We start from the raw sequence: 576,716 nt of genomic DNA on the forward strand, positions 1-576,716 counted from the left end.
CCCCATGCTCAGAGGGAGGGCATGGGGTCTCACTCACCAGAGACCCTCTGCATCATTGTAGATAGTTGTGTCGGGCTTGGCCACACACCCCTCCTACTGGGAACTAGGCAGACGGTGCCTGAGCCTTGACTCTGTTGACCCCTCGTGTTTTCCCCTTGGGTATGCTGGATTTTTTCTCTCTTTTTCGTGGGATCTTATGGACACACCTAACCAAAGGGCTTGCCGTGACCCTCACCTTGACCATGCTTTGTTCACAGCCAGGAGGTGGAGGTGGACTGGCCTTGGTGGAGTCACAGTGAGGATGTTGAGTTCAGGAGGCTGATTGAGAAATGTGGGGACAAGTTAGAATTCATTCCTGTGGAAAACTGAGAATAGATTAGCCAAATTGCCTAGGCTCATGAGACATGGCGTGGATTGAGGTCTTTGGGGATAATTCACAAATTATGCATGGAATTGATGAGCTATTCATGAGGGAGGTTCTCTCTTCTACATGCTGTATGGCTGGATGGGGCCCTTTGCAGCCATATGCCAGTCTGCTGAGACAGTCTGGATCGTCTTCTCCCAGCAGTCCGTGAAGCAAAGGATGGAGATTTCAGATAGGGCCCCCCTGGATCAGAGCCATACCTCCAGACCCATGCATGAGCCTCTCTGAAGGAACTTCAAGAAGGTAAGTGTCTCTCCAGGTAAAATTCCCTGAGAATAGGTAAAAAGGCTAATCTCACCTTAAATATGTTTGAAATTACCTAAGTGGGAAAACTAGCTTCTTTCACTGCCTCACCGCCCCCAACCCCCAGCAACTGCATGTTCACAGACCCCACAAGGAAGCACCTGGATTAGTCTTCAGTGGCTTTCACAAAATTCGCTTGGATGTGAAATTCTCAAATGCAGTGTGTAAACTGAGCTCAGGGCAGAGTCTGTTGCTGTTGATTGTTTATATTAATTTGCCAGTGACTTCTTATACTGTATGTTGGAGGCTTTGGAGCCTCCTGTTTCTTTGGCTCTTCTTTGGGGTCACACCAGTGAGAGCGATTCTTACCTATTCTGCTTCTTGGCTGTCGTGGGGTCTGGGATGTGCCCCCCACCCCTTATTAGGGGAAGAAAGGCAGTTATTAAGGATTCTCCCATACCATGGGGAGGGACCCCCTGGCGTCTGGGAATACACACTCTGACACCATTCTATGTAAACCCGGACATGCTTCTGCTCATTTTAATTAGACAGATAAAATTAGCAAGGAGATTAAGGTAAAAGGAGAAATTAAAAATATTTAAATGTTAGGTGGAATTTACAAAAGTGAATTGAACAATGAGGTACAGGAAGGAATGCAGAGAAACACAGACACATCTGAAACATTCCTCGGATGCCACACAGCTCAAACCAGTCCCCAGACGAGGGGAAGAGGAACTCTCTTCCTCACCATCTTGAATTAGGTTCAGGGGATGTGGAAGAACATTCTCCAGAAACCTTCCTTCTCCTTCTCTTCAGATGTCACCAAGAATAACGAATCAGTCAGTATCATTCTTGAATGGCCCACACTGCATCCAATTCAAACCACTCACCTGTTTCCTGTCTGAATTTGCAAGCTCTCCGGAGCTTTTTCCCCTTTTCATTTTATTTTTCTCCCTACTCTCTCTCCCCACTGAGCCAACAGGCCAATGGGGCCAATCAGAAAACCAGACCGACAACATGTTCCAGCCTCTGTGGATTTTCCAGGGGCAAAGACTTTCCAGTTCTTTCTTGTTTGCATCTGTTACGAACAAGCAGTTACTTGATAACACAGACATACATAGGCGTGCCTTTGCACACGGAAACAGGTTTGTTTTTTTTTTCCAATTTGTGATTTCTTTTTCCTTTTTGCAGAAAATGCAAACAAAAGAAAAACAAGGTTTTCAATTGAAGGTACATCTCTTCTTCAATATGAAGACATTAATTGAATTGGTTGGATCCCCCATGCAGTGGTCAGCAAGGTCCTTTGGCAACTGACAGAACATCTGGAGTCTCAGGAGCTGGGGTTTGTTTGAAGAAACTTCCCTACACGAGTCATGAGCAAAGGGAGACGGATGTGTGGGGAGGGAGAGGGCTCGTGGGGAGGAGGACAAAAGGAGAAAAGAAAAGAACGTCATTGGTGAGGAAGAAAATGGGAAATTACTTCTGTTTCTTCCCTCGACCTCCTTCCCTTTCTTCTTGCCGGTAGATAACTCCAGCCCACCCAGGGTGCGGGCTGAGTTCACTCTTGGGGTCTTTGACGCTTACTGTTTTGTCTTCACTTCCACTGAACATCACCTTTATGTATTTTTATCATTACATATTTGGTTCCCCACGGCACCTTAAACGTGCATCAGTCACTGAGAAATGAAGGTTGCCTATTAGGAATAGGTCCAGCTTATTCTTCATTAGGAGAATGCATTTCTCAGGTGAGAAGCCAGTCTCTCCAGAACATTCCACAGTGGCCAACCTCCGGTTCCCCTTGAGCCTAGTCCTTTTCCTTCCTCTCCTCCCCACAGAAAACAAGAGTTGTCATGCCATTGCTGTTGGTGACTGACTCATCTGGACCCTCATAGACAGAATGCTGTTCAGGATCTTCTTCTGATGACCTGCCAAAGTGACCCCTATTCTCAGGAGGTCTCTAGGAAGGAAAAAGCCACAAAGAAGGGACATTAGTGCTTTCCACTGGTCAAAACTCATCACAGAAGGCAAGTTTCTAATAATAGTGGGGTAGGCAAGACAAGGTGTTTAGAATCCAATGTGCCCAAGTTTATCTGAGGCTGGCAAACATCTAACTCAATATCCCCTTTCTCAATCTCAATTTCTCCATGCAGTGGCCCCTGCTTCCAATGCCCCCTCCAGCTTAGAAGACTCTGAAAGTGCCGTGTATTCTTCTTCACCTGCAGGTTCTGGAGCAGCCCTTTCATTGTGTCCATGACCCTAGGCGGACTAGAACTTTCCTCTGCTATTTTTTTTTTAACACTCCAAGAACATGCTGTATGGGGCTTTGGTTATTCTGTGAGGTTTCTGCCTAAATTAGTGATTGCCCATTGTGATTGAAAAGATGTAGGGCTTGCCTGGTTTTCTGATGTTTTCCCCTGAGTTTCCATTTTCTGCTTCTGTTAGAATTTTAATGTCACGAATTTTTAAGAAGGGTGATCTCAAAATAACTTTCAAATATCTGCCCAAGCAGGAATCCAAGGAAGATGTTTAGGATAGGGATTTGGACTGGATTCATCTTTGAGCTGTGAGTCTTAATATGAACAAGTTCACGGCTTATATTTGACTTTGGGGAGACCATGCATCTTCGTTTAGCTAATAATATTACATTATTTGAGTGCTTCCCACGTGCCATATACTAATTCATTTATACCCATGGAAGCAGTTCATAAAAACTGCCGAACCACTCAGAGTCGATGATAATAATTTACCAGCAATCATTTCTCACCTGTGTCCTGCGGGTGAACAACAGACAAGTGCCTTATACATACTATTCCACTTACCTCTCACCACAAACCAATGAGGTGGGTACTATTATTATTTGCACATTTATAGACAAGGCAAGCAGGGATCAAAGAAGTTAAATAACATGGTCAAGATCACACAGCAGGTAAGCAGTGGTGGAGCTGGGCTTCAAACTCAGGACGGCCTGGCTCTCAGTTACCCTGCACAGCTGCTCTCAGAATTCTTCTAACGTCCTGACTGTTTTCCCTGAAGATCCCCCTGCCCCAGCAGAGCAGATGGCTCTGAGCACTGTACATGAGACTCATGAGGAGGCCCTTGTGCTGGCTTCCCGTCCACACCTGGGCCCTCCCACCCCCTCCTTTCAGCTGGTGGTCAGCCTCCCTCAGGTTGCAGCTGGCCTAGATTGTCAAATTGTCCACGTCTTTTCAGCAAATGTTTCTGAGAGGTATGCTTGAATTCTGAATTCACAAATTGTCCTGCAATCTACTTTATTTAGTTACACATGTTCTTTTTCCGCCTTTTATCACTCAAGAAGCAAAGGAAATTGCTCCAATAGTGTGTGGACATTTTTCACTTTGAGCGAAATCCCTTAATTTTCAGTTTCACTTTCCTTTTATTTTTCCCCTAGCTCTTTATCATGTGGCTGTTCCCAGACTGAAGGAATGGCTCCACATGATTCCTCAGGCTTGTGGAGGATCAGGTGACGCAGGTCCCCATACTCATCCCATGACAGTGGGAAATCAGATGCAGTCCTGCCTTCATGGACACTCACTCTACCCCTAAACCCAGGCATCCTTTTTAGCTCTGTAAGATGGGGAAGCTGATTTTCCACTGGGAAGGGCTTATTTTTTATTTTTGGTGTCTGATGATAATTCATGATGGCAAGGGCTTTTTAAGGCATCACCGGGAACTGAACTCAACTGTGAAAAAACGAATTCTGGTGTTCAGTGGATCCAAGGCTAGCAGGACATCCAAGCCATTTCCCAGGAGAAAATGGAGGTTCCATCATTTCTGGAGGGAATAAACCTGAGAGACATGAAGCTGGACTCTAGGAAAATTGATTGCAGACCAGGAGTCTGGGACAGAAGGCTGAGGGTCAATAAACTGTCCCCCTGGCACCCAACTGCTAGAGTTGGAAGACCCCCGACTTCTCCCCAGGGACTCAGTAATGGTCCACCCCAGGATGGAATCCCAACCCAGAGCACTGTGTCTGAAACAGCACAGGTGATCAGTGAGTGTTTGTCCATTACCTGGCAGACTGACCAGGGGAAATATGTGTCACAGGCCACCAACCCCAGCTGCAGCAGGGCAGCTGGTCAGGTCCCCGCTGATGTGTGTGTGTATGCATGTGTGTTCAGAATTTGACTCTTGCCCACTGTAATCCAGAGGCAGATTAGAGTCAATGCACATTAGAATTCCCTAGGGAGTTTTAATATCAGATGCCCAGGTCTCACCATGTACCAAATCAATCAGAAGGTCTGGGTGTAGGAATCAGGCATCAGTAGTTAAAAGGATCTCAGGAGACTCAGTGTACATGCAGCAGAGTGCAGCCCCGTGTGTCCCCATTTGGATAGGGGGGAGCATACGGTGCTGGCAGTCAGGAAAGCAGGCTTCAGTTCCCGCTTTGGCACTACTGACAGCCCAGTCTCCAGGCGCTAACACCATCGCCTTTCTGAATCTCTGAATGGAAGGGGTAGAACTAGATACAGATTTCCCAAACTTCAGGTCCATAGAACCCTGCCTTCTGAAATACAGTTCCACGGTATTTGATAATTTTCCATGGGCTTCTTTATCTCAGGATTTTTCATGGCCTTTACAGTGCTAATATGTGGAGTGAATCTCCAGGAGAGTGATAAAGTACTCAGTATTTCCTAAATTTATTTGACCATGGGACCTTTTTTCCAAGGAGAACCTATTAACATTTCCCAGAACGGGTGCTGCTCAGAACATTCTTGGGGAAATGATGGACTGCATGGGTCTTTAAGACCCTTTCTGGCTCTCATCTTATTTGAATAATTTTAGTTTTGGTATTCCTCCACACTCCTGTGGGGGCTGCAGTTGGAAAATAATTTGTGGGGGCTGGAAACGTCTGCTTATTTACAAGTGCTATCTGAGGACGAAGACAGGCTCCGGGTGTACGGGCGACTGCTGCTGAATCAGTGCTCTGCCTCTTCCCGCTCTGATGTTTAAAGTGCTGGCTGGCTGTGTTCTTTCCATCTGGATGCTCTCTTTGATGGGCTGAGTTTAAAAACTTAAACACAGGAGAGGCTCTCAGTGATTAGGCAAATGACATATAGCAGTGGCTTGGAGGAACTTTCATTTGGGACCTGGAATAAATCTCAGCCTCCCCACCTCACCCCTCCGTCTTTCCCAGGCTCTTCCCCACCAGGCCTGGTTCTATCCCAAGGTGGGGCTCTGAGGATGAGGCCAGACCTGCACCACGAGGGACAGCAGTGAGGGAGCCTTGACCTCCACCCTCAGGCAGGACAGAGATGATGCCCACCACTTACTCTGATGTCATCTGGGTGACCAGCTGGAGGGACGTGAAGCCGGCAGTGAGGAAGCTGTCCCTGTACTGGACCATCTTGATGGCACTGAGCCAGTCATCCACGGTGGTGAAGGCTGTGAAGTCTGGGATGGAGCGGTCGAGTAGGGGCTGGGAAGGCCTGCGAGACATAGGGGAGCAGTGACCCTACAGCTGCAGGGGGGGCGTGGGCAGACCACACTCTGGGCGGACGGTGGACTTCATGGAGGTTTGGCGCCCCTGGTGGGATGAGGATTATGGAGGAAACCGGGGCTGACCCTTCCTTCTCTACACAGTTCTGAGCTGGCACCGCTCCTCAAGGCCAGGTGGCCCATCCCCCTGTCCCTGGGCTCTGTCCCATGCCAGTCAGCCCAGACCGGCAGACTGACACAGCGTGGAGTCTGAAGGGAAGAGAAGGATCCCAATCTTTTGTAAACTGAAATCTAAGAGCTTCACCAACCAAAGATATGGTTCTTTTACAAATATATGAAGTTCACTGCAACCTCCCCAATATTGGTAACATTCTTTCCTCCTGGTCCTGTCCTCCACTGATTGAAAGAAATGGAATAGAGAAGCCCACTACTGACCTTCTCTTGCATGCTCTCAGAGCAGACCCCCAGGTACCACCCCCAGAAATCCGGGTGCCATCTTCACATCACCCTCACCTGCAGCATCCACACCCAACCCTTTGCCACGTCAGAAAGATTTGACTTTCAAAACCTCTCAAACTCATTTGCTTCTTTCTACCCAATTAGCCTGATTTAAGATGCTATCTCTACCACGGTTACTGCCATGTCTTCCTATCAGGTCTGTCTTCATGCTCCCCTCAACATCAGGTCCACACTAGCCTGTACTCTTTAAAAAAGGTAGATGTGATCATGACAGGCACCCCCATCCCACCCCTGATTCATGTCAAACTTGACCCACTTCAGTGAGTAATCATTGCTATGAAAACTCAGAGGCCTTAGCAGGGCCTAAAGGCTCTGAGCATCTGGCCCTTGCCTATCTTCCCAGCCTCAGTACCCTCCTGGTCTCCTCACAAGCAGCACTCCCAACACCCCGGTCCTGTCCTTCCCACACTCGGGCCTCTGCACAGGCTGGAACCCTGACCCTCTACTCCCATCTCACTTTCACTCAGCTAATACATCCTCACCCTTCAGCTCTCAACTGAAATAACAGGCATCAGGGGCACCTCCCTCACGCAAGACCAAGGTTCATGCTCTCCAAGTACCACACACTTCCCTGCCACGCTGGCCAGCGAAGTGTCAACTGGAGTATCTTTGGGCAACCATCTGATTAACGTGTGCTGCTCCTAAATGATTCTGAGCTCCATGGGGGCATGTCTATCATGTTCATTCTATATGGTCTGCAAGGTCATGGCAGTTAGCACATAAGCACCCCCAATACACTTTGGTCCAAAGGATGAATTAAAAAACAAGTTAACACTGCAGATGTAGATGAGTGATGTACAGCTGACAGTTGCTGACAGTAGCTGACAGTTCTGTGCATTTGCTAGTAACAAATCCTATTGCTCTAAATTTCTCTATCCCATAGCTGTCAGGCTGGCCAAGTTTCCAAGTCTGCAGCTCCCCCTGCCTCATACACTGAAAGGTGTCTTCTAGAAACCAAATTGCCCAGAAGTGGGGTCTCATATCAGTCAGATAAGATAAGCCTAATTATTACAGAGCCCCTGCCCAGTCCATCTGAGGCCAATGGACATAGAGAGTCAGACAGGTATTTGATCATCTGTCTACAGCCCATGCTGGGGACAGGGAATATTTCAGAAAGGTAGAGGGGAAAGGAAGGGAAGAGTCTTGGAGCATCTTCCATCTGTGGATAAGCTCAGCCAGCTCTCCCTTGCTCTCAGTGGATTGAAGGCTAGCAGCCTTGCTCAGGGCTCTGCCCAACTATGAGACCCCACCCCCACCCCCACCCCCTAGGCACCACTTTGCTCTACTGGACTCACACGGCGGTGATGGTAGCCACAGTCTTGAGACTTGCCGGGTTCCGGATCATCTTGTCCAGGGTGTTGACAATCTCTGCAAAGCGGGGCCGGCTGTTACGGTCCTTCTGCCAACAGTCCAGCATGAGCTGGTGTAGAGCAGCTGGGCAGTCCATGGGAGGAGGCAGCCGGTAGTCCTGCTCGATGGCATTGATGACCTGCAGGGACGCACATGAGAACAGGTATGATTGCTGATGAGTCACTAGCCAGTCATTCACAAATTAGCCTCTGAGGGTGGAGCCCCCGTGCCTCAGGTGTCCTCATTCTGTGCCCCTATACCTCTCACTATAATAGACTTTATGGGCACTTGGCTTCTGCCCCTAGACAATGAGTTCCCAGAAAGCAGGGCCTGCATCTTATTGTGTCTCTGTGTCCCCAGCTACTGGGATAGGGCCTGACATATACTAGATGGCTATGAAATGTTTGCTAAAGAACGGTTGGAGCTTCTCCTTTGAGAGGATACCAGGCCCAATCTTGCCTTCGTGGCAGCTGGTGGCAGCAGGCAGATGAAACAATGGCACGTGGAAATGCACTGAACCCACTATTTGCAAAAGACACCCACCAAAGCCCATGGTGGGCCTCATCCTTCTACTGCTATGGGAAGAGAAAGGGAGAGAGGGGACCACAATGTGATGGAGAACCTACTTCATGCCAGGGACCCTCTAGATGCTTTCTAGATGTTATCTGCCTTAATCTTCATGAGAGAGCAATAGGAATTTGATAGAAGATAATTTAGTTAAACAAACTCGTTCAGTGCAATGACAATGGTACAAATAACAAGGTGATCCAAAATAAATATCTTCAATCAGGTTTTGTTAATTTTCATAGATTCCAGGGGATAATTTTGTAAAGATTTTAGGATCTGTAAGCACCCTTTACTTCTCAGTTTCCAATTCATTTGTATTAATTATGCCTGCTCTTTGGAAATAGTAAAAATAATTATAAGCAATCCAGTGCTAAACATACAAATTTATTATGGCACACTCACAGCATAATGGAAGGAATGGAATACAATGCAGGCCTTAAGATGTTGCAAAAATGTACCTATTGAAAGGGAAATATACTCCCATTATAATATTGAGCAAAAAAGCAGGCTGTCTAAGTGCAGGTATGGTATAATCTTACTTTTGTAGAAAAACAAGAATCAAAACAAAACAAAGACTAACAATTACACACATACATAGAAAAGTCCTTGGAAGGATCTATACCACGGAGCTAAGGGTGGTTGCCTCTGGGCAGGTAGAAATATGAATGCCTTTTGTGTTTGTCTTTTTGTTTCTTTATATGTTTATACCCTATAATAATTAGGCATTGGTTTTACATTAACATAAACAGTTAAAGACCTTTAACAACATAGGAAATAATTTGGAGCTCAGGAATTTTCAGGTGTTTTTGCTTCTACTTTAAAAAATGTCAGATTCAGTTCAACTGATTCTTCTCATTTTTTTACTTTGTAAATTGGTCAGAAAGTGAATATTCTTGATTAGTGTATACTGTTACAAATTGTATGCATGGTATTCAGGGCATGAGGGGGAACGAGATAATATAATAACCTGAAGTCATTAGAGATAATCAAGGTGTATTATTACTTCTATTCAATGCGACAAAAAAAAAAATAACCCACAATGTTTCAAAAAAACAAGCACATAAACCATACCAATATGATCACTTTATAAAAAACCAGCTACTGTGGACACGCACTTTTGAATAATACATTATACCACCAACAAATGTTTATCTCGGCCAGACTGTTGTCAATCAGATTACCTGTTACCCTCTCAGGAGTCCATTTTAGCCCTATTTTCTCTGTGAGGAAATGAACATGCATTCAGGGGGAGTCATTTACCTGAGGGCACGCAGCTAGTGAGGGACAGGGCTGGGAAAAGAGATATCCAAGTTTAAGTTCTGAACACCTGAAAGCCTACTCTTTCAGACTCCATGGGATTGCCACAGTGATCTCAGCCTGGAGAACAGTCCTTGGAGCTGTTTGATGTCTTCATGGTAGGAAATGGGGATATATAGCTAAACCAAGTAACCCAAGAGGGTGAGTAACAGGGCATCCTTTCTAGCTCCTTCCAGACAGCCAGGTGGAGGGGCCTAGTCACAGAGTTCCCACTCAGCATGGGGACAAGTGGGATTACCCACTGAATGGCTCCACAAGCTCTGGATTGCCTAAGGACAAGCTGGTGGAGCCAGTAGGAGGGGTTTATGTCCAGATTCAACTTCTTTGAGGGGGTTGGGGCCCCTAAAGTCTCCCAATGCAAGGCAGCTCATGTTCCCCTAAACTGCTGGCCTCATTGCTCAAATTATTTCATGGCCAGATTCCCATACACCAGTGTTCCCCGCAACAAGATTCCTCTTCTGTCTGCCCAAAAGAAGAAGGAGCACTGGAGGCAGAGCCCTTCTGTGGGCACAGCTCAGAGGTGTGACCAGCTGACCCAAGCACTCCTGGCACAGCATTGAGAGACTGGCGTGCTCTGACTCTCCTGTCTGGGAGCTTTAGACCAGACGCCATTTAGCCGCTTTGCCCTTGCCTCCTCTACACACCACCTCTTTAGAATCTTTGGAAGACTGTTCTGGTGTTTGATTTTGTATTTCCTCTGTTTGTTTGATGTGCTGACTGTCTTTTAAAGAGGACATCAAAGAGTCACTGATTCCTCCTCCCTACAGGTCCGAAGCCCCATGCACTGTGTCGGTGATGGTTTGGCATTGCCATTGAGCTCATAGACCTTGGAGATCTGGGTTAAAATACTAACTCCATTTCTTATTAGCCCCAGAAACATGGGACAGTCACTTGACTTCCTGAAACTGCACAGAGGGGGGTGTCAGAAGAGTCAAGTGATGCAGTGAGGCAGTGTGCATTGAACACCAAACACGAGAGTCATGGGAAGGATCCCATCATCACATGGAGGCCGTCACTGTGGCCATGGCCATGACAGTGGAGGTCTTCTCTGCAGAAAGTGTTGCTGTTCTCTACCGGCCATCTGGAGGTTTGGGAAGATGGTTTGGAAAGCACCAAGCAAGTAGTGGGGACTTGTTAAATGGCACCTCTCCCCCAGTATGTCAGCTTTTGTGACAGAGGAGAGAGGAACCCCCTCCCCTGCTTTTGCTTACAAAATCGGACTTTATTCCATCTGCTATTTCTTCTGGACAACTTTGCTGTTATTGCTTAAGTAGATCCTTGGAAGCAATGATGCTTCTTACACATACAAAATACCAAATCATTAGTTGGTATATGGGTAACATTAACCTATGATTTTACCAGTGGCTCAATGGTAAAGAATCCACCTGCCAACGCAGGAGACCTGGGTTTGATTCCTGGGTTGGGAAGATCCCCTGGAGAATGAAATGGCAACTCACTCCAGTATTCTTGCCTGGGAAATCCCATGGACAGAGGAGCCTGGTGGGCTACAGTTCATGGGGTTGCAAAAGAGTCTGACATGACTGAGCTACTAAACAATAACACTTATCTACTTATAAATGTATAGTGGTTCATTGAAGCACTATACATTTGAAGATTTTTGTTCTCTTTTTAAGGACTGGTGTTTTCAAAATTTTCTGAGTACATATAAGTTATATTCAAATTAAAACTTCATTATTTCAAAAAAGTACTTGGGATCCTCTAATGGGGCTTTGTTGGGATCACTCCCTGTCACACCTGCCTCACTGGCAGCTGTGGAGAAAGCCAAGAGGAGGCAGGAGGATTGGGGGTCCCAACACCAGTGACTGCATCTGACTGCATCTGACTTGTGAACAAAGATGTGATCCAAACCTGGGATCAGAGGGCATCCTGCTGAGCAGACTTGAAAATCAGAGCAAGCCCTGGGCCCCTTGGGCTTCCCTGGTGGCTCAGACAGTAAAAAATCTGCCTGCAATGTGGGAGACCTGAGTTCTATCCTTGGGTTGGGCACATTCCCTGGAGTAGGGGACAGCTACCCATTCCCATATTCTTGCCTGGAGAATTCCATGGATAGAGGAGCCTGGCACTGAGCGACTTTCACTTCACTTCTGCCTGGGCCCCTTTCCTTGATCCATGACAGGATGAGATAAATGGATGTTGAAAGACTGGCGATTGAAATGAGATCAGATGGTATTTCCAGAGAGAAGCTGATGGTGAGCGTGGCAGTGAGAACGTGTCGGGAGCTGTCACAGAGCAGGCCTGACTGCTCTGAATGGTCTACAGCAGCAGGTGCAGTGGGCTGCCTTTGCTCACCTGTACCCTGGGATGGCAGGTGGGTGGGGGAGTTGGGTGGGGATGAGGGGCATGTGGTCTGGGCCAGGGGTCCAGGGCTGGTGTTCCTCTGTGAAAGGAGCAGGACCCCTCTCCTTGCCCTCCAGTCCCCAGCGGGGCTCCCAACTGCCCCCAGATATGCACTTTTCATTAGTGAGTTGGGCGGTGGGCGGGCTTCCTCGACCTTCCATGTGGAGAGTGAAGTGGAGGAGCTCAGAGCAGTGGAGGATCCAGGGCAGAGGGGGTTAAGTTGAGCTCTGATGTTTCAATAAAACCGCAGCTCCTCTCCGCAGACACTGCCACTCTCATTATCTCTGTCAATCAGATCCAAGCAGTAGAACTTCCAAGTTCTCTCTGGCTGACAAACTCTCTGTACATGTTCAAAGAACTTCCTGGGCTCTGGAAGCCCAATTACCAGCACTCCGACTTGCCTCTGCAATTCTCTTTCTTAAAGCCTTTCAATTGTCATCTGTAAAATCCTTTACTGCCACCACCTCAGTGGTTTCTGATGAGTCGGGCTGCAGCCGGGAGCCCCTCCTGGGTCTCTCCCAGGCCAGGTCAGGAGATGCCTTCTGAATGGGCAAGAGTAACTCTCTGCCTTCCACAGAGAGTAGACTGGTACTTGGGACAATGGTGAAACGCTTAATTTAGGGGGAAAAAAAAGCAAAAAACAAAAGGAGAATAAAACTGCTCCTTTGCAGATGTTCCTATTCCCTTTGAGGCCCAGCTCAAGCATTAATATCTGGAAACCTTTTTTGCTGCTGCTGCTAAGTCGCTTCAGTCGTGTCCAACTCTGTGCAACCCCATGGACGACAGCCCACCAGGCTCCCCCATCCCTGGGATTCTCCAGGCAAGAACACCAGAGTGGGCTGCTATTTCCTTCTCCAGGAAACCTTCTTTCAGTTCAGATCGGTTCAGTCACTCAGTCATGTCCGACTCTTTGCGACCCCATGAATCACAGCGCGCCAGGCCTCCCTGTCCATCACCAACTCCCAGAGTTCACTCAAACTCATGTCCATCGAGTCAGTGACGCCATCCAGCCATCTCATTCTCTGTCGTCCCCTTCTCCTCCCACCCCCAATCACTCCCAGCATCAGAGTCTTTTCCAGGGAGTCAACTCTTCACATGAGGTGGCCAAAGTATTGGAGTTTCAGCTTTAGCATTAGTCCTTCCAATGAACACCCAGAATTGATCTCCTTTAGAATGGATTGGTTGGATCTCCTTGCAGTCCAAGGGACTCTCAAGAGTCTTCTCCAGCACCACAGTTCAAAAGCATCAATTCTTCGGCGATCAGCTTTCTTCACAGTGCCATTTCCTTCTCCAGGAAACCTTCTTTACCTAACCCCAAATGTTTCCATAGCCTATGTATATGGTGCTGGGCTGTAAACCCCCAAAGAATAGAGCCAGCGAGCACAATGCTTAGTCACAGTTAGCAAACTCTGAGTGTCTGTTGAGTGAATGATTTGGGATTTCTGGAAGTCTAATATCAGAAACTCCATTTGTTTTCAGCAGAGGTGAATACATTTGCTGAGAATATCCTGAATGTCAAATCTTGCCTGTCAGAGAGTTTCCTAATCCATTCCACATGTGCTGAATTGTTCTTAATCGGATTACAGTCTCTGGGCAGGACAAAATGGGTCTGCTTTTTCTGGCTAACATTTATTACTCATCTAGCTGACAGTGTGGACGGAACCAGGGTGCAGTTGATTTCATGAAAGCAGCTTCGGCATCAATTCCGACACTTACTGATTGGACACGCTACAGGAGCAGAGGCAAAGCATGGAGAATCAGAGATAATAGAGGATCTAGACACCACCCATGGTCGGCAATAGAACCTGGCTAAGGAGACAGCTTTTTCACCTGCTCTGGGCTGAAGGTACTCTACCCTCCGGAGCAGGGGGCATTACCACTAAGCACCCAGCTCCTTTTCTGTCTCATTAGAAAGTGTATTCTGGGTGCCCAGGTCACCACCTTTCTCATCCTTCTGAGCAACAACCATGGCTGGAAACCTCTGACTGGACAGAGGACTGGTTGGGGGCCAACTTCTCCAGTTTACCAGTGCCTCGGGATCCCATGCCCGTGATGGAAGTGCTTCTGGGGTGGCAGTTTTCCCCATCTTGACTGGGCCAGCCCTGTCTCTTCTTCCTTGGAAGTTGGGGAAGATAATAACTGCTCCCCAGTGACGGGAAGAGCAAGTGAGAACAGAGGTAATGCAGGTATTGCAGACTGCGATCCCCTCAGCCCCAAAGGAACTGTATATATTCAGAACACAAGAAGGAGTGGTCCCAGGGATGAGGTGGGGGAATCCAGGTAGGGTTTTGATTGTGACCTTATCAAAGCAAATCATCCACAAAAAGTTATCCACTTTTTGGTAATTATGGAGCAAAGGGTCCCATCTGGAACACCCCTAAAATGCCTCTGCTGAAAGCATCTCAGATGATGCTTCTCCTTCCTGTCTCCCTGTCCCTTGTGGGTCAGGGAGGGGTGTTGCTGACCACTCAGCTTGGTCCCTTCCCAAGACCCGTCTGGAGCTGACCAACTCTGGGACTCTTGCTCAGCACCTCCTTCACCAACAGGTGCCAAGGATTCAGAAGAGCAGATTCTCAAGAAAGAAGGGACTTTACAGTGAACTCCTCCCTTTAGAGCTGAGATACAGAAGTCACAGGGAAAAGCTGCTGCTGGCTCAACACAGAACATCCATCAGAGCAGAGCATCTGGAAGCCAGGTCCTGCCAGGCAACCAGCACTGCTTCCTCTCCATCACACATGGTGACAGAGGGCACACAGGCAAGTGCTTGGCAGCAGGGTATAATTCCCTGGTCAACTTTGGGCCTGATCTATTCATGATTCAGGCCATTCAGAACCAGCCCATCATCGCCCAGATTGGTCAGGGCACATTTACAGGCTTTGGGGTCATAGGAACCATCACATCTCTGTGCTGGGTTCTTGATTAGTTCAAACATTGGTGCAAAGGAGGTCCCTGCGTCCCCTGCACCAGACGCCTCACATTCAGGACCCAAGGCCCAGTGAGAAACCAGGTGGGCTTGGCATGCCAGAGCCCTGGGAACCCTGAGGTGAGGGTGGTAGCAGCCAGGAGCAGCTGACACTTACATCTTGGTTGGACATGTCCCAGTAGGGTCTCTCTCCAAATGACATGACTTCCCACATGACAATCCCGTAGCTCCAGACGTCGCTGGCAGACGTGAACTTGCGGTAGGCGATGGCCTCTGGAGCCGTCCATCTCACGGGGATCTTGCCTCCCTGCGGGAAGGAGAAGGCTTGTCAGTCCAACCACTGGGTTCCCAGTTGAAAGTCAGTAAGAATAAACTGGGCACACACGTCCATCCTTCCACCTCTTCCCCGATGTCTTGCGAACTAGGACAGCGGGGTCCCCAGGCAGAGGAATCTGCAGGGTTGGTCTCACACCATGTGTGGGCACATTGCATTACTCCACACCAGAGGCAGTGACTGGGGCTGCGTCTGCGTTCACCCCCAGTTCCCTATGCCTTGATTTTGCCATCACCGTGGGTGAGAGGATTAGTGAAACTAACACAGAGGCACTACCATAGGACACCGTGTGACATCAGTTACGTGAGCCGTGACAGGCAGGCGTGGCTCTGCTGACCCACAGTACTGTACGTGCGAGTCACAGCACTTGGGTCAGAAGGAAGCTAAGCAAGCAAAACAGGACGACAGTGAAGGTAATACCTCCGGACACCCCCGACCACAAGATCACCCTCTGCCCCCTGCACCCTGTGCTTCAGCCCCGGGGGACAGGCTGTCCTCACTCAGCAGTCCACAGGCAGCCCTGGCTGCACTTGGTTTACCCAGCCCAGCACTGAAGGATGCCGGCTCTCCTCCCTGCCCTTCTGTGCGGGTTGACATCCAGAGCTGCAGACACTTTCCTAAATGGCCACTCTTAGGCTTGTCTCTCCATCTTACCCTCCAGCCCCACCCTGGAAGTTTTCAGCTTGGCTCTCTGCTTGGCCCTCAGGTCATCTGCCAGACCTCAGCCTATTTTGTTTACCAGTGTGCATACTCAGTCACAAAGTCATGTCCGACTCCTCATGACCCCATGGACTGTAGCCCTTCAGGCTCTTCTGTCCATTAGATTTCCCAGGCAAGTATATTGGAATGGGTTGCCATTTCCTCCTGCAAGGAATCTTCCTGACCCAGGGATTGAGCCTGCATCTCCTCCATTGGAAAGCAAGTTTCTTACCACTGAGCCACCCGAGAAGCAAGGGATTGCTATCCATCCATTTGTACATGTACCCCGTCAACAGATAGGCAATGGGCACTGCTTTGTGCCAGGCCCTTCCTGAGGAGCTGTTGTCCCAGAGCTGAGCCAGCTAGGGGCCCTGCCCTCAACCTGCATGGGGCCTGGGAAGGCAAACAAGAAACAGAAACTTAATACCTACTGTTAACAAGATGGAAAGTGGTGAGGGTGAGGCTGATGGGGATACAGGGTGTGTGAGAACTGGAGGACACTCCCTAACACAGGAAGGGGTCAGGGAAGGTGGCCAGGAACAGTCAGAGGGGCAGTTCTCTGGAGCCTTTGGCCAGATGTGGATACCAGTACTGTCCCTTTCTACCTGTGTGACTTAGGGAAAGTTACCTAACCTCTCTGTGCCTCCGTTTCTTATTGCCAAAGCGGGGGTAAGGGTCACACTTGCATAGTCAGGTCGTCATGAGGAAAACGGATTTACTATCCATCCAGTGCTGGGGCAGGGCCAGGCATAGAGGGTCCATGCGATCCACTTGGCTTACTAGTTAATCAGGCAGAGCATGTGGAGGAGGGAAGTCCAGGCAGAGAGGAGCATGGATGCAGATGCTGGGGGTAGTAGGCAGCAGAGAGGGAGGCAACTGCCACCAATGTAGGGCGGTCAGAGCATGGGATTCTGAAGGAGGATGTAAAGAGAAGGCAGCTCTCTCAGGCACTGATGCCACTCACAGGGGCAGAGTTCATCATTCTCTAGGGAAAAAAATGATCCTCATTTTTAAGTCTTCATGCCAAACATTGGACTTCACTGCCTTGGCCCCATTGAAATGCCTGGGCTCTGCCTCCCTAATACATGAGGTCTACAGCTCCCTCCATTCCTTCTCATCTGCCCCCTGCCTTCCCTGAAGGAGGCTATTTTTATACTGACCATCCTCATGATCTGTTCAAATCACAAGAGATACACGTTGGACTTCAGCAAAAAATACCTTTAAAATGTATAAGTGGTTAATCTGAGCACCAGTGAGAGAAAAAGGAGCAAACTGCAAAGTGTAGTTTTATCTGGTTTCCTAGCCAGGGTCTGGGAGGAATGAAGGTATTCTGGCCCCAACCTCCCCAGGCACACATCCAGCTTTCCGCACAGAAGACAGCCCTGATTTCCCCCAGGACTGTGGCAGGCTTTTGTGGTGGGAGAGTCCTCAACTCAAATGCCAGCCACGTGACAAATGCCTTGAGGGCAGGCTCGGGCTGCGGAGGCAACAGGATGCTCCGTTCTCACCATCCCCCCAAACATGAATGAATTTATTGGTTTTATCTCCATGGTACCATGGTTGGGAAGAGAGGTGGAAAATCCAGCCAGTGAACCAGGAGTTGTCGAACACAGTGTCCGACAGCTCAGAGATCCCGTGCTGTGTGCCCACATTGGGTGGGGGATGTCACCACACCCAGAGAGGACCTGGGGCTCCCCTGGAGCAGAGAGGTCTCTCAAGACAATACACCTGGGTTACTTAAGGTAGGAGAGAGCAGGAATTTAATCAGTGTCAGGCTGTGAGAGAGAGAGAGGCATTGAGACCCTGTGAGTGAAAACTTACCAGTGTGTGTGAGAGAGAGAGAGAAACAGAGGGAAAATCTGGTCCTGTGCATCTGTGGATAAGAGGCAGGGCTTATCTTTTGTGCCTGCTTGTGTCAGGGAACGGGGAAGGGAGACGAAAGCGTGCTTCTCCTGAATTTCAAAAAGGCAATTTGGGAGTCTGAAGGTGTCCTCTCCGCCAAGTCTGGGGCAAACCCCAGGGGCCGCTGTGACAGCTGTTGCACCTCCCTCCTGCATGTCAGTTGGCAGTGCCAGGCCCGCTGGCGAGGTGCCTCAGCCCTCCTGCCACCTTGCACTGTTGGGCCTCACTGAACACAGAGTTCGGCCTGTCACCACCCTGCCTCCATCCCAGCAGGTGGCAGAGCCTTTGAGAAAAGTGACCCTGGACAGGCAGGTGACAGTTTTGTCATGAAGGTCCCCTGCCAAGAGAGCAGGGGACACTGACCTCCAGGCAGGCAGGAGGGAAGGGGCTGGGTGGTTTCCTTCCTGGGGGTTTTAGAGTTCTCTCTCAGCTTTGCAAACATCACATCATCAGAATTGCCTTCAGATGCTCAGAGGTAATTATGATGGATTATTTAACTCATCTTCAATTACATGAAAGAAAATCTATTAGTGTAGAGGATGGTGACCAGCCCCACACAGGGGATTAGGTGAAAAGGAAGTGGAATGGCACTGCAGCTGTCAGGGCTTCTTCTCATGAGGAAGGTCCTTCTTCCAGAAGAGAAGTCTGGACCAGAAAGACCAAAGTCAAGGTGCCCCTGTGACGGCCAAGTGCTCTGAGGGTCCTGGCTCTTGCCAATGGAGGCAGGAGGGAGAGGTATAAGGAAAGAGTGATCTGCTCTGCTGGATGGGAGGAAGCACAAGGGACGAATTCTCAGGGGGCAAACAACAGCTGAAGCCCACGGGAAGGACTCTGAACCCTTGTGGGCCAGAGGGGCTGACCCTGGGCTTGAAGAGAGCACTGTCCCCTGCACGGGTTCCTCCAAGCACCAGATGCCTCGATGTCCCCCAGGGATGCTGAAGGCATGGGGACCAGGTTCCCTAGAGCTGCTATAGAAGTCACTGTTGGGACATGGGGGAGAGAGAAGGGAAGAGGATGGGAAGGCAGCTCACCAGCATCAGTGTACTTCATTCACGGACCCTCCAGGTAAAGCTTGGCATTCTTCACAAGTATGACACTTCCAAAAGTTTGTTTCAGAATAATCATTCCTTAACTCAGGTATGATTAGTGGAGAAGGAAATGGCAACCCACTCCAGTGTTCTTGCCTGGAGAATCCCAGGGATGGGGGAGCCTGCTGGGCTGCCATCTGTGGGGTCGCACAGAGTCGGACACGACTGAAGCGACTTAGCAGCAGCAGTAGCAGCAGCAACTCAGGTATGAGACCAACTACAAAGACTCTGTGTGTGCGTGATTTGATAAACTAGGAAGTGATGTATGGCAGCAGGTTAATTTTAACCCAGCCATTTAGGGACACCCGCTAAAAACACACAGCCACACCTCCCACTAAGAGTGATGCCAGTAGGTAGAAGGTTTCAGGCTAGAGGTACTGTAGTCCCTCAGGCTCAGCCAGCCTGCAATAAACACCTATGCAGCACCCACTCGGCAAGCACCCTGCTGGGAACCTGACAGGAATGACACTCAGTCCCACTCTTAGGTGATAGAGATCCCCAAGGCCACCCAGACAGCTCACTGCCTTGCTGCAGTGACATTAGAGAGGTATGGCTCATATCTCTGGTTCTAGGACCCACCCGACTGTGGAGTTTTTCAGGCTACAGTCTGAACATAGCACTGGTTTCTCTTCCTAGCTATTCAGTGTAGAGATGAGCAGAAGGGTAATGTTTCCAGCTGTCTGGGCACTGCTACAGTACTTTTCTCCACTATCAGGTGTGAGACAAAGTCTCAGTGGGGATATTATAGGAATCCACACACTGATGAATATTGAGTATTGTCAATCATAGAATTATTGGAATCATGTTGCAGGAGGAATCTCCTTGAAGTGATAGGTTTATGACTGAGACGTCATGCAGTGGCTCTGAATTTCATAACGCCCACTCTCAAATAGGTTTATAATATATAAAACATATTGGGGTTGTTTTGAAGATCCAACATGATATATATATATATATATATATATATATATATAAATCACTCAGAATATTATTGTTACCATTAAAAAAGAATTTACGGAGTGTTGTGAGTTGAGTTTGCCCCCCCAACCCAAAAAACAATACATTCAACTTCTAAATTCCTGTATCTGTACATGTGACCTTATTTGGAAATCTTGTCTTTGGGGATGGAACTATAACCACAGAACCAGCTCTAATCTGGCCCTATTCTGTTTCTAACAAGATACTGAGTCATTTTTCAGAGGAAATAGGAACAAAACTTCAAGTCATACAGCTGAAGTGTATGCTGCTGCTGCTGCTGCTGCTGCTGCTGCTAAGTCGCTTCAGTCATGTCTGACTCTGTGCAACCCCATAGATGGAAGCCCACCAGGCTCCCCCGTCCCTGGGATTCCCCAGGCAAGAACACTGGAGTGGGTTGCCATTTCCTTCTCCAATGCATGAAAGTGAAAAGTGAAAGTGAAGTCGCTCAGTCGTGTCCGACTCTTAGCAACCCATGGACTGCAGCCTACCAGGCTCCTCCGTCCATGGGATTTTCCCAGGCAAGAGTACTGGAGTGGGGTGCCATTGCCTTCTCCATGGAAGTGTATGCAGAGAAATTATTGATCTCAAATAACACCCGGAACCAAAGTTTCTCCACCCCACAGAACCAAAAGACCAGGACATGATGGAACCTGAATGCTGAAACTCTTTCAGAAGCTAAAGGTTCACTGTCCATGAAGACCAGTTCTGCAGCTCCTTTACCATACCATAAACAGCCACGTTCCAAACCCCTCTAATCAAAACCTGCCCCACCAGTGGTCCACGTACCAACCCTCCTCCCCTAATTTGTAAAACTATGACCCAACCCTGGATCGATCAGGGAGATAGATCTGAGCCCTGTCTCCTGGCTCTCTGCTGGTCGACCTCACGATAAAGCTTTTCCTGTTCTCAAATGCTGGTGCCATAGTATTGGCTTCTATGCATGTCAGCCCTTTGCTGGGTAACAGGAAGTAAACAGTGAGGTCACACGGATTAGAGCGGGCCCTAAATCCAGCCACTGGTGTCCTTACAGGAAGGCTATGTGAAAATACAAAGATGGAAGAGGGCATGCCAAGTGAAGACAGACACAGCAAAGGGAGTGATGCATCTAGAAGCCAAGGAATGGCAAGGGCTGACAGCAGCCGCCAGAAATGAGGAGGGAGGCCTGGGTCACATCCCTCTCTGGAGGTTCCTCTCTGGAGGGAACATGACCCAGCCAACACCTTGATTTTGGACTTTTAGCCTCCAGAACTGGGAGAGAAAAAAAGCTTGCTGTTTCATATCAATACAGTAGCTCAGTCATGTCCGACTCTCTGTGACCCCATGGACTGCAGCATGCCAAGCTTCCCTGTCCATCACCAACTCCCAGAGCTTGCTCAAACTCATGTTCATCGAGTCACTGATGCCATCCAACCATCTCATCTTCTGCCGTCCCCTTCTCCTCCTGACTTCAATCTTTCCCAGCATCAGGGTCTTTTCCAATGAGTCAGTTCTTTGCATCAGGCAGCCAAAGTATTGGAGTTTCAGCTTCAACATCAGTCCTTCCAATGAATATTCAGGACAGATTTCCTTTAGGACTGACTGGTTTGGTCTCCTTGCAGTCCAAGGGACTCTCAAGAGTCTTCTCCAATACCACAGTTTAAAAGCACAAATTCTTCTGCGCTCAGCTTTCTTTATTGTCCAACTCTTACATCCGTACATGACTACTGGAAAAACTATAGCTTTGACTACACAGACCTTTGTTGGCAAAATAATGTCTCTAATTTTTAATACCCTTTCTAGGTTGGTCATAGCTTTACTTCCAAGGAGCACGCGTCTTTTAATTTCATGGCTGCAGTCACCATCTGCAGTGACTTTGGAGCCCAAAAAATAAAAAGTCTGTCACTGTTCCCATTGTTTCTCCATCTATTTGCCATGGAGGGATGGGACCGGATGACATGATCTTAGTTTTTTGAATGTTGAGTTTTAAGCCAAATTTTTCACTCTCCTCTTTCACTTTCATCAAGAGGCTCTTTAGTTCCTCTTCACTTTTTGCTATAAGGGTGGTGTCATCTGCGTATCTGAGGTTATTGATATTTCTCCCAGCAATCTTGATTCCAGCTTGTGCTTCCTCCAGCCCAGCGTTCCTCATGATGTACTCTGCATAGAAGTTAAATAAGCAGGGTGACAATATACAGCCTTGACGTACTCTTTTCCCAATTTGGAACCAGTCTGTTGCTCCATGTCCAGTTCTAACTGTTGCTTGTTGACCTGCATACAGATTTCTCAGGAGGCAGGTCAGGTGGTCTGGTATTCCCATCTCTTTAAGAATTTTCTACAGTTTATTGTGATCCACACAGTCAAAGGCTTTGGTGTAGTCAATAAAGCAGATGTTTTTCTGGAAGTCTCTTGCTTTTTTGATGATCCAACAGATGTTGGCAATTTGATCTCCGGTTCCTCTGCCTTTTCTAAATCCAGCTTGAACATCTGGAAGTTCACAGTTCACATACTGCTGAAGCCTGGCTTGGAGAATTTTGAGCATTACTTTGCTGGTTAAGTGAGAGGAATGTAATTGCGTGGTAGTTTGAGCATTCTTTGCCCTTCTTTGGGACTGGAATGAAAACGAACCTTTTCCAGTGCTGTGGCACTGCTGAGTTTTCCAGATTTGCTGACATAGTGCAGCACTACGCACTATGAGTGCAGCACTTTAACATCATCATCGTTTAGGATTTGAAATAGCTCAACTGGAATTCCTTCACCTTCACTAGCTTTGTTCGTAGTGATGCTTCCTAAGGTCCACTTGACTTTGCATTCCAGGATGTCTGGCTCTAGGTGAGTGATCACACCATCGTGGTTATCTAGGTCATGAAGATCTTTTCTGCATAGTTCTGTGTATTCTTGCCACCTCTTCTTAATACTGAATTTGTGGTATTTTGTTATAGCAGCCCAAGGAAATAGATACACTGAGTATATGCCATTTTATCAGGCACTAGTTAAAAATATTGCTGTTAAATTCCCAGGTCCACCATGGGACCTATACTGGGGCGGGGGGTGGGGGGTGATGGTAGTGGGATTTCGGGGTGAGGGAACTTCCTAACATTAAGGTGGAAGCCCAGCAGATAAACCATAGAGCCTTCTGTAATAACTCCTCAGTACTGTTGATCAGTCTACTTCCTGAAGGACTGCCCTTTGCCTAGCAATATGAGCGCTGTGGGGTGGAGATTTCAAGGACAGATCCTTGATGCTTCCACTGATGTGGTACTGAGGATCACAGTCAGAAGGCAGCTCTGATGATGATGGTGACACGTCCAAGGGAGAACCCACCCTCACTCTGCTAGCCGTGTCCACAGACCCAGGCAGTCAGTCCAGGCCTGGGTAGCTGCATCTTAATTACATAGCACTAGCTGAAGGCCTCACACATTGGAGAAGGAAATGGCAACCCACTCCAGTGTTCTTGCCTGGAGAATCCCAGGGACAGGGGAGCCTGGTGGGCTTCCATCTGTGGGGTCACACAGAGTTGGACACGACTAAAGTGACTTAGCAGCAGCAGCAGCAGCTGAAGGCCATGTCAACATCTTTTCCTAACACACCCAGTAAACCTAGCATGTGCTTCTGGGATCACTCTGGAGAAGGTCATTACTATTATTATTTTAAAATGCCAATAGGTGACCCAATTTCTTCAGAATATCTGGGAGTGGTGCCCAAGTTCTGGTGAGTTTTAACATGTTTCAGGTGATTCTAATGAGTAGTCACTGAGTACACGCATTGGTCTGCAGCTGTGGTTCTCAAATTTGAATGGGCATCAGAATCGGTCATGTTAAAACACACGTCACATGGCCCTAAACCTGGACTTTCGAATGTACTAGCTCTAGGGTTGGCTTTGAGAATTTACACTTCTAACAAAGTTTCAATGTGGCTCCTACACTTTAAGAATCACTAGCATAGACCAATCAAGCATAAATCATGGATTGAGTGAAGTCTCATCTCAAATACCAACTCTGGTCATTGTTAACAGCTGGGTTGAGAAGGATTCTAAGGCTTCATCTGGACTCAGCAAGGAAAAGTGCCGTGACTGCTGAGCGATGCCTGCCACAAGTGAGGGAATGGTAGCCTATATATCACAAGTATTTGCCTCACTGCACAGAACCTCGAAAGATCTTAAAATGGTGGGGGGAAAGGGCAATAAGCTGGCTTCATCAAAGTTTCCATTAAGTATTTTTAAGGCCCAAGAGAAACGGAGGGTTAACTGAGGTGAAGTTTACATCATATATAGCAAGCAGCCCTCTGGAATGGCAAGGGGAACACTGCCAGCAGCAGTGACTGTCCTGAACATGTTGAGCAGCCTTGATGAGGCATCTGTCCAGAAGGGGCTCCTTGCAGCCCTCAGCAGACACTTCAGACACCGATGTCCCTGCCCTCAGGGGACATCCACGGGACATGCTCTCCTGCTCTCCAGTTCCTGTCCAGTGCATTGTGCCCAGAGACCTAACATGATTCTAAGTGTTAAATTAAGAAGGTATTTTAGAATGAATGTCTCTATTTAAAGCACTCTGAAAGTACCCTGACCCATTTTTCCCAACCTAATCAGCAAAGTGATTTTTTCTCCAGATAAGACCCATATCAGCCTAGAAGGAAAAGAAGTTTACACTGAAAAGGTTATCTTTCTCTTAGCGTTACCAGCTTCTAACAGCCGGTGGAAATGGCTTCTGGCGGCTGGATTGCAACTGAGTCTATATTATAAAGAGGCCGTTCCTAGTTCCCTAGGATGCCAGGAATTTGCATGAAAACACTCTCTCCATCTCTCCATCTTCTGAGAGAGTTCATCTGGCCCCACTGCTTATTTCTTTCCAGAAGCCACAATCTTGATGGTGACACTGTAATTTATTACCATGCTAAGGATTATGATGCAACATACAGAGAATCAGAACTTTAGGTGGGAAACCGGCTGCGGGAACAGGTGAGCTTTTGGAAAGGATGGTCTTATTTGTCATGCAAATGGCACACAGAACAGAGAAAAGGGCTGGGAGAAAAGACAACCCAAAAAGACACACTGCGTTGGCTGCAGACAAAATTGTTCCTAAATAGAATGTTTTTCAAAGCTTTTCTTGAAGCATTAGCTGCTCCTCTGAAATGAATGACACAATGTATTTCGTACTAGTAATAAAATATGTGATTTGAATAGCTACAAATGGAGAGATTTACAGTCGGCGGGGTCCTGGCTGCCTCTCCCCTGAGCTTTGTGAGCATTGAAACCCTTCTGTGAGATGCTACGAAAGGTAATTGCAGCCCAAACATCATTTTCCAGCAGTGAGAGAAAGGCCTATTTGGACATAAATTAACTAAAAATATGTGGATGATAGTGTGTGTTTCATGTGTGAAGAACAGAAAGGCCATTTGGTGACGTTTCCCAGCTGGAAAACACACGCACACACACCCTGTTTTCAACCATACAGGCGTTGTTTCTCTGTACTATACTGTCAGGGTAAACAGCTGTCTGTTAGTATCCACCCCCAAAATAGCCCCTGATGTCTGAGATGTGGGCATTTAGTTGATATATATATATATATATCACAGATTTCTCGAGTTTATAATTTAAAAGAAAGGGTAGAGAGACAAGGGCTAAAAATTCACTGGCTGCCTTCATTCACTGGACAAGCAGGCTGTCTGTACCCTCTCTAGGCAAGGGCAGGGGCAGTAGAGGGACAGAGAACATTACCACTTCTGCCCTGAGGAGGGCGCTTTGCAGGGAGTCCAGCAGTGGTAATCAGCAGGGATGCTGGGGCTTGGTCTCTCCTGGTGCAACCCCCAAGCCTGGGCCTCGCTATCAGTGCTCCTGAAAAGTCTGCCCCTAGAGAGCATTTGGATTAACTGGTCTAATCTGCTTCAGAGTCTCCACACTGTGCCTACCCAGAAGCAGACTGCTGGTCACCCAGGGAGGGACCCAGTTCCCCTCCAGGACCTGCTGAGCAAGGAAGTGTCTGCCCAGCTGTGAGACAAAAGTACCCCTGCCCCCAAGGGGGTCGGGTGGGAGAGCGAGCCTCTTCGCCCTCCACCCAGCAAATGGGATGAGCAGGGCTGAGGGGGAGGCTAGCATCACCCTGCTCTCCACCCTTCCCCTTCTGGGCTGATCCAGTGCGCAGGGCAGGAACTGAGCTTGTTGCTGGAGCCGCCATCATCAGGGCTTCCCTGCTGCCGGTCAGCCTCAGCCCCACCCTTAGAGACCACAGTCCTCTCCGTTTCTAGTCAACCTGCTTGCCTCGCCCTGAACCAGGTCTCTGTGGCTCCCATCTCTGCCGACAGACTGTGATGGTACCCCACCTTTGCCCCAAGGGTCTCCCCTGTGACCTTCAGGCCACCACACTTCTCCCCTTCTAGCCCTGCCTCTGTCTGCGAGCTTCCTGCTGCTCCGAGGCGCGCCTGCACCTCCCATGCAGGCGGCTGCACCTCCCATGCAGGCGGCTGCACCTCCCATGCAGGCGGCTGCACCTCCCGGCGAGGCCCCAGACAGCGAGCGGTGAGAGGGGCCGCAGGTCGGGTGGCTGCTCCGTCTCCGCAGCCATCCTGGGGACCTCTGCCCCGCTCTGGGAAGCCTGTGGGGTTTATTTCTCGACCTCACTGAGCTGACTAAGGCCTTCCTTATTTTCCTTCCTCTTCTGTAAGCATCGACAGACGGTGGCAACTCATTTTCACAGGTATACTAGGTCTTTTCCTTATTCACAGCGTAACATGCTGCCTCACCAATGTCCACTAGCCATGCTTGCTTCTAGCCTCTCTTCCTGTTCCCACCCTCCAGCAGCTATTTTAAAATAATCAGCCACATTAAATAGCTGAAGTTCCCCTGACCTTCTGAACTGCCCTCCCTTCTTGGCACAGGCTTCTCCCTCAAACAGTCCCAGCAGTTATAACCAAGTCACTTAACCACTCTGTCTTACCGTCTCCACCTGCCAATAGGGATAATAATGCTTAATTATCTCAGGGGGGCGCAGGAGGCGCTGCTGGCTGATGCTGGCAGCCTGTGAGACGTGTGAGCGAGGCTGCTCTGCCTGCCTCCTGGTGGGAGCCCTGTTCTCCAGGCCGCCTGTCCTCTCTGGCAGCAGTGAGGGACGGCAGGGCCAGCCCCAAAGACCATTCGGGGAGGCCAGCTCCTCCAGAGCCCCTTCTTAATCAGTTACATGAACCAGGGGAGGCAAGGATGGTGGCCAGGGGTCCACACCTGATAGAAGGTGGAGGGGGCACTTGAAAGCAGCTTCAATTCCTAATCCCATGCCGCCTTTTCCCCATAGCAGATAATGAGAAAGAAGAAGGAAAGATAAATGGGGATAAATGTCCCTGAATATGGAGGCCAGGAACATCTTGTCTATCCAAAAAGGGAAAAAAAGAATTGGATTTCTGTTTCACTTTTACAGAGCACAGAGCCACTAGCTTTATTATTACCTTCACCGAGTCCCAGTGAGTTTAGGCCTACAAAAGACCGTGTGAGTCTAGCGCATTTGTGATGTTTGGGAAGCCTTTGTTGAGATATAAGAATACTAAAGTGTACCTCAGAGTAAAATGAGAGAAAAAAAAGATACGTGTTGCTTTCTTTTTCAAATAAAGCATTGACAAGCACAGTGCACCGAGCAGGGATAAACTAAGACGGATGGTGGTCCCCGCATAAGGAGGGGCATGGGGAGGTGGAGGAATCGCACAAACTGTGGCAGGAGTATACACAGGCAAAAAAGTTTTAGGAAGTGAGCTTTTTTCCTACCCAAACTTGAAATATGCAGTTCTTAACATCACCATGAGGGGCAGCTGAACATCATGTGCTCAAATGTGGTACCCTGAGAAGGACACACCATCATTTATGTAACACATAAAGCATAGCCCAGTTCTAAGCATGAGGAGAGATCAGACAAACCCCAAAAGAGGAAGCTTCTATTCAAAGTAGGGGCAGTATTCTTTAACAATGACAATATCATAAAAAACCAAGAAAGGCTGTAAAAGTGATCCAGATTAAAAGAGACTTTATCAACATGACAACGAAATGCAATATCTGAGCCTGGACTAGATCTTGTACTAGAAGGAAAAAGTGCTAAAAAGGACATTGGGGGTCAGTCAACAGTATTAGAATACAGACAGTAGATTTAATAAAAGTATTTTATCCATGTTAAATTACTGAAGTTGATAACTGAACTATTACAGTTATTAACCGAATATCCCTATTCTTAGGAAATTCAGAAATATATATGGAAGTATGCAGGATACTTCATGGGAATAAAAGCCATGATATCTGCAGCAGGTCTTCCAAGAGTTTAGACAAAAACTTTTTTGGTGGGGAGCAGACAAATAATAAAGAAATGGGTAAAATGATAAGAACAAGTAAAAAATCTGGGCAGAGGTTTATGGATTTTATTTGTATTATTCTTGGAACTTTTAAGTTTGACACTACTTTAAAAATTAAAAATGTCCAAATTCTTTGGCTCAGCAATTATTTTTCTTGAAGTTAATTTTACAGAACTAACTATACAAGTGTGCAGACTCATCTATATAAGAATACGCACTGAAACACTGTTTGAAATAATACAACATCAGAAGCTGCCTAGATAGCCATCAAAGAGAGTTTGTTAAAAAAAGGAAAGTTTGTTAGTACAGTTCATTCATACAAAGGATGCCTGAGAAAAAAATCTGAGAAACCTACAGGGGTAACAGCAACAGGTTTCCAAAAGCAGGAAGTAATGTGCTAAGCAGGGCAAAGCTCATATCTATGATACATTGTCAAGTGACAAAGCAAGGCAATGGATTGGTTTGTATATTGAGACTATTTTTGAGACCATAAAAAATATAAACACACACACACATACAACTGGGAAGGAAACACACCAAACTATTCATGACAGTGACTTCTAGAGATTGGGAAGGGAAAGTCTCTTTCACTTTTTACTTTCAACACAATTTTATTTATTTATTAAGCATTGCTTTTAAAAAGGAACCATAATATTTTAAAAACATAGCATTACTAGGAACTTCTTTAGGTCCCTTTGTTCAGAGGAGCTGATGTTTCAAATTGGACCCATGGGGCCTTCTTCCTGCCTGCTCTGGTCAGTCCTCCCGGGGTGTGGGGGGGTGAGTGGGGTGAGGACAGGCATGAGTCTGGTGACTGGGGCCTGTGATAACAGCCCCTGAGAGCCACAGAGGGAGGGGCAAGTCTGGGTTAGAACAGCGGGAACTGAAGGGTGTCTTCCTCCTGCTGTGAAGAGCCCAGCTGCCTTGGGGCAGCCATCTCACTCCCTGGGTTTATGGGTTTCTACTCCGCTCAACACTGACCAGTCTCCTACTTGGTATTTCAGATCTCTAGGAAGCATGTGCGGAGAAGGCAATGGCACCCCACGCCAGTACTCTTGCCCGGAGAATCCCAGGGATGGGGGAGCCTGGTGGGCTGCCGTCTATGGGACAGCACAGAGTCGGACACGACTGAAGTGACTTAGCAGCAGCAGCAGGAAGCATGCGTGTCACTCATTAATTAATTTCTTAATTCACTCCACAGTTACTGAGCAGCACGCGAAAGCTTAGGTAAATGAGGAAGCCAGGCCAGCTGCTGGGAGAGACAGATGCAGGGCTGGGTGAGACCACGAGGCCTGTGGCAGAGGCTTTGAAGAGCCACTGAGCAGCCTGGAGGAGGGCACTGATGTGAAAGCAGGTATAGGCTGTACAAGCAGTGAGAGCTAGACTGAGCATGGTGAGAGCTAGACTGTAGGCTGAGCTGCCCACGGTTGTTCCCAACTTCTCATGCTCTTTCTTGGCCTTGGATTCTGCTGTCCCCACTAGGCTTGCATACAGAACGTGCTTGAGGTGTGCTGGGACCCCAGCCTGACTTAGATTTTAGTCAATCTTGGTTGCATCTTATCTTTCTCTTGATTAAGCTCTCTATTTTCTGATCTACTTTAGGATTTATAGTTTTCCCATTTCTTAGAAAACCGACTCCTGGAGAGCCTCACACATTCCCAGGCTCAGCTTTCTCCCAACTTGCTGGGTCTAAACCCCTGGTCTGCCTCCCTGCCTATCCTGCTTGAGCCCATAGGAGCCCAGGGCTGGGTGGTTTGGGACCACCTGGGTTCTTCACAGTAGGAAGGAGAAACCCATCAGTGTCTGCACCTCCAGCCCTGAACTTGACCTTTTGGCTGTGGCACTTAGTGACTATTGCCATGTGGGGCCTTCCTAATCTCACCAGAGCCTTGAAACTCTTGTCTGGAATTGCAAGGCCAATTGCATTCCAAATTTTCTGTAATTGTGACAGTCATGGGAACATTCCCTGCCAAAGTCCAAGGCTCTTTCTCTTCAGAGAGTTCAGATCCCATTTTATTTGGAGCTGGTAAACTGTGAGCCCCTCCAAAACAATTCCTATTCCCACCAGATCCGTAGTCTCCTGAGGCCTGGGAACCCACTGTTTTGTAGGAGCCCAAAAAGTTCAGGAGACAGTCTTCAACCACAAGACAAGAGAAACTCTGGCAACTTCCCAAGACCTGTGGCCTCTGCACATGGCAAGCAGAGCCTGCTCAACTGGGCTTGGTGGACAGCTTCCCAGTGGTTCTACATCCTGTAGGAAACATTTCAGTATCTCTGGAGGCCTCGCAGACTTTCACATTTCTGGGCCCTCCAGTGCCATGTTTTACTACCTGGGGCAAAGGATGGGTAAGGTCAGAACAGGGCAGGGTGGAGTGGGGGAGGGAGGGCGTCCTAGCTCTGGGACAAAATAGGCATGAGGCAGAGAAGCAGGAATTAATGAGCCAGCACATTTGTGGGACAGATTGGAGTTTGTCTGCTTCCCCCTCTTCTACCCTCCCCTCAAGTAAATCAAGTAGATCAAAAGTGTGGGCACCTTTGAAAGGTCATAGCCTAAAACAGGAATTGGTAACCTGGGGACAGATGAGAATGTTGATGTTTCTGGCCAAAGATCATTCCAAAAGTTTTGAGGCAAAAATCATAGAGTGTGATCTTCAGAATGTTATTAGGTTGAGTTTCCAAGCATGACAAAAGAACATCTGATTGGTTTATGGAACTAGCATTGAAAATATTCCCTTTGTCAATGACAAGTGCTGGCCTGGTGGCTAGAGTTGGAAAGGGTAATTTTGCAGCTGTGGTAGTACAGGCAGGTTCAGATAAAAATCATCAATGAATGCTAAAGCTGAGGAAGAGAGAGTGGGGATTTTGATGCAGAACAGGGTATTTTCATAGCCTCACTGTCTTCCCACAGACTGCTTATCAGTTACAAGAGAAAAAATATGTAACATATATTGCATGTAAATATACGTTGGAAAAGTTGGAGAAAACCTTGACTGGGTGATCAAATCAGTAAGTCCAGTGTGAGCGGGCACATAGACGTGATTTGTCTTGAGATATGATACTTTAGGAAGGACACACATCACATACATAGACTGTGGCCAAGAAGGTAGAAACTGAATCTAATTATGATGAATACCAGAAAAACTCAAAGGGATAACATTCTAGTGATGAAAACAAAACTGACTGTACTATTTAAAAAAAGTCAATGTCCTCAAAGACAAAAAAAGACAATGGAAATATTCCAGATTGAAGGTGACTGAGAAGATATGTGGACTAAGCCCTGACCCTGGACTGCAGGTCCTGCAAGGCAGTCACCCTTCATAGAGACTGATTGGAAGAAAATTAAACATCTTATCCATAGCGTAGATGTCGTCATCGTCATTTGAGGTGGGGGATGGGGGGTGGGGGTGGATTTTAGCCAAATAAAAAGTTCTCTGAAATGTCCTTTTAAAATGATCAGGTATCTAAAGAAATTCTCTAACCAAACCATGGCATTTCCTTTTGAAATTGTTGCTACAGAGAAGCCAGTGATGAGTGCCTCCAAGCATTTTTATCATGACTTCAAATGTAGACAGTGAAGAAAATACAACATGGACGATATCCTAGCTCTGATGCTCCCAAAATGTAATAAAACTTCCCTGAATCTTCCTAAAGACTGATAGTGGGCATGATCTGAAGAGTCTCTTTCAGGCCTGAAAAAACATTGATATGATTGGTGGAATAAAAATATGGAACACATAAAATGACCCATTGTCATCAAATTTGATGATCTATTGTCTTCAGGTACTGTACTTCTGGTGGCCAATCCCTTGTCTGAAAGGAAACCTTGGTAAGAGTTCAATATAAAACAGAGTAGAGTAGGTGAAGCTAGGTGGTAGTCTAAACCTGACTAGGTTTCCCCATCTCCCTGGCAGGGCCCCAACCCAGTTCCTATAAATTCTAGGACATGGAGCTGACATTATTGACCATGTGAGTTGAAAGGCATTCTAGTGACTCACGTTTTTTTCTTTCCTTTGATTCACATGTAAATTCTAACATAATTGCTTCAATTTTGATCTTATTAAGAATTGTAAAAATATTATTGGTTGCAAATGGTTAGGCCCAGTGATGGTTCAACTATTTATTAAGCCTAAATGAAGTGTATGCTTCCTGTAGATGACTGAATGGACTCTAATATCTAATACAGGCTTTTTTTTCTATAACGCCCTATAGAGTTTTTGAAAAAACCTTACACTCTGCAAAATTGCACAATAAAACAAAGAGACTATGGGGAAAAAATTACATTTGGAGAAGACCATTCAAAATATAACAAAAACACAATAGTCCTAGTAAAAATAGCAAATAGGTAAATTAAGAACTGAATTTGCACCAGTGTATCAGTCAGTTGATCCTTTGAGATAAAAACCTGGATTTTGTGCTTCTTCTTTGGAGATACAGGTCCTGGGAGGCATTCCCATCCCACAGAGATCAGTTTCATTAAAATTAAAAATCTGACACACAGTATAGACTTATTTATCCAAAATAATATAATTTAACATAAAGGACATTCTTCCATAGTCTCCTCATTTTTTTGTCTCAGCTTTATCAGGAAGCAGAGCAGAAAATATAGCGGTTCTAAAAACTACTAAACCAGCCACTACTTGCACTACAGAAAGGCTTTTCTGTTATTTCAACTTTTTTCTTAAGGTCTTCTTATGATGCTAAGGTTTTCTGTTTAATTTTAAGAAACCTTGCCCCTCATTGCTTTATGGCATGAGTATCCCAGGAAAGGCTCATATGAGAGCCATTATACTGACACTGTTCCCCCATTAACCAACCACATATTGAGTGAGTTTGCATTGAAGAAACAGACGCTATAAGAGAACAGCTATATCTCCATTCCTGTTTTTATGAGGAATCTCAGAGGAGGAGAGAGCAAATGAACATTTATCAAGGATCCACTAGGTACTCTGCTGGACACTTTGTATATTTAAACCCGCTTGATTTTCACAGTCATACCTTATTAGAAGTAGCTTATCCTTGTTTTATAGATTAGAAAACTAAGGTTCATGAAGTAAAAATCTCACCTGGTTTCCATAATATATTAGCAGCAGATTCTGGATTTGTATTTGTCTCATTGCCATCCAAGTTTGTACTCTTTATAGTATATCAGTCAGATTTTAATGCAAGGATCCCACCATTTGCATTATTAACTGAATGGAACTTTATTGGAACAGATTTTCTCCCCAAATCAGGTAAAAATATTTCACTAAGATTCAGAATAATTGATTCTATTTCATCAAATTTTATAGTAATTTGTATTTTGTTACATTTTACAAGACTTTAGAAATTTATTAAAGCACTTTCAATACAGTATTTTCCTTTGATCTCTACAATCAATAGTCATGTGATACAGACAGAGTACAATATCCTATTCCCATCTGACAAATAACAGAGCCTCAGAGAGGTAAAGTGACTTTTACCATAAGTTAATAATTTGGCCAGGACTCACCATGTTTTCTGGCTAAAAATTCATTCTTGTTCTTATAAATGCTGAGGGGATCACCCTTCAGAATTATCTACTGTGAAGCTCTATGCTTTGAATTGTTTGTCATTAGAGCTACTGGACCGAGTTATGCTACATGTTTTGAAATGTGATGAAAACATTGAAAAATAAAGCAAGGAAAAAATGATTTTAGTGTGTGTGTCATTGAAGATAATGATTACTGGTAGAATAATGCATAGCAAAAGCCAGTACAAATAAACAACAACAAAAAAACTGAATAATGGATTTCAAATGATGAGATATTCTAATTTACTAAAATAATTTTCTAATACTGAGAACTATTGTAGAAAACCAATCATTATTTTAGAATAATAGAACCATAGTATGTGTAATAACAAGTAATTTAGGAGGAACATAAGCTCCCTTAAAGTGATACTAAGGAACCAGCCCCTCCCCGTGCCCAGGCTTTTGCTCCCACCTTTCACCCCTTTCCATCCCCTCCTGTCCCAGTGTTTCCTGGCCAAATCTCTGCCCTTCTAATTCTCCAGGTAGAATATCTAACTTCAAAACCATTTCATACTATTTTATCAGTGATGTTGGTTTAAAAGCATATGAACTCACACTGCTGGGCAATGGAGGGTGGAGCCTCCCTGGATTTTCTGCCATCCTCTACCATCCTTTTGCATGCTTAGTCGCTCAGTCATGTCTAACTCTTTGCAACCCCATGAACTGTGGCCTGCCAGGATTCTCTGTCCATGGGATTTCCCAGTCAAGAATGCTGGAGTGGGTTGCCATTTCCTTTTCCAAGGGATCTTCCCAACCCAGGGATCAAACTTGTGTCTCCTGCACTGGCAGGAGGATTTTATCTTTTACCACTGAGCCACTGGGAGAGACCCTTCGAGTGTGCAAAATTTTCTTCCAAAAAAGTTTAAGAAAAAAAATGATGGTGCCTAAAGTCAAAGCCCCATGGCCACTCCTGGCTAAGTCATGCGCCAGAGCCCTGGGGCGTGTTCTCAAAACATATACCTCTAATAGTCAAGAAGTAAAAAGATGTGTGCAGACAACGCAAGTATCTTGTCCCATCTGGCATGGAGTAGCAAGATGTGAAGCTGCTGGGTCAGGCCCAGGCAGAATTGGGCTGCGGCTTTGCATGTTAATAGAAAACTCTCAGAAGGTTAATGAATAGAAGGTCAGCCTTGCTTTTGTCACTTGGGTCACCTCCTCTCACCTCTCCCCACTGCTCAGTTCCTTGGCCAACAAGAGAAAAAAGGAACGAAGATCTGACAGGTTACTTTGAAAAGCCAGTCACTGCTGACCAAGAAAAAAAAAAAAATCCACCTCCAAGAATGAAAGAGCTGGCCAGGAGGAGAGGCAAGCAGCTTGTAACTCACAAGCTGAATCCATGGGCTTTGAACTTTTCTTTATGCCTTCCCCCCGGCTTTTTATCAAACACCCAGATGGCATGTGTTCTCTAAGTGAGCAGTATTAGTAGAAGTCTCCACGGATCTTTTCACCATAGTCTTCTTTTCCCGTTTTGTACTCTCTCACTTTCTCATAGGAAAAGGGTTTTTTTGAATGCTTTGTGAGAGGATTAAAATAAAATCTTCCCTCTGAAATCCTCCCCACATATTCCCCTGGAGTTAGAGTATATGCAGGATGAGGCAGCCAAGTGACCTGGGATCGGCTCTCTGCCTGCTCTTTCCCTTTCTCACTTTGCTCTCTCTTCCTCTCTTCCTTACACTCTGACTTACTCTTTCTTTTACTTCTGGATCTATAAACTACTCTGGAAGAGAGCTCCTTGGCTGACTTCAGATTTTTAAATTCAGCTTTCCCAGAGGAGCTGTAATATGCTCAGCCTTGATAGGGCTGGTTTTGAGTGACTGGGGTCTTTAGAAAATCACTCCTATTTCCATGCACTCTCAGAGGGCTGGATGGAAGGGCCTGGTTTTCCTCTCTTGGATAAACAACTTGCCTTCTAGAGATTTGCTAGTCCCAGAGGCCTCTCTGTGAGGAGACTCTGCCCTGGGCAGTGCTCAAGAATCAAGCCCTCTCAGGTCCTAAATGCCCTACCAAGCTGGGCGTAAGCACTTCCCTGTCCCCAGTACCAACTTCTCTAATGATGCAGAGGAGGCCTGCAGAACTAGAGGGAGATTGCAAAGACTCTAGAACCGCCTTCTTAAAAGGACACAGGTGATTGGATTTAGGGCCCACCTTAATCCATCCCATCTTAACTTGATTATATCTGCAAAGACCCTATTTCCAAATGAGGTCACACTCACTGGTACTGAGGTTAGAAGTTCAATGTAACTTCTTTGGGGGAAATACAATGCAACTAATAACAGGGCCCTTCTAGGGCTAGCATGCCATGATTTTACTGGCCTGCACACCCTCTTCCCAAAACCAGCCTGTTTACAAGTTGGGAGCACACTAATGCACACACTACTTTCTGACCTCTCCCATTCTGATCTGTTCCCCTTTCTGGAAAATCCTCAGCCTCTGAGCCCTTGTTACCTTATTCATTTACCCATCCATTCATCCATCCTTCCATCCATCCATTCTGTAAACAGTTCCTGAGCACCTTTTATGTGCCTAGTTTTACTGCTGAGTTTGCCTCTAACTCATCCAGAAACTTATTCCACCCCTTCTCTCATCTCAGCTGAAAGCCATCTTTCTTTTCTCTAAGCCATGGCTCCAACTTGTATTTACTAAGCATCCAGTCAGGAAAGTAAGCTTATATCTTGGTGAATGATTTACAGATACTACTGCCAATCAACATATTAAATATAAATAACATTTATTCTCCTTCCCTAGCAGAGGTCCTTGGCTCTTGCAAGGAATCAATGATCTTTGATTGACAGCTTCATTGACTTCTTGACTCAGCTGAGAAGGTGAAATCTGGCTCTCCACCCTGCGCTGGGTGTGCTTCAATCCAGGTGCCCTCAGGTTTCAAGCCTCCGTTTCTGCATAGGGGCCCCCAGCATATTCCCTGAGGGTCTGGGTCAGGGTCTCATTTACGGCCCTTCATCTCTTCCTACCCCAGTCCCACCCCTAGAGCGCAAAGGCTGGAGCAAATCTACTGGGAGCTCACTTGGGTTGTTCACGGTCCTATCCCATGAAGCTGACTCACCTCTCCTCACCATTCCCGAATTATCCCTTTTGAAAGTTTTTCCTCCTGGACAGCTGATTCTCCCCTATCTGTGCTGTTCACCAGCTTTCCCAGCACTCTCCTCCCCTCCACACCCCATCCTTGCTGGGATGGTCCTCATGGGGCTCTGACTTCACTCTTTCCCTAACACCTTTCCACCTCTGAGTTTCGGCCCAGACATTCCTTCCTCAGAGTATGTAACACATGATTGATATCTGTTTCACCATGGCACTTAACAATTGTAATTATAGCATGAAACTACTGTAATTACATGGTTAATTGCACTTGTTGTTTAATGTCCATCTTATTTGCTAGGAAGAAAATTCAAGGAGCTCAGGAAGCATCTTTTTTTTTTTTTTTCATTGCTGTATTTTGTACACAATAGGTGCTTAATATGTGTTTGCTAAGAATGACTGATGTAGGCATTGCAGGGGCCTGCACTTTCCTACAGGTGGCCAGCCCCTCCTGCATGATGACAGGCATGATGACAGGCACACAGGGAGGAGGGCTTTGCCTGGCTGAACCCACATATCAGGCTTAGAGCAGAGAGAAGTGCTGGCTGAGAAACCTGGCCTGGGTCTCGCTCCACTCCCCAGGGTACGAGCTGGCTCAGGCTCTGAAATCCCATCCTGATTTCACTCATGCTAATAATACACTGGCCTTACTAATAATAATTATGCTGAGTCTTTTTCAAAAGGGCATTTCAGTCAGGGCCTAATATCCCTAACTGAGCATCTGGTGACAAAGTGATCCTGGGAGAGATAGCAGTGGAGCAGAGGCAGGGTTGCCACTGGAAGGAGAGTGATGTCAGTGGCAGAGCAGGGGCTATGGAGGCAACATTTGAATGATTCAACCCTCAGCTTAATTACTGAAGCTGGGGAAAGTCCAGGGGACTGGGATTCAGTTTCATTCTGGCTGCAATTAAACGGGTTCCCCTCTTTTCTTTCCTTGACTTCGTTCTTCTGCACTTTGTCATCCACGCAAGAGAGAACCGGTTACCCTAGTTCAATTATTGAAAGAAAAGCAAGAAATCATCATTTGAAAATGGCCTCCTGAGGGAAGCCTGGGATCAGACCAGGAGGAGAAGTATGATTTAAATGCAAAAACTGCCAAGAAGGGTGAGGAGAAGTGAAACTGGACCTGAAGTCGCTGGACAGAAAGCCAGCACACCTTTCTCATTCAGAAGGACTGAGTTCCTAGCCTGAACCCAAAACTTTAGGCAGAGGGGCAACCTTCTTAGTGGCAACTTCTGAATGAGAAATTGCAGAGTGCAGACAGAGGGGCTCTCTCCTGAAGCCTGGAAGGAGTGATTGTCTGGAAAATCCCATGGATGGAGGAGCCTGGTAGGCTGCAGTCCACGGCATCGCTGAGGGTCGGACACAACTGAGCGACTTCATTTTCACTTTTCACTTTCACATATTGGAGAAGGAAATGGCAACCCACTCTGGTGTTCTTGCCTGGAGAATCCCGGGGACGGGGGAGCCTGGTGGGCTTCCGTCTATGGGGTCACACAGAGTCGGACATGACTGAAGTGACTTAGCAGCAGCATCTTTTAAGTATTAACTACACTATATAACAACAAGACAACAACAACAAAACAAACAAAATAACCCCCAAATGAAACAGAATGCTTTAGCAGTATCACTCACTTCTCAGGGGTAAGGAAGGAACAGCCTAGCCCTTGCCCCACATCAGCTGGGAGGGTTTGTATCTGCATGTGTCTGTCTGAAGGTAGCCCTGGGTGCCTGTGTGTCCTTCTGTGTCTTTGTACTAGGGTATCTATGTGTGTATACTGCACTATACCTGTGTATGTGCCTGTCCTTGTGATGTGTATGTTGCTGTTGGAAGTCACTCACCACAGGCTTTAAAAAAAATTCACATATATATTCACACACACTATTGAGAAAAGAGAAAGCAAGGGAATTCCACAAAAAAACATCTACTTCTGTTTCATTGACTGCCATAAGCCTTTGACTATGTGGATCATAACAAACTGCGGAAACTTAAAGAGATGGGAATATCAGATCATCTTACCCATTTCCTGAGAAACCTGTATACAGGTCAAGAAGCACCAATTAGAACTTTGTATGGAACAATGGACTGGCTCAAAAGTGAGAAAGGAGTATGACAAGGCTGTATACTGTCACCCTGTTTATTTAACTTATATGCAGCGTACATCATGCGAAATGCTGGGCTGGATGAGTTACAAGCTGGAATCAAGATTGTCGGGAGAAATATCAACAACCTCAGATATGCAAATGATACCACTCTAATGACAGAAAATGAAGAGAAACTAAAGAGCCTTTAGATGAGGGTGAAAGACAAGAGTGAAAAAGCCATATTAAAACTCAATATTAAAAAACTAAGATCACGGCATTGGGTGACATCACTTCATGGCAAATAGAAGGGGAAAAGGTGGAAGCAGTGACAGATTTCCTCTTCTTGGGCTCTAAAACCACTGTGAATGGTGACTACTGCCAAGAAATTAGAAGACGATTGTTTCTTGGAAGGAAAGCTATGACAAACCTAGACACTGTGTTAAAAAGCAAAGACATCACTTTGCCAACAAAAGTTCATATAGTCAAAGCTATGATCTTTCCAGTGGTCATGCATGGATGTGACAGCTGGACCCTAAAGAAGGCAGAGCACAAAGAACTGATGCTTTCAAACTGTGGTACTGGAGAAGATGCTTGAGAGTCCCTTGGACATCAAGGAGAGCAAGCCAGTCAATCCTAAAGGAAATCAACCCTAAATATTCATTGGAAGGACTAATGCTGAAGCTGAAGCTCCAATACTTTGACCACCTGATATGAAAAGCCAACTCAAAGGAAAAGACCCTGATCCTGGGACAGATTGAAGGCAGAAGGAGAAGAGGGTGAAGTAAGATGAGATGTTTGGATAGCATCACTGACTCAATGGACGTGAACTTGGACAAGCTCCAGGAGATGCTGAGCGACAGGGAAGCCTGGCATGCTACTGCCCATGGGGTCACTAGGAGTCAGGCACAACTCGGTGACTGAACAGCAACAACACTATTGACACTACAGGGATCCCAGGTGGTGCTGAGTGATAAAGAACCCGCCTGCCAATGCAGAAGACATAAGAGATGCGGGTTCAATTCCTGGGTCAGGAAGATCACCTGGAGGAGGGCATGGCAACCCACTCCAGTATTCTTGCTTGGAGAATCCCACAGACAGAGAAGTCTGACAGGGTATGGTCCATAGGATCATAAAGAGTCGGACACAACTGAAGTGACTTAGCGTGCACATTGATACTATATATAGACTATAAACTACTGAGAACCTACTGTATAGCACAGGCAACTTTGCTCAGTGCTCTGTGGTGATCTACACAGGAAGTAAGCCCCCAAAAGATAGGATATATGCATATGTATAGCTGATTCACTTACTGTACAATGGAAATTGACACAACATTGTAAAACAACTATACTCCAACAAAAATTAATTTAAAAAAAAGTTCACAGAGGCTTCCTGTTTTCACCTAGAATCCCCCTAACCATTTGTCACCCATGAAGGCTGGAGATTGCACCACTGGCTCCTGGTGAACAGAAAGTCTGGGCAGCCTGGATGGGAGATGGCTGTGCTCCCACTTTGCCCTCAGTCCTCCGCTGGTTCAAGGACAGTGATACAGGTCTTCCACTCCTCCGGAGTGTGCCCAAGCAAAGGCGATCTCAGACTGTTTGTGGTACCCGCTTCTCCTGTGCAGGGTGGGCTCAGGACCTGGCATGGGGAAGCGGGAGGGCCTCTAAGGCTGAGGCTCTGACCCCTCCATTGATTTTCTCTGTCGATTCCCTCTTTGAAAGTCTCCCAAGCAGGTTCCTAGAGAAAAAAAGACTCTCCATCTCAGACATGCCCCTCAGGCACCCTGGACAACTTCCCTTCCTTAAGCACTTATTGACTTAAAGAAGATGGAGGCTAAACAAGTGCAATGTACAAAACCTCTGCATGCTGAACTTCAGTGGCTGGCCAGTAACCATGTCAATGAAAATGATGGAGGTGTTAATTCGTGTAAGTTTGGTGCCATGGCATAGAAGAATCTTAAAGCTGAGGGTGATCATCAGTCTGTCTCCAACTCCTAAAAACCAACCTCAGGATCTTCAGGACTGATTTACCCCCAACCCCGCCCAAAAGAGAGCTGATAAATGGGGCAGGGGTGAGGCATTCAGATCTGGGAAATGGGTTATTAGGGGGAGCAAAGTAGCAGGGTCAGATAGGAGTGCTGAGACCTGGAGGCATATGCTGGTGCGGGGCTCTGTGGTGGGGACATTCACAGGTGCGGTGCCCTCTCTGCCTTCTCAGACACAGGTGATGCTGGACTAAGGCAGGGAGGCTCCAGTTTCTGCAAAGACACGGTGCCCAAGGGTGGCCCCGGGACCTGCATACTCCCCGGAGCTGGAGGAGAGAGGAAGAGGTCTAGGATGACTGAAAACACATTTTCTTTTCTAGTTTTATTGGACAGGGACTCAGTATCATATTCATTCCAATTTTTGAAAAATAACTGACATGTCTTGCAACATAGTAGGTTCGTTGGGAAATTTATGCTTCCTCAAACAGTTTCAATGCAGACATTCTAAAAGTGCGGTCCAGCACTAGTGGTATCAGCATTATCTGGTTCTTATACGAAATGCATATTCCTGGGCCTTATCTCAGCCCACTGATCAGAAATTCTGAGTGCGGGACCCAGAAATCTAGGCTTCCCTAGCCCTCTGGGGCATTCTGGGGCACAGGGAAGTGTGAGAACTGTGGGTTTTTTTTTTTTTTTTTTAAGATTTTCTTTTATGTGGACCATTTTTAAAGTTTTTATTGAATTTGTTACAATATTGCTTCTGTTTTATGTTTTGATTCTTTTGGCCATGAGGCTGCACCCCCTGCCTTGGAAGGTGAAATCTTTCAAAATTCTTCCATGCTGATCCTGTCACGAAGGCCCTCAGTTTTCCTTTTGAATATCAGCTTTTCCTGGGTTTCTGGAAGCTCTCTGCTCTACAGTTTTCTGTTTTGGAATGACTCAGAAAAGGGAAAATCACACTCTTTTTTACTAGTCAGCCTTGACAATGTGTACCTGGGTGTCTTTCTGTGGGGTAGGGATTCTGAGAACCTGGAAAGCACTGGTGGCAGTGCCCACAATTATTGCAGACGCTATGACCAGGGCAGGACTTGCATTAGGGGTTGTTTCCAGTTTATCACAGGGAGTTGTATGAATCTTATAATTCTTACAAATCCTGTCTTAGGGACGAGGAGACAAAAGGCTAAATTTATAGGGCTTAGTGTTAGTCGCTCAGTCATGTCCGACTCCTTATGACCCCATGGACTGTAGTTTGCCAGGCTCCTCTGTCCATGGAATTCTCCAGGCAAGAATAGTGGACTCGGTTGCCATTCCCTTCTCCAGGGGATCTTCCCAACCCAGGGATTGAACCTGAGTCTCCTGCATTGCTGGCAGATTCTTTACTGTCTGAGCCACCAGGGAAGCCAAAACATCGTTTGAATCCAAATCCTGCATATTCCTACCATGTTCAAAGAATCATTTTGCCACCCCAGAGTGGGAGAGAGTTCTAGAGAGATCTTTTTGCCACCTTCCCAGTCCACATTCCTGAAGACATGGGCAGCATATCATGGAATAAAGGCCAATTTTTTTTTGTGAAAGGAGAGCCCCTAGAGACTTCAGCAGGAATCGATCGTGGCTAGAATGGATGCGCTCTCCCAGAAACGCAGTGAGGATGCAGGCTGTGGCTGAGGCGATAAGTCATGGGACTAACGGGAGAGGAAAAGACAAGGGTCCCGCCTCCATGGTGATGGGTGACTGAAATTCATCACAGGGGAACAAGGACCTCTGCATAGCACTTGTGGAGCAGATTCAGGAAGAGCACTGGGGCCAGGTGCTCCAGAGATGGCTGCAGGGGACAGACTGACCCTGGTCCCGCAGGGAGGGTGGACCCTCCTTGTCCACTGCCCCCAGGAGGGCACTGTATCCGACACAGATGGAGCAGATTCTAGAGGAAGGGGCCCAGCTGAGCCATCCCAGAGTCCATCTTTATGGAAAGCAGGGGTGGCAGTAGGGAGTGTAGCATGTGAGGGAGACCTGGGCAGCCCAGAGGTCGGCTGGCTGATCACCTGAGAAGATGGATTCTGCTTCCTGCCAGGAAGGGCAGATGCCCAAGAAGCAGCTCTGTTTGTGGTTCACAGATCGGGGCAGAGTAGGCGAGGAACATCAGCTGACATCTGAACAGAGAAAGCCGGCAGGAGGGAGGCACAGGCAGGCTAGGACAGAAGGGAGCCTCAGAAAAGCAGAAACACCAGAATCACACTGGGAGCCGGGCTGAGACAAGAGGGTTGAGAGGCAGGCAGAGCAAAGGGGAAGGGGCTCGGGAAGATCAGAGGCACCTTGAAGACAGAGTGCACTTCACATAAAACAGGGAGGCCTGCAGGGAGCAGCATTGCGGGAATGCACGGGCGGAGCCAGAGACTTCCTGGAGAGATAGCCTGGGGCTCTGAAGGATGGGAAAGTTGACACTGCTTTAGCAGAAGGAACCTGGCTGAATACTAAGGAGCAAAGATTCTGCTCACAAAGGGACCAGATGGGGCCTCTTCTTTCTGATCAGAAAAGAAAGCCAGGCGTGATGGAGCAGAGCTTCTGACTTACCCAGCAGAAAGCTGCTACACAGAGAGGGTCTGTGGAACCCTGTGAGGGCTCTGTCTACCAGTGTGGGCTGAGAAAGGGGGAAGGTCAGGTTTGTGAACTGTGTTTGTGAGCCCCAAATGCAAAGAGTTAACTAAAGATGTGGCACTTTCCCTGATACGAGTGCCTTTTTGGGCTACTAGTATGTGGAGGAGCCTGGTGGGCTGCAGTCCATGGCGTCGCTGAGGGTCGGACACAACTGAGCGACTTCACTTTCACTTTTCACTTTCACACATTGGAGAAGGAAATGGCAACCCACTCCAGTGCTCTTGCCTGGAGAATCCCAGGGACGGGGGAGCCTGGTGGGCTTCCGTCTATGGGGTCACACAGAGTTGGACACGACTGAAGTGACTTAGCAGCAGCAGCAGCAGTATGTGACCTGTGAAGTCAAACACTGAGTCTAGGTCTGTAACTCAAGCATGGTGTCATGGACTAAATGTACATGTCCTCCCCAAATTCATATGAATTCATGTTTGCATTTATCACATAACCTCCAATATGATGGTATTTGGAGGTGGGGACTTTGGGAGGTAACTGGGTCTAGAGGAAGTCATGAGGGTAGAGACCCCATGATGGGATTAGTGTCCTTAGAGGAAGAGGAAGAGAGACCAGAGCTGCTTGCTTTCTCTGTCTCTCTCTGCCTCTGCCTCTCTCTGCCATGTGACCATAGAGCAAGAAGGCTGCCAACTGCAAGTCAGTAAGAGGGCTCTTGTCAGGAACTAAATTTGCCAGCATCTTGATCTTGGACTTCCCAGTCTCCAAAACTGTGAGAAATAAATGTTTAATGTGTAGCCACCTAGTCTAGGATATTTTGTTATAGACGCTTGAGCAGACTAAGACACATGGAAATGTTATTCTGAATACCCATAATGGCATTCAGACATATACCTGCCAAAAGGAAAGTGGTGTATATCGTACAGGTGTTAGAGCCCAGCGAAGCTCATTGATCTGTCTCTCTGGAATGATAGGAGCAATTCAGAACTCCTCCCTGTTTTAGTGGGCTTATTTCAATCATAAGAGCACAAAGGAGCAATCTATCTGTTCATTATACCAGGAGCCTGATGGGAAGGAAATGCTCCTGGGGCTAGAAATAGCAATTTAAAACAGAGAAGGAAGACCTGGGGGGAAGCATGGTAGAGAATTAAGACAGAATAAGAGATGAAGGCTGAGGGCCTGGTAGGGAAAACTAGAAAACTTTAATAGCTACGACTGAGGTCTTCACTTATAAAGTAAAACAAGATGTCTTAGAAGCTGACGATGTTTAAAAGATCTTGAAAGAAATGCATAAATAGGGAACTTAAGATGGAGCAGAGCTGGCTTAAGGGCTATTTCATGGATCTGCTGATTAAGGGTTATTAATAAGCCGAAGGTTCCACTTTTTGTGTGGAGGAGTATGCCTCTGACAAACAGATTCTCTGCAAATTAAAACAAAATACAAGAGAAGAGAAAGGAAAGAAGAAAAGAAAAAAAGAAAGGAAAAACTACCTGAAGGTTCCAGAAACTGAGCAGCACAAGGTGAGTCTTACTTTTTGCAGTTTTGCCCTGGGGCAGCTGTCCATCCAGTGGCTAAAACTCTAATGGAAAAAACCTACCATCTTTCTGGCTGAAGAAACCAAGGGAAGGAGTCCTGGATAAACTGGGATGCTGCAGAGCTGGGGAAGAATCCCTCAACACAAGAGAAAAAGGAAAATGGAATTCCAAATTCTGGGTATAAACTTTCCTCAATTCTATGGCTGACTCCTGAACCATGCAAGCATAAGATAGACTGAAAGCCACAGGAACTGTTGCCCACTGCAGACATAATAGAGTCTGCAGGTTGAGTATAACATGCTAATTTCCTGCTATATCAAAAACATCAATAATCTTTGGCTCAATGTTACAGAATTCAGAGTCTCTACATCACATAATAACATTCACAACACATGTAATCCAAAACTGCTAGACATACAAAGAGTCAGAGAAATGTGCTCCATCTTCACGGGGAAAAAGATGCCAACCCCAGGATGACCTAGATTTATGATAGTGGTTACCATGGCTGTCTTCAACGGGGTAAAGAAAAATATAGTTATGATGAATACAAAAGACATCTCAGTGAGCAATTAGAAAGTATAAAAGAAAGATTCATAAGAAAGTATAAAGCTAAAAAAAAAATACAATATCAGGAAAAAAATCTCTTGAGGGACATTTTCAGAAGAATGGAGATGGTAAATGAAAGAATCAATGAATTTAAAGATAGAGATGAGGAATGGAGAAGAAAACAACGTGGAAAATCATGAACAGAGCCTTAGGAACCTGTGGGACAATCTACACATTGGTAATTATAGTCCTAGAAGGAGGGAAAAGGGGACAGGAAATAATATATGAAGAACTGTGGTTGAAAAATTCCCAAATAATAGTGAAAGACATAAATTTACAATTTCAGAAGCTTAGAGAATCTCAAAAAGATAAATTAGGGGGAAGAAAGACATGACCAGGCACATCATAGTCAAGTTAAAAACTGAACATAATGGGAAAATCTTAAAAGCAACCAGAGAAAAAGTGTGTGTGTGTGTGTGTGTGTGTGTGTATATATATATATCCTAGTGTAACCATGAAAGTTGTGAAGAAGTAGAGCTGAAAAAATACATAGACAAATGAAAGTTAATAGCCTGCCCACCTCTGCCTAAAGATGGGGTGGTGGCAGTGATGCAACATGGCCTGACCTCCACATCACCCAAAGGCCAGCAGAGCCAGCTGACAAACATGACAATTCTTTTCTGAATCTTTGGGAAGGAAAGGGGAAAGAAAGAAGGAGAAATAGGCTTTCTGGGACATCACAAATGACCTAATCTGAGTAGGGAGTCTGGCACACTTTGGGGCCAGCGAGAGAGCCAAGGTGTCCCAAGCACTAGGCTCACAGTCTAGAGACTGGACTGAAGGACCAAAGCTCATTAACAGGCTCTGAACTGAGTAGCTCATTTGATCACTTTGGGCCTCAGATCCCTCTTCTGCAAAGCGAGGGGGAAGGATTTACAGTAAATTCTTAGCAATTGCCTCTCTAGAGGAAAGGGACAGTTGAGCATTCATGCGCCTACCTTATTTTTGTGCATTTGTGTGGGTCACTGTTGGGCTTCTTCATGCTCAGAATGAATCCCTTTGCCCTCTCTGTCCTCTCCTGAGTCAAACACATTTACACCCCCTGTTTTGATTCTTGTCCTTATGGAACTACTGCTGACCTCATTGGTCAGTTTCCCTTCTTTATCCAAACGCCAAGTACAGGTGTCCTCTCTCAGCTCTTCTAAAATTCCACCTTCCCTATTGACACAAGCCCTTTGTATGTACTACTTATGTTTCTCGGTGCTTTAACCTACCCTATGCATTTGGTTGACTTGTTCTTCAAATCTCTGCTGGAGCCCATCTCCTCTGAAAGCTCTCCTTAATTCCCCTAGATCTAATAAGGTTGTTTTTCTTATGTATCATTTTCTTCTTGCTGTCACAGAACACAGTGACTCTCATCTCAACTGTCAATTACACACTTATTTGTGTATGCATCTGACTAAGCTTCCCTGTCCTCATTCACTTGTGAGTAATGTGAGAACAGTAATGCTGTCTCTTTTCAATCCTAATTGTGCCTCCAGACTGTAGCCCAGGATTGGCACACAGTAGATGATCAATAAATATTTTTCATGTGAATAAACTGAATTTTTAGAAACATTAATAGTTTAGTCATCAAACCTGATAATTTTCTCTATTTTGAATAAAAGGCAAAACATGGAAAAATAATATGGTAAAATGAATCCTGAAAGCTGTTAGGTTTAGGAGTGTATAAGCTTCATCATTTAGAAGAAACACAAAGTCACAAAAGATGATCTAAATAATGTGTGCAGGACAATAACATAGGAAGCTTTACATCTAAGAAACTTTCAATGTAAGGCATATACAGATCGTATGTTTGGTTCACATTATTATTTATGTGACTCAAGGTCATTAAAATGTCAGTCTTCCCAAATGTAGAGTAGCGTTCCATTCAAAACTCATATGTGAGTGTATATGTATTACTAGGTAGTTTTAGGTAGATCACTAGACAAAGTGATCTTAAGTTGAAAGAAAACACATTTGAAAAGAGCCAAGATTTTTTTGGAAGGGTTTTGTTGACATTTTAATAACTGAATGGGCAAAATATGTTTACAATGATGTTTCATTCATACAGGCTTTCTCTTTGTGAAGAAGCTCTTGCTCAGTACCTGGAAACCAAGCATTTGGCTTTCCCACGCTTCTATTTCATCTCTTCCACAGACTTGCTTGACATTCTCTCCAAGGGAACTCAACCTACACAGGTAATATTGATTTTAAAAATCTCATATTGTCCTTTGGTAGCTAAGGAATGTCAGTTTCTCTATCATTGTCTAAATGCTACGTACCATGTTACATGTTCCAAGAGCCAGAAAATATGCAATAAAAATTCTTACTGTAGCAACAGAGAGATGTCAGAGGCAGTGCTAAAGGAACTAGGAAGGATGACGACCTTGTCCTCAGTGAAGGGACACTGTACAAATGTCTAGAAAGAGAACAAATGTACAAGGCTTAGAGCCCTGCAAGAAGTTAATGGAAGAAACACCAGTTCCAAATCCCCAGAACTGTGGGACAAGTACTGGGGTTCCATTGCCTGGTTCACAGTTTTCTTGGGAAAGACTGGGTTACTGGGAACGAGATCATGGAAGGTACCTTCTTTCAAAAACCTCGACTCCAGGGTAACCCTTATAATTACCAAGCTGGGCTAGGCTTCAGTGTTGTTCAGAGGTGTACTGGTATAATTTCAGGCTCATCCTCCACCCTCTAAATTTCTCCTATCCATTCAAAAATAATGTAGCACCCATGACAGTATGTAAAGGAAATAAAAGAGGCAGTTATCTTTGGTAATCTGAGAGCACAGATCAGAGACAAACTTTGTGCAAATCCCCAAGCTCTCCTTCCCCTAAACATTTAGAAGATATTGCTTTCCATTATATTTGTTCAGTTGTTTAAGATCTTAGAGCTGTTACAGCTGACACAGATAGTTACTTCTGGGCTTGACCATATATCACAGATTGTGCTTTACTTTTATAGGTTGGTCTCCATGTTCTTTCTCTAGAAATTTTTATGCCATTTTCTTTGGAATATGTGATTTTTTGAAGATCAATGAAGATACCTTAATTTATCCAAACAGTAAAACTCTTGCTAAAATTAATATAATCAGAATAATACTGAAAGTAAAACTTTTGATAAAGTTAGAATAATATGGTTGGGCATAAGAATAAATAAATTGACCAATGGAGGAGATTTTAGAATCAAAACATTGTTTATGTAAGGAACTTAACATATGACAAGAATGACATATGATCTAATATATATCTTCAATAAATGCTGTTGATATAATTTTCTATATTTACCTGCATAAAAACACAATAAAAAATACGTCCTAACATATTCAATACCAACTTGATAGAGGTGAGTTTGAGTGAACTCCAGGAGTTGGTGATGGACAGGGAGGCCTGGTGTGCTGTGATTCATGGGGTCGCAAAGAGTCGGACACGACTGAGTGACTGAACTGAACTGAACATATTCAAAATCATATTTGAGAATAGCCCTGGTGTCTACCAACAAGAGAATGGATAAATAAACATAGACTGTTACAGTAATTAAGAAAAAACTACTGCTTCCCTCAGCAACAGGAAAGGATCTCATACTCAGAATGCTAAAAGAAAGCAGTCAGGCGTGAAGAGCATCCTGATTCCGCTCATGAGGAGTTCTAGAAGAGACAAAAGAAACTTATCGTTGAAGAAGCCAGAACAGTGGGCACCTCTGCATTTGGGACAGAGGAAGGGCATGAAGGAACTTCCTGGTATGATGACCAAGTTCTCTATTTTGATAGAATTTTGGGTCACATAGTTGTATGCATTTGTTAAAACTCTGTAAATGTATACTTAAGATCTGTGTACTTCTTTGTATGCACATTTTGCCTTAATCAAGGAAAGAAGTATAAACAAATATATACACTCTCATTAAAAGACATATGCTAAAGTGTTTATGGGTGATGTGTACTAATGTCTACAACTTTTCTGGAACTATATCAGCAAAATAGGGTGAAGTGATGAATAGACAGAGGAATGGATTAAATAAATAGTTACGTGATTAATCGAACTTATCAAGATAATAAACAGTATAGGAAATTTTAAAAAGCATTTTATAACCTTTGGATGGAGAGAACTTTTAGAATAAGCCAAAAAATCCAACAAGTAGAAAAAAAGATAGATATTTTTGACCAAATGAATATGAACCACTTTTGCAAGCCAAAGGGTATCATAAATAATATCAAAAAGACAAGTGTATTCTTTTAAATACAAAAAAGAATTGTACTGGGACTTCCTTGGTGATTCAGTGGCTAAGAATTTGCTTTCCAGTGCAAGGGACATGGTTCGATCCTCGGTCTGGTAACTAAGATCCCACATACTGTGGGGCAACTAAGCCTAGGTGTTGCAACGAAAACGCGGAGCAGGCAAAATGAAAAAAATAATAAAATAAAATAATCTTTATAAAACAGAATTGTACTTTTTGTACAGGAAAACGTGAAGGAAATAATTGTATCATATATGGCAGGAAAAGGGTCAATATCTCTACTATAAAAAGAATTCCTATACATTTCTAAGAAGCCAGAAAGTAATCCAATAGAAAAATAGGTAAATGCATGTATAGATAATTAGTGAAAGAAGAAACATGAATCCCAATAACTATACAAAAAGATATCTAGCAGTCAGTTGAAAATTCAATGAAAACAAAATGAGTCATCATTTTTCATCTTTGGATTAGCAAATTTTAAAATATTGATTACTTCCAATGCTGGTGAGGATGTTAGAAGATGGTCACCATACATCCATAGTGGAGTGTGAAGGTTTACAAACTCTCAAAGTAGCAACCTGAGTAAGAATCCCCAAGAGACACACGAGACACAGAGAAACAGGCACAGTATGATCCCATTTTTATAAAATAAAAAATTTCTTTTTGAACAAAGGTAAAAGTGTGAAAGCAGACACATCTAACTATTGAAACGGATGCTTCAGAACAGGAGTTGGCAAACCATTGCCTAAGTACCAAATCTGGCAGGTCACCTGCTTTTTTACAGCCCAGGGGCTAGGAATGGCATTCATAAATTTTTAAAGGGTTACATTTTAAATGGTTATATAATCATGTATATAATATCCTCATTTGGCCTCTTAGCCAGTGAAGTCTAAAATATTTTCTATATGGTCCTTTAGGAAAAGTTTACCAAATCCTGCTTTAAGGGAATTGTAGGTTCTTATTTATCCTTTTTTCTTCTCTGTATTGTTCTGACTTTTATAATAATCAGGTATTGTTTTTGCAAGTTTAAGGGATATAGCTGGTGGGTAGATTAGGAAGATCAGTCACTTTTGACGCTGTTATGAATGGTTGTATGAAGACAAAAGGACACCAGGGAGATTCATTAGGAAGCTACTGTAACAGTCCAGGTGAGAGAGAATGGTGCTTTGGAATAGGGTGGGGTCACAGTACAGATGTGAGAGTTGGACCATAAAGAAGGCTGAGCACCAAAGAATTGGTGCTTTCAAACTGTGGTGTTGGAGAAGACTCTTGAGAGTCCCTTAGACAGCAAGGAGATCCAACCAGTCAATCCTAAGCAAAATCAACCCTGAATGCTCATTGGAAGAACTGATGTTGAAGCTGAAGCTCCAATACTGTGGTCACCTGATGCAAAGAGCTGACTCATTGGAAAAGATCCTGATGCTGGGAAAGATTGAAGGAAGGAGGAAAAGAGGACAACAGAGGATGAGATGGTTGGCTGGCATCACCGACTCAATGGACATGAATTGAAGCAAACTCCAGGAGATGAAGAAGGACAGGGAAGCCTGGTGTGTTGCAGTTCACGTGGTAGCAAAGTCAGACATGTGACTGAACAACAGCATAGATGAGAAGAAAGGAGCAGACTTTATAGAAACCTATAGAAATAGGGTAGGGCTTCTCTGGTGGCTCAATGGTAAAGAATCTGCCTGCCAATACAAGAGATACAGGTTTGATCCTTGGGTCAGGAAGATCCCCTGGAGAAGGAAACAGCAACCCACTCCAATATTCTTGCCTGAGAAATCTCATGGACAGAGGAGCCTGGTGGGCTACAGTCCATGGGGTCACAAAAGAGTTGGACACAATGACTAAAACAGCAACAACATGGGATTAGTGGAAGGATTGAACTTGGATGGGGAGGCACAGAGAGAACTCAAGACTGATCCCCAGGTTTCACCATTAGGAATGGTGCAACCACGGAGTTGAAGAGATGGGGGAGAGGAGATTGGAGAGTAAATCAAGAGCTCTATTTAGGACCTGTTAGGTTCTAAAGGGAATCGTGGAACTAGGCAGTTGGACACAGATGATTACAGCTGTTCAGGCTGTAGAGGAGGAGGCTGAGATAGAAATGCAAATTCGAGAGTACTCATCGTGTTGTTCAGTTACCAAGTTGTGATACTGACAGCTTCCGGAAGTAATGGAGACAGAGAAGAGGATGGAGGCAGCACACAGATGGGCCCCGGGTTGGGCATTTACAACTGGCCTCCCGCTTACAGTTCACGGGCAGGAATAAAAGCGGGCTTCAGGCTGGACACTTAAACTAGCCTCCTGTTTGCACTGCCTGAGACAGAAGATAGGTGGGCCCTAGGTAGGCATTTTCAATCAGTCTCCTATTTGCTCTCCAAAATGGAAGTCACAACAGAAACAGAGAAATAGCCAGGCTTTGTCTCTTGTGGACACCTTATAATAACCATCACGGCAGGAACAGAGAAGGGCTAAATTCTGTTTGAGTAAAAGATCAAGAGATCACACATTTCCCTCCTTGGGGCAAGGGAGACACTACACACGCGCAGAGAGATTCTTTGGAGGTCAAAAGTCAGGGGATGCCAGGTCATAATAAGTTTTGCTTCTATCCTCCCAGACACTTTTGTGTTGCAATCTATCTTGGCTGAGGAGTGCATGGCACCTAGGGGAGGGTCACAGAGTTCGGCCATGGGTCTTACTGCATGTACTCTGCTTTTGCAAAAAATGTTTTACTTTTCTCTTTACCTTCCACCTCTTCATCAGAATTCTCTCTTGTCAAGGTAGGTAAGGACTGGGGATTTAGGCTCTAGTCACACTTCCGTGGTCTAGTGGTTAGGACGCCTGGTCAGGGAACTAAAGTCTCATTTCCAACTGCCACTTACTGCTGCTGCTTACTGCAAGCTACCACTAGCCGCTGCATGTGCCCCAAATCAGGACCAGGGATCTACCTGATGACACAGGACCCAACTGCAGCCCGCTCCATATAGATGATGTCTTTCATGACACTGACCAAATGTTTGGGCTCCCCCCAATCATCCTTTTCAAAACATCCTCTTTCATTGGCCAGGAACAGCATGGCTTCAGAGGAGACACCAACACTTCCTCACAGCCTATGCCCTAACATTTGCCTGAACAACCAGTGGCTATCATTTCTCCTGGATGAATGGTCCACCCGGCATTCGGTTTCCCCGAAGGACAAATGAGCTCTGGTCCCAGTCCCTCCCTGTGTGCCCCTCCATGGGTCCTCACTATGTGCAGCCAGTTTTTACTCCTGCCATGCTTTGACCTGAAAAGACACAGAAGGACTCACCAAGGAGCTGGTGTAGGTGGGATCTGAGGTGTCGTCCTGGAGGTAGCGGGAAAGGCCAAAGTCGGACACCTTGCACACCAAGTTACTGTTGACCAGAATGTTCCTTGCAGCCAGGTCCCGGTGCACGTAGTTCATCTCCGCCAGGTACTTCATGCCCGCGGCGATGCCCCTTAGCATCCCCACCAGCTGGATCACCGTGAACTGTCCGTCATTTTGCTGCAATAAGACACCAACGGCATCCAGATCAAGACTGGCTTCAGTGGTTACAAGGAAGCCAAGCTGCCGCAGTCCCACTGCTAGTCACTTCTGCCAGTGCTGGACTAAGCTGCTTCCACCTCCTCCCGGCCCCACTCCCATTCTCGAACCTCTCCTCCAATACTCTGTCTTCTTCTGGCCAAGCCTTGTGGATTTCATCTTCAAGTTACATCTCAAAGCCATTCACTCCTCTCGGCCTTGACTGCCACCATTCTAACCGAGTCATCTTCATCCATCACCTGTAACAGCCTCCCTCCACCTGCTTCCCTCTGAAATCCATTCTCTAAGGGAAGTTAGAGCCATCCTTGTAAGGCATAAATCCAGTCAAGTCACTGACTGGCTAAAAGCACTCTACTGGCCTCCTACTGCATTAAGGGAAAGTGCCAATCTCCTCAGCTTGGCCCATATGGCCCCAGGGGATCACCTTATGCCACTTTGTCTTGTACTCCCATGCTGAAGGCACAGTGCCTGGTGACCTTTCAATTCGCTCCCTGGCCAAGCCCTTCCTGCCTCAGGGCCTTGATACAGGCTCTTCCCTCTGCTTCTCCCCGACAGTCAACACCTCCGTTCCATTCCGTCGCTCAGTCGTGTCCAACTCTATGCGACCCCGTGGACTGTAGCCTACCAGGCTTCTCCGTCCATGGGATTCTCCAGGCAACAATACTGGAGTGGGTTACCGTTTCCTTCTCCAGGGGATCTTCCTGACCCAGGGATCGAACCCGGGTCTCCCGCATTGGAGGCAGACGCTTTAACCTCTGAGCCACCAACACCTACTTGCCTCAAATCTCCACTTAAATGTTACCTCCTCAGAGAGGATTGTCCCTATAACCAGTCCCCTCCCCCACACATAACTAGCACTTTCATATTACTGTCTTTCAGTGCAGGCTCTTACTTTCCTTCTTAGCACGTATCACAAGGTTTAGTTGTATGTGTGGATGGCTGTGTGTCTGCCGATCTCTGCTGCTCTGAGATAAGAACTCTGTCTCTTGTAGAGACCATAGCACTCCCGGCGCTGACGACGTTTGAGTAGACAGACGTAGCTCAACAAACATTTGCCGGATGAATGACTGGTACATTACTTCCTGGCCCCAGAATTAAATGTTAAGATGTTTTCCTGGACACTGGGATAACACATGTGCCTCAGAGGGTTGGTTGGTCAGGAGAAGTGCATGCACCATGTCTGGCTTGTGGACCTTCCCAGTAAATGAGAGCTGTTGCTGCCCCACCTCCTGCCAACCTGAAGCGTTATCTTCTTTCCAGTAAGTTTCTCACCTGGCTGCCCTCCCTCCTGCAGGTTACACGACAGCTTGTCACTGACTGAGTGTGTGCCTTCCTCCACCTCCCCTAAGCCACTGAGTTTGGACATTGCCCACACTGGTTACAACAGTGGACCCTGGACCGTGCTGCCAAGAACACATTTTCCCAATCAGTCCAGCCCCAGCTGCTCCCTAAAGTGCTGTGGGTTATGTAAGTAGAGTATGGTCCAGGCATTGAGGTGCTCTGACTGGGGGACAGGTGGGAGGAGGCAAGATACCCTGGGTAGTCTAGTTACTGCTGAACACAAACCTTGAACAAAGCCTCCTCTCCCTCTGCCCCAGGGTCCTCCTGTGAAATACAATGTGAGGAGCTCCCATTTATTGAGCATCTACTGTTTGTGAGATGGTATACAATGCACTCACATGCATTATCTCACTAATAAGTATGGGACGCATCATTTAAGCATGTGGTTCCACAAAAGTAATTTTCTATGCAAAAATAAGTAAGGAAAAAGAAAAGAGCTGTTACCAAAATGTTACACATTTTTTTATTCAGGGAAAAAAAATCCAGCAATTGAAACGTTTAACAACGGTAGCATTAATTGTTGAAGACTCTGTTCCTCATGGAAGATTGCAAGCCCGGGGATGGTTATGCCCCTCGGTCAATTGAAGGAGTGGAGCAAACTGGCACTCCCTCTGCTCCTTCCTGAGCACACCTCCTCCTCCGGAAGGAGGTCCCCCCAAACACTGAGTCTGACACACTCCAAGTTTCAATTTCTCACTCAAACCTTAACCACCTCCCAATCTGCCCAGAAAGCTTTCCCTGCAATATTTGCTTCTAACCAACTCCAAAAGAAAGTGCAGAGCTGCTTTTTGGAAACTGATTGGTTTTCAGCACATGGTGCCCATCTGCCAGAGCTGGATGTGCTGTGAGTGATGCAAATCTTCCTCACTAATGAACTTCACTCCACACCTCCTTAAGAAGCTAGCCCTGCTTTCCCCAGCACCATCATTTCTCTAAGTGGGTCTCTTGGGATCTGCCTCCCCAGAAAGTTGTCATGCAACTTTCGTGTATTAGAAAATGTATTTCAGCCACAAGCCACAAGGGTCAATTTTTTTCAATTCAGTTTGTTACTTCTCCTCTGTAAGTGGAGACAACAATGTGGTTAAAAATAAATGTCTCCCTACAGAAGCCCACTTGCAGACAGATGTTGGGGAGGGCACTGATGGTAGCTGGAAGCAGTTCTGCCAAGAGCAGCATTGAAAGCATTTGCAGATTTGCGTCTGTGTTTCCACTTTAAGTCATTAAAGACTTCACTGAGCTCCTTCATTTTCTGATTTGAATATTTAGATCAGTCATCTTACAGATTCTGGTGTCAACAAAGGACAAGAAATCGTTAAACGTCCAGGTACTTCATGGTGGATCTGAGCTCCATCTCTCACTGGCTGCATGCCCTTGGGTAAGTTATTTAACCGCCAGAGCAGTGATTACCACATCTGTAAAATAGGAGTACACTGAATCTCTTTTCCACAGATTTGAGATTCAAGGTTAAATGAGATAATACATATGGAGGGACTGGCTCAGTGTCTCATGAATACTAAGACAGGAGCCACTATTGCGGACATTATCAGTAAGGCCATAATGTCTTACTAACCAGCTCTCCCATGAACCCCAGGTGCCTGGCAAGAGAGATGGAAGACACCTCAGGCCAAGACGGTAGGTTCCTCCTGGCCTCTTTGGTGTGTGGGGCAGATATCTTAGAATCACTGCCCTCAGAGAACCTAATTCGCTGAGAATTCAGAGTTCAGCAGGTTGGCACACCCACCCCAACTGTCAGTCAGTCAGTCAGTTCAGTCACTTAGTCGTGCCTGACTCTTTGCAAGCCCATGGACTGCAGCACACCAGGCTTCCTTGTCTATCACCAACTCCCAGAGCTTGTTCAAACTCATGTCCATCAAATTGGTGATGCCATCCAACCATTGCATCCTCTGTCATCCCGTTCTCCTCCCGCCTTCAATCATTCCCAGCATCAGGGTCTTTTCCAATGAGTCAGTTCTTCACAGCAGGTGGCCAAAATATTGAAGTTTCAGCTTCAGCATCAGCCCTTCCGATGAATATTCAGGACTGACTTTCTTTAGGATGGACTGGTTGGATCTCCTTGCAGTCCAATGGACTCTCAAGGGTCTTCTCCAGCACCACAGTTCAAAAGCATCAATTCTTCAGCACTCAGTTTTCTTTATAGTCCCTCTCACATCCATACATGACCACTGGAAAAACCATAGCCTTGACTAGATGGACCTTTGTTGGCAAAGTAATGTCTCTGCTTTTTAATATGCTGTCTAGGTCGGTCATAACTTTTCTTCAAAGGAGCAGTTCAGTTCAGTTCAGTTCAGTCGCTCAGTAGTGTCCGACTCTCCGCGAACCCATGAATCACAGCACGCCAGGCCTCCCTGTCCATCACCAACTCCCGGAGTACACTCAAACTCATGTCCACAGAGTCGGTGATGCCATCCAGCCATCTCATTCTCCGTCGTCCCCTTCTCCTCCCGCCCCCAACCTTTCCCAGCATCAGAGTCTTTTCCAGTGAGTCAACTCGTCGCATGAGGTGGCCAAAGTATTGCAGTTTCAGCTTTAGCATCAGTCCCTCCAATGAACATCCAGGATTGATCTCCTTTAGAATGGACTGGTTGGATCTCCTTGCTGTATAAGGGACTCTCAAGAGTCTTCTCCAACACCACAGTTCAAAAGCATCGATTCTTCGGCGATCAGCTTTCTTCACAGTCCAACTCTCACATCCATACATGACCACGGGAAAAACCATAGCCTTGACTAGACAGACCTTGGTTGGCAAAGTAATGTCTCTGCTTTTTAATATACTATCAAGGTTGGTCATAACTTTCCTTCTAAGGCTCAAAGGAGCAAGTATCGTTTAATCTCATGGCTGTAGACACCATCTGCAGGGATTTTGGAACCCAAGAAAATAAAGTCTTTCCTGTTTCCATTGTTTCCCCATGTATTTGCCATGAAATGATGGGACCAGATACCATGATCTTAGTGTTCTGAATACTGAGTTATAAGCCAACTTTTTCACCCTCCTCTTTCACTTTCATCAAGAGGCTCTTTAGTTCCTCTTCACTTTCTGCCATAAGGGTAGTGTCATCTGCATATCTGAGGTTATTGATATTTCTCCCAACAAGCTTGATTCCAGCTTGTGCTTCTTCCAGCCCAGCGTTTCTCATGATGTACTCTGCATATAAGTTAAATAAGCAGGGTGACAATACACAGCCTTGACGTACTCCTTTTCCTATTTGGAACCAGTCTGTTGTTCCATGTCCAGTTCTAACTGTTGCTTCCTGACCTGCATATAGGTTTCTCAAGAGGCAGGTCAGGTTGTCTGGTATTCCCATCTCTTTCAGAATTTTCCATAGTTTATTGTGATCCACACAGTCAAAGGCTTTGGCATAATCAATAATGCAGAAATAGATGTTTTTCTGGAACTCTCTTGCTTTTTCCATGATCCAGCAGATGTTGGCAATTTGATCTCTGGTTCCTCTGCCTTTTCAAAAACCAGGATGAACATCTGGAAGTTCACAGTTCACGTACTGCTGAAGCCTGGCTTGGAGAATTCTGAGCATGACTTTACTAGTGTGTGAGATGAGTGCAATTGCACGGCAGTTTGAGCATTCTTTGGCATTGCCTTTCTTTGGGATTGGCCGTGTTCAGTAAATCTTTAATCCAATTTTCTGTTGGTGGTGGGGGCTGTGTTCGCTCCCTGTTGTCTGACCTGAGGCCAAACTATGGTGGAGGCAATGAAGATAGTGGTGACCCCCTTCAAAAGGTCCCCTGCACGCACTGCCACAGTCAGTGTCCCCGACTCTGCAGCAGGCCACTGTCGACCCACACATGCTACTACCCAAACTGTAGTAGGACCTAATAACAGAGGCCTGGAGTCAGGATCAATTAATCTACATAAACTCTGACTTCTTCCCTCCCTTGGTTTTTGTATGGCAAGTCATACTTCATGGAATATGTTTTCATCCTTAACACTGGTCCTGTGGAGTAGGCAAGGCAGGTGATATTACTTTGTTTTTATAAAGAAGATAAAAGAAGTCCAGAAAGTTTAAATGATCAGCCTTAAGTCATTCTGTGTGATATTCATTTATTAAAAAATTCTAAGTCCAAACAACAAATTATTTCTCCACTGACATTCTGTCTTTGATCAATTGGGAATGACTGCCTTAGAAGAAATGGAGTAGCCATCATGGTCAACAAAAGAGTCCGAAAGGCAGTACTTGGATGCAATCTTAAAAATGACAGGATGATTTCTGTTCGTTTCCAAGGCAAACCATTCAATATTACAGTAATCCAAGCCTATGCCCCAACCAGTAATGCTGAAGAAGCCGAAGTTAATCGGTTCTATGAAGACCTACAAGACCTTTTAGAACTAACACCCAAAAAAGATGTCCTTTTCATTATAGGGGACTGGAATGCAAAAGTAGGAAGTCAAGAAACACCTGGAGTAACTGGCAAATTTGGCCTTGGAGCATGGAATGAAGCAGGGCAAAGGCTAATAGAGTTTTGTCAAGAGAATGCACTGGTCATAGCAAACACCCTCTTCCAACAACACAAGAGAAGACTCTACACATGGACATCACCAGATGGTCAACACCGAAATCAGATTGATTATATTCTTTGCAACCAAAGATGGAGAAGCTGTATACAGTTAGCGAAAACAAGACCAGGAGCTGACTGTGGCTCAGATCATGAACTCCTTATTGCGAAGTTCAGACTTAAATTGAAGAAAGTAGGGAAAACCACTAGACCATTCAGATATGACCTCAATCAAATCCCTTATGATTATACAGTGGAAGTGAGAAATAGATTTAAGGGACTAGATCTGATTGATAGAGTGCCTGATGAACTCTGGACGGAGGTTCGTGACATTGTACAGGAGACAGGGACCAAGACCATCCCCATGGAAAAGAAATGCAAAAGAGCGAAATGGCTGTCTGAGGAGGCCTTACAAATAGCTGTGAAAAGAAGAGAGGCGAAAAGCAAAGGAGAAAAGGAAAGATAAAAGCATCTGAATGCAGAGTTCCAAAGAATAGCAAGGAGAGATAAGAAAGACTTCCTCAGTGATCAAAGCAAAGAAATAGAGGAAAACAACAGAATAGGAAAAACAAGAGACCTCTTCAAGAAAATTAGAGATTCCAAGGGAACATTTCATGCAAAGATGGGCTCGATAAAGGACAGAAATGGTATGGACCTAACAGAAGCAGAAGATATTAAGAAGAGGTGGCAAGAATACACAGAAGAACTGTACAAAAAAGATCTTCACAACCAAGATAGTCACGATAACGTGATCACTGACCTAGAGCCAGACATCTTGGAATGTGAAGTCAAGTGGGCCTTAGAAAGCATCACTACTAACAAAGCTAGTGGAGGTGATGGAATTCCAGTTGAGCTATTTCAAGTCTTGAAAGATGATGCTGTGAAAGTGCTGCACTCAATATGCCAGCAGATTTGGAAAACTCAGCAGTGGCCACAGGACTGGAAAAGGTCAGTCTTCATTCCAATCCCAAAGAAAGGCAATGACAAAGAATGCTCAAACTACCGGACAATTGCCCTCATCTCACATGCTAGTAAAGTCATGCTCAAAATTCTCCAAGCCAGGCTTCAGCAATATGTAAACCGTGAACTCCCAGATGTTCAAGCAGGTTTTAGAAAAGGCAGAGGCACCAGAGATCAAATTGCCAACATCCGCTGGATCATGGAGAAAGCAAGAGAGTTTCAGAAAAACATCTATTTCTGCTTCATTGACTATGCCAAAGCCTTTGACTGTGTGGATCACAATAAACTGTGGAACATTCTGAAAGAGATGGGAATCCCAGACCACCTGACCTGCCTCTTGAGAAACCTGTATGCAGGTCAGGAAGCAACAGTTAGAACCGGTCATGGAACAACAGACTGGTTCCAAATAGGAAAAGGAGTGCGTCAAGGTTGTATATTGTCACCTTGCTTATTTAACTTATATGCAGAGTACATCATGAGGAACGCTGGGCTGGAAGAAGCACAAGCTGGAATCAAGATTGCTGGAAGAAATATCAATAACCTCAGATATGCAGATGACACTACCCTTATGGCAGAAAGTGAAGAGGAACTCAAAAGCCTCTTGATGAAAGTGAAAGAGGAGAGTGAAAAGGTTGGTTTGAAGCTCAACATTCAGAAAACAAAGATCATGGCATCTGGTCCCATCACTTCATGGGAAATAGATGGAAAAACAGTGGAAACAGTGTCAGACTTTGTTTTTTTGGGCTCCAAAATCACTGCAGATGCTGATTGCAGCCATGAAATTAAAAGACGCTTGCTCCTTGGAAGGAAAGTTATGACCAACCTTGATAGTATATTAAAAAGCAGAGACATTACTTTGCCAACAAAGGTCCGTCTAGTCAAGGCAATGGTTTTTCCCATGGTCATGTATGGATGTGAGAGTTGGACTGTGAAGAAGGCTGATCGCCGAAGAATCGATGCTTTTGAACTGTGGTGTTGGAGAAGACTCTTGAGAGTCCCTTATCCTGCAAGGAGATCCAACAAGTCCATTCTAAAGGAGATCAATCCTGGATGTTCATTGGAGGGACTGATGCTAAAGCTGAAACTGCAATACTTTGGCCACCTCATGCGACGAGCTGACTCACTGGAAAAGACTCTGATGCTAGGAAAGGTTGGGGGCGGGAGGAGAAGGGGACGACGGAGAATGAGATGGCTGGATGGCATCACCGACTCTGTGGACATGAGTTTGAGTGTACTCCGGGAGTTGGTGATGGACAGGGAGGCCTGGCGTGCTGTGATTCATGGGGTCGCGGAGAGTCGGACACGACTGAGCGACTGAACTAACTAACTGACTGACTGCCTGTGTGCAAAAGTCTGTGTATAAGCTTTGTAGGAAGAAGGATTATGATTGATTAATGATGTCTGCCATGGCTATAGAAATAGAAAGGAGAGACATGAACCACAAATACGCTACACTAATCTGAATCCTTTCTAATTCCTGTTCAGTGCCTTTTCCACCTAAAGGGAATCAGTCCTGAATATTCATTGGAAGGGCTGATGCTGAAGCTGAAACTCCAGTACTTTGGCCACCTGATATGAAGAACTGACTCATTGGAAAAGACCCTGATGCTAGGAAAGATTGAAAGTAGGAGGAGGAGGGGACAACAGAGGGTGAGATGGTTGGATGGCATCACCGACTCGATGGACGTGAGTTTGAGCAAGCTCCAGGAGTTGGGGATGGACAGGGAAACCTGGTGTGCTGCAGTCCATGAGGTCACAAAGAATCAGACATGACTGAGCAACTGAACTGAACTGATGCTAACTCTGCAATACTTTTTCTTTAAGAGCTGCAGGAAAATCACATACCATGATAAGACAGTCACACCAGTTGAGTTCATAATCTTGGTGAAACTTAGAGCTATGAGCATTAAGTTTTTCTGACATGTCCAACTGTTTTATACTCAGTTCATTGATATAAACTTCCACAAAAGAACTTCCAGAGACAATGAAACATCAATATACAAATATAAACAAAACAGAAAAAAAAATTAAAAGCCCAGATTTCTTAGAACTCTGGGAAAGGATCCGGTTTCTTGCTGAGCACATGGTAAAAACAGTTTATAGAAGAAATACAGGCTGGGTGGAGTGATTTAAACTTTCTTCCCTTCATGAAATGCTTTCTGCTGAAATTGCTTTTCTGCAAATTCACTGAAGCCACTTGCTGGCCCTTTTATTAGACAGGAAGGATTTAGGTATTTCAACTTCATTGACAAACCCACTTCAGGAAATGAAACCCTTATTTGATTTGTTTGAAGAGAATGAATCATAGATTTTTTTACCTGAAAGAGCCCTTTCAAGACCATCCAGCTCAATGCCTTTAGTTTATAGATTGGGAAATTGAGTTAACAGACTTGCTCAAGGCCACATGGTGACTCATAGCAGAGCCTAAAGCAGGGCCTTGGTCTCAGAACTTGCAATCTGGGATTCTCTCCCTGACATCTGGCTTGCTGTCGTCTAGCTCCAGCCTATGAATGAGCATCCCATGAATGATAAATGCCCTCAACTGACATTGCTCAGTGACTTTTAAGAGTTTCCCAGTTATGGCCATCTGTGAACGAACCAGCAATAACCACAATGCCCTGCTTTAGCCATGAAGGCCTTACAGAGCAGGCCAACCTTCTTGGCTAGGGCATAAAGCATTGAGGAGGACTTCAGCACTTGTGCCTAAGATGATGCAAGAGCTACCAGATTAATCCCCTGAATCTGAGTGCCAAGAAGGAAATATTTAATTATAGATTTGCATGCTACCTAATCCATAGCACATTTTTTAAAAATATGGATAACCTAACTGAATGTATGGTTAAACAATGACGATGTTTCCAATCCCTCCATAATGTGAAGGATTCTAAGTCCTGCAATGAGAGAGGAGCGCTGAGTGGACTATGAGAAGCAGTGTCTAATGTCTTCACTGGACCCTTGATGCCCAAAGGCTCTGAGACCCTGACTCAGAGCTGGAGGCATGGCTACAATCCAAAGCCACTACATCTGGTGTGAAGGGGCCCCTTTGTGGGGTTGGGGAAGGAGAGAACAGGTGCACAAATTGAAGTCGGACCCTTTCCCTTTCTTCTCTGAATGGTGATCCTAAAATTATACTACCTCCCAGAAGATGGACCCTGCAGAACTGAACTGATGACCCACTTTTCAATTTTATCAAGCAGCAGATACATCAATTAATGCTGCTATGCTCCAGGGTCTGGTAGTAAGGCTGAAATTAGATTTATAGATTACCTGCCTTTACACCACGCGGGGAGTCGGACACGCTTCATTTCCCTCCCCTCCTGGCGCTGCCTGCTCTGGCCGCTCCCTTTCTGCCATCTTTCCCCTGCATTTCCCTGTGCCCTCTCTCACCTCTAGCTTTTCTCTCACTGCCTAGGCTGCATCATCATGAAAAATAACTGGCATCCGACTTGCCCCCATGTCCTGTGCCCCCCAAATGGAAACAAGCGTGTGCAGAGCAGCAGCGCAGAGTTCTGACTTTTTGCAGGATCCAGAGAATGAATCGCTTTGCTCCCCTGCATGTTCCAGGGAGAGTCTGATCTCAGTTCCCAGGTTGTGTTGAGAGTCTCTGAGAAGCACAGACAGGTGACTTGCAGGAAATAAATGACTCCTGAATGGGTCTGGAGGCTGGTTCCAGAAGATACTTCTTCTAACATTACCACCTATTCATGTTTATTTGACTGTCTTCATGAGCAATCTGATCATGAAGGAATGCCCCCAGGGGAGCATGGTCCATGCCCCACTGTGACACAAGTGGTCTGGTGAAAAGAACAAGAGATCCCTGTACACTCAAGATGCTCCATCAATCCTGCCACACCCAAATGCTTTTGCTTCAGAAATGGTTTTTCATTCCACCGCCCTCTGCTCAGTGCTCACTGTGCTAGGTGCTGGGGTTACACAAAGCATATCCCACACCCTCAAGAAGGCTGTACCATGCAAAGTACACGGGCCCCATCACCTTTATCATCTGCCCCCCACCCTGCCAAACAAAAGCCACTACTGCCTATCAGCCCAGCCGAGCATAAAGCGTGTGCTCTCCCTGCAAAGGCAGTTTCAGTATGTTCCAGTGCAGCTTCTAGACAAGTCCTCAGCTTCCTGTCCACAGGGAAGCCCTTAAACTCTACTTCTGGGCTTCAGAGCCACCATGCAACTGCTGACAGATTACTGAACAGGTCACCCTGCCTTCAGCCTCTGAATATACAGCTCTACTGTTCTGTCAGCCTATCTGCGGTCTGGCAAATTCCTCCTTCTTTAATATTAGAGAAGTTCTCTCTCCTCTTTGAAGCCATCCCTGGCTTTCTCAAGAAGGTTTCAGTTCTACTATATGTGATACCTCTGTCTCTCATGCATGGAAACAAAACGTCACCCCAGGGATTGGAGCTTGCCAGGCTCCTCCATCCATGGGATTCTCCAGGCAAGAATACTGGAGTGGGTTGCCATTTCCTTCTCCAGGGGATCTTCCCAACCCAGGGATGGAACCCAGGTCTCCTGTGTTGCAGGAAGATTCTTTACCATCTGAGCCACCAGAGAAGCCCATCATCACATATGTGACACCTCTGTGCTTCATGCATAGAAACAAAAAGTACAATCCAGACAGATGATTACTGGAAGCTTTGGGCACAAAGGTCCTGGGGGGCAGGGGCATCTCTGCAGGTTGTATTCTCTATGATGGACATAGCAGGACTTCCCATCCCTATGTGTAAGCATACATCAGGTTGCAGTACCCAGCAAAATGTGGGGAGTGCTTCCTCTCCATGAATCTGGGTGGGCTCATCACCATGGGTGAAGGATGCTATGTGACTCACTGTTCAGGCTAGGTTACAGAACTGATACAGCTTCTACCTTCTGTGCTCAGGATGCTTCTTCTGAGGACCCAGCTTGCTGTGACGAAGCCAGAGATGGCCAGGTGGAGAGATGCCAGCTGACACCCAGCATCAACTATGAGACAGATGACTAAATGAGTCTTTGGGCGATTCCAGATCTTAGCCCTTGAGCTGCCCCTGCTGACAACACATGGAACAGAGAGGCGCCTACCCACATTACAGACTTATGAGCAAACTAAATTGCTATTGTGCTGAGTCACTGAAGTTTGGGGTGATTTGTTCCATGGCGTGAAAGCAATCTCTCTCATCAGTATAGGCCCAGTTCCCAGCACAGGGCATGGTCACAGCAGTCACCTGGTGAATGCTTCAATGACTGACTCCTGGTGAATGTTTCAATGAATAGTCCTTTGGTCTGCAGCCATAGCTACTGTTTGGTAGCTTTGGTGACACGTATAGTCAGCTACTTAGTATTACCCTGAAGCCCTTGCTCAGAAGGCCTTGCCCCTGTACCCTCTTGCTCCCAGGCTCCCCAGCTAAGCCCTTTGGTCTGAAGCAGGCCTTGCTCCATGGCCTGTGGTTAGACAGCTTCTATCCCCCAGACATAAGCACTATGAGCACACTCATACAAGCCCTCTCTGAGTAGCTCTGAGATGCCCTATAGAAATGAAAGTGCTTCTATTGTGGCTGCATTTCGACATTCTGACAATGGTCCTTTATAGATCTCTCGGCCATAGGCCTTTGGGGCCCCCATCCCTGCTCCAGGCTGGGTGGGAGCCACAGCTATCCATCAACCCCAGGAAAGACTTGTGGACACTTGTGACACACTGTTTCCGTGTCCTGCCCAGAAGCACCTCCTCAGAGGCCAGGTGGCCCAGGTGTCAGATAAGGGCAATGTGTTTTATTTCTGAACTGCAAATGAAGAGAGCTGAATGGAAGGGCGACTGTGCTGGGGAGAAGGCAGAGATGGCCACTGATGTCTGCATGAGTCACGCAGGACGGCATGGCAGCTGGAAGGCTCTTCAATCTCCATGATTCATACAGATGCCGATGGCCATTCTCTGTCCTCTATTCATCCTTACTCATCGAGGCCTGGCTCTGTGCCATCCTTCTACGGAGGGGCCCACCTGCTCTGCTTTGTTCTTTCTTTTTAGCAAAAATCTGTTAACTTGCTAACATCTCCAATGCCTATCTGTATTTCATCAGGGATTCCTAAGCGGCAGGTGGTCCTCACGTGGACACTTCTTCCCAGCCCACCGCGGTCCCCAAACTCCCACCAGCACCACCATCATCTGTGCTTTTACTCTGAAGGGTGAAGGTAAGCTGAGCAGTTCTTACCCTGAGAAAAGAATCCAAAGCGCCATTCTCCATGAACTCCGTGATGATCATGACCGGCCGGCTCTTGGTGACCACACCCTCCAGGCGAATAATATTGGGATGGTCAAACTGCCCCATGATGCTCGCCTCACTCAGAAAGTCCCGTCGCTGCTTCTCTGAGTATCCAGCCTTCAGCGTCTTAATGGCCACATAGATTTCCCTCTTGCCTGGAAGTTTCAAACGCCCCTTGTACACCTCTCCAAACTCTCCTGCAAAAGAAATGCAATTATAACCCGCTTTCTCCTCATCCTGTGCTGCCATGAGGGGAGGCAGCTTACCAGGAACAACGGTGCTCCAAGTGGAACAGTGATTAAAGTGGCAAAAAGGAAAGAGTGACCTCTCATTATAACTGTGACGGCCTGGCTCTTAGCAATTCATGGCAAACACAGAAGCAATACCCAAATATGTTCTTTACCTCAGATTTTAGACAGCTTGGGTAACTGAAGTGAAATTTCAGACTCTGTATGGGTTTATTTTTCCTCACGTTTAGAGTTTCATTTGTATCCCAGCTGAACAATTGAGATGAAATGGTCAGTTTCACTGTGGCAGAAACATAATTCATTTTTAGCAGAGCCTAGTATAAGAATGTCTAGGGGCTAGGGACATGTTCAGGTCCTCCAGTCCTCTGAATGAGATGTATAGTGTTTATGTTCCTACATTGCCCTGAAAGTGTTTGTGTCTATTGGGTCCCTGAGAAGCATACACTGAGGAGTTAGGAAAGGAAGTTAGCAGACTCAGTGCAGGATAAAGGGGAGAGGAAGCAGGATTGCCTAAGCCCCAGATCACAATGCAGACCTGGCATTATGAAAAGAAAGGAGGAAGCATGAGAAAGCCAAGAGAGGCCCAAACTGCAATGCAGACCTGACAGTCTCATCCAACACAATGAAGAGCTCCAGAATAAAGAGTGCCCATCCCCAAAAGACCCTGCCCTAGCATCCCACTGTGCTCTGTCACTGGCTGGGGTTTTTCCAGAAAGAGCTGGGGGCCCTGCGAGAAAGCCAAGGTAGATCCTGAAGGCACTGCAGTGGGAAGCTGGCAGCTACCTGCACTCCTGGCAGCTGAACAGAAAGTGGCTTTTTCAGGTAGACATGAGCAGCACACCTCCATGGGTTCTGCAGCATTTAAACATTTCTGTAGTAAAATCACCAGGAGAAAAAACAATTCTGGTGACAGTGTTTCACAGCTGCTTAAAAAATCTGTTGAATCTTGTTCACGTGCTTTCAAAAGTTATGATTTAACTTGGTTTTGTAACTTCAGTGCTTTCATGGGAAGCAGTTTAGAATCTGCTTGTAAGTGCATCACAAAGATGGGTGTCAAAGGCCTGATAGGAGAAACATGTCTTTCTGCCAGGAGAAATTTCTTTGTCACTTTCAGCTTCTGGAAGACGATGATGGAGCAAACTGTGAGCAATCAGATGAATTACTGGCCGAATTACGAAAGCAAGTTAACTCTGTGATTTAGATGGGACTTTTTTTTTTTGTATTTTCTGCTGCACAGATTGGAAGGAAGCTGCACGAAAGGGCTTTGGATGTAAAGCTGCTCCAGAGTCAATGGGACTTCTTAAGCCTCTAATGCTGGAGTAGAGGTTGTCTTAAGCACCATTAGAAAGATTTCAACATGAACTTAAGATAGACAGCATGTGTAATACTGGTTTTGATACATGATCATACTGTTTGAGGTCAGACCAAGTCCCATTCACATCCGCACCTTGCACCCACTGCATTGACTGGTATGTGGTAGGCATGCAATAGAAGTTGGGGTATCACATTTATTATTATTTGTTTGGCTTTGCCCATCCTTGGGTTACAAACTTCTGGAGGCTCTGTCTCTGTCCTATCCAAAATAAGTAGAAGTACCAGTATTAACACTGTTATAAAAGACTGTTTACTTCAGCATCTCCTTTAACGTCAAACACCATATGACCATAACCAGGGGAATGGTTAAAAAGAGAATCGCCATACTGCAGAATGCTATGAGCTACTGAAGACTAATAGATGAGTGAGATATACTGACTTCAAAAGATGTCCACATCTAAGTGAAACAGAAAAGAAGAGAAAGTTAAGAATGTGGCCTACAGAATATGCCCGGGTTGAGATCTGTGTGTGTATGCAAAAAAAATTATGGAAAAAATTCACAGCAAATTTATTTTCAATTTCAAATTGTTTAAAAAATTGGTTACACTGGAACAGTGGGAATAGGAATGGGGGAGTATGGATTAGTAAACTTAATTTAGTTGCTTTTCTGTTGTTTAAATTGTTACAATAAGCATTGATTTTGCAGTTTGAGTAAAATTTAAAGAAAAGTATTGAATAATAACTACCTGTCATATATGTGTGTGCTTGCATATGTACATATTTGTGTGTATATGTAAGTACGCATAGTATGTATACATGTGTGTCTATGCATGCATATACATGTGTGTCTATGTGCATGTTTGCATATATTGTATATATGGCTGTGTCTCTATATATGTGAATGTGAAAGTTGCTCAGTCGTGTCCAACTCTTTGCGACTCCATGGACTATACAGTCCATGGAATTCTCCAGGCTAGAATACTGGAGTGGGTAGCCTTTCCCTTCTCCAGGGAATCTTCCCGATCCAGGATTGAACCCAGGTCTTCTGCACTGCAGGCGCAGGTTCTTTACCAGCTGAGCCGTAAGTGAAGTCATGTGTAATTCCCCAGTAGAAGTGGAGAGACTGTCTTTACATTTTTTAAATTTATTTTAATTGGAGGCTAATTACTTTACATTATTGTATTGGTTTTGCCATACACTGACATGAATCTGCGCCGGGTGTACATGTGTTCCCCATCTTGAACCCCCCTCCCACCTCCCTCCCCACCCCATCCCTCTGGTTCATCCAAGTACACCAGCCCCAAGCATCCTGTATCATGTATCGAACTTGGACTGGCAATTCGTTTCACATATGATAATATACATGTTTTAATGCCATTCTCCCAAATCATCCCACCCTCAAAAGACTGTTCTATACATCAGTGTCTCTTTTGCTGTCTTGTATACAGGGTTAAGGTTACCATCTTTCTAAATTCCATATATATGCGTTAGTATACTGTATTGGTGTTTTTCTTTCTGGCTTACTTCACTCTGTATAATAGGCTCCAGTTTCATCCACCTCATTAGAACTGATTCAAATGTATTCTTTTTAATTGCTGAGTAATACTCCATTGTATCAAGGTCAACAGTGAGGTGTGAGGGCTCTTGGAACTAAAACTCTGTGGTTTTTCTTTAGCTGAGTTTTTACCAGAAAAGAAGAGGTAACTTTTTCCTTGCTGGATTCAGAGATTGTCCAAGGGCATGAGAACTCTCCTCCTGTTCACCAGGTTTTATTTAGTTGTACTTTCTGTTTCTTTTCCTCCTCCTCATGCTTATTCTAATTTTTTTACATTTTCCACTTTGATCAAGGGCTTCCAAGGTGGCACTAGTGGTAAAAGGCCTGCTAGTGGTAAAGATGCAGGAGACTCAGGAGACAAGGTTTGTATGTGTATACACGGGTGCCTGTGCACAGATATATATGCAATCAATTCTCCAACACCTTGACCTAGTAGGCATTCAATAGCTATGAACTGAACGAATATATATGCATGTTTAATAAGTATACTAACTGAAGAATATCAGCATTTCTTTCTTATTACTGTACTAATGAGTTCTATTTTCTTTTAGTAAAATGACACAGTTCAGAGTGAGGGGAAAACATGCTAATGTTTCTTCTTGGGGGAGATAGTACATCGATCTGTTTTGACCACCTATATGCCAGGTGCTGTTGGGCTCTTTGCATGTCTTCTCTCATTAATTCTCACAACACCTTTTTGAGTTGGGTATTATTATGCCCATTTTACTAATGAAGAAACCGAGGCACAAAGAACACGTGCCTCAGACCCCACAGCTGTGAGGCAGAGTTAGGGATGCTGTCCACAGTTCACACCATCTCCTGTCACATCACCTCTCAGAAGGTGTGTGCAGTTAGCAGTGCCACAGGGAGGAGGGCTGGGGGAAGTTACCAGGCAGGGGCCACCGTGCCCCAACCGTGCAGGTCCCAACCACTCACATGCAGTTACTGTCACAGTGACGCAGTAACAAGGGAACTGCAAGCACAGTGGGACCATCTTCTAGACAAATGGCATACTCATGGAAAGCTCTTGCCTGGCTTGTTAGGTAAGATTAGAATATTCAGGAATCAGAATATTTATCAGTTTCTACACATCAGTCCGGGGAGTTTGTCAAAGCACCCTGGGTGAATTTATTATTTCCCACAACATACACATAAATCCCATAGTTGAGGACTTCTGTTTTATACAAGCCGTTCTCAAGGATGGCTTCCCACAGCAACCCCCCAGAGAGCTTACAAAGCACAGGGGCCTGGATCCCACCTGCAGGGATTCTGATTAGTTGGTCTGGGTGCAGCCTGGGCACGGACATATTTAAAAGCCGCCCACAGGATCAGTTACATAATTTGCGGGGCCTGGTGCAAAATGAAAATGCAGGACTCACTGTTCAAAATTTATTAAGAATTTTAAGACTGTAGTGGCAGAGCATGAAACTGAGCATGGGCCCTGTTGAGCATGGGGGCCCCTGCACAGGTCACAGGTTCACGAAGTCAGGCCTGGCTGCTCAGGTGGGTCTGAGGAGCAGCCAAAGTTGAGAGCCATGGGTCAAAACCACCCAAGCTTATTCAAACAGATCAGGGAACTGCCAAAGGCCCTGGAGTACCTGGAATTCATCCCTACACCTTTGAATTCTTTTGAAAGCAGTGCTTGCATATAAGCTGCCTCTGACTGCACAGGGCCTGACACACAGAGTGAGCTTTGTAGCTGTGCCTGGGGAGAAAGAAGAGACAGAAGGAAGACGTGGGTGAAGGTGTGGCATCGCAAAGTCCTATCTACACAGAATAGTGTGGGCCACGTACATTCCTTTCCTAATCGGCAAATGTCCTGTTGTTGTTTAGCCTTTGTGGCTGACTGGTCTTCAGGTGTAGCGTTCCAAACACTTTAGCTCTAAATTATATCCTCTATAGGGAGTCTCTTCATATAGTTTTTTGAAATTATAAAGTAAAAACGTGAGAGGATATTTCGGGGAGTGAAATTCCTCTGTAAGAAATTAAATGCGGGGGGGGTGCCTATCATTATAAATCTGTCTAAACCCATAGCATCAAGAGCGAACCTGCGCTAAGGACCTTGGTGATAATAATCTATCAGTGTAGGTTTGTCACTTGTAATGAATGGAGCACTCTGCCTGGGGATGTTGACAATGGGAGAGACTGTGTATGTGTGGGGGCAGGGGTTATATGAGACATCTCTGTACCTTCCACTCTATTTTTCTGTGAATCTAAAACTGCTCTAAAAAAAAAATAGTGTTTTTAAAAAAGTGTTCTCCTTGGATAGGGAGAGATGGGTTCTGTATGGTTACCATATAGCAGTGTTATATGCTCTTGGAAAATCTGCTCCATAATCATTAAAGGATTGTGATTCTGTAAAAATAGCTACTTTCTGGTGTCTGACAAAGAAATGACTTCATATTCTCCAAGCCCAGAGGTTTTCAAACCACCAACTGCAAAGGAAGTCATTTCATCCATAGTTCTCACTCAGAGGCTGTCCCCTACCATGTAATTAAGTAGCCCCCAGAGCAGCTGGGGCAAACTCTGGCGAAAAGAAGAAACTCTGGAGAAAGAAAATTGAGTCTACACCACCTCTCCACCCCCTCATCCTGACACCACCCCTGGACTTCAGACAGGGTGCTTCCCTTGTTCAGCCTCAGAACTGATTAACTGTGGGGCCTTCCCAGGTGTGGGGTCTATGAGAAAGTGCATTGCAAACTCCAGACTATTGAAGATACAGGGTGGTGATTTTAAAAAGACAACCAGGGGTGGGGAGTGGAGAATGGAAGAGAAAAGGGTTTCTGCAGCCAAGACAAGTAGGGCATCTTGCCAAGGGTAGTGAGAAGTCCGCCTGCCAGGCATCTGGGCATGGACAGTGTCTCCAGGTAAGTCCTGTGCGCTAAAGTCTGCGGGTTCTGGCCCCTCTAGCACCCCCACAAGCTCATAGGGAACTGGAGTTGATGCACCAATTTTAGTAATAAACAGAAAATTAAGGCCATCCGTCACTTACAATCTGACCGCTGTCATCTGTGGTCTCTGACTTCAGGTTCATGTACTATGTTCAGTGAACTATTTTTGGACAACTTTCCTGCCATTAGGGCCAGAAATTGAGATTTGTGGTGCTTTGATTTGCCATGATCTGAATTCTAAACACAACTGAGCACACAGACACATCATATGAACTCTAAAAAGCTTCCTTTCACACAAGCTCCAAATCATAGCCATCAATTTTTCCATATTTTTAAGAAAAATTCTTAACCCCTAAAATCTATTTTCAACAAATTCAGTATTAGCATTTTATATATATACATACTACACATAAACACACACACATTGTTGTTGTTTAGTTGCTAAGTTATGTCTGACTCTTTGTGACCCCATGGACTGTAAACCACCAGGCTCCTCTCTCCATGGGATTTCCCAGACAAGAATATTGGAGTGGGTTGCCATTTCCTTCTCCAGGGGATCTTCTGGACCCAGAGATAGAAATCACGTCTCCTGCATTGGCAAGTGGATTCTTTACCACTGAGCCACCAGGGAAGCCTATATATATACACATACATAGATATACATATAATTTTAATTTTGGCCATTCTATGTGGCTTGAGGGAGAAGGAAATGGCAACCCACTCCAGTGTTCTTGCCTGGAGAATCCCAGGGACAGGGGAGCCTGGTGGGCTTCCGTCTATGGGGTCACACAGAGTCGGACATGACTGAAGTGACTTAGCAGCAGCAGCAGCATGTGGCTTGAGGGATCTTAGTTCCCCAACCAGGGATTGAACCTGGGTCATGGGAATAAAAGTGCTGAGTCCTAGGGACTGCCGGGGAAGTTCACAGAATTATATTTAAAATAGATACTTCTAGGAAATGACTGAGTAGTGGTTATAGTTAGTTCTTTCTATGCAGCTCCTTGACTGACAGTAACGGCAGTCAACCTAAGTTTGGTCTGGCTGAACTGTGATGGGCACAGGTCTTTGCAGCTGACCTTGGATCCTCTCCTAGAACCAAATCTCCTCTTGGCTAGGACCCAACTTCAGCTTCAGGCCAGTTTAGTGCCAGTGGCTCTCAGCAGTGGTTCTCAAAATGTGGCTCAACAGCACCAGCATCACCTGGAAACTCATTAGAAAAAGCAGCTTTGGAGCCCAACCTCTTCCCACCTAGATCAGAAGCTCAATAGGCAGGGCCCAGTGACTTGGGTGTTAACTTGCCTCCAGCTGATTCTGACGCCTGGCTCTAGTTTGAGAACTGCAGCCCTCAAAGCTGTCCGCTGAGGGTCATTCTGCCACTTCCTGTCACTGCCCTCTCAGACAGCTGCCGAAATGATTCCCTACAAATTTCAGCTCCTTGCCAGGTCCTCTTCCCTATCTTCCTTGACAAAATGAGCAAGAGAGAAAAAAAATGGTTTAGCCACATTAAATGCCTCAACTATTATATATAAAATCAGAAGGAAAGAATTTTCAATTTTTGGAAATGAAACATCCAACCTGCCAGCAGGTATTTCAAGCACTAGCTGTCGGCTATGTGCTACTCGGATCCACACACAATTGCACTCTTTTCTTTAGCATTTTGAAGTCACAAACTGCCTCAGGGAGGGAAAAAGGGAAGTAGAGCTTCAAGTAACTAATTCAAGCTTCCACCAGAAAAGAAAGTTTTAAAGAATTCATTTAAGCTAGGTTTAAAAATATGATTTATAGCAAGTTTCATGACACTAGCCTGTATAAGATAGGTTATGGCTAAACTAGGGATAGTAAAATCATGGCAGGCATTCCACCACCTCCTAATTCTATACTTAGGACAGACATTACTAATTGATCACAATCCCACTTCTCCATCTCAGCCGAGTTCCCCAAGTACCCATTACTAGGCTATTGGAGTTGGCAAATTAGATGACTCTAATTAGTAGCTATGATGCCCACAATACCTAATACCTAAATGGTGAGAGTAAATCTAGTTTTCTCTTTTCTCACAGCTTCTTATAGTCATTCAGTTCAGTTCAGTTCAGTCGCTCAGTCGTGTCTGACTCTCCACGACCCCATGAATCACAGCATGCCAGGCCTCCCTGTCCATCACCAACTCCTGGAGTACACTCAAACTCATGTCCATCGAGTCGGTGATGCTATCCAGCCATCTTATTCTCCGTCGTCCCCTTCTCCTCCTGCCCCCAACCTTTCCTAGCATCAGAGTCTTTTCCAGTGAGTCAACTCGTCGCATGAGGTGGCCAAAGTATTGCAGTTTCAGCTTTAGCATCAGTCCTTCCAATGAACACTCAGGATCGATCTCCTTTAGAATGGACTGGTTGGATCTCCTTGCAGTACAAGGGACTCTCGAGAGTCTTCTCCAACACCACAGTTCAAAAGCATCAGTTCTTCGGCGATCAGCTTTCTTCACAGTCCAACTCTCACATCCATACATGACCACAGGAAAAACCATAGCCTTGACTAGACGGACCTTTGTTGGCAAAGTAATGTCTCTGCTTTTTAATGTACTATCAAGGTTGGTCATAACTTTCCTTCCAACAACCATATACCTAGATATTATTATTTTTAGATTGAACCCAGGTCTCCTGCATTGCAGGCAGACCATTTATCATCTGAACCACCAGGGAAGTACTTAACATAAGCAAGCACATGCAATTAAAAATGCTAAATATTGTGGCATTCATTGTTAGCCTTCTTAAGTCAATAACTGATTATATTAAAATAGGAGGACCAGAGAACAGGACAAAGGTAGGAAGAACATGCTCTTCCCAAGGAATGAGGGGCATCTTGGTGGTATCACCATATAGGCACACTGAATTCTAGGTCAGTACTGCCATTCCCAGCCAAGTGGCTTGGGTACTCCAAACTGCTAGATAGAGTTTGACATCAGAAGCAATGTCTCTGAATACTTAGCTGCTCTTTTCCAGGACAGTGACAAAAGTGGAAGACAGTGTGGAAGTCACATTAACTGGATTAAGGTCAATCATATCTGGGTTTCAGTTTTTGCCCTACTATTACCTCAACCAGTAACATGGCCTTTGGCAAACTGTTCACTGAATATTGATATCCTTGAAAAGAGAAGTGAAAGTGTTAGTTGCTCAATTCGTGTCCGACTCTTTGCAATCCCATGGACTGTAGCCCGCCAGGATCCTCTGTCCATGGAATTCTTCAGGCAAGAATATTGGCATGGGTAGCCATTCCCTTCTCCAGGGGATCTTCCCAACTCAAGGATCAAACCTGGATCTCCTGCATTATAGGCAGATTCTTTAACGTATGAGCCACCATCCTTACCAGTTTACAAATGCATATGAAAATGCATGAGTGCTTGCACGCGCGCGCGCACGCGCACACACACACACACACACACACACACACACTAACTCACAGGGCTAACAGGGTCGTTATGAGGGCTGAATGAAGCATGCACATGGTGAGTATTCAGTGCATGCCAGCTATATTAATTATAATTACTGACAACATCTATTTACTTTGCTCCTCTAGAAACCCTATAGTCAAAGCTATGGTTTTTCCAGTAGTCATGTACGTATGTGAGAGTTGGACTATAAAGGAAGCTGAGCACTGAAGAATTAAACTGTAGTGTTGGAGAAGACTCTTAAGAGTCCCTTGGACAGCAAGGAAATCCAACCAGTCAATCCTATAGGAAATCAGTCCTGAATATTCATTAGAAGGATTGATGCTGAAGCTGAAACTCCAATACTTTGGTCACCTGATTGGAAGAACTGACTCACTGGAAAAGACCCTGATGCTGGGAAAGACTGAAGGCGGGAGGAGAAGGGGATGGCAGAGGATGAGATGATTGGATGGCATCACTGAATCAATGGACATGAGTTTGAGTAAGCTTTGGGAGTTGTTGATGGACAGGGAAGCCTGGCGTGCTGCAGTCCAGGGGGTCGCAAAGAGTCACACAGGACTGAGTGACTGAACTGTAATCCAGAAACCCTTCCTGCTGTGACTCCTATCCAGTATTGGTATTTTCTACCAAATCATCACCAAGAAACCCACTCTCTTCCTCAAAGAGAAGAGATGGGTCTTCTTTGTTGGCCCCATCCTATCCATATACACCACAGAATCCCTCTCCCCAACTCTCCTTATCCAGTCCTCTCACCTAAGCCATCTGCTGAAGTGGGGGCAGGGGGTTATTAATTAAAATACAAGGGCATGTCTCCCCTTCGATGATCCTTTCTGGTAACACCTTTACTTATAGTTTCATTGTTGTGCTCAGGGCTGCTACATACAGTTATGCAGGTTGTACACTGTACAACCCAGGAACACCATTCATGCTTTAGGGCCCAAGTATACATGGAAGCCTTAGTTTATGTTCTGGGCATGTCTACAGCTCAAACTGATCAGAATCAAGCAGTTGATTAGAACTCCACAGGTCAACTGAAGCTGACCTATGAGTGATTCCTATGAGTCAGATTCATGGTTTCAAAGAGTCGACACTCTCCAAAGATAGCAGATGCCCTCTCTAAAAGGACTTCAATAATTCCCATCACTGCAAGAAAAGAGGAAGGATCGGCCTTCCTCATTCCACTAAGCTCCTTTCGGAGCACCGAATAACTCACAATCTTATGTGACCTCTTTCTGGTTTCTCTACATACTCTCAAACTATACCCAGTTCTTCAAAGTCTTATCCCTATTATGATTTTCCTCCAAGGACATTTTTAACTGAGCACCTTAGTGCCACAGCAGGCCAAGCATGGGACTAACAGAAGCACTCAAGTTTCATCACTCTCATGGAACTTTGATCATGGAGATAAAAGAGGGGCACTAAACAAATATTGGGACTTCCCTGGTGGGTCAATGGTAAAGAATCCTCCTGCCAATGCAGGAGACACAGGTTGGACTCCTGAGCTGGGAAGATCTCCTGGAGAAGGAAATGGCAACCCACTCTAGTCTGCTTGCCTGGGAAATCCCATGGACAGAAGAACCTGGCAGACTATAATCCACAGGGTCACAAAAAAGTTGGATACAACTGAATGGCTAAATAACAACAAAGCAAACATCACATAATGATAAATGAGCTAATTATACAGTTGACTCTTGATAAACATCAAGAGTTTGAACTGCATAGGTTCACTAACATGGAGACTTCTTTCAATAAATAGGTACTATAGTACTACACAATCCATGGTTGGTTGAGTCCAGGGATGCGGACTCATGGATATAGAGGGCTGGCTGTCAAATTAAACACACCAATTTTCAACCATACAGAGAGGTCTGTGCCCCTAACCCCTGTGTTGTTCAGGGTCAAGTGTAATTCAGTCCTCTTGGTTGGTGTCACATCTGGCTCACAGTTATTTTGATTTTTTGTTCATTATCCTCAACAATGGTAGAAGAAACTTTGGAGGTTGGTGCAATTCTTCAACCCCAAAGTTTTTAGATTTTATTCCATTGGCCTTTACTGGCAAGCACAACCACCAGTCCCCACACCCTGGTGGCCAGGCCGCTCCCCTTTCCCTTTAAGGTGTTTAACCTGATGGCCATCACTTCTGGCCACAACCTCCATGCCATGTCTCCCCGCCAGCTCCAGCCATCAAGCCCACTTGCCCCTCCATTCACCATGTTTGGGTACTTTCTGGTTTAGGTTGGTTTACTTGCTGCAGGGCAGCCTTCCTTACCACACTTGATTCCAGCACTGACCACCTCAAACCTCCTCCATGATTCCCAGCCCCATAACTGGTCTATGTGTCTCTGAATTCTTACGAACCTTTCCCATCACCCTTTCAAGTTCAATCAACACAGGTTCATCAGGTTCTTCTCCCACCTGATTCCTACTGCCTACCCTGCTCCGAGACTACTCACTCACCATATTATATAGGATAAAATCCATACCCAACCTCCTGATGGCTAGATTCCAGACTTAATACTTGATTAAGTCACCTGCCCTCAAGGATCCCTTCTGTAGGAGCCTTCTCTCAGCCTTGTTCTCAGAGTTTGCCACGCAGAGCATCAGCCCATCCAGCAGCCCCAAGTTCTTAGCGGCCTCCCAGGTGCCTCTCTCCTGCATCCTTCCTTTGGCCATCAAGCCTCTCCACCTCCTGCCTCCAGAGCTGCGTGTTCTCTGACCCCTCGTCTTACCTCTCAGTCCCATCCCCTCCTCCTGCAGAGTAGGACTTTGTGTTAACACATCAGCCGGGGTTATTAGGCACTGAGTGTGCTTTTCAGCATCCACCACAGTTTCAGGCATGGAATCAATGTTTAATGAATGAGGATCTTTTTGAATTCTCTATCCAATCGCTCCTGCAACAAACACAGCCCTCTCCTCTGGATCTATATGCAGCAGAAACGGGCCAGTTCCTCTGCAACCTCTTTGAAATTATCTTGCACATTCTGGAAGGCCTGGAGTGTGCTAAAGTCTCAGCTCTCCAGGAAGTGAAGAAACAAAACCTTTGATTTGTAGCATTTGCCAATTATCATGGTGTAAATACTCCTCCCATGGCTGATGTCAGACTACCAAGATGTCACCAAACACAGGGCTGCAAAATGATGCACACAATTGGCTACTGCGAAGTAGCTCAAACTGGCTCAGCACACCACTGCTGCAAGGCCATGGTCATTTCCCTCCTTAAGTTATTTAATTTTCCTCTTCTGTCTCGTTCTCTCATGAGTTTCCTCCAAACTTACTTTTCCACTAGTTTTCAACCTTAAAAGCTCAGCCTAATGGTGACCTTCTTTGCAAAGTCCTCCTGATCTCCCCACTTACTCCCAGAACAAGGAGCTAGACGCTGCTCTCTGCTGGCCCCAAACTTCACATTTGCCTGTGTTGTGGGATGTGTGAAAGAGTGAACATGTTACTGGCCTGTTTCTCAACAAGACTGTCAGCTTTCTGGGCAGGAGAGTGTCTGTTCATCTCTGGGACTCAACATCCACAAGCAAAAAGTATTTAATAAGAGCATGTTGAGGGAAGGAGAAAGGAACAGAATGAAGGAAGGGGAAAGGACTTCTGATTCTTCTCATGTTGTATTACCATTTTGGAACCCAGATTTGGTCCCCTGAGCTGAATCTGCCAGGTAGCTAAGGGAAATATTGCCAACTACACTACAAATGTTACCTTACAAAATTCTTTTTTAAAAAACTCAACTCACACCAGCTCTTTTAGCATAAAGTGAAGTCAAGCTCAGTGAGGCAAGGAGTGGGAAAAGCAGGAGTGGTGACAGACAAGAAGAATCGGAGGATAGAGAGAGACTGACTCCAGCCACGAGTGTCTCCTGATGAAACTGCATCAAGTTCCACACAGTGAATTCACATCCACAGGGATGAGCTGTGCAATTACTGAATTGCAAGCAGAGGGGTATCAGGTAGAAGGCAGTCAGCAGCAACTGGACAGAAGACTTTATCCCAAGCTGCTGGGCATCTTCTAAACTGCTCCGTGTATCCATCCCTCCCCAGGACCAGGTAAGCCATGGCAGAGACTAAGTCTTCTCTGAGCAGAATGCGCAAGCACGACAGCATCAGCAAAGGCTACCCAGAGATAGAAGGTGAAGGTGGGCTATGGATTGTCCCTTTATAGGCATCCAGCACTTGGTGAGCTCACTCCAAGCTTCACCTCCCTGGCAGGGTCATAAAGTGAGAAGGCTCTTTACTCCTGCCCTGACAAAGATGGGAGGGGGGCTGACATGGGCTCTCTGGGATGAAATGCAGTCCAGAATGCATTGCTCTAAGCACTCGACATAAATAACATTAAAATCACTAGCACCATTTTCACATGACATAACAATAATGAACAACACAGAGGAGCAGGGTATGAGATCAAAGCTTTCACTTTCAAGTTTACCGGAGAAATCTGAATCCCTCCAAGTCATCCAGCTTATCTGGGATCCAGCCTTCTAAAGCATGATCCTTAGGTCTGTCAGTGTCTAAGGGGGAAGAGAAAATTATCTGCACAGAAGTGAAAGTCGTGGTTCAGTAACATATTTAATGAAAGTCAATGGGAAATACGTATAGACTCATGTGGATCAGATTATGGTCAGCTGGCTGGAAGAGAGGTTGGTAGAAAGAGGGTCACGTGTCCTACAGGGAGGATCCAGCACCCACCACAGGGATGCCATGAGGCTGAAGCTCTTTAAGAAGGAACTCAGAGCAGGAAAATGTGACTTAATGGGGCAAGCTTTCAAATGTGACTTCCAATTTCACAGATGGCTTTTTGACCCCTCAGCGCATTAAGAGAGGCAGTGAATGGGAGGAGGGTGACTTTCTCCCTAAAGATAATATATGGAGTGGCTGTCTGGAAGACTTTGACTAAACATATTTTATGGAGCTTGAAATACTGGAAGAGGTAACCCCATAGCTCTCCAAATACTGACATGAAAAAAAGCACTTCCAGACATAGGAGCTATGGGAGTACACAGCATAGGAGTGAAGAGAGCCTGAACAATGTTTAATCCAATTTAAAGAAGAGAAGACAAAGAATGTTGTATAAGGAACCAAAAGTAGGAAAGGGGACACAAAGCAAACACATCTTTTAAGAAGATTCAGAAAAGACCACAGAGGGGGCACTAAAGAGATTATTTCCAAAGGAATGATATTTTGGGATATTTTTCTCATTTATATCAATAAGGCTGGATCTATTATCCAACTGACTCAACTATTGATCTATTAAAGGAAGATAAAAATGCTAGACCAGCCTTTAGGTAGAATTTCCTGACAGAATCTCAGACAGTTATTCTCCGCTGGGCTGGGTTTGTATTCCAATGTAGGAAGATAGATGAGAACACGCATTTCTTGGGAGGGAAGTCTGTCTTATATTACCATCCATATCATGGATCTTTTGTAGAAAATATGGATATGGGTGAGTTTTCTTCTGGAAATAGTGGCCCTTGTTTAGTTCATCATAGTCTGTCTCCAAATCCATGTATATCAGAAAAGGAAAACTGAAAGTGTGGGAATAAACTTTGGCCCAAAGCCACGGAGACATTGGAGTCAGTGCTTGGGATACTAAGTTCAGCTTCTAAAAAGAGAAGTGCATTTCTCAACTTATCACCCTATTTCTCTCTCTTTATTTGCATTTGGTGTTCCATTTCCAGAGCTATTTCTGAATCTTTTAAAACCAGAGTTGACTTCTCTGCAACACCAAATAAGCTTGGACACCATGAACAAGGTCCCCAGAAGATCCTTAGACACATATTGTAGATGACTTAGATGCACCTTTTGGGGAGAAAGATGATAGACATCACCCAGAGTGGTGAAACAGGATGTCTAGACACCAAGAGGGCAGAAAGGAGAGGAGGGAAGAGCCATACCTGCTCCGATGACCTCTTCGATTTTCACAAAAGAGACATCAATCTCCTTGGCAAACTCCCGGACAGCTTCGTTGGGGTCCTCATAAGTGAAGGGGTCAATGTAGATCTTCATCCCTGGGGAGCCTTTTTGGAGGAGATAAGCAGGGTTAACATCCCAAAGAGGACACAGCAGTCATTATGCACTGGCTGGTGTCCCCAGCAGTAATGGTCTGGCTGGGTTGGGGGCGTCTCTTGTACACGTCCAGCTGCCTCACTTTTCCTTGTTGGACCTCCCTGTCTCCCTTCCCTCTGGGCCATGCTAGCCTGGTTCTCTGTCCTCTACTTCTCCTCCATATTTTCTGTGTTTGAGCTCTTGATGAAATGTGGAGCAGATTACTTATAAGTGACAGATCAGGACCAGTTCCCATACCAGGCGCTCATAGAAAGCAAAGAAGCTGATTGATGCCAACCAAATGCATTAGCAGAAAAGTGGTGGTAAAATGGCAGGGCAGATATCAATATTTATCAACTTGACAACTTTCCTGAGTGGAGGCCACCGTTAAGGTTATAACTGACAGCTGTGTCCAGGGCTGGAAGAGGTATGAGGATGGATTAAAAACAAAAAAGAAATGGCTATTAGAAAAACCTCAAGATAGGAGTGCCAAGCCAGTAACCAGAACAGAAAACGTGAAGAGAAGAGCATAGAAAATACTGAGAGGGAAAATTGTAAAGTCTACGCAGAATAAATGAGGTGGAATGAAAGAAGAAATGGTAATTGAACCCCCATGCCTTCAGACACAGTGAAGGATGAAAAGTGAATAAAATGGTGAATGAGAAATACATAAAGGAATATGGACTTTGTCACTGATGTTTACAGTGGCAAGATAAATAGGGGCGCACGGGGACGAAATAGAGAATTGTCATTGCAGAAAAAATACATTTGAAAAGTGGAAGAGAGGGGACAAAAACAGGAAATGGAACCCAAGAAACAAATGGATTCATCACAACGTCATTTTTCACCATGTTGGACGTATCATTAGGCAAGCACGGAAAGGGATTTCCTGGGGGTTGGTGAGATGGGAGGTGGGCTTCACAGGATGAACAGGACAGTCTGGCATCGCAGCCATTGAAGAGCAGTCGTTTTCCCTTCCCCCTGATGCTGTCTGGTTCCTAAAAGAGGCAAGTCAGCAGGGCAGGCAGGTGGGGAAAAGCCCCCGTGCTATGGCTGCGGTTGTGGAGAGTCGGACATGACTGAGCGACTGAACTGAACTGAACTGAAGGCAACCTTAGGTTCCCTCAGCTTTGCCCTCTCAGCACACACTCCCCACTGCAGCTCCTTCTCAGCAACTCCCAGCCTTGAAAACACAATTTATATGTGTATAAATACATATATATATATAATGATAATTTATATATTAAAATTATCACATAATGACATTTCCCATCCAAAAACTTCTGATGGCTCTACAGTGACCCCAAATGAATATTGCCCTAGTCACCAGTTTAGGCTAGAGTTTAAGATGCAGCCAAGAACTCAAAGGGGAAATGCTTTTAAAGCCAGGTACCCCACCCAGAGGAATTACTTTTTTTGAAATTTGGATTATTCCCAGTCATGAAATAAAAGTACTCCAAGTATGCTAGACATCAATCTAAAATGCTCTTTGGAAACTTGGAGATGACAATGTTGACTCTGGAATCTACTGATTGAACTTTGAACAAAGAAAATTCTTATCTTTATGAGAGAATGTTTTAATCCCTGGGGTAGGGGTGGAGAGAGAATGGAAATTTTACTTTAATAGCAGTGGACAAAGGGGAAAGTAGAACTAGAGGCTCACTGCTTTCTCCTTTGGTCTGGAGAACAAGCAAAGAGCAAGAACAAGTGAAACCACAGGGAAGTCTAACAACCCAGACCAGCATGTTCAGGCAGTCTCACTTTAGGTTTCTTCAGAAGCAACAACTTAAGATACGACTGTGAAAGCAAGTAGGTGGTGATCCCTACTGGGATTATCTGGGAGGTGATCCCAAGAAGTACCTGCAGGTCAGAGGGCAGTAAGGTAGGACGGAAAGGCAGCCTAAGGAAAGTGTGCCCTCAAGGCACCTACCGTCAAGGGCTGTGGGTGGTTAACATAGGCTTAACTCCCCACCCCAAGGAACTTCTGAGATCACAAGCTTCAGAGTCAGCTAGCGTGGCGTGAGCTGGAGTGGCACCACATGACTCCCGTCAATCATTGGTTGGGGCCTGCTCTGCAGGTGGGCTGGAAGGTCCAGGGCCAGAGAGGCGCTTAGGTGAAGAAACATAGATGCTTCAGGTGGAAGTTGGCCCCTGTGTCCTGGAGGGCTGAGCACTGGAGACAAGGCCACGACAAAAGACCCACTCAAAATGCTAAAGGGGTGGCAGGCCAGTGTTGACAACCTGTGGCTTCTCCCCAGTTCTGGACTGAGATGAGAGAAGGCTGAGAGGCCAGAGGCAGGGATCCCAAGGTGATGTCAGAACTCTGAAGCCTCTCACTAGCTGGGCATTTTGCAGCAAGACCACATGCATCTCTTCTATCATTTTTTTCTTCTGCCGAAGGAGGAGAAACACCTTCCTCCCTGGGTGGCTGTAATATTAAAGACCACATTGCAAGTGACATATCTAACATGGTGCCGGGTGTACAGGGAGGGCCCACAAGCTGAAACACTCCTGATTATTATCAGTAAATTGTTCTAGGAAGTGTATGGAGAGGTAGGAAGCCGGGGTGGTGGGGGTGGGCAGTGGGGATGTAAGCTGCTTAAGGTTATATTAGCTACTTTAAAAATACCACCTTGTTATTTTGGATTAAGGGCTTTTAAACGATGTGTGCTAAGCTGTCCTACAGGAACTCTTCCACGAAAACTAATTAAACAATCTAGAATGCGCTGTAATGAATGGTTTGCAAGTAAAGACATATGTAAGGATGAATGAGAGAGGATTCTGAGTTAATGAGCTCCGCAGATATTGGCCCTGATCAGTTCTGGGAAGGAACTATTCCCAGAAGGGAGAGGTTCATCTCTTAATGGTGCCAGGATTCATTTAGGCCAGTGATGTCCAGTGTATCTTCATGGGAGAAAGTTCACCTTCTAATCACTGTCCGGTTTATGCATAAGCAGGTGTGCTACCTCACTGGCGTGTGGAATTAAGGTGTGTGTGTGTATGAGTGTGTGTATATATGGCGTGTGTGTGTGAGCAAACAAATGTATATCCATGTATGAATGTGTGTGTATGCATGCATGCACACAGTGTCTCAACTGCTGCTCTGGGCCAGGCCTGAGCCAGGTCATCACCAAAGTCTTTCACAAGAAACCGAGGAGAGCATGCAGCCTAGGAGAGCTGATGTAATATCAGTTTAGAACATCCTGCACCCATGTAGGGTAGGAATCGGTCTTTGTTTTCCCTGAAACTGAGGGCATTGTTACTAGATGGAGGAAGGAAAACTGAAATCAGAAGTCTAAAATTGATCCAAACCCAGTTCTTTGGCGATGACAAGGGTATGATACAGTCAGCCTAGGAATGGCCCTGGCTGGACTCCTCTGCTGGGGCGGTCCCTGTTCCTAAGTCTGGAGAACCATTTGGCTGAACATGTGCGCTAAAGGCTCCCCCTGCATCCATCTTATCCCTGGATGACACATCTCGCCAGACCTCTCTCCCGCATCACAGCTACCCTTTTTCTAGTCCCAGAAGGAGACGTGGGGAAAAAAATGCCTTCAGCTATGCAGAACAGGTCATTTGTCTTTTGGCTCATTTTGTGTTTCTGCATAAATCCTGCATCAGCCTGTTCCTGCTCCCACTTGCCAGTGAGCAGTTTTTAATTATCAGGGAAATGGTATTTAGTGCAATGAATCACCAGACAGTGAACAAGGAATTCACATCAGCTGCGGAGTCGGGCACAGCCAAACATTTGGAGACAGGGCTCAGAAAATGTTCTCAGATTGTGAGTGTTGGGGAAATATTATTAACGGCAGTTACAATAATATCAGATGTAATATAGCTCTATAATGTAAGACATTTTATAATGCTCTGTTCAATGCTTCTCATTATTATTAGTGTTCATATTGCAATATTTATAATATTTTATAGTTTCTGGTTATTTTCATTATTTTTAATGAAATAAAATTAAAAATTATTTTAGGTTATATACCTTTGGCACAAAAATGGTATGCACAGATCTAAACTGATTGATGGTGCCGAGAGACAGAAAAGTCTTCAATTTTATGATCTTCTAGTTTGCTAATTTCTACTGAAGGTATGATTTGCAGATATGTTTGTTCTTTGCTCTCAAAATTCATTTAAGCTATGACTAGGGTCACAGCCTGGATGGCTAAAGCTTTAAAGGACCATAGTCCCAGGAGATCTGTAAAATCTTAAACATGAACCAAGGCTTTAAAGATATTAAGTTTGGGAAACAATGACTAAGACACTATCCAGAGCCTTCTTACATGGTATGGAGCAGTCCGTGAAGCACAGGAAACTGCTGGCTATGGCTGGAGACTCTGGATCAGGAGATCTGGATGCTCTCAAAAGGGAAGAGGCTGGGACAAATTTGGGGGATGCTGGCAGATTGTGGGGTGTATCTAAAAAGTCAGCTTATGTTTGCAAGTGCCGTGTTCTCAGGACAGGAGAGCATAGGCTGGGAAAGGGCCAGTTCTAAACAGTCGGTAACATTTGGGTATTAACAGTGGAAAGAAAAGATGGAATGCTGCCATCCAGTCCTCTTGGACATTCAAAAAGTACAAAAACGGTACCATGAACATTTTGTGGGTCCCATGACAGAGGCTTCAGGGGTGCTAGGAAGAGCCCAGTGTCTTCCTGCTGGTGGAAGATTCCTGGAATCCCACAGCAGGGTCCAGAAAGCTGGTGTATTAATTAGGCTGTTTTCAGTCTTTGATGGAGAAGGCAATGGCAAGCCACTCCAGTACTCTTGCCTAGAAAATTGCATGGACAGAGGAGCCTGGTGGGCTGCAGTCCATGGGGTCGCTACTAGTCGGACACGACTGAGCGACTTCACTTTCACTTTTCACTTTCACACATTGGAGAAGGAAATGGCAACCCACTCCAGTGTTCTTGCCTGGAGAATCCCAGGGACGGCAGAGCCTGGTCGGCTGCCATCTATGGTGTCGCACAGAGTTGGACACGACTGAAGCGACTTAGCAGCAGCAGCAGCAGCAGTCTTTGATATCTTGTGTCCTAGCAGATCTGATGGAGCAGATCTGAAGGCTGCCCCTCCTTTCCCATTCTGGAGCCAGGGCAGACTTTGCCATATTCGTAATTCACCTAAATTTAGTCCAGATATCTAAGCACAAGAGGGAAGCTGTTTAGGGGTTCCTGGGAGGGACATCAGCCAGTCCTCTGCCTCAGAATGTTGATCACTCCTCATTTTCTCACTGCTAACCTGTCACCCAACTGTGCCAGGGACCGCAGGAGCCACAGGGAAAACAAAGCTCGTGGAGCTCTCAGGTCACTGAGACATGAACTAACTGGGCAGCAGTGCTGGAGAGTCTAGAGTCAGGAGCCCACCACTGGAAATGAGCTGTAAGTATAGCAGAAACCAGAAAAGGCAGAAGACTGTGGATGCCAGTCTCAAAGTCAGAGACCAAAAAGGACAGGTCACACGGTCCTTCACTGATGAGGGACAAGCTTGGAGTGTCACAAGGCATAGCTCAGAGTGATACCTGCCGCTGCATGAGTGAGGAGAGTGTGGCCAGCTTGAGTGTGGAAGGAAGTGGGGTCCAAGTGCTGATCCACTAGTGGGAGGGCCTTGACTACCATCAAAGGCATCTGATCGCTGCCACTGGACACACAGAGCTGACGGCCGTGCCAGCAGCAGGGGAGGGATGTACTGACAACAAGACGTCGGGGAGTTCATTTTGCTGGCATTGCACTCCCATGTATTGTTATGAGGAAGAGGCTGGAGGCTGAGCAAACAGCTCTGAGGTTGTTGCAGTAATTAAGGTGCAAGATAACAGTTTTTAGCCAGAGCCGCACAGTGACAACAGCAGAAAAAGCAAGAGAAATTTCAAAGGGAAAACTGACAGCACTTGGTGAGCAATTAAAGATGAGGAATGAAGGAAGGACCAGAAGAATCTGAATTAAAGTCAAGACTTCCAGAATCAAGTGGTACTGTCAACTACGTGATGCACTTTGGGAAGGAAACTGGATTGTCCAGGAAGTCTGCACACGTGGTTATAGATTTTGAATGCCTGGACGAAACATATGGGTGCCCAGAAGTCAGCCTGAAAACTCAGAATAGAAACAGAGCTGCAAGACTGGATGTGGAGTGATGGATGTGGGGGACACGTGAGTGACAGCTGAAGCTATTGGTATGAAAGGCTGAGGACTGGGCAGTTTCCTAGACCAAATCTACCAGGAGAGGGGGACGAGCACTAGAAACACTTCGCTCCACCTGCTTCTTGGGGCCAAGACCAGGAAAATGGGTGGATGTCTTTTTCCATGAAAGAATGGAGGTCCTGGGTACCCAGCCAAGGTTAGAGGAAAAATCCAAGAGGGGGAGCCCCAGGGTGGGCAACAAGCCTGGCGGGAAAAGCACTGAGTCCGAGAGGCTCTTCACTCAGCCTTCTGTTTGGGGGTTTTACCACATTTCAAGATTTGTTCTTAAAAACACAGTCACAGCCTAACGTGTCTCTAGGAGAAGAAAAGTGGATCACAGGCTATTTACTTCTTGATAGAGAAAGGTATTTCAGGAAAAACAGTTTAACATCTCTCTACTTCTTGGGTATCGATGACTAACATAGGAGTGTCCTTCCAGACAAGGCCCCCTGCCTCTGGGCCACTAAAGTCCTGTCGGGAACCTGAGGACAACAGCCCAGGAGCTGGGGACTCCAAGAGTTAACCTGGTTTCTAGAGCTCTGGCTTAGAGCCAACAGCAGCCACACGGGTGAAGCCAGCTCATTAAATTTATTTGGCATTTAATAAGCACCCACTGAACACTCAGCCACCTTTTTCACCTGGGGGCCTTTCCTCCTCTTCCCATAGGCCCTCATTTACTCCTGTTCAGGTACCTCCAGGAGAGGCAGCCAAATGCCATCTGTCTCCCTCCTCCAGGTATACCTGTCTTTCACCCCGGTGTCCAAGGTGATTTCCAGCACACTGGATGCTGTGTTCTGTACGGTTGGGAAGTCCCCCCCACCCAGAGTCAAACAAGCTGGAGCTAGAGGAAATCCTGGAGCTAGATGTGCTGCTTCTGGGATGAATCAAGTCCAGCATCTTACCTAAAGCAGAACTCCACTCTACAGCATCTTTTACTGAGATCTGTGTCCGTGAGAGCAGAGAGCTCACCCCTCTCTCCACAAAGCAGCCTGTCTGTGCATGGACAGTTCCAGTTTGGGGGGCTGTTCTTACACTGAATCAAATTCGGCCTACTTGGATCTTTCACTGATGGTTCCGTTTATCCTCACAAAGCACAACAGCATCACCTTTCCTTTGCCATGATGGTGTCATGCTTGGTGATGACCCCCAGGTCCCTCCCTGATGTGACAGTTGGACCATAAAGAAGGCTGAACATCAAAGAATTGATGCTTTTGAACTGTGGTGCTGGAGAAGACTCTTGAGAGTCCCCTGGACAGTGAGGAGATCAAACCAGTCAATCTTAAAGGAAATCAATCCTGAGTATTCATTGGAAGGACTGATGCTGATGCTGAAGCTCCAATACTTTGGCTACCTGATGTGGAGAGCCAACTTATTGGAAAAGACCCTGACAGTAGGAAAGATTGAGGGCAAGAGGAGAAGGGGGTGACAGATGAGGAGATGGTTGGATGGCATCACTGTCTCAATGGACATGAGTTTGAGCAAACTCCAGGAGAGAGTGAAGGACAGGGAAGCCCGGCTTACTGCAGTCCATGGGGTCACAAAGAATCGAACATGACTGAGCAGCATAAAAACAAACAAACAAAAACAGGTCCCTGCCTGCATTTCCCCAGCACCAAATCAGTTGGTGCCTCTGAGGTCACAACTTGGCACCCTCCATGGGCCGGCTGCTTTGTTGACAATATCCTTCTTGACATGGGGTCCCCAGAACCAAGAACATCCCTTTAGATGTTTCTCACCAGTGCAGAGGACAGTATGTCCATGTATTACCTCCTCTGATCCAAACTTCAATCTTGACCACAGAGTCAGACAGACTTGAGTTTAAAACTTTATGTTGCAAATCACTAACTCCAAGACTCTGGACAGGCTATTGGATTTTTCTGAGGCTGTTTCCTCACATGTGAAATCTACCTCATGGGATGGTTATGAGGATTAAATTAGTTACTGTGCTTAATACAGTCAATGCTCAAGGTGGAGGCTTTTGGCAGTATTTTTTTGCTTTAGCAGTAGCAGCAACTGCTGCTGCTAAGTCGCTTCAGTCGTGTCTGACTCTGCGCGACCCCATAGACGGCAGCCCACCAGGCTCCCCCGTCCCTGGGATTCTCCAGGCAAGAACACTGGAGTGGGTTGCCATTTCCTTCTCCAATGCAAGAAAGTGAAAAGTGAAAGTGAAGTTGCTCAGTCGTGTCCGACTCCTAGCAACCCCATGGACTGCAGCCCACCAGGCTCCTCCGTCCATGGGATTTTCTAGGCAAGAGTACTGGAGTGGCTTGCCATTGCCTTCTCCACTAGTGGCAGTGCTTAGACTTTTTTACTAGTTTTTTATCACTCCTATTAAGCATGTGATCAAGTAAATACATAAACTTTCTCATACGAACAGATAGCAAGTCAGGTCTCCTCCTTTTCTTACTGCTTTATTTTTGTTTTAACCACTAGCTTCTAGATTTAGCCCTCTAACATTTTGTCTTGCAGATTTCAAATTAGCATTCAGAGCTGTTGGATGGTTCTGAATTTTGATTCTATCTTCTGTGGTGTTACTTATACCTCCCAACTGTTACCTACAAACTTGATAAGCATCCCTAGGCTTGCACCTGACTATGATTTTAAAAAACAATCAAACAAACAGGAGATTGAATTGGACAAGGTCTAGGATAAAACTGATGACTTCCTCCCTGGCTAACAGACTCACTAACCTACTTTCTTTCTGTATGAAGATCAGCTCTGTACCTACTTTATTGTGCTCCTTCCCCTTAGGAGATCATCAAATATTTTGCCAAAATATGCTATGTTTCACAAATGCATAGCCCTAGTAAATGAGATGAGGGCCCCATGGTGGTGGTTTAGTCACTAAGTCGTGTCCGACTCTTGCGACGCCAAGGACTGTAACCTGCCAGGGACTCTCTGTCCATGGGATTCTCCAGACAAGAACAGGAAAAGTTGGAGTTGCCATTTCCTTCTCCAGGGGATCTTCCCGACCCAGAAATCGAACCTGGGTCTCCTGCATTGCAGGCAGATTTTTTACCCACTGAGCTATGAGGGAAGCTTGTATAACTTTTCCTAATAATAACTTTTTATATTTTTTTTGGTACTTTTTTTATTATTGGAGGCTAGTTACTTTACAATATTATATTGGTTGGTTTTGATCCTGTATTTAATCCTTAATAATCCCCAATGGTCACTGAACTCAGTTTTAAATGCCCTGAATGCATCTGCTTCCCAGTTTCCTGGGTGTTTGGCAGGGACTGAGCTCACACTTATGTTCTGAGGCCCCTGTGCTCAGTCCTCTTGTCCTGTGTGGAAATTACTGTGTGCCAATCTTCCATTTTGGATACATATCTCAGGTGTTTTCAAAATTTCTCAAAGTTTAACAAAAACAGCTCTGTGATTATAACTGCAGTTGCCTGCAACATGGAGATGATTCTGTTAGGGCTGCTTTCTGAAAACCCTTGACCCCTTCCCAAGCCTTCACCTTCTCGCCTCATTTCTGCTCACTTCATCCACCTTAGAATTCAGTGCAGTGTTAACTACCATCCAGTGTGTAGTTATCCAAGCCTTCTAAGTACCTGGCAGCATTTCCCAAATGTAGCATCAACTGGAACTTTTCTAAAGATAGATTCCCAAGCCCACCTGGATCATCCCATCCAGCCAGTTTTTAGTCAGCCAGCAACTTCTGAGGACTGTCCCATGGAAAGCATAAGAACTTACCATCTGTCTGCCTCTTTCTAGACATGGGAAACCCACACTTACCCACTCACCCTTGAACATGAACCACAGGCTCCCAGCATCTGGCACCATACCCATGCACTTTCTCTTCCCTACCTGCCTTCCCTCTAGTCACTCTCACCCCAATCAAATCCTCCTTTACAAGTCCATTCTCTGTGATGCAGGCTTAGAGCCTGCCCTGGAAAGCACTTGATATTCTCAAATGGACAAGATCTGTTGCAGCTCCACAGGCTAGAGAAGGCATTACATTTGCCAGTATTTCTATTATGTCTCCTTTAGCCTTTGCATCAGCTTGAAAGGCAGGTCTGGGAGGACAGATGCCAGCAGATTCTGTACAAAGCCCTGTGCCCTGCCTGCAGGGAAGACAGGCAGGGCCCTTCTTGGGTACTGATGAGTGAGGCTTGGGAGCTACTGCAGGTTTCTTGTCCCTTCCAGGGCAGGAAGCGCCGAGATGTCCAGGTTAGCATCCACGTCCCCTTAGTGAGGTGCATGCACATAGGTAGCCCAGGAATGGTTGTGTGCACACTTTCAGATCAAGTGCATCCACCTTTCTGCCTCCTGCAGTGGGACTCAAAGGAGGAGCCAGCAAACCACCAACTAGGATGCCTGAGATTGGTCCTCATGTTTTGACTTGCTCCTGACCTCCAGCCACCTTGAGCCTCTGCAATGTGGAGAGATGATGGGCTCTGCAGCCAGGTTTAGAGAACATGAGGTCTATCTCTGCCACCCATGAGCTGCGAGACCTGGCAAAATCATGGAACCTCCCTTGATTAATGCCTGCCACCTAGAGTGGTTGTCAGGGTTGGAGGAGTTGAAATGAGCTACCAGAATAAAGTTCCCCATGCATGGCACTGGGTAAGCTTTCCATAACTAATTATTTCTACCCTCCCCCATCTTGGGCCAGGTCTGTCCTCCATCAGAGCCTTGAGGAGAGCTGTGTGTGCTGTGTCTTCCCCAGCTCCACATCCCTTTGGCTGATTCTCCAACTGTAATAGCGTTAGTCAGAGTGACGGATGTCCATGGGAGAAAATGCACTGATGCAATTCAGTGCGTGAGGCTGAGTTCAGAGACCCAGAGTGCAGAGAAGAGCCAGGTTTCAGGGAATGGGTAAAAAAAGAAGGGTTATGAATAGAAAGAAAAAGCATTTATAAAAGGAGAACAGATTTAAAAAGAAGACAGACTTCTAAGGCAGCAGAGGGACTGAACTCTGGTGCAGGAAGAATTCTGTGTGCCCAAGTTCTGAGGATGAAGAATGCACAGCTTGTCAACACTGTGTCCTCAGCCATCCTCGGTGGTTTCTGCTACTGAGGACTGGGTGTTGGGTCTTCTGTGGACCCTGAGAACCAGGGAGGTTTGGTCCTCTTGGCCTTAGAGGTGATAATTCCCCAGAAGGAGGCTGTGAGCACTTTGGAAGCCTATCTGCACATGTGGGTGACACGTGGCAGCCCAGGAAAGCCAGCCCCTCCAGAAAAGGAAGTTGGGTCTGAGGCTGAAGAGGCCAAAAAGGCAGCAAGACGCACCCCAGCTTGATACTTGGGAACTCTCTGTACCCCAATGAAGGGCATAAGGTTTAACTTGCGTGCCTTTAGAAAGTGGGGCTCCCTCCTAGGGTACCCCATTCTCACTTTGGGCATCTTTAGTTTTCAAAATGGCATTCCTCCTTTTGAACCCAATTTTGTGTACTATGCTTTCAGGTGGACATGGCCATCTTTAAATGTTTCTTTCATCCAAAGATTTCAAAGGATGCCAAATCTGAAATTGACTGCATAATGGCTCTCAAGATGGCCAGGCATCAGCCCAGAGCAGGGAGGCAGGGTGATGTCAGAACCCCAGGAGGCAGAGGCAGGGAGGCAGGGTGGTGGAGAGAGCCCACCAGGTAATCCTGATGCACCCTGGAGGGGGCACCTCCACATGAGAATCACAGACAAATCAAAGTCTCTGTCCTTAGGAAGCTAAAGGTCTGCCTGGAAGGGAAATGCGTCAGTTTATGTTAAGTAAAAGTATCTGAAGATTTTGCTTTGAGGTGCAAAATCAGAATGTGAGAAAAGGAAAGAGAACACATTAGGATTTCCCTCTAAAACCAGTGACATCTGGTTAAATGGAGGCCCAGGTGGCCTGCTGGGGGAAAGAAAGAGGGATAGATGGACCTGGAGTGTTGCAGGAGCTGTGCCTGTAGCCTTAGAAGGGGGCTGCTCTCCCAACCTCCCTCCCCCGACCCCAGTTTGTGTTGCTGAACATGGGTGTGAGCTGGACCACCCTGAGAGAGCCTCGGGGTCTCAGCTGGTGCCCAGTCCACAGCCCCATCCCCGCCATGACTTACAACAGCAGCCCAGGTGCCAGGGGCTTAGTCCTTTACAGACTCTTGGTAGGTTCTTGGTCTTGGATTGAAAACCCTGGGGAACAAAGCCATATCTACAGAGCAACCTTTGCATAGCCCAGCCAGCACCAGCCTTGACCTCATTCGAATACAACTCCTCCGTGGTGAAACTGCCATGTGAAAACCCCGGCATCACTCTCTTGCCTGGGGTCACCTCGGGTGAGAACTTTTGCCTCGGACGCCATCTCCACTCCCAGAACCACTCAGAGAAGGCCTGCTTATGGCACGTGTAGACAGAGCCCATTTTCCATGCTCACCACCCAGGGAGCAGGGAGAGGGGGCTGGTAACAGCCATAGCAGCACTGAGGCGAGATGCGGCTCACGGAGGAAGCCGGAGACAGAGAGGGCAGAGCACACAGCGCCGGGGCAGGTTTCTGAGTGTGTCCGTGGAATCTGAAAGGAGTTATTTAGAAACAGAGCATGTCTGCTCTAAGGATTTAAGCATTCTGCTTCCTGGAGGCAGGAAGTAACCCAACTGACCAGTGGGGACCTTTGCAGACCCTGCAGTGTTTTCATGACACACATCAAAGAAGAATTCCGACACAGGACTTAACGTCACATGTCGGTAAGGGGAAATTTTAGTTATAAAAATATATATAGGTTTTGAAAAAAGACAGTAGGTAATGAGTGAAAAACTTTTAAAAGCACTGCTTAAAAGAAAACACTTGGGAGATATACCAACACTTTGGCCTCTTGGGCTCTGCTATCTTTTTAATTCCCTCTGTTCAAGTTCTCTGGCTTATCTGTGAATTTGGTTAACACATTCCCCAGCCGCCCCATTGGATAAGATAAGGCAGAAGATGTTAATAGAGAACCCTCCATCTTTTTCCACTGAGTCTGATTTCAGGATTCATTGACTTGCTAAACCCAATCTCCCTGCATTCCGTGTCCTCTATGGGCTTATCAGTGAGGAAGATAATCTACCTGCCAGGCATCCAATAAGTGCCCATGATGGGTGGACACAGATGGGGTGGACAGCCTTGGTCCCTGGGGACCCAGCCTTTGGGCACTGGTGGCTGGGAGGGGGCTCGCAGTGGGGACGGGCCAGTCTGCCTATAAGGAGCCCCCAAGTACTTGCCTCTTGACTCCGGAGCTCAGGCGGTGGGTGGCTCAGGCTTTCTACTCACCTCGGCCTGTGCTGTAATGCTGGAGCTTGTCACTGTACACAGCTTCTTTGCTGTAAGCACGTTTCCTGTGGACACAAGGCAGAGGAGCTCTCTCAACCAGGGTATACCCACACCACTCTGCTCCTAGGACCTCCACCCAGGTCCCCTGTTCTGATGGGGGCTCTCCTGAGGTTGGGAACTGCAACTGTCACTTAAGCGGAACTCCTGTCATGGCCAGCATTCTAGCTTGACCACCTCCGTGGGCAGTGGGTTCTGCTTTCAAGTCAAGGTCTTTCAGAGGTCAGGCAGGGCCAGGGTCTCTACAGAGCTTGGTGAGAGGCCCTGGAGGATGCCTGCTAGCACTCTGGCTGCACTGTGGAACTTCTCGGGAGGGGCCAGCTGAATCTAGGCTAACCACCCAAGGCAGCAGCAGCAGCAGTATTAAAAATTCACGAGAACTTCCAGACCCACCCTCTTGTAGGACCCGCTCTTGCAGAGCTCCTCTTCCCCTCCTTAGCTCCCTGCTGTCCACCTGCACCCTGTGCCCAGGCCCCAGTCCTGTAGCCAGAGGATGGGTTGAGGCACAGGGTGGGATGTTCCAGAGGGTCAAATGTAATTTTGTAACTGTCACTCCAGGAAGACCATCGTGTGTAGGGGGGTTAAATGAGTGGGCAAAAATGAGGTTGGGGGACAAACGCTCAGATCCTTGCCCAGCCCCTAGAGGATTTATCCCCAGCACAGAGAAAATAATCTGGAAAGTTCTAGGCTGCCCGTGGACAGAGAAAGGGTGATGACTGGTGAGCCTGACGGTGTGTCCCTGAACAGTCAGGTCCTGTTCAGTCCACATGACCTGATAGGGTCCATGAACCAGCCTTCCTGGGTCTGAGGAGAGCAGGCAGGAGTGGGGCCAGGGGGCCTACCTGCTGCAGACGATGGAGATGGCCACCAGGGACACCACAAACACCACCCCAGCCGCCGCTGAGCCAGCGATCAGGGGCAGCTGCTCCCGCAGCTCAGACTTGTAATCATCTAGCAAAGAGAGAGGTATTAGAAGCTTCCTGTCTGCCCTCTGCATGGGGCTGCTACTCAGCGATGCCACCAAGGACATCAGAGTGATAGATAGATAGAGTTTCTATACTTCAGAGCTGTAAGCCTGACCCAAACCAAGAGTAACCTTTAAGGCACACACACTCACAAAAACAACCCACAACAAACAATGTCAACAATAAAAGCAAGATGACAGCGACAGAGGACCTCAGAACTAAGAGCTGGTGACGCTGGCCCCGGAGCAGAGGTAACTGTCTCCACGTACTCATTTGGAAGGCCTCTTGAGGGTCCGTCAGCCATGCTAAGGATATATCCAACAGGGGGTATGGAAGCACCTTTTAAGACACAAAGTTGCTGAGCTGCAGCCAGTCAACAGATTCACTGAGCAGAGGCTTAAGAGCATCTGCAGGCCAACCCAGCACCACATCCAGTGCTCAGAGAATGAAGACACATCGAGAAACAGCCCAGAACTCTCAAGATCACACTCAAGAAGAATAGGGTCCCGGCTTCCACCAGTGTTAGAAACACATGGGGGAGTGGCTGCCTGCGGGTCACAGAGGTGGACAGAGCTCTCTCAAACCCTGGCTTTACCATGGGGAAGCTTAGTGATCTTAGACAAAGCATCTAGTCTTTGATTCTCGGATTCCTTATCTGTTAAAATAAATTTTTAAATTAAATCATGTGACATATTTCAGTGTCTGATGTATCACAGATGCCCCAAATACAAATTCTCTTCTCCTTAATCCATACAAACCACTCCGCCCAGGGGCCTACTGTTATTACTGTGGTTCTTCTCTCACTTGGTGTCAAGGAGCCATCACAGAACTTCAGGACTGAGGCAGATGGGGGTCAAGCTATGTATGTCTTATTACAATTGGAGCTGCCAGATACAGCAAATAAAAATATGGGATGATCAGTTACATATGAATTTCACGTAAACAATAAATAAGGTTTTAATCTAACTATGACCCAAATATTGCATGGGAGATACTTAGACAAACACTATTAGTAATTTACCTGAAATTCACATGTAACTGACCTATATTTTATCTGCCCCTATCCCCCCATCATTCTGAGGTTCCATGCTCTGCAGGTTTCTGCTCTGCAGAATCGCTCAAGCCCAACCGTTAGACCCTTTTCCAGGCCCCTCCTCAGATCTACTGAATCGGAACCTCTGAGTGAATGGCAGGATATCTGCGTGTTTACCAAACACTCTGCATGGTTCTTATGCACCCTGATGTTTGGGAACCATGGTTCAACTTTGTGGCTAGAGGATGAGACTTGCAAAGACAAGGATATTGTTCTAGAAGCCTCCCACTCTCTAGAAATCAATTTTAAAGAGTGAAGGTAGAGTTTCAGTTTCCCTCTGCTGAGAACTTTTTGTAACATGTGTTTTTAAAAAAGTTAACTTGGCAAAAGTAAAATAAATATAAGGAACCACAGGGAGGAGTCCATGTAAATTAAAAAATTCCTAAGCCATGTGACCTTCAGCCCTTCAAATTGATTTCTAGATGCTTCCAGAACCAATATCCTTGGGTTTAGAAGTCTCCTTTACCCATGGTGTGGAAGGATGGTTCTCAAACACTGGGGCATAAGAATCATCCAGAATGCTTGGCAAACATGTAGATACAGAGTATATACTATATCTACATATACTGTATATACTATATATATATATATATACTGTATATACTACATATACAGCAGTATAAATCAGTATCTAAAAAATTAGGCAGCCAAGTCAAAGGTTAGCAGGTTGTAGCTAAGTGAAGCCCAGAACCACAGCAGCTCTGTCCCTTGTGGAGGTCACCAGTCCAAAGCATGGCCACTGACCCTGGGTAGGACCCCCACAGGTCCTCCTCGACCCAATGACCCTATCACTGACAACCTTCAGACTCACCTTTGTGCTGCAGGGAGTCCTGAAGCCTCAGTGAACATAATTATTACTGATGTGTGACCCTCAGTCATTAAGACAAATACTCTCCAATTTGGCCACTTACCAGAACTCTCTTACATCCAGCCCCTCTTGGGTTTACAAAACTTAACTGCCAAATGTAAAAGGAATAGCCTTCTTGGGAGAAATTTGTTACTTCTTGATTTGTCTAGCAGAATTGCCAAGAGACCACTGCTCACAGCTTTTTGAATTTTGGGCTTTTAATCCCGTGTACCTCTTGATGCCAAAGTGCCCATAAATCTAGATTTGAAGTAAGGTACAAAGAGGGGAACAGAGTCCTTAAGGAACTGAAGATGGACTGCATTCTTTTCACACCAGCAGCATCATTAATCTGGATAAACTGGCTCACCTTTCTATCCTAACTCACCATCCTCAAAATATGAGTCCAAACTCACCTAAAATAAACTCAGAACCGACTGCAAACTCTAATCCTACAGAGGTCAGACAGCTCACATTGAAGCATCCAGGTACAGACCACTGGGAAGTGATAAGCCCTGTGTGGGGCGGCAAGCCTCTGTCTCAAGACAAAGTCCTCACACTGGGATGCTCACCAGCATTGCCTTCTCTTACAATTTTTTAAAAGAAAACGGATATTATAATTTTTATATGAAATCACGTGATTTTTAAATCTTTCCAATAACTTTACAGAGATTGTTGGCCTAAAATAAAACGTTTTTCAAGGGCAGAGTGTTTTCTATATAATTTAAGTAATAAAGAAAAAAATTAAAGCCTTTCTATTTGAGAGGCTGGGAACAGATTGACACTTGGGAGCTACCAGGAAACAGCTCACCAATGAATAAATATAGATAAATAGGTAGGAGATAATTGAGTACATACACTATGGAAAGTAGCTAATGTAATAGACACCCATACACAAGTCTGAGGTTACAGGGAAACAGAATTTTCATAACAACTCAAGGGGGTGATCTCAGAGGAGTAGCAGAGATTGTGACAACAGGGAACTAATAAAGCCCAAAGGTGGAAGTATTTTCAGGGACAAGATTGTCTAGCCTTGGGGACAGCTTGGAAAACAGTGGCTGTTCTCTCTGGAGACACCTCAGTTGGACCTACCGGGGGTCACATGTGAAGCTGTTTTAAATATTCTGAGACGTGTGGGACGGCCACTCCTCAGTGTGTCCCTCTGTTTTCTCCCCGGAGCCCTTGACTCATGCAGTGAGGCTGTGCACTCAGCTCCCAACCCCGAGAGCAGAGGAGCGAAATGGGAACGAGGGTGAAACAACACAGAAACCCAGAAGGGCATTTTCTTTAATTTCGTGCTGGGCTCGTTGCTCTGCAGACGTAGGCGTACATGTGGGAGCCTCTGCGCGTGCGCGGTCCAGAGACCTGCGCAGGACAACCCCCTAGATGTCGAAAACCCGGCCAGGCTTCAGACAGATGCTCTGCCAAGTGAATGCAGGTCCTCCTGGGGGCAAACCCTTCCGAGGCAATTCCACTGGAATCCAGTTAGCAGCTGGCACTTCAGCTGTGACCACTGCCTCCTGGGGGCTTCTTCTGCCCCGACTGCCTGCCCTGATCCCAGGTCACCCGCCTGCCCCTTACCGTCCGTCAAGGTCTGGAAGCACATCTTGCCACTGAACTTGCCATAGCCGGCCACGGTGCGGGCGCGCACCTGGACCACGTACACCATGCCGGGCCGCAGGCCGTCAATCCGTGCAGTGTTGGTCTGGCTCCTGGCCATGGAGGAGTTGAACTCATTGTGTTCCTGCAGGAGAGCAAGGGAAAGGGTTGGCAGCCTGCTCCTGAGCACGTGGGCCTCTCAGTTCTGGGTCCAGCAGATCTGCTAAAAGTTGTCCCCAGCCCCAGGCCATCCCTGGAAACCCCACAGACTGGGCTAGACCTAAAGAATAATAAACTGACTCTGGACTGTGGGGTGGTGATGCTCTGAAGAGAGGTCTGAATAAATGGCTAAGCTCTCAGGGCCTGGCAAGGGGACAGTCATTTTCTACTCCTTCCCCTCCAGGGATCAGAGACAGAATAACAAAGCACATGCAGCTTTGCAAAACCCCTCTCACCCCAGACCTCAGCAGATGCTCAGCAGACGCGAATGGCCGCATTTGCACCGGCCTGCCTCTCTTTGTGTCGCTTCTGCTGAGCCCTGGTCTTTCCTCTCCTGCTCACTCCTCAGGAGTGTTCTAGATCACTCCTTACGAGACCTCAAGTCCTTAGACAGATGACTTTGTGTTCACTCTGCTAAAAAGCTTGAAGCTGGACTGCCTCCCACACCTGCTTCTGCTTTCATCTCGGCATGCGTCTGTCTGGGTCCCCACTGTCCGAGGTCCTCCCCATCAGCATCTAGGGAGGGCATGCCCCTTCTCCCTGGAGAACACGGCCTCTGTCCTCACCCCTCCCACTTTTAGGGGGTCAGTCCCACTCTTCTGTGTGACATTCTCTTCTGTGCCTCCTGCCCGACCCTCTACAGTCCCTGTCACCTGCACATAGGCATCCTCTGGCGCTCACAGACCTGCTTGTGTCTTTCTTCCTTCTGAGTCTCCCGCCCGTCATGAGTGCCTTACTGTGTCCTTGCTTGCGGTCTCTTTGCTACTGATCTTGTGTAACATATGGTTTGGCCTGAACTTTTGTAGCTTCCCATCTTTTCTGCCACTCTATTCCTACCCAATCCAAAATTCTTTTGTAAAAAAGATCTGACTCCCTAAAGCTATTATCCGATAGACAAAACTCCTAACTCAGTCCAGGTGCCTTTCACAATGAAGTCAATTCCAATCTCTCACATCCCCCTGAACCGCCACCTTGCTGCCTCTCTGGGTCCATAGCCCTGGCCTCCAGACCTCTGCTTAGGTTGTTTTCCCGGTCTGAAATGCCTCTCTCCAGGGGCTCCTCTGCATTCTCCGGTTTCCTTCAGCCTACACCCCTCAAGATCTCTTCCAGGAAAGTGTCCCTCACTATTCCAGCCCAAGGGCTCTCTTCACTGCTGCCCATTATCTTTCTACCCTGCCCGCATGCACCAGCTCATCTCTAATCATTTCCATGTGACCACTGTGAAGATGGTAGCTGTTCAGAGTCTAGGTCTGCCCCTGTTTTGCACTGTGAATCTTAGAACAAATGAAGATCTTAGGTCACCAGGAAGGAGGCCCCAAGTCCCTCATGCAGATCTAGAGCACTGAGACGAGTTCTAGGCATAGCAGTTCAAGAGGCAGGGTGATAAATGAGGGGAAAGTTGTTGACCAGTGTGGTCTGTGAGCCACATCCTTAGTCAAAGGACAGAAGAAATGTTGGGAGTTGAACCAAGACAGAAGAATACAGTACAGTGATAAGAAATTACCATCGTCTTAAAATATGTAGAAGTCTACTGTGCAAGGGCAGAGATGACCTGATATGTGATCATTCATTCATTTGGCCAGATGGCCACAATGACAACACACTACCATGTGGTGCATGCTACCAAGGGCTGTGGGTATCAAGCCATGGTCCCTGCTTTGGGGTACACAACATCTTGTGGGGTGGGGCTGAAAATGGCAGTGCTGAGTGAGTGACGGGGCAGAGGTCAGCTCAAGGGGTTATGAGGGAGCAGTAGAGCCCCCCCCAGCCCAGACTGATAAGGTGGTTGGAAGGGACTCAGAGAAAGGGTGGCATAAATGAGTCCTGAAAGATGAAAGAAATTAGCCCCATGGATGAATGAGGAGAGTAAGATCTGAGTGTAATATCCTTTGAGAACAGAATAAAACATGCAAAGGTGATGCTGAAAGGAGATTAGGCACCTGCAAGTAACTGGGAATCTCTGGAGGATAAGTGGTATGGGGGTGGTGATGAGTGACTTGGAAGCAGTTGTAAAGGACCCCAGGTGAGAGGCCAGAGCAAATAGACAGCTGAAAGTTACAAAGAGGCTCATGCTCACCCTAAGCGAAGCAATATCCACTGGCCTCTGGTGAGATGGCCTGGGAAGGGATCACCTATACATCATTTGATCTATTTAAAAAGCAGGTGGATTCCTAACCCCACGCCACCCCCAATAAGGAATTCAGCAAAAAGAAGGCTGTCCACTCTGGAAGGGATGCCATCTAAAACTTTCATCATTACTATCCTGACACACTGAAAACATGGCCTGAAACTACGAAAACATGGTCCTTTCAAATTAGGACAAAATCCCATTGCTCCAAAATCTAGGCAGCTGCCGGAATTCTCTGGTTTTACTGTATTGGATGCAAGTGGGCGCTGCTTGAAATATGTGAAACATCTCCTGGGCAGCTCTTTTCCTGAAAAATGTGTGCGGGTGTATTGGTGTTTGGATGGCGAGAACCCATAATCACTTTATTGTCCACACCTCCTTCAAGAAGTTCAGTGATTAAAATGAGTATCAGTCCCTGTTCTCTCAAAACCATTCATCAACCTCAGGCAGATAAGAGTCAAGAGCAGAGTTGCTTTTCCTTTTCTTCTTCTTCTTCTGCTTTTTTTGGTTGCTTATGATTTTGTAAGTGTGAGGGGGGCAGATGCTGCAGCTGTTGAGGGCAGAGACCACATCTTCTTTCTCCATCCCTAACAAGTAGCATGGGGCTCACCTTGCCTGGGTATCCAACACCTCAGTGCTAAATGAATAAATAAACCGTACACTTTGGACCAGTCATTTGAACCCATGGATGGAGCACAAGATATTGCCAAAGTCTGAGTGAGTTCCTGTGAGAAAATGAAGGGTAGAAATAAATTTGAAGGGTAGAAATACCCAAGGCCTAAAGCAATCAGTCCTCACCTAGTTAATATGAAGGGCGAGTCCACGTCTAAATGCTTAATCATTAAGACAGCCAAGAGCAGCTGTAGACGTTCTCCCTTGGTTTGCCTATAAGCACTGACGTCACGAGTGAAAAGTGCTACAAGACAGTAAAGAAGAGAGAATGATGAATGGAAGCATATTAAAATGGCAAAGAAGGTGAGCATGGGAGAGGCCCTGGGAGTGTCATCAGCTTGATGGCAGCTGAGCTCTCTATTAACGAGCTACTGGAGGAGACGAAAGCCTCATTGATTCCACTCACAGTACTGAATTGACAGGCGTCCCAAGCACAAACCAAGAGAGTGATGTGGAGTGGGAGACCCAGACTTGGAAAACTACAGCCTATGACCAACTACCTGTTTTTGCAAATAAAGTTTCATTGGCTCCCAGCGATGCCCATATTCTATTGTCATCTATCTATTGCCCATGGCTGCTTCCTGCTATAAAGGCACAGTTGAGCAGTTGCAGTAGAGACTATGGCCTGTAAGCCTAAAATATTTACTACCTGGTCCTCACAGAAAAATGATGCTGATTCCTAGTTTAGAAGAAGTGGCATGGGAAGGGGGAATGATGAGTTCTATTTCTTTGGACTGATTCCAGGACATCTACTGGGCTGAGTTCTGTTTGTGTTTGCATCTTCTAAAGACCAGGATTCCACACCCTTGTGGAACAGGCAGACAAATGATTCTGGCTCTAAGTATTTGGATTGAAAATTAAGATACACTCTCTTATTTCTGAGGCCACACTAATTTTGAGCGGCATTAACACAATTGCATCCAGTCTTTCACTGAGTTCAGAAATATACTGAAATATAATAAAAATATCTACAGTTCCAATTCTGTGGTTCCCTAGCTGTGGCCTGTGAGGTTAAGGGTAGATCATTTGACCTTTCTGTGACTTAGTTCTATCATCCATAAATTGGTTATACTCAACTTTCAAGTATCTTTCATTTCTTTTGAGGATCAGAGCTAATGTATCTGTGAATATCTGGCATATAACTGGCACTCAATATGTGATGAGTTATTGTCAATGTGATTATTATTTCAAAATACCCCCACAAGATAATGTCCTTTCTTTAGAAATTAGAAATGGTCAAGGCAATGTAATGGATTTTATATTTGAGCACTTTATAAGCAAGTGAGAATTCTATCATAATATATTGAATGGTAACCAATGCTTGGGCAAAGAATCTTCTCTTTCAGGAAAGCATTCTATCCTCTGGGACAAGGATCTGCCTCACTGAGGTGTGGAAGCCCCCTCTGGCATTGAACTGCTGTGCATGTGTTCTGCTAATAATTAGCATAAATTATTGAGAAGTAGGGACAGGATCTACAATGGGAGAATAAGCCTCCTTCATAGCATCAGAAGTCAAAATTAATTGCAGTTTGTTTAGTGGGGAGGCTTGTATGGACAGGGAAAGGCTGTGCAGGAGCTGGGCATGGGTTGGGGAATGAGGAGCTGGGGGACAGAGGCCTGAGCCTCATGGTTTCAGTTCTGAGGCTTTCACCCCCTACCTTGGTGACTGCCCTTGGCACACCGGGAGAGGAGGAGGGCAGGTGGTCTCCCATACATCCCACCCCTTCCCAGCACTGCCACAGGCTACAGGGCAAAGAACCCAGGCTAGAGACTCCCTTTCTAGCTGTGTGATCTGAGTAAGTTGGGCTAAACAAACATTTTAAACTTCTTTGTGTATTTGTTTCTTTACCCAAAACAATGTTATTATTATTTACCATACTGGGCTGTGAGGGGGAGAGATTATGTTTAGAAAGTCTCTGGCACCCAACAGGGCCACACAAAGAAGAAATTATTATTTATTTGAGATGAGCTACAAGGCTCAAGTTCATGTGTATATGGGAAGGGGACTGGGACCTTACTAGTGACTCTGACATCATACCATATATGGACAAACATGATATTCTATTGAAGAAGGTCAACAGAACTAAGTCTAGGTCAACTTGAATTTGGTCCAGGTCAACTTTGGTGATGAAATGAGGTCATGAAATCAATAGGTCCAGATTGGTCCAAAAACTTTTTGGATTTGTCCAACATTTACTTCATTAAATGATAAAAAAAAAAATCTAGCAAATAAAGACCCTCAGTTCAAAGCTGAATGAAAATAACAGTGGCTTATGAATCCAGATCATGTGAATTACCCCAGTTCCCTGAATTATCAGAATCAACTGTCTGTGAAACTCAGAATCCTCTAAATGAGTAAATAGCTGCCTAACCCTCACCATGCTTGCAAATCCGGCTATAACAGCTGAAGGGCACACCTCCTTGCAGGCTAGATTGGTGATCCATCTGACCTTCTGCTTTCAGGAAGGTAAATTGGTGAATTTTACAAATGTGAAAACTGACCTAGATTAAGTGGTTCAGTAATGGGACCACAGCTGTGTGGCTGTCAGTTACAGATGGCTCTGGAAATGAAGGCTCCCTTCCCAATGCAGTCATGCTCCATTTCAACACGGCCTCCATGTTGGAGTCTGCAGGTCTTCATCCTAGAACCTCTTCTTATCTCCACTGACCCACTGGACTGTCCCACCTGGGCTCAGGGCTTTGACACACTGACAACTTCCAAATGGTCATCTCCAGCCCAGTCTACTCCCCTGAACTCCAAAAGTGCATATCTAGCTGCCTGCTGCACATCTCCACTTGGCTATCTCAGAGGCATTTTAGACATGAAGCTGAACTGGTCCCTTCCCTCAGCCCAGACATGCTCCAGCCACAAGTGTTCCCGTTCTCAGCCATCTTGGTGACTCAGGCCCAAACACTCCCAACTGAAAATCCAACCTGTTGGAAATCCTGTTGGCTCTGGCTTTGTCCCCCGTCCTTGTCTTAGATTAGTATAATCTAGCAGGTCTATTTTCAGTGGAAAAGCTTGAATGATCCTTTTAAAATGTAAGTCAGAACTGTTTACAATAGCGAGGACATGGAAGCAACCTAGATGTCCATCTGCAGATGAATGGATAAGAAAGCTTTGGTACATATACACAATGGATTATTTTTCAGCCATCAAAAAGAATGCATTTGAGTCAGTTCTAATGAGGTGGATGAAATTGGAGCCTATTATACAGAGTGAAGTCAGCCTGAAAGAAAAACATCAATACAGCATACTAACGCATATATATGGGATTTAGAAGGATGGTAACCTTAACCCTGTATACGAGACAGCAAAAGAGACATAGGTGTATAGAACAGTCTTTGGGACTCTGTGGGAGAGGGTGAAGGTGGGATGATTGGGGAGAACGGCATTGTAGCATGTATATTATCATATGTGAAATGAATCACCAGTCCAGGTTTGATGCATGATACAGGATGCTTGGGGCTGGTGCACGGGGATGACCTGGAGGGAGGATATAGGGAAGAGAGAGGTGGGAGGGGGGTTCAATAAAGGGAACACATGTACACCCGGGGCAGATTCGTGTCAGTGTATGGCAAAACCAACCAATATTAATGTAAAGTAATTTGCCTCCAATTAAAAAAAAGTAAGTCAGATTCTGTTTCCCTTCTGCTCCAAACCTGCTATGGATCCCAATCTCATTTGTGGAAATGCTCAGGCTTCTTACAGCCCAACATGAGCACCTGCTCTGATTACCTCTCCCCTGACTATTGTTTTCCTGTTGCTCATGTGACTCCAGTCATGCCGGTCTCCTTCCTGCTCCTTGAACCAGCATCCATTATCCAGCTTCAGGGCCTTTATATAGGCTCTCTATCTCCCACGTACCTGCTGTACAACACCCTTTCCTCCTTCGGGCCTTTACTTAGAACTTACCTTCTCCAAAAGCCCCACTTTTACCATTCTATTTAGTTTTGAAACTACTCCTCCCCCAAACCTGACCATTCTGATCCCATTTACCATGATCTACTTCCCCCACTTTACAATCCTCATTTTCTAACATACTGTTCAGTTCAGTTCAGTTGCTCAGTCGTATCCAACTCTCTGCGACCCCATGAATCACAGCACGCCAGGCCTCCCTGTCTATCACCAACTCCCGGAGTTCACTCAAACTCATGTCCACAGAGTCGGTGATACTGTATGATACCCTTATTCATTATGTTCATTATTCATTTTCTGTCTACTCGCATTAGAAAGTAAGCTTCTTGAGGGCAGGAATCCTTGTTTGATCACTAGTATATCCTAGAATAGTACTTGCCAAGTAGCAGCACACATGCATACAAAAAATAACTTGCTAAACAAATATAAATGAATACATGGTGTTTGCACAAATACTGTGTTGGGTCAGTATATAAGAAATACTGTATTTTCCTGGGATGTTGCAAGCGTTACAGTTCACCATGGTGGGAGGAAAGCCTTGCTTCCCCCACAGATAGGCCAGGGGTCAATACCACAGGGCACCATTTCCCTTTTCTTGGTAGAACATGCCCTGTTGTAGTTCCCGGCAACAGCTACGAGAGAACAGTCAAAGAAGATAATGTACAAACATTTATTTCTATTACTTTCTAGCTCTCATTTCTTTATTTCCACTTAGATATTTTAAACCTTCATACATACATTAGTACATATATGCATATGATTTATAAATAAAAGATCTTATATTGGAGGTACATGATCAAAAACTTTGAAAAACACTAATTTACAAAATCACAAAATCTTCAGAAAGTTCAGGGGACACTGGTGGGTTTGTAGCCCAGCAAACACATGTAGCAAGTTCATGACTGGGAGAATGGAATTGGTCCTGCTCATCCACGACAGCCCAGTGAGTGGTCCAGACAGAGGGATGGGGTGTTGGAGGGTTCTCTCTTGAGTTGGTGCAGAAAGCGCCTGGGCACTGGAGGCCTTTGCTGGGGCAAAGCTAGGAAGTGCTCTCAGGGAGCCTTTGGCCTCTGTCACCAGATTCCTCCCCCCATCAGAACTCCCTCTAGCCTGTATCCCCTCAGCTGGCTACCACCCACACAATAGTGACTAGCCCTGGATCTTGCAAGCCTGCAGGCAGGGCTGGCTTACCTTCTCATAGTACCGGATCTCATAGTCCAAGATGATGCCGTTGGGTTGCTCCGGCTGTGGCCATGACAATGTGATGCTCCTCATGGTGGCACTGACCTGGTGCATGATGGGAACAGTGGAAGGGGCTGCAGAGAGAGGAAGAGATAGGGCAGATGAAGAAACCCTTGATGATATGAGAAAGGTTGTCTTTCAGAGATAAATAGGCAGAGAAATGCTATTGGGTTGGAACTTTGCCTTTTCTTTCTCATCAGCTCAGCTGGATCTACAGAACTTCCTGTGGGTTTTGCAGAATGAATGGAGTTTGGGTACCAAAGGAGAGAAAAGGTGACAATTTAGGACAGGAAGACATGTACGAGGGCAGGGACTGGAGTGAACAGGAAGAAGAACGGTTTGACTAAAACAAGATATGGCTGGAAAAACCACAGGAGAACAGTATGAACTGACAAAGCCAGAGTCAGGCATGAAGGGTGTGACCAGCAGGCCAAATCTATGCTTCAGGTAGTGGATCACAAGGAGTGATGGACTGTTTTTGAGCAGATGGTGTTGAAGGAACCTCAGTCTTGTAGTAATTTGGTGAGCCATCACAGAGAAGAGAATGTGGAAGCAAAACCTGTCAGCGAAAGAGTTGAGCTGGTCAGTGCTGAATTGCTGTGCAGCGGAAAAGAGCATTCTAGCAAACATCTTCTGAGACTGCATGAAAGATTTTGCTGTGTTTCAAAAGGAAGAGAGGCGGCATCTCTTCAAAAGATAGGAATACAGGCCAGCAACAGAGTTCTTTTCGACTTCTGTCAGAGTTTTCCAAATGAGGACATTTGCTATTGAGCGCTCACAAATATAAATGAAGAAATGATACACAAACCAAACATTTGGAAACAGAATAACAATTTCAAAATCTGTGAAGTGCTTCCGAAATCTCTGTTTAAAAAGAATATTATTTATTTCCCAATTCAGCATTTTTCACACAGTGTAAGTAAAATGAAAACAGTCTGGAAATAATAAATGAGGGCTGTCTGTCTAGGGAAGAAGCGGGTAATGGATGAGGCTGCAGTCTGCGCTCTGTTCAGGGGCTGTTCCGTTTAGTCCTGGCACTTCTGCAGTGATGAAGGTCGCTTCCTCACACGAACTCCACTTTACAAGGCTTTCTCTGGGGACCATGGCTGAGTGACACTTACTGTCCCGGATTTAAGTTAACAGATTCCCCTCCAGGACCTGAAATTACAGAGCACAGCTGCCGGGTCACAGGGCTCCCTCACTCTCCATTTCTCCATGATCCTAGGACTCTCAGCAGACACCTACTGCATGAGGCGCCTGGGTGGGGTTGAGATGCAGGGAAGATGCAGGGAAGATATTAGGGAGATGCTCATAGTCTGGGGGAGCCATAAAGAGAACAAGAGTGAGAGGTGCTGTGATGAGAATCACAGTGTTCATCTGGGACTTTGCCTACTTCCCATTAGAGACCTCGTGATGTCTGTGAAAATGCGCCCCTCAGAGCTCCTACTCCTGGGAGCATAACTAACTAATGGCCCCAGCTGCAGCATTCTGAGATATATAATTGCATCCACGTGGAGCGGTTTCCCACGCGCTGCTCCCACCCAATGACTGAAAGTGGTGGGGATGCTATGGCAGGTCCATTCTTAACTCTTCCGATGGGTGACTTATGCTCAAACACGCCCCACTGGACTTCCCAACACTTCCCTGCAACTCATGTCTCTCTAAGGCTCTTCCCACTCAATTCTTCTTCCTTCCCTCTCTCCTTTGGAGGGATCAGATCTTCATTGTGGTCTGATAGCTCTCCTAGCCTCCTTTGGCCTCCACCCCACTTCCCCAGTAAATCTTTGGTATATCTGGTTTCATCGTGGCATCTGTGAATGGAGGACCTGAACTGACACAGTTCTAAATCCCCCTATCAATTATTCTCTGCCAGCCCTGCTGCATCCCTGGGGACGGGAGGCTCACTGACTCCAGGAGTTGCTGCTACATGCCTGGGTATCTCTCACCAATGTGCACGTCTTCCTTATCCTTATCTGAAATATGTCTTGGAACTTCCCAACGGTCTCGGTTCTGCCAACCGAAGTAATATAGAATGTTCCCTCTTTCACAGAATGGCTTGTCAAATAGCTAAAGAAACTACTTAGGTCTCCCCTGAGTTTTTCCTGCTGAAAAGAATGGCCAGATCCTATGGAAATTTCTCCCATGATATGCTGCCACCTGAGGTGGCTCTCTTCCAAATGGGGCTTGTTATCTAAATCTCTTTAGGCATAAGGCCCTGAGGTGAATCCAATTCTCTCACTGCTGTTTGAACAGCAAAGATTAGAGTAAAACTAATATCTACCATGATCTGTGTACTATACATCTATCCATATGACCATAAGCCTTTGCTTCAAAAACACATACCTGTGATTTGATTTTGAAACCACAGTCAACATAACCTTTAGGTTTCCCCATGGTATGCTCCTCATCTTTTGTCTATAGAGTTGGCTTTTCACTTGGACTACAGGGATTTACATGTACCTTTATGGTGTCGAATTTGGCCTGTTTGTCAAGTAAGTGTAAATAATTTTTGATCCTGAGTCAACTATCACATGCATCTTCTCTTCCTCCCAATTTAGGATCATGGCCCAGATCCACTTAATTAACTATTTAAACAAGTATTTACTGAGTATCTGTCATGTACTAGTAATCATTTTAGGTTCTAGAGAGTCCATAGTGAACAATTTAACATTTTCTGTCTTCACAGAGCTTATTTTCTAGTGGAGGGATTCGGAGACTAGACATAATAAATATATAAATTACAAGGTATGTTAAAAATATCAAGTACAGTGGGGGGAAATGGAGCAGAGGAGAAGGGATACAGAATGCTATAATGTAGGAGGCCAGCTGGGGAGAGGCTGCAATTCTGAATCAGGTGGTCAGCCAGGCATGGCCTGAGGAGCAGGTGTAGGAGCAAGGGATGAAGGAGGGAAGAAAGGGTGGATACTTGGGAAGAGAGCCCATGAGATGGAAATGTCAGGGCAAAGGTTCTGATCTGGGAGCATCCAGGCAACAGTAAAGAGCCAGTGGGACTGGTGCAAAGACAAAGCCACAGATGGTAGGGCCGCAGGGACACTAAAAGAGGACCTTGGCTTCTACTGAGAGAGATGGGGACTCACGAGAAGGTCTTCGAACAGGAGAGTGACATCATGTGAGTTTCACATATTACCCTCTGTTGTGTTGCAAATGGAGTGCAGAGGCTGTGGGAAAGCTGAAAGAACCATCCCAACACAATTGCAATAGTCCCGCTAGAAGATCATGGTGACTTGGACCAGGCTCGGAGTGGTGGAGGCAGTGAGAATGCGGATGGTCAGATTCTGAATATACTTAGACCATCTCAGTGGATGTGGCATGTGGAAGAAACAGAAGAGTCATCATGACTCCAAGGTTTCTGGCTTGGGCAGCTGGGAAGTTTTTGGTGAGATCAGGGAACACACTGGTACAGGCAGTCTGGAAGGAAAGACTAGGCGCTGTCCTTGGGACTTGCTTGCTTTGAGACATCTAGGATGTACCAGACTAGTAGATGGCTGAGGACAGAGCATGAAGAAGAGGTCCAGACTGAAGACATAAATTTGAAGTCACCAGTACATCATATCAAAAGCACCAGAAATGACAGAAATGGCCAAGAGAAGGAGCAGAAGAGGTTATATAGCCTAAGATTCAGGAGATGAGGGAAAGCTGCCAAGGGGCCTGAAAAGAAAGACCAGGGCTCTGGAAGGAGAACCAGAGAGTGTGATCACCTAGAAACCAAGCAGCAGTGTTCCCAGGAGGACAGGATGTGTGAGGTGCCGCTGTTGAGTTACTAAAGTAAAACTAGGCACCAAGTATGGATTTGGCACAGGCTGGATTGTTAATGGTGGGGGCGGGGCGGGAGTGGGGGTTGACTTTGTTTCTCCGACACCTGTGTTCACTGTGGAGCCTCAGGAGAGGATGAAGCTGCTTCAGGGAGAGTGAGGCTGTGTTCTGGAGTTTGTAGAGATGGTCTGGGATCCTGCTGTGTCCACCAGGATGGGTGGGAATGGCCTCTTTGAATCTTCTCCCCACCATCCCAACCCCTGCCCCCACCCACCACACTGAAGGGGCTGCCCTTTCAGTCCTCTGTGGAAACAGGCTCATTTGATATGATGCTACTCATGTCAGGGTCACATAGATTTTCAGGATCCTTCTACCTCAAAAGCTGCATTATGTATTAAAAATTGGAAAGATTTTGGCATTGAAACACGTATGTTGTCATATGTGAAACGAATCACTAGTTCAGGGTCAATGCATGTTATAGAATGCTCGGGGCTGGCATGCGGGGATGACCCAGAGGGAGGATAAAGGGAGGAGGGAGGTGGGAGGGGGGTTCAGGAGGGGGAACTTATGTAAACTCGGGGCGAATTCATGTCAGTGTATGGCAAAACCGACCAATATTGTAAAATAATTTGCCTCCAATAAAAAATAAATTAATTACCAAAAATAAAAAAATAAAAATAAATAAAAATTTTTTAAAAATGGAAAGATTAATCCCAGTGACCTGAGGATTTTGATGGGCTTGGTTCTTTCTTTGCCTCTAATCCCTGGAAAACCATCATTCAAAATTCAGCATATTTGCCACCCATGGTGCCAGGCCCCTGCTCTAACCACTCAGGACAGAAAGACAAGTAAAGTCACAGTCCTGCTTAGAGGTCCTGGTTAGGGTCAAATGGTAAAGAGACTCTCATAGGGAGGGTTGATCCAGACTCAAAGGAGTCAAATCCATGGACAGGACTGCCCCTGTTAGATAGGTGGCAAGGACCTCCTGGTAGCCCTTCAGCAGCACACAGACCCAGGAGAAACTGCCAGAGGGTGACAGCCACCGCAGCCAGCATTTCTCAGATTTATGGTGATGACGCTGTGGTCGCAGACCCCATGGCAGGCTGTTTATCCTCATATAGGTCATTCTAAATGTCTTACCTTTTAATTGAGATGGGATTTTGCACAGGGGAGAAAGTGGGAAAGTATTATTCCACCTCCCTGAAGATCAGGGGCAGCATACATTTGATACTCTGCCATCAGTCATCACCTATGGTGACAACTTCTTTTTCCTTCAAGTGCAAATGCCACCTCTAAATCTAATGTTTTATATTCAAGAAAATCTTCAGACCAAACAAAACTAAAAAAGTGCTCAGATATTCATTCAAATACCAACTGCTTTTAGCAAAAGCAGATGTAAGATAGGAGGGAAAATTAATTCAAAGCAGCAGCCCCTGGAACCCCAAATACAATGGTTTTAACAGTACACCCTGGCCAGCTGTCTTTTCTCATAAACCTGCATCCTCAGATGAAGGGATAGTTTCACTGAATCCTTGAAAGAATTTCTTCTTCGCAAGCACAGAGATCACTTTTGACTAAACTAAACATTCTACAGAGAGAAAGAAATGAAAATTATTAAAATTTAGCAAGTAAGCAAATATAGACCTTTCTTTAGAAAAAGAAAGGACAAAGAATCAATTTAGGGGCTCTTTGGAAAGAAGGTACTGCTCAAGAAAGATGTGTTTGCAGATACAGAAACCAGATTGGTGGTTGGCAAGGGGGAAGAGTGCTGGGCAGGGATGGACCGGGAGTTTGGGATTAGTAGCTATTAATGATTATATATAGGATGGATAAACAACAAGGTCCTACTGTATAACACAAGGAATTATAGTCAATATTTTGTGATAAATCATTATAAAAAAGAATATATATATATATATGCATGAAAGTGAAAGTCGCTCAGTAGTGTCCAGCTCTTTGCAACCCCATGGACTATACAGTCCATGTAATTCTCTAGGCCAGAATACTGGAGTGGATAGCCTTTCTCTTTTCCAGGGGATCTTCCCAACCCAGGAATCGAACCCAGGTCTTCCATATTGCAGGCAAATTCTTTACCAGCTGAGCCACAAGGGAAGCCCAGGAATACTAGAGTGGGTAGCCTATCCCTTCTCCAGGGGATCTTCCTGACCCAGGAATTGAACCAGGGTCTCCTGCATTGCAGGCGGATTCTTTACCAACTGAACTATCAAGGAAGCCATACTGAGTCATTTTGCTGTACAGCAGAAATTAACACAATGCTGTAAATCAACTACACTTCAATACAATTAAATTTTTTTTTTTAAAAAAAGATATGTTTGGCCTAAAGAGACAGTGCTCAAAAAATCCAAATATATTCAAAATTGCCCTGAACTTCTTCTCAGTAAAATAAAGAGGCCAACCCAACAGGAAGCCAGGATCCAAAGAGGAGAGTAGGGAAGCAATGACAAGTGTTCTGTCAGGCACTGAGGAAAGTCTGTGTGAGGGTTCAAACAGAATTAGAACCAGGAGTGTCTGAAAGAGTGTCTAGAGCCAATAATAAAAGGCCCTTTAACTGTGTCAGAAACAGAAAGAGACTTAAACATCATTGGTCCAGGGGCTCAGGGATGGAGAAAATGCAAAGGCAGGTGGGCTGAGTCCTTTGTCTCTGTTGTTGTGAAGGAAGACCTTAGGGAGACCTCCCTCCCAAACTGCTTTTGAAGCAGACAGATCTAAGCTGGCATATCACATTCGGCAGCCAGAGTGCACAAAATGTTCCTGCCTGAACTGACAAATGAGATGTGGATGAATTGCAGGGATGGGATGGTCCCAGTTGCAAGTTATGAAAGAACTCACAGGTGACATGGGGCAAGTGTCAACCCAAATTGGTCATAGGTCACTGCTGGAGGCATCATGGATGGGGCCAGGGGGACTACCTACTAGCCCTCCATTTGTAAAGAAGGGCTCCAACGGAGATTGGAGGGCCTGCACCCCTCTGAGACTCCAGTTGGGTCTTGGGAGGGTGGCATGATTCTGTCTGGAATTTAATAACCCCAAATCTGGACCATGGAGTCTTACTGTGGAGCCTGATTTCCTATCTCGGGTTCTCCTGGACCAAACATTTTATGTTTAAAATATTCCTTGCTTGACCTTTTAGTCGAGTTACAGACTCCAGTCATGTTCAAAGTTTTCTCTTACTCCTTATTTTCTCTATTTGATAGGTGCAGTTTTCTCCCAATGATTAAGCATCTCAGATTCCAAATGAGAGAATAGATAATTCTTTTTCCTAGGACAATTACTAAGTTCTAAAGCATTATCTTTCCTTTTTAAAAATTACTTCCTAATGTCTTCATTGACTTTTATGTCCAAAGAATTCTTCCAGTAGTTATCACCATAATCCATTTGGGGATATAATAAATGATGTTAAAATATTTTATTTAAGATAACCAAAGTACTTATCAGTAGTTTTGAAGAAAAATAATAGCAAAACACACATGCATTTAAAATTAAGCTGATCAACCCTGAATGTTCATTGGAAGGACTGATGCTGAAACGCTCTACTACTTTGGCTACCAGATGCGAAGAGCCAACTCATTGGAAAAGACCCTGCTGCTGGGGAAAGAGGACAGGAGGAGAAGGGGGTGACAGAGGATGAGATGGTTGGATGGCATTATCAACTCAATGGGCATGTGTTTGAGCAAACTCTAGGACAGTGAAGGACAGGGAAGGCTGGCATGCTGCTGTCAATCAGGTCACAAAGAGTCAGACATGACTTAGCAACTGAACAACAAGAATTGGAGTGAGATGGTTGAAGAGGTTATGAAAATATGGAACTTGATTTTCAGAGTTCAGCAAATCTCATCTAAAGGGGAAAATAGCGTTTCTTCTGCAGGTAGAAGACGTGCCAGGGGAAGCCTTGCTGTGAGGCCCTAGAGGGTCACTGCTGAGTCCCCTCTGCTTGGCCTCAGGTAACAAGTTTAGCAAATGTCCTGGAAGACACATGGCCTCTTCAGTTAGGGGTTCTCCTGTCTGAACTTCTCAAGGAGGCCCATGGATAGGAGAGACCATTGCCTCCCTTACAATAACTCATGCTGGGCTGGCTGGTGCAGCTTTCCTCAGTCCTTCCATGAAGAAATGTTTACACGGTGGGTGGCGGTCCTCAGAGTGACCTTTCAGAGTGATACAGCTGCCCCCAGCTGAACAGTGTCCACCTGAGGGTTTATCACCACTTCTACCATCCTGGGCATTGCTGTTTCTAGGACAAACATCCATCATTTGATGAACATTTGGGTTTTTTCCACATTTTGACTATTGTGAATAATGTTGCTAAGAACATTCATGCGTAAGTTTCCGTGTGGACCTATATTTACATTTCTCTTGGGTACACACCAAGGAGCGGAACTGCTGGATCACATGGTAATGTGAACCTCTCTTACTCTTTCTAGAGTAGCATTTCCCAGCTAAATCATCTCTAGACTAATCACCTGCAATCTATACCGTAGACCCCAGCTGTGAGGAAGACAAGGAGGGTCGTAAGGAATGGTAAGGAGCCAAAGTCCCAGCCCAGAGCAGTAGGAGTTAGCAAAAATGCAGACAGGCCATGCTCGGGGCCCTAGAGAAGCTACAGAGAGAAGGGGGCTCCTGTTCTGGCTTTGCCATCTGCCTACTGTGTGGTCATGGGTTAAGGTTACCTAACTTCTTTGGACCTTAAATTCTTCGACTATAAAATAGGAATATTAACCCTGATGTTACGAGGTTTTCAAATGTTCTGAGGATGTGCCCTGTGTGGTCCATTGCTTCTTCCAACTTGATCCAGTCTGCCAACACAGGGGACTTGGCAACCAGCCCAAAGTCTCCTTCTGGGTCCAGCACTGCTCACAGATGCAAATCAATCCCTGGGCATAGGTCCTCAAGGTAAATGTGAAAAGCACAACTCCGTGACAGGCCTTGGGTATTTGTATGATAAATATCTTTGAGGGGATAAATAAACATGTCAACCCAGTCAGAGTGGAGCGATGAATAAGAATGGGCTTAGAGCACAGGAAGGCTAACAGCAGGGTTCCCCGGAGGTTGGTGTGACAAATGCTCCGGAAGAAAGATGGTTTCCTGTAACATCTCAGGATAACCTGCAGTTTTGCTGGGAAGTAATCTAGGAAATAAATGATGGGGTGCCTTGTCCTTGAGGACAAGGAGAGCTTGTGACTGTGGGGAGGGGAGGAAGCAGGACGCACCCCTCCGGTGGTGTGAGTCAGGCCCAGGAGTCATGGAGGGTCCCTTGGCTCTGTGCCCACATTTCTTCAGGACTGGTCACCTGCAATGACTGACACGTAACACCCTGTCCCTGATCCTTGTCTCCCTCTGGGCCTCTTCATATTATAGTACAGCCACATTAACCATCCCAAAGCTCATTTTACCTACTTCCCCTGATGCTCCAAAACATTCATTGGATCCCCACTGGAAAGAGATCTCTAATATTTCACAATGTGGCAGCCTCTGGCCAGTCCAGACTGCCTCCCACTCTTCCATCCAAGGAACCCACCGCTCTCATCTCACTGCTCTGCTCACTGATCCCAGCAGCACTCAGCTTTGGGGATCTCTGCCTGCAGAACTACCCCCTCTGCCCACCTCTCTTCATAACCCCACCAAGGCCCAGATCACGCCACTCACTGCCCTGGCTTAGCTGTGTCAGAGTGTGCCATCCTTCCTCCCAACTCAAAGTCCTTATTTTTAATAACGCTCATTGGACTGTAATTACCACCGTAGGACACAGTGCACTGGGACCTAACTTTCCAGGTGATCAGCTCTGCTCTCCATCACTGGAATAATTTCTTTAGGGCAGAGGTTTTGTTTTTACCCTCTTCGTACTGTGTTAGCACATAACAGATAGTCAGGAAAAGTTTGCCTTTACTGGAATGATCAGGGGCTCTTCTCCAAAGGCACTAGAAGTAAAAGGGGTGAAAATCACAGGTTTAAAGGCCAAATTTGGACAATGACCTTTAAAGGAGAAAGATGTGGGCGGGGAGGTAGAATTGTGGTTCAGACCCAATAGTACTGATGACAAAGAATAATTTGCACACAGAAGAATTGTGCAAGTGATGAACTGTGTGTAGAGGAATCGTGGTTCTTCTGACATCCCTATTTCAGGAGAGAATTTTGTTGAGAAGGTAATGCTTAGATAACAGGTTCCTCTTCTGTTGATGAAAACTCATTTCATTGCACAAATATACTTGAATTTTACATTAGGAAGCCTGACTCATTAAATATTTTTGGTGCAGTAACATTTCTGGTCAAACTAGATTAAACAAATAAGCAATTAGTTTGGAGACTGGGTATGAATACAAAAGCAGAATTCATTATTTTCCTAATTGTTTTTCCCTAATGTGGACACTGGCGTCTTTGCTTTCACTCTGGGCTCTGCCTTGAAATGACCCAGACAATCCGTTCCAATCTCCCTCTGTACCTTGAGTCCCCTGGGGACAGAAGATTGCTCTGGGTGGGTGGCATCACTTCTATGCTGTTGTAGAGTATTACCTGAGTCTCATCATGGGCTCAACCAAGTGTAAGTGGGGGAGAAGGTGATGGCTTGCAGCCTGGGTGTCTGAGTCAGCCCCACATCCACAGGGAGGCACCTCCTTCACTGGTCCATCCACTGAGGGTTTGGTTCTAAGCCAAGGGAGCATGTGACAGTGGTGGTTGGGGCCTGGGGCCTGCTCTAGGGGTGCGGGTTTACAGCAGAGGCCTTTGTTTCTGATAATTACCTCTGAGGTAATTCTCTGAAATTACCAGATAATTCTCTGGTTCTCTCCTGGAATCATTTACCTGCTAGTTCTCAAATGTATTCCCAGATCAGCATCACCTGAGAACTGGGAAAAAATGGGGCATCTTGAGCCCCACCCCAGACCTACTGAATCAGAAACCCTGCAGGTGGAGCCCAACAACCTGTGTTTTAACAAGCCCTCCAGGGGATTCTGGTGCAAGCTTAACTTGAAAACTGTTTGTCTAGAAATCGGAATGTTACATTTTAAAAGGACATCCGGGGTTATTCAGTTTTCTGTCAATTCTTACAATTTATGGCTTACAGCGCCGAGGGAGAGAGAGAAAGCTGACTTCCTTGTCCTGAGCAAACCAGAGCAGAGTCTGAAACAGTGTGGCCCTGCCCTGAGACGGACTCTCTCTCCCCTCCCCATATACTCAAGCTCCTAGCATCTTCAGAACCCGTGGAGGGTGCACAGCATGGGGAGAGTCACATAATTCATGGCTGCAGAGATCAGGGGTTCCACACAGGTGAACGTGCGCAGATTCCTATGCCAGGAGGATGAGACGTCCTAGTGAGTGTGTCCGGGGGCTGCTCTGCCTGCGAGGTCACCCCCTCCTGGCAAGTTCTCTCTCCTGGGAGAAACAGAAGGTGTGCTGGTAAAAGGAAGTGACCTTGAATGCTGTGCCCCATGGCAGCAGGAGGCTGTGAAGGGAAGTGTGAGTGATGGGGGTACTTGCCAGGTGATGTCCGTCCTAGGCAGGGGCCCCAGGGTGGCTTGTAGGGCGGCTGGGGCAGCCGCTCAGCTCCACCTCCCACAGGCCTGTCAGCCTTTGTCCTGTGGGACCAGAGCAATGGTAGCCCTGGTTTGCTGAATGCTTGATCACAGGAGGCACCAAAGAGGCCACAGGGGAGAGCAGCTGACACCCCGGGTGCCCCCTTAATCCCTGATTCTCACCCACACACCTGCAGCAGGGCACTTACCGCCACCACCCAAAGCCTGTCATCACCACACTGACACCAGAGAGGGGAGCCATGCCTGCAGCTGCTGTGACTCTCCTCCCTGGGCCTGGAGGTCAAAGTCTTCTGGCCTCAGGGCCAAGAGGTCCCCTGCAGGCAGGATTCCATGGGCACTGCCCAGCGGTGAGCCGTCCCTACACCCCATCCCCACCATGTTCAGGGCCTCTATCCCCTTAATCTTGACTTCCTGCTTCACCACCCTGCACACCTCTGCCTCGGGCCCTCCAAAATGACTGCTCAAGAACCAGAAAACTCCCCATGGCCTCCACCAGGCTCTTTCCAGAACATTCCCTCCATGTCTTCCTTGGGGAACAGTGGCTCTCCCTGCAGACCCCTCCATCCTGCGGCTTTCCCCAGCATGGGGGGTTACGACTTCATGCCCAGCACACCTCAGGGCCAGGAAGTGGGCCGTGTCCTCCGTGTGCCCCATCCACCTGCACCCTCTGCACAAATGCCCTTGGGCTGGACCGCTGCTGCCGGAGTGATGCTCGTCATCACTCCCTGACTCACTGAAGCCTTGGGCTTCCCTCTCTGTCATCTTCTGTCTGTGCCTCCCCCTCCTGTAGATAATTCCAAGGTCCACCTGAACAGCGCATGCTAGCTCCCCAACCCCCACAACTCCTCCCAATCTGCCCCTTCCTGACATTCACTTGGACCTGGCCTAGCCTGAAGCTGCTCCAATTTCAAAGCCACACATCAAGTATACTTTTTGAATGCAAGCATCCTGCCCCGCTGGGGCAACCTCTGATAACTCCACCCCACCCCACCCCCACACAGCCTTAACTGGATCTGCCTAGCCCTATCCTAATTCGTATCCTGCTTCATCCAGCTCGGGTTCCATTTTGCAGTAGCGTAATTGACAATACTCCCCTAAGCAACAGGCGTGAGTTGCCTTCATCTTTCCATAGCATACAACCAGTAAAACTCAACCTGAGAGAGACCCACTATCCTCTTTCTATAGGGCCTGCTCTGAGCAGCCAGGTACTGCTGAGAGAGCCACACAACAGGGCAAATGGGCAGCTTTGTAAATGGAAGATCACAAACTTCAAATGAGCCTTCAAAATACTTTCTAGAAATGCTGTATTTCTCTGGTCAATTCCATCTCCCTTTCTCTGTAGTGCACTGCCTAACATTTTTCATTCTCCTTCAACCCCAAAGCCTCCTCTCTCATTCTCAGCAACCGAGCTTATCTCCCACCTACAGAGCAAATAGAAGACTGAATGTCCAACTGCATAAATAATACCTCTGCTCGGGCACTCAGAATCTCCACAAGTGACACACGCACTGAACCCAGCCCACCATCCCTGTGCACTTCTGGGAGCCCCTTTGCGTCTCCCACATATTTGCAAATCAGCCCTTCATTCTCCTCCTTTGGTTCCTTTGTTTTCTGTGTAGGAGACCATAGAAAAGCTGCTCATTGAGCCAGACTTCCAGGGCCCTCCCTGGGGAGCCATGGGCTTATGAGAACTCAGCTCCACTGTGTTCCCTCAGGCGGCACCCACTCAGCCTCCTGGAGCCTGTCTCCCTGCTGAGCTGCAGCGCCTCCTCGGAGCCTTGGGCTACCTATTTGAGCCTTGAACCTCAGTGACCCTTCAGGGCCTCCTTCTTTGCCCTCCTTGTCTCCTCCCCCTTCTAGGGCATCAGATGAGCCATCAGATACCAGAAGGCCCTGTCTCCACCCAGCACCCCCAATACCCAGCTCCTCACAAGCTTCCCTCCCCACATGCAAACCCGTTCCTGCAAACAAATGGCAGCGCACTGGGTCAGGAGACGCCACCAAACTGTGAACATTATGTTAGTCCCAAGAGGACTTCCTGGGACACAGGACACTGCATAGCGGTACAGGGATTACTAGAGCCATGAGACCTGGTCTTTTCCCTTAGGAGCCCTGGTCCATCAGGAGAAATACAGTCCATGTGCACAAACAAATCATGCACATCTAAGAACTCATGCGTTGTCCTTACAACTAGTACAGCTCAGATGACAACGCATGCATGTGGGTTTTCTATGGGGCTCACAGGATCATGAATGGGTGCTTGTTCCCCTGAGCTTTTCTGGATACAGAAAGCATTTGTTCTGTCCAGAAAAAAGACAGAAAGGAAGAAACACAAGCACATATTTAAATTTCCAGGGCTCAATACTACAGCTGATGTTGCCCTGCAGCTCAGCTCTCAGAGGAGACTGAGCCCCAGGCCTGGGATGCTGGCAAAAAGTGTCCCTTGCACAAGAAAAAATCTGGGGTCCAGCACTGCCTTTATTTACCCAGAATACTTAATGTGTCTTTTTTCCCCATCTTTCATATCCGCTCAGAGAAGATGTTAATTTTCTGAAATTAAACACTTAGCTTGATTACTGTTTTGTTAATTGCTGCATTCAAAAACCCCTGGTGCTTCTGCCTGTTTAACATGGATAGTGCTGTGAAAATGATAGGCACGGAGCTGGCGTGCAGGTGGACAGACAGCAGCCCTGGAATGCCACCCTGACATCCCTGCTGGTTCCTGCTGGAGCAGCTGGGGCCCTGGCTGTGTGGGAGGGGGCAGTCCAACCCCCCAGCATGGCTGAGTGTCTCCTACACTGGGCCATGTTTTGGAAGAACATTGCACCCAGGAAGTCCAGGTCTCTGCAACATCTGGGAGAATGTGGGGTCTCAACTGCAATCACAGTGCCTGCCCAGAGATGCCGAGGAAGGAAAGACCACAGAGAGAATGTAAGCTACACCATTTGTTGATGTCTGAGATGAATTTAAGAATGACTGAGGCATCCATTCATACACTCATTTGATAATTTATTCATTCATTCAATGGACATTTCTCAAATGCTATTATTTCAGGCACCTAGCTAAACATGGGGGAATCATAGCCACACAGATGGATATAGACCTGACTCTCCTGGAGATGACAGTCTGTTCATGGAACTGACACTTGCCAGAGGAGCAAGGAACAGGCTCATTTGCCTGGGCCATCCCCCTTGCCTGGGCTACAAAGTAGACAGAAACTATCTCCTGAGCCAACTGGAGGCTCCCTCTGTAAAGAGGGGGAAAACACTCTTATTTGGGCTTTGAACAGGGGAGGTACTTACTACAGTTCACTGCCAGCAATCTCCTTTTCACCTAACAAGCTCTGTACCTAGAGTGCTTGGCCCAAGAGCTCGTAAAATGAGCAAATAGGTCCCCAGGGCCCCTGGGGCCCTCCAGTCATCCTCAGAGCAACGCAGCTGTTCTCAAGCTGTTAGCAGCATCCCTAGGCATTGCTCAGGACTGGAACAGGGAGCATACCTATGCCCAACCACCGAGTGGCCCAGCATGTGAAATCTGTCCACAAGAAGTTCCAACTGGTCGGATAATGGATAATGTAATATCCCACCCAGTACTGTCTCTGTGTTGGCTTCCCAGATGGCGCTAGTGGTAAAGAATCTACCTACCAATGCTGGAGACACAAGACATGCGGATTTGATTCCTAGGTCGGGAAGAGCCCCTGAAGAAGGAAATGGCACCCCACACCAGTATTCTTGCCTGGAGAATACCATGGACAGAGGAGCCTGGCGGGATACAGTCCCTGGGGCTACAGAGTCAGACACAACCAAGCAACTTAGTGAGTGTGGCAACAGCCTCCCCAGATTGAAAGCTCTTGAGCAGCAGCATGTGATCACATCCTAACTTTCACAAAGTGTGAGTTGGCACTTCAGCAGGCTGTGGAACCCAGAGCCCAGCTGAGATCCCCCTTGGTGCCCTTCTGGGCCTCTGAGCCCAGTTTCAATGAATGCTGGGGACCAGAACATGAGCTCCCCAAGACACAGACTCTAGTCTCTGCTGTTTGTTCCTGTGTTCTTCATGCCTGGAACCATGAATGACACACAGAAGACCTCAATAAATATTTGTCGAGTCAGTGAATGAGAGCCCCTAGAAGCAGAAGACAAGCAATCGGCAAGTGGAAGGCAATCGCAAAGACTGTGGTGAGCACATTTCCAAAGTTAACATGCTTAAACAAACAAACAAATCCCCCTCTGAATGTGGTTGAATCTCACTATGTTCCTTTGAGAGCACTGGGGCTCCTGGTAATACCCTATGATTACTCCCTTACATTTTCCCTCTAGGATCTATAGGGGAGGAATGACCTGGGAGGATCACTTGCCCACCTGTGGATCACCAGGACATATTACGATCACTACACGTCAACCAAACATATGTCATATGCAGGGACTAAAGAAGCGTGGCAAATATTTATCAAGACTTTGTGCCTAGTGCTGTGTGGTCCTTCTCTCATGGAGCTGGGGTAGGGTGGGAAGTCTGATTCTCTGCAGAGGTCACCATCTAGTGCAGAACCTAAGGCTGCCAATAGTGGAAGCCCATGACTTTGGTCAAGGGCAATGCTACATGCTGACCTGCTCAGCTCAAAAGACAAGAAACCCTATTTGCTAATGGCAGGACCTCTCTGAGGCTGCTTGGAAGTTTCTTCTCAATACCAGGGCTTCAGAAACAATAAAAACAACCTTTTTATGATAAGAAAGCAATGAAATGAACTATGAAATTGAATTGAGAACAGTGAAATGTTCATTGACTTTAGGTTTTTAAATAACTTTTCCTTATTAACCTCAGTGAAAGTTTTCCTTAAAGTCATTCCCATCTTTTTGAAGTTCCAACTCAATCTTCTCTCTGCTCTGGAGCAAATTTCACCTGCTAATTTCCAATGAGACCAGCCCTTAAAAACAGACTAGATTCACCATATGGATCGTAACACTCTAAATTTTCACAGGCAGCAGTGTAATATTGTTTTAATATTTAATTTTGAGATTTACATAATATCTTTCCTCCAAAGAGCTCAATATATTGCAATATCATAAAATTCCTTTTCATATTCAAAGATTATTCTTTATGCATGCAAATACTATATTTAACCAAGGAATAATGCAAATTAGGTGATGTGTTCAGAGGAATTGGTGGGCTGGGTAATTCATGTGTGGGAAAAGTAGCATCTCTGAGTGAATTTAATTGTTTGGGAACTTCAAAAATGCCTTAAAATGGACAAACTAGGGGCTTGTGGCAATTGACAGAGTGGTATAGAATTTTTTAAATAAAATTAAGTAACGGCTTGTGTCTGTGTTGCAGGCTCAGGGGATATGTTAGTATTTTACATGCAGTCAGCACAGCAGGCCATATATGAACTGTGTGTAATATAAATGTCAGATAGGAATGCTGCTGATGCGTAGTGCAAGGGAAAAGTGCTGCTTCTCCAAACACAATAAGGAGAGACAGTCGGTCTCCTCAGAGTCACAGAAGGAGCCTGTTCTGGGTACACACATCCCATTCCATCTTCACCCTCTCCATTAACCCCCTGGGACACAGATTTCCCTGCTCTCCTTTCTGGTACTTAACTCCTTTCGTGAAGAATGGCCACACTGACATCTGTCATTTATCTTATCTAGATGACATCAGTCCCAAACAAAGGGACTCGGGGCTTTGGAAAGAGAAGGACTGGGGAAAAAGGCTCAGCAAATTGCTGTCTGGCTCAGGATACAGTCTCAGAAATGAGGCTCATCTCCCAGTCCATCACACGGTTTGCAAAGTGATTTTCTATCCCCTGTGTCATTTGCTCATCACCCAGCACTAGGAAGCACGTGTCATTACTCCCATCTTACTGGGGAGAAAGGAGGGATTGTGGCAATTCAATGGATTTGCGTGAGTCACGTGAGGAGCAGAGAGAGGGACCAAGCCCCGGGCTCCGCACCCACTGCACAGCCACCACCATGAGCCCAGGAATCAGGGAAGGTGACTGCCCCGTGGTGGGATGAGATGGTACATCACAGCACACTAACCATTTAGGCCTGGGTAGATCAGATTCGGAGAAGGCAATGGCAAGCCACTCCAGTACTCTTGCCTAGAAAATCACATGGACAGAGGAGCCTGGTGGGCTGCAGTCCATGGGGTCACTACTAGTTGGACACGACTGAGTGACTTCACTTTCACTTTTTACTTTCACACATTGGAGAAGGAAATGGCAACCCACTCCAGTGTTCTTGCCTGGAGAATCCCAGGGACGGGGGAGCCTGGTGGGCTGCCGTCTATGGGGTCGCAGAGAGTCGGACACGACTGAAGTGACTTAGCAGATCAGATTAGCTCTTTGAGTCGATGGGCAAGTCACAGCCAAAAAGTCAAATCCAGAATTGGATTTGTTTGCCTCTCAAGTGGTTTAAGATTTTCTAGTTATTTGTCAACATTTTTAATCTGAATTTTCAGTTTCTAGGATCTGGCAGCAGTGGGTATGGCACCACTTGCTGGAGCTGAGTAGGGGCTGCTCCTTTCTCCCCGTCAGTTCTCTGTGATCCCCACCACTCCCTCCTGTCTGGCCCTGGGTGGCTCCTCTCCATTACCTGCCTGGCCTCACGGGTCTTTGAGTGTGCCCTCTCTGGCTTAGATGCTCCCAAATTTACTGACTTTATTTTACCACACTACAAGTTGATTTTATGGATGTGCTGCTCTGGTTTGTCTTATTTTTTCCAACATTTCCTCCAAGGTCCTCATTCCCAACTCTGACACTCTGAGTCTAGTTGGCAGAAAATATAAGTAAAGTTTGTCATTCACTTTAATTCTGCCTGACAGCTGGATGATCCAGCCATCACTCTGAACCTGGGGCCAGGTGCCAGAGAGTGACTGCAGAAGTTAGTGGTGATAACAACCTCTCTGCAGATCGCTGGGCCACTGCAAGAGAGTTCCACCTGATCTGGTCTATTTTAAACTCAAGGCAGCTGTATTCAGTGCAAGGCTGTATCCCTAAAGACCTCACATAAATCTAAGCTTGCATAATTCATGACCAACCCTGACCAAAGATGATGGACATTTTTTTGACAGCTAAAGTGGCCCAGCTATGTGGCAATAGCTTAGAGGGAGCTTACAACTTACACGGCTCACCATAATGTGATTTTTGATTTGTCTGAGGATAAAATGGCTACAAACCTGAGTATGAAACCCAGAAACATCATTTGCTGTCTGTGAGAGGCTGAGCAAATTTCAAAAGCACTCTGAACCCAGTTTCTTCATCTGACCCACCTCATTTTTATAAAGAACTTGATAGGGACTTGGCACATTGGAGTTGCTAAAAAATGGTAGTTCTCTGTCACTGTTTATGAGCTGGATGAGGATCCTACCCTGATCCTCTCCAAGTAATTCAAGATCCTCGAGTGTGTACTTGACTGGGGTCATCACAGGAGGAGATGGAGGCTCTCTGGATCTCAGGATTCAACAGACCCTTTGGTGTCCCCAGTCATTCTTGTTTCTGATGGAAGAGCTATTAATATATCTAATATGTACCCAATGGACCAAAGTATAACTACAAAATCTCCTTAGATCACAACCATAGGATCAGGAGAAGTGTACTGGTGACTTTCTCAGATAGAATGATGCCAACCATAACCCTTTTTGTCAGGTACAAAAAAAATCAGCTAAGATGAGCTGTCTGCCTCCATTGGGTAGGGCTTATAAGAGTGACACAACGTAGCATCAATGCAGCATACCTGGGAAGCCCCAGGAAAGAACAGCATGACAAACCCTGACTCTGTTGGAGAGTGAGAATGGCTCACCCATCCACCTGCGGCCCATAGCTCCTAAACAAAGGAGGAACCACCCCAGAGGAGTGCACAGTATCCAAAAACAGATGATGATGTTCAGATCAAGTCCAAAACACTCGCAGCCAACTTGTCCAAACTCTTCCCTCATGTGACCCAAACATCCATTGTCAGGATCCAACTCACCTTGCAAACGATTTGCACCCCTTGACAATTGCACGCCTATCTCACATCTCCATCCAGAGGCAGGGGGAAGACTTTAATGGTTCAGTGTCACAGAAAAAACTGTGGAAGGCAACCAGGTTGCACACTGAGGTCCCCTCCCCTCAGCAGGATGGCATTGTCTGGCTCTGGGTAACCCCTCTGTGCCTGTAAGCTGTGACATGGGGAGCCCAGAGGCACCATCCACCTGTCCGGGCAGGAAACTGAAGGCAGAGGCAGGATGGATGGCCTGCTGACCCTTCTTCCAATCCTAGATTCCTCAAGCCATTTGAAGTCTCTGTTTCCTTATTGGAAACACTGGGAACAATAACACACAAGCCACAGAGTAATTATGAAGATCAAATGAGTCCACGTATTCCAAAACTGTCAACTCAAAAGAGACATTAACATGAATAATAACTATTACTCACCTACTCCTTAATCAGGACCCATTTAGTAGTCTTCCGTCATTTCAGTTCAGGCTGTTCCAGGAAGGGAACAGATGCTCAACAAACACTTTAGCGGTTGACTTAGTGATTGATTCCAGGACTACTCCTGGTCAAATTCTTTACCTGCCATCTATCTGAAAGTGAAAGTGTTAGTTGCTCAGTTGTGTCCAACTCTTTGCAACCCCATGGACTGTAACCCATGAGGCTCCTCTGTTCATAGAATTCTCCAGGCAAGACTACTGGAGTGGGTAGCCCTTCTCCCAACCTTCATCCCAACCCAGGGATTGAACCCAGCTCTCCTGTAGATTCTTTACTATCTAAGCCATCACTCATGACCCAAACAGTAGGAGAGATGTGGCCACAGGTACTGATAAGGGGTCACAACACACCCAGAGATGAGGACAGGGAGGCTGAACCGGATCTTGCCAGAGTGGAAGAGCTCTGGGGTGCCCTGGAAAGGCAACAGAAATGTTATGACTTCTTGGTGATACAGGGGTTCATCTACCTCATCCCTTAACAGATCTGAGTGAGTCACTAGGAATCTTTTGATGGTATTAGTCTCTCTTTCATCTTTTATAAAATCTGGAGCTTCCATTCATGTTCTTAAAGTCCTCTTGCAGAGGTACAGGCTCAAGTGTTTATTTTGAAAGTTCTCATCTTTTTAGACAAACTATCTTTTGGTTGAAAATAATTTGCATTCACGTGTGGATTCACCAAAGCAGCACACTGTTCCTCAACACATTGCTTCTTATCCTGTGGATAAGAAATCACTGGTTAACCTGATCTTTATTTTAGAATAACCATATGCCATGAAGAAGCAGTTGCAGCTTTACCTCATCAACCATAAACTTTCTGACACCCTAATTCCAGAATTCCCAAAGAGAAGTCATTGACTGGATGGTGACAGTGGTTCTAGGACTACAAATTCAGGAAAAGTTAAGAATAAAGGGCCCATCAGAGGGGGAACAAAGGACATGAGAAATGCTTCTGGAAGGGCCAATGGGTGAGGATAAAAATAAATATTTTGAACATTGGTAATGCGGGGTCCCTTGTAGAAGCCCTGGTCTCTTGGCCCCATACAGCCTGGGAAGGTGCAGATGGCAAGACAAGCAGATGGGCAGGTTCGGGAATAGCAGAGTAAGGGAAGGGAGGGGCAGAAATCAAAGCAAACCAATATAAGTGGCAGGTTTGTTCACACATGCTTAGAGAGAGAAAAGACAGCCAAGCCCAGCGTAACATGACAGCCTGGCAGGATTATTATTCCCAGAAGCCGGGACACTAAAATATTTCAGCCAGTTTTCTGCCTTAAACTCTCCAAGGGAAATACTGCTAACAAAGGCTGCCCATGTTACGTGCTCATCATGATGCAGAAATTACCATTTCCTTCTCTTTGGGTAAGACAGGCTGTCACAACCTTTGTCTCCATGGCACTGGGGCTGTGGTCACCAGCTGGAGGCTTCCACACTTCCACTCTTATTTTCTCACTACACACGTATGCATGTAAACACGTGACCACACGCATACATACAAACACTCACACACGAACACACACATGCTCTCAGCAACAACGCAGCCATCTGGACAACCATGCTCTCTGATGACACCTTTTTTTCTTCTCCGTTCTGACAGCTTAAACCCAAGAATCATCTGCCATCAAAGATGCCTGGTATTAAAAGAGGCAGAACGAGTCTCAGAACTGGGGGGAGGGGGCGATGAGGAGTGGGACAGGATGGAGAAAGATAGAAGAGGTCAAGAATCGGGAGCTACATGGAAGGAGAGAAAGCTCAGCTCCTGCTATTCCACTAACAAGCTGTCCTTTTAGAATTTGCTGATTGAGAAAAATCCGTAATTCCAAGTAAGATCATGGTCCACTGCCTATGGTTCTCATCATTGTCTGTAAGAGGTGATCTCAACGTCCCCTTTGCAGCCTTGAACCTTCCCCCCGGGGGGACATTGCTCGTTTCTCTCTATTTCCTTTGGTGTTCACTGCATGAGTGCAGCATATGATGCTTGGGATACACCACCTTGCAGCTCTGCACTTTGTGTCTACGCCCTGGAAATTTTTCAGTTAATGAGTTTCGTGGGAGGAACAATAGTGTCCAAGTGCCATTGTCTCCCTCACAGCGTCTGATCCACAGCTTGGCACACGGTAGATGCTGAACAACTGTCTCAATCATGAGGGAATAAATAAACAAATGAGTGAGTACATGAATGGACTGATTCAATGGATTTTAAAACAATGGATTGTTGCAAGAGGCGTGAAACGTAATAAAAGGGAAAGGTCAGGAGAGCAAAAGACACGGAAATAGAGAAGAGAAGAAAATGGGTTCTGAGCTACGCGGTCCAGGGACGCGCTGGCCATCAGGATCGATCTATTGTAAACTGTCTGCAGTCTCTATAACAGTGGAGCTTTCATCTCAGCACGCTGGAAAGGAGAGTGCGTTCTTGAATTACACGGGTTTAACTGAAAAATAATCTATGAAGGCAATACTGACAAGATATCCGGGAAGCTACTTTCATTGGATTTTCTAAGAAAGCAACACTGGCGTTCTCAAGATCATACAGTGCTTCTGCCCATCCACCCACCTACCCATCCACCCATCTGTCCATCCATCCTTCCAAGGATGTTCCTTGAGCCCTAGCTGAATGTGCAGAGCACTGGGTCCTCTGCTGGCCTGAACATACATCTTTGCTTTTGTACCAGGCGCAGGAAAATCCCTCAGAATCCAGTTCACTCTCAGAGGTGAAACCCTACCTCTCCACGGTCTCAAATGCCCATTACCTGATACCGTCACTCCTGGGAGGAGGCCTGAGGGCAGACTAACGGGTTGGGTGTAGCTGCAGCTTTGTTCCTGCACAGAGGTGGCAAAGTGTCAGCCCCCCAGACAGACAAAAGCAGCACAGACACCTCCAGGCTTACCAGCTTGGTTTGTGGTGATGTTGACAGAGACGTGCTGTGGGGGAAAGGGACTCTTGCTGGAGACCCCATTGACAGCCTGGATGTCAAAGGTATACGGCGTATGGGCCCACAGGCTGCTGATGGAGACGCGGCACTCAGTCAGGCCCAGCTGCCTGGGCACGAACTCCACGTTGTCGTCACAGCGGGAGCAGCTCCGGCGGTCTGCCCGGCACTTCTTACAGATGATGTTGTAGGTCACGTCATCCCGCCCACCCGTCTCCCGAGGAGGGTGCCACTCCAGAATGATGGATGTCTCATTGACGATGGAGATGACATTGCGGGGACCTGATGGGACACCTGTAGGGAGACAAAGAAAGGCCCAGTGAGGTTGGGTGAAAGCTTGGCCAGCTTCTCTCCATCCCTCTTTGGCGTGATCCCACCCTCCTCACATACGTACATCCCCTCTCCTCCCTCAACTCTAAACAACCATGTCCCAATCCTTTCTGAGAAAAAATGACAGATGGAGATGACAACCTGTTGCCAGCTCCCCTTTGAGTCATCCCAGTGAGGCTTTCCTTCTTGGAATCATGTCTGCCAAGGGAGAGGAGGATGGAGGTCTTGAATACAAGCCCTTTCGTTCTCAGGACTAAGCTGCATCCTCCAGGCATCAATGACATGTATGTATATTGGACTCTTATTGGATTCCATGTCTCTTCTTAACTTGTGGAGAACTCAAGGGTTGGAGGACAGGAGTGACCTTTCCTGCTGCTGCTGCTAAGTCACTTCAGTCGTGCCCGACTCTGTGTGACCCCATAGACAGAAGCCCACCAGGCTGCCCTGTCCCTGGGATTCTCCAGGCAAGAACACTGGAGTGGGTTGCCATTTCCTTCTCCAATGTGTGAAAGCGAAAAGTGAAAGTAAAGTCGCTCAGTCGTGTCCGACCCTTAGCGACCCCACGGACTGCAGCCTACCAGGCTCCTCCATCCATGGGATTTTCTAGGCAAGAGTACTGGAGTGGCTTGCCATTGCCTTCTCCAGTGACCTCTCCTAGGACTCAACATATTCAGGCATCTTGCATACAGTCTCACACAACCTGGGATCTATGTGGTATGTGCATGGCCTGTTTCTCTCCAGGATGGGCTTCCAGAACACCTGGAGAAATGAATATTCACATTGTACAAGCTTTGGTGCACGAAGACATGTTGGGTAGGAGATTCACACAGCCACTATTTCTTACCCCCTGATACAAGAAGAGCATAGGGGTTTGTCCCAGACACTCTGCTAGCTACCAGAGCTGGTCTTAAGCTGATATGGCACTCCAAACATTGGTGGTCAGATCTATTCATGGAAAACAAGAGATCTGAACAGACCATCTCTCCTACAAACCAGTCAGGCTCACTGGGACTCAAGGAGGGCAGCCTCTTTCCTCCAGACAGTTCCGTCCATGGTGGCTGTTCACAGACCTACAAAGACTGAGATGCCTTGTTGCAAAACTCTAGAGAGCTTGGTCCCCAGTAGGAGGGCAGACTGCTGCTAAATTCATGGCTGTAGTCCTGAGCATTTTGAGATCCAGTTGGAGAATCTCCTGCCCAAGAATAGAATGGATCACAGCCTCTGGTTCCCAGGATGGGTTCTGTTTATCCTCAGTATCCACCTGATGGAAACAGACTCTGCCTGGAAGCCTCTCTTCTGAATGGCAGGCCTGCGGGAGCCACTGATCTGGATAGTAATGCATTAAGAATTCACGCACGTGACTGTCGCCAGCTGAACGGAGACATGTGTAAAGCGGTTCATGCTGGAGACAGGAATCAAATGCCAACACACAGAATGAGGGAATAACAACAAGGTCGGGGGGCACCAGGGAAGGATTCTGTGTTGAATCAGTCAACAGCAAGCAGAGAGAGCAGAAAGCAAATATTAAATCGGGTTCTATTAAAACATGAAAGAAAATCAGTACTGTACTATATAAAGCCCATTAGACCTGAGCTAAAGCATAGTTCTCATGCATGCTTGTGACAGGGCGGGATTCACGAAGCATTTCTACTGAGGTCTTGTAAATAGCATTCAGGAATTCCCCACCCATCTGACCAGGGATAAACACCCATCTCTTTTGGAATCAGTGCACAGCTAGTACTGGGCAGGCATTGGGGATCGCCCTAGGTGGACTTCTATTGGGCATGGCCAGCCTTGTCTCACACCACATTCATCATTAACGTCCATATTGGCCAGTGCCTGTCTTAGACATGTCTGTTTGCTCGGACGGATGAGACTCAGGCCACAAGCTCCCCATGGTGAATGCCATCGCTGTCTGACTCATTGTCACAGCAGACAGCCGAGCCTCAGCCACAGGCCACTGTTTCTCATAGTCATAAAAATTACATTCACCAAGCACTTGTTTCACGCCAGGCATGCGGTAAATCCTTTAACCATATTATCTTGCTGCATCCTGTGGCATCCTCTGGTTATCACTCAGAAAGCAGCCTTGGGCGGAGGGGCAGAGACAGTACTGTCAGGGAAAGTGACCATTCACCCCTCCCATCCTTTGGAGACGCCCCCCCCAACCCCCATTCCAGTTACCTCCTCTTGTCCTTAAACTTCAACTTCATCCTCTCCCCGACTCTACTTTCTCCACTTAAATTTGCATAATTCATTGCCATTTAAAACCCAAACACTGTCACCTGGCATATCTTTCTGTATGTTGAATGTCCTCTCTTCACTCTCCAGCCAAGCACCCCCACAGTGGAGTCACACATCAGACAAGCTATCCTCTCTCCCTGCTCAACCACCTGTGGTCTGGTATCTCTCCCAGTCCTCTGTCATGCCTGCCTTTTTTTTTTTTGGACAGGGCCTGGGTGGTGTGGAGGGTTCCCTACTTGACAAATCCAGAGAATTTGGTCCTTACCTTCCTAACATACTGTGTGGTCACTGGCCAGAACATGGGGACCCAACACACAGTTCGTCAGCGGCATCTTCTCTCCTCGGATCTTTTCTTTCCTCTGTATCTCTATCACCTCACAAAAATGGGCTCCACCAATTTCCCTTCCCTAAAGCAAAGCCTCTAATCAATCCTTCAACATCGCTTTCCATCTCTCCCATCTATTCTCATCCACCAGGGTGTGAGTTTCAAAATATACATGGGATCATATCATTCTCTGCTCAAACACCAGTCATTTAAAAGTTTACCCTCCTTTCCATGTCCTTCAAGTCCCCATATGGACTTGCTGCTCTTGATTTCATCTCTTGGTCATATTGTGACCAACAGGACGTTCCCACCATGTCCTGTGCATGCTGAACTTGCCTCACATCCCTAAGCCTCTGCACTGCATTCTCTCCTTTGTCTGGAATTCTTCTCCTTCTATCTACTTGAGGAACTCTTGCTCACCCTTCCAGATCCAGCACATTTCACTAGGAGACTTCCCTGATGCCCACAGTCATGCACATCCCCTCTGGCTTCCATAAGCCCGTTTCTGGCTGTGTAACTCAGAATCGTATGGAGGTGAGAGTTGGACCATGAAGAAGGCTGAGTGTTGAAGAATTGATGCTTTTGAACTGTGGTGTTGGAGAAGACTCTTGAGAGTCCCTTGGACTGCAAGGAGATCCAACCAGTGAATCCTAAAGGAAATCAACCCGGAATGCTCATTGGAAGAACTGATGCTGAAACTGAAGCTCCAATACTTTGGCCACCTGATGTGAACAGCCAGTTCACTGGAAAAGACCCTGATTCTGGGAAAGATTGAAGGCAAAAGGAGAAGGAGGAGGCAGAAGATGAGATGGTTGGATGGCATCACCAATGCAATGGACGTGAACTTGGACAAATTCCAGGAGATGGTGAGGTACAGGGGAGCCTGGCATGCTGCAGTCCACGGGGTTGCAAAGAGTCAGACATGATTTAGCAACTGAACAACAACAACTCAGAATCCACCATCACACTGCGATGGGCTCATCCTCTGCATCCTCACCACACTATGGCCTCCTGGTGAGCAGGGGCTGTTAGCTGGTTTGTCTCCATGATTCCCACGTCCACCACTCTGCCTGCGGGAGGCCCCATTCTACCAGTTTTCGACCTCTGCTCAGTGTGCAAAGCTGTAGGTCACACATGTGCACCCCTGTCTAGCATGAGACAGATGCCCTGCGGTGGGGCTGAGAGAAGATGCAGGAGCAGTGAGGACCCTGTTGGGCCCCTGAGTGGTACAGTGAAGTGCAAGTCGCTCAGTCGTGTCTGACTCTTTGCGACCCCATGGACTATACAGTCCTTGAATTCTCTAGGCCAGAATACTGGAGTGGGTAGCCTTTCCCTTCTCCAGGGGATCTTCCTGACCCAGGAATTGAACCGGGGTCTCCTGCATTGCAGGCAGATTCTTTACCAGCTGAGCCACAAGGGAAGCCCAAGTGGTAGAAGTTTTGGTTAAACATAAGTGGCAGAAGAGAAACTGAACCATCCCTGATCCATCTGTGTCCCTGGGAGCTGAGTAGACCCACGCTGGTTGATACTTTTCCCATGTCTGTTCATTTGCTTCCCATTCAAGAAGAAAAGCAGTGGGTTTCCGTGAATGATGAATTTTTCATGTTTATTTAAAACAGCCTTTATATGAAGCAAGCACGTCTCATCCGTGGCTGCGCTCCAGGGTACATGCATCTGTGGGCCATGAACGGGGATCTCTGGGAGCCATGGTTGCTGAGTCCAGGGCTATATAAATCTGAATCCTTTCCTTCCAAGATCAGGAGCAGACTTTAATGGCCCTCCCTGGAGAGCAGACTCAGACAGCCAGGAGACCCTGAACACCTATCGTGTCTCAGAAGCCAGCATGGTGCCTGGGTTCACAGCATACCCTTGCGGAGGTGGCCCAGGTCTGGGCCACAAACAACTACTAGAACCCATTCATTATTTATTTGTTTACTCACTCACTCTTTAAATAAATACTCCTGCAGTATTGTGGGCACTTGGGAGATAGGATAAAGCAAACCAGATGAGTTTCTGCTCCCATGGAGTTTCCATGGTGGGGGAGGGGGGACGGGGAGGGGAAGTGACAGAAAAGAATAGAGAAATAAAGAGATAAAGGACATAGAGATAAAGGAGATGAATCCAGCTAACAATAAGTGCCAGGAAATAAAGCTGCCCCTAGGCTCGGATTGCCTCCCTGCAATGCTTAGCTCCTGACCCTTTTCCTATGAGGTCCCTTGCAGGACAGGCAAGCCAGGCTCAGTGTCTAGGCACCTAAAACAATGATGGTTCCCAAGTCCTGCATTGTTCTGATGACAAGGATGCATTTCTGCAAGTAGGCAGCTTGGATCTTCCTGTGTCTGGACAAAGAGTCTGACCACAACGGAGTTGGCCTCCAAATAAATCTTCCTAAGGGAAGTGTGAGGGCCACTTCCTACTCATCTAGGCTGTAGCTCCGTGTTTGGGGTCCTCCCCCTGCAGAGAGGATTTGTCTAGCATCAGGTCCCCAACAACATCCTTAGGAAGGAGGCCAACGGAGACCAGCAAAAAAAAAACAACTTTAAAAGGGGGAGTGGAGAGGGAACCAGAGAGAGAAGAAAATTTGCTTTATCCGTCCTCAGAAGCCCTCAGGAAGTGCTCTGGCAGGGCTCAGAGCCAGGGTCTCCTTGTCTAAGCTCCCTGCTCTCTCGTCCGCGTCCTCGTTTTTCTTAATTACATACAGACAGGCTTTTTGAAGCCTCTCTGATCTGTTGCCACGGTTACTACTGATGAAAGCTTCCTGCTAAAAGGGCTAGGAAAACTCAGTCCTTTTAAAGGATGGGAAAACTGCTGAGCTGTGATTCTCTGGGTGGGAGGAACACGCAGATTCTGTGGGGATGGGTCTCCAGGGTCTTCCAGGATGTGCCTGAGAGGTTAGCTCAGCCCACATGAAGCATGGATGGCACTGGGGATTCAGAAAGTTAGGCAGAATTTATTCTTCTAGAGCCATGAGCTACCCCAAGTGTTGTCACACAGATGGAATCTCCTGCTTCTTGATGTGTTTTGGGCCAGATGATTTTTTTTTTAAAGAATTGAGAGACAGAGTGGGTGGGAAAGAGTAGGTGAGTTTATTTGTATAAAGCTGGAAATAAGAGCACTCTTGAGTAATCAGAGGGGAAATATGCTTAAGACAGGTAAGCCTCAAAATCCAATTTTATCAGGAATCTTAAAAAAGCCAACATCTAGTTTCAGAATTTAGATGTGAATTTCTGGCTGGTCCAAAGTACAGAGCAGGCAACGTCCAGCTAACTGTGCATTGCTGTTGCCAGGGTTGGGGTCCTTGTATCCCTCACCATGGAGAGCAGGTGAAGATGACAATCACAGGAAGGCGATGTACTCCTGGAAGCCCCCTTGTGCAGGCTGGAATTGGACTCCTCTGCCAGAGATGAGGTCCTCCCTTGTTTGTGAATGACCCCTTGAAGAATCTGATGAAAGCAACAAAGCTTTTCCTGAGAAAAATGAACATGTACTTAAACATATATGCGTGTTTTCAGAGACTCTGAGGGATCTCTGAAACCAACCAACAAACCTCTTAAATGTTTTCAGCAACAAAATTTTAAAAAATATTCTCTTGTTGGCAAAGCTTAGGAACATGAACTTCTAAGCTTTAATTTTCTCATCTGAAAAATGGTAGCTTTAATTTTCTCATCTGAAAAATGGTAGTTTTGAAGATTTAATGAGATAATAAGTCCAAGGGTTTAGCTGTGTGGCTGGTACACAGAAAAACTCAGTTAATGTCAGCTGCTATTAGTATTGTCATTATTGGATGATCTGGAATCCTGACCCCTCTCATCAAACTAAGGCTAATCTAGTTCAGTCACTTATTCCTTGAGCAGAGACCCTGATGCCCAGACCTGTGCGGGAAGCCATAAAGGTATAGAGGTTACAGTCCATAATGTTGGGGAACCCATATGTTTATTACTTAGACAAGATCCCTTACCTATGGAGTACTGGGAATTGTGGACACATTTAGCTAAGGATCAGAGCAAGTGATCCAGACACAGAGTTACAGACAGATGTTTGAGGAATGGTAAGATCAATGCAGGACAGAATTTTTCGAGATGGTGTCTGGGCATCTTGACCACAAGATTGGAGCTGTACTTGGGGAGAGGCACCTTGAAAGCTATTTGCTCTAATCTATACCCTCTGGGCCAACTAACCCTTGCAAGTACCCCCAAGGCAGAGGCCTAGTCTTGTGTATGGGGCTGCGTCTCCAGTACAGTTCCACACTTTTTGTCTTTGGGGCTTAAAATCTCTGTGTGCATTTATACATCTGCTTCCTGGCCTCCCAAAAGGCAGTCTGACTTTGGCACAGTATCTGGTCTTGCTTGTTCTCCTTCCTCCTATGGACAGGGAAATCGCTCTTTTATACTTCTAGAGCAAACTGTGTCCTCTGCTCAATATTCTCTTAGGAGAAAGGGCTGAAATAGGGTCTGTGAATGAGTCAGAAAGGACATGGGATACTCAAGACTCTGGGACGCAGAGGTAGTGTTCTCATGGCTAAGAAGAGTCAAGATTGTAGTTTGGAAAACTAACTGCATGTTTTAATGTAAGTTGAGGGTTAAGAAGGGATAGAAAGGGAGATCAGAAAATAACATCATAGACAGAGGTGGCCAAAAAAAAGTGTGTTGTGAGGGGCCAGGAAGACATGTGAGGAGCAGGACCAGATGGGTTATCAAAAACGATAGTACTATCAGGACATCTCTACTCACGGCCCACTGTGACATACCTACTTTAAGAAATTGTATCTGAGTGATTAGAAGGCTTCCTAGAGAAGAATAAAAGTCTTTGAGATTTTATGGAGAAACAGAAGTCAAGGTGAAGCAGCAGACATGGAATTGGGGGCTGTGGAGATCTAAAGAGGTCTTCTATCAAAGCAAAATATGCAGGAAACTAAGTCAGGCTGGTGGTTATGCCTTTGTCCTCAGTACAGAATATAGGGCTGAAAGAAGAATGGGCTAGAGTGTAACATAAGCTAAAAAAGGGAAAGTTTGCAACTGTCAGAAAGGTAACAGAGTTACCAAGTAAACATGAGGTCAACTTCATGTTCAGTTGTGGTTCCTTCTTTGGGTAACTTGTTATTTGAAAACAATGTCAAAACAAAAAGCCCTCTGTATTCTCTCTGGCTGCCATGTGTAGCTTTGACACTCTTCAGCCTAAGTTCAGCTCTCGGTCTTTCTCGCTGAACTTCTCTTTTCCTCCTAAGGCACCAATTCCTCTTCCACCATTCCTTCACTAGGTGTAGATTTCCTGGGGAAGACTAGACAAGAATGACCAGTATGCTAGAGGAAAGCGTTGTGATGCAGTGGACCATGCTGGTTCAGCACCTTGGAGAGGGGCATGGAGTCGGCTTGCTCTCACTCCTTCCACTGGGATTCCCTGGATGGCAGTAGGCAGATTCTAAAGATCTCTCTCAGGTACCAATAACACCATAATAGGAGTCTGTGACAGCAGGGGTTGGAAGGTCTTGTCTTTGAAGGTGGGATGGGTATATGACTATTTGAGGCCATATCAGGGGACCAAGAGGAAGCTATCAGGAATCTGAAGAAAAGTGGACAGATTGCTGAAGCACACTTCATTCAATAAAGAAGCTAAGAGGGGCTTAGGATCTTTGGAAAAAGCAGACCAACTGTTGGCTATAATTCATGAGTGACAAAGACTAGACAATTGGAACACTGTTTCGCTCAAGGTGAAGATGGTAATATCTCAAGCCCTAAAGTGGCTTTTCCTAAAAGGGAGTCAGTTGTGCTGGGGGCTTGAGGCACAGAACTGGAAAGCTGAGTCAGGTTTGTCTCTTTGCAAGCTCAGGTATACTGGTTACTCCCCTAAGAATGTAGGCTGCCTTTCCTGAGGCAAGGAGGAGAGGACATTGAAACCTGGAGCAGTCATGTTGCTTTACTTTTCCTAATTGCCCCAGGGGCAATTTTATATTGCTTTTAAAGAGTTTAAACTAGACCCCAGGGACATGCCTTCCTATGAACAGACACCTGTGCCATCTGCATGGACATCAGAAGGACAAGGCTTTGATTTGGTTACATGTGTTTGTTTCTTACCACTGAGTGAGTGATTAATTTCGGTAGTTCCTCTAGAAGATTTCTACAAGGATCATCTGAAAGATCAGAGAGATGGCCTTGGTTTCCATTTTAATAGAGTTCTTCATGGAGTTGTGAATTTCGTTTCAACAATAAACCCTACATGCAAAGTACTATCATAGGCATTTTGGTTTATAAGTTAATGAAGCCTCATTTTCCCAACATTCCATGAGTTGGGAACTATTATCCCCATTTTATGTATACAGAAACTGTAGCTCAGAAATATTAAATAACTTGCCTAAATTATGTGGTGGGTGAGTGCTGGAATCAAGACTTGAATACAAGCCTGGATATTCCCAAAGCTCATCCTTAAAAACTCGTCCCCCCAGGGTGGAGGAGCCTAAGAGTGCAAGGTGCAGGTGTGATGCAAATACAGCCAGGTGCTGGGGGTAGGGGGTCGGTCTCTCATGAAGGCAGGAAGCTCTTGTTTCTGAACCATCTTCATAGCTTCCCTGTAGAAACAGAGCAACCGTGGTTCCAGGGCTGGGCTGAGCATGTCTGCATGTGTTGCTCATTAGGGTCTTGGAAACACTGGGCCTGTACTGAGGCAATTCCCCTAATCATAACAGTTAGTAATAAGAAGAAACGACTAGTCAAAACAAGGAGGGACCCTGCTGAGAGGGATTTCAGGAGCATTAAAGAACCCAGTGTTACACATTTCTCCAAACACCAATGTTTGCAGAAAGTATTTCTTGTTTCACCTGCTTCGATGGAGCTAATTGTGTGGGAGAGAGGGGGTGGGTTCACTTTCTGGGAAAAGAGCCCCCTCTCCCTGACCTAAATTAAAGCCTGAGCATCTAGGTTTCTCCAGGGCTGCAGAAGCCCTTGGAGGATGGCTGAGGCCGCTGCCTTCCTGAGGCAGTACATCCCAGCAGGAATGGCTTATGACCATCTGTGTCACTGCCTGTGGGGACAGGAGGCTGAATCTTCTATTTGTGACCCCAAGTGAGGCCAGAGGGAGGAAAGCTTGGATAGGATGTCCCCTGCAGATTTCCTGGGGACACTTCAATCAAGGAGAGATAGAGTCATGTCATCTTAAAGACCTGATCTTCAAGACCTCCTTTCTGGCCCTGAAATGAGGCCTCAGGGCTTTCTGAAATGGTGGAAGATGCACTGGAAAATTGGGCTGAGTGCCAGCTTTGTGACTTTAGGCAGGTCACTTGCATACTCTGAGCCTAATCTTTCACTCTTGGCTGATCCATCCATGTTCCTGAGACTCTGTGTTATACTAAGACCCATACATAAGATTATGGTATGAAAAGTTCCCTGGTGTCCACCCTGAGGAGCTCAAAATGTGCAGGGAAGGCAGGTACCTGCACAGCAGTCACACAAACCAATGACTGACAAGGCTGGTGGACACACACTTCCCTGGGCCTGGAGATGGCCACACACTGTGCTGCAAGGGGACATGCAGGGTCCTCGCTCTCTTCTCACTGACGAGGGAATCAAATAGCTGAATATACGCTGAGGCCGTCAGTGTATCTTAGTGTGCTCCGCATGCACTAAAGACTCTCTGGTAGTTGCCCAGAAATCCCTGTCCATCCATCCACCTTCCAGCAGAGAAAGAGTGACCACGTACACACCTGTGCAGCGAATAGAAGACACTGTCTGGGACATCTGACATGAAGGCCCTCTGAAGACAGCTTCCCGCCTATGACTTCTGAGGCCCCAGACAGACTTCCTCTATGGGATTCACCAGGTTTAAAACTAAACATGCAAAAAGCTAAGATCACGGCATCTGGTCCCATCACTCCATGGCAAAATTGATGGGGGAAGAATGGAAACAGTGACAGATTTTATTTTCTTGGGCTCCAAAATCACTGCATGGTGACTGCAGCCATGAAAGTAAAAGATGCTTGCTCCTTGGAAGAAGAGCTATGACAAGTTTAGATAATGTATAAAAAGCAGAGATATCACTCTGCCGACAAAGGCCCATATAGTCAAGGCTTTGGTTATTCCAGTAGTGAAAGTTATTCCAGATGTGAGTGTTGAACCATTAAGAAGGCTGAGCACTGAAGAATTGATGCTCTCGAATTGTGTTGGAGAAGACTCTTGAGAGTCCTTTGGATAGCAAGGAGATCAAATCAGTCAATCCTAAAGGAAATCAACCCTGAATATTCACTGGAAGGACTGATACAGGGAAGCCTGGCATGCTGCAGTTCCTGGGGTGGCATGATTTAGCAACTGAACCACAAAGCTTGTCTACAGGGCTCCTACCCAGGTTAGGGAAGGCTGGACACTCCTAGACCCTGCTCATGGCATCTCTGACTCAAGTATCCCCATATGGTCCCCACAGATCTTCCTTCTGAAAGATCCATACTCTAGGCCAGATCCTGACAGGCAAGCTCCAAAGTGTTTGCTGTCACCAGAGGCAACAGTCTAAGCCAAAGTCTTCTTGAAGTCAAAAGACTTTGGGACATACATCAGTCTTTGGCACAACAGAAAGATAGACCCTACTTTGGCAGAGCCTCCCACAGAGCAACATGTTTAGGAATATCATTTCTAATTGATACCAACTCAGACCCTGAACCACCCCCAACCACTTATTTGATTTAGCATGTCCTGACTCAGCCCAAAGCTTGGTAATTTCCCTCATGCTGGTGCAAGTGTGGAAGCTGAGATCAGGAAAGAAATCTAGAACAAGAAAGTGGATGCTATGGGTCTTAAGATATGGTTGGTAGCCACTGGGCCAAGGCCTGTCAAGGATGAGGGTTACACACAATGGAAGCCTTATAGGTAAAGCACCTCAGCTCCCTCAAACTCCTTTTAGCACACAGCCTACTGTGAGCTCTCAAATACTAGGTACTAAAGGGAGAAAGGCATGGATTTTCCAAGGTAGTTTTTAAAATACTATATCCATCTGGGCCAGACTGGACAAGCCCCTGCTGCATGTGGGGAGCTGGAGAGGGAGGCAGTAGCTGGGATGAGGTCTCAAGGCTACTGCATGATTAACAGTCATCTCTCCTCACCATCCCCAGAGAGAGGGTGGTGCCCACGAAGGAGTCTTGCATCTCCACAGTTCTTCCCAAATGACCAAAAGCCCCTTCACTGTGTGACAGAATTTTTCTAGTTGTCATAATTCTCTACCATTTTTACAGACTGTGTTAACAGAAAGGCATCAAAACAATAGCTGGGAAGAGACTATGGGTTACATAGTAATGGGTTATTCATCTATTTTCTCTAGGAAAACAGAAGATAAAGAAGAGTTTTCAAAACAAATTTCAGATTTGCTATCATTCCCCTGGGGCTTCCCAGATGGCACAGTGGTAAAGAATCCACCTGCCAACGCAGGAGACACAGGAGACGCAGGTTCAACCCCTGGGTCAGGAAGATCCCCTGTGTGAGGAAATGGCAACCCACTCCAGTACTCCTCCCTGGAGAACCCCATGGGCAGAGGAGCTTGATGGGCTACAGCCCATGGGGTCACAAAGAATCTGACAAGACTGAGTGACTGAGCATGCACACAGAAGAATCTCCCAGCACCGCCCTATGTGGTTCTAAAAGAGACTTGTGTTGCCTCTTTCTGGGGGTACACAAAGGCCCAGGATCCTAAGACAATGATTCAAGGGCAAGGGAACAAAAAGAAAAGTTGCAAAAGGCAGGTATACCTCCCAGAAAGGTATGGGTCATCCAAAATCAAGTCCTGATTCTGACGTGTCATAGACACACTCATTTTGGGCATGGGCAGGAATCCTGGAGGTTAGAGTGTATCCCTGGTGGTGAATGCCCTCTGCTGTCCCTACCTGGTTGGCCAACTTCTGTTTGATTCCTCCAGTGATGGGAAGCTCACTAGTCCCACCACCAGGAAGTCCTTTGCTAACAGTAATCATAACCTCTTTGAAAAATATAATGAAAAGAATTACCTATTCACAATAGCCACAAATCCCATCAAATTCATACGATTAAATCTCACAAGGCTTGTGTAATGTTTGTATGAAGACAACTATAAAACTTTACTTAAGGACATAAAAGAAGACTTGAACACATGTTCTTGGATGAAGAGATGCAGATCATAATGATCACAGTCATCTCCAAAGTAACCCATATATTTGATGCTTTCCAGTCCCAACGTAATAGGATTGATTAATGAGTTGTGCCAAGCTGATTTCAAAGTTCATCTTGCAGATAAAAATGTTTAAGAGTTGGCAAGACATTTTGATAATGAATAATATGTACAGACTTCTTTTACTAGTTATTGAAATATACGACAAAGCTACTATCTTTAGAACAGCTTAGAACTGGTGCCAGAAAAGACTAAACAAGTAATGGTAAGGAATAAAGATGAGTACAGACAGGCACTTAGTCTGTAACCAAAAAGGCATTTCACTAACATTTTGGATAATTCAGATGGAGATGATGGGATGCTATTTTTAATAAGAGAAATAAGAATACCAATATCACGTGTTACACAAAGTAATTTTTAGATGAAGGAAGGAGCTAAAAATAAACACCATATAAAGAATTAAAATAAAATGAGAGTGTTTTTATATCTTAAAGTGGGGAAGACATACACAAAACCCAGGCAAAAAGCCAAGACTCAAAACCCCCAAATCAGATATAAAGAAAGGTCAAGTTTAAGCTCAAAAATTAAAAATCTCAAAAACGCCAAAAATGTATCCATAAATAGAGTTAAAAATAAGTAGCGGGCTGCACAATCCCAAGTGGCTCAAGAGGTAAAGAACCCACCTGCAGTGAAGGAAATGCAGGAGACATGGGTTCAATCACAGGGTCAGGAAGATCAAATGGAGGAGGAAATGGCGACCCGCTCCAGTTGCCTAGAAAGTCCCACGGACAGAGGACCCTGGAAGGCTATGGTCCATAGGGTCACAAAGAGCTGGACGTGACTGAGCACACACACGTAAGAGGGCTGGGGGGCAAGATGCCACATTTCATTGACAGGCATCTAGAAGTCAATGTTTAAAAGCAGAAGAAGGGCAAAAACCATCAATTTCCAGGAAACAGAATAAACTGGTCGATAAATGTATGAAAAAGACATAGCAATTTATACTAAGGGAAACACTGTCAAAAATTTTAGGAGGTGTTCAAACTGGCAAAAGCCAGAGTCTTGATAATATCCGGTTGAGCCCGTGGGTGGAGAAGCAAGAGGTACAGCACTGGTGGGGGTGTCACTTGGGCAGGTCCTAGTCCTCTGGGACAGCACTTTGATTGGCTTTCTGAGTACATGTGCCCAGCAACCCAGAAATTCTATTTCTAGGTTACTTTCCTCCACAAATACAGGCTTGTGTGCCCTCAAGGTATGTCTGAGCATTTTCATTTTTATTTATATTAGTAAAATGCGGTGTTGACCACCAGTGGGGGACTATATAACACAGCAGAGGTGGCTGTGCCTCCACCCTCTCTCCCTCCCCCACTGTCCCCCCCCCATCACCATCAGCTTCTGCTTCCCCCACCCGCCAATTCTCCTCTCTTCCCCAGTCTTGCTGAAGGTCATTTCCAAGCCACTTCTGTGGAACTCACAAAATGTCACTTGGCCAATGACACACAATCCTTCACTGTCTCAAGTGGGTAGCAGCATTAGTTTGATGTCAGGCCATCTCAGAGGCAATGGAACTCCTTCCTAAGGATTGAAGCCTAGCACTGAGGGTAAGGAACCCTACCTGGTCAGGTCTGGGCAGAAATTGGGCCCTGCCACTCACAAACAAATGTATGAGCTACAGCACTAGCCTGTTGGACCTCAGTTCTCTCATCTATACATTGGGAATAACAGTAGTACCACTTTATATTCTGTGAGGGTAACTGAGAAAATCCACATCAGGACCTTAATCAGCACCAGCTATCATGTTAGACTTACTGTTACTTTCTTATGCTCTTGATCCAGTTGGTTGTGGCCAGGGGTACCAGCCACATGGTACTTGGAGTCCACTCAGAAAGGGCCTTAGCTGTAGGCCATGGTGGTGCACAGCTTTCACCATGCTTGGGATGCAGGCATGCATGTGGCTGACCTCAACAGAGCTGCCTGTAGCCCTTTCACTGGCATGGCCACAAAGCCTACCCTTTGCTCACAATAAGAGTGACTTTTCACCTCATGTGAAAGTTCCTCTGTGCTGGCCAGCAAATAGCATCATTTTGGGGGGAAGAGAGTGGCTTTCTAACTTTCCTCACTGAACACTGGCAGGGCTTGGTGGTGACCATGGCTTCCCACTGCCTCCCTCCCCCAACCACCCACCTTCTAGGCATGCCTGATGCAGCAGAGTCAGCCTATACCAAGCTGCATCAATCTCACTACACAGGTGCCATGCTGGCCCCTTCCCACTCAGCAATGTTGAGCATCCTTTACTGACACTTGCAAGGTAAGCAGACATTAGTGATAACCCAGAGGATCTGCTCAAAAACCACCTTGGACATCTTCTTGCAAGTCTAAGCCCATAACCATGAGGGGCTAGGGGGAAGCAACACATCATGACCACCATTGCTCCAACCTTCTCTCTACAGAGAAGGGAAGAAAGGACAGAGCGACCTTTGTGTCCAAGTGGTATTCGGCCCTCTACCCATCAACCCCTGAGACAATTCACTTTTCTTAATGCGGTCTCAGAGTCAGAGTACCTTGGTTGTGCTGGGCAGAGGTGATCTCATAGTTGACTTAAGACTTGAGCCTGATCTCTCTGTGCAAAGTCATCCATGATCATTTACCCACTGGGGAGTCCAGACTTTAAGCTCACAGCCAACCCCCTATCGTAAGAGTTCTCAATTATCTGGCTCCAAATGTGTACTTTACAGCCAATTGCATGGAAATTTTCACAGAAGACCAACACAGAGTTTCAAAATAAATCACTACAAAATGCTAGTGTCCTGGTCCTACGCCACACATAATTTAAAGAGTATGGACAAGCCCACACTGACTACGAGACTCATTTCTTTCTACTTTACTCAATTTCCCATACAATCCAGAAAACTTCCTGGCAGGAATACCTCTTAGTACAATTCCAGTCAGTGTACTTCACCAATTACACAGGTATCTTTGCTCACTTGGACAGTGTTCAGAATATACCCTTATACTAATTGAGAGTGGCTTCGTTCTATGAGAGTCAAAGACACCTGGAGCCCCTGGTCTTTGTCACCCAAGCAAAGCCATCAGTGACATCTGTGGGTCCCTGGCTCTAACTGCTTCTCTTCATTCACATGTACTCACCAGCCAGGGGATATAGAAGATCACTGTCACGATTTGAGAAAGGGCTGGCTAGTGCCAGGTTTCTAATATGGCAGCTAGAAGGTCAGAGAATGAAAAAGAGGGTGGAGCCAGGAATCCCACCCAGTGTAATGGGGTTGAGGGTGGGTTCTGAGTCCAGCCCCCAGGGAACCTTAATGATCAGTACCAGAGAGGCGCAGAAGGCTCATATGGGTACCAGGACTGATTGGCAGTGGTGAAATTGAAAGCTGATTGCAAAGAGGAAACTGGCTGACGGTCTAGGAGTGAGTCCCAGACCTAAGCCCTCTAGGGGACCTAGGCTTGGCCTCTGGTGTCAGAACTGGACCAGGATCTGTTTCTGGGTTTCACGGATGGAAGGAGGAGGGACTAGGGGAACCACGCCCCTCGTCACAGCTGGGGAATCACCTGTGAGGGGCTGGGGCCAAGGTGGTCTGCACCAGCAATACCTGGATGTGGGATCACATCATGATGCGGTCGAGATGGGGGTGATGGTATAAGATTCCTGCCAACCTAGGATGACTCTCCAGAAGGAACTGCTCTAAAATGCCCATTCCCCACCCCCACCCCCGCCCCACATTTTCTGTTCTGATTTTGAAATGTGCAATTCAGATGTGACTCAAACTTTATTCATAACAACCAAAACAAAGACAAGTTTTTGAGACCTTACCATACGTCTGATGCTGAGTTAGGTATATACAACATCACAATTCAGCACAATGATAAACAATATCCTCATTTTATGGAAGAGAAATGGAGTTTCAGAGAGGTTAAGTAACCACAGCAACAGAGGGGTCGAGTCAAGAGTGAAGTCTTGTCTGCCTGATCCCGACAGCAGGGCTCTTACCACTTGGCTTTGTTGGGCACCTGCCATGTAAGCCCACAGAGGGGATTAAAAAAACCAGATCAGTATGTCAACAGCTTCCAGTTCAGTGGACAGAGAAAGCCCTACACCTGAACAGATCTGAATAGAATATTCAGAGCATGCACCTTCTTTCCTGGGGATGAAGTAAGATGCTGGCAGAATAGAGACGACATACAGCCACGTGCCTCTGACTGTCTTCTCTTTTGAGGAGGAGAATTAGAGCAGGGAAGATTTAAGAACCCTGAGCCATAGCTGCCATCCAATTCCAAAATCCATCCCAGGCCAGCCCCGCCTGGGACCAAAGCCTGCAAATTAGACATCAAAGCCACTGCCTGAAGGCCACCAAAGAGCATTCAGGACAACAGTGAATCCTACAGCCATGAATTAGACAACTTTGTTCTGATTTTCAAAATAGAGAAGAGAGTAGATTAAATGAATAAATTTTACCTCAATCCCCTCCTACTTCTGAAACTTCATAGTTAAATCAACGCTTTGTGAGCCTCAAGGAAACAGTGACAAAAACCAGCATGGGCCTCTAAGTATAAGTCAGGCCAAATGACATTGTTTCTTTGTCTAAAAGTTTATGAGCCTTTAGAGAAAAAGAATATAGACAATGTACCTAGATTTCAAGGATAGTAACTGAAAAAAGTACACAGATACTTGTGTACCAAAGGAAGAAATGTTAGCTAAATGATAATTCCAGTGCTTGGATTCAAGCTGCTTTGAAAATAGCACAAAAGTAGAGTGTACTACTCCGATAATAGTAGTAAAACAAAATAGCTTACTTTCATTGACTGCATCCTGTATGCCAAACACTGTTCTAAATAGCGTTCTAAACATTACTCCATTTATACTCTTGACAACACAGTGAGGCAGATGCTAACACTACACCCAGTTTATGAATGAGAAAATGGAGACAGAGAGCTATGTCACTTGCCCCACATTACACAGCTGGAAAATGTCAGCGCAGAGCTTGAACTCAGCCCTAGGACACAGACCACGAAGCCCACACTCTCAACCAGTTATGCTAATACTTGTCAGTTGAAATCAGTTTTCAAAATGGTATATACATGAAAGAGCACGGTGCCCAAACCCATGAGGCCAAAAGCTCTGAAGTTACATATATAAGTGCAGGAAAGAAAAGACCCAGATGGGCAGTATCTTCCAAAGAGACAAAAAAAACTTTGAATGTTTAGAAGTAAAGAAGTCTGATTGGAGCCCATGGTGTGAGAGGCTGCACCAAAGTGAACAATCAACAGGATCCCAGTCTCAGAAAAGCCACCAGATTTCTTTGGACCCTGCTAGGGGGTGAGGGTCATATGTTTCATTCTGGCTGCCATATTTTAAGAGTTGGATTGATAAATATGAGAGATTCAGAATAGGCAGCCAGGACACCAAGGCTCAGGAAATAATGCACATCAGGGAGTAGATGATGTTTAGCCTACAGCAGGTGATTGAGGAAGGATGAGAAAATTGTTCGTAAGCAATGGAACCAAAGGTTCCCCCTGCAGGACACTGCTCCTCAGTGATGGACCAGTGGTGAGGAGGGAAGGAAGCGCCTGATCCAAGGTGCAGAAGCTCTGTCTTACAGTGACAGGTGATGGCTGCCTAGCAATGGAGTAGAGCCACCCTGCAAAAAAAATCAGCTGTTTGTCATCACAAATATTCAGAAAGCTAAAAATGCAATGACCACTTCTCAGGGTTGTTGGAGAGACGAGGCTGACACTGGGGAGGAGTTTGAGAGGCAGGGCTTAGAAGGCCACTCCAAGTGTTAATAATCTGTGACTCCAAATGCCCCTAAGATGAAATGTTCTTAAGATGAAAAACTGAAACAGAAATGTCAGCGCTTATGCCCAGCTATTAGCTTAAAACTTCGAGCTACACGATGCCTCCTAAGGGTTATATTCACTTGGGTCCAACAACTGTGAAAAGAAATTGTAGACTATAGAAGAGTGAAAGCCCAAGTACACAGGCAACGCTGACCCTTCTTGAAACAGCAGTGACAGCTATAAATAGCTTTCAGCTCCCTACCACATGCCCTCAATTCTACATCCAGGTGTATACGCCATCCGAATCCAGGTGCTCAGAGAAACAGCTTACCCATGACACTTGTTCCTCTGTGAACGTGCTGGAATTTCACCCCCAGGAAAACACACATTACCTCCACTTCAAAAGCATAAATGATACGTTTTTATGAGCAGTGTGGATCACATACCAGGGTAAAGTCAAGTAGTCAAGTACTTATAGAAACGGGCACATGGTGGAACTTTTCCTAAAGCCCTGATCAGTAATGAACGAGTGAAACTAACCTTGAGTAAAGTAGCCCTCTTTCAATAGGTTGCAACTCCTAGATGAAGAGGAACGTGTTTTTGAAAAGGTTGGCTTTGGGGAAGTATTTAAAATCACCCCCAATGTGTAGGCATGTGAGCAAGCTGTTGCTGCTGCTGCTAAGTCGCTTCAGTCGTGTCTGACTCTGTGCGACCCCATAGACTGCAGCCCACCAGGCTCCCCCGTCCCTGGGATTCTCCAGGCAAGAACACTGGAGTGGGTTGCCATTTCCTTCTCCAGTGCATGAAAGTGGAAAGTGAAAGTGAAGTTGCTCAGACGTATCCGACTTTTTGCGACCGCATGGACTGCAGCCCACCAGGCTCCTCCGTCCATGGGATTTTCCAGGCAAGAGTACTGGAGTGGGGTGCCTTGCAGTCCCCAGTTTATAACACTGGGTTCCTGTGCCCTGTGGAGTGCTGTTGCCCTGGGGGAAGCTTCCTGCTCTATTGGACTAAAGGGACCCTCCCTGAAATGATGGCACCCAGAGTCTACCTCTGGACCTTCTTGCTAGGTGGTGAGAAGAACCATCTGAGGGGTGAGACCCATGACTCCATCACTCTACTCACCTGATCCTCCATCTGAGCTCAAGGGACCGGTACCCACCAGTCACCAGTCACTTTGCTTCTGCTTCACTTTCCCCCTCCACCCTCCCTGAGCCTGCTCCAGCCAGGTGGTGCTCACTCGTCTCTTCTCTCTCTCCTCCGTCACTGCTCCCACCACCCAAGACAGAGAATGTAATGGAAACCGAGCCAGAGCAGGTTGGGGTGGTTCTGAGAACTAGTGAGATCCTCCCCTGAAACACTCAACACTGACACTCACTGACATCGTACCCACTCCTCTTCTCTTCTTCCTCGGGTATGTATTCATACCCTCCCAATCCCCCGTCTCTCCAGTCTGCTACACAAGACATTGATGGGGAGGAGCAGGCGCTTTGATTCCACTCGGCAGGAATTCAGTCAATGGCCTTTTTCCCCAGGAGTCATAGAGCAGAGGACAGAGAAACATGACTAATTCTAAAGCAATGTTCTCAAACTTCAGTGAGCTTCAGAATCACCTGGAGGGCTTGTTAAAACTCAGATCTCTGCCTCCTCTTCCCCCCACTCCCCCTCCCCAGAGTAGCTCATTCAGGAGGTCTAGAGAGGGGCTGAGAATTTGTATTTCTAACAAGTTCCCTGGTGACACTGAGGCTGCTCGTCCAAGCACTGCATCTAAAAACCACTGCTATAAAGGAAACCATTACTGGCCATCTTGTCAAGCATAAGCCAGCAGGACCCAGGACTGGTGGAAGAAGGTTATGATCAGATGTCCTTACAGACTTTTCACAGTGGCATGAAGACTATCAGACCTGTCTGCAGAGGGGTTCCTTCTTTCTCTGTCATCTCAAGGCCCCTTCCATCCCCTGAGTCCTGATCCCCTCTTCTTTATCCTGCCTGGAAAGACCAAGTTTGGGCAATGCCACACTCCTGGGCAGTCCATCCAAGGACTATGTTCCCTCTGTCATAGGGACCACTCTGCTGCCCTGGGACAGTTGGGATGAAAGAGGTTAACAGCTGCCAACAAAGGGTGAAGCAGCTTAAAAAAGAGAAATGGGAGTAGGCAGAGATGAGAGAAGGAAGAATGGATTCTTTTGCTTTGCTGTGGGAGGCAGATTCAAGAGCAAGAGTAACAGCAAATCTCCATCACCACATGGCCATCTCCAACATGCTCCAAAGAGCTACCAAAGGGTAGTTGTTGATGTGTGTGAGGTCATGGCACTGGAGGCAGACAGGCGTGAGCTCTCATCCTGGGGCTTCCATGACATCCTGTCATTAATTCCCATAACCTCCTAATCTGAGTTCCATCATGCCCAATTCGGCCAATAAGAAGCCCCAGTTCACAAAAGATGTCACATGTCCCAGGCCACACAGCTTAGGATCCACACCCAACGTGCCTGCCTTGCTGCTCAGCCTCTCCGAGTCAGGAGGAAAGTCAGAGGTGGTCACGGGGGGACCACAGGTACTGGCCGCCAAAATGCTTCCCATGAGAGGGGACAGCGGTATAGGACAGTAACTTCTGGAGCCCCTTCTAACACTCCACCTCTATGATCAAAACTGCAGAGGTAACCCAGTGCATCTGAAGAAGAAATAAAGAAACAAGACAAGCACTAGCTTGTCTCTGTGATCCATCAAAGTTTTTCCCATGTGGGTGATGGAGGAAAAGGGTTTTTGTGGTCAGAAATGTAACAAGGCAATTATTTTTACACCAATCCTTTCCCACAGTTTTTCACAGACAGCAATTTTATAAGACATAATTATCTATTTTCACCTGCTTCATAAATTCCTCCTTTCCATTTCTTCCCCCATAAATAGAAATTACTTAAAACTGAAGACATGCATTTTGGTGCTCACAGTGCTGAATACTTCCTCATGCATTCCTGGCTCCCGCCTCTCTCCTGCTGGCCCACCCATCACACTTGCAGGGCCATGAGACCCTCCTGCGAAAGAAGTGAGTCTGACCCTGAGGAGTCATGGAGTCCCTGCTCCCTGAGAACGGAGAGCCCAGATCCTTGGCCACTGCTCCTGCCCAGTTTCTCAGCATCTCTCAGTCCTGGAGGTGAGCTGTGCCTGGAGTCCTCAGATGCTCTGTCTGCAGCTCCCTCCTCCCAGGCCTGGCCGCTCCCAGTGGCCATCACCTTCTCATTTGTTTTCATCGAGAGCTCCAGGCCAAGGTGAACGGTGACTGTGATCTGAGCTGCACGACAGATTCTGCTGTGACACTCGGGGCTAGCATCAAACCTGTTCTCCCCCCGAGGACATCACTTTTATTTTTAGATCTCCAATCATGCTGGAAGCTTCCATATCTGCTGCAATCTTCACACTTTCCAGGGATGTAACCAAAGCAAGTTCTAACACTGATTGAAAGTTTACTATGAACCAGGCACTGAGCCAAAGACTCCATAATATGATTTTGTTTAATCCTCATAACAACCCAGAGAAGCATGCCTTAATATGAGGTCATGAGAAGAAAACAACAGAACGTAAGAAAGGTAAGAAATTAGTTCAATTCACAGAAACAGTAAGAGACAGACACAAGATTCAAACTTCTGTCTGTGACGTGCCAAGCCCACCTTCCCAATGCTATATGCAAATCGATGATTCAATCAGCCTTCCCAGGACCTATTCAAGGAGACTGGGGCAGTTTGGGGTGCCAAGACTCCCCAGGGGGCCTCAGGAGGAGGAAGCAGGAGGAGAAAGGTGAGCAATTTCCTCAGCTGAAGTCAGTAACCTTGATATTCACAGTCTCAGCTCCCCAGCCTAGAGCCTCTGCAACCCTTCCTGGCTGGTGGGGCTGGACATGCCCTTTGACCTCTCCTCCTGCCCACTTCTCTAAGTGGCCTACTGATAATTCCCCCTCATTAATGGTGGTCCCCACTGAGCACTCCATATAGCCTAGCTTCTTTCAAGGGGTTCCGTTAGCAGGGGTTGGGGTGGGGGTGGTGTCATCTGTGATCTGTGACCTGCCTCTAGCCATCCCTCAGCTCTCACCTGACCCCATCCATGGCTTAGGTTGTCCTTCTGTCTCTGAGGGCAGCCCTGGCATGCTGCAGCGTTGCACCCTAAACTCTTAGATCAGTCTTCTCGGTCCTCCCTTCCTTCCCTCCAAACCCTGCTGAGAACAAGGCTTCTTCCTGAACATGAGCACATGGGGCCATGGCAGGACATGGGGGCAGCTGGCCAGGTATGATGCGGCAGCTCCAGAGTGCCAGGACTGGCAGAGACTCAAGGAGGATGGAGAAGAAGGAAGAGGGGAGCTGGGTGTCCAAGATCATCCGCAGTAACACCATCACAGACTCATTCACACAGCTCCCTGTGCCCCTCTTCTCTGACTGCACTAAAAGCCCACCCCAGCCCTTTGACACAGCCTTGGGGTGCATCCAAGCCCCTGCTCCATGAACTTTGTCAAGCATAGGGCTGGACGCTGTGCTTGGGCTTAGGGCTCCCAGGGCATCTCATCGGTCAAGGAGATCCTAGGTTCTCCCCGGAGATTAAAAAGAAAATAAAGAAATGCCCACACAGGGCTATGAAAGTTGTCATGCATTTTAAATGTTTAGATTAATTTAGAATAAATTAACACTTTGAACACTATAAAAAATACAATGAATATATATGTGGAGCTTGTTTCATGAGATTAGCAAGAGTCATAAAAACATAAATTTTTTAGCAAACTACAGATATTTTTAGCCTTGTAAAAGAGTACATTTTAAATCACAAATTTTTTTTTTGTTAAATGTCCAGTATTGTCAGTAAATGACTATTGATACAACTCATTAAAAGACAGTGGCAACAGGCCATGCCTGAGGCCTAGGCTCTTGGAGGCTTCCCACACTGTGTCCCTTTCCCCCATCACATTCCAGACCTGAACACTGTAGACACCCACCGTCCTATATATTTTAGGAGGACAGAGCTCCCCTTTGCCTGGGTCCTCCCACCACCTCATCGGGCCATCACCATCCTTTGTTTGCCTGGACAGAGGTATGCACTTGTGAAGTGAACAAGCACCTGGGCCTTGCCCACCCCAACCCCCCACCCTCTATCTGCTGGCCAGGCTCAAGCTGGCTGCCTTGCTCCACCTGCAGAACCAACTGAGACCCAAGGCCATGGGGCAGGGCTGTGCCTGGCCTCCACAGCTCCAGATATGCTCCTTGTATCTGAAAAATTATTTACACTGGTGATGTGCGATGCCTTTTTAAGAGAACAGATGGCACCTCCAATTAGAATGCTTTAAAAGGAAACCCTAATGAGAGTATAAAAGCCAACAAATTGACTTTTTCATACAGTACTTCCCTGGCACACAATAAATCAAATATATAATGAGGCTCAATAAAATAATAGGTTTATTTACACTTGTTTTGCCTAGCATTGTGCTGCCAGTCAGCCCGGCCTCTGGGTCCTCTTACCCAGTGCTGGCCCCTGCCAACCAGAGCCTGGAGCTGGACAATGCATCCTTGAGCTGCTCTTGGCCAGACCTCTGCAGGCAACTGGGACTCTGAGTTAGCAATTTCTGGCCAGACCCTAGAGTTCTGCTTCTGGGGGTTGAAAGAGCTTAGGGCTGTGTACAGGGTGTGGTGACATTCCACCACACCCTGACATCCTGACAAGTCCTACATCCACCTCCCCACTCTGGGTAAGATGTGGAGATTGTGTTGGGACATAGGGCTGGAAAGGTGTGCCTAACTTAGAGCTAGCTGTACCAGTGCGAGAGAGAGAAAAGCTTGGGAGGTCTGAGTTTAACGCGCTGGACTCAGGACATGGGTGAGCAGTGGGCAGTGAAGGTCTACAATGTGCAGAGTGAAGGCTCTGGGATGCTCCTGTTTATACCAGGAATCAGCCCTGTTGGCTCAAGCACATCAGGTCAGATGACAGATAAAAGGGAGATGTCATGTGAGAGGTAAAAGAGAGAGGTACTATAAAGCAATGAGCTCCACATCTGTCATCACCTTACCTTCCTTCCAGGTGGCCTTCTTCAGGGGTTGGATGGATTTATAGGGTATGTATGCTGCAGTTGGAAGCTGGGGTCCCAGACTTTTATTTCCACGAGTTTATCTGCAGAGGGAGGCTGGCCAGTAAGATAGGGTCTGTGAGAATGGAGGGGGATGTTTTCAGAATGGAAGCTGTGAGAACCTGGATTTTGGCAATCATGGAGACTGGTCCTTAGTCTGGATATCCAGGAAGCAGAGATTGAGCTTAAATGGCTTCTAAAGAAGTGCACGAAACAATGCTTGTCGGGTTCACAGGGACACAGAGAGGAACCTCAGAAATCAGTACAGGGGTACCACAAGAGGAAGACTGGGACTCCAGTCAGCAGAAATGGAATGATTTCTGTTCATATCAACCCAGAGAGATCTGGAGAAAAATCAATTTACAAAAGGATGAGCTTTTTCTCAGTTCAAATCTATAAGCATCGATTGACCCCAGAACTTTGATCTAGAAGACACTTTCATTCTTCTTCTTTATCCAGCAAAGGTTATATATACTGCAAGGCCAGAATTAAGAAATTCTACTTGGAGTTCAGTCATTTTTTTCTGCCCATCAGAACTACAAATATGTATGAAATGTTTCCCCCATGTCTTTCTATACTGGAGTGGACGGAAGGAGTTTGGTCAGAGGAGGTGAAGGAAAGGTCCTTACTTGGAGCAATCTGGGCAATATTACCCAACACAGAAGAAAGTTCTAGCATAATTAGAGGTTAACCTGGAGCACTGACTTCTGACTGCAACAAGAATACTGAAAGGGAAAAGTATCCCTATTTTAGGGCTGCCACACTTAGGAGAGGAGGAGCAAGTTCTTGAAAGTGCTGTGCAGGGATAAAGGTGCTTCTGATTTCCTCATGATGGCAAATTATGAGGGAGAACATGGTGGAGAAATTCTCCCCTCCTTCAGCCCTCCCCCCTCAGGGATCAGAGTTTCCACCCTTCAGTTTTGGCAGGATGACTGCCCTTGCCTCTACAGCAGAGAGTTGGAGAGTGGTGGGACTGATGCACAGGCCCCAGCCCCTAGAATTTCTGCCTCAGGGATTCACGCTAGACTCTGGCCCTGTCATTTGGCAGAGGCATGGATGTACCATATAGGCACCTGGCACACAAGGACCTTCACTGGGTAACCAAAAAGACAAGTAAAGAATAACTGGATGCTCTGCTGTACAGTAGAAACTCACACAATATCGTAAAGCAACCATGCATATGTGTGCTTGGTTGCTAAGTCAAATCCAACTCTTTGTAGCCCTCCAGGCTCCTCCTCTTTGACCATGGGATTTCCCAGGCAAGAATACGGGGGTGAATTGCCGTTTCCTTCTCCAGGGGAACTTTCCAACCCAGGGATCAAACCTACATCTCCTGTACTGCCAGGTGGGTTCTTTACCACTGAGCCAATACTCCAGTATAAAGTTTAAAAGGGGGAAATACTGAGAGGCAGAGGAAGGCTTCTTGAGCCGGATGGGTGGGGAACAGTTTAGAGACCTTATGAGAAAAAAGCTGAAACAGGGGAAAATCAGCAGCTGGCTGACAAAGTGGGAAGCAATGGTTGGGATCAATGGCTACTGCTAAATAGGAATTTTTGTTTAAAAGTGTTAAATTCTCTTTTCTACTTCTCCATTGAATGTTCAGTAGACTCTACATCCATTGCCACAATAAGTTATCATTGGTTATCTCTGGATATAGATAATATGGTTGCATTTATTTTCATATTTACTCTTTTCTGCTCAAATCCTCTGCAGTCAACATGCATTAACTTTATAATCAGAAACTATAACAAATGTTGTTTTATAAAAATCTACATTAGAAAAAAAGAAAAATTTTACTAGACAATTAGTAAAATCATGAGAGTTCTGAGGGGAGCCTCGTCACAGAAATACAGGAAGCCTAGTGAAAAAAGAGGATATTCTCAGCTGTGAAGACCAAGTGATCTTCTTGGAGGAGGTGACTGGAAGTTACCAGGAATTGTTCCAACATCTTGGTGCTCCTTGATTTTGCACTCAAAGAACTATCTATTTGGGCTTCCCTGGTGGCTCAGAGGTTAAAGCGTCTGTCTCCAATGCGGGAGACCCGGGTTCGATCCCTGGGTCGGGAAGATCCCCTGGAGAAGGAAATGGTAACCCACTCCAGTATTCTTGCCTGGAGAATCCCATGGACGGAGAAGCCTGGTAGACTACAGTCCACGAGGTCGCAAAGAGTCGGACACGACTGAGCGACTGAACGGAACGAACGGTGGACAGAAATTGTCTTGCTTGGGTAGGAGGAAGGCCCTCTCATCTGGGAGGAGGGGACAAAGAAAGAACATAATCTTGACCATTACTACTGATAGAGGGGCCCTGCTTGCCCAGCCAGGAGCTGTTCATTTTAGCACCACAGCCAGCATTTCTGCTTTGTACCTTGCAATTGGAGAAGGGTGTCTTAAGTCTTCCCTGCCCCAGGCCCACCACTTGCAGTATCAGACAATCAAACTCCCCAGCCCAGAGCCCCTACTAAACACTTACTAGTGCATGCCACTTCTGGGGGGTCAAAATCCGCTCGGTAGTAGCCAGTCCGGCAGGTGCAGATGGGAGATGCCTCTGAAGGGGATCGGCTGTTGGAAGGGCAGTGAGAGCAGACCTCAGCTTCCTGGCTGGCCTTGAACATCCCTGCAGGGCAAGCTGAAAAATAAAGATGCCGTCTTAGAATTAATGGAAGTGGGGCCACAGAGGCCTTTTCCCAGAACTGGAAAATGAAACATTCTGTCCCCTTAAAAAAGGACATTGAGATATCCCATTGCTCAAAGTGAGCATTTCAGATAGAGGGGAACCCCTACTTAAAACTTGCAAGTCTTCAAACATGCTTAGTGAAATATACTTTCCCAGTACCAATGGCCTCTCTCACTTGAACAATATGAATAATGATTCATCCCTTTCAGGTGTGTCACGAGATTTAATTGAGAAAATGAATCTAATGTGTAGCTCAGTGTCTGAGGCATAAGTGCTCTATAAATGGTTATTCCCTCCCTCTTCCACCTGGCTAACAGTTGGGGCCTTACCCTGATCCACTGAGTGAAGGAGTTTCACCGGTACTCAGAGGGAACGATGCCCTGGTTGACAACGGGCTGGACCTATGGTTCTTAAATGTCACATCGCAACACACATGAGGGACACTGTGAGCTGCGTTAACACTTATGATGAATGATGGTAAAAGGCTGAAATTCATGAAGAAATTAAAGTGATTTCAAGGTTACTGGCTTAACAACATCATTCTCCCTTAATTGCATTTTGAAATGCTTGGAGGTGGGGGTGGGGCAAAGAAGGATGGCTTTACAGGCAGTGCCCCAGGGAATGTGTTACGCACTTTGGCGTCATCTATCATGTACATGTCAGTGGGGAAGTTTGGGAACGCCTCGTACAACCCAGTGCCCACTAGAGCTGTCCACAGATATAAGGCACTTATTCTCTTTCTCCATAGGCCAGTCTGTAAACAGCCATGCCCCCAAAAGTCTGGCTCCAGGCCATTCCTTAAGCTTTTACCATACCTCATCTCCAGAGACCTTTGACTCCAGACATCTGGTTCCTGCCTTGCTGATTCCTCAGAAAATTGGCCCTGCCTGTCTGCTTCCCTCAGGCCCTTTATATCTCAGCTCCTGACTCCTCTGGTCCCCAAGAAACCTGCTCTGGCTTATCCTCCTTTGAGACCAGGCAAAACTAATTTCATGGTCAACTGGCTTTCTTACATACTTCACTAATTCATTCAACAGACATTTAATATGATCCTGCTAAGAACTTGACCCAGGGAATTTTGAGAACAGAACCTGCCCTCAAGGAGTTCTTGATCCAATGTAGTCATACAATCACAATACTATGTGGTCATTTCAGGGGACTTCCCAGGTGGCACTGATGCTAAAGAACTTGCTTGCCAATGCAGGAAACATATAAGATGTGTGTTCAATCCCTGGGTCAGGAAGAGTCCCTGAAGTAGGAAATGGCAACCCACTCCAGTATTCTTGTCTGGAGAATCCCTTGGATGGAGGAGCCTGGCAGGCTAGAGTCCATAGCGTTGTAGAGTCAAACACAACTGAAGCAACTTAGCGTGCACACGTGTGAACACTGCCATAGTAGAAGTGCCACTACTAAGGTTTCTGCTTATACAAAGCTCATCTTCCCAAATAGACTGTCCTCCTGGAAAGTGCAGAGTATTCTTTAACAGGAGCAGTAGCCACCATCTGTTAACATTCTTGTTAAGTGCTTACATGCATTCCTCTATGGGATAGCTATTATTAGCTCCATTTTGTTAATAAGGAAATTGGAACACTGAAAGGTTAAAAAATGTTGCCTAGAATCACACAGTGGGAGAAGTAATAGAGATGATATACATATAAACTATTTGGAAAATATCCATATCTCTTCTACCAAGACAAGAAAGAACTGTTTCCTTTGCTGGGTAAGTTTTCTCACCCCCTCATTTGAAGTGAACTAAAGGGTTTTGGTCACTCTAGAAGTGCCTGGGGCAGGAGCTCATCTTGAATGGGAGGAAATTTTTGTCATGGAATGTTCTGGAATGGCATAACTCAAGCATGTTCCAAGGAGTCCATGTCCTTTGGGTTGTTAACACCAGCTACTCGCAAAAGGGGTCTACGGTCAGACATTTTGAATCTGTGGATTTAAAAAGGTCACCTCATGTTTTAGTAAGAACTTTTCAAAATTCTTACTAAAATGGGATATAGAATGTATTTTCTCACCAAAAAACCCTATTTTGAAGCACATCTCCTGGGATTCAAGTTCCACGGAACACACTGGGGTAAACACTGTCTAGATGCTTCAGTAACCTTATCTTAAAGATATCTGTTGTAACTCATGTTAAAATGGGCCACTCGCTACACATCTCAGCACATTCAAAAGAAACTTTTGGGTAGAAAGCAAAAAGCAAAAACACACAAAAACTTAAATCTCTACTAAAGGCTTAATAAATAAGACACCAAAGGAAAACTGACCGGTACACCCGAAGTGTCCTAGAATTTGGCTTGCAGATTTATCCTTTCAGCCTCTCTCCTCCTCTCTCCCTTTCTCCTTTCCATTTATCTTCCTTCACCCGTGAGAAGCACTTGGCCTTTTCTACTGTGGATCACCCAGCACTGCTGTCTCATTCAGTCCTGGAGGTGGAGAACACATAAATCCCAGGCCTGTGCTGCCCAAACACAGCAGAAGCTCTTTGCCTGGAAAGTGGGGGAGGGGAACATGGTGACTCATGCATTCACTGGAGCCCTGCCACATGTAATTTTCTTAATGTATCAGTCCAAGAGAAACAAGGTGTTTTCACTTTCTTTCCAGCATTTAAAAGCCTCCTTTCTTTACATTTAATACATTAACAGCATAAACAGCCATCCTGTTGTCCAGGAGTAGCAAGGGAGTTAGAAAGTGTCTTCCTCTGAGATCTCTGCTGAAGGAAGGCAGAACCAGGGTGAGGTGGGCAATGACAGAGAAGGGGCCAAGCTGAACTTCAGAAGAGAAGTTCAGAGAAGGGCTGGGGTGAAAGGCCGTGAGAGGGGGCAAGACTCCATGCCCCCTTAGCAACAGTCCTGGGTCCGATTCCTGACTCAGCTGGATACTATCTGGGGGACCACTAGCAAGTTATGTCATCCTCATCTTGCTTATCTGCATAAAGAATCTATAAAAAAAGAAACAACACTTCTCACAAAACTCCCACAGGTCATTAGAATTTATTAAACTCAAATATGAAAATTTACCTAGGCTCAGTAAGAGTTAAACAGTGCTAATTCTTCTTGACCTTCATTTTTTCAGTTCCTTTTAAAAACAAGTTTTCTTTTAAGATTGATAAGCTTAGAGACCCAAAGTGGAAAAATCATTCCTGGGACCAAATGGAAAAATGTGTATCTGCACAGATTATTTCTGTTTTGTATAATGGGAGAATCATTATATCTGTAATATATTTCTTATTGATAATCACAAAATAGATGAATCTCATTAATATTCAGATTTCATAAGTTAACATTGTTTTAAAATTTATGTCTAGGCATTCCCTAATTTATAAAGAAGCGTATTCCTGGCTTCACTTATTGAACATTTAGACTAACTTGTCAGCATACTTGGGCTATATTTTCTCATAGAATTAATGCTTTAAATAATGCTTAGAGTGCCAGACTAGTCCACAAAGCCTTTTTAAATTCATCTTGTATCAGACATCACTAAAAAGAAATAGACGTTAATAAGAAAGACTGTTACTTTACTAGAAATTTAACATAGAAAAATAAATAAGAAATTTGTGCTACCCCTTGGGGAAAAGCAGCTTTAATTAGAGGTGATACATGGAGCTGCTCTTAGAGGCTAACAAAAAAAAATTTAGACCAAAGGAAGCAAAAGCAATGGCCTCAGTCCAGAGAAGGACTTTATATACACCTGAGTATATAAAGCAGTTTGGAGTAACACGGTAGAGAATGGTAGGGGCTCTGGCACCCACACACACCTGCCTGAAGGCTCAAAAAAAATAATAATTAAATGCTGTGATCACCTAATCAAGCACATATCCAAAATTGTCAAACAATTTTGAAGTTGATAACACAGTTACTTGCTTTAATATCGTTTCAAAACTCAGGGGTTGCCTTTCTCTTGATTAAAATTATGGTCAGCACTATCACGACAGTCACGAACCTCTCATTCAACTACATTTTATAGACGATCGAGGTGAGCAGAGCCCAGAGGGTAGGGGACAGGCTCTGGGAAGTGCCCTTCCTTGGGGGGTGAGATAGGAGGCAGACAATGGAACGCTGGGGTGTGTGTTCACAAGCTTAGGGGTGGGGGGCCAGTCAGGCGGGAAGTGCCTGACTTGGAGGATCCCCAACTATGAGATGAGGACCAGAAGAGGCATTTTCTGCTGGCGACTAAGGGGTGAAATTCAAGAGAGGCTAAGACAAAGCTCGAAGGGAAGAGGTGGGAGAATAGGAGAGCTAGGAAGGGAAATTAGGTCAGAGAGTGCCCAGGCCCATCTCCACCGGGAGCATTTCATCACTATTCTGGGAGCTGTGTGGGAAAGGAAGAGCCGCAGGGCCTTGCTGTGTATTCCCACAAGACCTCAGTCCGAGGGACACCTGTGACTTGGAGGGCTGTACGTTTCCGACACTAGCACAGCCCAGATTGCTTTGTTTCCTTAAGAAAAGGGAGGATTGACTTCCATTGACTCCATTGCAGAGGATCGCGGTTCAGACAGGTAGATGGAGCTTTTAGGTGGTACCCCCTCCCCCACCACACACAGACATCTTTCCCCGCCCCTGACTCTGGCAGAGAGCAACAGATAAGACATGAGTACCAGGTCCCTAAGCATGTGTGTATTTTCCATCCCCCAAGCAAACTATGCAGCATTTCCCTCCCACTTCAAGCAACAAGGGACTGGTACATGTGACCTCTAGCTGATATCCAGAAGGGCACCTTGAAACACCCACCCAACTTCTCTGAGCCTCAGGATGTAAGGAATCATCTAGAGCTTACAATGCTCTTGAGAACCCCCGCCCCTCCCCTCCCTGCACAAGCCTCCCTGTGACACTAAATCCATCACCAACAGTACTATTACTTGATAAAGAAACAGATTAAGTGTCTCATAAACAGTGCAGTGATTGAGATAATGGAAAGCGCCTCTCATCCCCATCTGCAGCATCAGGTTATGAAGCATTTCCAAGCAGCCAGGAAGAGGAAATTAATAGAAGCAAGAGGGAATAACCACTTTTATGCAATTTCCTCAGGAGATAGTGGACCATCTAATCTTTATTGGAGCCCTTTAACCTGTCACTCAGCACTCACCAGAGCCTCTTTAGCTCTCACAATTTTTCTTGATATCCTAGAGAGATAAAATGAAAACCTCATAACATTATTTTATAATTTTTGTACTTGGAGGGTGCACATTGCCTCTGCCCCTCCCCCTCTACTGAGGCCTCATGGAACATTTTTATGCAGCAGGAATGTGGGAGAGCTTAACTATTCCCGGTGCATGGTCCAGGGGGTCACAGCTTCTCTGCAGAAAGGAAATCTCTCTGTGCATTTAAAATGCGATGCTTCTCTCCACCGCCGCCTTCTGTCCTTGGTTTTTCTTTTTAATAATCTGATTACTTCTCCTGATCTAATTTTTTTTCCCCAAATGAGTTTGCAAAGGTTCATGCCAATGAATATTCATCCCCTGTTTAAGAACCGGGTGCCTTTTTCTCAAGGCAGGTGCAGCTCAGCAGCTGGCTGGGGAGGTGTGCCTGCCTCTCGGGGTGACAGTGAGAGGGACGAGTCTCGTGCTCCTGGTGAGGAAGAAAGAGGTTCACAGCCCTGAGCTCACTGCCTCTCAACCTCCCCTTTTGTCTCCAAACTCTGCTCCTGCTCTTGAGGAGCCTGCTGGGGTGGGCAGTGGCTGGGACACACCTCCGCAGCCCCCAGGATGGGAGTGGTGGGTGGGACAGGGGGCGGGGACAAGCCCTTTCTGCACAGCTCTGCAAGGCTCTACTCTGAGGTCTTGTGGCCTCAGGTGAGCCCTGTTTGTACATTCACGCCTGCAATCCAATGCCTCCCTCATCTTCACTTTAGGCTGACCCCAGGGGTTCTTGATTCTGGGCCGCCAGGCATGAAGCTCTGGGGAAGGAGTTGTGCTGGGGTTCCCTATGTCATCAGCAGTCTGTGCATTTCCCAGACATGGGTCTCCCTGAACAATCTCAGGACATCCCAGTGGGACCCAGGCCTTGTGAAACCCCCACTTTCCCTTATAGTGAGGGCAATGTGTTGAGAAAACCAATAGCAGAGAAGTGGTTTCCAGGCATCCACCCAGTGGATCATCCAACTACTGTACGAGATGGAAAGGTCTCTGAAGGTTGAAGCTAGGTGTTGCCCTCTTTGCATTTCCTTCTCCCTGGTACTGAGCACAGGCCTTCCACATAGACACATGCATTGGCTGCCTGGAGGTGGTGGCACACGCACAGGCCTTGAAGGATGGGCAAAAGTTGACGAAGAAACGGGAGGGTGAGGCAAAGGGAAAAGAGTGCCCCAAGCCTCGGAGAGAGTAGGAACAGCACTTGCCTGGGGAACTTGGAGGGAGAGGGAACCTGGCAGTAGAGGCACACACAGCATTCATGAGACCACAGCATGAAGTGGGCTGGAGCACTCAGGTGTGTCCACCTGCATGCATGGGGCCAAATGGGTCTCCAGTCCCTGCCTTCATGGGCCCAGTGCCAGCAGTAATAGCCTGTGCAGAGGGGACACTTAGCTGTGTCAAACAGTCGTATCACTCTTAGTGACACTTGCTGAAATTGATGAATGCTGCAGGCCCCGTGACACAGAGAGACTGGAACTTCCAGCGCCATTAAGCTGCTCAGGCAGTAGCAGCAGCAAGCCTAGAACACATCAATCAGCTGGGAAGTTGTTAAAGCTGTGGGGTCAGGGTCAGGGGCGCTTAGCCTTGGTGAAATGGGGAGATCACTGGTCAGAACTGAAGGATGACAAACAGAAGAGCAGTGTCCCAAGGGGGAAGGGCAGGCACTTAGATCCTTGTCACTGATGGCGCCTATTCCTAGGGAACCGCCGGGCACAGCACAGCCAAGACCAGGTTTGGGGAGGAAGACTGGACTGGGGATCACAGCCTCTCAGCAGGGAATTCAGGGCTGCGTCCTGCAGTCCTGGCCCAAGTCAGTGTGTTTGGGTGGTGGGACAGTGTAAAGCAAACCTAGGGGTTTTCTAGGACCTAGGCCAGTGATTCTCCACCTGTGGTCTCTAGACCAGAACCACCAGCAGCAGCACCTGGGAACTTGCAGAAATTCAGAATCCAAGACCCCACTCCAAACCTACTAAACCAGAAATGCTGGGGTGGGGCCCAGTGATCTGAGTGTTCGAAAGCCCTCCAGGGTATTCTGGCACAGCTCCAGTTTGAGAACTGCTGCTTTAGGATCTCCAGGTAGAGTAGAAACATCCTGGCCTTGGGGTCTGTGAAAACGGCCACTCCCTGGTTATGTGATCTTATGTAAGTTACTTAACCCTCAACCTCAGCCCCCAACCCTGTATACAGGGACTCTAGAGTAACTTCCTTCTTACAGTTTTGTGATGATCAGTATAATATATGCAAGCACACTGGAATGTAGCATCTCCTCAATAAATAGCAGCTAGGTGTTTTCTACAAAGAGCCAGACTGAATGTTTTCAATTATCATTCATTTTAGAGTATTTAAATTGACCACTTAATATAAACTTGGAGCCGTGCTAGGCACTGAGATTTACCAGTGGATGAAACACACAAAGAGCCCTCTACTATGAAGCTGACTTCCTAGTGGAGGAAGACAGACTCTAAACTGGAAATTCCAACAGAGGGAATCAGTGCAGGAGGGCAGATAAGGCACCAACTGAGGCTGGGAGGGTCTCAGACAACTGACACCTAAGTAAAGACACAAAGAATTAATAGAAGCTGAATAGGTTTCAGAGATAAAGTGGGTTCGTGAGGGGAGATAGAACACCCTCCATGTGGAGAAAGCAGCATGTGCAAAGGCCCTGGAGAAAAAAATATGACTCAGTTCCATAAACTGTGAGCAGTGTTTCTATGATCCATTGTTGTATGTGGAGTCAGTTGATGAGGAGGTTGAGTCTCATGTCAGCCCCTAGACTTGATCCTTAGGTCATGGGCCACTGTTGAGTTTAACACTGGGGAAAAAACACAATCAGATTTTTTGTGTCTGAAAGATCACACTGGCTGCTGGGAAGAGAATGGGTCAGAGGAGTGGGGACAGTTAAAGAGAGTCACAAAAGCCCAAAAAGAGTGATAATCCCTGGGGCAGTGGGAACAGAGTCAAAAGTCATTAGAAGAGGAGGAGCTGGCAATTAACTGGGCCTCCCTCATTCATCAACGGTATGCACGGAGTCCCCACTGGATGTCAGGCATGGGCTAACTGACCTGTTTATGGCTTGTACCCCTACTTTCCTACCAATGCCAGAAAGCCTGCCCTCCACACTTCATCTACTTGGGCCAGGCATTTTCCTCTTCCTGGAGTTCTCTTTTAAAAACCCTATACCCTGGTATTGAGTTCACTTTCCCTATGACTTTGAGGGGGTTGAGAGTGACATTAGGAAAGGGAAGAATGGGGAAGGTGGGGTGGGGGCTCCTCCTGGAGCTGGCTGGGTCTGCTCCCCACCACCAGCCAGTAAACAGGGCCCTCACCCTGAGGAGGATCCTTCACTCAGGAATCTTTCAGGACCTTGGACAGGGAGGGAGGGGCCCTCTAGCTGGAGAGCCAGCCCCCAGCTACTCGATGTCACTGGACCCTGAAGGTTGTGGCGCTACCTGAGTGCCTTCCCAAGAGGCCACCTGGACAGCCAGTAGCTGCTGGGGGCCCCATGGAAATGCTTCTTAAGCTTTAGCCTGACAGAGCCCTTTCCCTTTTATAAGTGACTCATTTGAGGGGTACTTCCTGTGTGCCCTGAGTTAGATCTAAGAGAGTCACTTTCTTTACACTGGGAGAGGAGAGGACTGCTGTTGAAGAGTGAGGGCAGACATGCAGGGAATCAGATGTAGAAGGGGGCCTGGAGGAGCCCTCGATACATAGGTAGCAGATGGCCAGTGAAGATGGCATTCTTCAGATGTGGGGCTCCAGGGGCAGAGCAAGGCCTCCTGGAGGAAAGCTAATGTCACAGCCAGGTGGTGAAGGAGGTGGGTGAGCACACGCTGGGGCTACAGCAGGGGAGGAGGGGCCTGTCCTTGAGCAGAGAGCAGAAGCATGCTGCCAGCAGCGGGGCAGACTCCTTGAAGGGAATATGGCTTCCCCATTTCCCTCCCCACCACCCACGATGCTCCTCAGGGTCCCCAGAACTCAACAAAGCAGAAATGAGGGTCAGATCACTTCAGATCTTCCAATGCACCTCTCCTGATCAGACACTCTGGGCCACAGGGCTACCAGGCCTAGGCTCCCACTGCTGTGTCAGGGGAGAGGGTGGGCAGGGAATCCCCAAATGCCCCGTCTCTAGGCCCTGTCCCCACCCATGTCAGAGCCTGCCTGCCAATGCTCTGAAAGCACTGTCAATCTGGTTTCTCTGGGCAGCAGGCAACGGGGACATATGCTTGCAGTCAGGTGGCTTCCCACATTTTTGAACTGAAGTGTTAATTTTACCCTTTGAGAAAAGCCTTATTTTTAAGTATTCCCTGACACAGACCTTGATGAATTCCCTTAAAAAAATAATTTATGACCAAGTGTTTAAGATAAATGAAGGTGACTTCTTACTGCATTTCTCAAGGCTGGACAATGACGAGAAGCCACCCTCGCTCTTCCTGTGGCTGGGGCAGGGCTGGCCACCTGCATGCACACAGACAGCCAGGCCTGGTGAGTCATCACACCCAGAAAAAACATTGTTGTCCCCTGCTCTTTCTGTTTTTCACAGTGACAATGTAGGAAAAGAAAAAAAAAATGTTTAGATGCATCACACAAATTGCATTTCCTCTCCAAAACCTGACAAGTCAAATAGCACTTGTCTCTTAGGGAAGGTTATTGTTTCTCCTTCTCCAAGCTTCCTCGTTCCAGGGTTTTGGTGAGTCCACAAATCACACGCAGTCAGGGTGGAAAAAGACCTTAGAAACACCCTAGAAGAGGGTCAGCCAATATAACTATGATCACCACCTCCCATGTTGTCTATGGCAGACATCACTAATCAATCATGGCACTCATTCCCACTCAACCCAGATCAGAGTTCAGAATCTTTAACACAATGCCCCCCGGGGGCAGCTGCTACCCACGGATCAGAATTGGCCCATCCCAGATCTATGATGGAGAAACTAAAGCTAGGAGAAGGCAAGGGATAACTTGGTCAGAGATGCACCAGATCAAGCCTTGGGGAACCAGAACAAGCCTCAGCGTCTGCTCCACCAGCCTCATTAGGATGAGCCCGCTGCATCCCTGGGGGAGCTTACCCCATCCCTACCTCCGCCTGCCTTGACTCCTTCTCCTTTTTGTCTTTGAGGTCAGCCCCACTGCACAGCCTCCTCTCCAGCTGGGATACCAGGGAACCTAATTATTCTCTCTGTGTGCATCCGGGGAAGAGTTGCATTATGTTTAAGTAAGTGTAGCTAAGAGGTGCCGCATCTCACGAGAAGGTCAAGTGCTGCATATGTATAAGATTAAGATTTTCCCCTTCTGCAGTGTACTTGATAAAATAATTTTGCTGTGACCTTTACAGAAATGCAGGAGTAGAAATGGGCACAGTGGAACTTCCAGCTTCTCCCCTGGTCACAAAGTCATAAACACCATCAATCTATAACACTATTACACAGTATTCAAGTGGGACAAGTGAGCAAAAGAAATGATTTTTATTTTTTGATAATGACAGAACAAAAGCATTGGTGGCTGAAATTCTCAAGCTGGATTGCCGGAGCCGTGTTGACAGATAAAGGACATGAATCCTTTCCTCGCACTGCCCTGGCCTAGGCTGGTGGCACAAAGACTCGGGCAGGGGCCTCCTGCAGAGCGTCAGAGGAAAGGGGCCTGTCCAAGGTCACAGAGGAATCAGTAGGGTCTGACCGGCTCTGCCCTGCCCTTGTCAAGAGGGTGTGGGGGACTGGTCTCAGCTTCTAAACTGCGGTGACGGTGGGTGCACCACTCTGCACATCTGGGAGTCAACTCTAACAAACAGGGAAAGAGCTGTGGGTAATAATCAATATTGAAATAATAAGGTTATACACATCCCAAACGGTTCTCCAAGTAGGATTGAACATGACATTTATCCAAAAGGCTGAAGGCAGACAAAGTTGGCAGAATATTTTGGTCTGACCCATGAGTTTCACTCGAGAACCTCACCAAATATGAACAGGGAAACAGGACTCGCAGATTCTGGAACAGGGAGGACACCCTCCTTCTGTGCAGCTGAGCAGAGCCATCGGAGGCACCAGACCCCTGGAGGCCTGTGAATGGCCTAGCAGCTGCTGTAACTCAGAGCAGCTGAAAAAGGGCTCCTGCTGAGGGAAGGGCAGAAAAGGGGTGAAGAGTTGTACTCTCTCCAGTGACCATTTATTCCCAGGTGCTGAGAAGTCATTTCCAGCATGCTCTGCATCCTCCCTATCTGCAGTTACTGGATGTAATGATACAGGAGCATCACCAGCTACCTTCAGGTCTGTCGATTAAACATGATTAAGGGGGAAGCTTGCAGTAAAGATCAGAGGTGCGAGGGTGGCACTTAGCTCTCAGTGCCCACCTATGGGAGACCAAAAGAGCCATCCTTCTGAAGGCACCACATGAGGGAGGGCTTGGGAAGGAGCAATAGGTGCAGATGCCCAGGGAGGACCATGAGGTAGGAGTGGGGAGAGCTGGGCAGGTCCTCCTGAGCAGCCAGTGAGAGGATGCTGCTCTCAAAGGAAACAAGTCCCGGGCTGACGGGTTCATGGGTGCCTAGTGGGACAGGAGACCACTACCTGAACCCCCCACTGCAGAGGAAGGGGCCTGCTTTTCCTTGCCTGCCCTCTCCCTGCAGCACAGGTCTCATATTAAACGAGAGACCAGCCTTTCTTGCAGAGCACAGTTGGGGGTGATACTGAGCACTCTCCTCCCACCCTGTGCAACCTTCTAAGGCAAGGTTTGTGGGTGTCAAACTGACCTCCATTGGCTAAAACTGGTTACAAAGTTGTGTCAATAAAAATAACATAATTAACAATAACAACAATCAGCATTTAAATAGCACATTTATCAAGGGCCAGGTACTCAGGTGCTCAGCATGACTTCATTTCATACTCATAACAGTCCTAAGAGACATAAGCTACAATTATTCCCATTTTGCACATCAGGAAACTGAGGCTCAACACAGTCAGCAGCTTGTCCAATGCCCCAAGTCAGTGACGGAGACAGGCACTGAACACAGGCTACTTGACTCCAGAGACTTGAGAGCTCACTGGTTGGAATGTTTTAAAATCAGGTTAATTTCCTTGCAACCAATAAAAATCAGTATGTATCACATTAAATATAAATTATGGCAATGTGACTTCCTGGGGAAGGGGTGCCAGCTTCTAAGTTATAGACGCTGCTACTCCAAAGTCATAGGAAACAAGTTCTATCATTTTTTTTTTTTTTGAGCCTTGGTTTCTTCACCTGTAAAAGTGGAATTAATTGGCCCTATCTCACAGAGTTGTTTTGATCATTAAATGAGATAATGAATATAAAATGTTTGGTGCAGTACCTAGCATATGATAACTACTCAGTTAAAAGTAGCTGTTTCAAGCTATTTTCTCAAATCATCCTACCCTTGCCTTCTCCCACAGAGTCCAAAAGACTAAAAAAAATAAAAGTAGCTGTTAATATTATTCTGTTATTAAATTGTTATTGTTCACTATAAGTAGTGTGGGCTTCCCAGATGGCTCAGTGGTGACGTCGGAGATGCATGGGTTCAATTCCTGGCTCAGGAAGATCCGCTGGAGGAGGAAACGGGCACCCATTCCAGTACTCTTGCCTGGAATATCCCATGGGGAGAGGAGCCTGGCAGGCTACAGTCCACGGGGACATGACTGAGCACCTAGTACCATAAGTAGTGTGCTGATGTTTCACTTTTAAAAATTCAACATTTGTCCCACTCCATGGAGCATTCCCATCAAGGTTTAATAATCCATAGGCCTTGGCTTGAATTGCTAAGATTTAGGAATATAAACAGAAGCATATGTAACTTCTGGGCAGTGATTGTCGATAGAGAAAGTTAGCTGGAAAGGAGACATTATGGCTGAACTCAAGCAGCCATCTTTGGGCCATGAGGATTTCAGAGCAACAAGTTTAAATATACCTGAGTATCTAACACCAGGATACTGAGTACCCTACCAGCCTGGATATATTTTGCATGACAGAAAACAAATCTGTCTACTAAAAAAAAATTATCTTACATATTTTTTCTTTCTCGTCAACAACTGGAATCCTAACACATCATTTCCTATCAATTAAATTTTATAAGGAGGATGGTATTATTCCCATTTCACTGGTAATGACATTCAGGATCAGAGAGGTAGAACAAATTGCCTGGCATTTCACAGCTAGTCTGTGGAAGAGGCAGAATTCAAAACCAGATCTGCTTGGCTTCAAAGCTGATACCCTTCCCAGTTATTGGGTTGGTCAAAAAGTTTATTTGAGTTTTTCAATAACACTTTGAGAATGACATGTTCAGATGCACTTAAGTTCTGATGAGAGGCTTGGGAAATGGATAAGATGTATTGCTTGTCTGCTAAATGAAGGCATGTTGCCCTACTTTCCCTGCTTCCAAATGGAGGAGGGAAAACCGTCTATGGTCCATGTCATATGCTGGTTCTGATCCCTCTGAGTCCCTGCCTGCCTTCATTCCTGACTAGATGTAAAAACGTGATGCATGGATGTGGTTGCTGGGCATTCTGCAGAGGCCTACTCTAAAAGGCAAATTCATCCTTCCTGTGGCTTCTGATAGGCAGAAGGAAATGAAGGCAGGGTCAATGGTAAGACTGGCTGATTTTCCAGAGGACAGTAGATAAGCAGTCCAGCAGCAGGTAAGTATTCACTGGTACTACCTACTCCCACCTCTAGTAGGCATCAGCTTCCTAAAACATAAGATGTTTGCAATGGACATGACATATGGGTACCTAGAATTATTATGGTTTATTATACCCCAGTCCAAATATGCCAGAGGAGGCTATCACATTTATGCCCACTTTCTGAATAACTTCAGGATGGGACAGTGGTACAGAAGTAGCCAGCCTGCTGTCCACCAGCATCGGGGGCATAGAGCAGTGAGTGCCAAGGAAATGGCATGCATTGAAATCTGGATTTCACCATCATCAGACTAATAATCATTATAATCCTATGAAACTTCATTACTGAATTCCCCCTTTACCATTTCTACACGTAACACTCATTTGTTAATAACCAAGATAAAGGTCCATAAAACAATATTGCTCCCATGTAACACGTCTCTTTCTCCTTGCTCTCAATAAGACTCCAGAATTTCATCAGAGGAATGCAAGTGCTTCCATAAGATGTGTCAATTATTTCAAGATGACAGGTATTCGATTCCCAAATTCATCAGTAGGGGCCGAGAATGTATTGGTTCATCAAGCAGAGCACATTTCTGGAAGCGCTCTCACCGTTTGGGAATCAAATAATAATTGCAATACCAACACCTTGACTTTCTAATGCATTTTTTCAAGCTAAAGGGTTTCGACACATTCCCCCACCAAACCCATTCTTAGATTCATCTTCTTTGTAGGCTTCTGAAATAGTGAAGGCACTAGTTTTATTTCTCCCATTTTGCAGAGGGAGAGATTCAGATTCTCAACTCAGAAGCTGAGTGACTTACATAAACAAAGCATATTGGAGGCAAAGGAAAGACAGCAGGTCTTTCACTCTGGGGCTCCAATCACTTGACTACACAGCTTCAGAAACATCACTACTTGGATCCAGGCCCTGAGCCGGATGCTAGATATACAGCACGGAGTAAGCCAGCACCCCCATTCTCAAGGAACATAAGCGTAATGAAAGATGCTGACAGTAAGGACAAAATAACATGATTAATGGGAAAAGAAAGGCATGTATAGAAGTGGGGAGAAAAGAGACAGTCCCCTCTCACATTAATTGGGAGAGAGGACAGGTCTTTTGGAGATGACAGTTCTGAAGCATGAATAGGAGTTTACTAGGTAGATAAAGAAGGCATTCAGACAAAGAAAATGGCTTGTGCAAAGGCATGGTGATTGGGAAAGAGTCAAGGATGTTTAGTCCCTTGTTGGTGCCCTTTGAGAAGACTTCGTCTTCAACAGAAGAGATACCAGCTGTTCCAAATGGGCTGAGATTAGTCTTGGAGCAGGTCAGCATGTTGTGTTGAGTCTTGAAATAAGTAGGAGTCATGGGTGTTTAGGAACACTCATCTCCATCTCCCATTGCTGACACTCTCCTGATGAGCGTCTGCCTCACTCTTTCATCCAGTCCTTCTTCCCGCCTCCTTCTGACCTCCCAGAGCTAATCAAAGAACCTTTTGGACTTGGCTGGTTCTGGATAGTCGGGTACGGGTGCTGCAGCTCTGGATGGGGCTGCCCAGACTTCCGAACCCTGAGATAAGCACCTTCCTAATGTCCTGAACACACCTGAGTGCATTCTCTGGGATACACCCGTCTTTTGCCCAGAGCAGAATGACACAAGTGCAAAAGCGCCCCTCTGTAGAAAGAGAGTGAGAAGGTGCCATGAACTGAATGTTTGCCCCCTACCCTCCCCGACAAGGGTTTCCCTGGTGGCTCAGATGGTAAAGATCATGCTTGTAATGCGGGAGACCCGGGTTCAATCCCTGCGTCCAGAAGATTCCCTGGAGAGGGGAATGGCTACCCACTCCAGTATTCTTGCCTAGAGAATCCCATGGACAGAGAAGCCTGGCGGTCTTCAGTCAATGGGGTCACAAAGAGTCAAACATGACTGAGCGACTCTGTCTCCCCAACAAATCCATACACTGAAGGCCCAATCCCCAGTGTGATAGGTATTTTGGAAGCAGTGCCTTTGGGAAGTAATGGGGGTTAGACTAGGTCAGGAGAGTGGGGCCCCCATGATGTCTCGGTCTGTTTCTCTCTCTCTTCCCCAACCCGCCATCCTTCCAGGTAACAAAGAAAGAGCAAGTGAGGACTTAATCGGAAAACAACACACTGCCCAGGAAACGGTCCACAGACACCGAATCTTCCAGTACCTTGATCTTTGACTTCCCAACCTCCAGACTTGTGAGAAACACATGTGTGTTATTTAGGCCCCTCAGTCTGTGGACTTTTGTTAGAGCAGTGCCCGCTCAGACGGTAGGATGAGTTTCCCTTTTTGCCAAGGCCCCGGCCTTCCCTCCAGGCGCAGGCTGATTCCTGTCTCCTGCGGAGGCCTCCTCTCTGCTCCAAATCAGGCTATACTTCCGTCCTACCCAGGCAAGGCCCAGTGTGGATTTATGATTTAATTTGTGTGTATGGCACTAAGAAATGATTTCTGGGCTGGTCACTTAAGAAATGATTAAAGACCATCATTTCAAAGCCGCAGCACTCCCTGGGGGAAGGGAAGTGGAGTGTGAGTCAGAAGGAGGTGTCAGCAGAGCACGGGCTAGATGGACCCGCGTGACAGGGGAGGCCAGTCGCCTGGGGGAGAGGAGGCAGGAGGGCAGGGCCTGGATGCCTCATTTCTGCGGTTGGGAGGGGTGTGCATGCCGGAGCCCTGGCCACGCCCCAAGACAGGGTGAGCGGGGTCTCCCAACACACATTCATGATGCTATCTTTGTCCAGATCAGCAGGTACCATCTGAGGCAAGTGCGGGCAAAGCCTGGCCCAGGCTCCCTTCCTCGGCATCTTTATGGCCTCAGAGCAGTAAACCCGGGACTGAAGGCGGAGGAGTATGAAGGCAGAAAACAACTCACAAAGGCCTCCACCCTCCGGAAGCTCTCCGTGCGCTGACACAGACCAGAAACCTGCAAGCGGCAGCTCTAAATCACCCCGCCTTCTCTTCCCCGCGGACAGCCAGATGTCACACTGTGCCAATTTATGAGGTGTGGCTGTAAAGTTCTGAGACCAGCTAATAAGCTTGGGGAGACGCACTCGGCTCCCCTCGAGGAATTCCTCAAAGTCAGGGCTGTTCTCAGCACCTCCTGTATTAATCAACCCACTCAGGCAGGGGAAAACCCAGCTGAGTCCTGGCTCCGCCTGCTCAGGGCTGCACATTCAACACGCGGCCCAGGTGTCCCCAGAGGTGGCCATGGGCCAGCAAAATTCACCCTGAGAGTTGACCCCAAACACCAGGGTTCCAGAACCAGTTCCTAAATCCTTGCTGCCTGTGAGGTCGTGGGTGAGACCTACTGTTGCTTCTTTGGGCCACACTGGGCTCATCTGTGAAATGGGATGGGTGGGGAGTAAGACCGGCTCTGCACCTTCACTGTTGATTGGGGTGGTGAACACATAAGACTTGATTTTCACATGAATTACACCTCCCCACAGCTGCTAACCTGAGCCTCTGAAACATTCGTCATGGTAAATGACACTCTGATTTTTGTAAACTCCTGCTGCTAAGCCGCTTCAGTCGTGTCCAGCTCTGTGCGATCCCACAGAGGATAGCCCACCAGGCTCCCCCGTCCCTGGGATTCTCCAGGCAAGAACACTGGAGTGGGTTGCCATTTCCTTCTCCAATGCATGCAAGTGAAAAGTGAAAGTGAAGTCGCTCAGTCGTGTCCAACTCTTTGTGGCCCCATGGACTATAGCCTACCAGGCCCCTCCGTCCATGGGATTTTCCGGGCAAGAGTACTAGAGTGGGCTGCCATTGCCTTCTCCGCCTTTTATTTTGAATAGCAAAATTAGCTGCAGGAGCACATTCTAGTTTGTTTTACAACTTCCATCAGCACAGTGACAGGTTCCTGGGAAGAAGGGGGCTGAGGCCCAGGCCAGCTCTGCTGCTGAGAGGTGTGAGCCCCTCTCTGGACCACACTCACCCTTTTGGTGAAATGAATGGTTAAAATGGAGTCAACGGCCCACCTATTCCTCTAACATATACTCGCCCTTACAGTCATCCACCCATCTTCCCCCTACTTGGCACGCTCCTTTACTAAGCAGGGGCCCAGCAACACGCACAGGCCAGCAAGAAGCAGTCCCAACTACCAGGTACTCACACCCTGACCTGAAGGACCAATCCCACTTTGGCGCAGCCAGTCCAACCACCACCACTATTCTTTCTGGCTGTACCCGTGGGTCAGCTGGGGGTAGCCAGAAGTTAAAGGCTGTGCTCATCCAGCATGTCCAAGGCAAGGCGGAGACTTGGTGCATCTGGATTCAGGCCTCCTAGAGAGATTTTCCCAATAGTCTGTACGGCTTCTCCATCAATAATGATACCAACCATAATGAAGATAAATATTTTGCAATGAACTGTCGCTTTTTCACATGGGAAACAGCTATTCAAATTAAAGGCACTTTGGTCTCTCTCTCTCTCTTCCCCTTTACTCCATTTCATTTTCTTGCATATTTCTGAGCTTTAACAAAAAAAAAAAAAGGAAAGAAAAATCTATCCTGAAAAGGGAGAGGGAGGACCATGGATTATCCAGCGAAGAGTTTACTCAGGGCCTAGATTCACCATTTCACAGTTCTGCTGCCACAAACATGTGTCTGTGTGGGTATTCACTGAAATGCCATCATCACCTGCTCCTTAGAGGTGGGGGGGCCAGGATGGGACTGGGGACCATGGGGACCTGGGCTGCAAGGACTGTTCTGGGCTTCCAAGGAAGCTAGGGATGGGGCCAGAGGATACATGTGATGGACACAATTGGCCTTTATTATCATTATTACTGTGCAGGCATTAATTAACTTGACCCATGTGGCACTAACTTGTCTACTACACACAATTAAAAGCTTCAGTTATAGAAATGGGAGAGCAGCAGGAGGGAAGCTCACCACCTCCCCTTACCCATCCCCAGGCTCTGGAGCAGATGCCCCTTGTGGTGCAGATGAAGCAACCCCCCCCCCCACTCACTTTCAGTCCACTTCATGCCATTGCAGCTGGGATCGGAGCCTCGCTCTGACGGTCTCACGCTCTCTCTGTGTTTTCAGCCTCTGTCTCCAGGACGCAGCCTATGAACTGTCCACCAGCAGATGTCTCACCACCTGTAACTTCTCTAACCTCCTTCCCGTCCCTGCATCCACTTGTCACCACATCCTGTCATCTCTACATTCCGCTATTGTCAAATTCCCCAATTTCCGTCCCTACCTTGGTTCAGGCCCTTGTCTTGTCACCAGCTCCCTGACTGTGGCTCGCCTCCCCTGCACACCTGCCAGAGAAATCTGCCAGTAAGCCTCCAAGGGCACCTCCGACTTGGCAATGACGTCCTGTGCCTAGTTGTGGCTGATCCCAAGCCCCTCAGGATTAATCGCCCTGCTCACTCTTCTAGTCTCCTTGTCAGCCTCTCCCTGCCCCTAAACACCAGCTGCCCCTAAACACCCCTAAACGTCCAGCTGCCTGAGGCGCTCAGGGCCTTCCTCCTGGAAGTATCGGGTCCTCTGCACCTGTTCTAGACTTCTGTGTGTCCACACCAGGGGTGTCTGTTTATCTGCCTGTCTCCCACCTCCACCAAGCTGTTCCCAGTACCTGATGCATCTTTGCCTGCCAGCACCTAAACAGCACACATATACCCATGTTGATTGGGCGAGAAAGTGGGTACAGGCAAGAAAAACTTAGAAGAGTTCAGACCTCACCTTAACTTTTCCTACCATGTGACTAACCACCTTCCAAGAGGTCACTAACACGAATCCTACTCTCTGCAGGCTCTTTTCACTCATCTGAGCACCTGACATGTGACCACTGCATCCGGTTTAGCTTGCATGCCGCCTACCCACGTCAGTGCCCCTCATTTCCTGGTTGGCATGAATATCTCCTCCCAGAACTGTCACCACTGCCCTGCCCAGGCCCTGCTTAGCCCTGTTTGTGCATTTGTGTCCTGTCTGTGCTTCAGTGCAGGATATGGAGTCAGGGGCCCAGGGAGGGAGCCTGGCCCCACCTCCTGCCAGCTGTGTGACCACAACCTGCCACTAACCTCTCTAAGCCTCAGGCTCCCCACCTGTAAATTAGGAATAAAAGTAGTTCCTATCTGCTCGAAATGAAAGTGTTAGTGGCTCAGTTGCGTCCGACTCTTTGTGACCTCATAGACTGTAGCCTGCCAGGCTCCTCTGTCCTTGGAATGTTCCAGGTAAGAATACCGGAGTGGGTTGCTATTCCCTTCTCCAGGGGATCTTTCTGATCCAGGGATTGAACCCACATCTCTTATGTCTCCTGCACTGCAGGCAGATTCTTTACTGTCTAAGTCACCAGGGCTCAACAATAGTTTATAATGGTAGTGCCTCCTGGGGAGTAAAAGTGATAATCTGTGTAAAATGATGTGTAAATTAAGCAGTCAAAAGAGTTAATTAATTACCGTCATCCTCCTCTTCCTCCTCGACACCACCACCACCATCATCGGTCTCTCTCACTAATCAGTATACTTCTGAGGGCACAGCCTGTATCCAGGTGCCGTTTGTCTGCTTCTATGTCAAGATCCTGCACAGCCCAGGTGGTGGCTTCAGGCATTTGTTGAACTGAACTGACTATAAGACTGTGCTCTTATCCCATTGGCTCTCGGGCTCTTACATCTGTCCATGGTGGTCCTGCCGTCTTCCCACGAAACCCCTGGCTTTCTCCCAAGCTCTTCTCTTGGCCCTGAGCCAGTTTTAGGGGTCCTCTGAGTGATGCAGGATGCCCTGGAGCTCTGAGTTTACCCCACCTACCCATGCTGGGGATAGCCTGCATTTAGTGCCCCTGAGACTGGGCCTCCTGCTCAGACCTCCCCATTCCTGCTGCTGCTCCATCTGCCTCACAGCGGGGTGCTCAGGCCTAACCTCTCCTTCCCCTGCCTCCCCCAGAAGTTGTGCAGCTCTGAACTCTCTGCCCACAGGGAATCCTTGGTGCCTTCTGTACCCTCCTGCCTCCCTGATGTCGGCCCCACCTCCGCACACGCGACCACTGCCTTTCGGATCTTAAAGGGATCAAATCCCCACCTCAACGGATTGTCTGTTAGACAATCAGCCCCCGACACATCTCCAACCTTTTCAGATCCCCTTAGGCTCCCAGGGGCTGGAAGCAGGGGAACTACATTTCCCAGAATGCTGTGCTGTGGGGTTTGGATTAGAGCCCACCAATGAGTGGCCTTCCACCAGAGGGGTGGAGGCAGAGGTGGGAACAGCCCATGGGTTCAGTAGAAGTGAAGTTTCACAGTGACCTCCACCTGTTGTCCCTGCACTTGCCTCTGTGCTAGAGGTAGCAGTGACCACTGCCAGTGCCCTCTTCTGGCCACTGACTCCCTGAATGTTAGTGGCCAACCTGAAAGTGCTCAGGGGTCTGCCTGACCTCTGTCTCCTGTCTCTTTCAAGACTTTTGTAGGCATCTGCGTGCATGGGTACATGCTCAGTCGTGTCCGACTCTGAGACCCCATGGACAGTAGCCCACCAGGCTCCTCTGTCCATGGGATTTTCCAGGCAAGAATACCAGAGATTAGGTTGCCATTTCCTCCTCCAGGGATCTTCCTGACCCAGGAATTGAACCCACGTCTCTTGTATCTCCTGCATTGGTAGGCGGGCTCTTTACTCCTTGAGCCACTGGAGAAGCCTTCCCCTATGTCAAACCGATTCTACTTGAAATACCTGGAGTATTTCTATATCAACTCCCTTTATCCTCCCCATACACAGCTTTTTATAAAATATTTAATAGGTTGAAATAATTCTTCCCAAAGCCACCCTTTTATGTCATACACTCTGAGAAGGTGTGAGGAGTATATTCAAAGGTACCAGAACACGAAATTCCTCAAAGACTTCATGTACTTTGCTGATGATGGAGGGGGTGGGGTGGAACTCTGGGCATTCCTCCCCCTACCCCCTCACCCCTCTTATCCACCTGATTCTTCCCCTCACTACACTGGAGAGAGAGAGGATGGAGATTGTGCAGTGGAAGATGTCTGACTGAACCAGGAAAGGTTGGATGTAAAGGCAACAGTCAACACTGAATACACTGCGCTGTAATTATGCCAGTTAATCCTCAAAACAGCGCAACAGCCATGCACAATAAGAACAGGAAATGGCCACTGTGGGCAAGGACTTGCTCTGGGTGAGTGACGCACTCAGGCGCAGCTACCTTGTCATGTTCAATTCTCCCCCCAGCCCACGAAGGAGGCGCTGTCATTACATCTTTTAACAGATGTGGAAACACCAAGATACAAGAGATTAAACAGTTTAACCCAGGTCCTACAGCTGCTTGTGCCAGAATCAAAATTCAACCCAGGTCTGTGTCACTCATGCACCTGTTCCAAGTTAAGGGAAAGTGGGATTTGACGCTTCAGACCACAACCTACAGCTATTTTAACTGGCTCTCAGATCCTAAAGACACCAAGTTGTCCTACCTCTCTGAATCCTTCTCACACCTATTTCCCCCCCTCTCCTTCCCCAAAACCACTCTCCTCAGATGGTCCAAACAGTGCCCTCTGGGAGTTTCCTGGAGATCCAGTGGTTAAGATTTGGCACTTCCACTGCCATGGGGCCAGGTTCAATCCCTGGCTGAGGATCCCTAGGGTCCCGCAAGAAAAACAAACAAAAAAAGCCCATAGCCTTCGGAAGACTCTGCCTCTGTCCCCAGGGTAATTTAAAGAAATTCACCCTGTCTTGCGAAGAAAGTTTGAGTTTCCCCAGAAACAATTTCTTTTAGAAAGAATCTGATTAACCTTGTAAGTCAAGCAACAGAAATTTGGGGTTGGGGGCACGTTGTTCCTGCTCATCTCTCCCCTGACCTCTCTGCTTTCTTCCCTGGCCCCAGCTTAACCTTCTGAAATCCTCCTCCTCCAGGAAGCCCTCCCCTGAGCCCAAGATCTCGTCCTAGCAGGGCAGTAATCACCTTTTCTGCATGACCTTCCTCTTGCACCTTTCAACCTTGCAAGTCACACCCCAACCTGCAAGGATTGTGCAGACCAAGAGGCAGGGCTGCTACAGTGCCAGTGCCAGGGTGCCTCTTTAACTCCACCAGCCCCCCAGAGCCACCCCACAGCAACAATATCTGTTAAAACAGTGCACATACTTTATAGATCTAGAAGCCGGGGGTACCTCTATGCCCTTTTGTACCCTGGGTCCCCTCCAGACATAGGTAGGTGGGCCTGGGGTGGCCACTTCTACTCAGACACTCTGTGGTCCCTGCATCTTGAGTAAGGGAGGTAGCTGGGGTGCTGGTTGACAGGAGAGGAAGGCAAAGCTGCGGTGGAGAGTGATTCCTGTCGGAGGCCATCGCAGTGCCTCCGCGAGTATACGCCAGGGATGGCAATTAGCGTACACATAGCCACACACGCACAAATTGCAGAACCATTATTTTGTAATTTCCATAACGAGGCCTTTGGAATAACAATCAAACTGAAAGGAAATGGAAGAAGAACTGCCTAGAGGGAGCTCAGGACTGTCTGCCAAGGGCCTCCCCCGCCCGGCTCTCCACCATCACTATCTAAATGAATGGCTGGTCTCCAGGAGGCGGGAAGCAGATTGAGGCCTCCTCTCTCATGGGGTTTGTAGGCAGAAGTTAGGGAATTTGTGGCAGCAGCAGCAGGTGTAAGTCTCACATAGCACCAATTAATTGGAGGCATGGATCCATTGCAATGGAGGCATGGGTGCCCTATGGAGAGAGCTATGGGCCTCTGGATGGAAGTTTGGGTCCCAACTGGATAGAGGCATGGGTCTGAACTGGATGGAGGTCTGGTTCCCAACTGGTTGGAAGAATGGGTCCCAGCTGAACGGAGGCCTGGGTCCCAATTGGATGGAGGGGTATATGAGCTTCATTTGGATGGAGGCATATGTACCATCTAGATGGACATACAGGTCACAGTTGGATGGACGCATAGGCCCATAAGCAGATTATCATCTTTTTGCAGGCTGAGAGCTCTATGATCAACTCATTCTAGCCTTCTGGGCCATCACTGCCCAAGTTCAAGAGAGGATTGGGGAGAATGGAATTGTAGCATGTATATTATCATAAGTGACCAGTCCAGGTTCGACGCATAAATTTTCCTCTGTTCATTTCTTTGCATTTGTGCTTTTTTAATAAAAATACTTTTTAAATTAAAAAAAAATTCTTTAAGAAGAAGTTATGGAGGTAACTCTCTAGTGATTGGCCAGTTGGTTTTTAAATTTATGTCTGCTCCCTACCTACTTCCTAACACAGGCACTGTTTTGGGCTCAGAATTGCGGTGTTGGATGCTGGATGCTGGAGATCTGTGGCACATGCTCTCAAGTACTGTTACCCCCAAGGACCTTCTCTGTGGGTGGAGAAATCAGAGGACAGGAAAAGGGACCCAGAGAAGGAAATTAACCTGGCCAGATCTATGAGAAGGCCTCTGTTCTAGAAGCTGAGAAACTACAGGTTGAATCTGAAGCCCACACTAGAAGTTCTCTTGAATTTCAAGACTCTTCTGCTACTGGATTCTTCAAGGGTTATGCCCTTGTTGCTGTGAGCCCTTACCCTCCCTAAGAAAGATGCAAGATTAGGTTTCTCTGGGCACAGCACATTCCAACACTCAGACTCCCTCTGCTTCCCTCTACCTTCCTCTTATAGGCAGTGTCTTCTCTGTCCATAGTGGCCTTACAGGCTGCTCTTTTGGAAGACCTCAGCTGTCTGTGGCTGAAGAACATGATGGTTTTGCAATACGCAGGCCATGGGGTGAAGAGCTCCTGGCTCAGGCTTCTTCTACCTGCCTGCACATTGCAGATGTAGGAGATCATCTTGTGAGTGGTTGGTCTTTCCTGCCACCTGGGGCCAGGGAGCTGGGGTTAGGGTGCATTGCCCAACCAGTCCCTCTCCCTCTAGGAGACAGGCAGCCTCAGGCCCCATGGGCCTCCAGGACATCTCCCTGGCAGGACCCATGCTCTCCTCTGTTCTAGAGTGTGTCAGCTGCTTCTCCCACTCGTTTCTTTCTCCCTTGCTGGGCTCAGGAGATGAGCTGGTCTCGAAGTCCTCCAGCCTTTCACACAGGACCTTTAAGAGTCTGGCTTCTGACGCCATCAAACTTACTCTTGGCAAGGACCCTACTGGCGGATGCAAGAAGTAGAGTCCCATTGTTCAAGCTCCAATCCAGGCTCTGCTGCCAGTTGCTTTCCAAAGCTTGGGTAACTTGCTTTACCCTCTGGACCTTAGTTACATTCATCTGCAAAATGGAGTGATAACAACAGCACCTACTTCAAAGATTTTTTTTTTGAGGATTAAGTGAATGGTTACTGATTGCATACTTTTAACAGAGTCTACCAGGTAACAAGGGCTCCAAAACTGGGCTCAAAGTTCTGACAGGCTAGTTCATACAGAATGTCTAAACCAATGACCCTCCAGGGGGTCTCAACTCCTGAAATTCAGCAATGTCAAGCCCAGAAGGCCCGAGCTGCTCCTGAGCATCCTACTGCCGGTTTCCTGGTTATACCCCCAAGTTGGGCCTCCCAGGCTGTCCAGTCCCTCCCGAGTATGAATATCCGATGGTCTTTATGTTTGCACACATCCCGTGCAATATTCCTTCAGCACCCTCTCAATCCATCAGCTCCTTCTACTATGTCCTCCCCTTCCCTAGGTATGGGACCATTTCCCAACAAGTTTACACCCAGCCATCTCATGGCCGCTCACTGACACAGGCTAGAAAGCAAGTACGCCTGTCAGAGGAAACGCCTTCCAAGACAATGGAGAAGGCAGGAGGGATGGCCAACACTGTGACTGGGAGGGGAGAGAGCTGTGATGGAGGAGGAGCAGAGAGCAGGAAGGCACCCATTTTGTCTGCGGGAGGGAGAACAAGCTTAGGAGAAGGGATGGTGAACAGATGCCTCAGTGTTGAGCTGCAGAGCTACCGAGGGCTGCCTCTCCTGCAGGGGGCAGTAGAAGGTTGGCCGGACTCAGCTCAGTGGGCTGGACCAGGCGAGATCTGCACCCTCCTTCTAGGCTGCACCCACTCTCCCCTTCTCTCCCTCAAATGAAGTGAGCCCTTTGCCAAAGCATATTTTGGAGTCTAACTCTCCTTTCTTCCAGTAGCACAACTGGTAAAGAATCCGCCTGCAATGCAGGAGACCCCAGTTCAATTCTTGGGTAGGGAAGATCCCCTGGGGAAGGGACAGGCTACCCACTCCTATATTCTTGGGCTCCCTGGTGGCTCAGATGGTAAAGAATCCACCTGCAATGCAGGAGACCTGGGTTCAGTCCCTGGGTGGGGAAGATCCTCTGGAGAAGGGCATGGCAACCCATTAAGAGTATTCTTGCCTGGAGAATCCCCATGGACAGAGGAGCCTGGTGGGCGACAGTCCATGGGGTTGCAAAGAGTTGGACATGACTGAGTGACTAAGCAGAGCAGAACAAACAACTTTATGGAGATATAATTAACAAACCATAACATTCATTGCAATTATACAGTTCAATGATTTTTAATAAATTTATAGAACTGTGCAACAATCACCCCAATTCATTTTAGAACACTTCCATCATCCCTGAAAGTTCCCTCATGCCCTCATGTTAATAAGTTCTCTCCTGTCAATAACTTCTCCTACCTCAACTGTGGGCAACCACTGACTATTTTTCATCTATAGATTCCCTTTTCTAGATATTTCAAGGACTTGTTCTATATGCTCTTTGCAACTGGCTTCTTTCACCTGGCATAATATTTTTGAAGTTCATACATAATGTAGCATATATGAGTACTTCACTCCCTTTTACTGATGAATAATGTTCCATTGTATGGATATATCACATTGTGTCTACCCATTCACCAGTAATAGACATTTGTATAATTTCCACTTCTGGCTGTTATAAAAAATGCTGCTGTGAACATGTATAGCCAAGTCATTGTGTGGACATATGTTTCCATTTTCTTCCATAGAAAAACCTAGGAATGGAATTTTGGGGGCTTATGGTAAATTTATGTTTAAGAAATGGCCAAATTGTTTTCCAAAGGGGCTGTGTAATTTACATTCCCACCACCAGTAATGTACAAGGGACCCATTCTTTAAATTTAAAATTTAGAATTATAGCCATGCTAGTGGGCGTGTGAAATGGTCGCTCATTGTATTTTTGATTCGCATTTCCCTGCTGACTGATGATGTTGAGCATCTTTTCATGTACATATTAGTCATTTTTATATCTTCTTTGCTGAAATGCTTATTCAAATCTTTTGCTCATTTTTAAATGAGTTGTTTGGATTCTTACTATTGAATTTTTAAATATTTTTATTTATTTAGCTGTGTTAGGTCTTAGTTGCAGCATACGGGATCTTCCGTCTTCATTGTGGCAGGCAGGATCTTTCAGTTGTGACATGTGGGATCTATATTCTGAATTTAAGTCCCTTATCAGACAGATGATATACACATATTTTCACCCAGTATGTGCCATGTCTTCTAATTTTCTTAATGGTATCTTCTGAAGAGCAAAAGTTTTAATTTTGATGACATCCAACTTACCAATTTTCTCTTCTGTGTTTTTAGAGTCATATAAAAGAAATGACCTTTGCCCTAAGGTCACAATGTACTTTCCTGAAAGTTTTATAGTTTTGATTTTACCATTTAGGTCTCTGACCCATCTTGAGTTGATACGTGTGTATGGTGTGAGATAAGGTTCTAAGAGTTTGTGTTGAGTATGGATACCCAACTGTCCCACCACTGTGCCTTCTTTCTAAATGGATACCCAGCCCACCTCTCGGGATGCTTTCCAATCACCAATGTGACTCTGACTATCCATTCATCCCCAGATGCCTCAAATGGGAGGAAAGTAACACTGCATATCTGGTGTTGAGGAGAAAGGCCCAGGGATCCTCCTTGCAGCGTGCAGAGCATACCTCTTCCCCCTTAGATTGACCTGCTCGCTATTTACACTCAGGCTGATGCAATGATGGGGGAGAACTATGAGGTGACGGAGGAGGGGACTGGAGAGCAGCCTTCCTACCGCAGAGAGAAGGAAGACACCAAGTCCCCATATCAGCCAAACCCTTGTCTTTGGCTACTAAAGAGCCCCGCCAGCCCCTAGCTATTGGGGCTAGTATTGGGAAGCAGGAGAGACAGACATCACTAGACACTTCGTCTCTAGACACGTCATCAGAGCCATGTGAGCATCACGTACACCGATCTCTCTGGGGACCAGCGTCACATGCTGATGACTGAGATGGGGAGATGTGGGCCCTGTGATTGGAGGGTGGGGACACAGACGACAACTCAGCAGCAGGCTTCCTCCTCAGAAAGCTCCCAGAAGACAGGCTCTGGAGGCCCACGCAGAGAAACCCTGTGACAGACAAAAGGAAAATGCGAGCAGACCCTCTGGCACTCCAAGTGTCTGAATTTCCAGATGGGCAGAGCTGCCAGGGTGGCAGGGACGGGGAGATGGGCTGAGGGTGTGACTCAGCTCCAGCAGAAATGCAGGGAGGGCAGAGGTGGGGTGGGGGAGGTTCATGGCTCAGGCATCAGATCCCCCTGCTCCAGGGACCACACTTTGAAAGCAGCCTCCTGCATCCAGCACCTAGCCTCTCTTCCTCCAGAGACCACCAGACATTCCCAGAAATCTACCCTAATCTGGTGGGTACTCACTGCTCCCACCACATGCCAGAGAGCTTTCAAAGAAGACAGCACACTGAATGGCACATGTATTCCAGCCATGGAGCTTTCTGAGCCGTGAGTAGGGGACTCTTCCTCCTGGTCTCTGAGTCCCACCTCTCCCTTCCCACCCTGACTCCACTGCTGCCTCGCTCACCCTCTCTGATGCCATTCACAGGGCCTTTACCAAGAGGTTGCATGTTCTGAGGAGGAGGGAGAGCTCCCCAAAATGTAAGAACTGGAAAAAGCCTTGGTAATGACTTGGTACCAACCCTACATGTTCAGATGCAGAAACCGAAACCCAGAGGGGAGGTGACTGGCTCAAGCCCACAGTACAGGAGCCTGGACCAGATTTGATCAGTGCCATTGCCTCTGGGCAAGGGGACCAGTACTTTCCCAGATGAGAAACACATCAGTGGGTTTTGTAATGAAGTGACTCAAGATCTAACTGAAGGCATTTTGTTCAGAAGCAGATGGATAAGCATATTTCTAAAAGCAGGGACTATGTCGGACTTATTTAGTTAAACCCTAGAGGACTACATAAATCATTAAGAAACAGAATTAACCCTAAAGGAAAATCTTCCAGTGGTTTTGCATATAAAATCTGGGACTATAAAGTCTGGAAAGAGAGACCTGAGAGCCTATAGGACATTCGAAACTCGCATTCACTCAATTTTTCATGTATTCATTCAACAAATATCTGTTGACAGAAATGCATCACTTTTGTTTAAATCTATGAGCTCATGATGATACTGAAAATGAAAATCCTCTCTGATAAACTTTGGAGGATGTAGGGACCAACTCATTATTTTAGAAACTGACATAGAATCAAGCATGTATCTGCCTTTCCTATATAAATTATACCTCAAGGTAACCAAATCATAATGAGGGTAAGTTTCTTTTTATAAGAGTATTTCAGCTAATATGTGCAGAAGGATAGACAAGAATATTAACGCTTTGTCAAGTCTAATGAAACACTGGATCTGGGCAATGATAACGCCCACCTTTAACATCCTGGGGAGACAAGCAGACACCATATGCCTCCTGATGGAAGAACGAGACAGAAGCATTCTTTCCAAAGAAACACATCCAAATCTTATCAAGTCTCTTAAGTCCAATTTACAGAAAATGCAGGGGACACAGGAACATGTTAAACAATATCACTGGAATGCAATTAGCAAACCTAGATTATGGGACATTCTATTCAACAAACTACCTGGTTTTTTCAACAAATAGATCACAAGAACAAAGCAAGAGAGTTGGAGGGATTAAACAGACTAAAAGACATTATAACAATTGAGTTTAAAGACTTTAAAGATCCTAATATAAACAACAACAACCTGTTTAAAAAAAAAAAGTGAGACACACAGAGAACTTGGTAAACTCACAGGATATTTGATGATATTAAAGGATTATTGTAAATTTGTTTAGACATGATAATAGTAATGTGGTTATTTTTCCTGAAGAGCCCTTATCTTTAAGAGATACACATTGAAATATTTATAGGGAAACTTACATGATTTCTCGGATTTGCTTCAACATAGGGCAACGGTTGGAAACAGACTGACCTTGCGTTGATAACAGTTGAAGCTGAGGGATGAGTAGAAGTGGGTTCATTATTTTATTCTCTCTACTTTTGTACATGTTAAAACCTTCCATTATAAATAAGCTAAAAACCTATCTTTGAGCTTTTACTGGGTGATGGTGCAGAGGATGCAACAGTGAAAACAGATGGGAAATATAACTATTCTCATGAGTCTCACGGGCCTTCCATTCTAGCAAGGGGAGAGAGAGAGAGGAAGAGACACACGATAATTAAACAAATGCATAAGACAACATCATGCAATGATAAGTGCCTTAAAGACCACAGAAGAGGGAAAACAAGAGTGATAGGCTTCTGCGGTGGCTCAGATGATAAAGAATCTGCCTGCAATGTGGGGGACCCAGGTTTGATTCCTGTGTTGGGAAGATACCCTGGATAAGGAACTGGCAACCCACTCCAGTATTCTTGCCTGGGAAATTCCATGGACAGAGGAGCTTGGCGGGCTACAGTCCACGGTGTCACAAAGAGTCGGACATAAGCGAGTGACTAATAAACAGGGACGGAGCATGAAAAATACTTTAGACTTTAAGGTCAAAATCAGCCATACAAACGATCAGGGAAGTACCTTTCTAGGCAGGAGTGGCAAGTATAAAAGGCCCTGGAATGACCATGGACTGTCTGAGAGGCAAGAAGGCTTGCGTGGCTGCAGCTCAGTGGGCCTAAATGAATCGGAAGGAGACGTGTCAGAGAGGAGAGAGAGGTCAGGTCACAGAGAGCTGGTAAGGAATTTAGTTTTCTTAACAAAGACAATGATGGTTCTATTAAGGGAAAGAAGATGGCAGTCTCAGCTGGGCTCTGTGCCTGAGACGGAGCAAAGACTGGAACGTACTTTCAAGATGAAGCTGATAGAACCTAGTGGTGGATGGAAAGCTGGGCTGGGGAAGATACTGAGGAGCGGAATCAAGAATGACCCAACTTATTCAACAGCTGGATCTGTGCTGGTGCTATTTATTGAGATGTTGAAAAGTGGGGAGCAATTAATGTGAAGGAGAAGTGCAAGAGTTCTGCATGGGTGGTATTGAGTTTGAAATGCCCATTAGCCATCCAGAAGGAGATGTCAAATCAACAGCTGAATATATGACTCTGGAGCTCAGGTCTGGATGGAGATGTAAATTTTGGAGTTATTAGCATATAGATGGTATTCAGAGCTAGGAGCTTTTGCACTCACTACCAAAACAAAGAACTAAGGGAAACCCCCACTTCCTTTCCAAAGACATCTCTGGAGCTTCAAATAAAATGGCGTTGGAAGAGAAAGAGGTATCAAATTATAAACTGTCAACCCCTGTGTGTGTGTGTTAGTCCCTCAGTCTATGAATCACCATGGACTGTAGCCCTCCAGGATCCTCTGTCCATGGAATTCTTCAGACAAAGAATACTGGAGTGGGTAGCCATTCCCTTCTCCAGGGCATCTTCCTGATTCCGGGACTGAACCCGAGTTTCCCGCATTGCAGGCAGATTCCTTACCATCTGAGCCACCAGGAAAGCCCATCAACCCCCACAGCCCAGTATGTTAAGACTCCATAGATTCTGGTCCAGCACATTCTCTCTTCGTATCCTGCAGTTCCTCTTCATGAACTCTTCAAGAGTCCCACAAACCCTTCCTCTGACTCAGCATATGCAACTCCTACTCTCTTTGAGGACTCTTAAAAAGTCATGTTATTCTCATGAAGGCTTCCTGTCCCTCACACTGGGTGGAAATGACCTTTCTTTCTCTGATTCACACTGACCTGCATCTGCCTTCCTCTGAGATCTCCCTGCTCTCAAACTAGTGCAGTGACTGTGGGGGCACAGTCAGCCTCAGACAGACTGTGATGTCCCCAGGAGCAGAGATTGTGTTAGTCTCACTTTTGTGTCCTGACACAAAGGGGATGGATGTTTGCAACCAGCATCCCCACAGTGGTTGTTCCAGTGAAGGGTCCTCCGTTGTTGAAGGTTTACAAACCTTGTGCCAAGGTAGAGCCAGATCAGGTCAACAGAGGAAACTGGGCAGGAAGCAAGTCTCCTTGGCTTTTGAGGAGGATCCTATGTAAGGAAGTGGCCTTGCTCACTCCCCAAAGCCTCCAGCTGTGTGGGAAGAAAGAAGACATGACCAGGCAGACCCCCTCTGACCCTACGGACCCTTCCACAGTGGTACAATGAACACTTGGCCTCAGGCATCATTTTTGATTATATGTAGAATCAGAGCTTTCTACCTGGTTTTCTTGTCTATCTACCTGTCTCAGGTGTAGAACTCCCTCTTTCATGCCCCAAACCTATGTCACACCCTGCCATCCATCCCACAACTCTCAAGGTATATTTTAAGGGTGCAGAATAATGCAAATATTTGTCTAAAACTGAAAAACCAGGGAGTTAAATAGAATGCAGAAAGTATCAGACATACAATTATTGAATAAATTAATTACTTGACTGTACATCCGGAGAAGGCAATGGTACCCTACTCTAGTACTCTTGCCTGGAAAATCCCATGGACGGAGGAGCCTGGTGCGCTGCAGTCCATGGGGCTGCTAAAAGTCGGACATGACTGAGTGACTTCACTTTCACTTTTCACTTTCATGCATTGGAGAAGGAAATGGCAACCCACTCCAGTGTTCTTGCCTGGAGAAGCCCAGGGACAAGGGAGCCTGGTGGGCTGCCGTCTATGGGATCGCACAGAGTTGGACACGACTGAAGCGACTTAGCAGCAGCAGCAGCAGCACATCATTTTTACTTTATTACTATCTCTACCCACTCCATCCCAAACTCCTCACAGTAATAAGCAAGTGACATGCGCTGATGAAAAGAGGAAGGTCACCTGAAACAGCAGCCTTGCCGGTCCATTCCTTACCTCCCTGGGCCCAGGACTCTTCCCCAAACTCTAGGGCTCAGCCTCCTATTAGCCTAGTCAGTTCTACTGATAGCAATGCTGGTCAATGAGCCCAGAGACACCTGGCTTGCCACCTTGGACATGATCAAAGGTCAAGCCCCACTGATACAGAACAGCTCAGGTGAGTTGTGGTTCCTTGGCTACCCAATGCCAAGAGGAATGTAGGAAGCCCTGAACATCAGATCAGCCGAGAGTGAAGACCTGAACGATTTACAGGCTGCCCAGAGTCCCTTTCTATAACCAAGCCAGCTTGATGGACTGTTTCAGGCACACAGAGGGTGAAGCACACTCTGGGAGCCAAAGCACTCTGTGCCAGGTTGGACAGAGTAGCACCTGACCCAACAGTATCACACACAGACAGAGGTCCAGCTCTATGACTGTCATCTCATTTACATGATGTGAAACTGGCATTCCGTTTTTTCAATAGCTCTTTCATAGTTAAACTAATTTGGGAAATTCTGCACAGCACATCTCCCTCCTACAGATTCAGGCTAGATGTTCCCAGAAAGACTCCGGAAAGTGTCGTAGTAAAGAGACCTGTTTGAGTTTAATTTAGTGGTTCTCAGTCATTCACACACATGACCGTCGTCTCTCACATTGCTACAGTATGCATTTGAGGAAACGCTACCTCAACAGCTCCTCAATCAAACCATTCTAACTTTTTCTTTTTTTCTTCAAACAATGACATGTCAGTGGGACTCAAGTGGTCATCAGTGTCTTTAATACAAGGTCACCAATGTCACATTTCAGAGCAAACCCTGGAAGCTTAGTGGTTCAGTGAGCGGCCTAGGATCACACAGCAGGTTATGGGAGAACTAGCAAGGGGACCTAGGGCTCCAGAAGCCAGGGCAGTGCTTGAGCTCTGGGAGGATGCGTGTGAGCAAGCCCACCAGGCCTCAGCCCGCAGAACTTGGGTCAGCCTCAATCCAACCCGGCAAAGGCCTACCCAGCTCTGAGGCCTGCTCACTAGCACACCTGTATCCAGCTGAACGTCCTCATCAGAAGACCGAACAAACTTCCCTGCCCCAGGACAGCCCCACTGGCCTCTACTGCTGCTGGAAGTCCTGTTCTAAACTGTCTTCCGTAGGGGTCAAGGTTCTCCTCCATTAACTTGTAAAAGGCAGGCAGCCTGACAAAGAAGCAGCAGAGATCCCTTAGAAAACCCTTGCTGAGAACTTGCAAATCTGATGACCCACAAGAAGGCTTGGCTCGATCCAATAGAAAACAAGAAGGTTTTATTTTCAATTGAACTGACTGTCTTAAAAAGAGTGTGCTATAAAAATTTGCTCAAAAGGATGTAAGGCCTAAATTAAGACCTAAAACTACTTATAAAATTCTCAGAAGAAAGCAGATATAAATCATGCTCTTGGATTTAGGTAATGATTTCTTAACTGTGACACCAAACACACAAGCAACTAAAAGAAACAATAGGTCAACTGGAGTTCACCAAAATTAAACTTGTGCTTCCAAGGATACTATTTTAAAAAAGTGAAAGGATCACCCACAGAATGGGAGGAAATATTTGCAAATCATATATCTGAGAAGGGACTAGTACCCACAATACATGAAAACTCTGACAAATCAACAATAAAAAGGCAAATAATCTAGTTTAAAAATGGGCAAGTTGGTTGAACAGACATTTGTCTGAAAATGTACAAATAACCACAATAAGCATATGAAAAGACACACAATAACATTAGTCATTCAGTTCAGTTCAGTTCAGTTCAGTCGCTCAGTCGTGTCCGACTCTCCGCGACCCCATGAATCACAGAACGCCAGGCCACCCTGTCCATCACCAACTCCCGGAGGTCACTCAAACTCATGTCCACAGAGTCGGTGATGCCATCCAGCCATCTCATTCTCGGTCATCCCCTTCTCCTCCCGCCCCCAACCCTTCCCAGCATCAGAGTCTTTTCCAGTGAGTCAACTCGTCGCATGAGGTGGCCAAAGTATTGCAGTTTCAGCTTTAGCATCAGTCCTTCCAATGAACACCCAGGATCGATCTCCCTTAGAATGGACTGGTTGGATCTCCTTGCGGTACAAGGGATTCTCAAGAGTTTTCTCCAACACCACAGTTCAAAAACATCAATTCTTCGGCGATCAGCTTTCTTCACAGTCCAACTCTCACATCCATACATGACCACGGGAAAAACCATAGTCTTGACTAGACGGACCTTGGTTGGCAAAGTAATGTCTCTGCTTTTAGGGAAATGCAAATTAAAACTACAGTGAGGTACTACTTCATATCCACCAGGGTGGCTGTAATCAAAAAATGGACAATAACAAATACTGGCAAGGATGTGGGGAAACTGGAATCCTTATATATTGTTAGTGGGGGTGTAAAATGGTGTACCTGCTCTGTAAATCAGTTCTGCAGTTCTCCAAAAGGTTAAACAGAGAGCTAGCATATGATCTAGAACGCCCAATCTCAAACCCAGGAGAACTGAAAACATGTCCATGTAATAGTTTATGCACAAATGTTTATTATTATTCATAAAAGCTAACCCAATGCCCATCGACTGATGAACAGATTAACAAAGTGTGGGATATCTACAATGGAATATTGTTCAGTTATAAAAAGAAAGGTGACAACATGGAGAACAGTTATAAAAGACCATATACTACAGGGTTCCATTTACATGAAATGTTTAGAATATGCAAATTCACAGAGGCAGAAAGTAGGTGAGCAGGCAGAGGGGACAGAGGAGAGAGGAATGGGGAGTGACTATAAAGGCTGTGGACTTGTTTTGGGGGTGATGAAAATGTTATGGAGCAAGACCATGGTGATGGCTGTACAACTTTGTGAATGCACTAAACGCCACTCTAAAGGGTAAATTTTATGGCGTGTGAACTCTCTCAATATTAAAGAGAGAAAGAGAGCACAAGCACACAGGTGTTCCCGCCTTCCCCTGGCCGTCCCCTGGCCTGGCTCTTCGGCACTGCCTCTGGGAATTGTGGCCCAAACTGGTTTTCATCCTATGCACCAGCTCCCTGAGGCCCAAAGACCATATGGACTCATCCAAGGTCACATGTTAGCAGTGGTGGGGCTGGAAGCAGAACCCATGTCCCCACACCTGAGAGCCCCTGAGAGCCTATTCAGCTGCCCTAGGAATCTGAGGCTGTGGGATGCTATTTGGGGTAAAGCAGATGCTCTGCTCTTTTATGTCTGCATTATCACCACCTCCATCCACTCCCATCAGGAAGCAAACATCTGTCACTCTTCAGGTAAAAATCCCATGCCCCCACCATGCAACAAACACTGATAGCGAACCTAAGAGGCTTGGCAACTTTTGTTTCCCTAGGGTGCAAGGCACTTCCTTCTCCATTGGGCCTCACCTCCTTCTCCATTGAAAACTGCCTCCTTTCCTCTTTTCTCCATCCCCCTCCTCTCTCTTCGCTCCACTTTTTGAGTTGTTTCAAGTAGGTGAGAGTTCACTTCTCGAGTAATGGCACATTGGGAGAGCTCCCTGTAATGGGGTGAGATGCCAGGGATCAGCCTATAGCAGAAAAGTGACCTATGTCATAATATTCAGAGAAGCCGCTACTGCAGACACTCTCCGGTGACACCTAGATTCTAAATGTCAGCTTAGGAACTATGAAGCAGTAAATGGTCGTGCTCACTCCGAGAGGGCTCCCTCTGTTATAAAACTCTTCCTGCTTCAGAAGTAAACCTTGTGGAGAAGTTGAGCCCACAGCCCCGGGTTTTACCACAGAACAGAATTTGGACAAAAAAATCTGCTGCCATAGGGACCAACCTGATACACTGCACATGGAAGAGGCAGGAGAAATCTTTGTGGATGTGAATTGTTGGATAATATCCATACGGATCGCTTCAGGAATTTGAACAAGGAGTTGATTTTAAAAATAAATTGCTTCTTCCCAACTGGATTATGGGAGGTGTCATTACATGTTCTGAGGAGAAAAGCTTCCTGGGCTCTTAAACTTATCTAAGTTTAGTAGAAGGTTCATATTACAATCCCCTACTGGAATCTATGGTTTTTCCTGTGGTCATGTATGGATGTGAGTTGGACTGTGAAGAAAGCTGAGCGCCGAAGAATTGATGCTTTTGAACTGTGGTGCTGGAGAAGACTCTTGAGAGTCCCTTGGACTGCAAGGAGATCCAACCAGTCCATTCTAGAGGAGATCAATCCTGGATGTTCATTGGAAGGACTGATGCTGAAGCTGAAGCTCCAATACTTTGGCCACCTCATGCGACGAGTTGACTCACTGGAAAAGACTCTGATGCTAGGAGGGATTGGGGGTGGGAGGAGACGGGCACGACAGAGAATGAGATAGCTGGATGGCATCACCAGCTTGATGGACGTGAGTTTGAGTGAACTCCAGGCGTTGGTGATGGACAGGGAGGCCTGGTGTGCTGTGATTCATGCGGTCGCAAAGAGTCGGACACGACTGAGCGACTGAACTGAACTGAACTGAACTGGAATCTTAGGAAGCACTCCAGAGTATGAAAGAGTATGAAAATTCTCGAGCCTGCAGAGAACATTCTTCCACATTCCCTGCATCATCTGACCACAGACCCTTTTCTATAGAACCCCCTTGCCTGCTGAAGAAACAGGAGCTCTGTGATGTAAGTAGGAGATGCCATGGCTGAGCCAAGAGTGCTGCAGGACAGCCAGTGCTGAAGGAGCAGGTTGAGCTCCCGATGCTGGGGATGGGCGAGCAGCAGCAGCAGGTAAGGTGGCGTTTGGGCTGAGACACACAGATGGGATGAGGGGGCTGGTGAGAGGACCCCCAGGGCTGCAGACTGATGCACATCCTCAGGAGCTTTATGGAGGCGGATGTCCAGAGATGCTACTCGGACTATGTTTATACATCAGCAGGAGAGCTGGGTCCAGGAGATCTGGACAACGGTGAAGACAAGCTAGCAAGGAATCCCCTGTTGTGGCTGGGCCCTCCTCCTCTCCAGGTCATGGAGTGACCACAGTCAATGGAGTAGGGGTCAAGAGGGGAGGAGAGCTGAGCCCACTCTCCAGCCAGGTGGGCCACGCCACTATTCCCGTTCACAGCACCCCCAGCAGCAGAGGAGAAGTCGTCAGTGCTGCCATGAGAGCACTTCGGTCATGAGAGCAGAGGGGTGAGGGAGACGGCGAGGCAGACAGAACACACCAGCCCAAACCCATAAGCTCGGCTCCAGCACTCAGCACACAGCAACTTTTTGGTGACTTTATTTCTCTCTCTTCCAGCCTGTGCCCCTCCACCAGTTGCCTGACTCTCTGCTCCCAGGGCTTGGGTGCATTTCTTTGAGTCCTGTCTCGCCCCAGAGAACACATACCAGCTTTGGAGGGGCCGCCTCCTGGGCAAAATCCCAATGTTTCAGTATCTGATTGCTCTCTGCAGCTGATCAAATGTGATTTTCCAGTTGAGAGAGAAAAATAAACTCACTAAAGGAAGGGAGCTCAAAGTGAAGCATCCTAAAAGACAAAGCCCGAGCACAATGCCCGAGCAGCCCCACAGCCAAGGTCATCCCCGGCTTTCAGGAAAGGCAGCAAAGGAAAAAACTGGGGGCATCCCTGCCAACACATGTGTATGACACACACAGTATATGTGTGTGTACAGGCACATACATCCGTCCAACATGGTGCCCATATGTCAAGGGATCTGATTTTGAGACTGGAAAATGTGGTCACCTCACTCAGAAAACCTGCAAAGAAGAAAGTGTGACCAGAACGCTGTGGGCTTGGGACAAAACTCCTCTGAAGAGCTAAACAAGGGAGCCACCCATGCCCAGCCTGCCCTGTCCTAAGGACAGAAGGCAGGATGGGGGTTGCCGGGAAGAATCACAGGTGGAATGACCCAGTGGGGTCCTCGGTCCTCCGTGAGTCTAGGAGGGTGGTTTAAGGAACGCATGAGGCTCGGGAGTGGGGGATTCTGGCTCTGGTGGACTTGCTAACCCCATTGGTAGGTCACACCAGAACCTCCCCAAAGAGGAAGAGAATAATAGAGAAGGAAGAGAGGAAGGAGGAAGATCTGGGGAAAGAAAAGCAGTACTGTCCCTGGGGCAGGATGGGAATGAATTGGGTGGCCTCAGCTCTGGACACTGGGGGCTCAGAAGCTACCCCTAAATTTCCTGCTCTCCATTCCTTTCATCTGCCCCCAAACCCCTCCATTCTCTGACCTCTTGCTCTTTGTCCCCCTCTCCTCTAAACCTTCCTCATCCAGGGACTCCTGCTGGGAAGGACTCTCCCAAGAAATCCTGGGCTGCACGTGGCCTTGGAGCCCATCTGTGTTGGCAGAACACTTCTGAGCTTGCGCCAGCTCCTGCCCCAACTCCCACCTACCTGCTCCTGGGACCAAAGGCAACAGGAGGGATGTGTCTTTGACATGCGTGGGGTCTCCCTTCCTGAGGGTCACTGAACTGGGCAGAGGGGACTCCCAATTTTACCGCTCTGCACATGGATGTCCTTCTCTCAGTCCACATATGAGGGGCAGGTCCCCCTGAGTCTGACACGTTGGCAGGAATCTTCTCCCAGCATGGCGGTGGCCCATGTTGCTCACAGCCTCTATCCTGCCCGCCCATACTCCTCAGATCTCCTGCTTGCCAGCAGCCCTTCCCCCAGAGTCCAGCCTCTTCCCTCCCTGCCTGCCTGTCTGCAAGGCCTCTGAGAAACCTCAGATGTCTCTCTGTGGCAAAGGCATTTGGAAGCATGAAATCTGTTGGAAATCTAATGAGACCAGGAGAAAAGAAAGAACTGAACTTCTTTTTCCCAGTCCTGGATTTGATGTTGCCATCTCCTCTCTGCCCAGATGTGGCCCTATTTTTGCTCAGACACGCCAAGGGTGCCATCAGCACACCTGAGCTCATCCCATGTTCTCTGCTGCCTCAGGGAAGAGAATACAGAGCATCGCATCGGCTTTGCTCATGACAGGTCCTACCAGAGGCTCCAGGAAGTCCTCAGGCCTGCGGAGGAGTGCATTCCGGGAAGAGCCTAGCAGGACTGCTGCGCTTGAAGAGGACAAGCAGTGTGTGAAGTGTCTGCGGAGTCTCCACAGCCTGAGGGTGAGCATCAGCTCTGCAGGACGGAGCCTCACCCTTACTGTATGCAGAGTGCCCTGTGCGAGCTTGGCAGGCAGAAGGCTCCAGCCCGGTGTTCCATGGTGATGTGCAAGTTTGAAGGTACCGCGGTCAGCAGTCCTGCTCTTGGAAGTGAGCACCACTCTTTCTCCAGGGAGTAGACAGCTGACGGGTGGGCGATCAGTGCCAGGACAGAGGATACAGGGCAGAGTGCTGTCCCGGGAAACCCTGGGCAGAAAGGCCCTAGGGAAGCGCTGTGTTTCCTGCTTCCTGTCCTCTAGGCCACAGGTCTAGGTGCATGGATGGAGCAAGGAGAAGCCTCCCCGCAGATGGAGAAGAAGGGCCCACCCAGATGTGTGCTGTGGGGGCCGCACATGGAGGTGAGGCAGCCATCCCTGTGGGCACCAACCAGTTAAGTACAGGATGGTGCCAACCTTGACTGCGTGACCCCCTTCACTCTCAAAGAGGGTTCTGCCACTGGCAAACTGAGCAAAAACCACGCACAAGTCCTGGTCACCTCATCTCCTTGCACCTCAGTGCTCTCATCTTTAAAAAATGAGAGTCACGGCAGCAATTCCATAAGGCTGCTTCACAAGCAACCAGGCAGCGCTGAGCACAGGGCGGGCCCACGGGAGTCTGCGGGACATGTGAGCCAGCAGCAGGATGGAATCTCCCCTAAATATGGACCCCAAAGACAGACAGAGAGCTAGGTACAATATGTTCTCCAAAGTGTTATGCATCATCATTTTATGAAAAGCAGATACAAACCAAATGTCCAACATTATGGAAATTCATTTTCTATATGATATTATACCCAAAGGTAGACAGCCAAATGGACAGTCATTAAAAAGAAGGTTCATGATGTTTTATATCAAATGTTTGGACTAGATTGTTAGGTACCAAATGCTAATAAACCAGATGATGAAGCTACGAGTTAAAGTAAACATACCAAAATACTAACAGAATTATGGATACTTTGCTGCCTACTTCTTTATTATGTTAACTTTTCAAATTTTTGACAGTAGGCATCTGTTAATTGCATAGTCATCCTTCAATATCAGCAGGGGGTTGGTTCCAGGACCACTGCAGATACTAAACTCTGCAGACTTTCACGTCCTTTATATAAAGCAATGCAGTATTTGCAAATAAACAGAAGCAGAAGATATTAAGAAGAGGTGGCAGGAATACACAGAAGAACTGTACAAAAAAGATCTTCACGACCAAGATAGTCACGATAACGTGATCACTGACCTAGAGCCAGACATCTTGGAATGTGAAGTCAAGTGGGCCTTAGAAAGCATCACTAGGAACAAAGCTAGTGGAGGTGATGGAATTCCAGTTGAGCTATTTCAAGTCTTGAAAGATGATGCTGTGAAAGTGCTGCACTCAATATGCCAGCAAATTTGGAAAACTCAGCAGTGGCCACAGGACTGGAAGAGGTCAGTCTTCATTCCAATCCCAAAGAAAGGCAATGCCAAAGAATGCTCAAACTACCGCACAATTGCACTCATCTCACATGCTAGTAAAGTCATGCTCAAAATTCTCCAAGCCAGACTTCAGCAGTATGTAAACCGTGAACTCCCAGATGTTCAAGCAGGTTTTAGAAAAGGCAGAGGCACCAGAGATCAAATTGCCAACATCCGCTGGATCATGGAGAAAGCAAGAGATTTCCAGAAAAACATCTATTTCTGCTTCATTGACTATGCCAAAGCCTTTGACTGTGTGGATCACAATAAACTGTGGAACATTCTGAAAGAGATGGGAATCCCAGACCACCTGACCTGCCTCTTGAGAAACCTGTATGCAGGTCAGGAAGCAACAGTCAGAACTGGACATGGAACAACAGACTGGTTCCAAATAGGGAAAGGAGTACGTCAAGGTTGTATATTGTCACCCTGCTTATTTAACTTATATGCAGAGTACATCATGAGGAACGCTGGGCTGGAAGAAGCACAAGCTGGAATCAAGATTGCCGGGAGAAATATCAATAACCTCAGATATGCAGATGACACCACCCTTATGGCAGAAAGTGAAGAGGAACTCAAAGGCCTCTTGATGAAAGTGAAAGAGGAGAGTGAAAAGGTTGGCTTGAAGCTCAACATTCAGAAAACGAAGATCATGGCATCTGGTCCCATCACTTCATGGGAAATAGATGGGGAAACAGTGGAAACAGTGTCAGACTTTATTTTTTGGGGCTCCAAAATCACTGCAGATGCTGATTGTAGCCATGAAATTAAAAGACGCTTGCTCCTTGGAAGGAAAGTTATGACCAACCTTGATAGTATATTAAAAAGCAGAGACATTACTTTGCCAACCAAGGTCCGTCTAGTCAAGGCTATGGTTTTTCCCGTGGTCATGTATGGATGTGCGAGTTGGACTGTGAAGAAAGCTGATCGCCGAAGAATCGATGCTTTTGAACTGTGGTGTTGGAGAAGACTCTTGAGAGTCCCTTATACTGCAAGGAGATCCAACCAGTCCATTCTAAAGGAGATCAATCCTGGGTGTTCATTGGAGGGACTGATGCTAAAGCTGAAACTGCAATACTTTGGCCACCTCATGCGGAGAGTTGACTCACTGGAAAAGACTCTGATGCTGGGAAAGGTTGGGGGTGGGAGGAGAAGGGGACAAGGGAGAATGAGATGGCTGGATGGCATCACCGACTCTGTGGACATGAGTTTGAGTGTACTCCGGGAGTTGGTGATAGACAGGGAGTCCTGGCGTGCTGTGATACATGGGGTCGCGGAGAGTCGGACACGACTGAGCAACTGAACTGAACTGAACTGAACTGATCCTCCCCTATATTTTAACTTACCTCCAGATTACATACAACACCTAGTACAATGTAAATGCTAGGTAAATAGCTGTAAATACAATATAAATGCTATGTAAATATTTGCCAGTGCATGGCAAATTCAAGTTTTCCTTTTTGGAACTTTTGCAATTTTTTTTTGTTTTTTTATCCATGGTTGATCAAATCCATGGAGGTGGAACCTGCAGATACAAAGGGCCAACTGTACATTAAAAATATTTGATTTACTCAGTCAAAAATCAAAAGTGAGGCCAGAGGAATATTCTCTAGGCATCAGGACACACATGGAATGAGGTGCCACAGGAAAAATGGACGCTTTTGGAAGAAGCAGCTCTACAACCAGGAAAACACCCAGAAAGGAAGGGATGAAACCCATGTGGAGAAAAAGAAAATTGAGCCTATAAGAAATCTGAGTTTACAAGGAATAAACATGCAGTGTTTGTGGAAACTGTGCCTCATCTGGAAAAAAAGACAATAAATATACATATAACATAAGTCTTTTATAATAAATCCGGGAAGAGCCAATGAGCCAGTGTCAAAGCCAGCAAGCACTGCAAGGAGTCCCAGGCCCTCCATGGACAATCAAGGTCCTTAGTACAACGACGGTGGGTTTAGGTGGCCATGCTCTGAGGCCGTTGCCCTCTTCTCCTGTGTGGGAGGCCATCTGATGCCCCTCAGGGGAGGGGGACGGAAGATGTGCAGCATGCCCACCCGGACCCTTCCCAGCTTCCACCCAGAGCTCTGTGGATTTTCCTCTTTGCACCTGGCTTCCCAGGGCTCTGAAGACTCTGCATCCCATCTTTTGATCCGCTTTCGTTCTGCTCCAGTTTCAAGCCAACCTTCACTCCTCTGGAACGAAACCAAAATTTAAGGGCTCAAAAAGAAAAAGAATGATCATTTAAGAGGAACATAATGTGTGCTAGGTGTCATGAAGGAGCCTGGGAACCTAGCAGCAGATGAGAGAGTTGTCGTCTCCCAGAGGTTAAATTCATGTCAAGGTACCTTGTGCCAGGTCAGACACAGAGTAGAGCCTTCGAGCCTTGAATGAATGAGTGGGATAACTTAAAAATTATTTTATGTGCTCCATTAATCAGAATTGTCTAGAGAAACAGAACCAATGAGGGGTGTGTATATGTTTGGAGAGAGAGAAAGAGAGATAGAGGCAGAGGCAGAGACAGATTTTAAGGAGTTGGCTGACACAACTGTGGATCTAAATGTGCAGGAGAGGTCAGCATTCTAAAACCCAGGAAGAGTTACAATTCAAGTCCAAAGGCTACTGACAAAATTCACTCTTTCTTGGGGATGTCAGTGTTTTTTTTCAAATGTAGGCTTTCAATTGATTAGATGAGGGCTATTCTTTTCCAACAACACAAGAGATGACTCTACACGTGGACATCACCAGATAGTCAATACTGAAATCTGATTGATTATATTGTTCTCAGTCAAAGATGGAGAAGCTCTATCCAGTCAGCAAAAACAAGACCTGCTCCTAAATTGAAAAATTCAGGCTTAAATTGAAGAAAGTAGGAAAACCATTAGGCCATTCAAGTATGACCTAAATCAAATCCCTTATGATTATACAGTGGAGGTGACAAATAGATTCAAAGGATTAGATTTGGTAGACAGAGTGCCTGAAAAACTACCGACAAAGGTTCGTAAAACTGTATAGGAAGCAGTGACCAAAACCATCCCCAAGAAAAATAAATGCAAGAAGGCAAAGTTGTTGTCTATGGAGACTTTACAAACAGCTGAAAAAAGAAGAGAAGCAAAAGGCAAAGGAGAAGGGGAAAGATATACCCAAGTAAATGCAGAGTTACAAAGAATAGCAACAAGAGACAAAAAAGGTCTCCTTAAATTAACAATGTAAAGAAATAGAGGAAAACAATAGAATGGGAAAGACTAGAGATCTCCTCAAGAAAATTTGAGATATCAAGGGAACATTTCATGAAAGGATAGGCACGATAAAAGTCAGAAACAGTAAGAACCTAACAGAAGCATAAACAATTAAGAAGTGGTGGCAAGAATACACAGAAGAACTATACAGAAAAAGTTTTAATAACCTGGATAACCATAATGGTGTGGTCACTCACTTAGAGCCAGACATCCTGGAGTGTGACGTCAAGTGGGCCTTAGAAAGCATCACTAAAACAAAGCTAGTGGAGGTGATGGAATTCCAGTTGAGCTATTTCAAATCCTAAAAGATGATGCTGTTAAAGTGCTGCAGACAATATGTCAGCAAATTTGGGAAATGCAGCAGTGGCCACAGAGCTAGAAAAGGTCAGTTTTTATTCTAATCCTGAAAAAGGGCAATGTCAAAAATGTTCAAACTACTGTACAATTGTGCTCATTTCACATGCTAGTAAGTTTATGCTCAAAATCCCTCAGGCTAGGCTTCAGCAGTACATGAACTAAGAACTTCCAGATGTACAGTCTGGGTTTAGGAAAGGCAGAGGAACCAGAGATCAAATTGCCAACATTTGTTGGATCATAGAGAAAGCTTCACTGAGTACTCTAAATCCTTTTACTGTGTAGATCACAACAAACTGTGGGAAATTCTTAAAGAGATGGGAATACCAGACCACCTGACCTGTCTCCTGAGAAACCTGTATGCAGGTCAAGAAGCAACAGTTAGAACTGGACATGGAACAATGGACTGGTTCCAAATTGGGAAAGGAGTACAGTAAGGGTGTATATTGTCACTGTGCTTATTTAACTTATATGCAGAGTACATCATGAGAAATGCTGGGCTGGATGAATCACAAGCTGGAATCAAGATTGCTAGGAGAAATATCAATAACCTTGGATATGCAGATGATACTACTCTAATGGCAGAAAGTAAAGAGGAACTAAAGAGCCTCTTGATGAAGGTGAAAGAGGAGAGTGAAAAAGTTGGCTTAAAACTCAACATTCAGGAAAATAAGATGGCATCCAGTCCCATCACTTCATGGAAAATAGAAGGGAAAAAAGTGGAAGCAGCGACATTTTATTTTATTTTCTTGGATTCCAAAATCACCATAGATGGTGACTGCAGCTATGAAATTAAAAGACACTTGTTCCTTGGAAGGAAAGCTATGACAAAGCTAGACAGCATAAAAAAAAGCAGAGCCATCACTTTGCCCACAAATGTCTGTCTAGTCAAAGCTGTGGTTTTTCCAGTATTCATTTATGAATGTGAACAACTGGACCATAAAGAAGGCTGAGTCCCGAAGAATTAATGCTTCTAATTGTGGTGCTGAAGAAGACTCTTGAGAGTCCTATGGTCTGTAATGAGATCAAACCAGTCAATCCCAAAGGAAATCAACTCTGAATATTTATTAGAAGGACTGATGCTGAAGCTGAAGCTCCAGTACTTTGGCCACCTGATGTGAAGAGCCAACTCATTGGAAAAGACCCTGATGCTAATAAAGTAGAAGGCAAAAGGAGAAGGGATGGCAGAGGATGAGATGGTTAGATAGCATCTCTGACTCAACAGACATGAATTTGAGCAAACTCCAAGAGATAGTGAAGGACAGGAGAGTCCGGTGTGATGCAATCCAATGAGGTCGCCCAGAGCTGGACATGGCTTAGTGACTGAACAACAACCCACATTATGGAGGTCTCCCGCATTGGAGGCAGACGCTTTAACCTCTGAGCCACCAGGGAAGCCTATGGAGGGTAATATGTTTTATTCAAAGTCTACTAATTTAAATGTTAATATCATCTAAAAAAATCTTCACAGAGACATCTGAGAAACATTTGACCAAGTATTTGGATACCACGGCCTAGTTAAGCTGACAGAGTAAATTAACTATCACACTAATCTTATATATAAGAAAAAAGCCAATCCCTGGAGACACCATGACTTGGTTATTGAGATGACAGAGCCTAAATTCATAGATCACCTAGTGTCCAAGCTACTTTTCTCCTTCACTCTGCATCTCCTAAATCAAAAGTTTTCTTTTCATTTTTTCTTTTGCTACCCAGCCTTTCCCTCAAATCCAGAAGCTAATTCAAACTTCAAATTTCAACATTTATTCAAACTCAGAGACCATATTGAAGGTACTATCTATCCTTCTGGTCAATTTTCCAGAACTTCCAAAATATTCAGTCAGTACATACCAGAGATTCATACACTGTTCCATCAAGCCCATCCACAGGTTCTGTTCTACCTCTGACCAGCCATCTTTTTACATAAACCCAGTTTGATGTCTGCTGTGACCAGGGCTGAATACTGCCTCTGCAAGGACTGGAAATCTTTTCCTAAATGCTCACATACAACCTGTTCCTCTCTTCCCAGTACAGATTAACTCCATACTGGCAAAGACATGTGTTAAACTGTTAGGTTGATCTGTATGAAATTGTTGATATTTGACCTAGGAAACAGCATTTTCATAGAGTTCAAGGAAAAATGAGCTCATCTTTCCCTGGTCAGACCTCACCTTCCTGGCATCCTGTTCTCTGTAGAGAAAGACTCTCCTCTCGCTGTGGATAGGAATGAAAGATGCTGTTATTAAAAACAATCTAAAGTGATTTGCGAAGTGACAGCATCTCTTAGAGCAATGAGGTAATGCATCCAGTTTGCTTTCTCCACCATTTAACTTCCTGACAGGAGGCACGGAATGTGAACAAATTGATTGTCCTGTACAAAGTCAAGTAAATAAATAGCAATGCTTAATGCAATCATTTTCCATATTGCCTCATCAAAACCCATGCAGTCAAAGCCATTTATGAATTACATAGGTCCCTACCATGGTCGTCTTTTCAGTGTGTTTCTCTCAAAGATGCCTGTAGGTAGGGAGAAATAGGAGAGCAGGTGCTAATCAATCTTGAAGCTATGATCAGAAACGATTTAGCAAGATGACAGCTTTTGCTTGAGCCATTCCTAAATTTCCAAGAGGAAACCTCCAAGGGACTAAGTCATTAATGGAATGATAGGAAGGAGACTGGTGGGGGCACGGGCCATTATTACTAGAGAATAAACACCTTGCTGCCTTTGTCTACCATATTTTTCAAAGCAAAAATGAAAAAACTTTGGGAAGAAGAGAAAGTAGTTGAGATCCAAACCCAGAGTAAGTGTGGGCTAGAATGAAATTGCTGCCCCCGCACACACTCTAGCTTGCTGGATTTATTTCTCTTTCTTTTGGCCATTCTCAAAGTTACCAGAGCCCAGAAAATCAAGGATAAAAAGATCTATATATGGCTGGCAGTTGGATATTGGAGTTATTCCATCAGCAGCTAAAAGTGGATCAGAGGTTTTGAAGCAGATACTCATGAATGAGATGAGGCCCAAACTGCAAGAAGCAGAAACCATGGCCTAAAAATCCAAGGCCACATACTTTCCCATGCAGAAAGGATGGGCCCCAGGAAGACAGTGCCCACAACACTGATTAATAATCTGCAGTACAATGACAAAAATATGAAAAATTCAATATGCTCTAATAAAGATACATTCATTTTAATTAAAGGACTGCCCTTTATTATTATGTCCTTGCCACTTTGGGAGGTTGGGGTTAAGATGTCATCTTTTTTATAGGATTAGCAATGGTCATAGATGGTCATTACATTTTCGGTGGTTTCCCAGGAGAATCACATCTAACTCAAAGGTTAGGCTATAAAGTAAGCATGTAAGACAAAAGCCCTAAAGTTTAATCCTCAAAAGCATCCTCATTAGCCTTCCATGGCACTTATACATTCATCCTCGTATCGTTCCCTCCAATTCATTCTTAGTCAACACTCTGTATCAGTTTGAATGCTAGTAACAGAATACGTGGGCTTCCCAGGTGGCTCAGTGGTAAAAGAATCTGCCTGCCAAGCAAGAGCCTGGAGTTCAGTCCCTGAATCGGGAAGATCTCCTGGAGGAGGAAATGGCAACCCACCCCAGCATTCTTGCCTGGATAATCCCATGGTCAGAGGAACCTGGCAGGCTATACCCCATAGGGTCACACAGAGTCAGACACAACTTGGCAACAGAGCATGCACAAGAGAACACATGAGCTGAAATTCCAAAGGGAACACATTGGCCGTGAAGACAAAAATGGAAGAAAAAAACAGCCTTCACTCCCTGGGGGAGTCTCCTTGGGGAAGCTTATCCTGGGGTTACCACTGGAAGCTCACAGCAGGACACTGTGAACTCAGGGACCCACCAGCTTTTGTTCCAATTCAGGTTTTCAAGCACAAAGAACAATCAAAGCACAGAGTTCAACGGTCCAGAAGTTAGCCCAAGAGTGCTGAATTACGCACAGGCAGGAAGCATGGCTTTGCCTCTGTCCTCACAGAGAACTTGACACAAAACTAGTGCTCAGGAATATACGGTCAATGGATGAATGGGTGAAGAGCCTGTCTGCTCTTCTCTAATCACATGCTTGTTGTGAAGGATTTTTTTAATTTATTTATTTATTTTAATTGGAAGCTAATTAATTTACAATATTGTAGAGGTTTTTGCCATACATTGACATCAGTCAGCCATGGGTGTACATGTGTTCCCCATCCTGAACCCCCCTCCCACCGCCCTCCCCATTCCATCCCTCAGGGTCATCCCAGTGCACCAGCCCTGAGCACTCTGTCTCATGCATTGAACCTGGACTGGTGATCTACTTCACATATGATAATATACATGTTTCAGTGCTATTCTCTCAAATCATCCCACCCTCTCTTTCTCTCACAGAGTCCAAAAATCTGTTCTTTATATCTGTGTCTCTTTTGCTGTCTCACATATAGGGTCATCATTACCATCTTTCTAAATTCCATATATATTCATTAATATACTATATTGGTGTTTTTCTTTCTGACTTACTTCACTCTGTATGATAGGCTCCAGTTTCATCCACCTCATTAGAACTGATTCAAATGTGTTCTTTTTAATAGCTGAGTAATAATTGATGCTTTTGAACTGTGGTGTTGGAGAAGACTCTTGAGAGTCCCTTGGACTGCAAGGAGATCCAACCAGTCCATTCTAAAGGAGATCAATCCTGGGTGTTCATTGGAAGGACTGATGCTAAAGCTGAAACTGCAATACTTTGGCCACCTCATGGGACGAGTTGACTCACTGGAAAAGACTCTGATGCTGGGAAAGGTTGGGGGCGGGAGGAGAAGGGGACGACAGAGAATGAGATGGCTGGATGGCATCACCAACTCTGTGGACATGAGTTTGAGTGAACTCCAGGAGTTGGTGATGGACAGGGAAGCCTGGGATGCTGTGATTCATGGGGTCGCGGAGAGTCGGACATGACTGAGCGACTGAAATGAACTGAATATTCCATTGTGTATATGTACCACAGCTTTCTTATCCATTCGTCTACCAATGGACATCTAGGTTGCTTCCATGTCCATGGCCCCCAAAGTACCAGACATTCTACCCATTCACAGGTGGGATTTATGTCTCCACCCTTATCTGACCTCTGAGCTCCTGTCACTGTTCGAGGTGTTGACAATGATGGAAGTTCTGCTATGTCAGTTTCCAAACAGTAGCATTAGGAAACTCTTGGCAGCTTTCAATTCCTATCTGCTGGGACACTCCCTCTTGGAACCCAGTCATCACATTGTGATGAAGCCCAAGGCACATGGAGAAGAAAGGTGTTTTCTGGATGATGGTCTCAGCTGAGTTCTTAGTTGACAGCTACCATTGACCACCAGACCTGCAAGTGCAGAAGCCTTGTCAACAATCCCAGCCCAGCACCATCCGATCATAACAGCACAAGAGAAAAGAAGGAAGTTGTGCCCCGCTAAGTCCAGCAAATCTTAGAATTGTGAGAAATATTAATGAAATGATTGTTGTTGTTGTTAACCAAAGCATTTGTTACACAACAGACAAAGCACATCAAGCAGCTTAAAGCTGTAGTCTCAAAGACTTAAGTAAGGAGATGCTTTTCAATGAGGAGGTTCCTCTCTCGCTCAGCTGCTGAAAACTGAGTGCAGTCCCGTGATGGCGTAGGAGTAATAAGAAGGCAGGGCTTGTAGACCAGGCTGCTCCATTTAGCTCCCCAAACAGCCAGTGGATCTTGACAGCCAGAGGCACCTTCTTCAGAGGAACAGAAGATGGCCCACTTCTGAGCCTATAAGGAAGCACCCACAGGGCTAAAAACTCTAGCTCGACCAGTCCCCACACCTTCTAGAAATGTGTGCTCAGCAACCAAGCCCACAGAGGAAGGAAGCAGGAGTGAACTGGCTATTGATTGGGCATTTGAACTACTTCATCATCTCCTGAGACAGACACTCACGTGAGGAGGTACAAAGTTGGAGGGAGCGGAAGTCAGAGTGGCCTCATGATCGAGGGCCCTGGTGTAGATGCCATGGAGCAGGGAACACAGTGCTCACTGCCCAGCAAGTGTGACCAGATCCCTCCATGTGTACGGAATGGAGGATGCAGTGACAACATAGCTACTCAGCTCCCCTATAGGTCATGACACCAGTTTCAAACCTAAGGTTGTGGGCCCTTGGCAAGAGGAGAGACTTCCAAAGACTCAAAGGGAGACTCAGGAACGACTAAAGAAGGCTTCTTTTTCCTCTCTCCCTGAGACCTCAATCTGTGGTCACACCACCCTCCCTAGCACCCCTGTCCTTGCTCTCCACTGACCCCTAGAGAGAATAGCTTCCCCAGGCTCCCTCTTCAAGTCATCACTCCATTGTGTAAATCTTTACGTTGACATCATAGGTTGCGATCTACTGTTTCCACTGCCTATTCACTCTCTGGGTAACCACTGCATATTCATCTTCCATCTAGGACAGGGGTCTTGATCTCAGTGTTATTGACTTTGCTGTTGTTATTTAGTCTCTAAGATACATCCAACTCTTTGTGACCCCATGGACTGTAATCTGCCAGGCTCCTGTGTCCATGGAATTTCCCAGGCAAAAATACTGGAATGGGTTGCCATTTCCTTCTCCAGGGGATCTTTCCAACTCAGGAATCAAACCCACACCTCCTGCTTGGCAGGTGGATTTTTTACAATGAGCCACCTGGGAAGCCAGCACTATTGACATTAGGAGCCAAATAATTCTTGGTCTTAGTAAGCTGTCTTATGCATTACGGGCTTCCCAGGTGGTGCTAGTGGTAAAGAACCCACTTGCCAATGCAGGAGATTTAAGAGACATGGGTTCAATCCCTGGGTCAGGAAGATCCCCTGGAGAAGGCAATGGCAACCCACTCCAGAATTTTTGCCTAGAGAATCCCATGGACATAGATGCTTGGTGGGCTACAGTCCATAGGGTCACAAAGAGTCAGACATGACTGAAGCGACTTAGCGTGCATACATGCCTGTGCATTACAGCATCCTCTTTACCCACTATTTGCCCATACACCCTCCAACTTTGACAAACAAAGGCCAAATAAGAGGGAAAACAGTGCTTCTTCTGTTTAAGAACCCCTGAGGCTACCACACGGGTGTGAATAAATGTTTGTTAAGGGAAGGAACAAAGAAAATGGATGAATGAATGAGTCAGTGTATTGGAGAGGAAGCATTCTGCCCCTGGAAAGCCCTTGCATACAGAAAGCTGAGAGCTGCAGGCAGAGAAGAGTTAACGGGTCTGTCAGTCCTACTGATGCCCTGCATCCTCAATGGGCTTTTGCTGGCTGTGCAGTTCAACGCGTTTCCAATTAAGGAGAAGACGTGCAGATGCCAATGGACCTTTAATAGGGCCACAGGAATGGGGCCTCTGATAAGCCAGGCTGAATTCAGCGTGTGACATGAGAAGCTCAGGAACCTGTCTGCCAAGGTGCTGATTCACTTCCTTTGTCAAGTCGTACTTTGGAATGACAGCTTCTCAACTTCTGCTTCCCCAGCTGCCATCTGCAAAGGTTACCTGCTCCAATTTGCCAAGCATTTCTCCTCTCTCAGCCTCTCCCAGCTGTCACTTCTGTCCCCCTCCTTCAGGGCCTCTTTTGGAGTTCACTGGGCTGCTGTGTGCTGTCCCTCACTGAGGTAGGACCAGGGAGCCTGTGGGGTTCCAGGCTATCAGGCATTCATCAAGGAGAGAGGAGACAGAAGGCTCAGGGGCTTGGCTGCGCCCTACTCTTCCTTGACCTCCTGGGCCTCTCTGCTCCCTCTCCAACTCAGTCACCCTCCTCACCCTGAGCTCAGGGCAACCAAATATGAGCAACGGCAGGGTTATGGGCAAGGAAACAGTTCAATAAGATGTAAGATATAAAACAGTCTAGGCATTCTTATCCTTTAAAATGAGAATAGGTACTGATTCTCAAAGGTTTAGGTACAGTTCAGATGGTAAAGTGTCTGCCTACAACGCGGGAGACCCAGGTTCGATCCCTGGGTCGGGAAGATCTCCTGGAGAAGGAAATGGCAACCCACTCCAGTACTCTTGCCTGGAGAATCCCACGGACGGAGGAGCCTGGTAGGTTACAGTCCATGGGGTCACAAAGAATCGGATACGACTAAGCGACTTCACTTTCACTAAGCATCTTATGAGTGTCTGATCTCATGAAATGTGTCAGCAACCTCAGGAGGGAGACTTCTAATTTCCATTTTACAGGAGAATAAAAAGTGTTTGGGCTTCCCTGGTGGCTCAGAGATTAAAGCGTCTGCCTCCAATGCGGGAGACCCGGGTTCGATCCCTGGGTCGGGAAGATCCCCTGCAGAAGGAAACGGTAACCCACTCCAGTATTCTTGCCTGGAGAATCCCATGGACGGAGAAGCCTGGTAGGCTACAGTCCACAGGGTCGCATAGAGTCGGACACGACTGAGCGACGGAACGAAACGGAAAAAGTGTTTAGAAAATCTCTCATTTTAAGGTACATCAGAACTACCTGGAAGACCTGTTAAAACCCAGAGGATGGCTGGCCCCAATTCCAGAGTTTCTGAGTCAGTAGGTCCGGATGGGGGCTGAGGAATTCCTATTTCCTATTTCTCAATTGGAGGATGAATGCCTCGGACTAGAGAGCAATTAACATACTCAAGTTACTACACAGATGCCAAGGGGGCATTTCAGGTTACTCTGTGGACCAACAGATCCCATTTTTATAGATGGACAAATAATCCAACAACCATCATTCCACTCATTAAATATTTGCCAGACATCTACCATGTACCCTGCTGTGTGCTATTTACCGGGGATGCAAACAAAAATAAGTTGTTATCCAAGCTTATATGCCCAGCAAGGGAGAAAGGCACACACAACAATGTGTGTGTGCTTAGTCACTCGGTTGTGTCCAACTCTGAGACCCCATGGACTGTAGCCCCTCAGGCTCCACTGTCCATGGGATTCTCTAGGCAAGAATACTGGAGTGGATTGCCATGCCCTCCTCCAGGGGATCTTCCCAACCCAAGGATTGAACCCAGGTCTCCCACATTGCAGGTGGATTCTTTACTGTCAGAGCCACCAGGGAAGCCACAATAATTACAATAAAATGCAGGAAGAGTACGGTTCAGAAAGAACAAAGCATTTGCTGGAACAGCAGTTCTCAAACTTTTTTGGTCTCAGTGGACCTTGATAATCTTAAAAATTATTGAGAACCCCAATAATAAACTCAATATATGCACGGACATGACTGAGCGACTGATCTGATCTGATCTGATGCAAACACAAATAACATATTTTATGAAAAATAACTATATTCTCAATAAAACTATATTTTCTATAAAAGCGAGACTAGCATTGTTTACCGGAGAAGGCAATGGCAAGCCACTCCAGTACTATTGCCTAGAAAATCCCATGGATGGAGGAGCCTGGTAGGCTGTAGTCCATGGGGTCGCTAAGGGTCGGACACGACTGAGCGACTTCACTTTCACTTTTTACTTTCACACATTGGAGAAGGAAATGGCAACCCACTCCAGTGTTCTTGCCTGGAGAATCCCAGGGATGGGGGAGCCTGGTGGGCTTCCATCTATGGGGTCGCACAGAGTCGGACACGACTGAAGTGACTTAGCAGCAGCAGCAGCAGCATTGTTTACAGTTTTTCAAATCTCTTTACTTTTGGTTCAACATTCAGCATTTGATTCATCATTTAACATCAGCTTCCACAGTCATGTTATATGTTATTTTGATTGAAGTATACAAAGTATACAAAGAAAATCAGTCTCACTCAGATATGTAGTTGGAAAAATGAAAGGCATTGTAGTAAACTTTTCAGAAAACTGAGGTTATTCTTTAATATTATACCAAAAATCAGTAAGTTTGGTTACAATGTGGAATTCATACCTAAACAACAACAATTTTACATTAATGTTTCATTAAAAATGTATTCTTCTATTTTGAATTTTTCATGGAAGTTTTACTTATGCTTGATTTAGTCACATCATATATTGGTCATTTGGCAAATATCAATACAATGAGTTCTGCAGGTTTTTCAAATATTGACATATCATGTGGTATAAAGAAAGACTCAGTCATTAAAATAAAATCTCTGAAATAACAAGAAACTGTCAAGGTTCCCCAAACTCTAATTTTCACTTGAAATCTCATATTTTATTGTTATCATTAGCAAACAATATTTTCAGTGGTTTTCCCTGGAATGAGGAGAAGGAAATGGCAACCCACTCTAGTATTCTGGCCTGGAGAATCCCCATAGACAGAGGAGCCTGGTGGGCTACAGTCCATGGGGTCACAAAGAGTCAGACACGACTAAGCAACTTTCACTCCACTTCACTTCACTTTCCTGGAATGAAAGGCTCACTCCTTTTATTTTCAAGTAACTATGTGCCAAATGTCCAAGTCTGAATAGCCATAATTTGTATGTCTATTGTTCTTTCAAGTAAAAAGTGATGGTCCATTTAAAAAATGGCTAGTTCAGCTTGCAACTCAAATAAATATGTACTTTTCCTTGAGACAACCATGATACTTCAGTGTACAGCAGATGTTTTTTATTTGAACTCAGTATTCCATCATGCAGAATCTTAAAAGGACATGTACTCAAAGACCAAAACTTTTAAAAAAAATGTTAACTTGTACTGCTTCATCAAGGGTATTCTTAAGTGAAACTGACCTTTTCTGTTTGTTTCTTTGAGAGATTGTTAGTAAAGGACAGAACAACCACTTGTACACTTTGGTGCTACTGCTTTAAATCTTACTGAGGCAAAAAGTAGGAATACTAGCTTCATAGGCAGGTAGATCCAAGCTTTACCCTCCATCTGTGCAAACATCAATGCAGTGAAATAGGCAAATGGCATATAAGTTTTATTAAGAAAACAGTTCTGACCTTGAAGACCCCCGAAAAGGGTCCCCTGGGTCCATGGAGTACACATTAAGGTCCTATGTACCACAGTAGCACTAAATTCCATTTCTGAGGTGTCTCCTGAACAGCTACTTATCCAGTTCATACTCAGCTTCACTTCTGAGATGCCTCAAGAGATATCAAGAGAAGAAAACACAAAAGGTGAAAATGTAGGGGAAAACATTTCAGGAAAGATAATAGTCTCTACTGCGAAGCTAAGAATAAAGCTGGATTAAAGCAGGCAGCTTAATTTAGCTTAAAAGGCACCACTTTAAAAACAACCAAATGTGTTAAGACACTACAGACCTAATTAATATGTTTTCTAATAATAATTAATACCATTTATTAAACATTCACGAAGGGACAGACATTGTGCTGAGACCTTTGCCTATGTTATCTTGCTTGCTCTTTCCAACAACCCTATGTAACAAATATAATTACCTCCATTTACAGGCCAGGAAAATAAGACTTGGAGAGGTGGAGTAACCTACCCCACACAGTGAAGTAAGTCAGAAAGATACAAACAAATACTGTAGGTATATTAATGCATATATATGGAATCTAGAAAAACAGTACTGATGAACCTATCTGCAGGGCAGGAATAGAGATGAAGACATAGGAAGGAGAGGGTGGGATGAACTGAGAGAGTGGCACTGACACATACACACTATCATGTGTAAACTGGACAGCTAGTGGGAAGCTACGACAACATAGGGAGCCCAGCCTGGTCCTCTGTGATGACCTAGAGGGTTGGAATGGGGCGGGAGGATGGGAGGAAGGCTCACGAGGAAGGGGATACACACACACACACACATACACACACACACACAGTTATGGTACATCAGAAACCAACACAACATTGTAAAGCAATTATCCTCCAGTTAAAAAATTAAAAAATAAGAAACAAGCAGAACTATGATGATGACTGACCAGGAAGCTGGGGGTCTCAGCCTCTCTGCTCTGCAGCACCTTGGGCATGACTGCCCACAGACTAGGAGGGCGTCCCTCCAGTGCTCGCCGAGGGCCAGGTGCTGGCCTGAGTCCACAGGGACCAGTCCCTCAGGGCAGGTGTGGACACAACTGCTGTCCTCCAGGAAAGCACAGCTCTGCGCATTTGCAAACCCCCAGGAGGTGCTCTTGCCACCCCATCATTTCTATTGTCTTTATTACAGTGGCCATGGCAGTGTCAAGCTCCCCGTACATATTGTGACACATACAGAAACATCTGCCCCTCCACTCCAACATCCTGGGGAGCTGTCACAACTATAGACAGAAACCTCCTTTTTATTAAAATAAAAAAAACAAATTAGTGGTTGGAAGATGAGACACATTCCATTTTAATTAGAATCCACTTCCTGAAAAATTCACTTCTCAGGACATGTTATAATCTACCTGCTAATCTGCGACTGTCCTACTTGCTCTTGGACAAGCCCCGACCTGACAGCCTTGGAAAAGTGTAGTGCTGGGGAGAGTGCAGGGCAGGGCTGTCACGGGGTCAGCCAACACGCCCTGTCCTCAGTGTTCCGTCCTCACTGTCCCCCCACCCATCTCCCACCTTTGGGGAACACTCAGGTCAGCCTCCCCTGCTTCTTCCTCCCCTGGCACAATCTCAGGAAAGGGCCTATGGAGCACAGTCCAAGGTACTAGGGACCAATCAGCCTCAAGGCATCATTGGTGCCGGAAGCAACTGCATCTCTATGGATGCAAAAGGCTTCCACTGAAGGAACGCATCTTGGGAATTCCCAGTATGGAGATGGAGCAGGACCTTACATGGGGGAGGAGGGGTCGGGGGGAGACAAGGGACAAGGGAACGAGGCCTCCCCAGACCAGGAGGTCAGCAAGACCTTCTCCTAGTCAGAGGAACTGGTGTGGAGTGGCAGGGGAGGAAGACTGGAGAACCGGTGCTGGGGAAAGTCTGTACTCCCAGCTTTGGCCTCATGGAGGGGCTTATGCTCTGGGATGGATCTCTGGACACAAGAAAGCCCCATTCTAGCCTTGATTAAGCCTGAGTCTGGTTTACTAACAGTTAAAAAAGGTGAGGGAGAGTTTAAGGGCTCAGATAGCCTACTTGCTTTTTGATATGAGAACAGGATGTAAACAAGAAAATAAAATCCTAGGAGTTAACCTCTTTAACTCTGACTCAGTGGTCGAGCACTTGCAATTTGGTATGGGGAGCTGTTCATATGCTTAAAGAAAGGGCATAAGGAGATGAGTCATGAGGCTTCTCTAGATCAGTTGAAGAATGCACTTGCTGTTTGGACAAACCAGATAACAAGGCAGCATCTTGCCTACCTGGGGCCACCGACCTTGCAGCATGTGAATTCCACAAGAGGAAACAATCAGCTTAAGCTGACTTCCAAATTCAGCCTACTCAGCAAAATTCAGCTCTGTTCACAAGACCCAGCCACCACTGACACCGGGGGCTGTGTCCGCAGGAGGGGCTGTGTCCTCAGGAGGGGCTGCGTCCTTAGGCTGGCCAGCCACCACTGCTTCGGGAGGGGGCTGCATTCTCAGGCTGGCCTGAAGGATTTATCAAATGAAACACTAGGTGCCCACCCAACTGGCTCTGAATTTCAAACAAGTAATTTTTTTAGCATAAGTAGGTCCCAAATATTGCATGGGATATATTTTTACTAAAGTCACTTTTTGTGAGTTCTTTGAGGACATACTTATGCTAAAAAGTTATTTGCTGTTTATCTGAAATATGAATTTAACTGGGCATTCTGTATCTTACCTGGCCACCTCATCCTCATGGTCTCAAATCTTGGGCTTCAAATATTCACTCCTGCCCATGGAGTCTGGAGCTGTCTTTTTCTTTGCAGAGGGTGGGACTGCCCAGGCTGTGAGGTGGAGATAAGACCCTGGCATTCCAGATGAAAGACAAGTTGGAATGCATTTGAGAAACCCCACTTGAGGAAGTAGCTCTACAGGAAGGCAAAGAACTCCAGCATCACAGCTAGTACTTCTGCACCCACAGAAGGCTCCCTGGGCATTTCTTGCTTCTCAACAAGCCAGCAGCTCTGGGCCACACAAGTAAACTCCAGGGGACCACATTATGGTGTGTGGGGTGTGGGGATAAGTGAAAGTGAAAGTCGCTCAGTCGTGTCCAACTCTTTGCGACCCCGTGGACTGTATAGTCTCCAGGCTGGAATACTGGAGTGGGTAGCCTTTTCCTTCTCCAGCGGATCTTCCCAACCCAGGGATCAAAGCCAGGTCTCCCACATTGCAGGCGGATTCTTTACCAGCTGAACCACAAGGGAAGCCCCTCCATGGCAGAGACAAGGAGGGAAGACATTAGAATTGTGACTACAGAGTTATAAGTACTCAACCAACATGCCCACTGCTACATCCTGGAGAGTGAGCACATCCCTGCCCTACTGGTTCACAGATACCCTGGGAAGCGGCCCCAGGCAATGGAATACATCCCTTACCAGCAGGGAATGTATTCACACAACAGAAAATACTCTCTGAGGGGATTCATTAGATAAAGCCCTGGTTGAGCCTTTCCTAAGGGGCTCTGGGCCTTCTGCAGCTGGACGCTCTCTAATCCCCATAACATTCCAATGTGGTAAGAAGGCGAAGGAATTATAGATGTACAATTGCTATCAGGAGGATTTAGACGGGTTTCTCCTTGCCCACTTTCTCTATCTCCTCTTCCTTGTCATGCTATTAAGAATAATGCCTTGTGCATAGAGAGCGCTTTACAGTTTCGGAAGAGCTTTCCTGGCATTCTCTCCAGCGACCCTCCTGGGCAGCCACATGATGCCCTGAGCCTTCACAGCTCCTGCTTCAGTCCTGCTCACACCACACTCACTGGACTGAACAACTTTAACCTCAGTCCCTTCTCCCCTTGGTCCACAAACACACATGCACATGGGCACATGGGCACACCTTGCAGATACAGGTGTGTCTCAACCATAAACCCAATGCTGGCACTCCTGGAAGGTCAGGACATGGCCCTGCAGCTTACCAAATGCCCCCCAGACCCAGAGCATCTTTGGGTGGCCCTTCCCTACCAATACCATAGGTCCCCAAGAGGACAAGCCAGGAAGTTCTTGGGACATCACAGCACGTATAGAGGAGCTATTGCCAAAACCACCCTGCCCAAGGGAATTCCAGCTTGCTGGCAAAATGTTCTCTTGCACACCTCCCATAGGCCAGGTCCTTTGTACCATACTACAGTGTATGCTATTCTTCTAAAAGGAAAGCAGTGTTACCCAGTTTTATAAATGTTCAAACTAAGGTTTCAGAAAGTGAAAGTGAAAGTCGCTCGGTCGTGTCCGACTCTTTGTGACCCCATGGACTGTATATTCTCCAGGCCAGAATACTGGAGTGGGTAGCCTTTCTCTTCTCCAGGGATCTTTCCAACCCAGGGATCGAACCCAGGTCTCCAAAATTGCAGGTGGATTCTTTACCAGCTGAGCCACCAGGGAAGCCCAAGAATACTGGAGTATTCTGGAGTAAGAATAAGGTTTCAGAGAGAATCAATATTCACTTCTAGTCCCAGCCAGAAAGTGGCAGAACTGAGATTCAAACCCAGCAACCCAAACTCATATTTTTATTATCTGTAGAGTTCGTGGGGGTCAGAATTCAGACAGAGGTGGGTGGGGTAATTCTTGGGCTCCAAGTGGCATTAAGCAGAGTCCCTTGGTTGGTGGCTGGGCAGAGCAAGAGGGTTCAAGATAACCTCTCTCACCTGCCTGGCACAGTGGCAGGGCCGGCTGGCTCATCAGGTCCCATCTCCCTTGTCCTTGCCCTGCAATGTCAGGGTTTCCTCACGTCCTCCCTCTAGCTGGGAGGCGGGACTGTTACATGGCAGCCCAGGGCACCAAGAGACAAGGCGCAACTCTTGGTAGCAAAGTGTCTCTTTCCACATTCTATTGGTCAAAGTAGTCACAGGCCAGGGCAGATTAATGGGAGAGGAAATAGGTCCTATCTCTCCATGGAATCAGTGTTAAACAGATTGCTGTCATCTCTGTTTTCCCCACAGGTAAGAGATAAACATACAGATGAACTTGGCCAGCCTGCCCCATTGGAACTACACATGGCCAACCTGCCCCTTACACCTTATTCTGGTAAAGGTGATGAGAGGAACACACTTATAGGAAGGGGCACCCCAGAATTCTGCAACAGGAGCAAAGGTTCTGGGGCTCATAGGCCGGTGGGCAGAAACAATGATGATTTTTTTTTTTTAAGGATAGGGACTGATAAGGGGCATATCAGAAAAGCATTCTAACACTCACAGAATTCTTGCAACTTTTCTTCATAAATTACCTAAACAGTCAAAGGCCAAGGAGAAAGAACACATGTTGCCTGATGAAACCCACCACTCAAGCAGCACAGATGAGTCAGTACCTGTTTCATGACAACATTATGGAACCTCCAGGAAATATGAAAACCATGTTGCAACCTTGCACTTCTTGGCTTGCTCTGTAAAGAGACTGTCATTCCAAGTGGACCTGAGGTGCAATGCAAATTTTAGCTCATTCATTCACTCTTTTTCAACCAACAAGTACAAAACCTCCCCTGTACAGAAATCAACATTGATAGGGTTTGAGAACAGAATAAAAATAGATGCTGTCCCTGGCCACAGACAAGTCACCTAAACTCTCTGAAGCTCAATCACCCTTTGTGTAAAATGGACTTGGTCTACTTGATTTCTAAATCTCTCCAACATTTTTATGTTGAGAACTAGTGTCAATGCCCTTTAAAAGTGAAATCCATGCAAAACTAGTAATTTTCTCCCTTACATTAATATACCTAATGGAGTACCTTTCTGCACAAAACATTTATACTCAAGGGCCTCCACCCTGAGGGTTTGAACTCTCTCCAGTTTTCAAGTTCAAAACCACACAGAACTCTGTCAAGTCCTCTCAGAGGCCAGAGACTCATCCCAGTAGGCCTCCTCTCTGAAGGAGATTTGAAGCAAAGAACAGACTTTTCATTTTCAGTGTGCATCTGGGGTAAAGAGATTGAGTTCAGAGTGATGTGCTGAACAACCGAAAACCCAAATTTGCTTCTGGGCCTGAGCAGTGACTCTGGGTCCTCGGCACATGCTAATTCTCTAGTTTGAGGCCTGCTATATGTGGATCACAATAAACTGTGGAACATTCTGAAAGACATGGGAATACCAGACCACCTGACCTGCCTCTTGAGAAACCTGTATGCAGGTCAGGAAGCAACAGTTAGAAATGGACATGGAACAACAGACTGGTTCCAAACAGGAAAAGGAGTGTGTCAAGGCTGTATATTGTCACCCTGCTTATTTAACTTATATGCAGAGTACATCATGAGGAATGCTGGGCTGGAAGAAGCACAGCTGGAATCAAGATTGCTGGGAGAAAACAATAACCTCAGATATGCAGACGACACCACCCTTATGGAAGAAAGTGAAGAGGAACTCAAAGGCCTCTTGATGAAAGTGAAAGAGGAGAGTGAAAAGGTTGGCTTGAAGCTCAACATTCAGAAAACAAAGATCATGGCATCTGGTCCCATCACTTCATGGGAAATAGATGGGGAAACAGTGGAAACAGTGTCAGACTTTATTTTTGGGGGCTTCAAAATCACTGCGGATGCTGATTGCAGCCATGAAATTAAAAGATGCTTACTCCTTGGAAGGAAAGTTATGACCAACCTAGATAGCATATTAAAAAGCAGAGACATTATTTTGCCAACCAAGGTCTGTCTAGTCAAGACTATGGTTTTTCCCGTGGTCATGTATGGATGTGAGAGTTGGACTGTGAAGAAAGCTGATCGCCGAAGAATTGATGCTTTTGAACTGTGGTGCTGGAGAAGACTCTTGAGAGTCCCTTGGACTGCAAGGAGGTCCAACCAGTCCATTCTAAAGGAGATCAATCCTGGGTGTTCATTGGAAGGACTGATGCTACAGCTGAAACTCCAATACTTTGGCCACCTCATGCAACGAGTTGACTCACTGGAAAAGATTCTGATGCTGGGAGGGATTGGGGGTGGGAGGAGACGGGGACGACAGAGAATGAGATGGCTGGATGGCATCACCAACTCGATGGACATGAGTTTGAGTGAACTCCGGGAGTTGGTGATGGACAGGGAGGCCTTGCATGCTGTGATTCATGGGGTCGCAAAGAGTCGGACACAACTGAGTGACTGAACTGAACTGAAATGATGAGGATGGCTTGTCTCAGGTCAGGATGCTGCCCATATCTTAGAATGTCTGATTCCAGAAGAGCAATCCATTCATTTCTCCTCAGTCCAGTCACCATTCTAGCCTCTGGTCCTGCTCACTTTGCCCGGCATTCTACTCCCAGAATCAACCAGGGCAGCAGATTGCTGTCCTTATGGCTGCTGCTCGTCAAGCCCTGAGGCCCACCTTGTAAACCTCCACAGCTCTGGATCCTGGCCATGTCAGCCCCACGCTGTACCCTGGGCAGATCCTAACTGCGGCTTCCAAACCTCAGTTTCCTAACCTGCTTGCCTGTCATCAGCACAACCTGCTATTTTCGAAGATTCCTAAATAGGTGCAGGGACCCTACTGATCAGAGAGGTAAAGGCACCAATGCCAAGTTCAGAAAGGCTTTCAGGGGAAGGTGAGGGCTGGGATAACCCCATAGCTAAACAATCATGTTGGCTGAGTTAGTTGCACCCTTCACAGGTCTGAAGGTGAAAATAATGGTGAAGATTGCATTGCTTAAGACGTGAAAGGCTGCAGGACACACATATCTCAGGGCATGGTCATCTGTGCACTGCAAGTCCCCATGTGGGAGAGGTGGCACAGAGGGTAAAGTAGTGAGGGGCCTGCTGACCTCACAGGCCACTGAGGCCTGGCCCCTCCATCCGGAGTTGGGACAGATGTGTGCCGATTCCACCACTGCCTTGATTAAGACATTCTGTGTCCTACTGGCCCCAGCCCACCTGGGCACTCCCCACCCCTTTAGGTATGACACGGTCTGAGGCTCTGGTTCTCCAGGAGCCATGCTTCATCAACTTCACCATGCTGTTTATGCTGCTGGCTTTGTCTGCCCTCCCTACTGTGGGCTGCCAGCGTCAGGAGCAGCTTCTCACCTGTCCTCAGCCTTTAGCCCGGAGCCAGGCAGTCACTGGTGGGAACTCAGTGGGTGTCCGTGGCATCAGTGAATGGATGGAGACATGAGTGGATGGAAGGGAGGACAGATGGAGAGGGAGGTAAGTGAATGTTCGCACCTAAGGGGGTTTCCACACCCTCGTGCTCCTCTTTTCCTCATACCTGTGAACCCGCCCACACCAGAAACACTGACAAGTCCCATGAGCCAACCTCCCCATGGACCAATTTTCTCTTCGTGGTGGCACGGCAGAGTGCTGGCATGTTACACACAGGCCTCCAATGCACCAGTCATCCGACACCTGCCACAGGCTCATAGGCTTTGGATGGCCTATGACTCATGCATCAGGCAAAGTGGCCTGTGGTGGCAGGAGATGCTGAAATAGTATCTCAAGGCCAACAGACACCAGGCCTCCAGGCGGCCCAGCCTTCCCCAGCAACAGGAGTCAGATCCACGGGAATGGTGTGAGAGGAGTTGTGCTGGTAAGTGGAGGGAGTGTCCTGAGAGGGAGGCTGTGTCCCAAACACAGGACCTGCTGGATCTCAACCTCCTCCTCTAATTACCCAAAGATGTGCTCCCTAGGATGTACTTTAAGAATAAAAGACCCTTTAATTAAAGCTAATCCACTTTTCCCAATTCCATTTATCACCATGTGTAATTACCATAAATACTGGCCTGGAATAGGAAAAAGTTCTTTTTTCCCTGTGCAGTTCTAGCTTCAGCATCTGTGGAACTAGGGGGCAAAATCCCCACTCTGTGGGTAAGAAGCCAGGCCCTGTCAATGGGAAGGGATAGGAGACAAGGCCTGTGGATAAGAGAAACCACAGACTCCTGCCAGAGGTGACACAGACATCTCTGCAGCAGCCTCCCCAGGGAGACACAGATGCAGGAGGGCAGGGGTTGGATGCCATCAGGGCAGTTGGCACAGGGCATGCCTGCTCCTCTTGAGCGACAGAAGCCTAGGGCTTAGACCATGTGGCTCCAAACCCCAATGGGATTAGAAGAATGAGCTCAGAATGTGGCCATGGCAAAATCTGTGAGCCAGCAGCAGGCAGGGCGGGTAAAGATTGCTCCAACCTGAGAAGTGTGTGAGCGTTCAGCCTCCCTCTCAGCTTCTGCTACTCAGGGGGCCTCTCTGTCCTGCCAGGCTCTGCTCAGCAGCCTCCCTGTCCACTGTCCCCCTTCCTTCTGATCCTAAGTCCTACTTAGGATTTCCAGACAGCATACATCCTGCAGGACCTCCTCCAGGAGAGGTTCTGACAACTCCCAGGTGATGACAGGTTGCACTTACACACCAGCTACAGGGCCAGTCCCCCCCATCTGCTTGCATATTCACAAACCCCCTTCAAGTGACCCTCAAAAGTACCTGCTGCCAGGAGTCCCAACAGCTTCCTTGACAGGATCACCTGAGCTGGCACGCAGGGATTTTCTAGGCAAAGTCACTTGGCAGGACCGGTCCAGGGGCCCTGTGGCTGTGAATGGAGGCTGAGCCTTGTCCAGGCACTAAAGCTATTGCTTCACCACAACCTCAGCTTCCCAGGGTCCCACATGGGGTTCCAGCCTCCATCTATCCTCCAGGCAGACAGTGCCTGCCTCTTATGGCCTCTGGACTGGGCTACAAACGCAGTCAGGAGCCTGAACTCCGCCCACAGGACTCCCTTCTGTGCCACCCAGGACCCTTCCAGGTAGACGTGTCCACACTTCTCAGCCTGCCTGCCCCCTACCCTCCCCAGACAGGAGGTGCATATTTTATCTCCAGTGGACCATGAAGGTCTGTAGGAGGTAGGCTGATTTATCAAAGACATAACCATACAGTTGAAATTGTGTCAATATATCTTTGCATAGTGGATTCTGAAGGATGCCCCCTATTTCTCTGGTAAATCATATACATTTAAAGTTCCCAAATGCCTAAATATATATTTATCCAGTAAATCAACTCCGCTTTGAAGTGGTTCATTTCTTTCCTGCAGAAATACAGTATACAGTTGCTAACCTTATTTTTCTTTCCTTCTCCAAGTTGAAAAAAAAAAAGAGGAGAAATGAAATTCTGAATAATGAATGTTTAAATATTGACGAAGGTTTGACACTAATGGTTAAGGGAGTGAGCTGCACAACAGCTTCGCTGCGACACGATCTACAGAGGGAGGCGTTTTGTGGGAACCTCTCGAGCCCCTTCCAGCAACTGGACTCTGAGTCTGTGACACACTGCTGAGCACGCTCCGGGGGCCAAGGCAGAGCACACTGGACTTGGATTGAAATTTCCTGATGCACCAGGAAAGGGCTGGTGATTTATTTGTCTTCATTTCCTGATTCCCTCTCTCAATCTACTAGCAAACAATTTATTCAGAAACAGTGATTTCTTATGTTTTAAGGATATAACTCTGACTCTAGCTAGCTCCCATCTTTCTAGGAGGACGTGTGTGAAATCCCTAACACTGGCCCTGGCACAAAGCAAGTTCTCAAGCCATGGTGGTTCCCTTTTCTACAACCTCCAGACACTTGCAGAGGTTGTAATTTCACAACTATAGGCCCCAGGGTTCCACATGGGGTTCCAGGAGGCTGGAAACAATCCCTTCACTTTAGAGTCAAGAGGGTGGAGGCCTAGCAAGTCAATGTAACAGAGAGAGCAGCTGTCCTGCATAATTCCTGCAGGATTAGACTGGCCTTGATTATGGGAAGCCTAGTGGCTATAACGATGGAAGACCCCAAGGGGAGCTGACCTTCCCCGCAGGACACATGCTGCCCTGTCCCTAAGACAAGCTTTGGCCTAGAGTCCTCTGAGTCTATTCCTCTATCTTTAAGCTAAAGTCATAGTAAATGATTCCAGAATTGACTGATTGTCACACTGCAGGAAAGGAAGTCCCCACAATACTCTATCCCAACACAAACTGAATCCTACATCGAAGCCCAAAGGCTCCTATTCCTTCCTGGTGGCCCCTGCAGGTACTTCTTCTCTACCCTACTGTGCTAGTCAGTCACAAGGACTTTGCCGCCAATGTCATCATCACAGTCACATCTTTAATTCAAACACGTATTTTGCTCTGCTACCTCCTGGAACTCCAGAAATGACAATAAGCAGTAGAAAAACTGTAAACTCCCCATGGACAGGGAGCACTACGGAGACTCAGCACACAAAGGTCTGTGTAAAATTTTGGAGGGAAGAATGGACACTGACTTGGAGAGATGGCCACAATGCCCGGACCTTGAGTGGGGCCATGTGAGCTGCGAGGTCACAGGAACTTCTCGGAGGCATGGTCCTCCAAGGGTAGAAGTGGAGTTGCAGGCAGAGATGCCTCTGCTGGAAACAAAGATAAATATCAGATCAGAACACTGAATAAACCATCTCTTGAGAAACTGAAGGACATCTGAGAAAAGACCTCTAGCTACTGACCCCAGTGAATTGATCAGCTTGCCATCTGACCACTAGACAGTTTTATCTATACATCAACAAGCTCCAGGCACTCACCATGAAGTACGAACATTTTTCAGCGCTACACACTAAAATATGAACAGGTGGCCTGGAATCTCAGAAATTATTTTTAAGCCAGCAAATGAGATAGTAAACTTACAAACAGGAAGAGCATCCAGAAGAAAAAGAAGCAAAGCAGAGAACTGAAAGGAATGTCTAAAATTAAAGTAAATACCCTCAGGGAGATGGGAAGGTATTATACTCATGAAAAAAGAATAGGATGCTATGAAAAGAAACAGGTTTTAGAAAACAAAAATAAAAGGAAAAAATCAGTAAAATGATTGTGTGATGAAGTTAAAGAAATCACCTACACAGGATAACAACAACAAAAATATAGAGATGGAAAATAGGAAAAAGATTATTTTAGAAATAAAAAAGAAGATCTGTCCAGGAGGTCTCATTCCTATTTGACTAATGAGTGTTTAAGAAAAAAGATAACTAATAAAACGGACTGAAAGAAATGATTACAAAATAAAAACACTAGGATAAATTTCACCAGAATACTCAGGCAATGAGTGTTAAGAAAAACAAAAGCATGAAATTTCAGAATCCCAGGATATAAGAAGATATTAAAAACTTACAAAGAGGGAAATCAAACAAAAGAGAATACAAAATAAGGAAACTCAGGATGTCATTGGAATACTCCAACAGTGGCACTGACAAGTAGAAGTCAAATCAATGTCTTCAAGTGATTTTTTAACCTAGAATTCATATGCAGCCAATCAATCAAGTACAAGAGCAGAATGATCTTCTTAGACATGGAATGGATACAAAACATTTACCTCCCAAGCACACTTTAAAAAAAATGGAATTTCTGAAGGATGCACTGAAGTTAAAAAAGACAGTAAACCAATACAAGGAAGACATAAGACTCCAGAAACACAGGAAGCGATGGATGAAAGTAGTGAAGTCCCAAGACAGATGCCAACTGTGCAGCAGGACTGAAGAGCAAGGTTTCAGCAGGGGAACAGGATTTCAGGAAGGACGTGGGAAATCATTTGAATTTTCTGGTGCTGGAGAAGACACTTGAGAGTCCCTTGGACTGCAAGGAGATCCAACCAGTCCATTCTAAAGGAGATCAATCCTGGGTGTTCATTGGAAGGACTGATGCTAAAGCTGAAACTCCAATACTTTGGCCACCTCATGCGATGAGTTGACTCACTGGAAAAGACTCTGATGCTGGGAAGGATTGGGGGCGGGAGGAGAAGGGGACGACAGAGAATGAGATGGCTGGATGGCATCACCGACTCGATGGACATGAGTTTGAATGAACTCCGGGAGTTGGTGATGCACAGGGAGGCCTGCCGTGCTGTGATTCATGGGGTCGCAAAGAGTTGGACACGACTGAGCAACTGAACTGAGGAAAAATAATATTCATTATTACAGGATCAATTTGATTTTGTGAAAAAACATAGATACTCTATTGAAAATTAAATGAAAAAAATGAGGAAACTATTAATCCCAAATTTTGTAAAAAGCAAACAAGAGAGAAAATAACCATGTAACTTGATACAGCTCTGAAAAATGATTGCATAGATCGAATAATGTAAACCTAATATGGATTTAGCCAAAGTTATCAGTATAGATTAACATTATGAACTTATTCTGCATTATACTCAGATAGATATCCTCAAATCAGATATATATATATAAAACCAAAATATTATCTAATTATATATAAGAAGATAGAGCGATGGACATTAATGAAATAAGAGAAGAGGAAGACTGTGGGGAGGAACGAAATAGGAGAAATCCTCAGCGACCGTTGGGTGGAGTCAAAAGACAATGTCCAAATTAATATCAATAAATAGCATTAAAATTAAAAATATATAATTCAAAAAATGAAAGTAAATATATAAGAAACAAACCCAAGTGTTAGGGAATAGGATGGAGTTGGGGAGGTGGTCGGGAAACTGATATTTTTTCACTTTGGTACTAGCTGAATTTTTTAACCTATTTACTTTGAAAAAATTAAAATTAATAAAAAATGAAAAGCTGCTATTCCCACAGATGGACCCTCTACAACATGGGGGAGAAGGTGTTGGTCCACTCCCCGGTGTGGGGTGGGAGGGGGCAAATGACATGGGAACACCTGAAACATGTTCCACTCTGGCTGGGACTGACACTCTTCTTAAACTCTGGTGACATCCATCCTTGTTTCTAAACCATGAGCTGAAAGGTTTCAAAGAAGGTGGCTTTAGCAGATTAGTTGGAATCTTCCCTCTCTGGGATTAAAATAGAAGTAAAAGTCATGTTTTCACAACTAGAGCCATACTGGGGCCCTGTTTTCATTCCACCACACAGTGTGTGACATGAAAATAAACAACCCTGGAATGGAGGTGCGTCTGTGTTTTCCAGAGTCTCTTGAGATTGAGCTGGGCAGAGGGTATGCAGCCAGACTATTTTCACACCAACCCTTGACTGAGTCTCGCACATCTTTGCATTTAGAGGGGATTTTCGTCACTGCCTCGTTTCAGAATTGACTGGTTGTAGATGGCAAGCTGATGGCTCAGCCCGAGATCTCAGCCAGCATGTGTAGCCTGAACAAGTTGTCCGTGGATCTGGAATGACTGACCAAATATTGAAGCTTGCCGAGGGGCCATTTTTCAGTGTGGCCCAGAATAAAACGACTTCACTGGGCATCCCAAATTATAGCTTGCACCAATGACATATTCATTCAAAACACCAACATATGCAGTCAACACAAATCCCCTAAGAATCAAGAATTATTTTTTAAAGAGTCTGAGTATAAAAATGCAGAGTGAGAAAATTCACAAGGGAGAACGGTGTAAAATATTCACTGGCCAGCAATGCCTGGCAGTTTCTGCCAAATTACCACTAAAACACTGGTAAAAACTAGACAAGTAAAAACTCAAAAGACACTATGTAAACTACATTTGATAGGGTGCTAAAACCTTGAGGGATTTTCACCAATTATAAAGCCGTGGACTCAGGACTGAAAAACACAAACAGAGACACCTATGTATTGTTTTTGCTTGACTTACCACCCAATTAAAGTAAGATGGGGAAGATGTTCTGTTCCTCACTCAAGTTCAAAACACAAGTTCATACCACCCTCTATCATTGAGATTCTCACAGGGGTGACTGTGCCCCCAGGAAACATTTCACAAGGTCTGGGACATCTGAGACTGTTGCAACTTGAGGGGAGGGGATGTTCCTGGCATTTAGTGAGTAGAGGCCAGGGAGATTCCTAACACCTTACAACGTACTGGATGGCTCCCCAAACAATGATCTGAACAAAAATGTTAATAGTTTTCAAGGATGAGGAAAGCTGCTATACCATGTGGGGGAATATGTGTGTATATACATATGTTTTGGGCAGCTCCTCACGGTTTATGGGATCTTAGTTCCCTTACCAAGGATCAAATCTGGGCCCAGGGCAGTGAAAGCATAAAGTCTTAACTGCTGGACCACCAGGGAATTCCTGGGTGGGATATATATTTTAAGGCAATGAGAGTATCTATTTTCCCATCATACCAAACTAACACTCTCACAGTACACCTTAATACATTAGGCTTGAAGGCCTTAATGTTATCTAAGAGGATTTTTTAAAAATTTACAAGTATTCAGGCAGGAGAAAAAGCAAAAATGAAATAATAAACAACTAGCTTCAGACCACCTCTACAATATCACAAAGGCAAGAACAGAAGACTCCAGACAACAACACTCATTGAGTTTTGCAGAAAATGGTTGTGACCATGAAGTTTTATACTCAACCAATACATCGTCTAAATGTGGAGCAACAGACATTTCAGGATAAAGCACGAACTCTGAAATTTAAGTATTGTGTAGAAAAGAAAATATTACTTGAAAATACTCTTCACTCAACTGAGTGATGAATCAAAATGAAGAACGTAAGAATGGGAAAGCTGGAGGTGAGTGATAAAACCCATTTCAATGTACAGTTCTCTGTATTATTACTGTAAATGAGAATGAGAGAAAACAAATAACATAGTAAGAAAGGGGATACACGACAGACACAGTGGTTTCCTGTAGTTCAAAAAATCTTTCTATGCAGCACTGTGCTAAAGAATTGAAAAATCTCAACATCTGAATGGTTTCCCTGAAAAATGTAAATTATTAATATGTGACGCAGGAAAAAATAAAAAACCTTAAAGGATTAATTGTCAAGGTAGAATAAAAAAACTACTGAAATTTACATCTGAGAAATATTCCAAGACCAAAGACTTTTACGGAGGGGAGGGGGTTCTTTCAAACTTACAAGAAAAAGATACCATCATGCTGTATTATCTGTCCAATGCATTAAAAATATATAAAACTGTCTAGTTCATTTATGAAGTTAGTAGTAAAACCGTCTGCCAAAATGTGCTAACATAACAACAACAACAAAAATTCACTTATGAATACTGATGTGAGCATCTGAATAAAAACACTGCAAACCAAACACAACATTCACTATGGTCAACTAATGTTTATTCTAAACACTGAAAATATAGTTTTATATTTTTAATTAACATTAATCAAAACTTCATGCCAATTGAGCAACAAGGGAAACATTATTCTTATCTCAGAACATACTGATTATATTCTTCTCTACTTTTCTTTCAAGTAAATAATGCTATTTTTCTTTCTAGTTTTCTACTATAAACCTATACTATTTTAATAATGAAACAAAGTCAGTTCCAATAAAATTAGAAAGAAAATGAGCTTGTTTCCTCTCATTAACGCTTTACACTTTTCCAGAAGATCAGGCCAAGGCAATAAGAAATGAAACAGAAATTAGAGATGAAACTACTAGAAAGGAAGAAAGAAATCATCATGGCTTTGGACTGATTAGAGACATAGAAGTTGCAAAGAAACAACTGGAAAATATTCTGTAATTAGAAAAGAGAGTTCAGAAAAGTAGATCATTACAAAAGGGGGTTGGAGGAAGAGCCTTCTTTAATACCAGAAATAACCAGTTATTAAAATCCACTCACAACAGCAGTAAAAAATATCAAAGCAAAGACATCAAAATAGCCCTAAATAGTGACACCAAAATGAAGAAAATTAAAAGCATTACTAACATATATAAAATAAGATTTGACAAAATAGGAGACATGCTCCTGGATAAAGACCAAATGCAATCAATTCTCAAAGTAACATAGAAGTTTAAAACATGACCAATCAAATTACCAGCAGCTGATGGTGGGGAAAAGGCATTGTTCCAGAGAAGGGAAGGAAAGCTGACCAAAATATTCTAAGATCTTCTGGTAAAATGAATAGGCAAAGGGATTAAGAAAATCTGTATAAAGAAGAATAAAGAGAGATGAACTCATCTAACCAGACTGTCCCCTACTTTTATAACTGTTAGAATTAGAGAGCCCAATGCTGGTGCGATCGTGGATAAAGAGAAGACAGAGCACTGCAACACTGCTGAAACAGACCCAAGTACATTTAAGAACTTAATAAATTACAAAGGAAGCAGTACAAGTAAATGGGGTAGAAATGTACTAGGACAATTGGCTATTGGAAAAAAAATTAAATTAAACTCTCACTCTATTACTATTTACTAAAATACATACTAGGTGAATTGAAGAGTTGATATAAAAACTGAAACCGTTTAAAACAGGACTATATCTATATATTACTTTTGAGATTTAATTATTCTAAAGTTTTAATGAAGCAGTTAAAAAAAACTAACAGAAAATACAACTGTAAATTTAACTGAGGGGCATTTTAAGCATAAAAGCCCTGGAGAGAGAGAAGGTAGCTTATAGAAGGAAAGCTCAAAACATTCATTACATTAAAATTTTAAATTTCTGCTATTAAAAATCATAAGCAAAATTTAACTGCACACTGTACTGAGACATGCTACAACCTTGAAAACATCCTGTTAAATGAAAGAAGCCAGTTACAAAAGCCCATGTATTGTGTGCCTTCCTTTATATGAAATGTCCAGAATAGGCAAATCCATAGAAACAGAAGCAGATTAGTGGTTTCCAGGAATGGGGACAATGGGAGGTGGAAGGAAATGGGGAGAGACTGCTGTGGGCACTAGGTTTCTTTTCCGGATGATGGAAATATTCTAACACTGATCATGGAAATGGTTGTATAACTCTGTGAATATCCTAAAAGCCAATGAACTGTACACTTTAATGAGGTGAATTGTATGGCATGTGAATTATATCTCAGTAGTCAAGGCTATGGTTTTTCCCGTGGTCATGTATGGATGTGAGAGTTGGACTGTGAAGAAAGCTGAGTGCCGAAGAATCAATGCTTTTGAACTGTGGTGTTGGAGAAGACTCTTGAGAGTCCCTTGGACTGCAAGGAGATCCAACCAGTCCATTCTAAAGGAGATCAATCCTGGGTGTTCATTGGAAGGACTGATGCTAAAGCTGAAACTCCAATACTTTGGCCACCTCATGCGAAGAGTTGACTCACTGGAAAAGACTCTGATGCTGGGAGGGATTGGGGGCGGGAGGAGAAGGGGACGACAGAGGATGAAACGGATGGATGGCATCACCAGCTTGATGGACATGAGTTTGAGTGAACTCCAGGCGTTGGTGATGGACAGGGAGGCCTGGTGTGCTGTGACTGTGATTCATGGGGTTGCAAAGAGTCAGACACGACTGAGTGACTGAACTGAACTGAACTGAACTGAACTGAAAGCTGTTATAAAAAGCATAATGGCAAATAACCAATTGGGAGAAACATTTGTAACATATTTGAAGAAAGATTAATAATCTTGCTATATCAGTTCAGTTCAGTCGCTCAGTCGTGTCCGACTCTCCGCGACCCCATGAATCACAGCACACCAGGCCTCCCTGTCCATCACCAACTCCCGGAGTTCACTCAAACTCATGTCCACAGAGTCGGTGATGGCATCCAGCCATCTCATTCTCCGTCGTCCCCTTCTCCTCCCGCCCCCAACCTTTCCCAGCATCAGAGTCTTTTCCAGTGAGTCAACTCGTTGCATGAGGTGGCCAAAGTATTGGAGTTTCAGCTTTAGCATCAGTCCCTCCAATGAACACCCTGGACTTATCTCCTTTAGAATGGACTGGTTGGATCTCCTTGCAGTACAAGGGACTCTCAAGAGTCTTCTCCAACACCACAGTTCAAAAGCATCGATTCTTCAGCGATCAGCTTTCTTCACAGTCCAACTCTCACATCCATACATGACCACGGGAAAAACCATTGCCTTGACTAGACGGACCTTGGTTGGCAAAGTAATGTCTCTGCTTTTTAATATACTATCAAGGTTGGTCATAACTTTCCTTCCAAGGAGCAAGCGTCTTTTAATTTCATGGCTGCAATCAGCATCTGCAGTGATTTTGGAGCCCAAAAAAATAAAGTCTGACACTGTTTCCACTGTTTTTCCATCTATTTCCCATGAAGTGATGGGACCAGATGCCATGATCTTTGTTTTCTGAATGTTGAGCTTCAAGCCAACCTTTTCACTCTCCTCTTTCACTTTCATCAAGAGGCTTTTGAGTTCCTCTTCACTTTCTGCCATAAGGGTAGTGTCATCTGCATATCTGAGGTTATTGATATGTCTCCCAGCAATCTTGATTCCAGCTTGTGCTTCTTCCAGCCCAGCGTTCCTCATGATGTACTCTGCATAGAAGTTAAATAAGCAAGGTGACAATATACAACCTTGACGTACACCTTTTCCTACTTGGAACCAGTCTGTTGTTCCATGTCCAGTTCTAACTGTTGCTTCCTGACCTGCATACAGGTTTCTCAAGAGGCAGGTCAGGTGGTCTGGGATTCCCATCTCTTTCAGAATGTTCCACAGTTTATTGTGATCCACACAGTCAAAGGCTTTGGCATAGTCAATGAAGCAGAAATAGATGTTTTTCTGGAACTCTCTTGCTTTCTCCATGATCCAGCGGATGTTGGCAATTTGATCTCTGGTGCCTCTGCCTTTTCTAAAACCAGCTTGAACATCTGGGAGTTCACGGTTTACATACTGCTGAAGCCTGGCTTGGAGAATTTTGAGCATGACTTTACTAGCGTGTGAGATGAGTGCAATTGTGCGGTAGTTTGAGCATTCTTTGGCATTGCCTTTCTTTGGGATTGGAATGAAGACTGACCTCTTCCAGTCCTGTGGCCAGCGCTGAGTTTTCCAAATCTGCTGGCATATTGAGTGCAGCACTTACCCTTTAATAAGTAAAACAGTGACACCGTATTGGAAAACTGGGCAAAATCAATGAACAGACAATAAACGACTAAGAAACTAATGTGTCTATTCTATCAAGTTAGCAGAGATTTAAGGAACCGTAATGCTCAATGCCGGAGAAGGCAATGGCAAGCCACTCCAGTACTCTTGCCTAGAAAATCCCATGGATGGAGGAGCCTGGTAGGCTGCAGTCCATGGGGTCGCTAAGGGTCGGACACGACTGAACGACTTCACTTTCACTTTTCACTTTCACACATTGGAGAAGGAAATGGCAGCCCACTCCAGTGTTCTTGCCTGGAGAATCCCAGGGACGGGGGAGCCTGGTGGGCTTCCGTCTATGGGTCACACAGAGTCAGACACGACTGAAGTGACTTAGCAGCAGCAGCAGCAGCAATGCTCAATGCAGAAGAAGGTGCCAGGGCAAGGACAGTATCATCTATGGTGGCAAAGCCTTCAACTGGAGACCGTGCTGGACAGCAACCTATAAATAAGCACCTTGACCATCACCAAATCACACACCCTTTATTTCATGTCTAGAAATCTTTCCTTAAGAAATAAGCATGTAGTGCCCAAGGATTTATGTATGAGGATGCTCACAGCATCATTATTTGTGGATATTATGAATATCCACAAATTAGGATGAGCATAAGTGCTCAAAAAGGGAGAAATGGTTAAATAAATTATGGATCAGCCACAAGACTGAATATTATGCAGCCATTAAAAATGATGTTTTCAAATAAATTTAATGACAAGGAAAATGATCACAATGTAATGTTCAGTGGATGAAGGATATAAAATTGCTTACAATATGACCCCATCCACAAAAAATGCTAGAATGAAATACACCAAAAGGCTGCAGAAACTATCTCTAGATGGTGGCATTCTGGGTGATTTTCATTTTTCTTTTTATTTCCCTTATCTTCCATGTTTCCTACAATAGGCATATTTTATTACTGTAATTCCAAAAAATGATATTTTCCTGGAATATTCATCTACAGACAAGTATTTGGCCAGAAGAACGAATAACTGCAATGCAATTTCTTTGAAAGTTATTATCTTCTTTGCAACCCCTCCCCATTGCCTTCCCTCCTCCCAGAGTCCCAGAGTGGAATCAGTTTTAAAGGCCCACCCCTATCCTGGAGGCAGCTCCATCCTGTTCAACCAACCAGGCTGTCTTAGACTGTACAGGCTGCTATAACAAAACACCACAGACAGGGTGGCTGATAAACAACAGAAATTTATGTCTCACAGTTCTTCAGCCTAGAATCCTGAGACCAAGGTACCAGCATGGTTGGATAAGAGCCTTCTTCCAGGCTGTAGACTTCTCAGTGAATGCTCACACAGCCAAGGAGCACAAGAACTCTCTGGACCCATTTTTATAAAGTCACTAATTCCTTCTGTGAGGGTCCCACCCTCATGATCCAATCTCCTCCCAAAGGCCCCACCTCCTAATTTCATCATATTAGAGGTTAGAATTTCAACATATGCACCTGGGGAGGACACATTTAAACCACAGCCCTGCCTATGGAGCACTCCTATGCTCCAACTCACTTAGGCTCTTATCTCTGGGGGTTGAGTCTCTCTGAGAATAATATAGCTGACAACATTGATGCATCCAAAGGTTTTTCTACTCAAAGTATTAATAGAATGGGGTGCCTCAAAATTTCATTTGGGTTTTTCCAAATGCATTGCAGAAAAATCTGAATGAACTTTTTGGCCAACCCAATATTTATTCTAATAAGGAACATATAACAGGCTAAAGAACCTTTAAAATTCAGTGAAAAGAATGTGTCATAATTAAAATGTGATATATATTAATATATATTCCAATGTCCATAACTGTGATATGTGTATATATATGTGTGTGTATATATACATATGTGTATGTGTGTGTATATATATATATATATATATACACACACACACACACACAGTCTATCATATAATGGAATATTACTATTCAACTCTAAAGGAAAAAGGAAATCCCACCATTTGGGACAACATGGATGAACCTGGAGGACATTATCCTCAGTGAAATAAGCCAGACACAGAAAGATAAATAGTACATGATCTCACTTATATATAGTGGAATAACAGATATAAAAGACAAACTCATAGTGACAGAGAGCAGAACGGTAGCCATAGACCGAGGTATGGGGGAGATGTAGCGATCAAAGCAAAATGGTAGTTACCAAGGGCTCGGGCTGGGGTTCATGGGGACCAGTTGTTTAATGGGAAAGATGTTAACTGTGCAAAAGATGAAGGAAGAGAGTTGTGGCATGTAGGATGGTGATGGCTGCACAGCAGTATGAATGAACTCAGTACCACTGAACCATACACTTAAACACAGTGAAGATGGTAGGATTTAAGTTAAGAGTATTCTACCGAAATTTTTAAAAAGGATGTTGTCAGGGTGGAATCTCAGTTCTGTGGAAGAGACGGGGAGGAATCCCCACTGAGCCCCAAAACCAGCTGCAGTGGGCAGCCCCTTCTCTGCTGGAGCCGAAGGCAGGAGTGTGGGGAATACTTTGTGGGGTCCCTAGGTACTCTGCAGCACTGCACATAAAGCTCCACTGGCATGGAGTAGAGCCTGGCATGGCTAAACCTTGGTAGAAAGGCAAGAGCACTGTGAACACACAGGTCCCAAGCAGACTTCCCCCCGGCCCCACTGCCTCAGCCTCTCCAGGGGGAGAGATTCAGCCTGGAATTCTGTCAGTTCCCATCAGCTGGCACAACTCACTCCTGTCCAGTGCTGAGGAGGAAATGAGATCACACAGCCGTGTCACACAGCGTCACTCAGAAAGCATTGAGACATTGGCCTGTCAAGGAAATAAGCCCTGTGTTTATTCAGCAGCTACTAGGAAAACTGAATGGGGTGCTATTAGTGTCCTGGGCCGCTCGGGGACGGGCACACCATAGGAAAAGGCAGAACAACAGTACCCAAGACACAGGGCAAACGGTGGTCACAGTGCAAGCAGAAGTTTCAAGAATCTGCTGAGGGGAGGAAGGTGACATCTGAGCTGCTCACTGAAGAAGGGAAGGAAGGCTGTTACAGCGGGAGCTCAGAGGCTCAGCAAGGGCCCCTAGGCAGGAGGAGTGTCAGATGTGCTGAGAGCCTCAGAGAACCTCCTGAAGAGGTCCGTCCTTGCTCAGCACCCCATCAGAGCAGCTGAAGGCCTTGCTGGTCACTCACTGGCACTATTTCTTGGAGGACTCATACCTCCATGGGTCTACGTTGGGCAGACTGTGGGGAGGAAGGGGGACTGCTGCTTGCCTGGAAGTGCCAGCACCCCTCATGATCGGGGATTCACAGAACCTGTCCATCTGTCCAGACCCAGTTTAAGCACCACCTTCTGTCTCACAGCTTCTCTTCTCTCCACTGTCCTCCCCAGGGGTCTCATCACATCCCATCATCTCACAGCCCAGGCACAGTGGACAAAGTTGGCAGTGAGATGACCTCAGTGTGTCTGAATGTATGAAGGTCGCTTCTAGGCCCAGGCATTTATTCAGCCATTTATTCATTCAACGAACACATACTGACCGACCTCAGTAGGCCAGACCCTATTGTGGACTCATGCAAATGCCACAATAGAAGACCGTGAAAGACTTACTCCTTGACCCCAAGCTATTCAGCTTCGAGTAGATGAGACAAAGGAAAAGCCCAAGCCCCCTGAGCTCAGACATGGAAGGCAGGGAGAGCAGAAGGCTGCCAGAAAAGCAGTGATGGTGGTTGTCCACCAGGGTGCTGTGGGGCACCCCAGGGAGCTGATGGCATCTGTGCTGATGCTGGAACACCTGAGCAGGTGGCCTCCCCGGCCGATGCTGCGCAGGCACCTGAATCTAAGATTAATCGGACGGCTCTGGCTGCCTGGGAAATACTGATTTATTCTCTCATTGTTACACACACACACACACTCTATTTGCAATCCTTTTGTTCTGGGTTTTCCACACATTTAATTACCTCAGGATAAATCTGATTTCTCCTCATGGCGAATCTCTCTTTTGTTTTCTTTTAATTTCCCTTCCTTTCACATTATATTTGACAAAGTTGGGAGAGATACCAGGACTGACGAGTAACAGGGGCATTGGGGAACAGGGCGGAGAACTCTGAAAAGCCATCAAGGCTGTGAAGGGGGCGCCCGGTGATGCAGGCCGCCTCAGCTCTGCACCCAGAGCCGTAAATTAGGAGAAGTGCCCTGGACTTATATTTAATTCAATAACAAATACTTACTCACATAAAAATAACTTATTTTCATTCTGGGAGAGTAAGGCCTAAATTTAAACAATCTTTCCCAGGCTGCCTGAGGAAAGTCTGCCAGTTCTGCCTCCTCCGCCCCCTCCAGCTCCAGGCCTTCAGTCGCCACTTGAGAGGAGGGAAAGGAGTCTTGTGCTGGCCACAGCCCAGCCAGAGGAGGGTTGTCTGGGCATCTCTGTGGTGAGCACAGTCCTGGCCAGAGTCCTGAGAACGAAACACCCAGACTTTCTGAAGGGAAATACGTCAAGTGGATGGAATGACGGCTATGCCTATGGAATAAAGTGTCTATTTCAAGCTTGAGGGAAGACAAGAAAAGCTATTGGTTTCCCTGGGAGAGAGACACTGCCCCCAGGATTCTGGGCCTGGGGAGGGAGAGCACTGCCCCCACCTGGCTGCCAGACCCTGGTCGGGGTAGGACTCCGGACTTGGTTCTGCCTCAAATGGTTACCCCAGAACAAAAGACCTCAAACAGTTCTTTTAAATCCTGGCAGCTCATGGAATCACCTGGGAAGATTTTAAAAGTACTACAGCCCACTCCCATGGGGATCAATTCAGTCAGAAGGGCGGGGGAGGGGCACAGGCTGGCATCAGGGTTGGTTTAAAAGTTCCCCAGGCCTTTCACAAGTTCAGCCAGGTTGAGAAGCCCTGGGTCAGCACGTAGGGATGTGTGTTACCTGCTCTTGGAGGTATGTAGAGGTCATTGGGTCAGTGGTAAGCAGCCAGAAGTCCATTCCTCTAGCTGTTGGGCACTGAGATGACAGTGACTCCAGGAGCAGAGAAGCAGGCAGAGGGCAGCAGCGAAAACAGCACAGAAACCGGCAGATGGAAGCTTTGGTTCTGCCCTCAGAAGGATGCAATCAGACTCCTGGCCCAAATAGGATATATCTACTACTGTGGGCAGGAATCCCTTAGAAGAAATGGAGTAGCCATCATGATCAACAAAAGAGTCCGAAATGCAGTACTTGGATGCAATCTCAAAAATGACAGAATGATCTCTGTTCGTTTCCAAGGCAAACCATTCAATATTACAGTAATCCAAGTCTATGCCCCAACCAGTAATGCTGAAGAGGCTGAAGTTGAACAGTTCTATGAAGACCTACAAGACCTTTTAGAACTAACACCAAAAAATGATGTCTTTTTCATTATAGGGGACTGGAATGCAAAAGTGGGAAGTCAAGAAACACCTGGAGTAACAGGCAAATTTGGCCTTGGAGCACGGAATGAAGCAGGGCAAAGGCTAATAGAATTTTGCCAAGAGAACACACTGGTCACAGCAAACACCCTCTTCCAACAACACAAGAGAAGACTCGACACATGGACATCACCAGATGGTCAACACCGAAATCAGATTGATTATATTCTTTGCAGCCAAAGATGGAGAAGCTCTAAACAGTCAGGAAAAACAAGACCAGGAGCTGACTGTGGCTCAGATCATGAACTCCTTATTGCCAAATTCAGACTTAAATTGAAGAAAGTAGGGAAAACCACTAGACCATTCAGATATGACCTAAATCAAACCCCTTATGATTATACAGTGGAAGTAATAAATAGATTTAAGGGTCTAGATCTGATAGATAGAGTGCCTGATGAACTCTGGACGGAAGTTCGTGACATTGTACAGGATACAGGGACCAAGACCATCCCCATGGAAAAGAAATGCAAAAAAGCAAAATGGCTGTCTGAGGAGGCCTTACAAATAGCTGTGAAAAGAAGAGAAGCAAAAAGCAAAGGAGAAAAGGAAAGATATAAGCATCTGAATGCAGAGTTCCAAAGAATAGCAAGGAGAGATAAGAAAGCCTACCTCAGCGATCAATGCAAAGAAATAGAGGAAAACAACAGAATAAGAAAGACAAGAGATCTCTTCAAGAAAATTAGAGATATCAAGGGAACATTTCATGCAAAGATGGGCTCAATAAAGGACAGAAATGGTATGGACCTAACAGAAGCAGAAGATATTAAGAAGAGGTGGCAAGAATACACAGAAGAACTGTACAAAAAAGATCTTCACGACGAAGATAATCACGATGGTGTGATCACTCACCTGGAGCCAGACATCTTGGAATGTGAAGTCAAGTGGGCCTTAGAGAGCATCACTATGAACAAAGCTAATGGAGGTGATGGGATTCCAGTTGAGCTATTTCAGATCCTGAAAGATGATGCTGTGAAAGTGCTGCACTCAATATGCCAGCAAATTTGGAAAGCTCAGCAGTGGCCACAGGACTGGAAACGGTCAGTCTTCATTCCAATCCCAAAGAAAGGGAATGCCAAAGAATGCTCAAACTACCGCACGATTGCACTCATCTCACACGCTAGTAAAGTAATGCTCAAAATTCTCCAAGCCAGGCTTCAGCAATATGTGAACCGTGAACTCCCACATGTTCAAGCAGGGTTTAGAAAAGGCAGAGGCACCAGAGATCAAATTGCCAACATCTTCTGGATCATGGAGAAAGCAAGAGAGTTCCAGAAAAACATCTATTTCTGCTTCATTGACTATGCCAAAGCCTTTGACTGTGTGGATCACAGTCAACTGTGGAACATTCTGAAAGAGATGGGAATACCAGACCACCTGACCTGCCTCTTGAGAAACCTGTATGCAGGTCAGGAAGCAACAGTTAGAACTGTATGCAGGTCATGGAACAACAGACTGGTTCCAAATAGGAAAAGGAGTACGTCAAGGTTGTATATTGTCACCCTGCTTATTTAACTTCTATGCAGAGTACATCATGAGGAATGCTGGGCTGGAAGAAGCACAAGCTGGAATCAAGATTGCCGGGAGAAATATCAATAACCTCAGATATGCAGATGACACCACCCTTATGGCAGAAAGTGAAGAGGAACTCAAAAGTCTCTTGATGAAAGTGAAAGAGGAGAGTGAAAAGGTTGGCTTGAAGCTCAACATTCAGAAAACAAAGATCATGGCATCTGGTCCCATCACTTCATGGGAAATAGATGGGGAAACAGTGGAAACAGTGTCAGACTTTATTTTTTTGGGCTCCAAAATCACTGCAGATGCTGATTGCAGCCATGAAATTAAAAGACACTTACTCCTTGGAAGGAAAGTTATGACCAACCTAGATAGCATATTGAAAAGCAGAGACATTACTTTGCCAACCAAGGTCCGTCTAGTCAAGGCTATGGTCTTTCCCATGGTCATGTTTGGATGTGAGAGTTGGACTGTGAAGAAAGCTGATCACCGAAGAATTGATGCTTTTGAACTGTGGTGCTGGAGAAGACTCTTGAGAGTCCTTTGGACTGAAAGGAGATCCAACCAGTCCATTCTAAAGGAGATCAATCCGGGGTGTTCATTGGAAGGACTGATGCTGAAGCTGAAACTGCAATACTTTGGCCACCTCATGTGACGAGTTGACTCACTGGAAAAGAGTCTGATGCTAGGAGGGATTGGGGGTGGGAGGAGACGGGGATGACAGAGAATGAGATGGCTGGATGGCATCACCGACTCGATGGACATGAGTTTGAGTGAACTCCGGGAGTTGGTGATGGACAGGGAGGCCTGGCGTGCTGTGATTCATGGGGTCGCAAAGAGTCGGACATGACTGAGCGACTGAACTGAACTGACTGATGCAAAGGAGGAGTCAGGACCAGAGCCTGGGGTGCTGCCTGTGAGTACTTAACACCCCCAAACACATACATACCTGGTAAAGCAGTACCCTTCATCCCAAAAGACAGAGGGTGAATCTGTGATTGGCAGTGACCAGCGATTCTCTCCCTCCATTAAACAAGAAGAAAGAAAAATAAAACCAGAAAGCAAAAACTAGAAGAAACAGTGGGTGATTTGTGCCTCTGTGAATGCTGGGTCCTGGGTAAGTTGTCACTGTTTAATGTCAAGACCTTACCTGACCCTTTACACAGGCCTGCAGGGCACCGCCCATTTGGAGCAGTGATCTGGAAGCTGGACAGGCATGTCTCCTCTACTGGTATGAAAGCGCCATGAGGGCACAGTTTCCTAGTGTTTAGCACAGGGCTTCCCACCAGCGCTGTGAATATGAATTATAAATAACCCTTTACTGAATATTGAACGGGCATTTCTCCATCTCTGCCATAGATATAGTCTTCCTGCTAGAAGCAGCCTTCTTCTAAGAAACACCTGGTAAACTCAAAACTCAGCACCGCTCTTTTGAGTGGTGGAGGATTTCTGGTTGCAAGCAATAGAAATTGTGGTTAAACGAAAGAAACAGAAAAGGGAAGCAGACTTATGGAAAGTGATGGAACAGTGCTCTGAACCCTCAGAAAGATGGCAGGAGACAAGGCAGCCTGGGTCACACCTAGAATGCATCTGGGGCTGCCTAGATATTCCTGATGACCCCTCGGCCCTGCCCACCAGCCAAACACCCGACGCAGCTGCATCTGCTGGGACTTAATGCTACTGCAAATGTTCCAAATCGCCTAAACCTTTGAGACCCTCCCTCAGAAGTCAAAGCCTTAGTGAGAGGCACCCAGGCGACTGACCTGAGGTCTGTCCGGTGCCCACGCACTAGCTCCCTGAGGATGGAGGAAGACCTTGAGGCCCCTAAGAGTTCCTGAGGCTCTGCAGGTGAACATCCCCAGCCCTGCTTCAAGCAGGAAGGACTCTTCCATTTCTAAGTGGTTTCCCTAGGCCCCTTCACCAGGTATGTGTCTCTGCAACATGGAATCCCATCTTGGAATTCCAGAATGACTTCATTCCACCAGACTTTTAAAACCAGCTGAACTGAAGCAGGTGTAAGTTCTCTTGATGTGTAACTGAGGCAGTTCTACAATCTAGTGTTTACAACACACTGCATCCCTAGCCAGAAGGAAATGGTGGTAGTTGTAACGTTAGCCTCAGGTTACCACGAGAAGCTGGGGACACTGTTTGGGGGAGACACTTGGGAAATAAAGCACCCTTAGAGAACTAGGCTATTTTCAAGCTGTGGGTTCGGGGTGGAGAAGAGTGGTCACAGCCTCGGCTGGAGCAGCAGTGCGGACAAATTACTTTTCTTTCTTCATGGAGCTTAGCTCCAGGCTTCTCAGCCCCATGGCTGACACTTCCTCCTTTCCCTGTCCCTGCTCTCACCCTAAGAGGATCAGCCCAAATCTGCTGCCAGCCCTGATATGTCCCCTGACACACTGACTCTGCAGCATGCTGTGGTGATGCAATGGGTCAGGCTCTACTCCCAGTGCTTGCAAGTTGCCTGTCACCCATCCTCCCAAAGGCAGCTGATTTCACAGCTGTCCCAATAAGGAGAGTGAGCATCACATCACTAGGGGGCGGGGTGGGGGAACCACAGGGATGGACCACATGTGAGTTTGCATCACAGGCAAACCTTGGCGCCTTCCTCAGTCCCCTAATAACTGTTACCAAGGTCCTGAGATGGGGGTTTGTCATCATCTGTTCATAGTTTTAGGTAGAAACAAGGTTGGGTCTGTGACTCCCACTTCTGTTTCCTCAATGTTCCTTTCTCAGAAGTGGAGATGACAGCCTTCCTGACTGGCATGGTCCTAAATGGGTAAAAGTGGGAATGATTTGGGAGACCTAGTGATCTGGGACTTCCCTGGTGGCTCAGACGGAAAAGGGTCCGTCTACAATGCGGAAGACCTGGGTTCGAGCCCTGGGTTGGGAAGATCCCCTGGAGAAGGAAATGGCAAGCCACTCCAGTACTATTGCCTGGAAAATCCCATGGACAGAGGAGCCTGGTAGGCTACAGTCTATGGGATCGCAAGGAGTCGGACACGACTGAGCAACTTTCACAGTTCACAGTTTTACAGGGTTTTCTCTCGGAAGTGGTCAGGTGCCACATCTACTATGATGCCATGGCTGGAAACGACCCTGAAGACGGGAGGTTTTGGTCACCCTGAAGTACCTCCAGTCAGCCTTCCTTGCTTCTCAATAAAGCCCAGACATGCAAATAATAGTGCAGGTAATGAGGGTGCACATGGCTTTCACCTAGGGAGCGGAGTCAGTGGGTGTGGTGGTTGCAGAATTTCTCCTGGCTCACCACTTGCCAATAAAAGAGCTTCCGCAGAAAAATGAGGTGAGGCTACCCCTGGGCTGAAGTGTATTCCCCCTGAGACGGAGTTGGCTTGGGGTGGCCCCAGCACTGAACAGCTCCAGCTCCAGGAACCTAGGCAGCAGGGACAGTGAGCCAGGTGTCCCCCATTAGACTTGTCAATTGAAAAAAAAAAAAGAAGAAAGTTGAACCTCATCCTGCCCTTGGCTTAGACAGAAAGGTGGAGAAAAGCAAAGTTGTAGCTAAAGCTTTCTGTCTCTAGCTAAATGCACAAAAGAAAAGGGTTTTTCCCTGTAGGAAGGGAAGAAAGATCAACTTTTACTAAAATAAACAGCCATCACAACAAAAGAACCTGCCAGCCAATGCATGAGGCAGAGACGTGGCTTGATCCCTGGGTCAGGAAGATCCCCTGGAGGAGGAAACAGCAACTGCTCCAGTACCCTTGGCTGGAGAACCCCATGGACAGAGGAGACTGGCGGGCTATAGTCGAAGGTCACAAAGAGTTGGACAAGACTGAAGTGACTTAGCACTACAGAGTAGAAAATGCATAGAAATTTGGAATAATATTGAAAGCTGACACAAACCTTCTCAGACTTTGGGCAAGATCTGGATTTCTCCAAAGGAAAAGCTGCCTCCTGAAATGCCCTCCAGCATTCTGAGAGCCAAGATGCAGGAGAAGGTGTGGGAAGTTGGGAAACAGCCCGAGATTGTTCATCTCTCTTTCCTCTGTCTCTGCCTCCTCCTGTCCCCATCTCCAGTGCTACCAGGCTAAGGGGTCCTGGCTGGGAGAAACTTCAAGAAGAGAGTGCGGAGGAGGCAAGGAAACAGCGACAGCAGGCTGGCCCCGTGCACCCAGCAGCAAAGTTTCGACAGTACTCTGCAGACTGCAGGCGCAGAGCACTGGAGCAGGCAAGACAAAGGCTTCCTGAATTATTAGCTTGACACTGCCATCTGAAAAAGCCAAAATACATCCCAAGATCAAATCAATACACATCCTGGTGAATCACCAAATCTCAAGGATAAAAGAGGAATCCTCTGGACATCCAGGTGGAAAAAGGCAAATCACCTTAAAAAGGTAAAAATCGGGTTCGCCCTAAACTGACCACAGTCATGTTCAATGCCAGAAGACACTGAAAAAGATCTACAATTCTGAGCAAAGGAATGTATGTCACCCATGTATTTTAAAGTCCGGCACCCCATGCCCACAAATAGGCAAGAGGCAAGAGAATCCAAGTATTCTCAAGAATGCCACATTTCAGGGAGCACAGCACTAGTGAGCTATGGGGGGAGGGCTGGGAAGGGGTCAGAGGACAGAATGTGATCAGCTAAGAAGTAAAAGAGTTTAGAACCTGTCCATCAAAGTGTGGTTCTTGCAGCAGCAGCATGAGTATCCTAAAGGAGCTGGTTAGAAATACAGATCCTCCCACCTCAGACCTAGAGCTCTCAAATCTGCATTTTAACCAAATCCCCAAGGGATTCATATGTACTTTAATGCTTGAGAACGTTGCCCTGGAATATAGGAATGCCTGCTGGTGAAGGTCAGGCAAACAGCAGGTGAGCAGAAGGGAGTACAGTACTGTAAACACCTCGGCCTGACAGCATAGAACAGGATGCAAATGCTACAAACTTTATTGATGTAAAAATAGTAGCAAGAGAAATCCAGAGTTGGATCGAGGGGGGAAGGTGGCAGGAGACACTGTGAAATTTTAAAACTGGGACTAAGTCTCATCTCCTTCCCCTAAAATAACAAACTACAGAAAGTCTCGGAAATTGAAATAACTTGGAGGGAAGAAAACTATTTCTGAACTTCAGCAATTTTTGAAATTTCAGTTTAATTTTTCTGTCTATTAAATTCGAATCAAACTAAACATATTGCTTTTAATTTAAAAATGTGTACAGTAAAATTCTATTTTTGTAAAAGTGTTTCAATTTACCTAATTAGCTATCACTCTATCAGAGAGAGAGAGCTGTGATAATGTTCTCCAAATGTTAATTTCTTTTCCATGGTGGAATTTGAAGTAATTTCTTCTTTTTATTTTTTTTGGGGGTACTTTTGTATGTTACTTGATTGAAAAAACAAATAATAGGTTTGAATCAATTTCACAAAAGAAAAAGCTCTTAAAAACAGATAATCAGAATCTCATAATCAGAAAGGTCTATCTTTGTTTTAAATAACAGATTTATGTTATATTCTAATTAGCTCTCGGGTTGTATAAATCCTAAAAAAAATAAATAAATAAATAAAATGAGGCTAAAAGAAGTCATACTGGGAAATAAGCTGGCTAAAAATGTAACTGTTCTAGGTTCACTTAACACTGTTTTTCCATTACCGGGATATTAGAAAAACCTTACAATGCGTTCTGTGAAGAAACTTCTCTGACAGTTTGCACATGCTCTGGATCTCTCCAGGGCCCCTTCCCTCTCCAGGGCTCTGTCCCTCCATGCCATACCTGTAGCTGCCGCTCCAGCTGTGGCCAGTCCCGCGTGTCATCAGTCCCGGACTGAGTTCACTGAGACCTGCCTTTGCTTCCCTGTCCTCTGCTGCTCTCTGCACCTCTCAAAGCCAAACACAGGAGAGCCCACAGACGGCCTCACCTCGTCTGTACAACGGAACACCCAGAGCTCTCAGAAATTACTGAGCCACACCTCAGACCATTCGTTTCTTCATTTTGATGATGGTCAGAATCAGTCCAGAAAAACGTAGTAAAAATATAACAGCCTGGGCCCTATCCTCCTTCCAGGCTCCCAGGGGCCACGCGTGCTCAGTGGCTGATCCTGATCCCCACCAATGTGGGAAGACCGAGGCTCTGTACATGGGCCAGGGTATCAGTGAATGTCCAGTCTTCCCAGATTCTGACTTGTGCAGCGGGGCTGAGGACCACTGCCCTCACCTCTGCTCCTTGATCTAATGAAGGATGTGGGTTCATGCTGCTTCCCTTCCCCAGGCAACATGGGGCTCTGTGAGTCTTCAAGAACGTGACGGAAGGCAAGCCCATCCCCATGTTGACCCCAGCTGTCCAGTGAAGAGGCTGTCCGCACTGAATGCCCTCATTCAGGTGTGTAACCTAGGTTCCCCCATCCTAAGACATACTGAATTTTTACATAAGAAAGTAACTACACTACAGTTGTCTTTTAGATCAGTCTTGTCCATTCGCAGATGAAACAACTGAAGACCAAGGGGTCAGGTGTTGGCAAAGCCTCCCCTTGACCCAGACCTTCTCCACTCTCCCTGCAGTATTCAGAAGGGGAACATGACGAGGAACATGATGTTCAGATAGGAACATGATGACACACCTTTTGAGGCAGATTATTTAACAGCTCGTCATAGCAATCACTTTCACCTCTCCCACTTGGCTGAGAGAAGATTCCCCAGGAACTGAGGCCCTGGAGAGATTTACCTGAGGTCTGGAGTCCCTGGGATATGCCAAGTCCTCTTTCTAGGAGCAGAACATGCCAGCGGACTCTTTGAAATCCATTCAATAATATGATGGAGGGACTTCCCTGGTGGTCCAGTGGCTAAGACTCTGTGCTCCTGGGTTCGATCCCTGGTCAGGGAACTAGATCCCACATGTTGCAACTGAGACCCAGTGCAGCCAAATAAATAATAATAACAGTAATATGATGGAGACTGAGCTTTCCAAGGCCACGGGGTGCAGTAAAGAGCACACACCCTGGAGCCACCACGCTTGGCTTTCAGCCCTGCAGGTATGACTCAGGGTTAATCACTGAACCATTCTCTGGGCCCCCATGTCCTCATCTGTAAGATGGGAATAATAACTACCCTACACCTGCCTCCGAGGATGTGTGAGAATGAAATGATTTCATATAGCATAGGACAGTCTGACACACAGTAAGCACGATACATAGTTTCGTTGTTCCTAGACTCGAATTATACTTACATGTCTGTATGCAACCACCCTTCTATCCTTTTGCAGTTCCATATACCAAGTCAATACTTTCACCCAAGTGCCCCTTCCACTGCACAACCTACTTGTTCCTTGGTAGTCAGAACTCAGGCACTAACAGCGGCTTTCCTGTTCCGTCCCCCAGCTCTCCCCACAGGCCCCATCAGCCTGATATCAGCAGAGCCCCAGAGCCCCTCATAATTTCACCATAGGCATGATACTCGGCTGAGACCTCAGCCGTTGCATCAGTAATAATTCTGTTACATAACTGTATCCTGTCAGCCTTGAGCAATGGGATGTCACCACCTGACACTGCCCTTGGTCATGACCTAATCAACACTGTGATCCATAGAGTGGAAGGAAAATATTTAATGGAATGTATATCAAATCGGGAAGTGACAGAAAGCTGGAAGAAATTACGTAAAATGCTGGTGAGTGAGTTAAGATTCACTCAGACTGATCATGGGAGTTTGGAATTCTGGATTGAAGCCAAGAGAAGGTGATCTTTAGACAGGACAAATGTATGTTATAAATCAAGGTGCCTTGGCTCTGGAACTCACTGTTTGAAGAAGATCAAACTCTGCTAGGTGGTACATGCTTCCTGCACGGACCCAGGGCAGGCTGCATCGCCAGCCCACTGTCCACTGAACTGAGGGGGTGTCTTCCTAAGAATTCTATACTGTTGAAGAAGTCACAGGGTAATAAGAATATTAGTGACTGCAATTTGCAAGTAATTCATGTATTCTTGGAGTCATTCACCGGCATTTATTTCAGGCTCTATCTTTGCAAGTAACTGACCCAAAAGCTACTCAAATAAGAACTATATTTGTCTGGTTCTTCAGAGGACCCTAGATTACAGGTTGAAAAACCAAGAGGTACATTTTAGGGAAAGTAAGTTTCCCAGGAACCAGGAAGGAGTGAGCTTGCTGTCAGGAGCTGTGTGCAGACTCTCTAGGTTGGGAAAGGAGCACATCAAGGACTCGCTGTACTGGGCAGCTGGAACTGGTAGGTCCTCTTCCAAGGTGCATTCTGTGGTCCATGAGTCACATAAGAAAGCTAAAGCAGAGGTTAGAGGGAGGCTGGGGAGGGGTAAAGGAGCCAGAAGTTCTCCTTTCACACCAGCCAGCCACCGTTGTGCCTCCAGGCTACTCCTGGTCTATTTCCATCTTGACCTGGGACCAAGGTGACTCCTGATCCAGGGAGACTCTGACACTCACCCCACATGTGGCATAACCAACTCAGAGAAATGCAAATTAAATCCACATGGGGTACCATGTTTCAGCTGTCAGGGTGGCAAACAGCAAACTGTTTGACATCATAATGTGGCTGGTATCAAACCAACCACATATCTCATGAGTCAGAGCATTTCCTAGTCCAATCTTTTGAAGGAAAATTTGGCATCATATATCAAAAAGGAGGCTAAAAGTGAAGAAAGTAGGGAAAACCACTAGACAATTCAGGTAAGACCTAAATCAAATCCCTTATGATTATGCACTGGAGGTGACAAACAGATTCAAGGGATTCGACCTGATAGAGTGCCTGAAGAACTATGGACAGAGGCTTGTGACACTGTACAGGAGACAGTGACCAAAACCATTCCCAAGAAAAAGAAATGCAAGAAGGCAAAGCACTTGTCTGAGGAAGCTTTACAAATAGCTAAGGAAAGAAGAGAAGTGAAAGGCAAAGGAGAAAGGGAAAGATATACCCAACCTAAAGCAGAGTTCCAGAGAATAGCACAGAGAGATAAGAAAGTCTTCTTAAGTTAACAATGAAAAGAACAGAGGAAAACAATAGAATGGGAAAGACTAAAGATCTATTCAAGAAAATTGGAGATACCAAGGGAATATTTCATGCAAGTTCAGTTTAGTTGTTCAGTCGTGTCTGACTCTTTGCAACCCCATGGACTGCAGCACGCCAGGCTTCCCTGTCCACCAACAACTCCCGGAGCTTGCTCAAACTCATGTCCATTGAGTTGGTGATGCCATTCAACCGTCTCATCTTCTGTCGTCCCCTTCTCCTCCTGTCTTCAATCTTTCCCAGCATCAGGGTCTTTTCCAATGAGTCAGCTCTTTGCATCAGGTGGCCAAAGTATTGGAGATTCAGCTTCAGCATCAGTCCTTTCAATGAACATTAAGGACTGATTTCCTTTAAGATTGACTGGTTTAATCTCCTTGCAGTCCAAGGGACTCTCAAGAGTTTTCTCCAACAACACAGTTCAAAAGCATCAATTCTTTGGCACTCAGCTTTCTTTATGGTCCAACTCTCACATCCATACATGACTACTGGAAAAACCATAGCTTTGACTAGACAGACCTTTGTTGGCAAAGTAATGTCTCTGCTTTTTAATGTGCTCTCTAAATTGGTCATAGCTTTTCTTCCAAGGAGCAAGCATTTTTTAATTTCATGGCTGCAGTCACCATCTGCAGTGATTTTGGAGCTCACAAAAATAAAAGTTTGTCATTGCTTCCATTGTTTCCCCATCTATTTGCCATGAAATGATGGGACCAGATGCCATGATCTTGGGTGTTTGAATGTTGAGTTTTAAGCCATCTTTGTCATGCAGAGATAGGCACAATAAAGGATAGAAATGGCAAGGACCTAACAAAAGCAGGAGAGATTAAGAAGAGGTGGCAAGAATACACAGAACTGTATAAAAAAGGTCTTAATGACCCAGATAATCATGATGTGGTTACTCACCTAGAGCCTGACATCATGTAATATGAAGTCAAATAGGCCTTAATAAGCATTGCTATGAACAAAACTAGTGGAAGGGATGGAATTTCAGCTGAGTTATTTCAAATCTCAAAAGATGATGCTGTAAGTGCTGCACTCAATATGCCAGCCAATATGGAAAACTCAGCAGTAGCCACAGGGCTGGAAAAGGTCAGCTTTTATTCCAATACTAAAGAAAGGCAATGCCAAAAAATGTTCAAACTATTGCATAATTGCACTCATTTCACATGCTAGAAAGGTAATGCTCAAAATCCTTAAAGCTAGGCTTCAACAGTTCATGAACCAAGAACTTTCAGATGCACAAGCTAAATTTAGAAAAGTCAGAGGAACCATAGATCAAATTGCCAACATCCACTGGATCATAGAAAAAGCAAGAGAATTTAAAAAAAAATACCTATTTCTGCTTCATTGACTACACTAAAGCTTTTGACTGTGTGGATTACAACAAACTGTGGAAAATTCTTAAAGAGATGGGAGTACCAGACCGCCTTATCTGTTTCCTGAGAAAACTGTATGTGGGTCAAGAAGCAACAGTTAAAACCAGACATGGAACAATGGACTGGTTCAAAATTGGGAAAGGAGTACATCAAGGATGTACATTATCACCTTGCTTATTTAAATTATATGCAGAGTACATCATAAGAAATGCTGAGCTGGAAGACCCACAAGCTGAAATCAAGATTGCTAGAAGAAATATCAGCAACTTTGCAGATATGCAGATGATACTACATTAATGGCAGAAAGTGAAGAATAACTAAGGAGTCTCTTGGTGAGGGTGAAAGAAAAGAGTAAAAAAGCTTCCTTAAAACTCAACATTCAAAAAACTAAAATCATGGCATCCAGTCCCACGACTTCATGGCAAATGGATGGGGAAAATGTGGAAACAGTGACAGAATTTCTTTTCTCGGGCTCCAAAATCACTGTGGATGGTGACTGCAGCCATGAAATTTAAAGACACTTGCTTCTTGAAAGAAAAACTATGACAAACCTAGACAGCATATTAAAAACATGTCATTTTGCCAATAAGGGTCCACAGAGTCAAAGCTATAGTTTTTCCAGTAGTCATGTATGGATTGGCGCTGACGTTCCAATACTTTGGCCACCTGATGCTTAGAGCTGACTCATTGGAAAAGACCCTGATGCTGGGAAAAATTGGGGGTATGAGGAGAAGGGGGTGTCAGAGGATGAGACGGTTGGATGGCATCACTGACTCAATGGACATGAGTTTGAGCAAACTTCAGGAGATAGTGAAGGACAAGGAAGCCTGGCATGCTACAGTCCGCAGGGTCACAAAGTTGGACATGACTTAGCAACTGAACAAGAATCAAAATTTTAAATGCACACACTCTCTCTATGTAATTCCATTTTGGGGAATGTATCATACAGATATACTGTGTTCCTACAGAGTGCTCTATTGTAAAAGGATGTTCCCTGCAGCATTCAAGACTTCAGCAACATATTACTATCTTCCCTATATTTCTATTGTCATTTCTTTTTATTGTGATAAAATATACATGGCATGAAAATTTTCATTTTTAACTATTTGCAAGTATATTATTCAGTGGCATTAAATACATTCACCAAAACATACATACACACACACACACACAAACACAGCAAATACAAATACATTCTCAATATTGCACAGCTATCCCTACTATCTACACCTGAAACATTTTCATCATCCCTAAAACAAAACAGGGTTCCAAGGTGCTGCTACTTGTAAAGAATCTGCCTGCCAACGCCGGAAGCACAAGGTTTGATCCCTGGGTTTGGATAATCCCCTGGAGTAGAAAATGGCAACCCACTCCAATATTCTTGCCTGGAGAACTCCATGGACAGAGGAGCCCGTCAGGCTACCCCAGGGGGTCGCAAAAATTTGGACACACTGAGCGACTGAGCACACACACACAAACAGTACATATGAATACAGGCTAGTGGTCCTCTGAAGTTAAGACCACCTGAGGGGCCAGTTCAGGTCCTGCCTACACAAACTTCAGGTCAGTAGCTCTGGGATAAGAAAAAACATAAAACTTTGTATCCATTAAACAACATCTCCTCATTCCCCTTCCCTACCCTCCCAAACCTCTATTCTCTTTTATCTCTATGGCTTTGCCTATTCTACATAATTCACACGAATAGAATCATAAACATGCGTCCTTCACTCAACATGCTGTTTTCAAGGTCCATCCATGCTGTCGTATGTATGAACATTTCGTTCCTTTTTATGACTGGATCATTATCCATTTTATGGATATACCATATTTGCTTATCTGTTCATCTCCTGATGGACATGTGGGTTGTTTCTGCCTTTCGGCTCCTGTGCAGGTCAATAAATACTGTTATAAATATTTTTGCATGAATATCTGTTTGAGTCTCTGTTTTCAAATCTTTTGTGCAGCATTTTTTAATGGTAAAATAAAAATGAGTAGAAACAACCAAAGAAACTATTAACAGGGTATTAGTTAAATAAGTTATTATACATCCACACAGTGGAATTCTATGCAACCCTTTAGAATGAGGCAGGTTTATGAGTCTTGGTATGGAGCCACCTACAAGATAAACTATCTCGAAGAAGAAGAAGGGGGTGTGGGGGGCGGGCAGAAGACAAGGAGGGGAGGAGGAGCTGTGGAGGAGGGGAGAGAAAACAGAGGAAGACCAGCAGCACCATGGACAGTGACATGGCAGGAGGAACTAAAGGCATGCCTGATTCGTAGACTGTCTCTAGAAGGTTCCATGGAGCCAGTAAGTACAGTACTCTGAGAGTCCATGAGACCCAGGGTTAGCAGTGAAGAAAGGCTTACTCTTTCCTATAGGCCCTTTATCCTGTTGGAAATATCTTTTTTTTTCTTTTTAATTTATTTATTTTAATTGGAGGCTAATTACTTTACATTATTTTATTGGTTTTGCCATACATTGACATGAATCCTCCCCAGGTGTACATGTGTTCTCCATCTTGAACCCCCCTCCCACCTCCCTCCTCATCCCATCCCACTGGTTCATTCCAGTGCACCAGCCACAAGCATCCTGTATCATGCATCGAACCTGGACTAGTGATTCATTTCACATATGATAATATACATGTTTCAATGCCATTCTCCCAACTCATAATGAACTGAATGGTTTGCCTTCTGAAAATCTAACCAATATTTCTTTAATTGTTATGTGATCTCTTCAGATCCTGAGTTTGGTCATGGGTCCAGCAGAAGGTGGGGACGTGTGACAACCAGGAGGCTGCAGAGCAGCCCTGACAGTGGACGGAAAGGGCCCTTTTTATATCTACCATTTCGGGCCCTGGAAACACGGTGGCTGCAGCCCCATCTTCCAGCACTGAGCTCACTCCCAAAGCCTCCCCAGTGCCTGTAGCCTCTCACTTCTACTCCCCCTGCTGCTCCTTTTCTTCCTCCTATCCCTGGAAGAGTAACTTTGAGAGCTGCAAGGTGAAAGATGTGGTCTCATCCCACCAGAAAGAGAGACTGTGCAGAGAGGCTTCAAAGCTCAAGGGACACCCTGCGCTGAGGAGGTCACGCCCCACAAGTAGAGGTCTCTTCACCCTCTTCTGGGCTGTACAGGTCAAAAAGGTGCCAACAGAACAGACCTCACAGGATGATAATCAAATCATATTTGGAAATGAGATAAGGAGGGGAGTCAGAACAAAAGCCTGTGGAAAGAAAAATAAGGTGAAAGTTGCCGAAATTTGTGCTCTGTATTCTAAGGCCTCCCTGGCTCCTAGCAGGGTTTGAGATTAGTGTTGATAATAGCTTCACCATAGGACCACAAAAAATCAATGGAACTGGGACTGAAGCAGGATCCATTTATCTTCTTGGGGTGAAATAGAAGGTGTGATTTTAAAAAGACAAATTATACTGAATGCGTGTAATTGATGTGCGCACACAGAACCAGGCAAGGAAGGCCAACTGCACACAATTGCACAACATCAGGCATTATTCTCATCAAGAGCTCCTTGTAACAATGCCAACCCCAGGGCACAGTTCAAGTGCTCTGGAGAGTGGCACTCAGAATTGAGTTCTAGAATATGCTGCATTATTTTTGCATGGTTAATTATTTGTTTGAAAGGGCACTGAAGAACACCGAAAGGAAAAGTTAATTTGCAAGTCCTGGTTTATATTGAAAGGGCTTGGTTGAGACAAGACTCCAGAGTCACTCCATCCATCCCTCTACTTCTCCTTTAAGTAGGCTGTCTGCCCCTTGGATGAACTGTCCCTTTTAGTTGAAAGTATTTATTTCTGTGAGTTTCCTTCATTGAGCTACATGTACATTCTCATGGGCACGGATGATTGCCTGATCACCTCCAGGGTATCAGATAAATGTTTTATTTATTAATTGATTAATTAGTTAATTGAGATCTTATTTCTCAAGGTAAAGCATCTGCCTACAATGCGGGAGACTCAGGTTCAATCCCTGGGTTGGGAAGATCTCCTGGAAAAGGAAATGGCAACCCACTCCAGTACTCTTGCCTGGAAAATCCCATAGACGGAGGAGTCTGGTAGGCTACAGTCCATGGGGTCGCAAAGAGTCGGACACGACTGAGCAACTTTACTTTACTTTACTTCTCAACTCAAGAAGACTATCATAAGCACAAGTTCAGAGCCGAGTATTTCACAACCACACTGTCAACTGGGTCCAGCTGACAGTGGTAAGCCAGTCCAGTTGAAGGGCTCAAGTTTGTCCCTGGAGAGGTAAATTAGCAGAGAGGAGTGGGCAGGGGCACAGAGGCTGTAAGGGGAACCACTGCCGGGTGTCTGGAGATCAGCGAACCCAGGACAGGGACATCTCCATGGAGGTTTACTGTGCGTCCTCCACCATACTTCACATCTCTGGAGACAAGTACGGAGCCACACCCCACAACACCTGAAAGGCGAGGAAAAGGGTGGTCCAGGGAGAGCCGCCCTCCTGACTCAAAGCCACTTCCTGCAAGCTTTCCTCAAGCCTCCTGGAAAGGCAATCAATGTTAGCACTGGGCACAAGGCCACCTGAAGTGAGATGCTTTCAAGGCTCTCCTGTGGTGTACCCAAGGTTGCCTCTAGAGGCTTCTTTTGACCCCAGGCTGGGCTGGCAGGCTGCTGGCAACACTTTCATCTTTATTTTTTTACACCAGGCCTTCTGTGCCCCACTCCTCCCCCTTCCCTGCAGCCTACTGCTGCTTCTGCAGTAGGAAGGTGGAGAGGGCCCCCTCCCCTCTGTCCTTGCCCCTAAGGCATCTCTGTCACAGCCCTGTCTCCCCCTCCAGACACACACACACACACACACACACGTGCGCCCCTGCACCTCCCTCGCCCTGGGCGCCTCCTGCGCAGAGAGAGCGGCCCTCACCTTCCAGGGGTTCTCAGACCAGCCTCCCCTCCACTCCTATGATTCCCCTCCTCAAGTCAGACTCACACTGGCTTTGGATCCTACAAATTGCTCTTTCTAGTCACAGTCTCCTTCCCCCAGGATATAAAGCTGATCAGATCTTCCCCATTCGAACAACAGCAACAGTCACCAAAACAAAAAACCCTTCTGGCTGATTTCCCCTCAAGCCCTCATGTCTCTCTTTTTCACTTTTCCTTTTAAAATCTGTTCAGAACTGCTTCCACTTCATCAATCTACGCAGCCATTCAGCTACGGAAGGGACTGTTTCCTTCAGGCTTCTGAAACTAAAGGTCACCAGTGACTGATCGCTTCACTCATCGCCCTTCTCAGCCCTGTGGCAACACTGCCAGCCGGGACCAGAGGGCCTGCCCAGCCCTCTCCCGCCCAGCCATCCTCCTCTGGTCTCTCCTTCACTGGCTTATCTTTCTCCTGCTGCTGCTGCCTTGCCCCTCAAAGCTTAGCATTCTCTCTCTCTCTCTGGTCTATCTTAGCAATCATATCCCAGTTTAATTTAAAAAAATTCTATTAAACTTGATGAACAAGACTCTGTTAGACACTGTTGATGTAGTGCTGAATTATGATTCTTTCCGAGAGCTGACAGACAAATGCGGGCAGGGTGGGGTGGGGAGAAGGGTGTAGACAGATAAATAAATGATTTAACAAACTACATCTAAGAAGACTTTCTGGCTCAAAAGGTGGATGACAGCCCAAGTCATGCACAATTTTTCAGGAAAACTTTTATGATGTTAGAAAAATGTTGAAAACTTACAACAGCCTTTCTTCAAGCTAATACTAGCAGATAATCTGGTGTGAGGATGGGAAAGGGGATACTCCACATCAGGGCTGTATTGAGAAAACACACCTGGGCTTAGAACAGGCTCATCTGACTGCTGCCTGAAACAGATGACTGCCTGAGAAAAAAGGTAATAAGATCCACCTGCTGTCCCTCCCCTGAGACCCAGGACTACTACCAGTGAGGAAGTGGGCTATGCTGGCAGTGAAGGAAGATTTTATTTCTTGCCCCCCACCCCCAGTCTCTTCCCTATCCCAGAAAACATCCAGATAGAACATAGCTATCCAAGGTCTACAAGTGACATCATGCATCTGAAAGCTGTGGGCTGAGGGGAAGAGCACTTCTGGGAACAGGTAAAGAGAGTAACACCCAGAAGTGAAGTAGGCAGGGAATGGTACTTTTCATACGTAACATCAGACTAGAAGAACCAAAGAACCAGATGCTGCAGGTCAAAGGAATGTGCCACCTAGGCAGAGGTGCATCACGGGGAGCATTTTAGATGTGAGAAAGTGGACAGGGACCTGTGCACATCCATCTTCCCAGCTGGTGCAGACACAAAAGGAGAATGAAGTCACCCTGGTAGAGGGCTGACATGGAGTCCCAGAATGGGCCTCCCTCAGAATTGAATGGACACAGGTTCTCAGGACAGGCCTCTCACCCAGTCTGTGCAACCTCACTGCTGCTGCTGCTGCTAAGTCACTTCAGTCATGTTCGACTCTGTGCGACCCCATAGATGGCAGCCCACCAGGCCCCCCCGTCCCTGGGATTCTCCAGGCAACCTCACTAAGTCTCACCAAAGTCTATCATGCTTTCAATTACAAGGGGAAAACCACACAGCCCAAGAATGAGCACATCATTCTGTACAGCCAGAGGAAGAACACACCTCTAAAAATGAGATACTGCAGAATTCAGGAAGAAAAATTCAGGAAACCATTTACTTTTTCAGGAGAGTATAAGAAGCTTGGTTTCTAAGACAGACGAACAAAAGGAATGATCAACAAGATGAAAGGGAAGGTGCATTCAAAATGAGAGGATAGCAATAGCAGGAGCAAAGCCACTGTGTAGGCAGGGAATCGTAGCAATCAAGTTTCAAGATATCAAGTCAGTAACACAGAAAACAAATGTGACAGAAATTCAGACAATGTGGCAGAAGGTGAAAGATTTGGCAAATGGAGAATGAAGAACCACATGTAGATAATGAAGACTCCTAAAATAGAATCCACAACAAATGAACCAGAAGAAAAATGAGAGATATCATGTAACAAAATGTTACTGAGCTGAAGATAAAGGCCTGTGTGTACAGACAGATGGGCTCACCAGGCAAAGTCAGCAAAAAAGAGATCCTAGATGCGTTGCGGAAAATAATAAAGATAATATCGAAGAGAGAAAGCAGGCTGCTCACAGGTTGAAAAGGTGGCTTCAGATATCTCGGTGACTCAGAGCAGATCTGAGAGCAGAAAAGAATGTGGGCCATGGTGAAGAGGGCCCTTCCAGTCGGGGGAAAGAGTAAATTACTCAGGCTACAAGGAAAAGACACAAATCAGCTACTGGAAAACAAATTAAATCCCTACTTTATACCAAAGCCCCAAAATGAATCCCTGCTAAACTAAATATTTAAATGAAAAATTGAGCCATAAAAGTAATATGGTAAAACACAGATGAATATTTATATAACTTTAGAGTGAGGAAGAACTTTCAAAGGAGGAACTGAAGGGAAAAGCACTTAAGAGAAAACCTGATAGACTGAACTACATAAAAATTTTAAGGTTTGCTGCAAAAATACTGTTCCAAATCTAATTACAAATTTAGGAAAAATGAAATATATATGACAAAGGTTCATATCCTTCAAATCAATAGAAAAATGGATAAAGTGTAAAAACAGGCAATTCACAACAGAAGAAATACAAACAAATATTTAGCCCAACTGGCAATCAAATTTAAAAATCTAAAATCAAATAAATAAGACATCATTTTCTGCTGTCAGAATAACACAGATTAAAAAGAATTACAATGAGCATTGCTAGAAACAGTCAAGGTCACTCATGGGCAGCCAGGATATGAAGGATAGACCAGTATAGCATGCCTGAATGGCAACTGGGAATTTTATAAGAAACCTTAAAAATGGGAAAAAGTTTAATCCAAAAATTCTACATACTGAAATTTATCTTGAGAATATCCTCCATTAAGTTATCAAAAATATGTGAACAAGGAACTTCATTAGGTATTGTTTATAACAGCAGGAGAAAAGAATAAAAATGTCTAGATGTCTCAGCTTAGTGAAATAAGTCACCAAATTTAATATAAGACAAGTGTTAACATTATAACATAGGTACTCATTGATATGAAGGGGGAAAACACTATACCATGAAAAAATGTCAAAAAAGTATATGGCACCATTTTTGATGAAAGAAATATACACACATACATACACATACACAAAATATTCCAAAATATTAGCAGTAATTATGTCAAGAAGTTATGGAAAGATTACAGGAGATTATATCCTTTATGTTTATTCATATTTCTACTTTTTGCATTATAAATTGTTTTTTTTTCAAATTTTCTTTAACATACAATTAAAAAATGCCCAGTTCAGTTCAGTTCAGTTGCTTAGTCGTGTCCGACTCTTTGCGACCCCATGAACCACAGCACGCCAGGCCTCCCTGTCCATCACGAAGCGAAAAGCAAAGGAGGAAAGGAAAAAAATGCCCAAGAGTGTAATTACTGGGTCATATGATAAGGATATGTATAGTTTTGTAAGAAACAGTGATAATCTTTTCCAAAGTGACTGTACCATTTTACATCCCACTGGGAATGTATGAGTGATTCAGTTTTTCCACATCCTTTCCAGCATGTGGTGTTTATTTTTAATTTTAGCTATTTTGAGAGGTGTGTAGTGACATGTCATTGTGCTTTTTATTGGTATGTCCCTAATGGCTAATGATGTTAAGCACCTTTTCATATGCTTGTTGGCCATCTGTAGAAAAATGAAAACTTAAGTTTACATGAAAGCCTGACAATGAATGTTCATAGCACTTTTATTTGTAGCTACCCCAAACTGGAAATAACCCATATGTCTTGCAACAGCTGAATGGTTAAACAGACTACAGTACAGTCATCTCTCAGAGGATTGGTTCCAGGGCCCCCAAGGATAGCAAAATGCGTGGATGCTCAAGTCTCTTAAATAAAATGGCCTAGCATTTGCATACGACCTACACACACCCTCTTGTGTACTTTAAATTATCACCAGGTTACTTATAATACTTCAGTTCAGTTCAGTCGCTCAGTCATGTCCAACTCTTTGTGACCCTGTGGACTGCAGCATGCCAGGCCTCCCTGTCCATCACCAACTCCAGGAATTTACTCAAATTCATGTACACTGAGTTGGTGATGCCATCCAACCATCTTGTTCTCTGTCATCCCCTTCTCCTCCTGCCTTCAATCTTTCCCAGCATCAGGGTCTTTTCAAATGAGTCAGTTCTACTCATCAGGTGGCCAAAGTATTGGAGTTTCAGCTTCAGCATCCGTCCTTCCAATGAATATTCAGGACTGATTTCCTTTAGGATGGACTGGTTGGATCTCCTTGCCGTCCAAGGGACTCTCAAGAGTCTTCTCCAACACCACAGTTCAAAAGCATCAATTCTTTGGCGCTCAGCTTTCTTCATAGTCCAATTTTCACATCCATACATGACTACTGGAAAAACCAGAGCCTTGACTAGACGGACCTTTGTTGACAAAGTAATGTCTCTGCTTTTTACTATGCTGTCTAGGTTGGTCATAACTTTTCTTCCAAGGAGCAAGCGTCTTTTAATTTCATGGCTGCAGTCACCATCTGCAGTGATTTTGGAGCCCCAAAAAGAAAAGTCTGTGATTGCTTCCACTGTTTCCCCATCTATTTGCCATAATCTTAGTTTTCTGATCTTATAATACCTAACACAATGTAAATGTTAATTAAATAGTTTTACTTTGGGGGACTTTCTGGCATTTTTTCCCTAATATTTTTTAATTTAATATGTTTATTGAGAGAATTAATAAAACTTAACATTGGTACAAAGATGAAAAGGATAACACCCATAATAAAACTGTAGGTCCAGTTCATCTGTGAATATATTAATAGATATAATATCTGAAATAAAGTATTACCAAGACAAATCTAGCAGTCTAACAAAAGAATACTATATCATGGCTAAGATGCATTTACTCTAAGACTATAAGGACTACAACACTAGGAATCCTAAGAAGAAAAATTACATAATTTTTTCTCCCAATACTTTTCAGCCCCTGTTGGTTGAAACTGCATATATGAAATCCATCGATACGAAGACCTGACTGTATCTCAACACCACGGAACACTCATTAATCAGCAATAATAAGGAATGCTTGATACACACATGAGATAAGTCTCAGTGGAAGCTTGTGCTAAACTGTTCTCTATCTTGACTATGGTGGTGGTGCTGCTGCTGCTGAGTCGCTTCAGTCGTGTCCGACTCTGTGCAATCCCAGAGACAGCAGCCCATCAGGCTCCCCCATCCCTGGGATTCTCCAGGCAGGAACACTGGAGTGGGTTGCCGTTTCCTTCTCCAATGTGTGAAAGTGAAAAGTGAAAGTGAAGCCGCTCAGTCGTGTCCGACTCTTAGCGACCCCATGGACTGCAGTCCACCAGGCTCCCCCATCCCTGGGATTCTCCAGGCAGGAACACTGGAGTGGGTTGCCGTTTCCTTCTCCAATGCATGAAAGTGAAAAGTGAAAGTGAAGTCGCTCAGTCGTGTCCGACCCTTAGCGACCCCATGGACTGCAGCCCACCAGGCTCCCCCATCCCTGGGATTCTCCAGGCAAGAGTACTGGAGTGGGGTGATGGGCATCCAATTCTACACATGTGATTAAAATTAATAGATCTAATCACACACAGAAGTGAGTGCATGTAAAACTGGTGAAATCTGAATCAGGTCAATGGATTGCATCAGTGTCAACTTCTTTCCTGCGATACTGTGCTACAGGTTGGGTAACGGGACGAAGGGCACACGGGTCTCTCTGGTCTCTGTATTGCTTCTTACAACTGTATAAGAATCTATGGTTATCTCAAACTTTTTTTAAAAATGTAAATATGGGACAGAAAGATATACAATGAAAATGTAAAAAAGATACAGGCTAAGACAGCTACGTAAAAAGCAATGTAAATAGTAGTGCTTGGGGGAGGCCCACAAGGAATTCAAGGAGGCCTTCCTGGAGGAAGTCGATTGTGAGCAGCAAGCACATTCCCAGGCAGGAAACAACAGGAGTTGAAGACTCACCCTGAGATGACTAACTCTGAGGCCCCAGAAGCCTGCTGTAGAAGGGTAAGAAGCAGGACAAACAGGTACAGAAAGGATCCCCCTAGGTGGGCCAATTTTCTTCCCCACTTAGTGATTTTATTCTGGAGAAGGCAATGGCAACCCACTCCAGTACTCTTGCCTGGAAAATCCCATGGATGGAGGAGCCTGTTAGGCTGCAGTCCACGGGGTCGCTAAGAGTCGGAAACAACTGAGCAACTTCACTTTCCCTTTTCACTTTCATGCATTGGAGAAGGAAATGGCAGCCCACTCCAGTGCTCTTGCCTGGAGAATCCCAGGGACAGGGGAGCCTGGTGGGCTGCCGTCTATGGGGTCGCACAGAGTCGGATATGACTGAAGCGACTTAGCAGCAGCAGCAGCAGTGATTTTATTCATTTATTTTCGTATCATCTCTTTCTTTATTCATTACTCACCTGTTCAACAAGTATCCTCCATGTGCCAAACACTGCATCATGCCCTAGGAATAAAATTATAAATAAGAAACCACCTTTGTCCAACCCACCCCAGTCAAGGGTTTGGTGGTGAGATGAGCAAGTAACCAGAAAAAAATGCAAAAACATTATTCTGTGAAAAGTGCTATGACAAAATACGCACAGACTGCATATGGAAGGGGTACCTCACCCTGGAGGGCTTCATGGAGGAGGTGGCCTCTAGTATAAAACCTGAAGCATTAGTGACAGAAATCCAAATGAGCAGAAAGTGGGGAAGAACAGCCTTCAAGGTAAAAAGAATCCATGGCTTGTACAAAGGCCCAGAGATGAGAATATGTGTCATAGATGGGGGAACCCAAGGCATTAAATGTGGCTAGAAAGCTCATCAAACCCAGGATCTCACAGTGCCCTGAATGCCATGCTAAGGAGTCTGACCAGCACTTGAGGATGGGGGCGGATGAACCATTGTAGTCTTTTTTTTCTTTAACAAGAGATCAGAATGAGCTGGAGGAAGCCCACGTTGTGAGCAGTGAGGGGAGTAAACTGGGGTGGTGCAGGGAACCCAGCCCCGTCTGTGCTCCAGGTCCCCACTGCACAGCTGTTCAGAGCTCTCACATGGCTCCTGAGACTCCTGTGCTGTGGTCAGCGCATGTCCCCTTGGGAAGCACTGAACTCCGTGGTTTATGGAGTTCCGAGCTCTGGGGCCAAGCTCTCTCCCATCCCCGATCAATTGCTCCCTGTCATGAGCTGATCTTGTTCCAGTTCTTTACTTTCTGGATCATAAAGTTGTCCTCTGTGTGACTTAGGAGGCTCTCTGGTGCTGAGCATTTATAACCCAGAGATACCTGGGCAGTCAGCAGCCCCCATTAGCGTGCTGCTTGACAATTTAGCTGTCCCCTCCGAGGCCAGGATTAGATCTATCTGTTTCCCCATGTCTCACTTGCCTGGCATCCGGTTAAGACTGGATGGCTTCCCAGCAAGTGCTCTGGCAGCAAGGGCAGCCAGTGGCCTGTGCTGCTGTAGCTTCCAAAGACACAAAGCAAGAACTACAGATGGGCACCCTGGCCGTGGGGGGCAGGGGAAAGCGCCCCTTCTAGCCAGGCAGGCAACCTTCTGGACCTTGAGGTGTACAATCGGTGGAGAGGCTTTCAGAAAAGGACATGGAACCAGGGGCAGGGAACCCACCATCAGCTCCAAATTGGGGTGAGAAACAAGAAGCAGAAATTCCCAGATGGGGCTAGGAGCACACTCTCAACACAATAGCAGGGGCCACAACAGCAAGGCTGGGGTGATGTAGGTCAGGAGGGATGGAATTTAAGTGTTCAGGGAAGAGAGATGGAAGAAGAGGGTCTTTGAAATTCCCTTTCATCTCCTGTCTCATTGCAGCTGCGGAGGATGAATAAGACAGGTCTTTCCAGGGACTTCCTTGGATGCCCAGTGGTTAAGACTCTGCACTCCCAGTGAAGAGGGTACGGGTATAATCCCTGGCTGGGGAACAAAGGTCCTGTATGCTACAAGGTGCAGCCAAAAAAAAAAAAAAGATAAGACAGGTCTTTCCTCCAGGAGCTCACAGCACAGAGCAGGAGAGATAAGGCTACACGCTGTCCCTAGCTGACTCTAGACAGTCTCTTTCCTGTAGGGAGCCACTGCTGAGACTGTGGGCACAAGGGATTTTGAGGGCATTGGCAGCCTTAATGCTGGTGAAGATTCCTCACTACAGCAGGACCATTCTGTACTTGTGTTCATAGCTTCAGATAGTGCGCAGCAGCAAGCTGATGCTCAGTCAACACTCATGCAATGTCTGTCTTGATTTAGGAACACAAACAAGTTTTGATTCCGAACACTGACCAGAAATTTGGTCAACATCATCCTAGAACCAGAGGGAAGTCTGGAGGCCCATGAGTTGCATGGGGTTGCCTCCCTCAGAGGCATCACCAAGCTCCCCAAGCTTACAGCTCAAAAAGAGAGATTCCTGTGGAGCCAGGTCTCAAAAGCAGATTCCAACCTTCATCTTCACAGCAGGGCGGCCCCTTCACTCCCTGAACCAGCCCTTAAGATCCCCGCAGCATAAATCACAAGCTTATAAGGTGTCTCAGATGAGGTCCCAATATTGAACTCATTTATTGTATGACCTTTCAAAAAAACATGAAAAGAAAAGGCAGTTTTCCCTTGTAAGTGACCTGGGATTAAAGTTTCCAAATTGCAGCTAGAGAAAGTGGAAGCTAAGAAAGCCTGGGGAGAAATGGATGACTAAAACGAACAGCTCTGGAAAGGGGCTGGCTTCCAGACTTAGTCATAAGTGGAAAGTCCTGAAGGAGTCTAACTGTACACCTCAACTCAAGACGGATTCTTACCAAGGGGAGTGGACAGCTGTGCAAATCATGACGAGCATGACCTGTGTGAGTGGTCCCTGAATGCTCCTTGAGGTTGGGACATCTGAGCTAAGGTTGGGACTTAAATGAAGTGGGAAGAAAGGGAGCAGTGATCCGAGCAGAAAGATCAATATTGGAAAGGCTGCAGATTGGAAGACAGCATGAGGCAGGGCGAGGAACAAAAGCAGGCAGGCAGGAAGGGGCCTCTGGCGAGGGGAATGTGGTTTACATCCACCAGGGTGGGGGTAAGGCAGGCAGACCACGCAGGTCTCTGGGGACAGTTCAGTGCAGCTGGCGAGTAGGGGTTCTGAGAATTCTCTCCAGACCTCTTCGTTTGCAGAGTTAGAAAGGAACAGGCTAAAAGGGTATATTTTTTCTTTACAGGGCTAGCACCCTTACAGAAACATAAGTTCTTGGGGTTCCACCTTGAAGCAGGGAAACAATTCAAATGCCAAGGCTTTACCCCAAACTCGAGGAGGACCAACCCTAGTTGGAAACACTGATGGAGAGTAGATACGGTGCCTCCATCAAAGATGGTGCACAGATACGGCTGAGCTTTCCTCCTCCCCTAGGGGCAGAAGAGCCTTCCTCCTCCCCTAGGGGCAGAAGAGCTTCCCTCCTCCCCTAGGGACAGAAGAGCCTTCCTCCTCCCCTAGGGACAGAAGAGCCTTCCTCCTCCCCTAGGGACAGAAGAGCCTTCCTCCTCCCCTAGGGACAGAAGAGCCTTCCACCTCCCCTAGGGGCAGAAGAGCCTTCCTCCTCCCCTAGGGGCAGAAGAGCTTCCCTCCTCCCCTAGGGACAGAAAGGTGGAGGGAGGAATAACTGGGTGCTTTAGCTGGGGCTCAGGTGTGAAGACAAGTGACCCACAGACCAGGCATGCTGAAAGTCAAAGAGGGAAGAAAAGCGGCAGGTGTGCCCAGAGCTGCCCTCGGGAAGTGTGACCAATATGAAAAGAAACAAAGGACAGGGCAGATCACCACCAACCATAAAAAATAAAAGGAAATATAGAAACATAGCATGAAAAGGAAACAGGAAAAGAACTCAGTATGAAAGAAAATACAGTCTAAGACATAGGAAAAAATATCCATAAGGATTTATTTTCAGAAGAATTCATAATACAAAAGCTCAAAACCAGATGATAAAACAAACAACCCCCTCCACAAAAAAAAAAAAAAAAAGAGATTACAGTTAAAGACACAAGTTATGATGAAAATGGACTTCCTTGGTGGCTCAGCGGTAAAGAATCCGCCTGTCAATGCAGGAGATGTAGGAGAACCAGGTTCAATTCCTGGGTCAGGAAGATCCCCTGCAGAAGGGAATGGCAACCCACTCCAGTACTCTTGCCTGGATAATCCCATGGGCAGAGGAGCCTGGTGGGCTACAGTCCATGATGTCACAAAGAGTCAGACACGACTGAAGTAACTGAGCATGCATAAGACGAAACTAACAATATTATAAAGCAAAGCAGAAAAGGCTACAGAATTGGTCGGGTTTAAGACTGAACTACTGCCAGAGTAAACACATAAAAAATAAGTGGTGAGCAAAGAAAAGGCTCAGAATCTATGGAGGACAACTGGTATTCTTAAATGAAAGCCCCCAGCCAAAAAACAATAAAAGGATTCAGTATTCAGAGACCCAGCAAAGAAATTTCCTAAAAATGAAGGAATTATGGGCAGAGTCACAAGCATTCAAACACTGCCTGGTGAAGCTGTTGAATTTCAAAGATAAGGAGGTGCTCAGCAGGCAGAGGAAGCCAGTCACCCCTGATGGGGGGCACAGGTGAGACTCAGCTTGTCTACAGTGACCCTGCATCCCAGGCAGATGTTCTCACAGATGTAGAACCTCAGGTAACACAGAATCCTTCTAGGGGAAAAGAGTACTTAATAATCAAATTCAACCGATCAAGAGATAAATCAAAATTATGAATTCAATGGACGTGGGTTTGGGTGAACTCTGGGAGTTGGTGATGGACAGGGGGGCCTGGCGTACTGCGGTTCATGGGTCACAAAGAGTTGGACACGACTGAGTGACTGAACTGAACTGGACTGAATACAGAGTAACCGAAAAAGCAATTGGGAATTGTTATAGTATTTTAAATAGAGAAATAAAATGAAAACATTTTGAAGTTGTTATAAACCCTAAAATTTAAAAAAAAAAGAAATGAAAATTAGGAGGTAGGGAAAGGTAAAGAAATAGAAGAAATAAAAATATACCTAATTCCTCATCTTTAATAGAAAGGGGTCAATAGTTACTATTTAAAATTGAAATATGAAGTTTAGAATAATGATTCAAATCACCCTGTTTTTTATATAATATTCTTTCTTATCATTACAGAATCTTTCAGGAAATATATTTTCTGGTGAAGAAACATTATCAAATGTAGCAATATCTTCCACTGTATATTAGTTTCTTTTTCTTCAGTTACATTTAAATAAAATTAAATTAATAATTTCATGATTACCATTACCACATTTTTCTAAAATTATTTTTGATTCTCCATCTATCTTTCCAAAGCTATAGTGAAGACAGATTATAGAGACATATCTATATTGACCTAAAGTTAACAACTATAATTTCTGGATTATTTTAGTTGTTTTTTACTTTCTTCATTATACTTTTGTTTTGCTTCTGTGAGATGTTAATAGAAATGTGTAACTTTAATAAAAAACAAAAGTCACTTTTCTTAAAATAAAAATGTCAGAAACAAAAAGAATATCATTAAAATGTTTCACAAATTAAAGTAATATTTCATGATTTCCATGCTTAGTAATACCCGTTCTGCTGCTGCTGCTGCTGCTAAGTCACTTCAGTCGTGTCCGACTCTGTGTGACCCCATAGACGGAAGCCCACCAGGCTCCCCCGTCCCTGGGATTCTCCAGGCAAGAACACTGGAGTGGGTTGCCATTTCCTTCTCCAATGTGTGAAAGTGGAAAGTGAAAAGTGAAAGTGAAGTTGCTCAGTCGTGTCCAACCCTGAGCGACCCCACGGACTGCAGCCTACCAGGCTCCTCCATCCATGGGATTTTCTAGGCAATAGTACTGGAGTGGCTTGCCATTGCCTTCTCCGAATACCCGTTCACTGACTCCTATTTGCTAAAAACACTTTCAGAATCTCCCTCTACACAGTTTCAAAAAGGTATTTGTAATTTTCTCACTCTGATGCAGTAAATAAACACACCGATTCACTTTTTTTTGGCCCTGTCTCATCCTCTAATCAAATATTCAGAACCTTTCTGATTGATATGACTTATGTCACTTGCCCCTTAGACCTTGATTCATTGCTTCCACTGGGATGCCAGAGACACAAGCATTGGGAAGTCTGAAACATCTGCAGGAATCTATTTAATTTACCCCAGAAGACCTCTGTAGGTGTCTAATTCCTCAGCCTGCTAACAAATATGGCAGGAGAGACAACCAGAGCTCCTCAGTCCCTGGCCTTGAACTCTGACCCCAGGTCAGCACATCCCAGTACCCGCTGGGTCTTCCTCCAAGACTGCTTTGTGAGCACTGTCTACTGCACTGCCTTCCACTACTCTCCTTTCTCCTACTGCCATACTGTAAAGTATCCCCAGCATCAAAACCTGAGTATCCTGGAACTGAAATTCTCAAAGTATACAGAAGTAAATCCAGAGATACCAGAATTTCATAAAAAAAAAAAAGAATCTGTGTTTGGGGAGGGATTAGTGTATACACAAACCCCTAAAAGTAATACAAGTATAAATCAGGTGAATCTGGACACCTGAATCTTTATACCACGTATCTGTCATGGTCACCCTATCCAGGATCCATTAACAATAGGTGGGAGCAGGCATCTTCTGGTGTGATTAGTCCTGTTTTCAGTCTAAGGGCACATTCATTTACTGTGAAAAGTGAAAGAGAAAGTCGCTGAATCGTGTCCGACTCTTTGCGACCCCATAGACTATACAGTCCATGGAATTCTCCAGGCCAGAATACTGGAATGCATAGCCTTTCTCTTCTCCATGGGATCTTCCCAACCCAGGGATCTAACCCAGGTCTCCCACATTGCAGGCAGATTCTTTACCAGCTGAGCCACAAGGGAAGCCCTTCATTTACCGTGGTTGCTCTTATTCGGGCCGTTAGCACTTCAAGACACAATTTATAGAACGTCACAGGGATTCATTCTGCTTATGTTACTCATTTGATTAGGCTCACTGCTCCTCTTAGAAAAAACATACTTAAGCTGTTCTAGAAACATGGTTACACATTAAGCTGAAGACAAAGAGATGCCAACATATTCAGTGTCTGCATGTGTTTATTTATCGGATCTTGCCTACTTGTGCCCAGTTCGGAGCTTGAGACTTTATGTTCATTCTCTTTCTACTGTAATAGCTCCCCTTGGCTGGCAAGCATTTCTCAATACAGAGCCTTGTACCCTGGCTCAGAGGGATGGAGCTCCTGGCTTAGATTGAAGAGTTAGGACTTGGGACTCCCTCCAATCTCAGTGCAAGGCAGGTGCCTTAACAGATTCTAGCTCCAGCTCTGGAACACAGCCAAACACCATGATTTCTTCTCAGCCTTGGACAAGCTGCTCGTAATTCCAGGATTCAAGGTTCTCCTTGGCAAAAAGGAGCTGACAAAAGTACATATCCCATAGGGTTGTTGTTGTATTAGTCTGCTCGGCTGACATAACAGAATATCACAAACTGGTCACCTAAGCATCAGGAATTTATTTGCTCACAGTCCTGGAGGCTTGAAGGCTAAGTCAAGGTGCCAGCATGATTGGTTTCTGGTGAGATCTCGCGCCTCAGCTTGCAGACGGCACCTTCGGATTGAGCCTCATGTGGCCTTTTCTCTATGCATATGTGGAGAGAGGGCTCTCGTGTCTCTCCCTCTTCTTATCAGAGCCCCACCCTTACGACTTCTTTTAACCTTCATCACCTAGTCAAAGGCCCTACCTCCAAATACAGTCAGAGGTAAGAGCTTCAATACTGGAATCCTGTGTGGACACAGTTCAGTCCCTAAGACTTGTGGGGATGATTAGATGAGTTAATACATCTAATGCACTTTGGGAGAACAGTGCCTGTACATACTACATGCTTAATAAATGCTAGCAAGTATTATTATTGATATTGTTGTTAGCAAAAGATTGCATCATCACAGACTAACACTTGAAGAAGAGTGAGCATCCAATATTTCACAGTTCTCTCTAGGTGAGCATCTTGATGAGCTGTATGAGGTAAGAAAGGGAATGAATGTCCTTCACCTTTAGAGCAGGTAAGATCAGCTATTCCCACATGTGAATTAGTCAAAGATGAGAAAGCCATATGAGCACAGGAGGGATAATGTAACCAGAGTTTCACAAAGATGAAATTTTCATAAAGATTAAATTCTTAGATATATAAATTCTGAGATTATAACCCTCTCTCTTTTTTTCTTTTTAACTTAAGCTGTTCCCAGACAGTGATGACACACAAGTTGAAGAGAAGTTGTTCTTTTTTTGGTGTTAAATTGACCTCCCTTTAAGAAATGATGCACCTGTGATGGAAAGCAGTCCTCTTGTTTTTGTTCAAGCAGTGATATGTGTGTGTGTGTGTGTAATATCATTAATAGGGATTTTATATTAGTAACCTGTATTTTGGAGAGCATTTTTGGTCCAAAAGTCTGGATCAACCTATGGGCTGAACTGTGGTCAAATGTGAACTGAAAAATCAGAGTTCTCTGTCCCATGCCCCACTTTTCAGATGGGTAAGTTAGATTATGACCTCATTTGGCTTCCAAGTGCCCTGGCTGATGCTGAACTTCAGCTGGCCCCTCAGGCTACCTACCATCTGGAACCAGCCACAGATTAGCCAGGATGCTAACTGCCACACACATAGATGTTTATAAATGCACATGCTTATTTGTGAGGATTGGCAATTAAGAAAGCTTATTTAAGCTGCACTGCATCCAACAGGAATGAGTTAAAGAAGAACCATCCAAGAAATAAAGTACCCTGACTGAACTCTGGCTAAATTCACTGAATATTGTCACTACTTTTCTCAAATGAAAAAGATGGTTCCATGGAATAATCATGAGGGATTCTCCAAGCACTCACATTCTTTAATTATCTGGAAAACAGTCACTCCCCAGAAAAGTGGGATGAAGCTGAGGAGTTGGCAGCTGAATGATCACATTGTGACCTGATGTGTTAAGCCTCAATTTAAAATCTAGAGAAATGGGGGAAAGTCAGATGTTTTTATTTGTGCCTTACTCCTGAATTGCTACAAGTGAACCCCCTGTCCAAGGGCCATGATCTGGGTGAGCACATTTTCTGCTGGCTGGAACCCAGCTTGACTTCTGACCAGTCACTGCCCAGCAGCCCATGGCCACTGGCTGTCAGGATCAAGCCAATGATTCAGGCTTGAACCACACCGGTCTCAGAGTTGTGGGGTCCTGCCAAACAAAGCCAAAGGTAACATGGACTAAGCCATCCTGGGTGAGGGGCAGGTGTTCTGGGAAGAAAGTAGCCTCCATAAGGTAAAAGTAAGAACAACAATAATAACGTAACTTGAGTACTAATATTTAATGAAGGTTTGCTCTGTTCTACCTAACATGATGAACATTTCACTCCTCATTTAATTCTCCCTACAATCCTAACAAATAGGCTCTAATATTATTCCATTCTTAAGAATGAAAACGTCACCTGCAGCAATATGGACAGACCTAGAGATTACCATCCTAAGTGAAATAAGTCAGACAGAGAAAGACAAATATCGTATGAGATCATGTAAATGTGGAATCTGAAAAATATGAACTTATTTACATAATAGAAACAGACTCACAGGCAGAAAACAAACTTATGGTCACCAAAGGGGAAAGGTGTGGGGGGAGGGATAAGTTAGGAGACTGGGAAGCCCTTCACAGGCCGGGAGATGCCAGGCCCTGGATGTGGGGTTCTGCCACAGGGCAGCACCCACTAAGCTTCTGACTCCCTGGAGAGGTTTCAGGAGCTTTGCCCTTCATCTCCCTTCCCCTTCTTGCTCTGAAGCAGCTTTCCCTCTCCTCCCTGGGCCCCTCTCCTGAGGATATGCTCTGGCCAGAGGAGGTGCCCAAACCCAGATGGTGGGGAGATTCAGCACTGAGCCCCACTGAGCCATGAAGGGAACTCAAGAGGCAAGTACTTGACACCTGCAATTAGTCACACACAGAGAACTGTGCTCACAACTAGTTGCACCTGCAAGTGGTTAATTGCTAAAGAGCAAATGCAATTAGGCACTTACACATCAGCTCCAGGCCACAAGCTGCCAACACAGGAGTCACTAGCACATCATGGTCACACACGGATGCACGCACACACACGCACACAGAGTATACACAGGGGGGCACACACCCCTACAAGGGCACACCCACATACGCAGAGGTGCACACACAAGAAGAACTAAACACGGGAGAAAGCAATTTGACCCTTGAGGTTGGAGCCTGAAAGACACTAAGGGGGGAAGCCTTTTTATTAAATGTCAACAAGCTCCACTAGAAAAATCTAGGTTACCTGAAGCCGTGTATTGATATATAGGACACAGTCTGAGGCTCTGGCACCAGACAAGAGCAGCCTAGGACTGCAGATTGTTCTTTTGATAAAGCCTGAGCAATCGTGGAAAACAAATTGGACCTAACACACATGGCCAGGCTGCAGATAGGCGGATGCTTTCAGGCCTCACGGACTGTTGTTGATCCCAATGTAAACCATTATTTAACTGCAGAGGATGGAGGCGAGCCATAATTATTATATATATTTTTAATCTCAAAATACTGCTTTGGAAAGTGACACACAATCGGAGAGCGACCTTTAAAAATTCTGTTTAATGCCTCCTTTGTAGCCCTTTCTCCCTTCTCCAGTTTCTCCAAGTTGTGATACTGAATTGTCATATTTTTCAAAACATTTCCTTTCCAGCAGCATAGTGAGGAGGAATACATCTGTGCATTTAATTGTCGACCATTCAGACGTGGGAGACTGGAGAACCTCTTCAGCGGTGATGAGACGCACCAGGCAGGAACTGGGAGACCGATGGACAGAGCTGAAGATCAGCGATGAGCAGGTTATAAGAGCAGCACTGGCGACTTACAGGGCACCTTCCTACCCGGCCAGCGCCCTCGCCTGCCTTCCGCACCGAGTCCCACCACTTCAGTCAGCTTTCACTCTATGTCAAGAGCATCAACACCCCCTCCTCCCCCTCCTTTGCTCCTTTCTTCCCTTTCCTTCCTTTCTTCTCTCCCTCCTTCCCTTCCTCCCTCCTTCATTCATCCATCAAAAAGAACTTGAATGATCAGAAATCACTGGAAATAATCCTTGCCTTCTAAGTGTTCACAGCTCAACTGCAGAAAATGATTTTTGTTGTTTTCAGGTCTCTGATTCAGAGAGAAAAAAAATTCATGAGTGTAAAAAATAAGTGTAATGTAGCTGTTGAACAGTAAGAACTTGGACTTAGCCCAAATTTAAACCTCAGCCCTGCCACTAGGTAGCTGTGGGACTTTGGACAACTGCTTTAACCCCTCAGAGGCTGAACTTACTCATTTGTAAATGGGCATCATCTAGCCAATCACTCAAAATTGTAGTGAGAGTTAAACTGAACTCTGAGCAAAGTGTCTGGCTCACTGCAAGGGCTCAATAGGAATGAAAAAATGGTTATTATTATGCTTAACCATTGAAGACATATTTTTGAGGAAAGATCCACTGATACTTGCTATCTTTATGGAAAGTCTGGCTACAGTCTGAAAAAGTTGCATAGATTTTGAACGATCTAGTAAGATTAGGTACTTCTCCAGGGAACCTTTTCCTCTCCATATGCTTGGCACCTGGAGCTGTACCTGGCACAGGACAGGTGCTCACTACACAGTAGATGAGCAGATGGATGGCTGCATCAACGAAAATGTGAAGAGGGAAAGGACATGTGAAGAGAGGGCAAAGACACGGATTTTGAGAGACCATGGTGGTATTCGTGTAGCGGTTAAGGCAATTTGCCATTTCCCCCCAGCTCTCTGTGTCCCAGGGACATGGTGGGATTGTGCTTCTGGCCACTGATGTAAATGGAAGTGATGTGTTGTCTCTTCTAAGTCAGGGCATAACTATCGATATAAGACCCACCAGTCCCCTTTCCCTCTCACAGATGACTTTCAATGGCATGAAACGCAACCCTTGTCAACCTATGATGAATATAAACTATGAAGGGGGAATAAACAAGTGTTATTTTAAGCCACTAAGACTTGGAGGGTATTTGTTATTGCAATATAACCAAGTCTCTTGCTTACTGGAATAGGCATAATGGCTCATGAAAATTTAATGACAAAATTTAGAGGGCTGGAGTGCTGGTGAGAGAATCACTATGTGGGAAACAAGGTACAAAAGCTCCCTGGGGACCACCTGTGACTGCCAGGAATGAAGCAGCTGGTCAACATATGTCCCAGGAGACTCTAACGTGTCAGAGATGTCTTGGCACGACACAGATGACCCTGCAAAGTCCCATGTCCTGCCAGTCCTGTGCTTATCTCCTTGCTCCTGCCTTGAGTGGGGGAACATTTGGAGCTCATGGATACAGTACTTTGAATTTCCAGGAAGCCAGCTCTTTACTCCTGTCTCAGAAGGGTTCTCATTCCCTTCACCCCTAAAGATTATGCCAGATGAAATCTCTTCCCTTCAAGGAGATACATGGTCATGGCTTAGGAGCAGCAGACAGAGAAACCTCAAACCACACAATACTTGAGCCCTGACCTAGCAGGATGCTTGGTGATCACCTGACATTTGCTGAGAGTTTACCCCAGCCGAGTGTGGCAAGGGCCACCTCTTCTCTGGCCTGGTCCTGCCCATGAGAACCAGGTGGGACAATCTAGAAACCCTGTCTTCTTCTCATGGGAATGGAGAAATAAAAGGTATCACCAGAGTCCACTGCTAGCAAGTGTCTCTAGAGGTGAACTTCTTCCTCTCCTTTCATCTAGATAACACTGAACCCAGATCAATCCAGAAGAGAAAAGGCCTGTGTGGTTTTAAAAACATGACTGTGAATTCCTAACACCCTTCCCATTGAGATCTACATTTACTGGGATCTACATATCCTTGCCTTGAATCTGGGTGGGCTTATGACTCCTCTGACCATCAGGGTAGCACAGAAGTGATGATGCATGACTCCTGAAAGTAGGTCCTAACAGCCAAGGAACTTCGACCTTCTTCACAAAAATACTCTAAGAACATGGAAATACTCTAAGAATTCAAGGGATTAGATCTGGCAGGCAGAGTGCCTGAGAAACTATGGATGGAGATTCACAACACTGTACAGGAGGCAGTGACCAAAACCATCCCAAAGAGAAAGACATGCAGGAAGGCAAAGTGGTTCTCTAAGGGGGTCTTACAAATAACTGAGAAAAGAGAAGCAAAAGGCAAGGGAGAAAGGGAAAGATAAATCCAACTGAATGCAGAGTTCCAGAGAATAGCAAGGAGAGATAAGAAAGCCCTCTTAAGTGAACAAGGCAACGAAAGAAAGTGAAAGTTGTTCAGTCGTGTCCAACTCTTTGCAACCCCAGTCTCCTATCTCCCAGGCTCCTCCGTCCATGGGATTCTCCAGGCAAGAATACTGGAGTGGGTTTCCATTCCCTACTCCAGGGGATCTTCCCGACCCAAGGATCAAATCCAGGTCTCCTGCATTGCAGGCAGATTCTTTACCATCTGAGCCATCAGTTCAGTTCAGTTCAGTTCAGTCGCTCAGTCGTGTCCGACTCTTAGCAGCCCCATGAACCACAGCACGCCAGGCATCCCTGTCCATCACCAACTTCCGGAGTTCACCCAAACTCATGTCCATCGAGTCGGTGATGCCATCCAGCCACCTCATTCTCTGTCTTCCCCATCTCCTCCTACCCCCAATCGCTCCCAGCGTCAGAGTCTTTTCCAGTGAGTCAACTCGTCACATGAGGTGGCCAAAGTATTGGAGTTTCAGCTTTAGCATAAGTCCTTCCAATGAACACCCAGGATTGATCTCCTCTAGAATGGACTGGTTGGATCTCCTTGCAGTCCAAGGGACTCTCAAGAGTCTTCTCCAGCACCACAGTTCAAAAGCATCAATTCTTCGGCAATCAGCTTTCTTCACAGTCCAACTCTCACATCCATACATGACCACTGGAAAAACCATAGCCTTGACTAGACAGACCTTGGTTGGCAAAGTAATGTCACTGCTCTTTAATATGCTATCTAGGCTGGTCATAACTTTCCTTCCAAGGAGCAAGCGTCTTTTAATTTCATGGCTGCAATCAGCATCCACAGTGATTTTGGAGCCCAAAAAAATAAAGTCTGACACGGTTTCCACTGTTTCCCCATCTATTTCCCAAGAAGTGATGGGACCAGATGCCATGATCTTCGTTTTCTGAATGTTGAGCTTTAAGCCAACCTTTTCACTCTCCTCTTTCACTTTCATCAGGGAAGCCCAAATGCAAAGAAATAGAGGAAAACAATATGATAGGAAAGACTAGAGATTTCTTCTAGAAGAACCTTGAACCACCTCACAAAAAAGTCGAATTGCCCTGAGGCCACCATGCTATGAGGAAGCCCCAGCCACATGGACAGGACATCTGTAATGGTGCAGTCCAGTTCCAGAACTCTCAGCTGAGTTCTGCCTTTTAATCGTCCCAGCCCAGGCGCCAGACATGTGAGTGAAGAAACCTCTAGAAGATTCCATCTCTCAGCTGCTCAAGTCTCCCAACTGAGGCCCCAGCCACAGTGGAACAGAGGCAACCCAGACCTGTCCAAATTCCTGATCCAGAGAATCTGAGAGCATGATTACAGCAGTTACGAGTTTAACCAACCATTGAAGTGGTTTGTTATGCAGCAAGAGGTAAACAAAACACAGTTGTACCCGTTAAGTTTCCAGCAGTGCAATGTAGGGACAACCCAAATAACTCTGGCATTCAGACATCAAAATAGCCATGAGAAAATATATGATTTAGAGAAACAGGGTCTGGGCTCAAACACCACCTATAACCATGCATTGACAAAATGGTCTTGTGCTGGTCATTCAAATACTCTCCTTTGAAAATTTTCCTTCTACAAAATGGGAATATCAAATACTCTCCTTTGCATTTTTTCCTTCTACAAAATGGGAATAATGTTCACAGTAATAACCTCTTCACAAGCAATCCCTGCTGCTGTCAACAGTGAAAAAGGCCCTTTCTGAAATGTTTTCTTGAGGTGAAGAGAATAATTTTAAGCGATGTACAGAGACTGGTGTGAGTTACACACACACACACACACACACACTCTCTCTCTCTCTCTCTCTCTGCCAGTTCCCCCTTTCTGAAGACAATGGATGCCTTTTATACAAGTTACAGAGAGAACTGAAACACATCAATCTGGTTGGATTTTTTTTTTCTTTCTTTAAACATACTCCTCTACTAAAGTTTTAAAATTACACATTAGCTTCCAAAGATCTAATCACTAGATTTCTTCTTAAGATTCCAGGTTAAAAATACCTTAAACACACTTCTTCTGTCAGTCAAATCATAATGCAGAAGATACTGTACCATTCTAAATATAAGTTGAGAATATTTATTTCCCTAAGGAAAAATCCTCTGACATCTTGATTTTGTTTCCTTGGGGGCTCTGACAAGCTATATCGTGGGGCCAAAAATCCTGAGTGTCTTCCTAGCTTCCAGATCCCAGGACCAAGGCCCTCAGTCCTGCCCTCCAAGGGGACAGCACGTTGGGGGAGGAGCCCCACGAAGACTGTTCTGTCTTACTTCCTTGAAGCTGGGGGGCGGCAGCATCCAGCACCCAGCCCATCGCTGTGAAGCTGTCCTCTACTACCGCATTCATTTATTCAGCACATGTGCAATGAGTCCTTGTAATAACTACACCGGGCCAGGCGAGGAGCCACAGAAGTGACCTGGAGGCTGTCCTGCCTGCAGGGAGGTCACCATCTCATGAGAGGACTGGGAGGGAGAACACACTGTCGGTACCGTGTGATGCATGCCACCAGAGCTGATGCTGACACAGCTCTGGAGTCACAGAAGCAAGAATTGCTGACAAGCTTTAGTGGAGGAGACAGGGAAGGCTTTGTAATGAGGAGCCACATGAGCTGTACCAATTAAAGAGAGAGGGAAGGCAAATCCAGGAAGAGGAAAGAGTGTGTAAGTTACATGGAAGACAAGATTCAATTCTGGGAACCTCTTGGCCAGAGCTTGAGGTGGGGCCACAGGAGACAGGTCTGGAGGTAAGTCAGGGACCAGATTACTAAATGCCCGGGTGCCATGGGGGATGGGCTGCATAAGATTTTATTCATCAGAAGTCATGAAGGGACCTAAAGAGCTTTGTATCGGCGGTCAAGACCAGCTTTACTTTTTGGGAAGACCACTGGAGCAGCTGTGTGGAAGATGCACTGAGGGGCCAGGACCAGAGCCAGGGTGGCCAGGGAGGGCCCAACTGCAGTAGAATAGGGGCCAAGGAAAGAAAGGGAAGGTTCCAGAGATCTTGAGTAGTAGAAGGGACAGAACTTGGCAACTCAATGGCTTGGGGAGATGGAAGATTCTGTGGGAGGAGGGAAAAGTTTGGATCTCCAATTTTTAATGTTCTGGAAGCAGCCCCCTGGACTTTCAGGGGGAAAAATCAGCCACAGGCTGATGTGTAAGCATGGCAGAGATGCCAGGCTCCTTCAGTATCCATCACGGTCCATGGATCCTCCACACTGGCCTGGACACTGTGGGAAGAAAAATGGAGGATGGAGAGAACATGTGAAAGTCTCCTTTGATTTCTTCCTCCACAGAAAGAGTTGTCCCTCCACCGGGCTTGGGGAGGCTGGGGGCTCTGTTCCTACCCTGAAGATTTCCCACATTCACTGGGCTCAGGGCTCCACCCTTCCACATTCCGTGGATGATCCAGGCGGCATCTCGGGAGAGTGGAAAACTCATCCCACCCATGGTAGGGATGGGAGAGGAAGCAGCTGGGAAGGTCAAGTCAGGGGCAGGGTGGGTGAGGGTGAGCAGAGAGATCACAGAGGATGACCCTAGTGTGAAGCATCCCCCACTGAAACTGCCACCTCTCACCCCAGGAGCAAACTGGGAACGCCTAACTTCAGGATGGAGAAGGAAATGGCAACCTACTCCAGTATCCTTGCCTGGAGAATTCCATGGACAGGGGAGCCTGGCGGGCTACAGTCCATGCAGTCACAAAGAGTCAGACACGATTGAGCGACTAACACAACACAACTTCAGGAAGGCTGAACATCCTCAGGGTGACGGTGAGAAACTGAAGTGGGGGCGTGGGAAGGAGAGGGGCCAGAGGGGATCCTGGGCACCTGAGGGAGAAATTTTGAGACTTGCTATCTTTCCTGAAAGGAAATCACAGGTTTTGGTGGGGGTCAGCATGGTGTGGGCCACAGAAGGACGATGAATGGGATGTGGGACAGGGCAGCCACTGTTCCCGGAATGAATTTCCTGCAGCTCCCACCCCTCTTCTGGCCACGAACTGGGGATTTTCTGAGGCTATCATACCGCAGGCCTCTGTGACATGCAGCGTGGGCTGAAAGTCTGCACACATGCTTCCTTTAGTGTAAGTTGTGGCCGTTTAGCAGCTTCAAGTAGCTTGGCTCCTCCCCTCTGCTGAGCCGTAAAGGTAGGAATGCAGGCAGCCTCAAAGACATGGCTGCCTAACTTAAAACAGTCATAAGGAAGCTTCAGATTTTTAATTTGGACAAGTTGGGTCTCAACAAGAAGTGAATGCCTTCCAGAGACCTTACATTTCCAAGAAGGAGGCAGAGCACCAGGGTTCAAGGCTACAAAGCCTTCACCCACGGGGAGACAGAGATTTATCTCGGCTACTGGTTTTGTTCAGTAGGATTACTGTTTTTCTTAGCCCTTTGGCTACAGCATGCCCAAGTGATGAAGGACAAGCCCTACCCTTTCTTTCCCCAGAAGCACTGGCATCGTGGGGTACAAATTTAGAGAACTGCATGTGGCATTCCACAAGCATGCCTGGGTCATGGAGAGTAGCATAGGCACAGAGGAAGAGATGGCATGGCTTCTGAATAAAGTGGCCCCTAAGCTGAAATCCAAAAACCGGCAAGCAGTTAACCAGCAAGAGAAAAAGGGCAAAACTGTTTCACAACTAAGTCTAGATGATATCTGAAAGTCGGCAGACAGGCCAAGGGTTTGGTGTCATTTCAGGATGGTTTGATCTCTTTTCAACTATTCTAAAAGTTGTTCTTGCCCCATATTGCTTTTACTGAGCACGGTGATGAAGCTGTTCTACATCTGCCAGGGGCTGCAGGCTGCAGTGCCCAGAGGGGCTGCTGCATGGACCCAGCATGACCTTGACCCCTCCTCCCTGCCCCTGCCCAGAAGCCCAGGTCAGATGAGCTGTGGTTAGGCTACTGCTCTCCAGGCTGCTTCCATAGAGCTCTGAACGCATGTAGGTAGTGAGAGAGTGAGTGAAGTCGCTCAGCCGTGTTCGACTCTTTGCGACCCCATGGACGATAGCATACCAGGCTCCTCTGACCATGGCATTTGCCAGGCAAGGGTACTGGAGTGGGTTGCCATTTCCTTCTCCAGAGGATCTCCCTGACCCAGGGATCAAACCCAGGTCTCCCACATTGCAGGCAGACACTTTACCATCTGAGCCATCAGGGAAGCCTTCAACTCATGGCTGCAGAACCCAAGCAGGGAGTGGTAGGGAGGAGTAGAGCAAGAACTGGTGACAATCAAGCAGTCCATGCAGAAGGACCCACCTCTGACTATGGGCGTCAGGACTTTCAGCTACAAATCATCTTATATATACCCCTGCCTTTATTTTCCCTTCATCTGTTGTCTTCATCTATTCTCCTGTTTCTGCCAATTTATGTATATATATCCAACGTCACTCCCCAAAAGATGTCATGCAGCCCACGTACGTGAACACAGGCATCCTCCAGGAGGCAGGATTCTGCCTTTTCCCTCATCACTCTGCCCACTTAGCTCTTTCTATTACTTCATCTTTACAGATCATATTTTTGAAGCTACTGCCCTTCCCTAACTTTACTCCTGTAATGCCATCTTACCCACAAAGTAAAATGCAAATAACATGACCTGCCCCCTAAGGTTACTGAAGGATTAGATGAGATGAGGCAGGCAGGGCCCGCAGCACAGGCGCTGGATCACCATGTGCTTTGTGGGGGAAAGATGAGACCAACCTGTCTGATGCCAGGGCAGCAAGAGCCTCATCAGGGAATCCCACCATGGTCCTCCACCCTGCCTGCCCCCACCCCAGTGGCTGACAGCCATCTCCTTGGTCTTCACCCAGCTCTACACCTGCTTTGTACCCTTATCCTCAAGACCAGGTCAGGGTGCAAGGCTTCTCCTACCCAATGCTTTCTGCCCCTAGACTCTCACCCTGATCCCAGCTCATGAGATGTGGCATCTGAGGTCCCCAAGTTCTCTGAGTCTCCAGAAGAGTTTCCAACCTCTAAAGAAGATATGGTTCATATATACAATGGGATATTACTCAGCCATTAAAAAGAAAGAAATAATGCCCTTTGCAGCAACATGGATGGACCTAGAGAGTGTCATACTGAGTGAAGTGAGTCAGAAAGAGAAGGAGAAATATCGTATGACATTTGTTATATGTGGAATCTAAAAAGACATGATACAAATGAACTTACAAAGCAGAAAGAGAAAGAACTTTTAGTTGTCTATAGTTAGGGAGTTTGGGATGGACATGTACACACTGCTATATTTAAAATGGATAACCAATAAGGACCTACTGTATAGCACAGAGAGCTCTGCTCAATGTTATGTAGCAGCCTGGATGGGAGGGGAGTTTGGGGGAGAATGGATACATGTACATGTATGGCTGAGACCTTTGGCTGTTCTCCTGAAACCATCACATTGTTCATTGGCTAGTTCAGTTCAGTTCAGTCGCTCAGTCATGTTCAACTCTTCGCAACCCCATGAATCACAGCACACCAGGCCTCCCTGTCCATCACCAACTCCCGGAGTTCACTCAAACTCATGTCCACAGAGTCAGTGATGCCATCCAGCCATCTCATTCTCTGTCGTCCCCTTCTCCTCCCACCCCCAATCCCTCCCAGCATCAGAGTCTTTTCCAGTGAGTCAACTCGTCGCATGAGGTGGCCAAAGTATTGGAGTTTCAGTTTTAGCATCAGTCCTTCCAATGAACACCCAGGATTGATCTAACCCCAATACAAAATAAAAATTTTTTAAAAGTTTCCAACTTCCACAACTAACTCAACAGAACAAAGTCAATGGCTTCTGAAACAGCTTTCTTCCTACATGCAAATATAAGATCATGAAACATGCCCCCCAGAAAAATCAATGCTGGCTTTTTAAAACTCCAAATCAATACGACGTGTGAAAGTTCTCATTAAGAGCGAGGTCGGGGAGGTCAGAGAAACAAGGAGAATCAAGAAGAACGAGGTGGTGGGAGGGGAGGACAGACAGGAACAGAGGGAGCCAGGTGAGGATGGGAGAGCAGGAGCACGGGGAGAACGCGGAAGGCAGAGAAGCAGGAGCCAGCACTGAAGCTGCTCACAGGGGAGAAGCACTGACAGCCTGGCCCCTGCAAGAAACAGGGAGACGAGGATGAACAAGGAACAGGTTTGGGACCCCTCAATGGCTTACAGCCTGTCTCTGGTGCTTGGGGGGCAGAAGGACAGTCGGCAATGTGCTGGGAGACAGGTGTGGACAGAAAAGTCAATCATGTCCAGTTGGCCATTGGAGCAAGAAATCAAAAACTGTTTATAGAAGAGGCAGAAGTTCAGGCAGGCCTTGGAGGGTTGATGAGATTTAAAATGTGGACTGCTGGCCTTGAAGGGGGAGGGGACCAGCAGGCTATCTGTGAAAGCTTGAAAACAATAACGATGATTCATTTGTACTGACCACTCTCTAAGAGCCAGCAGTGCCCTGAGCGCTTTGCAAGCATTAATTCGTTCAGTCCTCCCAGTCACCCTAGGAAATAGGTTACTCTCATGCCCATTTTAAAGGCGAGAAAACCAAGCAACCAGAGTAACCTACCCAAGGTCATATAGCTAGTAGGTGGTGGTGACAAGAGTTCAAAGCCAGAGAGTATGGCCCCAGAGCCTATACTCTTAACCAAGTTCTGGGGACTGCGGTAGTCATGGGTATTGCGGTGCTCCAAGTACAAAAGAACAAGGTGAACAGGAAGGGTCTCAGAATACAGCAAGAGGAAAAAAAAAAAAAGAAGACCCTTATTGCCCATCCCCCATGTTGTAACTACTGAGGAATTTTTGGACCCTCCTGAGCAGTGTGGCCTATCTTCCCTCCTATCCCATATAAGGAAGAGGTATTTGCCTTACTCTCCTGCCTCATATACGTACCTTATCCAATTAGCAAATAAGTCACAAGACCCCTACCCCACCCCTCGCCCTCTGGCTATAAAAGCAAACCAAGAACCCACATCCAGGGTCAGCTCTCCCTGACTGTCAAGAAGCCAGCCCAGGGTTTGGCAGTGACCCTCCCCTCCCTACTCTAAAACTTTACTCTCCCTTCATCCTGCCTCGTGTCTGGAAATTCTTTTCCAACCTGGGCCTAGACCACGTCAGCTACATGTGCACTTTTGAAAGCCTGCCTGAGACATGTACTGAGAGCAGTGAGGAGATGTAAGAGACTGTCAGCAGAGGGATGAATGAGCAAGTCTGAGATTTAGGAAGATGAATCTGGAGTGGGGTGAACCTGGAGTACTGGGGTGGAGTTTGGTTACAGGCTATTGCAGCTGGCAGGGTCTCCAACAAAAACACAGGGGGACAGGACACACCCTCCATTCAGAGGCAGCTCTAAACCACTCCACAGCATTCTCTGAAGACTGTCCCCTCAACCACATCACCAACTTCCCACTGGTCTATGGATTCTCCCTCCTGTAGACACGTGTCTCTCTTTTTCCAGGTCAGACACATTTCAGCGTTTCCCTGAAGAGATGGGGCATGCTCTCCTTCTCGGGCCTTGCAGAGTTTCCTCTAGGATGAACTGTACCACAAATATCTTCTCCCCAGGTTCCTTAACTACCCCTTCCCTAACCCACCCCATCACTCCTGGGCATTTTAGTTCTGCTCAGTTGATTCATTTTGGGAGCAGAATACAGACAAGGAGAGCTGCTTCTTCTAAACTTTATTTCTTTTTCCCAGACCTGCAGTGGGCTTCCCCAGAATAAAGAAGAAGAGAGCATTCCCATCAAGCTGAGCGAGGCCTGGCCTGGACCATGGTCAGCCTTTCATTTCGCCATCAGGACCCCCTGCCCTGCTCCCCAGGGAAGGCAAGGGGACCTGCTTCTCAGGACAGCCAGAGAAGCAGCCCCTTTGGGTGCCTGCCCCTGGACCAGGCTGCAGACCTGGGTATCAGGGCACACAGGTGCCCACAAGCATCTAGCCCACAGGGGGTGCCACGAGGCAAGACTCCTACAGGAAGACTCATTCCTCACACTCAGGAAAGGAGAGTGACTGGGTCAGCAACCTCCCAGCTCGGTCAGCCATCAGATCACCTGTCCTCTGAATCAGATTCCAAACGACTCTGTCCATGGCAGAAAACCACCAGGGCTGTAAATAGAGCAAGAAGAGGACTCAGACCCACAGGGAGGGAGATGCTGCTGAGGACCAGCTGGGAGGCACGGGTGGGCAAGTGACCCACCTCAGTCGGAGCTACCCGGCCCCTAGACTCAGGGGCTAAGCTGGGCTGTCGCAAGCAAGGTAGGAGGGCCACCTGCCCTCACTCCCATTCAGGGAATACCTCAAATTCACACTTAGTGAAGAGTCACAGGACTGAAATGAGGAATCCATTACAACTTCAAACATACCCCATTATCCAACCACCTTACCTCTAAGGGGCTGCACATGTACACATCTCATAAACCCTGCAAGTACCTTCTGGTAGCATGACATCAAGTATTGCAGCTTTTGTGTTAAAAGCATTTGTTGAGTGTAAACACTTAAATCAGGCTTCCCAAGTGGTGCTAGCAGTGAAGAACCTGTTTGCCAGTGCAGGAGACATGAGACGTGGGTTCAGTTCCTGGGTTGGGAAGATCGCCTGGAGGAGGGCATGGCAACCCACTCCAGTATTCTTGCCTGGAGAATCCCCATGGACAGAGGAGCCTGGCGGGTTACAGTCCTCAGAGCTGCAAAGAGTTGGACATGACTGAAGCAATTTAGCACATGTGCACGTAAACACTTAAATCTTACCACAATGTCTGCAACCCTGCTGTGACATTACCATACATAGATTCTCAGAGAAAGACCGAAGGATCCCAGCACTCTGTACAGCTAAGGAGCCCTGCACCCAGAGCTGGCTCACAGCAAGGATGCTCTGGAGGGAAGGGGACCCAAGAGGGAGAGACGGCTCTTCCTGGGCAGGTCTTCCGCCAGAGGAACCAAGGGAGACAGGTGTGGCCAAAGGAATAGGCTTCAGGCAGTTCTCAGACACTGCAAGTTTCTGTTTCTGATCTGTAATTAAGACCTCCATTTAAGCCAGTAACACTTCTTCAAAAAAAAAAAAAGACAAAGGAAGACATTTCAAGCAGATCTGCTTGGACTTCCTTTCTGTGAATTATTACAAGTGTTAACAGGTATCTTCATTAAAGTATAACTTAAGAAATATTACAAGTTGGGTTCCTCCATCCTCATAGGTCTGATGACTCAAAATCAGCAGCGCCTCCCACTGAACTGAAGCAAATTTATCAGAAAGCAGAATTAGCCGATTTGGTCTATCCAGTGGTGGAAATGAGACAGAAATAGGAGACAACGTGGGGTTTGCTTTTCTGGGAACAAACACAGTATGTGACCAGATTCCAAACAGGTCAGGAGCCTCAGCTGTTTAGAGATCATCAGAGAGCAGGGCCCGCTGAACCATCGGCTGCTGTCACGATCCATGAGCCCTGACAGGTCCTACCTGGGGCAGGGGGAGGGGTTGTATCTAGGGAACCGTTCTCATGCAGTGAGGAAGGGCAAGGGCCAGTTCCTCCTGCACCCAGATCCCAGCAGACACTGCCTCCCCTCTGGCTCCCATCAGCACCCCACACCCTAAATTAACATCCCCTTTAAGAGAAGCGGGGACGTCCCTGGTGGTCCAGTGGTTAAAAATCTACCTGCCTATGCAGGGGACACAGGTTCGATCCCTGGTCCAGGAAGATTCCGTGTGTTGTGGGGCAACTGGGCCCATGGGTGACAACTGCTGAGTCCATGCTCCACCCCAAGGTTCTCAGTGAGAAGCTTGCCCACCCCAACTAAAGAGTGGCCCTGCTCACCAAGACCAGAGAAAGCCCGAGCCCAGCAATGAAGAACGAGCACAGCCAAAAGTAAATAAATGATAATTAGAAAAAGAACACTGGGCGTGCTTCGCAAATGCAACCTTTAAGTGCCCAGTCAGGCCTTGCCCACCCCCCCACCCATGAAGGGGCCCCAAGCTCCTTCTGTACAGAACTTCCAGAGCAGACCCCAGGGGAGACACAATGTCATACTCTGTCCACCTGCCCCTGGAGAGAGAGCGATGCCGGGGCTCAGGGTAAGGACAGCGTGGAGAGGGTCCCATTTCAAACGACAGGATCTACTAAGCCCCCCACCTGCCCTCTTTTCTTCTGGCCTCTCCATATCCTTTCTTTGTATCGCTTATTTCTCAGATTCCCTGGGCCTCTCCCTCAATAAGTTAAGCCTCATCGCGGGAGCGGAAGCGCTGTCAGCCAGGGAAAACCTGCATGCTAGCTGACTTTGCCTCCTAAACAGCTCTCCCTGCACGTCCTCTGCCCTGACAACACCTCATCTCTGAGAGGCTTCCAACACCCAGGGCTGATTAGAATTTAAGATGATTTTCCCAGGGCGTTAGAACACTTTCTTTCTTTCAAGGGGCCTAAGGGTGAAAGGGGGGATAAAGCTTAAGTTTCGAGGAACAAATACTTTTGATGTAGAAGAAAACTGTTTAATTGCTTAAGTTCTTACTGGCCTCAAATAATACAGTAGGTGGATGAGGAAGAGTGGGGTGCTGGGGTGGAGTGTTTGACAAACCTGTTTTGCCTGATGAACCAGCGAGGCAGGGCTCTAGACAACTCACTTCTGATCTGACCTGGCCTGGGAGTTTCTACTAGCCATCCCTGCACCTTCTCGTCCTGCAGCCCTGTGCCCTGGAGGACCCCACCCTCTCCATGCATCCGGTTCTTGTCAATCACTCAGGACACAGGAGATAACAAAAGACCCCTCGCCCACACCCTCAAATATCCCCGCTTCCAGGCAGTGCACATTCTAGTGTGAAGAAACAGACGATACACACAACAAGTTACACACTACGCTAGGGATGATAAGTGCCATGGAAAAAATAAAGCGAGGTAGGGCAGACAAGAGAGCTGTTAAGGGTGATCTACACTGCAAGTAGGGTGGTCAGGGCAGGGGGCACTGAGAAGGTAACAATCAACTAAAAGCTTGGAGGAGAAGGAATCATCTCTGGTGTTGGAACAACCAGACATCACAGGCACAATAATAATAAAATGACCTTCATTCTGAACCTCATACTTCCAACAAATGCTAACTCAAAACGGATCACAGACCTGAATATAAAACACAAAACTATAAAAGTTTTAGAAGATAACATTCGGAGAAAACCTTTGTGAACTGGGGCTGGGCAAAGAGTTATTGGACATGAAACCAAAAATATGATTCTTATCCTGGAACAACTGAAAAAATAATTGGTTGGATAAATTGGAGAAATGGATAAATTCTCCGGACAATGGAGTATTATTCAGCTCTCAAAAGAAATGAGCTGTCAAACTATGAAAAGGACATGGAGAAACCTTAAATGTATATTACCAAGTGAAAGAAGGCAATGTGAAAAGGCTATACACACTGGACGATTACAACTGTAGGACGTTCTGGAAAAGGCAAAATTATGGAGATAGTAAAATGATCAGTGGTTGCCAGGCGATGGATGTGGGAAGGGATGAACAGGCAGAGCACAGATGATTTTTAGCATAGTGAAAGTACCCTATATGGTACTATAATGATGGACATATCATTATACGTTTGTCCAAATCCACAGAATGTACAACCTTGACAGCGAACTCTAATGTAAACTGAGTGATTATGATGTGTTAGAGTAGATTCATCAATTGCAACAAATGTGCTACTCTGGGGGGGGATGTTGATAATGGGGGAGGCTATACATGTGTGGGACCAGCAGGTTTATGGGAAAGGTACATAATATACGTACTTGCCTCTCAATTTTTCTCTAAACTTAAAATTTCTCTAAAAAGTAACATCTTCCATAAAAAATTAATGGATAAATTGGATTTCATCAAAATAAAAAACGTGAGACCCTCGGACTGCAAGGAGATCAAATCAGTCAATCCTAAAGGAAATCAATTCTGACTATTTATTGGAAGGACTGATTCTGAAGCTGAACCTCCAATACTTTGGCCACCTGATGTGAAGACCCGACTCATTGGGAAAGACCCTGATGCTGGGAAAGATCAAAGGCAGAAGGAGAAGGGGACGACAGAGGATGAGATGGTTGGATGAAATCACTGACTGAGTGGATATGAGTTTCAGCAAGCACTCAGGAGATGGTGAAGGACAGAGAAGCCTGGAATGCTGCAGTCCATGGAGTCTCAAATTGTTGGACATAACTGAGCAACTTAACAACAATGCTTTGTAAAAGACACGGTTAACAGAAGACACAAGTTACAAACTGGAAAATATTTTCAAATCACATGTTCAACAAAACAGCTTGCATCCAAAATATGCAAAGAAATCTCAAAACTCAATAGTAAGGAAACAAACAGCCTAATTAAAGCGTGGGCAAAAATGTTGAATAGACACTTCACCAAAGAGTATAAACAGATGGCAAATAAGCACATGAAAGATATTCAACATCATTATTTGCTAGAGAATGCAAATTAAAACCACCATGAGATATCATATACCAATTAGAATGACTAACATAAAAATGCTTACAATACCAAGAGCTGACAAGGATTCAGGGCAAGTGCTACTGGTAATGCAAAATGGTGCAACCATTCTGAAAAATCAGTCTGGCAGTTAAACGTACAATTTCCATAGGACCAAGCAATCCCTCTTCTGCGTATTAACCCTAGAGAAATGACGTACACACAAAAATCCGTGCCTGAATGTTTATAGCAACTACTTACAATCACCCAAAATTGGAAACAATTTAAATTTTAGTCAGCAGGTGAACAAACTATGGTGCATCCATACAATGGAATATTATTAGCAATAAAAAGGGACAAACTACTGACACAAATAAACTCTGATGATGCTCACAGCATTATGGTGAAGCCAGTCTCAAAAGTTGGCACAGTGTATCATTCAATGTTCAGTTCAGTTCAGTTCAGTCGCTCAGTCGTGTCCAACTCTCTGCGACCCCATGAATCACAGCACGCCAGGCCTCCCTGTCCATCACCAACTTCCGGAGTTCACTCAAACTCACGTCCGTAGAGTTGGTGATGCCATCCAGCCATCTCATTCTCTGTCGTCCCCATCTCCTCCCACCCCCAATCCCACCCAGCATCAGACTCTTTTCCAGTGAGTCAACTCGTCACATGAGGTGGCCAAAGTATTGGAGTTTCAGCTTTAGCATCAGTCCTTCCAATGAACACCCAGGATTGATCTCCTTTAAATGGACTGGTTGGATCTCCTTGCAGTCCAAGGGACTCTCAAGAGTCTTCTCCAGCACCACAGTTCAAAAGCATCAATTCTTCGGCGATCAGCTTTCTGCACAGTCCAACTCTCACATCCATACACGGGAAGAGCCACAGCCTTGACTAGACAGACCTTGGTTGGCAAAGTAATGTCTCTGCTTTTTAATATGCTATCTAGGTTGGTCATAACTTTCCTTCCAAGGAGTAAGCATCTTTTAATTTCCGGGCTACAATCAGCATCTGCAGTGATTTTGGAGCCCAAAAAAATAAAGTCTGACACTGTTTCCCCATCTATTTCCCATGAAGTGATGGGACCAGATGCCATGATCTTCGTTTTCTGAATGTTGAGCTTCAAGCCAACCTTTTCACTCTCCTCTTTCACTTTCATCAAGAGGCTTTTGAGTTCCTCTTCACTTTCTGCCATAAGGGTGGTGTCATCTGCATATCTGAGGTTATTGATATTTCTCCCGGCAATCTTGATTCCAGCTTGTACTTCTTCCAGCCCAGTGTTCCTCATGATGTACTCTGCATAGAAGTTAAATAAGCAGGGTGACAATATACAACCTTGACGTACTCCTTTTCCTATTTGGAACCAGTCTGTTGTTCCATGACCTGCATACAGTTCTAACTGTTGCTTCCTGACCTGCATACAGGTTTCTCAAGAGGCAGGTCAGGTGGTCTGGGATTCCCATCTCTTTCAGAATGTTCCACAGTTGATTGTGATCCACACAGTCAAAGGCTTTGGCATAGTCAATGAAGCAGAAATAGATGTTTTTCTGGAACTCTCTTGCTTTCTCCATGATCCAGCGGATGTTGGCAATTTGATCTCTGGTGCCTCTGCCTTTTCTAAAACCTGCTTGAACATCTGGAAGTTCACGGTTCACATATTGCTGAAGCCTGGCTTGGAGAATTTTGAGCATGACTTTACTAGTGCGGGAGATGAGTGCAATTGTGTGGTAGTTTGAGCATTCTTTGGCATTCCCTTTCTTTGGGATTGGAATGAAGACTGACCTTTTCCAGTCCTGTGGCCATTGCTGAGTTTTCCAAATTTGCTGGCATATTGAGTGCAGCACTTTCACAGCATCATCTTTCAGGATTTGAAATAGCTCAATTGGAATTCAATCACCTCCACTAGCTTTGTTCGTAGTGATGCTCTCTAAGGCCCACTTGACTTCACATTCCAAGATGTCTGGTTCCAGGTGAGTGATCATGCCATCGTGATTATCTTCATCGTGAAGATCTTTTTTGTACAGTTCTTCTGTGTATTCTTGCCACCTCTTCTTAATATCTTCTGCTTCTGTTAGGTCCATACCACTTCTGTCCTTTATCAAGCCCATCTTTGCATGAAATGTTCCCTTGATATCTCTAATTTTCTTGAAAAGATCTCTTGTTTTTCCTATTCTGTTGTTTTCCTCTATTTCTTTGCACTGATCACTGAGGAAGGCTTCCTTATCTCTCCCTGCTATTCTTTGGAACTCTGCATTCAGATGCTTATATCTTTCCTTTTCTCCTTTGCTTTTCGCTTCTCTTCTTTTCACAGCTATTTGTAAGGCCTCCTCAGACAGCCATTTTGCTTTTTTGCATTTCTTTTCCATGGGGATGGTCTTGGTCCCTATCTCCTGTACAATGTCACGAACCTCAGTCCAGAGTTCATCAGGCACTCTATCGATCAGATCTAGTCCCTTAAATCTATTTCTTACTTCCACTGTATAATCATAAGGGATTTGATTTAGGTCATATCTGAATGGTCTAGTAGTTTTCCCTACTTTCTTCAATTTAAGTCTGAATTTGGCAATAAGGAGTTCATGATCTGAGCCACAATCAGCTCCTGGTCTTGTTTTTGCTAACTGTATAGAGCTTCTCCATCTTTGGCTGCAAAGAATATAATCAATCTGATTTCAGTGTTGACCATCTGGTGAACAAATCATGGTCAACAGAGGTGGGGGATGGGAGGAGGGAATGGAGAAAAAGGGAAAGCATAAAACAGCTCTTCTCTTTCCTAATTTTTATGATGGTTGCACAAATCTATACCTGTGTTAAAGTTCGTAAAACCGTCCACCAAAATAAGTTTAATTTTCTGTATGATAATTTTTTAAATAAAATTTAAAGTTACTACTACAAAATGCAAAAAGAATTTTAAAAAATTAATTTTTCAGTGATAAACTGGACAAACTCATATCCACTGATGACTAGATGGGCGGCTTCTACCATCTTCAGAGATTCAAATACTTTCTGTACCCCTGACTCAGATCATGTTATCTAAGCCTTCCTAATATTTCCTGGATATCTGTAAACATATCACATTCTTTCCACAATTCTCCTATGCCTCAAGAGAACCAGCCCCATACACAGAAAATTATGCTCTGGTTTATTTAATAATGAATTGCTAATAACCTCAAACCCATTTTTAACCCTTGCAATGTGCCAAGATCTCAGCTGAACTCTACCTGGACAGATCCTTGTGATGTCTTCACAGAACCCTCCTCCCCTGCATTGTAAGGTAAATTCTTAACCACTGGACCATGAGGGAAGTCCTCTATCTCCAGCTCTTGACAACTACCCATCAGTGGCCGTTTTCTCAATGGCTTTGTGGCCTGGCTAACTGCATAGAATATGGACTCAAGCCCTTATTTTCTAGAGGAGTCCTTGGTCAGGGTTAAGACAATATGCACTGAGCTTTGGGAAGTACATTATGTACTAGAGATAGTCCATACAGACTCCAGAAAAATTCATTTCGAGATGTCATCCCAGAATTGGGGGATTTTCCCAGCAGATTCCAGTGGGATCTCTTTTGTCACATGTAGCCATTACCCTAAACAGCTACCAGTGGAAGAGAACGAGCTAGTTATAGTCTTTGCTTTCCAGATTCTATTTCCTTTTCCTTTCTTCCTCCCTGACTAGTTAGTACCAACATGTATCACGCTGACACACTCTTCTCCTTTTCAACTGTTTACATTCACAAGAAATCAGAAAATTACCCCACATTTTCATTGCCCAGGCACTGACGTCACAGCTTTGACATATCTGCGTCATCAGTTTGCTCACCATATGCTGGGAGAAACTGCATCTCTAGACAGGCCGAGTTACCAGGTAACCCTCTCTCCTCGTGACTTCCAGCTCTCCGAAGTGCTCCCCCTGTCACCTCCAGGCCTTCAGAGTGACCCTGGCCCACTGAAGCATGGGCCACTCCACTCTAAGCCACAACAGAACTGCCAGGAAGGTGCTGACTACTCTGGGATCTGGAACCTTCTGTGAGCCTGCAGTGGGTTCAAAGACCTTGGGTTGGAGCTGGGTTCTGTCCTAACACTGGCTGCTGTTCCCCTGGTGACACACGAGGCAACTGGGCTGCTTTCAGCGAACCTAGTGACACAGGGTTGGGAACAGAAATTGCCTGGCGAACCAAGAATAGGACTGGGTGAGAAAAAAGCCCTAGGAGAGTGGCTTGATTTGTCAGAGGAGGTTTCCTAAGTTGGGGCATCCTGATGACTCAGCAGCTCCTCCATAAGGAAGGCCCCTCACACCAGTGATTCCCCACCTACCAGCCAGAGCAAAATTACTAGTAAAAGGATAGACTTAAATGTCCCCCCAAAAGAGTGTATTGTTTGTAGGGCTATTGAGAGACCGACAAAGATAAGAAGGGTGGTGGACGCCAGCAGTGGGAGTTTACACGAAACTCTGTCATTTCTTCTTTCCTCTCTCTTAGGATGGGAGGTTAAGACAAAGCCCCTCTTTGCCATTCTGAAGAAGCTTTGTTGCTTATTTTGTCAAACTCTCCCTCCCAAGCCTCTCCAAGGTCCCCCTGCCCCTCCCTCAGTGGCTGACTTGCACGGGAGTCGGCCCCTCCACTGCCCTGCCTCTTCCAGGCTCACTCTCATTCTCTGGCTCTAATTAGTAACTGCTTTTTTATTTCTGTATGCATGTTCAAAGACAGAGCGGGGGGGGGGGGGGGGCGGGGGCAGGGAGACTGAAAGGGAGAAAGCAAAGGTCTGTGTGAAAGGAGAGAGCAGCTGGCTTCTCCCTCGCCCCCTCCGTGTACCCGGGCCCCCGTGTTGGCAAACAGCACACAATGTCTGTCTACAGAGCCCTTTGTGGCCCAGAAGGAAGGGTCTGCACACAGCTCGGAGCAGGAAAGGAGACTGGGGTGGAGGCAGGGATTGGAGGTGGGGTGGGCGGTCAAGGAGAAGGCTAGAAGAGGCCTGGCCCTCTGGGGGAACCAGGATGTCCTGCCACCTCTGCCTCCTCCTTCTGGGTCAGGAAGACATGGGGTATGGATGTCCAAGGGGCTCGTGTGCTGAGGCTATCAGCTCTCTGGAGAGCACATCCATTGCCCCCAAGGCTGCAGAAAGGGCTCAGAAGGAAGAGGGCCTGATGCTTGAGTGGACTGTGAGTTCACATTTAGACTCCACAGAGGTGCAAGGAGCGGGCACTGAGTGCATCTTGCTGGGGTTCAAAGCAAAGAGGCACGGAAACGCCAGTCCCCAAAGGTGAAACACTCTCCCAAAGAGTTGAGTTTTCATTGAGGAAATTCTGAGGTAAGGAGGCTGGGTAGTGGGTAGAGATACCTGTGAAAGGGAAGGGGCACTATTAGCCTGAAAGGTTAAATCTGTCACCCTGATTGGGTATGTTTAAACCACAGACAGCTATGGTTACTAGTTCTTAATCAGTACCTGGACTGAAAGATTTAAAAGATGATAAGAAAAATTAAAGTCTGAAAGAATTCTCATAAGCCAAGAATCATCACGAGTGAGATTGAGGAAGCTGAAAGAAGCAGAGTATGTTCCAGAAAAATTAAATGAGCATGGAGAAGCAGGGCATCCTACAAAGATATTGTTTTTAAAAAGCAATTGTTCTTTTAAATAACTGATCTTATTATCAATATGTGTGATGATATATTAATAATTTTCTGACAAAAATTATTCATAATATTTACAATTGATTTCACTGATAAACATTGATTTCCTTTATTTCCCTCTATGAAAAAAAGAACCTTTTCTTGCAATTTGCATGTAAACAGCTTTCTAGAGGGAAAACAATAAAAACAATGAATGGAACTAGCCATTCACTCATTAAAATTCTACCAATGGAATGTGTCTTCTCACTTCTCTTTTTTCAAATCAAGTTGAGAGAGAAGACAGACAAGAGAATAGAATAAATGCAGGAAAAGAAAACAGCAGACAGATGAATTTGGCCAAAGATGCAGAGGGGAAGACAAACAGAGCCAGTGAGGGAAGAGAAGCATGCCCAGGTCGCAAGGGCCTCCACGTTCGGATCAATGCAGGCATGTTTGTGACAGACCCAGAAACCAAACAGAAACCCTCCCATTGCCTAACTCCCAGAACAGGCACATTTTTGCCAAGTTGATGATTTGGCAGAGTTCTTGCATATTCCATACAATTTCACTGAGAGTCTCTATCCATCTTGTGCAAAGAGCAGATTGTCGTTTTCCACTTGAAACACACACGTTGCACTGATCTTCTGTCCTCTGTCAAACTGACACATCATCATCAACGTTTAGTAAAAGGGTTTCAAGATGCACGGGCTTGCTATCATTCTGTTGATTTCCTCCTGTGCGTGCTGTGTGTGCACAACGTGTCATTCTATTGGACAACAGACAGACAAAGCCTCTGCCATCACTGGTTACTTGCTCCATCTGGTTCTGCCATTGTCCCCTCTCCAAGTACGTGGCTTGTCATTGGATTCGCACTCTCTGCCTGCCTGGTTTTCCTGGAGTTTACGCTACCAATGCTCCTGAGATGTTTTCTTTTTTTTTTTTTTTTTCCACTTTTTTTTTTTTTATTGGTTGGTTTTGCCATATATTGACATGAATTCACCACGGGTTTACATAAGTTCCCCCTCCTGAACCCCCCTCCCACCTCCCTCCTCCCTTTATCCTCCCTGTGGGTCATCCCCGCACGCCAGCCCCAAGCATCCTATAACATGCATCAACCCTGAACTAGTGATTCGTGCACATATGACAACATACGTGTTTCAATGCCATTCTCCCAAATCATCCCACCCTCACCCTCTCCCACAGAGTCCCAAAGACTGTTCTATACATCTGTGTCTCTTTTGCTGTCTCGTATACAGGGTTATCATTTGCATCTTTCTAAATTCCATATATATGCGTTAGTATACTGTATTGGTGTTTTTCTTTCTGGCTTACTTCACTCTGTATAATAGGCTCCAGTTTCATCCACCTCATTAGAACTGATTCAAATGTATTCTTTTTAATGGCTGAATAATACTCCATTGTGTATATGTACCAAAGCTTTCTTATCCATTCATCTGCAGATGGACATCTAGGTTGCTTCCATGTCCTGGCTATTATAAACAGGACTTTTCTTACACATCTTTTTTAAAAATTTTTATTTTATATTGGATTAGTTGACTAATAAGGTTGTGTTAGTTTCAGGTATCCAGAAAAGTGATTCAGTTATACATATACATGTATCTATTCTTTTTCAAATCCTTTTCCCATTTACGCTGTTACAGAACATTGACCAGAGTTCCCTGTGCTGTACAGTAGGTCTTTGTTGGTTATCTATTTTAAATAGAGTAGTGTGTATATATGTCAATCCCAAACTCCCAATTTATCTCTCCCCCCATCACTCTGCTGGCATCTTTCCTCTTTGGGAACCATTAGCTTATTTTCTAAGTCTGTGAATCTGTTCCTATTTTGCAAATAAATTCATTTGTATCGGTTTTTTTTAGATTCCACATATAAGGGTCATCATATGATATTAGTCTTTCTCTGTCTGACTTACCTGCAAAGCTTTTCTTCCTCCTCAGCTCATATCCTGCTTCCACCAATTTTGCTTTGAATGTGTTTTGTTTGGTTTTCATTTAGCAGATGGCACAGAGAAGGCATTCAGGACAAACAGGCACATCAGGGGTGGCCCTGCCCATGGAGAGCTGGGGGAGGAGAAGAGTGAGAGCTGGGCTGACCATGGAGGTGGAGGGGTGTGTCTTGATTCATGTGTACCATGAGTATGGTCACTCCATGAACCTCCCAGTTCATCCCTAACCAATAGGAAATCCTGATCAAACTCTGATGTCTTTTCTTTGGGTACCTTAGTGAAGGCTTCTATCTGAGTCCACATGGGACACTGAAACCCCAGATCCCATCACACATCACAAATTTGCCCCTAACAGACTCTTGCTCTTCTTCCTTCAGGGGAGAAATACAGAACAGCAGTTATTAGCCAGGCCTCGGAATCCTGTGCTGTATGACCTCGGCAAAGCTACTTGGCTTCTTTGCACCTCAGGATCTTCAACTGAAAAGTGAGCATGATGACTGTGTATACTTCACAGGGCTATCTGAGGATGTAAGAGATAATGCAGAAAAAGAATCTGGCAGAGAAACCAGGACATAGTGAGTGCTCTATACGTGACAGCCATGCCGCATTAGTGCCTCCATGCAAGCTGGAAGCCGATCCAGAGAAGTTTGCTCCATACCGGAATCAGAACCATCACTGTGACCTGACAATGAAACACGGGACTGCCCAGCAGAGCCTATAAGCTGCTTTCTTAGCCCAGATAGACAAGCCAAGTCAGCAGTCTTTTAAACATCAGTAATTTGCATATTATCTCTATCATTTTTTGCCCTATTTTCATGCCATGTTTTTAATTTATTATTTAACTTATTTTTTTCAGGCTGACTCATCTTTCAACCTGAATATGTTTAAATAGAAAAGTAGTGAGGAAGGAAGGGAGGGAGGGAGGGAGAGAAGAAAAAGAGGGGCGAGGAGAAGATGGGGAGGCGGGGAACAAGGAAGAGGAGGGCTGAGGCCAGGAAGAGCGGTGGGAAGCCCACGGACCCAGAGAGAAAGAACGGCTGCAGAGCTGAAGACAAAAACCCAGAAGAGAAGGAGGCAGTGAGCAAACTCCCGGGGCTAAGACAAAGCCCACTGGCACAAGCAGACCTGGGGCATCAGCAGGCTGGGCTGGACACGCAGTCAGGGAGTGGACTGAGACAGACCCAGGGCTGCTGGAAGGGGTGGAGGGCTGATGAGAGTGGGATGCTGCAGAAGAAATGAAGAGGAGCTGCAGGAGGCAGGGGCTGAGGGCTGCTGACTTCTCAGGGGTGGTGGAGTGGGAGGCACCACAGTCGGCTGAGCCCCAAGGCCCCAGAGGTGAGCTGGGAGAGTAAAAGGAAGGGATGTGGAGTGGAGAGCCTGGGCCAAGAAGAAGAGCTGAGAGGTGCATGCCCGAGGGGAAGCAAGGAACTCAGAAGAGGCAACGGGTAGGAGAAAAAGGATGGGAAAGTCAAGGCGTGTTTCCCACCAACATGGCTGGGGTGGCCTTCCTGAGACTGGCCAGGAGGACAGCATGGCCCTTCCACAGCAGCACCGGCTCTTGTCCTGTCCCACCCCGATGCCCCTTTCCCACAGTCAGGGAAACACCGAAACAGGTATACAGCAGGCGCCAAAATGTCCTGAGGCTACAGACGGGCAAAGAATGTGTGACGGGTGGGATGCAGGGCAGAAGGGAAGGGACTAGAGAGCGAAGGGTAGACCACGCCATCGAGTGAGCACACTCCAAACTGACTACTGTGTGCAAACATACCTGATGCAATGATGTGCTACACAAGAATATTCATGTTTCAGCTCCCCAACAAGGCAATTTATGGAACTTTGCCAAGTTCAACGCCCCTCATAGCAAGAGAAATGCAAATGGAAACCACAGTGGGATGCCATCTATCAGAGTGGCAAAGATAAAAACAATTGATATTTTATTATCTTGGCAAAGGTATAAGGAAGAGAAACTCTAAAACTTGTTGGTCAGAGCAAAAATCGGTAGAAAATATCTTTTTTTGGAGGACTGTTTGGGAATATCTATCAAAATTAAAAATGTATATTCTCCGATTCAGCAATTTTACTTCAAAGAATCTGCTGCATTCTTAGCTCTTAGAAAAAGTGCTTGGCACACAGAAAATCCTCAATAAATATTCATTGAATAAATTAATTAATGAATTTGTCTCACAGATATGCTCACGCCTAAGTGCAAAGACGACAGAGAATGAGATGGATGGATGGCATCACCGACTCGATGGACATGAGTTTGAGTGAACTCCGGGAGTTGGTGATGGACAGGGAGGCCTGGCGTGCTGTGATTCATGGGGTCGCAAAGAGTCGGACACGACTGAGCGACTGAACTGAAGTGCAAAGATGAATGCACAAGGATGTTTGCCAAAACATTGTTTAGAAATATAAAAACACAGGAAGCAACCTACGTGTATATAAATGAAGGGCCAATTAAATAAAGGTACATAGATTCAATGGAATACTACACAATCACTGGAAAGTAAGAGGCAGATCTCTACGTGATACAACCAAACAACTCCTAACTTTCATTGTCAAGTAAGAAAGCGAGTCCGGGGTACGGGGGCAGGTGGATGGAACTCAGTGAAAAACCCTGTGCTGTAAGCCCTGTGCAGATGAAGAAAGGATGTGTCTGTGTTTTGGATGAGCAAATGCACGGACCCTGTTAACAAGCGAATACCAGAAAGTAAAACAGTGAGGGATCTGATGAAGACAAGAGCCAGGGAAACTTAATGTCCTACCTGCTCAAAATATTTAAAAAATAACAACAAAAGGTAACCTGGGATAAGGGAGATTTGCATAAAAGTTCTACCCCAGGGTCTAGAGCAATGGGCCTCTGATTCATTTCAGTCCTAGGAAGTGCTCTGAGATGAACCAGGCTGCCTCTGGAAGTCTGAGTGTCAGATCACTGGAGGTGTCCAAGAGCAGGTAGGGGACCCCACAGCGGGAAAGCAGACTACGTGTCATATGGTGGGCTGGCCTCTGTCCTCAGAGGCCTTACCTAGCTAAGAGGGGCCACTCGTGACCCTGACCTTTGGACACGGCAAGCATTTTCTAAGAGCTAAGATTCTAGTAGATTCTTGGAAGTTAAATTGCGTCATCTGAATGTTTACGTGCCAAGGGCCTGGCATCAGTAGGTGCTTAATAAGAACCTACAGGAAGAAGCGAGCATAGAGACCCTGCATCTGCAGGAACTCCCAAGCGGAATCCAACCAGACTGAGGAATGGAGGCCGCAAGTGCCAAGGCCTGCAAGGAGTGACCTGAGCCCCAAGGGTCATATCCACCTCACTAACTGGCCCTTTAAACAAGAGTGGAGGGCTCAGCTGCAGCCGCCTGACCGGGTATCTGGTACTCCGGCTCTTAGCTCAGCCAGCAAGGACAGAACAGATGGCACCTGCAGGCAGAGACCCCTCCCCGAGGGAAAGGCCAGGGTGCCCCTCTCTCAACATCCCTGCCACAGCTCCACGGGCAAAATCAGGCCTGCTCCTGGGTGCCAATAGGATGCATTCCTTCCCCTTCTGCAGCTGCCCTGAGCTGACTGTCTCGGACTCTTTCCCCACTGACTTGAGAGACAACTGAGGCCCAGGAGCATTAGGGCACTGTCAACACAGCTTGTCAACGAGACAAAGCATGGACACCAAACCCACACCATCAGAGCTCCTGGGGCACAGAATCGAGGGACCGCACTCCAAGCAAGTTCAGATTCACCGGGAGTTTTCTCTATACTTCAGACTCAAAAGTGGCAAGGAAGTTTGTGCTGAGATATGTGTGTTCAGGTTCTGCACACAAGACTGTCCGGCTCTGGAGAGAGGCAGGACCAGGGAGAAAAGGGGGTAAGTCTGGCAAAAGCACTGCATCAGGGGCCCATGTTGGTCCTTGAGGCCAATTACTGAGCCATAACCTGGACTCTATCCCGCAGCCCTGCCACCCTCCCTGACCTTTTCTAGAAGCACAAAGCCTTTAGACCTCATCCTTCCCAGGGAGCTTTGTGTCACTCACCCCCACTACCAATGCCATGACCCTCTGGATGGTCCAGAGGCAGGTCAACATGTCAGAGCATCTGACATGGTACTAGGAGATGGCACTGCTTCCAGAGAGATTATAAAGAAGATGGGGGTAGTCAACATGGAGCTCTGTGCTGTACAGCGCGGAAACCTTAAATCACAGAGCACAGCTCCACGGAGCACCCGGACCCAAGAAAACACAAAGGGGGACACAGGCACAGAGAAAGTGTTCACGGGAGAAGAGCTGAGAGGGGGTTGCCATTCCTGAAAACAGATACTGCGTACCCAAGGACGGTTAATTTCAAGAAAACCCAGTCTCAGAAGCAGAGGCAGACAGTGGCCTCCCAGACTTGAGTTCTGACCCCGGTCTGACATCACCCAGCAGGGCTCCCCAGACTGCTGCCCAGCGATGCTTTCTGTCTGCCCGCTCTCCATGGATAAATAAGGTGGCCGGAATAGTTGGCCTATTGGTATCCTGCCCACTTCCACCCCAGCTTGGGCTGTTTCAGACTCCATAGTTCTTCATGGGCCCAAACTGGACTGCTCGTGCTGTGATGTACCCAACCACCTCAATAATGATCTTGTGGTGTCTTTGTCATCATCTTTGATAATGTTTACTAAGTCATGGACTTCTAGGAAGGACAGCTATCACGCCCAGAACATTCTTAGCAGCTTCAGCACGGACCTGGGAGAATCAGGATTGCTTGGTCAACACCAATGGAATCTGGGTCCTTCTAACCTGTCCTTTAAAGGCAGAAGGGGTGGCGCTGAGCACAAGGGGATTTGGAACTCAGAGCTGCCCCTCCCCTGTCCCCTGGTTGTCCCCTGCAGCCCCCAGAGTCTGGGCTGTGCACCCCCACACGGTGCGCCCGAGTCGGTGAGGCAGACAGGATCCTTCCAGCTGTTTGCTGTTGCTCATGCTGGGGTCACAGCCCATTATATGCAGCCCATTACATCAGAGTCCTCTCTGGAGGGCACTGGGCAGGGCCGGCGTGGAGGCCCAAGAGGTTTCTAAATGAAATAGCCAATCGGGAAATCCTATTATGAAGCTCATCTTACAGGTCTGTGGTGTTAATGACTCTGGCCTTCCCCAGCCCTGAGCTGAGCATGTCTCCCTGGGGCCTAGGAGGAGGCATCTAGGCTGTGGCCTTCCTCTCAGTCACCAGCCAACAGCTGATGGGCCAGAGAGCAGAGCAGAAAGACTTCCTCAGTGCCCCTGAATGTGGTCACCTGTACACACACACACACACACACACCTAGAACTGCGATGACTCTGGCCTTACACACACACACACACACACACCCCTAGAGCTGTGACCAGCAACCCTAGGGAGGTGGAAATAGGCCCCAGAAAACAGGCACACACACACACACACACACACACAATAGGCCCCAGGAAATAGGCGCGCACACACACACACACACACACACACAATAGGCCCCAGGAAATAGGTATACACACACACACACACACACACACAATAGGCCCCAGGAAATAGGCATAGGCACACACACACACACACACACACACACACACCCCTAGAGCTGCAACCAGCAACCCTAGGGAGGTGGAAATAGGCCCCAGAAACTTAACTTTTCCACGAAGAGCTAAACTAGATACATCTTTCTCCCCTTTCGAATTCTGCAGATTTTTTTGTCTTAACTCCCCAGGTTTATAAACTGACTCTCTCCCTGGCTGCTCAAGTTTATAAAGGCAGTGAAATTACTGAAAGGTTCAAAATGTCTCTTGGATTTCCAGGCATGAAAGAATTTACATGTAGGTGGAAAATCACCAAGGAAAACAGTCCTTCCCAAGGAAAACAGGGCAGGAAGGAAGGAAAAACAGACCTGGAGGAGGGGCAGGGAAGTGTGGGTGAAGGTGGGGGATGCTGCACGGACAGTGCCCATGAGGTCTCAGGATCCAAGGCAGGGCTCTGATGGATACCAAGGAACGGGAGAGACATGAACAGGGGACAGAAGAACCAAGAACAGAGCTGTTTCTCTTTAGGAACTGCCAATGCCCTGCCAAAATCCAGAGCTGGAATGACCTTAGCTGACCTCCAAGACCAGCACAACATTTTGGGGACTACAACACAGACGGAGCTTGCCAAGCACTAGTTCTTGATCTCCCTGGTCCAGGGACAGTCAGGCTACAGGGACTCACATGGAGAATCGACTCAGCCATCAACCTGAGCAGGGAAGGCTTGAGGGTGACAAAGCCATGATTTCTCATGAATCTGCTATTCTATCAGCATAAAACTTGCAGCTGGGGCAGATAGACCATTTTGCTAGTAATCAACAGTTTCACAGAGATAAATGCATGGTGGGTTAGAGTCACTGGTTGGGGTCAACAGGCTTCTGGGATTCCGCCTGGTTGGTCTAACCTATGTGTACAGAAAGGATGAAGCCGGAACAGGCCTTGGGCTATGGAGCCTCTAGAAAGTGTGTGAGCTGCTTGCTGCACATTCTGATGTGCAAGCTCCCCAGTGGCTTCCCCTGCTTGCCACCCCCTCCCTCCTCACAATAGGAACAGCTCTAGGCCAAGACCATTCTTTGCTGGCTGGGCCACCTAATTGGTCTCCAGGTGCTTCTGCAAAACCAAGCAACTGTTCACCATGACTCTGACAGGCAAGGGTTTAACAGAGGCAAAGTGAAAGTCAGATTAAGATTCTTGCCCATGGTGAAAGTCTGTCCTGCCAGAAAACCAATACGAAGGATATGTTTTCTGCCACCCCATAGATTCAACACATGCAAAAGCTTAGATTCAAGTATCCAGAAAAGAAAATTGATCAGCTTGACACAACTGTGTCAATCATGGAACCATCCCAGCTTCTTCCAGCCGGGCTCCGGGGCATCAATTCTCAGGGCTGTGCTGAGAGACAGCAGCTTGCCTCCCTTCTCAGGTCTTACCAAGACTGCTGATGGAGACTCGCTCTTTCTCACCCACAAGTCTCTACTGTATCCATCGATCTCCATGCTCTCAGCAATAGGCTGTACCAGGCAGGCAATTGTGGAGGATCACGGTGCCCACCGGACAGCCCAGCATGAGAATCCAAAATGAACTGAGCATGTTGCCTTGAAGATACACCCCAGGAACCAGTTACAAATAACTCCCCAAGCACTGTCCATCCCTATCCAAAAACTGCAGAATCTGCCCAAGGCCCTTCACCTCCCTGGGCATTCCACTGCTGTGAGCCCTGGAGAGGGGGAGGTTGGTCTCAGTCATCAAGCCCAGGTTACTAGCAGAGCCAAGGGCAAAGAATTCAGAGGATTCAGCTCAAAATTCTTGAGACAGAAAAAAGGTGACTTTCTAGAGCGCTGAGCCCAGCCAGGCTGCTGGGCTGCAGGATCTATGGAACTGCCTGCCTCGCTACTCTCTGCTCTTAGAACTGCCACCAAAATGTGGCTTCCTGTGTGTCTGAAACGGCAAAATCATGGTGCCCGGGGCTCCCCATCTCCTCCAGCTTCCAATGAGTTTGCAACAAGCAGAGTGTGAAGTCAAGTCAGGTTCCTAACAGCTCTAGATTAGGAACATCCACCAAACGTCAGGAGGAGGCTGAGGCCAGGTAAACAGGATGGAAAGCAGCCTCTTGGTTTTACATATTTGCCCCCATAGGCCCTCCCAGGACCACCACAGGAGGCGACTGAGAAGCAGCAGGCACTGCAGAACCTTCTCAAAAGAGCAAAGCTCCGATCAGCCCAGAGAAATGAGAGCCTGTTCCGAGTCCCAATTAAATCAGAACCAATCAGTACTTTCTCTGGTTCCTGCTGTTCTGCTCAGGAAATAATGAGAAAAACAAGGGCCCCAGCCAGCAAGCGTGGGATGGCAGCCCTTTGAAGTCTGGAGAAATCACCCCCGCTATCAAGAGTGTGCCTGGCAGCTGTGGCACCTGCAACTAAACTCAGCCTGGGTCCCCACTCAGATGCGACACATGCTCAAGAGGGCACTGCCCTCCCACCCCCAACCGATGGGACAGGGGAGCACGGTGGGACCAGGCCGGCTGGTATTAAACCAGAATGTGTTGGTTCATCACTTGATCTGGCACTCTCTCCCCTGTGTTTCCACATCATCCATCACTGGCACCATAACCAAGAAATCCAATAAAGACACAAAGGCGCAACTCCCTGCTCTCAGCAGGCCTCAGAAAGGCTGTGAGTGCCCAGCCCAGGCAATTAGCTGAGTCCAAAGGATTGCAGAGTTGGTGGGCAATAGCAGTACTCTGCCTGGTACTTCACCTGTAGGTGGCTGGTGACTCAAAGTAGAGAAGGAGACACACAAAGGATGCTCCATTGCTCAGGCAGGGTGGGGAGGGTGACAGGGGACAGCTGGCATGAAGCTCATGATGGAGAAAATGGAGCAACTATAGCTCCCCCCAGGCTTCCCTGGTGGCTCAGCGGTAAAGAATCCACCTTCCAGTATAGAAGACATGAGTTCAATCCCTGGGTCTGGAAGATCCCCTGGAGAAGGAAATGGCAAACCACTCTAGTATTCTTGCCCGGGAAATCCCGCGGACAGAGGAGCCTGGTGGGCTACAGTCCATAGAGTTGCTGAGAGTCAGACAACTTAATGACTGAGCACACATGCATGCATAGCTTCCCCCATCTCCAAGGGGTCTCCAAAGGACTGGGGGCAACCAAAGTAAGGAGTCAGGGTCAAGGTGATCATCTCTGAGGTCTGTGTGGGAAACCTTGCTTTTGAAAGACTCTGAAACTTTGAAGGCCACAAGCAAAAGATAAAAATAAAGGAAAACAGTCTTCTCTTCTTCAACTTTGGGTTCCCCCATGTTTGGCTTCCATGTACTCAGGCAACAGATGAGCCATGGACCCTCTTGATCCTTCTATTAACTCCCAGAGAAGGCCGAGTCTCCAGACAGTTCAGCATAGTTACTGCCATAGACTGGACATGTGGTCTCCTAGAGGATGAGGAAAGGGTACCCTGACACTGCCAACTGCAAAGTCACCATCACTCTGGAACATCCTGAAGCAAAGGTAACAGAAAACACGGTACAATACCACCCCCACTCCAATACATTCATCTCCTTTCAGGACCTACTGATGCTAGGCCCCATCCCTGCCCCACGGCCTGGCACTAAGTCCCTGGAGGAAGACAGCCAAGCAAGCAGGCTTTGAGTTAATGAGTTGCCTGGGTTCAGTACCAAGCTAAGTGATGTGGGAGTTGGACTGAAATGAACAAAAATATTTTCCAAGTTCAGTTGCTTCTCAGTTACCCTTGAGTGACTTATCCATGACAGCCCAAATAATCCATGCCTCAGAGCACAGGGCTAGACAGGATGCAGGGGTGTGTGTGTGGAGAAAGAGAGAGAATATGAGTGTCATTGTTCCCAAAACTAAATATACATGAGTGGTTATGATCCCCCGTTTGGAATTCTCCCCATCTCTTTCCCCCACCCGGAATACAGAAATTCTGGTTGAACACAACTGGAAAACCATCAGGCCTAGCACTGGAGATGGAGGTTCTCCACAGCTCTACAAGAAGCCATTAGGCTCTTCGGTCCCTATCTGATCCAGAGCTGGACGTGGGGACTCCTGCCTCCTGATTTCTTTGCTGTAGGAAGGAGCGGCCTCAAGAGCCTCAGGGCTTACCCTTGCAGACCACGCTGTTCTCGGGCTCATAGCCGGGCTTACAGGTGCAGCGCCCGATGGGCACCATCCACTCCCCGTCCCCGTTGCAGTAGAGTTTAATGGGCACATCCACTTCCTCTGCGTTGGGGATGCACGTGCCCCGAGCAATGACCAGAGATGTGCTCTCTGCCCCAGTCATGGTTTCTGGGAACACTGCAAAATTCTGCACAATGCTGGGACACTTTTTGAAGAAGACACGGACAGAAAGGAGAGACATGCAGGCTCCATAATCCTGGAAAGCGAGGTAAAAGCCATTCCGTGTAAGAGGCCCAAAGCTCCTGACTTCTGTATTGACCTTCATCAGTCTCCCCCCAAAGTCCACCTGGGAGAAGCTCTCATCTGCTGCAATGGTGTCCACTTTGAGGTAGGGGGCCTCGGACCAGAAGGCCGACTTCTTGGTGGCAATGACGGAGTCGGTCTCATAGTAGTACAAGTTGAAGGTCTCCTTGCAGGAGCCTGGGACGTTGGGGAGGCTGCTGCAGTCCCTCACAGTGAAGCGCATCTCCGTGTAGATGCGATGGGCCCCCCGCCGGTTGATGAAGGTGGTGAGCAGCCAGTTGTTCTGATTGGGCTCGAAGACATTGCACACCTGGTAGGTGCGGATGGTGTTCAGATTTTCATCGTAGCCACTGACTTCTTCCCACTGTACCAAGCAGGCCAGGCACACACATGAAAAACACAAAATAGAGAGTAAGAAGACAAGGAGAGGCAGAGCAGAAGAGAAGTCTGGCACTGAGGGGGCCTTACGAGCTCACCAGTCTAACGGCTTGACTTGAGAAATGAACACACTTAACCCTAACTTGCATTTAAAGATCTCCTTATGAGCACACTTCAGGATATTCCTATGTAGTCCATCCCAAAATACAATAGACTTCACTGTATAAAGCTTCCCATCACCCAACCCACAACTCTCATGCTGTGACAATGACTCACTATATCCACAAGGAACATTATGTCTACCTGCAGCTTTGAGTCCCATATGATGGCAGGGACTTTCATCCTCAATGCCACAGCCCCTACTCTCAATAGTCACTCTGGGGATCAGGGATCTGACCACATGTCACCGCCATCCACCTGGGAAATCCTCATTTCTGAACCTAATTCCTTTATTGAGGTATACCTCCTTTATATCTCCAAAAATCATATGAATATAAAACTTTTCAGAATTTTTCAACAAACATAGATTCACAAAAACTTTTTTTTATAACATCAATCTCTTTGAAAGAGCTAGACTGTGAAACTGGGAAGAGCAGAATTGCTGAGAGATCCTAAATGAAGCAAATTAAGCTTCCTTGTGTGCATACTTTGAGCAAAGATGTGATGGAAGAGAATGTTGGAAGGTGTTACTTAGGGAGTAAAGAAAGCTTCTGAATAAGGGAAATACAACTGTGACTCTTGTTGGAAAAGAGTTCTCTTATAATCGGCAGTCCTTGGATCAGAAAGAAAATAATGTCTCTCAATCATACCAACAGTTCCCCCAAAGAACTATCTTACCATCACCAACTTATAGGTGCAATTCATCATTCAATTCAACTCACCCATGCTCACATGGCCATAAAGGATATGGGGAAGAGAGGAGACAGAAACAAGTGCTTTGAATGGCTGAAGAAATTCACCTAGTAACTTATTTTACTAACAGGCAATAAGGGAAGAGGGTCGGTCCATAAAGACATGGCTCCCTACATGAGCCACCCAGGGGGCCAAAGAAAAGTTGCTGGATCATTCTTTCTTCCTTGTTCTGAGAGAAGAAGCAGTTGCCCATACTGGGGAGTCCTCAGAACCCTGCCCTCAAGAACTGGGGGTCTTCCCAGGAGGTTCCAATGTGTTTGCTAAAAATGTAAATAAGGGGCAGAAGAAATTCCACATCCTAAAGTGAAAAAAGAAAATAAAGATCCTTGACTAATTAGCAGTGATGACAAAAGAAATCAAACAGTACCATTTCTTTAAATATTGTTAGTTGTTTATTATTCACAGTGTACAGTTGAAATATATAAATGAGAATTCTTCATTAAAAGAGCCAAAACTAATCAAGTGTTACATGGGAAATACACTAGGATTTCTTCCTGCACAAAATCAATTCTCTGTGGGAGCAAGAGGCAAGGCAGAGGCGAGGCTGTCCTTCAAAACTGTACCAGGGCTTCTGAACACCAGGCATGGAGCAAAGGAAAGAACACCTGGAGACCTGGCCCTGCCCACTCAGGCCTGTACAGCGACCCCCAATGACACTCCTCCCCAGGCCCCTTCCAGCACTCTCAGGAGGCCCAGTTCCCTCCCCAGTCTGGAGTTTTAGTGGGCTCCTTCCAGGATCCTTGCACACAGCCAACCTCACCTGCACTTTGTTTAATTTCTTATACAATCTCTAGATGTTAAGGTACACTTTTTATTACTTCTTTAGATTTTTTTTTTTTTTTTGGTGTTATATTCTATTTAAAGTGTTTGTCAAAGTTACATTCTGCTTGCCTGGTTTTTTGGAACCAGAAAGTAAATACATTAGGGAGAAGTCATTGCTAGCAGTTTTTTTAGTTCAACTTTTCAGACCTCCTTCCCTTTTCATCGCTGTTTTAAAATTACATTTTCCCAGTTGACCCTACATGACTTTAGACAGAAGGACAGGATTCTTTTTTTTTTTGCTGTTCTGCAATTGTTTAAACACAGCAGGTCTCACGATACATCATTTCACTGGGCTGTATGAGGTTTCAGCACGAACATGGGGCTCCTTTGTCAATGCACAGGCGAAGCCTGAGGCCCACTTAGGGTGGGGACCTTGAGCCACCCAAGACTAAAGCAGCTCTGCTATGTGAGAGCAGGACAGGAAGCCCACCATTTAGGGCTCATCTTAACACTAAGGCTGTCACCACCAGCATGTCTCTAAATAGACAGAATGAGGATTTACACTCTTGTGGAGCTGGGATATTGAGAACATTTATCTTAGAAACTGACACTGATTGGTATTATACGACCCAATAGAGGTAATTGTTTTCAACATTAACCTCTCTGGGCCTCAGTTTTCTCATCTGTAAAATGAGGAATCATACTGGGTGACCTGGAGTCATAAAAGTCTACAGATCTAATTGATTCCATGACAGCTCCTAAGGGAGTGATCAAAGCAAATTAGGGGGAATACAGCTTTATATTCAAAGGGAAAGAGCAAGAAGAAACTGAGAGAAAGAAAAATAATTCCTTGATGTTTGGGGAAAGGCTGTGATGGAGTCTCTTTCCCTTTTTATTCTTCTGCCTGCTAGAGCTACAGGGGTTAGAAACATAGCAATCAGAGTGGGCTGGAGGAAACACAAATACTCTCTGAGCAAGTGGCAATTAGGATTGTGGGCCTTGAAAGAGAAGATTTGAGTAAATCAAGATGAGGGTGGAACAGCATTCCCAGCAGGGAGGCCAGACATTATTATTTGTTTGTGATACTTGGAATCAGTGTCATTGCTTTATAGTTCTACTGCATGCATCCATCAGTGAAAAACATATTTACTGAAGGCCAACTTTATGCCAGGCATTCCATTAGCCACTGGGGATGCAGAAATATGAAGCTTATAATCTAGCGAGAGAAACAGAAATTAGACAAATGGTTATTAAAATAACTAAATTATTACAATTGTGCTAACTGCTGTGAGGGAAGATTTCAGGATGCCAAGAGGCCTGGCAGAGATGACCCTCCAAGCTGAGAGGAATGGGTGGATAAAAGTCAGCCAGGAGAAATGCGCTTCTGCTGCCAGCAGAGAGGGGCAGAGAAGGGATAGAGCACTGAGGCCCAAAAACAGCAAGTGCAAAGGCCCTGTGGTGGAGGAAAATGTCCTGGTACCACTGAGGAAGGAAGAATCATCAAAAAAGAAAAAAACTAGAGGTAGCAGGAAGAAGACTGCAGAGGGGGTGAGTCTGATGGAGAACCTGGAATTTCACCCTGAGAGTAAAAGGCATTGATAAGTTTTACGGAGGAAAATATAGGTGACCAGAGCTGAGTTTTTAAAAGAGTTCTCTGATGCAAAGTAGAGACTGGGTTGGATAAGTACATGAGCAGGACGACCGGCCTTCATTTTCCTGTTTCAAGTGAGAGATGACAGAGGGTTGGAACAGACCGATGGAAACTCAAAGTGTATCTTGGTGCAGAAATTCTAGGTTCTCATCCCATTAAGATGGGGTGATGGGGTGAGGGACAGAAAGAGGGTCCTATGTGTCCCCCCTAACACTCCTTCATGCATCAAGTCTGCCCCCTAACCAACCTTTGAGGGACTCTGTCTCTAGGTGCACAGCTTCACAAATCCTTAACAAATGGGCTCTTGCCTGGAAAATCTCATGGATGGAGGAGCCTGGTGGGCTACAGACCATGGGGTCGCTAAGAGTCAGACATGACTGAGTGACTTCACTTTCACTTTTCACTTGCATGCATTGGAGAAGGAAATGGCAACCCACTCCAGTGTTCGTGCCTGGAGAATCCCAGGGACGGGGGAGCCTGGTGGGCTGCCGTCTATGAGGTCACACAGAGTCGGACACAGCTGAAGTGACTTAGCAGCAGCAGCAGCAGTGTTGGATACACACCCCCACTGGTATTCAGACCTAAGACCTGTGCTGGTTCCAGCCTCTGGGGGGCGCTCTCACTGCCCTTCCCAAAGCCAATCTCCTACTAAAGGTTTCCCGGCCTCCACTTCAGGTGTTTGACATGCTGCCTCCTGTGTTCCTTTCTGTAATTATCTCCTCCCATTAAAATAACAAAATACCTCCATTTGCTTATCAGATTGGCAAAAAATTAAAAAGATAAAATATCAAGTCTCTGTAAGAATATAGCGAAAAGGCCAATCCAATCCCATGGCAGAGTAGCTGGTGGGACGTTCTAAATGTCAAATTAATAGGTCTCACCATTTGGAAGGTTGACCACAACTCAAATTAGTGGGGAAAAGGTGAACCATTTTTTAAAATTGTTGTAACAGCTGGGTATCCATCTGGAAAAAATAAATAATTCTGCATCCATACTTCTTACCTTACTCCAGAAAAAATGTCCAATGAATCAAAGATTTAAACATTAAAAATGAAACCATAAAAATACTAAAAGAAACCATAGAGACAATGTAAGTATAGTAATGATGACATGAAACTCAGAAGCCATAAATGAACAGACTGATCAAGTCAACGCCATACAATCTTTTTTTTTAATTGACATGACAGAAATAGCCATGGTAAAATCAAAAGGAAGAGAAAAGAAAACATGCTGGGGAAAGACTTATTGCAATTTATCACAGATAAAGTGTTAATTTCCCCTAACAGATTTAAAAAAAATCTATACATAAAAAAAAAAAAAAACAGAAAAATGGGCAAAGCATATTAACACTGTTTACTAAAAGAAACAGATATAGCTCATAAACATGTGAAAAGGTGAGGAACCTCATTCAATATAACCAAAATGGTAATTAGCCACATTGGGATACTTTTGACACTTTTTTTCTTTTTGGTCAGACAAGTTTGATAACACCCCATGTTGGAGAGTGTGTCAGAGATAAGCATTCTAATAAGTAGCTGGATGAAGGGTGAAGTGGTACAGTCTCTATGAAAATTTTGATAATTTTATTTATCAAAATTAGAAATGTATACATCATTTGACCCAGCAATTCCACTTCTAGGATCAACCCTGAGTTTGATGCCAATCTGAATGTCATCCTTGATCCTTGGAGCTCTCAACTGGACTTTAATATGACACCTGTGACCAAGTCCTCCCCATGTTAATGTGCATAGTAAACACATAAACTACTAAACACATAATTAGTAAGCACGTAAACTACTAAAACTATGAGACGGGATATAGCTATTCGATGGAGTACTATTTGGAAATAAAAAAGAAGGAAACACTGGTTCACGCAACCTCTAAACCACGACTGCCCAGTGAAAGAAGCCAGACACAGAAGACCACGTATTGTATGGTTCTCTATTTACATGAGGAATCCAGAAAAGGCAAACCTATAGACATAAAAGTGTTAGTATTTCCCTGACTGAGACCGTGGATGGGAAAGGAGAGTGACTACAAATACACACAAAGAGTCTTTTTTGGAGCTGATGGAAATGTTCTAAAATGGGATTGTGGTGGTGATTACACAACTCTGTAAACTGACAATCATTGAATCGTACACTTAAAATGAGTAAATTTTATGATATGTAACTAATACCTCAACATAGCTTTTTCTGAAAAACACTCTTGGTTATTGGGTACAGCCTGTACCTCATCACCCAACAATGATGGCCTGGTCTCTATCATCCACAAACAGTAGGCCCCTGGGCAACTTCACGCCCAATTTGTCACCACAATTTGCCATTTCTTCCAGAACAATGTTCCTCCTATCTGACCTCTCTGTTGCTTTCCACTGCCGTGCACTAGGGCTGGCATTACCTCACCCCTGGACTCACGCCCTGGCTTGCTGTTTGGTCAGAGAGTAATGACAGCAGACCAGGCAAGAGATGGCCAGGGCTTGAGCCAGGGCCACATCCTCTCCCATCACTCAGAGCCAGTGCCTATTTCTGCCCCTGATGCTGTTGCTGAATTTCTGGCACCTTTCTTCTACACCATCCTCAGTTCAGTTCAGTTCAGTAGCTTAGTCGTGTCCAACTCTTTGCGACCCCATGAACCACAGCACGCCAGGCCTCCCTGTCCATCACCAACTCCCGGAGTTCACTCAAACTCATGTTCATCGAGTCAGTGATGCCATCCAGCCATCTCATTCTCTGTCGTCCCCGTCTCCTCCCACCCCCAATCCCTCCTAGCATCAGACTCTTTTCCAGTGAGTCAACTCATCACATGAGGTGGCCAAAGTATTGGAGTTTCAGCTTTAGCATCAGTCCTTTCAATGAACACCCAGGATTGATCTCCGTTAGAGTGGACTAGTTGGATCTCCTTGCAGTCCAAGGGACTCTCAAGAGTCTTCTCCAGCTCCACAGTTCAAAAGCATCAATTCTTCGGCGATCAGCTTTCTTCACAGTCCAACTCTCACATCCATACATGACCACGGGAAAAACCATAGCCTTGACTAGACGGACCTTGGTTGGCAAAGTAATGTCTCTGCTTTTCAATATGCTATCTAGGTTGGTCATAACTTTCCTTCCAAGGAGTAAGCGTCTTTTAATTTCCTGGCTGCAATCAGCATCTGCAGTGATTTTAGAGCCCAAAAAAATAAAGTCTGACACTTTTTCCACTGTTTCCCCATCTATTTCCCATGAAGTGATGGGACCAGATGCCATGATCTTCGTTTTCTGAATGTTGAGCTTCAAGCCAACCTTTCTCATCCCGTCTCAACTCCTCCAAGACACAGAACCAGAGAATAACAACCTGGTAGGAAGCCATGACTGCAGTCCATGGGGTCGCTATGAGTCGGACACGACTGAGCGACTTCACTTTCACTTTTCACTTTCATACATTGGAGAAGGAAATGGCAACCCACTCCAGTGTTCTTGCCTGGAGAATCCCAGGGACGGGGGAGCCTGGTGGGCTGCCGTCTGTGGGGCTGCAGCACGGAGTCGGACACAACTGAAGTGACTTAGCAGCAGCAGCAGCCCATGACAGGTCGTGTTGACCAAGACCTTTTGTTGACAAATGGGCACCCTGACTCTCAGAGACACTCAACAGTAGCCAGGAGTCAGGCCACTGATGGGTGGCAGAGCTGAGCTCTCTCTGCAGACATTGCTTTGAGGGGCCTCGGGTCTTATATAGGGCTTCCCAGGTGATACAGTGGTAAAGAAACTGCTTGTTAATTCAGGAGACTCCAGTTTGATCCCTGGGTTGGGAAGATCCCCTGGAGAAGGGAATGGCTACCCATTCCAGTATTCTTGCCTGGAGAATCCCATGGACAGAGGAGGCTGGCAGGCTACACAGTCCACGGGGTTGTGAAGAGTCGACATGACTGAGCTGCTGAACACAGGTCTTCTTTCCCCATGATGTCTTTCCAGTTTCTATTCAGCTACCACGTTCCCAAATGCTTAAAGTATGATTCAGCTTATTCCACACAATTTAGCCTTGGATAATACAGTGTTTTGAATGATTCGTTAATTGCTTTGGTTTCTGCTTCCAGGCTGTGAGCTCCTTGAGGACAGGGAATTATGTTTTGACTAATTTATTAGTTCCTGTTGACAGTGAAGTAATTCTGTGCGTTTAGCCTTGCAACACTGGTATTACATGACAACATTTTTATCCAGGATATCTGGGACCAATGGAATCCAGAGGTTTCTCAGGGCTCCACCCTTACTCCCTTCTCCTCTCACTTTTCATCCTGAGTGATCTCAGCCACACAGAAGACTGTAACCACAATGGGGACCATCACTGACCTCCTCCCAGTGTCCAGAGTTATTTACCCAGTTGCCACCTGGACATCTCCAGGTGATCTCCTGGAAGTTACCACCTTGCTCTCTCTAGTCCTGCTGCTGCTGCTGCTAAGTCACTTCAGTCGTGTCCGACTCTGTGTGACCCCGTAGATGGAAGCCCACCAGGTTCCCCATCCCTGGGATTCTCCAGGCAAGAATACTGGAATGGGTTGCCATTTCCTTCTCCAATGTGTGAAAACGAAAAGTGAAAGTGAAGTCGCTCGGTCGTGTCCGACCCTTAGCGACCCCACGGACTGCAGCCTACCAGGGATTTTCGAGGCAAGAGTACTAGAGTGGCTTGCCATTACCTTCTCCGTTCCCAGTGCCTAGCCCTCAATAAATACAGACAAACTGAGGGGACAAGCGAGGTCCTGGTCTGTTCCTCAGCCCCTGGTCCTTGGCTTGGGACTTAGAGCAGGTGTCACCAGGCTAACTTGTCCCTGGGAGAAGAAGAAACAAAGCAGCCTTGCACAACCAGCAGAATACTAATAGCCTTTGAAAGGGCATTATTATTGATGCCAATAGACCATCTGTCCTTGAGATAAACTTAATAAAGAAAACAATGTACCCATTAGAAAGCACTTGTTCAGGCTTTCCGATCAGGACTCTGATGTATGATAAAGATGCCTCTAGGTTCCTCCAAGATCTCAATTTCTCAGACTGACTTGCTTGTTGGAATCAGAACCTGCAGGTCTGTTGGTCTGGAAGAGGCTGGAGTGACTATTGACATTTGCTGTTTGGGCAACTGCATGCGTGTAAAATACACTGTTCGCCTTCAAAACCACTGCCATGAACCCTATCTACTGGTCCACTGACACCACCTTTAGGACATCCTTCTAACGCATTCTTCATCCTCCAAGGATGGAGTTGGATTTCAGAAACAAAGGTCATCTGGAGCCCAATCTGATGAGTCAGATGGACAAGCAAGCTAGGAAATACTACCTCTTGATCAAAAATTAAGAACCACTATAAAATGCAGGTAAGAGGTTCTGATTCTACTTATGCCTATGAAGACAGTTCCAGGCATGGAGTTCTGCAAAGATCTATGATTGATAGCCCTTCCTTGAACTGCTGCATCTTCCTGGGCCAACCCAGCTCCTCCCAGAAGGCCCAGTGTCTGCCAGGGTGTTGTACTGAAGCAACCGCTGAGAATAAGCCATTTCTATAGGGCCTGTCCTAAACACGGACTCTTCCAGACACAGAAATCACTGAAACTGGCTTTTTGGGCTCTCTCAGTCTAACAAGAGGCTATTCTGATGTGTTTCCAACCCCGCTCATTTAACACATTTTTAAAATAAAGAACTGAACACCTAACACATCCCCAAGCAGGGATCTAGGTGTGAGTGTGACACAGCAGGGACTCAGAGACAAAGTCCTGCCCCATGGGCCTGATAATCTAACGGAGCTAACCAGATGATGAATGAGCAAACGAATTAGCAATATAAAGTTGAACAGTGTTAAATACTATTGAGGAGCAGGAAGGGGCTAGCAAGTGACAGCTGGCAGTGGGGGTGTCAGAGGTCTCCTTTCTGGCAGAGATTTGAAAGACTCTCAGGAGACCCCAGCTTAGTGGGGAGATGAGGGAGGATCATTCTAGGCTCAGGAAATAAGAATATACTCTCCGAAGCAAGAGTGTTCCTGGCACATAGCCGAGAAAGCCAGGATGCCAGAGTGGCTGCCAAGTGGCACAGGGTAGGGGGAAGGTAGGAGAGGTTGGCGGGGACAGGCGAACCCCACTTTTTCCAGTTACAGCTCTAGGACCACACACAATTTTCTGAGCTTCAGCTTCCTTAACTGCAAAATACTCTTTGCCCTACAGGGTGTCAGGAAGATTGAAAGATCATTACCTAGATAAAAAACCACGTAGCATTGAGCTTGCATGTAACTACCATTCACTAAGTACCAACTATCATCATTACTATCGGCAGCAGCACGGCTGTCATGCTAACCTCAGCATCCGCTTCTGACTCACGCATGAAGGTGTAAAAATCGTCTCCTCCATCTTAGATAAATAATCCTGCCACTCAGTCAGCAGGAAACGCCGAGACTAAAGAGCTAAACTCAGTCTCTGTTCAGACCCAGAGGGACAGCCAGTAGCCTTCTCTCCACCTCTCCCAGAATCTCCAGGACTGCCTCTGGCCAGGTTTCAGCATGGGTCCCCTTCTCTCATCAGGCAATCCCTGGATCACTGTCAGCCACCAGTTCAGTCCACAAAGAGACAAAATTCAACACAACTCACAGACTTTGGTCCCATGACTGCATTTGGGCACAAACTTGGGTTTGAAGGAATGTGCTATTTTGCAAATGGTTGCCATCACTATGCCCCATAGGATCCTAACTCCCCTAGCACTGTCCAACTGAAAAGAAGGAAGGGGGCAGGGCACAATCTTCGAAAGAACAACATAGGCCCTGCATGTGTGCTCAGTCGCTCAGTCGTGTCTGACCTTCTGCAGTACCAAGTACTATAGCCCACCGGGCTCCTCTGTTCATGGGATCTCCCAGGTAAGAATACTGGAATGAGTCGCCATTTCCTTCTCCAAGAGATCTCCCCACAGAAGGATCGAACCCACATCTCCTGAGTCTCCTGCATTGGCAGGCAGATTATTTACCACTGAGCTACCTGGGACCTCGATTAGAACCGAATAGGTTTAAGATGACTACAAGTTGACTTCCACTAGATCCTGAGCCTCAGGATACACTCACCGTAACACACCAGCAAGCTAAATGATACACCTGCCAGAGCCATGACAGTTCCAAGGCCGACTATCAAAGACCAAAAAGTAGGCAGTGGCCCAATTCTTGGAAATCTCTGCCCTTTCCCCCAAATTACTGGACTAATCCTCCCACTCATTAGCCTGTGAAATTACCCAGCCTATAAAAACTAACCACATCATTTTGGGGGACAGCTCTCACCTTCTGAGATGGCCCACACTCTTGTCTGTGGAGTGGGTTTCTCTCTAAATAAATACACTTCTTACCTATCATTTTGTCTCTCACTGAATTCTTTCTACAATGAGACATCAAAAACCTGAACCTCATTAAGATCTGAGACCAGGTGTGTGACTTCAGTTAAAAGACTGTGGATTCAAGTCCCAGTCTGAGTTACACGGTATCACAATCAGGGAAAATTCAAAGTTCTGCTTTTAGGTTCCCAGTAAGAGATGGCTGACCTCTGAACAGGAAGAGGAGTCCACCGAGGCCCGGGAAGCACATGTTCTCACAGAACATACAGGAGGCCAGAGATTCCGCAAGGCTGCAGACTGCTCTGACAGGGCTGGAGCCAGCGTCACCGGTCACCCTGGATCCTAAGGACACAGGTCCTGTGTAGACAGTAAACTAAGCCTGAAAGAGCTTGGATATTAGACAAGCTCGAGGGCTAATTAAAATGTAAAATGTAGTCCGTGGGGCATTAACTCCTACAAGCCCAGAGGGATCTACCATTTAGCGCACCAACCAAGCAAAGCAGCCACTTACTCAGGGGCTCCCCCGAGGACTGTGAGCACCACCTCACCCCCCAACATGCTCCATTTACCTCCCAGATGTGCTGGGCTGGTGGGGGGACATGGATGGCCCCTATTCATTACCATGGCCCTATGTAATATGCTAAGGAACTGGGCACCTGGCTTGGGGCAGGCACTGCTTCTGAGAGCCCAGAGCTTTGAAAGAGCACAAAGCAATGAATTTCCTAAAGGGTGCATAAGATGCAGAAGAGCAGGGGATGGGGGCAAAGAACACAATTAGCACACGGAAAGAATTAGAGTGTGGAAAACATAGTCATTGTCTCCCAAGGAAGTCTCAACAAAATTCTGGAAGTTTGGATGGTGGAATAATGCAAGAAATACTGTGCTGACGTGAGAGTGATGAACCCAAACATGTCTGTCCAGACTGCCTGGAAGTGTTTGTGTTGGCCGACAGTGGGTTGGGATAAAGCAGCACTGCTGTTACCCTGGGAGAAGGTGATGGCACCCCACTCCAGGACTCTTGCCTGGAAAATCCCATGGACGGAGGAGCCTGGTAGGCTGCAGTCCGTGGGGTCGCTAAGAGTCGGACACGACTGAGCAACTTCACTTTCACGTTTCACTTTCATGCATTGGAGAAGGAAATGGCAACCCACTCCAGTGTTCTTGCCTGGAGAATCCCAGGGACAGGGGAGCCTGGTGGACTGCCGTCTATGGGGTCGCACAGAGTCGGACACGACTAAAGCAACTTAGCAGCAGCAGCAGCTGTTACCCTGCCAAACCCTGACCCTCAGGAGTTCAACGCACAGTTTCCAGAGTCAGTGAGATCCAGCCCTGTGACTATGGCTCACCCCTAAACCGCCCTGAGCCTCAGTCTCCACCTCAGACACAGGGATGCTCAGAGTATGGAACTACTTCACCAGATGACTGTGAGGATTAAATGGAAAATGCATGTGAAGGACCTCAGCCTGATCCGAGACCGCTGTGAGTTGTGGCTGTCAGCCACAGCCTTAGGCTTAGCCTCTCTCTGAGCTCCTGGCACTTCTCCTAGAAAGTCTGCTCCCCCCGCATGATGTGTATGACCTACAATTCTCTCCTGTCCCTCTAGCTGTCTGCACCTAAGCATCATCTTTGATGTGTGCACACTTGCATGTGTGTGCGTGCGTGCTTGTGTATATGCATGCCTGTGGGTACTGTATGAAGTTGGGGACACTGACTATGGCCTAAGCAGGGCCTGTGTGCCCTCCCTTGGGTATATACCCACCCATCAAAGGCCACAGGAACCCTGGTCAGCTCAGACCACTCCCAGCCAGTGAGTGCCCGGCACTGCTCAGAGACGCCATGGCTATGGGCCATAGCAGCCACATTCATAGAAGGCAAGGCCAGCCAGCCCAAGGTCCAGATGGTTTGCATCTCAGCATCTGGGCACATTTCACACTCTGGTCTCTGCCAGTGCACCAGGAGAAACACTGCAGGCTTGTGCCTCGGGAGGAGGCTCCTTGTCCACAGGACCCGGGTTGCTGTAACTTCCACCAGGCAGCAGCATTTGGTACCAGGCCCTGCCTGGAGTGGGGTCCTCAGCCATTATGACAGCTGCTGCTGCTGTTGACACTGAAACAGTGACAAATTCATCCTTCTGACAAGATCCCTTTAAATAATTCACAGGGAGCTGGGGATTAAGACACTGTTTCTCTCTGTCTCTGTTGAGATTTAAAACACCTCCAGCTGGGGTATTTAAAGAGCATATAATGGGCTACCCCTCTTGGGCCTCCCCTCCCCCTTTCCCTCCTCTTTCCCATTTCCCAAACTCACCCGCCCCCCACCCCACCAGCCAGCCCTATAACAAGGAGACCCAGAAAACAAGACAGAAAAAAAAGCAGGGAACCAGTGCTTGGCTGGTCACTATGGCAACAGCAGCAGGGTATTCAGCTGTCATTATCCCAGCGCCTCACACATGTGATTATCTTAAGCTGTCGATTGAATGTGGTCCTCGCTGCTGCCCAACAAGGCCTTGTCGAACAAGTCAGGGGCGGGAGTTGCCGGCCTCGGGCCCCACCAACCTGGTGTTGCTCTGCCCAGGCCTACGCTCTATCATCGCTGAGGAGCAGTTACCCCTGAGAGAGACCAATGGCATTTCCCTTCAGCTTGGACGGATTTCCGCTTAGAACACAAAGCCGAGGCCAGCACACTAGGTTACAGGCCAAGGAGATGGGCTCTCCATTCCACGAGTGCAGAGTTTTGAGAGTGGGTCAGGCTGGCCGTGACCAGTGGGAAGCATCCTGGAAACAAGGGAGCAAGGCATGGGGGGAGGAAGAGACTGGCCTTCCTAGAGGAGCTCCTGGCGTCATGCCCATTCTTAGGGTGCAGGAAACTCAAATCTGGCCTTAGAAGGGGACACACTCCCCCTATCCTGCCCCCTCCCCAACGGTGGGAATGTGGCCACTGTGTATGATCCACTTCAGAAACCATGGCTGCGGGAGCTTCGATGGATAAGCCTGGGGAGGGCTTTGATCTCATGCCTTTGCCTCCTGGACTTTGCTTCTGATTGTTTCCGGGCTGAGGTTCCCAGGTCTAATCAACATTCTCTGAAAGACATAATCACTGGTCACCCCCAACCAGGCACCATCCTCCACCAGGCAACACTCCAGGTCTTCCATTGTCCCTTTCAAAACTGGGCTCCCAGAATAAGCCCATTTCTGCAGACATGCGCAGGCTGGAACAGCATGCAGTGAGGCCACCATCACCGGTGACTTGCACCTGCCCTTCCTGCACCTGCATTGTGTAGTTGGTCCCCATGAATAGGTAACCAGCCACTCACAAGACCCCACCTGAGCCACTGCCCACCTGGCTCACAGTGACTCGTTTGCACCTAAATGAAAGTGTGGACCATTAACACCGACCGTGACATTTTGAAGGCAGAGCTCTCACTCGGCAAGATAAGCCTGAATCTTGACTCCAAAGCCGTTCACACTGGTTGTCCTCTGTGACACTGGGAAACATGCTGAGCATCCCTGTCTTCAGCAGGAAGAGGAGTGAGTGGGACAGTACGTATGGAGAGGAGGGTGGCCACAACTAGACCCCCCCCCATTCTATCAGCAGAGGAGCACCTCGAATGCAAAAGGGCTGGTTCAGCCCAACTGACATGGGGGCACTGGATGGAAAACAACAGCTCACCTCTCTCCCTTCCTAGGAGTCCTCACTTCCTCAGCATTTGCCAAGACCTGGGGGCGGGAGCTAGCCACACGCACCTTCATCATCACTTGGAGCCACCCATCACCAGGGACCACCTGCATCCTCCTCCAGCTTCCTGGCCAGGTCTCACCTGCCCTGGGAGTGGGGTCGCACCCTCAAGGCTCCCCCGGACTTGCTACTACTCTGCCTCCAAACCCCACACATTACACAGCACCTGCTCCACACCTCTCCAAACAGCTTGCTTTAAAAGGCGATCCATGGGTACTTAATAAGTGTATGTCTCACTGGCACTTGGCCTTCAAACCTACCCTTTCCCTTTGTAGAAAACGGAGACTTTGCCCTTCCTCGCCCTCTGTTTCCTTGTTTCTTGATGATGGATGACTCGCCCTTCCTCACTCTCACTCAGAGGCAGAAGCACGAGAGTGAGCTCCGCAGTCAGACAGGCCTGGGGTCAGTCTCAGCAAAACCCCTAAGCAGTTGCGTGACTTTGGATCCTTGCCCGCAAGCTCAGCGTCTGCTCTGCAAATCTGCAAAATGGGAGAAACACTCCCTGGCATGCAGGGTCCTGGTGAGAATTCAGTGAGGCGGTACCGTTGACATCCAGTGCCCAGGACACAGCTGGTACTTAACTGACAGTTACTAGAAGTAGCAGTAGTTATCACTATTCTTAATGATAGCTCCAGTAATAACAAGGTGCACCCTCCGATGGTACTCTCACAAGAGCCACAACCTAACAGAAATGCTGGAAACTTGATCTTGCATCTCAGGCCTCCCAACCCCCATCAGTCCCCACCCTCGTCCCAGGCAAGTGAAGTCTCTCAGACAAGAGTCACTGCAGCCACTAGCACTAGTCAGGGCAAGTGGTATTGACTGAGCCTTGGAGTCTACAAGGAAGCTAAACACAATTTATGCTGCCAACCACTCCGTAAATAAGATCTTACATTAGCCATGTGACAGAGGCAGAAGATGGACTCAGAAGTTAAAGAACTCAGAGGGAAATGGTAATAGACCCAGCACATCAGACTCCAAATCCTGGGCTTGTTCCTTGATGCTACCAGAAATACAGTGGAATTCAGGCCAAATGATTCTTTCACTTTTGGCAGTACCTGCAGGTCAAGTCAAAGGTGTATCCCAGGGCTGCCCTGTTTCCGCACAGGTGAGGCGCCTTCTTCCAGAGTCAGGCTAGAGTCCCCATCTGGCCGCTGCCAACCCTAAGCCTCCCTTCACCTGTCTTACTCTGGGCCATCTTCTGCAGGTCTCTTAACTCTGCCTCATCTTTCTTCTCATGGTTTGTCCTCTCCTGTAATAGATTTCTTCTTTCACCAAGGAGACCAGTGAGGAGCGGTGAGTCAGGGCTGTCAAGGCAACGAGACCCTATGCACCCCCTCAGCTCCATCCTGGCGCCTGTGTCAGGAGTCCTGTTTCCTTCCAGGGCCCTGAGGGCCACTCTGACCTTCACCAGGCAGTTGGTCCTCAGCCTCACACGCCGGTGGGAGAAAGGTTCCCAGGGTTGGGACAAGGGGCATGTCAGGGGTCTGCTTCCTGGAAAAGATTTTAGAGAAAAGACATCTGTCTGTCTGGACAAATGAGGGTTAAGCCTGCCTCTGAGAGGGGGGAGGGGGAATGGGTGACCTCTGGGGTTCCCTTCCGGAGTCTTATGGACAGAAATATCTCCCGCTCCACTGATGAATGAGTCTGTGAGCCATTTTCAAGAGCAAGAAAATAAATCTGTCAGACAGTCAGGTTCTGGTGAACCACCACAACTCCCAGAGTTCTTTAACACAGTCAAGAAGCGAGTCAAGAAGCATCTCTCCCTTAATCCCTCCCTGCCTCCACACACATGCACACAGTCATACTCCATGTACTTCTGTTGCAGGAAAGGGAACCCTTCCAGAGCTGGAGAGTGGGCTCTCATCTAATACTCGGAAATGGCTTGTCTCAGGAGACACCCAAGCTGACAAGGCAAAAAATGTTATTGGGAGGGGGCACCCAGGTGGAGAGCAGTAGGGTAAGGGAAACCAGGACAATTGCTCTGCCATGTAGCTCACAATCTCAGGTTTTATGGTAACAGGGTTAGTGTCCCGGTTGCCTCTGGCCAATCATCTTGTATGCGCCCATATTCAATGTGACTTGGGTCCTTCCCGGTGGCACTCACATCTCTCAGCCAAGGTGGACTCCAGCGCAAAGGATTCTGGGAGGTTGTTGAGACATATGGGTTGGAATCTCCCTCCTCCTTTGGGGCCCTTCCAAATTATCCCAGTTAGTTTTCAGTGGCAGCATCCTGTTCTTTATCCAGACCTCTTGTTGTAAGACAATTCATGCAAGTGGTTATCATCTTGCCTGACTAAGGTGAGCAGTTTCGGTCAACGGTTCCCTAATATTTCTGCAACCAGTGCAATAATTAATATTCTACTCAATGTAATAATTCATATTCTACCCAATGACATTGCTCATCTGTAACACTCTAGTCACCTCTCTGTCAAAGGCACACACATGCCCACAAAAAAGAGCTCATGTAAAAATCCAGTGACAGCAACCACACATGATGAAGTCAGGCAGAACAGTGCCCTTGTCTGGCCCACCTTTCATCCCAGGGGATCCACCAGCCTTGGCCAGCCCACCCCAGGGCTGTCACTCTTTCCAGAGCAGTGTCTGAACTCCATGGATCCCTGGGCCCATGGCTCTGTCCTGAGTCCCCAGCCTTTGTCTATCATTGTCTCTGTCAAGCAGATGATTTTAAACTTCCATTCCTAAAAGACATGTATTATATATAAAAAAAAATGTTTTAAGTGCCTCGGGGTGTTTTGTTCCTCATTGCTTCATAAAAGTGACATTAATAGCCAGAGAAGAGCACTGCTGAGTGCAATTACAGAGGATGTTTCAGGTATGAAAGCTGTTTTGAGCCTGCTAATGTTTCCTAATTACAGGCCTTTTGGTAGGGAGAGAAAAAGATAAAGAGTGGGTGGGAGGCGCAGGGTGGGAGCTCTGACTTATCTCAGGGGTTTACCTGCAGAGGGCACGGGAAGGGGACGAAGGGGAGAGGGAGCAGGGCAGTGGAGGCCCACCTGCTGGGAGGCAGGGCCGCTCGCAGTGGAGAAAGCAGTACTTACTCCTTGGTAACAGCTCAGGGAAAAGATACCACTGTGTCCTAAACTGTGAGAAAATCTTTTAGACACTGAGCCTGAATTCAACGGACCTCCAGCAACTCAAAACTGGAAATTCCATTGGAAGTCACTCTCCGGAGACACTGCAGCATTTTACTAGGAGAGAAAGCACAGCGTGGTTTTCAGCAGGCAAGCAGGCAGCAGGAGGTTAGATGGCACTCTCCGGCCACGTGATCAGAAGCAATTTAACAGCTGTTCAGGGCTTCGGTCTCCTCTTCTGTAAAATGGGGCTGTTGTGAGGATTGATGAACACCTGGCCATAAAGCACATGGGCCCTTGTGATGTAGTATTAAATTTCCTCTTTCTGTGCCCAGCAACTATTCAGCTTTCTGGTACCCACATCCTAGTTCCTTGTGGAGAGGTACTCCCTCCAGCCCTTCAGCCCAAGGCTTCTGATGGGCTCAGCCCAGCATGGGGTTGGAACACAGGACCTGAGAGTACCACTCAGTACTTCCTGGATGCAGGGACTGGATCAGGGCAGGTGTGGGAGCCAAAGTGATATAGTCAGGCCCATTCAGAGCTAATTCCAGGGCTTCTGCTGGGGGATCCCAGAGGAGGTACTGGCTCTTTCTTCCCCAGGGGATGATGGATGAGGTTGTAGGAGCTGGAGCCGCTGCAGACTTCTTATGACCAAGAGGAAGCTCGGCAAGGAGCCAACACCAGGGGAGCAGAGAGAGGAGAAATGTGGTGGGGAAAAAGACAGATTGATCTAAGGATTTGTACCCAGCCACACATGAAGCCACATCAACCCCTGGACCATTCATTCACATGAGCCAAGATACCTCCCTTAAGACTGACTTGTGTTTTTCTGTCCCTGGCCACCAGGAAACCCTGACTGATCCTGAAGTGTGGCTCCCAGCAATCAGTGACCAGTTCCAATGTTCTCGAGTCCCAGGCAGGGGTACCAGTCTGAAAAAGGATGACCAACTCTGTTCCCCTCTGCTCGCCTGCCCCTGCAATGGCCAGAAATTCAAATACCATACAACTCCATTCACAAAATCATTTTGCCCAGAGCTAAATGTCTCCTGGATTTGCCTAATTTAGCTCAGGCTTTTCTGTCTTAATTAGCATGACTGAGTCATCAAAAGAAGAAAAGAGAAAATCCAGGCCTCCAGAGGGTGAGTACTATGCTAACACTTTCTGAGTGTTTACCCAGGAAAACCTTTTGTCGACACGGGTTGCATATACAGAATCGTTCCCATCCTTGCCCTGTTGAGCAGAGGAGACCCTGGGACTAAAGGACCCTGGGTGACGGGCCAAGATCACACAGCCAGGGAGCTACAGAGTAAGAACAGGAGCCAGATTATTTGATTCCAGGACCTGAAGCCCTCAATGCTGCACCATACCCTTCACACCTATCAGGCCAACTAAATTTCAATTGATTTTGCTTGGCCTTGGAACAAATGGAGTGCTATTAGAGTGGAGTTCTCTCCTAAGTGTGCTGTCCTTACTCCCAGGATGTGGCAGCCAGTGAGGGTACCTGGAACTGGTAGATGGGGAAAGGGAACAGCCAGGAGGGTCCCCAGGAGGGCTGTGGGGAAGGACAGCCCCCATGTGCCACTCTCATGGGCGTGCATCCTGCTTGAAGAGTTAATTTATCAGACACACACACAGGTATTCAAATGAGGGTTGTGCCCGACACACTGGCCTCTTCGGAAGCTCTCCACTTAGTCCAATAATACTCTCATCATTTAAGATCTTTCCAGAACTCTGTAAACTGCCTGCAGAAGCATAAGGTGAAATCAGCTCACTAAACTTCATACACCTACACCCACAAACACATACACTCACACATGTATCACATAGAAATGCACACACACATATCACACAGAAATACTCAGATGCACAGACACACACACACAGACATACACACACGGAGCACAGGCACGCACACACCCAGCCTGCTCAACCTGAAGGCTCGTCAGGCTTGGCTCGACTCTTTTGCATCTTTCCTCTATCAACCTTCCCACCTTCCCATGACGAAGATTTGCCAATATTAATGTGGTAAACAGAACATGTCACAGGTTGTGAGAAGGTGTTTCCACAGATGGAGGTGGAGTCTGGAAGCCCGTGAAGTGCTCTTTCGAGGTAACTCAGGATCTGGAGATGTTCACACGGCGGCCACACGTTACGCAGTCACAGACTCCCACGCAGAGGCTATTGGCTGCCCACATGCAAATAGCCAAGGAGCCCTGGCAATACTCTGCGAAAGTAAAAGGCCTTGCTTGGATTTCCAACAAGCAAGCTGAATAAGCCTCACTGTCACAGGGACCCAGCTTGCCTTCCTTATCCATCACAGCCAGTGTGTGAAAGCAGCTGGACCTTCTGGCCAGTGTCCTGGTCTTCTCCATCATGCTCATCGCAGGAGAGGTAGCTCTATCTGTATCACTGATTAAGTTTCTTTAAAAGATACTGACAATCAATTGGGTATTGGGAGGCCTACAAAAAAACATTTTATTGGGCTTCAATAAACCTAAACTGAGCATCTCCTGAGTTCAGAACCCTGGGTTGAAGCTGCAGGAAGTACCATGAATGCGCTGCTCCTTCCTCATTGTATGCGGCCGACAAACACTGCTGGACTGGGGACAGAGATGAAGCCACTCCTTTCTCTGCCCAGTGGGAGGAAGCACACATCAACACAGGTTTAGCTCACAGAGTGATGAACAGTTAGGGTTTGGCACCAAGCCTTCTGCTTTAGGAAAAGGGCCCCTACCGTGGAGTCCTGGTGGGGAGGGGCACCCAGGAGGGCTGCCTGAGGGGAGGGGAATGGAACTGACACTTGAGGGACAGACAGGGATTCAAGCGGGGGAGGGAAAAAGGAAAAGAGGGGAGAGGGCCAGGCAGCATCTAGGAACTGGTTGCTGTTCAGTCACTCCGTCTTGTCTGACTCTTTTTGATCCCACTGACTATAGCTCGCCAGGTTCCTCTGTCCATGGGACTTCCCAGGCAAGAATACTGGAGTGACTTGCCATTTCCTTCTCCAGGGGATCTTCCCGACCCAGGGATCAAATATACGTCTCTTGCATTAGCAGGTGGATTCTTTAGCACTGAACCACCCGGGAAACCCCCCTAGGATTGGGAATGACTGCTAAGGTGGACCACGAAACCATGAGAAGTAGCACTTACTGAGCCCTGTGGCAGCTGAGCACCGCCCTGAGTGTTGACCACAGGACCTCTCAGAGCACCCTCCTGCCCAGAGCTCCTGACACGTGACGGTCAGGACCCTTTTGGAGCAGGACTGTAAAGAAGGGTTAGGGAGAGGTAACTGAAGGCAGCCCAAGGGAGGAGGGTGGAGTTCACAGGGTCATGGATGAGGGCCCTGGGATGCCCTCTGATGGGAGCTCAGCCTCCCATCCCCCCGGCATCTGTTACTTCATAAATATATTTGTTATTTTCTCCCTCTGCTCACCAGGTGGCCTCTGATATGGGTTAAACCTCAAGGCTTTAAATTAAAGCTGCAATTAGATTATAAAGCAACATTTTGCCATTTGAGCAGAAATACTTTCTGGTTTTGACACGCAATATTATAATCCATTTTCCAGCGATATAACTGAAAGCAATTTGCAGGCTATGTGTGGGTAGGCAGTCCAAATCCTTCCCGCATCTGGCAGCCCTTGAGTACAAGGGTGCAGATACCCAGGGAAACCATAGAAGGAGGTCTCCTGGCCTCTCTCTGGGAAGCCTACCTCACAGGCCATGCACCGTGGATAGGGTTCATTGCAATGCCAGCTGGGCCCCCTGGTAGAATCACGGTACCCTTTCTGGACCAGGCCAACCAGTTTCCTGGAGACCCACAGGCTACCAGAACAATGCCCACCCACCCATCAACATTTTCAGCACGCATGGTATCCTGACTGCAGGGGCCATCTGAGGGACAATTTGCTCTCCTTCTGGGTTGCTGGGGCGGGGCTCATCTCCTCCCCTACTGGATCCCAGGAAAATGTGGACCATTCACCAGCCTCCTGGCTTCTCAAATGCCGGACCCTGGCCCCACTCCCCAGACCCCTTCATCACCCAGAAGTACTCTGTGTGTCGTAAAGTTAAGCCCTGATTCAAGGTCATGGCCTCCAGTCCTCCTCCAGTCTCCTTGAGACCCCCAGCTAGGCCTCCGTACTTTGTCACAATGGTCCTGGTTTCACTCTTCTTCTTTCTGGGGTGATGTCATGCTGCAAGATGCTGAACCCCTCCTGCCAACATCCTCAGCTCCTGACCCTCCAGGCCCACCATTCTCGCGTAAGCATAAGTAAGGATGACTCCACTGCCACACAGCCTCCAGGTACACCTGATTGGGGCTGTCACACACACAGCCTGGACCCAACTAGGTCCTTATTCCAGCCACATTCCTTCCAAAGAGTCCAGACTCTCCCAACTCACCAGCAGTGGCAGTTACCTCACACCTTTTCCTCTCTCCTAAAACCTGCTACTTAAGACTCCCCACCTCCACTCCCCCAACCACCCCTCCAACCTCAGAGAGAAGATGGGAAATCAAAAGACTTTTTATTTTACGGCTTCTATACCAATCCTGAGTCCTCCCATCTCTCTGTCCTGCCATTTCAACAGCAGTGGAATCCCGTCCCCTGAGAGGCACCTGCCTCCACAGCCCCCGGTTCCCTCTGCCTCCCGTGCTCTGTATTCCCTCCTCTCACGGGCTGCTCCATCGCCTCACCTCCCATTGACCCTTCCATGTCCTGCTTTCTGGCTTCTGACCCTGGTCCCTTCTGAAACCATCAGCTTGTGGCACCAACAGGGTCCTTGAAAACAAGCCCAGTGCACCATCCAATGCCCAGCAGCACCTGCCACCTGTGCCCCCTTCCTCCTTGACTCCTGCCCCCTGGGCTTCTGCAAGATCACCTCTTGGTTTTCTCCTGCCTCTCACTCCTTCTCATCCCCTTCCAGGCATCTCTTAACTTGGACTATTTCCCAAAAGGACCACCTGCCCTGGGAAGGAGTTCAGAAGTTTAAAGAAGACAGGTGGTATGTACAAAAATCAAGGAGAAAATGAACAGTAAGTCACATCAATGACTTAAGTCACGGGAGAAAACATGCAAACCTTCCCCTAACAATGTAACTTGTAGAAGAGGGCCAAGTCCTTAATGTCCGGGCCACTTGGAGAGTTGCTGCATCATCAGCTTTCACGAGGTCTCCAGTGGGAGTGGGAGGCAGTCCCTGGTGGCCTGCAGCGTTCCCAGCAGGATCTGGACTTGTCAGTGTGGGCATGATTGGGCCCTGCTCCTGGCCACACTTTGGGAAACACAGTTCACCCCAGACCTTGCCCTGCTACCGCAAGGCTCCATGCCTGCACCCAGAAGTGAGAACCCGGGGATAAAGCACAGGTGAGGCCTCAGTCTGCCTTGGGAACTGAATCCCAATGTCCCTAAGACAGAAGTGGGAGTCTTAGGACTGGCTGTGACTCACACCCTGGGTTGCAGAGTGGCCGGAGGCCCCAGGCTGGAGGTGACCAAAGGCAGGGAGGAGAGAGGAGGTGTAGGGTTGATGAGAAGATCCAGCTAACCCTGCCCCTGCCTCACCCCCTCGCCGGGATGAAGAGTCCATGCACTCCTGTGCATGCACTCTCCCTTCGTGATTAAGCCTCACAGAGAGACAGCCACTTGAGCCTGAGATGAGAATCCCATCCCACCTCCTCCCTCTGCCTCTCCCCTCCCCGATGGCTTCACCCACTGCCAAATGCTGCCAAGGCCTCCTGCTTAGCTTTGCTCCAACTGTCCCGAGTATCCCATTTTAATCTGATGCTTCTGACCCATCCAAGACAGCTGAAAGAGCCTTCTCTCAACTGTTCCCTACAATCGTGTCAGCAAGTGTGACAAGATCCATCCTTTACCTATAGGATAAAGCCAAATGGCTAACTCAGCAGGGCAGCTGCAGTTCCCCACGCTGTGCACTGCCCAATCCACAGCCCAGCCCCACCTCAGCACTATCCACACCCTCCCCTGGTCCAGGCACGCAGAATCTTGTTCTTACATTGTTTCATGACTCCCATCCCTTTTAACCAGCTATTTATTCCTCCTACTTGGAATATCTTTCCAGACTCCCTATTTACTGCCTGTCGAACTCCTACCCACTCTCCAAAGCCCAGCTTGCGTGCACTTTTTTTGTAAAGGCGTCTTGTCTCCCTCTGAAGTGTCTCACTCCCAGTTCTGTGCCCACACCTGGCTGTCAGTCTCCCCACTACCACCCAGGAGGGATACATTTCAGCTCATTCATGCATGTGGGGGATCCCACGGGAGGCCCTGAACTCCTCAAGGCTATGCATCTTTGCAGCTACAGATTCTGACCAGGTGCATGAACACTGAACGAATGAATCCAGAACATTGCTCTAAGGCAGCGTCAAGTGAAAGAGAGCCTCAGTCTTTCTGAACTCGAGCTCCTCCTCATGCCCCGGCCCCTCTTCAGCCCCACGGGCATTCGGATCTCTGTCCTCCCCATCACCACTGACTTGAACACCCAGCTACTGGCAGCCACTGGCCCCAGTCCCACACAGGGCTTGGCCACCTGCTGCTGCCTCTGTGTGGATGGGCCATGGACAAAACCATTCACACCTGTAGTCTACATCCCAGAGGCGCAAGTCAGGCCCTGCTCCCATGACTACTCATCAGGACAGGAGGACAGACGGTCTGACACTCACCCCTGATGCGGGATTGGCGGTCCAGCCCAGCTCTGCAGTAGCCGTCCTGGTGTCCATTAAAGTTTCTGAAGGTCAAAAAAAGAAAAAAAAAAAAGGTGTGTCAGAAGAATTACTGGACAGTGAAGTTACTTAGGACTGTAAATGTCAGTGCCACGAACCTTGGGCTCCTCTGCCAAGCCTACGGCTGAGGGGAAGAGGTCTGCTAGGAGGATGCAGCTCGTGGCAGAGTTAGGTACAGATCTCAGGTGTCCTGATGCTAAGGCTCTACTGAATAACCCCAGGCCACCTGGGGGGTGGTGTGTGACATCATCTGCCTACTCATCACTTTAACCCCGAGACATGGCATCTTCTCACATCACTCAACCTGTGTGTTCTCCACAGGCCATGTTGACCCAACAGCGGAACCTAACTCCCTCCTCAAGTCTTTCTTAGCCACCACCTTCTGATCTCTGACTCCCTACTCCTTTCTGCCCACTCCTCTCCTCCGCTTCCCCTTAGGCACCCATGTTGACACTCTCAGCTGACTTCCCTTCAACTTCTCTGCCCCAACACTCAGCCCTCCTACAGGTCTTTTGCCTCCAGGCCCAGATACATGGCCACCCCCTTCCCAAGACTCTGCTGAAAGCTCATGCGGCTTTGGCAAAGGCCTCACCCCAAACACAAACACATATCTCAGACCCCAGGGGCCTGCCTCCTCGTCACCAATAAGGGACGGACGGACATCCTGACTTGGCTATGAGCCCCCAGGGGCACCAGGGCAGCACATACACCAAGATCACCAGGAACCATTAGCAATTACAGAGCTGATGTTTACTACAACTGTTTCCGGGCAGATAGCAGTGGAGTGTCCTGAAAACGGGGCACCTTTTTCTTTTTTCTTTCTTTCCTATTCAGTCTATTATTGACTGCTGTCAGCCTTACCTCTCAATGGAAACTTCTCCCTAAAACCTGACTAGAGCTTTGATCAGCAAGTCCAAAAGCCCTTCTGTTTGCAGGGGGTTTGTTTGTTGTATATGGGGGTTTGCGTGTTTTGGCTGTGGGAAAACGGCAAAGGGGGATCTTCTTTGTTCCCCAACCAGGGGTTGAACCCGTGCCCTCTGCATTGGAAGCAGAGTCTCAACCACCAGAACAGCAGAGAAATCTTTTTTTTTTTAAACAGCAGCTTTACTGAGGTAGAAATGACATGCAATAAACTGCACATAATTAAAGCATACAAATTGATAAGTTTTGACATATGTTTATGAAACCATCACCACAATCAAGATAAGAAACAGAGCCATCATCCCCAGAAGCTTCCTTGTCCCTTGGTAATCCCTCCTTTCCTCTTGCCCCCGCCCCACCCTGCCACTGTCCCCAGGCAATAATTAATCTGCTTTTTGTCACTATAGGTTAACTGGCATTTTCCAGAAGTTTATATAAATGAAATCATATAGTGTGTTTTCTTAATCTGGCTTAGCGCAGCATGATTAAGATTCACCACGTTTGTGTGTATGAATAGTTCATTCCTTTACCTTGCCGAGTAGTGTTTCACTGTATGGAGAGATTGCATCTTGTCTACCGATTCACCTGTCATTTCCATTTTGGGGCTATTACATGAGAGCGTATGAGAGTTCCAGTTCATCTACATCCTTGCCAACACTTGGCATGGCCAGTCATTTTTAATTTTGGCCATTTTAACAGATGTGCCATGGTATCTCACTGTGGTTTGAATTTTCATTTCCTTAATGAAGAATGATATTAAGCATCTTTTCACATGATTTCTTGTCATCTGTATATCTTTTAGTGAAGTGTCTGATATTTTTCCATTTTTAAATTGGGCTGTTTCCTTGTTGTTGAGTTCGGTAGGTTCTTTATTCTGGATACAAGTCCTTTATCAGACCAGATGGTCTACAAATATTTTATTCCACTTTATGACTTATCTTTTCATTCCTTTAATAGCATCTTTCAAAGAGCAGAAGTTTTAAATTTTGGAGAAGTCTAATTTATCAACTTTTTTCTTTTATGGTTTGATATCATACCTAAAAAATCTTTTCCTAACCCAAGACTACAAAGGTTTTTCTCCTACCTAGGTCTATGATCTATTTTGAGTTAAGTTTTGCCTAAGTTGGAAGCTATGAGTCAAATACACAATTGTGAGGGGTTTTTTTTTTTTTTTTGGCATGGGAATCCAAAAGGGCACCTTTCAAAATTCACACAATGGTGCTCTTTAGGTTCGTGGAGGTGTCTTATGCACTTGAACTTTCCAAGGCATGTATCAAAGCACCAGGCACAGCACACCCTAGCTGAACAGGTGGCTCAACAAACATGGGCACAGGACACAGACTTGATGTGTGTTTTGGTTTCTCCCTACTCTGTTTCCTCTTCTCCTGAACATCCCTCCACCCGCTGTGAACACTCATTCTCTGTTCTCTATTCCAGGCAGGAGATGGGAAGCATGAATGCAGAAATTTGGGCCCCTTAGGAAACAAAAGAACTCCTGGCATAAACCAAAGGATTAGGAAGAAACCTACCCTGTGGGCAGGACTGAGGCAGTGAAAATAAAGTGATAAATGAGGAGCTGTGCTGAGCCAAGGGGTTTCCTATGCCCTTGTCTCTCAGTGCTCAGTCCCAGAGAAGGGATGGTGGGAGTCTGTCCAGGTGACAGGGCCTTGGACACCCAGCATCCCAGCCTGGAGTGACCCCACCAGGCAGACATGGAATAGATGGAGCAGACAGAGTCTTTGGGCCAGAACAGGTCTAATGAAGGGACCCCAGAACCACCCCATGGTGACTTGCATGGACTACGCCCATGGCTCAGCCCGACACTACATAGCCCACCTTGACAGCCTTTCTGCCTACCAGTGGAGGGGGGCTCTCATCACAAACAGGGGAATAAAGCAAACACAGTGAGTTGGGTTTACTAGCCCATCCAAGCTCACTTGGAGTTGGATCAAGAGTAGTGCCCCTTGCATGACTGAAGGAATGCAAGCACAGGAACAGACTTCTTGAGTTTGTTTTCTCCTCCGATTCTTCCGACAGCTGGGGAGGCTGGTTCCTGCACGGAGCAGCCCTCCTTCTCCCCAGTGCCTCCACTTCACAGCACTAATAATGATCATAATGACACACCAGATTTACATAATACATGTCTCCAAAGGCACTCCATGAGGCCCTGGAGAAATTCATCTCCATGATTAAAATGCCTTCGCCAGGTGGGCCTGAAGCAGGAGTCACTGAACCCACTTGGCAGAGTTGGGGACCAGGGTACAGAATAGCGTAGTGCCTCCTTCAGGGTCACACAGCCTCCCATCCTGATGCTGATAGCCTCAAATCTCAGCCTGCTGCCTACTGGGCAGAGATGGGTGTCTGCGGACTCTGCAGTGCCCTGGAATGGAGGATCTTGCTCATAAAGCTAAGAAGCCACAAAAGCCCCCCAGAACAGCACATATTTCAATAAAAATGTATATGGAAGCACTCCCCAACTTCAGGATCATGCTGAAGTGCAGCGAAGAGCAGAGGACACGGGCAGGGAGGGAACTAGAGTCCAGAACCAAAAGTAAGAAACAGCCTTCACTTCTAAATCTTCCAAGGACTGGTTTGCTCTGCTAACCCCATGAATGCAATCTAAGAGTTCATTATATTCATAGTTACCTGCTCAAGGGCTATAATTGAATCTGTTTCTAAATAATGTTTTCCATCCACCTTCTTGGACAGAAGTTGCAACAAGAAGAATCCATTTCTCTGCATCCTGCCCTCCGCGGAGACGGAAGGCCACCAAACCATAAACCATCCACTCGATATGATTAAGGGCAGTTTCTTTTCTGGCACAGAGCGCTCCTGATTATGGCATTATACTCTGGTGGGGGCTGAATTAAAGTGATTTGAGGAGGTTTACATCTCCCTGGAGAAGAAGAGAGTACTCATTTGCATTTATAAAGCATATTGAGAGTTCTGGCAGAAAGTTATGGTGGAAGCACAATTAAATATTTACCATCACTTCTGCTCTCAAACAGTGGCATGGGGACCAAACCAGCTGGAGGTGCATGTGTTGCTGTCAGATCACATGCCTACAGGGGACATGACTCTGGGACCCATACCCACCACCAGCCTCTGCTCTCTGGGCATGCGTGCTCACTGCCCAAGGGAGAAAAGCTGGGGAGGGCACATGGAGGGCAGAGAAGGCGCTGGTGTAGGCAGATGGGGTCCAGGCCCCACTTCTATCACATAATGACCATCTCTCTCCCCTCCTCATCTGCAGAACAGAGGAGGGCTCGTTAGAGCTCAGGGCCAAGAGTGGACCTCGTGACACAAAGCACCACAAAACGAATGCTTTTATTACTATAACTTAACCACTCCAAGTTTCAGTTTCTTAGCTATGAAAAGGATCTAATGATGGTATCTGTAAAATACCTCTAAGATTTCTATAAGAATTAATGATCATAGATACCTACTGATCATCTACCTCCTTCCTTGAAAGACCCAGGAGTGACACAAGCAGATAATACGGCAGCGAATCAGAGCAGTGGGTCCCCTGGAGGGACTCTTGGTCCAGTGGAGAGACAAGAAGCAAAGTCTCACTCAGCATTCTGTTCTGAGACCATGAGAAGGAAGCCGAGAAATTCAAGGGAATGGACGTGTGGGGGGTAAGTGGGTCTATCCCCAAAGACACATGCCACTGTCTCTGGGCAGAGGCAACACTGGCCTCCTGGGCAGGGGTGGGTAATGGTGGGAGCGAGAAATGGAGACATCACCTGCCACCTGGGAGAGATGACACAGTGACCAGGAGAAGCAGAGACAGGTCGATGTGGATGAGCTGGGAACCATCCCAAACCTAAGGGGGGTTGAGGAAGACTGAGCCAGAGGGGAGGGGAGGCCGCGAGGGGAGACAGAAGGGGGTCTCTGGCAGGAGCCGGCCAGACTGGCAAGAACCCGAGAAGCCGGGGGCACATGAGCAGCCTGGTAGAGAGACCCCATTTTCCCAGGGAACAATTTCCCTTCAGTGGTTTTGGTAGGGAAACCCTCAGGGTCCCCCCTCCAACCACAGGGGGGCCGCCACCCGAGGGTCAGGGTGGTGGGGGCAGGTCTGAGCCCCCTGCACAGAGGAAAAGGCAGCTGCCACCCGGCTCTGCAGACGGTTCCCCTTTCTGTCTGGATTGGCACCTTGGTATGTATTGACATTTGGGATAAATTAGATGCCCATCATGGTGAAAGAGCTAAATAAACCCTCTCCTTACAGTTCTGCCACTCTTTCTGGAGAGACATTAATCAGACATTCAGCTGAAAATATTTACAACGTCCTTCCGTGGTGGTAACAATATACAACAACATACACAGATGGAATGGGGGCTTCCGGGCCTCCACTGAGCAGAGCCTCATGTGTATGTGATAAGGCAAATTCAAGGACCTTCCAAGCAGGGAAGAACCAGCGCAGCCATGCAGTCACTGCCTGGTGCAGCCTTCTGTGGCTCAAGGAGCTCCCAAAACCCAGAAGCCACAGTCCAGAGATGCTCCACGAATCCAGGTCCTCTTAGGTAAAGGCCAGGAGTTGGAGGTCAGCCCACTGCAGCCCAAGCCTCTCCCTCAGCCTTCACGAGGGGTTGGGATCATTGGAAGAAGGCTGAGATGCGTGGCATCAGGGGGTAATGGGACCCATTCAGCAAAGGTTGTCTGAGTCGCTCCCACAGGCAGGTGGGTGTTGTGCAGGAACCAGAGACAGAGCAGAGGAAAACAGACACCCTGGCTCTTGAGGACTTTGCAGACAAGTGAGAAGACAGAAATTAATCAAATAACCACACAGCTAAATCTGCAATTACGGCCTCACTGAGTGGCAGGAAGGGGGAAATCCCAGGGACAGTTGTGAATACTGAATAAAATGACAGGTGTGTGAAGCCTGGTGCGCAGCTGGCACTTCCTCCTTCCTTTCCCGGCCCCGGCTGATGGAGGCACAGCGACCAGCCCCTTCACACACACACACACACACACACACACATACCTGTCACACACACACACATACACACACAACTGTCCCAGGATTGAGTCCACACTGGCAGGAGCAAGACATGTAGTGAGCAGTCTCCCCCACTCCCAAATCCAGAGTGTGCCAGTACTCACAGTGCATGGGGCAGCTCTGACCATGGTGAGGCCCTCAGCCTCTCCCTGAGACCCCTATGTTGCCCTCCAGACCTGAACTCATCACAAGAACCTGAGCATTTCCTGGAGCTCACTCCCCCAGCCACCATCCCAGGCTCCTCGGTGCCCCCACTCATGGCCTTGCTCCATCCATCACCGTGGCCTGCTCAAGATGCAGCCAGGTTCACTGCTGGGGCCTCGTGGGGATCTTTCTCCAGGTCTTCCCTGGGGGTGTGTCCCGTCTTCATACATCCCGTTCACCGGGAAAAGAACTCCTGATGATGCCCACAAGATTCCTCAGATGTCTGCCACTCCTGCAAACCTCAGCCCCTGATACAGGGTCCCGCAACCAACAGCTGCTCAACTCCAACTTCACACTTGCCCAGACTTCCTATTGCCAATTCAGTCCAGCCTCCCGGCAATCTCATCACCAACCTTCTGAACAGGCTTCAGGTTGCCCCCCGGGACACAGGAGCGAGAGCTGTGCCAGCTCTGGGTTTGGAGATGGCTCTGGTTGAGTGTGACCTGGGAAAGGCACCAGCTAGCCTCAGGGGTTCATGTTCTGGTATAACTGGGCCCTGGGCCCAACACAGCTAGTGAAAAAGTGTTCCAAGCAAGCCTTTCACATCCCATCCCACGTGTCCACCCAGGCAAAGGTTCTTCACACGTACCCTGCTCCACTTTCCCACTGCCATTCCCCGGAGCCCATGTGGGAAACCTCAGGCACATTTAACTTTGATTCCTTGTTCTCCCCAGTCCATCATCAGATCACTCACCAAGCCAAAGTGACTCCTGCATCTTCTTCACTGCGTGTTCCTTTCCAGTTATCAGCAACTATGAGTCTGGGGCATCAGCCCTGCACAGTGGGACCACAGCAACCACCTCCTAGCTGGTGTCTCAACAGAGGCTCCATCTGTACCATTCTCCACAAAGTTGCCCAGTTTAGCTCCTTCTGTCCATGTAACTAGTTCAAAGCCCATACGGCCACACTCAGCAAAGGCTTACAGAATCTCGGTTCCTCTGATCACCCAGTGATGTCACCCCCAAGACACTGGCCAAAGGAAAACAGAAGGCTCTGTATCAAGAAGATATTCATTACAGCATTATTTAGAACATGAGAACACTAGAACCAGCCTATCCAGAGGGGAAGGAAATGCAGGATGGCACACTCACACTCACACTGCTGGAGTGTTACAGTGTCACAGCATCAGGATGTCAGCAACTAAACACAGAGCAGGACACAGAACTGTGTCTGCCCCACAGATGCAACTCAGGAAGCAGTGCTTCAACGGAGTAAAACACCAGCATGAGTACACAGACCAGAAAGCCAAGTGCAAGAGCCCGCAGGTCAGGGACACCAGTTCACTATCACTCACATTCTTCTTATTCCTGTGCCATTTTAGGAGACACGCGTTCAGAAACAGAAATTTAACCCACCTTCGAAAAACCCCCTATTTCATCCCATCTCACTCCCCTACTTTACGATTTCCAAAGTCTCTTCACTAATCCAAGATATGCCACAAACTTCTGGCCTCCATGAAGCTTCTGCTCCAAGCCTGGCTTTTCCAAATTGACCTTCAATTTCTCAAAGGAGACGCGACTTATGCTCAGGCAGGGCCTCCTGCCTGGAATGGCTTTTTCCTCTTCTCTGCCTGAATTCTGTTCTGAATCTTTCTTGCCCAAGTGTGCTGTAAGTACTTTGAGAAGGCACAGCTGTGATTTACATCCCATAGACTTTAATCAGATGCCTTGCATAGCAGAAATGCTCCATCAGCTCTGGAGACCTGGGTTCAAGTCCCAGCTCCAAGACTAACAACCAAATCAACGTCTGAACATCAAAATCTGATTTTCCAGAAACAGGGATCTCCCTTGCATCTCTGAGCCAGTGAGACCAGGCCCAGAAAGAGGCTCTGTATATTCTTAACAACACTCATTGGAATAACATTTATTTACCGTTAGATGGCATCACCAACTCAATGGACACGAGTTTGGGTAAACTCCGGGAGTTGGTGATGGACAGGGAGGCCTGGCATGCTGCGGTTCATGGGGTCGCAAAGAGTCAGACATAACTGAGCGACTGAACTGACTGACTGTCTCTGCCAAGTATAAAATGTAAGGTGAAGCGGAACTGTTACTACATAAGTCTCCACTGACTGGTATATAAGAGGGGCTGGTGAGAAAGAGAAGCAAGCCTGAGCAAATGGAATGAGCCAGTCCAGCCCATCTGCTGAATGGCTGACTGAAGGAGCCGGAACAGGCACTTAAACCATAAATACAAACTGTGAAATTTGCTCTTTTAAAGAACACAGATTAGTGCAGTCCTCCCCACCACACCCTTCTCCTTCTGTTTCATTTCTCAAGGTGCAATTAATTATCATAAGTAGAAGCCACAGCTTAGATGGGTCAGAACATAGAAACGTGCCTCTAGGAGGTGGGAGGGGCTCTGGGTCTGATCCTGGTTTCCAAGTGGCAGAACCGGTAAACAAGCCAGAGGCACAACTCTGATTTCTCTCCCTCCCAAGAGCTCTACCAAGTGAGGCTCCCTGGGAGGCAGACCAGAGCATGTGAACCTGCCATGGGCTGTTCAGCTGGGGAGCTGGAGAGGGCTGGGGACAAGCTTCAGAAGGGCTGCATTCTCTGACCAGCCCAGCCCAGCTCAGACTTGGTACCTGGCTTGGGAGGTTCCCTTTCCTCTCTGGCCTCAGCAGGTCACTTCTGGCCCTCACTCCCTAGAGAAACATGTTAAGAAACCAAAAGGAATCTCTGGAGCTTGAACGGACCCTTCTGCCTCCTGAATCCAAAGGTCTAGCTTGGTCTTATGGTGACTTAGCAGTGCACACACCAGTACCTTGCAAATGCTTTTTACTAATAAAATATAAAAACTGATTTAGGAGATGTGTTAGTTTCCTCCAGCTGCTATAACAAAAGCACACAATCTAGGTAGTGTCAGACAACAGAAATGCAATGTCTCACAGTCCCGGGGGCTAAAAGTCCAAAATCAGAGTGTCAGCAGGGCCATGCTCCCCCTGAAACCTGCAAGGGAGAATCCTTCCTGGTCTCTTCTAGTTTCTGGGGTCTTCCTAGCAATCTTTGGTGTTCTTTGCCTTGAAGTTGCATCATTCCGATAAAAAGCAGAGACATTACTTTACCAACAAAGGTCCTATGGTTTTTCCAGTGGTCATGTATGGACGTAGGAGTTGGACTATAAAGAAAGCTGAGTGCCAAAGAATTGATGTTTTTGAACTGTGGTATTGGAGAAGACTCTTGAGAGTCCCGTGGACTGCAAGGAGATCCAACCAGTCCATTCTAGAGGAGATCAATCCTGGGTGTTCATTGGAAGGACTGATGTTGAAGCTGAAACTCCAATACTTTGGCCACCTGATGTGAAGAGCTGACTCATTTGAAAAGACCCTGATGCTGGGAAAGATTGAGGACAGGAAGAGAAGGGGATGACAGAGGATGAGATGGTTGGATGGCATCACCAACTCAATGGACATGAGTTTGGGTAAACTCCGGGAGTTGGTGATAGACAGGGAGGCGTGGTGTGTTGTGGTCCATGGGGTTGCAAAGAGTAGGACACGACTGAGCGACCAACCTGATCTCTGCCTTCAGGGTCACGGATGACCCCAAGAGTCTCTTTCTTCACATGGCCATCTTAGAAGATATCAGTCATACTGGGTTAGAGGTCCAACCTACTTTAGTATGACCTCATGGTAACGAATTATATCCACATGACCCTATTCCAAATAAGGTCATGTCATAAGGTACTGAGGTTAGGGCATCAACCGAGGCAATCATTTGGAGCCGAGGAAGTGTCGCTAGACACTCATTGCGCAAGTGCTTGACAAATCAGAGTTGGTCCCCTAACAGCAAGCACTGTCATGCTCTGTGCTTGGACCTGGTGTGGGCAGTGGAGCGTATTAAGGGCCTAAGGTCCCAGCTAGGTCCTAAGGCCCACTCTGAAGGGTGGGCTTTGGTCTCCCAACCTCAGTCCGCCCTGGCAGTCTTGATTGAAAAGCCTTGGCCCTCCAGCTACCCTCTAATGTATCCTCAGCCCTCCTTGTCCAACCACCAAAGGACCCTGTCGCAGCCTCCTTCAACCACGGACACCGTGCACGGGGGATTTGGGACGGGGCCACAGCCGCAGCATGAGTGTACTGAATGCCTCTCCTGAAGGCTGCCTGCTTAGACACACTGGACCCTGTGTGGTCTCACTTGGGCCTAAAGGGAAGGCTGACAATGTAGCCCGAATAGCCAAGCGGCTCCCCTGACCCCACGTACACTCTGAGGCCCAGGGAATACAAACACACCAGGCCTCTCCTGGGCCCCATGTTATTCTCAGTGCCCTAGTGCTGGTGCAAAGCTGGTAAAGCTGGCATGCAGGGGTACCAGCCACAGCTCTACAGCCACATCCCAAACCCAGTGACCCCAATACCACCCTCTTCAGCCTCCCCATCCCATGGGGTAGGGGCTCTGAAACCAGAGGGCAGCAGCCCCCAGCAGACAGGCCTAGGGACCAGAGCACCTCTGCTGGGCTGGACACAGGGACATTCTGGGTTAATCAACAACAGATGTCTATATAAGGGCCCTGGTCAGGGATGGGGACCCATGGTGGCCTGTGGAGTGTGGTGGAGGGATGCACACGCATGCCCCACAGCCTGTCTTGTTCATGAGCGTGGCTCCAGCAGCCTCCTCTATGGAAAGCGCAGGTCCTCTTGATCCAGTGCGTCATGGCTTCATTCTTCAAAATGATGGCTGAAGAATCACTGGTTTGAGAACAATGGTGCTGGGCAGTGGTCTCCTCTCTCATCAATAGTCTCATGTGCCACCAGGGAGGGTCCCCTCTTGTGAGGTCACCAAGAACTGAAGGCAAGAGTCTCCTCACATCCAGAGAAGCTTGGGAAGAGTTCAACAAGCAGCTCAAACATGACTGAGTGACTTTCACTTTCACCCTTTGAGTTTTCCCCAGGGCCAAGGTCAGGAACAGTGCTTCAGAACAAAGGCAGGGTGCCCACACGCCTGCCTTGTTACCTACTCATCGTCCTGATGGATCAGGACCAGAGGGTCCACCTTTCACAGTGAAAGGATTTCAACAGTGTTTTTGCCCAAGTGGAGGTGGAGGTTCTGTGCCGGGCCCACCCCTGGGAGACTGCTCCCTTGTGGGGCCCTGCCTGTCCCCTCCCCACACCCCTACACTTATCCTGCATGGCATGCCACCCCCATCCGGCTCCTCGATGGAGGAGGGGATTTGGAATTCAAGGACTGGCAGCTGCTCTCCAACAAAAGAGAAGCCCTGAGCAAGTGAGACTATACACAGGCGCAAGGAAAAGGGGAGACTGAAAGTCTTCATTTTAGGCACAAAATGCCAAACAGCCCCTCTGTCTTCTGCCTGATCGCTTAGCTATATTCTTTTCCTTTTATCTCAGCTCCCTTTCCCAATCTAACATCTGTATTTCTGATCCTTCAAGCTGGTCAGACACCCTCTCAAATCCACATGCACCTCTCCTACACCTGAAAATACCCCACAGCCAGAGAACTAAGAAGAAAAGTGGGTCTCACCCATCCTGGTTGGGGATCTCTGACCCTCCACAGCATCAAACATCTGTAGGCAGAACCCAAACCAGCCAGATGGTGTCAGTGGGCATAGGCAAGGTAGACCTGGGAGGCTCCTCTCCGCCCAGGCATGATGGTCAGCAGCCCTGGGCACAGCCAGGCCATCAGGCACTGGGAGTCCTTTAACCAGACCTGTAGCAGAGCTCCTGCCCAAGCCCTCACCTCCTCCTGACCCAGCTTCCCACCCCAGCACCAACACGGATGCCTTCCAGCAGCAAGGAGAGAAAAGAGAACCACACAGGAGTGCTGTGGTCCAGGGACATCCTTTATCTCTCTGCTCCAGCACGCCGATGGTGCCGGCCTGGCTGACAGCCCACTACTCAGCACCTCACCTATTTGCATTTTTGTGGGGAGAGTCAAAGACCCATTAAATGGAGAAGGCTGGCATTTTGCAGTCTCCTAGCACTGAATTCTAAGGGAGATTAGATCCGTTTGCCCTGGTCATTTTGACAGCCCTGAGAGTTGGCGCCAATGGCACACAGGTAAGAATCATGCATAATAAGCCTCTGCTCCTCATCCACAGGAGGAGAGAGGGCTTCTCACTTGCTGCGGATGCGGGCACCTGGGGGCATCAATCACCCTGGAGAAGAGAGGGGAGGAGAGGCTGCACGCCCATGCAAAATGACTCTCTGCAGCCCTAATGAAGGCCGGCGATGGATGGTGGCCTGGGCTCGTTAATCAGAAGGAACATGCTGCCGTCTGCCTCTCCTTCCAGCCCTCCTGTGCCCGCATCCTGATTGATCTGTGGCACAGTAACCCTCAGATGTCACTGCCCCCTGCCAGGGGTACCAGGGGAAGGGCTCTAGTAGGGGCTTGGGGAATGTGCCAGAGAAGGAAGGAGTGGGGGCTGGCAGGCAGGCCCTGGCCTTCTCCTGGACATATCCTGAAGCAGCCTCGAGATGATGACTCCTGAGGGGCCACCAGAGCTGACACACCCCCTTGGGGCCTCTTCACAGGGTGTCTCCCACCAGATACACAGACATCCTCTTCCAGGGGTGTGTATCCTTGGCATGGCCGTGGAGGGGTGCTGCCCCACGGCACCACTCTCCTAGCCTCCAGCCTTCATGCCCAGCCCACCTTCCTCTCTCCAGAGAGCCAGACTCCATCCAGAAAAAGGCCCAGAGTGGTCAGTTAGCCACCCTACTGTTGTCCACCCCAAGAGTGTGGGCAGAGAGGGTCCAGGCTCTCATCACATGCTGACAGCAGGGCCAGGCCTACTCTGCAGGTCTGCGTCTCCTGGTCTGTCCCCTCTGACAAACTGATGGGGAGTTGGTCACCCTTCTGTTCATCTCACTTTAGTTGCTTGTTACATGGAAACAATTGCATAAAATGTCTCCTCTGCAGCTGAGGGCACTGTCCTGAGGCCTGGGTGTGTATGGGAGGCCATCTGGTGTGATGTGGTATTTGTCCAGTCCCCAAAGCCTGATGGCTCTCAGAGGGTGACAGTTCCTGCCCTGGGAGGTTTCAGGCCCCAGACTCCCCCCTGCCCTCCCTTTCTGGGGCAGAGGGCAGCTCAGGCATTCCTGGCCAGAGCAGGCGAGGAGCGGGACTCCGGCTACCAGGCCTGCTAGCCCCCAGCTGGGGCAAACCAGCAGGACCCCTCTAAGGCTAACTGGGGAGCCTCAAATTCTCTGGAGATATTTCTGTACAAAGGCATTCACTGTGGGGAGGACATTAATGGTGTCGAGATTGTTTGGGGTCTCAGGAAACACTGGGTGCCGGGGACCAGTCAAGTCTATTGACTGGAAAACACAGATACAATAGAAGCATTCCCAGGGTGCTCCTCGGCTGTCTTGGCAATGATAGAGGGCTCCTAGGAGCAGGACTGATAGGCAGGGCAGGACGGGCTCCCTGACGAGGAGAGGCACAATGGCAACAGGTCAATTCCCAATGCCAGGAGGCATCATGGAGTTACAAGGGCAGCGCCAGAGGGGCTGTGGGCACCACCCCACTGACCGCAACACCCACTCAGTTAGAAGAGGCCAGAATTACGATCTCACAACCAGAGGGAGCCACTCCCCTGGCAGCCTCCTCCCTGGACCTGCTACTGGGGCTTCTATGGCCACCTCACAGATGATGGTGGTCATGCAGTACAGGAGGGTGGGTTCAGAGCCCAGGACAGACAGACCATCGCAAGCATTCAAAACCCATCCAGCAGAACAGGGGAAATGACAAAAGGCAGAGAGTGACTGAGGCTGCCCTGAGGGTGCCCTGAGGGTGGGGTAGAAAGCAGGCTTCAGTCCCCAGGGAGGTTCCTGCAGGAATCATGATGGGGCCTCCACCTTGCAGCCTGCAGCCTGTGAACTTGGGGCCTGATTCATAGAGCAGGGCTGGCACATGGGTGAAGCACAGAAGGTCCACAGAGGAAACTGACATCACTCACGGAGCCTACAGGACATGAGTCAGGGACTCGCCTGAGAAGGATACCGGAATGTAGGCCCTGCAGAGCTGGGGTACCAGTGGCAGGTGGGCTACACCCTCAGGGCGGGAGGAGAGCATGGCTGGGTGGTCAGGCAGGCTTCCGCAGAGGGTGCTAGGGACTGTAGCCAAGCCTCAGAGAAATGGACAGATGTGGGGTGGAGGGTCGGTGTGACAAGGACAGACTCCCTCTCAGAGACTCTGCCTGAGAGGAAGCAGAAGCACAGCCCCTGTCTCCCGACCGAGGGCCGTGGCGGCCCCTGGAAATTGCCTCCTCCTCCTCAGCACCAGGAGCTTACAGGGAAGGCTGTTCATGGACTTTTGCCTCACACAAAGAACATACTGAAAAATCAAGACTGCATTTCTCCTCCTTTTGAACTGAAAAAGAGATTAAGTTCAGTGACACAGGATCTGGAGCTCTGTTCCCTGTCCTCCAGCCTGCACTTGACGAGCAGTCCAGACTTCACCTGCCCACTCACTTCACTTCCTGCCTACCCAAAGGCAATCGGAGACGAGGCCCAAATCTGGGTGCCACTCTCAATTCAGAACCTCTCAAAGAGGGCTTCCCTGACGGCTCAGATGGTAAAGAATCTGCCTGCAATGCAGGAGACCAAAGTTTGACCCTTGGGTCAGGAAGACCCCCTGCAGAAGGGAATGGCTACACATTCCAGTATTCGTGCCTGGAGAATTCCATGGACAGAGAAGCCTGGCAGACTACAGTCCATGTGGTCTCAAAGAGTTGGACATGACTGAGCAACTAACACACACAGACACACACACACACACGGTATAAAAAGCTCCAGAGACTTGGTGCTTCAGGCTCCGATCCAACTCTTACCAGTTGGTCACTCAATCTTTCCTTGCATACCACCCAAGATGAGGCACTCACTACCTGACCAGCTGGGCCCTTTTCTCATCAGAAGTCTGCCTCCTGGGATTTTCTTTCTTCAACACTTGCTGTGCCCTAAAAGAGTCCCCACAGAACCAATTGCTCCCCTTTCTCCCTAGCAGCCCTTCCAAGTTTTCTCTCTCCAAGTCCCATGCTCTTGGCTCCATCAGCTCTCCTTCTAGCCCCCACCACCTCTGACAGATCTAAACATCACATGAGACGGAGGGGGGCTGTCACCACCTTGCTGAGCACATCCTACTTCTCTCTTTATCTCCCTGCAGATCCCCTTACCAAGCATGGGGAGGTAGGTCCCCATCCTCCCCCACCAAGCATACCAGGGTCTCCTTAGGAGAACCAAGGCTCCTTGGAGCTCTGAAACCATTGCCAGTGCCCTTTCGAATTTCTTCGTCCTGGCCCTCACCACCCTCCTCCTGTTCCCTCTACCCACTCCCTTTTTGTGCTGTTGTTGCTGCTTAATAGGGTGTTTCTGGGATGAATAGTGTTCTCAGCTCCGGCTGGGAATACATCCGGCCTTTCCCAGCCCCGCCCCTGTCCTCATGGAGCTGGTGAAGGTCTAAGGAGAGCTGGGCCCAGACAATGGGCCAGCAGACTCACTTAGGAACTCACAAAAGCCCCATTTCCCTCCACGTAGCAGAGTGACAGGCATAGAGAACAAACCCCTGCCTGCATGCCGCCCACATGGGATGCTGTGGGGGCTTGGGGCCCCTGAGCAGAGAGGCTGGAGCTCTTGGGCTCTGGCCCCGAGAGAGAGCCAACATGAAGGGTTGGAATTCACAAAGCTGCAGATTCCCAGGGGCATGGCATAGTCCCCACCTCATGCGGTCACTGGGAGCATCAGCACCTCCAACGCTGACACGCTGGGGCCTCTGGGTGCACATACAGAAGGGCCCATATCCTGTGTTTAGATTCTGAGAGAGGAGGGCTTGTGAAATGGAAGACAAGATATGAAGTTCCCTGCACTCCAGGCTTCCCGAGGGTGGGCAATGTGCCTGGAGAGGCAGACATGGAACACTGGCCCCTGCGCACCTGCTGTGAGGACAGGTGAATGGATCAGTGACTAAATCTGTGAGGGGATGAGACCCTAGTGGGGGTGCCAGCTCTGGCCTCCAGCATCTCAGGGGAGGAAGCCTACCTGGAACACACTGGCACCCAACTCTGCACCAGGAGACCCTAACTTTAAGGGCAGCAACATGGAAATCCTGGCATGTGGGACGGAAGAGCACAGGTGAGGCAGATTTGCACATGGACGACTACTCCTCGCCTCCATGTACACGGGACTGGTGAGATGTGGACCGATTCCAAGACCTCTGTTAATTTTTAAGTTGAGTAATGCAACCAGGGATACAGTCTCTATTGTAAAATGTGCATTCTCTTTGCCTTCTCTTGATATCCATCACCAGTACTTCTGGCTGGCTTTCATGGGAAGGAGGCAGGAGCCACCTTCTCCCTGCTTCCTAAGAGTCACTCTAATGAACATGACATAACATAGCATAACAATGATAAATGGCAAATAGCAAGCAACTGTGTCCCTTTGGCAAGTCCACTGGTGCTGTGATTCAAATTCACATCTCAGCAAAATGGCCTGGAACTTCACTCTACAATACTCACAATTCAGTGTTAACTTTGGGAATGGCTAGAGACAATGAGCCATGTTTTCTTTATGCTTCACTAAGATCCTTGGGCTTGCCTCCCCAAACTAGAGAAATGATGCCCAGCGTTGTTCACCAGCAGAGGAAAACACACGCCCACCTCCTCCTTCAGAGGCCCCTTACCTTGTCAGCCATGCTATAGCTAGGAGAGCATTGGAGTTGAAGTCACAGGACATGGGTTCTAACCCAGGCTGTGTACATAAGGCCAGTATGGCCTGGGCAACCCACAAATTCTGAGCCCCATATTTCTCAGAGGGAACACGGGTGCAAATATCTGTTTCTCAAGGAAATAGGAAGATCAAACAAAATGTGATTTGTAGAGTGTCTATTATTGTACCTAATCTATAATAATCACTCATTGACATTACCTATTATTATTTCTAAACAGTTGGATAAAAATTATGTTTTTTATGAAGGATATAAGTCAAGACTCTTTTTTCAGCATGTGGATGGCTGGCTGGTTATTTTAGCACCATTTGTGGAAGACACTATCTTTTGTTCCATTGTATTACTTTCACTCCTTACTTACAAATCCTAAAAGATGATGCTGTAAAAGTGATGCACTCAAAATGACAGCAAACTTGTAAAACTCAGCAGTGGTCACAAGACTGGAAAAAGTCAGTTTTCATTCCAATCCCAAAGAATGTTCAATTCATTCCAGTCCCAAAGAATGTTCAAACTACAGCACAATTGCACTTATTTCACATGCTAGCTCAAAACCTTTGGAAGTTGGGCTTTGACAGTATGTGAACTGCAAACTTCCAGATGTTCAAGCTGGATTTAGAAAACAGAGGAACCAGAGATCAAATTAGCAACATCTGCTGGATCACAGAAAAATCAAGAGAATTCCAGAAAAACAGCTACTTCTACTTCACTGACTACATGAAAGCCTTTGACTCTGTGGATCACAACAAACTATGGGAAATTCTTAAAGAGATGGGAATACCAGACTACCTTACCTGCCTCCTGAGAAACCTGTATGCAGGTCAAGAAACAATAGAACAAGACACGGAACAACTGACTGGTTCAAAATTGGGAAAGGAGTATGTCAAGACTGTATATTGTCACCCTACTTATTCAACTTATATGCAGAGTACATCATGAGAAATGCTGGGCTGGATGAAGCTCAAGGTGGAATCAAGATTGCCAGGAGAAATACTAATAACCTCAGATATGCAGATGACACCACCCTAATGGCAGAAAGTGAAGAGGAACTAAAAAAGCCTCTTGATGAAGGTGAAAGAGGAGAGTGAAAAAGCTGGCTTAAAACTCAACATTCAGAGAACAAAGATCATGGCATCTGGTCCCAACACTTCATGGCAAATAGATGGGGGAACAATGGAAACAGCAACAGACTTTATTTTCTTGGACTCCAAAATCACTGAAGATGGTGACTGCAGCCATGAAATTAAAAGATGTTTGTTCCTTGGAAGAAAAGCTATAACAAACCTAGGCAGCATATTAAAAAGCAGAGCCATCACTTTACTCACAAAGGTCCATCTAGTCAAAGCTATGATTTTTCCAATAGTCGTGTACAGATGTGACAGTTGGACCATAAAGGCTGAGCACCGAAGAATTGATGCTTTCAGACTGTGGTGCTGGTGAAGACTCTCAAGAGTCCTTTAGACAGAAAGAAGATCCAACCAGTCAATCCTAAAGGAAACCAACACTGAATATTCATTGGAAGGATTGATGCTGATGCTGAAGCTCCAATACTTTGGCTACCTGATGCAGAGCTGACTCATTGGAAAAGACTCCTATGCTGGGAAAGATTGAAGGCAGGATGAAAAAGGGACAGCAGAGGATGAGATAGTTGGGGTTGCAAAGAATCAGACATGACTGAGCAACTGAACAACAAAATTATTTTCACTCTTTATCAAAGATCAGTTGACCAGTGTTATCTGGGTCAAGTTCTAGGCTCTCTATTCTTTTTATAAATATCACAATGTCTTGATTATTGTAGCTTCACAGTAAGTCTTGAAGTTAGGAAAAGTCAACCCTCCACTTTTGTTCTCCTTCAATATTGTGTTGGCTATTCTGAGTATTGTGCTCTCCCTATAAACTTTAGAATCAGTTTGTCAATATCCACAAAATCTTTGCTGAGATTTTGACTGCGATTACATTGACTCTATGATCAAGTTGTGAAGAACTGACATCTCAGAAATATAGTCTTCCTATCCATGAACATGGAATATCTCTCCTTTTATTTAGTTCTTTTAGTCCTTCCTTGAATTGATTCATCAGTTTTACAGTTTTCCTTCTACAGATCTTATGCATATTTTGCTGGATTTATAACTAACTACTGCATTTTGGGGAGCGCCAACATATGTATTTTATTAATAGTCCTTGGCGAGCCCTTGTTGTTGTTCAGTCACTCGGTTGTGTCTGACTCTTCGTGACTTGATGGACTGAAGCACACGAAGCTTCCCTGTCCTTCACCATCTCACGGAGCTTGCTCAAACTCACGTCCATTGAGTCGGTGATGCCACCCAACCATCTCATCCTCTGTTGTCCGCTTCTCTTCCTGCCTTCAATCTTTCCCAGCATCAGGGTTTTTCCTAATAAGTTGGCTCTTCACATCAGGTGGCCAAAGTATTGGAGCTTCAGCTCCAGCATCAGTCCTTCCAATGAATATTCAGGATTGACTTCCTTTAAGATTGACTGGTTTGACCTCCTTGCAGTCCAAGGGACTCTCAAGAGTCTTCTCCAACACCACCTAAGAGTCTATATAAAAGTTTTCACAGATATGGTCACATTTCAGAAGACCATTACAAGAGAAACATTCAGTTCAATTCAGTTCAGTCGCTCAGTCGTGACAGACTCTTTGCGACCCCATGAATCACAGCACGCCAGGCCTCCCTGTCCATCACCAACTCCCGAAGTACACTCAAACTCATGTCCATCGAGTCGGTGATGCCATCCAGCCATCTCATTCTCTGTCGTCCCCTTCTCCTCCTGCCCCCAGTCCCTCCCAGCATCAGAGTCTTTTCCAGTGAGTCAACTCGTCGCATGAGGTGGCCAGAGTATTGGAGTTTCAGCTTTAGCATCAGTCCTTCCAATGAACACCCAGGATTGATTTCCTTTAGAATGGACTGGTTGGATCTCCTTGCAGTCCAAAGGACTCTCAAGAGTCTTCTCCAGCACCACAGTTCAAAAGCATCAATTCTTCAGTGATCAGCTTTCTTCACAGTCCAACTCTCACATCCATACATGACCACAGGAAAAAACATAGCCTTGACTAGACGGACCTTGGTTGGCAAAGTAATGTCTCTGCTTTTTAATATACTATCTACGTTGGTCATAACTTTCCTTCCAAGGAGTAAGTGACTTTTAATTTCATGACTGCAATCAGCATCCACAGTGATTTTGGAGCCCAAAAAAACAAAGTCTGACACTGTTTCCACTATTTCCCCATCTATTTCCCATGAAGCGATGGGACCAGATGCCATGATCTTTGCTTCCTGAATGTTGAGCTTCAAGACAACTTTTTCACTCTCCTCTTTCACTTTCATCAAGAGGCTTTTTAGTTCCTCTTCACTTTCTGCCATAAGGGTGGTGTCTTCTGCATATCTGAGGTTATTGATATTTCTCCCAGCAATCTTGATTCCAGCTTGTGCTTCTTCTAGCCCAGCGTTCCTCATGATGTACTCTGCATAGAAGTTAAATAAGCAGGGTGACAATATACAACCTTGATGTACTCCTTTTCCTATTTGGAACCAGTCTGTTGTTCCATGTCCAGTTCTAACTGTAGCTTCCTGACCTGCATACAGGTTTCTCAAGAGGCAGGTCAGGTGGTCTAGACCTACATAAACTCTCTGAGCCCTAGCTTGAGATCTTATTACACAAACTGGACATAATATCATCAGTCAAATGAGTCTTGGCTTGCATTCTCCTAGACCTATACAGATAATACACATCTTTGTTAGGAGAAGCACAGCCCAGGAGTACATCCTCCCAGTTGGCCTTTGTTTATCACTGGCCCTCTGGAGTGGGGCTGCTAGGATGTGCACTGCATAGCCTACATTGGCAGTTGGCAAACTTTCTATAAAAGTCCAGATAGTAACTATATTTGACTTCATGGGCTACAAGGTCTCTGTTATAGCTGTTCAACTTTGCCTGAAAATAGGCAACAGATTATTGTTTGCCCACTCCTTGTCTAGACAGGCAAGGGCTCTGGCATGGACAAATGTGCTGACAACACTTGTTCAGTGATATTTAAATTTTTCTTGCAATTTTCATCAACAAATTCATTATTTAGCATATAAGCATGGTTTTTCCCATGGTCATGTATGGATGTGAGAGTTGGACTGTGAAGAAAGCTGATCACTGAAGAATTGATGCTTTTGAACTGTGGTGCTGGAGAAGACTCTTGAGAGTCCCTTGGACTGCAAGGAGATCCAACTAGTCCACTCTAAAGGAGATCAATCCTGGGTGTTCATTGGAAGGACTGATGCTAAAGCTGAAACTCCAATACTTTAGCCACCTCATGCGACGAGTTGACTCACTGGAAAAGAGTCTGATGCTGGGAGGGATTGGGGGTGGGAGGAGAAGGGGACGACAGAGAATGAGATGGCTGGATGGCATCACCGACTCGATGGACATGAGTTTGAGTGAACTCCGGGAGTTGGTGATGGACAGGGAGGCCTGGCGTGCTGTGATTCATGGGGTCACAAAGAGTCGGACACGACTGAGCGACTGAACTGAACTGAACTGAACTGAATATCATATCCTTCAAGCCATCGGTATACCTACAAACTTCCCCATTCAGAACACCAGAAAGATACAAGCTGGGGCTCTGAGAATGTTTGTAAATGAAAACAAAATAAATAAGCTTTATATTCACGGGTAACTTTAGCAAAGTGTACCTGTGGAAGATGACTGGCCCAATTCTGGCTTGTGATGCTGTCCTCTTGATCTAACTGGTTTCTACCAGATTTGGGAAGGTATCTGAGTCCTTCCTGGGCTTCCCAGGTAGCAGCAGTGGTAAAGAATTCATCTGCCAAGGCAGGAGACACGAGAGACACAGGTTTGATCCATGGGTCAGGAAGATCCCCTGGAGGAGGGCATGGCAACCCACTCCAATATTCCTGCCTGGAGAATCCCATGGATAAAGAAGCCTGTTAGACTACAGTCCATAGGGTCACAAAGAGTCAGATATGACTGAAGTGACTTAGCATGCAGGCACATTGAGTCCTTCCTAGTAGATCTGAAGGAAAACTGGAGAAACATGGGCAGCATGAGCCTTATTAACCACTAATGAATTTGCAGAGGAAAGTGTAAAGTTAGTGTGTTTGTCAGTGGGGAGTCTGTGGACTTGGAACATAATGAAAATTTGTCATCCTGGGAGCACTCTTAAGGGCCCTGAGCTCAGGGAAGAGTCTCCCCTGAGTCTGACAGGGCCACAATCAGAGAAATGATGAAGGAGGGGGGAGAAAATGCAGCACAGGTCAACCAGGTGGTAGACACAGAGAAGCCAGCAGGTGGTCAAAAGGGACTTCAGAAGAGAAGACAACAGCAAGATGCTCTCTCAAAAGAGGCCAAGAGCTACCTGTCCAGGAATGACGGAAGGGTGACAGGGCTCCAAAGCCTTGAGGGCAGCTGGAGGGAAATGGACACAGCAAGGCCCCGGTCACCACCCAGGAGAAATATCATTGAGGCCAGGTTTGGCCAGACCTTACAAGCAAAGGAGTACTGGGATCATCAGGGTGACTTCTCAGAGCCTCCAGCGTAAGACACAGTTGTGACGGCAGTTCCCCAGGGCTACCTCCAAACTCCTCCCACAGTGAAGGGAAACTGGGGAATCCACAAAGGTCAGATAACAGCCAGTGAGATGCTAAGGCCGAGGCTGTGCCCTCTCCACACCTGGCTCGTGTTACTGTGAATGGCTGTAATGCATGATGGCAGGGGCTCCTAGGTGAGAAGGCTGGACCCCCAGCCACACCTCCAGTGTGGAGCAGCAAGGGTCGGCACAGTGCATTGAGCTGCATCCCCCGAAAGATACATCCAAGTCCTATCCCACAGTACCTGTGAATGGGACCCTACTTACTGATGTAATTAAGGATCTCGAGCTGAGATCATTCTAGATTTAGGGTGGGCCTTAAATCCAGTGACATGTGTTCTTAGAAAAGAAAGAGGCCTGACACACGGAGACACACGTGAGGACAGATGCAGACCTTGAATTTCTGCATCTGTAACTAAGGAACACCAAGGATCAGCACCGACAGAGGCTGGGAGAGTATTGAATCAGCTTCTCCCCCAGAACCTCCAGAAGGAAGTACCCCGCAGACGCTGCAGTTTCAGACTTCTGGTCTCCAGAACAGTGAGAGGATAAATTTCTATTGCTTTAAGTCCCCTCAGACTTTGCTTTTGTGTGTTTGCTTTTCTTTCTTCTGTTGCTTGTTTTTTCTTTCACAGCAGTTCCTTTCTGTGGCGGTTCAGTCGCTCAGTTCCGTCCGACTCTTTGCGACCCCACGGACTGCAGCACAGCAGGCTTACTGTCCCCCACTGTCTCCCGGAGCGTGCTCAAATTCATGTCTATTGAGTCAATGACGCCATCCAACTATCTCATCCTCTGTTACCCTTTTCTCCTCCTGCCTTCAATCTTTCCCAGCCTCAGTGTCTTTTCCAACGAGTCAGCTCTTTGAATCAGGTGGCCAAAGTATTGGAGTTTCAGTTTCAGCATCAGTCCTTCCAATGAATATTCACGGTTGATTTCCTTTAGGCTTGACTGGTTTGATCACTTTAGTGTCCAAGGGACTCTCAAAAGTCTTCTCCAACACCACAGTCTAAAGCATCAATTCTTCAGTGCTCAGCCTTTCTTATGGTCCAACTCTCACATCCATACATGATTACTGGAAAAACTACAGCTTTGACTAGACGGACCTTTGTGGGCAAAGTAATGTCTCTGCTTTTTAATGTACCATCTAGGTCAGTCATAGCTTTCCTTCCAAGCAGCAAGTGTCTTTTAATTTCACAACTGCAGTCACCATCTTCAGTGGTTTTGGAGCCCAAGAAAATAAAGTGAGTCACTGTTTTCACTTTTCCCCCATCTATTCGCCATGAAGTGATGGGACCAGATGCCATGATTTTTGTTTTTTCAATGTTGAGTTTTAAGCCAGCTTTGTCATTCTCCTTTTTGATCTTCATCAAGAGGCTCTTAGTTCCTCTTGGCTTTCTGCCATAGGGTGGTATCATCTGCATATTGAGGTTATTGATATTTCTCCCTGCAGTCTTGATTCCAGCTTGAACTTCATCAAGCTCGGCATTTCTCATGATGTACTCTGCATATAAGTTGAATAAGCAGGGTGACAAAATATAGCCGTGATGTACTCCTTTCCCAATTTGGATCCAGTCTGTTGTTCATGTCTGGTTCTAACTGATGCTTCTTGACCTGCGAACAGGTTTCTCAGGAGGCAGGTAAGGTGGTTTGGTATTCCCATCCCTTTAAGAATTTCCCACAGTTTGTGGCATGTGTGTGTGTGTGTGTGTGTGTTTTCTTTCACAGAAGTTCCTAGGAAGCTAATTCAGCTGGGAACGGCAGGTCCCTCTGTGATCCCAGGGGCATGGTCTGTCTTGTCTGCCCTCTGTCCTCAGCACAGGCTCACTGTAAATACACTGCCTGCTCTGGGCTTGGATGGTCAGGGCCACTGAGGCCCTGAGCTGGCTGACAGGTGATCCTAGGCCTGAGGGTGAGGCAAGGAGGGAGTGAGCCAGCCAAGATGGAGGCCTGAAGACTGTGAGTTTCTCTGCCTTGGCTCAGGAGGGCCTGAGCTCAAGGGTGCCGGGGCAGTGGAGGAAACGTGGCAGAGGGTCAAGGGTCTGTTGGGCTCTGGGCAGGAGAAAAGAGCCCTGGGTGGTCAGGAAAGCTTCCTGCAAGAGGCAGACGACAGGCAGCTTGGTTTACGCAAAGGATTTGGATGGGAAGAGACATGAGAGGGTGGAGGGTTTGGAGCTGTTTCCCAAAGGGTCATGTTTGGAACTGGGGAAAGAGAATACATGTTCCAGGAGGAAACAGCTACTGTGGTCAAATCAGGGAGGTTAGTGAAGCAGCCAGCATTGTTACTGCAAAACTCTTCAGAGTGAGCGTGAAGGGGCAAGCTGAGAATGGGGCCCCAGAGACAAAAACAATCCTCAAAGCTGCCCCTGGACAAGCACTCTGGCCGCCTAGGTGAGGGACAGTAAATGGATATGCGAGTATGGCCATGTCAGGGCCAGGCTGGTGTTGTCTGGCAGGACCACCCTCTCCATCCTCGGCCTTCCTCCCACATCACTCAGGAGCTGGGCATGATGCCGGAGGTGAGGGGAGCCCAGGTCTGGGGTGGAGGCGTCTCTAATAAGACCCTGGGATAGCAAAGGACCCCTCCCAAACGAACACAAGCAACTCCATCTTTTCTAGTCAAAACTTCCTAATTAGGAAAGAAGGCAAGACAACGGGCACAGACTGTGTTTATCTTCATTTTACATCCTTTACGATGAGCTTAATGACAATGTTTCACTAAGGCACAACTACCAGGCCCCTGAAGAGCACGCTGATCCTGATTTGGTTCATTCACAGCTCACTCCTGGGTGGAATCCCTGCCCCAGCTCCCCAAACTGTGCGCATTTCAGGAAGGGGCAGCAGAAGTGCAGAGGGAGGGAAGCAGCCCCTGCCTGAGGGACCCCCTCACTACCCCTGAGCCCACCCCGACCCGGCTTGCCACTCAACCCCCAGGGAGCACACAGCTCAGTGTGGCCCCCAGGCCATTCTAACTGGTCCTGTAAATCCACCCACCATACGCTTTGCATCCTTTTTGCATCCACCTATGACCAACCTAGACAGCATATTAAAAAGCAGAGACATTACTTTGCCAACAAAGGTCTGTCTAGCCAAAGCTTTGTTTTTTCCAATAGTCATGTATGGCTGTGAGAGTTGGATTATAAAGAAAGCTGAGCACAGAAGAATTGATGCTTTTGAACTGTGGTGTTGGAGAAGACTCTTGAGAGTCCCTTGGACTACAAGGAGGTCCAACCAGTCCATCCTAAAGGAAGTCAGTCCTGAATATTCATTGGAAGGACTGATGCTGAAGCTGAAACTCCAATACTTTGGCCACCTAATGAGAAGAACTGACCCATTGGAAAAGACCCTGATGCTGGGAAAGATTGAAGGCGGGAGGAGAAGGGGACAACAGAGGATGAGATGGTTGGATGGCATCACCGACTCAATGGACATGAGTTTGAGTAAGCTCCGGGAGTTGGTGATGGACAGGGAAGCCTGGCATGCTACGGTCCATGGGGTCACAAAGAGCTGGACATGACTGAGCGAATGAGCAACTGAACTGAAACATCTTTACCCAGCAGCAGTCTCTATGGCCAGGCTGAAAGAAAGTGAAAGTGTCAGTCAGTCATGTCTGACTCTCTGTGATCCTCTTTGTGAGCCCTACCAGGCTCCTCTGTCCACGGAATTCTCCAGGCAAGAATACTAGAGTGGGTTGCCGTGCCCTTCTTCAGGGGATCTTTCTAACCCAGGCATCGAACCCGGATCTCTGGCATTGCAGACAGATTCTTTACCACTGAGCCACCTGGGAAGCATCTGAGCTGATAGATGATGCTTGTGTGCTTCCCAAGGCAGAACTTTGCCCTCCTAACTGGGTCTGTAGTGGCTAGGCAATCAGGACTATGCAGGGTGACGGAAGGAATGTTAGATGTCATGGAGGGTGGAGGGTGACTGGAAGACCATGTGGAAGGTGAAGTGGGGTGGTGCCTGCGGTGGGCACAACCACTGTGAGAAGCCCGCAGATGGTGCAAACATGCAGATGAAGTGTCAGCTTGCAGGAGAGGCTCATGAGCCCCCTCCATCCACTGCTACAAAGAGGAGGTTGATCCCTGGTGGCTTCTCAACCTCCTCCATCTCAACGTACCAGAGGATCTGAAAAGGTGCCCTCCCTGCTAGCTGAGGGCAAGGCAGACCCTGCTGATGGACCAGCCCATACGCCCACCACCCAGCCACCACCACCCACCTTCATGTGGACTGAGGGACTGCCTGGTGATCAAAATACATAGCTGCTCCCTCCCACCCCCATTACCCTTGCAGATTCAGCTGCTCTGGAGATCATTTGTCTCTCAAAGTGCAGCTCTGTGACAGGCGATCCAGTACCTGCCACCAGGTACAAAGCCTCCCGCCAGCCCCGAAGTCCCAGGTTAAAACAGAGGAGCCAGAGAGAGGCTCAGCTGACCAAAACAAGCAACTTTTTGTCAAAAATAAATCTCCTTCAGGCTAGCAAAGCTTGAGCAACTTACACAAACACTATATTTAAGATAGTTTAAGGCAATTTTTCAAGTCTGTGTTCCCTAAGTCACATCCAATGTCATCCCTGACTACCTCACAATGGTGATCAGCCACAAAATTCATTTCCTCCCTCCCACGCTTGGGACCCACAGATGCTAGCTTCAGTTTGTATCCTCAAATCTCTCTGCCACAGCCCCTCCATCTGGAGGAACTTCTCCAACCATGAATTCCCCTCCCGTCTCCTGCAAAGAGAGTCTGAAACAACCCCTAGCAAGTGTAAAGGCCTGACAACCTGGACTCTTCTCCAGACAATTTCTGGGGGGATGTTACCCTACAGAGATCACGTACTTCCTGAAGCCCCTGCCTTCCCACCCCCTCCCCACCCCTCCAGCTGCCTTCTTGCACAAACTGCCTCAGTAAGATGAAAAGGACTGCGTCCCTCAAACAGAAGAGAATATTTTGAACAGAGAATTAACAGCAAATTAAATTGGTTTCATTGTACTCATTCATGCACAAAATGAGTGTGGGTGTTAAACAGAGAAAAACCAAACAGGCGATGCATCGGGATAATCAGGGGGCAGAATCCTGCTGCAGAGGCGGTGACAGTCAGGGGAGGAGACCAGGCAGGCAGAAGGGCTCCTGACCAGTCGGGAGCCGGGCCGTCCCTCTTCCCGTGCTGGGATGCTTCCTCTCCAAGGTGGAGCTGGGAGGTCTGTGAGGCTCCTTCCAGCTGCAGTCAGTCCATTACAGGTGGACACAGCCTCCTGAAAATAGCCCCGCTGACTGCCCCTCCTTGGAGAACTGTGCTGGCTCCCCGAGCAGGAACACTGCCTCTGCACTCCATCCAAAATGGTCCAGCAGCAACCAATTAGGGCCCTGGTTCTCCCGTCCTTTTCTCCTCAGGCATGTCTGGCCGCGCCAGGGTGGAGGTGGAACTGCTCAGCACAGGAGTAACAGGCGAGCCCAGCAGTCTCCTGGGGATTCTTCAGGACCCGCGGTGAGCAGCAACACAATGATAACGAGCTTCAGGACATGGAACAACTTTAAACAACCCCACAAATCTCTTTTCTGTCAACTCCATCTGGTTAATCTATCATCTGATTTTCCCATCTCTGGTGGGTGCCCGGGTCTCTCCCTTTACGGAGACTTCATCCACCTGCTGCCTAGAAATAAACCTGGTAAAAGTGCATGCTGTCTAGGCTGGGTGGAAAGGCAGTGCCCAGAAGCGGGCAACTGGGGGACCCTGACCTCCAGCCCCCAGGACCTTCTGAGAAGGGGATTCTCAGAAAGGGCAGCCATGGTCCCAGGCAAATTCACTTTAATCACAAGGGATACTGCTAAACATGCCAATATTCACCTGCATGCTGATAGACACCAGGCCCTGGGGCAAGTTGCGGTTTCTCTCTCGCCAGACTCCTGTAGAGGCCAGAGTGGGGTACAAGAAGCCCCTGCCCTCTCCCCTCCCTTCCCAGTGCCAATAGGACCCACCTCGACAACCAGACCCATGAGCTGCAGGGGTACCTGGGATTCCGGACCCCAGACTGTAGCCTGACCCAGCTGCTCAGCGCCTCACCTGCCTTAACCACTCCCACAAGGCATGTTGTTACCCCACCTTGGCACAGAGCAGCCCAGAACTCAGGTGGAGTGCCTGTACTTCTATTCTTTTTTAATATATAAAAGAAGATGAAAGAAAAAAATTAAGTTTTAGTCATATGGAATATACAGACAGACCCTGGTGCTTGGGTCATGGTCAGGGTCCCACGGCGGGTGCAGCTTCTGAGGTGTCCCAGGAACCTCATGGGAGGGAAGCACATGGGAGGGTCCCAGGCACCCTAACTCTGTGCATTCTCAGGGTGATGTACTGGCAAAGAGCACTTAGAGCTTGTGTGATCTGATTTAAACCAAATCAACCCCAACAAAGGTGGAATAAGTAACTTTAAAAGATTCCTGCAAAAAATACACAAGTTGAACCCTTCCAACACCATAAGTGACGTAAGTCCATGAGCCTAAAGTGCTGACACTTGCCCTATCCCTAGTAAGAACTCTTCATCAGCCGCACCAAGAGCTAAAAGCTATGACAGTCTAATTGGATCTGACAAGAAACTGGCCCAAAACATCAAATAATCGGGAAGACTATTTGAAATATGGATAGGCATCTACTACCATGAATGATGAACCTCTCCCAGACTGTATATTTTGCCTTGCTGTACCAGCTAGTGAGATTAAGAAGCCATTTTAATCATAGCAAGTTAGTTTAAAATATTGCTTATTTTATCTTTATCTGATTTTTAATAATTTGTATTTTATTGTGTATATTAAATATGCACAAAATATATTAGTATAGCAGCACATGTGCTCACTAAATACCTGAATATTCAAGTACGGGGATCTTGGAAGTTTGGAGACTACTCCTGCCCCATCTCCAAGTGTGGCACCACCCTCCTGCCAGACTCAACCCCAACCCCTGACCTCCTCCCGGATCTCTGGCTCCCCTATATCTCCCGCATTGTCTATCATCTTGTCTCTGTGCTTTTTCTCTGAATACTTCCCAATTAGTCCCCACTGCCATGACCCCACCCAGGCCAACCCCTTCTCTTCTGGACAACACCATCAGCCTACTAGAACTGCTATCTCGCACCTTTCCTTGCACTCCCAATTTCATTCTCCAGTCAGGCTTCCTAAAATGCAAATGTGATCATATTACTCTGACCCCTGAAGTTTTCAGTCGGTTCCCATGGCTATCAGCTGGAAATGTCCAAGCTCCCTTCCCTCTTCCTCCACATTGTCATCATCATGATCACCAACAGCACCAACTGATTCCTTTCTACCTGCCAGGTGCTGGTGCTAAAGGTTTTCCATCCACTGTCTCTTTCAATCTCCACTCTACAGATTCAGCTTAAAGGGGCTGAGAGACCACCCAAGTTCCCACAGCTCTGCTCTGCCTCTGCTTCCGGCCCAGTGCTCTTTTGCCACGGTGCTGGCCTTGCCACTCACATCCCAGCCTCTCAGAGCTGCTCAGCTCTAACATGTCCTCTCTGACGCCCAAGCCTCAACTCATGATCCCCCCACTTCCCCTCCCTTCCCTGGGTGACTCTTCTGACCCAGCTGGCTTTAGCTCAGACACTGCAATCAATGACATGTCCTCCCCAGGGAGGCCACAGCCACCAACAGCTGCCAAACCAGCCTGGAAAAGCCTGTGCAGAAACCAAATTAAACCTGAGCCTGTCCAGACCAATAGGTTTGACTCTCAGTTTGTTTACAGGATGTCCAGGGGACCAAGCGACATGCTAAGCGACACCATGGGGGTTTGATCAGCAAAAGCCAGACTCTGCAGAACTCTATAGGATATGTAATCTGGTTCATTCAACAAATGATTCACGGGAAAATGAAAAGGATTAGAAGAGACCTGAGAGATGAGTCAACCAGACAGAACGTGTGGATCTTGTTTAGATCCCGATGTGAATAAACCAACTGTAAAAATCTTTAGGAGACACACGGGTACTCTGAACACTGACTGGGCCATTCAGTAACACTAAAGAACCAGTGCTGATTTTTTTAGGGGTGATACTGAATGGTGTTATGGCTATGCTACAGAATGAACACACGCATGTATTTATGTAAAAATGTAAATTATGTTTATATTAAAATTATGGTAAATAAGATGAAAAGATGAAAGCTTTTTAAGAAGCAGATTGTCTTCCAAGCCCACACTGATGAATGAGGTACTTGTATGAACTTTCAAAGAATTCTGGAAATTGCCCATCAGACTAGTCATCATACTTTCAAGGAATGATTTCATTAAGTCATTACAGTCCTTCTTCCCCATGTCACTAAAGTCGTGAACTTTGTGAGGGTGGAAAAGTGTCTTGTGGTTAGTGTTGGGCAGACACATCCCCCCAACACCTACACAACATTGTAAATCAACATTGTAAATCAACACCTACACAACATTGTAAATCAGCCATACTTCAAACCTACACACACTGGCAAGTACCTCTACCTACACACAAACACATCTGCTCTCACATGCCTGCCCAAGTCTGCCCCCACCTCCCAGGCCCCAGAGCCCAGGCCCTTCCCCTGGAGGCTCCAGGACATCCTGGTGGATCCCAGGATGGGGCCTCCAGGTCACATCAGGGTGTGCTTGAAATGTCCTGATTTCTCAGGTTCCCCTCCAAACACCCCTGCTTCCTATAACCCACCACGCAACACACACCCCAGCCAAAGGCTTCTTCCTTAACTGCCACTTTCACCCTGACTCTTCTGGCTCAAAATTCTTCTTAGGGTATTATCTCCCCCCGCCAATTCTATATATTTTTTTATATTTTTTTATTTATTTATGTAATTTTTACTTTATAATATTGTAATGGTTTTTGCCATACATTGACATGAATCAGCCATGGGTATACATGTGTTCCCCATCCTGAACCCCCCTCCCACCTCCCTCCCCATCCCATCCCTCTGGGTCATCCCAGTGCACCAGCCCCGAGCATCCTGTATCATACGTCAAACCTGGACTGGTGATCTGTTTCACATATGATAATACACATGTTTCAGTGCTCTTCTCTCAAATCATCCCACCCTCTCCGTCTCCCACAGAGTCCAAAAGACTGTTCTATACATCTGTGTCTCTTTTGCTGTCTCGCATACAGGGTTATCGTTACCATCTTTCTAAATTCCGTATATATGCATTAGTATACTGTATTGGTGTTTTTCTTTCTGGCTTACTTCACTCTGTAATAGGCTTAGGGTATTATCTTCACTCTACTTTAAAAAGTGAGCAGCCAGGAAGCACGTGCACTATGTGAGGCCAACTGGCAGACCTAAAGATGGAAGAGCTTTGACGCCTGCTCCCAAAGGGCTCGGCTTCTCAGCCCGGATGAGTTCAGTTACGTCCCACGCATCTGAGCACCTGCTTCACACTATACCTGCATCGCCTCACGCGGTTCTCACAGCAGCTGATGCAACAGGCTCTATCATCACACGTCGACAGAAAGAGACACTGAGGCTCAAAGAAGATGAAACCTCACACCACCCCGCACCCCAAACTCTCATCCCAACCAAGGTCCTGTCTTACTGCCCTGTCCATTCTCCTTGATGGTTCTATCAGCTTAGATTCCAACCATCTCCACGGGCCATCTAGCCTATGGCCTGCCACTCCTGCCCTGGGGGCATCAAGCTCTGGGTCCACTAGTCTCCCCACCACCTCGCAAACTCACCAGGCGTGGTTGTGAGTCCTGCCATTGTCTCACTGTGCCCCTCCCTAGAAAGTCCTTCCCCTCAATAAGCTCAAAGTCTAGTGTGTGTTCTGGATGGTCAAAAAATGGGGATGAGATCAATTGTACCATGTGATAAACACTATCCTTGGAAAGATATTTATTCTGTCCGACAGAAGAGGGGCTTAAGCTGAGGCTTAGCACATGAGCAGGAGTGTGCTAGTCCAAGAAGGGTGGAAGGACACTCTCAACAAAGAGAAGAGCAAGGGAAAAGGCACTGAAACATGCAAGAGTGAAGTGCTTTGGGGCACAGGGGAGGTCAGCAAGCTGCCTAGTGCAGAATCTCAGAGTGAAAGATTGCCAGGCCAACCTCAGAAGCAGTCTTGCTCTCTGCCTAGAACACCCAGGAAAGATGTTCCATAAAAAGAATCCTAAAAAGAATACGTGTGTGTGTGTGTATATGTAACTGAATCACTTTACTGTGCATCTGAAACCAACACAACATTGTAAATCAACTATACTTCAATTAAAAAAAAAAAAAAGAGTTCCATGGTCCCTGGGCCCTGATGGCTGAGAATGCTGATAAAAATGATGCTGCTGAAACTCATGTACCAGGGGTCCACAGTGATTCACTCCTCCCTACTAACTCCTGGGAAGTGTCCTGGATGCACCCCAGGTAGTGTGAAGCACCTGTGGCCCACCTCTGTCCTCCACTCTACTGACCAGCACCCTGGGAATTAAGAAAACCTCTGCCCTGTACAGTGGCCCCTCCATCCCACTCCCGTGGGCGACCAGCCCAAATCAGAATTCCATGCATTGCTAGACCTGAGCTCCCAGCCTGTGTGCAGAATACCCAACACTGCCCGCATTCATTCCAGCCAGGAAAGGAATCATCAAGGTGCTCCCAGGCCTGGAGGCAGCGCTCCCGAGGGTCGGAACCCCCTCGGGGGCTTCTCAGTTGGGAAACAAAATGGCACACGCAAGGGAGCGGCCGTTTCCAGTCCTGAGCAGCAGTTGTTTCCTCAACAAGCAAGCAGACCCCGCACAGACCCCGCTCTCCTCCACAGATGGGCGCCTGGGAAACACAGAGTCGCTTCCAGACTACAGATTGTGCCGAAGCCCCGTATCACCTGCTACATGCAGACTCTACTGCCACTTGTCTGGAGTCTCCTGGGAGTTGGAACATCAGGGCTGGCCTGCCACCAAGTACAGAAAGAAGTCAGATCAGAGCCGTGAAGTGAGGCTGACGGCTAGATGCTGGGGTCAGAGGGAAGGAGGGACCTGTGGAGATGGGCCTGCAAATCCCACCCTCCCAGCTTCTCCCCCAGTCCTGCCATCAGCACTCCTGCCACATGATCAAGTCATTTTTTTTCCATCTGAAAATGGGGTTATTAACGAAGCCCATTTACAGGATGACACTTGGAGTTGAGATGGTAACTATGAAAATGTAACTGAGAGAAGCTGGACATGCCGTCAAGAAGCTGTGCTGACAGACGGACAGCCTGAGTGCTGCCACGCCTCTCCCCTTGCCCACGACGCGCACAGCCAGAGACCCAGGATGCCCACCCACCAGCTCACTGTTTTCCTCACCCTAGCCCACCTGGAGATGCCCCACGCGATGCCAGCTGGCACATAAGACATCGACTTGCCTACTTGGGGCTAAATCAGCAAAGCCTTAAGCCAGGATCCCTGAGGGGTGCTTAATGGTGACATATATGATTGTTACAGCCTCAGGCCACAGTTCCCAAGTGGTTTGGGTTCAATGAGAAGAGAAGCTGCCAGCGGAAGGGGCTCTAAAACCCCTCCCTTCCTCATGGCATTGACAGCCAGCTCCCGGAGCAGACAGAGGTTTCGGCTCGGGCTGTGGGGGGAGGGGGTGGGGCAGCGGGGTGATGAGCAACACACACGCTTCTGCTGGGCCCAGCCCAGCATCGGGCTGTCACAGCCGGCCGTTCATCCATCATCTCTCCCGTGTGTCAGTCACCAGTGCAATGGGAGGACAGGGGCTGGAAATTTGAGAGCTGGTGGTCAGCAGAGGCCGCCCAGAGGATGTCCCTCTGAGTTCTGGATGAGCTGCAGCCCCGAAGAGACCAGCGGGGAAGGCATTCCAGGCAAAGGAAACAGACAGTGCCCAAGCCTGGCAGCCCTGTGAACAAAAACCATTCGGGGCACACTGCTTTGCGGGCCTGCACTCCCAGGGTGGCCACGGTCTCCCACGGGGCTGCTGCTGCTCCGACCCTCCTCCCTTTCTTTGCCCCTGGACTAAGTCCCAGGGGTTCAGAGAGTGATTGGGATTGGGGCACTATCCCTTCAAGATGCTGCACTCACCACTCCCCAGACGAAAGAGAGGTGGGAATCTTCCAGGCTTCTAAGGATCAGGAGCAAAACTGACCAAGAAGAAAACTCTTCTTTAGGAATAAATCTGATGAGGGGACTGGGTGTGCCCTGGGTCTGTCAATTCCAAGCTGGTTGTGAGAAAGGATCAGGGAGAACCTCTTCCCTCACTCTTTCAGGGAAGTTCTCTGGGGTACAGTCTCCCAGCCAAGAACTGGAGCCTGCCTCCTGCCACTGGGTGGCCTCATGACCCCACTCGCACAGCCCAGATGTGTCCCAGGTGATGGGTCAGGTACCATGTGAGGAGGGTGACATTCACCAGAGAGAACTTCCCACCAAGGCTGAGCCTTCACCATCCTCCCTGTCGCTGAATCAAGAAAGCAGGGGCTCTGGTGGGGCCTGCATGCAGATCACCACCTCCGTCAACACCAAAACCATGGTGCTTTCTGCTTCTAACAAGTCTGCCTTAGTGGGGCTGCCCTCTGAGCCTGACACCCAATGATCAAAGCAATGAGGGCAGAGGGTATGGGGTGGAGGAGGTTGACTCCACAGAGATCTGCAGTAGAGACCAGGCTGCATGGGCTGTGATGGAAGGAAACCAGCAAGTCAACTTGCAAGAAGAAAGATGACTGGTGCCATGCCAGTGGAGACTGTAATAATGGCTGCCATCAGGAGATCCAACCAGTCCACCCTAAAGGAGATCAGTCCTGGGTGTCCATTGGAAGGACTGATGTTGAAGCTGAAACTCCAATACTTTGGCCACCTGATGCAAACAGCTAACTCATTTGAAAAGACCCTGATGCTGGGAAAGATTGAGGGTGGGACAAGAAGGGGATGACAGAGGATGAGATGGTTGGATGGCATCACTGACTCAATGGACATGAGTTTGAGTAAACTCCGGGAGTTGGTGATGGACAGGTGCATGGGACAGGTTCATGGGGTTGCAAAGAATTGGACACGAGCAACTCAGCAAGTGAACTGAACTGAACATCACCATTATCATCATAACAGCCACCACAACAACACCAACTGTTATTGGGCACCTGCGATGTGTCAGGTGTGGTCCTGGCACCTATGTTGATCCTCACTGACTCTCCATGATCGTCTCCCTTTACTGACAGGACAACTCGCATGCAGTGGACCAGGTTATGGGAGGAGGAGCTGAAAAGAACTGGCTGAAACTAAGAGAACTGGCAGATGCTAACCAAACCCAGACCCAGCATCTCTGAGAGGACTTCTGTGGGGGACAGGTGGGCACAGAGAACCCTCTGAGGTCTGGGTGCTCTGCATGGCATCTCAGTGCTTCTTCCCTGGCCTCAATACACCACATACCTGACCTGGTGAGCCACTCAGATCCTGCTCTTTCGAAATCTCCCCAATGGTCCCAGAAAGAGCCCAGAAAGCCTACACTCCCAGTTACTGGCTGCATGGACTACAGGGTCGAAGAGAAGATTCCAGCTCCTTGTTTCTTCCCAACCTGCCCCCCACTCCATTTTTAAGCCCTGTATGCCCATTCTGAAGATGGTTAGCAAAGGCTGCAGAATTTGGGACTTCCTTGGTGGCACAGTGGATAAGAATCTGCTTGCCAATGCAAGGGACATCGGTTCGATCCATGGTCTGGGAAGATTCCACATGCCACGGGGCATCTAAGCTCGTGCGCTGCAACTGCTGAGCCTGAGCTCTAAGGCCCCCAAGCTGCAACTACCAAGCCCTCGCGCCAGTACTACTGAAGCCAAGAGCCTGTGCTCCATACTGTGAAGCCACCACAGTGAGAAGCCTGTGCCCCACAATGAAGAGGAGGCCCTGCTCACTGCAACGAGAGAGAGTCCCTATAAAACAACAAAGACCCAGTGCAGCCAAAAATTAATTAAAGAAAAAAACACTGAAGACTTTGGGGTGAAAAAGAAAGGCAGAGGGCGACTTTATGGAGGGACCCACGCATCCTTCATCTGCGGTCTAAACTGCACCCAGGCCCCCAGGCCAGCCCATCTGTTCACAGTGCAAAAGATAAACCTGGTGTGCTTTCCTGTTATTACACAGCTTCTCCAGTAGTTTAAGCCTCAACAGAAACTTCAGCTGCCCTCTTAACATTCGGTGGCTTTTCCTCTTAGAGCTTTTAAACAGCGAGTTCACTTTTGCTTACAAGAGTACTAGAAAGATATTTGAGCATGTACAATAGGAACCGGGCATGTTTTCAGATTCCATATCTGCACACAAAAGGTCCTGGCACCACAGCTTTCTTTTCAGCTTCTTCCAAGCCTAGAAAATTTCCACTTCAAAGCTGCGACTTTCTTATTTCCTTTGTGGAAAAAATGCATTGGTAACAGTCAGAGATGAGTTGCTCCCAGCTCAGCCTCGGCGACTCATGATCACAGTCCCCACTCACCAGCATGCCCCTTCTGCGCTGGGCACCACAGCCACGCCTGTGTCCACTCGGACCCTGATTCTCTGTCACTGGGCAAAATGTTTGATTCACCAGCCACCCAGCAGGCCATCAAATGCAGAGTGAGAAGACAAGACAGAAGTGGTTTTGATCTCTGTGGATGTCAATTCCTGGGGGGCAAAGCTTGGCAGGAAAAAGCTAGGTTGCCCCACAGGGCCACAGGGAAGAAGCGGGGCAAGCAGAGGGTTTTAGAGCTCTCCCAACACAGACTCCTATTTTGTAATAATTTCTTTTAAATGATACCTTTTAAGCTGCAAATCTCCAGAAGAAAGGGGAATGGTTATTAAAGCAGAAGATCTGGCCACACATTAAAGAGTGGAAAGCCTGTTTCCGTGCCCAAGGCTGGAGGCTGTCACTCCCTTCAGATGCTGAAGATTTACTGAACTCCAACAAGAAAGAGAGGCCCTCGCATAACAGTTTCTCATTTCCAGAGACAAAGAGAAAATGAAAAAATAAGAGAGGAAAACACCAGTTAGGGGAATAAAACCATCAGAAGGGGACGTCTTCCAGGAACAAAGCACTTGGCTTGTCAACCTACCTCTGCAGAGGGGAGGTGACCACAGGAGAAGGTGAAAGAAGTGCCCTTTCTATGAGTTAGTCGTGTCTGACTCTTCGCAACCCCATGGACTATACAGTCCATGGAATTCTCTAGGCCAGAATACTGGAGTGGGTAGCCTTTCCATTCTCCAGGGGATCTTCCCAACCCAGGGATTCTTTACCAGCTGAGCCACAAGGGAAGTCCTTTCTATGAATGTTTGTATCCTCAAATGCTGAACAAAGGAGTGAGTCTCCAGGAGTCCAAGGCAGAGAGTCTGGGGACAGAGGCTGGCTCGTCTGCCACCAGAGCCTTTGTTCCAAACAGAACTCTTCATCATCCTTCTAGAACCTTATTTCATTTGCCAGAACCCAAGGAAATATCCAAACCAAAAATATTGGGCTTCAGAAACAGTGGGCAGACAGTAAAAAAAGGACAACACAGAAGAACAGTCTCTCGGAGAGGAAACGTTATCTTTCCTGGAGTCTGGCAGTGGCTTAGACAACATCCTGAAAGGCTTCTAAGCTGAGAAGCTTTAGTCTTTGCATTCCTGCTTCGAAAAGTTCAAACTGTATTAACAGAAGGGTCCTCAGATGAGGAAACTGAGACAGGAGAAGAGCCTCAAGACAGCACATGGAGTCAGGGCCTCCCGAAGCCGAGAACTCGCTGCCGGTCCACCCCTCCCTCCACCAGCCGCATGATGCTCAGCTCAGACGTGGTGACAAGGGGTGCCCTGGGCAGGGACACCTCGGGATGAAATCACCAATCAGTCCAATGTATGCAGAGTAAGCCTCACGTGCATGGGCTACAGGAGTCCCACCCGGGAGGAAGCTTAGTCCCTCCTCCCTGAGGCTCTGGCTTTCAGAGGAGAGAAACCAGCATGGATTCAACTAAAGAATAAACAGGAATAAAGGAGGGTGGGAAGCAAATAGAGGAGAAAATGCACATTCCAATGCCAACATCTCCCAACAGCAGAGGGAAGAAAACTGCTGTCGTTCTTGGTGTTCTTTCCTCCCCTCCTCCCCTCCCTCTCTCCTCCCCTCCCTCCCTCCTTCTTTCCTTCCTTCCTTCCATCCTTTCTTCCTCAGTTCAGCCCACAGGTTCTTAGGGAGCAGTGGCCAGTCTGCAGCTAAAGCCCAGAAGATAACAGGCAGGAGCCCAACCCCCGGGGAGCCTGTGGTCTGGAGAGAACAGGCATCCCACAAGGAGTGGACCTAATACTTACATCATGGCCTCGGCACTAAGTGACACGTGGCGGAGGACGCCAGTGGGTGGACAGATAAGGGAAGCTCGCTCAACACGGGGGCCAGGGGGCTGTGAACGTTTCCTAGAAGCAGCAGCTTTGGGACTGAGACAGAGGGATGGGTAGAGGGACCTGCTGAAGGAGGCAGGGCTGCTGCCTGGTAGGAAGCAGCAGGAGAGCCAGGCTGGTCCAGAGCCGGTGCTTCTGAGCAAGTGAAGGGCTCCCATGGGCATCTGCAAGTGTGTTGTGTGTGGCAGGGGCGGGGGAGCATGCACTTGGACTTGAGCGAGTGAGGAGGAGACAGGGCAGGCAGGGCCTCCTGGGGCACATTAAGATGTTCTTTGTTTGAATTTACGGTTTGTTTGCTTGTTTTTCTACCGTATTCACAGTGTCGGGGGATACTGCTGGAGTGCGTTTGAGGCCAAGCAGCCCATGAATGGATTCTTTCACTTCTCCTTTCAATTACCACAGTTTAGGTTTACACTCTTGATGTGTATCCTTGATGCAAACCACAAAGGTGTTACAGGCCTACACTTGCTAATGACACAACTAATTAGGTCTCTAATCAGGACAATCTCTAGGCTCCTGAGACCACTGGCACCCAGAACCACAGGATGAGGAGGGTAGACAAGTGAGGGACATCACTTCCTACATTCTCGCAAACTTAATTGGGTCTCAGATGGATGACTGGAGATTTTTCATTATATTTGGCTAGGGAAAGATGTAAGGGCTGATAAGCGCGTGTGAGCACGTGCCTTTGTGCAGGCTGCAGGCATCCTGTTTGCAAGGGGCTTGACCCAGGCTACACAAGGGTGGTGAGCTAGCCGGGATTGCAGCAAAGCAATCCATTTATTATAATTCTGCTGAGAAGAGGCCCAGTAAATCAAAGCGACAACCTGACTGCAAACAAATTACACACCAAGAGATAGGAAGGAGGGAGAAAGGGAGGGCAGAGGAGAGCAGTAGCCAATTGGGAAAAGCGAAAAAAAAAAAAGGGAGGGGAAAGGGAAAGCCAGGGAATAGGGACCTACAGGGATGCCTGGAGTCTGAAAGACATAAAAAACGGAGCCTAATTTGTCCATCTGGAAGAAAACAAAAAAGAAAAGCATCCACCAAGAGAGATCCCGTTTGTTGGTTACCCCCAACTTACAAATCCTTGACTTAAAAAAACAATTGCCCTTTGTTCTCCCAAGGGGTCACCTAGGGAGTGATTGATGGGCAGCTACTTTCTCTGGAACAAGGGCACTGAGTTCTCTTTTCTTATGCAAATAGAAGGGGCCTCTTCTTAAAATAGAGTTAACCTGTTCCTGGTAACCCTGCTGCAAGCACGAATTCCAGCCTAAGGATCCTCCAGAAGCCACTGCCCTTCTGGAGATGAAGACACCCTCGCTGGGCCAAGGTTAGAAAGGGCAGGCTTCTGGGCAGGGAACTTTGCCCAGGTTCCTGAAGCCAGAATGTGACAACTGGGGAGCAGCTGTGGCTGGGAATGCCACCCCAAACTCCTGGGAGGGACATGAAGCAGTAAATGGGCTTCAAGGAAGAAGTGTTAGTTCGACTATGACTTAAAACATCTTTTTTTCTGGAAAAATAAACTCCTAGATCCACATGTCTCCTTTACAAATTCAACTCTGAAAAAAAGAACCTGCTTGGAAAGCTGTGAAGTGCTTCCACTGAAGCAATAAACAGCAGACAAGAGGTTGAGAAATCTGCTTAGACAATGAGTTATATCTTGTTCTCCAAAATGCACTTCTATGGGAAAAAACCCAACTAGAGAGAGAAAAGTGTGAGCTATTATAGGAGGCTGTGGTCCATGGTTATTTCCAGGGAATCTGACAGGCCCCTCCTATTTGAGGGGCCATCCTTTTCTGTGACAAGATTATGAAGGAGACCACCTCTAGAAGGCTGAAGGTCTGTGGATATTTGGGGACCAGATAATAATGAAAACTAACTGGCTCTTAGTATAAACGTTGAGGCTGTAAGGGGGACTCTAATACCCAAATCCCACAGGGTGGGTGCCCCATTACCACCCAGGCAAGCTTTTGAAATCAATCTTTCTTATGAATATCTGTGCACAAGTCTTAAATAATTAGCCAAAAATCCAGCAACACCATGAAGGACCCCAAGTTGGGTTGACTGCAAAGCAAGAATGCTTAAATAACATAATTTAACCAGACTTCTCAGGAGACAGGTAAGGTGGTCTGGTATTCCCATCTCTTTAAGAATTTTCCACAGTTTGTTGTGATCCACACAGTCTGAGGCTTTCTCATAGTCAATGAAGCAGAAGTAGATGTTTTTCTGGAATTCTCTTGCTTTTTCTATGATCCAATGGATGTTGGCAATTATATCTCTGGTTCTCCTGCCTTTTCTAAACCCAACTTGTACATCTGGAAGTCCTCAGTTCACGAACTGTTGAAGCGCTGCCGGCAGTGCCTGCAGTCACGAAATTAAAAGACGCTTGCTCCTTGGAAGAAAAGCTATGACAAACCTAGACAGCATATTAAAAAGCAGAGATATAACTTTGCTGACAAAGGTCCATATAGTCAAAGTTATGGTTTTTACAGCAGTCATGTACAGAATGTGAGAGTTGGACCATAAAGAAGGCTGCTGCTGCTGCTGCTGCTAAGTCACTTCAGTCGTGTCCAACTATGTGTGACCCCATAGACGGCAGCCCACCAGGCTCCCCCGTCCCTGGGATTCTCCAGGCAAGAACACTGGAAGAAGGCTGAATGCTGAAGAATTGATGCTTTTGAACTGTGGTGCTAGAGAAGACTCTTGAGAGTCCCTTGGACAGAAAGGAGATCAAACCAGTCAATCCTAAAGGAAATCAACCCTGAATACTTATTGAAAGGACTGGTGCTGAAGCTGAAGCTCCAACACTTTGGCCACCTGATTCGAAGAGCCAACTCATTTGAAAAGACTCTGATGCTGGGAAAGATTGAGGTCATGAGGAGAAGGGGACAACAGAGGATGAGATGGTTGGATGGCATCACCAACTCAATAGACATGAGTTTCAGCAGACTCAGGGAGATGGTGAAGGACAGGGAAGCCTGGTGTGCTGCAGCCCATGGGGTCTCAGAGTCGGACACAACTGAGCGACTGAACAACAAACAACAAAAACCAGATTACTAGATCCAAACATTGTCTAAGCATCTCGATAGACACTTAAGATACAATAAATAAAACAACAGTCATTCTTAATTTTTTGAAAACTCAAAGTAATACCAAGATAGATGGCTGTATTTCTGCCACGATGATCCATGCTTTTCTCAACACAGAATGCTTAATGGAAAAACAGATTTTTTGCCATCAAAATTAGAAACAAGGCAAAATGTCTAGATTTATCATATTGAGCAGTGTTGTGGGGCACTGGGCAAAACAATTTGTACAGGAAATCAGGTATATAAATTGGAAAGGAAGAGACAAACACAGTCAACATTGGTAGATAACATGATTGCATGCCTGGCAAACCCAAGACAATCAACTTGCAACCTACTCTAAATGGTAAAAAGACAGGTTATAAAAGTAATATCTGGAAAGCAATTTTTTAAAATTTACCACCACCCAACTGGAAGACACAATGGAAGAGAAAATTCTCATTTATAATAATACAAAAATGACAAAATACCTGGAAATGTACTTAGTATGAAAAAAAGATAAGCCCATATTCTTGGATAAGAATTCTAAACATCATAAAATGTTAATTATTCATGAATTAATCCATAAATTTAAATTCAGTGAAGCTGTTTATTCATATGTTCATTCGCAAGTAGTTGAGCTAATTCTAAAGTTTTTTTTAAAATAGCAAAACAAACAAGTACACTCACTTCAAAGAGCAGGCTGCCTCTATCTAAGATGCCTGAACAAGTGTCTATCTAATGAACAACTACTCCATTCCTAGGTATAGATCCAAAAGATCCACAGGAAATTCTTAGAAATGCACAAGAATGTCAGTAGAAGTCCTGTTTATAATGGTAGAAAATTGTATACAAGCTCAATGCACAACAGGAAAATGAACAAACTGTGGTATTTTCATACAACAAAATACTACCCAGCTGTGGCAATAATGGTCTAGAGCAAGTTGTCTCAACTTGGAAGAATCTCTCAAATATAATGTTGAGTTGGGAAAGGAACAAGATTCAGAAGGACACAAAGTATAACACTATTTATATAAACTTCAGAAACATCTAGGTTACTGTTAGGCTTCCCCGGTGGCTCAGTAGTAAAGAATTCACCCTGCTAATACAGGAGATGAGGGTTTGATCCCTGATCTAGGAAGATACTCTGGAGAAGGAAATGGCAACCTGCTCCAATATTCTTGCTGGGCAATCCCATGGACAGAGAAGCCTCATGGCTTACACTCCATGGGCTTGCAAAAGAGTCGGACATGACTTAGCAACTAAAAAATAAGGTTACTATTGTGTCTAGGTCCACATACATAGGCATTAAAAGTGAATAAAATTCATAGAAACAAAATCCACCAAATTCAGTGGCAAGGAGGAGCCACCCTAGTGGGTGTCCTCAGGACACACGAGAGGTAGATCCGTCCCCACCAGCCCTCCCCCAGCACTGCCAGCAAGAAGGGCTGATTTCCCAGTCTCCTCCCAGGTGAGCTCCTTGTTTGGAAAGGAGCATCACTTCCAAGCTGTGTGACTTTGTCTCTCTCATGCTGCCCACACACAACCATCCTGTATATTCAGTTCTGTTTCCAGTCAAGCCACCATCTCCCATTTGTTGGCAGAGCAGCGTCTCCCAAGAGACTCTGGAAGCACCTGCGTGTGACAGGACACACCCTGCCCTGAACAAGCGTTTCTGGATCCGAGACCAGGAAATACTGCTCCATCTCCTTCACCAGGAGTCCGACAGTCTGCCAAGTTGGCGATGTCTAGGTCTGCTCCCTTGACTTTGCTGTGTCCAAGGCTTCCCAAACTTTCTAAGCCGCAAAACCCTCCTTTCTCACAATATCAATTATGTCCCACAAAATTCCCTGAAAGAAAGTAAGGAAGTTTGGTCAGGGTGTCCTAGAGGTATAGAACTGGAGAAGGCAATCTGCCCGTTGCTAGCTAGTTCCAGTTCAGTTGCTCAGTCGTGTCCAGCTCTTTGCGACCCCATGAACCGCAGCACGCCAGGCCTCCCTGTCCATCACCAACTCCCGGAATCTACCCAAACCCATGTCCATTGAGTCGGTGATGCCATCCAACCATCTCAAACTGGCTAGCTAACTGTCCTCAAATCTGGGACTGCTTATCAGATTATAATACAAATAGATGATTAATGGTGTATTTATTTTTCTGAAGGAATCAGAAGAAACTGTTATCAGTGGTAATCAATGGGGAAAGACATGGGGCTATAGACTGGGGAAAGAAGCTATCGCTTCCATTCTGTACTTTCTCCGCTGTTTGTATTTTCTAACATATTTTACATTGTACTACTTTTTTTTTTTTTTTTTTGGCTGCACTGGGTCTTCTCAGTTGCTGCTCCGGCTTTCCCTAGTTGTAGTGAGTGAGAGTTACTCTTTGTTGTGGCATGAAGGCTTCTCATTGCGGTGGCTTCTTTTGCTAGAGCACAGGCTCTAGGAGCGTGGGCTTCAGTAGTTTTGGTGATGGGCTTAGGTGCTCCACAGCATGTGGAATCTTCCTGGACCAGGGATCAAACCCATGTCTCCTGCACTGGCAGGCAGATTCTTATCTACTATACCACCAGGTAAGTCAGGTACTGCTTGCTTTAAATACCAGTTCACTGATGCTCTGTTCATTATTCTTCAATCATTTACCCCTCGTCTTGGATTAGGTCTTCAAGTTCACTCATCTCTCCTGCAGTGCCTCATCATCCTTCAATTCTATCCCGTGTATTTCTCACCTCAGATGTTCATCTCTAGATGTTTAACCTAGACCTTTTTTGTTTTTTTAACATCTTGTTTGTCTCTCCTTATCATGTTCATACATTTCTCTGCTGCTGCTGCTGCTGCTAAGTCGCTTCAGTCGTGTCCGACTCTGTGCGACCCCATAGACGGCAGCCCACCAGGCTCCCCGGTCCCTGGGATTCTCCAGGCAAGAACACTGGAGTGGGCTGCCATTTCCTTCTCCACATACATTCCTCTACCTTCTCACAAAGCAGGGATGACTCTGCACCATTAGAATCCAAACTTTTTCTTCAGTTACTTGAGGGAATTCCAACAAAGCCATCCTTTCAGACCTGCAGCCTGAGAATCACTGCATCCACTCCTTGTGTTTCCTCAAAGGGCTGATGTCAATTCCAGCATGCCTTTATTTGTATGTGTTCAATAAATGCATGCTGACTGATTGACTACAGTTCCAAAGATCAGGTCTAAATAGCTGGACTGCTCGATTTCTGTTCGTTGGCCCACAAGCGCCTCCCTTGTGCCCGCACGTGTCAGGTGTGGGTACTGCTCAGCTCAACCCGCACAGCGGAGAAAACCGAGAGGCTTTCTCACTTATACTATTCCAGTGCCCCAGTGCCTTGGCTTCTTAAAATGCACAGATTCAAATTAGCCAAAGGAAATATGGTCTGCGTAATTCAGGTCTTTTGAAAGAAAAAAGTACTGTTAACGTGCATCCTATTGCTTGTTTATGCTGATTTTTGATATTTTATTTAACTAACAGAACAGTGGCCAGTGTTCACTCAGTCTTTGAACCCCAGCTAATTAGAACCCACCATACTTTCTGGCAAGAACAGACCACCTCCTGATCAAATGAATTTCTGAACCCCCAGGAACAGCATCTGAGCAGCTTTGGCTTCCAGCATGTATTTTAGAGTTAAAAGAAAGTTTACACTCATTTATTTATAATAAGCATATGCAAACAAAAGGCTTCTATGAGCCTTCAGAAAGTGATAGAATTGTGATCGCTCATGGACTCAGAATTCTTCCATCTGTGCCCTGCCCAACAAGAAACTTTTACATCCCAGCTTCCCCACACCACCACTGTTCTCCAATATGCTGGTGGGGACCACAGCCTCTAACACATGGGGTTCAGCCAATGGAACACTGCTTGGACATTCAGACATTATGTCTCAGAAGTCTGACCACAGTCACAGGGCCTGACACATAGAGATCAGAATGACAGGCAGTACAGGGCAGTGCCCCCAGCTCTACAATGGATGGATGGACCTGGGCTCAAATCCCATCCTTCGCCCACCTACCAGCAGTGTGACCCTTAAATTCATGGTGACTACATTTCTCTACCTCTTAAACCAGGGGAAGCAGTTTGTGATTATACAGTTGCTATGAGATGATGCATAAAATTCATTTAGCACAGTGCCCAGCACAGGGAAGAGACCTTACTCTCCCTGACCACTGCCCTCATCCTCCAAGGCAGGGCAACACCTGCCCTCTGAGCACCTCAGCCCTGCTCGGAGCTGCTACGGAGGCTCCATGGTAATCAGAGATTACTCAGGAAGGTCCAGTCTCAGAACAAGCAGTGATCTCCTTGTCTGCCTCCCTACACACACCCATGTCTCTCCACGAGAGAAGCAACACCCTTTATTTATTCATGGCTAACTCAGGGTTAGCCTGAGTTAGCCAATCAGAGGACGAGATGGTTGGATATCATCAATGGACGTGAGTTTGAGCAGACTCCTGGAGGTAGTGAAGAACACAGAAGCCTGGCGTACTGCAGTTGACAGGGTTGCAAAGAGTCAGACACAACTGAGTGACTGAACAACAGCAACTCAGTGTTCATTAAAAGCTAGCCAAGGAACCCTTTCTTCCTCCCCAAATCTGAAATCTATCACTTATCCTTTTCAAGAGAGTTTAACGTTGGTTCTGCTTGCGATCTCAGAATTTTACAGCACAAGGATTAAAAAGGCCATTTCAAACTCAGAACTCAAATCCCCCTCAACATTTTTGGCAGGAGGGTGTACAACCTCTGCATGGGAAGGAGGGCTCACTGTCCTCCGAGGCCGGACATTTCTTTCCAAGACAGCCAGGGCCCAAATCAGAAACTCGGTGTCAACTATGTATTAGGGGCCCTTTTCCGTGCAGTGCCTCTCACATCTCCCTTTGAGATTTTTCCCTCGCCAGCCTGCCCTCATTGCTTCAGTGGTTCTTCTTAGGTCAGGGTTCAGACTGTGGCTTGTTTCCCCTCCTCCTGAGTGGAGTACCAACAGGGTGGACTATTTCCTTCCAGTTCCACGAAGTCCTACTGCAGGAGGAAAGAAGAGTTCTTACACCATTCTCCAGGTCTCCAACTCCATCATGTTCGAGATACCACCTCACACATACACACACACACACACACACACACACACACTTACACACACACAAGCTGATTCTTCATGGTGAGTCTCTGTTATAGCCATCTGGACTCTGATGCTTCATAATTAGGATTTTTTTTTATAGCTTTAATTATTTCCTCTGTTCTCTTTTCTTTTTTATATTCAATGAATCATTCTGTTCCTGAGAGAGGAAAAATAAAAAGATTTTTGAAAGTTATAGCTCTAATTTCAATGTAGAAAGAGATTGGGCTTTGAGGAATATGAGCATTTGTTGTATTTTCTGAGTCCATTTTTCATCCCCACTGGTTAATGAAGATGTTATTTCTCTCTTGCATTTCGGTTGCTAATTTCTGACAAGTGTGTTTTTCAGTTATGGCTGGTTGTATGCCTCTTGGTTCATCCCTCTTTTGTATACTTTATGAAATATTCAGTTCTTCTTGATAGGATGAGGTTTGATTCTCCCCTGGCTGTGATTAATTGTGTTCGCATTTTGGGACCTAATTTATGTTTATACGATTCCTCTAGTGTTTCCATTTTCTTTTCTAATTATCCATTTTCCTCCATCTTTTTCCCTGAAATTAGTACTGAATTAGCTTGCCTCTGATTACAGTCTTGGACACATCCCAAAGAATATTGTTGGACAGCTCCCCATTATCATTTCATTCCATGAATTCTTTGTTTTATTTTTGCAATAAACCTTTATTAACTCTCCGTGAACCCTCCTTTTCATTTGCTCAGTCATTTCTGATGGGAAGTCACACCAGGCTACGGCCGGGTGTTAAGGCAGTCACTCCCACATTCTCTGCTGCTGTCTGCCAAGTCAAGCTCTTTTTAAAAAGTCAGAATTCTAGGGATTAAAAATAAGATCTATGCCTGTGTTGAGGGGCCAATTTCAATTATTTATTTATTTATTATTCTGGTGTGGACATCTGTTAAGGTAGCTCTGCTGATGCACAAGAACTTATCACTATCCTTTGCCAGGTCTCCTGGCCTGTATGTCTTTCCTGGTTTATAATGACAGATCCCTTCTGACCTGGCTCTATAGATGACTGGCGCTCAGTCTCTGCCAGTAGGTCCCTCCAGTGGCCCCATTAGTCTGAGGCAGGTGGGGCCCCAGGTGAAGCTGCTCTGGAATGAGGTACCTCTCGTCATCATCCGACAAGACACCTTTATCTCAAGTCAGCCTATTTACAGACTGCTGCTGCTGCTGCGAAGTCACGTCAGTCGTGTCCAACTCTGTGTGACCCCATAGACGGCAGCCCAACAGGCTCCTCTGTCCCTGGGATTCTCCAGGCAAGAATACTGGAGTGGGTTGCCATTTCCTTCTCCAATGCATGAAAGTGAAAAGTGAAAGTGAAGTCGCTCAGTCATGTCCAACTCTTAGCGACCCCATGGACTGTAGCCTACCAGGCTCCTCCGTCCATGGGATTCTCCAGGCAAGAGTACTGTAGTGGGTTGCCATTGCCTTCTCCGATTTACAGACTAGGGTCTGTAATTTGCTTCTTGGTAGACTCTCTTTTCTGATAATTCATCACCCCTATCGTGCCTGCACACCTCTACATACCCCTCCCATGCAAACTATATACAACATTCTACTATGTACACGCTACACACCCAATATGCCCATGTACCTGCGAAACACATGCCCACTGCCTCTTCCCATGAACCTGTGGGACCTCTGCTTCCCTGGGAGATGCTGTTTTCTGCATTAGGGATGTTGGTACAAGAGCTCTAGGTGACTGTTAACAAAAGACCCTCCCACAGCCAGCAAAGGCTCAGCTATTCTCAAACTCTTTTGACCAGGGTCCCTCTGCAACCCTTGACCTGCCAAGGTGAGTGCAGAAATGGTGCTGTTCCAGTGATGAACAACTCTACACCCCTTAACTACACCCCAAGTCCAGAGCCCTTGGCCATGGAATTCTCACACCACCCCTTCCTCTCACAGATAAAGCAATAACATCTCTTCCTTCTTGAAAGCAGGACCCAGAAGCCCAATTCCAACCTGCCTAACCTTCCTATGAGGACACCTCAGGGATTCTCCGCAGCACTGTGAGCCTTACCGCTCGATCCTGCAGCCCAGATGCTCATCGTTGCGAGCGCTGGCTGTTGCTCCGAGCGCCGAGGAAGACGAATCTTGGCTGAGCAGCGATGTGAACCTTGCTGTCTGGCCTTGTGGGCCCTGGTGATGGGCCCTCAATGCCATTTCCTCTGAAGTGACAGAGACTTGGCTGTGTGGAGAGCAACTGTAGCCTCCAGGAAGAACCTCTGGGGTGGACGGCATGCTGCCCCCCTGAGCAGCCCTGCCAGGAACCTTTCCGGCCAGTGGGAAGAGGAATGAACAAAGAATAAAGCAGAACCAGCCTTTACCACCCACAGACTGCACCTGGCCAGCGCCGCTGCTGAGCGGACAAATCAGCCCTGCTGGCCTTCTCACCAAAGCCCCTAAGAGGGGGGCCTAAGAGACTGTTCATGATGCTAAAATGTCACTGAGGTGTCCTGAAGAAACACGCTACCACAGAAGCCTGGAGCAAAGCAGCCGGATCTGTCCGCACACTCCCCTCCCTGCCCCCAACTTTCCCCAGTCAGTCCTTCAGCGGCTGGAGGGCAGCAACGTCCTTGTCACCTCTGCTTCTGTGTTTACTGTCTGGCCAGCTGCAAAGGGGCCAGTTCAGACCAAAGCAAGACGTTTCCTCCCACAAGGCCTCTTCCAGCCCTGGAGCAAAACGCACAGCTGCAAAAAACTGAGAACAAAGCAGGGAGCACGGTGTCTGGGAAGGCCCAGTGTTTGGGGGTGGATATAAAGGGACAGGATCCCAGGATGCTCAAAGATGTCCTTTGGGGTATGTAGACTTTTTCCATCCTCATTTATATCATTTCCTTACAAATTGGATCCTCTGTGTGTGTGTGTGTGATAAGTCACTTCAGTCATGTCTGACTCTTTGTGACCCTATGGATATAGCCCGCCAGGCCCCTCTGTCCATGGGATTCTCCAAGCAAGAATACTAGAGTGAGCTCCCACGCCCTCCTCAAGGAGATCCTCCTGAACCAGGGATCAAACCCAGGTCTCATGTCTCCTGCATTGACAAGCGGGTTCTTTACCACTAGTGCCATCTGGGAAGCCCCAGAGGAATCCTACCAATACCCATGTTGGACTGGATTTTGCCTGTTACTATGGTATCAGTCTAGATTTGGATATAAATCATTCTACAACAACTCTTCAGACCTGTCTTTTCTCTTCCACAATTTTGTCCAAACTAGGCTCCCTTCCCCTAAAGCTCAGGAAATGGAACCAATCTCCCCATACTGAATCTCCATCCTTTATATTTCTTGATGGAATCATTGTTTGGTAAATGCTTTTGGCCTGGCACTGGGATCAGATGTTGGTTTTCCAGGCTGAGGAGTGATTCAAAGATACCAGTTTCCCAGAAAGTCTTAAAACCTGGGCTCTGCTTCCTGGCCAGCTCTGGGCACCTTGGATATATTACTCTATTTATGAGCCTCAGTCAAGTTTTCTGAGGGAGAGAGGATTGAAAGGAGCAGGGTTTTCTAGGTGAGGGGGAAAAGCAGGCACCATTGTGACATTAAAAGAAATTTTAGGGTAGCACCAGACACCACACTAAATCATACTGAATGACTTAGAAAGAAATGCAGCCCTTTCTAACTTCCTTTCCATTCTTTTGATTACCTTAAAGAAGAAAGTCTTAGTTTGAGTCTGGCATTTCAAGAACACCTCTTTCTGGTCCCATCACTTCATGGGAAATAGATGGGGAAACAGTGGAAACAGTGTCAGACTTTATTTTGGGGGGCTCCAAAATCACTGCAGATGGTGACTGCAGCCATGAAATTAAAAGACGCTTACTCCTTGGAAGGAAAGTTATGACCAACCTAGATAGCATATTAAAAAGCAGAGACATTACTTTGCCAACAAAGGTCCATCTAGTCAAGGCTATGGTTTTCCCAGCGGTCATGTACGGATGTGAGAGTTGGACTGTGAAGAAAGCTGATTGCTGAAGAATTGATGCTTTTGAACTGTGGTGTTGGAGATGACTCTTGAGAGTCCCTTGGACTGCAAGGAGATCCAACCAGTCCATCCTAAAAGAGACCAGTCCTAGGTGTTCACTGGAAGGACTGATGCTGAGGCTGAAACTCCAATACATTGGCCACCTGATGCAAAGAGTTGACTCATTGGAAAAGACTCTGATGCTGGGAGGGACTGGGGGCAGGAGGAGAAGGGGACAACAGAGGATGAGATGGCTAGGTGGCATCAACGGCTTGATGCACATGAGTTTGGGTGAACCCTGGGAGTTGGTGATGGACAGGGAGGCCTGGCATGCTGCAGTTCATGGGGTCACAAAGAGTCAGACATGACTGAGCAACTCAACTGAACTGAACTGAAACCTTGATACTCAAAAACAAGAAAACCAGCTTTAGATCTTAGCTAAAGCTTAATATTTTTTTTTCATTCGATTCACTTTAACAGCTGCCTTCCATTGACTGCATATTTTCCATGTACTAGATTGATTTAAACTTTCTTTTACAAATGAGTGCGCTTAGGCTTTTAAAAGGTGAATCAACAATGATACAATGGTGAACCGATGATAGTAAACTCCTGGCAAAAATTCATCATGGTGGTTGGTATCTGAATGACAGAAATGGAGGAGATGCTGAGCTCTGTGGCCCTCTGCATCTGGACTCCTGGCTAGGAAACCCAATCATGACCATAATCACAGCTATCACAAGGGGATAAGATCCTCCCTTTTCACTAGCTCTTCGGAAACCAGAGTCACAGCAGGGAGAGAACCCTGTCTCCAGCACTCAGCCCCCAGCCTCCAGTGGACTCACCTGGTGCATGGCAAGCAGATCGCCTCCTGATGGCCAGGGGTGACAATGCCAACTCCAGGAGTTAGTTACCTCCACTGACACAGTGGTTTTTAATTCCTAAGGTTTCCAGCCTCTCTTTGTTCTTTAATAACTTTATTACCAGCTACCAACTATCCCTACCCCACTATCTGGCTGCTTCTCCATTAAGAGAAGAGCAAATTTAAATTTGGAAGAAGGAAAATGAATTATTCAAAACAGCTAATTTCACCTGGACCATTGTCTTAAGAAATTGCTTGAAGAGCAGCCTGAAAAGTGTTCTTAACTCAAGATATACAAATATCCCTCAGAAAGATCAATGGAGACAGAAGGTTCTCTGGGAAGCCCCAGCCTTCCCAAGGCCACCCTCAGCTGGGGTGTGAGCAGCTGTCACACCCAGTGCTGCCCTCACCCGCGCTGGGAGAACTGGTGCTCACATCCACACAAGAGCCGGAGGGGGGCGGGGCTGGCCTCCCCTCGGCTGCCACCCCACCCCCTGGCCCAACTGCGCCCTGGCAGCACTGACAGTCGAGGCATGGGTGAGAGGCACTCCCACTGCTGCAGGGAGGGAGAAATGCCTAGAGCGGTGGGTCCCGCCTGAACCCCTGCCTGGTTGGGTGACACTGTCAGACCGGGCACAGCCTCCCGGGGTCCCCAGGTGAGGGGGAGGCTGCAGGCCTCCCTACAATAGAGCCACACCTCCTCTCCCACACGGAAAAGCACATGTGAGTGAGGGGCAAGTTGTTATAGGGAATAATCGTGAATCCCAACAATTTGTCAAAGAAGCAAGTAGACTGTTCACAAAGTTGGATTTTTTTGTGTCATCAATTACAATTTCCTTATGGGCTATCCTGACCGATGGAGACCTCGGTTCTGCAGTTGGTGCCTTGGGGAAGATAGTGTCCTGGGCGTGCTCAGGGAGCCATCAAAGTAGCTAGCGGAACGTGGGAGCCTGAGAGACAGGGGAGGACACGAAGAGGTGTTCAGCAAGGGAGGAACAGAGTTCCAGGGCCAGGCCTGCTCCTGGGGGCTGAGTGCTGGCAGCCGCACGGATTCCTCCCCAAAAAGGAAAGCACCAGCTCCTGTGACACTGTACCACTCATCCCCATCCTTGCAGGCAGCATCCCCATCAGAATCTAAGGTTCTCCAGGTATCCTGTCTGTGACAGGACATCTCAGCCCACGATGGAACAGCCCCAGTGATGGTTCTTATCAGACCACAAGACCCGCAGGATCTGGACTGCTGTACTCAGCAAGGGTCCACATCCACTATCATTAGCATCACCCAGAACCATGACCCCACTTCTGCCATCTGACTCCAGACTTCTTAGTGAGGCTCTGCTTGTGCCTGAGCTGAGGCTGGAGTTCAATGGGTTCCGAGGTACCAAGCCCCCATGGGGTGCAGGCCTGGGGTCAGGAAGCAAGGAGTCAGTGCTGAAGGCAACACCCACCTGTTCTCAGGCAGCTCACAGTATAGTGGGAGAGACAGGTGCATGAGCAAAAATTCCTCCCCTTGTATAGAGAGTAGCAAGGCACACGGGCAGCACACAACCCCTGAGGTGGCAGGAACAGTCAGGGAGGGTACTGGAACCTTCTGTGCCTGCCATCCAGCATTTACACACTTTTCTTTTATAAGCGCACCCAATTCTGCTCCAATAAACCAGTCCCTCCCACTCTCGGTCCAGGAGAGTCAGAGACTCCCCGTCCTGCCCCGACCATCCACCCATCCTAGCCCATCACCCCCAGCCACAACGGAGGGTCAGTCACATGAGTCAAAGCAGCCGACAAAGCCCCTGCCTAAGGTCTTGTGTGGCACCACTAAGGAGATGCATCACTGTCTGCATTTTAAGCCTGAACCGGTCACCGGCCATCTTTGCCACCATGTTGGGGGCCGAAGAATGAAGCTTCCAGGGAAGACGAGAGAGCCACGAGATGGGAGAGATGAGGTCCTGGTGCTGTCTGAGCATCGGCATGAAGCTCTTCAGCTTTGTGAATCAATACACTTGCTTTTCCTTGAACCTTTTTTGAGTGGCATTTCTATCTCTTGCAAGCTTCCAAAGGCTGAATCGTGAAGGATGGGCAGGAAACTGGCAAATGAAGAGGAAGGGAGGAAGAAGAAAGGGCAGGGAACCCAGCAGCAGCCTGGGTGTGTCTGAGAACTGCACCTGCTGGGAGTTTCACCTGGAGCTTGGGGAGCCAGGGGTATGAGGACGATGGGCAGGAGCAGTGGGCAGGGCTCAGCACCGGAAGACTTGGGAGCCAGGATCCTCCTCATCAGGGGCAGAGCAGCCCCAGACTGTGAGCCCGGGGACAGGACTGTGCCCCATCCTTCTCCCACCGAGCTCCTTGCCTTGTACAGAACTCAGCCTGTGTATCTTATGTGAGTTATGACCTGAAAGGTTTGGAGCAGAAAGACGACGAGACCACAGGAGCAGTTTCCCAACGCTCCCTCCAGAGGCTGTATGGAGGACCGCACAGAGGAGGCCAGGCCTGGCGCTGGGAGGCTAGTTAGAGGGCGGACGCAATGGTCTCCTTTGCAGCAGGAGATGACAAAGACTCAAAAGAAGCCCTGTGGTCACTTGCCTGACCTGTTCCATTTGGAAGTCTTTTAAAAAATTGGCGTTAAAGACCTGGACGAAAAATAAGTACTTGAGAAGTGGAATAAAAATAAGTAAACATAATAATCTTCTCACTTAGGTATAGCCATCTATGGTGTTTCAAGTCCTTTCAGCAACATGAGCTCACCACCATGTTGAGAGGTGGTTATTATCCACATCTTATAAGATGTGGAAATGAGAGCTCAAAGGTGCTAAGGAACTTCCTGTGACCATGGCAGCATCCGCACAGGAGCTCAGGGAAGAACAGGCTTGCCAGGCCATGTGCCCAGGCCTCCCAGGGTATCACAAAGGCCACTAGTCCCCCTACTCCCTGGAGCTCTGCACGTGAGACCCAGGCCAAGATCGCTCCACACTGCCCACACGCACACGCTCCCCAGTGCCAGCAGCACCTCCATCTGCCCAGAGTCTCCCTCCCAGCTGGCCTTCTGCTCCCCTCTGCCTGCCAACAAGCCCTAGTGAGGGACCAGGCAGGCAGGTCAGCTGTTCCTGGCTGATTCAAATGGAAAAGGATCAGGACAAGGCCCAGCATCTCCCCAGGAGCTGGGAGAACCACCTGCTGGAGGATGAACTGGGCTGCCCCCTTTCTCACCTGGTGTCACTGTGTAAGGTCTCCACCCCAAAGACTGTCCAGGTGCCACAAGCCCTGTGGCAGGCTGATCCCTTGGGAGATGAGTTCCTAAGGTCACCAGGAGCCAAATTCTGGGCCGGACCAAAGAAGGGACGCAAAAGGGAGGCCCACTGGCCTCCCAGGTGAGACAGGAAAGGGAGGGAGATGAACTGATTCCCTCAGACAGGGCCCACCCCAAGTTCTCAGGAAGGCACAGGGATACAGGCTCAGAAGCTATAGAGCAGGGAAGGGGCTCCAGTGGGGGCCGAGTGGGGGCCCACGCACCACAAATTCTATAAAGAACACGTGCATGTATGTTTGCGCTAAGTCACTTCAGTAGTGTCTGACTCTTTGAGAACCCATGGACTGTAGCCTGCCAGACTCCTCCATCCATGAGGATTCTCCAGACAAGAATACTGGAGTGACTTGCCATGCCCTCCTCCATACTTAACACAGGTACAGGTAAATGTATAGGTAAACCCTATAATGAATGCAGCCCCCACACTGGGGGCCTCCTGAAAACTCTCCAGCAAGAAAGAAAGAGGAATGTGTCTCCTCATTAGGAGTCATTTCTGCCTGTGCTTTTCAGATGGGGAATGGACAGTCACCACACGCTCACCACATATTCAACCCAAAGACCCTGCCAGGCCATCCTGGCCAGCCTGCTGCCGTCAGAGGTCAACCCCTATAATTCTAGGCTGCCCACAGACTTTCTGGGGAGGTGGGGGCAGGGAACGGTGCATAATGTTTTTAAAATCTGTTGTTAATATTTTAAAAGTGAAGATTTCACACAGAAATCCCTGGACTGCATTAAGGAACATGTGAAGACCTAGCTGTGCCTGCTCCTGTTGGAGGCGAGGGCAGGGCTGAGGCCATCAGCCTGAGCCCACAGGCTGCATGCTTGTCTGCCAGCATTGTTTGCCAAAGCCTGCTGAGTTCAAGTTTCCACCCAGAAACAGCCCGCGGAAGCTGCCGGATTTCTGCTTCTATCAAAGTTTCTCTAGAGGGGAGGGCTCCCCAGCCTCCTCACTCAGCCTCTCCTGGAAACCTCTCAGCTGAGTGGCAGACCCCTGTCCATAGGCTTCCCAGTAAAGGCTGCTGCTGCTGCTGCTAAGTCACTTCAGTCGTGTCCGACTCTGTGTGACCCCATAGACGGAAGCCCACCAGGCTCCCCCTTCCCTGGGATTCTCCAGGCAAGAACACTGGAGTGGGTTGCCATTTCCAGTAAAGGCTACTCTGCCAAAACTGGAGCCTGAGGTTGAGCGAGATCACCTCCTTGTTCTAAACAAGAAATAAACAATTTCTGTTCTTCAGTCCACACTGGAGGCCCTTCCATTGCCCACAAACTCACCTCAACTGTCCCTCCTCAAGGATTCGAGGGACACAGTCTGCCACCACCTGTTGGCCCAGATGCATGGAGAGGTCATCATTTAACGGCCATTCAGTGCCAGCCCAGTTTCTCCAGAAGATCAGAAGGTAGGATAGGGCAGAACCACCTCCTGGTTTCAGGACAGGCAGCTCTGAACAGAATCTTGTGAACTGACAGCCGCAGTCCCCACTGCCATTTCTCGATAAGCATATACACTCCTATGGCTGACATGCAGACTAGAGGGAAAATAATGACTATGGCTGACTACTAGAATACAGATAAATTCATTATGGATCTCAAAGCCATCTGGGTGGCTCAGATATGGCAAATACACCCCAGAAAAATTTTCTCTGATGTGGGATAAGGGTGGCCTGAGTAAAGGCCAAATCCTTTCTCACGCTCAGAGCAGCAGGATGTCCAGGTCACAAGGAGCACGAGGGAACCAGGAGAGAGGAGAAACCCCTGCCTGGCCCGCCCTCGCTCTGGGACCTGCTCTCATCTCTCTCCCTCTCCTGGGCCTCTCTCTCTCCCCTCTCTCCATGACGGCATGAGTTGGCTTGTGTTCGCCCCATCTTTGTCACAGCATGGGTAGTTAAGTTGGCAGGATTCTAATTTAATGGCTCAGGGTAGGCTGAGACAGAAAATTTCAGGTAATGTGTCAAATATCCAGAAATGGCACTGTGAATTATGGCTGAAACACGAGCCACGTCACATCCGGAAGGCCTTCCCGCATCCATGCCCAACAGCCAAGGTCCCCAGGATCTCGGGTTGATCATATGGTCATCCATCCCCTTAGTTAGCCTCTGCAGCACTCTCTGGATGCCAGCTTCTGTGCTGGGGAAGGGACATAGAAAATAGCATGGTCCCTTTCTCAAGGGAACCCAGGCTGGTGTCAGAGGCCCGTGGAATGGCCTCATAAGGTGCTCTGATGCCAGAATGGAGGGAAGCTGTGTGGCATTCACCATCACCCTAATTTATGGGAAGTCACTGAAGGAGCTTAAGCAGGAAATTACATGATCACTCATGTAATTGAGTAAATTAGCTGTCAAGAAAAAACCGCTCTGCCCACGATATTGTTCGCTGGATTGTAATACAACTGGCAGGCCCCGTTCTAGCTCCCCTTTATTTATTGGAAATCTGTGGTGTGTAATGTGATAGGTTGGTCATAAAAAATGTCTAATCACTATGTGTGAAATAGCCATGTCTTTCAGCTTTGCATGAAAATGGCAAATTCAGCTTAATGTTCCTGGACTCTTTTACAATCTGATTAATTGCTGTTGTTGTTTGTTGCTGTTTAGTTGCTAAGTTGTGTCCAACTCTTCGGTGACCCCATGTACTGTAGCCCACCAGGCTCCTCTGTCCATGGGATTTCTCAGGCAAGAATAACGGAGCAGGTTGCCATTTCCTCCTCCAGGGGATCTTCCTGAGCCAGGGATCGAACCCATGTGTGCTTCGCTGGCAGGTGGATTTTTTTTTTTTTACCACTGAGACGCCTGGGAAGCCCCTGATTAATTACATATGATGCAAATTATAAGGAATAGAAGAGGCGATGGGAGAGAGAACTAAGTCTATGAGCACAGGGCCTTTCCCTTGTGTGGGAATTCTTTTCCAATGTGCTTATAAACGCCCAGGCAAACCACATCAAGGCTCCTCTGTGAGGGGTCCTGGAGACCCCTCATTGGGGGAGTCATCAGTTCCCTCCTAGAGAGACAAAGCTGTTACCCTGAATCTAGCCATCCTTTGTCTATTTGTTGTAAGAGGTTTTCTTTATTCTAAGGGACCAGGTGAGTTCAGAACAAACAGAATGCCCCCAGGGGAAAACAGAGCAGTGGGAAAGGACCAGAAAGTCAAAGATTTTATAGCAGACGGGGTTGCTGCCACATGGTCATGAGAGCAGATGCCGGTATCAGAGGTGATTCAAAGGCAATCCGGCAGCCCCTGTGTCACCCCATGGTGACACAGCATCTGGGGCTTGCTGTCAAATAGCTCCACATGGCTTCACTCTGGTCTGGACTTTCTGCTGACACTACCCTTGGTTGCATTAATAGATACCATAAACTATATTAAGTCCCCTTAGCAGGCTGATCACCAGTCATCACAGGCCACACCATTTTGGTCCCTGTGGTTATAACCCAGAGATTTAGAGCAGCCACTACGCATTCCACTCCCCCTCCCCACATACACACACACTCACACTTGCTCCCTACCTGCAGCTTCTAGGATGATGGAGATGGTATTGCAAAGACTCCAGGAGTGACTGTGAGTCCACTAAGGAACATCTTCCCAGGAGATATCTCAAACTTTCTCTTTTGGGAGCAGCACCCAAGCAGGTTTGTCTTGGCAAGGCAGCAAGGTTTTAGAGAAGACTGCTGGAACAGACAAAACTGGATTTGAACTTCATCTCTGCCACTTACAAGCTTGGATGACCTTAGGCAATCTATGACTTCCTTGAACTGCATCTTCCTTAAAAACTGAACAAAGGAAACCTACTTTGCTAGGTTATTACTGAAATCAGAAAAACATTTGTTCATGGATTTAATCAGTAAGTACTTATTGAGAGCCTGCAATGTCCCAGGCACTGTAGTAGGTCCTGTTCAGAGCGGAATCTGCACATGAATGGTTCCTGCTCCAGTGCATGCAGACTCCACCGCATGCAGACTGTACATTAGGAAACAAAGGAGTATGATAATTTCAGGTAATTACAAGTGCTGCATATATAATGAAGCAGGATGCTATGATAAGGGGGGTTATCATTAATATTTAAACTAAGCTGAGCTGGGAAGGCCTCTCTGGAACCTGCTGATGAGAAACAGCCAGTCTAGGAATCCCTGAGGGAAAGGGAACAGCAAATGCAAAGAACCCGAGATGGAAACAAGCCTGCTCTGTTAAAGGGTCAGAGAGGTCAGTGCAGCCTGAAGAATACTGCAGAGTAAGAGGTGGCAGGGTTGCAGCTTCCCAGGGGTGCTAGTGGTAAAGAACCTGCCTGCCAATGCAGGAGACATAAGAGATACGGGCTCGATCCCTGGGTCAGGAAGATCCCTTCGAGGAGGGCATGGCAATCCACTCCAGTATTCTGGCCTGGAGAATCCCCATGGAGAGAGGAACTTGGTGGCTACCGTTCAGAGGGCCGCAAAGCGTCAGATGTGACCGAGCATGCATGCATGCAAGAGGCGGGGTTGCAGAGGTAAGCAAGGGTCAGAGCACATGGGGACCTAAAGGCCATGGCACTGAGTTGGGGTCTTATTTTACACGTGACAGCAGGATGTTTGAGGTGGAGATGGGAATCACCTGACTCAGACTTAGAAGGGCAGGGAGGGAGAACCCTGGAGGCAAAAGATGCCAGGGGCTAGGACCAGGTGGAGAGAAACAGACAGATTCAGGAGGTGCTTCGGAAGGAGAGCCAGCAGGGTGTGTGGGTGACTGGAAAAGGGCCACAAGGGAAAGAAGGGATCGAAGGGGACCCCTGCTTTGGGACTGTGACAACCAGATAGGTCAGGGCACCATTCACTGGGGTGTCAAGGCTGGCAGAGGGGCAGTTCCATTTTGGACTCACTGTGGCTGAAACAGCCCAGCAGAAAGGGCAGGAACAGAAGAGAATCATGTGTTTGCAGCGAGTAGAGAAACTGGGCTGGAAGTAAATTTGGGGGTCATCAGCATCTTGGTGGTATTTCAAGTCCCAGGCTTGTCTGAGCTCACCTAGGGAGCCCTGCAAGCAATAAAGGCAATAATAATAATGATCATAAATAATGAATACAACTAGGTGGCAGACCCCAAACCCCACATCTACTGATACTGGATTTTTCACTGACAACTGCATCTACTTTGAACAAAAGTCTCAGAACTGCAGAGCTCTGCACTCTGCCCCTCACCCCAGTACCAGGGTGTGAGGACCTCACCTGCTGAATTCCTCACCCCTCAGCCCAGCCAATCCCTCACCCAGAGAATTGGCCAAAGTGACTCATTTGTTGCTCAGATTATGAAAGGGACCTACCTGCCTAGACCCAGGGGCATGCACGCAGTAACATTATAAATAAGTGATGGGATCCGTGTTAGGCCCCGAGCTGTAATCATTACCCGGCTCCATTCATTCCCTGAGTTGCAGCTGGTTTAAAAGGTCGTTATCTGAAATGGTTTTAGTAACCAGGTATTTCCAAGGCCTCCCTCTGGCCCAAGTTTTTTCTAATCTCTGCTACATTATTAAACTGAGGCCCTCCTCACCACATGGAACCCATGGTAAAGGGTCACAGGCCACCCATCCCAGGGCAACAGTGAGTCTGAGCTGTAAGAGAGGCAGTGAGCTGCCTGGTGTATGGACTGCAGACAGCTGCGAGGGGGACATGGGGAAGAGGGAGCTTCAGGGGCCCTGCTCAGCCCCTCTTGCGTCATAATAAACACAGCAAGTTAACTTCCGTGAAATCAGTGGAAAACGGGGAAACGCGGCTAAGAGTAAGCTGAGACTTACTAAGTACTTACTCTGTACTGGGAACTTAGTGATTCTCAAGTCATTCAGTCCTCACAATAGTCTGTGAGGCCCATATCCATGTCCTCATCTTATTGATAAGGCTCCTGAGACCGGCTCTGTGTATGGCTGGGGTTTTCTGGGGCACAATGCAGCTGATGTCAGGCTGTCTGGGGCAGCATTAAATGCTGCTAATCTCTGCCAAGATTTGGAATCCTGTGGGACTCAACATTTTTGTGACTACCTGGGTCCCTGTGCCAAGGGGTCAGTGCCTTTCTGGGCAGGCAGCCCCTTCTGAATACTCCTCAAGTGACCCAAGGGACCCCTTCTGATTGTGAGCCAAGCCACTGACTGCTTTGCTCTGCCAATTGGGAGCACCCTGAAGGGATGCACTTAAAGCGGGCAGGATGCTCTCTGAACACCTCCAACCCCACCCCTGCCAACTCTGCCCTGGGTATCTTCCTTGGTCATATCAGATGCCCACAGACTCTGGACATCAGGTCTGCAGGTGAATAAAGTCACTGTGTCTCTCTCTGGACTGTGGGCTCTTCTTAGGCAGGCCAGAGCTGCCCCCCTCTCTCACTCATTCCATATGGCCCTGCTAACTCTCTCAACATCCTCTGCAACTGGCCCAACATGCCAGTGATCCAGGAGCAAACCTGGGCATTGGAAACTCTATTTAATGACCTTATCTGATCTGCCTGCCTTACCTACTCTTTCTATTTGCTCTGTCAAATGCACGGACCTGATGTCCACAGTACTGTAACAGCTCAAGGAGACTCGTGGACTTGTGCCTACAAGGTAATTAGAATGCTTGCCCAAGGCCTACTGTATTGTCCCCATACATGTTTGCCAGTTGTGTTTGTGATTATAAATATTTAATTTAATCAAATATTAATAGACCTATGAAGTATAAAAGAATCCACCTGCCCATGCAGGAGATACAGGTTCAATCCCTGGGTTGGGAAGATCCCCTGGAGAAGGGAATGACAACCCACTCCAGTATTCTTGCATGGAGAATTCCACAGACAGAGGAACTTGGCAGGCTACAGTCTTTTGGTCACAAAGAGTTGGACACAACTTAGCAACTGAGCGTAAGCACGATGAAGTATAACTGTGAAGGAGAGCTCTTGCCTCTATAGCACTAAGTTGAATGCTTTAGGTTAAGACACAACAAGCTGCTAAAACAAAAACAGTTCACTTTTTGGACAGGGTAAAACAAAGCTAAAAGATCAGAAACAAAATTTGCAGTCAACATGCTTTAGGCTCTTAAAGACCTTATTCCACTACAGGAAGCTGGACAGTGGACATTGTAGATGATGTGTCTTAGATGGTCAGAGTGGAATGGTCTCTGAGCACTCAGCCAACCTCAGTGACTTGTTCAAGGTCAGGACAGGCTTACCCGACCCAGGTCCATTCAAGGGTTCTTCCTAGAAATGCAGGAACAGAAACTCTTGCTATTACTCCCCACTGAGTTCATCCTGGAAAGCTAAGGTCCCAGCAGCTGCCTGCACCATCTTGGTGAGGTTGTTCCAAGAGTCTGTGAGAATAGTATCAGTCCAGCAGAAGTGGCTAAGAGGGGAGAGAGAAGCCAGGTCCATGGTGCTGACTGACCCTCCTGGTCCACTGAGAAAGTCAATACATTTACCATTCACTTAAGCTACGTTGGGCTGGGCTCTCAGTCACCTGCCTAGCTTTTTCTCTTTGACAACACCCATCTAGTTCTACTTTCCAGACCTCCCCTTCCCCTTCTTCTCCATCTTTAAACCTCTATATAACACAACTAGTCCTTCCAACAACCCTGTGAAGTAAGCACCAATGTGAGGAAACCCAGGCACGTGGGTGTTAAATGACTCCCTCAAGGCTATGCAACTTGTAAGAGGCAAGACCTGAGCCCACCTAATCACCCCTCCAATGAGAGTTCCTTAAACCCTGGAGGCCCATGGCCTCCATCGCACCAAGTGGCCGCCCAGTGACACATGACGGCTAAGGGCACAGCGTGAGAGCAGACCTGTCTGCAGATTCATTATTTTCCCATCAGGAGGTCTAACACAAATGTCTGTTATTGAACAAGCCATAGGTATATCACATCCAATGTTTAGCAGTCCATTTTCCTTGCTTCCTGGTAAACGACTTAAAGCCAGGGACGTATCTTATTACCCAGAAGCTGACATACAGTATATGTTCAGTAAATGTCTAGTGAACTAACCTGCGCAAGTCAGGCCTACCCTGGGTATTTCACTTTCCAAGTCCTGCACCCTACCTTCTCTTTCAAGGACTAAGTCTCCATGGACTTTGCCTGGTGTGTCTGAAGATAAAATCCCCCCTGCCCTGGGCATCAGCACTGTGCTCTCCCCATGGCCTCTACATCCATTTCCCTTCCCAGAACAACACAGAATCTCTGCATTCTTCTTGACCTTCATCACACAGTACAGCTGCAACACTCAGGAGGCAGTTTACTTTCACCAAAATACTATGCCCATAATGAGGGTGACACCACTCAGTGGGCATGGCTGCCTTTGCACATGGCCTGAGGGTCCAAACAGCTAAGTTTCACCCACGGGTGATTAATTGATGAAAAATGGTAAGTCTCCACTAAGTTATGCTTTTTAAGTTAAAATAGAAGTCTTTGTTAAAACAGCCAAACCGGAGATCCTAATAGCATTAATCATGTCCACATTTAAAAATCTGATACATAATTTAAGAACAAGAGGCAAAGAAAGATAAGCATTAAGTACAATTTAGTATCTTTTCATTAAACCTTAACTCAGCAATCAATGACTCGTCTAACCCTAGTCTTCTCCCCCGGCTAAAGCAGAATCCGTCCTTCAAATCTCCCTGAATTTCACATTTAGAGACAGTCTTTACTTAATGTCCTCAGGGTACACACTTTGCTGGTTCCAATTCTCCCCCAGTGCCCCCAGCTCCATTTCCACTGCAGGCTGAAGGGACTACTGGGGACAGAGCCCATAGAAACGGGCCTCCAACACATGATTCCCATAATATTTCCCTCAGAGGCCCTTGGGAGACCAACCTCCTCTCCATTCAACCTTAACCCCACCCCATCACTCTTAGGCCAGAACCCAATGAGAAGCAACACAATACAATGCTCCCCAAAGTAGCAGTCCCCTTTGGTCACCTATCTCCTCTGTATTACCTGTTAAATGATTGCATTCATCCCTGCATGTGAGTGAGTCACCACCTTTGGCTTCTACGAAGTTTAGGTCAAAGTCTTGAACTCAGTCTCAAGCTTAACTACCAGGGAATCAGGGCAAAGGAAGATGGGACTCTCCATCACCACCACCAAGTCAAACCTGAAAGTCCAATCTTAAACTAATTAAGCATCTTTCCCCCTCAAGACTCCTCTCCATCACACTTCCCACCACCAGGCTTGAAGCAGAGTCATGTCATGTCTGTCTTCTTACCTCTGATATTGAGTTAGTTTCTGAGGCCTATCATTTCCTCCTTCCCAAGACAGATAAACACCACTCACCTGCCTGCTCCTCCCAGCCATGCCCTCGGGCTGCTCATGGGAGTTTCTGCAGCAGCCTCCTACCTGGCCCTGCCCAGCTCCTGCTCACTCTGTCTATCTGGTTCAGTTCAGTTCAGTTCAGTCGCTCAGTCGTGTCCGACTCTCCGCGACCCCATGAATCACAGCACGCCAGGCCTCCCTGTCCATCACCAACTCCCGGAGTTCACTCAAACTCATGTCCATTGAGTCGGTGATGCCATTCAGCCATCTCATTCTCTGTCGTCCCCTTCTCCTCCCGCCCTCAACCTTTCCCAGCATCAGAGTCTTTTCCAGTGAGTTAACTCGTCACATGAGGTGTCTATCTGGTACTTCCTGGTTAATTTCACAGAGCCCTACTTGCTGGTTAATTTCACAGAGCCCCACTGGGGTCCCACTATTCTCTCTACCCACCACTATCCCAGGCTGTCTCTGTTATCTGAGCAGAGGAGTGTTGGGTTAAATGTAGGCAGAAAATGAGAGGGAGCATAAGATCCTCTCCTGCCAAAATACATACATACGTGTATGACTTGGATAAATGTATACATGTGGTGTTTTCCAAAGATCTCTGTCCAGACAGAACCAACTATAATTGGAATAAAGGTGTATAAGGCTAATGAAGGAATGTGCCCCACAAAGGAGACTGGTTGCACCTACAGAATAAAAAGAAACTTCTAAGAGATGATTACGCCATGGCTCTGCCAGCACTGCCCCCACCACAGTCCACGTTCTAGTCACACATTCTCAATGGAAAGGATCAGCCCCCACGTTACCCATCAGGGCTGGTGCCCCTAACCCTAGGCTGGCCTGTGGAACTCAGATTCTTGCCTACCAAAGCCTTTTGATGCTAGTTTTCTGCCCTTCAGGAGCTGCCTGAAGGAGAAGGTATACTGATCATAGGGCTTTTTTACCCATTTCCCTTGGCGGTTCTGCTCCCAAGGTAATGAACACACCAGGCTGGGTCCACATATGAGTCTCTGGGAGCCTGAAGAACATCCACATGCTGATGAAAACAAATTTCCACATCTCCAGCACTAAGATGGTGGTGGCAAAGAGCCAGGTAAATGTTGCCCTATGAGCTCCTAGCTGAATACCTTGCCAGCTGCCCAGGGATCCTTCGTGGTCCTAGAAACTTGAACTAAATCAGCATGGGCTGTGGAGTGAATAGACCAGACCCCACCTCCACCTCAATTCTATCCCCACCCCTATCCCAACAGTGGCCAACCCCTCAAGACACCTGACCAGATGACTCTCAGTTCAGTTCAGTTCAGTCGCTCAGTCGTGTCCGACTCTCCGCGACCCCATGAATCACAGCACGCCAGGCCTCCCTGTCCATCACCAACTCCCGGAGTACACTCAAACTCATGTCCATAGAGTCGGTGATGCCATCCAGCCATCTCATTCTCTGTCGTCCCCTTCTCCTCCCGCCCCCAACCTTTCCCAGCATCAGAGTCTTTTCCAGTGAGTCAACTCGTCGCATGAGGTGGCCAAAGTATTGCAGTTTCAGCTTTAGCATCAGTCCTTCCAATGAACATCCAGGATTGATCTCCTTTAGAATGGACTGGTTGGATCTCCTTGCAGTACAAGGGACTCTCAAGAGTCTTCTCCAACACCACAGTTCAAAAGCATCGATTCTTCGGCGATCAGCCTTCTTCACAGTCCAACTCTCACATCCATACATGACCACGGGAAAAACCATTGCCTTGACTAGACGGACCTTGGTTGGCAAAGTAATGTCTCTGCTTTTTAGGTTGGTCATAACTTTCCTTCCAAGGAGCAAGCGTCTTTTAATTTCATGGCTGCAATCAGCATCTGCAGTGATTTTGGAGCCCAAAAAAACAAAGTCTGACACTGTTTCCACTGTTTTTCCATCTATTTCCCATGAAGTGATGGGACCAGATGCCATGATCTTTGTTTTCTGAATGTTGAGCTTCAAGCCAACCTTTTCACTCTCCTCTTTCACTTTCATCAAGAGGCTTTTGAGTTCCTCTTCACTTTCTGCCATAAGGGTAGTGTCATCTGCATATCTGAGGTTATTGATATTTCTCCCAGCAATCTTGATTCCAGCTTGTGCTTCTTCCAGCCCAGCGTTCCTCATGATGTACTCTGCATATAAGTTAAATAAGCAAGGTGACAATATACAACCTTGACGTACACCTTTTCCTATTTGGAACCAGTCTGTTGTTCCATGTCCAGTTCTGACTGTTGCTTCCTGACCTGCATACAGGTTTCTCAAGAGGCAGGTCAGGTGGTCTGGGATTCCCATCTCTTTCAGAATGTTCCACAGTTTATTGTGATCCACACAGTCAAAGGCTTTGGCATAGTCAATGAAGCAGAAATAGATGTTTTTCTGAAACTCTCTTGCTTTCTCCATGATCCAGCGGATGTTGGCAATTTGATCTCTGGTGCCTCTGCCTTTTCTAAAACCTGCTTGAACATCTGGGAGTTCACGGTTCACATATTGCTGAAGCCTGGCTTGGAGAATTTTGAGCATGACTTTGCTAGCGTGTGAGATGAGGGCAATTGTCCGGTAGTTTGAGCATTCTTTGGCATTGCCTTTCTTTGGGATTGGAATGAAGACTGACCTCTTCCAGTCCTGTGGCCACTGCTGAGGATCTGAGAAACCTCGCCAAGGCTGAAAGGATTTCAAGCTTGACCTTCAGGCATGGCATCAGGCCCTGGGCAAGAGGAAAAATGGTCTGTGCCTGTGGGCAGTGCTCCTAAGTCCTAGGCCCTCTCCAGCCCAGGCCTGAGAAGTGAGCAGTCCCAATTGGTCCAGTCTACAGCGATCAATATTCCTTGTTGCTGTTGTTCAGTAGTGAAGCAATGTTCAACTCTTTGTGACCCCGTGGACTGTGCCACACCAGGCTCCTCTGTCCTCTACTATCTCCCAGAGTTTGCTCAAATTCATGTCCATTGAGTCTGATGGTTAATGCTATCTAACCATCTCATCTTCTGACACACCCTTCTCCTTTTGCCTTCAATCCTTCCCAGCATCAGGGTCTTTTCCAATGAGTCAGCTCTTCCTGTCAGGTGGCCAAAGAATTGGAGCTTCAGCTTCAGCATCAGTCCTTCCCAAATTCAGAGTTGATCTCCTTTAGAACTAACTGTTTGATCTCCTTGCAGTCCATGGAACTCTCAAGAGTCTTCTCCAGCACCACAATTCGAAAGCATCAATTATTTAGCACTCAGCCTTCTTTATGGTTCAACTCTCACATCCATACATGACTACTGGAAAAACTATACCTTTGACTATACCAACCTTTGTCGGCAATGTGATATCTTTGCTTTTAATACACCGTCTAGGTTTGTCATAGCTTTTCTTCCAAGAAGCAAGTGTCTTAATTTCATGGCTGCAGTCACCATCTGCAGTGATTTTGGAGCCCAAGAAAATAAAGTCTGTCACTGTTTCCACTGTGGTTTTCCCTACTTTCTTCAATGTAAGTTTGAATTTTGTAGTAAGGGGTTGGTGATCTGAGCCACAGTCAGTTCCAGGTCTTGTTTTTGCTGACTGAATAGAGCTTCTCCATATTCAGCTGCAAAGAATATAATCAATCTGATTTCGGTATTGACCATTTGACAGTTCTTGGGTGATGCTTTTTTTGACACATGCAATTGCACTCAAAATTTTAAGTTTTGAAAGTTACATCTCTAACCATGCCATTCACACTTGATGTCTGGAAAGAGGGGGGGAAAAGAAAGGAGGCAAAGGCATTCTCCAGCTGCTAGTCCAGTCTCCACCCGCTGTCTGGGCTGGCCTGGCCTGGCCTTCAGGCATGAAGACAGGGACCCGTGGCCTCTGCTTGGTCTCCGCTTGGGCACAGCGCTGCCCTTAGTTCTGCTGTAGCTCAGAGTGAGCCCCATTAATCAATGGGATTCCTTATTCTAACAGGTCCTCGTGAGAACTCTCCTCCCACCTGTTCTTACCTTGAAAAGTGAAAAAGTCAAGTCGCTCAGTCGTGTCCAGCTCTTTGCAACTCCATGGATTGTAGCCCACCAGGCTCCTCTGTCCATGGAGTTCTCCAGGCAAGAATACTGGACTGGGTTGCCATTTCCTTCTCCTTCTTACCTTACCCTTCCTTTATGCACATTATATTGACTCATGTGAAATTGCCAATATTCAGTTATTTTGACCTTTCAAAATGGTAATTTCATACTATTCAGCCCCATATAAGCAGGGATGAATATAGACTCTCATTACCCCTTTTTAACTCAAGAGGTAACATGTTAAGCACACTGTTTTGCATCTTGTTGTCTGAGTTAATATATCTTGGCAATCTTTCCAACTGAAGTCACTGTGAGCTTCCATTCTCTTAACACCTGCAGAGTGTTCTTCTATTGTGTGGCTGTTCCATTAGTTATCCAACCAGTCCCATCATGATGCACACTTGAGTTGTTTCCAATCTTTTGCTATTATAAACAACAGAGCAAAGAATAATCTCGAACATCATTGTGCACAAGTATATCTATATAATAAATTCCTAGAAATGGAATTTCCAGAAATTCCTAAAAGTGGAATGTCACTGTATGAACATCAGGGTCAGTGGGTGTATATATTCATAAATTGGCAGATATTGCCAAAAGGCCCTTATTAAGGATATGGTGATGGACAGGGAGGCCTGGCGGGCTGTGATTCATGGAGTCGCGGAGAGTCGGACACGACTGAGCGACTGAACTGAACTGAACTGAACTTACACTCACTGGCTTCCCAGGTGGCTCAGTGGTAAAGAATCTGCCTGCCAATGCAGGAAATATAAATTCAATCCCTGGGTCGGGAAGATCTCCTGGAGCAGGAAATGGCAAAGTACTCAGTATTCTTGAAAATATATTCTTGAAAATTCTTGAAAAATTCTTGAAAATTCATGAAAAACCCCATGGACAGAGAAGCATGGCGGGCCATAGTCCACGGGGTTGCAAAGGGTCAGACACGACTGAGCAACTGAGCCAAAAAAAGAAAAAGACAACCTACACACCCACAAGTGATAAACGAGCAGTCCCACATCAGCAATCCTTAACATTTTCCTTTAAAGTGCAGGTTGTGACTCATTACTGGGTCACAAAATCAGTTTCGTGGGCTGTAGTCAGTATTTTTTAATGAAATAGGAGAGTATAGCTTATTATAGAATCAAGAAGAGTAAAACAGAAAATACCACATTGAAGTACATGTAGAATGGTAAGTACTGTTTGGGGAACTTTTGTTTCAGAGATGATATAAATAAACATGGATATAGAAATAGATACAGACACCCACACAACTAACACACTCTCTCTCTCACACACACACACATAACTTGTGAAACAAAGTCTGCTGCTGCTGCTGCTGCTGCTAAGTCACTTCAGTCGTGTCCGACTCTGTGCAACCCCATAGACGGCAGCTGACCAGGCTCCGCCGTCCCTGGGATTCTCCAGGCAAGAACACTGGAGTGGGTTGCCATTTCCTTCTCTCACAGGTCTTTTAAACTACAGGTCATGGTCAAAGAAATAGGAAAGTCTTAGATCTTAACTCTTTTCAGGAATCCAAGGAAAACTAGAAATTCTTCCCAGAAAATGGAACTATATACAACATCTCACATCTCTGACCTCTCCGAGGCCCACGCAGGGACCCCAGGTCTGGAGGCCTGGACAATAACTGTAGGTTACTCAAGGACAGGCTGGTGGGTCCTGCACCCCTGGGCAGCCCCACTGACAGCGAGGTGTTTTGAAAACACATGCTGCCCTCAAGAAATTAACAAACCACTGACACAGCCGCTCCATGTGCCTTCCACTGCTCCCTCTCTTTCTCAGCTGTGGGGACACTATCCTCGACCTGCTGCTTTGGTTCTTATGAAAAGAGTGGGCAAAGGTTTCAGAGAGAGAGAGTAATTATTTCTCTCCTTTGAGTTCACTCATTTCTTTTTCACTCTGAGCTTGTTCTAGAGAGAAGCAGAACCATGACAGGAAGGGATGGGTGGGGAGGAGGAGGAGGAGGGTAGAGGACAGATTAGAAGGAGAAAGGCAGTCAGTGGGGGCCTGAGACAAGGTGCAGAAAAGGCCAGGGAAACAAGGAGGGTGGCAGGGACTTTCCGGGACAGGAGCATGTGTGCACAGGTCTCTGAACAACCTGAGGAAAGGTGAACAACAAGGGCTCAAGGGAAGAAAACAGCCAGCCAGACAGCTGGGGACAGGGGCCCAGGTCATTGCTAGCCCTCTCCTACCCCAAGGATTGCCCAGCCAGGTCCAGAACCCGCTGATCAGGGGAATTAAAAGAGGAGGTGCAGGAACCTCACACAGAAGCATCTAGCTGCAGCAGGACTCAGAAGAGGGCCAGACGGAGGCAAACAGACACAAAAAGGTCCAGTGCCAGCGTGCAAGGTCACAGCTGAGCCATCTTCTCTGCTGTTCTCGAGAAAACAGAGGACAGGATGCACCACTTTCCTGCATCATCTCTCCAGCGAGGCAGTCTCCATCCTGTCCCCAGCAGAGATGCTGTGACCTCCTGCAGCACTGTTCCTGAGCCCCGCTTCCCACCACCTGCCTCCCCAGTGAAAGCTGACACATGACTGCAGAAGGGCAGGCAACAGTGATGCCCACTCCCATCACCTGTTTTCCCTCCCAGAGGATGCAGTCTGGACACAATAGGGTGTCAACACAGCAGGACTGCCTCTCCTGATCTCTGCCTTAAATATTGCAAAGGATGCCATTCCTGTTGTATTTCCAGTCGCCAAGGTAAAAGAGCAAATTCCAAACGTGGATTTTCTATCCCCAGGCTCGCTCCCAGAGCCTGGCAATAGCAGCTACTATTCCCTGGAACCAAGGATAGTAAAAGACTGTTAAGTCTTTAAAAACCCAACACAAATATCGATTCTCCCTTTACCTAATTTCTTCCTTCTTTTGTTCCTGGTAGAGCTTGCTGCCACTTAAGAACATTGGGCTTAAAAGATGAGCGCACATGAGGTTATTGATTTCCTCCTAAGAACTTGCCTGCTCTTGAAGTGAGCTCACATCAGGCAGGTAGGGGTCCAGGTTACAGCTCAGTGGTCCAGCCTCCGCAGGTGGAGGCATGCTGGCCAGATGCTGGAGGGGCCCTTCCACACTCACTTTGTTCGTGTCAAACTAGAACAATTCCTTAGAACAGTAAAATACAATTCGAAAAGTTTGAGTTGATGACTGTAAAAATTAGTGGGTAATAAAAAGGCAAGTAGTCTCCTACACAATAAAGATGTGACTTAAAGCTGCATATTAATCTACACCATAACTTGTATACAAGGATACAGATGGCTGTGTATACAATGATGCAAGACAGGCCAGTGGAGGTCAACAGACCGACTTGGAGGAGCAGCAAAAGGCGTACCTTGCTGGGTTTTGAGGACGGGGTAGCTAGGGACAGTTTAGAGGAACATCTTATTACTTCCAGAAACTTGCCAGTTAGCTGTGAGACTGGAGTGGCTGAACAGAGGGCTTCTGTACACACAGGCAGGATGGGATATGAGGAAGACGGGGGAGAGTGCTCAGGGGGCATGAAGCTATGAACGCAGGTCCACCAGGTCAGGGGAGTCTGGGGTCCACTCCACGTGCTGTCCAGGGACTCCTGGACAGCAAAGCTACACACAGGGAGTGGTTCTCAGAGCCTCACCACCAAAAGGAAGGAAAACAGCACCCCCGAATTTACCGTGGCCTTGAGTCCAGGTGACTCTCTCGGGTGTGGCCTATGAAGGCCCCTGTGGGACCTACCCTGAGCCGCACAGGGACAGGCTCTACTCTGTTCCATATGCAGCCAGCGCCAGCCATGAATGCCTCTGTCTCCAGGAAAAGGAGCAGGAGGGCCACCACCTGTGGACAGGTCGAAGGACTCAACAAGAGGGATGTCCTGTCCCCAGGACCCTAAGTCAGCCTTCCGTTTCCTGCTCTGCAAGCCAGCAGCATGTCTAGCTGGCCCTCCAGCTGCCTCCCTGAGCAAGGCTAGTGCTTTCAGGCCGCTGGGCCTTTCTGGTTGCTGCTTGTTGGAAGCACTTTAATTAGTGCTCTATTGTAATTGATGATATGTTTTAATTGGTGTTTTGAGTTAATTAAAGTTTTATTCTAATTTGGCTGTCTTCTTTTTTTAAGTCCACAAGATTTGAACAAAAGAAAGAATAAGACCTTGTCCAAATAATAACAACAATAAATCTAAGACCAGCATCCCCAGGGGAAGAACTGTGGTTACGAGAAGGATAGTCTTTAAGGGATCCAGGGACACAGACTGGGGATATCCATGGAGTACACACCTCTGACCTCCTTGGGCCCAGCTTAAACGGTTGCCCCCTGCTGCCCTCCACCTCCAATCCTGCACCAAGTCCTCCTCCCCCAGAGGGCTGGGTGCCTCTGCCAGACATCAGCCCCATGCTAGATGCCCAGGTGGCTTTGCCCACAAGCCCCAACACCTCTGCATTAGACCACATGCTCCCAGCAGGCAGGCAATGCCCAGAGCAAGGCCATGATTCCGTGCTCTTCACAGCATCGCACCCTCACCCAGGCTGCTCAGGGGAATCTAAGAATCCGAGAACCGATTCTGCAGTCAGTGAGGCCACTGTGGACACTCCCTATGGAGCAGAGGCCCCCACCTGGGATGCACTGAGAGGCTGCCAAGTCCTTATTTCTTCACTCCTCCAAAATGAATGCCCAGGTCAGTCACCAGGCAGAAGCCCAGGGACTGTATTACACATGGGCTATTCTTTCAGCCCAACAGAGGCTGAGCACATCTTTCCTACCTCTTGGGAGGTTGGTTTCTACTCCCACTTCCCTCCACCCCTCACCCCTTCCCTGCCTCCTTCACACACCTTCTTTCCAGGGCAGTTTCCTTTTCTGGAAGCTGCCATAGCTTTCCTTACTCTGAAATCTCCTTGCCTCTTCTAGCTGGTATTACAAATTCTCTAATTGTAGTTACTGAAATTCTCAGGTCTACATCCTAAGGCTCACTGTCTGCAATCACCTTCTTATCCCCCTCATGGGGGTTCCTCCCCACCGTGCCAGAAAACAAGCTTGTCAAAGTCTGCTCTTCTATCCATGCCCGTGGCCAGTGATCTTGGCCACATCCCATGCACTCCACTTGACTGCATACTCCTTAAATGCCCTGGCCCTTGACAACTCCAGAATGACACTACCATCCTTCTATTCCATCTGTTTCTTTTTCCTGGTCCTAGGGATTCCCTCTGTCCTGGGACCCCAGTGAGTCCTGGATACATTTTCTTTCCCCACCCCAGCCACATTCCCCTCCCTTTAAACCCCACAATTTCAACACCTGCAAACCTGGCCCACCCCTCTCATGGCATTCAAGTCACTGATTCCCTCCACGCCCTCTCCGACTCATCCTGTGCACAGCCAGGGAAGTTCTTCTTGGGGAAACACAGAAAGGAAAACAAAACATGGAACACACACATGCATACTGGGCAGTGAGCCCTTTACACTCATTCACTTATTTCGCTTAATCTGGGGATGAGCTGGGGTGCTTGGGGGTGCAATGACTGGGAGAGGATCTACAGTCACTTTTCAGAAAGCATTAAGTGAGATTGCTTCTTATACTGAGGTTAATTTGAAAAGTCCATATATAGTCAAAACCGCCCTTGAGAGTCCCTGAGGAAGGCACCACGCTGGACACTGCCACATCCTCTTTTCTGGGAACAGATGGCCCTTCCTTTGGCTGGGTACCAGAAGAAGCAGTTGGTGTACACTTAGGTGCCAGAGATACATGAAAACCACGCATCTTTAACATCGGAGTCTTTAATGAGGGTGTGGCTTCCAGAGCAGGAGGCTTGAGGGAGGGAAGTTCGTTTAGGGGTCAGCAGAGCCCTGTGCCCCTTCGACTCATGTGTGTGGGTCTCTACCCTTCTCTTTTTGTTAGTCTTGTCACTTAAATGTGCCTATGATGCAACTCTGAATTTTCAACAGCTATAAGTTTTAAAAATAATCCATTCTTCAGAGTTTATCAAAGGAAAAAAAAAAAAGCCGTATTAAAAGAAGCTAAATACATGATATACTTTGCGGCACACCTGAAACTAACACAGTGTAAATCAACTGTACTCCAATATAAAATAAAACGAATACATGATATACTTATTCCCAATTTCATAAAACAGGTGAATGCTTAAATACTATACAGTCACTTGATGGGCTGTTACAAAGCCATTGAAAATCGACAATTATAGAGATTATGTAAAACAAAGAAAATGAACAGTAAATCTGCATGCATCGGGACACAGATTGGAGACACCAGAAAAATGTATTTACTGATTTTGTAAAGCATTATTTCAAAAAGGGAAAGTTTGCAAATAAATACGTGTTAATTGAATGAATGATTACATTTGGGGAGCAGAAATCTAAAGTCCTAATGGTACAGTTGGCAGACTCCAGAAGACCAAAGTCAGTGTCTTGAGGGCCAGAGGAAGATGCTTTAAAAGCATCTAGCAGAATACTCAGCAGGGGTTCCACCAGGCCATTGGGGGTGTCGGGTTTCACAGAGCAGCACCCTGGGATGGGCCCTCTAGAGACTGCAAGTCTGGGACCACTGGATCAGATCAGGGCCCAGACTGCCACACACCTTGACCAGCATGGCCTATGGGCTGGACACCTCCTTCCCTCCAAGCTCACTCCCCGCAGGAAGACTGGGCAGAGAAGGTGGTCCAAGGTCACTTCCCTCAAGCCTCCTCGTTGCCACCACCCAGGGCTGCGCTGGAGAATTTTTACTGCTGTTTGGCGACCATCATTTGATGAGGTGTATAGAGAGGAGCCGGAGAAGGCAATGGCACCCACTCCGGTACTCTTGCCTGGAAAATCCCATGGACAGAGGAGCCTGGTAGGCTGAGGTCCATGGGGTCGTTAAGAGCGGCACACGACTGAGTGACTTCACTTTCACTTTACACTTTCATGCATTGGAGAAGGAAATGGCAACCCACTCCAGTGTTCTTGCCTGGAGAATCCCAGGGACGGGGGAGCCTGGTGCACTGCCGTCTATGGGGTCACACAGAGTCGGACACGACTGAAGCGACTCAGCAGCAGCAGCAGCATAGAGAGGAGCGACGAGGAAGTGAGGGAGGAAAGTATCACACCACGCATCCTGGGCAGAGCCTGGAAGACACAGGGTGTTCTTCTGCCCTCAGACGTGGATGGGGAAAAGAACACCCCTCCAGATCAAAGATGAGACCTCCCCCAATTCCTCCTGCCCTTGGTCCATGGGTCCCAGCCCATGTGACCATGCAACAGGGAGGATGAGGGCTGAGCAGCTCACCCCCAACATGCCCGGCTGGCAGGATGAGCTGGAGCCCATGCCAGGATTCCCACTCCCCTGGTGGGAAGGGGGCCCAGGGCTATCATAAGTGCCTCTGAGGGACCTGTCAGGGCAAGCTGGGCTTGCAGGAACCCACTGAGGGGATGTCCTCAGCCAGAGGGTGTGGCTGGCCAGCACTGGCTCTGTCAGTAACTCTGTGGTCACTTCTCCTTCCGAGGCTGCCTCGGTTTTCTCAAGTCAGATGTGTGGGCTCGATCAACTCCCAGGGGTCCTTTCTCAATCAAGAGTTCATCATTTCATGCTATTTCTAGCAGAGGAGCTTTCCTGTGCCCTGTTCTGGAAGTGATTTTGGGGTCAAGCTACACAAGCTCCAGGCTTCCTTAATTTATGTTGGGGCTGCTCCGGGGGCCGCCAATGGGAACAGATTTAAATCATCCCTTTGCCATGCTGAGCACAAACACACCATCCCTTTCGTGCCTAACAATGCCAGCCATCAATGAAGCTCCATATTTAGCAGATGTTCAGCAGTAATTACGTGGACATCAGACACATTCTCCTGTTTAATTACTCGGCTGCAGTGGTCCCACATGCCCTCCCACGTGCCACCCCAAGTGCTCACACAGACACACTCAAAGCATTGTCCTTCATTCTGACTCAGTAGGGGACCAAATACACATCTGGGAAGGTAAAAGAACAGGCTTGTGGGACCCCCAGCAAGGAAAACAGGTCACCCCATCTACAGTGACACCCAGAGGTGACAACAGTGATGACAATCTTGATGGGACCAAGTGCTTGCCATTGAGAGCAAGAGAAGGTTGTCAGCCTGCAGCCATTCTGTAAAAGTTAGGTGGGGGTATGGCACAAGTTAAGACCCCCTGGTTGGCTTCCAGGAAGCCTGCCTAAACGGTACCATCTTTCGTGAAATTTTGTCACACCAGGTCAGATCCACAACTGTGGTAACTGCAGGTCGACTCATGCCACCAATATCTACAGAGTAATGCATAACCAGGATGCCAATGTGTCACTTTCAAATGAAATAAGTACCTCTTCTGGAGCCAGGACATCTGTGCTGGCTCACCTGTGCACTCTTGCCCATTGACAAGCTACACGGAGAGTCCCACGATCCACCAGGTACAGGGGAACTGATGACAGAACTTAAATACTCGGTAGCATCAGGCTCTCAGGCTCTGCCTTCACCTCCACCCTGGGGATGTACAGCCATCACTCCTGGACAGATGCCTGGGGCCAGCACTGCCCTTCAGCCTGGTGCGGGGATGGCCACTGCCAGTCTTTGCTTCTGTTCTCCTGACTGACCCCCAGCCCCCATTATCACAGTGCCTGCCAGGCCCAGTATCCCTGCCCTCTGCTCAGGGACACATACCAAGCTGGCATCCACACAGAGGCAGTCACGGAGTAGATCCAGGCCGGCTCTGACCCCAGGGCTGACATCCTCAGGTGTCAGTGGCCAGCACACAGCCTGCTGTGGAAAGGTGACTCTCATGGACCAGAATGCCTGCTCAGGGTGAGGGAGCAAGGGGGAGCTGAGGCTGTGAGGGGACAGGAGGCGGGGCTGGGCAAGCCCAGAGGAAGTAGGGAAAAGTCCTAATAGAAGGAGACCATACACCAACAGGGAGCAGACAGGGGACAGGGCCGGAAACCTCGGCTATGCAGCCGGCTCTCCCAAGAGGCCCACCTTCAAGGAGCTCACTGCTCCCCACCCTACTGGGGCTAGCTCACTTGGCTGCTTCCCTGGTTTCCTGGCATCAGATGCCCACCACAACACCCTGCCCAGGAACCCAACCTAACACTACCTCTGAAAGAATACATTCCTTCTTAAGATGCATTTCACACCACAGAAATTCACAGTTTCATAAAATGTGCAAAAATCACAACTTTCCTTTTTGTTTTTTTAACAGTTTTCCACCTTGTCTAAAACAATGCTGTCCAGCAGAAATATAATGTTGTGGATGTAATTTTAAATTTCACATTAATAAAAGTAAATTTTAATAATTTATAGATCCCCAATATGTCCCAAATAGTACCATTTAACATGCAATCAATATACAAATTCTTGAGATAGTTTATTCTTTCTTTCACACAAAGCATTCATAATCCAGGGTGTCTCTGACATGGACAGAACTTCTCAGGAAGGAGCCATATACCAACAGCTCAGTTGCCACAGGTGGTTAGTAGCCACCACACTGAACAAAACAAGGCTATGAGAGCAGACAAAAATGCAAAGTTAAAACTCCACGTCTTCTGGTTTAAAAGAATCTCCTTTCAGATGTACTCAGGCTCATCTGCCTTCCACCCCATCTGTGGGGTGAGGTGCAGGGAGGCTGAGCTACCCTCACTGGGGGGACATGGGATGTGGTTGTCTGCTCCTGACCCCCTCACACACACAAGTGCCCAGGCCCCCTACCCCTGCATGGAAGGAGCACTACCTGGCACGTTGTGGAGGCCCTGGGTGCCTGCCCAGGTCATTCCCACCATGGCGCAGCCCCTCTCCAGGCCTGCTCCCATCTGCTTATCCACTCCAAACATCCATCCTTCCCCCAAACCTGCCTAAGGATCTCCAAGCTCACAGTACCCTCCCACCACCCCACCCCAAAGTTGGGGGCTGCAGCACCAGCACTCAGTTCCACCCTTCCACTCTTGCTTCCTATCTTCCTCCAAGAACCAGAAGGGCTTCCTTATTTGTATTTCTGTGTGGACCCTGGAGCCTCGTGGCTTAAGGGTGACATCTGTAGTCAGGCCGCTTGACATTGGACCTGTCTCCAACCATTAGCAGCTTCGTGACCCTAAGTTACTTGATTCCACTTTTCCTCTATTTTGTCATCTGTAAAATGGGTATAATCCTAATTCTACCATCTTATCAAGTTTCTGTGGGTCCAATGCTGAACACACAAAACATTCAGAGGGTACCAGATCAGGGCTCACAATAAGAGTTATTCCAGTGGAGCAGAAGCATTTCTAGGTCCTGGCTTCCTTTTTTCCTGTGCTTTGGTATATTCCCTTCCTCCATCCCCCAGCATCATTGGTGGGAAAGCTACAGGGAAATAGAGCAGTCTCCTAATGCAGAAAAATGTTTCAGGAGCTATTTCTACATCTCAGCCCCATCAGAGTCTGTACAGTCAGGTCACAACCCCATCTGCCATCAGGAATAATTCTGCTGCTTTAAGGTGTCATCCACTGTTTCTGCTCAGAGGAAGGGCAGGCTGCTCAGAGGGCACACATGCCCCCTATTTCTAACACTTTCTAGCAGCCCCAGTGTTCTGTCTGCAGGTTCCACAGGTGAGTTTCCTCTAGTCTGACTGTGGGATCCAATGGGCACCTGGGAACTTCTTCCAGTGTGTTCAAAGTCTTCTCAAGAACCTGAGGCAGCCTTCCCAGGCCAACTCCATCCACAGGGCAGCTCTCACTGTGAGAGTGCCAGTCCAGAGCCTCTGGCTTCTGGGGCACACCCCCAAGCCCCTGATGTGCTGTAGGCCTTTGCCTTGCTCTGGGCTCCAAAGCTTCCCTGGAAGATTCTGCCTTAAATCTTACATGTTACTTTATTTATAACCCACTCTATTTTAGAAGATTTAAGATGGCTTGCAAGGATTATGTAAAATACTCTAAGATATATATGCAACCAAGTAAAAAAATATGATATGTACTGCTATTTTTTTTAAAGTTACCAAACACTATGCATAACATGGCAAAAGTGCTGCTTGAATATCACGAGCATGTGTGCATGTGTGCACACCTATGTCCCGTGTGCTCGTGTGTGTACAGGACAGACAGGTAAGCTGAACACAAAATTTAACAGATGGCCACAAGGAAGGGGTGGGGATTACAACTGACTCAATTTTCTTCTTTATACGTTTCTATGCTTTTTTTAACTTTTGTAGAGCATCTATATTTGTTTTATATTAGGGAAAAAAGCAATAGAAAATCTCTAAATAAAAATAGGTGAGAAGAAAAAACAGGAGTAAAGGCAAAAACTGGAGCCCACAGTAAGGCTAAAACAACTCATTTTCTTTGGCCAAGCCACCCATGAAAGCTGGATTTTCTAGCAGTAGATGGATGAAGAAAACCTGATCAGTTACATGCGTCATGGGGTCCACAGGACGTAAACAAAATGACTGTCAGCAAAGTCCGCTGTTCTTGCTATGTAGCCTGAAGCCAATGCCTCCCATGGGCCCCCACAAGGACACCGAGGAATGCAACCAATGACCCCCTCATGATAAATACCAGCAGGACTTTCCCGGGGCTGTTCTTCCAAAGCTCCTCAGGGCAGGCTGACAGCACCTTGGCAAACTGTAGCTCAGGAAGGCGATTTCTCAAGAAGAAACCAAGAGGCCAGACTCATGGAGGGGTGTCTGTATTAGTCCAAAAGGAGACGTTAGGATCACGATCAGGACACACACTCAGTGACCACCTCTGGGGCTCCGTGCAGCTCAACTCAGCCCCTGGGGTCATCAGGTCATTCCTGCCCCCAAAAGGCTGCAGGCACCCACTTACCTAGACATTTGTTCATCTCTCACGAGTTCACTGAGCACCTACTAACTGCTCAAACTGCATAATTCCTCTCAATAAACCCAGATCCATCACTCACATGGAGACCCAAGCCAGCCCCATCTGACATCAGCTGTGGGCTTGCAGCAAGACAAACATCATTTCTGTGCATGGGAGCCCTGGGTAAACTCCCAGGACAGGAGAGGAACAGGTGTGCCTGCTCGCACAAGGAGAGAATTTCACAGCCACTGGAGGAAAGGATGCTGAGGCTGAGCACAGGTTCAGCACAAGGACTCCGTGATGGATACAGTCCTGGTCGAGGAGAACGGGCTTTGCTAAGATGTGTGGTCATTCCTGTACAGAACCCATGTCTCATATTTTCTACGGAACTCGTCTTACCCTGCTTAAGCTCTGGGCAGGGCAGGGGCTCAAAACTGTCTCTTCCTCCGAAAGCCTTCCCTTTCTCTACCCGTATAAGAAGAGTTCAGGGGCACTGCCAGGCCACGGTATTTCCAGCCGGGAATTTACCATGTGTATAACCCATGGTTACCAACTTTCCACCTCGATCTCAGCCCACAGGCTTCTCCTCGGAGCCCCATTTCCACACATCCAACCTCCTTCACCACGTCCACTTGGAGTTCTCACCAGCGTCTCCAAGTCAGCACATTCAAGTCTCCCAAACTCAGTCGGCTCCCCATCTTTCCCATCTCAACGAGCAGACCCACTATTCATTGACGGTAAAAACCAGAAACCTAGATGCTGCCTTCAACCGCTCCCTCTCACCTACTTCCTGTCCCCAAAACATGCCTGCCATTTCCTCCCGTTTCCAGCTCCAGGTGACCTGGGAGTCCTCAGGGGCACCCGTGGTACCCCCGCCTGGCTCTTCAGACTGATCCAGGGAGGACGGGCGCCAAAGGCCCACAGGGCTAGAGCACGCGCCTCTCGCGCGCCTCCTGGAGTTCTGCCACGTGCTTCCCTCCTCTCTCCTCCAACGGCACCGGCTCCCGGGGAAGCGCTCACCTTCTCCTTCTCGTCCCTTTTCTCCTCTCGCTTCCCTCTCGTCTTCTCTTCTGCTTGTTCCACTGTTACTCCCCGGCCCTGTCTGTCTCCTTCCTCTCTCCTCCTCGCCCTCTTTCTCCCTCCCCTGTCTCTCCCACTCCGCACCCTGCCCCAGTTCTCCTCTCCTCCCCTTTTCAGATGGGACAATCACAGAAAATCGGAGCTGGCAGCGACCTCCCTGGCCTTCCTGACTTGATGGGTGGGGAAGCTGGGGCTCAGATGGTGAAACCACACGCCCACATCCTCACCACAGCTGGCAGCAGGGTCAGCCCTGTAGATCTCGGATGTCCTGGCTCCAGCCCGGGGTTCTCTGCTACTCATCCTCCCCAGTCCACTGATTCTCCTGATCCCTGCTCCTTACCCCAGGACTGTGGTCCTCTACTCAAGACAACAGGGCTGGTCACCCTCCACACAACACAAGTCAACAATTAGGGTGCTCGGGTGTGTCTCTGTCTGTCTCTCAATATTTGCTGCATACTTGGACACTTGCACCCAAGACTCCGAGGGCAGTGGTTTCACCCACTCCATCGGTGACTCCATGGCTTTTCAGGCCTTCGGTTCTCCTGGTGAGGCGGATGCAATTGTTACACTTGGAAGCACCGACAAAAGTCCTCTCCAAAATCCCATCACTTCACCACAAAGGACGGACTAAAGTACCACGATGAAGGTGTCTGAATGAGATTAGGGGGTGGGGGTGGGGATCAAGTATCTGACCTTTGTCCTTTTCTCCTGTAGCCCCATATGGCCTTGGCACACAGGGCTGCAGAAACCCAATAATGCCTTCAGATTTAACAGAGCCATCTGCGAAAATGTGGCTCGCCAGGGTAGGACTGGCAGGGCCCACTCTGGCTGCAGATTTAGGGTTGAGGCAGACCATCAGAGGGGTGGGGCCACCTGAAGAAGGGGACCACTGAGGCGGACAGTGGTGCGAGGCGGGGGCAGGTGGATGACACGAGATGGCAGTGTGCTGTCCTGGCACGACCACTACAAACAGGCACAAAAACACCCCTGAGGAGGGTTAAGTACAAGGCGCCAGCTCACAATGGGGGCCGGGCATGTAATCTGAACTTGAACAGACCATTGAAACCTTGGGGGTTTACTGGAAACCCACCCTTGGGCAGAATTTCAAGACAGGCATTGGGCCGAGAAGGCTGGTGACGATTCAAGCTCATCCCAAGGCCAACGGACGCACATCAGCCCTCCAGAGCCTGACAAAGGGTGACAGCTCAGCTCTGAGCACAGACGGAACTACAAAAAGGTAAGCTCGGTCACAATTTATTTTCCAGACTGTCAAGATTTTCACCATTTTATGATTTTCAGCCAATGTAATTCATTAAATGTGTAACAAAGGAGAGGCCATATTTATACCTTCGTTTGTAAGGATTTACATGTAAACAAATCTCAGATGTGAAACAAAGTACCCTTTGTCAGGCAGTGAAGAGTGACCACAGTGCCCATGGGTCGAGGCACCGAGGACAATGAGCATGGTTTGGCCCTCTGAACTGGCGGGAGCCCAAAGGACAAGACTGCAAAAGCCAAGACAGCCCGTGTGTACCCAGCCATGCACACAAATATGCACGGAGTCCATTCACCAAGGAGGGGGCGCCTGCTGTCAGGCAGAAGGTGACTGCAGAAGGAAGGAATTGACAAAAGGAGGAGGGAAGGGACTGAAGAAGGAGGAGAGAGAGAAAGACGGGGAAAGAAAGGGAAAGGAAAAGAGAGAAGAGGAAATAACCAGTGCGGGCAAGGGGACCTCGGGGGAACGAAGGGGCAGTAGGGAGAGGAAGCGGGCTGCCAGGAGGAGAAGTAGGAAGGCAGGGCACCAGGGATCCATGCAAAAGGGGCTGTGAGGGCTGGACAGTGGAGCAAACCCCAAAAGAGACTCGGGAAAGGACTCTCTTCAGAGACCTTAGCCATTTTTGCAAACCTGTTACTGAGAAGCAGCATTAAGGAGTTATGTGTGTGTGTGTGCCCTGCAGTCAAACAAAGCCTGCCCAGCCCTGGGGACCCCAGCACTCCCGGCTCTCTTCACTGGACCCTGGAAGGACACAGAACCAGCACTTTATCTCCCAAACACATTTGGGCCTTCAGCCAGGAGGAAACAGGGCAATGATTGAACAGGGATGAGGGGAGAGGGCAGCTTCTGATCCAGGCCCAGGCCACGGCCCATCCTTCCACTCTGATGCAACTTCCCTCCCAGCTGCTTCTGCAGGGCTGCCCCAGGACAGGGGACACACACACACCCTCCTGGCTCTACATCAAGCAGCGAGAGGATCTTCTGCAGCTGGCCCTGCTCCACCCATGAGAAGACTGTCTGCGCCCCCACCTCGTGCCCACAAGGAGAGCAAACCAGTCAATCCTAAAGGAAATGAATCCTAAATATTCATCGGAAGGACTGATGCTAAAGCTGAAGCTCCAACACTTCAGCCACCTGATGCAAAGAGCTGACTCCCTTGAAAAGATCCTGATGCTGGAAAAGATCGAAGGGGACAACAGAGGATGAGACGGTTGGATGGCATCATCAACTCAATGCACACAAGTTAGAACATACTCGGGAGATGGTGAAGGACAGGGGAGTCTGGTGTGTTGCAGTCCATGGGGTCACAAAGAGTCGGACACGGCTTAGTGACTGAACAGTAACAACATGCCTAGGGGACAGCCATGGGAGCGCCCAGGGAACGAGCAGTGGGAGGGATCACGACCCCCACCACCATCAGACAAACCAAGAATCCCAGCTGTGCGGGCCCAGCAAGGTGGGCGGCCCCTCCCTGCTCAGGCACAACTCCCCGACTCCTAAGTCAGCCCCCAGGCCCCACAGACCCTTCTCACCTCTGTGTCCAGGACACAGCCTTTCCCTGCCCTGCACTCCCCATCTCCCAGCCCTAGAGAGCATTCAGTGAAGGCAAGCCCAGACAACCCCAAGAAGACTGAGGGGTCCTCACCCCCGAAGGCCTCCCAGCCTCATTTCTCCAAGCCCCAAATCAGGGTGGTCTCACAGGGGGTCAGTGTGGAGGGTGACCCTCCTTCAGAGAAGGTCTCAGCAGCGGGCTGGCCCCTGTGCCCCTGGAAGCACCGGGGCCGGCGCTCTTCCTGTTCTCTCGGGAGCGCCACGTGGCTTTGATGTGGAGCAGCCATGACAGGGCAGTAACTGGGGGGAAGGAGCTTTAAAGCTGCTGTTTTAAATGACAGTCATTGTTCCTTGGCAATTTTATGATGAAGGAAAAGAAAGAGGCCTTTTAAGCTACGATGTAGCACATTAAAGAAGCCCCAGAGGACTGGGGAAGGTGGAAGTCTCCAAGGGGAGGCAGCTCCACACCGGTGTCTCAGCAGTCCCCTCCCCAGTGCCCCAGAGCACAGCCACCAGGAACAGCCTCCCAGCCAGCCGTGGAGAGCAGCCAGCTGCCAAGGCCACCCCGCTGCTGGGCACGGGCAGGTGGCAGGCCCCTTCCCAAGGCAGTGGTCCCTTTCCCCACAGAAGGGGCTCTGTGGAGCAGAGGTCCAGGGGGCACATCCCTCCCCTCCCCCCCCTCCCCCACCCAGCAGAGGCAGCACTAACAGCCCCAACAGGAGACAGGGGTCGTGGGCCGTGGACCGCAGGTGTCTTTGGTATGGTCCCGCTGGGCTGCATCTCAGGAGGGGGCTGTCCAGCTGCTGTGAATGGCTTCTGACCCCAAATCTCCCAACTCTGCCCTCAGGATACTCCTGCATCCTCCCTGTGCCACTCACCCCTCTCCAGTGATGGGGAGAGAGAGTTCTCCATCTCCTACTCCCAGATCCACGTCTGCTGCAAAGGCTCTGCAGCCTTCTCCCCGGGCTGGCTGCACTTAAACTTCCCACCTCCAACTCTGGCCCCATCACTTTCCAGGACTTCTCCTCCTCTCTGCTTGGTGAGGTTCTAGGCTTCCTACAAAGGACAAAATGACCCTTTTCTGTGAAGCCTCCTGGTTTATTCATAGTAGCCTGTGGACTAAAGAAAACAGTCATAACCTAAAAGTTGAGAATTGTGTTTTATTTGTTGGGAGTTTTTAGGACTCCAAGAAGGCTGGGGGTGGGAGGAGTCAAGTTATATAGAAGTTTGCAACAAGTGGCGTAATCAAAAGATTACTGTTAATTAAGGAAAACCAGATGTCTCAAGTTAAGGAATTTAGCACTTTTCTATGAATGGGAAGATGTAAAGTCTGCTCTCACTGACACTTGGAGAAGGCAATGGCACCCCACTCCAGTACTCTTGCCTAGAAAATCCCATGGATGGAGCAGCCTGGTAGGCTGCAGTCCGTGGGGTCGCTAAGGGTCGGACATGACTGAGCGACTGAGCGACTTCACTTTTCACTTTCACACATTGGAGAAGGAAAGGGCAACCCACTCCAGTGTTCTTGCCTGGAGAATCCCAGGGACAGGGGAGCCTGGTGGGCTGCCGTCTATGGGGTCGCACAGTCGGACACGACTGTAGCAGCAGTAGCAGCAGCAGCACTGACATTATTCTTTTCACAGGCATTTCAGCGATCCGGGGCCAGCATCCTGTGATTCGATTTTTCACATCCTTAGTTCCTCACTCACCACAAGGAGTGGCATTGGGAGTGGTCGTGGCTGTTTTTGCTCAGTTGCTAGTCATGTCCGACCCTTGGCGACCCCGTGGATTGCAGCACACCAGGCTTTCCTGACCTTCACCATTTCCTGGAGTTTGCTCAAACTCACATCCATTGAGTCGGTGATTCCATCCAACTATCTCCTCTTCTGTCGTCCCCTTCTCCTCCTGCCTTCAATCTTTCCCAGCATCAGGGTCTTTCCTAATGAGTCAGCTCTTCACATCAGGTGGCCAAAGTATTGGAGTTTCCGCTTCAGCATCAGTCCTTCCAATGAACACCCAGGACTGATTTCCTTTAGGATTGACTGCTTTGATCCCCTTGCAGTCCAAGGGACTCTCACGAGTGTTCTCCAACATCACAGTAGGAAGACATACATTCTTTGGCGCTCAGCCTTCTTTATGGTCCAACTGTCACATCCACACATCACTACTGGAAAAACCACAGCTTTGACAAGGTGGACCTTTGTCAGCAAAGTAATGTCTCTGTTTTTTAATATGCTGTCTAGGTTTGTCATAGCTTTTCATCCAAGGGGCAAGCATCTTTTACTTTGGGAGTGGTGGCAGCCTGATAAGCTTCCAGAATCACGGGTATTGTTTTCCCTGGGTGCCCTCTGGGCTCAGAAATTCACATTTGGAGGGCCAAAATCACTTATGGCTGTGATATCCTTGTTTATTGGTGTGGTAGGAAATACTCCATTTCTCAAGCCTTAGTCTAAATCAACAGTTCTCTAAGTGTGGTCATCAGATCAGCTCTGTTTATCCTCTGGGAGCCTCTGTCCGCATTGCTCATCTGAGACTCCTGACTTACGTGTGGTATGGCCTCCAAGAACAGGCTGAGTCTTGCCTCTTTTGGCATCTGCCCTGTATCTTGCAGACACTCAACAATGACCTCTCATACTGGACTGAAAAATAGAGACCTATGACTCCTGGACACACTTCCACCACAAAGAAACAACCCCAACCCACCAAAGGCCCTTCTGCTTTCTCAAGGAAGAACACATGAGACTTAAGGATTACAGATCATGGAGGAGCTTCCAGCGAGAGAAGCCTCACTCCTGAGTGGCTGGTGCCTTGAGGTTTGGGTTGGAGAATGGCAGCCGACTGCAGCAGGGGAAGAAGCATGACAGCTTGTGACAATTTCCTCAAAGTCTCCAGCACTATTATTGTATCAGCATCAAAATAGCAAGAAAAAGTTAGTTCTATTTTAAATTGTCAATATTAACCTAATGCTGGTGATGAATGGAGTGTTGATGATAAATGAGGTGTTTAATAAAGATGAAAGCTCTGACAGCCTAAGAGAAAACCTCCTTTGACTTAAAGTTATCGTCTTGATTAAAATTTCCATTTTATTATCCTAATCAGCAATCTTTGTTCAATGTGCTACAATCTCTATTTTTTCCACTTAGAGAGATAATTAACAACATCGTAAACATATTAAAAGTAAAATGTTCATTAAAATTGCTCTGTTATCCATATTTAACTTATGTTTAGTAATGCCCCTGCCTCAAGACACGCCCCTGCCTTTGGGAGGACTTCCAGGAACTACCCATTGCTGGGAGCTTCATCCTATTTCCAAGGCCCCCAGGGAACAGACAGCCCCTTGTCCTAGTCACATGTTCCTGCGTTCACAGCTTTGTCATTTTAACTCAGCTTAATTTCATTTCATATGTTCTGATACCTCTTTATGCAGAGACTAAGAAATTTACTCTTCTCCATGGCGAATGTGCGGCTGGGGTTGCATGCAGACGCAGATGAGAAACTGAGGGAAGGAAAATAACAAATCTTTCCAAATAAATCACCTCTGCATCTCTCTGCAAAGCAAAGGTTTCTTTTAATGAAAGCTACTTAATGAGCAAACAGCCACTAGGCACCAGTGGGAGGAGGCCCAGCGCCTCACAGGCCAGAGCCTGACTCCGGGCAGCACACCTGGACACACAATGTCTGCAGGCTACAGTGGAAAATTGTTTAAGTCCGATTTTTTTTTTTAAACACAACTCTGATTCTTATCCAGACACAGAATCTGACTCCCCATATGGGATATCTGCTCCACACAATGTGAAACAGCAGGTTGCAATGGCCATCTTGGTCTCTAAGGGACATTCTTGGGAGGAGCACACAGGCAAGGACCTTCTGGGTCCCTAGTCATGCCTTCCTCTTGACCTCCTCATCTCAGGGCAGATCACCAGCCTCAATTCACCCACCTCACCTTGTCCTCTGCACAGGGCTGATTCGGCCTCAGCAGTGGTCCTCCCTGCAGCCACCAGGAGTCCAGAGGGACGGCGAGAGGCCACCCTCCTGCAAAGGACTCTGGTTTAAAAGCACAGCTCTCATTTAACCTCTCCAAGGCCTGGTGGTGTAAGTGTTATCTCTGCAGTTTATAAATGAGGAAGCCGGGCTCGGGGAGGTTGGGCACCTTGCTCCACATCACACAGCTAATGAGCAAGTAGCAGCGCTGGTGGATTCCTGGTCCCAGCTGTCTCCCGGGGGGTCAACGCTCCAGCCTGCTCCTAGGATGAGTGGCTCCATCCAAAGCAGGAGGGGACCCAGCCTCGTGCCACTTCTTTTGGCAGCTTGCAGAGGTTCTTGGAGACAGCCTCTCTCTGTCTGGGATGCGTTTTTCCATGATGTGTGGGTTTTAACCCAGGTCACTTCCAGGTATCCTGGAGCCTTCCACAGGGAATGCCACGTTCCCTTAATCAGCATGAATCAGCACACGCCCCCTGACCCCTGCATACTGGTGCTGACAACACCCGGGGAAACGCAGGAAACGGCTATCCGTACAGGCCGGGAAGGGCCATTAATCTCCCTCCCCTGAAGGAAATGAAATCATTATGTCTGCAGCTCCAGAATCCAAAAGAACAAATTTCCTGCCAGGATAATAAATGGATTCTTTTGTACTCGCCTCGACTCCCGTCACATGACCCTCCTGGCCCATTCCTCATCCAGGTGACTTGGCTGGGTAAATACCCAGAGGTTTCAGTTTCAACTTCCAAAGCGGACCAGGGAGTGGCCCACCAGAGCCCTTGGCTGTCTTCCCTTTCTGCCCTTAACCTTTCCTTCCCCAAACACTGCTCGCCAAGGTAAGCAACCCCTTTACAAACAGGAACACTCCAGCCTTCAGCCAGGAGCAGGGTTTGAAGTAACTCTGTGGAGAAGACAGACAAAGAACCATGTTTCACTGACCAAGCATCATGTAAGATGTACTTGGAAAACAACAATGAATAGTAAATCTGGGCTGTAAAGCTCCCAGGGACAGCAAGGGGTGTAGAGCGATGCTCTGGAGGAAGCATGTGCAGGAAACAGTGCTGCGATCAGGAGGGCTCTTGAGGGCAGCATGATGGGCAGACGGCACTAACATTCTTCTGAACAGGGCCCCGGAGTCCTGTCCTGGCAGGTGGCAACATGAAAGCAATGAACCACTTCATAATGGGCTTCTGTTCTACACAACACTCAGCACCGGGCTTCAGAAATGGGTCGGTATTTACAGAGAAAAATTGTTGCTGGCTTAACACAACAGGAGCCATGGTGCCTGGCAAACAGACCCAGGGACAACCTGTCTGCTGCTCCGTGCCCTCCTGCCCCTACACCCGCAAGAAGACGCAAGACTGAAGCAGAGAAGAAACAGCAAGTATGGGGCACAGGTTGGCAGCACCTCTTCCCCAAGGATGTGGCTACCTCAGAAAATCTCTGCAGATGTGAAACAACCACAGTCTTCTCTCTAACCTGCACACGAAAGCCTCTGCCTCCAAAGTATGAGCATGTTGGGGGCGGGAGGTAGAAGTAGGGAGATGGACTAGCCCCAGTCATCCAACAGAGGCAAGAGTGTTTCCTCTGTGACAAAAAATGAGAGCTTGCTAGGCACCCCTGCTGCTGCTGCTGCTAAGTCGCTTCAGTTGTGTCCAACTCTTAGCGATCCCATGGACTGCAGCCCACCAGGCTCCTCTGTCCATGGGATTTTCCAGGCAAGAGTAATGGAAAATCTGCCATTGCCTTCTCCGGGGCACTCCTGGACTCCACGAAAAACTATGACACGTAAGTGCTTTGCGGTAAAACAGCACATAGAAATGACACGTGTCTGGGCAAGAAAAGTAAAACTGTCCTCCTACAGAGGCATTGTGAGCACATACATGACTGTTATATCCTGAAATCCACTGGATTACCTCCCTTACGCTGGCATGGGATGAAGAAAGTGCTAGGAGATCTTGTCACTACCCACCTCAGCTTTCTGCCCCAACCAGAGAGCCTCAAAGTCACAGCAGAGGGAAGGGACACTCCAGTATCACTCCTCTGGCCTCTGTACTGGCAGTTCATCACTCATACCTGCCATAGTTCTTGTCCACAGGATTGTAAACTATCTGTGTTTGTCTTTTTCATTAAAGGTGGATCTCCAGAGCACATTTCCTGTCTCATTGATCTCTGCATCTGTAGAAAGATGGCTGGCTGGATGAACGGATGGATGGATAAGCCAGATACCGAAGGCATATTATCTTCATCAACCTCACATCTTAGAGGAAGAAATGAAAGTAATAATTATAAAGCGCTACTCCATGACAGGGACGACAGAGAATGAGATGGCTGGATGGCATCACCAACTCGATGGACATGAGTTTGAGTGAACTCCGGGAGTTGGTGATGGACAGGGAGGCCTGGCGTGCTGTGATTCATGGGGTTGCAAAGAGTCGGACACGACTGAGCGACTGAACTGAACTGAACTCCATGCCGGGATTGTTCTAGATAATGTCTACATTTTCTCTTATTTAATTCACACAGCTTATCCCAAGAAGTGAGTTTTATTTTTGACAATTTACAGATGAGAAACTAAGGAGTAGCAAGGCAAGGCACTGTACTTCAGAACCAAGCCAGGTTTTTCTGAGTCCACATACAGCATTCAAATGGATTACCCCATCTGTCAGCCAGCCTTAAGATCTTAATTGCAACAAACATGTACTGGGCACCCACTGTGTGCCAGGCATGATGTCATTCATTGAGGATCCAAAGACAACTCCAAAGTGGATTCAGACAGAGCTCCAGAGTAAGTAGGGAAGGAAACCCATGCTCTCCAGTGACACTGCAGCCAGGAAAAAGCTGATCACATTAAAAAATACGCAACCTGGTAGAGACTCAGGGCTGAGCAGAGGAAGGATTAAGAAAATACTCTTTTTTAAAAAGCAACTATCAGTTCAGTTCAGCCACTCAGTCATGTCTGACTCTTTGCAACCCCATGGACTACAGCATGCCAGGCTTCCTATCCATCACCAACTCCCGGAGCTTGTTCAAATTCATGTCCACAGAGTTGGTGATGCCATCCAACCATCTCATCCTGTCATCCCCGTCTCCTCCTGCCTTCAATCTTTCCCAGCATCAGGGTCTTTTCTAAGGAGTCAGTTCTTCACATCAGGTGGCCAAAGTATTGGAGTTTCATCAGTCCTTCCAATGAACGAACACCCAGGACTGGTCTCCTTTAGGGTGGACTGGTTGGATCTCCATGTAGTCCACGGGACTCTAAAGAGTCTTCTCCAACACCACAGTTTAAAAGCATCAATTCTTTGGTGCTCAGCCTTCTTTATAGTCCAACTCTCATATCCATACACAGCTACCAGAAAAACCATAGCTTTAACTAGATGGACCTCTGTTGGCAAAGTAATGTCTCTGCTTTTCAATATGCTATCTAGGTTGGTCATAACTTTTCCTCCAAGGAGCAAGCGTCTTTTAATTTCATGGCTGCAGTCACCATCTGCAGTGATTTTGGAGCCCAAGAAAATAAAGTCTGTCACTGTTTCCACTGTTTCCCCATCTATTTGCCATGAAGGGATGGGACCAGATGCCATGGTCTTAGTTTTCTGAATGTTGAGTTTTAAGCCAATTTTTTCACTCTCCTCTTTCACTTTCATCAAGAGGCTCTTTAGTTCTTTTTCTCTTTCCACCATAAGGGTGGTGTCATCTGCATATCTGAGGTTACTGATATTTCTCCTGGCAATCTTGATTCCAGCTTGTGCTTCATCCAGCCCAGAGTTTCTCATGATGTACTCTGCATATAAGTTTAATAAGCAGGATGACAATACACAGCCTTGATGTACTCCTTTCTCTATTTGGAACCAGTCTGTTGTTCCATGTTCAGTTCTAACTGTTGCTTCCTGATCTGCATACAGATTTCTTAAGAGGCAGGTCAGGTGGTCTGGTATTCCCAACTCTTTAAGAATTTTCCACAGCTTATTGTGATCCAAACAGGCTTTGGCGTAGTCAATAAAGCAGATGTTTTTTCTGGAACTCTCTTGCTTTTATGATGATCCAGTGGATGTTGGCAGCTTAATCTCTGGTTCCTCTGCCTTTTTTAAATCCAGCTTGAGCATCTAGAAGCTCACAGTTCACTGTTGAAACCTGTCCTGGAGAATTCTGAGTATTAATTTGCTAGCACGTGAGATGAGTGCAATTGTGTGGTAGTATGAACATTCTATGGCATTGCCTTTCTTTGGGATTGAAATGAAAACTGATCTTTTCTAGTCCTGTGGCCACTGCCAAGTTTTCCAAATTTGCTGGAATATTGAGAGCAGCACTTTCACAGCATCATCTTTTAGGATCTGAAATAGCTCAACTGGAATCTCATCACATCCACCAACTTTGCTCATAGTGATGCTTCCTAAGGCCCACTTGACTTCACATTCCAGGATGTCTGGCTCTAGGTGAGTGATCACACCTTCGTGGTCATCTGGGTCATGAAGATCCTTTTTGTATAGTTCTTTTGTAACTATAAAGCAACTATAAAGCTGAGCAAAAGTGATGAAGACAACCATCTCAGCACTCTGAACCTTTACCAAGGCAACCTGAGAAGTATTTATGTCTCAAAGGTTGAACTCTGGGTAAGAATGGGGGAATCTGTGGTATTCTTGCCTAGGGCCACTCCCTGCTCTCCATTCTCCTCTGAGCTGGAGTGATAAGGAGGTTCTGCCAGAGAAGGAAAAGACAGGAGAGCAGCAGATCTTTGAGGTAACAGAAGATTTGGATTTGGAGTCATTTGTGATGCCCAGGTCCAGCAGCACTGTTATCAGAAATGAGGATCTTGGCAGGCAAGGCTGTAGCAATGGCTGGGGCAAGCATACTCCTGTCTGAGGCTGCACATGTGTCCAGTGAAAACCAGAGAGAATCCAAGATATCCACACACTAGCCCTAAGACTGTGCCTGTACATAGGAGAAGCAAAAGATCCCACTGGAAAGTTGAAGCTGAAGTAGGTTTCAAAATGGCCTGAACTTTTTCACCCACACACAGATCTATCAGCAGAGAATGGAAGATGGACTGGCTCAAAGTGTTTAAGCACAACTTCTGTCTAATCACTGGATGACCACTAAGCTACACAGATGGAGGGGCTACCCTTAAACAACAAGACTTAAACTTAAAAACAAAAATAAAAAAATAAAAACTGAACCAACACATTGGTGGCCATACACCCCAGGGGAGACAGATTTCACAGATTTAACCCAGGCAAGTTACAAAACAGACATATAAACAAAAATAGTAACAACAGCCTTCACGGGGGGAAAGAGATACTATAATATATTGACTTAAACATCTAGTTTTCAATTTTTCTAAAAAATACGACACACCAGAAAACTGGGAAAGTGTGACCCATATGCAAGGAAAAAAAAGTACAGTCTCCCAATGTTGGAATTAGCAAAAACTTCAAAGTAGTTATTATAAATATGTTAAAAAAATAAAGGAAATCATGTTTAAAAGTAGTATGATAACAATTAATCAACAGATATTTTCACTAAGGAGACAGAAATTATAAAGAATGAATCAAATGGTAAGTGTGGAGATGAAAAATGCAATAACTGAAATAAGAAACTTCCTGGAGGAGCCTGACAGAAGATTCTTCAAACTGGAAAAAAGGGAAAAAATCAGTGAACTTGAAGACAGGTCGATGGAAATTATATCTAAGAACAAAGAAAGAAGATGAAAGTAAAAAGCAACAGAACCTCAGAAATCTGGATAACATTTAGCACACCAACATGCATTTGATGAGCATTCCAGAAGAAGAGTGAAAATGACAAAAATTTTGAAAAACAATGGCTTAAAACTTTTCTGAACTGATGAAAAACATTGATCTACACACAGTCAGGAAGCTCACTGTGCCCAAAATAGGATAAGTATAAGGAGACTCATACATAGATACATCATAGTCAAATGTTTAAACATCATAGTCAAATGTTTAAAAGATAAAAGGAAGATTTTTAATACAGCAAGAGAAAAATGATTTATCACATACAGAGGAACATCAATATGATTAATACCTGATTCTTTTCTGAAACAATGGAGACCCAAAGGCAGTGGAATGACATACTCCGAATATCAAAAGAAAAAAAAAAACTGTCAAGCAAGAATCCTATATCCAGCAAAAGCAAAACTATCCTACAAAATCCCAAAGGCAAAATACAGACATTCCCAGATAAACAAAGAGATAATTCATTGCTGGCAAACCTACCTCAAAAAGTTAGTCAAGGATGTCATGCAAAATGGAAGGAAACAACATCAGAAGTAACATGGAAATGGAGGAGGAAATAGAAAGTACTGGATATGGTAAATATGTGGGTTGCAATAAAAGACTCTATAAATATATTTTTCCTCATGTATTCTTTCAGTGTCTTTTAAAAGCATAAGATTATATAATTATTATAACACTGTATTGTTGAGTTTGTCACATCTGTAGCTGGAACAGATACAACATTAACAGTATAAAGGAGAAAATCAGGACACTACTTCAAGCAGCCTATTAAGGATGGGTGCCGGGGGTGGGGGATGCTAAAAGATGGAGAAAGTGGGGACAGCCCTGCAGGCAGAGAAAACTGAACAGCCCAAAGTAGGCAGCCAGGAATACCACGCCTGAGGAAGAGCCAGCTGTCTGGCTAGAGGACTTAGAGGGTACAGTTGGAAGAGTCAGCTGCAGGGAATACTTAAGGAGGCCCAGGGAAGGCAAGTGGCTTACAGATCTTAGTTCCCCAACTAGGAATTGAACTCAAGCCAGGGTAATGAAAGTGCCAAGTCCTAAACACGGGACCACCAGGGAACTCCTGGGTTTTGTTTTTAAGTTAGAATAACTGATCTTTCCAATCAGTGCCTTTGGACGGGTCTTCTGGAACTGAGGTGGCACAGGTCCTGGGTGGAGTGAGCTTTGACAGGGTGGCCTCTGGATGGTGCAGCATAGGGGAGTGAGGCTTGGATCAGGGAGGTCTCCGAGGAGCCCACCATAATGGTATGAGGTGATCTCCATGACATCCTCTTAATTTATTCTTACCTTGAGTCTCAAAGTCCCTACAAATAAGCTCAGCTAGGTATAAAGCAGTGAGGGAAACCATGTGGGGTGGACAGCTCAAGTGAATAAGCAAGTAGGAGAATTTAAATAAACCGATACACGATGCTAAACACCCCAATAAGCACCTCAAATTCTCTCATTTAAGCCTAAAAGGGAGATTTTATTAAACTCATTTTATAGAAGAAGCTGAGGACACACTGGCCCACAGGTACAGAGCGTTCAGGGCAGGGCGGGATTCGGATGCTCACGTGCCCGACTCCCCACACACACTGGTCCCAGACTCAGTCACTCTGGTGAGAAGGTACCCACGCCAGAGTCAGCTTTTCCAATCAAACAAATGGGGGAACTAAGGAGAGGAGAGCTCTTTAAGCCAGAGCTGCCCCATCTCCTCCCAGGAATCTCTCCTCCCGTCACAGCCCATGCACCTGTTCAGATTCCCCAGGAAGCAAACATCTGGACTTGGTTGGCATTTCTCCCAGCCACCCACCGCTACACTGACCTGCCTGAAAAGTCACCCCCATCAGAATGCAGCCCAAGGGACCAGCCCTGCGAGGAGCTGGGACAGGATACTCACTCCTTCAAGGTGTCCAGGCTGGCTCTGAACATGGCCAGGGCCGGCAGAGCACCTAACAGGGATTTAGAGATGTGCTGACCGCTTCTCGCATCAGAGGTCTTCCCAGGAACCATAAAAAGGCCTCAGGATGGGCATGAGTCACAGCCATGCTGCAGAGCCATGAGTTCTGCCCCTTCTCAGCACACACGTCCTCTTTTGGCCAGGTGGGAAGAGACGCAGCCAGAAAAGGGGGCTCTGAGAGCGTGGGAGACCAGGGAGGGGGCCTGTCCTCTGGAGGGAGCCCCAAGATGGGGTTTGAACATACCCCTCCCCCCATAACACCCACAATCAGCAGCCTGATGACCGTCACCACAGTAATGAGCTCATTAGAAATGGGCCTAAGGGCCGTGAGCTGCCAGGGCCAACAAAGTTCATCCCCGTGCCAGGAGCTTTGAGGGGGGACTCTTAAAGGGAGGTGTCTTCACATCTGTCACCAAAGGAGCAGTCAAGGGGGAGGTCAACTGGCATTTACAATGTGGATCAGTTCTGCACCCTGTAAAATAGCATCCAGATTACAACTCTCTCACCAACTTCATAAAATACATTTTATTGGTATTGTTATGGTTCTGACTCAAACAACTGCATAAAAATTTTCCTTCTCATGAAGTGGATGTTCGGACACACTGACTTCTATCTACAAGCTCAATTGCCAAGGCCCATTTAATTAGGCATATGCATTGAGAAACTATTTATTAAAGGACAAGGGCATATGTGGGCTATTTCTGGGGCTTTAATTTAGAGGGTTTTAATGCATCTGAGAGCCAAATTAATTTTATTTGGCCTGCACACCAGTGTAAAGAGGAAAAAAAAGCATTTTTCATCAACATTTAAAAACTGGGGATTACCCTAGAAAATCTAGAAGACAAGGCAATGACCATACAGATAGAAAGGGCACTCAGATGGTAAAGAATCCACCTGCAATTCAGGACACCTGGGTTCTACCCCTGGGTCAGGAAGATTCCCTGGAGAAGGGAATAGCTACCCACTCCAGTATTCTTGCCTGGAGAGCTCCATGGACAGAGGAGCCTGGTGGGCTACAGTCCATGGGGTCACAAACAGTTGAACATGACTGAGTGACTGTCACACACACAGGGCAGGGGCTTATCAGTTCACATGGCCCCCACCAGGCAACTTCAGCTTGTGAAGCCTGTGTGTCCCTAGCTGGCTTTTGGGACCCTGCTTTTAGATGAACCACAAACACTTACAGCATCGTCTACCATAGGCAAAGTCCTGTGCCAGGCACCATGGGAAACAGTAAGACTTTGTCCCTGAGTGCTAGTGACTGGGAGACGGACAGATAGGCAGACATACAGAAATAACCGATCCAAAAATGAATGAGTTTCAGGCAATAAGGCAGACACCAAGTGGAGATAAAGAGATTTCTTAGGGAGAGACAGAGGACTGATGGGGTTCCCTAAAGAAAGGCCACTCTTCTCCTTTGCACTCTTCTCCTGGTGGGATGCCCCAGGGTCCCCAGTGAGCTATCAGCCCAAACCCATCCTGAGCAAATCCTCAATGAAGCAGAAGCACATTCAACCTTTCACTTGTTTATTCACCAAAGGGTAGCCCAGGACATATAAGAGTCACTGGGAAGCTTTTTCAGCCCCACACAAACAGGTCCCACCAACTATGGAGTCGAGTCCCCTTCCTCTGGGGGGTGTCTGGTCATGGGAACATGAAAAAGACTTGCCAGATGGATCACATTGCTCACTGCTATCCACTGATGCCAGGCCCTGCCCCAGGACACAGCCTCTCTCTCCAGGGCCACCTACTATATTTGTCATCCTACTTGGGCTAGCCTGACATGAGATCACAGCTTAGTCAGGGGCCCAGGATCTGGCACCCTAAGCCTTGTGCCTGGGTGTCTATGAGCAGAGTTGTTTTCAGGACATGCTCCACCCTTCTGCCTTGTAACTTAAGCATATTCTCTTCCCGAGGACTCACCCTCTTCCACTCCAGCCCCACAGCAGCAGAAGCTGGCAACACAGTCTGAACAGCCAACAACAAAGGAACAGACTCTAAAAGTACAGGTGAAACTCAGATCGGAAGTTCTATCTACGACGCAGAATTAGTTATCAGCCAGTGGTTCTGCTGAGTCGGTAGAGAATCTGCCTGCAATGCAGGAGAACCAGGTTTGATCCCTGGGTTGGTACAGTCTCCTGGTAAAGGAAATGGCAACCCACTCCAGTATTCTTGCCTGGGAAATCCCATGGACAGAGGAACCTGGTGGGCTACAGTCCATGGGGTCACAAAGAGTCGGACACAACTTAGCGGCTAAACCACCACCAATAACAAAAAGGTGAAGTCAGGGAGGTGCCCACTGAACACTGATGCCATCAGCACACACAAGGCTGCAGGATCAGGAGGCAGGAAAGACAAGGAATGTCTTGAGCCCGAAAACTCGTGTTCACAGCCTAATCCTGTGAGCTCCAGACTGTAACTCTGCCTGTTAACCTCTCTGCATCTGTATAAAAGTAATATCTTGGGGTTGTATACTAAGAAGCAGGGCTTCCCAGATGGCTCAGTAGTAAAGAATCCGCCTGCCAATGCAGGACATGCAAGAAAGGTAGGTTCGCTCCCTGGGTCGGGAAGATCCCCTGGAGAAGGAAGTGGCAACCCACTCCAGTACTCTTTCCTGGAAAATTCCATGGAGAGAGAAACCCGGTGGGCTACAGTCCATGTGGTCACCAGAGACAGACATGGCTCAGCAACTGAGCATGCATACTGAGAAGCAAAGAAGATAACATGTATAAAGCTCTTAATACACTCAGGCACCTGGCATACAGTATACACTACATCAATACTCCTTCTCTTTCACCTGAACATTAAGTGATGATTAAACAGTGGAAACAGTGTCAGACTTTATTTTTTTTCAGCTCCAAAATCACAGCAGATGGTGACTGCAGCCATGAAATTAAAAGACGCTTACTCCTTGGAAGGAAAGTTATGACCAACCTAGATAGCATATTAAAAAGCAGAGACATTACTTTGCCAACCAAGGTCCGTCTAGTCAAGGCTATGGTTTTTCCACTGGTCGTGTATGGATATGAGAGTTGAACTATGAAGAAAGCTGATCACCGAAGAATTTATGTTTTTGAACTGTGGTGTTGGAGAAGACTCTTGAGAGCCCCTTGGACTGCAAGGAGATCCAACCAGTCCATTCTAAAGGAGATCAATCCTGGGTGTTCATTGGAAGGACTGATGCTAAAGCTGAAACTCCAATACTTTGGCCACCTCATGCGAAGAGTTGACTCACTGGAAAAGACTTTGATGCTGGCAGGGATTGGGGGCAGGAGGAGAAGGGGATGACAGAGGATGAGATGACTGGATGGCATCACTGACTCGATGGACATGAGTTTGTGTGAACTCCGGGAGTTGGTGATGGACAGGGAGGCCTGGCATGCTGTGATTCATGGGGTCGCAAAGAGTCGGACACGACTGAGCAACTGAACTGAACTGAATGGATGAATATGTAGTTTAAAAACTAATTTACTTGAACATGTTCCAGACTGCATCTAATTATTTTGTTCTTATTGTTTTTAATAGAATCTGCCTAGGGGAAGAAAGTTCGCCTTTATTTTCTAGCTTCAAAGTTGCATGCGAGAAAGCTGCCCTCTTTTTAAACATATACTTATCTTGTAATTAGGGTACACTGCCACCAGGTGGCGGTGGTTGGTTGCTCAGGCTTCATTAAGCTGGAAGACACATGACTTGTCTTAGATCCAGCTACAACCATGAATTCTCCAGATATTAAATTTCAAAGAGCCAGAAAGGCTACATGTGATTGATCAGAACATTCTATTAAGTGAAGCTTTTCTTTTTTAGAGAAGATAGCTAAGCAATTATTCTCCCATGACTTTCAAGTATACCATGAAGTTTCCAATGTGGACAACACTAGATGACAGACACTAGGAAGAACTAATTGACCAGCAGGGTAACAACATTTTAGCATAAACTTCTAGGAGATTCTTAGGAAGAAGCATCCAGGTGATGTCCCCAAGAGCCAAAATAAGCCCAAGAAAACTATGAGAGGGCAAAAAGGCTGGGGCAGGAAGGAAGCCACGGTTTCCTTTTGGCTCTGCTCCTAACACTCTTGAGCCAGATCACCTAACTTTTCAGTTTCCTCAACTGTAAAAGGAGGAAATGATCTACTGTGGCTCCCCTGACCTCAGCCCCAACAAATCTTCCATCTTTTTTTGCAACATCTCCCTATTACCAGTCTGGGTCCTACATGGTGCTAACAACTTTCTCCATGTGAAGGCAGAACTCAGACCAGGATCTCAGGAGGCCAGCCAGATTCTCAAGCTATAAGAAACCCGGGCAGGAGGGTGCTAGGGACAAGAGCAAGGCCAAAGCACGGTCCAGGACCAAGGACTGCCTAAAACCTGAAGCAAAATCCCACTCAATCAAAGCCCTTGGTCTGTGTTCCCCATCACATGAATGAGCTATTCATGTTCCCCTCTTTCTTTCTAAATTTTCCTTGTATGGAAACTGGGAAAAGTTTCACCAAACACCCTAAACACCCAGGTCGTATCGGTTAATTCTCATTCTTCAGAGACCAGAGGAGAGCTTTCTTTAGTATTTTGTTCCTTTGATAAAGCCATGCTTTTATATATTCAAGCTACCCTGGGTTGGGAAGATCCCCCTGGAGGAGGGCATGACAACCCACTCCAGTATTCTTGCCTGGAGAATCCCCATGGACAGAGGAGGCTGGCGGGCTACAGTCCATGGGGTCACAAAGAATCAGACATGACTGAGCGACTAAACACATCATGGCCTAAACAAGCTCCAGGCCAAAATACTCTCTCTACTCACCATGAGGGGCCAGCCCTGAGGGCATCATGTCCCACCAGCCCCTTTTCTTGGGGGCTCCATCAAGGTCTGCACAGGAAGACTGGTTACCCACTCCTCTGCCACATCCCCGGGCAGCCAGAGTCATTCTGCAAAGTGGCCTGAGGCCTTGGTGTTCATCCTTAAGTTTATATCAACAACATCTGCATCCATGTGAACTAATGATGACAATCAGAGATCCTTTAGAAGTAAATTAGATTTTTAAAACATCTGTTTCTGAAAAAAATTAACCCCAATTTTTAAAACATTCATTTGCTTTCTATAACAAAAAAGATATGCTAAAACTCAAACATATAATCACAGAATAGATAACATGCCTTTTAGTTATGGGGTGTTTGAGAGAATAGATTATTTTAATCTTTTTAAAGAAACGTTTTACAAATAAGTCTCAATATGCCCCTGACACACTGGTTCCTAGTATTCCGTTAGGTGAGCTGGGGTCACTGTTTCTTTGCAGGGACACCCTGACATCCAGCCATGTAGACAACTAGCTACTCTCCCTTTTCAATATCAGCTTTATGAGTCAGAGCTAAGGGTGGAGAGTTAAGAGAGAGATATTCACTGATGAGTAATTTCAACTAGTTAAAGTCATTTACCTCAAGTCATCAGAATATTAAAATGACAAACCAAGCTTTTAATAACAGTTACCCTCTTCTATAGCTGAAGAAACAATATTTTCTTTCTTTAAAGAAATCTATTCGAGATTAGTCACTTGAGAACTGGAGAAGCAGGCGCGCTCAGATGTCTTTTCCGGCCAATGAACTAACAGGAAGAAGGAGGTGAGCGGCTGCATAATGAAGACGTTAACTTCTTATCTTGATTAAACTTCGGCTGATTCATATTCACAGCTTTTTAAAGCCCATGTTTAATATTTATAACCAAAATACTAACAATGCATGTACATGTTTTTGTTAAAATCTGCTTTTGTTGAATGCAAATATTCATAAATATGCAGTTTTAATCAAGGAAAATAGTTTGATGGTCTGTTATTTTGGCTGTACTTTATTTGCCTAATAAAGTTATCATTTTAAAAAATGCACCAAATGTATATCATACCTCTGTTAGATTGGAGGTGGTTTGCCTCTTAATTTACAAAGATCTGCTTCGATTTGTGTTTAATGAAAATACTGAAAGACTACTACGATTTCAAATGCAAAATTAAAAATAGAAAAATGAAGTAATTCTTTAAATGCACCTTTTTAAAAAGCTGCATCTGACTGATGAGAAACAGGGAGCTAAAATCCATTAGTAACATTTACCTTTTAGTTGAAAAGAGAGAGTATAATGATGTTGAAATCATGCTTTGCATTGGCCATTGCTGTCAAATCAAACTGAGAACAAAGGGAGACCATGCTTTAGGGGGTGCTCAATGTGGCTAGTGTGCCCAGAGGAACCAGGGAGGCTGGGCCGGGCAGGGCCCAGTGGACAGCTCTCCCTGGGGCTTGGGAGGGGGCTGTCCCACCCCTTCTGCCTCCAGCCAGCCTATGCATCAACTTCTGCCTTCAGACAAAATGCCCACAGAAGCTCCAAAGCGTTGACTCTAACCCAACCTTCCATGAAAACCTTATTTATGGAGAAGCTTGCCAACTCTTGGCAGAGTGCCAGTCACTTCTGTGTTTGGACCAACACAGCTGCCATGCAGCAGCCTCCGATCTGTGGCCAAAGGAGCCCACAGGACAGGGTGACAGCAACCTCAAAGTTCTGGTGGAAGAGATGATGGTGCAGAGGCAAAGAATGGCTGGAGCCCTGGGGAGCCTGGGAAACCCTGACACCACCTTCCAGTCCTCCTTCCCCAGACAAGCCCTTCCCTTTACAGAGCCATCCACGAGGCTCAGGGGCCTGTCACAGTCGGCCTCGTGGTCTGTCCCGCCTGACCGGATGAATTAGGTGCAAGGACAGAAAGAACACAGGCTTTGAAGCTAGACAGTCCAGGACTGGATTCAGCTCTCACCACTTCCACTAGCCTTGCTCGTGTGGCCTCACCTCTCCGGGCCTCCAGGACCTCATCTATAGAGAGCTGTGGTCAAAATTCAAGGCAGTGCCGGTAAAGACACCAGGCCAGTGTCTGGCAGCACTGTCAGCATCAATAATGTCAAGTTTACACACACACTCATGTGTTCTCATGAGCAACCTTCCACAGAGCTGGAAGCAGCCATCACAAGGGCTGGGATCTGAAATCTACCAGCATTCAATGCTGTCCGGCCTGGAGAAGGGGCGGGGTCTCCGATGTCCTGGCCCCAGCCCCTCAGGGATGGACCTGGTTTCTCCAGGGTCCCCAGCACCACATGCCAGCACCTCTTAGCTCAAGCAGGGTCCCAGCCAAGGCATCACCACCAGGAGTGACACACCTGCACAGGTGTCAGCACAGCTTCTCCTACAGTCACCTGGCCTGTGACAGAATCAAGAAACGGATGCCCAGACACCTTGTGGGAGCCAAGAGAGCAGGCTGCCAACCCACTCTGCATGTGTCCAGCCAGCCAACCGTGAGAGAGCATCTCTAAATTACCCCCTGCTCACTTGACTGAGGAAGTAGCATTTGTTTTTATTTTCTAGGACAGACAGTCAATCAGTCGTATGTGACAGAAATAAAGATAAATATCACCCATTGAACTTTAAATCAAAATGCTAATCCCAAGCTGACTTCTCTGTCAAGGTCTGACACTGAAGTAATTCAGCAGGCTTTGATTATGCCCAAAATTAATGCTCTGTTGGAGACTATGTCTATTAATCACAGATTCTGATGGCATGTTCATGTTTCTCCACTGGGTGACATCCCAAACTGTCCTGATGGCCAAGAGACCTTTAGCTGGGTGTCCTTAGCTCACATATTATAAGGCAACATCCAAACAGGAGGATCCAGAAAGACCACTTGATATTTACATAGTGAAAAGGCTCAAAGGGTAGGGTCATCCCTAAGAAGCTAGAAGGTGACATGTTCTGAGCATAAAATGACAGCAAAGTATTATTCTGTCTTCACTAAGGACCAAGCTAGAGAGGTTTAGGGTGGTCAAACTGAGTTGAGTAGAAAAGAACTCAGAGATGAGCTCACACACAGATTCCCAAATAACCAGCAAGCTCATCCCAAATGACCATCTTAAGTCAAGAGCTCGGTTTGTGTGAGAAAAACGGAGCTCTTGTCTCCAGAGGTCGGCTAGAAGGGACAGTTAGAGATCCAGGTTGTAACACCAAATGCTCATTTCATCTCCATAAAACCCAATCCCTAAATCTCCCATCAGTCTGAACCTCTCACTCCACACCTATCTATTGATCACTTACTATGTATCAGGCTCTCATCCAGGCATTTGGGATATGTCTGAACAAAACAGTAAGATTTGCATTCTAGGGGATGAGGACTTCTCATCCCTGCCTGGAATGACATGGAAGCCTTCGAGTTGGCCTTTTCCTTCTGTCTTAGAAGCCTCCCATCCATCACCCACACAACAGCAAGAGCAACTTTCTTAAATGTAAACTTGACCCAAATCCTTCAGTGGTTCCCCTGCTTAAGACTGAGTCCATACTTCTTAACAGGTTCTTATTAGGCAGGCCTTCATAAACCTCCTCTGCTTAGCCCTCCAAATTCAACTCACTTTTTTTAACATTTTATTTTTTATGGCTGCGCTGGGTCTTTGTTGTAGTGTGTGGGCTTCTCACTGAAGTGGGTCCTCTTGTTGCAGAGCAAGGGCTCAGTAGTTGTGGCCTCAGGCTTGGCTGCCCCAAGGCATGCAGAATCTTCCTGAACCAGGAATTAAACCTGTGTCCCCCTGAAACCACTGGACCACCACAGAAGTCCTCAACTCACTTGAGAAATACAGGCGGATGGGAGCAGCTCAGTACACACAGTGCTGGTCAGCCCTGGCCAGCTATTGGCTGTCCATCTCCACTCCACATCCCTGCTCTTCACCCATCAAAAAATTCCTTTGGCTTCAAGACTCAGCTTCAGGGCAGCGCCTCCCAATGCCCTCAGGCTTAGCCAGCCCCAGTGCTCGACCTCCCAGCACACTGGGCCTCCATCAATCCTGCACCCACGGCCCGAGGCAGCTGCTCTCTACTCATCTCTCCCTCAAGACTGAATTCCATTTAGCCCGAAACAGTGATTTCTACATTTTGTAGTCCCAGCACAGTGTCTGGAACATATTAGGTGCTCAATGAAAATTTACTACCCTGAACCAATCGTACCATAAAACCTAACCACCCTTTAGTACATTGTTTCCATGGAAAAATTGTGTTCCAAGTCCTGACTGGCCTTTCGAGGACATGGCTTGCCTACTCAACCTCAGTGACAACAACACAGGTCCACTCAGCACACTCTATAAGGGGCTGACCTTGCCATCAAACCAGAGGGCCTGGGTCGGGGTCATAGGGGCAGCGTGGGACTTCTGACGGATAAAAGCTGGAGAGTCTAGCTGGGTTTGCCTCTGTGGCCTCATGGGGGAATGAGGGCCCCAAAGAACCCCAAGGTGGTTTCCACTGGATGCTGGCTCACGGCCCTCGCACAAAGGATGTGGGATCAGGTCACCCTGAGTGTGCATTTGGTAGCTCGACTCTGACTGTAAAAAGTCAAACCTCTCTCCAAGAAAGAAAAACTCATTTATAAGGGATTTAAAACAAACTATCATTAGTGGTCATTACTAAGACACACCCAACACCATATCTTCTAGAAGCCAGAGCCACATTAGCCATCAAATACACTGGCCTGCAGGACTAGAAAGTTCATCCCTTGCAGTTCTCTGTGGCCCCTCTGATTATGTCAAGAAGAAAGTTTTAGGCAGAGACTGTGTCTCATTAGCACCTCTTCACCTCTTAATAAGTTCACTTTTTAAGGAATCACGAACAGGTTTCAGAATTCAAAATCAAAGGCTGGAGTTCAATAACAACAGTGTCATGGTCCTTAGTTGACGTCACCTGCAATTTGTGAAAAGTAAGACTGTTTTACCCCTGAGATTGATGGAATCAACTTTCCCTCTTGAAATACACTTATTCAAGGTTTTAAGTGAATGGATTTAGGAAAAACATTAAATCTATACAAGCACATAAGGGGTAAGGGGGGAGTCACAGCAGTGACCTCAGATGGCTGGAGCTGGAGACAGAAGGGGCCTCAGATTAACAGGGCAAATCCTCAGGAGCTATGATGACTCAAAATCACTGCAGATGCTGACTACAGCCATGAAATTAAAAGACACTTACTCCTTGGAAGGAAAGTTATGACCAACCTAGATAGCATATTAAAAAGCAGAGACATTACTTTGCCAACAAAGGTCCATCTAGTCAAGGCTATGGTTTTTCCCGTGGTCACGTATGGATGTGAGAGTTGGACTGTGAAGAAAGCTTAGCGCCGAAGAATTGATGCTTTTGAACTGTGGTGCTGGAGAAGACTCTTGAGAGTCCCTTGGACTGCAAGGAGGTCCAACCAGTCCATCCTAAAGGAGATCAGTCCTGGGTGTTCACTGGAAGGACTGATGCTGAGGCTGAAACTCCAATACTTTGGCCACCTCATGTGAAGAGTTGACTCACTGGAAAAGACTCTGATGCTGGGAGGGATTGGGGGCAGGAGAAGGGGACAACAGAGGATGAGATGGCTGGATGGCATCACCGACTCGATGAACATGAGTTTGAGTGGACTCTGGGAGTTGGTGATGGACAGGGAGGCCTGGCGTGCTGTGATTCACGGGGTCGCAAAGAGTCGGACACGACTGAGCGACTGGACTGAACTGATGATGACTCAGGGGCTTCCCATGTGGCACTACTTCCCAAGAACCCGCCAATATAGGAGACAAAAGAGACACGGGTTCGATCCCTGAGTCAGGAAAATCCCCTGGAGGAGGGCATGGCAACCCACTCCAGTATTTTTACCTGAAGAATTCCATGGACAGAGGAGCCTGGTGGGCTACAGTCCACGGGGTCGCAAGGAGTTGGACACAAATGAGCAACTGAGGGCATACATGCACACAGAAGTTAGCTTGGGGATGAAGAATCAATTCCGCTATAGGGAAAACATCCTTGCGGAAATGGAGGCAGCCCACAGGGACTACTTTGGAGACCTTGGAAGAAAAGGAAGAAGCACCAGACGGGTAGGATAGGCCAGAAGCAAACTTCTGCTGCTTGTTTTGAAGAGACCTGAACAAGTCTGTTAATGTGGGGGAATAAAACGAGAAAAGGAGCGCGGGATGCAGTGGGACACGGTCCCAGAGCATTTTCTGGACCCTGAATCTATCTGCTCAGCCATGGGGTCAGGCAGTTGGTCTAGAACTGCAGGGTCAGGTTCCAGCTCAACAGTCCACAGCTTCTCTCATTAGAACCTAAAACCTTGCGGGCCCATTCCTGGTCTCCCAGCTGTTCCTGCAACCTTGAGAGAAGAATGGAAGTCACTCTGGTCAGTGCTTTCAGAGCTCTGAGAAGCCGCCTGCCCGGACAGGACACTCAATCTCAGTTGTCAGTGAGGAGCCCTTGTGTGACACATTTTCTTCCCAGAGGAATTTCTCTATCAGAAGGTGTTAGGAGCAGTACTCTGGTTGTGGATGCCATTCACTTGACATGAATGGGAAGTCACTATCCATTTCAGGAAAGCAGGGAGAGCTGATGGAAGTTATGAGGATGTATGCCCACTGCTCACCTCCCCACCTTTGCTGTATGAGTCCTTGCTGACTTCTGTGGGGAGGGAGGATATATTCCATGCCTCTCCCCTTGCTTCTGGTGGGTCGCTGGCAATCTTTAGAATTGCTAGGTTCACAGATGCCTCACCCCGATCCCAGCCCTCAGGTTCACACAAAACTGTCCCCATGCACATGGATCATCCAGACTTCCCTCTCGATAAGGACACCACTCAAACTAGATTAGGGCCGCATGGCCACCCTACTCCATATGACCTCAACTCAATTTAACTATATCTGTGACTGCCCATCTCCAATAAGGGCACACTCTGGGGTACTAGGGGTTAGGAATTCAACATGTGTTTGAGGTGGGGGATGTAATTCAAGCCATAATGAGTGTATAATGCAGTTCTTTATACTGAACATGGTTCCTATAGATCTAATTTCATAATTAAAGTTGGTTTTTTTTTTTTTAAGAGAAATGTAATGGAGTTCTGAGAAGGATTGAAGAGCAGGTGTGCTGGAGAGGACAACGCTGCTGGGGAGCCTCTCAGAGCCCAGAGTTATAACAGCCCAGCAGAGAGGCTGCTGCCACGAGGCACGTGAGGGAGGCAACCTCCCCAAGTCCCAGTGTCCCCCGGAAAAGGAGAGCCTCCAACTCCCCACCCCTGAGGTGAAAGACTCACTCAGGCCTGGGGTCAAGACTACAAATTAATTTTTTTTTTTCCATCGAGACAAGCATGCAGCAGGCGTGCTTGCCCAGCATCTCAGTAGATGGTCATGGTGGTTAATTAGAAGAATGTTGCTGAACAAAAACAACTCAATAATTGTGCGTTTCATAGAATTTTACTCCATAGCTCTTAAAAATAGCACCCACCATATGAGAGTTTTCATTCATTCAAACCATGTCTGAGAAACAGCACATCTGCACAGCAACAGTTCACTGACCGCAGGAACAAAGGGGCTCTGGGAGACGCTAGGTACTCCCCACTCAGAGTATGAGCCGGGAGATGGAAACTCCTGCTCAGGCCTCCCCCCGAAGCCTCCAGAGAAGGGACACAGGGCCATCCTGCATGGCCCATCCCAGGGTTCTGTCACCTGGCATACCATTCCTCTGCGGTACGGAAAATATTGAGGTGGCACCATCCTAACCGGAAATTCCCCATCCCAGAGAAGACCATTAGCCAGTCTGGGGACCACACACTGACTCAGCGTCCACATGTGCCCAGGACCGTGCTGACCAGTCTCTAGGAAGGTCCATCAGATCCTGTCCATGACCCTCAGCCTCTTCCTGGCTGGGGACAGCCTGTGGTCCCCCACAGTCATTCCCCAGCGTAAATGCCTTGTTGGGCCACCCTGGAAAACCACAGAGAGGGGAAACAGCACTAGGGAGGGCATACGAGATTCTCTACTTCTAGCTACGCCTCTAACCCACTGCACGACCCTAATTCAGCTTCTCAGGGTCTCAGAGTCCTGATCCATAACATGATTAGACTGAGTCAGACGCTGGGATTTAAGGCATTTTCAGGTACAGTGGTCCAACTGGAGACTAAGCCTCCAAAAGGTTCTAATGGACCAGGAACAGAACAAGAGGACAACAACCTCCCAGGCCAAAGTACCCCCATTTGTTTGTATCCCAGTTGGCTGGCTGTCCACCAGACTTCTCACGATGGCACTGCGTTCAGACTCAGAGTCATCACCGGTCTATTAAAGCCTCAGGATCTTTTTTGTTCCCATTCATACACCACTGGTTTTGCCTCTGCTTCTTTGCTGCAGTGATTTTTCACCAACTATTCACGGAAAGCCCCAAATGCCACAGAGAAGTGAATTTTGCACATTTATTCCAACTTGGACATTATCTCTTTTCTTGAAAACTATCCAAAGAGGCAAGCAGATGTCTTTCCTCAGTGGGTTATCAAGGAAGAGACAGCAGGAATCCAGATCACAGGCCCTCAAGGGAGGAAGCTTCTGGAAGCCAGGCAGTCAAGGAGGCTTCCTCAGTCCCAGAAGGCAGGAAACAGGCCAACCTCCCGGAGATTCAAATGGGAAGGGCAAAAACCAGGATCAGGAAACAAGCGTCAGCAAAGAGATGCTGGCAGGACAGGCACTGCCCATCTGAGGAGCAGCCCAGATGAGCACAATGGCTATTTTCTGCCAGTCAGCACCCATTCATCCTATTTTCACAACTGTCCATGGTCTCTGTTTGCAATTTCACCCACCCTTTAGAGTGCCCCAACTCGTACCCCTTCAGTTGCCCAAGGGAAAGCGTAATTGAAGCCCATCAGTGAACTGCAGCCCCTGGGTATGGTGACCAGTTCAGGGACGAGCACATGACCTAGGTTGGCATCAACCAGAATGACTCAGGAACTTCCAAGAAGTGAACCTCCCGGTTTGTGTTGTATCAGGACAACGTACCTACTGATGGTGATGGGAGAGCATGCAGCCAACCCAGAGGAGGTGAGGCCGAAAGACAGACAGACACTGAGCCACGCATCCAGCCCACCGCATCCAGTCACGCCTGAACCCAGCACCACAACATCCTTGAACTGCATGCGTAAGGCACGTGTTTGTGTGTCTATATGTACTGATTTTGCTTCCTGTCACTCAAAACTGAAATGGTTGGAATGGATGTAGCCATCAGCTCAGGCTGGAGAGAAGAGAAAGTACTAGACTAGAGTGTTAGATTAACCTGGTCTCTGACCCCAGCACGGCCACATGTTAGCTGGGTGAGTTTAAATAAACCACTGACCTTCACCAAGCCTGTTTCCTCATCTACAAAACGGACATAACAATTCATGGACTGACGCATGTGAAAGCACAGGCTCCTTGAACACTGGTAGACTCTGTGGCATTTCTGCTTGATGCAGTGGGAGACACTGAAGCACTCTGGACAGAGAATGCACACTAAGGGAAAACCGCTTTGTGGTCATTATACTGGGCTCTGTACCAGCAGATGCAGAGGGAAGGGGCACTGAAGCCCACTGTGTGACAGTGGAGAAGAGGCAGCATAGCCCACTGGCCCAGTGTTGGATACTGAGTGGAGGCCTCTCCCACATGGACCACGCTGCCCAGTGCCAAGAAAGAAGTTACTTGCACCTCCATGGCCTGTTCCCTGTAAAATAAATGACCCCTGCCCCTTTTCTCCAGGAAGATGTTGAGAATTAATGATGAGCTCTACAAACTACTTGGTACCCCCTGCAGAAAGCCACTGTATGGCTATAAGGGGGTGATTAATTTCTTCTCTTTAAATGTCTCAGTATCATTTGCCAAAACGATGATTTATTATTTAGACAACCTTTATATTTCCAAGGGGCTTTAAAACCATTTATAGTGGAGAATGAAATAAAAATGATTAGGGCCCTGAAAAACAGGGGGAGTGAGGAAACACAGAAGGAAGTGGGGCAATTCATCCCGAAGCGGAGCAGGCAGATGAAGGACACAGCAAGAACTGTGCGTTACATGGAGAGCACTGAAAATGAGGAGAGGCCTGACTCTTCTCCCTGCAGGGTGAGGGGCAAGCATGGGAAGAGAGACGCACTGCACCCCAGCTTCCAGAGGCGAGACTTTAAGGTGACAACGGGAAGCTGGAGAGGGTGTGGAGAAAAGCGGACCCTCCTACACTGTCGGTGGGAACGTAAGTTGAGGCACCACTGCGGAGAACAATATGAAGGTTTCTCAGAAACTCAAAAATAGAACTACCATATGATCGAGCAGTTCGACTCCTGGGCAAATATCCAAACAAAAATACAAATCCAAAAGATACATGCATCCCTGTGTTTACAGCAGCGCTATTCACAATAGCCAAGACATGGAATCAACCTAATTCCCATAGACAGATAAATAGATAAAGATATGGTACATATATACAATGGAATACGACCCAGCCATAAAAATGAAATAATCCCATTTGCAGCAACGTGGATGCAATTAGAGATTATCATACTAAGGGAAGTTAGTTAGAAAGAGAAAGACAAATACTATATGATATCACTTGTATGTGGAATCTAAAATATGACACAAATGAACCTATCTATGAAATGGAAACAGATTTACAGACAGAGAAAACAAACCTGTGGTTGCCAATGGGGAGTGGGTTGCAGGAGGGCTGGAGCTTGCAGTGCAAGAGACTGGGGTGAGCAGATGTGAGTTTTTATATAGAGAGAGTGGATAAACAACACGGTCCTATTCCACAGCACAGAGAACTATATTTGATTGATATTCTATGATAAGCCTTAATGGAAAATAATATTTTAAAAGAATATATACTATATATCTAAATCTGAATCACTTTGCTGTATAGCAGAAATTAACACAACACTGTAAGTCAACTATACTTCAATAAAAAATATTTGAACAATGACAACAGGAAGAACTTCCTAAATATATACTCATTCTAAGCACCACATCTAAAAATGCTTTCATTGCCTTTTATGATATAATATTATCTGTGGGGAAACACAATATGGAAAGACAACGCAGACACAGTCAAAGAAAGGCATCTTCAGGGAATGGGAGGACGAATAAAGCGGGAGTAAACTGAGAGTGAAAAGGCAAATGTAAGTCTTCTTTAAGGAAGAGAAAGGTAAAAACAGTGAACACTGTATCCCATGGGCCAACCCATGGGGGAAGGTGGGGAGCAGAGGCTGCTCATACACAGAGGAAGCACAGAGGTCTACTGGAGGGTGATGGACTGAGTAAGAGCCACCAACTTGAACTCCTTTCCTGATGAAAGTTTTCCTAAGCCACTAAATCATGCTGTGTCTCGATTTCAGTAAGGCACTTCATGAAATGGTGCATCAGATGGAGAAGCGGAGGCCAAGACAAGTACAAATTGGTGGATTCACAGCTGGCAGAATAATAGTACCCAAAGAGGGCCCCCTGGAAGCAGCATCTCCTGTGAGACTTCACAGGCTCAGTGCTCTCTGGCATTTTTATCAACCGCTTGGATGAAACTCTGCAAAGGGACATTCATCCAACCTCAATTGCTGGGAGACTCAGCCAAAACCAACCAGACAGAATGAACGGTCCTGCATGCCGAGGTTCAAAACCATCCCATCAGAGCTGGAGCAGATCCGGCCTCACTGGCATGTTAAACTGCAGATGAACGGCCAGGCTCCTGGAGCTGACTGACGGCGAATCCCCACGCTTCCCACACACCCTCCTTACATCAGGATTCACCCACAGGCTGGCCACTGACTGTCTTCTGGTTTTGAAGGTCAGAGGCTTTGCACGTTATGGCCCACCACAGGGCCAGTCACCTGCCATGACTGTCATCTCTGAGCCTGGACTGTCTGAGTTTCATCTCACACGACAAATTCAAGACACTGCTTGTGTCCCCGTGAGTACTGCTGCCCTGGAAATGGAGCAGCTGGCGATGAGGACGCTTCATTTTATGCCACAATTCTGCAGGCTGGCTGGGCTCAACAGGGTAGTTCTCACTGAGGGTCACTCAGGAGCTGCAGTCTAATGTTGGCAGGGCCTACCGTCACCTCTACCAAGCTTGATGCTCAAATGGCTGGCCATACACCTGGAACCCCTCCATGTGGCTTCCCCATGTGGTTTGGGTATCTTACAATATGGCAACTGGGTTCCCAGCATGAGCATCCTAACAGCTAGAATTCCCAGACATCCAGGTGGAAGCTGCGAGATGCTGATGACCCAGCGTTGGAAGGTCCATCACTTCTGCCACATTTTATCGGTGGTGCAACTCACTGAGACCAGTCCAGACTCCAGGGAAGGGGAATTTGATTCTGTGCTGGTGCAGTCCCACTGCCAAAGAGCACATGGGATGGAAGATGTTGTTGTAGCCATCTTTGAACAACATAATCAGCTACAGCTTTTAACAACATGGAGTACTGCGATGAGAATGATTCCAACTGGCAAGAGGATCCAGGGCTCTCAGGTCACACGGCTGGAACTCCAGATCTAGTGCCTTTCAACCCCAGCATATTCAGCATCTGGGCTCAACCTCCCAGTCTGCTTCCAGAAACCCACTTGCCTCCCAGTACTTGACCCCCGATTGGCCTTCTCCACTGTCATTCCCAGCCTGCTATGCCATGTCGGCAGGAATTAATCCCCTCCCTACGCTGGGCACACAAGGAACCAACCATCACTCAGCCAACTGCAATACCCCAGGATTACAAAACAAAAAACAAGAAAAGAAAAATTAAAAAGTACTGTCCTTTTAGCAAACAGTCAAAGAAAACTTTTAGAGAAATCAAATTTGGTTTTGATAATTCTGTGACTTTGTAAGCAGAAGCATTCAGTGGTTTATCAAGCCCCTGTATTTGCTGGTATTTGCTCTGAGGATCAGTGTATCTCCCTTGGAGAAAGCTGATGCTGAAGGAGGGAGGGTGGGTGGCAGGCCTGCACAGCTGTGCTAATGGATCGTGTTTTACACCCTCTCTGCCATGGCTTCCCATGTTCCTGCCTGCTTGTCTCTCTGCTGAGCCAGGCGTCTGTCTGTGACAGCACAGCCTGTTGCCACAAAAACTGATGCTATCCACAACTTCTGACTTCGGGCAATAAAATGTCTTTGGATTTACAATTTCCTGCGAGGGCCTCAGTTTGGGTCTTCCCAAGTATGATGGTCAATGGGAAACTTACTAGCTTTTAGAATATTCATCAGATTCCTTACCACCAATGGCCTCAGGGGAATAGGAGAAAGAACCCTACCTAGGGGGGGAGCCCAGAAGTGGCTCTGGTGTTACCTTAGCCAAGATGGGCCTTAGTTTCTCTATCTGTAAAACGAAAAGGAGGATGCTTAGCCTTTGGGGTTACCTGTCACAGAGCCTGCGGGAAGGGAGACACTCAACAGGCAAGCCCTCTCTTCCCCAAGACCTCAGAGCTCTGTGTTAAAGGACCTGTGTGGCCTGAATCAGTAGGAATCCCGGCAGATACTGGGGACTGGCAGTGGGGGCTAGAAATTCTGAGCATCCGAGAGGACCAAACTGCCACTAACTCCGAGCCCCTTCGCACTCTCCCTTTTTCCGCTGTCCTCACTCTCTGCTTCCCCGGGGTTCTGCAAGGTGTTTCTGCCCAGAAGGGGCCGGGTGAAGCAGGAGAAGCTTATCCTCAGCCACACCCATCTCCTCCTCTTCCTCCCTCCTTTCCTTCTCCCTCACCACTTCCTTCCCTCCCACACTCCATATTCCAGAGCCTGACCCTCCTTCAGTCCAGAAAGCCCTGCCTCCCACCATCCCAGGGCACTCACCTGTCAGCCTGGGCAGCCCCATCTGGGAAGAACCCACCCTGCAGGCAGCTTTGAGTGGAGGGGCAGGCTCTGCTCAGGGCTCCCTTATGCCCCCAGCAGGCATGGCCTGGTCTCCCTGGGACACCTTGCTCCTTCCAATCCCCAAGTCCAGGGTAACCTCCTGCTCCCTTTCAATTCTCCCTTGTGAAGCTTCTCTCTGAATTTACTTCCTCCATCAAGGAGGCAGGTGAGTCATTTGCATCAGTTCATCATTTCTCCTGAGAGACTTAACGACTTTTAAGCAAAAACAATTATCTGAGAGGCTACAGGCCCAAGGGCAAGCTAGTGGAGCCTTTCAACCTAGGGCTGGGTGCTTGAGGGTACAGGGAATTGGGAAGCTGGTTGGTCCCACTGGGGGGCAAGGGATGGCCCAGTGCCCCCACCAAGGGCACTTCTGTTTCCTCCCTAGCTGGATGGGAGGCCAGGGTGCAGGTCTTGCTGAGTCTGGCCCCGAGGTGGACAGTCTAGCTGCCTTTTTTCCAAGTCAACCTCCCACACAGCTCACCGATCCCCATGCACTCTGCCAGCAATTCTTAGAAGGACACAAGTATCTTCCAAGGTGATTGAAAACAATCTTTTTTTTGAAAACAGCAAAATCTGCTATGTAGAAACAGAAGGGTCCCTGATGTAACTAATCTGTCATCTTTGCAAATGAGGCAAAATAAAAAAGGAACATGCTTTGGTGAGAGATGGCTCACTAGAGCAAGGTGGGGAGAAGGAGGAAAGGATCTGCTCACACACGCTATGGAACATCCTACAATTTTAAATAAGAATCGCAGGTGTTCCTGAAGTGTCAGGGCCAGGTCCTGACTTTAGGGGGCAAATTATTTTGCCAGAGGAATGAGAAAGAGAAGCATGTACGCTGGCTACTGCCCCCACCCCACCAGCCTGCACACACCATCAGCCTGACATCTCGGCTCACCTGCAGCCAGATGGGAGTGAAGGATGACCAGTATCAAGGCTAAGAGACGCCGCTGGTCTGGCAAGTCCAGGCGAGGAGGGTGTCTGTGGAGTCTGCCCATGTCTGGGGCAGCCCTGAAGTCTCCTGTGTGGGGACATGGCTGGTGGGGACCAGGAGTCGTGTGACCAGGTGACTGGGCTCCAGGCAAGAGGGGAGTGGGGGGGAAAGGGGTGTGTCTGCCAGCTGAAGCAATCCTTACACAGGGACCCAAGTATCCAGCAACGCACAAAGATCCCCCGGCTTCCACACCACTTCCCAAACTGGTAACACCCTGTTAGCCCTGCCGGCCCCATTTTAACACTGTCTGTGCCCTTCAGTTACTTTACGTTCTCCTGGAGATGCTGCCTTAGAGGGGACTGCTCTATCCTTAGCTTGTGGCCCCCGATTCTGACTGCCAGAGATGCAGTGTCAATCCCTGGGTCAGGGAGATCCCCTGGAGAAGGAGATGGCAACCCACTCCGATGTTCTTGCCGGGAAAATCCCATGGACAGAGGAGCCTGGTGAACTATATATAGTCCACGGGGTCACAACTGAGCAACTAAGCACACATACAACCTACCTCCTTGCCTCCAAGTGTCCCAAACACAGGGAGAAAAGGGACACCCGGAAAGGCTGGACCCCGGGGCAGGACAAAGAGTGTCAGCCTTGTTCTCCTGAAGAAAAGCACTGTTTCTATCTACATTAGAACTTCTCCTGCCCAAGAATCCTTAGCGAAAGAGGCAGATGTCCACCTTGGAACTCTCACAGGGCTGTGCCCCCATCGCCTCTGGTTTGGGAATGTCTGCCTCCTTCTGAATTTAGTCTTCCTGGGCTACACAATCCAGCCTTCAAGTATTTTAGGCTTTTTAATTTCACATTTTATCTTGTCCACTTGGGCTTTTACCGTTTTTTTCACAATAATTTTTATCACTATCTTTTATCTTTACTTAAACTTTTTTCACTTGCACTAATTCTTTCTGGCAATTAGTTCCCCGGTTTTACCATTTTACTATCATTTTTAAAATTCCATATCTTCTTAATTCTAATACCTTTTCTTCATTTTAAAAATCAGTCCTCCCTGTGAAGGCTTATCTGATCTCTCTGCTCCGATTTCCCAGCCGCGGGAGCAGCCAGCCGGTGCAGATGTTCGGAGGCGGGCAGGCCGGGAGCGCCAGGAGAAGAGAAGGCAGTGGGGGGCGGGGGGGGGCACTGCAGGCAGTCAGACACACATAAATAAGTGAAAAGCAACTGCCAAGAAGTGCTGCTGAAGAGGCGCTTGGGCCCCGGTCTCCCGTCTCTAAGTGGGATAACCTGGATCACTTTTGGCCTGTGATCAGAGAGCTCAGCCCCACGATCTGAACAGTTACCCCTGAGCATCCCTTCCTCCACTGCAGAAAGGCAGCCAGCTGCCAGTCTAAGGGGAGCTCGCCGGAAGGATGGAGGGAAGGAAGCAAAGGAAGGGGGAGGGACAGAGGGAGGGAGGAGTATTCTGAGCCCTCCTGGTGCATAAGCCTCCCTGTTCCAGGGAGGCACTGCCCCGTCCCCAGACTGCAGAAAGGCCATGGTACAGCGGCAGGCACATGGCCACCTGCTCTCTCCATCTGAGCCCTCCTCCCAGATGTATGCTCACTCCATTTCCCAGGTCCTGTCCAGCTGGGACCACGAGAGGAGAGACAGTGAGGTGTCACCTCCAGGCTGGGTAGATAAGAACGGGTGGTCTCCTCCACCAGCACCAATCCTGCCCCTGGCCTCCGGGGACTGCGATGTGGGGAGGAAATACACATTTATCTCATCAGGTAACAGGTTTGGAGTCAGCTGTTACAGCAATTAGCTGACACTGGCCAAATCAGACATTGTCACCGGAGGTGTCCATCTGTCCTCGAGCTGTGCCCACCCCAGTGAGGCTTGGAGTAGGAGGTGGGGAAGGCAAGGCCGGGCTGGAGACAGAGGCGAGAGTGTCTGTTACACAGAAGCCCCCATTAGAGCAGAGAGGACAGAATGGGGATGCAGGAGCTCGGGGCAGGGCAGCCGCCTTGCCCACAAGCAGGAGGGTCTGAGCCACTGTGGGAGGCAGGATATGGGTGGGAATGGCAACGCAGCTTCTCCAAGCAGAACCCCGAGGCTGCAGCCTTGAAGGAGGAGGGGAAAGAAGGATGCATCTACTGAGTACCCACTACTCACCCAGCACTGCACCAGGCACTGGACATGTCATCTCACTCCCTACTGAAGCTCCTACAAGGGGGTCTTATTTATTCCCATTTTACATAGATGACCGTCCAAGGCTTTCTGGGACAGAGCATCTCACGTGCAGCAGGTCCAATTCCTGGCCAATAACCTCTTACTGCTTAGAGGGCAGGAGGTTGGACCCCATCGACCCCAAATGAAGACAGGGATGCAGTCTTTGAGACCACCCAGCACACACCACTGCACCTCCCTCTGGGCATGAATCCTGTCTGCTGGCCCCCTGTGCAGAGCACCAAGGCACAGATAGGAAGACCCAGCCCCAGCCCTCAACATCCAGGAAGAGGAGGGACACACACCCAAGGGAAAACCCCAATTTACCATGGAAATCGTAAGACAGAGGTGTGTTTCTGCCTCCCCACCTTGCATTCACCGTGTTCAGTTAGGAGCTCACCTCTGCCATCTCTCCTGTTTGGTACCCCACATACAGACCCATTTCTGTCCTGCTCAGACAGCCCTCTCTGCTCCAATGCTGGCCCCTAAGCATCCTTTGGTGTCTGAAGACTAAATATGCCCCACCTCCTACCTCCACCCTGTTTCCAGCCAGGCTACCTGTTCTCTTCTGCTCCTCGGCCTCTGCCCAGCCCCCTATTTGCCCTAAAATACAGTCGTGTGAGAGAAGAGGCCAGATGGGTGGAAGACTCCTGGGGGACCATATCACTGTCCCCAGTCGCAAGGACCCACCACGGTCAGGTCAGACATCGGAAGCCAAGACATCCCCCACACCTTCTGCTACTGCCTGTCAGGCTCGTGGGCACCAGGGTCCTCTGATCTCATTACTCCAGAGTTGAACACAGGTTTCACCCCTGTGGAGTGATGTTCAAAGAGAAGTAAAATCTACCACAGTGGTTTGGGAATCATCCAGAAATGTGAGATGGTCATCTGGGGGTACATCCCGTGCCTGGTTATGCCTTTTCTTTCCACATCCTTCCTCCCCATGTGGCCCTTGGCAGAGTCAGAGGCACAGACAGCCCCACAAGCTCAGGCGAGCCAGGTATGGGGCAGACAGCGACACCTGAGGGACACTTGTTTGAGGAGTCAATGGGTGGGAGCTCAGCCTTGGGACCTTGAGAGCTATCTGTTAACTGGGCCAGACGTGAAGGCACGCCCCCGCCTGCCACCCTGCCCTCCCATCCCGTGCCAGGTGGTGGGGTCTTAGACTTGGTCCCCACTATAGGGATGACCACTTGGCCCCCAGAATCAACTGCACCACAGCTATGGTAGAGGTGGCTTGCATCTCCAGAGTGTGGGCCAGTTCTGGACAGAGCATCTCATGTGTAGCAGCTCCAATTGCTACTCAATAACCCCTTACTGGAGACCTCAGAGGGCAGGAGGGTGGACCCCATCAACCCCATAATACGGGCTAAGGTGACTTTCCAAGGTCATGGCAGCCAGTCCTCTACCTCCAGTACCACACCTCTGCTGTGGAAGCACACCTTCAGTGTGAGGCCAAGGAGGGGCCCTGCGTGGACCCTTCACTATGACAGGGAAACGAGTGCCACCCAGTTCAGCTAGAACCCACCACACACATCCACCTCCAACTCCAGTGTTCTTTCCAGCTGAGCCAAGAGCCACACTGACCATAAGTCCAGGAAGAGAGCATCAGGGCATCCGGCCTTTAAGCACTGTGCAAACTCCAGAGCGCCTGGATGGGCATTCCACATTGAGGACAGCAAGTGTGTGAGCGCGCTCTCCAGCACCCCCCCGTTCCCGGGGCCACAGAGAGAGGGCGAGGCAGACTGAGACCCTCAAACTTCATTTGAAAACTTTTTATTCACAGAAATAGGCAGCCAGCCCACAGGCTAGAGTTTGAAGGTTCGAGTTTTTTTTAAATTGCATTAAAATGTTTACCTTGTTTCCTGAGTTTTTGGTGCCGCCTTAAATTTTGCATGCGTCAGTCCTCTGATCCTAGGCCCAGCACTGTTCTTCCCTTCCCCTACAAACATGAATCCTGGTCTAGCAAAAAGAAATCCTGGAGACAGGATGGGAAAGGGAACAGTGAGCCACAGGCTCTCTCCTTTCTCTGCTGGGGCTGCGGGATCTTCACCCTGATGCGCTCACTGGGGGTTAGTGACATGGGAAGCCCTGCGGCTAACCTCACCCTAGCACACACACCCGTGTATCAACTTTCCAGAGACAACTGGAGCCAACAGGACAGAACCACACACCAGCAATGTAAGGTCCAGACAAGGCCTTAGTCGGCAGGGTAAAGATTTAGGGATCAGCTTGCTGGAGGAGGTGGGGTGGAGGTCTGCACTAAACAAAAAGAGACATTCTGAAGAAGTGACAATACTAACAGCTAAGCAGGTTACCTCATTTATCTACCACAATCTGAAGAGGTAAGTGGTGCCCCCACTTACCAGATGAGCACACCAGGCATAGGGAGGTAAGTAGCCCAGGGTCAGAGATGGAATTCCAATTCAGGCTTGTCTGACTACAGCATTCTCCTGAAGTGCTCCAGAAAACAAAACAAAATAATTCCATCTGTTAAGGAAGCAATTTGGGGGGAAAAAAACCTTAGAGACAAGAGATCAAGGACCAGGTGCAGAAGGAACAATGGCTCCATCACTTACCTGTTACTGAATTGTGCTGAGTCTTAACTCCCAACCTCCCTTACCCCTCAAAAAATACGTGCTGATAAATAAACATGGTAAAATACTCAACAATTGTTGAAACTGGGTGGTCAGCTATGGATGTTCACTGTACTATGATTTTTCTTCACTTTCAGAAATATTCATAATAAATTGGGAAAAAATAAAATGTCCACAGGTCAAAACTGATATATGACCCCATCATAAAAAGTCCCTGGCATGAAAATAGCTGAATTAAAAATAGCTACACCAGACAGCTGCAGCAACCCTCTCGTGGCATTGTGAGAATATAAATTGGTTCAGCCTTTTTGGAGGGTAACTTGCAACATCCATCAAACTTTTAAACAAGACACATTTAATAATTTTTTTAAATTTTCAAATAATAGCAATTACACAAGAAAGTACCATGAATAGACCCCCCATCTAGCCTGACCCTAAGATACCAATTTTTAACGTTTTGCCACATTTGTTTTTTATTCTCTCTACACATGTATTTTAGAGTATGAGAATATAATCGATTCCATATATACTTTTGTGTTACATATGCATTTATTTTAGGACACACACACACTCATTTGCTTGTTTTCTTCCCAAGCCATCTGAGAACAAGGCACATATATGAACAGAAAAAGGATATTCTCTTACTTGGCCACAATGTACACGTGTCTGCTCAGTCGCTCAGTCATGTCCAACCCTTTGCAGCCCTATGGACCGTAGTCCGCCAGGCTCCTCTGTCCATGGGATTCACCAGGCAAGAATACTGGAGTAGGTTGCCATGCCCTCCTTCAGGGAATTGTCCCGCTCCAGGGATTGAACCCGTGACTCCTGCAGCTCCTGAATCACAGGTGGGTTCTTTACCACTAAGCCACCAGGGAGGCCCACCTGACCACAATACAGTGTTAAATTTGGAAATTTTAACATTGTGATGATAGTTTTATCTAATGAGACCCTTTCCCTTAATTTGGGGAGTTCATTGTCAATTGCCCAAATACTGTGATTTAGAACAATTTCTTTGCCAGGGTATAGTAAAAGATCATGTGTTATATTTACTTGTCATGTCTCTTTGGTCTTCAGCAATCTGGAGAAATTCCTTTTTTAAAAAAATGCTCAAAAAATTATTTGTTAAATTGTTTAAAGAGGCTACTTCCCTGATGCAAGAGTCTTAAAGCCTAGGGCTCGGGTTGAGGCAGATCTGAATTCAGTCCTTTCAAGGCAGGGCCTGAGATTCTGCATTTCCAATAAGCTCCCAGGTAAGGTCCACGCTCTGGCTCGCATACCACATGCTGAGTATGAGGTCAGAGAAGACAGCTGTGAGAACTGCTCCAGACCATTGCAAAAAGCATCCTGGATTCCCCGAGATGAAGCCATGCTGGCAGTGTCAGCTAGGCCCTGGGATTCAGGATGTAGCATGGATGGGGAGCCCTTCCCCACAGGAACATCTCCTGGGCTTTCTGGAGCCAGGAGAGCCAAGACAGAGGGGCACAAGTCACAGAAATGGGCTTCTCTGAGGTTCTCCAGCCCAGGTGATTTTGTCCCAGGGAAGGGCAAGCCTGGCTAGAAGGGAGTCCTATATATAAATGTCTGCTTCTTCTACAAGCACAAACCCTCTATTTCCCTCAAGGGGTCTCCCTCCTTCAGGAAGCAATCCTGGTTACCCTGGCCACTCCATCTCTCCGTCCTCTGACCTCCAACAGCACCAGTCACCTGGCTGAGCCACCGAGCACTCACTTGGCTGTACTGCTGCTCCATGTACTTGCCTTTCCTTCCCCCGTGCTATGCCTCCACCTCTGCTACTTCTGCCGTGACATGCACCCCACCACTTTCCATCTCCACATGTTCAAGGTACAGCTTACCCCTAAGCTTCCTGTAATACAGGTCCTTTCAATGGCGGCTCCTTGTCTGAACCATCTTTGGTCTCTCCCTCCAGCCCCAGGTGTGTCAGTCTTATCTTCACAATTAGATCTGGGTCCCTATGCTGCTGTTGCTTTGAGTCTGGTTTTATGTCATGGTGGCACCAGCATCAGCCTCTCCCTGAGTGACCCTGAGCAGTGTGATAGGGACACGGTCCATCAACCATTCATCCATCCATCATTTACCAAGTGCCTCCCTCGTGCCAGGTCCTGGGCTGGATTCTGGGGAACCCTCAGAGACCCTCACCCTGCCCAGAGTCAGAAATGATTCAGTGTCAGCTGCATCCTTGCTCATGGGCACAAGAGGTGCCTGTGAGATATGACACGGGGCCCAGCCATGCCTATCAATTCTTGATGACACTGCGGCGGGCCTCTGCATCCTTCTCATGTGTCACCGCCCCCATGATTACTGTGATCACTGATCATCATCATGCGAATAACAGCAAACACGGCTGAAGCACCTACATCATCCCCGGTGCTAAGAAGCCTGAGGAATCCTGCATCTGTCACCTACAGTTCAGAAATGAGCCAAAGTCATGACCTATGGCTTGAATGCAGCACAGACCAGTGGATCTGGGAAGCCTCTCAAGAGCTGGACCAGGAGAGAGGTGATGGACCGCCTATGTGCCCTATTGCTGGGCCCAGCCTGAGACCAGGTGTCCTGAGCAGCGCCACACCAGCCTTCAGAGAACAGCCTGTGACAAGGAATCACACCTTTCCCTTTAGGAATGAAACTCCAAAAGATGCCTATAATAAGACCACCCTGCAGAAGCAGGATACTTGGGGGTCTCTGCCTGATTTCTGCCACCACCACCACGGAGGCCCAGGTCCTTCTACAATGCTGGGCAGGGGCAGGGCATGGACCCTCCCTTCAAACCCAGGAGTGTGGCAGAGAGAGGCTTGGCACTTACAGACGACACACAGGAAATAAGAACCTGAACTGTGGTTTCCTGCAGAGGCTCACACATTCTCACGGCAGGGACCACTCTTCAAGGTTCTGGCTCTGATCTAGGAATGAACTTCTTCCCTGATAACTGACAGCCATCCTTGTCGAGAAGGTCATGGATCCCTGCCCCACCTCCAGGAATGAGACCCAGCAGGTACCAACCTTCTCTGCATAACACAGTAAACACAGTGGTCAGGTAAGAGTGGGGGAGAAGCTCCCCTGGAACTTCCCAGTCAACCATACATGGAAAGGGGCCCAAAACAGAAAACCCAATCACACACAGTTCAGTTCAGTTGCTCAGTCATGTCTGACTCTCTGAGACCCCCATGAATCACGGCACACCAGGCCTCCCTGTCCATCACCAACTCCCGGAGTTCACTCAAACTCATGTCCACAGAGTCGGTGATGCCATCCAGCCATCTCATTCTCTGTCGTCCCCTTCTCCTCCCACCCCCAACCTTTCCCAGCATCAGAGTCTTTTCCAGTGAGTCAACTCGTCGCATGAGGTGGCCAAAGTATTGCTGTTTCAGCTTTAGCATCAGTCCTTCCAATGAACACCCAGGATTGATCTCCTTTAGAATGGACTGGTTGGATCTCCTTGCAGTCCAAGGGACTCTCAAGAGTCTTCTCCAGCACCACAGTTCAAAAGCATCAATTCTTCAGCAATCAGCTTTCTTCACAGTCCAACTCTCACATCCATACATGACCACTGGAAAAACCATAGCCTTGACTAGACGGACCTTGGTTGGCAAAGTAATGTCTCTGCTTTTTAATATACTATCTAGGTTGGTCATAACTTTCCCTCCAAGGAGTAAGCGTCTTTTAATTTCATGGCTGCAATCAGCATCTGCAGTGATTTTGGAGCCAAATAAAATAAAGTCTGACACTGCTTCCACTGTTTTTCCATCTATTTCCCATGAAGTGATGGGACCAGATGCCATGATCTTTGTTTTCTGAATGTTGAGCTTCAAGCCAACCTTTTCACTCTCCTCTTTCACTTTCATCAAGAGGCTTTTGGGTTCCTCTTCACTTTCTGCCATAAGGGTAGTGTCATCTGCATATCTGAGGCTATTGATATTTTTCCCAGCAATCTCGATTCCAGCTTGTGCTTCTTCCAGCCCAGCATTCCTCATGATGTACTCTGCATATAAGTTAAATAAGCAAGGTGACAATATACAGCCTTGACGTCCTCCTTTTCCTATTTGGAACCAATCTGTTGTTCCATGTCGAGTTCTGACTGTTGCTTCCTGACCTGCATACAGGTTTCTCAAGAGGCAGGTCAGGTGGTCTGGTATACCCATCTCTTTCAGAATGTTCCACAGTTGACTGTGATCCACACAGTCAAAGGCTTTGACATAGTCAATGAAGCAGAAATAGATGTTTTTCTGGAACTCTCTTGCTTTCTCCATGATCCAGCAGATGTTGGCAATTTGATCTCTGGTGCCTCTGCCTTTTCTAAAACCTGCTTGAACATCTGGGAGTTCACAGTTCACATATTGCTGAAGCCTGGCTTGGAGAATTTTGAGGAACTCCCCAGGTCGGTAGGTGCCCAGTATGCTACTGGAGATCAGTGGAGAAATAACTCTAGAAGGAATGAAGGGATTGGGCAAAAGCAAAACCAATACCCAGTTGTGGATGTGACTGGTGATAGAAGCAAGGTCCAGTGCTGTAAAGAGCAATCACACACACACACATACAAAACGGACTAAAGGTCTGAACATCATTTCATCAAAGAGTATGTATGAATGGCCAAGAAGCATGTGACAAGTACATTAATAAACAATGCAAATGAAAACCATGGGATGCTGTCATATACTCCCCACAATGGTTAAAATTAAAAAGATTGACAATAACAACTGCTGGTGAGGATGCTGGTGAGGAACTCTCATACGTAGCTGATGGAACACAGAACGTTAGAAAAACACATTGGCAGTATCCTATAAAGATAAATTCACACTTATCATATCATCCAGCAATTCCATGCTCAGGTATTTACACAAGAGAAACAAAAACCTATTTTTCATTTTGTGTATTCACAAAGACACGTAATCCGTGGTCCAGAGGAGGACCTCCTAGACAAGTAGCTTTATTCACAAAAGCCAAAAACTAGAAACTAGAAGAAAATAGAGATCAACTATTAAATACATAAACCAAGTACATATATAAACCAAGTGTGTGTGTATATATATATATATACACACACACATACAGACACACATCTGTGTATGTCCATGGGGTCACAAAGAATCGGACATGACCAAGTGCCTAGGCACAGCACACACACACACACACACACACACACACACACATATATATATATATATTCATTCTATTGAACTCTACTCAGCAATAAAAAGGAAGGAACCACAGATGTCGGACCACAGGGATGAATCTGAAATGCAAGAAGAAGCCAGACAGAAAAAGACAGCATATTCTGTGACTCCATTTGTATGAACTTCTAGAAAAGGCAAAACTGTAAAGGCAGAAGTCAGATCAGTGCTTGAGAAAGGCCAAGGAGAGAGGGACAGAGGCAGGGGATGGCAGCAAGGGCACAGCAGGGTGATGAAAATGCTCTATATCATGTTTGTTTGGGGGCTATGTGCCCACATGCATCAGTCAAGTCTCATGGCATCATACACTTAAACTTGGTGAATGCTAATGTATGGAAATCATATCTCAAGAAAGCTTATTTGTCTAAAAAATGGTACCAAAACTCAAGAAACCATATTCAAATCTGGGGAACTCAGGACTGACATTCACTAAGCATGGGTTGACACAGCCATGCTTGTTAAAATACTGAAAGCCTTCCACAGTTCAGTTCAGTTCAGTTCAGTCGCTCAGTCGTGTCCGACCCTCTGTGACCCCATGAATCACAGCATGCCAGGCCTCCCTGTCCATCACCAACTCCCGGAGTTCACTCAAACTCATGTCCACAGAGTCGGTGATGCCATCCAGCCATCTCATTCTCTGTCATCCCCTTCTCCTCCCACCCCCAACCTTTCCCAGCATCAGAGTCTTTTCCAGTGAGTCAACTCGTCGCATGAGGTGGCCAAAGTATTGCTGTTTCAGCTTTAGCATCAGTCCTTCCAATGAACACCCAGGATTGATCTCCTTTAGAATGGACTGGTTGGATCTCCTTGCAGTCCAAGGGACTCTCAAGAGTCTTCTCCAGCTCCACAGTTCAAAAGCATCAATTCTTCAGCAATCAGCTTTCTTCACAGTCCAACTCTCACATCCATACATGACCACGGGAAAAACCATAGCCTTGACTAGACGGACCTTGGTTGGCAAAGTAATGTCTCTGCTTTTTAATATACTATCTAGGTTGGTCATAACTTTCCTTCCAAGGAGTAAGCGTCTTTTAATTTCATGGCTGCAATCAGCATCTGCAGTGATTTTGGAGCCCCAAAAAATAAAGTCTGACACTGTTTCCACTGTTGCCCCATCTATTTTCCATGAAGTGATGTGAAAAGAAAGCCTTCCACACTTACTGGTAAATCACCACTGCTTGAAGTTTCCAGTTACCCTTCTGTTCCCAGGCCTTCACAGGGCCCCTCAGACCACCCCAGGACCTGACAACTCAAGGTAACAGCAGACAGCAGAGGCTCTCCTAGGCCAGCTAAGGTGGACACCATTCTGACTGGCCGGTGCCACTCTTGATAAATTATGTGGAGAAACAAAAGATGTCAAGTGTGCTCTAACTCAGAAGAAGGCTGGCTAGTTTCCTGCCAGGCTTATTTTGTTTAGGTTGTGCTTTCTGAACAGGGGTACCAAGTGATTCTTGGGAGAAGGTGCAGAATGAAAAATCTTAGCCATTACAATCATTGGTGGTCCTTCAAAGGGCCTCAATATGTAAAGAGATAGACAGTCTTTGCAGGTATGAATATTTCACAGGGTATGGTACTGGGTGGTTGGGAAAAATTATCTACAAAGGCTCCTGAGGAGTGAGGGGTGGGAGGACAACAAGAATAAGGCTGAGAAACACTGGTTCAGATGCAGAACAGAGATCACCCTGACACCACAGAGGCAGCCCCAGCACTTGCATGGAACTCCCATCTGATGGTTTTCCCTGTGCAATGGGTGTCCATCCTTGGCACAGTGAGGCGGTGTCCTGAGCCGGAGGATACATCCCATCATGGCAAAGCCAGTCACTCATTCTCCATCCTCCGAAAGGCTTTAAACCAACACAACTCAGCAAAATTTCCCCAGAACCTTGGCAGCCAGCACCCAGCCTAGCCCATTAGGATGGCCTCAACCACGACCACACACAAATCTCTACAGAGAGCCAAGCAAAAATCCAAGGATTCCCACCCCTTTCCTCTGGACAGATTTGCTTCTGGAGCCCCTAATGGCAGAACTGCATGCAGCACTTAGGGGGATTTCTGTGGCATGAAATGATTGAAGACCACCTCCAGGTGAGCAGAGATTAAGCGCAGTCTCTGAGTCCTGCTTCGTCAGGCTCAGCTGAGCCCCAGATTCCCTGTACAAGGCTGGCTTGTGCACTTGGACGTTATGACAATACTCTAATTGTTCTTTCAGTCTTTTCCGGATATTTAATAACAACGTGAAGTAGGAGTCGCAAAGGTCAGCCCTGCTGTAGAACGAGCTTTGTTCTCATTGTCCTTTTCTGAATAGCATCTTCCATTTGCCAGCTGTTCCGTGCCACTGAGCCCTGGTGGTGGAGGCCTGGTGCTGCTAAAAAAGTAGCACCACTGACTGGCGCGGAATATTCTGATTTGCTAACCAGTCCCCGGGCCACAGTCTATCCACGTTATCTGCATAAATACACACACAAGCGCGTGCATGCACAGACACACCAACACACACGCACACGGGGCTTCCCCTCACTCCTCCAGCGCGACCCACAGCTACGAGTCCAAGAATGGAAAGAATGCCGACCACCAGGATCAGAGAAATTTAAATTGAATGCTCACGAGGTGATGTACATGCGTAGCATATTCATTTGGGCAATTACTCTTTCTGGTTAGGTGAGAAATATAAAGCTCCTAGGATTTCAGCAGAGTCATATATCTATGTTTTGGGTTTTTATATTTCTTTTTTTATTCTTTCAGTGTATTCCTAAAGCTCACAATAGTTAGCAAATGGGAGTCACTCTTATGGTCTGTGACAGCAGGGCCCCAAGCTCCCGCCCCACCTCGGCATGTCCAGACTCCTGTCCCATCCTGTCATGTCAACTCTCTGAGCCTCAGCAGCCACGTCTACAAAATGGAACAAACCCACTGCCTGTCTGAAGACAGGACACTCATCCAACGTTGACATCTGTGACTCTCTTCCCAAAGACCTGCATCAGAGGGCAGTTTTCAGGAATGTATAGACTATTGGGAGCCTTTCAAGAACCAGGGTCTTCTTAGAGGTCTGCATGTCAGATAGGGTAAGGGGAACTGCACTGTAATTCAGAACCCATGTAATGTTGTCAGTGAATGTCTCTTGTGTCTGGGCAGAGCTCGGTTTGGGAACTCAGGGACCATAAAAGAGGGCGATGTAGCCCTGGCAGTCTGTGTCAGAGAGCAGCTTTGTACCTAATCCAGAGGGTATGATAGTTGCTAAGGAACCATTGAGATGCAAATGAACTGGCAAATACTTAGCAGCAAGATATCAGAAAAGGGTGGGGAGGGGATGCCTTTGAACAAGTTAGTCAGGTGAGTGAAAGGAAAATTACTTTCTTCTGATTGGAAAAAGAAAACCATGGGTTTTCGTGCGGAGCAGCAGCACTGTGCCACTGTGTTTAAAAAGGAAAAAACCAAACTGTTCTTGTTCTGCTTGGCTGGAAGTAGAGGAAAGTTGGAGCTAAGAGCAGGGAACCTGGAAGGGCAAATGGAGTCTTCCTCTGGTGAACTCTAAGCAGATTTCAGATACCTCTCTCCCAAAAGAGAAAGAGACATCTAAGGTGTGACGAAAGAAGTCTGCAAAGGACACTGCAGACCTGCCATCTTTATACAAGTCTCAAAACCTAGACAAAAAGTACACAGAAAGCTAAATGTGCTACTGACACAAAATGGAAATTTCTGGTGAAACTAAGCCATGATTGAGAGTGGAGGAAAGTAAGGGGAAATGAGCCATCTTACCGGGTACCTATGAGTTTGCATTTCTTTCCTTCTTGCTCTGCACTGAGCATTCAATTTAAATTCAATGGTTAGGTTAAGATGTTTTGGCATCTATGTTGGAACCCAGAGATACACTGAGAAGCATGGCTCCTCACTCATCATTTTTTTTATCTTATCCCCAAAAGGAGCCCTCCTTTTTCAGGGTCTAACTGAGATGCTCTAGTCTTAAACTCATTTTGCCTTCAGTCAAATACCCCTTCTGTCTGCCTGTTCATCACTCTGAGTTTGATCTTAATGCTCAGGGATATAGAAAACATCCTCAGCCAGAAAGAAACTGTTGACCCAGCCACCTCCAGAACCCTTCCTGGGTTCTCCCTTTTCTATCACCTACAGTTTCCCCAGCTTTTCCCACAACTTCACCCAGGACCATCACAGCTACAGCCGCCTCCTTCTGTCCCCAAAGTCCATGTTCTTTCCTTCCTGAACACCAGCTCTCTTATGTTCCAATGATGCAAAAGGTCGAATGGCTATGGAAGACTGCTGTCCTGCCCAGCACCCACTCCCACTACTTCCAGTAACAGCACCCTGACATTTCCGGGGGAAGCCAGCCCTCCCCATCTCTGGCCTGGTGGCTCATGTGGGTCTGGGCTACCCCTCTCCCCCCAGCTCTGGGAATGGGTAATCATGAGCCCACAGCTGGCCAATGAGTGCATTTCAACATGCTGGTGACAGAGCCTGGTTCATGGAGAGACTTAGGACCCAAGGAAGCCAAGGAGGCAAAACTTCCAGGGTCTCTGCTAGAGCCACTGGGAGTGAGAATTCATCACTCTGCCGAAATTTCCAGAGGACATGAGTTGGAGCTGCCAGCAGCCACATGAGTATCTGGTGGGAGAGCTGTTGGAGGATAAAGTCAAGGTAAATGGCTGAGCTTGTTTTTCTCCATCACCCCTCCAGGCCCATTCTCCAGCTTGTTTTGCACTCTTCTGAGGCTCAGGAGACTGACTTCCATGGACCAGGCCACCGTGTCCTCTGTCTTCTTGTTGGCTTCACCCAACAGGAGGTTCTGGCAGGTGATGAGAAAGGGGAGGAGAAAGAGTTCCAGGACTACATTGCCCCTCTCTGCCCCCATGCACTCCACTGTCTAGGACTATAGCTCCTGCTCCAGGGCCCTCTCCCAGTTCAGCCCTGACCAGGTCCTGATGGCACCTCCCATTGCCCTTTCTGGCCTTAGGGAGCTATCGTTTCCCACTATTGACAGATCCTGGGTACACCCAATCCTGTTTGGTTCCCTTGCTGTGCTGTGCTTAGTTGCTTAATCATGTCTGACTCTTTGTTGACCCCATGGACTGTAGCCCACCAGGCTCCTCTGTCCATAGGGATTCTCCAGGCAAGAATATTGGAATGGGTTGTCATGCCCTCCTCCAGGGAATCTTCCCAACCCAGGGATCGAATCCAGGTCTCCTGCATTGCAGGCAGATTCTTTACTATCTGAGCCACCAGGGAAGCTCAAGAATACTGGAGTGGGTAGCCTATCCCTTCTCCAGGGGATCTTCCCAACCCAGGAATCGAATCAGGGTCTCCTGCACTGCAGGTGGATTCTTCACCAGCTGAGCTACCAGGGGAAGCCCATTTAATTCCCTGAACCCTGGTCACACCTCTGGAAAAGAGCCTCTTCACTGAACTCTCCTCAACTAACCCTTTGAGAATACCGTCTGTGTTCTGCCCAGAATGTGGCTGACTCGAACACAAGGCTAAGGAATGAAGAAAGAAAGACTGAGCCTTAAGACAGCCTTGGTGCCCCAGATACAGTCACAGCCTGAGTCCCAAAATATCCAAGAAAACAAAGGCCAGCAATCACTCCTTAACCTTTGCTCTCCTCCAAAGCTGTACATCTGTCTCTACAGCCACAGATACGGCTAACAAAACAGGCAAAGCCCTTCATGGAGAGCTCTAGTGGTCCAAGATCATGAAAAAGAAGACAGGAATGATTATCAGTTTTGGTTTCTCATCCCAACCCACTCCCATTTCTGTCTGACAAATGTCTACCTGTCCCCCAAGGAGGACGTGTCTCTATCTGTCTCTTACACACACAATCCTGCCTCAAATCCTTCCCACTGGAAGTACGATCCTCTCTTTTGGTTTCTTCTAGCAGCTGACGTGTAACTGTTATACCACAGCTAGCTGACTCCATCACACCTCCTGTGACAGCCTGTAGTCTGCACAGCTCTGTCTCCCCCACCAATGTGTTAATCAGTGAGCTCCTGGAAAGAAAGGCTGTGTCTTCTTGAACTTCATGCTTTCAGCTTCAAGTACATTTCTCAGGTAGATGCTCAGTAAATGTGCTCTGTATCAGTATTTATGAACCTGGCGGCTCTCAAGCCAAGCTGTCAGTTCTGTCCTGCAGCTCCCATTCCATATTTGTCTCTTGTAGAATTTGGGCTCTCACCTCTGGGAGCAGCTCAGCCCTCCTTGGACACTCTGGGATGGGGCTGTATCATCCCTCAAGGCAGCCTATCCCAGCTTGGTTCAGCCTGGTTGGAAAGAACTGCATAATCAAACCAAAACCCATCTCCCATGCAGAGTAAAGCCTAGCCTGCTTGGCAAGACCACCCTTCATGTATTCACAGAGAGGCCTTCCCTCCCCTACCCTCTCCTCTCAGGCTCAGATGCCCAAGCCTGCGTCCATCACATCACCCTGTTTACTCCCTTCATAGTATTTTTCTTCTTAACGACCATCTGTCCCACCACTAGGATGCGTTCCCCTGCATCACTCCCTGTTTTGAGAATACTGCCTGGCACATAGTAGGAAACTGACAAACATTTGATGGAAGTTGAATGACTGAGACATTTCTTCTCCCCGTCCCTGACCTCCCTCAAGTTCTCTCTGCTGCTGCAGCTAAGCCACTTCCGTCGTGTCCAACTCTGTGCAACCCCACAGATGGCAGCCCACTAGGGTCCTCCGTTCAATGGCCGTGGGTTGCCATTGCCTTCTCTGCAAGTTCTCTCTAGTCTTCTCTAAACCATTTTTCTTTCACTACTTCTCCTAGGATAATTTGGCTATCAATTGCTACATAACAGACCAATCCAAAACACAGTCATTTTAAACATGACAAGATCTATTTTGTTCACAAATCTATAATTTGGACAGGGCTCAATGAGGAAAGCCTGTCTCTTCCCACTCAGAGTCAGCAGGAATGACTGGAAAGATGGGGGCTGCAACCATCTGAACACTCCCCTGCTCAGAAGTCTGGCATGTTATGCTGGCAGTGGGCTGGAATACGAGCTAGGGCTGTGGCTAGAACATCTACAAGTGGTCTCTCCAAGTTGCTTGGGCTTCCTCACAATATGGTGGCTGAGTCACAAGGGCAAGCATCCCTCATGCAAGAGACAGCCAAAGAAAAGCTGCAGTATCTTCTCTGAACTCACCTCCAAAGGCATGCAAGATCACTTCTTCCATAGTCTATTCATTAGAGTCAGAAGGCCAACCCATATTTAAAAAGGAGAAGAATTAGGTTTCATATTTTGATGAAAAGAGTAGAAAAATTTGCAGACATTTTAAACTCCCACAAAGGACATGATTCAGGGGTTTTTTTTGTGTGTGTGTTCTGCTGATTTTCCTTTCTTTGTATTCATTAATACGACACATATTTATTGCTGTTACCTATGTGCCATATTGGGGGGATACCATGACAGTTAAGCTGGAGCCCCACCCTGCAGGGGCTCACAGAGCTATGGGGTACCCAGACAAATCAACACATAATTACAGACCAGTGTGGACTAGGCTCCCACTGAAGGATGCAGAGATAGGTGTGGTGGGAACCAGCTGGCTACCGCATCCAGCCCGGCGCTGGGATGAAGGCTTCCCAGAGGAGGCGAATTGTGGCAAATTCAAAAGAATAAATTAAAGTTAGCCAAGAAAAGATCAGTGACAAACACAACACAGACACACCAAGCAGGTACAGACTCAGAGGTGCACAGCAGCGGAAGGCTCAGGTAGGCCTCTACACATACGGGGGAAAGAAATGGGGGATATGCCCAGGGCGTGTGTGCCTGTGCAGCCGGTGTGCATCTGCCGGCATGCAGCAGGGAAGGCGGAGCAGCAGGACATGACACCAGAGGGGAAAGGAGGCCCCAGACTGCAAAAGGGCTCACATCAAGAAGGTGCTCGAAGAGACTCACCCATGTTCCAGCCAGGATAAACCCAAACAGCGTGGTATGTGGTCTGACACCCAAAGTATGCTCTGACAGTGCCCGACATGGGCCACTGGGTGACTGCCCACAACTCAGTGAATGTTCTGATACTAAGACCCTCTTCCTTGCCCTGAAGCTTACAGCCTGTCCCCTCACCCCCAGTTCATCCAGACCACTTGGATGCACTGCTGAAGGGCTGAGAGCATTCCCGGATGGGCTGCCCTCCAGCCCCTCCCAGAGAGGTTCCTCCCTTCGTTTTCACTCTTCCAAGCTCACCACCAGGCTCAAGCCTCAGCATCAACGAGAAAGCCAAGGGCAAAGGTCCCACCTTGATGTGCTGGAAAAATAGCGAGAGGAAAACAACAGAACAATTAACTGCAGGGCCCAGCTGCCTCTCACAGATAAGGCATTTTCTCTGTCACCCCTGTCGATGAAGCTGCCTGCTATTATTCCCAGTCCTTCTGCTCAGCCCTGTCCACAGGCGCAGCCCCAGGGGGACCGAGCACTGTCCAATGAGACTAGGACGCTCAAGGGTTTCTCTCCCCTCTCCTCCTACACATCCATCTATGCTCAAACCTGATGCTAAACCCCTGTGTCCTCCCCTGAGGTGAGTCTGCACCTGTCCAGATGGGCAGGAGTTGCCAGAGCTCTGGAGGTAACACGGCCCCAAGCAGGGTGGGGTGCACAGTGCAGAAACCAGGGCGGCTCCCAAAGGAGAACACAAGCAGCTGGCTCTCCATCTAGAAGGCAGGCCTGTGGTGGGAGCTCCAAGAGGCACACAGCAACCCAGTCCCCCCACACACACCCCCACCACCACAGCCCAGCACAGCTGCCAAGCAGCCACCATTTAAGTAGCACATCAAAGATGTGAGCCAGACAGATAGGCAGCAAAGAGAAAACCACTAATGACCACAGCAGGGGTCTGACTGGTGGGAGAACACGGAAAAGGCCATGTACAAACAGCGAAATGCAAACGGAGAAGGGAAACGGTGTTCCTCTAGCTGGAGCACAGGTCGGGCAGGTCCAGAGAGCAAGAAGAAAGCCTGGCCACAGGGACCAGGATACTCTCTGGTACTTTGGACAGCACCTGGCAGGACAGTGAATAAACAGCTGGTGCTTAATAAGTGCTCCCTGCTTTCATTCATGAGTAAGCAATGTTCAATGGAAAAGGCACTGAACTAGGAGGGGCTGTCCAACTTCAATTTGTTAAAACTTCAGTTTGAATCTTAGTTCTTCTGTCTGAAACTTAACCTCTCAAAGCCTCGGCTTCCTCACCTGTAAAACGGGACAACAGATGCTTGGATATTAAGAGTATGGGTTCAATCAGCACATACTAAATGGAAAAACAAAAGCTTAGTCCAGTCCTGGCTCTAGTGCTGTCAAGCTGTATGATTTCTAGAAAGTCTCTTCCCGTCCCTAAAATCTGCCTCCAGTCCCACTCCCAACATGCCAGGGCCCTGGGAACAAGCCCTGTGGGCTCCCACGTGCTACAGTGGCCCCTGGATCAGTCCCAGGGGCCTCAGACAGAGTGCTAGGCTAGGCCTGGGCCCCCTGCTCCCTCACTGGGCCCTGCCTCTGCCCATTTCTCTGCTCATTATCACCTCCACAGGGTTGGGGGGGAGGATAGAGAAGCAGGGCAAGGAGGTTAAATTCAAATCAGTTACTTGGTCACTTGCTGCTAGGAAGCAGGAGGAGTCAGAGGAGAGACTAGGGCCTCAGGTGCAACCTGCGGGCAGAAATGAGCCCTGGTAATTCTCGGGAAATTTCCTATATGTTTCCACGTTGGTCCAGCGCTGCTACTGAGAACTCTGGGAACCTTCAGCAGCTGCTAACCGTGTTGTCTGTAGGCGCTGGGGCTCCCCTGCCCTGGAGGAACACCTCTGCTGGGGAGAGAGTGAGAGGGCCTTTTTCACCAAGTCTTCAATGTCTCTAGCAGCTGAGCATCCTGAAGACTCCATTATGGGGGTCGTTACAATATAGTGAAGGGCCCCAGATTTTCAGCTCTGAGGCTGAGTAACACTCCATGCTGCCCGGGGACCAAGACAGCGAGTGAGTAAGACACTCTCTGAGGCTGTGGAAATGACACCTTCTCTTTCACAAAGCTAGTGGCAAATGTAAAGACAAATTTCACTGAGAGGCACCTGGCAGATGATGCTACTTGGGACCAGTGGAGACTGTGGTCCCAGCGCTGGACCAGGCCGACAGGAAGTCCCAGGAGCAAAGTCTCCTTGTGAAGGCAGCAGGCTGAGGCCCTTCCTGATGTCAACCAGACTCACCCTCACTCATCTCTGAGCTGCTGTTGCAGAACCCCCGCCAGTCTATGAGGATCCACACCCCACCCACAACTAGTCAGGGGGTCACCGTGCCCCAGACTTCACATTACCTACTACTGTCATCCCAAACCGCCTAATTCTACCACTGCTCCTACCCTGCGATTTGCCCCCACCCCAAGCCCTTGCTATCCTCTCCATCATGATGGCCCTTCCTCTAGTCTTTCAACAATGAGAAAACTGGGACACAGAAAGGAAGAGAGTGAACTAGACATCCAGTTGTTTCTTGTGTCTCAGGTCAGATGGAAAGCAGGTTTCCATTAGCAAACAAGAACCAAGTCCACCACCCTCCAGGCACCCCAGCACAGCATGTTCCCATCTCTCTAACCCCCAGAAGAGTCATCAACAAAAGTAAGTGAGGTAAGTCAGATGTCAGGCATCAGGGGCCTTTGATGGAGCAGGTGGCCTTGACCTGGTCACTCAATGCCCCCCCTCTGAGCCCAAACACACACCTGGGGGCCCTGATTTATCACTGCAATTTAAATGGAATCTACAGAAGGGACTGAGAAATTTCTCAGCAAAACTGTACTTTGAAATATGGAATCTCTCCCAGGGTGTTACTTTATTATTATAGTAATTTCCTCAGAAGGGCAAGCATCCAATGCTCTGTTTCGGCACCACCTTTGGAGACATGGAAATCTAACAGAAATATTCAGGTTGCTTTAGTGGCTAATGCAGAAGAGGGAGACATAAAGGGAGCTCTTCCAAGGAATGCGGACTCCTAGAATCCAGGTGTAGGGATGTGTTCTAGAAGACTGGGGGAGGGGATGAGACAGGTAAGGGTCCACAGTGTGCTCCCTCCACTGCCCCCGAGATGCCTAGGCAGCCCAGGCCCATCTCCTTTAGGGGCCCTTGTCTGCAATCGTTTCTTCCTTGGGAGAGCTGGCCAGGGCAAGAGGAGGAACAGAGATGCTCCCAGTCCTGCTACTAAATTCCTTATCAGAAGCTATGCCACAGTGCCGATCCCCAGCTCTGCATCTGCACGTGTGCAGGGTGGGGTAGGTGGATCGTGGGAAAAGCGGGGCAGGAAACCTGCTCCAGCTGAAGTGTCGAGACTGTCGAGACCATCTGAACATTTCACTCATCTCTTCTCCGGTGGCCATGGAAACATGCAGTCCCCAGTAATCAACAGAGTACCCAATGACCAGTGGCTGAATCAGCATTAGAATTTTTCCCACCCATGATTTCAGGCAGATCTGAACCTTTCTTCTTGCAAAGTTCACAAAAGTGGTGAAGTGAGATGGAGTGTTTAAGAGCACTGACTGCTGAGTTCAAATGCAAGCCTCTTACCAGTGACCTTATCAAACTACTGAGCCCCCCTGGACCTCAATCTTCTCATCTGAAAAATGGGAGAGGAAGGTTGATAATAATACCAATCCAACAGGGTTGTCTAAAAAATAAGCAAATTAATTTATATAAAGTACCTAGAATAACACCGAGCATTAAGTGTGCGCTACCAGCAGTTTCCAAATATACCAGGGCCAGACTGTCTGCATCTGCATCACTGGGGATCTTTATAATTGATAAAAATGAGGATGCCCAGGCTGTTCAGCAAGGGCAAAGTGGAAGCAAGACCTGCTCAGGATTTGTGACTGTAGCTATTTTAGAGTAATTCCCCTGGGCAGAGTTTCCAGGAAGCAGGATCTTCAGCAGAATCTTTTGGGAGGCCAGAATACAGTCTTTCAGAATCTATCCAGACCTGCTGAACTTTGGCAGAAAGAGCCCAAGAGTCTACAGTAAATTGCCCAGGTGGCATGAAGCTGCCTAAAGCCAAAAACCCTGCCTGAAATGACATTACCCTCTGTTGCTTCCAAAACTGCCTCCGCCCTTTGCCCACGCTGGAAACCCTACACTCAAAACCGTAGGGTTTCTAAGAACTCTTGAGAATTAACTAAGATGACTGTTTTAGTTAAATAATATGGACTTTAACAGCATCTTTATTTTTAAACTAGTTCAGGGATATCCTCATAATGTGTGTGTTACCTGTCTGACTTCCTAGGCTGGAAAGGGTGAGCATCACCAGCCACTGGCAGCTCTGCTCTGCCAAGCCAGGAGGTTCGGGACTGGCCAGGGCTGGGCCTGACCCCTGCAGCTGTCTACACTGCCAAGACTCTTCTCAAGAAATAGCCCAGGGCTGCGTTACCCTCTCTCACCAGCATTCCGCTCAATGGCTTCGGGTGTCCCTCCACAAACACTGAGTAACGGCAACCATTTTACAATGCACAGAAGATAAAGTCAGCTAACGGATAGAATTCTCTCAAATTTACTTTTCTCTCCAGATATATATATTTTTAAACTTCGGTGCCTGCTACCGCTTGCAGGCTCAGGATACCCAAACCGGAGGCACACATAACAAAGAAACATTAACTGAAAACGCAGATACAGTCAACTGCTGCCTGACCTGGTGACCTGTTGTAGGCATCCAGACTGAGGTTGGGGGTTTTCACCACCAACCTGTGATAGACTTAACTGTGGATAGTGAACTTAGGGCCCATGCATTTCAAGGTGCGGTATGTGTGTTCATGCACCAGCAATTCCTTCGGAGAATCCACTCTTATGCTAAGTCCTGAGAAATCTACCACCAAATCAAACATGCACACTCAAGGGTGGCAAGTCCAGGATTTCACTCTGGGCCACATCAAAGAGCAGTTCTCCTGAGAGTGCTCTGGCCAGCCAGTGTGGCAACCAGAGGCCACCTGCATTTCTTATGGTCATTCATGGACACTGGTGCTGGGGCTGGGAGGATGCTACAGGCTGTGAGAGCAGCCAGGCCAGAGCACTGCCTCCCAGAAGGGCCACCACGCTTAGCTCAGAAATACTTGACTCCAAGGGAGAAGTGTCTGCTTCCAGCCCAGGTCTCCAGATTCCATCATGAAAGGCATGGGCCAAAGGGCAGCTCAGAGAATGCAGCCTGCAGACACCAGCAGCCCATGGACTAGCACTCAGATCCAATGTGAAAAGACATGAACTTCAAGAGGCAGCTGTTTTTCTGGAGACAGAGAAAAGAGGCCTGGTTCTCTGTCCAGAAGTCCAGGGTATGTCAGCATCCCTGCCCACCCACCCCGTACCCCCCAAGCCTGCCTGCTCCTCTCTGAAAAGAGATATAGAAAGCCTTTGCCCTGCAGGCCATCTCTCTCCAGAGCACAGCCAGGAGCTAGATGGAAGTGGGAGGAGAGGGCAGAGAGCAGGGGCGGTGTCCCTCAGTGTGGGCCTACCCCTCTCTGCAGGGAAGCCAGCTCCCTCTTCCTTCCATCGAGGCAAAGGGTCTCATGGGACACTGCCTGCTTCTGGCTAAGTGTCCCCACCTGGCCCAAGGTTTCTGCTAAAGCTTTGGTCCGGCCCTGGCCTGGGCTGAGGACCTGCCTGGTCTTGGAGCTGCTTGCCCTGGGTGACGAGGCCCCACTGAAATTCCATCAGAGACCCAGACAAAAAGAAAACAGGCGGACACGGAAGTGGCCAAACCCGCCAGGAGGGGCGCCCCCTGGCCACCGCAGTTTGAGAGGGATCTGCGATCTGCGTAGGCAGCTCATTGATCCACTTTTGTGATAATTATTCCTCACTCATCACAAACGAATGACGCTGGCCCCAGCCCAGCCAGGCAGGCGGGAAGGCACCTCCGCGTGCGCAGAGGAGAAAATGAGCCTGCCTGTGCTCACCGGGGAGAGGCAGGAGTGAATGGTGTGTACTATCTCTGTGCACTGAGCAAGGAGGCCGGAGCTGCTTTAATATTCTGCTGAATGTGGAGTTTCTTTTAACCCTTACTGGAGAGATGTTCAGCCCAGAAAGCCAGGCTCTTCTGGCTAGGCTAAAGGTAAAGTTTCTGGGCTGCGCACTGGGAAAGGCCACAGGTCCCACATTCTGGGTCGCTCCAGAACTCACGGGTGACCGGACAGGTACACGGGGCTGGGTACCGGCACCACAGCACCCTCCTTGGGGCTGCTCCAGTCCAGCAGACAGGTCAAGAGAGGGTCTAGGGCGGAACCAGCGCGCCGCCAGACGCCTGGGGACTTCCCATGCATTTGCCCCCCAATTTCGTTCGAATGCAAAATTGCATGTGCCCTCCTTCAAAGTGGAAACCCAACCCTGAGACCAGGTTCCTAAAGTGGGCACCTATCTGCTCTCCGAGACCGAGCCGCTGACCCTTCAGCGGACGCCAAGAAAGGCGGGCAGGATGCGCCGCCCCAGCGCTGGAAAGTCCAGTGTGCCCTCGACCATTGCAAATGCTCGCTCTCCCAGGTCGTCCTGACCGCTTTGGAAGTGTGCCTCGCCCACCCGGCCCTAATTCAACCGCTCCCGCGCTTGTCCCTCAAGAAGCCAAACCAGAGCAGCCCTTGCGCGGGGCGTTCATCGCACCCCACAACACTCCAGTCCCTGCACGACCCCAAAAGCAACCCACAAGCACAAAGACCCAGCAGCCGGAAAGGACAGCGGCACGCGCAGGGCAGACAAAAAACCACCTTCAGGAAAGCAAGAGCGAGCTTTCCAGGCGTTAATCGCCGCACCCCCGCGCCGCCACCAGAACGAAAGCGGGATATGGTGGTCTTCACCAGGCCGGGAATCCTAGCCCCGCCCGGGGCCAAAAGGCCCCAGTTTCCCTTGGAGAAGGGCAGCGCTTTCCGGAGGGTCTGGGGCGCTGAACCACCGCGCTGTGGGGCGAATGGAGGGCTCCGCTGGGCAACCAGCAGAACAGGGACCCGGGCAGCCCAGTCGAGCGAGCTCCCAGCTCTGAAGGCGGCGCCGGCGCCGGGGCCGCGCGCGAAGTCCTTCGACGGAGTTTCACCCGCGCCGGACACGGCGGCTGCGAGCGGGGCTGAGGTGCGCATTTCCCCCAGAGTTGCTTTCATCCCGGCACTAAACTCCGCTCCAGGCCGGGCTGTGTTTCCGGAGGGGGGTGCGACCGCCGCTCAGCTGCTAGGAATGGGGCGGGAGAAGAGGCGGGTGGCGAGAGGCGGGAGCGGGGCAGGGATTTCCCACAGGGATTCGCGGGCGCCGCCGAGCGCGGAGCTCCCTGCTGCGCCAGGCGCGGTGCCCGCCGAGCGCGCTTTCCCCGCCGCGGCGGCGGAGGCACAGTCAAGGCTGAAGGAGCGGGGCGAGCAAGGCTACGCACGGGCTACCTTTCCCAGCCAAAGGGAAGACTGGGCGAGTTTCGGCAGGGCCAATCACCCACCCCACCCCACCCTCGTTTTCAGGTGCAAGAGGCCACAAAGGTGTCCCCTTCTCCCCGACTGACTCGGGAAGAATGCAGCCCGCAGGCTCCCGGACCACCAAGCTGTCCCCCTAGAGTCGGGCCATCTAACTCAGCCCCTCTCATCTGGCAGCCACTTGCAGGGTACCGGGGCAGAGCATCTCCGGAGCCCGCGCGCAGCGCCAGCCTGCCGAGCCGAGTCCCGGAGCCTGCGGACCGGAAGCGCGGGGAGAAGGAGAGGTGGCGCGCGGCCGCCTAAGGGCATCGGTGCCAGGGATAGGAAGGGAGCGGACAGACGGCCGCACTCCAGCGGCCGGACGGCCAGAGGCGCCCCTTCCTCCCCAACGCCCAGTTGCGCCGGAGCTAAGGAGCCTGCACCGCAATGCAGCGGGTTCCGAGCTCTCCGAGGCTGCGGGAGACCAGGGCTGCCAGGGAGCGCCGGAGCGCGGGAGCCAGGGGGCTCCGCGAACCAGCTGCGGGCGCCGAGAGCCAGCCGGGGGCGCGCGGGTGGGTGCCTTCGTGGCCGACGCTCTCCCACAACCTGGACCTCGGGTCTCGGGATGAGGGCGACGCGGAGCAGCCAGAGACGCCCCGGGGATACAGCCGCCAAGTTGCTCGGCGGAGGCTACGTTACCTTCCATTGCGGCCACTGCGGATGCCAGGAGGAGCAGCAGCAGGAAATCCAGGGCCATCGCCGGCCGGCGGCCCCCAGGCCGAGCCCGAGCCGAGGCGGCCGCGCGGGGAGGGCGCCGCGTCCCGGGGCGCCGCTGCGCTCCCCGCCGGTGGCTTCTCCGTATCCTTTCGCGCTCGGGCCGGGACCGGACTTCCCGGAGCGCGGCGTGGGCGTGGGCGGGAGTGTGCGCGCGTGGGGCGGTGCGGGCGCGCGTGGTTGTGGGTGTGCATGTGTGTGTGTGTGTGTATGGGAGAGGTGGGTGTGTGCGTGCCTGTGTGTAAGAGAGAGAGGGCGAGGGAGTGCGAGCCGGGTAGAGCGCGCGAGTGCGTGTGCGTCCTGGTGTCACATTGCGAGCTACATCCGAGCCTACGAGAGGACGGAGCCGGCCAGACTGGCGGGGGAGGGAGCGGGATCCCCCACCATCAGCTCTCTCCCCACCCCTAACACCTCCTGTCCAATCAAGGAATCAAACCTGCAAAATTCCCCCATCCAATCAGGCGCGAGCACCTCCTTACACTGGCATTGTTAGTTTAAGAAAAACTTTTGCTTGCAAGGCTGTGCGGGAGGGTTCGGAAGGCGCTAGGAGGGGTCGGGGCTCCCCCTGGTGGTGCTCTCGGAGAACCGCACGGCCGGCCCTAGCTCTCCACGCCCTGATCTAGGGGGCCAAGGGAAGGAACGGACTCAGGCCCTTCCCTTTACAGCCCACCAGGTTTCAGTTCAGTTCAGTTCATTTCAGTCGCTCAGTCGTGTCCGACTCTCCGCGACCCCATGAATCACAGCACGCCAGGCCTCCCTGTCCATCACCAACTCCCGGAGTACACTCAAACTCATGTCCACAGAGTCGGTGATGCCATCCAGCCATCTCATTCTCCGTCGTCCCCTTCTCCTCCCGCCCCCAACCTTTACCAGCATCAGAATCTTTACCAGTGAGTCAACTCGTCGCATGAGGTGGCCAAAGTATTGCAGTTTCAGCTTTAGCATCAGTCCCTCCAATGAACATCCAGGATTGATCTCCTTTAGAATGGACTGGTTGGATCTCCTTGCAGTATTTAGGTGAGCTTTAAATAATCAAAAGTTTCTTCTTTCATCTTCTCAGCAAGACTACGCTGACTACCCTATTTAATGCAACCCCGATGGCACACCTTATTCCTCCTGTCCGTAGCACTTCACCTAACATGTGGTTTTATGCTTATCCTGTTTATGTGGGTCTCTCCTTACTAGAATGGGGTCTTCATTCTTGGGATTCGTGTGTGCTTTGTTCACTGCGGAATGGCCAGTGCCTAGAACAGTGCCTGGCCCGTCGAAGGTCATGGCGTGCATCTGCTGACTGTATGAATGAGGTTCAGAGAATCTGGGGGCATCAGCCAGTGTGCAGAGCAACGGATATGCTTCCTATCCAGCTCCCTGATGCTCTGCTCCCCAAGAAGTCCCTGACTTCCTTTAGTTCTCACTTCCCCATGTGTTCTGTGAACATCCACTGAGGACCCCAATCCCAGGAAACAGGTCAGGTGGGAATGACCAGTGGTCACATAACCCCCTAGAGGGGCGTAATGCAATGGGGACAGTGGAGAGCTCTGCAAGGTGGTGGGCAGGAGAAGGCACCTGTACTGTGGGGAAAGGACTAGAAGGACTGCAGAGGGGGACAGGGCATTGGAGACAGGAGTGACTCTCCCTAGCCCAGCTTCCCCAGCTCAGCTTTCTTTTGCCAGACGGTTTAAGATCAAGGACCTGCCATGAGGCTGTAACGCTATGCTGGAGAAGTGTCCTCACTGTCCCACCCCCTCTCCAAACCTGATGATGGTCTCCTCCTTTAGGATCAGGGACGACCTGTTAGGTCACCCCGCCCCACAACAGTCACCTCTTTCCCACCAAGCCTTTCCCAGATTTGTCAATGACTTGACAGTAGGCAAATGTGATGGCTTCTTCCATGCTCCCTGTTCTCCTCTTACAGCGTGGCCAAATCAAGCTCCCACCCTGAAATGTTTCGTCTCTCCTCTGCTTGGGACTGCCCCTACTCAGTCCTAGCCAGACTCCTATCTCCATTCTGACTTTGTTTTGCTTCTCCTCTCTGACTCAGGCTACCTCCCTCTCCCCTATCCTCCATCCCAGCCGCCTCGGCATCGGCCTTCACTCCCTCCTCCTCCTCAACCCCGTGCCAGCGGCCCTCTGCCCCATCACACTGCACCAAGTACATCCCAACGTCTCTGAAGCCATCATCCCAGGAAAAACGTGCTCCCGTTACCCACAGTCCTCCTAAGCCCTCAGCACTCCTGACCTTAGGGACCAGTTCTCCCGGAGTTCTTGCCTCAGTTTCCCTGGTGCCCACTTTTCCTCCTGCCTGTCTTAGCACTTCTTACTGCCCCCCTTTCAGCTGTCAAAGAGGTTCCCCTGACCAGGCTCCATCCTTGGAACCTCTGCTTGCTGAGTTCCTCAGCACCTTCACATGCTCTTCTGCCTCCAGCCCTCCCCCTATGGATGAACAGATAGATGAGTCTCAGACTCCTTTCTGTCCTTTGTTACATCACAGTCTTAGGAGAGACATATCAGGCAGAGTCCACTCTGCCACAGCTTGTTCCCTTGTCCCAAGCCCGTGAGTCTGCCCTAGTGTCAGCCCAATGCCTTGGCCACCCAGCTTCCAACCCCTCCCTTCCCCAATCCTTCTGCTGCCAAACCAGTCCTCTTCCAGCCAAGCTTGATCTTATCTCTTCTCAGTACAGAAACCTAATGGCTCCTCATTGTCTGCTAAAGAAAGACTGACCACTTTGGGCTGGCATCCAGACTCCTCCACAAACTCCCGGGAACCTGCTATCTCAGCCCAGACTCCACCAGCCTCCCTGTGGGCCGGGCTGTTCAACCAGCTTGATCCCGTAAACACAGCCCAGGCTTTCCTTCCCTTGCATCTGGCTAGCATGCACTCACCCACTTATTCCAGGGAAATGTATTGGGTAGTGACTACTAACCAGGCAGGCCTGCTCAAGGCTGAGGGGACGCAGACACAGGCCCTGCTCTGAGAGAACTTACGGAGTAGTGGAGAAAGATGACCATAAAGACAAAAGAGGTGTCAGGTAACGGGAAGGACTGGAGAGTCAGCAAAGTACCAGCTAAAGGGTGATGGTGGGTAGTGAGAACAGGTGTTTACTGAGCACCTGCTGCACACAGGCATTACACCAGATGTTTTTGTGCAAACTGAAATGAAGTAAATCTCCTGCCTTCAACTTCTTCCCAAAGCCCACCTCTCTCAGGAAGCCTTAGTGTCCCCTAACTGTCTCTCACTCACAATCTTGTGCTACATCTCCTTGTGTGGGTACAGAGTGGCTCTTCCAGACCTAACTGAAGGCATTATCCAACTGCAAACCTCCCTCCTGGGAGGACCCTGGGACATCACAAGTACAGGAATCCCAAGAACTATGCCAGGCACTCTGAACCTGTGCCAGGATCACAAGGATCAAACCTAATATCTTCTGGCCCCTACAGCTCACCCTGAGGATCCTAAGTCGGTAGGGATGAGGTAGGGCCACAGATGTTTTTTACAGTCCACACCCTAATGGGTTCTGCTGCTCAGAGAAGCTTGGCGGCCACTGTCTAGGAGTTGCAAGCTGTGCTCCGAGGATCTCTCAGGGGACATGCATGTGGGGAAGTAAGGGAGCAGTCAGGGGCTGGGGCTTCAGACCTCACCTCTGTTCAGACAGCCTTTTGTTTTACTGGGCATCTATATCAGGTTTTGTTTAAAGTAAGGGTTCTATGACAAGAAGAGAAGGAAGCAGAGGAAAAGTAAGAGGAGTGAGAGAAGAGAATTGGATTGGGGTGGGGATGGGCACATCAGTTCACAAGGGTATAAGGGAATGACACTGATGACTTTTAGAACACGCTGGTGGCTCAGGTAAAAACAGCTTCAGTTTAGGGCTTTTACTAATTTCCCTAATAGCCCAGGGGATTGACTTTTCCTGAGCAAGTTAAATATTAATTTAGCCATTCAGCAGATTGATCTCTCTTGCAACACATTATGCTCTGTAAATATCTCTGAAAGCACCATTGGTTGGGATTCCAAGCCTGGGTGCCCATTTTCCCCCAAAGCATCTCCTAGGCTGGTTTTTTTCTGCTCTGATGTCAAATGCTCACTTGTTTTCTTGATTAATCACCCCTCTATTTGATATCACTAAATCACTCCTTCAAAGTGACAGGTGTTCGCCTCTAAGCCAGCAGCTGAGCACTCTCAGGCACCCAAGGGTGACTTGACCCTTTTGCTAGGACTCAGAGGCCCTTCTGGTTGGAAGGTTTGGGGGTAGCTAACTAGGTCATCCCCACCTCTAAACAGTTTTGTGTCTAAAAGATTGAAAGGCATTTCTAGTGAAAGCAACTGCCCAACTTCCCTTTTAAACATTATGAAGCTACTCTACTAGAAAGTTCCTGCTCACCTCCAACCTGTATCCCTTTTGTCATAGTTTTAGCCTGGTTTCTTCATTCTACTTAGTAGTGGGAGCATAGGTAAATAGTAACCAGTCTGAGAATGATCATATGGATGTCTTGTACATGAGATCTTAAGTTGCTCCTTTATCCCATCATTTTCTTTCTAAGCATTACTTAACTGCACAAATGAAAGGTTTTGTTACACAGTCCATGACCCCTACTTTTAAGGAGATTCTTAAGCTGCAGGACACATTTTCATCGGTTCTTTTTGGAGAAGCAGGTGAATCACGTATGGGCTATTTAAGGCATTTTAACAATGGACAATAGGCAAAGAACAAAACTTTTAGTGTTTATTGAGCAGGAATTCCATGTTGGTGACCAACAAGGTGCTAGGGAACCGGTGATGTCTGTGACCCAAGCCCCCCTTTAAGGATCTCAGGGTCTTCCTGGGAAGACAGACACTGAGATGCATTGTGGGACTTTCTGTACAAAACAGCCTCTGGCTAGTAACTTCCAACAAAGCTTCTCCTTATTTCTCAGGAAAGCGGCTCAGCAAACACAGACAAATAAGAAGACTCAGAGTAACAAGGTGAATGAACACTGACAGACAACCTAATTGCCAGGATGTGGAAGGAGCTGACAATCCTTACAAGGCCGATGAAGCTGGGTGGAGAAAAACCTATCAAGCACATGTATGACATATGCCAAATTCTCTCCTATAGAGAGAACTTGCTTTAAAGAAATAGGTAGGAAGATATGTGGTAATTCCTATTCTGTCAATACCTAACTCAGACACCCAGGATCTCTACTAACCAGAGAATGAAGTAAATATCCATTACCATTACTGATTCAGCTCCAAAGCAAATGAAGAACAGTTTCCCTGGGTCATCTTCCTCCCTTCCCTAAGGTCTTCTTATACCCAAGAGAGTCTGAAAACAAACAAGTTCAGTTCAGTTCAGTCGCTCAGTCATGTCTGACTCTTTGCAGCCCCATGAACCACAGTACACCAGGCCTCCCTGTCCATCACCAACTCCCAGAGTCCACCCAAACCCATGTCCATTGAGTCAGTGATGCCATCCAACCATCTCATCCTCTGTAGTCCCCTTCTCCTCCTGCCCTCAATCTTTCCCAGCATCAGGGTCTTTTCAAATGAGTCAGCTCTTCACATCAGGTGGCCAAAGTATCGGAGTTTCAGCTTCAACATCAGTCCTTCTAATGAACACCCAGGACTGATCTCCTTTAGGATGGACTGGTTGGATCTCCTTGCAGTCCAAGGACTCTCAAGAGTCTTCTCCAACACCACAGTTCAAAAGCATCAATTCTTCGGCACTCAGCTTTCTTTACAGTCCAACTCTCACATCCATACATGACCGCTCGGAAAACAAGCAAGACAACGGTGCAAACGGATGAGCTGATGGAGACACAATGCATTCCAGAGGGGATGAAAAGTCAAGAGGCTGCAGCAGACATGGTAAATATTGTGGGAGCAGTGTACCTACTGAATGAGGTTTTTCCTGTGACATATCAGGTCAGAACACTAGAGAATCAACATGGTATTTAGACAAAGATGCCACTTCAGTTTGGCAGATGAAGCCTATTGGCAACTGGCAATTGAACACTGGCTCATCTTCTACATGTCGGTCTAAAAAGATGATCCAACCATCAAGCAAGCAAGGAGAAGGAGAGTCCATGGCCAACCCACTCCTCCTGCCTAGCATAAAACAGGACTGTGGGTCTTCCCTTCTCAGGGAAGCGTGAAAAGGGGTAAGAGAGCCCAGGGACCTGTAGGAAATACTGCAAGGCAAGGAGCAGGGATGGTACCTCCAATACCCAGAAGGGGAGCGTCACTTTAAAAATGATGTTCTGCCCAGCCAAGAGACACTTCAGGAAGCTTCTTGGTATGCATGAAGACAAATCCCATGGCTAGGGAAGAAGCTGACAAGAAAACAGATGAAGAAAAAAAGGCAACCAAAGGAGAGAAGGGAGGAGAGAGAATAGGGTTTTAAAGAAATATAAATGCAGGGCAGAATTAAACTCTACACGTGTGTCAGGAAAGATTTGTTGCTGCTGAGCATTTAATAGGTGGTGTGGGAGACAAACTGGGGAATCTTTCCAAGAACGCATGCAAAATGGACAGGAAAGGAAAAACACTGAAAAAGAATACAGAACATATGGAAGACAGAAGATGGAGGACCAACATATGTAAAATTGTGTTCACACTTGCAAAGGGATGGGAACTATAAAGAGTTCCCAGGAGCATTCCTGAAAGAGTTTAGAGTTCCCAAAATAAATAGCAGTACAAATGTCATCAGAGTAATTGCAAGGCTATAAAAAATCAAAACTTTTCTCAGCTGAATAAAGACCTGATACTCACATCTCAGTGATGTTTTTGAACCGTATGGATATTTTAAAGAAATCTTACATCTACCCGAGGATGCACACAAACACACACATAGAAAAAGAGACTAAATTGCCAATAGTTGGAATAAATATCATTAACTTCATAACACTGAATTCCAAAAGAAAATGGGGCCAGAGCTGTAGACTTTGAGAAGTGAAAAATTTATGACACAAATAATATATTTCCAGCAGACTGAGAGCGACAGACATTTTCAGTTACATTTTAAAGTCTCAGAAAATTTGCAGCAGTTTGGAAAAAAAGTTACTTGAAAATATATTCCAAACGACAGAGATGAGATTTGGTGTCAGACGTAAAATCAATTAAAAATAGAAGTCTAAATGTTTGCAAACCACTTTTAAATTTAATTAAAATGTCAAAAGTAGTCTCAATACAGAATGTTGTCAAAATTCAGGTTACAAAAACCTAAATCTAATAGCTCAAATCGTATTAAGATCAAGGAGAAGGGGAATGTTAGGTAGGGGGGAAAAGCTATATGAAATTCCTTGTTCACATAGGAGGGGTTCAGAAGCTTTTTGTTTTTTTAACACTTATCTTACAAATACTGAAATTGGCTTAAAATAGTTGAAATTAGTTTTTTAAAGGTTTAATATTAAGTGTTTCTACAAATATAATTTAAAGACATATATAGACCTTTAAAAACACTGGAGAAGGTAAAAATAAAATATAACGTGTATTTTTTAAAGGAATTGAAAAATTATTAAATGGAAGGTAAATTATTGTTGAACAATAAAAATGTAAAAGAAATAACAGAAATAACTTCCAATAACAAATAGTGAATGAATTGAATGTTGATTAAAAACTCTTTGGTTAAAAAATATCATTATATAGCATACATAAAGAAAAAATAAATTATGAAAGAATAACTTACATTCACATTAATAATATAGATTAACCCACAAAATTGTTGCTAAACACATATAGAAAAACCCAATAATATGTAAAATATTTTCTTTTCAATGCGCAAGAGCCTAGAAACAAAGTGCTGAAATCCAAATGACAGTGTGGGTGCTTACACAGCAGACTGGGATCAGTCCCCAGTCAGGAAACCTAATGGCTTGAATTTTAATATGCATCAGTAGAAAACAAGAGCTTGAATGAATGCAACACACAGAGTTAGAACTGAAGCCACTGCATCAAGCTGAGGCCTCAGACTGCAACACCTTCATTGAAAGTATGCACTGAGAGAAAAGTTTATCCTCTGTCAGAGAGGAGGACAAGGAAGTTTGCTTCTCAACCTGGGCTCAGGGTATGAGAGAAAATAACCTCCCCATAGAACTCCTATCGTAGGCCTTCACTCACATGGGCTTCAGTTTAAATTTTACTACTTAATCTCAAAACTTGCAAGGCAAAAACTCAATTGGAAATAGTCAATACTTTTTAATAAATGGATTGGTAGAAGGAAATACAAAAAGCACAAACCCTCCATAAGATTCCCACAAATAAAGTCATGCCAAGTGTCAACTCACAATCCAGAATCACAGAACACATGAATTAATCTACCATAGCAAAATTCAGCCAACAAAACTGATTTCATGGGCTAGCGAGGTTATGCTCAAAATCCTTCAAGATAGCCTTCAGCAGTACATGAACCAAGAACTTCCAGATGTACAAGTTGGGTTTTGAAGAGGCAGAGGAACCAGAGATCAAATTGCCAAAATTTGTTGGATCTTGGAAAAAGCAAAGGAGTTCCAGAAAAACATCTGCTCCTGCTTCATTGAGTCTATGAAAGCCTTTGACTGTGTGGATCACAACAAAATGTGGGAAATTCTTAAAGAGATGGAGTACCAGACCACCTTGCCTGTCTCCTGAGAAACCTGTATGCAGGTCAATAAGCAACAATTAGAACTGGACATAGAATAACTGACTGGTTCAAAATTGGGAAAGGATTTTTATTATTGTCTCCCTGCTTGTTTAATTTATATGTAGAGTACATCATGGGAATTGCCAGGCTGGATGAATCACAAGCTGGAATCAAGATGCCAAGAGAAGTATCAACAGCAGATATGCAGACGATACCACTTTAATAGCACAAAGTAAAGAGCCTCTTGATGAGGGTCAGAGAGGAGAGTGAAAAAGCTGGCTTAAAACTCAACTTTTAAAAAACTAGGATCAGGGCATCTGGTCCCATCACTTCATGGCAAATAGATGGGGAAAAAAATGGAAACAGTGACAGATTTTCTTTTCTTATGCTCAAAAGCCACTGCAGACAACGACTGCAGGCATAAAATTAAAAGAACCTTGCTCTTGGAAGGAAAGCTATGACAAACCTAAAAGCAGAGACATCATTTTGCCAACAAAGCAAGCTCTGGGAGATAGAGAAGGACAGAGGATACTGGCATGCTGCAGAGTCCATGGGGTCCATGCATGGGGTCCATGGGGTCCATGGGGTCGCAAAGAGCTGGACATAGCTGAGTGACTAAACAACAATTACAGATCTTTCAGAGAAAGACTTAAGTGTCAATATTTAAAATAAAACACTACAAAAATTATACATTTGAGAGAGAAGCACATAGAATAGGAAAAAATTAAAGACATTGGAATAAAAACCTAAATAGACAGTCTTAAGAGAATAAATATGCTTGAGGAGATGTTTACAGGAACTTCAAGTTAAATCTGAGGAAACTGGCTATAATGTAATACAGAACAGTAAAGAAATGTAGATATTACAAGAGGTTGAGAAATATGGATGATGCAAAGAGAAGGCTACCATATATTTTTAAAATATTTTGTTGTGTTGTTCAGTTAGTCATGTCTGACCCTTTACAACCCCATGAGCTACAGCACACCAAACATCCCTGTTCTCCACTATTTCCTGCATTTTGCTTCAACTCATGTCCATTGAGTCAATAATGCCATCCAACCATCTCATCCTGTGCTGCCCCCTTCTCCTACTGTCCTCAGTCTTTCCCAGCATCAGGGTCTTTTCCAATGAGTCACCTCTTCACATCAGGTGGCCAAAGTATTGGAGCTTCAGCATCAGCCCTTCCAATGAATATTCAGGGTTGATTTCCTTTCAGATTAACTGGTTTGATCTTCTTGCTGTCAAAGGGACTCTCAAGAGTCTTCTCAAGCACTACAGTCCGAAAGCATCAATTCTTTGGTGCTCAGCTTTCTTTGTGGTCCTACTTTCACATTCATACATGACTACTGGAAAAACCACAGCCTGGACTAGATGAACCTTTGTCGACAAAGTGATATTTCTGCTTTTTAAAACACTGTCTAAATTTGTCATAGCTTTTCTTTCAAGGATCAAGCGTCTTTTAATTTCATGGTTGCAGTCACTGTCTGCAATGATTTTGGAGCCCAAGAAAATAAAGTCTGACAATGTTTCCATTTTTTCCCCATCTATTTGCCATGAAGTGATGGGACCAGAGGCCATGATCTTCATTTTTGAATGTTGAGTTTTAACCTATCTTTTTCACTCTCCTCTTTCACCTTCATCAAGAGGTACTTTAGTTCTTCTTAAAATACTTCAGGAAATAATTGAAGTAATGGGGGGGGGGCAGTGTAAGCAATATTAAGAGAAAACAAAAATCTCTAGAACTGTTGGAAGATACAAATTGTTCAGGTTTAAGAAGCACCGATTTAGAAAGCCTTGAGAAGAATAAACAAAAAATATTCATGCCTAAACAAATCATAATGAAACTTCAGGCCACCAAAGACAGATAAAAGCATTAAAAGTGATCAGAAAGAAATGACAGTTACTTTTAAGACATGACAATTAGTTTTCTCAGTAGCAAAATGTTAATTACAGAAAGAAAATAACCATGAATCTAAAATTTTGTAAAACATAAAATCCTGTGTGCCTGCTCAGTCACAAAGTTGTGTCTGGCTCTTTATAACCCCACGGATTGTAGCCCACCAGGCTTCTCTGCCCATGGGATTCTCTAGGCAAGAATACTAGAGTGGGTGCCATGCCCTCCTCCAGGGGATCTTCCCAAGCCAGGGAACTCACATCTCCTGCATTGAAAAGCAGATTCTTTACCACTGAGCCACCAGGAAAGCCCAACCTAAAATCTGCTAAAGTTGTGCTCAAAATTGAACACAAAATAAAGGCATTTTGAAGCAAAGTTTAGGGCATTTATCCCCAATATACTATCTCCAAGATCTATTAAAAGAAACAGTTCACAAATAAAAGAAATTAACTCAGAAGAGCAAAATAAGATGAAAGAAACAACAATGTGGGCAAATGTTTGAAGTTTATAAAAGCAGGATAACGCTAAAATACTGAATATAAACAGTATCAAAGATGGGAGTTAAAAACTTAAATACTTTTTAAAACTCTGGTGCCATTTTGGAGGCAGGCAGAGATATTGAATAATTTTAGATCTTATCTAGTTAGCCATGCTTTAGAATGTTAAGGGTAACCACTTTCCAGATAAGCAGTATAAGAAAGCAGGAATAGTGAAACTTAATTAAAACAATGGGGAGTAGGAAAAAAGAAAAATAAGGAACGAAAACCATAGGATACTATTGAGAAAGAAAAGTATAGCCATAAGTAAAGCATAAAATAAACTGGTGGAAATAAATCCAAGGATACTAGCAATCATATTAAATGTATCTGTAACATAATAAACATAAATGAAACAAACTAATTTAAACTATGAACATCAGATTGGTTAAGAAGAAAATCCAGTTATATATTGTTAGAAGAAACACCTTAAAAATAAGATTTCAAAAATGTTCAAAATAAGTGGATAAGAAAAAAATATGCCAGGAAATACCAGGAAAATATTGATTTTAGAAATCTGTTATAGGTAGATTAACACAAAAAATAAGGGAAAAGCATTATTAGTAACAAAAGAAGCATTACACAATAATAAAATGAATAATTTTTTTAGGAAGACACATGGATTCTGGACTTCTGTGAGCCTAAGGCATGGCCTCAATTATTAAAAAGAAAAGCGCAAAATTTTAAGGAAAAGTTGACAAGTCAACCATAATAGAGAGAGATTTTAAAATAACCTTGTTTGGTTATGCATAGATCAAGCAGAGGAAAATTGACATTAGAAGACTGTGACAACAGTCTAGCTACTCAACTAAAAGAGATGGACACAGGGTCCTATCTAATCACTAGTGATTGCCTGTTGTTCTCAGTATATATAGAACAATTGCCACAAAGCACGTCTCAGCAAAGGCCAAACAACTGGCCATACAAATCACATGTGTGCGTGATAAATGGCTTCATTCGTGTCCAACTCTTTGTGGCCCTATGGATCGTAGCCTGCCAGGCTCCTCTGTCTGTGGCGTTCTCCAGGCAAGAATACTGAAGTGGGTTTCCATGCCCTCCTCCCAGTGATATCCCAAACCCAGGGATTGAACCTGTGTCTCTAATATCTCCTGCATTGTCAGGTGGGTTCTTTACCACTAGCACCACCTAGGAAGCCCCACAAATCACATTATCTGGCCTCAAAGTAATTCATTTAGAAATCAATAATAGAAGAAACTTTGAAACACACTTTTATGACCTTTAAATAAGAAACTGCGCTCTCTTTTGATTTATTTGGTTGCATTGGGTCTTGGTTGAGGCATGCAGTGTTCCCGATGTGTCACATGAGAATTTTTGATGCAGTGCACGGGTGCTCTAGTTGTGGCACACAGGCTTGGTCACTGTGGCATGCAGACCATCTAGTTGCGGTGAGGGCTTAGTTGACCCTTGGCATGTGGGATCTTAGTTCCCTAACCAGGGACTGAACCCATGTCCCCTGCTTGTAAGGCTAAACACTGGACCACCAGGAAATCCATTAATTAAGAAATCTCAATGGGAAATGAAAAATATTTCAAATTGAATGATAATTAAAACTCGACCTCTCAGAATTTTGACATGCAGCTAAAATGATATTTAAAGGTAATTTTGTATCTAGGAATATTATATATTATAAAGTTGAGAAGAATAGAAGTTGCTAAGTAAAACTTCTCCCTCAAGAAGCTAAGAAAAAACAGCAATAAAACTGAGAATAGCTCAAAGGAAAGAAACACAACAGAAAGAGAAACGGATAAATATACAGGAATGGAAAACACAGAAATTATTAACAAGACACCATATCTCAAAGCTCACTGTCTGAAAAAAAGGAACAAGATGGAAAAGCTTCGGACAAATTGAGCTAGTTTGCAAGGAATCTGTAATGAGATACAGTGTTAGGGATGAAAAGAGGGACAGACATATAAAAAAAAAAAAAACTTTGAAGTTTTAGAGAATACTATGAACCACTTGAATGAAATAGAAAAAATATAACATATGCAATCTAATTCACAAAAAGTAGAATATTTGAGTAGACTCATTACCATGAAATAACTTGAATCAGTAAAATCTATGCAATGAAAAGGTAACAATATTAAATCCCGATGGTTTTGCCAGTGAGTTCTACTCCAAATATTCAAGGATGTTTCTAAAATCATGTTAGGAACAGTACAGAAAAACAAAGGACCAAATAAATGCACAAATAAACAATAAAATATTATCAAACTGGACCCAGAAATGTACTGTAGTCATTTTTTCTTTTATAGGACCAGTTTGGGCTTTCCTAGGATTGTAAGGATGGTCTAACTTTAGATGAATCTATTTACTTCGTTAACTAATTAAAAGATAAAATGTATATACTCAACAGACACACCTGATAAAAATTCAGAACTTTTTCACAATTTAAAAAGTATTTAACTGAAGAAATAGAAAAGAACTTTCTAATCTGAAACATGGGGTTTCATAAATAAGACACAAAAAGCCCAAATTACAAAAGAAAATATAGGTACATTTGACTACATATGAGAAGCTTTAGTGCAAAAAAGCACCATAAACATAGTTAAGCCAAACACTGGGAGAAAATGTTTGTGACCCATTTAATGAAGAAAGTATTCATATCTAGAATACATAAGGAATTCTCCAAACCAAAAAGAAAACATTTAAAAAGTGCCCAAGTGCTTGCTTTGACAGTATGTTGGAACTAAAATTGGAATGACACAGAAATTAGCATAGCCCTTGAAACAAAAATTCATGAAGTGTTCCATATTTTTCCACCAGACACAAAAGGGCAAATACTGTATGATTCCACTTGTATGAAATATCTAAAATGGCAAATTCATAAAGACAGGAAGTAGATTGGAGGTTAACAGAGGGTATGGAAAGGAAGTGTGGGGAGTTACTGTCTATTGGGTCAAATTTCTGTTTGAGGTGATGAAAGGGTTTTGGAAATGGTGATGTACAACATTGTGAATGTGATTAACATCACTGAATCATATACTGAAAATTATTAAAATGCAAATTTTATATTGTATATTTTTGACTGTAATATTATAAGCACTCAATATTAAAGAGGGCTAAAAATTCAAATAGACATTTCAGATAAAGGGAAATGTGATTGAGCTAGTCATATTTGCAAAGATGCACAACCTCATTTGCAAGTGAAAATAGCAGCAAGATAATACTTCTCACACCACTAGACAAAAATAATACAGTCAGACAACAGCAGGGTTGGTTTGATGTGGAGCAACAGGAACTTTCGCATGTTGTTAATGGGGGTATCAATTGTTTCAAACATTTTGGTCAGGAGTATAGCATCGGTGAGGTTTAACATGTGCTTCCTTATGTAGTAATTGAGGTACAGGCTGCTATAATAAAGATGCTAACAATTAAATGCTAACAGTAAAATGGCTTAAAGGTAAATAAATCTATTTTTCTGATACCTTTCATTCTTGAAGTTTATAGTCCTGATTAGTGGGATAGCTCTGACCCTCATGGTCAACTTTGATCAAGGTCTTTGATCCTTTTCAGGCCATTGCTCTGCCATCCTCTAGGATTCTGTCATTTTCTGCAAAGTTGAAGTTGGGTCACCACCACCTATGGATTTGGGTTAAAGGGAAGAGAGATGAGAGCATGGAAGTGGTGTGTCCATTGCCTTAAGGCTCTGAACTCAAAGTAGCAGGATGGAAAGCTGCTTAGATTTTATTGGGAAAAACTTAGTCGCACAGCCACATCCAACTAAAAGGAAAACTGGGGAAGATGTCTATCTGAATACCTTGCATGAAGGTGGGGAGAATGGATTTGTTTGGACAACTGGTAGTCTCTACTGTACCCTAAGACTCAGCAGCTTCACAGCTAGGTATACCTTAGCAACACTCATGCACATGTGAGCCAGGATACATGCACAAGAAAGCTCAGATTTCAGACAATTCATCATAGGAAAAACCAGGAAATAGTCCAAATGTTCATCAGTGTAGAACAGAAACATTAATTTTGGGATATTCATATACAGGAGAAAAAAAGAATAAATTGCTGCTGCATAATTAGAAAGATGCTCCTAAAGACAATATAATCAGCTGAGTGGTAGGCATTAATATTTAAATTGCATGTGCATACATACACATATATGTACAACTATTCATTACATAGAAGTATATATGTTTGTATTTATAATAACAAAGTTACTTCCTCAAAATTGACTAGATACTACTATATTTCACCCAGCAGACTGGTAAAAACTAATGTTTACTAACATTAAATGTAGGCAAGGAGGTGTGGGAAGATGGACAGTAAAAATATAAATTGCAGTTTTACTCTTTAGGGCACTTTGGTAGTATCCAAAAACCTTAAACTGGGCTTTTCTATGAACTCCAGTTTCACTGCTTAACACAAACATAAAGAAATAGTCATGGAGGCACATAAGCAGGCAATGTGCTAAGATGTTTGATGCAGCAAATTTTAAAATAGGAAAAAATTGAGAATAACAGTTTTTCCGTCTCTAAGTCATGTCCAACCCTGCAACTCAATGGGCGTCAGGCTCAAACTCCTCCACTATCTTCTGGAGTTTGCCCAAATTCATGTCCATTGAGTCAGTGATACTATTTAACCATTTCATCATCTAATACCCCCTTCTCCTTTTACCTTCAATCTTTCCAAGTATCGGGGTCTTTTCCTATTGAAAAAAAAAGTCGGCTCTTTGCATTAGGTAGCCAAAATATTGGAGCTTCAGCTTCAGTATCAATCCTTCCAATGAATATTCAAGGTTTATTTCCTTTAGGATTGACTGGTTTGATCACCTTACAGTCCAAGAGACACTTAAAAGTCTTCTTTAGCACCACAATTTGGAAGCATCAATTCTCTGGCACTCAGCCTTCATTATGATCCAACTCTCATATTCCTACATGACTACTGGAAAAGCCATAGCTTTGACTATAAGGACCTTTGTGGGCAAAGTGATGTTTCTGCGTTTTAATGCACTGTCTAGGTTTGTCATAGCTTTCCTTCCAAGGAGCAAGTGTTTTAATTTCAAGGCTGCAGTCACCGTCTGCAGTGATTTTGAAGCCCAGGAAAATCTGTCACTGCTTCCACTCCCCCGCCCCCCACCTTTTTTTTTTTTTTTTGGTCATAAAGTGATGGGACTGGATGCCACGATTTTAGTTTTTTTAATGTTGAGTTTCAAGCCAGCTTTTTCACTCTCCTCTTTGACTCTCATCAAGAGGCTCGTTAGTTCCTCTTCACTTTCTGCCATTAAAGTGGTTTCACCTGCATATCTGAGGTTACTGATATTTCTCCTGGTGATCTTGATTCCAACTTGTGCTTCATCTAGCACAGCATTTTGCATGATGTACTCTGCATATAAGTTAAATAAGCGGGGAGACAATATACAGCCTTGTCATACTCCTTTCCCAATTTTGAACCAGGCAGTTGTTCAATGTCCGGTTCAAAACAGAATAATCTAGATGCCATCAATTAAGGAAGTAACCAAGTAAACTATGATTCAGCCATACTACTAAATGCCAGAGTTAGAGGGATATGGAACTATCTGTGCTTAATGTACATGGATCTTTAAGACCCAATGTTCTGTGAAAAGGCAAGTTGCGAAATAAGTGAAAGTAAACAGTATTATGTCTCCCAGAAGGGTGTGTATATGTATTTTTATTTTTTTGAATTATCTCCAAAAAGAATCTGCTGTTTTAAAAAGCTGTCCGAGTAACTATTGTTTTAAAATATTAAGCTTGAAAATGTTTTAAAACCAATAAAAGACAACTAAATAAAACTAAATGAAGAGATGATACAACTTATCCATTCATTTAAAAATATTTCTTGAAGGCCTACAATGTGTCAGATTCTGGGCCACTGCAATGAGTTACAAAGTCTCTTCTTTGCAAAATTCAATCATTTGAAGGATTGAATCTTACCAAAAATAAACCTTAGAAACCACAGTTGCTAACCATTTCCATGTATTTTCATTAAGCAAATGCCCCGGGTATTTATTTAAAAAAAAAAAAAAAACTGAGTCATTTGGAAAAGTCCAGTAATTGTTCAGAGCCTTGGATTATCCATCTAAAAAATGAGGTGAGTATATATTCTGCTCAAAAGTCAGCTAAAAGGCACTTAAGAGTGCAAAATCTGATCATTCTCTTTATGAAGTGCTATGTGTGGTTGATCAAGAAGAAGAAATGAAGGCAATTTATCTTGCTCTTCACAGAATCTAAGGTATGAAGTGCTAATCATTATAACAAGAAATACAGTCCAGATCAAAATACTGTGAGATGATCACACAGTTAATTGGAGAGTGAGAACCAAAGGGGACTTATTAATGGTAAAATCCACAAGTATTTTTCAAGGAGGTCAATGTGAAATGCGTGCTTTTTTCAACACCTACACCAAGGACTCAATAATGCAATAGAATACATGCTGGTTAAATTTGCATTTGTCACTTCTCACCTTTGGAAATCTTTCTTTTGAAAAATTAGAGTTAAGAATTGACTTAAAATTCAACAAAAGGTTGACTACCATGGATAGTTTCAAAGACCTTAAAAACAGTGGCCTGAAAGTTCCTCCAGTTCCTCAAGCAAGTGGTCCCTATCTGTACCTCCTTTTTACAGCCACAGCATCAGCCACTGCCCCACTTCTGTGATCTCCAACTCTGTAAATTGCCCTCTTGGATCAGGACCTCCCAGGCTTCCAGCCCATCCCTCCTCTTCTCCCACTCATCATTACCCTTCAGCCTCATTGTGAATCTCAGTCCTCAACTGCAATCCGGCCACCCCACACCATCAAGAACATCAGGTCCTTCTGGCTTCACCTGCCTTGTAGTCCAGGCTAGATACCACAGTTTGGCCATTTCAACAAAACCAGGCTTACTAGCAGACACTATGGAACTGAGCTCTCCAACATGGTACCCATTAGCTATGTGTGGTTAGCGAGCATATGATATGTGACTAGTCCAAACTGAAATGTTCTTTTGGTATAAAATATACTGAAATTTATGCCGTTCCTCAAGAATTAAGGATAAAAAATGTAAAAATATCTTGTAATTTTTATATTGATTGCATGTTGAATTGATAGTTTAATATATTGTGTTAAATTATAATAAAGTGAATTTAACCTGCTTCTTTTACTTTTTGTGTGTATTTATTAGAAAGTATATAGTTTGTGTTATATTTCTACCTTAACCAGCTGATGACTGGTATTGTGAAACAGAATCTGGCTCTCTAGGGCCAGGGGTTGGTGAGGATTAGGCGAGCATTAGGGCCACACCGAGGTGGGTTATGGGACAGGGCGTCCAGAGGGACTAGACCCCACACAGGGGAGGAGCCCCCAACACCGCAGAGGCCTCTGCCCACAGACTGCTGAGTGGGAAAGTGGCTTCCTGAGGAAGCAGCTGGCCATACAGGTGACACCCGGCCCTTTCTCCATTTCAGCTGGTAGTGTTCTCTGTGTAGATCTGGTACAAGAAGGGGGGATTGGGCAGGCAGAAAGCCCCACATCCACAACTGAATGACAGTAGGACAACGACTTAAAAGAAGGTCAGTGAGGAGGAGCGATATCACTCCATACAGAACAGTGATGGAGAGAGAAGAGCTCACTGTCTACATGACTCCACCAATCATCCAAGATCCAAATGGACAAGTGAGTGCTTGAAAATACTGTTCAGGGATCTGATGCCTCCCTTCTCCTGGAGAGGTGGGTAAATGGTAAATCTGTCTTTCATCCAAACCCAGAATCAGACCCTGAGACAGATCAGAACGCCAGCCTATACGGCCCCTTCCCTCCACTGGCCGGTGCATCCTTTCTCCAGCTATGGGCACTGGTGGCTAGCAGGTCACAGCTGAGCCCTTTTCCGGAGCATTGTCTTTGGCCAAATGGGCACCACCTCAGCTGGGAGGATATGCCTACCCACCCCCACCCTTCAGGGCAATCTTCAGGAAGTAACTAACTGAAGTGGGGGTTCCAAAGGTCAGCTTCCTCGACTCCAGGGGGACTAACTTTGTGATAAGGTCTGTGCTCCAGAGTTCCCCAAAGGATCAGGCTGAAGCCATCTCCAGCGAAGACCATAGCTTTGCTCAGTTCTTTCCCCTGCCCCATGACAGTTCTCTCACTTCTTGCCTGAGAGCACTCCCCACGAAGTCATCTGGCCAAGCTTCAGGCTCTGCTTCCAGGGACCTCACTTAGACAGGAGGGGAAGCAAACACAGACAGGTGAGTGGGGAAGTGAGATAAGGGAGGAGCAGCCATAGCGTGTACCACCCAGCCAGCACCGCCACGGGTGACCCAAGATTGACTCTGGGGGAGCTGGATGCCAGTGTAGAGCAGATGCCTACAAGCTATCCCACCCAAGGGGTGAGGAATTGGGGGTATTTATACACCAATTCTCAGCAGACATTGGTTCAGGCTGCCAAAGTGGAGAACATCCACCCCACAGCACTCCCAGCTGCGTGAGTATGGCTGACAGCCCTCCAAGGTCCAGAGAAAGGCCTTGGGCCCCAAAGCTGGCAGCTGGAAGTCAGGCCTCTGTGACCACAGCGCTAGGGTTGTAGGAATGTGATCAGGGCATAAGAGTTTTCAACTGTATTCTCAAACTTCCCTCTTCTTCCTGAGTTCAACACGTGGACCTCCACTACCTCTCCACTAGGCATTAAACTGACCCAGACACACACTCACCACTCTCACTCAGAACTCTGTGTGTGACGTTGACTTCACTGAGGACTCAGCAGTGATGATGGAGATGCTTACTTTGCAAAAATGCAAATAGGCCCAGAGAACATTACATGTTCCTGTTCTTCAAGGTCCTCCAGCAGCCCCACCCAGGGGACCCTCGCTGCTGCCTCGCTCTAGGCTATCCACGTGGACAAGACCCCATGAGGGGGTTGGGAGAAACAATAGGGTCATTCATTTTATGGGACTCACTCTCCTGAAGTCAAGTGGGCCTTAGGAAACATTTGTATGAACAAAGCTTGTGGAAGTGATGGAATTCCAGCTGAGCTATTTTGAATCCTAAAAGATGATGCTGTTAAAGTGCTGTACTCATTATGCCAGCAAATATGGAAAACTCAGCAGTGGCCACAGGACTGGAAAAGGGCATTTTTCATTCCAATCCCAAAGAAAGGCAATGCCAAAGAATTTTCAAATTACTATACAATTGCACTCATTTCACATGCCAGCAAGATTATGCTCAAACTCCTTCAAGACAGGCTTTAGCAATATGTGAACAGAGAACTTTCAGATGTACAAGCCGGATTTAGAAAAGTCAGAGGAACCAGAGATCAAATTACCATTATATTCTGGATCACAGAAAAAGCAAACGAACTCTAAAAAAAGAAAAAAATCTATGTGGACTTCCCTGGTGATTCAGACAGTAAAGACTCTGCCTGCAATGCGGGAGACCCGGGTTCAATCCCTGAGTTGGGCAGATCCCCTGGAGAAGGGAATTGCAATCCACTCCAGGATTCTTGCCTTGAGAATTCCATGGACAGAGAAGCCTGGTGGGCTACAGTTCATGGGATCACAAAGAGTTAGACATGACTGAGTGAATAACACTTTCACTTTCTGCTTCATTGACTACGCTAAAGACTTTGACTGTGTGGATCACAACAAACTATGAAATATTCTTAATGAGATGGAAATACCAGACCATGTTACCTGCCTCCTGAGAAACTTGTATGCAGGACAAGAAGCAACAGTTAAAATTGGACATGAAACAACAGACTGGTACAAAATTGGGAAAGGAGTATGTCAAGACTATATATTGTCACCTTGCTTATTTAATTTATATGCAGAGTACATCATGCAAAATGCCAGGCTGGATGAATCACAAGCTGGAATCAAGATTGCCAGGAGAAATATCAACAATCTCAGATATGCAGATGATACCACTTTAATGGCAGAAAGTGAAGAGGAATTAAAGAGCCTTTTGATAAAAGTGAAAGGAGAGTGAAAAAGCTGGCTTAAAACTCACATTCAAAAAACAAAGATCATGGCTTCTGGTCAAATAGAAAGGGAAAATGTGGAAACAGTGTCATATTTCATTTTCTTGGGCTCCAAAATCACTGTGGATGGTGACTGCAGCCATGAAATTAAAAGGCACTTGCTCATTGGAAGAAGAGCTGTGAGAAACCTAGATAGTGTATTAATAAGCTGAGACTTATTATCACTTTACCAGCAAAGGTCTGTCTAGTCAAAGCTATGGTTTTTCCAGTAGTCATGTACAAATGGGAGAGTTGGACCATAAAGAAGGCTAAGTGCTGAAGAACTGATGCTTTCTAACTGTGATGCTGGAGAAGACTCTTGAGAGTCCCTTGGACAGCAAAGAGATCAAACCAGTCAATACTAAAGAAAATAAACCCTACATATTCATTGAAAGGTCTGGTGCTAAAGCTGAAGCTCCAATAATTTGGCCACCTGCTGCGAAGAGCCAACTCATTGGAAAAGACTAATGCTGGGAAAGATTGAGGGCAAGAGGAGAAGGGGGTGACAGAGGATGAGATGGTTGGATGGCATCACTGACTCAATGGACATGAGTTTGCACAAACTCAGGGAGATAGTGAAGGACAGGGAAGCCTGTCCTTCAGGGAAGGGAAGCCTGGTGTGCTGCAGTTCGTGGGGTCGCAAAGGGTCGCACATGACTTAGCGACTGAGCAACAACAGCTCTCCTGACAAGGTACTTGTGAATGAAGAAAGCAATTTCCCCCTCTATTACATTAGCATTGTGGCATGCTGCTACATGGCCTCAAGTTAAGTTTTAAGTTTGTTTGTTAACGTGGAGAGGAAATCGTTTGTGTCATTTCTCAGTTATGTGACTTAGCACAAGGGAAGAAACTAGGATGCAGATACCAGCACCTCCCAAACAGTCTGGAGCAGAGAAGAAGGGTGAAGGTGAGGAAACTTGGCCTGTTGAAGGAGGTCATGGATAGCATGTGACTACTGGTTGACCCCTGAGCTGACCCAGGCAATCAGAGGTGCCTCATACTCTCTCCTTGGAAGGTACGTTCTGCCCACTGTTCCCACCATGGAGCCATTCAAGGACAGAGCCTTGAGACAGCAGTGTGTTACCCTCCTGTGTTTATGAACCAGTACAGCCACATGGCAGGGAGCTGTCAATTAGATAGCGATACCCCTGGCCACACCAGTGGGAAGTGTTTCCTTCCCTCTGGCACAGTCCTTACCCTCTTCCCCCACCCAGGAAGCCTCTGCAGCAGCAGAGTGAGGCCCTCTGTTCCTGCCGTCAGTCAATGATGTACTCGGTACGTATTTTCTGACCACTTATTGCATCCTGGGCACCAGGCTAGGTACTGGGGAAGCAAAGACAGGACAGAAAGTCCCTGTTCTCAGGGGTGTGAAATTATAGAGGAGGCAGACACCCCTTCAAAAGACTAAGCACATACAATAAGATCATCTCAGAGGGCATCAACCAAGAACCATGTAGAAAGTAAAACACTGCATGACAGAGGGTGACTCTTGGTGGGATAAGGAGCGTGCTTCACCCAGGGCCATTTGGGAGGGCATCTATGGGCACATGACCCTTCATCAGGGGAAGGAACCAGAAGTGTTAGGGACAGGGGAGGGCAGTGGGGCTGAACCCTAGTGAGGAGCCAGTAGCTGAAAGTGTAGGGTATGAGATTGGGAAGATGGGTAGGGTTCATTTATGTGGAGCTCTGTTCTGTCACAATTTTAAGTATCATGTTCATGGAGCTGTATGCTGAGGAATACACCTGTGACCAGAGGTCACATGGCAGGTTTCACTTGGATTTTCTCCCCTCCATATGGGCTAATACCAGTAGCACCTGGAATTTAATGCTCAAGATAGACTTGGATTCTATAGGTGCCATTGCCCAGGCTAAGGGAGTGGCTTAAGTGGCCTCCAAAGGTCATTCCCAGCCAGGCCATATAGAGAGGGCTCTGCCCACCCATGAGGAACTGTCTCTTGCAGGAAGGGAGCCCACGTGTCTGTGATGGCTGGGTCTCCTGTCTTTTCTGAGGCCTTGGCTCCATCCTTGGGTGCAGGTGGCAGCAAACAGGGGCAGGATCCTGCAGCCAGGGATGGAGAAGGAGAGCAAGGAAGCTGTGCAGTATCTCCCCATGTGGTCAGTGCATGTCCCTGCTCTCTCTCTCTGAGCGCACGGGCACTGGTGGGAGGCTTGGGCTGGCAAGCACCCTCCAAGGGGTTCCGGGCTCCAAGGGGCTCTGGGCAGCTCTGGGCAGAACCTAGGGTATGTGTAAGAGGAGCCCGTAGCTGCCTCCCATGTTTTGGAATCTGGGGACCCCTTCCCAGGAGAGGTGCCTTGGCAGCACCAGCCTGGATAGCTATGTCCACCCACCAGAAGCCAAATTCCCTTCCCCTCACCCCAGAAAGCTGCAAGGGGCATAAACTGAGTCACGGTCAAACTGAACTCCTGGAAATGACCCTTCAGAGCCTGAGAGGGCCAAGCTCCCCAGTCCTTCTTGGGAGCAGTCAGACTTCCCAAGCCAATGCTTGCACTCTGCCCATGAGACTGAGGGGTCTGGGAACATCACTGGGCAGCAGTGGGAGCCTGTTGCTCTGGCACTGCAGAGGCCCCACCTCAGGGGCACCCTTGGTAGGGACACAATGGGGAGAATCTAGGGAGCTACCTAGATTCTTGAGCAACCCTTCAAGCAAAGTCAAGATTGGCTCTGAGTCCTTCTCAGAGGGATCATACCCAGACCATGAGGGAGAGCGTGGGAATGAACGAGGGAAGAAATGGAGGATAAGAGAGGACGGGGAGGGGAGAGAACAGAACGACAAGAACCTGAAGAGGAGCCTCACCTGGGTCTCTGTCAAGTGCTTTCCCCCGAAGCAACTGGCATGCATACAAGGTGTCCACAAGTCAAGTGTCTCCCTCGCAGCCATTACAGTCTCTCATTATAGCTGGCTAACAGAAATCCATCTTCTTAATGCTGCTTCGAACAGAGAGGGAGCCTAGCCAAGTCTGGCAAGAGGATCGAGCCAAGCATCAGCCGCACCGGGTGTCTGGCATTAGAGGGTCAGGTTTCTCCCATCCACCTCTTCTCCTGGCATCAAAAAAGCACAGGGCCCACAGTGCCTCCAGAGGGGTGGGCGGGTATCCGGCAGCCAAGTGTAATGTTTCAGACAGGCCCAGCCAGGACGCCTTTGCTCAGTGCACCCGTTCTACTTCCACCCCACCCACCCTGGGTGGCTGGATCCACTTTCCCTGTGTCAATGTCTGCAATTCGATCTCACCAGCACGTTTGCAAATAAGCCCCTCATCCCTCAAATGTTTTCCCCTAAGTCAGGGAGCCAGAGTGCACCTGGTTTGAAGAGCACTCCAGCTGCTTCTTGGTGTCAGTGGACAAGAACTAGAAGAGGGAAGAGGCCTCCTGCATCTGGTGCCTTCCAAGGGTGGAGGCTGGCACAGATTGCTCTTTGCTGGACCTTCAGTCTGCCCACCTAGCTCGGCCTGGAGAAAGGACAGTAAAGCCTCTCTCAGCTGGTCTCAGGAAGCTGGCAGAGTTGATGGTGTGAAAGCAGGAGGCAGAGCTGCCGTGCCTTCAGAACCTGTGAGGCTCAGCAACCGGGAGTGGAAGTGAGGATGCAGGCTCCCCTGGTTAGCATCTGTCCAGACAAATTCTTAAGTTACCTCCTGGCCAAATGGGTTCATAATTTCTTATGGAGTTTGGGGGGTGGTTGCTAAGGGAATCAGGAGGAACGTGTTCGGTATGTAAATCTTATCATTGTTTTCCAAATTAGCATCCATACAATCTGTAACTTTGGAAGACTTGGAAGCTAATTAGTCCATGTTCTAATGATTAAGACAGACAGACACAAGAGGAGAGAACTCAGGAGTGAGCCTGATGATGCTATTAACTATTTATGGTTTTTCCTTTGCCACTTCATAAGAAAAGTGGAAGTTAAGAGGGAAAAGGGCAAAGACCTCACGGCTAGGGATCCCTCATCAATTTTGATACAGTTAACCAATGTTTGAAGCTAAGAAGGGGGAAAAGTAAAAGCATCTTGAATGGTGTTTGATGACAAACTAGTTCAATGCCTTAAAATCACAAGGGGAAGGTTAAATTCAGAAATCAGTTTAGAATGAGGAGTACCAATAAATCTTGAGATAAGAATCAGGTTAGTGGGGAAAAAAGAAGGTCAGTAGACAGAACTGTAACTGTTGTGAAGTATTGATAATTCTTTAACTTTTACTCTAATTCCCCTTTATTGATACAACCTTATTGCTAAATCTAGTTTACATTTAATAATGCTGGGATCTTTTTATGGAGAGAACATTTCTTTGTGAATAGAGTATGTTAGGATGCAGTGATTCCCAAACTCACCTGGACTGGAGACACTGGACTCTCCTGGGGTTTCTCTTATAAGCTCAGCTATTGAACATCGTGATCTAGTGGTTCCACACTGAACCTAGCAATATGAATTGTCACTTTCCTGGAGACTTTGATGGGCAATTATATTTGAGAATGGTCTGGTGTCTCTGCTATCCATGTGCTAGAGAAGACTAGCTATTTGGACTAAAAAGCCAAGGACCTGTCACACACTTGCTTACCTTAATGGAGAAAGCAATTCCACAAGAAGATAAGTAGCCATCACCTGCTGCCTCTGCACATCAGTGAAGTGATGGGGAGGACGCTCTGAGGAGCTGGTGTAATATGGTTCCCCCATGCCTCAGAAATGAACTCGTTTATACTCCACAGACTGATGTGATGTAAGAGGAAATAGAAATAACTGTAGGAGCTCAACCTACACCTGCGTCTCATCTCCATGCCTTTTGGGTAAACTTAAGTAGGATGAATTAGAGGTCAGAGAAGCGTTCAGAGAAGAAGATGACAACCAGGACCAAGGCTGTTTTGTCTCTCTCTCTTCCACAGCTCCTGAGGTCCTTAGGGTCTGGCTTCAGGGTTGCTCCTCTGGTAAAGCTATCCCTAGTATCAAGGATCTTTCAAAGTATATTATTAACCATCCTTCTGGTTAGGAAATACTTATCAAGTCCAATTACATGCCAAGCATCTGGGTAGCAATTTTTAAATATTTATTTCATTTTATTTTATTGTTTTTGGCCATACCACATGGCATGTGGGATCTTAGTTTTCCAACTAGGGATCGAACTTATGCCCCCTGCGTTGGAAGTCTAGAATCTTAACCACTGGATCAACAGTGAAATCTCTGGGTAGCAATTATTGTACATTAAAGGTGCCAGGGAAACTTAATTACAAGTGTCTAGCCCCACCTTAGGCTTCCCCAGTGCCCCAACAGTAAAGAATTCACCTGCAATGCTGGAGATGCAGGTTGCATCCCTGGGTTGGGAAGATTCCCTGGAGAAAGAAATGGCAACACACACCAGTATTCTTGCCTGGAGAATTCCATGGACAGAGGAACCTGGCAGGCTATGGTCCATAGGGTCGCAAAGAGACACAACTGAAGCGACTGAGCAGAAACATGAGCCCCACCCCAGAAATTTTTAGTAAATTGGTCTGACGTAGGATCTAGGCAACTGTAACTTTTTAGAGCACCCCAACTACTCCCAATGAACAGCCGAGATTGAGACTCAGATTGTTCTAGATTGTTCTAGTTGAGACTAGATTGTTCTAGTGTTACTACAGTGATCCTCAAACATGAACCAGCAGCAGGACTACCTGGAGAGCTCGGTGAAACACAGACTTCTGCCTTCACCCTGAGATGTTCTGACTCAGCTAGGCTGAAGTGGGCCCAAGAATTCGCTTTTCTCTGGGAGTCCAGGTAACGCTGATCCTTCTTATCCCGGTTCAGGACCACACTCAGAGCTACTAAGGTACTTAGTGCCTACATCTCATAAAACTTACAGTCAATTGAAGCTACATTCTCAAGCCTATTTCTTAGCTAGCCTCAGAGCCCACCTAAAGTCACATCTCCCTCACCACAGCAAAGCTGTTCTACCTTGTGAATCTCCAAGCCCAAGCCCCTGGCCTGCCTTGAGGACTGTTTTGATTAGAAAAGCACAAACAGCTGCATCCTATTGGAGGGTGGTGGCAGAGGTGCAGAGATCTGCTCCTAAGCTCAGTCAGGTTGTTGCTAGAATCCTGTTCCTTGAATTTGTAGGACTGAGTTCCCTGAGTCTTTGCCGGCTGTTAATTGGTGCTCCTCTAGAAACCTCTCTGGTCCTTGCACTCCATCCCCTCTACCCTAGAGCCAGCAACAGCACATCAAACCCTTCTCATGCTGGGACTCTCTTCTGGGACCCTCTTCTGCTTTTAAAGTTCATGTGATTGTATGGGACCCACCTGGACAGCCTGGGCTAACCTCCCTATCTTAAAGCCCACTGAGTTGCAACCTTAATGCCTCTTCAGGGTCCCCTCACGGTTGCAAATAGGTTAGTGTTGATTGAATAACCAGGGTCAGGGATTTTGAGAGACATCTTTAGACTCCTGCCCACCATGCCACTCTGGGGCTTACCAGGTGGTGCTAGTGGTAAAGAACCCGACTGCCAATGCAGAAGACGCAAGAGATTCAGGTTTGATCCCTGGGTTGAGAAGATCCCCTGGAGGAGGGCATAGGAACCCACTCCAGTATTCTTGCCTGGAGATTCCTATGGGCAGAGAAGCCTGGCAGGATACCGTCCATAGGGTTCCGAAGAGTTGGATATGACTGAAGTGACTTCACACTCACACACGCATGCCCCCATGGCACTCTACCTGTTTAGTGGCGCTTTCCAATGAGCAAGCACTGGGAGAAGCTATGACTTCCTAGTGTCAGCCATGTAAATAGCACCTGGCTAACCAGAATCCCAGGGTTTCCAGCACCTGGGCCAGCCCACAGTTAAGAAGGGGTGCCAGTGCCAACTGAGAAGAAAGAAGGGTTCTCAGCTCCTTCTGGCACCATGTGAAGAGGAAGAGAAGGAAAAATGCCTCTGGTCCCTGTTAAAGCCTTTCATGGCCTTAATTAGAGATCTAGTAACTTCTAAGCAAGGCTTGCAAAACTCAGATCTGTAGGCAAAGTCTGTAGCAGGACAAATGGAGTCCTGTTCCTGGGAAACTCAGGTTTGTCTAGCTAAAGATAATCCTCAGTGATGGGGCAGCTTCCTTTAGACACCCTCCAGGCTCACTGCCTGTAATCCATTGGCCACAGCACAGTCACCATAGGGTTGTCCAACATGCAGATATGATCATGCTCCTGCCTGTTTCTGATCCTTCCATGGCTTCCCATTTGATTCCAAAGGTTTCAAGCTCCTAGAGTATAGGCCTTCCAGAGGAGGCCCTCTGGTCTGGTCCCTTTTGGTCCCTCCACCCTTATATCCTGTCACTTCTGGCCTCACACTGCCCTCCCTAATCGTTTTAGCTCCCTGCACACATTATGACACTCACTTCTCCAGATCTCTGCCCAGGCTGAACTGCCTAGAGTCTTTGACTAATCTTTAATCACCCATCACTCAATTCATGTGTCTACGCTTTCAGGAAGGCTTTTCCCTTTCCATGACTAGATCAGATTCATTGCCCCTGCATGTCCATTTTCCAACGAAACATCTATCTCCTCCTTGAATGAGCCCCCTGAGCAGTGTGTGGTGCCTGGCACAGTACATGCTCTCAAAAAGGTTGGCTCACAAACAGCAAGAACTTAGTGCAATCAGACCCAGATTTGTGCATGTGAAGGTGAGTTGGAGTAATCAGTGTGGAGTCAGGAAAGGGCCAGAACAGGGCCTCCATCTGCTGGACTCATCCCTTACCTACAGTGCCCTTTGCAAAATAAAAATGCACATCTCCTTGTTAAGCAGTTATTAAGAATCTCAAGATGACAGAGCATTAAACCAGATGTTTCTGAGTATGGAGCCCTGTGGGAATTCACAGGTCACACACCTGTCAACCCAGCCTTCCAGCCTGGAATCTTGACTTGAGCTTAAAAGGGTGAAGACAGCAAGGGCAGGACACTCACCTCCATTTCCCCCAAGCCTCAAGTGTCTATGATGTTAACCTATTGAAATAGTCCTTATGAAGGGGTCTGTGATCCAGCATCCAGTTGAGGCCTCTTGGGCTAAAAAGGGAGATACCACATGCCCAACACCCTTGACCACATGGTATAAAGCCTGGCTCTGTTGCTGCCTGGGGCCTGAGTACCTGAGAGCCCATTTTCCCATGTAGTGGTTGCAAAGGCCAAGTTACTCCAACCTACACATGACCACAGCCATCCTCTTCCCAGCCCTGGGGCTAGAGGACTCCCAGTAGCAAGATGGAGCCAAATGGGAGGCCTGGGCTGCAGGCCAAATGGTCCTCCAGAACAGAGCACAGTCCCCAGGGGTGAGCTGGGCATCCACATGGCAGGAAGCCTCTGGACAGAACCTGTAAATCCCAGGCACACCACCACCAACAGGGAGCCCATTGAGAGTCAATGAGCTACAAAGACACAGACTTCTCAAGCCAGTTTTTCAATTCCACTGGGTATAGTGGAGAAGTGCTTTTACTGGATTCCATGGAGGGAAACTGGGGGACACCAGGCCATAGGCAAATTTGAACTTAAGGCGATGGGGTGAGGGGGCAAGGAAACTGTGAGGGCGAGCTTCTCCCCAGGTGCCTCTGCTCTCCCTTGCCCCTGCACCACCTCGCCTCCCCTCTCTCCAGCTCCTGCCAACAGTGGTTTCTGGTCCCACATGACTTGGACTGCTCAAGCCCCCTGGGCTGCCCTGGCCTTCTCCCCTACACCATGGCTCTCTCTCCTGCAGTCTCTAAGCTTATGGCCCAATCCAGTCCGTTTTCCACATTCTCCTGGGAGGGGTCTGAATTGGCCGGACACAGTCTCGGATGACCAGGCAGGTAGTGATGGTCAGATGACCACCCTAGGTCCAGCTGGTGTGACTCTGGTTACAGGTTGTGTAACAGCTACAGCCCCCAAGTTTGCCCACTCAGCCTCCACCAGGAGAGTATGGTCAGGGCAAGTGGAAGGGCCTTTTCTTGTACAAGACAGAGCAGGCCCTGCAGCATAGCCTTACTGGTAAAAGATCCAGAGAAAGCAGCATAGCAGACACTAGAATGTGATTTGTCCTGGAGGAGTCAGGGTCCCAAGAATCTGAGGAAGGCTATCAAATCAGGACGCAGGCACCAGAAGTAGAGGAGGACAAGGAAGAGAAAGACCTGGCTCAAAGCCATGGAGACTCTCGGGGCTGCTCAGATTCACATCTCTGAGCCTCCACCATCAGAGCAGTCAGCAGCAGAAAACCACAAGAGAGGCAGATCCTAACGCACACACATACAGCTGGGCCCTGAGTCCAAGGACTTTCATGGTATGAGCGTGTCAAAGCTCAGTTCTCGGCATCCTTTTTTCCCACACAAGTTGACTGAGGTGATTCTGTTGTAGGTCTGTGCTGTATTCATAAGTGTATTTGAAAGTCATGGGGAGCCACACTCAGCCAATACCTCCACCTTCTGACCCCCGTGAATAGGACGCCAAGGCCTTACTTCAATAAAATGATAACTAACCACAAGAATAAAGTTATGCACAGAAATGATGTTGTAGACAGTTTCCACATTGGCCAAAGAGATGCCTTGAAAAATACAAGCAGGTCACATTACCATTTCATTTAAATTCTTTCACTTGTTCAATCAAGCTACAACCACATGTTTACTGAGAGATGGTTCTGCACTGTGGGTGCTGTGGGATCAAATCCACATGCCCTAACAGGACTTATGTGGCCTATATCCAATCTCTGCCCACTTCTCTAGTTGTGTAACTCTCAAACATGAGCCACATCAGATCCCCTGTGGGGTTTGTGAAAGCATAGATGGCTGGGTCCCACCCCCAGAGTTTGTGACTCAGCAGGTCTCTATGGTGTCCAAGTACTGGCATTTCCAAGAAGTTCCCTATTCATGCTGATGCTGCTGGTCCAAGGACTCTTTGGAGAGCCCTTGCCCCAGCATCACCAGTTACCATGGCCAGCTCCAACTTCCAGTCTCCCTACTTCCCATCCTCCTCTCATAAACAGACACCCTCCCCATTACCTGAAATTCCAGGTTCCATATCACACCATGCCATTACTCTCCTCTGATCATTACACCTGATTTCTCCTTTACCTGGAACACATTCCCTTCCTGACTTCCTCTGGCTCACCCTTATTTCTATCTGAAGATCCAGTTTAGATGCCACTTCTTCCAGGAAGCCTTACAAGACTTCTCCCTTACTTACTTACTGACACAACAGACTGGTCTGGAGCTCCTGCTCTGAGCTTCAGCAGTAGCCTGTGCTTTCCCTCCTATTGTTCTGAGTCCTCTGTATCATCAGAGCTGGTCTATATGGAGAATTTGCATTTCTAAGAAGTTCTCAGGTGATGTTGGTGTTGCCAGTCCAAGAATCACACTTAAAGAAACAGTGTAGTACCATATGCATAAAATATTAAAATTCTGCCTGATTTGAATGTAGACTAATATGGGAAATAGGTGGGGAAACAGTGTCAGACTTTATTTTTCTGGACTCCAAAATCACTGAGGATGCTGATTGCAGCCATGAAATTAAAAGACACTTACTCCTTGGAAGGAAAGCTATGACCAACCTAGATAACATACTAAAAAGCAGAGACATTACTTTGCCAACCAAGGTCCATCTAGTCAAGGCTATGGTTTTTCCAGTGGTCATGTATGGATGTGAGAGTTGGACTGTGAAGAAAGCTGATCGCCGAAGAATTGATGCTTTTGAACTGTGGTGTTGGAGAAGACTCTTGAGAGTCCCTTGGACTGCAAGGAGATCCAACCAGTCCATTCTAAAGGAGATCAGTCCTGGGTGTTCATTGGAAGGACTGATGCTAAAGCTGAGGCTCCAATACTTTGGCCACCTCATGCAAAGAGTTGACTCACTGGAAAAGACTCTGATGCTGGGAGGGATTGGGGGCAGGAGGAGAAGGGGATGACAGAGGATGAGATGGCTGGATGGCATCACCGACTCAATGGACATGAGTTTGAGTGAACTCCGGGAGTTGGTGATGGACAGGGAGGCCTGGCGTGCTGTGATTCATGGGGTCGCAAAGAGTCGGACACGACTGAGCAACTGAACTGAATATCCTAATAAGATAACAATCAGTTCATGTTGTTCATTCATTCATTCAGCAAATATTTTCTGGCTGGTTACTGGTCACTGGTATGTGTGTGTCTGTTTCCATCTGTTGATGGGTACCTAGGTTGTTTCTATATTTGGCTATTGTAAATAGTGCATCAGAGCTAGTGTGTCTTGTACTCTGAGAGGGCAGGAGTCAGAGCAATCCTAGTCACTATATCATCCTTAAGTCCTGGCTAGTGACCAGTAGCCAGTCAGAAAATATTTGCTAAATAAATGAATGGATGAATGAACATGAACTTGATCATTGTTTCATTAGAATATTAGCCTCCATTCAAATCAGGCAGTATTTTAATACTTTACGCATACACTGCTATAGTGGTCCTAAGGAGTAATTCTTGCACTAGCAATACCACTTGAAAACCTTTTAGAGATGCAAATTCTCCTTGCAGACCAGCTCTGATGATGCTGTGGGCTGTATGGGCTTCCTCAATAGCTCAGTGATAAAGAATCCATCTGCGATGCAGGAAATGCAGGAGATGTGGGTCCCACCCCTGGGTCAGGAAGATCCCCTGAAGGAGGGCATGGCAACCCACTCCAGTATGCTTGCCTGGAGAATCACATGGACTGAGGAGTCTGGAAGGCTACAGTCCATAGGGTCACAGCACATGGATGGACTTGGAGAGTATTAATCTTAGTGAAATGTCAGGCAGAGAATGACAATACTATGTAACATCATTTATGAAAGTGAAAGTGAAGTCGCTCAGTCCTGTCCGACTCTTTGCGACCCCATATACTATAGCCTACCAGGCTCCTCCATCCATGGGATTCTCCAGACAAGAGTACTGGAGTGGGTTGCTATTTCCATCTCCAGGGGATCTTGAAGAAAAACAAACTAACGAATATAAAAAAATAAACAAACTCACAGACACAGAGGGCAAACTAGTGGTTACCAAAGGGGAGCAGGAAGGGAGGAAGGGATTAAGCAAGTAGGGGTAGGGGATGAAGAGGTACAAACTACTCTGTATAAAATAAGTAAGCAGAAGGATATATCGTACAGCACAGGGAATACAGCAAATATATTACAATAACTATAAATGGAGGATAACTTTAACAATTGTGAGCTACTATGTTGTACACCTGAAACTTATGCAATATTTTGCATCAACTATACCTCAATTTAAAAAATTAAAATAAAATAGAAATAGAAATTCCCCAGTACAGACTAGTTCATCAGAAACTCTGGGGGTGGGGCCTAGTCATCTGGCTTTACTAAACCCCTGGTGGCTCCCTCAAGTTTGCGAACCACTGCCCGACACACAATGAGTCTTCAAAGAGTGGAAGCACTGGAGTATTTTGAGGGTGATAGCATACTCAGGTACCATGAGGTCAGCCGTATGTGAACACCGCTTGGAGGATGCTGGACACAAGTCTTGGAGGGGGAGCGTTTGCACTCAACAGAGCTCTCTGCTCGGAGCAGTTGAGCTCAGTTTATTCTCCAAGTTACTGGTATGTATGAAGCAATGCCTCCAGGGATGGAGGTCTCACTACAGATGAAGAGAGTTTGGAGGGGAGATCATTTCTCTGTCGGGTGAATAATTTGGAGACTAAATTGAAAAGTGACAACAAGGAAAACCCAGAGGGCTGAAGGCTAATTCTGTGGCTGGAGTGAGCAGCATTAGGAGCGGGGACGTGTTCCATTCACAGCAGGTTCCAGGGAGCAAGGCCTCTCCAAATTCGGCTTGCTGCCCCTTTGTGAGAAATGAATCACGGTCTGAGTATCGGGTGTGAGAGACAAACACTTCAGAAGTGACAACCACATGGCTGTGGGTGTCTCGGGGCTCAGGAGGAAGCCTGAGCCTCATCCTCACAACAGGGGTCAGGATGGTGAAGGGAGCCTGCAGCAAAGAAGTACGTTAGTGCCACACAACGAGGCAGGTATTGCCATGCACTCACTATAAAAGATGGTACAATCTGTTTGTAGCACATATATTAAATTACCCTTAAAAATGCATCCCAATATATATTAGGTGCGGACAATTATTGATTCCACTCCTACGAGATACCTAGAATAGCCAAATTCATAGAGTCAGAAAGTACATTGATAGATGTCAAACTGGGGGTGTGGGGGACAGGGAGTCAGTGCTTCATGTGGACAGAGTTTCAGTTTAAGAAGGTGAAAAATTCAGGAGATGGATGACGGTGAAATTTGCACAACAATGTGAATGTACTTAGTGCCCCTGAACTGTACAGTTAAATATGGCTAAAATAGTATGTTTATGTCATGTGACTTTTACCACAATGAAAAAACATTTTTTAAAAAACTTAAATGAAAAGACCCAGGGCTGTGCTCAAGGGGAGAGCTAACCAAGGTGGCTCAGAAGGCTCTGGAAAGAGGAATCCCAACCTGAACTTGGGGCTTGTCCCTGAAGGCCCACCAAAAAGAGTTCATTTTCCTTTAAAGACTTGGGATATGGGAAATCGTGCATTGAAAGTAACTTAAACTAGGCATTGAGGCTGACTGGAAATAGAGCTAACTTTTTTGTTGAATTGTGCCCACAGCAGGCTGTAGTTCTACCATGTGCTTCTGGGTGGTCCAGCTCCCTGCAGCATGTTTTTAGATGGCCTTCATGTGCAGGCAAAATATATTCTACCCAGTAAATGAAGTCGACCTTGGGCTACCCTGATGACCCAGAAAGTATAAAGGGGAAACTTGTCCCCCTACCTGGTGCCAACAACATGGGACCCTAAGAAATGACAAGTCAGTGATGGAGACCTCCATAAAAAGTGGATTTGCCACATGGAGCCAGAAAAGCATTCACCAGGTCACTAAAAACAAGGCATTATTTTAAATGATTGGGTCGAAGGTCAGGGCTAGGGACACCAAGCTCAACATCTCAGATAACCTAGGGGAGACATTTGACCCACAAGGAACTGATTGCTCTAAGAGTATGTATTTTGGTGATAAACACTCCTCCAATACACAGCTAACTGTGTGCTCTTGAGCAAGGGACTTAGCTCTTCTGATTCTCAGTATAATCTCAAAATAGGGGTACAGCACAGGGACTTTTATCAACATCTTGTGATAATCATAGGTTATGGAAAAGAACCTGAAAAAGAATATATATATATATAACTGAATCACTTTGCTGTACACCTGGAACATTGTAAATTAGTTATTTTTCAATTGTAAAAAGGGGAGTGAAATACCTACTAGGCAGGATTTTGTTGAGCTTTAAACAAGATCTCAGTGTCTCTCATATACACCCATAACTATTAGAGATACTCATCTCAGACTTCTAGATTGCGGAGTCTGGGCCTGTCTGAATTCTGGTTCATAGAAAGAAGATATGGGACACAGCCCTGAACAATAGAAAAGCTGTGCTTTCTAATGAATCTTATAAATTACTGTCAAAAATCAATGATGAAGCTGCTACTGCCCCCTGCCCCCTGCCCCCACTCACCCTAGTCTGGCTCTGCAACTGCTGTTGCTGCTGCTAAGTCGCTTCAGTCGTGTCTGACTCTGTGCCACCCCATAGACGGCAGCCCACCAGGCTCCCCCATCCCTGGGATTCTCCAGGCAAGAACACTGGAGTGGGTTTCCATTTCCTTCTCCAATGCCTGAAAGTGAAAAGTGAAAGTGAAGTCGCTCAGTCGTGTCTAACTCCTAGCGACCCCATGGACTGCAGCCTACCAGGCTCCTCCATCCATTGGATTTTCCAGGCAAGAGTACGGGAGTGGGGTGCCATTGCCTTCTCCCTGCAGTGGGAAGAGTTGCCAGCACAAACCCTAGAAATTGCATTCACCCACTTTCTGGAACCCCAGGGGAACTTCTCGTACCCACTTATTCACTGAGTCCTGGCATCTGTAGCTGTTGCCTATTGTTCGGTCACTCAGTGGTGTCCGAGTCTTTGTGATCCCATGAACTGCAGCACACCAGCCTTCCCTGTCCTTCACTATCTCCTGGAGTTTGCTCAGACTCATGTCCACTGAGTTGATGATGCCACCCAACCATCTCATCCTGTTTCCCCCTTCTCCTCCTGCACTCAATCTTTCCCAGCATTTGTAGCTAGAGGTGCTTTTTGATTGTTTTGTTTTGTTTTGGCTGATAAAGTCTTCTTTACAAGTTTGCAAGAGCTGCCCACAGCAAACTGGGTGCTTAATCCACAGAAACATATTGAATCACCATTCTCTGAAATTCAGGTGCTGGCAGGATCTCACATGCACTGGGGGCTGTATGGGAAGGACCTGCGCAGACCTTGCTCTGTGGCTTGAAGATGGCCGTCTTCTCCCGGTGCCTTCACATCATCTTCCCTCCAGGCAGGTCTCTGCCTGGATTCTTCCTTCTTCTCAGGACACCAGTCCTATTGAATTAGGAATACCGTAGTCACCTCACTTTCACTTGCTGACACGAATCCCTGTCTCCAAATAAGGCCACATTCTGAGGGACTAGGGGTTAGAGCCTCAACATAGGAACTGGGAGGGACACAATTCAATCCTTAAGATCCCCCAGCCCCGCTTATGTGCAGTTGTGCCAAATGGGGGATATGAGTGCAAAGTGACCTGGTCCAGATCACCAGGAAATGGCACTTTCCCACAGTGCAGGGGAGAAATCAATAGAATATTCATTCTCAGCAGAGCCCACCCGGGGTAACTAACCAGAAAGACATGCACTTGGCCTGGCTCAGGCTGACTTGCTGTAGGCCTGCGGATCTTTTCAGAGTCTGGACTGACCTATTGCAGTGACACACATGTGTCTACGGGTCTCACACATGGAAACTATGCAGAGTGGTCAACACCGAGGCTTCTCACTTCTCCTACTCCCCAGCTAGCTACAGAATGTGACAACTCCATTAAACGTCAGGATAAAAACTGCTAGAAGGTTCTGCTCCTCAGGAAGCATCAGGAGCAGGTAGAGAGGTAAAGGAAATCCAGTGTTGTCTGTAGAATGTGGAGTGAAGATGCCCAGGGCTCCTTCTGCTTGCTGTCAGGATGGGTGATGGGCAGCTCTGGAGGCGCCTCCTCAGCAGCACCTCCATCCACATCAGGGACAGAAGAGGAGGAGGAGTCAGGGGCTCAGGTGCGTTCGAGGGTTACACACAGATAAAATAAAAGAGTTGAGTCAGGTCTTTGCAAATCCTACTCTGAATCTCCTAGACAAATCTGAAGCACTAACATCACAGCAGGTGGACAGGGTGCCCAGGAGGCCGCGGGATCCCTGCCCGGAGCATCTCACAGCCTTGCTGCCCAGGGTGGGCGCGACACTTTCCCCAGTGGCCATCTCAGCCAAAGCAGGAAGTTTCCCCTCTGCCTTTTTTGGACAAAATGAATGTTTTCTTGTCTCAGCTTTAAAATGAACCCAGGGAACACCTCCTAAGAGCTGTCCTCTCTGAAGACTCAGCCCAAGGGCTGCACAGAGGCCAGGAGGTGCCCTGGGGAGCCCTGACCTTCCCCATCCAGGCAGCAACAGGCCTCTCTCCACACCAGGTCCTCTCCCGCCCCTTCATTTTCCATCCATGCTTATAAAATGAAAAGCCCTGAAGATCTGACTGGGGGACCCAGGTGGGAAAACAAATGGCTGAGCTTGATAAGCAGTCACAGGAAGCTGGTGGGCTCTGGGTGAGGTGCTGTCTGGGTCTTGAAATGGAATAGCTCCGTGGATGAGCCAAGGAGTGACCCCAGGGACAATAAAAGCTGGATCCACGTTCTTCCTCGGAGGCAAAGCTGAAGGGCTTTTGCTATAGAAGCTTATCCTTTAAGAGCAAAAAGAACCCTCAGCCTTTCTTCTTAGAGCAGCGTTTTGAGCAACAGCCTTGGTCATTCCAAAGAATTAAAAATCCAAATACTCAGAAGGATCCCAGCATGAGAATTCAGTGGAGAGATGCTGGAAAAAAAGGACTCTATAGGCACTGAGGCATGAAGCAAGCATGATTCCTTGTTACCTTGCAAAAGTGCCCCCCAACAAGATGGCACAATCCATCAAGGTCTGCAAGTGGTGAGGAGCTACTTGATTGGATCTGAGCTCTTCTCACACCAAGAGCATGTGAGCATTTCAAGCTCTGGCTTGACCACACTGACAATTAACTGTGTGACCTCACAAGTTCCTTAACCTCTCTGGTCTCCACCTCATGGCACTATTATGAGATTGAATGTGTACATGATAATGGATTAACACCATTCCTGGCTCATTAACCCTTCCAACTATGCTATGGGACTCTGCTGTGTGGATATACCAGACACACACTGAACAGGGATGGCAGTGGTCACTTTTCTTTGGAACAGTCTCTTGACCTCAGTTTTCCTTACCTGAAGAATGGACAGAAGGAGTTCTGCCTGCTGCTCTGGGGACCAAAATGAAACCACCAGTGGGAAGGTGCTTTGGGATCTGAGATGATGCAAATTAATATCTTTACATTTGATTTGAAAGTGTATTCCCTAGAGTCAGACTCAATCATTTGATCTCTCTGTGCTCCAGTTTTCCATCAGCGAAACAGGGATAATAAAGGCAAACATCTTGTAGGTTACTGCAAAGATTAAAAACCATGTGCTGAATGCTTTGGAGAGAGCCTGGCACGTGGTAAACACTCATTAGTCTTGTTGTTTCAGTTACTGGCCTCACTGTTACGAGCAGGAGTATATGCAAAACCCGTGGCCATACTTCTGCTTTTAGCGTTGCTTGCTTCCTAAGTGTTCTGTGCTTACACTTCACTGCCAGAGACCCCTGCCCATTGTATAAAAGTCTGAACATCAGGAAAGTGACTTGGTTTCCCTTCTTCCCAGTACCCACCACTGTAACTAGGGTGCTTTCTATACCACAGTCCTATAAATCAGGCTGCGCTAGTTCCCAGTTTTCAAATCCAGGTGCTGTGAGTCAAAGTCAGGCCCTGCCTGTTCCCAGCTCATTTGGATTAATTTCCTGCTGTGCAGATGCTGATGGTCTCCTGTAGGCAGCTGGGAGGAGGGGAAGGTTTCCCTTGTCAGGATTATTTTGTAGTGATGACGCCAGAGGTGCAACCTCTGTACAAGACCAGTTTGTGGGAAACAGCAATGAACTGGCAAGTAAAGGCTTTGATTTCTAAGAAGTCATGGCTGTAGCCATAAAGGGCTGCCCCTCTAACAGTGGAGAAAGACCCATTTGGCCACAGACTGTATTTGTTTATGACTGCTGTAAAAAATGACCACAAACTTAGTGGCTTAAAAGCACACAAATTTATTTTCTTAAGGTTCTGCAGGTCAGAAGTCTCAAATAAAAGGCATCAGCAGGGCTGTAATCCTTCTGGAAGTTCTAGAAAAGACTCTGATCCCTTGCCTCTTCCTGCGCCTGGTGGCTCCAGGCAGTCCTTGGCTTGTGGCAGAATCTCTCCAACTTCTGAGTCATCTTCACAAGGCCTTCCCTTCCTCTCCCCTGTGTCTTTTCCTCTTATGTCTCTTATAAGGATAAATGTCACTGGATTTAGGGCCTGCCTGATTAATCCAAGGGAGTCCCTTGGATTGCAAGGAGATCAAAGCAGTCAGTTCTAAAGGAAATCAGTCCTGCATATTCAATGGAAGGACTGATGCTGAAGCTGAAGCTCCAATACTTTGGCCACCTGATGTGAGAGAATTGACTCATTGGAAAGACCCTGATGCTGGGAAAGATTGAAGGCAGGAGAAGGGGACAGACGACAGAGGATGAGACGGTTGGATGGCATCAGCATCGCCGACTCAATGGACATGAGTTTGAGCAAGCTCCAGGAGTTGGTGATGGACAGGGAAGCCTGGAGTGCTGCAGCCCATGGGGTCCCAGAAAGCTGGACACGACTGAGCAACTGAACTGAACTGGTTAATCCAGAATGATCTCATCTCAATATTAATAACTTAATTGCATCTGCAAAGCTCCTTTCAACAAACAAGGTCATATACAGAGGGACTGGGGGTTCGGACCCCCTCTTTTAGGGTGCTCACTACAGAAGGAATGATTGGACAAATGAGGAAGAAATGAATGGGGCACTTGCCTGTTCCTTAACCAGAATCCCATTCTGTGGGGAGGTACACACGGGGATGGTCTATGAACTGGAGGGACCCCAGGGCACCCCCAGCTCAGTCCTAAAGTTGAAGCTGAGCCCCCAGAGAAGAAGGTGAAACCCGGTGGGTATCAAAACAACACATACACTGGGAAGCTCTGGGTCTGGGTGCAGGTGACAATTGAAGTGAAATGGAGCTGCCGTTGACTGGGGCATCCCAAAGTTGGGGTGACAAAGAGCAGAAAGAGAATAACGCTGAGGGAGTGTCCCAGGCTGGCTTGGGAGTGGGCTCACACTGACTGGGAGGCCAGAGTGGCCATGTCTAGGGGACCAGGGTGTGGTTGCAATGGAATAAATGGGCCAGAACTGGGCAGTGATGGGCCCAGCAAGCCCATCTTGTTAGAGAGGGGCAGTCGGCATCCCCTAGAGCTGCTCCTGAGGCTGGCCACTGGGGAGAAATGGCCTGTCCAGGTTCCTGGACAAGCCTCACCTTACAGGTGAGGAAACCGAGGCCCTGGGAAAGAGGAGCATCCCCCACAATGATCCGTGGTACAGACACAGGGGCTCAGCGCCTGGCCCCGTTCCTCTTCTCTGTGTGCACAGCTAGAAAGCATGGCTGTGTCCTGTGAGGGGAGCCGAGCCCACGTGACCACATCTCCCAGAGAGTCGTCAGGCCCATGATGGTAGAGAATAGACATGATAAGAGTTCAGTGTGAAGCTGTAGTGTTGTCTGAAATCAAGCAAACCTGAAATGGGAACAATAGTGGGTGGTGAAAAATGCATCCCACGCAACCTTCTGATGGAACGTGCCGCCCTTTTGGGGGAAAGATTTGCTGCACCTCTGATGGAGCCAAGGCTTCAGGGTAGGGAAGCCTGCCTGGGAGGACTCTAAAAGGCAGGGAATGGGGAAGGAGGAATAGGGAAGAGCTGGGGCCAGGGGGTGAGCTGAGGAGGGGACGGAAATGGAGCAGGTGGGTGCGATGTGCCCACAGGGGACAATGAATGCTGTGAGAGAAGAGGCAGCCGCTGGCTGCCCTGACACACGCCCACCTGGCCATCTCTTCCTTGACCCTTCAGAGAAGCCTGCACAGCCCAGGGATGGATGTGGGGTGGGCATTTGGAGTCTCTGGGCAGCCCCCAGGGAGGCTTGCTTTGTGTGGTGTAGAAATCAGCAGTGTCAGAGGCAGAGAAGGTGTGAGAGGCTGTGTCCAGACGTCTGCAGACAGACAGGGAGCCTTTGGCCTCCCGCACACCATGCAGTTGGGGTGGGCTTGGGCCCATCTCATGCAACTGACCCTGGGTTACATCTTTTAGTGAGAGCAGTCCACAGATGCTCAGTGATTGTCACAACAGTTGTGATCAGAGGTGACTTTGTCTCGCACAAGGTGTGCTTTGAATTGCTTTTCTTATTTAATCCCACCTCTAGGCAGTTTCTCTGGCCAGTCCATCTTTGCTTAGCCCCGCCCTGCTCACAGTCACACACGAGGGACACATGCATGCTCATGTCCAGGTTCGCTCCCAGACCAAGCCCTCACTGACTCCCCACTCTCCTGGCCCCTCACCAGGGCTGGGGCTGAAGTCCCCACCCCAGCCCCCTTCTCTCACCCACTGCCGAGACTGCCTCCCACCCTCCCCCCAACACCTGCTCTTTCCTCTGACTCTCCCACGAAATCCCCAAATTCTATCAAGTTCTCCTCAGGCTTGAAAACTGGTCCTGCCCTGACCCTCCTATGACTCCTGCCACCATTCTGCTCCCCTCCTTCTTGTCCCTCCCCAGGGGTACTCATGCCCTCGGCCCCAACTCTTGGTGTCCCCCCCGCTGCGTCCAGCTCCCCTCCAGGGTCACCCCTCCTTCGCCTCTTTCTCCCCAGGCCTTGGCCCTGCTGACAGAGGTGACAACAGGAGGTCTCGTCCTTGTCGCAGGGACTCTGCCTCCGGTGCCCATTTCTCCTCCTGGCCCAGTCAATCTTCATCCCCTCACACATCTGACTTTAATAAGCCATTGCTCTTCAGTCTAGAAAAGAGTGAATACATGTATGCGTGTATGCATGCTCAGTCACTTCGGTCAAGTCTGACTCTTGGCGACCCCATGGACTGTAGCCCCCCAGGCTCTTCTGTCCGTGGGATTCTCCAGGCAAGAATACTGGAGTGGGTTGCCATGCCCTCCTCCAGGGGATCTTCCTGACTCAAAGACTGAACCCGTGTCTCTTACATCTCTACCACTAGCACCACATGGGAATCCCGAATATATGTAAACATATGGCCAATTCACTTTGCTGCACAGCAGAAACTAACTTCGTAAATCAACTCTTCTCCAACAAAAAAAATTTTTTAAAAGAATGTCATTGCTTATCTCTTCCCTAATTTCTACATTCTTTCTCTTTTTAGGACTGAAATTTTTGGAATAATTCTTGATTCTTCCTTTTCTATGCCCACTCTCACTATTCTTCTGCTGCTGCCAAGTCACTTCAGTCGTGTCCGACTCTGTGTGACCCCATAGACGGAAGCCCACCAGGCTCCCCCGTCCCTGGGATTCTCCAGGCAAGAACACTGGAGTGGGTTGCCATTTCTTTCTCCAATGTGTGAAAGTGAAAAGTGAAAGTGAAGTCACTCAGTCGTGTCCGACCCTTAGCGACCCCACGGACTGCAGCCTACCAGGCTCCTCCATCCATTGGATTTTCTTGGCAAGAGTACTGGAGTGGCTTGCCATTGCCTTCTCACTATTCTGCCAGTTACCAAACCCTGTGCATATTTAACAAATATTGTTGAATTGGATTGAAGAATTGATAAAACAGCCTAGCTGTGGGAGGGCAGAAATTTCAGTCCAAAGTCTAACACAGGCTTTGTTATGGATCTGTTTGCTTATCTGTGAAAAGGGGTTTGGACTAGCCCCAGACATTGCTAAGAGATTCTCTCTGCCATTGAGTGCACTCTGGGCCCATAAGGAAGTTTGTCCTACCGGCACCATCTCCCCTGCAGCGCTGGATGGACAGACTGCAGGGCAAAGGCGCTCTGTCCACTGGGTCCTCTTTTCCAGGTTTCACTGGACCTTCTACTGTCAGCACAGGACTGGTTTCCAGACCCCACATCATACTGGTCCCTGAAATGTACCAGACATCGCAGCCCTCCATCCTGCACACAGGAGGACCTGACTTCCCTCACAAGGCTCTAGACAAGGACACTCTTCTCAACTATTTAGAATCCCCCACCCCCTGGCACTTTGTCAAGTGTTCATTGCTGAGATGAGGGTTTCCCAGCTGTCCAAGGGGCATGGGCCTTCTGCTGCTGCTGCTGCTGCTAAGTCATTTCAGTCATGTCCAGTTCTGTGTGACCCCATAGATGGAAGCCCACCAGGCTCCCCCATCCCTGGGATTCTCCAGGCAAGAACACTGGAGTGGGTTGCCATTTCCTTCTCCAATGTGTGAAAGTGAAAAGTGAAAGTGAAGTCGCTCAGTCGTGTCCGACTCTTAGCGACCCCACGGACTGCAGTCTACCAGGCTGTTCCATCCATGGATTTTCTATGCAAGAGTACTGGAGTGGCTTGCCATTGCCTCCTCCGGCCTTCTCTGATCTAAATCTGAGCTCAAGAAGGCTAGAATGTATAAGTAAGAAAGTACTGCTAAGAGATGCCACCCAGGCCAGGAACACTTGAAACTGTCCTGTGGGTGCTGAGAGGAGGCTGTCCCCTTGGACTGGGCAAGTGCCCCCACACAAGGGGCTCAGTGACTGTCAGGAGGCTGTCTGTCCCTCCTGCCTCCAGCCCCAATGACTCCAGCTCCCCAGCAGGACCCAAAGCTCCTCCTGCTCCAGCGTGGGGCTCAGGCCACTGTGGATCACATGTGCAAGCCTTTTTCCAAAGCAGGGTGAGTCCCTTGCATAGTCCTTCAGAGGCAAAACAGGACCCCACTTTGTGCTGTTTATTAAATGCTGCATCTGGGGACATGTGAAGCACCAGCCCAGTTCTCACAGCTCTTCTGGCATCAAGCACTCAGCTGGCCAGCTGGGCATTCCACACACAGCCCCTCAGCGATAGGTATCGTCTGTGTGGGAAAGTGACCAAAGCTGGGGTTCCTCTCGGGATCTGCTCCTCAGTGGGAGCCCAGGCTGAGGGAGGGGTGGGGCAGAGGCTGAGATGTGGCCTCAGCCACAGAAGAAGCCTGTTGAGAGGGGCTGGGGGAAACTACTGTGTGGAGAGTTCCCGGCTTCAAGCCGTCTGCACAGGAAACTGCAGAAAGAAAGAGTGAACTCTCCCACTGAGAGACTGAGTCACCCGTGCGGCAGCCCTGAAGCTGTCTTCAAGCCAGATTGTTCTGTGCCGACAATGTCCTGAGTCCTATCGCTCGTCTCCAGGCTCCTGGAGATGCCCTCTTGGAGCTGAGAGGCTGACCACCTGAAGGCCTCCATTCACAGACTCCCCACTAGAGGGCAGCCTCGGGTGAGAGCAGGGCTCTGCCCCTCCTGGGAGCTCCCTGGCTCTCCAGGCTCAGGGCCCTGACAGGAGCTTCCCAGATGGTAGAGGATAAGGCACTCCCCTGCCCCACCCCCTTTTGTACCTGCTGGGTCCTCCATAAATCTGCTCTCAGAGGCCACATGGCCCAGCACCCTTCCTCTGAGCTCAGAATAAGCTGACCTCACACCCAGCTGCCCAGGAGGCCCCACGTGTCCTGGCGAAGGGACTCATGGTGAAGAGAGAGCCTGGGTGCAGCTGAGCTCTGGAGAGGAATGTCAGAGTCACACAGGCATCCCACTCGAGGTCTGCTTTCCCCAGACCCACGGGGCAGGCAGAGAGGATTTAAGGGACTGAAAGCTTGCCTGGCCCTGGTTAAAAGTCAGTGTGCAGGGAGGCCTGGAGACCTTTTTAAGAAGACATACAGAAATGTGGCAGGAGTCAGAGCACTGCCTAGCCAAGCTCTTAGAAGGAAACCCAGTCTGCAGAACATAAAATCAGGAGTGGAGGATAAATAGACTGGTCAGTGGAGGATAAATAGACTCTCGTCCCCTGAGTATCCGTAACTACCCACCTTCTCTACCCTGGCATTGATCATCACTGAAGCACCTCACTGAGAGGCTAAGAGTCTCAAAGGTGCAGCTTGAAACAGCCAAGCTAGGCTGCACACGGCCTTGGATGGCCAGAAGCTTGGGCAGCCCTGGGTCAGAGCATTTGGGAGGGTGACCTACTTTTGAAGGAGCCCCTCCCCACACTGGGGCAGCTCTTCTGTTGACAAGATGAGCTGTGTCCTTCACCAGAACCCTGGAAGAGAATTTTGGCCTCTGAGTGTGTTCCTGATGGGCGACATAGGAGCTGGGGTGTCTGCATGTCCACCTGCTCTTAAGGCAGTCACAGGGTCACAGACCCAGCAGGGGCAGCCCTGGAGTACCCAAAGACAAGGCCTGAAGGTCAAAACATTATGTCGTCTGTCTGGCCCAGGCCCAGTCACCACGCCATGCGGTGCCGGATGACAAGGCAGGCAGCAGTGTGCTTCAGTCCGGAAGGGGTCTTGCACCTGGCAATTCCTTTGGGCTCAGAGATGCTGTTTTGTCACACTTTCAGTAAAGCCTAAAGGGGTGCATGGGCAGCGCACATAGAGACACCCCCAATATGTCTGCACGCACAGCCTCTCAGATACTCACATCCGAGTGGCTGGTACACATTTGCAGCCCACAGATAGGGCCCTGAGATAGTATTGCAAAGCGGTCAGGATTAAGGGCTGGGGGCCGAGAGCGCTGCTGTCCAGCTCTGTGTCCTCTGATCAGTTACCCTACCTCCCTGAGCCTTTTCATGGGTCAGAACCGTCTGCCTCCGCAGCTCACTCTGAGGGCAGGAACAGGAACCGGCTCCCAGAGCCCTGGCCTGAGAACTGTCCCTGAACATGGGGATGCTGGCGAGGTGTGGTCATCAGGGACAACAGTGCTGAGTCAGGGCTCTCGAAACCAGAAGGACAGGCTCCCCGCCCATGTGGTGGACCGTGGACTGGGGGGGCTATTGCTGTTCTTAGGCCAGTCTTTCAACTCCAGTGACGGGGAGGGTCCTTAGCCAGCATCAGGAGACCTGCCGCATGTGGCCCATCAGAGGAACGGAGTTTGGGCAGTTTCAGCCTACAAGCTCTTTTCTGAAAGATCTAAGTGTTAATAAGTCTGCACAGAGGGAGGCACTGGCCCAGGGAGACAATGAGGGGAAGGAGAGCTGGGATAAATATAGAGAAAAGAAACTGTAAATAGAGCGGTGACGGATGCTAACGGAACGAGAGAGGGCCGGGATACAGGGCTCAGCTGAGGAAGACCACACAGACACAGCCAGCCAGAGAGCCGCTGACAGATGGACACAGGGACTGTTCTTCCAGGTTCACGGGCTTGAGTAATCTCCTATGCCCAGACCCCACAGCTGGGGCCGGAGAACAAAGGATGGAAACACAGAGTCCCGCCTGCCAGTGACCTTGGCGCCCACTTCGTGCTTGGACTCCCCAAAGGCTCTTCTCTCCCGGCAGCTGCGTCCCTGCCAGGCTGCTGGCCATCGGGCCCATGTCGTGCCTGGGCAGTGGCAGAGCCTGCAGGGAGAGAGGCATGGGGGCAGCGCAGGTCACCCGCTAACCCAGGCATCAGGAGGAGACGGCGGAGCTTCAAAGAGCTCTGTCCCTCCCACAGCCATAGGCAATCGCCTAAGACCTTCACGCGTCAGCCCTGCATTTTCATGACATTAATGAGACTTCCTGCAAATTTCTCCCTGGAGGAGTTGCCTGCCTTCTGAGTCCTAGCCCTGCGAGCCTGCCCCTCTCCCCTGGCTTCACCTGCTCTGTGAAGGAGTGTGGCAGAAATTCTTTCTGTCCTCTTTTTGTGCTTGCAGTTAATTCTATCCAAGAGGGATAAATGACAGGCTGTCCATGGACCTAATCATCTGCTGGCCCTCCGCTAATTCACCCCGGAGAGGAGTTGGCTGCCATCCCACCACTAGGGAATGTGGGGCCGGAGGGGCCGGGTCTTGTCTGGCGGGCAGAGCAAAAGACCCCAGGCTAGAGGGCGCCTGGCAGGATGCAGGCTTCCTTCCCCTTGGTGGGAGGTTCGGGTCATGTCACAGGCTCATAGCCCCATGTGCTGAGCCCTTACCTCCTGCAGGAGTGCAGGCTTCAGTGATGGTCACATCTGATATGACCTCTGTCCTAAGAGCTTGTGCCCACGTGTCCACATGCAAGGTGTTCTTGGGATGGACTGGCTCATCTTAAAATACCTCCTTTGTGGGTTCCCTCTGGTTCCTTCCTATCTCTCAGTGATTTTCTTGAAATCTTTCCTTGATTACTCTTTCCCACCCGTCCTTAACTGCCGAGGTTCCCCAGGTGCCACTCTGGGCCCTCTCACTTCTCACTCCATCACCCTGGGGACCCACTGGATAAGCATTGCAGGCCTTGAGCCGGGCCCAGGGGAGCAGAGGGGACAGAGTGTCCCCTGCCCTCAGGAGCCCAGTCTTTCGGGACAGTAGCAAGAAACAAGTGAAGGTAACATCCAGGAGCCCCGTGCCTGGGAGCTATCAACGTGCCTAGGTATCCCAGTGTTTTTTTCCTTATATGGAAAATGAGAATTTTCTCAGAGGTTGTTGGGATGATGGAAAAGTAGAAAATGCTCAGAGCAGTGCCTGGGAAGATAAACTCTCAGGTAGTTAAGACGAATCTGATGGCCTGAGACACTGATGAGACCCACTTCAGCCTCAGCCCAGACCTTCCCCTGTGGATGCAAGTGAGCACACCCAGCCCTTCCCCCAGGCATGTCCACGTGGGCATCCAATGGCATGGCAAATCTAGCAGGTCTCGATGGAACTCATCTCCCACTCCCTACGTGTGCTGGGTCACAGCCTCGGGAGTTCCCCAGGTGAAATCTGAAACTGAAATCCTCTTCTCTCCTTGCCTCAAGAAAAGCAAGGGGGCCCCCACTCCAGTTTGGTAGGCAGCAGACTTCATCAGGAAGGAAACTCTCCTGAGAGGCTTGTCTTGGATGAGTGGACCGCCATATCCACCTGCCAGAAACTTAAAACTTCATGTAGAGGCCTTAAAGAGGTTCAGTCTAGACTTTCTCAGTGACTTTGCTCTCTCAGGGCTGTGTCCTTAATACAGCTCCTAGTGCAGGAACAGTGGACAGAATGTACATCCCAAGGACAGGAAGCGGGAAGGAGCCTCTGATTGCTTGGGTCCAGCTTTCAGTCTACTGGCAACGGTCATGTCCTCTTGATAACTTGCTCCTACGATGCGCTCCATAGTGACGGCACCACTGTTCGTTCCTTGATCCAGTTTCATGAGCGGGACCCTAGGAGCCATCTCCTATCCACACCACGCAGTCACAGTGTCCTGGGAACTGTGAGGAATCAGTTCGGATGATATAGGAAAACCCCTGAACTACAATTAAGTCTCCTCAAAAGATAAACAATGAATTATCACAGTATGAACCCATTCCTCCATGTCATTCCAACTCATAGGTACATATCCAAATAACTGAAACAGGTACTCAAACAAATCTTTGTACACAAGTTTTTGTAGCAGCACTAGTCACAAGAGCCAAAATGTGGTAACAACCCAGATGTCCATCAGTGGATGCGTGGATAAGTGAAATGTGGTATATCCACACAAGGGAGCACTATTCAGCCGTGAAAGGAAGTGCTGATCTATGTGGATGAACTTTGAAATAATAATGCTAAGTTAGAGAAGCCAGACACAGCAAGTAATATACTATGTGATCCTTCTGATTTTAACTTCAGTTCCAAAATGTGAGGGTTTTCCCCACATGCTTCTAAGCAATTCTCTGACCCCATCTGGGTGTCCTACAATTCAACTCAATTCTGACCCTATCACCTGGAGGTAGCATCAGGTTCCACAGGTTAAGGGCTCAGTGCCACAAGACTGACTCCACTTCAGATGTCAGTCCCAAGTCCAGGTCATTACCTGTGCTTCTGACTGACTGGCTATAAATCAGAGGTTCTCCTGACTACTTCCTTGGGCTGGATTTATCTGCTCTTAATAGAATGGCTCGCAGAACTCAGGAAACCAATTTACCCACTAGATTACCAGTTTATTCCAAATAATATCAAAGGGAGAAAATCAAAAGCCAGAGGAAGAGATACCTAAAGTAAGGTTCTGAACAAAGGAGTTTCTACCCCCTGGAGTTTGGACCCTACAAGGTGGCATGTGGAAGAGTTCTGATCCACCAGCCTGGAAGCTCTCTGAATCCCTTCCTTTTGGGTTTTTATGGAGGCTACATTACATAAGGGCTTCCCTGGTGACTCAGATGGTAATGAATCTGCCTGCAAAGCAGGAAACACAGAAGTGGGTTTGCTCCCTGGATGGGGAAGATTTCCTGGAGAAAGGAATGGCAACTCACTCCAATATTCTTCTGTGGAGAATCCCATAGACGGAAGAGCCTGGCTGTCTATAGTCCATAGGGTCATAAAGGGTTGGACTAACAAACACACTACTTAGGCATGAGTGATGACATCATTGGCCATTGGTGAATGAACTCAACCTCTAGTCCCTTTCCCCTCCCCAGAGCTGGAGGGTTAAGGATGAGACTGAAAGTTCCAAACTTCTAATCATGTGGTTGGTCCCCTGGCAACCGTAGGGGACCAAAAATCACCTCATTGATAAAACAAAAGACACATTTATCAGTCTCATCGCTTAGGAAATTCCAAAAGTTTTAGGAACTCTGTGCTGGGAACAGGGGAATGCTGCTGCCCTGGACTCAGGAGCATCTACCTGGACTGCTGGGGAGCCCTGCTCTGAAAGTTCCTGGAGTCAGGAGCAGGCAGGATAGGATCTGTGGGGCTGCTCCTCCAGGAGGTGCCTACAGGGGCAGGGACATTTATTAGCAGAGAGGGAGGGGCTCTGACCAAAATTACAGCAGAGGCTCTGTTCCATCACACTATTCAACCCTGGTCAATAGCTTGCCTGCTGCTACTGCTGCTGCTAAGTCACTTCAGTGGTGTCCGACTCTGTGTGACCCCATAGACGGCAGCCCACCAGGCTCCCCCACCCCTGGGATTCTCCAGGCAAGAACACTGGAGTGGGTTTCCATTTCCTTCTCCAATACATGAAAGTGAAAAGTGAAAATGAAGGCCCTCGGTCATGTCCGACTCTTCACGACCCCATGGACTGCAGCCTACCAGGCTCCCCCGTCCCTGGGATTCTCCAGGCAAGAGTACTGGAGTGGGGTGCCATTGCCTTCTCCGATAGCTTGCCTACACTTGGATAAAAATTCTATTCTTGAAGGAGTCCAGAAGAGCTCACACTGGGACTTCTATCCAGGGGCTGCTAATGGTGATTCAGTCCAGAGCCTTGCAGGGTCTAGGGAGAGCAGCCCAGCCACAGCAGGTGAGGTAGTAAAGTGTCACTTGGCTGAATGGATCCCTTGCTTGTAAGTGCCCCCTCCCTCCAACACCAAGCTAGTGTCCTGCAGTGGCTGGGAGCTAGGGCTTAATCAACCACTGGGAGACTAGACCTGCCACAACACCCATTAGCATCTTGGAGACACACCCCTCCCCCCTAAAGGCCCAGGGCTGGAAGCACTGGTCTGTCTGTTCATCCTCTCCCCCCACCTCTCCGTCTGCCTGGCTCTCCTGTTCGCTAGCTTCCAGCTGGCGATCGATTCATTGCTTGTCTCTCCTTTTGTTTTATCATCCCACTTTATCTTCTTTGTGGCATTTTTCCTTTCTTTGAACAGTTTCTGTTGCTCTTTTAATCAGGAGGGGAAGCAATGGAAGGAATAAACGGAAGGGGAGGTCTGTCTGCCTCTGTACAGGTTCCTCCATTGGACACCCTGACCCTCAGTCTGGATGTGTTGAGATGGTGATAAGATCCACTTGCATTCTTATATATCCTTTTCCCAAAGCACAAAAACCCTATTGATTCTCCCTAACATCTCTGCTTCCCATCCTACTCTCTCCATCCCCACACACCCGGCTAGGGTTCTTTCAGCTCCCCGCCGAATCCCTGCAGCAGCCAGCAGCCTTCTACCCATCTCCAGCCTATCCCAGCACAAAGCTGAGCCCTTCACTTTGCTTCAGTGGTTCTCAAAATGCGGGTCCCAGACCACCAGCATCAGCATCCTCTGGGAACTAGATAAAAATGCAAATTCTTAGGACACATCCCAGACCTACTGATTCAGCAACTCCAGTGCAGGGCCCAAAGCTTTGTGTTTTAAACAGTTCTCCAAGTGACTGTGATGAGTGCTAAAGCTGAAAACCACTGATCTACTTAAAAGCCCTCATTGACTCCCACCTTCCTCAACTCCTCCCACCTGCCAATGTGCCCTGAGCAGGGCTGGTCCAGGCCTCTGTGCCATGGGCTCCTCATTTCAGAGCACACTGGCCATCTCCTTTTGTGGTGTCCCCTCCAGCCCTGACTAGCCTTGTCCCTCCTGCCCTTAGCTGTCAGCCTATTGCCCTCACTCTCTCTAGACTAGGAATTCTTGGAGGGCAGGGCCGTGTCTTGGTTTCTGTGAACCCCAATACCATGTACATATGCGGCACCTGATTCAAAGCTGTGACTTAAGTACTGTCCCCTGGGTCATCACAAGATCCCTAGACACATGCTGGCAAAGATTCATGGTTATTCCATTTTACTATTGAGCTTACTATTAATACAGAGGGATTGGTGGGCCCCTGGAGGATGCACAGCAAGCCCCTGCAGCTCTCCCAGACTGTGCTCTTGAAACAGGTTCTGGAAGTACCTAGAGTGCGAGAAGAGCAAGGGAGTTGGGGTCCTACGAGCTATGCTGGTACCCTGGCTCTGCCATTTTTCAGCCCTATGACCTCAGAAAAGCTCCAAGACTCATTTTTCTCATTTGTGAAATGGAATTTTTGTATTAAGGTTAGATAAGTTTTGTCCTAATTTGAGTGCCCCTGAGAGCAGAGCCTGAGACAAAGTTTTGGATGCAGGGATTTATTCCAGAAGGGATCCCAGAGAGTAGGAGGGGAGAGTTGGGAAGGGCAAGTCAGAAAAGAGGAAACACTAATGCAATTTTTACCAAAGGTGGTGGGAGGGTCCTTCCTGCTGAAACTTCTGAGAAGCACACAGAATGTGGCCCCAGAACTGCCCACCCAAAAGACAGGGTCATTTATCACATTTCCCACATCCCATTGGCTCAGAGGTGCCAAGGCCCTCCCTCTTACCGACAGTTGCTGAGATTCTCCAGTCTGCAGGTATGTGGGTTCTGAACCTTCAGGTAAGGCCAGAGGCAGAGAGACACAGAGGTGGAAGATGCACTTGGGGTGGTTCTGGTTTGAGACCTGCTGCTGAAACTAGAGGCAGGCTAAGGGGATGCACAAGGGGCCCTGAGAGCACCCGTTCCAGTCTGTGAACACACCTACCCCTCTGCCAAGAATGCATCTGCACTCAATATGCCAGCAAATTTGGAAAACTCAGCAGTGGCCACAGGACTGGAAAAGGTCAATTTTCATTCTAATCCTAAAGAAGGACAATGCCAAAGAATGTTCAGACTACCACACAATTGCACTCATCTCACACGTTAGCAAGTAAAACTCAAAATTCTCCAAGCCAGGCTTCAACAGTACATGAACTTCCAGATGTTCAACTTGGTTTTAGAAAAGGCAGAGGAACCGGAGATCAAATTGCCAACATCCGCTGGATTATCAAAAAAGCAAGAGAGTTTCAGAAAACCATCTATTTCTGTTTTATTGACTATGCCAAAGCCTTTGACTGTGTGGATCACAACAAACTGTGGAAAATTCTGAAAGAGATGGGACTACCAGACCACCTTACCTGCCTCCTGAGAAATCTTTATGCAGGTCAAGAAGCAACAGTTAGAACTGGACATGGAACAACAGACTGGTTCCAAATCGTGAAAGGAGTACATCAAGGCTGTATATTGTCACCCTGCTTGTTTAACTTATATGCAGAGTACATTATGTGAAATGCTGGGCTGGATGAAGCACAAGCTGAAATAAAGATTTCTGGGAGAAATATCAATAACTTCAGATATGCAGATGACACCACCCTTATGGCAGAAAGTGAAGAAGAACTAAAGAACCTCTTGATAAAAGTGAAAGAGGAGAGTGAAAAAGCTGGCTTAAAACTCAACATTCAGAAAACTAAGATCATGGCATCCAGTCCCATCACTTCATGGCAAATAGATGGGGAAACGGTGGAAATAGTGACAGACCTTATTTGGGGGGGCTCCAAAATCACTGTAGATGGTGGCTGCAGCCATAAAATTAAAAGAGGCTTGCTCCTTGGAAGAAAAGCTATGACTAACCTAGACAACATATTAAAAAGCAGAGACATTACTTTGCCAACAAAGGTCCGTCTAGTCAAAGCTATGTTTTTACCAGTAGTCATATATGGTTGTGAGAGTTGGACTATAAAGAAAACTGAGTACAAAGAATTGATGCTTTTGAAATGTGGTGTTGGAGAAGACTCTTGAGAGTCCCGTGGACTGCAAGGTGATACAACCAGTCTATCCTAAAGCAAAGCAGTACTGAATAGTCATTGGAAGGATTGATGCTAAAGCTGAAACTCCAATACTTGGCCATCTGATGTGAAGAACTGGCTCATTGGAAAAGACCCTGATGCTGGGAAAGATTGAAGGTGGGAGGAGAAGGGGATGGCAGAGAATGAGATGGTTGGATGGCATCATCAACTCAATAGACATGAGTTTGAGTAAGCTCCGGTAGTTGGTGATGGACAGGGAAGCCTGGCATGCTGCAGTCCATGGGATCACAAAGAGTCAGACACAACTGAGTGACTGAACTGAACTGATCTGATCTGCCAAGACTGCCTCTCACATGGCTCTGCTGCTCTGATCTGAGGTGGCCTGTTTAGCTGTCTGTATCCCCTACTTGACATGAGTTCTCTAGATGCCCATTACTATATCCTCAATGCCAAAGCAAAAGCAGTGTACAGACCACATCCGTGGAAATATCTTTTGAGTGACTGAATGAACAAAAGCACTCTTCATGTAATAGAGACTCAGGACCATCCACTGTGGCACTAATCAGACTTCTGAACTGAGGGAGAGAATGCACTGCTTTATCATCAAGTTGCAAAGAATCATCCCAGGTGGCACAGTGGTAAAGAAGCCACCTGCCAATGCAAGAGATGTAGGTTCGATTCCTGGGTGAGGAAGATCCCCTGCAGTAGTAAATGGCAACCACTCCAGTATTCTTGCCTGGGACATCCCATGGACAGAGGAGCCTGGCAGGCTACAGTCTGTGGGGTTGCAAAGAGTCAGACATGACGGAGCACACACAGAAAGAAAAGAAATCCATTATGAGTGGGTTGGAATTCCTTTCTATTCAAGAATAACAGAGAACAGGTTTACCACTGCCCTGAAACCACTACAAGCCCAGACAAAACATAGGAAACAATGATGCTTGAGAGGTTGGACTCAGAGCAAAAAAGAAGGCTCATCTTTGAGAGGAAATGAATGACTGCCCCAGCTTAAAGGCTGGAGAAAATTTCGGGCAGCTGTGGGAAGCAGGCGTGGAAGAAAAGCATGGAGGGACATACTGCAAAGGAACATGAGGAAAAGTGTCTGGGTGATGATCAGTTCACTGACTTTATTGTAGAGATTGTTTCACAGGTATATACAGAGCATGTAAAAACCTATCAAATTGTATACTTTAAACTATGCCATTTAATTATATGTAATCATACTCAGATGAAGTTGTTTTTAAAAATAATAAATTAGAGAATTGATATTTCTGCTAGGTAATGGAGAATACATCAGTAAAAACAGACGTAGAAACTCATTAAAGAGTATATAACTAATCAACATCTTTCTGGTAAGATCCTTAGCTCTCTGGCTTTTGACAAATAATCTTTGTCTAAAATTTGGATCCAGTTTTCAAAGAGGGGTTCAGAATTTGTCCAGCAGGCAGGCAGGTTGAAAGCATTTGTAAATTTCACCTGAGTTACTCTCTCCTCCATATCAGAGCCTGTTGCCTTGGGAGGGGCACACCCACTTCACTAGGCCACAGGCCAGGTTACCTCCTCCAGGGGATTCAGACGTGTCTTCTACATCCACTGCTTCCACCAGCAAAGCCCCAGGGAAGCTTCTCACAGCTTCCCTGCCACACCTGGATCACTGTCACCTGTCTTTGAGATCTCTGTCCTTAGATGCCCTCTACATGTGTACATTACCTAAAGGTTCAGGGACCTCTCAGGCTCCCACCTGGAGACTGGAGGTGCTGGTTCCACCACTGACCACTCCCCTAGTGGTTTCTTGGGCGCCTAGTGGAATAATTCTCTCAATGCACCACCCATTTCCCCAGCAGAATAGCTTCAATTCCTAAAGCTACAATGCTTTCATTCTAATCTCGTAAGCACCTCCTCCCAAGAAGCAAAGCACATCTTCAGAAGACTATGCTGGAATGTGTTCAAAGGATGCTCTTTTCTCTTCAGGACCTTAGGCTAAGTTTGGCCATTGCACCAAACCCTGTATGTACCAATGTGAACATTTTTTCTTGACAACCTGACATCTAGAGGTTGGACTCTGACTCCTCCTGCACACATCACATCTAATCTGCACACATCTAGAGGTTGGACTCTGACTCCTCCTGCACACATCTAATCTTCCATCAAACTGTGTGCAACTGAATCTTCAGTGTGGACAGGGCTCTGGTTATTTTCTGTTGGGATGCTGAGCCCAGGGAAAGTCAGCCTAGGTGGATGGAGTGACTATTACACTTCCCAAGGACCCCCAGGCTGGGCCACACAAAGCCCTGCAAAAGGACCCTGCCTTCTTGGTTCTGCCTCCTGTCCATAAAGCTCTTATAAATAGTTAGTTGTAGGCTTTTTTGTGTGAATGTAAGTTTTCATTTATCTGGGATAAATGTCCAGGAGTGTGATTTCTGAGTCTTGTGATACAATGCATGCCTGCATGCTAAGTTGATTCAGTTATGTCAGACTCTTTGAAACCCTATGGGTTGTAGCCTGCCAGGCTTCTCTGTCCATGGGGTTCTCCAGGCAAGAATACTGAGCAGGTTGCCTTGCCCTCCCTAGAGGATCTTCCTGACCCAGGGATCAAACTCGTGTCTCTCACATCTCCTGCATTGGCAGGTGGGTTCTTTACCACTAGCGCCACCTGGAAAATCCAAGTGTGTAGTAGAAATAGTTTTAACCTCTTTTCTAATTCTTAGACCTTTATATATATGTTCTTATCCAATTGCATTGGCTAATACCTCAAAGGCAATGTTAAAGCATACTAAAGGTAATGAACACCCTTGCCTTAGTCAGAGTAGCTCTAGTGTTTCCCCATCAAGTAGGATTCTGGCTTTAGGATTTGTGGCTTATATATATTGAGATGTGAAGCCAATATCCATCTGTATTAGTTTCCCAGGGCTGCTTTGACAAAATGCCACAGACTGGCTGGCTTCAAGCAACAAAATTCATTCTGGGGGTTGGAAGCCTGAAATCAAACTGTCGGCAGGGCCACAGTCCCTCTGAAACTTGTAAGGGGGAACCTGTCCTTTCCTCCCAGTAGCTTCTGGTGCTTTGCCCAGGCTTTGACATTCCTTGGCTGGCAACCTCAGTGCTCCAGCTTTGCCTCTGTTGTCACACAGTGACCCCTTCTGGGTCTGTGTCCCTGTGTCCCTTCTCTTCTCATAGGGACACTGGTCATAGGACTCCAGTATGGCCTCATCTTAACATCACTAATTATATCTGCAGTGCCTCTTTTTCAAGCCACCCACACACAACAAAACATTCAATTCCCGCCTTCCTTTCTATGTTGTTCTTGAGAAGACTGCTGGAAGCTTAATTTTCTTATTCATCCAATTAATTTTATAGTTGGGCCTGGAATCCCTGAGGATTTTTTTTTTTTTTTTGGTCTTTAAAGTCTAGTAGTTTATGTTTCAGATTTGAGATTTGGACATTCTGGGACAATTTTCAAAGTATATGTGCTGGGAGACAATTCTCTGAGTTGTATATATTGTAAATATATTGTATAGCAAATACACTGTATAGCAAACAGCCTCAGAAGAGAGAGACAGTTTTGTCCTCCAGGACAGAAAGGAGACATGCTCGGTTTTCAGCACAGTGAAGCGAAAGGAAGGGATGATATCTACTCATTATGAAAGACTCAGGTTCCCTGAGCTAAGAGTTCGTCTCCTGTTATATTGTATGAGCAGATATTCTCTAGCCCTCTGTACATCACCCTTGAATATTAAGGCTGAGAGGATCAATGTTAAAAGGACAGTATATTGGGTACTAATACTTCTGTGAGTAATAAGCTGTCTTTACTCTCTGACCCAGGAATCTCATGTTTTCTACTGGCAACCATAAAACTGTGCCAAGCTAACTTATTAGCTTATAAGTAGGATAAAATATAAGACTCTTCCTAGCTCTTGACAACATGCTGGGGCATTTTAATATAGTTATTTACTTTTTCTGGAAAGTCTTCTTAAATACAGTTTTAAATATTTGTTGTTCCTGTGTTTGGTTATTTCAACCTGGGACTCCTATTATATGTAGGATGAAACTTCTTTGCCCATCTTCCTTTTCAATAATTTTCAGAACCATTTTACTTCTTTTTTTTTTGAGTTATTAAAAATATTAATACATATTTATTAAAATGATAAATTTTAATACTATTAAACATACACAATACATATTTACTGAAAATAGGAAATACAGCTTTAATGAATGGGAGTATCTCCTTAAGTAGTTCATATATTCGTGGATAAACATTATTTGTTGCTGAAAAAGACAGAATTTGTCAACAGTTCTATCCTAATTTTTTTGTTTTTTATAGATGGACGCTCTCAGGAGTGTTACTCACAGGAGAAGATAGATGGGAAAGGACAATTTTGTTTTAACAATGTCATTTAAATCTCCAAACTCTTTCTGAGTTATGTGGCAAACTCCATAGAGTGCTATATTATTAAGGATTGCTTTTACAGTCTATCATTAAATAATCATTTTAACAATCTATCACTGAAACTTATTTTTAATAATCTATCAATTGACAGCATGATTAGATCCTCCTTCCATTTATTGAAAACAGTGAATTAGAAACCACCTGCCCTGCAGAATGATGTGATACCTAGGCCTTCACTTTCTAGCATCACATCAGTAGTTTGAATTGTCTCTTTATTTGGCTCTCAAGAGATTTTTGTACCCTGGAGTAAAGCACCATAGTAAGATTCTATCTAGTGGAAGAAGAGCAAGCAAAAAGGTAGGTCAGAAAGGAAAACTCACAGGAGAGTTCTCAGGCAAATCTTTTTCAACCTAGAGAACTCATAAAAGTTCCGGAACCAGAAACTGATTCCCTTAAAACCATCTGTGCCTGTGTATCCCTTGGGAAATCTTACACCTCCCCCCCACCCCAAGGGTATACATGCTGCAGTTTGTAGACTGCTTTTGTTTTTATTATTTTTGTTGTTTTTTTTTTGTTTGTTTTTTTATTTTGTTGTATTTTTGTTGTTTTCTTTGTTTTCTGCCTTTATTCAGTGTTCCATTTTAAAATTTCACTTCAATATATTCCTCCTTATACAGCTTGTAATTTATTTTTTATTTCTGAAATTGTGTTGCCTTTTTCTTCAGTTTCTTTCCTGAGTTCAGTCAACTCATTGCATTTCTTTTGCTTTTCTCATATTTGTTTTTAGATTTTTAATTTATGATTCAAATGTTTTAATTTACAAATGATTTTTAACATATGTTCAATTCATAATGCAACATGTATTATCAGTTTCTTCCATTTGGGGGAAAGGGAGACTTTTGATCAGCTACCAGTCTCATATGGACTTGGTTTGATTTATTTTCTATTTTTCCTATTCCTGAACACTGTGTGTGTGTTCTTCTCAGCTTTTTTTTTTTTAATGGATAATAATGAGGGGAATGAAAAGGATTGGGATATCTTATTCCTTTTATTCCTTTTTTAATTTCTGCAGAATCAATATTTTTCCTCTCTTAAACTTTTCCCTCATGGTCAATTCACAAAGGACATAACTCATCTCTTTATTTTATTATCTCCTAGAAGCTCTGCAACTCTGAGGCGCCAGTTCCAGTCCTGTTCACTTTCAAGCCATTTTCTCTTTGGCTGTTGCTGTGAACTACGATGTCCTGGACCTGTGTTCAATGTTTGACATTTACTATGGTACTTTCTTTTTCTGGGAGTAATGCTGTGTGTGTGTTATCCACATCCTCTTCCTCTAATGTCCCTTTTTGTGGATTCTCATAAGCCTCTCCTCCTCTACTCTCCCACCTCTAGCAACACAGACGCTCTATTGAAACACAGCACTTCCTTCTCAAGCTGTAGTTACTTCAAAGTTTGTGGTGGTGTCTATATCCTAGAGATGTAAAGGTGTGGACCAGGGATGAACGTATTGCTTTTTCTCTTAACTGATTTTTGGATATGAGGTGGAAAACTAAATGGATGCAGAAAGCTGCCATTATTTTTCAGATCATTCCAAATAGTTTAAATGCTGTTTTTGTTTTTCATTTGATCTATAGTTACTTAGAGTTTGTTTTTAAATTTCATAATGTATAGGTTCCTAAAATTATTTATCTATTTATTTTTACCTTAATTTCATTGGACTCAGATATGTGGTCTCTATGTTGTTATTGATTCTTTTAAATGTACAGAAACCCAATTAACAGCCTACTTGTGGGTTAGTTTTATACATGATCCTTATGTGTCTGAGAAGATTGTACATGCTCTAATTTCCTACTGCAGGGTTCTCCCCGTCTCTCTCTCTGTATATATACATACATATATAGGATCAGGTTTGTTAATTATATTCTTCAAATACCATGAAAGATTTGTTGTCTGTTTGATCTAATTACTGAGAAAGGCATATCAAAAATTTCCTAATGTGATGTATGTTTATCAATTTATCCTTGTTGGTCTGTCAAGTTTTGCTTTACATGGTTTGAGACTATGTTATTAAGTGTATTTTTAAAATATACTTAATTGAAGATTTTATCATTATATCTTGATTGACATTCATTTTTTTAAAAAATATGATATTGATATAGCCATACAAGCTTTGTTTTGGCAAATATATAATTTCCATCCTTTTATTTTCAGTCTTTTCATGTCCCTTTGCTTTAGTGTGGCTCTTGCAAGCAGGATGTTTGGATGTTTCAACTTAATCTGATAATTCTATATGTTAAGTAGAGAGTCTGGTACACTTGTATCATGCTATAGACATACAAAATAATGTATGTCAAAGTTATTTTTTACATTTACTCTGCTTTTATTATATTTTTAATTTAAATTTCTTTTAAGGAACTGATTTATCTTTCTGTAAAATCATATTTATCTGGAGTTTAGTAATTCTTTCATTTACATTTTTATGTTCTGTCAAATTCAAGTAAAATTAAATATATTGTTACATACTCATGTATATGTATACATACATGTATATATATATATTTATATCTATTTTTCCTACAATGCATATATATTGCTTTTACAATCCAAAAGTTATTTAGAGATAGTTTAATATGTAAATGAATAGATAAATGAAATCATATCTTTCTTTCTTTATTTTTAACATGGAAATGATGTTGTTATAACCAGGTAGATTTATCAACAGCCATAAAATGGAAGTCACCTGAAGGCAGAATCTCCTCAACCTCTCCTGCCCTGAATATTCTCTGCTGAGATTAGTAAATGCCTGCAGAAAAATAAAGAATGCTGTCAGGAGGTCGTGAACTAAGTTGCTATAGTGTGGTTACCAGAGTTAGCAAATAAAAACCTTACGCAGGGTATACTTTTAGTAACAATTTACACACTGTTTATCTGATATTCAGATGTAACTGCTGCTGCTGCTGCTAAGTCACTTCAGTCGTGTCCGACTCTGTGACCCCATAGACGGCCTCCTACCAGGCTCCCCTGTCTCTGGGATTCTCCAGGCAAGAACACTGGAGTGGGTTGCCTTTTCCTTATGTCCTGTGTTTTATCTGGCAACCTTAGCCTATGAATCCCCCTTGCCCATGCATTTCACTGGAGAGTGGCGCAAGGCAGATGTCTCTTCCTTGTAAGCCCGTGACCTGTCTCCGCTGAATGGATCTGGGAAGAGGTAAAAATGACCACTCTCTATTTGGACACCCACACTCATTGTCTCTTATTTGCTAGCAATCTCTCAGAGACCCCTTAGCACTTAATCTAGGGAATGAGGACACTATGCCTTTGGTTTTCAGCCTGCTAGAATTTCCATCTGACCCTTTGCCAACAACCCCAACACCGGCCCACCACACACAAACACACATCCAGACTTTCTGCCAATGTCAGACCTCAGGAGCTAGAACCAATCAGGGAAACCCCACACTGAAGGATTATGGCCAGGTTCTGCCTCCTCCCTGAGCTCAGGAAAAGACTGCTAACCAGTTGCCCACTCAGGACTTCCTTATTGAAAAACAGCAAATTTATTGATCCCAACAGGTGCGGGTTCCTCAAACTCATTGCAGTGTCCTCCTGGATCTTCCAATCACCCCTCTCCAATCCTTCTCCAGGAGTTTTCCCGCTCACAGTTATTCGGAACTTTCTGTTGCTCCTTCTGCTATGCCTAAATAATTATAATAAGCTAATAATTAACTTTTGTACAAAACTCTGAGTTCCCTGTGTATTCTTTTATTTGTGACAATTAGTCCTCAGTCCAGCGCTGACTGAAAAAGCATGGGCTCTGACCCTGACAGGCTTGAGTCTGAGGCCGAGATCACTCACTGATCTTGGCTTGTGGCTTTGACCAATTCACTGAGCCTCTCTGAGGCCTCTATTCATCATCTATAAAATGGGACTCGGACAAGTGACTTGAACCAATCCTTATTCTATTAGATGCCATTCAGACTCACAAGGGAAAAAAATTTGCAAACTCCATATTTGCACTAGATCGTACTCTTTTAGAAGCACGCAGGAAAAAATGCAAACTTCATTGGCAGCAGAATTAATTAGACAGATTTCAATATATCTTTCATGGCAGTCAGAATGCTGATTGGAAAGGAATTTCCAGACACAGAGTATCGTAGAAAGGAGTGAGTTTACTAAGAACAAAGAGCAGGGATAATGTGGAGCACGGTGGTCCAAACTCCTGATAGACCTTGAAAAGTCGACAGGACACTGTTAGAAGAGAGGCCAGCTCAAGGGAGAGCCGACTGAAGGGAGACTAGATAGTGAGGGGCACTAAAAACACAGCGGACCGACTTCCTGAAAAACCAGGGAGTTAGTAGCCAATTTTTATAGCCTCGAGACAAAGAAAATTCCTGCTAGAAGGGTGGAATTAGGTAATTGGAGACACTTATGCACTTTTTTCCTCTTTCTTATTTACTGTTTATCTTGTTTCCTATTTAATAAGACAATGGAAGCAAATGGAGAAATTCCTTAAAATCCCATCACAATATCCACCCCTGTGTTTGGCCTTCCCAAATGCTCTGCAAAATGACTATCCAAGCACTTCCAAGGCCTACTACTCCATATTGATGCCCTCTATCCCATCCAGTTCCATCTACTTCAGGACATTACTCTAGCCTTCTTCCCCTTTCTCTCACACATCACAAATAGTCTTTTCTCTAATGTATTTTTCTTTTAGCATACACCCTTGATGTTCTTAATTTCTTCTTGAAAAAAAGTTTAAAAGTGACAAAAACACACCTTTCATTTGACTACTCTTTCCCCTTTAAGTTATCCTAAGTTCTCTTTTTTCTTATTACAGCTAAACTGCTCAAAAATGTTTACACCTTCTGCCTGTTTCTCTTCTCTTTCTTAAACATTCTAACCAGATTTTTGTGCCCAGCATTCCAATAAAACTTCTCAAAATTACTGATAACCTTCATGTTTAGTGACCAATAAATACTTTTCACGGAGAAGGCAATGGCAAGCCACTCCAGTACTCTTGCCTGGAAAATCCCATGGATGGAGGAGCCTGGTGGGCTGCAGTCCGTGGGGTCGCTAGGGGTAGGACACGACTGAGCGACTTCACTTTCACTTTAGGGAGCTATAGGATGAGTACCAAGGTGGGCATTTTTGCCTAACTTGGCATCAGGAAGCTGGCCAGTAAGGATCAGGGGTCTTTTGGCAGCAGTTACAATGGGGCTCCGTCAGTTCCGGAGATGACCTCAGTCTGGGCTCTACTGCCATGGCCCCAGTGCAAGACCACACACCTGTGGCCTTACGATAGGACTCCACAGTGTCCACAGTAGATTAAAAATGAGGAATTTCTATAATCCTCACAACAATAAGAAGTAGACTTATTTTAGTGAGAAAAGCAAGATGGGAAATAATATGTATAATATTAATGTTTTGTGTAAGAAAGAAGGACCATAAAAACATGTTTATTGTATTTGCTTATTTTACATAAATAATACACAGAACTTAATGAAAATAGTTAAATCTTTCAGTGTGAAGATTGGGGATGGTGATGCAAAGTACAGTGGTTTAGGGCAGGGATATTCTTTCACTATATATCATTTTATATTTTTTGGATTTTGGAACCACATGATTTGTATTTTGTAATCCATTCAAAAATAAAGATAGGAAGTTGAACACTTTTAAAAATTATACGTAAAGTCTACCTCTAAAAGTTGTCAGTTAAATGAAACTATATATGAAGCATGTGTGTGTGTGTGTGTCTGTGTAGTGTTACAGAATTATGTATTTTGATAGAGAAAATTTTGCAAGTTAACTGCTAAGGAAAAAATAATCATGCATTATCCCAACGCACAGAGGCAAATCTGTTAATATTTTTCATATTGTTTATCAATATTTATATGGTTATTTAAATATTTTTACATAGGGAGTATGTACAGTTTTTTACCCTGCATTTACCTTAAAACAAAGCCATCCTTTGTAACTTCTGTTTTTGATATCTGTAGTATACTTAATTATGTAAATGACCTTTATCACCTGTTTACTTGTCTGTGTTCCCATGGCCCTGTCAACTCCCCAAGGACAGGGGCTGTGCCTTATTCATCTTTGTGTTCCCTGGGTGTGATTTGTGGAGGTATCTTGATAAGTATCTATTGAATAAATGCACACATTATTTGACCAAAATTATCTAAGGAGTCACTTATTGTTGGGTGTTTGGGTCATTTCCAATTGTTTTCACTCCTCTAAATAATGCTAGCACAGTCATCTGTATTTATGAATCACAAATCACTGTGCACATCTTTACTTGTTTCCTTAGGCAAAATTCCTAGAAGTGGAATTACTGGCTCAATGGATAGGAAAAATTTAAGGTTGTTGAAATCACACTGCTAATTTGCCTTCCAAAATGTTGTCCCAATATGCACTCTCGGCAGCTGCCACAGGAGGCCTGGTCCTGACATTCACTGAAATCTGGAGCTCCTGTCCCTAAAATCTTTGCTTATTATAAGCAGGACAAGAAAATGGCATCCCATATACAATCCTATTGCACTGAAGTTTCTTTAACATTTTTTAGTGAGTTTGAACAGGTTTTCAAATTTTCTCAGACATAATTTTTTTTAATTTTGTTTGCTCATACACTTCATACATCTGTCTACTCGGGCTTTCATATTTTTCATCTGTATCTTCTCATTTTAAACTGTGACTCTCCCTGCTTGTCTCTTTCCTCATAGGTTACCTAATCGTCTCCAGGGAATTTTTTAGAAGTTTAGGGGAGATGCATATTATGGAAAATTTCCAATATACAAAACAGTAGAGAGAGAAGTACAACCAAGTCCCAAGTTCCTGTCACCCAACCTCAACAACCTTAAGTACTTTGACAGTTTTATTTGTTTGTTATGTTTCTTCCCCAACATACACAGACATTTGAAAAACATTTTTTTTCCTAGAGTATTTTGGGCAAATCCTAGACATCACAGCATTTTCCCCCTAAATAGCCAAAGAATTTTTAAGCTGCCATATGAGTATTTCTATTTAAGAAGTGCACGGATTGAGTCCACAATAAGGAATTTATTTTTAACAGATTGGAATCCTGTCCTCTATCATTTCTCTGCATTCAATGGCTCTTTCTTTATGTGAAACATGGCCTTTGTCTTTCTTCAGCCCACCTGCGTGTACTCCGTGGGAGACCACTGAAATATTGCAGCCATGCATTTAGGTCAGAAGAATGGCCAAGGCCTTGTCAGAGTTACCCAGGTCTATAGGAGCGGAGAACCATCAGTTTGCATTTGCTGAGCATGTATGTAAACAACTCATCTCCATCGTTTGCAAACTGATTGCCCACCTTCATCAAACTCATCATTCAACAGTGTTAATGCTGCCAAGTCTTAATTCATCTTCATCAAACGGCAGCTTGTGTTGAGAAGGGAAATGGGTTGATTTCCGTCCCCTCCCCATGAAATGGCAGCTTCTTTGTCAGTCTGGAAACAATGCATCCCTCTGCAGACTGGGCTTCACGTTTTAAGCAGAACTCAAGACGGGGGCAGTACTTTTATTTCCTCTCTTGGGACCATTTTACCCAATTTCAAATATCTGTAGAAATCGGAGTCCAAAGAAACTTTCTCAAATGGGAGGACTCTAGGTGTGCAGGGTGGAAGGAGAGGGAGAGAGAGCATGAGAGTGCGTCTGCAAGACAGCTAAAGTCGTTTTTAAAAAATAAGTGCTTGCAAAGACAGAATTGCAGCCAGGCTGGAAGAAGAGAAGGCCACGCACCCCCCGCGCTCCGACCTGCCGTTCCCTGTGCTAATCCCGGTGACAGCAACAGAAGCTACTGGAATCTGAGCCGCCGGCCTGACTTCAGCACCTGGCGCTGGAGGCCGGGGCTGGGGATCTGGGGAAGTTATGCTGTGGGAGCGAAGAAAGCCCAGCTTGCTGAGGCCCAGACCCACTGTGTTGGGGATCCTGAGGCCACTCCAGAGATGTCGACACGCCTTTCATGAACCAGCACTTGCCTGCTTTCTGAGCCAGCCCCTTTTCCTCTCCTGACCTGGTGTGCTGCAAGGAGAGGAGCCCGTCCCTAAGATTAGGGAACATTCTTGCTGTGTGTGTGCATGCTTGCATGTGCACGTGTGCATATGTATGAGAGTGTGTGTATGTGTGTGCACACACATGTGAGTGTGCCCGTGTCTTGCTCTTGCTTCAGGAGCTGGAAGTTACAAAGCATCACCTTCAAAATGAAGCCTGCTGTCAAGTGGTAAACAAGGCGGATTCTGGGGATTAGAATGTCAAGCCAGGTCTTTGCTAACATGCACGGTGGCCGGGTGGTGCCCAGAAAGGTTTTTAAAGGCTGGAGGCGGCACGAGGTGTGTGAAACCAGAGCTTTCCCTTTCCGTGGAAAAAGCAAGGGGGAACAGGAGGAGACAGGCTCTCTCACACTGAAACGTGTTTAAAGAAGAATCATTTGAATTAAAATAGATGCGCTCCCGAAATAATCTTGTTTTGAAAGCTCAGAAATCTTAGGAAGAGAAAAAGGCTATCAGTACACTTACCCTTTGAATCCGTTATGGCCCTTGCTATTTATAATTTATTTTTCCTCCATGTGGCTTAAAATAATCAACAGACATTATCACGTTAACTCTTGCAATCCCCCTCGCCCTTCCACAAAGTTCTGTCCTTCAGGCCACAAAGGACACAGCCCTAGCCCTGTGGATGTGGCCTCCCCTGCCCTGGCTCCTCTGAGCCCCCTGGCCGGCCCGGGCCTGGGAGAACATTCTGGCCACCACAGTTCACCGTCTTTCCTCATCTGCCCCAATGCCAGGTGGCAGGGAGCCTGCTGGAGGACGTCAGCGGAGGAGAGCCGTCAGGACCCCAGAGACGCCCTAGGCCATGTCCCTGCTGCAGTGTCCTAACTGGTGTCACTGCAAGGCCCACAGCAAGTTATTGTTAACAACAATAAAACCCTGGTGTTTACAAGTTGTTAACTTTTTTAAAAAAGCAAATTAGCGAAGGGTAAAGTTATCTCAAGAGAGGGCGGAAAATAGCAGCTCACACAGTAGGTATGTGTTAACTTGAAAAAATTCACATGAAAATTCATATTATCAGTTTCTTTTTGAAAACCCAGAGCTGGAGTCAGCCCTTGATAGGAGCTAAGTGTCCCTGTCCCTTCAGTCGGGAGCAGGGCTCTCTCTTCAAGTGACACTGAGTCCCTGAGTGGGCACACCACTTCCCCAGGAGAGATACTACTGGCCCCCTGCGGACTTCTGGGGTGTGACCTCTGGAAAGCAGGAATGGAAACAGTTTTCCTGGGGGCCAAACCTATAAAATTTACGGCTTCCCAGGTGATGCTAGTGGTAAAGAACCCATCTGCCAATGCAGGAGACATAAGAAACACGAGTTTGATGGCTCGGTCAGGAGAAAGAAATAGCAACCCACCCCAGTATTGTTGCCTGGAGAATCCCATGCACAGAGGAGCCTGGTGAGCTATAGTCCATAGGGTCGCGCAGAGTTGGACACAAGTGAAGCAACTTAGCACGCATGCGCACACACATTTTAAGAAAAAAATACAAAGTTAGAGATACCCTTACCACAAAATCCTGAAAAATAACATAGTTTTAAAAAATAATACTTCAAGCATGACGAGCCTCTTTAATACTCTTTTTTAATGTTGTTTTTTGACTGTATACTCTTTGACTAAGTCTTCTTATGTAAATGATTGTGTAATATTGTCTCGAGAAAGAATAGATAAAAATTGGCTCTCTCCCTTAGATCAGCTGTTTGAAATTTGGTTTAAGTTATTGATAGCATAAAAGAGCTTCTTCCAGCTTCACCTTTCGTTACTGGTAGTATCACATGAATTTTTAGGATTGTTGTCAAATTTAAGAAAACTTTTATCAAATTTCTTTCATATCTGAGCTACTGCAATTGTGCCTGAGGTTTGAAATACTGTTACGGGCTCGTGCCTGTAACATAGCAATTCTAATCAGTTCTGTTTTACATGATTCCCATTGAAAAAGGAAAAAGGACATACAGTACAATTATAATCGTCTGTTCTGCCTTACTGAGTATATTCTTGCATAAGTGAACTTCAGTTTTGACTAGGCATTGATGAGAATTGAATCCATTGCTCACAATTTTATTTGCTGAATAATTAGAAGATTATCTTACCATAGTCTGTGTATGTTTCAACCCTTATGTCTCCTGCATTACTCACATATTTCAGGAGCTGGATGCCTCGGGTGCTGAGAGAGTTTGCAGAATGGGCAGGAGGCACATTCTTGGAAGTCACTCCTATACTAGCATGGCCAGCAATGATTTATCATTGACAGTGATGCAAACCACAGAAATACATCCCACTAAACCCAAACTCAATTCATCCTACTCAAACTGCTGTAACAGACACAGAAAAGCCCTGAGCCACTCCAATGCCACCAGTGCCACAGAGAGAAGCTTGACAGAGCAGACGAGAGGGTGGAGAGTGACAATGGTTGCACAATTGCCATTCAAACCCCTCAGCTTGCAAACTTTGCAAATATGTGGATCCATCTGCATATATTGTGAAGGCCCCTCCCCAGAGTCTTAAAGGGAACTAGAAAGGGAGAGGCCCAAAGTCAAAGCTTCACTCGCTTATGGGTGAATTGGCCTCTGATGAATAATAACAATGTCACGCCCCACTTTCCTGAATGGAAAAGAAAGATGTTAAGAAAGATGTTGTAGAGATGCTGGACTTTCACATCACCCACAGCCCCTGGGACCTGAGCCAGGACCCATTGTGACTGCCCTTTACTGCTTCATCACGAGTTATCGTGGTGCTTATCAATCGTTGAAGAGACTTACTTCTCCAAAATTATCTTTTGGACTTTTGTCAAAACCTGTATCTTGTGAAGGAAATACATCTTTGCATTTCAACTCAAACTCATCCATTCTGATGGCCTTGCCCACCAGATGCCCTATCACAGAAAAATGGCAGAGGACTGCTGTGCTGGTGGGAGACCCTTATTTGCAGGTAGAGAGATGTGAGAACTGCCTGAGCATATTGGGCCCAAGATTAGATGCCTCCTGAACCATCCTTAGCCCAAAGTTCTTTCCACTGAGACTCAGAGCAGAATCTCAGCTTTAAAGTAGCTCTATAGTTTCTTCTCACGCCTGGTAAAACACCACATGTTCAGATGGGTCTCACTTAATGTGCTGGTCGGGTGTTGTGCCAATGTTGTGTCACCACCCACCTCAAAACCCTATGACTTGAAACAATCATCATTTATTCTTGGGGATTTGAAAGGTTGGCTGGAGAGGCTCTTTTTCCTGCCATAGGATTGTGAGCCTAATGTGGTTTGCTCCACACATGCTCATCTTCCTTGGACCAGAGGACTAGCCTAGACACGCTCTTCTCAGAGTGATGGCAGAGGTTCAAGGTGATGAGCAGAAACATGTGAGGCCTCTTAAGACAGGCTTGGAACTGGCACACTACAGCTTTCATCCACATTCCATTGGTCAAAACAAATCCTGTGGTCAAAATCAAAGTACAGGAGGTAAAGGGTACTCCATTCCTAAGGCTATGGCAAAGGTGTAAATGCAAAGAGGAGTGAAAACTTGGGTCAATAATTCAATCTTCCACACCTAGCGAAGAGCACAGATGACAGATGGGCAAGTCCAGCAGCCCACTGTAGAGATGAGAGAATTGGGGAGTGCCACAGACAACACAGCTCCAACAGGGCATCTGGCAGGGGCCAACGTGGACAGCTGGGTAGATTTACTGCTGAACCACTGTGCCCAAAGAGCATTGACTAATGGATTGATGTCCATCTGGAAGAGGTTTGCAGAGGCATGCCATTAACTTCTGCCCTGCTCCACTGTTCTCATCCACATTTTGGATGTAAGTATTGGAATCATGTCTTACCAGATCTGCAGGTGATAGCCTGACTATCAGTGAGGAGCATGATTAATACGTTTGATGGCAATTTTAAAATTCAAATTGGTATTAACAGGCTGGACTTATGGGTCCAAAGCAAGAATGAATAAATAAAAAGGAAATTAACATTTATTGAACATCTACTATATGCCAGGCACATGTTTTATTTAATCCTTGCAACACTTTGAAGCAAATATCCTTTGATTTTTCAGATTAAAAAACTATATCCTAGAAAAAGAAGAATAAACTACATCCAAATCAAGCAAAAGGAAGGAAATAAAAAGAAGTATGAAAATAAATCAGAGACTAGAAAAACAATAGAGAAAATCAATAAAACTAAAGCTGGTTCTTTAAATAAAGATCAACAAAATGGATGAAACTTCAGCTAAGCTGATCAAGGAGAAAGGGAGGAAACTCAAGTCATTAAAATCATGAACGAGAGGCATTATTACTGACCTTACAGAAATAAGAAGTATTGTAAGGGAACACTATAAATAACGTTACATCAGTAAATTCAATAACTTAGATGAAATGGACAAATTTTTAGAAAGATACAAGTTACTAAGACTGTCTCAAGAAGAAACAGAAAATCTGTATAGGCCTATGACAAGAAATCAAACAAGTAATTTAAAAATTTCCCATAAAGATAAGCAGTGCTGGTACAGAGGGATTTACTGGTAAATTCCACTGGATGTTAAAGAAGAATTAATACCAACCTCTTCACAAATTCTTAGGAAAATTAGAAGAAGAGGAAATATTTCTCAACCCATTTTATTAAGCCAATGTTATCCCAATATCAAAACTAGATAAGGACATCATACTCGCACACACCAAAAGAATCCTACAGAATTGCATGACTAAAGATATGAAAATCCTCAACAAAATATTAGCAAACCAAAACCAGCAACATATATGCAATGAAATTATATGGCATATAAACAATTATATGCCATGATAAAATGCATTATCCCAAGAATACAAAGTTGGTTAACCTTCAAAAATCAATTAATATAATACACCATATTGGGCCTCCCTGGAAGCTCAGTGGTAAATAATCCGCTTGCAATGCAGGAAATCTAAGAGATGTGGATTCAGTCCCTGGATTGGGGAGATCCCCTGGAGAAAAGCCTGGCAACAAACTCCAGAATTCTTGCCTGGAGAATCCCATGGATAGAGGAGCCTGGCAGGCTAGAGTCCATAGAGTCTCAAGAGTCAGACGTGACTGAAGCAACTTAGCACAAGCATGAGCAATACACCATATTAATGGAATAAAGACAGAAACCATGAGATAATTTCAACAAATGCAGAAAACATACTTGACAAAAATCAATACACTTTCATGATACAAGCACTCAACAAACTAGGAACAAAAAGGAACTTCCTCCATCTGCTACACGGCATTTATGTAAAACCCACAACTAGCATCATACTAATGGATGAAAGATTAAACACTGTCTCCTAAGATTAGGAGCAAGATAAAGTTGTCCATTTTCACAAATTTTTTTAAAGCATGTACAGGAGTTTCTAGTCAAGACAATTAGGTATGAGAAAGAAATAAAAGGCATCAAGATTGGAAGGGAAGAAGTAAAAGTCCATTTTCAGATGCCATGGTCTTCTTTATAGAAATGCTAAACAATGCACTAAAATACTATTAGAACTAAAAAATGAATTCAATAATGTGGTAAGATAAAATACCTGTAATAAAAAATCAACTATATTTTTATACAGTAACAATTCAATATTAAACAGCTTAAGACTGGGATTAATAAAGCAATTCCATTTACAATAGTATCCAAAAGAATAAATACTTAGGTTTAAATTTAACAAAATTAAAAAAATAAAAGAAATACAAGACTTGACTTGTTGGAAGAAAATAAAGAAGAGCTAAATAAATGAGAAGACATACCATGTTCATTTTTTGGAAGACAATATTATTAAGATGGCGACTAGAAGTAGGCATTGGGGACGAACTTGGCAGTGACGTGAAGCCTTCACGGGACCAGGAGCTGCATAGTGACACAGCCTTCAGTGTAGCAGTCACGCCTGTCTGGGTACCAGCTCTCCACTGCTCCCTCACACCGGGCTAGCTTCAGACCTGAGGCAAGCAGATCAGGTCTGTGGGATGAAGCATGGCAGTGGGGTACTTGTGACAAGAATCAAAAGGAGAAGGAAACAGCAAGGATAGGCCCAGAAAAATGACCAGGGAGAAAAATCTCATTATGGTGAATATCCATAGGAAAAGAAAGAAATGGAGCAGCCCATGCAGAATGGACAGGAAGACTGCCCTTTGGGAGGGGGTGAATGCCACCAGTCAGCAGGAAATCATAGAGGATGACAGGCTCACGACTTGCCCCTAATTTCCCATGGGCCATACACAGTAGGCAGGACAATGATGGGATCAGTGGAGATGGAGATGATATGGAAATTTTCATAGAGGAATTGAGAGAAATTAGGAGAAAACAGGGAGCTGTAATTGAGGAACTGTCTTCCTAACCTCATGGGGGAGGTCTCTAATCATCAGGACCACCATGACGAACTTTGCCTTATGCCTTGACTCCTGCCATTTTCCATGAGATTAATACTGTGATTCCCACTGTTGTCCTCTATAGCCTTGCATTTTCTTGTTAAAGCCTTTACTGGTCCATTTGCTGTGAACCTTATGTAATCTCCATGTGTCAGATGAGTCCTGTGTTACCAGCTTCTAATTGGAGATTGCCTTGGCACTCAATCTAAGTTTCCATCAACAGTAGAGTTTCACCCATTTGCATGGAAAAATGTAAAATTAATAAAGCAACTAAAAAGAAAAATATATATATATTTTTTTAAGATGGCAATACCTCCCCAACTTAATCTACAGATTCAATGCAATGTCTACTAAAATGTCAGCTGCCAATTTCTTCAGAAATTGAAGAACTGATCCAAAAATTCATGTAGAAATTTAAGATATCCAGAAAAGTCAAAGCAACCTTAAAAACAAAGAACCTAGTTGAAAGACCTACACTTCCCAATTTCAAAACTTACTACAACGCTACAGTGATCAATACTGTGTGGTGCTGGCATAAAACAGACATACAGATCAATGGAATAGAATTGAGAGTCCAGAAATAAATGGTTGATTGATTTTTAAAATGGATGCCAAGTCCATTCAAAGGGGAAAGAAGAGTTTCTTCAACTAATGGTCCTAGGACAACTGAAATCTTCATGACCTAAGATTTGGCAACAGACCCTTAGATATGACACCAGAAGCATGAGCAACAAAAGAGAAAACTGATAAATTGAACACCAGCAAAATTAAAAACTTTTGTTCTTTCAAGTATATTTAGCAAGAAAGTAAACAGACAATACTGTTCATACTGTTAGCAGAGACATTACTTTGCCAACAAAGGTCCGTCTAGTCAAGGCTATGGGTTTTCCCATGGTCATGTATGGATGTGAGAGTTGGACTGTGAAGAAAGCTGAGTGCCAAAGAATTGATGCTTTTGAACTGTGGTGCTGGAGAAGACTCTTGAGAGTCCCTTGGACTGCAAGGAAATCCAACCAGTCCATTCTAAAGGAGATCAATCATGGGTGTTCATTGGAAGGACTGATGCTAAAGCTGAAACTCCAATACTTTGGCCACTTCATGCGACGAGTTGACTCACTGGAAAAGAGTCTGATGCTAGGAGGGATTGAGGGTAGGAGGAGACGGGGACGGCAGAGAATGAGATGGCTGGATGGCATCACCAACTCGATGGACATGAATTTGAGTGAACTTCGGGAGTTGGTGATGGACAGGGAGGCCTGGCATGCTGTGGTTCATGGGGTCGCAAAAAGTCGGACACGACTAAGCGACTGAACTGAACTGAACTGAACTGAAACAGACAATACACAGAATGGGAGAAAAAAGTTTCAAATCATATATCTGATTTGAGACTTGTATCTGTAATAAATGAAGAATTCTAGAGCTCAATAGTTAAAAAAAAATAAAAATAACCCAATGCAAACATGGGCAAGGATTTGAAAAGACATTTCTCCACAGAAGATACATGGCCAATATGTACATGAAAAGATGCTCAAAATTGTTAGTCATTAGGGAAATGAAAATCAAAACTGTTGTGAGATACTACTTCACATCCACTGCTGCTGCTGCTGCTGCTAAGTCACTTCAGTCGTGTCCGACTCTGTGCGACCCCACAGATGGCAGCCCTTCAGGCTCCCCCATCCCTGGGATTCTCCAGCCAAGATTGCCATTTCCTTCTCCAATGCATGAAAGTGAAAAGTGAAAGTGAAGACGCTCAGTCCTATCCGATTCTTGGTGACCCCATGGACTGCAGCCCACCAGACTCCTCTGTCCATGGGATTTTCCAGGCAAGAGTATTGGAGTGGGTTGCTATTGCCTTCTCCGTCACATCCACTAAGAACATATAAAAATAATTATAAAAAGACAAGTTGTGTTTGTGAGGAGTTGAAGGAAGTGGAAGTCCCATATGTTGTTAGTGACAATGTAAAATGGTATAGCCATCTTGGAAAACAGTTTGGCAGTTTCTCAAAAGGTAAATGTATGATCACCACAATAAACTAGCCATTCCACTCAGAAGTATATACCCAAGAGAAATGAAAACATATATCCATACAAAGACTTATACACAAATATTCATAGCAGCATTATTCACAATAGCTAAAAAGTGAGAACAATGCAAATGTTTGTCAGCTGATGAATGGATACGCAAATATGGTACATCAGACAATATTATATTAATTGGCCACAAGACTGATATGTGCTATTAAAAAACATCATGAATTTTGAAAGCATTATACTAAGTGAAAGAAGCCACACACAAAAGACCACATATTGCATGATTCCATTTACAGGAAATGTCCAGAATAAGAAAATACATAGGCAAAAGTAGACTAGTAATTGCTCAAGTCTAGGGCTTGGGAGTAGGAGGGGAATGCAAATTGACTGTATATAGGTACGGGAATATTTTTATTAAATGGGGAAAAAAATTGTCTAAAATTATATTGTTGTAATGGTTGTACAGGGCTTCACAGGTGGTGCTAATTGTAAAGAACTTCCCTGCCAACGCAGGTGAGTTAAAAGACACAGGTTCGATCCCCGGGTCAGGAAGATCCCCCAAAGGAGGGCATGGCACGCATTCCAGTATTGTTGACTGGAGAATCCCATGGACAGAGGAGCCTGGCAGGCAACAGGCCATAGGATGGGAAAGAGTCAGACATGGTTAAAGTGACTTGCCACTCATGCATGCATGCAATGGTTGCACAACCCTGTGAACAGAGTAAAAAACAGTGAATTGGATGCTTCAATGGGTGAATTATGTGATATGTAACATATCACAATAAAGCTCTTTTATAAAAAGTGCACAGGTGAAAAAAAAAGCTCTATTCTAGGAAAGTGCTTGTCACACTTTAATGTGCATGCAGCTCCCCTGGGGACTTGTTGAAATCCAGATTCTGATTTGCAGGTCTGGGAAAGAGCTTAAGATTCTGTGTTTCTAAAATCTGTCTGTAGCACACCTTGGCATGCAAGACTCGAAGGTAGCTACAGTTTTCTCAGGGTTAGACAGCTAGTAAATGGGGGAAACCGGGCTTCCATTCTGTGTGATGAGAGAATTCACATCTAGTGGGTAAGTGCAGAGTGGATTACCCAGCTTCTCATCACCTGTTGTAAAAAAAAAAAAGGTCAGAGGCTTTATAACCATAACCTCAGTGTATCAAGAGTTCATCCCAGTGGCTGAAACTCTGAATAAAGTCTTTTTAAAAAAAGATTAATTTATTTTTTTATCTTTTTGGCTGTGGGGTGTCTTTGTTGCTTCACGCGCCTTTCTCTAGTTGCGGTGAGCGGGGACTACTCTTCACTGCAGTGTGTGGGCTTCTCTTGTTGGAGCACTTCTTCTCTTGGAGCACTGGCCCCAGGCACGCGGGCTGAGTAACTGTAGCTCACTGGCTCCAGAGCACAGGCTCAGGAGATGTGGAGCATGGGCTCAGTTGCACTGCAGCATGTGGGATCTTCCCGGAGCAGGAATTAAACCCATGCCCTCTGCATTGGCAGGAGGATTCTTAACCATTGGCCCACCAGGGAAGTCCTGTTATATATATATATATATATATATATATATATATTTAAATATCTTCTTCTTTTAAAAATACTTTCAGAATAAAGCCAAGCTGAATTAATTGAAGTAGAGGGTCCATCCTAGTAAGGAACAGGTAGCCTCCCCTGGAATCCCAGGTTCAGATGTGAGAGCCACATTTAAGAAGAACACTAGAAAACCATAGTTTACCTAGAAAAAGCTAACCTGCATAGTGAGGGGATTCGAAATCTTGCCAAAAGAAGAACAGACAAAATGATTGATGAGGTTTATACTCCAGAAGTAAATATTCAGGCAAGCTATAATATCTTTAAATAAACTCTACTTTAAAAGAAGAAATTGATGTTTTCTATGTGACATAGAGGGCAGAATAAAGATTAAGAAACGAATATTATAGGAAAGTCACTTCAATAAATTTAAAAAGTAATAAAACTCTAATAATTAAAACCTTCCTATATCATTCAGAACTCAGAAACTAAACACAAATTGGCTTAAGCCATGTGGAAAGTCTATTTTTCACATAACATAAAAGTCTAGAAATAGGTTTCAGGCACTCTATCATTCCATAGTTTTTTCCTATGCTGGCTTCAGTTTTGGACATACTCTCTTTCAAGGGTGGTAAAGTGGTCAACAGAAGCACCAGACTTAGATTCTATCAGTTTGACAACCAAGAGAATGAATGTGGCTCCTTCTCAGGGGCTCCATCAAAACTCTCAGGGCTGACTTTCACTGGACAGCTTGAATCACATGCCCATTTGTGAACCAATCATTACGGTCATAGTGTGAAACAGGATGATTCACCAAGCTTGGATGACTGGCCCGCCACTGATGCTGAGAGCTGGGCTCAGTCCTGCCCAAACCACACAGACTGAAATTGGAGGGGTGGTTCTCCAAAGAAAATAGCCTGGATGCTCCCTCCAGAAGGAGGGAGACTAGAAGTTTGTCAGGGAAACCAACAGATTTCCACAAACTGCCTGCTTGGATTAAAGAGGCTCCTTTAGGAAGGGTGGAGGGAGAGAGCTCCCTACCTCTGGAGACATCCAAACAGGTTGGATGACCCCCATGAACCCTGCCCAGTAGGGAGCAGTGGATGGGAGTCACGTCTGAGATGGTCACCTCTCTTCCAAAGACAATGGCTCTCCATTGCATTCACTCTTGCCCTCAGGCACTCACTTCTGCCTCAAAATATTTAACACCTTTTAGCATAAAGCAGCTTCCCAATTCATAGCACACAAACCTTTCTAGGCTCTTTTGGAAATAGACATTTCCTTTGGTCTTTCCTCCTAAACCAACCTTGTGGACTTGATGTATGCTCATTCTCTGTCATTGGCCTTGGCTTTCTGTCTTTGCCCTAATCAAAGTTGCTCTTTCCAAGGACACTTTGGAGTGAAGCTTCAGAAGAGTGTTATCATGTCTTCTGTAGATAGTACTCTTTGGGAAGTCACTTCTTATTCAAGGTGACATTATTTTGTTTTGCAAGAAAATAAGATCACTCAAGCTAACTAAAGAAAGGGGTGTGTGTGTGTGTGTGTGTGCGTGTGTGTGTGTGTGCGTGTGTGTGTGTGTAGCAGGGCTGACACTGTAAGGCTATGGAAGTGCTTGGGGGTGTCTAGGACAGGAATCACTGCCAACCAGCAGGCCTCACAGAAGCTGAAAATCTTCTGAGTTCCCGCTTCAGAATAGCCTGGAACTTGGGCAGCAAGTGTTCGCACAGCCTTCCCCAGCACTCAGCCACATTCACCTGGTTAGCCACTGGTCACATGTTTGGAACTTCATACTCCACCAACCAACTTGTTTTTCAAGTTGTCCTGGAGTCCTGGAAGAGGAAAATCATTGGGCCAGCTCTCATTTTGCTTCAGACAATTATTTCAGTTCAGTTCAGTCACTCAGTCATGTCTGACCCTTTGCAACTCCATGGACTGCAGCACACCAAGCCTCCCTGTCTGTCACCAACTCCCAGAGTTTACTCAAATTCATGTTCATTGAGTCAGTGATGTCATCCAACTATCTCATCCTCTGTCGTCCCCTTCTCCTCCTGCCTTCAATCTTTCCCAGCATCAGGGTCTTTTCAAATGAGTCAGTTCTTCACATCAGGTGGCCAAAGTATTGGAGTTTCAGCTTCAGCATCAGTCCATCCAATGAATATTCAGGACTGATTTCCTTTAGGTTGGATCTCATCGCAGTCCAAGGGACTCTCAAGAGTCTTCTCCAACACCACAGTGGTCAGCCCTTATCTAAATCTCATCGCTTATCCAAATACTCAGGCGTGAGGCGGGGCGGGGGGAGTCATAGACACAACAGTCTGCTGTCAGTGAGTCTGCAGATGGCACCTTAGAGACACGGTACTCACTAACCCATACCCGGAACTTGTCAAGTTTAAGTATCGAAGAGAAGACTTGGGTGCCCAGTCTCATGTTTTCCCTGTAAACAAGCAACCAGCTGGAAAGGATGCAAAGCAACCAGACCATCAGGCAACACAGAATAGCCATCTCAATGGTAGAGGCAGAGGAGGCTGGGGGCTGTCACCCATGACTCTGAAGACAGTGCCAAGAGAGGAGTTCAGATTAAGGAAAAGGAGGGAATTCACTAACCCAGGTGTTCTCCTCACCTCTGGCCAGTGGCCGAGGGAGGGCAGCTCCAGCCTGTGTGCCCATGCTCTACTCAGGGCTGGGGCTACATGGACGGCATATGGGACCAAACATGGGGAATCCCAGCTGAGTATGAGAGGGACTTGCACCTGAGTTCCATGTGCCCCTATGCAGAGACTGACCCCACTCTGAACCTCCATCCCCTTCTCTGCAAGGAGGGGTTCCAGGGGATTCACCAGGGGAGGGGTCAGACCTAGAGGACCAGGGTATCAGGTAGCCCCCCTATGACTCTGCCCCCTGCTGCGTACTGGGAATAAGGCAGAAAACATCTGATAGTATAAGCATCTGAGGGCTCACCAGCCTAAACTGAAGACACCATCGCCATGAAAATACACAGCCACAGAGCCTGGAGGGAATTCAGAGAGATTGAAGGGATGTGTGGGCTGCAGGCACTGAAAGGAATTGGACACAGTAATTAATGGAATCTTATAAAACAAATTCAAATTGATCGGTCAGTAAATGAGAGTATTGCCACCCAGACCAAAACCGATTTAAAGGAACATAAATTGAGTCAATAACAAATGTGGAAGGAGACAAGAGTCAGGGGAAAGTATCTAGTGTAGCATTATTGGAATTGATGTTATTTATTATAGAGGATTAATAGTAATAAAAAAAAAAAAGCTCCCATGACAAAGGCTTTGGAAGAACCTACAATATAAAACTTAGACCTATAAGTAAGATCGGGCTTTAGGAGCTTAATTGGAAATATTAAATAGGGGACAGCAATTTAATTAAATATAAAGATGATGATAAATTGCTGGGATTGTATCTAGTCAGGGGAGGAAGGATCCTGATCAAAGGGCCGTGGTGGGAATCAGAGGGCTGGGAACTGCAGAGCATTTTTTTTTTTTTTTGTAAAGAGGAAATTTGCAGAGCATCAATTGTGAGCTTCCTTCCACCCCTGCCCCACACAGGGCTCCCTGTAAGATATGTGCCAGGGCCCCTTTAAGTGGTCAAGCCCCTCTGGGGTTGGTCTGGGGTTGGTCTGTCTCCCATACCGTCCGGAGAGAGAAGTCCCCCCTTTTCCAGCTGCCCAGCCTTCCTAGCAGGGCACACACACAACCCTGAATATGGTTGTGGTTCTCATATAGTTCCAATGTGGTTCCCACACCAACCCTGAATATATGCACATGGGCAGACAATCCCAGAACCACCCCTGTTCTACCATTAACCTGGAGAAGGGGAAACTCCTGGAGCTGAAGAGGTGTGATTCATCACCAATGACTCTGATTAACAAGGGACGAAATTCAGGATAGAGAGCTGTGACGCTGCTTAATCCCAGAGCAGCTGACCTCTAGCCCTTTCCCAGAATACTGCCCCAGCCCCAGCTGTGCTCACATGGAAGAGGCCGCAGCCGGGCTCAGGCTCAGTGTGGAGAGGGAAGGACCCTGCTGTCCTCATGAGTGCACAGAGAGAAAGTGAGCTCAGAAGTGTGGGAGGACTCTAACAAGAGGCAGACGGCCCATCAACAAGCGTGCTCAGGTCTTCTCTGAACCCTGAGGAGCTGCTGCAGCAGTGACACGACAAGAGGGCCTCCCTAGATTTCCTGCCTCCCCAGCTGCTGTTGGCCATCCTCCTCCCGGGACATCGTCTGCAGAAGCTTCTTCCCAGGTACTTAGCCTGTCGTCTGTGCCGGCTTCTCTCCCCACTGCAGTGAGTCCGGTACACTGCAGCTTCCCCAGCAACCAACAGAGTCAGGCACAGTGCAGTGGATGGAATGATTGACTGGCAGGGTACCACCTCAGCTGCCCACCTGTGGTGGGATGGAAAGTGTTTGACACAGGTATCAGGATGGCAGATATCAAGAAATGTCGGGCCATGACTTTGCCCAGAATCAATCTGACTTACTCATCCCTCCATGCTGTTGGACCCCAAAGATGTGGCCTCTTTCTGAGCCCTGGGTGCCAACCTGAGATGTGGCCAGGGCTCCTGCTTTTGCTGTGGGGAGAGAAAAGGAGCACTCAAAAGACATTTGGAATTAACAGTCACTCGCTGCTATATGTAAAATAGATAACCAACAAGGACCTACTGTACAGTACAGGGAACTCTGCTCAATCCTCTGTTAGAATCTAAAGGGGAAAGAATCTGATAAAGAACAGATACATGTATACGTATAACTGAACCACTCTGCCATGTACCTGAAACTAACACATCATTGCAAATCAACCATAATCCAACACAGAATCAAAATTTTAAAGAAAACGTCTGTGGACGTAAGATGGGACACAAGTTGAAGCTGAGCAATGGGTATATGAGGGCTCACTATTAACCTCTCTACTTTTATATATGTTTACATTTTTTCCATAATAACATAATTTTTACTAAATTATATTTTTAAAAGACATCAACCTGAAATGATTTTCCCTCATGCTTTTGCTGCCTCCCCACCCCCAGCCTCCTCTATCACACTGGTCCCCAAACTGTAGTCCCCAGACAAGCAGTACTGACATCATCTAGGAACTTCTTAGACATGCGAATCTGCAAGTTCACCCAAACTGACTGAGAAAGAAACCTGGGGTGCGGACTGGCAAACTATGCTTAACAAGCCATCTAGGTGGTTCCGATGCATGCACAGGTTTGAGAATGGCTGGTCTAATGTATTTTATTGATAACCTTCAAAATTACGACTTCTGCAGATTGATGATGCTTCAAATTGTGGGAAGATCCCTTCCTACCACCTTTGGGAGAAGATGTTTTCTTCACAGCTGGCACCCACTGCATGTATGCTTAGTCGCTCAGTTATGTCCGACTCGTTCAACCCCGTGGACTGTAGCCCGCCAGGCTCCTCTGTCCATGGAATTCTCCTTTCCTGTGTTACAGGTGGTTTCTTTACCATCTGACATCCCCTGGTCCTGCCCTAATCTACTGGGCATCCCTTATGCAGAGGACATTAATGGCTCCACACTCAGGGGTTCCTGACAGTCATAGACACAACTCTGAGCTCTCAATTGGTATTATCTCATTTGACAATCTCAGCAACCCTAGAAGGAATTTACTGTGATCACTTTCATTTCACAAATGAAGAAACAGGGCATGAAGCAGCTCAGCAAGTTCACCGAACAAGCAAGTGGCAAAGCTCAGATTCCAGAGCATGGGCCCTAACCACTAGCAGCACCACCTTCCACTCCTGTCCTTTGTCTGGCTCTGACTGTGTGGCCCAGGACATAGCATTCCCCAGATAAAGCCTATACCCAGCTTGAACCCTGAGCCTGCCTCCCTGTTTTAATTATACACCCAGACCTGGATGCTGAGGCTACAGCTTACTCACTCCCAGGGATACTTACCTATTAGGAGGCTTCCAGGTGCAAGGAACAAATTAATGAATCTAGACAACAGGTAAAATCAATCACTTCATCTAACAAGAGGCTTCCAGGTAAGGTAGTTGTCTGGTGGGTTAATGCGGTGGTTCCATGGTATAATCAAGGTCCCAAGTTCTTTCATTCTCTCTTCTCAGCCATTCTCAGCATATACCTCTCTTCTTGGAGACCAGCTCCCCTCATGGTCACAAGTTGACAGTTATGGTTCCCGGCTTCATGATCAAATAAAAAGAAGGACCATTTCTTCCAGGTATCTCCTATTTCAGTGAGGAGTCCTTTTCCAGCAGACCTCCCCTCATGTCTCATTTGCTGAAAATAGGTGACATGCCCATTCCTAAATCATCCTTAAACCAATTGCTGGCAAGGGGGAAAGAGAATGACTTGATGAGATCAGCTTAGTTGGATGGATGCCTGAGCTACCTGGTATAGCTGTGCACACTCCAGTACAACTGCAGCTCGACCAAAGGGAAGAGGATGGAATGGCTGCTCCAAGTCTTTCCCCAGGAGTCCAGGCTGTAAGGCTCCAGAGAGTGAGACACAAACATTTAAGTCACTGGGATTTCAGTGTTGTTATCAAAACCTATCCTGACTGATACAGACATAGAATCCCTCCTCGTGCTGCACAGACATGAAACTGAAGAGGTTTGCTCCAGAGAGGTTGAGTCAGACTTGCTTTGGATGGGGAGACACCAAGGGATGGTGATGAGTAGGAGTGAAGCTTCATTATGACGTTCCCAGCCCTCTCTCCACCCCCACCTGGCTTCCAGGCTGCTAATGGCTGGGTTATATCTAGGCAGGAAGCTGCAGAATATTCTGGAAACTGGAAAAACTGACTCAAGAGAAAGCTCTATATAGTTTAACTTCCCCCAACAAGACATTTAAGTCCCTGCCTGACCTTCCAAAAAAAGTCCAACCACCAAGCCTTATGAATCATCTTAAATGTGTACAAACATTTAAGGATGCTCAGAATGGCGCGAGTTGAGATCAGGTCAAATAATCCCAAACAAACAGAAGCAGAAAAGATTTAACAACTTGAAAGAAACAGAATTCAGAGAGAAGAAAAAAGTTTTAAATAAATGTTTAGAAAGATGGTAACGATAACCCTATATGCGAGACAGCAAAAGAGACACAGATGTATAGAACAGTCTTTTGGACTCTGTGGGAGAAGGCGAGGGTGGGATGATCTGAGAGAATAGCATTGAAACATGTATATTATCATATGTGAAACAGATCGCCAGTCCAGGTTTGATGCGTGAGACAGGGTGCTCAGGGCTGGTGCACTGGGATGACCCAGAGGGCTAGGATGGGGAGGGAGGTGGGAGGGGGGTTCAGGATGGGGAACACATGTACACCCATGGCTGATTCATGTCAATGTATGGCAAAACCAATACAATATTGTAAAATAATGAGCCTCCAATTAAAATAAATAAATTTTTAAAAATAATAATAAATTTTAAAAATTATTCAATAAAAAAAAGAAAAAATATTTAGAGAGATGAAATACCTCGCACAACAATATAAGAAAAAAAATGTCAAATTTGAAGAAGGAATAGAGAATGAGTTTTACGAAGTTTATAAAATTAATAGACAGAAATCCTTTGCAATCCTATATACTAATAATGAAAAGTCAGATAGAGAAATTAAGGGAACGATCCCATTCACCACTGCAACAAAAAGAGCACAATACCTAGGAATAAACCTACCTAAACAGACAGAAGATGTGCATTCAGAAAACCATAAGACACTGATGAAAGAAATCAAAGAAGACACAGATGGAGAAATAGACTATGCTTTTGGATTGGAAGAATCAATATTGTGAATTGACTGAACCACCCAAAGCAATCAACAGATTCAGTGCAATCCCTATCAAACTACCAATGGTATTTTTCATAGAACTAGAACAAAAAGTTTCACAATTTGTATAGAATCACAAAAGAACCCAAATAGCCTAAGCAACCTTGAGAAAGAAAAATGGAGCTGGAGGAATCAACCTTCCTAGTTTCAGTCTATACTATAAAGCTACAGTCAACAAGACACTATGGTACTGGCATAAAAACAGAAATATAGCCAATGGAACAAGATAGAAAGCCCAGAGATAAATCCATGCACCTACAGTCACCTTATCTTTGACAAAGGAGGCAAGAATATACACTGTAGAAAAGAGAGTCTTTTCAATAAGTGGTGATGGAAAAACTGGACAGCTATGTGTAAAAGAATGAAACTAGGGCACTCCCTAACACCATACACAAAAATCAATTCAAAATGGATAAAAGACTTAAATGAAGGACAGAAACTATAAAGCTTTTAGAGGAAAACATAGGCAGTACACTCTGACATAAACCACAGCAAGATCCTCTTTGACCTACCTCCTAGACTAATGGAAATAAAAACAAAAATAAACAAATGGGGCCTAATTAAGCTTAAAAACTTTTGCAAAACAAAGGAAACAATAAACAAGATTAAAAGACAACCCTCAGAATGGGGGACAATAATTGCAAGAGAAAAAAACTGACAAAGGGTTAATCTCCAAAATATATAAGTAGCTCATACAACTAAATATCAGAAAAACAAACAGCCTAATCAAAAAAAGGGCAGAAGATCTAAACAGACACTTCTCCAAAGAAGACATCTAGATAGTCAATAAACACATGAAAAGATGCTCAACATCACTAATTGTTCAGTTCAGTTCAGTTCAGTCACTCAGTCGTGTCCGACTCTCCACAACCCCATGAATTACAGCACGCCAGGCCTCCCTGTCCATCACCAACTCCCAGAGTTCACTCAAACCCATGTCCACAGAGTCGGTGATGCCATCCAGCCATCTCATTCTCTGTCATCCCCTTCTCCTCCCGCCCCCAACCTTTCCCAGCATCAGAGTCTTTTCCAGTGAGTCAACTCGTCGCATGAGGTGGCCAAAGTATTGCAGTTTCAGCTTTAGCATCAGTCCTTCCAATGAACACCCAGGATTGATCTCCTTTAGAATGGACTGGTTGGATCTCCTTGCAGTCCAAGGGACTCTCAAGAGTCTTCTCCAACTCCACAGTTCAAAAGCATCAATTCTTCGGCGCTCAGCTTTCTTCACAGTCCAACTCTCACATCCATACATGACCACGGGAAAAACCACAGCCTTGACTAGACGGACCTTTGTTGGCAAAGTAATGTCTCTGCTTTTTAATATACTATCCAGGTTGGTCATAACTTTCCTTCCAAGGAGTAAGCGTCTTTTAATTTCATGGCTGCAATCAGCATCTGCAGTGATTTTGGAGCCCCAAAAAATAAAGTCTGACACTGTTTCCATGGTTTTTCCATCTATTTCCCATGAAGTGATGGGACCAGATGCCATGATCTTTGTTTTCTAAATGTTGAGCTTCAAGCCAACATTTTCACTCTCCTCTTTCACTTTCATCAAGAGGCTTTTGAGTTCCTCTTCACTTTCTGCCATAAGGGTAGTGTCATCTGCATATCTGAGGTTATTGATATTTCTCCCAGCAATCTTGATTCCAGCTTGTGCTTCTTCCAGCCCAGCATTCCTCATGATGTACTCTGCATAGAAGTTAAATAAGCAAGGTGACAATATACAGCCTTGATGTACTCCTTTTCCTATTTGGAACCAGTCTGTTGTTCCATGTCCAGTTCTGACTGTTGCTTCCTGACCTGCATACAGGTTTCTCAAGAGGCAGGTCAGGTGGTCTGGTATTCCCATCTCTTTCAGAATTTTCCACAGTTGATTGTGATCCACACAGTCAAAGGCTTTGGCATAGTCAATGAAGCAGAAATAGATGCTCTTCTGGAACTCTCTTGCTTTCTCCATGATCCAGCGGATGTTGGCAATTTGATCTCTGGTGCCTCTGCCTTGTCTAAAACCTGCTTGAACATCTAGGAGTTCACGGTTCACATATTGCTGAAGCCTGGCTTGGAGAATTTTGAGCATGACTTTACTAGCGTGTGAGATGAGTGCAATTGTGCGGTAGTTTGAGCATTCTTTGGCATTGCCTTTCTTTGGGATTGGAATGAAAACAGACCTTTTCCAGTCCTGTGGCCACTGCTGAGTTTTCCAAACTTGCTGGCATATTGAGTGCAGCACTTTCACAGCATCATCTTTCAAGATTTGAAACAGCTCCACTGGAATTCCATCACCTCCATTAGCTTTGTTAGTAGTGATGCTTTCTAAGGCCCACTTGACTTCACATTCCAAGATGTCTGGCTCTAGGTCAGTGATCACGTTATCGTGACTATCTTGGTCGTGAAGATCTTTTTTGTACAGTTCTTCTGTGTATTCTTGCCACCTCTTCTTAATATCTTCTGCTTCTGTTAGGTCCACACCATTTCTGTCCTTTATCGAGCCCATCTTTGCATGAAATGTTCCCTTGGAATCTCTAATTTTTTTGAAGAGATCTCTTGTTTTTCCTATTCTGTTGTTTTCCTCTATTTCTTTGCATTGATCACTGAGGAAGGCTTTCTTGTCTCTCCTTGCTATTCTTTGGAACTCTGCATTCAGATGCTTATATCTTTCCTTTTCTCCTTTGCTTTTTGCTTCTCTTCTTTTCACAGCTATTTGTAAGGCCTCCTCAGACAGCCATTTTTTTAGAGACATGCAAATCAAAACTATAATGAGGTATCATGTAAAATGTTACCAACAATCAGGAGTCTCTCTAATACCCACTCCCGTCACTGCCCCTCAAGGGTAACCACTCTACTTCTAACAACATAACTTGTAGTATGTAGTACGTGTTCAGTCGCTCAGTTGTGTCCAACTCTTTGTGACCCCATGGACTGTAGCCTGTCAGGCTCCTCTGCCCAAGGGATCTTCCAGGCAAGAATAGTGAAGTAGGGTGCCATTTCCTTCTCTAGGGATTTCCCAACCCAGGGATCCACATGTGCCTCTTGCGTCTCCTGCAGTGACAGGCAGATTCTTTACCATTAGTGACACCGTACACATCTGTTATGTCAATAAAGAAGCATTCACACAGAGATTGGTTCAAGATGGTGGAGTAGAAGGATGTGTGATCATCTTCTCCTGTGAGTGTTTGGGGGTCTCCTGCAGAGGCGTGGATCAGCAGTGTCCTGCCATGGAGACAGGGACACTGGTAGTAGCCTGTTTGTAGATTTTTTGTTGAAGGCTATTCTGACTGGTGTGAGGTGATACCTCTTGCTTAGTATGGATGTTCTTCACATGGATATACTCAGGTTCAGAAAATACTTAAACTTTATAGACTTTGTTCTGTAAAAAAAAAAAAAATCTACAGACAATAAATGCTGGAGAGGGTGTGGAGAAAAGGGAACTCTATTGCACTGTTGGTGGGAATGTAAATTGATACAGCCACTATGGAGAACACTATGGAAATTCCTTAAAAATCTAGCAATAAAACTACCATATGATCCAGCAATCCCACTGTTGGGCATATACCCTGAGAAAGCCACAATTCTAAAAGACACATGTACCCTTATGTTCACAGCAGCATTATTTGCAATAGCTAGGACATGGAAGCAACCTAGATGTCCATCTACAAGTGAATGGATAAAGAAGATGGAGTATATGGATATATACATGCAGTATGTACATATACACAATGGAACATTCAGTTCAGTTCAGTTCAGTTCAGTCGCTCAGTAGTGTCCGACTCTCCGCGACCCCATGAATCACAGCACGCCAGGCCTCCCTGTCCATCACCAACTCCCGGAGTACACTCAAACCCAATCCACAGAGTCGGTGATGCCATCCAGCCATCTCATTCTCCGTCGTCCCCTTCTCCTCCCGCCCCCAACCTATCCCAGCATCAGAGTCTTTTCCAGTGAGTCAACTCGTCGCATGAGGTGGCCAAAGTATTGCAGTTTCAGCTTTAACATCAGTCCCTCCAATGAACATCCAGGATTGATCTCCTTTAGAATGGACTGGTTGGATCTCCTTGCAGTATAAGGGACTCTCAAGAGTCTTCTCCAACACCACAGTTCAAAAGCATCGATTCTTCGGTGATCAGCCTTCTTCACAGTCCAACTCTCACATCCATACATGACCACGGGAAAAACCACAGCCTTGACTAGACGGACCTTTGTTGGCAAAGTAATGTCTCTGCTTTTTAATATACTATCAAGGTTGGTCATAACTTTCCTTCCAAGGAACAAGCGTCTTTTAATTTCCTGGCTGCAATCAGCATCTGCAGTGATTTTGGAGCCCAAAAATATAAAGTCTGACACTGTTTCCACTGTTTTTCCATCTATTTCCCATGAAGTGATGGGACCAGATGCCATGATCTTTGTTTTCTGAATGTTGAGCTTCAAGCCAACCTTTTCACTCTCCTCTTTCACTTTCATCAAGAGGCTTTTGAGTTCCTCTTCACTTTCTGCCATAAGGGTAGTGTTACTCAGCCATAAAAATGAACAAATTTGCATCAGTTCTAGTGAGGCAGATGGACTTAGAGCTGGTTACACAGTGAAATAAATTATAAAAATAGATATTGTATATAACACATATATATGAAACCTAGAAAAATGGTATTGATGAGTCTATTTGCAGAGAAGGAATGGAGAGGAAGGTACAGCATCGCCAATTAAAAAATAAATTTAAAAAATTAAAATTTAAAATTTGATTGAAAAAATAGAAGATAATTTGCCAGAAGTTGAAAATATTAGAAAGATGACAGGTAGAACAGGTAAGGAATAAAATAGTGAATTCAGGAGTTCCAAAGTCCAACCAAGGCATTGCAGAAAGATCAAACAAGGGAAACAGAGGGGGAGGGAATGCTCAAAGAAACAACACAAGATTTCCTAGGACTGAAGGACATGAGTTTCTCCACTGAAAGGGCCTACCAACTATATACTACAAAGGAAGGATGAAAAAGCCTCACTAGGGCATGTGATCATCAAGTTTCAGAACACTGGAGCAAAAATTTCCATGCAGAAACAAAGTCACATATAAATGATTCGGAATTAGTGGCATTGGACTTCTAAACAGGAACTTCTAACAGGGCATCAGAAGACAACAGTGCAGCTCCTTCAAAATGACGAGGAAAATTAGGGAAAATGATGTTTCAATGAGAACTCCAAAAATGGCCAAATTATTAATCAGGTGCCAATAAAGACATTTCTGAAATTCAACAAATATTCAAGGTCCTGGAATCATGCACCCTTTCTCAGAAAGCCACAGGGGATCATGATTCAGCAAACTAAGAAATAAACTAAGAAACAGAAAGAAATGTGACCCAGGACATGGAAGCCGCTGGAACAACAGAAAAGGGAAAGCCTAGGGTGACGGTCACAGGTATGCAGGAGGCCTGGAGAGGAACCAGGAAGGATGAAGAAGCCAGGTTTTATGTCCTCAAGCAAACATGAAGCTGATAGATACCAGCTGGTTTGGGAAAGAGCACTGGGAAATTGATAGAGACATGAAGTTAAAGCAAATAAAAAATGAGGCAATTTTCCTACTTCCCAAACCTTATGGAAAAAAAAAACAATAAGTTGTTAAAGAAAGAAAATGTAATCAGAGAAAAATAGGTTGCTTGTCAACTATTTTTATAGTAATACTCTGGCAAACACTGAACATTTTGTTTATTTACTCAAATTTTGTGGCATAAGCAGATTGGGGAAAAGGAGAAGTAAAAGCGTGTATGTGTGTGTATGTAAAAGGGTTAAATCCTAGTCTTGAAAGAATATGTCACAGATAATATTAAAGATGGAAAATTAAACTGAAGTACAATTGTGTATCACTGGGAGATAGAGATAAACAGAAGAAACAAGCTAAAGGACCTCTCAAGAAAAGTACCTGGGGAAGGCAGGAACAAGGCAGGGACCTCTGACTCCTGTCTAAGTCGGCCTAACTGGACTGTTTGAGTGAATATTAAACAGTTCAGTCAAATCAGTTGTGTCCAACTCTTTGTGATACCATGGACTGCAGTGTGCCAGGCTTCCCTGTCCATCACCAACTCCCAGAGCTTACTCAAACTCATGTCCATTGAGTCGGACATCCAACCACCTCATCCTCGGTCTTTCCCTTCTCCTCCTGCCTTCAATCTTTCACAGCATCGGGGTATTTTCCAAGGAGTCAGTTCTTCACATCATATGGGCAAAGTACTTAAGTTTCAGCTTCAGCATCAGTCCTTCCAAAGAATATTCAGGACTGATTTCCTTTAGGATTGACTAGTTTGCTCTCCTTGGAGTCCAAAGGACTCTCAAGAGTCTTCTCCAACACCACAGTTCAAAAGCCTCAATTCTTCAGCGCTCAGCTTTCTCTATAGTCCAACTATCCCATCCATACATGACTACTGGAAAAACCACTAGACAGACCTTTGTTGGCAAAGTAATCTCTCTGCTTTTTACTATGCTGTCTAGGTTGGTCAAAGCTTTTCTTCCAAGGAGCAAGCCTTTTTAATTTCATGATTGCAGTCAGCATCTGCAATGATTTTGGGGCCTCCCAAAATAAAGTCTGTCACTCTTTCCATTGTTTCCCCATCTATTTGCCATGAAGTGATGTTGAGTTTTAAGCCAACTTTTTCACTCTCTTCTTTCACTTTCATCAAGAGGCTCTTCAGTTCTTCTTCACGTTCTGCCATAAGGATGGTGTCATCTGCTTATCTGAGGTTATTGATATTTCTCCTTGATTCCAGCTTGTGCTTCATCCAGCCCAGCATTTCACATAATGTACTCTGCATAGAAGTTAAATAAGCAGGGTGACAATATACAGCTTTGACGTACTCCTTTCTTGATTTGGAACCAGTCTGTTGTTCCATGTCCAGTTCTAACTGTTGCTTCTTGATCTGCATATAGATTTCTCAGGAGGCAGGCTCCTTGGAAGAAAAGTTATGACCGACCTAGACAGCATATTAAAAAGCAGAGACATTACTTTGCCAACAAAGGTCTGTCTAGTCAAAGCTATGGTTTTTCCAGTGGTCATGTATAGATGTGAGATTTGGACTATAAAGAAAGCTGAGCACTGAAGGACTGATGCTTTTGAACTGTGATGTTGGAGAAGACTCTTGAGAATCCCTTGGACTCCAAGGAAAGCAAAGCAGTCCATCCTAAAGGAGATCAGTCCTGAGTGTTCATTGGAAGGATAGATGATGAAGCTGAAACTCCAATACTTTGGCCACCTGATTTGCATCTTCGCAGAACTGACTCATTTGGAAAGACCCTGATGCTGGGAATGATTGAAGGCAGGAGAAGAAAGGACAACAGAGGATGAGATGGTTGGATGGCATCACCGACTCAATGGACATGAGTTTGAGTAAGCTCTGGGAGTTGATGATGGACAGGGAGGCCTTCTGTGCTTCATTCTATGGCATAACAAAGAGTCAGAAATGACTGAGCACCTGTACTGAGCTGAAAGTATCTTGGCAATTTGATATCTGGTTCTCCTGCCTTTTCTAAATCCAGTTTGAACATCTCAAAGTTCACGGTTCACGTACTGTTGAAGCCTGGCTTGAAAAATTTTGAGCATCACTTTGCTAGCATGTCAGATGAGTGCAATTGTGTGGTAGTTTGAACTCTCTTTGACATTGCCTTTCTTTGGGATTGGAATGAAAACAGACCTTTTCCAGTCCTGTGGCCATTGCTGAGTTTTCCAAATTTGCTGGCATATTGAGTGCAGCACTTTCACAGCATCATCTTTTAGAATTTGAAATAGCCTAGGTGGAATTCCGTCACCTCATAGGGGCTTCCCTCATAGCTCAGTTGGTAAAGAATCCTCCTGCAATGTGGGAGACCCTGGTTTGATTCTTGGGTTGGGAAATTCCACTGGAGAAGGGATAGGCTACCCACTCCAGTATTTTTGGGCTTCCCTTGTGGCTCAGCTGGTAAAGAATCTGCCTGCAATGCGGAAGACCTAGGTTTGAACCCTAGGTTGGGATGATCCCCTAGAGAAGGGAAAGGCTACCCACTCCAGTATTCTGGCCTTGAGAATTCTGCTCATGCTATTTTTGTAAACATGTCTTTTGAAGATGTAAATGATTGTCAGTTGCTCCAAGAGAACTCCCATAGCCTAGCCTTCTTGTGGTGACCCTGCTGGTGACTGAAGAATTCCAGGCAAGAGTGGATGCGTCCTTGTTGGAAACAGTGTGGCCTCAGCTCAGTTGCTGCGGAGCTCTTCATTTTTAACAAATAACATGGCTGAAGCTTTGAAAAGCTTCCAGGGAGAAACCAACCAACCAACCAATGTTGAAGTTGCCCTCAAACCTCCAGCAGGAAATTTATGTGTCCCTGGGCCCATTGGGCTGGGTTTCAGTGTTGTGAGTTCAATCCTGGGACTTCAAACAGCCCAGGAGCCTTCCAGATGACACTAGATGGCACGACTGCCACCATCATAGCAGCCCCAGATCCCTTCACCCTACCCACCACAAACGAATTTCAGCATCGTACCTAGTTATCCCAACGATCCTTCTCATTCTAAATATTTGTGCAGCCAGGGTAACAGAACAGCATAAAAATGAATTTAGACAGAAAAGATCCCATGTTCAAATTCATACCCAAAGCCAACTGGTTGTATCTAGTATTTATTTCTCTGCCATCAGTTGGTCACCAATCATAGTCCAATAATGCTGGGTGTGTTTGTGCTCAGCCGCTTTAGTTGTGTCCAACTCTTCGAAACCCTATGGACTGTAACTCACCAGGCTCCTCTGTCCATGGGATTCTCCAGGCAAGAATACTGGAGTGGGTTGCCATGCTCTCCTCCAGGGGATCTTCCTGACCCAGGGATCGAACTCGTGTCTCTTATGTTTCTTGCATTGCAGACAAATTCTTAATCATTGAGCTACTGGGGAAGCCCAACAAAGTTGGGTACAGCATGCTAAATACCTAACCTTCCTTTTTTTAAAGATTTTTTTGTGTCTTTATTTTTAAAGTCTCTATTGGATTTGTTGCAATATGGCTTCTGTTTTATGTGGGGTTTTTTGCTGGGAGGCATGTAGGATCTTAGCTCCCCAACCATGGATTGAACCCATACCCCCATGCATTAGAAGGTGAACTCCCAACCCCCTGGACCACCAGAGAAGTCCCTACTTAAAGTTTCTTCATCAGGGAGGCTAAAGGACTTGATCAGGGCCACACAGGTAGTAACTAACTGACAGTCCAGCTCTGTAGACTCCAAAGCCTGAATTCTTTGCATTTTTCCAGACTGTCTCTATAAGTAAGGCAGTTTACATTTAATTTTCAGGAGGGACGTGAAGTCACACTGAGAGAGTATTAATATTTACAAACAAGTCTAGCACTACACGAGTGTTTACTCATTGACTCGAGAATTGTGTATGCCAGGTGTGATGCTAGGTGCAGTCTCTTTCCTCACAAAGGACGCATGCAGTCCAGTGTGGGAGGAGGACACCCGGATAAACAGCCACAGCTCCACGGGGAGAGCCTCCAACCCCTCCCCGGCCCATTTCTGGGACACCTGTCTCCCAGATACCTGTCGCAAGCCTGTGGATGTGTCCCCTGACTGACCATTTAGTAGCAGTCATTGTCCTTCTCTCCAGCCCTTTTTCTCCAAGTGCTATTTTTCTGCTGTGGCTTTGGCTATCACCAAGCACCGCAACCAGTCCATTCTAAAGGAGATCAGTCCTGAGTGTTCATTGGAAGGACTGATGCTAAAGCTGAAACTCCAATCCTTTGGCCACCTGATGGGAAGAACTGACTCACTGGAAAAGACTCTGATGCTGGAAGGGATTGGGGGTGGGAGGAGAAGGGAATGACAGAGGATGAGATGGCTGGATGGCATCACCAACTCGATGGACATGGGTTTGAGTGAACTCCGGGGGTTGGTAATGGATAGGGAGGCCTGGCATGCTGCAATTCATGGGGTTGCAAAGAGTTGGACACGACTTAGCGACTGAACTGAAATGAACTGAACTGAAGCACCCCAGTCCCATGACACAGCCACCCTCACCATGTACCACATTCACCACCATAGCAAGAAGGCTCTGGAGCCCTGAGCTGCCAAACTAGGGCCCTGGCTGCAGAAGCCAGAAGGCTGAGGCTGGAAGCGAAAGGATGCTCCCCTTCCTCTCCTTCCCTTCCCTTGGGAAGCTCTACCACCCGGTGCCAAAGCAAGGTTGCTCCTGCACTCAAAGTTCTTTCAAAGTCACCACTGAAAACTCTTTCATCTGTACCCTGGGTCTTACATGTGTCCTGGGGACACTGAGCTGGGGACAGACCCAAGTGAAAATTCCTCTACAGGCAGAGGGTTTGTTTCTGAGGCTAACTGCTGCCTGACTCCCTCTTCCCAGGAAGCCTCAGTTCTTCACAAATATAGTCTACCCCCATCTCAGTTGCTCTTCCAGACACATGCTGACATGGCTGAGGGTCTGTGATCAGCCCCCTCCCCAGCACACACACACATGTGTAGCTGTCCCCAAGTCCACCTTGAATCATCTGCCTGGGAGCCCTTTTGTAATCAAGGTCCAATACTCTTAAACTTTGTCATTTGGGACAGAGACAGCAGGAGGGAATGTGTCTTCCTACATTTCAGGGCAATGTCCTGAAATTTCAAAGGATACATATGTTCAGCAACTGATAGCTATGTAGTAGAGAATAGAATCTGGTCATCTGGGAATAAGATGTACAAATGAGAGATATTTGCCAGAACTTTGTGCTGCCGTGGGGCAAAAGGCACAAAGTTGTCAACCATCCAGACACTGCAGAACAGGGCAAAGAGAAAGGCTGACCTAAGCCTGAAGGGGCCTCACTCACACAGCTCTCCTAAACCACATTCACACTGAGCCCCAGACTGCTTGATCATTCCCTCAGTGACCCATCAACATAATGAAAACCTCCCCTTCTGTGGCCTATTTCCTTGGGACCCTAGCCTCTGCAGGCCAAATTTTGTTGCTATTGGAAATCCCTGGCCAATCAGACAAGTTAATTTCTGATAAAAGATTAATGCAAGGATGGCAAATGGATTCCATTTCTGCTGCCAACTGTGACTGATGATAGTGCTACCTGGAAGGCTCATTTGAGAGGATCCATGGCCAGAGTTTAGCTCGGCAAGCAAGAGTGCAGGCATCAATTCAAGATGTCTGCCCTGAGCCCTCTAAGGACAAGGGCATTGTAGGGGCTGCTTGTCTGCCATCCAGGGATTAGCGACTGCCCTCAGTGAAACTACCCTCCCTCTGTGGGTACATATATTCATTCTGCCATGCTCCTTGGGGAAAGGAAGGCTTATTCCAGATACTTGAGCCTATGAGGAGGTCTATAGAATAGGATGACCCCTAGCAGCCCTCTTGTGGAAGCCCTTTTCATGTGCCAGGAGAACCTGACCTTGCCAGCAGCATCTCTGAGGACTCTCGGCACTGTTCCAGCCCAGAGTGAGAGAGGACTGAACAAGCCATCAATTCCAGTTAATCTGTCTGAGCATCATTAACCTGCACCCTCCAGGGCAGTTTCAACCACCATGTGTGACTATCTCGAGCTTCTCATTGGCGGTCAGACCCAGGTACAGATGAGTAGCCACCTGCTCTAGCGACTCAGGTCCCTAGGAAGTGAGTCAGAGTCTGGTCGGGCCTTCCAAGGTGAAAAGAAAGTGGATCAGTTTTGTAAATAAACCCTGGGCACGTTAAGAACCTGCTCTTTTAGGCCTCGCAGTAGACCCAAAAGGAATGGGGGAATCCCAGCCTCTGAGAGGTTATTTTTGTTCCATTTTGTTTGTTTTTCTAGGGCTTCACAAGCACTGGCTAAAGTGTTAAATATAAAAGGGCCTGAAAAGTTAGGCAGACCCTGGAGTAGCTGTGTGGCAGCTGTGATTCTTAGAGACTGGATATGAGACCTAGGATGTTAGAGGAGAACCAAGCTGATTCTCCTCTGCTTCTTGGGTCTGACAGACCCTGGGCTGTCTCCCTCCAAAGAGTTCAGAAACTCCAGCCAGGCCTCACATCTCCAGCGAGCCATGGTCCTGCCATTCTGGGATTCGTACCCTATTTACAGAGGTTTCCAGCTCACAAACAAGTCCCAGCTTGTCCAGCTAGTCCAAATAAAGCACAAAGGGGCTATGATGGCAGATTGGCTCATCAGAGTTGCACTAGGAACAGACTCCTGAAAATAGCAGACCTGAGCTAGTCCTGGCTCCAGAGGAGAGACATTTCTGGTAAAAATATCTTCCTATGGGCAGAGCTTGGGTTGGAAGGACTTGTAATCACAAAAATCTATGGATTCAACATAGTCACACTTCTTTGTTGGGCTTTAATCATTTTCTCTCTCTCTGTTTTTCTTTTTAATGTCATTCTTTCTTCCTGTCTTCTTCTTTTTCTCTTTCCATTTTCATTCTCCTCTCATTCTGCAAGTGTAGAAGTCTACTGAATATCAGGTATAGCCCTGGGTGCTAGGGACACAGACATGAACAAAGCCCAATCCCTCTTCTAGGAATTCACAGGCTAGAAAGGAAGATGATAAAGCTATCCACACAGAAGTACAAGGCAGCATGGAAGCACAGGAGAAAGAGCATTCAAACCTGCATAGAATTTAGCATCAAAGTTGGAATTTGCCAGATTAATTGATGTTTATTAAGTTGGTAGTCAGGTAAGAACACTTCAGACAAAGACACTCCAAGAGGCAAAAGCAGCCAGGCCTGAAAGAATATGTGGTGTTTGGGAAAGTGCAGGCAGCAAGGTATTACCCAAGTCAGCGAATAGCAACACTGGATAAGATGCAACAACCTTCCATGGTCTTCCCAACTTGCTCCCACAACTGCATAAGGTCTAATCCACATAATAATTATTCAAGGTCATTCAGACTGTTCTGATCAAACTCTAACTGATACACCATAAGTCAGCAAACTTTTAATGTAAACTTTTCATTATTGGGGACTGGAATGCAAAAGTAGGAAGTCAAGAAACACCTGGAATAACAGGCAAATTTGGCCTTGGGGTACAGAATGAAGCAGGGCAAAGGCTAATAGAGTTTTGCCAAGAGAACGCACTGGTCATCGCAAACACCCTTTTCCAACAACATTAGAGAAGACTCTACACATGGACATCATCAAATGGTCAATACCAAAATCAGATTGATTACATTCTTGGCAGCCAAAGATAGGCCTTAGGAAGCATCACTATGAACAAAACTGGTGGAGGTGATGGAATTCCAGTTGAGCTATTTCAAATCCTAAAAGATGATCCTGTGAAAGTGCTGCACTCTGTATGCCAACAAATTTGGAAAACTCAGCAGTGGCCACTTGACTGGAAAAGGTCTGTTTTCATTCCAATCCTAAAGAAAGGCAATGCCAAAGAATGTTCAAATACTGCACAATTGCACTCATCTCACATGCTAGTAAAGTAATGCTCAAAATTCTCCAAGCCGAACTTCGAGATGTTCAAACTGGATTTAAAAAACGCAGAGGAACCAGAGATCAAATTTCCAACATGCGTTGCATCATCAAAAAAGCAAGAGAGTTCCAGAAAAACATCTACTTCTGCTTTATTAACTATGCCAAAGCCTTTGACTGTGTGGATCACAACAAACTATGGAAATTTTTTCAAGAGATAGGAATACCAGACCACCTGACCTGTCTCTTGAGAAATATTTATGCAGGTCAGGAAGCAACAGTTAGAACAGGAACAACAGACTGGTTCCAAATCGGGAAAGGAGTACGTCAAGGCTATATATTGTCACCCTGCTTATTTAACTTATATACAGAGTACATCATGAGAAACACTGGGCTGGATGAAGCACAAGAGGGAATCAAGATTGCTGGAAAAAATATCAGTAACCTCAGATATGCAGATGACACCACCCTTATGGCAGAAAGGGAAGAAATAAAGAGCCTCTTGATGAAAGTGAAACAGAAGAGTGAAAAAGTTGGTTTAAAACTCAACACTCAGAAAACTAAGATTGTGACATCTGGTCCCATCACTCCATGGCGAATAGATGGGGAAATTCGGAAACAGTGAGAGACTTTATTTTTCTGGGCTCCAAAACTGCTGCAGATGGTGACTGCAGCTGTGAAATTAAAAGACACTTGCTCCTTGGAAGAAAAGCTATGACCAACCTTGACAGCATAGTAAAAAGCAGAGACGTCACTTTGCCAACAAAGGTCCGTCTAGTCAAAGCTGAGGTTTTTCCAGTAGTCATGAATGGATGTGAGAGTTGGACTATAAAGAAATCTGAGTGCCAAAGTATCAATGCTTTTGAACTGTGGTGTTGGAGAAGACTCTTGAGAGTCCCTTGGATAGAAAAGGAGATCCAAAAAGTCAATCCTAAAGGCAATCAGCCCTGAATATTCATTGGAAGGACTCCAATGCTGAAGCTGAAGCTCCAATACTTTGGCCACCTGATGCAAAGAACTGACTCATTTGAAAAGACCCTGATGCTGGGAAAGATTGAAGACGGGAGGAGAAGGGGATGACAGAGGATAAGATGGTTGGATGGCATCACCGACTCAATGGGCATGAGTTTGAGTAAGCTCTGGGAGCTGATGATGGACAGGGAGGCCTGGCATGCTGCAACCTATGGTGTCACAAAGAGTCAAACATGACTGAGTGACTGAACTGAACTTTATTTACTATATACTATAGTTTATACTATATATATATAGTATATTATACTATAGTATATACTATATAGTATAGTATATAACTATATACTATTTACTATAAATAACTACATATTTTAGTCTTTTGTTAAATATTTGCATACTTGCCTTGAAAGCCAAGAGCAAACTGAGGATATTATAAAGGTACTTGAATAAAAGAGAAAATAGATTTTCACAATTTTTTTACCACATTCAAAGTGTAATAGTAATAAATATGACTTTTTTGGTAATACAAGCCTACTTTTGGGGAAAACAGAATTCTTTTGGACAGGATAGATATTGTTGCTGTGTTATTGTTGTTCAGTTGCTATGTCATGTCCAACTCTCTGCAACCCAGGAACTGCAGCATACCAGGCTCCTCTGTCCTCCACTATCTCCTGGAGTTTGGACAAGATAACATTTCACTTAACAGCAATTCATCTTCAAATAGATTTCAAAATTTCATTTACAAAAACCATTCTTAACTTGTGAATCATACAAAAACAAACAATAGGCAAGACTTGGCCTTGGATCTGTGGTTTGCTAGTCCTGTGATACATACTCCAAATGGGAAGAACTTTCAGAGCTAAGGAGATAGACTGGAAGCTCTCAATCAAAACTTCAGAAAGATTTCACTCAGGGAATGAAACAGTTTCAAGTCTTATTAAAACTGCAACCCATTTCTAACCCAGCTCAATCTTCAGCTGGATTGCAATGATAGCTTACCTAACAGGAAAGAAGGAATCCTTGATAGCTGAAGATATCACCCAAAGCCTCTGAATTTTGTTACACAATGACCAACATGTAATGAAAACTTACTAGATATGCAAAAAGACAAAAAAAACATGATTGATAAGAAAAATGAATAACAGAGATGTTAGAAGACTTTAAAATAGCTGTGTTTCATGTACCCCAATGTTCATAGCAGCACTATTTACAAGAGCAAAGAACATGGAATCAATCTAGATGTTCATTTATGGATGAGTGGATAAAGAAGCTATGGTACATATATACAATGAAATATTCAGTTCAGTTCAGTTCAGTCACTCAGTCATGTCTGACTCTTTGTGACCCCATGGATTGCAGCACACCAGGCTTCCCTGTCCATCACCAGCTCCCAGAGCTTACTCAAACTCATGCCCATTGAGTCGGTGATGCCATCCAACCATCTTATCCTCTGTCATCCCCTTCTCCTCCCGTCTTCAATCTTTCCCAGCATCAGGGTCTTTTCAAGTGAGTCAGTTCTTTGCATCAGGTGGCCAAAGTATTGGAGCTTCAGCTTCAGCATCAGTCCTTCCAATGAATATTCAGGGCTGATTGCCTTTAGGATTGACTTTTTGGATCTCCTTTTCTATCCAAGGGACTCTCAAGAGTCTTCTCCAACACCACAGTTCAAAAGCATCATTCTTTGGCATTCAGATTTCTTTATAGTCCAACTCTCACATCCATATATGACTACTGGAAAAACCTCAGCTTTGACTAGACGGACTTTTGTTGGCAAAGTGACGTCTCTGCTTTTTACTATGCTGTCAAGGTTGGTCATGGCTTTTCTTCCAAGGAGCAAGTGTCTTTTAATTTCATGGCTGCAGTCACCATCTGCAGTGATTTTTGGACCCCCCAAAATAAAAGACTCTCACTGTTTCCAAATATCCCCATCTATTCGCCATGAAGTGATGGAACCAGATGTCATGATCTTAGTTTTCTGAATGCTGAGTCTTAAGCCAAGTTTTTCACTCTTCTCTTTCACTTTCATCAAGAGTCTCTTTAGTTCTTCCCTTTCTGCCATAAAGGTGCCGTCATCTGCATATCTAAGGTTACTGATGTTTCTCCTGGCAATCTTGATTCTAGCTTGTGCTTCATCCACCCCAGCATTTTGCATGATGTACTCTACATATAAGTTAAATAAGCAGGGTGACAATATGCAGCCTTGACATACTCCTTTCCTGATGTGGAACCAGTCTGTTGTTCCATGTCCAGTTCTAACTGTTGCTTCTTGATCTGCATACAGATTTCTCAGGAGGCAGGTAAGGTGGTCTGGTATTCCCATCACTTGAAAAATTTTCCAGTTTGTGGTGATCCACACAGTCAGAAGTGAATGTTTTTCTGGAACTCTCTTGCTTTTTCGATGATCCAACAGATGTTGGCAATTTGATCACTGGTTCCACTGCCTTTTCTAACAGAATATTACTCAACCATAAAAAAGAACAAATTCACATCAGTTCTGTTGAGATGGATCAACCTATAGGCTGTTAAGTCAGAAAGAGAAAAACAAATATGGTATATTAATGCGTATATATGGAATCTAGAAAAATGATCTTGATGAACCTGTTTGCAGAGAAGGAATGGAGATGCAGATATAGAGAATGAACTTGTGGACACAAGTGGACAGTTGTGGACACAAGTGAGGGAAGGAGAGAGTGGGATGAGTGGAGAAAGTAGCATCAACATTTACACACTATTGTGTATATGTATGCACAATACAAAATATCCAAAGTAATGCACAGAAATATTTATCTGAGAAAAAGATCATTGGGGCTGCAGAGTACAGGATGCTGGAAACAAAAATTAAAAGCAAAATACCTTGAGGAGAAGAGTAGAGATTTCCTCTTTGAAGTCATCTAAAAGCCATCAGGGTGAGGCACACACAGCACCCAAAGCATCCTTCTCCACTCCCTTAAGGAAAAAGCGATCTTTTTCACATTTCTCTCCCTATGAATTTTACCTGAATTTAAGTAAAATCAGAGGAATTCAACATCATAGGGTCAAACCACTTCTTTTCATTTCCCTTCAGTAATGGTATTTCTATTTTGACTGAGACTGGAAGAAAAGAGAAGGAAGAAAACCTTAAGAGTACCCAGGTTCCTGACTCTTCCTTGGACAAGGGAGGGAAAGACTTCAGGCTCCAATCCAGCCCGCCAACTCTCTCCTCTCTGATTGGTTCCCAGAAGATGATCAGAGATTCTGCAACCATCAACAACCCTCCTGGGAAACCAGAAGTTTCTAGCTGATCAGAAATTATGACATGCAACCAATCCAGACTTTGGCAGAAAACCACTTCACATGAAAACCAAAAAGTGAGCTTGGGGTAAAAGTGGGGGAGTGGGCAGGGAAATTCCCCTCCAGGGGGAAAGCTCTCTGTGATGCTCATCAATTCAGCAACAAGAAACCTCTACTGTGTGCCAGGCACAGGCCTAGGCCTGGCAACACAGTGTAAACAAGGCAGGCAAGGCTGCTGCTCACAGAACTGTAAACTCCTAATATATCAAAGGCAGTTTAATGAGTGGAAATTAAGACAGGATGATGTAATACAAAGTGGTGATTTGGGTGGTCAAGGAAGGCTTCTCTGAGTTGGTGACATTTAAACTAAGATATGAATGATAAGAAGGAGCCAACCCTGTGGAAAGCGGGGTTAAGAATCTATCAGCCAGAGGGGATAGCTCAGGCAAATATCCCAAAAGCCTGTACAGCTAGAGGGCAGTGGGTGCTAGGGAGCGGGATGAACAGTAGGGCGATGAAGGCAGGAGGAAGCCAGTTATATAAGTCCTTAATCATTCTGACGCAGAGCTTTATTTTATGTGCAATGAAAAGTCGCTGGGGATTTAAACTGCACAGAAGAGCCCTCTGTGTGTTTCCTACTATGGTCGGGCTTGATTTCGTGGCTCCAATTTACCGGCCACTCATAAGTCTTATCCCCTAAATTCCTCTACTCCTCAGCCTTTGGAAAAGGCTCAGGCCAAAACTCCTGGAGTTATTCTTGACACTTCCGTTTCACTCACACTCTACTTGAAACCTACAGGTTTCAAGAAAATTCTACCGGTTTTAGCTTTGCTGTATGTCCAACACCCTTTACCACCTCTCTGCCTCCACCCTCATCTAAGTCTTGGCATCTGACAGCTTGGTGGTTGAAACTGTCAGTTTCTCCTCTTGCCCCTGCAATCTATTTGCTACACAGAGTGAGCCTCTTAAACATCCAACCAATCAGATCACATCTCTGCTCTGAGCCTCCATCTTCCTCAGAGTAAAATCCAAAGTTCTTGCAAGTGCTTGTAAGTTCTCCACAGCATCTGCCCCTCAGCACATTTCTGCCCTCACCACCTCCCACCGCCCCTGACTCCCTTCCTCCTTGGGACAGTGGCATCTTTACCACCAGCACACTTACTCCCTCTCCTCCGGGGGGTTCCTGCTCCAAGTCCCACCTCCTTGGGAACCCCAACTGCCTACACCATTGAGTAAAGAAACCTGCCCCCACCCCTGGCCCACTGGATCCTCATTTCCCACCTTTACTTTGCATTTTCATTGGTCTCATCACTTTCTAAAACATTCTCTAATTTACACATTTATTATGGTAGCTGTTTACCATCTGACCTCTCCCCACATGGATGACTTTCCTGAGGGCAAGCATCCTGTCTGTGTTTTTCTCTTTATGCCAAACTCCTTAAGCAGTGTCTAGTAGGTAGTCAGCGCTCAACATTTTGATTAAATATTGCTGGATGCATTGATCATTTTTAAAATTTTATACTAGGCCCTCAATTAGCACTGCTGCTGCTGCTGCTAAATTACTTCAGTCGTATCCAACTCTGTGCGACCCCATAGATGGCAGCGCACCAGGCTCCCCCGCCCCTGGGATTCTCCAGGCAAGAACACTCGAGTGGGTTGCCATTTCCTTCTCCAGATCATGACAATTTTTATATCCATATTATTTCACTCAATCATCCAAGAAAGAAACGTGCTGTGGACTCAGTCACTTCAGTGGTGTCCAACTCTTTGCGGTCCTATGGACTATAGCCTGCCGGACTCCTCTGCCCACAGGATTCTCCAGGCAAGAATACTGGAGTGGGTTGCCATGCCCTCCTCCAGAGGACCTTCTCGATCCAAGGATCGAATCTGAGCCTCTTGTGTCTGCTGCATGCAGCAAGATTCTCTATCCACTGAGCAACCTGGAAGTTTTATTAAAAGAACAAAATTGAGCACTGAAAGTTGAGCCAAATGTGCTACTTTGGCTTCAGTTGGACATGGCAGACTGAACACATGTATCCTCCTCAAACCCCAACAAAATAATTAAAAAGATGTAAAAGCAGAATTAACAAATAAAGATAAAAGGAACAAGAGGGAGAGGACTCCAGACAAGACATACCAGCAGAGCATAATGTGGAAAGTCAATGGACAAGGGCAACCACATTGACAGGCCAGCTGAGGGTAAAGGATGCTGGTCCTAAGGGAGAGAGCCAGGAGGCAAGCTGGTTTCTGCTGCACCATCCAGAAGTGCAAGAAGGGAGGCTGCTCTGAAGGCTTAAGGGCAGGTGGGTTGGATACAGAAGAGTGGGTTGAAGATCAGTGTAAGAGACAGTGAGACTCCCACACCCCTTCCCTCCACGTGAACTGCAACTGCACAGGCACTGCTGATTTAATCCAACTTGTGCTAGAACGAAATTGGAAAGATGTTATCAGGAAGCATCCTTGTGCTGGGAGTGGGGCAGGGGATGAGAGAGAGAAGTCTTGGTCCATGTTTGGAATTCAACAGCAAATAAGTAAAAGCTAAAACTCAAAAGCCAGCAGCCTAAGGATGGTGGAAACTGCCAAAAGAGTTGAAAGTGGTCACCTCTGGGAAGTGTGAATTGTGACTGAGGAGGGACAGGAGCCCGCTGTTTCTCATTATAAGCTTTCTAGGGGGATTTGTCTTTTTAAACTATGTCTCTGTGTTACTTTTATAAAAACTAAAAATTGAATTTCTAGCTGCTGTGTGAAGAATAGATTGGAGGATGGCAA

The 576,716-nt window shown here is 46.7% G+C and overlaps 1 protein-coding gene and 1 pseudogene across 1 annotated transcript; one reads left to right on the top strand and one right to left on the bottom strand.

Moving 5' to 3' along the window:
* Window positions 1-1,219: 1,219 nt before the first annotated feature.
* EPHB1 (EPH receptor B1) lies at window positions 1,220-473,024 on the bottom strand. Its single transcript, XM_055413290.2, has 16 exons — window positions 472,620-473,024; window positions 331,217-331,281; window positions 306,378-307,059; window positions 158,482-158,637; window positions 131,063-131,398; window positions 108,343-108,467; window positions 100,196-100,358; window positions 96,555-96,663; window positions 95,656-95,720; window positions 82,110-82,232; window positions 66,719-66,966; window positions 53,442-53,657; window positions 15,316-15,465; window positions 7,939-8,132; window positions 5,959-6,114; window positions 1,220-2,624 (listed from the first exon to the last, which is right to left on the bottom strand). Exons 1-16 carry the CDS (start codon window positions 472,675-472,677, stop codon window positions 2,516-2,518), a joined length of 2,955 nt encoding a protein of 984 aa, XP_055269265.1. The 5' UTR covers window positions 472,678-473,024; the 3' UTR covers window positions 1,220-2,515.
* A 71,646-nt stretch (window positions 473,025-544,670) lies between these two features.
* On the top strand, window positions 544,671-544,976 carry LOC129552184 (protein BEX3-like; annotated as a pseudogene).
* Window positions 544,977-576,716: the final 31,740 nt, after the last annotated feature.

Source organism: Moschus berezovskii, chromosome 1 (assembly GCF_049115385.1).
Source record: "Moschus berezovskii isolate FMDL1 chromosome 1, NW_MosBer_1.0, whole genome shotgun sequence".
In the NCBI taxonomy this organism is placed as follows: Eukaryota; Metazoa; Chordata; class Mammalia; order Artiodactyla; family Moschidae; genus Moschus; species Moschus berezovskii.

Coding starts and splice junctions, on each gene's coding strand:
- EPHB1 (XM_055413290.2), bottom strand. CDS start 472,677: ATGGCCCTGGATTTCCTGCTGCTGCTCCTCCTGGCATCCGCAGTGGCC. Junction 95,721..96,554: donor ATCTCCATCGTCTGCAGCAG/GTAGGCCCCCTG, acceptor TTGTGTCCACAG/GAAACGTGCTTACAGCAAAG. Junction 8,133..15,315: donor GGGACATGTCCAACCAAGAT/GTAAGTGTCAGC, acceptor GCGTCCCTGCAG/GTCATCAATGCCATCGAGCA.